Genomic DNA, 576,716 nt, shown 5'->3' on the forward strand with positions numbered 1-576,716 from the left:
CTGTGATGTCTTAGCGGTGGCTCTGCGTAATACCGATCCCATAACCATAAATACTCATATTTGTGAGATGTTTTGTGTACGATCAGATCTCTTTGCCCTACCTGCAGTGGTGTGTGTGTCAGATAAAAAGGAGAGGTTAAGCAGAATAAGAAAAAATATAATGTAAATTAGTTTCGTGTTCCTTAATAAACCATAATAATGTCTCAAAAGTCTGTGGCAGTTATTAATTTTTCAAGTGAAATTATAACAAATTAAAATAAGAAGGTAATGCAATTAAGTGCTGTACTTAGGCTACGTACAGTATTGCATTACAGACTTGCTTAAAACAGAAGATCTACATAAATGCAAACGTTTTCATTATATGCAGTAGTTTGATTTGTATTAATTTTACACTTTATGATCACATGATTCTCTGTAGATCTTTATCCTCCCTTAGGCATGCTTGTGAATGCTCTATGCCAGAGCGGAAGAGCGCTCCACATTGCTAGTGCTGTAAAAATGAAACTCACTGGCCGGCCTATGTAGTTGACGATCAGTATAGCAAATAACCAACATTCAGAAACTGTAAATAGTTTGACGGTGACGTACAGTTGATCAATGCGTTTTAGTGTAGACGCAACTGTTTTGTATCTCCTTTCTAATGAGCAACAACTTGCCTTGTGCCTGGAATTTATTTCTTAAACCTTCATCGATCTATCGTTGCAGAGAAGATGTGATTTCTCTTCGTGATGGTCGAACGACGCTCTTTCAAACCTACTCTACGAGGTAAGCCTTATTATAAACATTCGCAACATACTAAAATACCTAAATTCAGTTCTTACTGTTGTTCTTCTGTGACTTTGAAGAAGTTTTGTATTATTTTAATACTGTTTGATTGATGATATAAGAAGTATTAAGGATTGTTTATGTTCTTGCGAAGAGTTTAGTCTGTGTTTTATTGTAGTCTAGGTGTGTATTTTGATCACATTTATTTGTGATTTAAGTCAGATTGTGTTGCTGTTTCTATGTGAAATATATAATTAGTCTGTTTCCGTACAGTCTAATGGTAATTTGTATTAATTCGATATAGAACGATTATATATACACAGGGTGATTCACGAGGATTTACCGTCCCTTACGGAGCTTATTTCCGTAGACATTCTGAGCAAAAAATTTCATATAAATATTTGTCTTAATCTCAATATTTTCAGAGTTACACTAATTTGAAATTGTTTGTAAAATACCATTATTCTTGAGTTTCAAGAGTAAAAGAATATTGCAGATAAAGAATGAACTATTCTGGAGTATAATTTCTTTCATTAGCTAGTATTCTGAAGCTAAAAATGTGTTGCGGATTCCATAGTTGCTTCGTACAAAATTGTTTTTTCGATTTTTAACTAAAAAATTACATTTTCTTACGCATTTATCACAACAATTGTTACAAATCATGCTACTCTTGTAAATTCTTCAAGACTGTACATTAGGATGCACAACTGTAAAAAATCGAGTCCCTAAAGTCGTATGATTTGTAACAATTTTTGTTGACGTCATTTTTAGTTAAAAATTGAAAGACAAAATCTGTACAACGCAACTGACAACACATTTTTAGCTTCAGAACACTAGCCAATTAAAGAAATGATACTTCTGAATAGTTCATTCTCTATTTGTAATATTCTTTTACCCATAAAACTAAAGAAAAAAGGTATTTCCCAAACAACTTCAAATTAGTTTAACTTTGCAAATATTGAGATTAGGACAAATGTTTATATGACATTGTTTGCTCAGAATGTCTTCGGAAATAAGCTCCATAAGGGACGGTAAATCCTCGTGAATCACCCTGTATATATATGTAAGTATGTATGTATGTATGTATGTATATATATATATATATATATATATATATATATATATATATATGGGCATTCTATCTTTAATTATGTTCGCTGTAGTTTAGCAAGTATTGCTTTCGCAATTGTGCAATCTAAGCAGTTTTAAGAACTAACTGATTTCTAATAGGCCTACTAAACATATTGACCTACTGCCTGCTCCAAAACGCAAGTTAATAGTAATTATTGAAATGTGCGATGTGTTGATTACTCATTGTTTATATTTCGGGTGCGGCTGGGAATTGTTCCTTTCACAGTCTAATATTCTTTAGAAAAATACGAATTACGTGGCCTCAGCAATGTTAAGACATGACAAACAAAAATTAATTACATTACCGTCCGATAATAGAAAATCATCATTACTGCCTTAAAACGATTCTAATACGACTTAAGAAATTGTGACTGTTCCGCGGGTTGACTCCGACGTCGTCAGATAATTTTGCAATTTTAGGAAAGTAAATTATATGTAATAATTGGTTTTTAATTCGCATAGACGAAACGTAGCTTAACGCTGTATACTGAACGTTTTGTTACAGTTGTATGCACGGTAGGACATGAAGAAAGAAGATAGCTGTCAGGACGTTTCATATTAAAAGATGTATCAATTCAGCTACTGGCTTGCGTAATTAGCATGTGATGATGTTTGATTGCTTTTTAATTTGAACAGTAATTAGTAACATGCATTATTTAGTACACGGGAAAAATCAATTGTGGAAATGACCAGCATGGTAAAGAGTTTATTTATGATGTTACGAACTTCATATCGACGGCAGTTGTAAAAACATGTTTGTTGGCCAGGGATGTTTCCATAAAGGAAATTGAAACTTTCCCTCCTTTCAAGTACACTCTAAACTGAAACGTTCTTTATTATAGCTGAAGTATAATTTGGACAAAATTTAAGGAAATAGAAGAAATTCACAATGGTCCAATACATAAGTGGACAAAAGTAACTCAAAAACAATTGAAACAATTTTTATTAAATGCTACACCAGCGACGGGGAACAACCTGTCTCTGAGTGCGTAGCGGAGGAGAGAAATATTGCTATTCAACCAATGGCAGAGGTCTCATTTCATGCTTATCTTGAAGTTGGGTGGGGGTAGAACGCTTCAGACCGCTACGACATCACAGGAAAATCACAAGCCAACGGACAGAAGATAAATTTATTCTATTGTCTACGCAGGGAATTGAAATTCGGATTACTCGGTACTTTATACTGCGATGTTACTAAATAATCTTACAATATAATATTAAAATGATAATGAAATCATTATCCATTTTGAATTTGCGTACACTACTTTTAACACTTGAATATAAGTAATTGATTGACTAGCGGACTTAGTCGTGTTAATTATGTAAGTTTGTGCGGCTTACAGCTGTTTAGGTGCTTCATCACCATCCTCAGAGCCTACTAGATCTCGGCGTCATCTCGAACTTCTCTGCCTGTTATGTGGGTGCGTTTGATTGTTGAAATGTGGAGTCAAATAGTGTGTGTGTGTGTGTGTGTGTGTGTGTGCTGAAATTGATCTGTGTGTTGAGAATTTGATCGGGACATGGAAATCGTACACATACAACCCAAGAACCAAAAACTCAACACACTAGAACAATACGAAATATACAAACACACTAAAACACACCCCGATCAAATTCTCAACACACAGATCAATTTCAGCACACACACACTATTTGACTCCACATTTCAACACCTTTCAACAATCAAACGCACCCACATAACAGGCAGAGAAGTTCGAGATGACGCCGAGATCTAGTAGCCTCTGAGGATGGTGATGAAGCACCGAAACAGCTGTAAGCCGCACAAACTTACATAATTAACACGAGTAAGTCCGCTAGTCAATCAATTACTGAAATCATTATGACTGAGTTATTAGTGTAACTTTCAATTAAGTTAGTGAAATAACAGAAATAGAAACCAATAATTTTCAATACTGAAAAAGAAATTAATATGACACAAGTACAGAATAACAGATATGCGATTGTAGCATTATACATCACACCGCACTGTTTTGGGTGAATACTAGTGAAATGATGATAAATACAGAAATGAAGAGTAACAGTGGAATGGAGGGAAACGGAAGAACTCGGAGAAAAACTCTCAGCAGTCTTGAATCCGCATTACGCGGACCGCTTCTCATTCTCTGCCGGCTGTCAGACATTATAGAATGAAGTATAGTCACTTTATGATCGAAGAAAAAATGTTACCTCTACTTGTTTTCGGTCTTGGAAATTACCCTAAATCGGAAACAAAGTCTTTTAGTCTACACTTGAGACTGTCGCATAATGGCTTATAATTGCAGTATATGGTTTAAAGCTCGTCGTTCTAAACCTCGTCGTTCTCTCTTTCATTGTCGCGTTTAACCTACATTTTTTTACCTTCTATCTTTGTACCAACACTAAACTCTCTCACAATGCTGGTCTCCCTGGCCATGTGGTCAGCACGATGCAGGCCCACCGTAGGGACGGCACAGGACAAGTACAAGATAGGTAACCAACATCTATAAGTCTGCCCCGTGGAATGGATATAAATATCCTGGAATCGAACCACGAACCGTTTGCTTTAAAAGTGTAAGCGCTATCCACTCAGCCATAACGGTTAACTTCAAAGGCTGTTCAGCGTTTTATCACCAACATGTATACAGGGTGATTCAGACCACCCGTAACAGTCGTTTATTTCGGAAACTAGTGCATTAAAATTTTAGAGAAAAAAATATTTATGACTAAACCACATATGAACTTTCACTTGAGCTTAATTTCATCAATCAGCTCTAACAGGAAGTAGGGTAAGTGGCGTATCACTTTAAAATTTCAAATGGGAGTCTGGGTCAAATAGGGTACCATTTGATAGAGCTCTTCAAAACAAACAACTTTCATAAGAAACGTTTTTATTTATTCCTATTTTTTTCAATGAGAAAACGTACGAAAAGCAATGGGTGATTCAGACCACACGTAGGCCTAAGTCATTTATTTCGGAAACTAGTGCATTACAATATTCGAGAAAAAATATTTGAAACTAAAGTACATGTGAACTTTCACTTGAGCTTCATTTCATTTATCAGCTCTAACAGAAAGTAGGGTCAGTGGCGTATCACTATAAAATTTCAAATGGGAGTCGGGGTCAAATATGGTACAATTTGATAGAACTCTTCAAAACAAACAACTTTCATAGGAAACTTTTTTACCAATTCCTACTCTTTCAATGCGAAAACGTACAAAAATGTAATGCCATCAATATTAAGAAAAGTTACAAAAACGTATGTAAACAAGACAAGTAATTTTGACATTTTACTGAAAGACTGAAAATTCCATTAATTTTTATAAATTTTCAAACTGTCTGCCGTTCTGAGCAGCACACACCCGTACTCTTCTTCTAAAACTGTCACTGTTTTATGTCATCTCTTATTGTGGGACAATCTTGATAGACGATGTTTTTTAACCGTTCCCAGGAATAGAAATTCAAAGGATTCAAGTCAGGAGATAGTGCTGGCCATGCCACAGAACCGCATTTCCCAATCCATCGCCCAGCGAAGAGCTGATTGGCTGTATCATGTGCCACCAAAGAGAAATGAGCTGGACAACCATCCTGCTGAAGCCGCATTACTACTCGTGCTGCCAGTGGTACGTCCTCCAAAATTTGGTTGAGGATGTTCTTCAGGAAGTCAGCATACATGACACTATTCAGAGCACCTTCAAAGGAATAAGGTCCAATCATTCGGTGTCTGAAGATGCCACACCAGACATTGACACTCCGCCTAAGCTGGTTGTCCACTTCTCTCAGCCAGAGAGCACTGACTTGAGACCAGTAGTGACCATTATGGACATTGACATCGCCATTGCTCTTGAATGTCGCTTCATCTGTGCAAAGAATACAGCGATGAAAGCGACGAATTTTACCTGACAATTAATTCTACTTTTGGGGACGGTTAAACAACATCGTTTATCAAAGCTGTACCACAATAAGAGATGATATAAAACAGCGAATCCGGGAGACCTGCCAGTCACTTGACCACGCCGAAGTGTTACGAGTCACTGACAGTGTTAGAAGAAGAGTACGGGTGTGTGCTGCTCAGAACGGCAGACAGTTTGAAAATTTATAAAAATTAATGAAATTGTCCAATTTTTGAGTAAAATGTCAACAGTATTGTCTTGTTTACATTTTCGTCTTGTAACATGTCTCAATATTGATGGCATTATCTTTTTGTACGTTTTCGTATTGAAAGATTAGAAATTGGTAAAAACGTTTCCTATGAAAGATGTTTGTTTTGAAGAGCTCTATCAAATGGTAACCTATTTGACCCGGACTCTCATTTACAATTTTAAAGTGATACGCCACTGACCCTACTTCCTGTTAGAGTTGATTAATGAAATAAAGCTCAAGTGAAAGTTCATATGTGCTTTAGTTATAAATATCTTTTCTCGAAAATTTTAATGCACTAGTTTCCGAAATAAATGACACGTGTGGTACGAATCACCCATTGTTTTTCGTACGTTTTCTCACTGAAAGAATAGGAATTAATAAAAACGTTTCTTATGAAAGTTGTTTGTTTTGAAGAGCTCTATCAAATGGTACCCTATTTGACCCAGATTCGCATTTGAAATTTTAAAGTGATACTCCACTGTCCACTGACCCTACTTCCTGGTAGAGCTGATTAATGAAATTAAGCTCAAGTGAAAGTTCACATGTGGTTTAGTCATAAATATTTTTTTCTCCAAAATTTTAATGCACTAGTTTCCAAAATAAATTACTGTTACGGGTGGTCTGAATCACCCTGTAGAATAGGGTATTAAGAATTTTTTTTTTTTGACAATTTTTGTACATTAGTACTATCAATTGTGCTTAAATAATTAACGTTAAAATAATATGAGACTTGTGGAGAGGGTGACGTCCATTAACGTTCCTCAAAGCATCAACAAATCAGTGTGCCTTTTCCTCTTGAGGCGACGATCAGGCCGTGCAGGGGGCAGGTTCCGAGGAATCTGGTTGATTAAGTTGTTAGAATGTGTTGACAATGTTGCAAATAAGCGTGTGTAGGAAGAATACAGTCTCTATTTTGGCTAGGTCTAGATCTGAATGAAGTGTTTCATTTCTTACGTACCATGGTGCTCCAGTGATTATCCTTAGTGCCCGATTTTGGAATGTTTGAATACGCTTGATTTGGCTTATAGAAGCCGAAGAAAAATTTGGATATAATATAGCCTAACAGTGATAACGGAACATTTTAACAACACACGAACTACTTGCTGGTGCGCAAATAAAAGGCTCTAATCTTAAAAGATACATTTGGTTACATGTTACTGAGAACATATTAATTTGCATATTTGAACCATTTAATTTTAATCAAAATCAGATAACGGACATTCTTCTTTATCACTGTCTGAATAATTATTTTTGAAACATGAGATGTTATTTTTGTCTCTGCTTTAGATCTCTGAGGTACAAAATAAAAGCAACACTTCCTGTGCCAAAGTCCCGATTTTCCTAATTGACAGTAGAATTTGTAGATCATGGAGAGGTAATATACTCAGTAAAGACTATGTGTCATTGGTTGTATATGAATTTCAAATATGTGATTTTTTTAACGAGTTCTTTTTAATATTCTGGGAGTAGCTATTTTAGGAAACTTTCGAAATAGCTCGAGCTATGTTATGTTTGGCTCCACTAAAAAATCAGTGTGTTTAATAAATAAAATATCCATAGTGACACTTAGAGGTATTTCTCGGGGTTCTCCCGTTTCTCTACGTTAGACGTAAACATAATTCCGTCCGATCTCCATTTCAACATCATTCTATAGCATTTCTCATTCGCCGGCTGCGACGCACGGAGGGTGCTTGGCTAAGTAAGTATAAAGTCGCCTGCTCGAAAGCTTGATAATCAGCGAAACTTAGCGTAGTCAGCTGATATGGATTGGGAATGTATAGGTCTCACAATCAGGGATTACCGACGATAGGAATGCGAACGAAACAATTCGATAAGGAAAAGCGGGCGACAGGAAAGGTCACGAGATGACTTGAATTTTATTCAAGAGTACAGTCGGAAGAGAAACGACATCGATAGAATCAATCTTGCATTGTGATAGTTACATTACGGTTTTAGTTTCAGTTCCACTGCAAGTGAATACGTGTCTTGTTCCAAGTGCGTTTATTTTATTATGTAGTGACGGAGCGTTCCCTCTCATAGTATCATTATTTTATTCAACCTAATGTTGCGCGTTTAATTCGCTTCGAATTTTTCTCTTGCTACGCTCTTCATTTCCACAGGCGATGTCCCCATCTGTTCATCTTCTTGGAAGAGGCAGTACTTCCATCGGCCCGTACCTCTCGCTCCCTCGGCGTGCCTACATACACACGTCAAAACAGACAGTAACGCCACCACTGTTTTTCGGTAATCGTTCCTAGCGCGAGCTATACCTAGCTATTATCAGCGTCAACGTTCTATCATATGGATGTAGCGGTAGAGTTCGTTTTTCCTTCAGGAGAACGTAACATGGACTTGGTATGTTTTTCTTGAAAATGTCTAGATTCATATTATAGGGTACATTTTAGATGCTTGCTGGCATCGTCTGTTCCATTGATATGATTACACGTAATGATATACCAGCTAACACGTCAAAATCAGTGCCAAAGTCCGATCAGGAGTTAAAATTATACTTGCTAGTAAATATTTTCCTTGAGATTGCTGTTGCGTTCTTGTGTCAATGGTGGATTACACTGTCTGAATTAGCCCGCAGTGTCTGATTACACTTTTGAGAGTAACACTTACACGTCGCTACTAAGATGATCACCAGTTTTATTTATTGACTTATAATGATGAAAAAAAACGTCTACACAACGTCATTAAATCTCACGTACTTACATTATGCATTTTACATAGTAACCAATGAAACTGCTATTCTACGTGAAGTTGTGTCAAATTTTCATGTTGTACCTAGATAACTGATGAAAAGTGTGTTCCAATGCCTCATAGTAGCTATTCTTTATAGCGTCGTCTTTCTCTTCTGTAGGGGCGTGAGCATTTATAACTACGATATCGCACCATCTACCCTTAAGTACTAAATACGATAACCTGTCACTGATAAATTCAACCTTTTTCGGTGTTGATTTTATTCTTTTATGAATAAAGAATCCTGTCCCTAATTAGAGATTGTTTTCTTCCCCGTAGTACAACAAGTAATCTCCTATTGGCAATATGCCATTATCATTTAACCTAACCTCCTGTACTTCCACAAAGTCTGTTCTATATCTAGCTAGTTATTTTGCTACTAATGTTACCCCTTCTGTTCTATAAAGACTCGTGACATTCCAAGTACCAAATCTCATAACCTTATTTCCTTGCTGTGGTCGTGCCAAAGAATCGGTCCCATTCCGAGGCTTATGTTGGGATTTTGCAACAAGCTATTGTATTTTTTTTTTTACGGTTATCGGTTGCAAGCCTTTCGCCCAAACCTCATGTTAAAGGAACCCCCATATTGGCTGTTCGCAACTGCTTCAATATATTCGGAGCTACCCTCCATTTCTGAAGGCCGTCTCCTCTGTCCAGGGACGTCGCTAGGGGGGTGCGAAAGGGTGCGCAAGCACCCCATAAAAAATCGGAGCACCCCTTTCCGCACCCCAAAGGGCAATTTATTACCAAAATACTAGGCATAAATTGTTTTGAAGAACAAAAACAAACAAACAATTTCTTGGATGTGAAAAAACAACTACTTCCCATAGTGTATCGTAATGGATGTGATGAGCAATAATAATAATAATAATAATAATAATAATAATAATAATAATAATAATAATAATAATAAACAGATGTATAATATGCGCGCAAGTGCATGAAAGAACATTTTGGATTTTTTTATGTACCACATTTTTACAGCTCGCACCCCATTTTTAAAACTCGCACCCCATCTGCACCCTCCTTGCTCTGATCCTGGCGACGTCACTGCCTCTGTCCGTAATCTGAGGACGCGCCATGCCGTGGTGATAGGCACCCACAATACACGGAATAAATAAATAAATAAATAAATAAATAAATAAATAAATAAATAAATAAATAAATAAATAAATAAATAAATAAATAAATAAATAAATAAATAAATAAATAAATAAATAAATAAATAAATAAGTAAATAAATAAGTAAATGCTTAAATGAGTAAATAAATAAATTGATAAATAAATATATAAGTAAATAGATAAATACATGCATAAGTAGATGAATAAATATATAATAAATACATGCACAAATATAAATAAATAAATAAACAAAGAAAGATGGATGGATGGATAAAAAAAAGAAAGAAGTAAGTAAATTAATGAATAAATAAACGAATTACCTGGTTGAGATATTTTCCAGAGTTTTCCCTCGGCTCTTTAAAAGCAAATGCTGGGTAACTTTTGGCGCTGGACCCTGGATCCATTTTGTTGACATCATCTTCATTTCAGTCAGACGTTTGATAACCATCACAATTGAGAAAGCGTCGTAAAATAAACCAATTAAAATTCTGGGCTGAGATATCCCCTGCATGTCTCCAAACGTATTCTACAGTGTCGGCCAAAAGTCACGCACCATAGGGATTATTCTATTATGTGTTCAATATGAGAACCGTTCATGTTAAAACATGCCTGTAAACGGTCAGCCATGTTCCGTAGAGCACTGGTCACCAAGTTTGGTGTAACAGCACGGCATTCTGCTACAGTTCGCTTTCGCAGATGGTCTTCATCCCTGATCTTTACCGCGTAGACCAGCGATGGGGAAAAAGGGTGGAACGAACATAAGCAGCAACTTACTCACTCCACATCTAAAACAGCAAGGTCAGGCGTATTTCGTTTGATTGTTTACAAGGCGAGTCCAAAGCTGTACAGTGGCGTAACCCAGTATAAACGCGATGTAATAGTTGTGTTGTTATTCTCCTGACCTAAACTAATAGGGTGCTGATAAATGTTAATAGGACGAAACAAGCGTTTGTATTTGAGCAATTAAAATGTATTTACATAAATAGAACGAAAATAATAATTGTGTTACTTCATTTGGTAAACAGATCGAATGAGTAATGAACAAAGTAAATAGAATGCAAATAGTTTTCTTGCAACAGATGAACTGATAGCACGAATAATTATCAAATATATAAATAATGTTACAAAAGAAACAACCATATAATAATAATAATAATAATAATAATAATAATAATAATAATAATAATAATACGTTATTGCCAGAACAAAGATACATATTGATTGTTTTAACATAAAACACTCTAGCAGCCCCAGAAAGAGTAGTTACATACTTTTGCTCAGGGAGCATTAAATAACAGAGTAAAAAATAAAAAAGAAGAAGAAGAGAAAAACACAGTTATTACAATAATTGAACTTTAAATTTTCTCTGTTAACAACAATTTTTAATTGATTTTTTTTAATAAGCGGCATTAGCAAATTGTGTGCTTAGGAATTTAGCTATAATCATGTTATAAAACCTGAGGCCGAAGTTGTTACTACCTTCCGAGAACACCTAAATTTCTTTACTATATGTTTTCAGAAAAGATAACTAACACGACGTATGTTTGTTGCTAAACAAACTGAAGCTGGCTCGTCTTTAGTTTTTAATGACTGTTTTAATTCTATCAATTTCTGGTCCTATTTAAAAAGGACATAAATTATTAGCGTTTAATCTGTAAAACGACTACACAAAACCGTCACAATACTGTAATATCAGGATTTCTGTTACAACAATGTCACCACGATAAAAATACAAATTCATATATTTATCTGCGAAATTCTTCTCACTATAATTCTGTTCATGGAGGGATTTAAAATGCCGGAACACACTAAACAAGGTGCAGAATACCTCCTTGTTGCACAACAAACATAATGCTTTGTTGTTTCGAGGAGCACATTCGTCTTTGTAAATGTATTTTTTTACTTTGCTGTGGGACATGATTCCACCACTGATACTCGCAGACTTGTTGTGACAGAGTGGTCGCGATTTGGACGGAAACCGATATAGGAATGAGTAGTCTGTTAGCTAGCAGTGGGAGGGGTTCAACTTTGATTGAGGGGAAGGGAACACACTGTGCTACTTTTCCCCATCGCTGGCGTAGACTTTTGCCTTCAGGTAGCCCCATACAGCAAAATCCATTGGGTTTAAATCCGGGGATCGAGGAGCCCATTCCACTTGGCCTCTACGGCCAATCCACTGTGGAAAGTTGTCCAGCAAGTCCGTATTTGAATGTCATAATGTGGTGGTGCATCATCCTGGGTGTGAACCAATGATATCCAAATCGGGCAATAAAGAATCTCCCAACATTGTCAAGTAAGTATCACTGTCGACATTTCCGTGAAAAAAGTATGGGCCAATGATACGGTCTTTGTCTTTGTCACACGAGCAGCTCCTTGTTGTTTGTTGCTGGTAAACCAATGCGGATTACTGTCAGACCAGTAACTGAAATTTTGTGTTAACCTCACTATTCACATAAAAATTTGCTTCATCTGAAAACATAACAAAAGTGAGGAGAATAAGTTCTGCACGCTCTTCAGTCGTCAACATTGTTTATCTGAAACATGTAAACGAAGAATAAGTCAAATCCCTATGGTGTGTGACTTTTGGCCCAACCTGTACAAGACACTTGAAATACAGTACCTTCTTTTTACGGAATATTCTCGTCTCTATCTTCTTCTTTCAGTGTCAGTCATTAAAGAAATAATGAACGTTGTTGACCACGGAACTGTATGCACTAAAATCCTGAAAACATACATGCAAATATCCAGTAAAAACTGTTGATATATGCGCTAAAAATTGAAATATATTATGATGTAAAAATAAATTTAAAAGTTTAATAATACGATATAAATGAAGCAATAAGTGTTAAGAAGCACAGATAATGATGTTTCTATCAGTACAAAAACATTTGTTTTCAGAAACCCATTTTTTCAATAAATCTTTTCTTCAATTTTTTTCTTTCGGCATGTCGGCGGTTAGACTTGTAAGCAGAGCGATGCTGTACTGGTTCTTCGCTTAATTCCGGAATAAAACTGGCTGAAATGAAAATTTACACTCCACGAGACTTTATTGCTGCAGGTGTTTAAATATATTCTATGAAATCAGAACGCACTAACAGCATTGTCTTCGCAGCAGTTCCGTGATCTGAACAATAGGCCTACATGACTTTATTGTCGCAGGTGTCTAAATATATTCATTCTTGGTTCTGCGAAATAAATAAAAGGTGGTGTAAATGTGAATGACATCTAGACGATGCGTATTTTCACTCTATATCCTGAAAAATTACACTTACACGGCTAATACAGAGTGGGCAAAATAAAACTGGCCCGGAAAATATCCGTACAGTCTTTCATCTTCTGTGAGTTGATCCATATATGGATTAAACAGATTCTGGACATACGGTTAGCATTAACAGTTTCGTGAAGGAATCGTGTTACGATGCGGACACCTGACATTGCGCACCAAACACCAATCTTGAGGTTATGCAACGGCTCTTCCAAATACTCATGGAGATTTACTGATGCTTAATGGCGCATGTTCTGTGAGGTAACATACCCTGACAGGCTGAACCAGGCCTCTTCTGAAGAAATGAAAAAATGAGGATTCAAAAGTTCTGATTCCACTTCACTCAGAAACCACCGGTAGAACTCAACATTCGAAGGTTCGTCTGGACGTTTTAACGCATACACAACAGTAAAATTGTAGGGATACAAATGCAGGTACTTTTTGATAATGTTTCGACACGACGTTCTCTTAATTCCCACTTGCACAGATGAACGGCGTTGCGATTTTTTCTGACTTTGTTCCAGGCTTTCCTGCACTCGAGCAATATTTTCTGGTGTTCGAACTCTTTTCGGATAGTCACGGTTTTTATTCGCTACAGTCTTATACATATAAATCCACATATTTCATATACATGTTTTCCGCGGGCCAGTTTTATCTTGCCCACCCCGTATGTGCACAGAGCATCAGGTAGCGTCTTGTTAAAGTGGAAACCGAACCATCTTATACAAGTATCCATTGTCGTCGCAGAAATTTCATGTCCTCAACAGTAATTAAATAATTTTATTTCTAACGTAATTTTTTTGTTTTTTGAAAATTATTCTTATTTTTATCACAGAGAAATTTTGAAATTAGATAATAAATTGGGCAAAAGAAGGAAAGATATTAATATACGCATTTAAATATACAAAATATAAACCTATATGCATTTAAAAGGGAAGACCCTCGAAATATGCATTTATGAAAAATAAAGTTGGCTTCGTTCGAAAGTAAAAACCGTGATCGGCAAAGATCCACTTTTACTTTTCAATGTGCCAAATCAATAAAAGCATGCAATTGTATGAACTTCCGCGATCTAGTGATCACGTTGTCTAAATCATCATGACCTTCAGCTATCCGCAATAGCTCCTCTGGATGTAAACCTGTCCATTGCCGCATATTGCGCAACCAAAATGTAAGCCACCGACCCACTCGATATCTTCCCTCTTCAGTTTCAACTTTTGTGATTGAATTGAGGGAGAGAATTCATTTCGAAGGATATGAAAAATACACGTTATCTTTCTGCATTCTTTGTTTATAAATAATTGTCGTGCTGTACCCATTTGTCAAAGGACTTCATCGTTATATCCGTGAGCTGTCCATGGGATTCTTAACATTCTTCTATATATTCTTATCTCAATTCCTCAAATGATGTTGGCATTTAAAATCCATGTTGTTATTCAATAGGCCAGATGTAACAATGAAATAATCTGTACTGTAAGTTAATGATAATATCTAGATCAGAGCATAAAGGGGAAGGGAAAAGAAAAGGAGATATCACTCCCATGTCCTTTTCGCTTACACTACTTTAGAAACAAACACACAGTCAGGCATTGTGCATCAGTGGTGGATTTTAGGCGACCAGCGAGAGCCGAAAGCTATGATGCCATCTTATACAATCCGTCACTCAGCATTACTTACCTTCCTATCTACTTGTATCGGTTCGAAACATAACTGTCTCTGCCAGGGGAAACTGGAGTGGCTCGATTGAGGTATTAGCGCCCAAACCTGACCTAGATGATTATACAAATCTGGCTTTCAGGTAGTAGCTTCCTGTAAAGCAGGTTTGAATAATTTCAAGGAAGAATTGTTCCGGAGCCGGGTATCGATCCCGGGACCCTTCGCGTAGCGCGCGAACGCTCTACCGACTGAGCTACCCCAGGAACCATACACGACACCGTCACAATTTTTCCTTTTATATTCACACAACTCAAATTTCATTTCTTCTGTTTTCTCAGTTTTGCTTTCATAAATCTTGTTTTATAAGTTTTCCAATAAGCCAGAATCGGAGAGGATTGAAATCGGAAAGCGCTGTGGCTATAATTCAAAACTAATAATTATATCTTCAAACATCATGTTATTTATGCAGTGTAACTTACTTATCATTACTATTATTACAAAATAAATAAACAAACATTGTAATATAACTTAATAATCTCTAAATATGGACAACGAAGAGATATGTACATGCTTGAACAAAAGTGCAGTTCAGCTATCTTTCAATGCGAAAACCTTGGCTTATCCAGGCTTTCATGGCTATCATTCTCAGGAATTTCGCTCGATTTTTCTGCCACTAGATAACGATCGTCTGCAGAAAAGCTAGGAAATAACCTCAACTGTATCTATTAAATTTTTGTAAGTGAAAATATAAAAAAAGATCAATCAAATTTTAAAAACTTTGAGACTAATTATAAAATCAAAGCGAGGATAACTCAGTTATGAATTTGCTAAGATCGCAGAAGTAGGCCTACATGTTCTCGCATACGGCTCACAGAAGTTATAAAAATTAACCTAGGAGGCACACTTGCAAGATACAAGCTACAGAAATGAAAATTTATAGGTCTGTAATTAATATACAAGACTTGGTAGGTAAAGTACAGTAGTACTGACACTGGAAACATGGGAAATACAACTGAATATCAGTACTATTTATATCAATATCAGTATTATCTATTTACTGTATATCTATATGAAACTATCAGCATACACCTGAACTAAATGGAGGCAACATGTAAAACTGACAGTAAGTGGTAAAATCATTAAAAACAGGCCTTGACGTTCCAATAAAAAACGATCGGAGACCATAGAAGAAGTGGTGATTACAACAATTTAGATCCGAAGCGAATTAATGAAGTCTAAGCAGAAGAAGAATAAGCTCTATAGTGGATATATTTTCTTAGTCTTCTTCTTTCTAGCAAATATTCGGCCCTAAGACCTCTTCCAAAGGTAAAATTGTTCTTTATAGTGGACTGTAAAATAATCCTTATCGTGGATATCTTAGATTCATTAGTAGAACATTATCTTTCTAATCCATTTGATATTGTTATGTTTCTTCAATGTATGAATTTATTCTAGTTGAGCTGTTATTTAATTTAATTAATTATATTTATTTATTTATTTATTTATTTATTTATTTATTTATTTATTTATTTATTTATTTATTTATTTATTTATTTATTTATTTCCTTGTTTGTAAGAGTTAAAACCATAGGATCTTTCAAAGAAAAAAAAGGAAAAACAATAATTAAAACAGAAAACAATAATTAAAATAGATAAAAATACAATAACTTAGCACCAATGTAAACCCACACGTATTTCATCTAAATTGTAGGGACAGAGGTTTGTTAAAATTCTTTTGATGTATCTTTTAAAATATCTTGAATCATTCATATTTTTAATTTTATGAGGCAAACCATTATATATTTTTAAGCCATAGACCATATACGTTTTGTATAGTGATTTCCATTATTACAACACTCGTTTTAAGGATAATTTTAATATTCCAGCACATCGATTGACAAGTTTCAACAAAACGTGTGTAAGAAAGCATAAGCCATAAGAGCACTCTATCTTCTGATCGGTTGGAATCTTATGCTTTCTTAATGTTAATTATCGTTTCACGAAAATTCAACATTAGTTTGTTTCCTTTATATATTCAAACTGTGGCAAACTCTAGGAACCTGAAAAAAATAGCAAGTAGAATTCAAGGCTGTTGATAATATTACTATTAATTAATTCTATTTTAACCGAGGTTTAGCTAAGAGGAAACCTGTTGCTTTCTGGCACAGAACAAATACAATATTCAGTCCCTGATGAATCTGCAACACAGAACAAACACATGATCCAGTCTCTGGCGAACCTGTAACGCAGGATGAAACAAGACTCAGTTCTCATGAATTTGCAATACAAGGCAAACATAAGATCCAGTCTCTGATGATCCAATGATGCAGGATAAGAACAAGACCAAGTTCTCCATGAATTTGCAACACAGGGCAAACACAAGATCATGGCTCTGGCAAACCTATAACGCAAGATAAAACAAGACTCAGTTCTCGATGAATCTGCAATACAAGACAAACATAAGATTCAGTCTCTGATGATCCAATGACGCAGGATAAGAATAAGACCAAATTCTCCATGAATTTGCAACACAGGGCAAATATAAGATCAAGGCTCTGGCAAACCTATAACGCAAGATAAAACAAGACTCAGTTCTCGATGAATCTGCAATACAAGACAAACATAAGATTCAGTCTCTGATGATCCAATGACGCAAGATAAGAACAAGACCAAGTTCTCCATGAATTTGCAACACAGGGCAAACACAAGATCTAGTCTCTGGAGAACCTATAACACAAGATGAAACAAGACTCGATGAATCTACAACACAGGGCAAACACAAAATCCAGTCTCTGGCGAATCTATAACGCAGGTTGAAACAAGACTCAGTTCTCGATGAATCGGCAACACAGGACAAACACAAGATGCAGTCTCTGATGAACCAGTGACGCAGAATAGAACAAAACCCAGTTCTCCATGAATTTTCAACACAGTCTGACAAGCACAGAATTTAATCTCTGACGAACCTATAACGCAGGATAAAGAAGACTCATTTCTTTATGTATATACAACACAGAAAAAACACTGTGACGTACTTATAAAATGGGATAGAAACAAGATCCAGGTCTTGATCAATCTGCAACGCAGGACAAACACAAGAACCAGTCTCTGACGATCTTGCAATACAGGATAAAAAACAAGATCCAGTTCTTAATTAACCTGTAACATAAAACAAATACAAAGATTAAGTCCCTGATGAACCTACCACACAGCATAAAAACAAGACTCCGCTCTTGATGAATCTGCAAAAACACAAGATCTAGCTTCTCACAAACCTTCAGCGCAGGACTAAAGCAAGACCCAGTTCTTGATGAATCTGCAGTATAGACAACAAGATTTGATTCCAAATGAATTTATAATCCAGGATAAACTCCATATCCAGTCGCTAATAAATGTATGTTTCTTTATCGGAGCTCAAATTGGTGGCCTAAAAGTGTATACCTTAAAACATTTCTGTTTGAATCAGTTCATCGATTTATTTGACCTAATTTTGCAGAATCCACAATACTTTCATTGTAATCCTGCATTATGTAATTCAGCTTCTCCACGGTCTAGTTTTTGATGGCTACTCCAACGAGCTCGCCCTTGAGGTCGTGACTAAACAGGAATACTTGGTTCATCGGTAGGTTCCTGGGTCTGGTAAGACTTTGTGACCCCTAAGTGATAAGAAGGTTGACCTCCTTTCATATGAGGCACCCAAAAAGAGGAAACAATCTAGCACTTAGGTGTCATGGTCCACATGTTTCTTGAACACACAGCCATGAGTGTTTGCTCCAGTTCGTGATCCTTATCAGTTACACTGATAGAGACGGGTGGAAAAACAGAAAACAGCAGGAATATCTAAGTGGCCTTCAGCAGACTCACGTAGGCCACCGTGCAATTATTAACTGTCACGAAGCAACCAAGTTTAACTTTTTGCTTTTTTTTTTTTACTTACTTTTTCATTTCTGTCATTATTTGCACTGATATTCTGTTTTCTTCCTCAGTCTTATTATTGATCTATTACCATTATCATAATCACCATCATCGTCGTTATCAGCAGTAATATCACCATAATTATCACCAACAGCCACCACCAACAGCATGACCATTAACATTACCATAATGATTGTAATCTGTAGCTTCTTGTGTTCCCATTTACAGGATACTTAACCAGTATTAGATAGACTATTCAGAAGTATCGAAACTCCCTGGTCATGTGTCGGTGTTCTATGCAAATGGTTAAAATAACCTAAAATGAACACAGAAAAGGGATACAAATCTAATCTCAATATGGAATGGGGAAATATATACTCGTATTTCCGTGCCTGGAATCCAAGTATTATTAACCAGAAATCTTGAATAATTTCAAGGGAAAAATTGTTCCGGGGCCGGGTATCGATCCCGGGACCTCTGGTTGAACGTACCAGCGCTCTTTCCAGAGGTCCCGGGATCGATATCCGGCCCCGAAACAATTTTTCCCTTGAAATTATTCAAATCTGCTTTACAGGGAGCCTTACCTGAAAGACTAGAGTAGCAACCAGAAATCTTGTGACTTGAGTTACATCGAACGACGTTTACAAAACTTTTTACACTATTTATTTTTGCAATTGTAAAAACATATTAACACACGGAGCCGAAACATTGTAACTAAAACAAAAGTAAATTACTGTTAGATGCCTACTCAAATGGACTATACAAGAAAATTGGAGATTATGAAATACATTTTCGAGATTTATTCCCATTCGAATGTCATATACTGTACCTATAATTAAGAGTGTTAAGCAGAGACAGGTTTTCTACACTTTTGAGAGTTCGTAGAAGTCGGTTAATTTCGACAGTGAAATTTACGGAAAATGAATTCAAGAAGTGTTTTCTTTGGGATTGCCATAAGACTCCACTACAAGAACTGATAACATTTAAAATGACATATGCCTACTACATCATATGCGAACTAGAAAAATAATCTTTATTGAACAAAAAACAATGTTGTTGAAATTTACATGTTTAATAAAGCAGATATTACGATTTATTTATTTTCTAACGCCATAGAAATACTTAACACTTTGAAAAGTTTTGCCACTCACTGTCTTCTACATTAAAATCAAAACAGTACTTTTTATTCCTTCATGCCTCATCACGTATACGAGTAGGTCTGTTATAGATTCTGGTCTTACAGGTGAAAATACCTTTCTTCACATCAGTAGGGATGAGTGGAAGGGAAAATAAATTATACATTTGTTAGTTGGTTTGAAAAAGACAATGATTCAAATTATTGTCGCATTAAAATAACAAATTCCATTTCGCAACAAGAGCTTTCAATACTGGTTTCAACTGTTCACCTGATGTTAGTAGAGATATAGAGTTTGAAATTTAAGGAAAACCTGATTGATGAAACATATTTGAACATTAATAAAATTAACTGTAATTATTTTGTAATTCAAGGTTGATTACTACAGCCTATTATGGTTTGAATTTTTACTCTCATCTTTTATTTGATTAAGAAAAGGTAATATAAAAAGAACGTCTGTTTAAATTAAACTAATATTGTAAACTTGTCAACAAGTGAATCTTTCGAGTAAATTTATGAATTAAAAAAGTAAAGAATGAATGAAGTATAGTCAGATGAGTACAGAAAAACCATGAATACATTAAATATTTGTGATAAAACAAAAAGCTAAACTATTTAGAATACTATAAAATCGCTGTAATTTTGTTTTATTAGGTCATTCCACCGTTACAGCAGTTATCTTCTCGACAGTGATAACATGATAAAGACGAGTGCCGGTGTATCAAATACGCATAAATATTACGTTATGTAGTACGATAAGGTTATAAATACTGGTAAATACACATAACACATAAGATAGTTTGTGTTATTTATTAAATAATACATATCTTAACTAAGATTAATAAGAAATTTAATAAAATCGTTTTTTAAGTTTCTGGAATTAGTAAGTCTCTCTAAACAGATAGATATTAAAAGTACTAAATTACTGAATTGCAATAAAAAAGTAAATCGAATTTCAGAATTACAGCTTCCTTGTTGCTTCGTTCTCGGCGCCTCAGTCTCTTCTCTTCGGTTCTCTATATTCTTGAAATCTTTTCGGATGTTAATTTTCTGCTGCGGGATGTTCTTTAGTAAAAGCTGACATAACATCAAATATTTATCGCTTTTGGTTTACAAATTCACTTTTGCTTCATTCATTCAGTGTTCTGCCCAAGGGCAGGTCTGTCACTGCAAACTCATCTTTCTCCAATCTTTACTATTTTCTGCCTTTCTCTTTGTCTCCTCATATAATCCATATATCTCAATGTCGTCTATCATCTGATATCTTCTTCTGCCCCGAACTCTTCTCCCGTTCGCCATTCCTTCCAGTGCATCCTTCAATAGGCAGTTTCTTTTCAGCCAGTGGCCCAACCAATTCCTTTTCCTCTTCCTGATCAGTTTCAGCATCATTCTTTCTTCACCCACTCTTTCCAGCACAGCTTAATGTTATAAATCTGTTCCTCACTTTACTTTATTAGCGGATATGAGAATCCTCAATTACTTAATAAAACTTTCATGGAGAAAGACACGAGCAACAGAATCGCTACCGATACAACAATGTGATTTGATAGATACCTATTTGGCGAATGTTAATTACTGGAATGTCCTTATTTGAAAGTACGGAAAATAAATAATATCAAGACAAGAGAAATGTTAAATGTTATGTTTTATTTAACGACGCTCGCAACTGCAGAGGTTATATCAGTGTCGCCGGATGTGGCGGAATTTTGTCCCGCAGGAGTTATTTTACATGCCAGTAAATCTACTGACATGAGCCTGTCGCATTTAAGCACACTTAAATGCCATCGACCTGGCCCGGGATCGAACCCGCAACCTGAGAAATGTTAGACAATTGAGGACACCCTTTTTTTGTCAGATTGTAGGGGGTAGCTCCATTTTTTTTATCAGATTGCAGGTTAAGAACGATATACATGTATATAAAACGAAGGAGCCTGCTTCAGATGGTGCAAAAAGGAGGTAGCTTCATGCTTTCGTAATGAAGAGAATGAGGAAAAACTTTTTCCTTCCTTTTTTATTTGAAGCAAGAAAGAGATAGCTCCGGAGCTACTACCCAGGAAATTATCTTAAATTTCAATAGCCATTTCAGTTCATTATTTAAGAAGACTATGGTCGACAAGAGGAAACACAAGTTTGCTTCATCCTCATCGTGTACTGGAGTATACACAGAATGATATTCAATGTCATGTTTTGGCCAGTGCTTCTGTTAAGGAACATTATGTTCTACAAAACCTGGTGTTAGACTGACCTTACCTAATGAAGACTTGCTGCATCTCTATCACTCAAGCGACAAAAGTACCTTCAAGTAAAAGAACTAGCAACAAAATACGTACCATTTAACTGTATCATCATTCTGACGAGAGCGTCAGAGACTACGCCTGATGATATTGGTAAACAGTTGGAATAAATAGATCATCATAATAAATACCAACCTGTAAAATTTTGTTTCTTATTATTTAATCATATTTTCCTTATTAGCAAGTTTTTAGGCATGAAATCTTGAAATAACTACTCTCTGATGGAAAGAGGAGGCAGTTCCAACAGTTTTATTGTGATTGTGACACAAGTGTATAAATGAAAAAATTAAAACACATCATGAGAAGGCTGTATTTCTTGCTGGACTACCTCAAATCAATGCAAAAATCTCGGTTAAAATATTGCATCCATTCACATTCAGTTTTATGTTTCTCCTGAAAAGTTTATAAAAATGGAGCTACCCCCTTTTTACACCGGTGTCTTCAATTACTCTAATATTGTTGCGGTTTCTGGTAAGACTTCTTAATAACCGGATCCAGACCGGCCGAGGCAAGGACCGAGACATCCTCGAGTGGCTACGCCTCGTGCTGTGTGGACTAGCCTCGCTCGTTGCCGTGCCCGCGTCTGTCTCGGCTTCATCCGTCAGTGGTCGGTTTTTTGTCGTGCTCAAAGATTCCTCGGTCACGCTATCTGGACACTTGTGCTTGCACGCTACGCCTCATGGGTCATACGAAGAAGTAATACAAATTTTCTTGATACCGAAAAAATCGAAAAATCGAAGGAAAATTGGGAGGAAAATTTAAAAGGTACGCAAAACGCGTCCTTGCAAGGGGTTGGGGGCTGTACAAAACTAAATATGTGAGCTCCAAGCCTGTTGGCCACTAGTCTCACTCCGGGTTACGCTGCTCCCCTGAAGGAGCTCTAGAAAATTTTGAAGGGGAAGCCGAAATTGGACGTAACCTCTTAGGTACCACTTACGCGAGGGGGGCTTCCTTGATACCATAACAGTTAAAGAAAAAATATTGATCACCAGGCCTCGGTCTAGGGTCACCTAGTCACTAGACTGAAGTTTGGGACGCACGGAGTATAAATGGCGTCATGATGCATAGGGTGGGGTGAGGTGGCACTGGAAGAGTGCAGTTTGTTTCGTAACAAAGTGCATTACCGTCGTTCTTATTACTGCTTGTCGTGAGTTCGTGCGATCACCATATGCATTTAAGATCCTGCGAGCAAACAAGTATATTTTATCTTCTTTTATTTATTTATTTGTTTATTTATTTACTTATTTATTTAATTATTTATGTATCCATATTTGTGTTAGTGTTAATTTCGATGTTTTACAATTCACAGTATTGAGAAACATGTCGAAAATTAAGAGCACCAAGCGTTCCCTTCAAAACGAACTTATAGAGAAGTTCGGAAAGAAATATTTTCTTAGTAGGGGGAAAATCACTGCATTTTGCACACTGTGCAAAAAAAAGTGCGATTCTTTGAAAAACACTGTAATAGCAAAAGACACATGAAGAATATTAAATTACATAATGAGAACAGACCTTCAATATCACAATCAGACATAGAAAATCAAAAAGGATATTTAATTGAGATTTGTGTATAGCCTAATGTTAGTACATACCAACATCTCTTTCAACAAGGTCGAAAAATATATTTCGAAGCTTTTCTTGAAAAAAAATAACTTATTTTGAGTGAAAATAGGAGATGCTTTTCCGTTGATACATTACGAATGTGTCTTATAATTCGGTGCAGTGAATTGTGAAGAAATGTATTATAGTTACTGTATATTTTTCCTTTTTTTTTTCTCACACTCAGAAAATAATTATTTTATGTTGGTAAAACATGTATAATACATACAATGTAAATTGAAACGTGTAATGTTAGGAAATTATTTTCTGTACTAAAAACGCACTGTATATGTATATTAAGTATGTGAACGTGAACATTTATTTTGTGCCCTACTGTGACTGAATGTTTACATATTAAGGCAAGGAGTAATTGCTCTCTCCATCTCCTATTCCTCTCGATCTACACAACACAAACGTCCTTGTGTTCGTAACTTATTGCGTTTCGGTACCTTGTACGAGACCTGCTGATTACGTAAGGATTAAAATTCGTTTAGAGTCAACCGCGTAAAGCTCTTGCATAATGTTGTTTCAAGCGATTTGTCGTAATAATGTGTTTCCATACTCCATCCGGTTTTTAAATATCGACTTCGTTCAGACACGTTTCGTTTCCTTTTTCTTTGTTATACTGTCATGTGTAACCAAAAAATCTCCGCAGCAGCTGAGACTTGTATCTGTGCTGCCATTTTATGCTTCTGAGCAAATCAGAGTGCCTCGGAGGTTGAAGATCCCATTTTCCTCGCGAAGCAGCCTCACGATGATGTCATTAGCCCGAGGCTGCCGCGCGCGAAGAAAAACTACCGAGGCTGCTCGCCGGTCTGGACCCGCCTAATGTTGGCTCGCCGACATGAAGCAGGGGAACATTCTATCTGCTGTTGCTGCATATAATGATAAGCAGCCAAAACAATTTAAAAATATTTTAGAATTATGCATGTAATCTGTCTTGCTTACAGATGGTAGAAGTGGTGTAGATGCTTAAAGTCTCCTTCAAAAGTGTTTAAATTCAAGGAAATTAAATCCGGTGTTCCCCAGTCTCCACAGCTCGATGTAACTTCATGATGAACTAGACTTAATTAAGCACTTTATTATACCAGAAATTACAGTACAATTAGTCATTATTCAGGTAATCAACACTCTCACAACATCATCTCAATCACCATAGTAAAATCTGTAGATTTGAAAGCAATTTGGGTTTTCATACAAAACAAACTGTTAGAAACATCAGATGTCTGAAGCCTCAAACTAGTTGATCAAATGACACAAAGAATTAATTAGGCGCCAATAAATTATACAGGTCACTGAATGCGTAAATTCCGTTCTGTACAAGAATAGTGGGTAATTCATATTTTGTGAAATAAAGGATGTAGTGATAGATTGCTGGTCAGCCGAGATTAATGAGGTGTCTCATTCTAGTAATGTGATTTATTTTCCTTTTGTTCTGTCACTTCCTGTGGTGTTGAGCGCACTTTTCTACAATATAAACTAAATTTAAATGATAACCATATAAGTTACACTTTTGAGACACTGAGAATGTAGGGCCTATGTTATAATTCACTGTAACCCATAAAAGAAAAAACATTCTGTGCTGCAACATCATTTTCACGTGAACATAGTAGAGTAGACCAGCCCTGGGCACAACGGGGAAGTGAAACGGAACTCTGAAACCCCCTCCCATGTCCTTTCCGCTTACGCTTATAAACAAACGTACAATGGACACTGTGCATCAGTGATGGATTTCAGGCGACCAGCGAGAGCGAAAGTTCGTAAAAGCTATTATGCAATCCGTCAGTGAACAGTGCTTAATTGCTGGTCTACTCGTCTCAGCCGGGAAAGGTGGAGGGGGAGTTAAGGGGAAATGGTGAAATCTGTAGTGACTCAGTTGAACTAATAGCGCCCAGACCTGATATAGACTCTACATAATGTACAATATATATAAGAGAAACAAGGTACATTTTGCAAATTTTCTATGGCAATCTGTTAATTTGGTTTCGGAAAAATGCACAATTGCTTTTTTAGCACAGTAATGCCAACTTTTAGAAAACATTGGATGGACTCGCACACTTCAGTTAACTTATAAGCGAATCTGGCTTTCAGGTATAGCTTCCTGTAAAGCTGATTTGAATAATTTTAAGAGGAAAAATTGTTCCGGGACCGGGTATCGAACCGTGGACCTTTGGCTAAGCGCGTCAAGCTCTACCACTGAGCTATCCAGGAACTATACAAGACCCAGGGCCAATTCTTCCCTTTATGTCCACATACCTCAATGAGTTGACAAACGTCAATGACCCAACATAGAGTGCACACTATACTGTGTGAATTTAAATTTCATGTTAACGAACAGGGGTGTGTGTATACTGTATATATCCTGGATAACTCAGTGGTAGAGCGTTAGCGCGCTTAGCCAAAGGTCCCGGGTTCGATACCCGATCATTTTTCCCTTTAAAATTGAGTTATACATATAACTTAAAATAAATCAAAATAATAATAATAATAATAATAATAATAATAATAATAATAATAATAACATGACAAATTATTGGATGGCCTCAGGCCCCACGGTCCCATACAAGTTGGCCCACGTTTCTTCACATATTTGTGCCTATACACCAGTTTGTTTTGGCGTAACCGTATCTCCCCACTGTTCTTTCTCAACACGCAACCTCGCTGCCCGTAGCACATCATTTCTCCATAGTCAGTGCATAGTAAATGTAATTGTATAGTGTACTCGATTTCGCAGTCAGTTAGTGTGGGTGTGTGTGTGTGTTTTTCCAATGCCTACCCACTTCAATTGCGTGATTCGGATTCCGCATACTGCGGATAGATGGCAGAACTGTGACCCATTTTCAAATTGCACACCACTTCGGCGGGCCACATTGTGCATGATGTGTATCTGTATGAAGAGATTTCGTGTATTAGGGTGAGTGTATGTTAAGTGTTCGTGTAAATGTAGTGTAGGGAATGAGTGAGGGTGATGATGAAGTTGAGAAAGGGAGAAGGGGAAACCCGGTGCCGGCACGTAGCCTACTCCTCTCGAATAGCACCAAAGAGGCCGCCAAGCTTAACGTCCCCATCCGACGGACGAATCACTATTAACAGTGACATATGCTTTCTCTTCATATGCACTGTGGAGAGATTTGGGATTTAACCCAGGCATATTTGGTGCACAATTTAGTGATTAGAAGTTGTGCACCGCCATCTCTCCTAGTTCCGAGGTAGAAATTTTACAAGAAAATTTCTGACCCCGCCGGGAATCGAACCCGGGCCGGCTAGGCAGTCAGTCAGTGGCCATACCTATTCTGTTAGCTTGATTTTTTCTGCTGCAAGATATCGCTAATGTCGCTCATTCAGTGATCTGTGCCTGCAGTGCTCATGTGTACCACTGATTGTCATGCGTTTCATAGCATAAATACTGTAAATATACTTTCATACATTAAATTAATTCTAGCTTATCGTAAATCAAACTAATACAATAGACTGTGCTAACTATGGTATTTATTACACATCCTTCAACATCACAGAAAAAAGATAAATAGGCTATTTAAAAAAGCACGTGATCAACAACTGTTTAGAAAACAAATCGATGTTTCTTGTTTAGAATAGAGTGAAGGTTCTTGTGTGCATGCAAGAACTTTTATGTATTTCTTTTTTATAAACGTTTTCTTTTACATAGCTTATGTTGAAAATAGAGGTACAACGACAGATCTATAGAAAAAAACTAATAATAATTCACGTCGACTTAGCGTATCCAATGATAAGAATATTCTTTCCCCGTCACCTTGTTGTTTTATACTAATATGAAGATAGGGCTAACCTTCAAAACACCATAAACGTTTTTCTTGTTTTTTTTTTCAGCAGTAATGGAAACGGTCCAATTCCAACTACTTGTAAATCACATCTGTCTTCATTCAGGTACGTTCTTTAAACATACAATTCTTAGCCTACATGTTGCATTGTTTACATGTTAAAATTCTAGTAACAGCTTTTTCAAATAGTTAATTAATAGTTTTATTATGAATTTGTCATTGTATCTCTGTGAAATTATGCTAATTGGGTATTTTTTCTCAAATATATGTCTGTACGAAATATGAACACTAGAAACGCTTTAATTATTGCTGTTTGCTGTTCACCGGAAGTAAAAAGTTCGTACGGGAACTGTTAAGTTGTGTAAGTTTAGACTATACATCTACCGAATTAACAGTAGTGACGCATTTCTCAACGTCAACAAACCAGCAAAACAAACATGTAGGCTACAGTCGGGTGGTAACCAAACTTATATTTATGCTAGTGATCCATAGCCTTAGAGTAAGAAACAAAATGAACAATTGACATTGTGTAAAAAAACTATAATTGGCAATTACATTCTTCGTAATTTTTAACATAAAATAATTTATCTCTACATATAAGAATTACAAACAAAATACGTAATAATATATATCTAGCCTTGTTACAATTAATGATGACGTATATTTTCAGTTTATAAAAAAATATGCGTTTTTATGTTCAAAAAAATAATATTTGTATCTTGAAAATGTTCGTTGTACGTCACAAGACGTAACTGGAGAAAATCTGAAATATGATACAGTATTCCTTACTGTATCACCAAGTGAAGAACAGCTTTGTAAATCAAATAGTACATTTTGTATATGGCACATCACATTAAACCCACAATTCGTTTCAGGAACACTTTTCATTTTTGCTTTAATAATAATAATAATAATAATAATAATAATAATAATAATAATAATAATAATAATTTATTTAACCTGGCAGAGTTAAGGCCATAAGGCCTTCTCTTACACTCACTATTGGGAATTCTGCGGATTGTTATATAGGCCTATATTTGAACGATGATTATTTTTCCATATCTCTCGGCGTATCATTTCTATATTTCTGGACTGCAGCAAAATTACTATTGTAGGTAATTTTTTTAAAGGATATTGTAACATACCAACATCTTACATAAGTCGAAAACGCACAAAATTATGTCTATTTTGAGTCGAATTATGAACTAGAATGTTTCTCTTGATTCTTGTATTCCCCATGCAAAGAAAAGTATTCCATATAAATATTTCGTAGCACAGTGTCCCTGAAATAATATTCCTTTTTTACATTACTTATACACATTACATAATTTCCAGGTAGTATGTTTCTCCATTAGCTGGTAGGCTTATACGATTACCAGTAAATCTTGAAGTTTTGCATTCAACGTCGCGTGATTGGAAGATTTAAATTCCACCATGTTAAAAAAAACCGCTGACTAAACTCCATAACTCCACTGCAAATGTTAGCACTTATTAAATAAAACTGCTCCTCTACTGTAATGTGGTTAATAAAGTCATCCATCTAAACTTGAGGATATACTGTAAGTTGTTCATGCGAACAGAATATAGTACTTTACAATTCATTTTTGTGTTTGTCAGATAAGTCGTTACAAAGTATATAAAAGTACATTACAATTTTCAGTCAAATGACTTATCACATTTACAATTTCATGAACACCTGCAATACCCACTTTGTTAAATATTTGATAAGATTATTGCATTTAAACAGCGATGAAACACATGTTGTATTGCTATGACATTGTATCTGAAGATGCCCTAACAAGGCGAAAACGTTAATGCGAAATATTTTAACACTTAACATGTATTAACAGGTGTTAATGAAATTGTAAATGTGATAAGTCATTTGATTGAAAATTTGAATATAGAATATAGTAGGCTATACACAAAAGACAATACAATAGAGCCGAGATTGCCTATATGCGTATTTGCACACAATCGGAAATTGATATTTTGGTACGAACTTCCTACCTTTATGGTTCACTATTAATAAAATTGTATGAAATTGTCGGATTGAGGTGGGTTCTTCCAAGTTTGGTCACCGGGAGAGTGCAGTGAAAGCTCTCATTTTTTTTCCCCCCATCATTTATCATTCCTACTCTTCTTTTTCATTTCTTTCTCTCTTTACGTTGGCCATAATTGCATACGGAACGCACACCACGTCTCCTTCATTTCAACAGTTTCCTCCTCGCTGTTTGTATCAAGTCCGTTCTTTGTTGTGATAGGATTAATTTGTGTAGTATTTTAGGCGAACCCCTCTTCCTATTCTAGCTATTTATTCTTGTTATTAGATTTTTTCTAGAGTCATTGACTCCTGTCACATCAGTGTTGACCTTTCGTATCTCCGTAGTATTGTCCTACTGTTTCAGGCATAGCTTTCGGCATGTGAATCCTTTCAGGGTGCCCAGTAAATAAGCGATAGTTGTTCCTTCCCATAGCTCCTATATGCAATTCCAAATAAATGCATCTACAAGGTCATATACACCCACGCAGTATCCCCTATCAGTGACTGGAACGATATAGGCACTACCGCTGCCAATCTACCCGCCGAGATGGATGTGTCACACCGACGTGTTACCGCTGACTGAAGGCAGTCGCAATCTGATTACTATTCCCCGCAACCGAATAGTCTTTTGTTTACCCAGCGCATAGTGATATCCATGGAAGGTTATTCCTGTAGTAGATGATTAAAGTTTTAGCTCGCTATTGGTGTAAATGTAGACGAAGGGCGACTGAGTGACGCGTTACATGGATTCAGGACGTGGAAAGGTCCCTACAATCGGCACAGGACATAAAGAGTCCCAAAAGGGTTTTTCTTCTCCCAACCCTGTGGAAGGCTTACGCCGACGGTTTCGTAGGGCGGTAGGCGCCAGTTAATATGCTCTTGCGCTCTCTTCTTTTTCAACACTTAAGAGTACGAAATATTAAGAAAGCAAGAATTGACGATTCAGTGAGAAATTTGAAGCTGATTACGTTAAGAGTCGGATGCCGCCTGTGAGATATCTTAAGTATATCGATTGCAGACACGGATAAAAACATGAAGGGCAGAGGGTTTTTCGCATAGCTATAGGGCTCTGTGTCAATATAAGCGTAAGTGCATGGCTACGTCCTGAGTCCGTTCCTCGAAAAGAATATACTTTCATTTGCTCAGGATTCTGTACAAACGAACAGGAGATTTAGGAAAGCCTTTGGATTTCGTGAAATGTCTTTATTCTTGCTGTGTAATTTTTAACTTAGGTAAGGATGGATTAAAAGATTAAATAAATACTACTACAGTCAGGATGAGTACACCCTATCCCATAATTATACAGGGTTAGTACAAAAGTAATATACATGTTCAATGTTGTATAAAACAAAAACTATGTGTGATGTCAACATTCATTTTGCGCTGTTAGATTAAAGAACTGTAGAAATTTCGACAAGACGTACTGTTGGTATCACTGCGATTATTGTTGCTCTGGCGCAAGCATAATAGCTGCGATGGCTAGCTGTGATATCGATATGCATTTTGCGCTGTTAGGTTGAGGAATTTTCTCAACTGTATAGGGAAGGGGGGAACTCCATCTTCCAGCAGGATGACTTTCACCATGGTGCAAATTATCTGGAGAAAATATTTCCACAGCGCTGGATTGGCTGTGCAACAGACGATAACCGCACGGTAGCCACCAAGGAGCCCGATTTCGCACCGTGCTACTTTTTTTCCTTTGGAGTTTGTGAAACATGTTTACTTCCTCTAGTGATTTAGATGAGTTGAAACAACTCATCACGATTGCTGAAACTAAATATTGTCGGTGCAGATATGTTAATCCGGACTTGGGATGAACTAAACTATCTCTTTGATGTGTGCCGTGTGACACAAGGAGCACATAACGGAAATTTATGAGTTCACAAAGTAAACTTGAATTACTTTATAAAACAGTGTAAGTTGATCCCTGACAACTTTAATAGTTTTGTATTTATAAAATATTGAAAATGTAATTTCTTTTGAATTAATCCGGTATAATGGAGCGTGATGGACCGTGTGAAATGACGAAACTGAAGAAGAGGAAATAGGAGGAGATATAATTAAAAGCATGAGATCGCGCGCTTTTGCAAGAGAATTTCGGACTGTGAGGAAGAACCTATGTGAGCTCTAAGCCTGTTGGACACTTCTCCCACTTCGTTTTTCACAGTTTCGTTGAATCTGGAGACCTGACCAACCATTCTATTGGTCCACGTCAACCAATCCAATGTCCAGGGAACTTTGTCCAGTCTGCTGCAACATTTCTGTGGCTTAACCTACCAGAATGAAGAACGATATCAATTCTTTCCTCTTTCGATAATGTCATCACGAAAATCAAGAAATTTGTTATAAGAAAGCTTCAAATAATCACAACAATGCCTTGAAACTGTCACAGGTTAAACAAACAGTAAAGCAGGAAAAGTTAATTACCAGAATTGTATAAAAACACCTTTTCCAAAGCCTCCTTAGTACTTTACCATGTTATAAAATATCTGTAGATGCAGTAACTAATGTTTGTGTCATTATGACAGTTATCTTTAAATAATTTGAAAACGATTAGATATATCTCAAAACAGATTGCACCATTGATTTGTTCAGAAAATTTCACATGATTTTGAGTACCTACATAACCCCTTTCCATTTAAAATTTCAAAGTTTCAAATCAAAATGGCGGCTTTTGAGATAGCTGTGGGCTAGAATCAAATGTGTCACTGGTAGAGCATTTGGTCACAAATACTGGTAACACCAATAGTAATCGAAAATCAAGCATATGGAAGATATTTGTATGGTTCCAGACTTTTGATTCACCCTATAGAGATTGGAGACAGACGTATCGCGTGGAAAACCGCGGGGCACAAAATTCGTCTTACATTTCTGTTTACATGGTGCAACGAGGGACGCCAGAGTAAATCTTTGGTGTCAAAATGTCGCAATTTTTCTTTTCTTTTAGGGCGAATATGAAAGTTTCAGGGCAATATTATTTCTAGGCCTACAGTATATGTATGTAGCTCTTTATAATAAGTGTGTTATGTGTGCGTGCGTGAGTGCACGTGCGTGGCGAACAATCCGTGATATACTTTTGGACCAGTGTTCTTGAAAATTTAGATATTGCAGTTGATGTAAGCGATAAGGTGAGATTGTGCATGTGGACGTCAACGCGCGCGTCCTTATCTGAATGACGTGCACAGGTTCATGCTGTGATAACGATTATTTCATATCTTCTCACACGTTTTCCTTCACCTTCACCTTCACTCTTATCAGTGACTAAACTAAACAAATCTGTTCCTCTTCTTCTCTATATATTATCGTTGTTGTTAAAACAGGATTTCTTTCGCGGTCGTCTCGAAACAACAAAATTCTTCGCCAGAATTTTACTGTACGGAGAAATTAATACAATGTTCGGCATTATCAAATATCAATTCCAAATGGAAATACAAGTTTCAGAAAAATAACTTAAAGAAAAACTATATTTTGGCAAGTTATTTGGAGTTGGATTTACCATAATACAGTATAAGTACAAGGACAGACATTCAAAATATGGATATGTCCTGACGTTTGGTAACCCAATTTGTAATCTTGTCCTACGTCCTGTCTTATCTTATTTTACGTCTTGCCTTTAGGTGTCAATTGTCTGTCTCTCTCTGACTTTCTAATAGTCTACATCAGAAAAAGTGAACTCGTATCATAAACAGAGCAGGCAGCATATCATGAGTATCTACGTACAACAGAAACATAGCGGAAGAAACTAAGCTCTCTGGGAGAGGCTGTTCCCCTTGTCTGGTCTACCTGGTTGGTCTACATCCTTGTATTGTATTGTATTATATTTATGAACAGTCCATGGTATTCATATATTGCTTCACAGCTAGAATATGGAACAAGTCATTGAAATATATACAGAAGAGGTTTACAATATAGTCTACTAATACAACACAAAGTTTTAGTATCAATTTCATAAAGCGTTTTTGAATGTCATGAATTCACCTACAGAATAGAAGGCGTGAGGAATTAGGTACTTCTTTAATTTGGCCCTAAATAATCTTATGTTTTGAGTTTGATTTTTTGTATCTATAGGAAGGCTATTACAAATTTTCACTGCCATATAACACACTCCTTTTTGATAGCACGATAGACTTGCCGATGGAGTATGAAAGTCATTTTTTGACGCGTATTTATGCTATAAACTGTTAAATTGGTTACAAAGTTTTTACGATTACATACGAAGAAAATTATTAATGAAAAATATACTGACAAGCCATGGGCATTATTTGTAGTTTTTTTAAAAATAGTCCTACACGATTCCCTAGATTTGGCACCTACTATTATTCTAATTACTCTTTTTTTGTAGCAGGAATATAGCCTACTGTTACTATCTTTGGAATTTCTCCAGAATATTATTCCAAACTCATTACCGAGTGGAAATATGCAAAGTATATTGTTTTTAAGGTATTGATATTTACTATCAAAGCATAGATCTAATAGCAAAACATGTTGAATTTAGTTTGGGGTAATTTCTTTAATATGATTTCTCCACTTTAAACACATCGATTTTTTAGCCAAGAAATTTGGTTGTTGTTGTTTCTAATAGGGACCTATTGTTAATTATTGCGCTTGAAATTTGCGAGGTTGAATTTGGACAGGATTTAAATTGAATTATGTTAGTTTTGTTACAATTTAATACTATTTTACTTTCTGAGAACCAGTAATGTATTCAGTCTTCGTATTAAGTATACTGTACTTGTTCATGATTTTTCACTTGTAAATTATATTATTTCATTGAAATTTTGTACTCAGAGTCGAATCCAACAATTCTCAACTTCACTTTTGCTCTTCCATTGTACGAAGTACAAAAAAACCTCAATAATTTGGACTTCATTAATTCGGAATTCACGATAATTCGGGCTATGGACCGTAACAATTTGCATTCAGATAGCAGCAGCTATTAGATAGTAGGTCTATTATTCTAAATGTACAAAGTTCCAGCACAGACGTCTTCGTTTTCATGGCACGTAGGCTACATATAGTAATATATCATCGAACCTATTTAACGCAACTTTGAATATTGTACCTTTAATATGTGTAATCCTACTTTATTTTTATAATATTTGTTGTTATATTAAATACACTGTATAAGTTTAGAGTATATTAGAAGGTAGTTCAAATTTTCACCTAATTTAAGTATTTAAGTTCGATATTCTTCTGGCTTATGCATATCTTCCTGCTTCAATTTTGTCTTCGGTATATAATTTTCTTTTGTGTTAACATTGTATCATTGTGTATTTACTTTTCATTCTCTGGTTAAGTGGAAGAGAAGGCCTTATGGCCTTAACTCTGCCAAAATAGATAAAGCATTATTATTACTGATTCTTAAACTGATCAGGAAGAGGAAAATAAATTGGTTGGATCATTGACTGAGAGGAAACTGCCTCCTGAACGATGCACTGGAAGGAATGGTGAATGGGAGAAGAGTTCGAGGCAAAAGAATATATCAGATGATAGACAACATTAAGATATATGGAGCATATGCGGAGACAAAGAGGAAGGTAAAAAATAAGAAAGATTGCAAAAACCTAGGTTTGCAGTGAAAGACAGAGCACTATGAATGAATATTATTATTATTATTATTATTATTATTATTATTATTATTATTATTATTATTATTATTATTATTATTATTATGTCAGATTGTATGCTTGTCTAGTTTTATTTAACCATTAGAGTACATACGTACACTGTTATATCCTTTACTATAGCTTCAGAGAAACATTTTAGCAAATACTAGCTGTACCCGTGCTCTCCGCTGCACCTGTTAGAAATAAATATAAAGTAATTACATAATTAAAATAGGACATCTGGTCCAGAGAACATTCGTGTTTATAGAAGAATAAATCGTTTAATATGTCACTTAATTTAAATTGTATTTAAATAATTAAAATGCGATCATTTTGGTCCAGAGACCACTCATTTAGTGCAATGATAATTCCTTTAACATGTTTCTTAATTGTTATTACATGCAAATAATTAAAATATGATCATTTGGTTCAGAAAACATCCGTTTTTGGTGCAATTTGGTCCCATCAAACTTTTGCTTGGAATGAAACGTATCGGAAATCATTTTTAAAGAAACTTTTGTTATGTAACATTTTTCACAAAAATCAATAATAAGCGAGATATTTCGGTTTATTTAATTCAGGCCCCCTTATAACCCCCCTTTTAAACAAAGTATTTTGAATGCCATATAGCCTAAAATCTAAGTTACAACGAACTTAATTTATATTCCAACTTTCATATAAATCAGTTCAGCCATTATCGCGTGAAAAGGTAACAAACATCCAGACAGACAGACAGACATATAAACAAAAATAAAAAAAAAGCGATTTTCGGTTTCAGGATGGTTAATAAACATGTTAACACCAATTATTTTTGGAAAATCGAAAATTACCAGAAAAATTTTGACTACAGATTTATTATTAGTATAGATTTCTATAATTTTGACTTTCATTAATAGTTAATTCGGGTCAGGTCTCGCTCCATTGGAAATAGTGAGGGTTTACGGACCAATCGGATAGATCTGCAAAACGTGGCTTTCAGAAACTACAGTATATGTAAATACAAGTTTCCAGTGTCCCTGTTGCTAAAAGAAACGACTTGTATCTTTTCGAAGGCTGGGCCCGGGATAGAATCCTGTGATTGAGGTTCTGGCTGTTATGTACACCTACTCGTATTATCAAGCAGTACATCTCACTTAACGATATGTTTCAGAGGAAGAACAATAATTGTTTGTATGCACCTGAAGTCTGACTAGTGTAATATTTAGTTAGTGGGCGATGTATGCAAAGGAGGGGGAAAGTAACTGGCCACCCTACCCCATTATCTTCTGGCCTAGTTGACCCACTTCTTGGTATCACTTGTGAGGTTCAGGCCTGTCTTCGGACAGTTGACTAAACAACAATAGATTATTTTGAATTAATATTTCTGTGTAGTTTAAGTAAAAATGCTTAGTTCTGCTGAAAACCACCACTGCTGCTTTCGCAGGATTCTATCAGTTTTAACCCCTTGACGGTTGATAACGGATCCATGTTCATGTGACATTTTATGCTCACAATGACTTAGAGAACTGATTCCTAAAGCGTATGTCATTAGTCGTGAATCTACCTTGTTTACTGTGTTTTTGCACGTTGATCTTTGAAGGGGATATGGATCAAGGTGAACCTCAAGCTTGGGTATCAGTGTCTTAAATCATAAAAAATGAAACTAAATTGCATCCGTTACTAATTTAATTACACGAGATAAAGATTAAATAGAGCAATGCACTATTGTGTCAGAGATGTCCTTTACCTTTAATCACTGGCACAACCCACTCAAATTTCAAACCTTGAGTCACCAACTGATTGGGACAAGGCAAACTGCGGTCGCTTCAGGTAAACGTCTTAAAGGCGTTCCACAGGTCAAGAGCAAGAAGGAGAAGTTGTCCTGAGAGATGCTATGAAATAATTAACAATATTGTATCACTATTTGTTTTGTTACAGTTTACATACGTAACAGAAAAACTAAAAAAAAATTCCACACATCTGGAAAATCGCTGATACATAATGTTATAAAAGAAACATTTTAGGAAAAAAATTGGCGCCTTGCATCTCAGTTGGCAGATCACTGGCTTACGAAGATCGAGGACTAGGGTTCCCGGCGATGGTGGAGTTGTATTTCTGGTGGTCAAAGCTAAGATTAGTCAAAGTTTTTCTCTGGATTCTTCTGATTTCGTCAGCCATTCCACTGTCACGCTCCATTTAAATACTGAACATTAATCCAGTACTGTAGTATCTACTCAGCTCGATATATAGTGACTGGGGTACCGATGCCATCAGTCTGAAGAGGCGCAGTGCACTAGGAGTGTGAAATGATGCTTTAGCGAGACCCCACCCGACCTTGAGCTTACATGGCTGAATCGATAGATGGCACCAAATAGCTGAGTCGTGTTATCTACAAGCAAATCACCATTCGGACTTAATTGTTCTCCTATAAACGAGTGGTGAGGCACAAGATGCCGCGGGCTGGAGTATAAAGGAAGAAAAGTGCTCCTCATCCAGTTGCAAAACAAATTTAGGAAAGGAAACAGAAAAGGATCAGTATTAAAGTGATCTAATTCAAAATGTTTTTTCGGTCTCGTTGAACTTCTAAAACAAGAAACAATAAGGGAAAAAGGTTGATATTTCAAAGGATATTGATTTTTCCTATGAAATTCAGAATAGAATAATTGTATAGCTAAAAATATTGTACAAAATTCAGTTTTGTAAAATATGAGGAGGTAAACAAATTAAACATTAAATTTCTTCAGAATGTCATAAAATGCAATAATAAAACAGTGGCATGATAATAAAGACCTGTCAAGAAATAGTTTCCAGCATGTCTTTGGAGACTGTCAGAAGCGCCTCAGCAGCCTTCACTACTGCTTCTGAAGATGGAAAATGCCTCCAAAGAAGGTGTTTCTTCAAGTTAGGGAACAGAAAAAGTCACACAGGGCTACATCCGGCTATAGGGAGGGTAAGGGATGCACTTGACATTGATTTTTGCAAGATATTCAGAAACAACATTTCCGATGTGCGGCCGTGCATTATCGTAGTCCAGCATCCAGCTTGTTACATGGAAATGTGGCCTTTTGCTTCTTATATGTCCTTGCAGAATTTTCAAGACATCTCTATAGTATTGTCCAGTTACTGTTGTGTATGCAGGTACGACATGCTGGTAAAAAATACCATGAATATAAAAAAAAATGAGATGACCATAACTTTCCCAGCAGAAGAAACCACTTTTGCTATTTGGGGTTTGTGATGAAGGATTATTCCACACAGAACTTTGCTGTTTGCTCTCAGGATCGAAATAATGTAGCCAAGTTTCATCAGCAGTGATGACCTTTGAAAGAAACTCCGCATCTCCCTGTAACATTATCTTCAACTGCATGCAAACCAGCATATGAGCGTCCTTTTGTTCGGGAATTAGCACTCTTGGAACCCACCGTGCACAAATACGTCTCATGTGCAATTTTTGTCACCAACGTATGGGTGGCACACAGTGAAATTTTCAGCATTTCAGAAATTGTTCTTAAGGTTATTCGTCGATCCTCTCTCACAATGACAGCAGCGGTGTTGATGTTTCCTTTCGTAAGAGCTGTAACTGGAGCGCCGGGTCCACTTTCCTTTGAAATTGATTGTCTCCCCTCTTTAAAAATTTAAACCATCTTCGAGCTGTGCTGCAGGGAAGAACAAATTCTTCATAGGCCTCCTGTAACATTACATAGGCCTCAGCTGAAGATTTGTTGAGACGAAATCAGAATTTCAAAGCAGCATATTGTTCGTCGCGTGTAGGCGTAAACGATACTGAACATGTCTCAACTTGCACACCTCTCAGAGACGGCAACTGCTAGGGATGACTTTGAGACTGATACCACGTGTTTATTACGCATTAAGCTACAAAATATCGTAAGGCTAAATTTTAGAGTGACTATTTCGTTTGTATGACGTCATTCCATTTTCGACCAAAAAAGTGAAATGAAATTTTGAATTCCAATCAACCACAGTCATACATCGCGATAATTATTGCAGCTAGATTTATCACTATCAATTTATCGCATGGTCGTTCTTTTGTTTAGTCAGTGTCGCCAACTGTTTCTCCGTAAATCGGTGAGAATGTATACATTAAAATGCCTCTACACGGTTAAACTTTCCTTTCAACTTTACACATTCAAGCAACGAATGCAAGATTGATATTTAATATTAATTAATATATTTACGAAGTGAAGATGACGTTCAAAACGGTGCACCGTGTAGACACAAAATCTTCATGCACCTTAATTTAACGTATACGTTTTAAAATTTATTCTTTCAATATTCTTCCCAGATTGCATGCATACACGCATGGTAAATTGAACAGTGTAGATGCAGCTTTCGTCCTGTTGCACACTACAGCGAGAATGCGTTTGTCGAGCTATGGAAAGTGCTTTCCTGTAGCATAGAGTAACTGTCGAAATAAGGCATAATTGACATTGGTCCCGTTTTCACAGGTAACATAACCTAACAGTAGCCTATAAAATTTGTATATCATGAATGGAATTAAACAATTAATAGAAAGTCAAATGTTCAAATTTATGTGACATCAGCTCATATCAAAGCCAAAGAACTTCTACAGTATTATCACAGTCTACTATATACAGTCGCGAAGCTTGAGGTGTTTTTTTGCAAATCTCGTGATAAAGCGCTCCAAGCGGTTAGCAACTAGAAACAATAGACTGTCCATGGTCGACTTTGGACTGTGTCGTATTTCTATCGAGTGCTAGCTCGTTGCGTATTTCACATTGATGCTTGTGAAATGTTCGTTATTGGTTATAATGAAAATGTTAATGGCTAAAATATAATAATTGGAATAATAATATGGGACAAGGAGGAGACGTTTGTAGTGCTATAAATTGTAGCAACAGTAAGAAAAAGAGGCCAGAGTTATCCTTTTTCCGATTTCCGAAAGATTCAGAGAAGTTTCCTGGGTTTCCACAAGAATGCTGTGCAGAAACAAAACTGTTAATTTGAAGTTCTGTGTGACTGTTAGAATACATTATATCCTAAAATTTCACAATGAAATGTTTCAGTCTAACCGAAAGGACATTAGATACCGGTTAAAGTTCTGTCACTTGGGCTGCCAAATTTCCAGAGAAATAAAGGTTAGGTCAATTTTTTTTTCAGAGGATATATTTTTAATTGTAGCTATTAATTTTGTTATTATTTTTATGTGTTATTTTACTAAAGACGTAGAAAAATTAAGTTTGTTTTCATGAAATTTATTGATCACGTTTTATTTTCAATTCTGGTGGGATTATTATTGCTTAGGCCTACATTTTTCTTCAAAGGATATGTTTTTAATCAGAGCTGTTAATTTTGTTGTTATTTTTATTTGTTGCTTTACTAGAGACGTAGAAAAAGTCTGTTACAATAACATTTATTGATCACGTTTTATTTCCAATTCTGGTGTGATTATTATTGCTTAACCTCATCCCACTTTGTTCACTACGTAAGCCTACACTACAAGTACCGGTACACGTAAGTTACTCCATTAATTCATATTTCCATTATTATTGTTGTAAAGGGAATTGCAAATGAATATTTATTGGTTTCATAGTTAATTATCGCTATAATCTTGAATGAGTGAAGCTATTATAGTAAATTTCAGTTCGTTTTGCACAAACAAAAATTATATTAACTTATTTCTTGCAGGTATCTTCGAGTTTATGGTGGAATTTAATATACTTCATTAAAATAATAAATTAACTTTATGCATTTAATATTTCAATAATGGAAGGAAGGTGTTAATTTTTCCAAAAGAACACGACAACGAAAGTGTAACATATTTTGTCGGCTGCTAGGAGAGAGATCTGCGATGATGTGGCGATAGTAGCGATCCTAGTGGTGGGCAACTACCCATGTTTGCATTTTTACTACATATTGAGCTTCGTGACTGTATATAGTAGACTGTGGTATTATATACAAGGTCTTTGATCAAACTGCCTTCCGTATGGCGTAATAAAATTCGTGTTTTAATTATCTATACAGAGATGGCTCCACTGTGTAGCAACATATGTCTCGCTGTAGTGTGATTATACGTCTCCACACATATTACATAGTTCATAGTTCTCGATGTAGTTGTATCCCTAATGTAACGATGAAGTACTAAATAAAGTGCGAAATCCTACTTCCACATCATTACCTTTATCCTTTAAGTCCATGTCAATTGTACACTATCTGAAGAAAATTACACTCCTTAATTCAGGTTTGATAACTGCGTTTTCAACAATTCTTCATTTAATTAATGTATTAATCAGGTTACATGTATGTATGTATGTATGTATGTATGTATGTATGTATGTATGTATGTATGTATGTATGTATGTATGTATGTATGTATGTATGTACGTATGTGTGTATGTATGTATGTATGTATGTATGTATGTGTATATATATATATATATATATATATATATATATATATATATATATATAATTTCGTTGCTTACGCCTACAGCATCTATCACGATGGGAAATGTCTTATTCGATTCGTTATTAACTCAATAAATTTGCAAAAATACTAAAAACTTTAAACGTTTGTCTATACATTTTATAATTTAACAAATATAAATAAGACATGTGTATACAGAAGGCTTATGTTTCGTTCGTAATACTTTAATTCTCTTCATTACTCATGAGTCATGATGTAATGCGTATCAAGAAGGCTTTGGTTTCGTTCGTTCAACGCCATTTTATGTGACGCGAAATTTTAAATATTATTGTCGTTATTGCAACTATACACATTGTTGTTTGGTTGTGTAGTGGTCTGCATACTGGCCTTCTAGCAGAGGGCTAGAGTTCGAGTACTGGTGAGTAAATTTTTTTATTGTTAATAATAATAATAATAATAATAATAATAATAATAATAATAATCCGTGGCGCTACAGCCCGTAAAGGGCCTAGACCGACCAGCCGGCTGCTGACCTCACGCCCACATGCCGAAGCAGAGGTGGACGATCATCCAACCAGAATGGCGGTATCGTGTGTTTAGCACGATGATCCCCCCAGCCGTTATAGCTGGCATTCGCAACCGGATTTCGCTACCTATCGTAGCTCCCCAAGTGCATCACGATGCTGGGTGGGCACCGGTTCCATACACTGACCGAAATTTTATGAGAAAATTTCTTCCCCCATGAGGACTCGAACCAGCGCGCATTCCGTAACGCGAATCCTAGGCGGGATGCCTTAGATCGCAACGCCACGTCGCGGGACTTTTTTATTGTTAAATTTACTTTATCTAACCTTAATTAATAAGAAATATTAATTTGATTTATTAATTACTGCTGTGTTTAATGCTATTAGGATTTTCAAGTTATAGCAAGTTAGCTGGTGTAGATGACTTCATTAGAGGGTTAGAGGTCCTGAATAGTGTCTGTAATGGGGAGCTTTGTATAGTCCTTTAGAAAAGAGTAATGAAAGTATGCTTTGCACCGATTTATCACGATGTTCAACTGTTGTTCACATCAAGATTACAATGTGAAATAAAAAAGTTTGTTACTTTCATCTAAATAACTACAACTTTTATTTGAAGCGTTTTTTTTATTAAAGGGTACTTTTAAACCACAATTAAGTTTATATAAAGCAGAGGGACAAAGAACGTCATTTGTGATAGTTTTACATAAGTTTTTTTTGTATTTTTTTTTAAGTGTAGTGCATAATCCATTTCGAAATTTGAGAGACCGACAACATTTTGAGAACAGATCGAGGACTTAGAGTCTTAACTCCAGAAACGCAACTTTACAGGAGGAAGGAAAAAAGGTGAATACGTTGTTTATTTAATGATTGCTCATTTTTTTTATGAATATCAACTTTTTATATTTTTACAATACGCATATGTAAAAACTTTCTTCTTACAGGCATTTCAGTGTGATTTAGATAATAGCATTGATTTTCTTAGAGAAAATTTGTACTTTTCGGAGATAAAAAATTCTCTGATTCTAACTAAAGCAGAAGGTAATAGGAATTAACATTGCATCAGGAACTATTGTGCTGATAGTAATAACAATTTCAATTTTATTGTAATAACAAAATTATGGAGTTTTGATATTTCCTTGGAAAAAATTAAACATTGAACATTGTACTGTATATTGTATAAAAGTTAACAACAATGTTGGCCATCGGCGTGGCTCAGTCTGCTGAGGCGCTTGCCTGCCGATCCGGAGTTGCGATCGGGTAACCGGCTAGTTTTTTTTTTTTTTTTCCCCCGACATTTTCCCCAACCGTAAGGCAAATGCCAGATAATCTTCTTGTTCCTGTAACATCGTCAGTTTCTTGCATCAAGGCTAACTCTGAGACAGTTAAGGTTTTACGTAAAGCATGTATTATTCTCATTGATGGAGCATCGATGATCCGCGCTGTAGCAGTTATTGTGTGGACCGTTTGCTAAGAGACATTATGAAATGTAACGATCAATCATTAGTTAATATTCCAATGGATGGGAAAGTTATTCTCTTCTGTGTTGATTTCAGGCAAGTATTACCAGCGGTGCCAATATCAAGCCGATTTCAAATCCTAGAATCCTGCATTCAGAAGAGTAAAATATGGAATTCCTTTATTATTCTTCATTTGACCCAAAAATATCCGAGCCAATGTCAATGAACGAGCATTTTCTGAATGGCTACTTCAATTGGGAAATGAAACACATCAATCTAATAATCTCAGTGAAAATATTATTAACATTCCAAATAACTTTATATCCAAGGAAAACTCGGCTCTCAGCCACGTTTTTAGTACTACATTAAATACTGGTATCATTGATGAATATTCGAGCCCAGTTATTGTGTGTCCTCTCAGTGACATTATTGTTATGAAAACAAGGAAGTGATGCATTTAATTGCAGGGGATTCCAAGGAGTAGGCCTACTACAAAGTCTACTCAATCATCAAAGATGACCCGGTAGAAAAGTTAAACGTATACCTACCATTAGAATGTCTGAATTATCCAATATACAAGCAGCTATTGTTGCTGCAGGCCACTAGCTATATTATAAAACGTTTAAATTATGATTTCAGCAGATAATGAAAATGTACTTCTGTTATAATAATAATAATAATAATAATAATAATAATAATAATAATAATAATAATAATAATAATAATAATAGAAAAGCGCAGTACATGTAAGTAACATTGTTAAACCTGTATTTCTCTTTTCGCAATTGGCATTACTGAATAACAGCCAATTTTATTTCTTTATTGCAGTAATCGATATTCATCTATTTCAAATTAACAATGTCTCAATAGGTGAAGTATATATACAGAATGCTTCAAAAACACGGGGCATAATTTCAGGTATGTATTTCCCACATGTAGACAATCAAAATAGTTCATTACAACATGTGTCCGGAAATGCTTCATTTCCGTGTTATGGCCTTCACAACATTGAAATTCACCGGAACGTTTTTCTTTCCGCAGGTCGTTGTCATTACAGAAGATGTTCAAAATGTCCACCTCCTCCTTGAATACAGACCTCACATCGATGTCTCATTGACCTGCAAACACGATCCCAAACTCCAGGAGTATTGCGTATGTCCTCAGAACATGCCACAATTCGATTCCGAAGGGATTCCAAATCAGGCACCGGAGACGAATAAACCAATGATTTTAAATGGCCCCACAAGTAGAAATCGATAGCGTTCAGATCAAGTGAGCGTGGAGGCCAAGCAATTGGGCCACCTCTACCTATCCATCGATCAGGAAACTTTCGATCCAAGTACCGGCGAGCCGTACGACTGAAGTGTGCAGGAGCTCCATCATGCAAGAAGTGAATGTGTTGACGATTGATCAGTGGAGTTTCTTCTAAAACATGAGGTATGGTGTTTTCCAGGAAGTTTGTGTACGCCTGCCCCGTAAATACATGGGGTCCAACTAATCGATCACCAATGATACCGGCCCACATGTTGAGGGAGAACCGCACCTGGTGATGAGATGGAACAGTTGCACGTGGGTTTTCATACGCCCATACATGCTGATTGTGGAAATTTGTTATGCCATCTCGTGTGAACTGTGCTTCATCTGTAAATAATATAAGGCAGGAAAGTTCGGATTTACACCACACTGCTGCAAGACCCACTGACAGAACCTAACTCGTGCAGGGTAATCTGCTGGTGACAGGGCCTGTACACGTTGCAAATGATAAGGATACAATTGATACTCTTTCAACAGTCTCCAGACAGTCGTATGAGGAACATTGACTTGCAACGCTACCCTTCGTGTGCTGATAGGAGGAGTCATGTTCACAGCCCAGCCTCCAGAATCTCCTCCTGTACTTCTGGAGTTGTAAATCTTGGTCGTCCCCTTCCCAAACCAGGAGAGTTAAATTTTCCATACTCGCACAGACGGTAATGGAGACGTACAAATGTCTTCCGATCTGGACATTGTCGCTCCTGGTACAAACGACGAGCCAGCGCAGCATTGCCGTCCGCCTTACCGTACATGAAGTGATCTCTGCCAGCTCTTGATTTGAATACATGTCGCACAGTCTAACGCCTACACAACACTGAATGTAACCTTCGCCTCGGAATGAACTGTCAGAGTGCCCTCTTAATGTCTCCTTGGACGGCAACGACCTGCGGAAAGAAAAACGTTCCGGTGAATTTCAATGTTGTGAAGGCCATAACTCGGAAATAAAGCATTTCCGGACACATGTTGTAATGAACTATTTTGATTGTCTACATGTGGGAAATACATACCTGAAATTATTCCCCGTATTTTTTAAACATCCTGTACATATACCCTATCCTGAGCAAGATTAATCCAGTCTCTATCATCATATCCCACCTCCCTCAAATTCATTTTAATATTATCCTCCCATCTACGTCTCGGCCTCCCCAAAGGTCTTACTCCCTCCGGCCTCCCAACTGACACTCTATATGCATTTCTGCATTCGCCCATACGTGCTACATGTCCTGCCCATCTCAAAACGTCTGGATTTAATGTTCCTTATTATATCAGGTGAAGAATATAATGTGTGCAGTTCTGCGTTGTGTAACTTTCTCCATTCTCCTGTAACTTCATCCTTTTTAGCCCCAAATATTTTCCTAAGAACATTATTCTCAAACACCCTTAATCTCTCTTCCTCTCTCAAAGTGAGAGTCCAAGTTTCACAACCATACAGAACAACCAGTAGTATAATTGTTTTACAAATTCTAACTTTCAGATTTTTTGACAGCAAACTAGATGACAAAAGCTTCTCAACCGAATAATAGCAGGCATTTCCCATATTTATTCTGCGTTTAATTTCCTCCAAGATATTTGAATTTTTCCACCTCTTCTAAGGATGTCTCCAATTTTTATAGTTCCATTTCGTACAATATTCTGGTCACGAGACATAATCATATACTTAGTCTTTTTGGGATTTAGCCTACTTCCAAACCTATATTCGTAAATATACAATTATTGACATTTTGTGAGTGAATTATTTACATTTTTATTTTATTCACGAAATAGTTCTAATAGATGTCATTCGAGGTCTCGTGATATTACTGTAGATAAATTATGACCGTAAAAAAATTATGAATATGATCACTCTTTATTGAACTGCCCTCGTAAAAAATAGCTACCCTATCAACCCTTAAATTGGAAGAACTTTGTTCCTCACGCTCTATTTCTTAAACGGAATCGGACTGTAAAGAAAACATCTAAACAAAGTCCATATTATATTTGTTGTACTGCAATTTTCCTTAAGGGACATTAAGACTGAATTTTGAAAATTTTACAATTTTAATACAATTTCTTTCATTTTTAAAGTGTTTATTACATGCATTAAAAATAAGAAGTGCAAATTTTCAGCTCAATCGGAATGCTACTTTCGAAATTAATTTTATTTTAATTGTACAAATTAGCGATATAATCAAATGTTCCATGTGCATTACATTTAAATACAGCGAGTTTACAATTTTTTCTTATGGACTTTAATTCACGGGCAATAAATTTACGATATCTACTCGTAGGTTACTTTAGGCACAATGCATTTTTGAAAATCAGACATTTATTTATTCATATTTTTTATTTACATAATTTGTTTAACTCTTAATTTTCGAGATACTTGAGATTTCTCAACGTCAAATCGCAAATAATATATGCCTGAAGACGTACAAATATTTTCCTGAATTTGGTGAAAACTGCATGCGCATGGAGCATTTTGAACATCTAAAAATATAGTTTCGAGAAAAAGGCAAATTTGTGAAATAGAATGCAATACTGAAGTATGGAGCAGGTTTATATAAAAATCGCTCCTGCAACTCAGAAAAGAAGTAGAGGCAAAAAAACCTCTTAAGAGCCCAAGGAACATTTTCGTACAAAAAAAATAATTTGATGGTTTTGATTAGTTTTTTACTTTGTAAAAACTGTTATAGTGTCCTTTACATTATTTATATTTTCCTACCAATTTCTTTTTTGTTAATTTATTAAAATTAGGTAGGCCTATATCATAAATTAAAATGCTGGATATTTTGTCATTGGGTTAAAAGTTAAGGTTGATTTGCAAATCGAATTTCAAAACTTACCTAATTTCAGAGAGATAAAACAGACATACTTTTGCTTTTCTTCTTTTAATTTGAACTGAATTATTGTTGGTGATTGATTATTGATTTATTAGTTTTATCAGAGAGCAAGTAACACTTTTTGTCACTAATTGTCAGTAAAGTTACGATGAAGCATACTCATAATAATTTTAATGAAGTGTACATAAAATCTATCGATAATATTGATGCATAGTTTGTTGGGGGGGGGGGGGAAGGAAGGGCGTCGTAGCATTGCTGGCCTAGGGCCGCAACATTTTAAGGGGATGAAAGAGAGATGGAACGGAGAAAAATTCTCTCCGGCGCCGGGATTTGAACCCGGGTTTTCAGCTCTACGTGCTGACGCTTTATCCACTAAGCCACGCCGGATACAATCCCGACGCCGTTTAGAATCGTCTCAGATTAAGCTCCATCTCTTGGGTTCCCTCTAGTGGCCGCCCTCTGCACTACGTCATAGATGTCTATGAACGCAGGACCGAAGTCCATACATGTGTTGAGGTGCACTCAGATGAGTGACTGTTTGGCCGGGATCCAAAAAAAAAAAAAAAAAAAAAAAAAATATATATATATATATATATTTTTTAAGGGGAGTCGCCCAGATTCATATACTGTAGTAGCTAAACATTTCCAGGGGGTCTGTCATTCTCCCCTTTTTAAAAGTTATCGACCATCTGCATACATACTTGTAGTACGCTTAAAGTTCGGGGATTACAGAGGAGGTTATCTACTTACCAAACACACTCCTTTGTGGATTGCAACTGGAATTATTATACTTTCATAAATATTTTAAGCTCTAGTATAATATACGGGCTCATTTATCGTTACTTGTTGTGCACCACGAAAAGGTAAACATGTATGTCCAATGCCCACTCACTTCACTTACGTGATTGGAGTTCCGCATATTGCTGATAGATGACAGGACTGTGATCTCTTTTCAAGTTGCACACCACTTCGGCGGGCCACGCTGTGCATTGTATGTTGATGATCCCAAAAATGTTGAGTACTTTCTAAATGTTTTGTCATGCTGATTGAAATGTTAACAATGGGAAAAGTATAAGAAGAGTCCACTGCAAGAATGATGGATGTCATTTGGAATGCATTTTGCAGGAGAAGCAATTGAAAGTTTGAAATGCTTAGCGCTCAAAGCTTAACTGTGATTTTCTGATCATTACTGGACAATGGCTATCAGTGTTAATGCCACATAACTCTCTATGTACATTCTATATGTCTTAAGCTATGCATTGACAGTCTTGGTTCATTTTCGACAAGAAAGTGACATCCATCATTCTTGCAGTGGACTCTTTATATGCAATCATCTTAACACGATATATTGTATTATTTTTTAATATAATCTATAAATGTAGCTATGAAGTAGAAATATCGAACCCTAGATATGAAAACTGTGTATCTACACCTTCTGTGCCTCGTAATATCGTAAAATTTGAACTGTTACATACTTCACCCCTCGCCGAGCTACGCGGTCTAAGGCGTCGTGCTTTGGATTAGCGATACGGATTGAGCGCTGGTTCGGGCCTTCATGAAGGAAGAAATTTTCTCAGAAAATTCACCCAGTCCATAAGACCGGTGTCCATCTATAATTCAGAGACCGGAAGTTTAGGCATTATGAATCATTAAAATAGGCAGGCAAAAAGGCATCATAAATAGCTAAAATAGGCAGGCAAAAAGGCATTATAAATAGCTAAAATACACAATAAAAGGCAATTACAAAAACCTTGCACTAGACCCACAACCTTACACTTTCCACAAAGGGATTTCGGGAGCAAGAAAAGCATTACATAAGTCGAATGCAAATTGAGATTTTCGACTCGATGTTGCAATTACTGATGGAAGCAAAGAAATCTTCTTCTCAGTAGCCTTGGAAAGTGCATTTTTGTGCTGCGATATGAAATATTTAGCTACAACAACGTCGCTATGAAAAGCGAAAGAAAAATAACCGTTAAAAATAACGTTAGACCCGCACTCAATGTTGCCTTCTCAAATAAACACAAGCGATAATTAAAACGCTTACTGTTATATATTTTTGCACGACAGCACACATTGTTGCAAAGAGAATATGAACTGACTGAAAGACAATAATATGCATTCGGTGAAGTCACTTTCATTGTAGCGGTTATAGAAATAAATTAAATTATACCTGTAGGCAATTTTTAATAATAAATTAATAATTAATAGATAAATAATCAAATAAAGGCAAAAAACATTTATTTTGTAAATTAAGCATTTATATTAAAAAAGGCAGAAAAGGGCAACATAAAACTGTGGCGATTCAATCACAAAGGTATAATTCGTACAGATTTACTTTCAAAATGAAGATAGATTTAACACATTTAGAAAGGCAATCTGCCAAATTTCCGGTCTCTGATCGTGATGAATTTGGGACGCTACAGTGAGTAGTAAAATCCGGTTTCGTAAATCAGCTGTACCAGCTGACCATACTTTATTCCCGTACTAGCTGGATGATCTTTCATCTCTGCTCAGGCATGTGGATGTGAGATCAGCAGTAGGTTGCCCGACCTTGGCCCTCCATGGGCTGTCGCGCCACGGACTTGATTTAAAAAGAATCGTAGTATTATAACTCGGTCGATAAGGGACGGACTACAGACTGGAAGGTCCCGGTTTCGCGCCCGAATGGTAACGTCATCATAACTTTCAAAACTGCCCAGATGTGTAAGCTACTTAATTTATCAAATTGAGTACTAGTTTTTTCCGAGGGTTAAAGGAGACCGGTACGTGGTGATCACCACATCACCACCTTCACGTTCGTAGGCCAAGAAAACGTGTGTACTCTAGTTCTTTGACCCACACGCCGTTTGGCGTCAAGGGATATCTTTTATCTCTACTGTACCAACTCTCCATTCCTTATTTACCGACACTATGTTTCTGGGAAATTAAAAATCATGCATATTTTCTTGGAAGTCCTTTGCACATATTATGCATACTTGTTTTTATTTTTCATTCCAACCAGACATCCTGTTTCTTACGCAATGCAGATAATTAATGTCTGTAGCTTAATATAAGAAGAGCTTTAAAGCTACAGGCGTGGAATCGAATTCCACATAAGGTAAGAACGTTTGTCCGTTATCTTACAAGGGATTCCTCGAATACAGATGAAACCTCCCTTACTTTACTAATTTTGCCTTACCTTACAAATTTAAGGGCGCTGAGTCTCGTGGTGATAGTTTTTCCCGTGGGAAACCAACCGTTCAGCCTGCAGCGCCGTCTAAAGTTAAAATATTTAATGACACTTTCATATTCACTAGTGTATGTTGATGGGCCTCCTTGACCTGACTGTCCACTTTCACTCCTGTCTTTTTCCACATTTTTTGTACCTTCAAACATATTTTCCCGAAAGAATGATGTGATTTCTTCGTAACCAATATGATCCTTTTCGAACTTTTTAATGATTAGTGTTTCAAGCAAATTGGCAAATGCTTCATCTACAACACCAGATTTCTGATTATCTATGTATTTCCGTCGTAACTTTTGTTGTAGAACATATTACCACTCGAAGTACAGTACGATTATTTAGTCCTAACAGACGCCGGCGATCTGCGCCTGGGTCAGGCGAGTCCATTTAGTTAAGCCAAGGGGTGTTTGGGTTATTCACTCGCTTGCCTTCGGAGCGATCGGATGTCATGCGTGCGGTAGAGCAGTATGTTTACAGTACAATTAAGCTGTACTGCATTCCTTTACCGACCGCTCACCCTTATCTCTACTCCGGAACTCTCCCCACTCCTCCTATTACTTTTCCTCTTTCGCGTTGCTGAGCTGTCAGGACTAAATAATCGGTCAGTACTGCTGCGTAGCTAATTATGTTCTTCATATTATTATTAGTTAATTATTTAGTGACGCTGTATCAGCAAGGTGATAGTGAGATGGTATTTGGCGAGATGAGGCCGAGGATTCGCCATAGATTACCTGATATTCGCCTTACGTTTCAGGAAAACCTTGGAAAAATCGAGATGTAGCTGTGTCTGGGATACGACTGTCATTTTTACGTGCCTACGTCTGGCTTAAATCTACTTCTCTAGATGAGACCTTTCGTTAGTCCAAAATCAGCGCGCTAACACATCGGAGTCGCCAGATATACTGCCCGCATATTTTCGTCCAAGTCAAAAATGGCCGCCAGTCGCAGCGGATCCCTACTCGCGTCTTGCGCAAGCCGACTCAAGGTCATGCTCGCATCGTAGTCATATACTCGATCAAACGAGACCACATTTGTTTCAATTGTGTTATTAGTCACTAAGTTATAGTGTCGGAATCAATCACTATGGAAACTGTACATCGCTGTTTCCGTCCTGGTACCCCATGTGTTTTTTTTTTTTTTTTCTAATTTTAGATGTATCAACATTAAAATTCAACTAGGTAATAATCAGTTCAAGACAGAATCGAATCTCCACCTGAGCACAGCACAGGATCAGCAGACAAACGGGCTATCATCTGAGATCACTGCTGTACTTGGTCGTAGTAGGAAGATTATCTGGTTGGGTTTTTCACGAGATTCTCCCAACTGTAAAACGAATGTCACATTAGATCAAAAAAGAATCTTCACACTGATCTCGCCAAATATCTGTCATCAATTAGATATACAGAGCGAACTGTAAGAAATATCATAAATTTCAGGGGGTTATTCTTTGAGGTAATTCAAACAAAAAAGTGTGATGCAATATTTTTTTCGTGTTTGCTTCCTTTTCGACATAAAATTATTTTATATGATTTCATAGCGTGTTTTGGGAGTATACCATTGATTTAATAACCAAGCCACCGGCGTAGCTCAGTCGGTTAAGGCCCTTGCCTGCCGGTCTAAAGTTGCGCTCGGGCGCGGGTTCGATCCCCGCTTGGGCTGATTAGCTGGTTTGGTTTTTTCCGAGGTTTTACCCAACAGTAAGGTGAATACCAAGTAATCTATGGCGAATCCTCGGCCTCATCTCGCCAAATACCATCTCGCTATCACCAATCTCATCGACGCTAAATAACCTAGTAGTTGATTCAGCGTCGTTAAATAACCTACTAAAAAATACCCAATACGCTCATTCAATTTAAGAGAGCAGTGTATTATGACTATTAAATTACACTTTTACTACGTCATACTACTTTCGACCAATAAAACGGTACGAAAGGACGTCTTTCAACCAATCATGGCTGCTTATCGCACAATTTTATCATTTCCCTAGCATTTGTTTAATTTGATTACTTCTCTAGTATTTGTTTGTTTTCATCACTACCCTAGCATATGTTTCTTTGTTTGCCAACGTTTCAAACTGCAAATTCTCTACGGTACTATAAAATATGCTTTGCCATCGTCATTTGTTTCCCGCATAGATAGTCGACTGAAAATAGCGGCTCCGTTCAAATGTTTTGGTGAAGATAACATCAGTGAAATAGAATTTTAGTAAGTCAATTAATATCTATTTTATTGTAATATAGTACTTCATTTCTTCTAATCTTTATATAATTTCTTCTGTTTTTATCACCTCCCTACCATTTGTTTCTTTGTTTACCAACATTTCAAACTGCAAATTCTTTACGGTACTATAAAAGATGCTTTGCGATCGTCTTTTGTATACGGCATAGACAGTCAACTGAAAATGACGGCTCTGTTCAAACATTTTGGTGAAGCTAATATTAGTGAAATTGAATGTCAGTAAGTCAATTAATATTTTATTGTATTAGAGTACTTTATTTCTTCTAATCTTTATGTAATGGTCAATTAAATCTCACTCGAGTTTTGATTTTCTCTAGATAAATCAAAACCTCTAGCGAGATTACTGTTGATAAATGATTGAAAGAATTTTAGTTTTGTCCTTTTAAAACTTTGATCCGAACAAATGTTACTTTTCGTTCTGCAAAGAAATTTTACAATGTTACATTTATTCGGATCAAATTTTTGCACATTTGAAGGACAAAACTAAAATTCTTTCAATCATTTATTATCATAATACATTTTTGTCTTAAATTCACTGAGCATTCATTCATTCATAGTGTTCTGCTCAAGGGCAGGCGTTTCACTGCAAATCCAGCATTTTCCAATATTTCCTATTTTCTACCTTCCTCTTAGTCTCCGCATATAATCCATATATCTTATTGTTGTCTATAATCAGCATATTGAGAATTAAATAATTGGTTTTCCCAATAATACTTAGACAACTTTGCAGTTTATAGTGTCGCTAAATGACTGATAAAACAATAATAAGAAAGAAACTTTTGATAATTATTATTTTTTTATCAAGTCTATGTGTAGGTTTCTTCAAACTTCGTATATTTTTAGAAATAATAATAATAATAATAATAATAATAATAATAATAATAATAATAATAATAATAATAATAATAAAGACATGTTATTTAGTTCAGTTTCACAGCTTTAAATTTCTATATTCAGTAGACCTACATATTTAGCGAAATGAAACAATATGATGCTTCTGACATTTTGATAATGAAGTTTTAGTTCTAAGGACCTGAATTTATCCATAAAAATTGGAATGGTAACGAGAAGTTAATTCTTCTGAGACGAAGTATCTCTTTACACATTCAAGCACTCTGTTAACGAACGGGATTTTCGACTAAGTGTTCTCACAAATTTGATCGTTCTACTACAAACTGTTTGCAGTCCTAAGCTGTTCCAAATCAATGCACAGTAACGCCCGGCCTTCGCATGGCTAAGTGGGGCCATGGCGGGAAACTTTCAAGGTCTGATGCAAATCAATTTCTATACGTCTTTTCACTGTCACAAGACGGAAACGGAAAGCATGAATGAGAAGGTGCCTGGTAGCGCGAATGCTTTCACTGTTTCTTTTTTTAGCTTACATACAAAATAGAGATATGATAAGGCGTTGTGATTCAGGTTATTGTTGCCCATACACATATTGCGTACATCACACTTCGTGTGGGAGAAGCGTGTATGTGAATCCCTTTATGTATACAAATAGGAGGAGAAGAAGGAGGAGGAAGAAGACGAAGAAAAGAAGAAGAGGAAGAAATATAAAAGAGAAAGGTATATGGAGAAGACGCAAGAGTAGGAGAGTTTATAATAATAATAATAATAATAATAATAATAATAATAATAATAATAATAAAGCTTATTTTAACTGGCAGAGTTAAGGCCATTCGGCCTTCTCTTCCACTCAACCAGTCTGATACAAAATTACTACTGTACATTGCTATAAACAAAACAATTAATACAATCCCATACAATATAATACAATAACAATTTTATCTTCTCAACACACAAATAAAACATGCAATAATAATAATAATAATAATAATAATAATAATAATAATAATAATAATAATAATAATAATAATAAAATGGTTTATTTTACCTGACAGAGTTAAGGCCATTCGACCTTCTCTTCCATTCAACCAGTATGATACAAAATTACTATATTGTTATAAACAAAATATAATAATTAATACAATCCCACACAATACAATAAAATACAATACTACATAATAGAATACAATAATTATTTTTTATCTTCCCAACACATCAATAAAATAATAATAATAATAATAATAATAATAATAATAATACATAAATATAATTAAATTATTAAACTCGATCGTGATTATAATTATAACTCCAATTTGACTGCGCCCGTAAGAAATCGTTTAGCTTTTCTTTGAAAGTAGTTATTGTCTGGCAGCCCCTAATCTTCTGAGATAGAGAATTCCATTCACGGGGAACTGAGACAGTAGTGGGATGTTCTATGGGGAGGAATTGCTAGGATCTGACTCTCCTGTGACCTGATGTTTAGATTGTGATTGGAGGATAAGTAATTAAACCGGGAACTTCTGTGGTGGTCAGACCTTCAGACTGACACGCAGGCGGCCCGAATTCGAGTCCCGGTCAGATCTGGGATTTTTCATTGAAAAATCCATAGTGACACTTGTGGCGGACAAGGTCGCAGTTGGGGTTTGACTCTGACACACACATTGTGCACACGCTGCAGCTTGTTCGAAAGTTCATTTGTCAAATCTGTAAGTATTACGTCGCAATAGTCAAACAGTGGTATTATCGCCTCGCTCTCATGGTTAACATGTCGGCATCATACAATAACGTGCGGTGTGCTTTTAAAACATAATTTTGCCGACCGATTGTTGCTCTGTAGGTTTCACTCTAAGCGTCACGTTGTCACGTCTACTTCCTCCATAAGAATAAGCACTAGTTTGTTATATTGTTAAATGGCTATTATTATTATTATAATGATTATTATTTCATATACGAGTACGTTGACATTCTTAACTCTTAATAATAACTCTTTAATAATAATTTTTAATCACATACCTTAATGTTCGTCCTCAGCACAAGACATTGCAACCTCTGTTTTAGTCCAGGTGGATTAGGCAAGTAGGTGTCATTTAATAATGGAAGCAGCTTATTGGTTGCAATATTGAAATTGAGGCGAGTGATTGGAGCGGCGACATAAGAAATTGAAAACAATAATACAATTAAATTTCAAAGACCTGCCGAATGTTATGCACGAGGCCGCTCAAAGATCTGCCGAATGTTAACCATGAGAGCGCGGCGATATACGAGGGTTTGCACTAAAGTCTGTTTTAATTCTAGCGGGAGGAAGTTTCTCAGCGGGTTAAGAGATATTTCCTTTATTTAGCATTCTCAATTTAAATTTTCGTCTAAGTAAATGCCGAGGTTTCCGACGACAGAATGGTATTACCACCGCGGTCTCATGCTTAATATTCGGCAGATCTTACTTGTTAGAGCGGCCTCGTGCGTAACATTCGGCAGGTCTTTGAAATTTAATTGTATTATTGTTTTCAATTTCTTGTGTCGCCGCTCCAATCACTCGCCTCAATTTCAGTTTTGCAACCAATAAGCTGCTTCCATTATTAAATGACACCTACTTGTCTAATCCACGTGTAGGCTACTAAAACCGAGGTTGCAATATCTTGTGCTGAGGACGAACATTAAGTTATGTGATTAAAAATCATTATTAAAGAATTATTATTAAGAGTTAAGAATGTCAACGTACTCGTACAACAAACTAGTGCTTATTCTTATCGAGGAAGTAGACGTGATAACGTGACGCTTAGAGTGAAACCTACAGAGCAACAATCGGGCGGCAAAATTATGTTTTAAAAGCACACCGCACATTATTGTATGATGCCGACATGTTAAGTATGAGCACGTGGCGATAATACGGAATAGTGGAATTATTTACTGTAACGATTGGGATATGTCTGTTGTTCATTGTGTTCAGTAGTCGCTTATGTCCAATTATTACAGCTTGTGTCTTGCTAGCATTTAACCTCAAGTCCGAACTTATTCGCCAATGAAGAAACTTGATTCAAGTCATGATTAAGTTTGCCAATAGTTGCATCAATGTCGTCTGGTCGGGATTGTGTAGTCTATATGCAGTGGCCGTCAACACTCGCTGAAATGTGCAAAGGGTAAGCGGAGCCATCCTGTGTGCCCCGTCGTGCAACAGGAAGAGGTAGAGAGTATACCCGCTAACAGCTACGAGTGTACCATGGTGCACTGTGTTCTCCGTGGGTAAAAGACGCTAGCCCCAGGGTGCTCTGTTCTGACGACCCCTGGGCTATAGAGTTGTAAGTCATCTGCGTAAATGTGATACTTGCATTAGTGTAAGTTTTAGTCACATCATTATAGGAGTAGAATACGTAGGAGAGAGAATAGAAGAAGACATGCTGTCCGTTACTCAGAAGAAGACGAGGGGCAAGAATGCGACCTTCTTGACTATCGCTGTTGATTATTATAAACATCGCTCAGATAAGCATCCCAGTATCCAGGTTATTACTCGTGCAGGAAACATGAGTAACAATGCGTATGGAAATTAAAGCTAAGTTGAACAGAAGGAGACCTAATGTTTACGCTTACTGCAGTACAAATATTGACGTGTTGTCGTACGTTATCTGTTTACATCCCTTCCCCCTCAGTCTGCTCTCGTCTTCTCCTGAGTCACCGACAGTAGGAGCGGGAGTCTTGGTAGTACCGCTCCAAAAATGTCATTGCTGATCCCGCGCTTTGTTTTGTGTTCGGGTGTCAGTTGCTTCGGCACCCACTTTCTTAAACAGCAGGTGGTTCGTGATATTTCGTGCAATAAAGAGCGGGAAATGTGAGGGAAATGGCTGCTGAGTTCCGTAATCGCGAAGTGACGGTTCTCCATAATACGCTCCCGCACTCGCTCCACAAGATCGTCCGTGTCGAGGGATGGCCGCCCACTGCGCTCCACATCATGCACATTCTGCCGACCTTCTGAAAACTGCCTGCACCAGCGACGCACCATCTGCTTCCTCATGATGTCCGACCCATACACTTGACACAGTTGACGATGGATTTCGATTGGTGCCATGTTTTGTGCGTTGAAAAACTTTATCACAGAACGAACCTCGCAATCGGGGGGGGATGGAATTAGAGCCACCATCTTGATCCGCTATACTGGTGCTACTGAGCGTATTGTGAATCTCAGCGCTGAGCAATCTGATGGCATCACGGTGTTCCAAATTTCACCGATGGATTCACTGATGCTCCACCGGTGTCGCACCGGTGCCATCAGCTTGCAGATGTGGTGGCAGTCTCCATCAGCCGCCATTAGTGAATCTGATTGCTTCTTGTATAGGGCGGGAATTAGCAGACGAATGACAACGTGCACTGTTGTGTCATGGCGGTGTGTTCTGCTTTGGTTCTGCTGTATTGTTTTTAATGAGCACAACGTAAAAACAATATGTTAATGGCTTATGAGCGAACATGTTAACGGACCAGTTATTACTACCGGTTCAGGAAATAAATTGTTCATGCTCTCTTTTCTTTGAACGAGATGACAGTACGGAAATTTCGCAAAATTTTGCTAGCGTAGCACAGACAACAACTTACACAGTCGCCATGACAGCCATCGATCCTTCCAGCAGTTTTGTTCCTATTTCGCTGCAGCGTGACGTCATTGTTGTCCACCGGTCAGGTGAGATTCGGAATACGCTGACTGTGAGGAATCAGGCAGTGTCACCTGGCGCATACAATTGTTACGTCATTACTCTGTCACTCACGCGCACTAGCCTTTCGCAATGCATGATCTGCTATCTGTGAACTGTGAGGGAAACTCATTTTCTGGATGCGCCTCGTACTAATTGTGATAGAAAAGCATATTGTACTAGTTGTTGTGATAGGAAAGCATATTGTAGTAGTTGGGATAGGAAAGCATACCGGTATTGTACTAGTTGTTGTGATAGGAAACTAGTTGTGATATTCAGTACCCGCTGTCAGGCATTCCTTTTTTTTTTTTTTTTTTTTTTCTATATTTGTTAAATTAATTTATTTCTTTATTTGTTAACATTCTTTATCACACTACTTATTTACGCTGAATTCTTTTTCCTGGCGCTTGTTCTAACTACTAAGGAACGAGATACAACGAAACAAAACTAATTTTATTACCTCAACTAGTCGTTCTCTAGTGAACCAGGTCGCTCGTCCTCTGATCATGCGCACTGCCTCCTTTCTGGGACTTATTGTTCCAAGTGCGTTTATTTTATTATGTAGTGATGGAGCGTTCCCCTCTCTGAGTGTAATTATTTTATTCGTAAACACAATGTTGCGCGTTTAATTCGCTTCAAATTTTTTCTCTTGCTACGCTCTTCATTTCCATAGGCGATGTCCCCATCTGTTCATCTTCTTGGAAGAGGCAGTACTTCATCGGTCCGCATCTCTCGCTCCCTCGGCGTGCCTACATACACACGTAAAAAAAAAGTAACGCCACCACTGTTTTTCGGTAATAGTTCCTTGCGCGAGCTACTATCTGTGCGACAATACGTTTTTCTTTTCTTTTTTTTTATTGGGTTATTTTACGACGCTGTATCAACATCTAGGATATTTAGCGTCTGAATGATATGAAGGTGATAATGCTGGTGAAATGAGTCCGGAGTCCAGCACCAAAAGTTACCCAGCATTTACTCCTATTGGATTGAGGGAAAACCCCGGAAAAAACCTAAACCAGGTAACTTGCCCCGACCGGGATTCGAACCCGGGCCACCTGGTTTCGCAGCCAGACGCGCTGACCGTTACTCCACAGGTGTGGACACGTTTTTCTTAAAAAGTATCTGTGCGACAAAACTTTTTTCTAAGATTGTACTAGTTATGATAAGAAAGTATATTGTACTAGTTGTTATGATGTGAAAGCATATTATACGTTTCGTTTGCTACAAAAGCAAATGTACCAGTTGCTGGAGTACGCAAGCATAACATAGTTGTTTGGACAGGAAGCATAATGTCAAAAGTTGTGGCAGGAGTTGATTGTGCGGGGGGAAAAAAATTACTAATGACAAAAGTGCAACGCTTCGAATAATTTTAAAATGACATGTACTTGAACAAAGAAACCATTCGACAAATAATAACTCAGAATTTGGAAAGGATCTAAGATAAGAGCGCAATTTGTCCCAGATTCATTGACAGATGATCATCAACAATAATTCCTATACGTGCTTCGTTCCATAATGTCTGACAGGAAAAGCAAACATTGCCTGCAGAGGAGGAGAGATATAAAATTGCTATTCAACCAATGGCAGAGGTCTCATTCCACGCTTGTCTTGAAGATGGGCGGGGGTAGAACGTTTCAGACTGCCCAACTTGAAAACAAGCGTGGAATGAGACCTCTGCCATTGGTTGAATAGCAATTATATTTTTTTCCTCCTCTGCCGGTAATATTTACTCCTCCTGTCAGACATTGTGGAACGAAGTATAGTCGAACATGCCAGAGAACTTAAGCTTATTGGGACGACTGGAAACAAACTCAACTTTCTGATTTGGATAGTTACGGGTTACGAGAAGTGCCGTTGGCAATACGACCTCGAAAGAAAGCGATAAGTACAGAGTGGAAATCAGCAAAATCTCCCGGAGTCAGTGAAGTTCACAAAGAAAGAAAAACATCAAAATAATGCTAATACAGTAATTTTCTGCTATAGCGAGTAAATTGTGTACATTTTGCGCAAAGTGTTCGTCTGCAGTGGGCAAACGGTTTTTACTGCCTACTATCTAGACTTATGGAGAATTGAAATGTTTACTTCAAAGAATCTGTCACATACTGCCTCAATATCGAGAAGAGGGCAATTTGTCTGTTGCATGACAACACACGAAGGCACGGGACTTATTGTTAGGAAGATTCTGGAAAGAAATAATGTAGCCTATATGTGCTGTCGCATCCATCGTGTTCACCGAACTTCATTTTATTTACAATACTCAGAGCACCACCGTTATGCTGTTGTTTCAATGATATGAACACCACCCAAAGGTCCTTAACGAGAGCGCTGAATACAGGGTGGAAGTGATATAACTGGACAGATTGAAGGGGACAATAGAATACATTAAAATAAACAAATGGTCTATTATGCGTTTTGCAATTAAGTGTATGGCTAATTAGAAAGTTAGACTGAAAGTCTGCGTAGTTTGGCAACAGCGGATCGCCGGCTCACGTACGAGAGTACACACGCACTCGGTCTGAACAACAGAATTCCATCCCTTAATCACTTCAGTAGGGTTGCCAGATTTCCTAATGACAGAAAATAACGATACGTATTAATCTTCTTATTTAAATTTCAAGAAAACCGTCCGTTTTATTGAAAAGCTGCAAAGGGATTAATAATTTCTTATCATTTTCTCTAATGACAATGAGTAGGGCTAGGATTTCGATGAAATTGCATTTTTTTTTCTAGTAAGCCAGAAAAATTGCTGCTTTAGTATTTATATATTATGTGATAAACTGAGTGTTTTAGAACATATTTGTTAGGGCATTTTTTTTCATTTTTTACCTCTTACAACTCATAAGAGCATTTTTTTGTTTTATTCGGTCATATTGGGGGTATTTTCATTTAATTTTGGCCATAAATCCCCATTATTAATGTAAAATATTATTTATTTCCTTTGATATTTTCTCTACATATTTTTTTAATTAATACCCATTATTTTGCATATTATTTTAATCGTTTTTCTACACAAATATTGTCATTCTAACGTAGTGCACCCCCACGTAATGGATCAGTCCAACCACCCCTTCAATATAGACTCCTCTATACCTGCTAGTTCCGGATAAGAATGGCCTTGTGGTGGACTACATGGAACTACATTAGGTAAAATAATTAAAGTGTACTACTTAGAAAAAATATGTAAAATTAAATAAACTTGAATGTTGGTACTAGAATTTAATTTAATTACAAGTCTAAATATTAATATTCCTAATAAGCCAATTATGTAAGATCAATTTTAGGGCATTTTTAAGGGCATTCTTGAAAGATTTTTAGTTCATAAATGCATTGTTTTAGGACATGTTTTCATGATTTATAGGTCATCAAAACCCTAGCCCTAATGATGAGAATAGTGCGGGTAGTATTTATTGAGTGAAATAGTGTTAACATTTAGGGGAAAGTTTTTTTGTCTGAGAAAAGTATTCATTTGGGATTAATGTGGTATTCTAATTTTTTGTTGTACTCTACCCCAAGGAATAGCATGTTAAAATCTGTACAGTTATCGTACTTCCACTCTGTAAGATTCTTGATCTAATATTAAACTCTTCCTTCACATTGTTTCATGATCACTGTTTGCAGTGTGTAAGTGCAAGAGAAACCATCATCATCATCATCATCATCATCATCATCATCTTCACTTCATGGTTTAGGCTTAGTGCCTGTTCCGTCTTCAAATTTTATTCAGTTCCACCTCTTCCTAGGATGTCCTACATTTCTTTTGCCTTTAGGTTGGTATTGTTGTATCAGTGCTGGAATTCTTTCATTATCCATTCGAGACAGGTGTTCTTTCCATTTTCCTTTATAATCTTCAACTTTATCGTTTATGTTGTATATATTTAATTCTTTACGGATTTCCTCATTTCTTATCAGATCCCTTCTTGTACATCCCTTTACTCTGCGAAGAAACCACATCTCTGCAGCCTGTAATTTACTTTTATCTCGTTCTTTAATCATCCATGATTCGCTTCCATATGTCAACACAGGTACTGCCATAGTTTTATAGAACTTTAGTTTTGTTTCTTTTCTAGTTTTATTTTTTAGTGTTCTATTTATTGTTCCGCATATCCACTGGAATTTGCTTATTTTGTTGTCAATATCTCTATCTACATCATAAGTTATGTTACAACCTAAATAATCAAAATGAGATACTTGTTCTGTGGGCTTATTATCAACTATTGTTTTTGTACGAATTGGAAATTTACCACTGTGGGCCATTACTTTAGTTTTATGAGTTGATATGCTCAAATTATAGTCTTCTTTTCCTAGTAGGTGTAGTTTGTGAATGGCATATTGCAATTTTTCTTCACTGTCTTGTATTAATGTTACATCATCGGCAAACATTAGAATATTTAAAAATGTATCTTTACTAATCTTTATACCTGGATTCACCTCCATTTTCCATTTTTTAATTAAGTCATCTAGATATATGTTGAAGAGACTAGGTGATAGGCTACAACCTTGTCTGAGTCCTTGATTTATTCTTATTTCTTCTGTTTTCGATGTTCCTGTGTTTATTATCTTTGTATCTGTGTAGAGGCATTTTATTATTTCTATCAAATGTGGAGGGTAACCTTTATTATACATTATTTTCCATAATATGGATCGTTCTACACAATCAAAAGCTTTATCGAAGTCAACGAAAGCTATGTGCGTTTCTAGATTGACTTCTCGTCGTTTCTCTAAAAATTCTCTTTATACTAAAAATATTGTCACTGCATCAGCGCCCTTTTCTAAAACCCATCTGCTCTTCTTCTAGATTCACTTCAGATATCATTTTTAGGCGATTATTAATTATTTTAGTATATATTTTATAAGTAGTATTTAAAAGGCTTATTCCTCTGTAGTTTTTACAATTATCTTTTTCTCCTTTTTTAAAAAGTGAAAATACTTCTGCTACTTTCCAAGTCTTGGGAATTGTACAACTTCTCCAGCATTCATTTAGTAAATGTAGTAGTCTCAAATGTAGGATTAAACCTCCATATTTCAATAATTCAGTATTTATGCCATCGGGTCCACAAGCCTTTCTATTTTTCATATTGCCTAGTGCTGTTTTCAGTTCTTCTAATATAATTGGATCGACCGAGGTATCATAGCTAGGTGTATTTTCTTCTATTTCCATTCCTGATTTTTCGTTGCACCACAATGATCTATAATGTCGCTTCCACTGCTCTTTGTCTATTACATTTATATTTGCTGTATCTCTTTCTGATTGATTGAGATGCTTCATAATTTTATAAGACATAGTTTGTCGACCATGTACAGCTGTCAAAAAAAAAAAAAAAAGTGGCCGCACTCGTGAACAGCGAATATTTTCAAAGTCCACTTCGGGTCGCGGCGATGTTACACGATGCATGTGCTTGTACAAGCAGTTCCGGAACTATGAAAGTGTTCCATATCTGCACCTCGTAGACCAGCGGTAGAGTGCTTGTTTAATGATTCAAAGGTTGTGGGTTCGGGCCTTCTTCAAGTTTTCATTTTATTTTTTAATCGTTCTTTAGCGATGTAAATGATATTCAAATTATCATTTATATTCAGTTATCGTTCTTTATGAATATCACGTTATTTATATTTTGTTATCGTTCTTTAGAGATATGAATAAAATTCAAGTCATCATTTGTATTCTGTTATCGTTTTATAACGATATGAATAATAATAATTATTATTATTATTGTATCTCCAATGGGGGTTAGCCCTATTTTACATATGTATGTTAGGGCTATAGTTTTATACACAAAAAAAAGATAAGCATAAAGAGAAATGGAAAAGAAAATTAAATTAGCATACGCGATGTAAACAAAACATAAATAATCCGTAAATTAGGCATTGCGATTGCAAAACAAATATCAGGTATCAATTTGAAACATACAAAAACATTAACAACACACATACGTAACACTTCTATAACACAAATATGCAGCTTTCCGTACCATACATCATACATTAATACACAATAGTCACACAAACACAATCAAACTATAATTACGACATTGCGACGACATCAAGCATCCCATAACTGACTCACATACATAACAAATCAAGCATCCGTTACAATACATACATTTCAACATAGTAACCACACTTTTAAAAGTTACAAATTTGGCTCCAAGAAGAATAAATAGGACACTGTTACTAATTACTATTCTTCTACAATTTCTTAAATACATCTGTAATGAATCTGTGAAATTCCGATATGAATAATATTCACGTTTTTTATATTGTTATCGTTCTTTAGCGATATAAATAATATTCAAGTTATCATTTATATTGTTTTCCTTCATTAGCATTATAAAATAATATTCAAGTTATTTATATTGTTATTGTTCTTTCGCAATATAAATAATCTGTATTTTATGTAAGTAATTATTATAACACAAATAACCATCCTTCTTTGTAAAATAGGTTATTTTATTTAGATAATTAAATACGTATTATATAATATCTTATATTAATTAAACAAACCGATATTTATCATTTATATTGTGTTATCGTTCTTTAGTGATACTGTATAAATAATATTCAAGTTATTTATATTGTAATCGATCTTTAGCGATATAAATAACATACATTTAATATTAGGTTTGGAAAAATCCAGTTGCATAATACTGCTATTAGTTTTTCTTTTTGTATTATTACATTACACTATCTTGAACCACAATAAAATGAAAAGGAGTAACGAGGAATTGAACCTGAGACGTTGACATCTAAATTCCGACGTTCGTCCGCTGAGCTACGAGGGCAAAAGTGTGGAAACATTTTCGGAAAAATTGGCCCAATCACACTCTAAGATTTTCTGATGATTCGTAGAAGCTAGTCCAGGATGCGGGGGGCAAAGGCTAATTGAGATTTCCCGATCTCTGATAGGGTCAAACATCCTGATAGAATTAATATTTAACCCTTGCCGTGACTTTCGGTGAAGTCCGGAGGGCCCAATTAGTCAAATCCACTCTCCTCATCTCCACGCTTGGGCCCCCTGGAATTTAATAAGATGCGAAAGAGATAGTGGTGTGCGGAAAGCAACGGGATGTTACCGCATTTAGGCCTATCCTTCCCAAGAAAAACTGCAAACATGAACAAAGGAAGCTTTTAATAGAAGAAGAAGGATATTCTGCGAACCTCTGGAAAAAGAACTAAGGAAAAGACTAGTGAAGTGCTTTGTGTGGAGTGTGGCATTGTATGGGGAAGGAACATGGACATTACGACGAAATGAAGAGAAACGAATTGAAGCATTTCAAATGTGGATGTGGAGAAGAACGGTGCGTGTGAAGTGGACAGATAGAATAAGAAATAAAATTGTGTTTGAAAAAGTGAGTGAAGAAAGAATGATGCTGAAACTGATTAGAAAGATAAAAAGTAATTGGTTGGGTCTCTGGTTGAAAAGAATAATAGACGACATTAGGATATGTGGATCATATGCGGAGACTAAGAGGAAGGCAGAAAATACGAAAGATTGGAGATTGCTGAGTTTGCAATGAAAGACCTGCCCATGGACAGAACACTTATGTATGTATGTTCAGAATGCCTGGAATATCGTGTCTAAGAACAGTCGCTATTTGCAAAGACTAGTCGATTCCATGCCCACTCGACTGCAAGATGATCGAGATAAGAGGAAGATAGACTAAATATTGAATTGTGGCTTTTTGTTTTGTTTTTTGAACGCTTAATTGTTTGAATGTTTTAAGGCCGACGCCAGTAAATTTGTTTTGTTTATGCCACGAAAGATATTTTTATTGAGAATAAAATCTTTTTTCTTTCCATTTGCAGCCACAATATCATAATGATAAAGTCATGGCATGATATATTAATGAACCTGATGTTAATTACTAAAATAATCGTAAAAGAGAAAGGAGCCATTATGTATAGTTTGTCTCTCTCAAAAACAGAACAAAAAAGAACATAAAAAGCACGATGTTGTAGTCGAACGCAGGACCTCATGAATAAGAGGCCTGAACGCTACCATTACGCTATCGAATCACAGAGAGAATACTTCAATTATAACTGTAGATATCAGGCAACGTGGTCCAACAACATGTAACATCGCCTGTCTCCGAATTATAGCGAAGATACCCGAAGGGAACTTTGTTTCAGGAGAGCGGCCACTTTTTCTTTTGACAGCTGTACATCGTTTTCAATCTGTGTTATAAATTGATCCCAAGATTCTTTATGTGCATTTGTTATTAATTTTTTGGCATGGTTTCTTTTTTGCTTCTACTGTTCTTTAGATTCTTCAGTTTGCATTTGTAGAAATTGTATGTATGCTTTTCTTTTTTCATTCACTGCTTGTTCTACGGTTTCATTCCAAATTCTTACACCTGCCTTTTTCGTTATTTTCTTCTACTTTCCAATTGCCTCATAGGCTGCTTTTTCTACACACATTTTTATATTTTCCCATTCTTCTTCTGTATTATTGCTTGTTATGGATTGTATTAAATGTTCTTATATTCTTCTCTGATAAAGGTTTCTAATATACTCTTGTTGTAGTAAATATACTTTGTATACATCCTGTGATGATTTTTGTACCTTCTGTTTAAATTTTTTCCACCTTGCCATCAATATAATGGTTCCGATGACTAAATAATGATCAGAATAGATATCACTTCCCCTATGGACTTGTACATCTTGAACTTGATTTTTTATTTTCTCGTTTGCTATAATGAAGTCTATGAGTGATTTATTTCCCCTTTCGCAACGTGTATATTTATGTATTTCTTTTTTCTTGAAGAATGTGTTCATTATTTTCAACTTATTGTTTGTTGTAAACTGCCTCAATTCTTCACCATTGTAATTTATGTGTTGCTCTCCATATGTTGCAACTACTCTTGGTATTAGTAAATTACCTACTCTTGCATTTATATCGCCACATATTAATATATTATCTGATTTATTGATTTTGTTGAGCACCTCTTGCAGTTCGTCATACAAATTTTTTGTATCATCCTTTCTTCCCTCTTGGGGGGCGTAAACCCCAACAATTGTTAAATACCCTCTATCAATTTTAAATTTGCATGTTATTATTCTCTCATTTATAAAACAGTAAGTTATAATTTTATTTTTCCATTTGTTATTCACTAAGATAGCTACGCCACATTGGGCATGTACGCTCTGAGGAACACCACTGTAAATCATCGTATAGTCTTTTAATTCTTTAGTGCCTTTTAATTTCTTTTTAGTTTCTGTAATTATTGCTATTTCTATATGTTTTCTTTTCAATTCATTATTAAGTCCTTCTTCCTTATTACTGAGGCCTCTGACATTCCAGGTACCAATTTTAAATCTATCCTTTATCCCAAATCGTTTATCCTTAACATGCCTTTGTCGTTGTCCAGTATATCCATCCGGCTGATTAATGTGAAGATCACGAGTAATTTGAATTCCCCAAGTAGAGCTACCAACACTACGTTGAGTATTCTGGTGGAGGGGCTGCCTCCTTAGAACCTCCAGAAATGTTCGCATGTGTTTTAACCCCACATGCAGGGCTGCCTCTTTTATCGAGGTCTTTCTCCATGTTATCCCGGAGAGGGCCTCCACATTTGCACCCTGGAGGATGGGTGCTCCGTCCGCTCCCCAGACCAAGATGGTCGACAATGTCTTCCACGCCGCCCTGGAGACCGTTGAAGTCTTCGCACGTATCCCTGTGCAGGTGGACTCAATATACCCTGAGACACTGGGTCCTCGACAGAACTTAGCCACCAAAAGGTGCCCACCCCCGCGCCGTGGACGCGTCTGTCGAGAACTGTCCAAGTATGTACAGTTATGACAAAATGCCTGCCCTGTACATCATGGACCGGGTTAGTAGCCTTGTATGGTACCAAGGCTAGAGGCGCAAGAGAAACCAAATTGTTAAATTTTTCATACATGAAATGACGTTTTCCAGCATCAGTCCTGTTTTCCAGTTGCCATTCTGTGTATACCAATAAAGCTTCGTAGTTAAATTAGTTGGACCAATAAATGCATTCTCCTTTTCCTCTCTCACTCGTGCATACACTCAAAACAAATCAGAACTTACATACATCCCCTGTCTAATCTTAGATGCAGCAGACCGACGTTGACCACGCAGACATGTTGTTTATTATATCCATAGTTTCGTTAGGGCGAACGCAGACTTCGATCAACCAACCCCTACAAACTGTGAGGGGACTTTCTCATTAAATACCGCTCTGCATGCTAGGAAGCAATAAACATCGTGCTCAACTGGGCTTAATATTCAGAAAACGCGAGCTCTACTATCCAACACTACAATTGCCACTTTGTGAATATTCTCAATTTGTATTTCACTTTAAATTGTGGAACTACATTTCAAAATTACAATTATTTAGTTTATGATATCAGTAGACATCATAATTTGGCAACACATAGAAATAATTTTCTCTAGTGGAACTGGGTGCAAAACGAGTGGATCTCAGTTCGATCTTCAGCAGGATACTTTATGTATGATCTATTTGCATAGTGACTAATGTTACATCCTTTGTTAAGCTGTGTTAAATTAAGCGGTATTGCTGTGTCATGCTGACCACATGACTAAGACATCTTGTTACTTAGGAATGTTATTTAGTGTTGGTTCAACGGGATGCGTCGTCTTGTCCAGACTTACAGTGATGTTGATGTCAATGAAGAAGATGGCGGTGGTGATGATGGTGATGGTAACAATAATGATAGAGGTGGTGGTGGTGATAATAATGATAATGGTTAACACAACGTAAACGTTGTGATAATAGTAATGCTCATAATGATAATGATAAGAGACGGTAATTAGTCTGTAACTTACCGATGGTGGTGATAATGATAATGACGATCAGTGTGATAACGGTGATGGCGGTTGTGATGAGAGTGACTACGGTAGCGGTGATGATACGGATGATTACGGTGATGATGATAGTGTTGGTGAGCGATGACGATGACGATAAAGGTTCTGGCGATGATGATAATGGTGATGATGTTGGTGAGCTATGACGATGACGATAAAGGTGTTGGCGATGATGATAATGATGATAACACTGATGGTGATAGTGTTGGTGAGTGATAAAGGTATTGGCGATGATGATGATGATGATGATGATAACGGTGATGGTGAGCGATGATGATAAAGGTGTTGGCAAAGATGATACTGATGATAACGATGATGATGTTGGTGAGGGATGATAATGACTATAAAGGTGTTGACAATGATGATAATGATGATGTTGATAGTGTTGGTGAGTGATGATGACGGTAAAAGTGTTGGCGATGATGAAATTGATGATAATAGTGATTGTGTTTGTGAGCGATGATGATGAGGATAAAGGTGTTGGCGATGATGGTGTTGGTGAGAGGTGTTGGGGATGATGCTAATGATGTAACGATTATGGTGTTGGCGTGAGACGATAATGACGATTAACGTGCTGGCTATGATGATAATATTCATAACGATGATGGTGTTGGTAAGCGATGATGACGGTAAAGGTGTTGGCGATGATGGTAATGATGTAACGATTATGGCGTTGGTGTGCGATGATAATGACGATTAACGTGTTGACTATACATTAAAGGTGATATGTTCCAGTTGTATGAACACTAAGTACAATAAAATTATTAAAGATGTTAGTCAGACATGTTTCGGAGATGCTTCTCCATCTTCAGTGACTAATTACAACGACGATGTGGTTCTGTTGTTCGAACCGTGTTGTTGCTTGGGTTAAAGGAGATATGTATTTTATCAAATTAATGAACACTGTATTATTGACCTAACATGTGTTTTTTATCTTTAAATATGATGATAATGTTGATAACGATGATGGTGTTGGTAAGCGATGATGACGATGGTGTTGGCGATGATGATAATTATGATAACGATGGTATGTTGGTGAGCTATTATGACGATAAATGTGTTGGCGATGATGATGATGATGATGATGATAATGATGACGGCAGTGATGATGCTAGTTATGTTAAAGATGATAAATATGATGGTGTTGGTGAGTGATGATGATGGTGTTGCGATGATGGTGATGGGATGACGGCGGTAATTATTACGATGACGGTAATAATGATGGTGTTTGTAAGCGATGATAATGACGATTAAGGTGTTAGCGATGATGATAATGGTGATAGAGGTGATATTGACGATGACGGTAATGGTAATGATTTCGATGCTGACGGTGATGGTAGTGATGACAATAATCATGGTGGTGGTGATGACAGTGATAGTAATGTTATGGTAACTGAGGGTGATGGCGACGGCGACGAGGATGATGGTGATGATGATGATTGCGATGATAATGTCAATGATAATGGTGATGGCAATGATCTTGGCGTTGGCGATGAGGACGATGAATGTTGGGAATAACAACGAAGACAATGGTAATAGTTAGGTATTTCTCAAAACATTTTCACTGTCTGCAGTGTTAATGGATTGTTCTTCACGAATGTTGTACTGAAAAACTAACATAGAAATCAAGTCCTTCCAGTTTTTTCATTGATACAAAAAGCTTATTATATTCGAAATTTGTATGGAAACAATTTCATGTAATTTTTAATTATCCTTTGTGTTGGTTCTCCTGTGTTGTTTTGTTGAGAAATACTGCTTATCGATTTTCTGATACGCCACCAACGCCTGCTCAACACGCTGTTTTGACAGACCTCATTTTACCCACAACACCCTGGGGTTTAAATCTGCCCTGTGAGAGCCAAGGTGCTTCATGGTAATGGCATTTCTGTTTAACGTCAGTTTTCAACTAATGAAGCTATTTAGGACATATTTATTATGAACTCAGTGAAGTTATGATGGAACAGCCCAGAGAAAATTTCTTCCATAGCGCCATGTCACAAATTCTGATGAATGAAAACATTTCTTTATGCCATCCTAGCATTATAAACAGGTTCTTATTACATCGAAAATCGTGCGTAATTTGGCTTATTATAGCATGCGTACCGATAAAAGCTATGACGTAATACCGGAACGCTTGCTATCTTGGTTATCGCTTCTACGCGCGACGTAACAAGAAATTAAATGCAGGATGTATAATTTATTTCCAATCTTTAACAATTTTATATCACTTTTGTAATATCACATAAACAGGTCTGTGGTTCAGAGAAACTACATTAACAAAATAAAGAAACATTTGTAACATAACGTGCAAGGTCATCCATTACTCTTTACTCAATGCCAAGGCCATTGAACATATGAAGACAATTTCTCAGCTATGGATCCCGAATTGAATTTCTTTCCTACAATTTATAATGCTAAGATGCCATAAAGTGTTGTATCCAACTCTTGGATAATCTTATTATGGCACGAGTACCATAATAATCAAGATTATCCACTTGTTGCGTAAATAACTATTATCTCACCTTCAAATGGTACTCAAGACAACTAATTATTACCTCGGCTTACACAGTTCTGGAGCCTGGCTTGATCTATGTTTTTACTAATCCTAACTAATCATTGGATATCGGTTATTGCAGCCGAAAAGAAAAAAATGGATTTGAATTGTCAGAGGGAGATTGTATGAACTGTGTGCATTGTCACTTCGTTAGCCGAACGATTGCAGTGTCGACTTACCATGCCGGAGTTCCGGGTTCAGGCCACGGTCAGTTCAAGAGGAATTTATTTTAGAGAAAGACGTTATTTGAAGCTGGTTTTTGCTGGGTACTTCAGATTCCCTTACCAGCGTCCTTCAGTTTCTCTATTAACCATAATCATAATTATAACTAGGGCTCGTACATTGTCCAGGAGGCTACAAGATTAAGTATTGAGTTGGATAATTCCGTGTGAACTCAACCAATTAAAAAAACAGTGTTGCATGACTCATCAAAATTAACATTTTTATTTTTTCGTGAAGAGGTCGTAATATGACATGCATAATTCTGAAAGGAAAATCATGATATGTAAATAGTTTGTGTGCCAGGGCTGTCCAAAGACTTGAAAATCAGCACTGGAATACAAAAACGTGGTTTCGAATATCGCTTATTAAACGCAAATGACTAATGATAAATATTTTACTCATATATCAATTGAAAGAGTTTCTTTTACTGTACAAATTATGTAAATAACTATGCTCCAAAACTTTAAGGGTTGTCCACAGGAGTGTCACATAATATAAGGAAAAGTAGCTGAAATTTGGTATTTTATAATATTTGTTTTCAATAGGATAGATATAAGTTATAGACTTGTTCTTTTCAGCACAGTTACCCCTCATATACATATATCAATGGCATATATCAGTTTGCAAAATAATAAGTAAAGAAAATAAATATTTTGGTCTTAATTTTGATCAAAATTGTTTTTTTTTTTTTTCAAGTTTTCACGACTGAATTGGCGATGTCTGGGAGAGATTCCAGATTTCATACTTTTTCCTCACATTCAGTACAGTTTTAGTAGTTTGTGTCGTAAATTTCATTTTCCAACTCTGGCTGGTTCATTTTTGTAGGTTTTTTTTAATAATTACACTCTTTTTCAACTTTAAGAAAAGTTCTAATGCCAAATAACAGCATAATAACAGCATAACCTTCGTATGTACAGTCTGATCTTTAAGTCGCTCCAGAGTAGTGGAATAACCGAGAACCCGCTAGATACGAGAAATGTAGTGGTAACCCTGGTTATATGTAGACGTGTTATAGTCCCGTCGCTCTTATTTCCGGCAGCCAATCACGTTGCAGGTGGGCTACACTTAAACATGTACGTCTTGTCATTCGTTGCTGATGACGTTATGCACTTCCTTAGGCTCTATAAATACTTAATATAATCGCCCGCCATTTTCGTTCTTTCGTTGGCGTTCGTAGGAAGCACACGAGGACATTATTTGCCGCTCAATTACAATGCGTTTGATTTATTATCATAGAAGCTACGACATGATAATGTTTAACGGTGCGACAAATAGATTCCTCGTCTGGTAGCTCGGCAACGAAAGAACAAAAATGTCGAACGATACTACATACCTAGATTTTATAGAACCTTCACTTCCTAAGGCGTAAGCAAAGAGGAGGAGTCACGCCGGAAATAACAGCTACGTGACTATAGCATTCATCGAAATCAACCATTCACGAATTATTACAAAACTCTCTTGGTATTGGGACAGTGGCGGACTGGTTGGAATAAATGTAGAGGAAACCGTAAACCGTAAAGAGAGCGAAAACCAAATACAGTATTAATAAATAAAGAGTAGCAACCAAATAATAATAATAATAATAATAATAATAATAATAATAATAATAATAATAATAATAATAATAATAAAAAAATTGCAATAATAAAAAAAATAATAATAATACTTACTTACAAAAGGCTTTTAAGGAACCCGAAGGTTCATTGCCGCTCTCACATAAGCCCGCCATCGGTCCTTATCCTGTGCAAGATTAATCCACTCTCTATCATCATATCCCGTCTCCCTCAAATCCATTTTAATATTAACCTCTCATCTACGTCTCGGCCTCCCCAAAGGTTCTTTTTCCCTCCGGCCTCCCAACTAATAATAATAATAATAATAATAATAATAATAATAATAATAATAATAATAATAATAATAATAAATTAACTTACCCATTTAAAAAAGATGCTGAAAATGTTTTCCCTTTTGCTGGAGGCATAGTTCCTTTAATTAAAGTTTCTTTTGTCACTGAATTTGTGTACTTCTTTATTGCCATTTTAAGGTTGTCTTGATATACTGTCGACTTAGCAGCACCCCAAAAGAAATAATCGGGAGGAGTCGGATCAAGTGATCTCGCTGGCCGTAGTATCTGCCAGTGAATGGGACAATTTATCAAGAGATGTCAGGAATGTATGAGTAGAGGCGGACACCATTTTGAAGATTAATACTTATGAAATAAAAATATAACTGTTTGCATGCTATTATTAGAGGGTATTAACATATAACGCTGTGAAAATCATACATTCTTGAAGAAATTGTGATTTTTATGCTATCTTCACAATGTGGTATGCATGTTTATTATGGTCCTTTCTTTTAAGATACTTCGTCAAAACATAATTTTTCAATAGCTGTTGTCAGCAAATTGTTAATAAATTTTTATAAATAATTTAACACTCTATCATAAGAAACGTACTTTTTCTCAAAAACTTGTGTACATATTGTTCTGAGTGTTAACAAAATGAATCGATTAGGTTTCCGATTATTTTCCATACCGGAATTTGAAAAAAAAAAAATATATATATGAGATAATTTTATCAGAATATTTACGTAATAATTATTTTTTGAATTTTCGTTTCTTCATACCATATTTCTAACTAATTCAGGTTGTTATTACGTGCATGAAAATGAAGCCCCCAAAAAAGTTATGTAAACAAGTTGAATAGTTTCAAAGAAAAGACACATTTTTATGATAATGTGTTAAATTATTTATAACTCTTTGTGAACAATTTGTTGACAAAGCTATTCAAAAGTATGTTTTGACGAAGTATCTAAAAAAGAAAGGACCATAATAAACATGCATTCCAATTTTTGTGAAGATAGTATAAAAATCATAGGTGCTAGACATTTTTTTTTTTTTCAAGAATATATGGTTTTCACAACGTTATGTAGACAATTTTTTCAAGAGTGTATGGTTTTCACAACGTTATAATTATGTTAATACCTCCTTAATTTAGGTTATATGACTAAAATACTCGGGCAGTTATGGATCGATAATGGCGCAACCTAGCCCGGCCACACTTACATAACAATGCGCGAATGTTGTATTGTTATTGGTGTACAGGTGGCGTCATTCCAAAGAGAGTTACAATTAATATACTTTCGGGGTGAGGGTGGGAGGGCACACAATATCTACAAAGATCGCGACTGTTCGAACTTCAAAAATCTTTCCAACTATGGGAGTGATAAACAATAATAAACCCACTACAGGCTGCAGTCCTAACCTTCGGATCCCTCCTTTTTAGCAAATAAAAAAGCGGAAAACTTTTATGGGACTCAACGTCCAGTCGTTTACTTTCTTTCTCCTCACCTTCCCCTTTCTTCACTGTATGATTTAGACTGGAAAGCCTATTTTATTGTCACAAATTCTAGGCCTTTCCTTGTTCCTTGGTCTTATATAAATTAAGGCGTTGCTTTTAGTAGTTTTTCAGTATCCACTCATTCATAGTTTTCTGCCCAAGGAGAGGTCCTTTATTGAAAACAACGTTCTTCAATCCTTCCTCTTTTCCGCCTTCCTCTGTGTCTCAACATACGATCCATATATTGTATTAATGTTTCTATCATTTGACACCTTCTTCTGCCTCGAACTGTTTTCCCGTTCACCATTCCTTCCAATGCATCCTTCTTAGCCAGTAACCCAGCAAATTTCTTTTTCTCTTCCTATTCAGCTTCAACATTTTTTATTTTCTTTTACAGAGTCTTTCTAGCACAGCTTAATGTATTATTTTGTCTGTTCATCTCATACGCTCCATTTTTTCCTCCATATCTATTTTCAAATGCTTTCAGTAGTTTCTCTTCACTTCGTCATAATGTCCACACAAAGCATTTTTCCACTTTACTAAGTACCGATACCGGGAATTAATTTATGAAAGCTATTTCAGTAATAAGCATAGTCATGTGTAATAGTAACAGGAAATAATGCGCATTATACATGGTGGTTCACGAGGATTTACCGCCACTTACGGAGCTTATTTCCGAAGACATTCTGAGCAAAAAGTCATATAAACATTTGTCCTAATCTCAATTTTTTCGAAGTTACGTTAATTTGAAGTTGTTAGTAAAATACCTTTTTTTTCTTTAGTTTTACGGATCAAATAATATTACAAATAGAGAAGGGACTATTCAGAAGTATCATTTCTTTAATTGGCTAATGTTCTGAAGCTAAAAATATGTTTTTAATTGCTTTGTACAGATTTTATTTGTACAATTGTTGTAACAAATGCGTAAGAAAATGTAATTTTGTAGTTAAAAATCTGTACGAAGTAACTATGGAAGTCACAACACATTTTTAGCTTCATTATACTGGCTAATTAAAGAAATTATACTCCTGAATAGTTTATTCTTTATTTGTAATATTATTTTAGCCTAAACACTAAAAAAATAATGGTATTTTAAAAACAACTTCAAATTAGTGTAATTCTGAAAATATTGAGATTGGGACAAATGTTTATATGACATTTTTTTCTCAGAATGTCTTCGGAAATAAGCTCCGTAAGGGACGATAAGTCCTCGTGAATCACCCTGCATTGAATGTGTATAAGTTTACTTTAAAACATAATCTACCAAAATAATGGTTGTGGTAGTTGTACACTCGAGACGAGGTCCTGTTCTCTTTTCATAAAATTCGGGTCTACAAGATCGAATCGATGTTTCATAGTTAAGTGGCCACCAGTATGATTCTTAAGATCTGGGACCATTATAGTTATTCTGTGCTAGATCAGAACATAATGCAGATGTTCCTAAATTTCCCGCTGGAAGTGTTGCAACAGTTCTGAAGTCATCATGACTTGGCAAGTTATGAATTGCCCTTGCCTCAGTGTGACAACTCAATCATGTTGTTTCCATAAACTTTCACCAGCTGATGATGAATTGCCGCAGCAAACTCATTCTTTACATTAAAGAAACTAATAACTGTGCGGATTTCTTCTTTCGAATTTCTTCTTTGGATCGTTGTTAACTTTAACTGGCCAGATTGATTGTCAGAATGTTGCCAACTGACAAAAATTAATTGCCTACTAAAAATCACAGCGGTGTTAGCCTAGATTTTAGCAAAGCTAATGCTTTGTAAATTTATTTTTGGAACATCCTTGTTTATATAATACTTATGGTAAATATTTCGAAGCCATAAAAAAATCAAATTCGAGATTTTCACGAAAATGCACATTTTCGCACTTCTGATAACGATAACGAATAAGTTATTTTCGATATGTTGTAGGAGTATACGGAATAGATCAATTACAATAGGGCTCGGAAGTTGAAGACTTATAAATTGCCTAAAAGGACGTTTTAAAAGAACTAAAGATATCATAAAAAGGACCTAAAAACTGGAAATAGGGACGTAAAAATGTGATCCAAATTAATTAATAATTTCAGTTTCAATTACATATTTAATGAATATAATGTTTCAAAAGTACAAAATTTTGGTGCATGCAACATACAGTGCGAAAAAACTATATGAATGAAATGCTTCTTCTTTCAGGCATTATATATTTTTTAGATTAATATAATTGCAAGATGGAATTCTGTGTTTGTTAAAAATGTACTTGGGGAATTTAAAATGAACGATTTTTTCCACCTAGAATGAATTCAGCGAACCCGCGATGGACATCCTGGAGAAGAAATCGAAATTAGTATAACTAGAATATCTGGCTTAACCACACTAGGGTTACAGAAATGGAACTTCGGAAACTTTACCTCAGCATTGCAGTTTATCAAAATAGTCGTCGCCAGGTTCTTAGGTGTAAAGGATCGTCGGTTTTCTGACAGCAGGTTGCGAAACGTCGAGAAACTTCTCTCCACATTAACGGATGTCATTGGTGCATAGGTACTTGAAGCAAGTGAGATCTCGTGGTAGTAAAAATGTAGTCGAAAGAAGCTGAAGTTGCAAAAAGAAGCCATTCAGACCTAAAAAAAAAAGAGGCTAAAAAGAACCAATAACCTGAAAAACGCCGAAAAAGGCAAAAAGGACAAATAAAACCCACTATTTTCTGGCCTCCAATAACCCAAAATGAACATATGTTGGGCCTCGTCTTCGCACACTCGAAAAAGAAAGTATTTTTCCTCAACTTCCGAACCCTAATTATAAGAATTAAAAATCCTTTTCATACACTGAACACATAAAATTCACTGGGCATTTTAAAAAATGAGTAACATTAAAACATTAATAAATTGAGCTCTCTTTGAAGTCCCAAGTATATACGTAGGAATTAGAAAACACAACATTCCAACCATCACCTGATAACTAACATTAAACTGTGAAAACAGCTCAACGCATATTCGTACTACGCCACAGATCACTAGAAAAGAGATATTAAATCGAAATTTTGCAAGGTGACCAAATACACACTAGGGAATCTAACAATGCATTGAACGGAAAAAGGGCAAAACATGGATTACGCCCGTTTTCGATTCAACTCCTCAATTACCGATTGAAATAAAGTTAAGTATATTGTGCGTAATAAACTTATTGACAAGTAATTCCTCGATAAAACAAAATAATATATTATTTTACGTAATTTATTACAAAGTTAATTAATGTATTGGTTCCATTTTAAATGACTGTCGAAAATTATGCCTAAATGTTTAACTTCAGAGAACTCCTTAATAATATAATCGGACATTTACATTGTATAAGGCAACAATCAGAGTTACGTAATTTAATACTTAATGTAGATGTAGGTAGGAGGTTTGTTACATTTTTCATATAATGACGATGGAAAAATTATGGTTTTATTTTCGTTGATAGAAAGATAACTTATGTCAAACCATTTTTTTTATTAATTTAAGTTCATTATTTGAATTATTATTGCATTTAGTTTCAAATTTGCCATTAGGTGGAATCGTCATCGATCACTTATTTTCTGTGCTTGTCAAGCTCCTGAAGATCGATTCAATCATTGCAACATGTGACAGTGGCTCATGTTTTGGAGTCCATATTGACATAGCCATCATATGTTACACGACTTATAAATTATGTTTTATAAACTGGTGTCGAATGAGTGCAACTGGAAAGAAGTGAGAAAAAGAAGCAAGAATCTTAACAGGTGGAACATTTTCCGCAAAATATCATCAGTAGCCACTTATCCTAATCGGTAGATGCATTAATATTTTGCTGCTCAAATAGTCACCGTTTACACAACACATTTTCCTTCTCGCATCAATAGTTGTGAGGTTTATGATGGATATGTCAGAATACTTGGGCTCATTTGTAATCATGTAAAATCAAAGAAAGAAAGAAAGAAAAAGAAAGAATAAAGTGAAGAGAAGGAAAAAGAAATAAATAAGGAGGCAGAAAGGGATAGAAAAGGGTATAGGACGAATGAGCGGCAGGAAGAAAGTGAGAGAGGAGAAAGGAGATGGTTTAAACACAGTCTAATATATACAGTCACTAAGCTCAATACGTAGGGAATATGCATCCATAGATAGTTGCTAACCACTAAGATCGCTACTATCGCCTCATCACAGACAATGCGAAATAGGACCGGCACAGTCTATTGTTCCTACTATAACCTCACAACTCAAGCTTCGTGACTGTATTATATTATCGCCGCGGCCTCATGCTTAACATGTCGGCATCATACAATAATGTGCGGTGTGCTTTTAAAACATAATTTTGCCGACCGATAGTTGCTCTGTAGGTTTTACTCTAAGCGTCACGTTGTCACGTCTACTTCCTCCATAAGAATAAGCACTAGTTTGTTATATTGTTAAATGGCTATTACTGTATTATTATTATAATTACAATTATTATTATTATTATTATTATTATTATTATTATTATTATTTCATATACGAATAAGTTGGCATTCTTAACTCTTAATAATAACTCTTTAATAATAGTTTTTAATTACATACCTTAATGTTCGTCCTCAGCACAAGACATTGCAACCTCGGTTTTAGTCCACGTGGATTAGGTGGATTAGATGTCATTTAATAATGGAACCAGCTTATTGGTTGCAATATTGAAATTGAGGCGAGTGATTGGAGCGGCGACATAAGAAATTGAAAACAATAATGCAATTAAATTTCAAAGACCTGCCGAATGTTAACCATGAGAGCGCCGCGATAATACCAGACTGTGGTTTAACTCTCAAAAGCGATATATAAGAAACTATACACATATACATATAAAATATACACATGTAACTGACAGATTCATAGGTCATATTATCGTGGGAACATTGGAACCTAACAATACGACAATGTAGACTTCTGATATTCCACATTTTCAGTTTGTACTTCTTGTGAAGTTCAAAGAAGTTCTCTGGATATAAACATTGCCTAACAGACATAATGAATAGTTTTATGTTTGAAAGAATAAGAATGTATAAATACTGTAGGCCTAGTTATTCGCTTTAATGCCTTTCAAAATGGTAGTTGAGTATAATATAATTGCGTTTCTATATAATTTACATTTAAATGACAGTTGAGTAAAATATATTTAGTTTTTAAGGTATTCATAATATATCGTTATGTCGCAGGGTAATTGAAATGGGGGAAATCATGTAACAGCTACTTACTTAACGGAGCCCTTTCCTTTAAATTATTTTAAACAGTTGTATAATATTTTATAGACGTCCAATTGCGAACAGCTAATGTTTTCAGGAAATAGTTAAGACTGGCCAGCCACAAGCCTTTACAGAGGGACCAGCAGGAACGGGCGGGGGAAACCGGGATGCGACATACCACTCGAACGGGCTATAGGAAACATACCTAAAGGGTCGACATGAAATGCATCCAGCAGCCATGACAGAGCGCGTTCCAAATTAACTCCACTTTAAATTCAGAATACGTCGAACCAATAGTTCCACTTTCCTCACCTGACAATCTAACAGCGTCATTGACGTCACGAAAATTCAATCTCATTGTTAACGCGTATATCTTAATACGTGTTATTCATTAACGTCTGACATACAAATGATTAAATTTATTCTCGCCGTTCTGGGAACGAGAGGGCCACGTGAATCATCTCACGGCGCGGCGTGGAGGAACGACCTGCTGTTTGCTCGGGCTGGGAAAGTTGAAACATTGCATAGTATACACGACAGTGCCTTGGTAGTCAGCAGGGATAACTGTACGAAATTCGACTTCCTCCCATACACCCATCCATCTATAGTTATACTGTATATTCATACATCTATTCATCGAATTCTTGGTATTAAAATTCTACCTAAAGTCATTCCCAGCTAGTAATATGTTATTCAGAATCCCGCTTTGGTGGAAAATCAGCCGATAAATATTGCTGAAGCCCCTGGAATCCTTATTCAGATACAGGAATCTTTCACTTGCTGTAAACCTACACACGGCTAGGCAGTATTTGAAATACATTTCAATTTTTTATTTTGTAATTTGAAAGGATATCAATGTACGGGCCAAAACGTACAACATTAAGCGTCACTTTGAAGTTAAACATTCTGATACCCACGCTCATATTATCGGCGACGAGAGGAAGGCATTAATAACGAAACTAAAGGTCGAAATGCAGTCTTCTAGGCTCATGTCAGTTGATTTACTGGCATGTAAAAAACTCCTGCCGGACAAATTATTATTATTATTATTATTATTATTATTATTATTATTATTATTATTATTATTATATCTTCCTCCTCTCTGTGAGCAATTTAACACAAACTCGCTGGGTTGTACCCGAATAAGCATTCTCTTACATTCCAAGACAGATAACAACCCGTTCCTTTTTTCTCGTCATTTGTAAGTACAGTAGTGAGCGACATAACAGCCACAATAGGTGCTGATCATCTACTGTGAAGCAAACTATGGAAATGTGATTGGTGAATGAAAAACACTAACTTAAAGACAGAATGTCTTCATTTTGTGTATGCATGTGTACCATTGTAAAATGTGAAATGTGTGGAAGTTTCTTTTAATTCTATAATTTTGCATTAAATAAATGTTGAATTTTATATTAGTGACATTCTTTAACAAAAAAAAGCTTATTTTTTTATTTCATACAGCCTAAATAAAGGAGTTTAAGAGCCTATTTTAGGCGCCTAAAATTCCACTTTTAGGGCCTAAAATTCCGCTCTCTAATTATTATTATTATTATTATTATTATTATTATTATTATTATTATTATTAATTATGAGAATACATACAAGAAAAATACTTTTTTCCATTATACATATTCAATTAGGCCTATGTGTGATGAAAGATATTTTACGCTGTCAAGGTTTTTTCAAACCTCTTTTTAGTCCTTTTGCTTGATATTATATGGACATATGGTGAGAATATAGTAACCTGGAGGCAGCACAAAGTCGGGTCTTCATAAAGACAAAACAGGACATTATATTACATCAGACAAACATTCATGTCCTACGTGGGTTTCGAACTCACGCGCCGGGCTTCCGCACAACGTTAAAACTTCTCCATTCGCTGCCCATTACACCACGGCCACCACATTTTCGACTAACAAGGAAGACTCACCAAGTGATGATGGATTTTCACAATGATTTTTCCCCAATATGTTCCATTTGAAATAAGAAACCTCCCTACAGATTTCTACATCCGGAGAAAGCCTAGTTTTCGAGATATGATTTTTTTTTCAAAATCTTCAATCCATAGCTATAACAGCTAATGCAAACAGTGCTATGTGCTAGACATATCAGGCAACATATCTCATCTAGCTGCATACTGTACTGTCAAAATCTCCTTAAATCATGTAAGTTACGAAAATGACATAACAGATGCATAATATTCATGAAATTGACTATAGATGTCAAAGCAAGCGCATTTTTCTGACCTTGACGACGTGCGCGGGCATCAAGTATGGAAAGAGGAAGGGTTGTGTATATGAATAAGCAGCCTGTTGGATTAAGAAAACAGTGGTGCACACACTTCAGACGGAACGTGAAATTTTATGTCGTTATTTTTTATGGCTTCTTTCTGTTTGATATTATCTATATTGTCTGTAAAACAAAAGTACTAATACCAATTTCTTAATATTGCAGTTGTATTTTAAATATTAATAACATAATAAAGAATTAAGAAGAAATATTCACATAAATTCCATAGTAGAACAACTATACTGTACTAAATGCATGAAACACATCATTATAAAGAAAGTGATATCTCAAAAAAAAAAGATTGAGTATGACATGATAATTTGGAATTGATATTGATGGTACCTTTAGCCTTATAAAAGTAATCAATAAACAATGAAAACAATATTACATTACAAAGCAAAGTTACCTAGGTGGTATATATGTTTTAATTGTAACTAATATTCCATAACAAAACTCTTATCGCATTATGCTTATAAGGTGATATTGGTGAGCAACTTTTCTACCATCAGAATATTAAATTATTTTCTCGAAATGTGCTGAAGCTATAGAGCTGACATTTTTATAACACATGGGCACGTATCTTTTGCTCATGATGTAACAGCAGTTGCTTTGTTAATTCATTTCCTTACAAATAATTTCCATGCGAATATTTTCAAAATTTTCAATGCACTATCTTCAGTAATACGTATTTAGGGTATATTAGATTTACGAAAACATTCTGTAAGGCTACTATATAAATAGGCCTATATCTGAAAATTTCACTTTTCTATAAAAAAAAGTTGAGAAAATATTTCTTTTGAATGAAAAAATCAAACTTGTGAAAAATGAGCATTAAAATTAAAACTTACATCATTATAATGCACTTATACTTCTCAGACAAATCTAAAAATTAACATGGATACAGTTTTAATAAGTTCTCTTCCCTTTATCCATTGAATCTGTGCTGGCCATCCTAATATAGCTCGACCAAGCGGCATATACTATCTCTTTCGTCTGTCTCTTTCCTTTCCGCTGTAAAGCGCTCAGGCTCTCCTGAGCTCTAAAGCGCGCGCTTGCTCCTATGGGCATCAATTGACATGACTGGAATAGTCTATGAAGGAATGATAAGGAAATGTAAGTTTATCTGAAATCACTCACTGTAGTGATCACAGTACTGAAAGTCGTAAAAATGCTGAAAAATAGTGAAACTTTGCACCACGAACATTTCAGAAAAATAAGTTTCTCACAGTCATTCTGTACAATGTACATCAACGTGAAAAAATAATTTTACAGGAGTGACGAATTTATCAGGTTTGTTGTCAAGATACCAGACTTCATTCCAGCCATATTTGAACATATTTACATATCTAGAAGATGTAACCTGATTATGTGTTAAAGACTGCAATTTTATCACATTATCTCTCTATGCGTGCCAAGTAATAAAACACTGTAAGATAACTTCCTAATGAAATTTTTCCAAGACCTTAAGCCATAAATGTCAATCGGAGTTGTGTGCTTTGGAATTATTAACACTGCCAACGTTTCATCTTCTGAAGTTATACTTCCTATAGCCTATCTATCTCGGTAACGGGTCCACGAGTCTACCAAAAGAATGCTATGATCATAGACAGATGGGAAGTATACTTCTTGAAACCACTTGAAGAGGTGAGTTTTCATAAGCTTCCCTGATTTTGAGGAAAATGCATAACCATTTGGGGCATTAAACATTTTCTTCTTCACAATGGCAATGGAGATATAAGATTTACATGAGTATCAAGCGATTATTTTGAAAAATCATATCTCGAAGGCTAGGCCTTCTCTGGATGTAGAAATTTATACGGAGATTTCTTATTACATAGGGAACGTATGGGGGAAATATCGTTGCGAAAATCCATTATCACTTGGTGAGTTTTCCTTGTAAGTATGAAGCTAAGACTTTGAATTCATTTTCATTGTCTTGACACTAGTTACGAATGAATAATAGTGTCTATAATAATTATTTGATAAACATACATTTTTCATCTATCGAATATGATAAAATGTGTTACATTAATTTTATTCTGTTATTCTACAAGTGCTATTTCTTAAGTTTAGACTTATTAATATGTGTAAAATGTTTCGTAAAATAATCTGTTAAATATTTTTCTGAAATTTTTTCATCCCTCGTTATTTAAGTTACCAAGCGGGGTGATTGAGGCTGTACCGTCTCGGACCCGCATTCGGGGGACCCGGGTTCAAATTTCGAGTTCAGCCAATCTGAGTGTGTGCTTTTTTCGGAGTTTCCTCAACTCACGAAGACGAATGCGATTTGTAATTGACTTTCCGTCGTCTTCTCTGTTATCTATATATGTGCTTGTGTTGTCAGCGTCGAGCTGATCCTTCACCAGGGAAGTCCCTCCAATGTCCGTGTCTCGTGTGATTCACAGAATTACCCCTCCCTTGCGGACACTGGCTTGTAAAACCCAGAAAGGAGGAGGTTAAATGAATAAAGAACAAGAAGAAATGATTTAAATTACTAAAAACCTGTACTATTTACATCGATAACGTTATTTATAGAAATGTGTCTCCTAGTAAAAATACGTTCCTATCCGTGCACTGTAGATGTAGTTCAACACTGCATCATTTCGCTTCTCAGGTATTACGAACTTATTCAAGAAGTAGATTAACTGAGCAATGTATATAACTACACCTTTTCCGTGTTGCTGCAAACCTGTATGACCACGTGTCGGAGCTGCAGGTTGGTACAGCTTTCAAGAACCTGTATGCTTTTACAGTAGTAGAGCTCGTTGTATCTGTGTGTTGCACTTGTAACGGTTCTGTTGCATAATTTCTAAGACTCAGGTGAGAAAGCGGGTTCCAAGACGTATGGATGTATTGTAATTTTAACGGCTTTGTTGGAGTTTTATGATATTTGTATACGAAACTGACTACAAGGAGAATCTTCTGTATAATTGTAGTTGTAAGGATGTTATATTATATGTGACATTCAGATAAGATACCGACTTGTTTGAGATTTATCTTTGTAACGGTTTTGCTACAACTATTTTCTGAATGAAACCCACTCCCACGAAGTACCTCTGTTGTAGTTGTAACGATTCTGTTGCACTATTTCTGAGTACTTCTGGTAATAGAGATATCTTATGCGAAGTTTTACCGTTAGATGGCAGGAGCGTTCCATGCGGCACAGGGCTGTATTATGTCATATGCTAGAGTTCATTACGTTCTTCCGCTTGTTGGTTTTCTGTGCGTGTCAAAATGATATTTATAATTATTTTGTATAACCTAGTATAATTTAATATAATTCAGTATTTTCTTACCTCATAATCTAATTTAATTTACAATAAATAATAGCGTAAACTTGTATAATACTGATCTATTCCCCTTAAGAGATGGATGGGGAAATCTGCAGTATGCAGAATATAGATACGAGTAAATTGAATGTTCATGAACCTAAACGAGAACTTTGAGAACGAGGTGCACGAATTAAAAAAAGAAGGATCTTTGTCGAAGGTGAATATTGCCCCTGTAACCAAAAGTATTGTAAGGAGATACCGTACGCGATAAACAGGATATGCAGCCACCAATGTCTTTTTATATAGGAAAGGGACTATGGGGCTTGAATTTCTCGTACTTTTCTTTTTTGTAATTGAAGAGAGAACAAACGCAATTTTTAATAGGATGATACAATATGATCGCAGTAGTATCACGATTATTCATGCGTTTTGTAGGTTAAGAATAAGCAGTTTTGAATACTATGTAAGAAGATTTCGAAAATTTGAAGTTAAAACATCATTCCAGTGAGTTACATAGACTATATTATTTATAGGCCTATATATTTTTTATCACTACGGATCATCCTAGATAATAAACATCCCAGTTCATCGAGAGTTTACTGTAGGTCAATTATCGTTCCATTGTAAACTTCGAGGACTCCTACAAGTACTGCATACAATCTAAGCTAACATAGTTTGCTGTCGAGGTTGCATATGCTTCTATTCTTTGCCCTCTTCCAAAATGAAACTGTAGCCAGCAATTTCTTTTTTGAAGTAGTTATATTTTTTAAGGTTGAAAGCATATATTCAGAATCTTTCAGGACCTGATTGAAGGCAAAAAGCTTTCCCTGGTTTTAACATATGGGAACACAACACAAATTTGGCATTTTGAGTTGTTTTTAAGAGTATTTAATATACTAATACACTATGTAAATCCTCAATGTTTATAAATTGGAAAACAAATGGACACGCAAAGAGCATCCATGGATGAATATAATATAATTATACAGAGTCATCATTTTATTTTTACTAACATTTCTAATATAAACCTGGCTATACCTTTGGATTAACGCTCGAGAATCGAAAACACCGTTTGCAACCCTCTTCCACGGCTGGAGTTCGATGATACTGGCGTAAAATACAAACAAATCACTTTACTAGGTATAGGAGGGAAGAAAAGTAGTTCATCCATTTACGTAAACTAGGAAATATCGCGATTTTAAGTTTGATAATTTTCATTAGGTTTTCGTTTAATCAAAATACAATACAGTATTAACAGTAAGTGTTTTTACTCACGAACTGAGCTATCCATTCGAACGTATTCATTATACAGTGAATATTATACCGTTTACAGCACATTAGCGTACAATACAGAGAATGAAGTTAAATTGAAAAATAATCATAATATGGATATTTAAACACAATTTTGAAAATGGTGACCGTTCATTTCGATACAGGCTTCAGTTCTTTTGTGCATATTATCGCACTATAAACTATTGTACGTAATTCCAATTACCAGGTTCGTACTTCGTGTCAATAACTCATGTTGAAATAATTCTGTACCTACTCTGTAAAAGAGACCTTACGTACTGTAAATTCAATCTTCACTTCTGCCCGATCCGAAAAGATAAAATTACTCAGACATGCTATCTACTGTCCGTCCAAGTGGTTACGTCGCAGCGTCGTAGAAAGGGAGGAAATCTCGTGATAGTTAATTACTTAACTAGGTCCTTTTACTTAAGTTATTTTAAACAGTTGTATAATATTACGTAGACGTCCAATTCCTAACAGAAATAAATGTTTTCAGAAAAGAGCTAAGACAGTTCAGCCACTAGCCTTTACAGAGGGGCGAGCAGAAGCAGTTGGGGAAACCGATATGCGACATAGGCAAACGGACGACAGTGCCTGTGCGAAAATACGATTCAATATTGAAAGCTCTTTCGTCACTGAAAAACGCGAACATATTTCTGGAACGTACTATACTCACTAACTCAGTACTGCTTAATATATGCGGCCTTGGTTCTGTGTGGAGGACAGTTGGAACTTCATTAGTAGAAGGGGTGGGAGTGAAGTACGTTAAAAAACTCAGGTACAATAAAAGTTGAAGTAAAAATAAAATGATGACCCTGTATATTCATCCATGGCGCATCTCTCAAAGTACACGCGCGCTATCTGTTTGTGCTAGTTCAGGATATCCCTATTTGTATAGGAGGTCATGGAAGAGAAAGGTCTTGAGAATGGACAGTGATAGGATAGAAAAGACTGTTGCCGGATACTCGTAAGACGTGGACAGACCTTATGGAAACGTACGTGTATTCCGATGTAAGCATTAGGGTGTCAGAGCGCACGTAATTCTTCAATACCATTACAAAATTATGATTTATTCGTACGAGTCTACGTTTCGGATAGAAACACGTGCATGTCATCCTTCAACAACGTCATAGCATGATTTCAGATAAATCCGCAATTTAGGAAGAAACATATCCACACTGTAAAATAAGTAGGCCTACATATAGCTTATCTCGTGAAACCAAATGCATTCGTGCGCCATAGCTCATAGTAAGAACCTTATGGTGGAGGTAATTGAACTAGCTAGCTTTCCAAGTCGAAGCGTTGCGAGGAAGGGAAGCTTCTCACAAGGGAAGGGTTTCGGCTCGAACAGGAATTTTTGGTTAAAAATTTGTACAGAGACTTACCTCACAATGGTGATGAAGACCATAAAAGCATTCATTTGTGTAACTCTCCGTTTGGTTGCTATTGGTCAATACACTTCTTTAAAAATGTATGCCTACATGAGGATTCTTCATAAAATGCATGAAACAGCATGGAGTAGAGCAATAAGCACAACACGCAGAATCAACACCTGAACAATCTTCTGAACCACACTCCAGTGCTGAAAAATCAAATGCTACCTGAATTACACTTTTGAAGTCCGAGACTTGTTCAGGATTCACGTAACCAGCTGACTGCCAGGAATATTGAAGCATAGGGCGGTATACTGGAGCAGACAACTGGTTATGAACATTTTGATTATAAACACTCGATTTCCCCAAGTTAAATTCTGGATTCTCAGCAAGAGTCTTTATACAATCTGTTATCCTACGAGCATAATATTTTCTAAGGAAATAGATATCCAGAGGCTGGATATATTTAGTTTCTTTTAGGTGGAATGATCATACATTCCATGTACTAGCCTTGGAATGATCCATTTATTGAGGTCGTGTCCTTGTGCGCATTCAATGACTCACATAACAGTGTACATTTTTGATTGGCTGCAATATTTTCGGACAGAACGTTGGAGAAAAATGTTTTTAAATGGGCTTCAGACATTTTACCAGTCGCACTAGCTTCTAGGCTAGGCTAGGCTTACGGGTAAGGTGTCCCATCCCCTTAACTTGTGCAGTGCTCTCCCCACCCCTCAACTTGTACAGTGCTCTAACAGACAAACCACACATTACACAAACGAATGCTTTTGGGAGCTTTACAGAGATGTAAAGATGGGCCTGTATACAAATTTTGGATACGAAATTCCTGTTCGAGCCGAAACCCTTCTCTTGTCAGTCCACTTTTTCCTTCTCCTCACACGCAGATAGATTTCACGAGATACCGAATGCTCTATAATATAGTATTTCAACAAAAAAAAAAAAAAAAGTTTTTTTCCCCACCATGTTAATAATGTCAAAACAAGTGGTTGTACAAATTTTCGCCACTCGAGCGCAATTACGAGGAACGTAAAAATAGGTTTCCCTGGGCCCGTTTACAGAAGGAAAACATAATTTCATGGAAAGATTTATTGGAACAGATATAGCAATTGTTGAGCTGTTTTTCAACATATTCCCCACTGGAATTAAGACATTTGTCATATACAGTGGGACCAACTTGTGTATCCCTGTGTCGTAAAAGTCTGCCGCCTGGGATTGGAACCAGTGTGTGACAGCCGTCTGCACCTCTCTGTCGATTCCATGGTGTGACAAATGTCTCAATTCCGGTGGGAAATATGTTGAAAAACAGCTCAACAGTTATTGTATCTGTTCCAACACATTGTTCAATGAAATTGTGTTTTCTTTCTTTAAACGGTCCCAGGGAAACTTATTTTTACGGCCCTTGTAATTACGCTCGAGTGGTCAAAATTTGTACTAGCACTCTGTCGTCCGTTGACGTCCCTCTGGCGTGTCGTCGAGGTGGAGACAAGGGAAACAGGAGTGACGGGACAAGAGGTCCAAAGCTTAAAGGGGGGTGAAGCGTTATTATAGTGAAGAAAAGGAAGACTGTTTTAACAATTTTTTCATTGAAAATAAAAAGATAATATTAGATGCTTATCCCTGGTTCTGGGGTAGGGGAAACGGGAAAGTCGTGATAGAAATTGATAATTTAGAAATTCGTCTTGAGATGTCGTTGCGTGAAGAGTTACGGAAATGGGACAGAATTTGTGTGTAAGAGAGACAGGGGTAACGAAACTGCCTGAATAGGAGTGTTAGACTTGTCCGAAGGGTACGATGTGGGATAGGAAAACAAGAGAGATGGAACTGGATTCGAGGTATTAGTTCTCGAAATCGAGGGATCAACCATCCTAGCTTGGCGACTTTTCGAAAACGAGAACAAGCTCGTGAGTGTCGATGGATCCAACGAGCCTGGCTTCGCGACTTTTCGACACCAGGAGGGGGGAAACGGGTAACCTGTCAAGGGATCAACGACAATGACTTCGCGACTTTTCTACAGAAGAGGGGTTCGAGCAAGCCGAGATGAATATGGAGAAATCGAAGTCAGGATTGTTCTATGGGAGATGAAAGGCAGGGAGTAGATGCTAATATCGAGAAGGAAATGTGACCGCTTCCATAGAGTGTAACTCACTAAAGATTTTTATTGAGATTGAGATTGAGATTGAAGGAGGAGAAGTGGGAGGAGAAATTTTAAAGGTACGTAAAACGCGTCCTCGCAATGGGTTCGGGACTGAAAGAAACTGAATATGTGAGCTCTAAGTTTGTTGGCCACTAGTCTCACTCCGGGTCACGCTGTTCCACTGAAGGAGCTCTAGAAAATTTTGAAGGGGGAAGGCCGAAAATGGACGTAACCCCTTAGGTATCACATACGCGAGGGAAGGAAAATGTGATCAATCTGATCACAGGACAGGACGAAGAAGAAATGGCGGAAGGTCTAAGTCTGCACATTGAAAGGAGCTTTGCCATTTCGCAATGCAGGTGGAGTCGAGACTAAAGAATTTTACTTCCGCGCGCTTTTTTATTCTCATGACCCGGCTTTTCTCCGTCACGTGGCCAGTAACGTCACATTGGCGCGGACCAATGGGAGATGGAATCCCCACCCACTTTCATGGTTCTCTCTTGCCTAGCAAGATCCTGCTGCTACCTAGAGGGGGTTACGGAAAACCTCCTCCCCTGCTGGTACAATAGGCCTACATGTGGCCCAACTTTTCAGCTTTGGACATACTGTCAACCTCGAGGTACTCCTCGGAAAGTTAAGGCAGGAGTGTGGGGACGCATCCGGCTCTTTGTCGTGGCTAAACTTTTAGCTTGAAAATAGAAAAATGAAAATGATATGAAATCTAAATAGTACAGCAGAGGACATGACAATGATACATAAGTAACAATTTGTTTTGGCATTATTAACATGGTGGAAGAAAAAATTAACCTTTTATCTGCCCACATGAGAATATTTGCTTGTGAAATAAATCCATTTTCCTGGCGGAAACTGTGCATAGGTAGTCCTTCAACAATACCATGATATACAGTAATGTGTCCAGACTAATCTACATTTCAGGAAGAAACACATCCATAACGGAACCAGTGGCGCAGCCAGGAGGGTGCGAGGGGGAGACTTGCACACCCTTGTGTATTCCCCGCACCCTTTCAGCACCCCTTCCAAATAACCTGTAATGTAATCTTAGTATTATAGTGTTTAATCATGTATATGATGATGATGATGATGATGATGATGATGATGATGATGAATTTAATGTATACTGAAGTTAAGACAGATTCCTTCAAAGTTAATTCATTTTGCGCTTTGTTAAAGGAGAGTTATTTAAATTCTCTTCACGGAATTAATACTTTTGCCAGAGTATTTAGCCGCTCTCTCATATTCCTTACCAAGAGGTTCCAGCTAACATTTGTTTAATTTTTCCTCCTCGCAACACTTAATTATTATATTTGCGATAATATCTCTGTGGATAACAGCATTAGTTTGTCTCCGCAGTGCGGTGGTGTGATTTTACCATAATGACTACCCTGTGGTTGCTGCTCCATGTTAACACTACGGGTACGCTTTTAGGAAATAGTTCTCTATTTCTCGACAAGATATTATGATACGGAGCATGCGCAAACAACTCAGTTGGCTCCACCCACGTTACGCGCTTCCTTCCCTCTGCCCCTCTGTCCCCGCTCAGGAAGTTCAAGATAACTTGAAATAACAGTATTACTTATAGCACCTTTCACTGTAACGCTAGTATTGAAATAATGGCGAGAACAATTCATGCAGTCCCTCTTATGTTTCAGAAAATTTGAAGATTTTGCTCACTGAATCTCAACATTTTTTGTTCGATGAATCCCAATAAAACGTTATCAGAAGCTAATAATTGTGACCACTCTTTGAATTTTTTCTATGCTTTTCTTTTTCTTCATTTTTTTTAGTTTATATTTAATTCCAATTTTTCTGTTAATTATTTTGTATGATTGTAAACTTGAAAATTTCATCTTAAACTAGATCATATTAAGAAATTTATTACAAAGAGTTCTTCAGTTACTAAAAAAAAATAATTAGTTTGATGATTTGACTACATTGCCTGACAGGCCGCCCTATTAACAATTATAGCCGCTTCGTTGTTATTTCCGACGTGGCTCCACCTCTTTGTTTATTTCTTGAGCTGGCCGCGATGTTCCACATTCTATACATCAGCTTGCTGCCGAGCAGGACAATATATTAACTACTCTTTACTAAATATGGTGGCAGTGGAAGTGCATAACGTCATCCGAGGCCAATAACAAGACGTGCACGTTTAAAAGTAACAGAGCTGCAACGAGATTGGCTGCCGGAAATAACACTGCGGCTTACCTTGACAGTCATCGGCATAGCTCAAGCGATAGTGCGTTTGTCTGCTGTTCTGGGGCTGCGCCCTTATGTGGGTTCGATTCTCTTCTGCCTAATTACCTGGTTGGATTTTCCCCAAATGTAAGGCGAATATCATGTAAACCCTGGCGAATTTTAGGCCTCAACTCGCCAAATATCATCTCGCTTGTTATCATCGTAATAGCATAATTCAACGGCTCGACATCAATTTTGCAGTTTAGCTGACAAATAATATTAATGTTTCAAATATTAGACAGACCATGAAATAACAAATTACACATGGCTGAAAGCTTCGTATATTGACATTCAGATCTCTCTACAAGGAGTCCACAAGAATACTGGTGTATTTCTAAACAAAAAAGTGCCCTGGTTCTGAGATTTCGGTAGTTACGGTAGTAGTTGTCTTCATCATCATCATCATCATCATCATCATCATCATCATCATCATAATCCGCCGCCGCCACCACCACCACATCGCCACCACCATTAGAGATGAACAAAACTAATTGCCGCTCTCGCTCGCTGTGTTCGTTGCATTTATCTTTCGAATCTCGTCTCGTCTCGTCATTCTCGTGCGCTTCGAGTCTCGCTCATCATTCTCGAAATACATAATTGAAATAAATAACATTATAAATCTTTAAATGATACAAAAAGACAAAACAGAACAGTATCTTACTTATCAAAATGTTCTGGTTCTGTTATATGATATTACCTATGGTTATAGAAAGAAAAAAAAACAATTCTCAAATAAATTTGCATTTATAAGAAACATAAAATATAGCATTAATATCTTTTTACTTGAGATTGCACATTTGATCTCAAACATATGAAAAGAAAATTCCTAGCCTTTTAATAAGGGCCTAGTAATTAAATAAAGATTGGGGAACGGATTATTGTACACTGAAAGGTAGACATGATGTTTGAAATAAACTACTTGATTGTTTATACATATAATATAACAATTGCCAAAGTAGATAAAAGTTCAGTCAGGTATATACAACTGTGGTGATTCAAGGCTGCTTGACGTTCGGGAGTTCGGAAGTGATCAGTCTCGGAGTCTCGAAACACTCACAAGCAGTCTTTACGCCAGCGACACGGCGACGGGACATGTAGAACATTGTCGTGCGGGTTTTCGGCTTTGCGGGCGCTGTTAGTCTTGCTTTCCCGATCGTTGTTCATCTCTAAGCAGCAGCAGCACCACCACCGCCACCACCACCACCACCACCACCACCACCACCACCACTTCCGCAGGAATACGTATGAAATGTCAGACGAAAATACATGGGTTCGAATCTAGATATAGAGGTTGTTGGGTCTGCGGAATAGACCTCACTATGAAATTGTTTACATATGAATAAAATATGACTTTTTATAAATGAAAAATTTGAGGATAGTAAAGCAATTTGAGTATTTATTTCATAGTCTTAATAATATATAATTTAAAGATGGTCCTTAGTTCGCAATAATGTTAATAATAAATAGCCAACAATTAATATATTGGCTATATATGAAAATCATAAAAGTGTTTGGCGCCGCCCGGCCTTGAAAAGTAGTACCCTGACGACGCCGCCAGGGCCCGCCACGCCTGAAACACACCAGTCAAAAGCAACAAGTTTGAGGGAGGGTAATGTCTTTAACAGAAGCAAAGTTCAAAGGAGAGTTACTGTTTTTAACAAAACAAAACTCCTTTTCATTCCTGAGTTTAACATTGTTCATCATGGCAATGCTTTCCGAAAGAGAAAGGATAGAAATCCTACATTATGATGGTTGGTTATGGTGACAGAAAGAGAAATCAACAAGATTCACCGTCCTCATTGTGGTAAGTTTTCCTGATAAAGTTGCATCGGCGGATATTTTCCAATCTCGTTTTAATCCATGAACAAGAAATCGTAGTAAAACACGTTTGAGTCGTGAAGTTGGTCTTCATGCATCTTCTTGTGTTTCTGTCAACTGTATCTCTTTTCATGCGACTTAAGTTCATGGAGAGCGCAGTTTTTAGCCGCCCAGAACAACACGTACCATTCGTGTTCAAGTAACGTTTCCTAGTTGTATTGTTACGTGTAAAACTCAGTCACTGTTAGGATGGTCATTTAAATATTACATGCGTCCATACAAAAATATTGTAGCCACGAAGAAGATGAGACGTATGGACTAAGTCGTGTAAAAAGCATTGTAATTGTGACGAAACCTGACGTCTATTCATCTTCATGTCCATGTTCAAGGTCATAACTATCAATCTTCAAGAATTATGTTCTTCTCGGCCTCTTCCATCTCCGATCAGATGAGGATTACCAACCAACATCAGACACTGACGAGTAGAGGAAGTTTCTGACCATGTGGTCAGCAAGGTCACCGTTTAAAACAACAAATGACTAACATACGACATAAGATTCACATGTGTAGTTATAAAATGGAGATAAAATTCCACTTTCCTACCGGAAACCTTACCTGGGTCCTCTATCTTTGTAACTATAAACTCTGCAGCGTACAGCGTACAGTTTTTGCAACGTTGTAAAAAAACAGTAAGAGAAAATGAGCCAAGTGGCAAAAAAGAAAAAGACCCAGAACTATTTACAGATTTCAGCTAGTATTTCGGAAACTCGTAGAAATTAAGTTGAACACATTGTTACAAAACCCAAAATCTTTATCATAACCCAATCGCCATAAAAACATGAATCTCATATTATCGCAGTTTACGTTAAATTTCACATATTGGTGGCTATGGATATTCTTGCCTTCGATAGTATCAGCAGGCACATAACAAAGGTTAGGCTGCGAATTTTTATTTTTTCATTGACGTAAAAATGTTATCTAACTTCTAGTGTTATCTACAAGAATTAGCGTTATCAAAAGTGCAACGTAAGGAAATTCCGATAACACATACTTAAACCTAGACAAGGCATAGGTTTTAATACATAATGCAAATGTCCACGACTATACAGAAGCCATTATTCTTCCAGAGAAGCCTGTATTTGTAAACTTGAAATGTTACTAGTTTTATTTTTAATTCTTAGAAAAATTTCACAGTCCTTTTTATTTTCTCATCATGTCATCATCCTATGTATAAAGATAAAGTATTGTGATGCTGCAAAAAAATTCGGTTTAGATATTTTAGTTGAAATACGCATTCTTGAAAACGAAAATGTGGACATGCAGTTTGTCTGTCATTCTGTGTACAGATATATCTCACAATTATTGGTCGGAGTTTGTTCATACAGATCAATTCATCCGGGAATGATGCATCGATAGCCGAACGGCTAGACTGTCGACTTTCACGCTCATAGCCCGGATTCGAATCCCGGTGGATCCCACTGGAATTTTTGGTGCATAAAGAAATGTTTATAAGTAAGTTTTATTTTGTTTAAATCTATTATTACCGTACATTTAGTTTATTGTGAACACAACAACGTCTTTTTTGTATTTATTTTTAAAAAGATTATTAATTATCTTTCTAAAGAGTCAAACTGAGTTGATCTTTAAGATATAAGACACTGCATTCTAAATTGTAGTGGAAGACATTAAACCATTGAGTTCACACCTGTGGAGTAACGGTTAGCGCGTCTGGCCGCGAAACCAGGTGGCCCGGGTTCGATTCCCGGTTGGGGAAAGTTACTTGGTTGTGGTTTTTTCCGGGGTTTTCCCTCAACCCAATACGAGCAAATGCTGGGTAACTTTCGGTGTTGGACTCCGGACTCATTTCACCTGCATTATCACCATCTCATTTAGACGTTAAATAACCTAAGATGTTGGTAAAGCGTCGTAAAATAACCTACTAAAATAAATTAAACCATTGAAGCTTGCTAATGTTTTTAGTCGATTATTTAACGATGCTATATCAACTACTACTAGGTTATTTGTCGATAGAATTGGTGACAATAGCGCGATAATATTTGGCGAGATGAGGCCTAGGATTCGCCACGGATTACCTGACGTTCTCATTATAATTAGGGAAAACCTCGGAAAAACTCAGCCAGGTATTCAGTCCAAGCGGGAATCGAGCCCACTCCCGAATGTAGTTCCGCATCAGCGGGCAAACGTGCTACGACCTGAGCTATGCCGGTGGTTGCTAATGTTTTCAAAGCAACTTTCGACAAATGGGAGATCTGCAGAGATATTAAAGGCAGACATGTTGAAGCCATTGCATGCTATGAAGTTCTCAATAAGTCAGTTGTCCATTAAAATACGTACCGGTATATATTTCTTCAAAATCCATGCTCATTTTTTTTATTATTTTCATTTTCTTGCAGCACACCAGCGGATTATTCGCGGCACACCGGTTGAAAATGGCTGTCTATAGAGTAAATTTTTAGGTGCACTGTCGTCCGTCCTTTCAACGCGAAAAAAGCCAGTTATTCCGACAATCCTATCTTTTATCATTTAATTTGAATAGCTATCTACAGCCATTCCTAATATCTTCGTTCCTGTTTTTACCTACAGAGTGGGCAGAAAGTCTCACTACACCTGTAGTTTTGCTATATATGAATTATGAATGGAAATGTATCTGTTATGCGTCGATTACTTCACTGTGACTTCCACCATGATCGCATGCGGAGGATCGCGCACAATTTCTTGATAAAAATCGGGATTCGTTTTAGTCCCGAAGATGATGTTCCAATTGCGTGAACTGCTGTAAATGACATGGCGCATTGAAATGTTTGCAGTAACAGGGCACATCCAGTCTGGCTCCTATCCAAATCCCTGTCTATTAATTTATCAACAGTCGTAGGGCGAAAAGCTTCCATTTTAAGTTATTTATTCATATGGTCGCGCATTTTTTATGCCGGCATTTGCAACTTAGAGGCATGTTTTCTTGTTGATTTCGTCGGTGATCGAGCCAATGACTCGACGACGGCAGCACAAGTTTCTCCCTGAGTGGAGGGTCTCCCACTTCGCGACGCATCTTTAACACACCCTGTCTGAAAGTCGTTTTATCTCTCGCTTTAACAAGTTATCTCTGCTTGGTGGCACCTTTCGACAACGAACCCTGAAAGCATATAAATGAGGGAAATGCGCGGAATGAGGGAAAAGGGTGGTTAATAGATAACGTTACGACAATACGTGCAATACTTGTACTACTAGTAAGCGGAAACATTATTTCCACTTGCTAGTAGTACAAGTATTGCACTATTGTCGTAACATTCTCTATTAACTGCCCTTTTTCCTCACTCCGTGCTCGTCTTCTCCTGAGTCACCGACAGTCACTCACGGTTTTTTTTTTTTTTTGGTTCTTTCTTTCCCCGATATGTGGCCTCTCGTGGACCCACGCGGCAGCCATGTCTTTCCTCTTTCCTCCACACTGAAACTGCTCGTATCTGCATTTTGCAATCTTGATATGTAATTTTTTCATGTTGTATGATTTATCCGATAAACAAGTTGTAATACAATGTTAAAGTTGAAATATACCGTCTATACTTATCTAGTATTATATGATTAATTATAACATAAACGTTTTCAATGCATTTAACCATCAGCATATTCATATACGTAACAACAAATTTTATGTTCGCAGTGTAAAGGCTTGACTGATAATCGGACGGTGACAACCATGAATACGTAATAATCCAACCACAGCAACCAAAGGAAAACAACAACCAGGTATCAATGTAACTTATATTACGCACCACATTCGATTAAGGTAAAGTGCTCCAATAAGTGAAAGTGAACAAATAACAAGGAACCTTGGTGCAATAATAACGAATCAACATAAAGAATTTTAATATTTTAATAGTGAATATCATAGTGTAAGGTTACAACATTTCAAGCAAATGAATAACTGCATTTGACCACACAATACGTCAAGACAACCCTAGTGATCCACAAATTGATGGATAATTGCAGCAGAAAAACAAATTTTAAATGTTAGTAATAAGTGTGAGTTTTTAATTTTTAATCATTAATTATCTACAAACAGATTGTTTTATATGTGACATGAAATCACCAGGGTACACATTATATGTTTCATTCACACAGTTCATGTGCACCTATTTGAACATGTAATTTAGGCAAATTTTCATATATTTGAAAATGGCACATTAGTGCCGAAAACGTTTATGTTATAATTAATCATATAATACTAGATAAGTATAGACGGTATATTTCAACTTTAACTTGGTATGAAATTAATATGTTGTTGTGATTTTGTTATGGTTTCCCTCTGGCTGACCAGATGACTCTTGTTACCATCACATTTCGAAATAAACGTCCGCCAGATGTATCCCGACATATCAATATCACCGACACATTTGCCATTCACATTATACAATATGTTTCACAAGCAAAGAATTCAAGTGTAGTGGGACTTTTCGCCCACTCTGTAGAAGTGTATAACCAGCTACAATTACTAGGAACCTGATCTCTACTGTTTCCAGTCTTCGTTCTTGTTCCTAGGATACAAAATTCTGATCCATAAAGCATGAGTGGGACAGCCATTATTTTAATGTAATATTTTAACAGTGTTCTGTTGCATGTCTTCTTTAAGATCCTCTTTATTGTTCCACACAGGTCACTAATTTTATTTTATTCAGTAGGCTATGTCTCCGTTTTTTTACCTTATGATATTCTATATGCGATATAATTAAAATTGTTAACTTGTTCTAAAATTACATCTTACAGTATATATGTCATCAGTTCAGACTGGTTTTTAGTCTATCTCACGACGCTGTGTCAAGCAATGGACTGCATTTGCCACGTGTGCTTACCCATATCCTGGACCATTCTCCTCAACTAAAGTCAGCTGGGACATCCGGAATTACCAGTGCTTCAGTTTACAGTTTTCAGTTCAGTGTCTCGTGCGTGGTTTGTACTTTTGTATGTTTATACGTGACCTTGATCCGCCAGTTCGAAATTCACAGATAATAGTCGGTTATTTGAGTTGACCTGAGTTTCTGAATGTACATTCAACGGTCGAGGTTACCTTACATACCGTAATCCTTAAAGGGGTTAAGTACAGCTTACAGCAGTAAAATTTTTGGAAATATTCAACATTTTTTCCCTCCATTACTGTATCTTGTACAATAATGAAAAACACTGTCCTTTTGCTATATGAAAAAAAATATTTTTTACGATTAAAAAAATTATATTTTTGTTTCAAAATTCAAAACTATGGCAGTTCACTGTACAGTGATGAAGCGTTTCCCTCATAATTCATAAACTTGTTAACTTTTTATTTATTGCTGAAACTCATGTTTACAATATCATGCTCTTTCAACTAAATTCCCTAATGAATAATATACTTTTTTTTTAACTTCCGTTTTAGAGGAAAATACTGATATTTGACCATTTTTAAAAATGAATTTATTTTTTTTATCAGACAATCTATAAAAGGTAGAGAAGTGATTTAGCATCATATTGTAGATATTACATGCATAAATACACACACAAAATTTGATCGTAGAATGTTGGATAGTTTTAAAGTTATGAGGGAAACGCTTCATCACTGCACAGTGAACTGCCATCATTTTGAATTTTGAAAACAATAAATACCGAGCGGGCTAGCGGAGTGTAGAGGGCTGGCCTTGCATTCGGGAGGTCCGGGGTTCGATCCCAAGGGCCGGCAATCCTAACTGAGGTTTTTCATGGCTTCCTCAATTATTTCCAGGCCGGGATTGTACCTCTTGAAAGTCCGGCCATGGACGGCGATCCTTCCCTTAATCCTTTCATATGTGTGAATGAATGCTGTGTAATGTCTTAAATGTTTGTGTTGTAACGGAGGTGGCCCTGGCATTGAGCTGATCCCTCGTCCGGGGAGGCCCTCCATGTCCTTGTGTGGTCAAAAAAGTATGTACTGTATGTGATCCAATAGCTTAATTCCTCTTCCGACAGGTCGCGGCCCTGTAAGGCCCGTGTGGCGTGGGTCGTGTAAATGCACTTAAAAGGGAGAGGTTAAACTAAGGGAAAGAAAGAAAGAAAGAAAGAAAGAAAGAAAGAAAGAAAGAAAGAAAGAAAGAAAGAAAGAAACAATAAATAAATAAATAAATAAATAAATAGTTTTTTAATCGTAAAAAATATTTTTACCGTATAGCAGAAGGACAGTGTTTTACACATACCAATTTTCATTATTATACAGGATACAGTAATGGAGGAAAAAAGTTTAATATTTCCAAAATTTTACTGCTGTAAGATGTATCTAACCCCTTAATCAGTTTTAATTAAATAGGTAAATATAATGCATCGTTAAAATAAATTAATCATCATCATACACCATGCATGAAATTAGGCCATTTTGACTCGTTTCGGTCGCAGCTAAACAGGGTCTAGAAGTAATTTCAGTGGACGTCCTGGTGTTCGTTGTCCTTGTGGGTGATACTGTAAGAGTACTTTTGTTATCCTATTTGGTGACAATTTCTTTGATAAAAATATTAACTTCACATTTAGATCCAACAAGCTGCACCTCTACGACCACTAATGGATCACGGACCGAGGTTTAAGAAGAGCTCTTATAACGAATTACAAGTACCGAAATGTTGATTGGTAGGACATACAGATAAAATCATTAGCTTCTTGAGAAATAGCTGTCTGCGAGCACGTAAAATACTGTCGTGTGTGCCTCCACGCACGGATTGGCGGTCCACATATCTTCTCTCTTGTATTATCTTCATTTTTTGTGCGCATAAAACGAAAACAAAAACTAAACGATGCAAAAATGCAGCTCGTTTTCATTTCAAGGTCAGTGCTGACAGCCGCGAGGGGAAGGGGTTAAGAAGGAGGAGGGGGGGGATGGGAGGTCCTGTATGGGCAGATTGCGAAGTAGGCGTCCTGAAAGAATGGATTCTCCTCGTAACCTTCATGCCAGTGAGTCAGTGTGACTGTCCTCGTTTCGCAGAGGAATATCCAAACTATCTAACGCGGTGGACCCAGATGAAGAGCAGCGTGTTATCATGACATTATTAATATAAATACCGTTCTGTAAACTACGGTATGCTGAGACTTCATTAATGGTGATTCTAAATTACACGTCAAAAGAACATTTTCGTGTTTCTTTGCGATTTGTGAATTTTACACGAATGAGGGCAGTCACAGTTTATACCTGATGGTGGGAAACGTAGAAGTTTATCATTATCAAATGTTGCAGCATGTGCATAGGCGGAAAGAGAACAGTTTCCTTGGAGGGGGTGGGGGGCAAAGCAAAACCATGGATCCCGATATAACAAGGTTATGGGGACATTATTTACCTTCTCCGCCCATTATATCTTGGCCATGATATAGTATATCGGAATATGATAATTTAATAAAGATATTTTGAGGGGGGGGAGATATTTCTTACAGTGTTACATCCATATCCGCGATGTTTCAGACCGAAATGTATAGGGCTTCAATTATAGGTCTACTGCAAAATAATAGGGCGTAACTTAAAACATTCTCCATATTTTTCTCTGTCATACACAAACACATGTATACATCAATAACACTACGTAACAGTGCTAACAGAAACTTTTTTTATCTGAAGCTTACCTTCCTGAAGATATCATATGAAATGTAAATTCTAATATTATTTTACTTAATCTCTCGTCTTTAAGTTTACACGTTATACTGGGATCACTTTTCTTTTTTCTGCATTGTTGTGCAGTGTTAATTGATATTTCTCCAAGTGGCGGCCTGAACACCTGCAGACTTCTAACACATGAGTGCAGGCTGTTACAAAAGAAACATTATAGTACTCCTATTCCCCAAATGTGTTATAGAATTATTATCCTACATTTAGAAATTTAAAATAAATATTGTAGTCCAGACACATGATTTCAAGACATTAATTCGTCAATTTAATAACAGAAATATAATCATAAACAACAGCAAGGAAAATCTTTTGAATTCAATATTTTCTAACGTTAATAGAAAAAAAAAGAGTTCAGACAAGTTTGGGGGGCAGTGCCCCCCATGCCTTCCCATAACTCCGCCTATGATCATGTGGTAGTGTGTAAAATAAGGTTACCAGATTTTTTTTCACAATTCTCGGGGACGGATATTGATAGTCTATATGAAAAAAACTACTTTTAACATTTCTGTTTGTCATTCACTTTATCGTTTTTACACATCTCAAAGAATTAAAATATTCATTGTATTTACACACTAAAGTTATTAATTCTGCTTAGCTGCTGGTATTTTTCAGAACAGTGATTTTTTTTTCAGACAGGTCTTCTCTGGATCCCCAAATTTTGCAGCAAACTCTTGACAGTTGGTTAAGATAGCAGGCATGGCTCGAACAGTTTCTAAACTCATTCTGGATTTTTTTGACCTCCACATCTTGTTCAATGAAGAAAAATTCTCTTCTCTGAAGTATTTCTTCCAGGAAGACACAGAGATTTTTCAAACTAATTCTGGAGTTGTACAGTAGTGGCAAAAAACCAGAACCGACCCTTGTAGCTGCTTTCAGAGCCTTGTTTGCTCCAGAGCACGATAGACTGGTAACTAAGACTTTCATGGTTCGAATCCTGTCTGGGAAGGAAACTTTGTTTTGTTCCTTATTCATATTTATTCCCAATACTTTTCTATTGCTGGTAAAATTGACGTTCTGGGAATAATAAGTTAATTAAGTAGTAAAATATGGCTGCAATCGAAAAGTATTGGGAATAAATTTGAATAAGGAATAAAACAAAACTTCCCAGGCAGGATTCGAACCACGAAAGTCTTAGTTACCAGTCTATCGTGCTCTGGAGTGAACAAGGCACTGAAATCAGCTACAAGGGTCGGTGCGGTTTTTTTTGTCACTGCTGTACATAGAAAATCATTTTCTCAGAGAGAATTTTTAAAATGTCACTCCATTTTTAGCAGGATCAACATATTCTTCATTCCACTTTGCAATTTTTTTCTGAAGTTACATGTTTCTTCAAGCAAGAAATGTCATAAAATAAATGTCAAGTTCATCTACATTGGAAGAAAATAACGGACTGTCTCTTCAAATGTTTCTAATTGTGGAGGACAAGTTAGCAATATACATTCCACAGATATGTTATGAATGAATACCCTAGGCACTGTGATATTCAACAACATTTTCATAAAATTATAATAACTAACACTTAAAATCTGGGAATATCTGGGGACAAATTATTAAATTCGAGAACATTCCCGGGACGAATTTTTTTCGGGAACTGTCCCCGGGAAACGGGGACGTCTCGTAACCTTAATGTAAAAATAGAGCAGCGCAAAAATCCGCGTAGTCTCCAAAATAAGCCCAAGCGTTCCTTCGGCGTTGCAGGTAATATGACAGCTAACGGCTATTGTTTTCATTTAATTTTCATGTTTTTTTCTACAAAATTATGAAAACAATAACATCATTCCTATCAACTAGTGCTGTACAATACGGCGCCCAACGTAAGAAATTTTAATTCTGTCGTCTTTAACCTTAATTAAAATTACACAGGAAAAATATTTTTTAATATTAGAGTAACGGTGAAATTTTGCACGGCATTCGCATGAGCGCTGACCCATCTAGATAAAGCAATACTTCCTTTAGATTAGGCGAGATTCGCCTTTGCCCTTAGTACAAATAATTATGGCGGCCTGTGCATCGCTTTGACGTTTTCCCACTAGGCCAGTAATTTTTAATCTGTAGCCCGCGGACCCTCACAAGTGAATTTTCAAACTAAACCTTTATTTGTTATTTCTTTATGAAAAATATAATTAAAATACGATGCAATCCCAGAAAAAAATATATCTTAATTTGTATTAAAATGTTGTAAATTATACTGTAACACATTAACCAAGCTAATATTTGCAAAGTTTGTAAATTAAACTTGGGTTTGTAATAATTTATAAAGAAAAAATAAGTGACTTATACAGGGTGTTTAAAAAATGCGGGGCATGTCAGGTATGTATTTCCCACACGTAGACAATCAAAATAGTTCATTACAACATGTGTCCGGAAATGCTTTATTTCCGAGTATTGCCTTCACAACATTGAAATTCACCGGAACGTTTTTCTTTCCGCAGGTCGTTGCCGTCAAAGGAGACATTAAGAGGGCACTCTGACAGTTCATTCCGAGGCGAAGGTTACATTCAGTGTTGTGTAGGCGTTAGATTGTGCCACATGTATTCAAATCAAGAGCTGGCAGAGATACACTTCATGTACGGTAAGGCGGACGGCAATCCTGCGTTGGCTCGTCGTTTGTACCAGGAGAGGTACCCACAGCGACAATGTCCAGATCGGAAGACATTTGTACGTCTCCATTACCGTCTGTGCGAGTATGGAAAATTTAACTCTCCTGGTTTGGGAAGGGGACGACCAAGATTTACAACTCCAGAAATACAGGAGGAGATTCTGGAGGCTGTGAACATGACTCCTCCTATCAGCACACGAAGGGAGCGTTGCAAGTCAATGTTCCTCATACGACTGTCTGGAGACTGTTGAAAGAGTATCAATTGTATCCTTATCATTTGCAACGTGTACAGGCCCTGTCACCAGCAGATTACCCTGCACGAGTTAGGTTCTGTCAGTGGGTCTTGCAGCAGTGTGGTGTAAATCCGAACTTTCCTGCCTTAGTATTATTTACAGATGAAGCACAGTTCACACGAGATGGCATAACAAATTTCCACAATCAGCATGTATGGGCGTATGAAAACCCACGTGCAACTGTTCCATCTCATCACCAGGTGCATTTCTCCCTCAACATGTGGGCCGGTATCATTGGTGATCGATTAGTACTTGTAAACAGACTTACGGGGCAGGCGTACACAAACTTCCTGGAAAACACCATACCTCATGTTTTAGAAGAGACTCCGCTGATCATTCGTCAACACATTCACTTCTTACATGATGGAGCTCCTGCACACTTCAGTCGTACGGCTCGCCGGTACTTGGATCGAAGGTTTCCTGATCGATGGATAGGTAGAGGTGGCCCAATTGCTTGGCCTCCACGCTCACCTGATCTGAACCCTCTCGATTTCTACTTGTGGGGCCATTTAAAATCATTGGTTTATTCGTCTCCGGTGCCTGATTTGGAATCCCTTCGGAATCGAATTGTGGCATGTTCTGAGGACATACGCAATACTCCTGGAGTTTGGGATCGTGTTCGCAGGTCAATGAGACATCGATGTGAGGTCTGTATTCAAGCAGGAGGTGGACATTTTGAACATCTTCTGTAATGACAACGACCTGCGGAAAGAAAAACGTTCCGGTGAATTTCAATGTTTTGAAGGCCATAACTCGGAAATGAAGCATTTCCGGACACATGTTGTAATGAACTATTTTGATTGTCTACATGTGGGAAATACATACCTGAAATTAAGCCCCGTATTTTTGAAACACTCTGTATACATGGAAATATATATATATATGTTTTTCCTTCTTACTAAGCAAAGGTATAAATTTAATGTGTTAAGGAGGTCCGGCAAAGAGAACCTCATATGAAAGGGGTCCTCGAACTCATAAAATTTAAGAACCGGTGCCCTAGTCTAGTAATACAACGCCAAAGCGGTTCGCTCGCCGCCATGATTGTTTGTTCTAAAGGTGAAGATTAATAATACTTCAATGCAACACTTAAATCGTAAAAAGCAATACCTACACAAACATGCAGATTTATCAGTGTTGCTAATTTAGCGACTTCCCCGCCAGATTTGGTGCAATTATTTGTTCATTTAGCGAGTAAAATTTATCACATTTGTATTGTTGATATAGGGATTTAGAAACAGAATTGAAGGGTTCAGAGTCATAGTGGGCCAAGCGCCTTTATTAAAAACGGAGAAAGCAAGGGATAAAGTTAAGTGAATATTATAGTTAAATGAAGATTGACATAGCATTTAGTTTGAATGTGTGTATACTTTATATTACTTGCTATATGTTTCCATTGAATTATGGTAATAACTTCATTTTAACTCTTGTTTTCTACGGTTTTAGTAAATGATGCTTGGCCCACTATGGTTCTCAACCCTTCAGTTTTCATGCACTATCAGGTCGTAAAATATACGTACATTCATGCACTATCAAATCACCAAATATGCACAATGAAGGAAAAAATACCAACAAATATGCACTATCAAAATTGAAATTACATTTTATTTTCGAATGGCATAATGTAGGCCTACGACTAACAATCTTTTCAGCAGTGAAGTTCATATGTTTGTCCATCAAAAAAAAAATTTGTACATAGAAAATTACTTTTCTACGTCAAAAGATGTGACAGGTGTAATTTAAATTATGAAATTTGAGACAAAATGAGACTAAATTCTATCTTCGACATTTTCACCACAAATTAGTGTTTTTTTTCTGAACACATAAGTTCTTGATCGGGATTTCTATTACTAACTTAGCCACCGGCGTGGCTCAGTTGGTTAAGGCGCTTGCCTGCAGGTCTGAAGTTGCGCTCGGGCGCGGGTTCGATCTCCGCTTGGGCTGATTACCTGTTTGGGTTTTTTCCGAGGTTTTTCCCAACCGTAAGGTGAATACCAAGTAATCTATGGCGAATCCTCGGCCTCATCTCGCTATCATCAATTTCTTCGCGACGTTAAATAACCTCGTAGTTGATACAGTGTCGTTAAATAACCAACTAAAAAAATACTAACTTTGTCTACTTTGTCTTTAGCTGACGTACCCACATCCACAAAGGCAGATCCTAAAGACTTTTGTAAGTCTTCAATAATGCCAAGGAAATCGACAAGTGGTAGGCCCAGTCTCCAACTTACTGTTAGTTATTTTGGTAGGAAATTTTGCGAAGTTTGTCCATTACGCCACAAGATCTCTCCTCAAACATTTAATCACAGGCATTGCAACACTTTACACTTCACAATTCATCACAGAACACAAATTTTGGAATTCAAAAAGCAAATATACACGTACTACAGGCCTACCATCTGCCAAAAATTAAAGGTATGTAATGGGAAAGTATGTTAGTGCTATTGTCGACTACGTATGAGAGGGATGCATGAGAGGCAACCTTCTAATAATTATTTTTGCTTCAGGTTGGATGTTGTATGAAACAAGAGTTGAATTTTTGGAATTGCATTGTGACAATACCATGAGGTTAGCTGGTGAGGTCCATCTCAAGTAGATGTCCTGTAAGCCATTAGTCCTTTCAATTATATTTTTCAGTAGATACGCTCGAATATTGTAAGCTCAGAAATACCAAACTCTAAAAGACAACATATAAAAAGCAGTTTTATGCGATTCAACATAAACTGAAACTATAAAAATGGACGTAATATGCAAGATAAACATCTAAACAGTGACGGTTCTAGATGTTTAAAACTGGGGGGGGGGGGGACTGGAACAGAAAACAATATTCAAAAAATGTATTGATTTTTGAAGATCATGAAGTGTGCTATAAAATACCTATATTTCACGGCAAAAAAGGTTTACTTTTCATCCGTAAAATGGTTTCGACAAGTCCTACTTTTTATTGTGGCAGTAACTAAAATTTATTGTGGCATTGCATAGAAAAAGTACATTATTCATTTCTGGCTCTTACAGCAAGCATAGCAAATAGTTAAAAATATTCTGACTGATTTTGAATATTTTAAGAAGATTCCTTGAACAATTAATATGAATTAAGTTGTCACAGTTTAATATTATCAGACAAGTTTCGCACTTTTTGTCGTCCCTTGCGTACCATCTATTGAGTATAGGCATAAATAGTGTTTTTTGGATGGGGAGAGGGGCTTCAAACTCGTCACACAACAATTTTATTATTAATGTTTCCATAACCTCCTAATGCATCCGTATAATTGCACTGTGGACCACTTAATACCTACAGAGAAAACGTCTACCTAATAGTAATAGAATCAACATATTTTATTATTTTGTAATTATTTTAATTGCTGTGGTCATATCACTACTTTACAATGGATGTCATTTTGTCTAAGTTCGGCGTTCTCTCTAACCCAAAATTACACTATCTGACTCTCCGACCTGAAGTGCCCTCTCATCATCACATCCATCGCGCTGGCCGGACACTTTAACACCGACCGAGCCACCGAGGTGCTCTCTCATCAATACGATATCTTCGTTCCTTTCCTCCCTTCGAATGTTATGGTTTATTTAACGACGCTCGCAACTGCAGAGGTTATATCAGCGTCGCCGGATGTGCCGGAATTTTGTCCCGCAGGAGTTCTTTTACATGCCAGTAAATCTACTGACATGAGCCTGTCGCATTTAAGCACACTTAAATGCCATCGACCTGGCCCGGGATCGAACCCGCAACCTTGGGCATAGAAGGCCAGCGCTATACCAACTCGCCAACCAGGTCGACTCCTCCCTTCCATCCTTCTTCCTTTCATCCCACCCTTTCTTTTCCCTTCCTTTCCTCCCTTCACTCATTGTTTCTTTCCTCCCTCCGTCTCTTCTCCCTTTCTTCGTTTCCTCCCTTCCATCTTTCTTCCTTTCTTCCCTTCCTCCCTCCTTCCCTTCTTCGTTCCTTTCCTCCCTCCCATCCCACCCTTTCTTCTCCCTTCCTTTCCTCCCTTCACTCATTGTTTCTTTTCTCTCTTCCTCCCCCCTTCCCTTCTTCGTTCCTTTCCTCCCTTCTATCCTTCCTTTCATGCCTCCCTTTCTTCTCCCTTCCTTTCCTCCCTTCCACCCTCCTTCCCTTCTTCGTTCCTTTCCTCCCTTCTATCCTTACTTTTATTCCTCCCTTTCTTCTCCCTTCCTTTCCTCCCTTCACTCATTGTTTCTTTCCTCCCTCCGTCTCTTCTCCCTTCCTTCGTTTCCTCCCTTCCATCTTTCTTCCTTTCTTCCTTCCCCCACTTTTCTTCTTTTTCTTTCTTCCATCTTGTCCTCTTTTCTTTCTTTCTTTGTCTGTGCCTCTTTTTCCATAGGCCTATTTACATACCTTTTTTCATATCTTTCCTCCATCTTCTTTTCCTTTCTTCCCTCTCATTTCTCTTTCCTTTGTTGTGCTTAGTATTTCTTTGTTTGTTTCCCTTGAAAATTACCTTCACACAGCAAGTGTTCTCAATATCGACGGTTTGTAAACAAGTCTATCGATCATTCTCTGCCGAACAGGCAACTGACATTTCCGGAATCGGGCGATACTGAAGCGACAGCATGTATTATCGTTGACTCAGTGCCTCTCAACCAGTTTGTTGCTAGTTACGTAAGGTTCGAGTGCACAGTCGTGGAGAAGCAGCAATTCTTATAACTAGTATATTCGTCGACAGTTCCCGGTTGCCAGGCTTAATAGTACAGAATATTATGTTGGATCTCTTCTGTGTGTTCGCAAAATAACATTTTAGTGAGGCAACGTGAGCGAATACGGTCAAGGATGGTGAACGACACCTCTTCATATGCGAAATACAACAGTTTAATCTCTTCAAAGAATTCGTGCACTATTTGGTTTAATTACAGCTGCCACTGCGTTTAATACTTCAAAAAGTAGCGTTTAGAAGTGGTGTGTCGAAACTGACCAGATTCAACAGTGTTCATTTCATTTTAAAATATCTAATTTTAGACCTTACGCGAAATTTTGTTGATTTTATTGTCCTGGAAAGATGCAAAATCTTTAGTGAACTAACCATTAGGTTTATAAACAAATTCATGTTATATTATTTTGGCTTCGAATATGCACTTTTAAGAATATCGTGTTTTAAGATAATAGGTAAAAATTTTACTTTAATAGAAAAGTACACCGTCATTAGAAATGCTTTGAGTTAACTACGTTTTAAGTAAATTCATACCGATACAAAGTTATTTTAATCTGCCTTTTTCTTTTAATATCTCCATAATTGAAGGGTTCAGAGCCATAATGGGCCAAGCGCCATTTATTAAAAACGGAGAAAGCAAGGGTTAAAGTTAAGTGAATACTATAGTTTAATGAAGATTGACATATCATTTAGTTTCAATGTGTTTACTTTATATTACTTGCTATATGTTTCCATTGAATTATGGTAATAACTTCATTTTAACCCTTGTTTTCTACGGTTTTAGTAAATGGCGCTTGACCCACTATGGTTCTGAAATCTTCAGTTATAATACTGAAGGTACCATGCTTACGCACTTGGTTCTGTTCAATTGTAATATGGATTAATGCAGCTGTTCTTAACATGATCTTAATTTGTTCTAACGTAACAAATTGGAATAATATTAGTGCATTAATATAACAGTATTGTTGAATCATCATCATCGTCATTACTTTGAATTTTTGTCGGGTCTGCCTATTTTCTCGGAATGCTGCATATTACAAACTAATTACATTTTCAGCCAAGATTGAAGATCTCTCTTCTATTTTTAAAATCTGTTTTATTAAATGGCGCTGTGTCAGTTGCGTGGTTTTCTAGCGTCGGTAGAGTTGGTTACCAGTTTTTGTCTTTCTTGCTGAAAATTGTTCAAATTTTTCGAGAAAAAGGAATAAAATATTGTAATTCACGTGAGATTAAAAATGTGGCAGTAATTTCGTCAAAATTTCCTTATCTTTTACCATGTAATGTGACATACAATATTTTTTTAAATAATTTATTGATCGATCAGCGCATTTAGCGCTATACAGATCATTTCTAAATAAAATATAAATACAATACATGACACTGAATTGAGGGCAGCCTAGATTGGGCTCCTCAATCAACAAAAATAATTGTTAATAAATAATTATTTACATAGGTTGGTGTGATGATAAATTTTGATAATGATATGAGTTCCATTGGAAGTCGGCTCTTGATTCTAGTGGGAAATTATACACAATATTAATTACAATAATCTTGTACACCACATTGTACTCGCAACATTTATGGCGAAATAAAACTGTTAATAATAATAATAATAATAATAATAATAAATTAATTAATTATTATAAATTAATTATTATTAAATTAATTTATTATTATAAATTAATTATTAAATTAATTATTATTAATTAATTTATAATAATAAATTAATTTAATAGTAATTAATTTATTATTATTATTATTATTATTATTATTATTATTATTAATTGTACCCGGGGTGTAAATCAATCTTATTTTTACTTAATACAGTTCTATTAAAAAAAAGAGCGGTCATCAATGGTTCTGGAGACGATTAAAGAGAATAATAGATTTCCCAATTAATTTGGCTCCCTATTCTTTTACAGATAACATCTTCAAACCTAATAACTTATACCGAACTTCTTTAAAATGCCTTTTCTTCACTTTTATCGGAGAAATGAAGCCTTTTCCCAGAAACAATCAAATTTCGCGAAAATTCGCGACAGTCACATTTCACGTTTATAATAAGCCATGGCCCTACAGCCTGTGAAGGGCCCAGACCGACTAGCCGGCTCCTGGTCTCACGCCCACATGCCGAAGCAGAGGTGGACGATCATCCAACCAGATTGGAGGTTTCGTGTGGTTAGCACGATGATCCTCCCAGCCGTTATAGCTGGCTTTCGCAACCCTATCGTAGCTCCCCAAGTGCATCACTGGCACCAGTTCCATACTGGCCGAAATTTCATGAGAAAATGTCTTCCCCTTTAAGGACTAGAACCAGCGCGCATTCCGTAACGCGAGTCCTAGACAGGATGCCTTAGACCACGACGCCACGGCGCGGGACATTTCAAGTTTACAGCTAATAAAATAAAAGGCTCTGGTGATAGTTGATATTTAGGGTGAAGAATATACAATTCACCATGGGATTTCCTGACATTTGCCTTTATTGCAGAAAATCTTAACAAGACCCAACCAGGCATTCAGCCTTAACGGGATTCGAAACAAACCCCCACCATAGTACCAGAACACGAGTCCAGTTCGCTAACTCCTGAGAACTTCCGTGTAATACGTCATGTTTGTAATAAGCAAAGGACGGATCTGAGTGACTGTTCTTACAAGTTTACTTATCATTTACTATAGTCTGTTTATGCTGAAGTAGAGACGGTGACTCCAGAAGTACACAACGGGCGCGTACCTGCAATGTCCGTACAGTTGTATCAAAAGAATGCGTACAGCCGTACACTGTGCTTTACTGTACATGACGGCTGTGAATTTGCACTCCGTTATAAAACACTACATTGTACTTACGTGTAAAGTGAATACTACGTAGTCTGTGCATTGCAGGGGACAATAATGTACATGCGGAGATTGTCCAAAGTGAACGTTCTGCGTCTCTCATTTAAACAAAAAAAATATATCGTGAGAAACTCCTTTCGGCATCGCAAGACGTAATAGGTGCATACGAATAATATACTATATCAGGAATATCAATATCAATGTCTGATATATTTCTTTCACTGTTTGATCTGGAGGATTCTGTTTGTTTTTGCAGCAACACATCTCGCACACTACACATGATTGAAAAATCATTATTTTTTACTAACACATTCTGAAGTTTCCGTTCACTTTTCTCGTAAATTCTCCGGCTTTGGTTTCCTTAAGTTTTACAGATACTTCTTCCATTACGTTTATAGCCTTCGGCATTTGTAAACCAGGTGTTTCTAACAACGTTATAGCCCTCGGTAAGTGACAAAAGTTCTTCTGTATGAAATCTAAACTGCCCGAAAGATCAACTGAAATTAGGGATTTTGCTATTACAATTGCATGTGCTTCTGCAGAATCTAAACTATTGATCACTTTCACAATTTGAACATAATATGAGGCATAATAGAATGCAGCGTCCACAATTTGAACATAATATGAGGCATAATAGAATGCAGCGTCCAGCTAACTATCTCATTTTGTTATTATGGGGTTTGGTGGAAGGGGAAGCCTGGGAGCGATTTCCTTGAATTTTTGTATTCGGAAAGGTGCTTTCAGAAAAATTTTCTTATCAATACCTATAAAGCTATCGACGTAACTATAAGAAGAGCGAATTACTTCCGACACCCTATGGAGTCCATGCTCTAAGTAAGTTAGGTGAATCAACTTAAGATACATTATTTTAATGTCCTTGGCCGCCTTTTTTTAGTTGGTCTTTTAACGACGCTGTTTCAACTACTAGCTTATTTGGCGTCGATGAGATTTGTAATAGCGAAATGATATTTGGCGAGATGAGGCCAAGGATTCGCCATAGATTACCTTGCATTCACATTATGGTTGGGGAAACCTCTGAAAAAACCCAACCAGGTAATCAGCCCAAGCGGGAATCTAAACCACACCCGAACGCAACTTCAGACCGGCACGCAAGCGCCTTAACCGACTGAGCCATGCCAGAAGCCTGGCCATCTTTATCATATAGGGCGCAGCATCTGTGACTAAAAGAATTACATTATTATACCTGATACCAGTGGGCCACAAAATGTCTATGTCATTAGAAAATACAGTTGTCATTGTTGTGTGGTTCATCTTTTCTATCGTGTGAATATATTGCTTTGTATAGGCCTATTTACGAAGAATGTCTCGAAAGTGTGGATTATCTATTTTTAATGGAATATTTGCACCGATCATCATCAGCTGCAAAAGGTCCTACTACATACTGCATAATTCTTTACCCACTGTCTGTACCTCGGGAACACGCGCCGAGACATTCTGCTCTCTGGATCAGTAACATGAAGTCACGGAACCTGGTCACTCTGATCCGTCCTCTGGTAATAAGTATTACTGCTTTTTGAATATGCGATGTAGAATTTCTTGGTGAAGTTAATTTTGACAGCTACTTTACGTGATTTTATTAGTTCTTAAAAATTAAATATTACTATCTGGAAATGAAAGGTTACGTATTTGTTACTTTATAGCTGCTATAGTTATTGGGATTAGCAATAGAAGGAGCAGAGACAATTTTTTTCTCAGACATGTTCACCAAGATGGCAAAATATACAGGGTATAAGGGGTATAAGTGCCGTCTTTTTCACGGTCGTCGGGGACGGTCTACAGGGTCAAAAACTTGATAGTTTTTCCAGAAAAAAATATTTCTTCTCTTATTTTATTCGCGTTATACTGCTTATATCGTTAGTAAAATTACGAAAATAATTACATCAGTAGGTACAGCTGTCAAAAAAGAAAAGTGGCCGCACTCGTGAACAGCGAATATTTTCAAAGTCCACTTCGGGTCGCGGCGATGTTACACGATGCATGTGCTTGTACAAGCAGTTCCCGAACTATGAAAGTGTTCCATGTCTGCGCCTCGTAGGCCAGCGGTAGAGTGCTTGTTTAATGATTCAAAGGTTATGGGTTCGGGCCTTCTTCAAGTTTTCATTTTATTTTTAATCGTTCTTTAGCGATGTAAATGCTATTCAAATTATCATTTATATCCAGTTATCTTGATGGATATCACGTTATTTATATTTTGTTATCGTTCTTTAGAGATATGAATAAAATTCAAGTCATCATTTGTATTCTGTTATCGTGTTATAACGATATGAATAACAATTATTATTATTATTGTATCTCCAATGGTGGTTAGCCCTATTTTACATATGTATGTTAGGGCTATAGTTTCATACACAAAAAAGATAAGCATAAAGAGAAATAGAAAATAAAATTAAATTAGCTTACGCGATGTAAACAAAACATAAACAAACCGTAAATTAGGCATTGCGATTGCAAAATAAATATCAGGTATCAATTTGAAACATACAAAAACATTAACAACGCACATACGTAACACTTCTATAACACAAATACGCAGATTTCCGTACCATACATCATAAATTAATACACAATAGTCACACAAACACAATCAAACTATAATTACAAAATTGCGACGACATCAAGCATCACATAACTGACTCGCATACGTAACAAATCAAGCATCCGTTACAACACATACACTTCAACATAGTAACCACACTTTTAAAAGTTACAAATTTGGCTCCAAGAAGAATAAATAGGACACTGTTACTAATTACTATTCTTCTACAATTTCTTAAATACATCTGTAATGAATCTGTGAAATTCCGATATGAATAATATTCACGTTTTTTATATTGTTATCGTTCTTTAGCGATATAAATAATATTCAAGTTATCATTTATATTCTGTTTTCCTTAATTAGCATTATAAAATAATATTCAAGTTATTTATATTGTTATTGTTCTTTCGCAATATAAATAATCTGTATTTTATGTAAGTAATTATTATGACACAAATAACCATCTTTCTTTGTAAAATAGGTTATTTTATTTAGATAATTAAATAAGTATTATATAATATCTTATATTAATTAAACAAACCGATATTTATCATTTATATTGTGTTATCGTTCTTTAGTGATACTATATAAATAATATTCAAGTTATTTATATTGTAATCGTTCTTTAGCGATATAAATAACATAAATTTAATATTAGGTTTGGAAAAATCCAGTTGCATAATACTGGTATTAGTTTTTCTTTTTGTATTATTACATTATACTATCTTGAACCACAATAAAATGAAAAGGAGTAACGAGGAATTGAACCTGAGACGTTGACATCTAAATTTCGACTTTCGTCCGCTGAGCTACGAGGGCAAAAGTGTGGAAACATTTTCGGAAAAATTGGCCCAATCACACTCTAAGATTTTCTGATGATTCGTAGAAGCTAGTCCAGGATGCGGGGGGCAAAGGCTAATTGAGATTTCCCGGTCTCTGATCGGGTCAAACATCCTGATAGAATTAATATTTAACCCTTGCCGTGACTTTCGGTGAAGTCCGGAGGGCCCAATTAGTCAAATCCACTCTCCTCATCTCCACGCTTGGGTCCCCTGGAATTTAATAAGATGCGAAAGAGATAGTGGTGTGCGGAAAGCAACGGGATGTTACCGCATTTAGGCCTATCCTTCCCAAGAAAAACTGCAAACATGAACAAAGGAAGCTTTTAATAAAAGAAGAAGGATATTCTGCGGACCTCTGGAAAAAGAACTAAGGAAGAGACTAGTGAAGTGCTTTGTGTGGAGTGTGGCATTGTATGTGGAAGGAACATGGGCATTACGACGAAATGAAGAGAAACGAATTGAAGCATTTGAAATGTGGATGTGGTGAAGAACGGTGCGTGTGAAGTGGACAGACAGAATAAGAAATAAAATTGTGTTTGAAAAAGTGGGTGAAGAAAGAATGATGCTGAAACTGATTAGAAAGAGAAAAAGGAATTTGTTGGGTCTCTGGTTGAAAAGAATAATAGACGACATTAGGATATGTGGATAATATGCGGAGACTAAGAGGAAGGCAGAAAATAGGAAAGACTGGAGATTGCTGGGTTTGCAATGAAAGACCTGCCCATGGACAGAACACTTATGTATATGGGTATGTTCAGAATGCCTGGAATATCGTGTCTAAGAACAGTCGCTATTTGCAAAGACTAGTCGATTCCATGCCCACTCGACTGCAAGATGATCGAGATAAGAGGAAGATAGACTAAATATTGAATTGTGGCTTTTTGTTTTGTTTTTTGAACGCTTAATTGTTTGAATGTTTTAAAGCCAACGCCAGTAAATTTGTTTTGTTTATGCCACGAAAGATATTTTTATTGAGAATAAAATCTTTTTTCTTTCCATTTGCAGCCACAATATCATAATGATAAAGTCATGGCATGATATATTAATGAACCTGATGTTAATTACTAAAATAATCGTAAAAGAGAAAGGAGCCATTATGTATAGTTTGTCTCTCTCAAAAACAGAACAAAAAAGAACATAAAAAGCACGAGGTTGTAGTCGAACGCAGGACCTCATGAATAAGAGGCCTGAACGCTACCATTACGCTATCGAATCACAGAGAGAATACTTCAATTATAACTATAGATATCAGGCAACGTGGTCCAACAACATGTAACATCGCCTGTCTCCGAATTATAGCGAAGATACCCGAAGGGAACTTTGTTTCAGGAGAGCGGCCACTTTTTCTTTTGACAGCTGTACATCTAGCAAAGAGTTAATGTTAGTTTAAATACATATTTGTGTGTTCTATTACGTTTTTGTGAAATTAAATAAAATTGCATGCTTAAATTTGTTAATATTCTGGCGTGAGAGACGTGGCAACGTATTCAGCAGGCAGTACTGTGCACAGACTTACGACATGTCAGCTGAATTCTAGCTCCCTGTCCATAGCTCTACTGCCGAGCGAATGACAGTTCGGTACCAGGTATTCGATAAACAACATACAATGGCATTCGCAATTTAGGAATATATGTTATTAATTTATGGCGAAAGTCATCGTGATTCAAGTGATACAAGAAGATGTACCATCAATGTTTTCCGCTATGAAAGTTAACTAACCAGCGAACTTTTGTAGCGGTTTTTTGTATGTATTTATTTACACTGCAAGTGGGCAAGCACCCGGTGGCAGTGGTATATACAATATTAACAATACACAGTTAAAATGATAAGCAATACACAATAAAATTTACAATACATAATAAAATTTACAACACATATACAATTTTATACCCAATACAATAAGAAGATTTTAGAAACTAAAAGTCTCTTACCTCGTTTCGAAAATCACACAGATATTTATTTAAAAATGATACTGCTTTATGGAAGCGGGAGAGATTAAAATGTTGCATTTAAAAAAAACGTTTGTGTGATTTTGTGCATTAAACTATTATATTTTTATTTTTTAGGCATACAATAAAAATTGACAAATATTCCTAATATTATTAAATAAAGTGGAAATTTACCATAGAGTTCTATTGGTGAGATTGAAAGTTTGCATTTGATTTTCCTTTTATCTAAACAATGGTTTGCCCCTGCATTAGGACAGACCATCTGTATCCAGTTGAGCTGTATCGTGTACTTATAAACTTCCTCCTCCCCATCCAGCAACGTTGCCAAATGCCTAATATTGTAAACTTTAATAATTAGTTAAATATTGCAATTGGAAAAACTTGTGAGGACATTTTTTCTTCCTTATGACATGAACAATCGTCAGTTAAAATAATGGCACTTATACCTCTTACATCCTGTAAACGAGCATGTGTCTTACAATTTCCGTTCTGTCATAAGGGCCTACTTGTCCTCCAAAAACAGTATGGCTATTCTTTTAAGAGAAAAGATGAAATCCACACCTGTGGAGTAACAGTTAGCGCGTCTGGCCGCGAAATCAGGTGGCCCGGGTTCGATTCATGGTCGGAGCAAGTTACCTGGTTGAGTTTTTTTCCGGGCTTTTCCCTCAACCCAATATGAGCAAACGTTGGGTAACTTTCGGTGCTGGACCCCGGACTCATTTCACCGGCATTATCACCTTCATCTCATTCAGACGCTAAATAACCTAAGATGTTGATAAAGCGTCGTAAAATAACCCACTAAAAAAAAAAGAAAAGCTGAGTTATAATTATTATTGCTTTTTATGTTTGTGATACTTCGTGAAATTGATTAACGCTCGGATTTACGAATTACTTATTGACGTATTGTCTTCATATTTTCCTCTTACAGAATATATTGCGGGTACAACGGATTATTAAACACGTTAGACCTGTCGAGTAACTTATTTTTCTCCAGGCTTCAGTATGTTTTTTTTTTTTCGGAATTATTCCTGCAGATGACATTACAATAGCTATTGTGTGCAAGCCATGTGTTTGTCAGATTTTATTTAATTAGACACCTCTCTACATGTGGTGGATTTTTTCAATCCCTGTTGTTTGAAAGTCGTAGGGTATTTATTCGTCAGGAAATATCAATGAGGTAATTAGTTTTAATTAGCTAGCCACAAATATTAGTCAAGATAATTTTATTGTATAGTAATGTTCTGTCTATAATGATATTTTTCTTCAGTAGAATTTCTAATTTTTGTTCTCTATAATGCTATTTGATTTTTGTGTAGTAAGAGGTTAAGTCTTCTGATCCACCGCTGTAGAGTAACGGTTAGCATGACGCACCGTGAAACGAGCGGACCCGGGTTCAAATCCTGTTTGGGACAAGCTACCTGATTGAGGTTTCTTTCTGGGGTTTTCCCTCAGCCCATTAAGAGAAAATGCTGGGTAACTCTCAGCGCTGGACCCTGGACTCATTTCGCTGGCATTATCACCTTCATATCATTCAGACGCTAGATAACCATTGCAGTTGAAGTGTCGTAAAATAAACCACTAAAAAATATATGTCTTCTGTCAGTTGATAAGGGCCTAACGAAGTACAACTTTATGGTTTACCTAGTGCTATAGTCTGGCCGGTACGCCGTACCGTCTAAAATAAAAACTCTCTGTTACCGTACCAGAAAAAAAAATATAGACTTGAAAATATATCAATTGTTTTTTAAATAATCTAATAGATTTTTATATGGGTGATATTAGCTATTTGAAAAACATTTTGATTTTGATATATGCGTAAAAGTAGCGGCTGGCGTCTCATATCCTTTGCTTAAACGCTTGTCCATTTGTTGTTTCATCGAAGACCATGGTCTGACACTTCAGGAGTAGTTGTGATTTGTTAATTTCGAACTTGCATACCGCCTTCGTATTTCTATAAGTAATTAACACTAACTTCATGGCATGGCGCCTCAAGAAATCTGCTACAGTGTTTCGCTAATTTCAAAACTTGCATAGATGCCTTCGCATAACAGTAATTGTATGATGTGTCGCCTCAAGAATTCTGCTGCACTGATTCACTAATTTTAAAACTCGCTCAGACGTAATGCTAGCAGTTTGCTAGAGGAGGGAAATATTGTTACTTTTCGTGTGTTTATGAATCTTGAGTCCAGTTACATATTGTAGATTCTATTCCAATTTAAACTAAAGAATGTGAATTAGCATTAATGTAATGAACGGTATCTGTACTAAGAAAAGGAATACTCTTTCAGTAAAAGAGTTCTTAGGCTTTTGTTCCTAAAAAGTGTTGGACCACTAGTGTCAGCCTTTAATTTCTTGCCTTTATGAAATTCAGGAAGGGGAAAAGGAATTGGTTGGGTCACTGACTGAGAAGAAACTGCCTACCGAAGGATGCACTGGAAGGAATGGTGAACAGGAGAAGAGTTCGCGGCAGAAGAAGATATCAGATGATAGACGACATTAAGATCTCTGGATCATATGAGGAGACAAAGAGAAAGCCAGAAAATAGGAAAGATTGGAGAAAGCTGAGTTTGCAGTGATAGATCTGCTTTGGGCAGAATGAATGAATGAATGAATGAATGAATGAATGAATGAATGAATGAATTAATTAATTAATATGCAATTGTGGCTGCGATCTGGAAGGAGGTCTACAGAGGTGATTGCATGACGAAGAAGTAATCTTAGAAAAGAAGTGCAAAACGAGTCCATACAGAGTCTAGTCTGACCAAAATTTCAACAGTACCTCCTAAAATTTGTTTCCTACTACAGCACTGGGTTTACCACATTATTCTTGACCAATGATAATACAGTATGAACTCAAAGACTTTCCCTGATTATAAACATTTATTACTGAAGAACTAAGCTACAAACAAGGATGCAAATCATACCTCAATTTACAACGTTCTCATGCGTACAATTCAACATGTGCTCCGTTTGTTCCCTGGAGAACGTCTAATCAATACCCGATTTCATGCCATGTTTTCGCTAACATCTTGTCTTTTCGACCCCAAATCCGAACATTGTTGACTTTTTCGGAGGTATGAAAGATTTTCTATCAGAAGAACAAACTTGCTTAAGATTGTGTTGTTCATTTCATTCCAGAATATCCGCAACAAATGCAATACTTCGGGGACTGTTCTCTGGCAACAAAGCTAGCATGATTTGCACTTTATATGCTTGAATTGCAGCCGTTTATGCAATATTTTAACCACAGTACTATGAGTTACGCCAAGTTTATTTGAGACATGATGACGAGGCGATTTTTTCGAACAGCGGCCAAAAGTTGTGATCATAGCATCAATAGTCTCCACTGTCGCTCCAGATCTCGAACACTGCCAGTCTTTTTAAACTTCACATACCGTCTTTATATGATCTTCACATAGGTTTATGGTGCATTTCGTCCATACTCCCTCCGGAAGTGTCGGTGAACTGTATGGGCTGCCTCGTTTCGTGATACAACAAAACCCACTGTACTTTTTCTTGCATAGACGTCTTTTTGATACTGAGCTGTACTGTATGCAGTGCTATATGTAAGGAGAGAGAACTCTATGAATTGGACAACATAATGCCACAAATTTTATTTTTATATATAAAATAGTTTTTAAGTGACAATTGTTCATAATCAAAGAAAGATTTGCTTTCATCCTGTATCTTTCAAAGTATCCTTCTGTGAAAAAAGTTTTGCAGTTGAATTTGATTTTAATTTGAGAATCTTTTCCACATTTTTTATTATGGTAATAAGTGGTGTTAGATTGATTTCTTTTCGTAATAAATATGGAAATAAAATACATATATGTAGCTTCATCTACCGCAGCGGTTCTCAATCTTTTTCAATGACGTACCACTTTTTAATTTAGGACATTAGCTGCACTACTAACCTAATTTATTATTGATAAACGTCATGTATCGCTCTCAGGGTCATAATTAGCATTCCTATGATCCAATACCAATAATTGGTACTTTATTTAGGCGTGTTTAATTAATAAACAGCCCCTCTGAATTTATTCAATGAAATATACAAAAATGCATATAGGCCTAATCCTATTTGCTACAATAACAGTTAATGATTAAATACTAAAAAAATTACGTCATAAACACAAAGTATCCCTGCTGATGCTAGAATCTGAACTGAAATAAACACACTTTCAGTGTGAAGGTTGAGCTTGTTTAGAAAAACGAAACTTTTTTTATATCACGTTTCAATTGGGTTAATTTGATTTTAAAATCAGTTTCAACATTCAGTTTGAACTTGTACTTATTTTTGACATAAATTAGAGAAAGAAACCCACATTCACAAAGATAAGTAGTTGTGAACACCACAACAATAGCTTTTTCTGAGATGAGAGGATATTCATTATTTTCCTCTTGCCAACCAAACGTCTATTAAATCCATCCTCTTGATCACTTGCCTGAGACTTTTATCACAAGAGAGTTCGTCTTTTTCAGAAGTAGTTAGACCTACGGATTTTGGTAAGGTGTCGTCAATAGAAAATGGGACTTTAATCCAAAATTCTGAAGTCAAGTTTTCAGGAAAATAAATATACCTTGTTTCCTTGCGATTAGTTTCCAAAAGTGCTTCTTTATATTCGCCGCCAGTTCACTATTAAGAAGAATATTATTTTCACTTAAGAAAGCATCCAATAATGGTAAGGAACACGTGTTTCTACAATCTATTTCTTCAATTGCGAACCCCAATTTTTATAAGGCCGAACTTCGGTATGAAATAGAAATGAATGACGCTCAGCACCTTTTTACTGTACAGAATCGAAAGTAGTCGTGAAACGCTGGTATGTTCGGTCGTGAAACGCTGAATCGATACCCGACTCCGGAACAATTTTTCCCTTGAAATTATTCAAGTCTACTTTACAGGGAGCTTTACCTGAAAGCTAGATTTGCATAATATATACGTTACTGTAAGTACGTTAACAGAAAACCACAATTTAAAGTCACACAGAGTTTGTGTGCACTCGATGTGGGTTTCTGGCGACTCGTCAGCTCACTCGAGGTGTGTGGATATAAGGGGAAAAATTGAGACGGTGTCGGGTGGAATTCCTGGATAGCTCAGTTGGTAGAGCGCTGGTGCGTTCAGCCAGAGATCCCGGGATTGATACCCGGCCCCGGAACAATTTTCTCCTTGAAATTAATCTAGTTTGCTTCACAGGAAGCTTCACCTGGAAGCTAAATTTACATAATAATATTCACTGTTTGAAATTGGAGGTAACGTATTTGAACGGCCTGATTAAACGGTCAGACCAGTCTGTACATGTCCATAAATATAAACAAACTGCTACTTCAATGCTAATTTTTCAAATCAGAAAAAAGTGGCTCCACAACTGGTCGCAACGATAATCGTATTCTTCTTTTGCCGCATCGACATAGTCGTTGCGACCTGGCCGTCTAGTACGCTTGGGCTCTTAGAAGCGAGTGATTCCTTTCCATGGATATAATTTGTGAATTCAAGTGAGGTAGGCACATGTTCTGACTGCTAATAATTTAATTTGTCATTTTAAAAATCAAAGCCTTTATTAACACCGCCACTGAATGTATCGGTGTTTTTGTTTTCACTTAAAATATATGCAAACAGAGCTTTTAAAGTAAAAATCAAATCCATATATTGCATATCCAACTCGAAAGCTAATAGCATACGAAAAGACGACTAATTCAGTTGTCTTTAATTCGATCTCCTAATGGTTATACAATCTTAAAGAGAATGAGGTTATAAATTAAGACAAAATACGAGAAGATCTCCGTTTTATGTCATGCTACTGGTGCAGTGCTTGTTGCCGAAAGCAAAAGATATGGTTTATAAATACAACTACATTAATTTATAACTGCTTGAGAAATCTGCAAAATGTCTGTCTGTACCCAACGAAACTAAACGCTGAAGAATAAACGGATATCCAATAAGATTCAAACTAGATTTGAATAAAAATTAAACACAAATGAGCTGTGTAGAAATAGAAGTGAATTCTTTTCACCATAATTACGCAGAAGTAAGTGTAAGTCAAAAAGTAATCAGAATAATAAAACCCTAAATGGCTGCATTTGTGGCTCAAGAGCTAGCGCGGCGGTCTTCCATCCAGGTGGCCTGGATTCGATCCCCGGTCAGGTAATGATGGAATTTGTGGTTTACAAAGCAGACGTTGCCGAGGGGTTTTCTCGTGGTACTCCCGTTTCCCTCTATCATTCCACCAACACTCTCCATCTCCCTCTCATTTCGTCTATCATCTGCAATAGTGAAAATAGGGTGGAGTGATGTCTGGGGCTAGTACGGGTTTCCGATGTTGATATAGCCCTAGAAAGGGCTTGGGGCTCCTGGTCCCTGGGACTTATCAGGCTTCTCGTATGCGGACGGGACCTGGCTCTATCAGGGGCTGAGGCAGGATGGCCCACCTGACAGCGTCGGCTGATCAGGAATTGCTTGAGGTCCAGGAGCTCATCGGGCTACTCGTCCGTGAAACGGCACCTGGCTCTATCAGGGGCTGAGGCACGTTGGCCCATCTGTAAGCTTCGGAATCGCGAATGCAATCCGGGCCATCTGTCGGACTTGAACAATCATCGCATGTATAGAACGCACAATGCGCCAAACCGTGCCTAAGTGTACGGACCCGTCCTGGATCCAGCCCACGTAAAGCCAGCCATCAGCCAAAACCCTTAATGGCCCCTTCAGCGTGTGTAATTGAGTCTGTAAAAGATTCAGGATTTTATGAGTAAACATTCAGCTTACATTCTTCCTAATAACAATAACTGTCTTTTTCAGTTCTAGATATTTCTTCAGTCCATTACGTTGTAGCAATTACATCGTAGACGACATTGCTATATTAATTAATTACGGTCTTTGGCATGAATAATTTACCTTATGAGAAAACTATGTTACAATTCTCACAGTTTTTGCATAAAATGCATTCCAAAGTGACATACCTCTTCCTGGAAAAATCAGGTTTGTAGTCCTGCGTTGAAACCACATAAATACATTTCTAGTAAACTCAACAGAGCTATTTAAAGTTTTAGACCCATTTGTACATAAGATAAGACTCGCTTTTCTGCTTTGTTGAAAATCGGCCTTGGGAAAACCAATGTTTATGGTACGCTGACCGTAATGTACTTAGACGAAGAGCTTTAGTACTTCGTACAGTATGTGGAATCACAATCATGAATTTGAATCAATCTAGAACATGCATGTTTCTTCGTTGACAGTATGGTGACTCGTATTTAGAAATGTGGCGTTCTGCAGATTGCATATCACGCGGATCCATTTGTTTCGGAAAAATCAGATGCGAATTTACGAGTAAGTTAAGGTCCTTCAAAAGTTGTGAATGTCACGGGACGAATAAAAGAAACGAAATGAAGAAAGAAGTTCATGAAGAATCTGAAAGATTTGAAGATATTGAGAAGGTATGAAGGAATTGAGAAACGCACGAAGAAACTGAGACGAGTATGAAAAACTGAAAGATATTAATAAATGAGAAGAATATAAAGAAACGGAGAATGGTATGAAGAAACTAAAAACGGTATGAAGAAACTGAAAAAGCCATGAATAAACTGAGAAGGGTATGAAAAAACTAAGAAGGATGAAGAAACTGAGAAGAGTATGAAGATATTGAGAATATTATGAAGAAATTGAGAAGGGTATGAAGAAACTAGGAAAGGTATGAAGAAATTGAGGAAAGTATGGAAAACGGAAAAAAGCATGTATAATTGGGAAGGTTATGAAGAAACTGAGAAGGATATGAAGAAACTGAGAAGAGAATGGAGAAACTGAAAAGCGTAGGGAAAAACTAAGAAGGGTTTGAAAAAGTGAGAGAATATGAAAAAGTAAGAAAATATTTAAAAGTAGGAAGTGTGTGTGTGTGTGTGTGTGTGTGTGTGTGTGTGTGTGTGTGTGTGTGTGTGTGTGTGTGTGTGTGTGTGTGTGTGTGTGTGTGTGTGTGTGTGTGTGTGTGTGTGTGTGTGTGTGTGTGTGTGTGTGTGTGTGTGTGTGTGTGTGTGTGTGTGTGTGTGTGTGTGTGTGTGTGTGTGTGTGTGTGTGTGTGTGTGTGTGTGTGTGTGTGTGTGTGTGTGTGTGTGTGTGTGTGTGTGTGTGTGTGTGTGTGTGTGTGTGTGTGTGTGTGTGTGTGTGTGTGTGTGTGTGTGTGTGTGTGTGTGTGTGTGTGTGTGTGTGTGTGTGTGTGTGTGTGTGTGTGTGTGTGTGTGTGTGTGTGTGTGTGTGTGTGTGTGTGTGTGTGTGTGTGTGTGTGTGTGTGTGTGTGTGTGTGTGTGTGTGTGTGTGTGTGTGTGTGTGTGTGTGTGTGTGTGTGTGTGTGTGTGTGTGTGTGTGTGTGTGTGTGTGTGTGTGTGTGTGTGTGTGTGTGTGTGTGTGTGTGTGTGTGTGTGTGTGTGTGTGTGTGTGTGTGTGTGTGTGTGTGTGTGTGTGTGTGTGTGTGTGTGTGTGTGTGTGTGTGTGTGTGTGTGTGTGTGTGTGTGTGTGTGTGTGTGTGTGTGTGTGTGTGTGTGTGTGTGTGTGTGTGTGTGTGTGTGTGTGTGTGTGTGTGTGTGTGTGTGTGTGTGTGTGTGTGTGTGTGTGTGTGTGTGTGTGTGTGTGTGTGTGTGTGTGTGTGTGTGTGTGTGTGTGTGTGTGTGTGTGTGTGTGTGTGTGTGTGTGTGTGTGTGTGTGTGTGTGTGTGTGTGTGTGTGTGTGTGTGTGTGTGTGTGTGTGTGTGTGTGTGTGTGTGTGTGTGTGTGTGTGTGTGTGTGTGTGTGTGTGTGTGTGTGTGTGTGTGTGTGTGTGTGTGTGTGTGTGTGTGTGTGTGTGTGTGTGTGTGTGTGTGTGTGTGTGTGTGTGTGTGTGTGTGTGTGTGTGTGTGTGTGTGTGTGTGTGTGTGTGTGTGTGTGTGTGTGTGTGTGTGTGTGTGTGTGTGTGTGTGTGTGTGTGTGTGTGTGTGTGTGTGTGTGTGTGTGTGTGTGTGTGTGTGTGTGTGTGTGTGTGTGTGTGTGTGTGTGTGTGTGTGTGTGTGTGTGTGTGTGTGTGTGTGTGTGTGTGTGTGTGTGTGTGTGTGTGTGTGTGTGTGTGTGTGTGTGTGTGTGTGTGTGTGTGTGTGTGTGTGTGTGTGTGTGTGTGTGTGTGTGTGTGTGTGTGTGTGTGTGTGTGTGTGTGTGTGTGTGTGTGTGTGTGTGTGTGTGTGTGTGTGTGTGTGTGTGTGTGTGTGTGTGTGTGTGTGTGTGTGTGTGTGTGTGTGTGTGTGTGTGTGTGTGTGTGTGTGTGTGTGTGTGTGTGTGTGTGTGTGTGTGTGTGTGTGTGTGTGTGTGTGTGTGTGTGTGTGTGTGTGTGTGTGTGTGTGTGTGTGTGTGTGTGTGTGTGTGTGTGTGTGTGTGTGTGTGTGTGTGTGTGTGTGTGTGTGTGTGTGTGTGTGTGTGTGTGTGTGTGTGTGTGTGTGTGTGTGTGTGTGTGTGTGTGTGTGTGTGTGTGTGTGTGTGTGTGTGTGTGTGTGTGTGTGTGTGTGTGTGTGTGTGTGTGTGTGTGTGTGTGTGTGTGTGTGTGTGTGTGTGTGTGTGTGTGTGTGTGTGTGTGTGTGTGTGTGTGTGTGTGTGTGTGTGTGTGAATTATAAAATGTGAACTGATTGAGAAAATGTGAGAAGATAGGGAAATACAGTGAACTTTTCTAAGTTCGGCAGAACAGAATTGAAGGTTCTGTCCAATAAGGGTAGTGGGTGTGGCAGGTGAAATGAATACAAATTCTTATTGGTTATCCATCAACGAATACAGTAAACTTACTGTATTTGCATTTCCTGCCCGCCCCGAGACTTGTGTATGCGCTTCTAGTACCACAGTGGGTTTCGACAGTTCCGTCTTACAAACGGCACAATTCTCAAATAGAAAAAGAAGAGTTCATTAATTTAAAATCGGTGATCAATATGGATGTCCTAATCAATAAAATATTCTGTTTTCCTTTAACAAAAGTATCACTACAAGACACAGAACCAATTTCCATTCAAATGGCAAACCCATTTCTTACCGTACAGGGGCATATCTAATTCTCCTACGTAAGCAGTCGAACAATAGGAAGTCGAACTTGATTTCTGTCGAACTTAAGAGCTTCCACTGTATTTAAGACTGGGACTATGGAAAACTGAGAAAAATATTAAGAAACTGAAAAAGAATCCGAAGAAACTGAGAACGGAAGGGCAAGACAGAGAAAACAAGAATGGTAGAAGGAATAAAAAAGGGAAGAAATGTGGTTTAAAGGAAAAATGGAAGAAAAGCAATTGGGTGGAAGGGAGGAAATAAAGAAATAAATGTGGAAGGAATGAAGAAAGTACGAAAAGAATTAAGAAAGGAAGAAGGGTGAAGAATAATAAAAAAAGAAGATGGAGGAAAAGAAGTAAGAAACAAGAAAACAAAGAAGAGAGGAAAGAAGTAAAAAGCGAAAAAAGAATGAGCGGATGAAATAGAAGAAGGAAAGAAAAAAGAGGGTAGGAAGAAAGTAAAGGATGGAAGTTACTGCTTTGGTAGTTTGATTATATTATCGAAGCAGCACTGTGGTAAACTGATGGCCGTGTGTTGTTACAAATCTCTATTGCATCAGTCAATCTAAAACGGACCAATTTTCGACCTCGACAGATATTCCAACACTTTTAGCATAGGCCTACAAGAAGTCCTCCGCACATATTTCTTCCTCATTGAATTTATGGCATTATCATCCAGACACATTACACAGGAATCCTAAAGTGTTATCATTGTTAAAGAACCGCATGTCCATAGCATCTAATATTAAAATTGTTCATCGCTTTGTTATCATCCGCTGTTAAGGATATCCTCGTTCTCATTGTAATGTTCAGTGCTTAATTTGTCAAATTTAAGGTACGGTACCCTGAAATCTGGCCAAGGTAAAGATGAGTCTAGGGTGTGCCTCTCACTTAAGTTAGTCTTTCTTATTTAATTTTGAAATAGGGCCTAGAAATGATTTACATAAAAAGATAATAAAACCTGGAATTAATTTGATTTTCGTATTTTGTATTCGATAGATATTGGAGAAAAAATGGGAGTATAAGGGTACAGTACATCAGCTATTCATAGATTTCAAATGGGGCATACGATTCGGTTAAGAGAGAAGTTATGTAATATTCTTATTGAATTTGATATTCCCAAGAAACTAGTTCGATTAATTAAAATGTGTCTCAATGAAACTAACAGCAGAGTCCGTATAGGCCAGCTTCCGTCTGATGCTTTTCCAATTCACTGCGGGCTAAAGCGAGAAGTTGCACTATCACCTTTACTTTTTAACTTCGCTCTAGAATATGCCATTAGGAAAGTTCAGAATAACACAGAGGGTTTAGAATTCAACGGGTTACATCAGCTTCTTGTCTATGCGGATGACGTGAATATGTTAAGAGAAAATCCACAAACGATTAGGGAAAACACGGAAATTCTACTTGAAGCAAGTAAAGCGATAGGTTTGGAAGTAAACCCCGAAAAGACGAAGTATATGATTATGTCTCGTGACGAGAATATTGTGCGAAATGTAAATATAAAAATTGGAGATATATCTTTCGAAGAGGTGGAAAAATTCAAATATCTTGGAGGAACAGTAAAAAATACAAATGACACTCGGAAGGAAATTAAACATAGAATAAATATGGGAAATGCCTGTTATTATTCGGTTGAGAAGCTTTTGTCATCTAGTCTGCTGTCAAAAAATCTCAAAGTTAGAATTTATAAAACAGTTATATTACCGGTTGTTCTTTATGGTTGTGAAACTTGGACTCTCACTTTGAAAGAGGAACAGAGATTAAGGGTCTTTGAGAATAAGGTTCTTAGGAGAATATTTGGTTCTAAGACGGTTGAAGTTACAGGAGAAGGGAGGAAGTTACACAACGCAGAACTGCACGCGTTGTATTCTTCACCTAACATAATTAGGAACATTAAATCCAGATGTTTGAGATGAGCAGGGCATGTAGCACGTATGGACGAATCCAGAAATGCATATAGAGTGTTAGTTGGAGGCCGGAAGGAAAAAGACCTTGGGGGAGGCCGAGACGTAGATGGGAAGATAATATTAAAATGAATTTGAAGGAGGTGGGATATGATGACAGAGACTGGATTAATCGTGCACAGGATAGAAACCAATGGCGGGCTTTTATGAGGACGGCAATGAACCTCCGGATTCCTTAAAAGCCATTTGTAAGTAAATTGTAATTAATTTGATTTTTATTTCAAATAATTTTGACATTATTATTATTATTATTATTATTATTATTATTATTATTATTATTATTATTATTAAATATTGGATATTAACTCGATTTTAATACATACCCCCTCAAATAGGCCATGTTTTTCTTTATTTTATAATAGTTACCAATAAAACTTTAATTGTGGGTGATGGGGATTAAATTATTTCACAATTTTTACAGGGTATTTAAATAATTATACTTAAAGGAAACTGAAACATTAAGTATTTAAGATATACACAAGCTATGAAATATCCTTGTTACATAATGACCAGGAGGTATTAACATAGCCTACATGTTACTGATGCACAAGTAAATGTGAAACAAAGTTCATGAAGAACAATTATACATACAGTAATTGCCTTTATTGTATTCTTTCTACGATTTAGTGTCTAGAGCGGAGTGTCATCCCTTTATCATATACGATTTTACACATAACGAGTAGGTTGTCATTTATTTACTGGAGGTCCCACAAATCTTACAAAGAGTAAATCACGCATGCTTTTTACTTGAAGAGACACTCTTATCAGGGTGATTATTATCAGGTTCTTTGTGGAAATCTGCCTCTCACGTTCGGCACTGGAGATTGCAACATTGTATACAACTGATATTAGTTTTTTCATCATTGGTAAGACGTTCCGGAACTGAGCCCCGAACAGCCCCAGCGGAAATTAAGTCCCGATAATGTTGATTGTGAATCAATAATATAGGCCTACTTCCGTTAATAGCGGGAGTTCTTAGTCGTCTGGTTAGCATATTGCATGGTAATTATATATGACAATAAACGAAAAAATATATATTTTTATTTGGTTGCAGTTCGTTACAATGTTGAATGATAGCGTTATCTCCGGACATTTGGTTATAATTCACTTAAGAATGTACAATTTTTAGTACATGAGTACTTACATACTTACATTCCATATACAGAGTGTTTCAATAAAGACGTGAAAAAATTGAACAGGACATGTGGGATGCTCTAGTGAACATTTTGACGTAAGGAATCTAGGGTCTGAGAAGCCGATATATACAAGGTGAGCCAATGAAACGGGCGATTTTCAGATTCGTATCTTTTCGGCTGTTGTCGGGTATTTTAATTATTACATGCAACAATCTATTCTTCATTCGATAGCATTTGTTTATAATGGATCTTTGGACGGGTGAACAACGTGCTTTTGCTATTAAGGCATATTACAAAAATATTGCTGCACAACGCCTATTTCGACGTCATTACAATATCCATCGCAATGATTCGATCCCATCAACCCATGCAATAAAAATTTGGATTCAGAAATTTGAAGTAACTGATTCTGCGTTAAAAAGGAAGTCTCCAGGTAAGCAAAGATCTATACGTACCCCGGAAAACATCAACGCCGTAAGAGTTGCTATGATCCGTAGTCCTAAACGTTCTGCCCGTCGACATGCATTTCACTTGGCTTGTCAAACACCAGTAAGTTATACGAAGAATTCTTCATAAGGACTTGCACATGCATGCATACAAAATTCAAGTAGTGCAGACATTAAAAGATGCTGATAAAATAAACTGTATGACTTTTTGCCAACAATTCCTGGATCTAAATGTTAACGAAGACATTGTCCACAATATGTTGATGAGTGATGAAGCTCATTTTCATCTCTCTGGGTATGTCAATAAACAAAACTTTCGATATTGGTCACAAACTAACTTATATAAAATGCATGAGGAATCATTACACAGTGCCAAAGTCACAGTTTGGTGTGCAATAGTGTCATTTGGAATCATCGGTCCTTGTTTCTTTGAGGACGATAATGGGACATCTGTTACTGTAAGATCATAGAGATATGTCCGAATTATTCAAGAATTTTTGTCTCCACAAATTGCCATTAATTGCCGTGGTTTTAATAGGATATGATGGTGCGACCAGTCACACGGCTAGACTTAGACTCGAAGAATGTGTGTAACGAAATGGGTACCACCTGCGAGATGTAGCGTTCAGAAAACAAGAATTTCATGAGGTGCAGGTAAATGCTGTTATATATACTTTCAATGTAAAGTGAAAGTTTCGTTTCAAAGTAATCAGTTTTAAAATCGCCCGATTCATTGCCTCACCTTGTGTATAAGTTATATGTTTTCATATTGTCTACATTTACACTTATTATTTTAAAATTATTTTCATATCATTTGCAAACCCGAGTTAACGTATCATTTTGTACCTTTCAACAGTTGCTCAAAATTACGTCCACCAACCTCAATGCAAGCATGACATCGGCGTACGAGAATCTATCGCACTCTTTCAGATATCCCTGACGTGTTTCGAATCACATCACAGGCGAATACAATCCTGGCAACTAATTCCATGTCCTTGTCCACACTCTGTTCCTTTGGAAAGAACATGAATCCATTCTTTCTTGTCGTAAATCAAACACCAATCTCTGAGTTTTTAGAATGAAACACTATCGCTTAAATCACAATGAAGAACGTGTAAATATTTTTTCTCTTCATGTGTCACTGTCCAGCGTTTTGTTTTTGGAATACTTGAAAGTGATTTATAAGCATTCAAGTCAGACCTCGTGTTCAACAAAGTTATCATAATATAGGCTACGTTTCTGAGAGTAGAGATAATTTAATAGCTGGACGTTTAACCCTCCTGCTACCAAGGTTTATTACAACTTACTAATACGAAGGTGGGTAATATAATTACCCCATCAAAATCATACAGTATGACTGTTAAGCATTTCAGCATTTGGAATATTTAACAATGTATGCATTATTGACTGTAGACCTCCAGAAAATGTAAAAATGTAAAATAATCCCCCTATTTTTTTAAATGTAGTGTGGTCAATAGTCCTGTTCCATATTATTGAAAACATACACCAAAATTAAAGAACTTTATATATGTTACTGGTGACACTATGAAGATAACACACAGGTGTACAGTAAATTTAAACTTGCCTCGCATGTATTTCAAGAAAAACTCAACGCTATTTAGGTTTGACATGGTGGTAAAAACAGCTACAAGCTATGAATGTCACAGTATTATAACATAAAATTGGAAATCATTTCAGTTATTTTTTCATATCATTTGCATATTATTATTATTGGAGTACAATCCATACAACCATGAACATCTCCAAAATATTTGTTTACAATAAAATAAAATTCTAAAAAAAAAAAAAAAACAGTGAAAGCCAAAATGTCATTTTTAACACTTGTATCGTGAATAACTACTATTATATGGGCGTCAAACGTGGGTTTTAAGAAAAGAAGACGAAAGGAAAATATAGGTCTGGGAAATTAAGTTCCCTAAGATACATAGTAGAATACGACTCTGACGGACAAATTGAGAAATGAGAACATCGAGAAGAATTAAACGTGAAGAGAGCACAGCAGAAATAATAATAAAATATAGGTATCAGTTAGACTGGAAGGAACACGAAGAATGAATCCCAAAGAACAGCCTATAGTTACACACAAAAAGGAAAAAGGTCAGTTGGAAAACCAAAGGAAAGATGGCGAAATCAATTTTAAAGAGATGGAACAAGTCCAATTCCTAATTCATAGCTATTTTTGTATGTATGTATGTATGTATGTATGTATGTATGTATGTATGTATGTATGTATGTATGTATGTATGTATGTATTTATTTATTCACACTGCAAATGGGTAGATATATACCCGGTGGCAGTGTTAACTAATTACACTCAATAATGACAATTAATAATAAACACAACTAATAAAAAACAATAATTAATAATAATGATAATAATAGTAATAATAATAATAATAATAATAATAATGAGCATCCTAAATTAAATGAAGCATGGTCACTTAAAATAACATTTAAAGTAAATCTAATTTGTATCTTAACTCTAAGTTCGAACTAAGACCCACGAGTGTGACAGGTTTATACTTGCACAAGTACCTTTCGGCACTATATTTATTTCGCTGTCAACTCACTCACTGCACTGATTCTATCCTGATTTCACTAACACTTCAAAACCATTTCACTTTTCAAATACTTTGCACAGCCACTTCACTGACACAAACACACTTCACTTACACAATAGACTTCACTGACACAACACACTTCCTCACTGATAGAACACTTCAAATAACAAGATATCAATTACATCTTCTCTTCTGTTTTTATTATTATTATTATTATTATTATTATTATTATTATTATTATTATTATTCATAGTCAGATGAATTCAACACTGTTCAAAATTATTTACGTACAGTATAGGCTAGTGTTCTGCAATGTTCGAACATGAGAGAGGCAACCAAGACATTAAAAACTTCGTCTTATTTCATATGAAAACTAATCGTAGGATCTGTGCTAAAACTCTCAAGCAGTTAAAACATGAAAGGGTGGGAGTCAAGGTAGAACAAATACGATAAATCTCCTTCTGCAGAGCGAACATCGGCGAATATCGAACTTCGCATACTCGACAAACTTGAACCGAACATAGCGCCTGTAAAGCACGACTTTAGTATAGGCCATACGTTTTCTGCTTCAAGGTCAGGAAGAAATATTTCAACTTACAGTAACTTAGTGGAAGTCTTCATTGTTCATTTTCAATGCACATACTTTAGACTTTGTTATTTATTGTTACAGATATTTCTAATGAGACAGAAGCTGTTGATGTCAGCACTTCGGGCGCACTAAAGGCTGGTTCACAATAAACCGGGAACTGAAACAATAACGACAACGAGAACGGAAATAATGTTAAAATAAATGTATTTAAATGTAAGCATTTACAATAGTTAATTGTGAATGCTCACATTTAAATATATTTATTTTAAAAATATATACGTTCTCGTTCTCGTTGTCGTTTCTGTTCCCGGTTTATTGTGGAACAGTCTTAACTCTTCTTTCGACCTGTGTATCCCTCAGGAAACTTCTTTTCAACAGGTTTCATTTCTCTTCTGTTACTTCCCATAGCCACATCAAAACAAACATGTCTATACGGCCATGACCTTGTTTAAACCTTCAACGTTTTTTGCAAAAGAAAACACTTGATATTAACAGAAATAACTTCAGAAAAAAATATTAGGTCTATTCTGATTCTGTCGCATTAAATTCAAATTATATTCATTTAGGACAGAGGTCGGCATTTGTGAATATTTGACGGTCATACGCGAGCAGCAATGAACACGTGTACAGTTGCAATTATGACGTAACCTGCAGGCAGTGGCGTACTTAGCAGTAAGAGTATAGCTGGCGTATGTCATTAGAACTTACGTAAAAGTTGACTCTTGTATTTTAACATTACCAGCTGTTATTACGATGTATCGAAGTTCATATGATATTTCCATGCAGAAATTCTGCGTCATCACGATGAAGGATGGGTGGAGCGGAGAAAAATTCTCTCCGGCACCGGGATTTGAATCCGGGTCTTCAGTTCTACGTGCTGACTCTCTATCCACTGAGCCACACCGGATTCCCATTCCGATGCCGGATTGAATCCTCTCAGTTTAAGCTCCACCTCTTGGGTTCCCTCTAGTGGCCTACCCTCATGTGCTGCGTAATAGATGTATGACAGTGGCACAATGTCCACACATGTGCAGAGGTGCACTCGTTATGAGTGACTAAGTGGTCGGGATCCGACGGAATAAGCGCCGTCTTAAATCAATAAGTGATTATTTTTCGCATATCATATGAAGGGTACACGGGAAAAACGAACAATGTCGCATTTCCATTAAGGGTGAGATAATAATCTATTGGTGTTTCTACCTACTTGAAATGAAGGAAATGATGAGTGTATCCGTGGTTTTAATTCTCCTTCACCACTTTTGGTAAAAATATCACTAAAGTTTGTAGTAATACAGTGAATTAGATAACGACATCAGCCTTAAAAGAATTGTAACATTGTTCGTTTTTCCCGTATATGTACCCTTCATATATTATTACGATGTACCGAAGTACATATGGTATTACCGTGCAGAAATTCTGCGTCATCATAATAATCACCTAGTGATTTAAGACGGCGCTCATTCCGTCGGATCCCGGCCACTCAGTCACTCGTAATGAGTGCACCTCTGCACATTAATGTGTTGGACATTGTGCCACTGTCACACCTGTGACGCAGTGCAAGAGGGTTGACCACTAGAGGGAACCTGAGAGGATTCAATGCGGCATCGGAATGGGAATTCGGTGTGGCTCAGTGGATAGCGCGTCAGCACGTAGAGTTGAAGACCCGGGTTCAAATCCTGGTGCCGGAGAGAATTTTTCTCCGCTCCATCCATCCTTCATCATTACCAACTGTGCTAAATTTTTTAGAAATAACATTAAGTGAATATATAAACATTATTACTAGGTAATACACGTTCGATTTCTAAATATCTAGTAGATTTATAATGCTGAGATATTTTTATTGTTAGTACCAGCCATGAAGTAAAAAAATGTCATACTGTATTAATCTAAAGAGAGTAATAAATATTGTCGGAAGTATTTCGCGACTTCGCGTACTATCTTTCTGCATCTATTGCTTATATTTCATATCCGTTGAAAGTTGAATGAGTTAATTGTATGTAGGCGTAATTGGTGGACACGGAGTCATGAACAGGGCCGGATTTAGGTAGGCCTATAGTGCCGTCCCTAGGCAGTGCTAAAATTTTCCGCTCCCCTCCCAACTCTCACAAACAGTTTATGAGCAGCTATTATACATGTCTAGTTTAAATTAGTTTTAAATGAAATGTTACAATTCAGAAAACAATAAATTTACTTACCTAAGGCTTTTAAGGAACCCGGAGGTTCATTGCCGCCCTCACATAAGCCCTCCATCGGTCTCTATCCTGTGCAAGATTAATCCAGTCTCTATCATCATAATTATCCCACCTCTCTCAAATCCATTTTAATGTTAAACTCCCATCTACGTCTTGGCCTCATCAAAGCTCTTTTTCCCTCCAGCCTCCCAACTAACACTCTATATTATGCATTTCTGGATTTGCCCATACGTGCTACATGCCCTGCCCATCTCAAACGTCTGGATTTAATGTTCTAATTATGTCAGATTTCCTTCGCACTTCCTTTACATTCCTTTACATTGTGATGTCATCAAAGTCGATCTGACGAAGCACATCAGAGCCGATGCAAAGAAACATAATTTTCAAACTTATTCGTTGTTGAAACAAAATTGATTTGTGAAAGGCAGACTGTGGTTTATTTTTAAGCATTGGTTTTGTTGGCGGTATTATTACGAGTATTTCTTACTTCGATAGGAAGTATAAAGCAAATTGAAAAATAAATTACAACTCTTTTCGGAATAAATCTTTTATATCGAATTATATAGTGGACATACTGGAAAGTTATTAAATAGTATGTTGACGATATATTATATTGGGAATGTAACTGTGATTTCTGGTTACTATTTACATCGATATAATAAATACACATCCAATTTGTTTTTCAACAATGCATCAATGCATTCTTGTTTATACAAGCAGTTAAATTTAAGCAGTTTCATAGTTTAATAACGTGATATCGGCATTACAATATAACAATGCAACTGTAAACTCTCCTTTTACTCTCGCCACGGCCACGGCAATGCGATAACAAAACAATATTCAACTTCCACGAGGTGTTCAAAAACAAACTTCAGAAAAGATTTACCAACAGGTGTTTTAAAAACAAATTTCACTGTAAAATGAAAACGGAATAAAAAAAAATGGGAAGAGAGAAAAAAAAAGAGAAAATGCCGCTTCCCCTGGAAATTTTCGCCCTAGGCAACTGCCTAGGTTGCCTAGGCTAAAATCCGGCACTGATCATGAGAAGTATTACTTAGTCACTATTAGAGCCCTGCGTTTGGTTACCTAAAGCCTCCAAATTACCCGCAACAGTGTAGGTATGTATGGAGTATAGTAGAGCATTGAATGTAATGCTTTAGAGTGTAGCTTAACGTCATCGAGTACTACTTAGTTCAAGTCTGCTGTTCAGTGAACATACGAAAACAAAACAAAGCTAGGCGGTTGGAAATGAATGCTGTTTAATATTTTTGTGTAATTGTGAAGATAGTGATATGTTATTAGGAATCCTTAATAAAATAAATATCGAAATTATAGAAATAGAATCTCCGTGGATATTAAATTCAAAAGTTAAATTTAAAGTAGAATCTGCAGAACAGGACTTCCTCAGGAGGTCTAAGCGAGGTTATTAGATAAAATGAGAAATGACGAAATTATGAGAAGGATGAACTATATTAATTCTTTAATTAACTACATCCATAGTAAGAAGTTAACATGGTATGTCCATGCTCGGAAGATGGAGTATGGCGAACAACTGAGTCAGATATTGAAATGGATACGTACAGGAAGAGGACAGAGGGGCCACGGGTTACAGAGATGGAGGAAATTAATGAAGAAATGTAACGGAAAGGTTTAGAAGGAAAAGACTGGGAAAATAGAGAAGAGTGGAGAAGAAACATTCTGGTCATACAGTAGGATGATGCTTGAGAATTGCAAACCGGTTTATAAAAACAATTTTAACAGTATCTCCTAGCCTATGACTTCCCAAATCTCCGCTCATGCATATACGAGAAGAAACTAACAGTTTGAGAGAGAGGCCTATTTACAGTAGTTTGGAAGTACTATCCTTCACGTAGATATGTCAATTCTTGTCGACGCATTTCGACAAACTGCACTATAATTATAATTATTATTGAAAATGTTTCTAAATTTAAAACGCGGAAATGATTAAGATTCAATTTGCGATTAAATCTTCATTATTTATTATTATTATTATTATTATTATTATTATTATTATTATTATTATTATTATTATTATTTTATTTATTTATTTATTTATTTATTTATTTATTTATTTATTTATTTATCCTGGTGTAGTTAAGGTTATCAGGCCTTCTCTTCCACACCACCAAAAATACAAATACACTAATAGAAATAAAAAGAAAAATCACACTATAAACAGAGTAAAGCCACACAAAAATATACACAGGTTGCAGCCACACAAACTTTAGATAAGTGATTAAGTATAATAATTAATTATATCCTAACTAATAACTAACATAAACAAGAAACTTGCAATTTTAATATAGAGTAAAAAACACAAATCAATACTCCTAGCAATACTTAAAAAGCTTTAAATAAGACAAAATTTTCCAATTTAATTTTGAATTGTGATGAAGTCCGGCAGTCCCTGACGTCATTAGGTAACGAATTCCATAGGCGAGGTATTTGTACAGTGTAGGAGGATGAATATAAAGACGTTCTGTGTTGAGGGATAGAAAGAAGTGCTTGATGCCGGTTTCGAAAAGTTGTAAAAAATTGAAAGCGCGATAGCATTGGTTACTGAGAAAAGATATCCGTTTGCCCATCAGATACAAAAGCCGTAATTTTCCATATTATTTATGACACGGCATGATCGAGGTTGCCAGACATCTTTGATTTCCTAGTATTGTTCTGGATTTTAATGGTGTGTCCTGGATTGAGTTATATTTGTCCCGAAATGTCAAAAAGATTGGAAAAAAAAAAAAAAATTAATTTCTGTAAAATTGTTTTTAAAATTTTTTTATCATTTTTTTCAAGACCCTGTCCAACCTATGTTCAACATTGATGTCAATGCTTCCAGGCGCCTCCTATTGAGTTGTATTGTAATAACAACTCTAATACTGTAATATGTATTAAGTATTAGGCCTATAAGATATCTTTATTCTTTACTCTCTTTTGCGCGTTGATTTGTTATTAATAACATTTCAACACTGCATCGTTCATTTTTTTTCTGTATAGATCAGGCTGTAATACCATATTATTTTTCCACACTTTATCAATAATTCCAAGGAAATTTCATTATGTAGCAAAAAATATAACAAAATTAAAAGTTTAGACCCTATATAATTACTTGATATATATAAAATGAATAAATCAATTGTATTACAAATTGAATTAATTCAAATGTGTAGTCACTCATAGGGTGACCAGAGTCACATCGATAGAAAAGAGGACGCAAAGCTTCAAAAAGGAGAACATTGTTCGATAAAAAGGACAGAAAATATTACTTAAATTTAGGCTTAGGCCTATACTATACTATAAATTACGTCAATATCTATTTTCTTACAAAATATTTACAATACAGATTTAGGCTTATATCAAACATAAAAGCATGTTAATATTACAAAAATAAATATGATAAAACTTAATAATAATGCTTTTACAATTAGCTATATATGAAAGTCAATGGAACTATAATTATTAAAGAGGATAGAAAATATCTACCCTATTTAGATTTAGGCTTAGGCCTATATTGTACTTAAAATTATGCCAATATATATTTTATTACAGTATACTTATGATAAAACTTAATAATATGAAACGATTTTACAGTTAACTACATATGAAAGCCAAGGGAACTGTAATAAAGTTATTATGAAAATAGAAAAATGACCGCACAAAATGCGAATTTAATATTACGGCCTACTTTGTATGCAAAGAGAGTTATGGTGTTGGAAAAGAGTATATTCTATCAGTGCTGCTGCCACCTACAGGAAAATTACTTGAAAAAGGCGTCAAATTAATAATTTCAAAATATCAGACATGCAAGTTATGAAAAGGAGGATATTTCTTGATTTTTTTAAAAATCCGCCCGGACCCCAGACTAAGGCCTAAAAGGAGGACATGTCCGGACAAAAGAGGACGTCTGGTCACTCATCACCTGTCCAGGATTCTTGATGAGAGAATCTGGCAACTCTGGGCATGATATACCTACGTACATATCTAAAATCCTATACCATACTGAACACGAATTGCCCCCGAAGCGAAGTCATGGAGAGCTCAAGGACACGTTGGGAGCCAAGTTGGCGACCATTAATTTCGAAGGTTCACTTCTGAGTATATTGCAGCATACTGGCTTATTGTGTCCGCTCTCAGATTTTGTACTTTTGGTTCTTTCTTCATTTTTCAGGGACATCTTCGGTCTCACGAAACTTTGCCTTGGAGAAATAGAGTCCTCCATGTTTGACGTTTCGCTCACACCGCAATCTCAGTGGCTTTTCCTGTTATAGGTACGCCTCGCATAGTTACAGCGAAATCTTAAAAACTGTTAAGTGAGGAAAATGTTTATGAACAACTTAAAAATGAACACAAGTGCATCGTACCTGTGTCAGAAGAGATGCTCAAAGTGCCCTGCTTCAGCTTCAATAAATTTTTTACGACTCCGAATATTGTTCTGAAATACTCGATTAATCTCTCCTTGCGAAATGTTCGAAATTTCAAATTCAGATTCATATTTATTGAAATTTTTAGTTTACATGTTATGATACAAATTAAGTTATCCGAATGAATAAAAGCTTGTGCCGGGTGCACTCCAATAGAGTTGACAATTATGCGGAAGTACTATACCGCCGTACATGAAGTCTATTATATGCTTTGGTTATTTGAGATATACTACTTCATATCTTTACTGAGCATGAAATTGAGTAACAATTCAATATTTTAAAAATTTCTGCTCTCAAGTGAATCAAAGTGAAGCTTGTGTATATGACGACATTCTGATGTCACAGATTGTAAGAAAATGACGCTAAACTCTCGCATATAGCTTCCCAATCAAGTCAAACCGGTGCAGGCAATTTTAAAACTAATCAATATAGCAACTGCGTTCGCAACGCTTGGCCAAACTGTAGCAAGGTTACCTACCGTACCTGAATATCGGTGAAAATCTCAAATTGGTGTCTACGTCAGCAGGGGAGATAGTGAGAAGATTTCTTGTAGACGTGAACGATGTTACCATTCAATACAATCGTTCCATAGAATTCATAATCCTCATCCGGTCAAACCTTGGTCCTAGTGATCCGTTGAGGTCTCTATGGTTTCTTTCATCTTTTCATAAATCTTCCAATAGATAGTTTTCCAGTAGGGTGATGTACTGAAGTTGATTTTGACCATCGGCTCCTCGGCATCATGTCCACATGGCTCCTCCAGTTAGTTCTGTATTTGTATAGGAAATCAATCATAACTATAACTCCTAGTTCTTCACTTCGTTAAATGCAATATTGTCTCCTATCAAACAAGAAACTTAAGGTACACTGTGTTACGGAGGCCCAAACAGTGGTACGTAGTGTATTTGTCATCTCATTATAAACGATTCGAGGACTTCGAATGATTTGTTTCATATGCTCTTGCTAGTAGCCTACTGAAAATTGTTTCGATACTAGAAGTTGTTTCTAAAGCCATGAATAACAAGATATTTACTCTTTTACTGTTTATATTTGTTACTCGAGTTTTACGTAGGAATTAATCATTTTTTACTTGGCTATTTGACGACGCTACTACGAGGTTATTTAGCGTCGATGGAGTTGGTGATAGCGAGATGATATTTGACGAGATGAGGCAGCAAATTAACCATATATTACCTGACATTTACCTTACTATTGAGAAAAACTTCGGAAAAAACCCAACCAGGTAATCAACCCAAGTGGGAATCGAACCCGCGCCCGAGCGGAACTCCTGATCGACAGGCAAGCGTCTTAGTCGACTGAAGTACACCGGTGGCTGAATTAAATTTGAAATTATGGTTTATTTAAGACGCTCGCAACTGCAGAGGTTATAACAGCGTCGTCGGTGTGCCGGAATTTTGTCCCACAGGAGTTCTTTTACATGTCAGTAAATCTACTGACTTGAGTCTGTCGCGTTTAAGCACATTTAAATGCCATAGACTTGGCCGGGATCGAACCCGCAAACTCGAGCACAGAAGGCCAGCGCTATACCGACTACGCTACCGAGGCCGACTGGCTGAATTAATTATCATAATGATGATAATGATGATAATCATAGTCATACATACATAACCCTTCACGAATGTTAGTCAAGTTGGTCTGTTTCGGGGAACAAACGTTTAAGGGGTCTTCCTTTTTCTTTCGGCAGAAAGTTAAAAAATTGTTGAGGTAATGTTTATAAAAATCCATTATTTTAAATGGAAATGATAACTATAAATTCTACATTTTATTTTAATGAGTGATTTATTGAAATAATAAATTACCAATGAATTTCACTACTGCTTTGTCTTCTTCTGCCTGCTTCCTTTGCATCGACTTACAAGCGAATTCGGTGCAGGAGAGGATATACGAGTACCGTATCTTTGGACCAGCACTATAATCTCTCACATTGCGGGCCTCTCTCATCTTGTGTTCAGCACGATGAAGGGCCACTGTATGGACGTCACAGGATAAGTGCAAAACAAGGAACAAACGCCCAATCTCGTAGAAGAGAGATAAATCTTCATCGACGCCAGGAATCGAAGCATGGACCTCTTGGTTCGGAAGCGCACGCTCTAAACACAGAACGATACCGACGGACACCATTCACATTCACAATATAAAAAATATTACAGTAGAACCCCGATTATCCGACACTCTATTAACCGATTGACGGATTATCCGACTATGTTTCTCTCACTCTTTTTCTTATTGCAGTACTATTGTACGTTATATTAGTACGTATTTTTTCTAGAGAGTGTCATTACAAGCCTTTACACTTCCAGTTTGGTCTACTGTTCGAGTTTCCGTACTCTACAACGTCTATATAAAATATATTCCATGAGTGTCGAAAGAAAACGTTTTGTGATAAGTATCGAAAAAATGCAAATAATTGAGTGATTTGGGAAAAGAGAAACTGTGGCTTATCTGGCTCCAGAATACGAGACTGATGTTACAACTGTGCGCGATTTAATAAAAATCAAGGATAAAGTGTATAGAGTATGCAAATCTACAACATGAGACCTCTAGGCCTACTATTCCTATCTTTCCGCTGACAGCCATTACAAGGAGTTAGTTTCCTTGTCCTTTAAAAGCACGTCTTTACAACCGAACTTAAATTAGTGAATTTCTGATCCACTACCTAGCATGTTAAACACAAGACTACGGAGGAAATTACGCTACTTCAGCTCTTATTCACTTAATTTATGAAAATATTTTATGGTACGGATTATCCGATTTTTTCGATTAACCGTCCAGTCCATCCCCTTCATTACCACGGATAATAGAGGTTATACTGTATTTTCTTTCACATTTCCCGTTAAATCATTGTCACGCGACAAGGAAAGTTGACCCTATTATAGACCATGCAGAGAGACAACCTAGTGGGAGGTTAAGGATCTCACCTTTACAGACTGTAGGGATGTCAGTTCCGCATACGTACCGCCTTTATCATCTCCAAGGAACCTCTCTGGTACTAATTTCTGTTTGAGAATGAATGAACACTAGAGCCATATTGCGGCCGGAAAAACTAGATCAATGAGAGTCCCTGACCTCATCGGAAATCGAAACAGTTACCTTCTGACTTGCAGCGCGTCTTAACCGCGTGCCCAACTGTCATGTGTACCACCGTAAAACGTGATGCATAAATATAATGGTAACGCAGAATATAGTAAATTTTATAACAATAGAATCAATTAGATTTGCTTATTTATTTTAAAAATCCTATGAATATGTGGAGTAATGCGTAATTTGGTGTGTCAAGATGTTTTGTTGGCACATCTCTCATGTTTATTTACTGGGATCTGAAGTTCAGGGTTCAAACCCGGCCGAAAGCGAGGGATTTTTATGAGCCATAAAGTCCCTTAGCATGACTTAACATCGGAAGGAAAATAAAACTATGATTCCAGTGACGCATCTTCATGTCACTTAATAGAACGTAGCACTTGACTGAGAGTTTGAAGTATAATTTTCTGGTTATTGTGTCCACTTCAAAATTTGCCGGTAGCACAATGGACTCATAGCGGTGGCATGAGTAAACGTGAGACTGATCTACCTTCCACTCATACATTACCAAGACTCTGCCATGCTTTTTACTTGTTCATTCATTCATTCATTCATTCATCCATTCATTCATACTTTTAGTTCTGTTACATATTTATTCGTTCATTTGAATATTTATTTATTTATAAAATTTATTTATCCATTCATTCATTCATTCATTCATTCATTCATTCATTCATTCATTCATTCATTCATTCATTCATTCATTCATTCATTCATCTATTCATTCATACTTTTAGTTCTGTTACATATTTATTCGTTCATTTGAATATTTATTTATTTATAAAATTTATTTATCCATTCATTCATTCATTCATTCATTCATTCATTCATTCATTCATTCAGTCAGTCAGTCAGTCAGTCAGTCAGTCAGTCAGTCAGTCAGTCAGTCAGTCAGTCAGTCATTCATTCTTTTACTTATATATTTATTCATTCATTTGAATATTTACTTATTTATTTTATTTATTTATTTATTTAACCATTCATTTATTTGCTCATTCGTTCAATTATTCATTTATTTATTCATTCTTTAATTCATTCAATTATTAATGTATTTATTTATTAATTTAATCATTCAATTATTTCTTTATTAATTTATTTATTTACACATCTATTTGTTTTTAATTTATTTATTCATTCAGTTTATTTTTTCTCGCTGTTATTTATACACACTTTAACATCTTTGGTCATATCACGAGTTAATCTTTGGTTGAAATCCGAACTATTGTTGAGACTGGTTCTATTGTTATGAACTAGATGGCGACTGTATATGTACTACTGATTTGTTATGAATATAATTTCGGTGATGAATGAGGCCGGTGATATTCAGGGATGTTGTGGCCCTAATTTCCTGGCATTTGCCTTACGAAAAATTCAACCCGACCGGAAATCGAACCCGAGCCCTCTGCGTAAGAGACCAGCATGCTGACCCCTACACCACAGAGGTGGTCTCAGTTTATTATTCATTTCTTTATTAATTTGTTATTTTATTTACTTACGTAGTTTATTTTTTATTCATTTATTTATTTACTCATATGTTTGATTTTTTTTATTTCATTCACTTAATTATTCGTTTTATTTTATCCATTTATTTGCTTATTTTATCCATTTATTTGCTTATTTGCTCTTTTATTTATTTATTTATTTATTTATTTATTTATTTATTTATTTATTTATTTATTTATTTATTTATCTACATTTTTCCTATTTGTACAAGAAGTTCCTCAAACTCGAGAAAGGCGTTGAAAGATGAGTTTACTGTCCTTTCCCTAACATCTGAATTCAGAGTAGTCGCCCCTTTCATATTAAATTTAGCATTAAAGCTCTTAATTTTCCCACCACTTTTACATTTAATTTCTTCCTTTCTTTTACAGCATTACTTTCATGTCTCATGCTTTCAATTAACGCATAATTGAGTCACCTCGGTGCCTAGACCTTGTTGTTGCTTTTGTTGTCACTACAACCGAAGATAACGAGTTCACACTTGGCCGATAACGATGTAGGCCTACTTTAAGGGGAAATAAAAATCTTTAACATGGCTGTCTCCGAAAAATCGAGCATCCAGCGTCGTAGATTAAATATACGTAAAAGAAACCCATTTCTAATGGACAGAGCATGAAACAAGTATACGATTAAAGTGAGATAATAAATCGATGTCCCGCTTCGTAGCTGCGTGGTATAAGGTCTTATATCTTGGGCTACAGATATGAAATTAGAGTTGGTTCAATTTCTCATGAGGAAAGATTTTTTTTTCTTGAAATTCTGGCCAGTGTATGGGACTATGTCCACTCAGTATCGCGATGAATTTGGGGAGTTACAGTGAGTATCGAAATTTTGTTTCTCAATCCAGCTATAACAACGGGAGGGGATTATCGTGTTAACCACACGTAACCTCCATATTTGTTGGATGATCGTTCAGCTCTGCTGAGGTACGTGGACGTAAGGCCAGCAGTCGGTTGGTATTCCTTTGCCCTCCATGGGGTGTCGTGTCGCGCCACCAATTTATTTATTTATTTATTTATTTATTTATTTATTTATTTTAGTTTTATGACAAGTTAATAGGCCGCATTTTATTCTGGACCAAACAACGAAAAGGTCTTCAAAATAAATAATGTACCGTAACGAAATGAGCATCCAATTATTATATAAAGTTATTTCCTATTTACTAACGATCACTGTCACAATCACGAATTCAATATTGGGGTTAATCACAATTTTACAAGTAGAGTTCTAAAAATGTGGTAAATTTTATTCTGCTGCTATCTTATTTACAACGTGCTGCTGAATGTGAGAATTCTAAAGCAATTGAAGATAGCGAACAATCTAAATGTACTCGTGTATCGAAGTTAAGCACCATTGCAGCACTCACCTTCAAAGGTATAGCAACTAGTTTGTCTCTTATATAATCGGTCACGGTAGAAATACAGTAGTACTTGGCGTGACTCGTCTTCTAAAAATATAAACCTCCTACAAACTAGGCTTTTAACTGGTCATGTCATAACGTAACGAAACGTATATAAAACCTGCACAATATGATACTCGTCCGATTTCAAATGTGAGGAACTGTTTTACATCTCCGATGTGTCCAATAATATTCAGTCACTACAACTGCAGATCAGGAACACTGCCAAATTCCATTCTTCGCGATAATTTAAATGTATGAATTAATTCCCATTACTTGGTAACACTTTAGCAAATTTCATGTTTCCACTGCAATGTGATGAAGCTTCTCGATACTTTCTCTTCGTCTTGTTTGACGTGAAAGTGAGGTAGGATTGTAGTGAAAGTGAAGCCGCAAGGAAAGCAGCAGCGGTCGCCATGCACGAAATAGACGAGGCGAGCGAGAACTTGTGACGCGGACAGGAACCACGACTGCGCAAGTTAAGTTTAGCCCGAGCGACGAATAACGCTCACGGATTACGCGTCTGTACTTCTGGTACATAATACTGCTCTCTGATATAGTACAGTTTAATTAATGCAATGCTCTGGCGAAAATATGTTACGTAATTTTTATACTCTCATCGTGAAATGACAGAGAAGATACAGCGATAACGCAGGAATCGATTTCTAGGTTTGATTGAGATATAGGCCTAGGTACTTGCGTGTTGTACTTTGTCAAGCGACGATCGTAGATGTATTTTGTGATGTTAATTCCATTAAATGATCAGATTAAGGAATAATACGGAAAATTCCAGAATATGTAGCAACCTCAGGGACTAATTCAAAGTTTTTCGAATACAGAGCCAGTATTCCTAGTATGTTCATACTGTCACGTAAAGGCGGTAATATAATTCTACACATTTTATTTTCAATTATATTGGAAAATAAAATGAAGTGGTGAGAATGATACAGTCCTAAGCCACACAGACAAAATTTTACAGGAGAGTGTTTTGAATGTTTAAAGTCCAATGCTATTAGGTGCGGTATCATAATTTCCTCAGCGTATACTTACGTCATTTGTTAAATAATTTTTATAATATTTTAGTAGTAGCTTCCTCATATGTGTAAAAAATGAAGTCGCACAAAAAACATCTTTGTTAAAAGTGTGGGTTTGGATTATCTCATTCTTATCCCTTCATATATCAACCATAATAAAAATAGATACCAAATTTTAAAATAAATATATTCATAAAAGAAAAAAGTTCAAATAATTTGAGACTAACTGGCGAAACTGATATGATGGATGATTTGTCGACCATGAAATAAAGTAAAAGGAATGTAGGCCTGCAGTAGACAGTAGACATCTCGACATTTCCCAAAAACAAACGAATTTCAGTAGTTCAGCATACTTTTCTTCAAAGGTATAATAAATTGGGTACATACAGAATTGCAATATTTTTCCGTGCATTTTCTTTCTTTCTTTCTTTCTTTCTTTCTTTCTTTCTCTTTTTCATTCCTTTCTTTCTTATTTCTTTATTTTTATCTGCCTATGTGCCCTTTTTCTTCATTTTTCCTTTTTTCCTTTCTTCTTTCTTTCTTTCTTCCTTCCTTTCTTCCTTCCTTTCTTTTTCTTTCGTCCTTTGTTTGTTTCTTTCTTATTTCTTTCTTTTTATCTGCCTTTTTTCTTTCTTCCTATGTGCCTTTCTTTTTTCGTTTTTCCTTTCTTCTTCTTTCTTTCTATCTCCCTTTCATTTTTCTTTCTTCTATCTATCTATCTATCTATCTATCTATCTATCTATCTATCTATCTATCTATCTATCTATCTATCTATCTATCTATCTATCTATCTATCTCTCTATCTATCTATCTATCTATCTCTTTCTTTTTCATTTCTTTCTTTCTCTTTCTTTTTCATTTCTTTCTCTTTCTTTTTCATTTCTTTCTTTCTTCTTTCTTTCTTTTTATCTGCCTTTCTTTTTTCTTTCTTTCTATGTTTTCTTCCGTTTTTCCTTTCTCCTTTCGTTCTATCTACCTTTATTTTTTCTTTCTTCCTTTCTTTATTTCTATCTTTCTTTCTTTATTTCTATCTTCTTTCTTTCTTTCTCTCCCTCTTTCTTTCTTCATTTCTTTTTTTGTTATTTCTTTCTTTTTATCTGCCTTTCTTTTTTCTTTCTTCCTATCTCCCTTTACTTTTCTTCCTTTTTTCCTTTTTTCTTTCTATCTCCCTTTGTTTTTTCTTTCTTCCTTGCTTTCTTTGTTTCTATCTTCCTTCCTTCCTTTCTTTCTTGTTTCTATCTTCCTTCCTTCCTTTCTTTCCCTCTTTTTCGTTTCTTTCTTTCTCTCTTTCTTATTTCTTTCTTTTTAACAGCCTTTTTTCTTCCTTCCTATGTGCCTTTCTTTTTTCTTCCTTTTTTCCTTCTTTCTTCTATCTCCCTTTCTTTTTTCTTTCTTCATTTCTTTCTTTGTTTCTATCTATCTATCTATCTATCTATCTATCTATCTATCTATCTATCTATCTATCTATCTATCTATCTATCTATCTATCTATCTATCTATCTATCTATCTATCTATCTATCTATCTATCTATCTCTCTTTCTTTATTTCTTTCCTTCTTTCTTTCTTTCTGTCTTTCTTTTTTCGTTTCTTTCTTATTTCTTTCTTTTTATCTGCCTTTCTTTTTTCTTTCTTCCTATCTCTTTCTTTTTCCTTCCTTTTTTCCCTCCTTCTTTCTATCTCCCTTTGTTTTTTTCTTCCTTCCTTTCTTTATGTCTATCTTCCTTTCTTTCTTTCTCTCTTTATTTTTCATTTCTTTTTTTCTTATTTCTTTCTTTCTATCTCCCTTTCTTTTTTCTTTCTTCCTTTCTTTCTTTGTTTCTATCTTTCTTCCTTTCTTTCTTTCTAACGTGAAACGTTTATACACTTGGCGTTCGAGAACTCTGGTCACATTTTTTGTTAACACGGTGACGTCATTAATTACAGTAGGCCTTGAATGATTCAAATGATGATGTTCATTCTTACAGCAAAAATTGTAGCAATATAGTGATTGTGTTGTTGGCCACGCGTTTATTTCTGACTCCCATGTGCGAACAGTCACAAGCACAGGAATGTACGCATTCATTACGTTACACCTGCAATTTAGTATCTACAGTATATTATCTGAATGTTCGCTCTAGACATGTACAGTTTATAAGACTTCAGAAAGACACGAAACTATTCTCCTGGTCTGGGAGATATTAATTAGAAAAACAAAACCTCTAGCCATAGAAAACTGAACCAGTCTAGTGGAGAGAGAACTCCGATAGGCCTATAGAAACCTGGATTCTTCCAAGTTTATGAGTTTTGCGAGAGGCTTGTTATCTGTACTTTCCTGGGAGGATAAAACGAAAGGAGGGAGTACCCTAAGCAAATATGCTTGAAATCTGTGCGACGTATCTTAACATCAAACTACACCTTCTATGTCCCATAATCCTCCGCGAAATACCACCATTCGCCAACTATTCAATTGCTATAGTCGCAACGCTGTTATTCCCGGCGTGACTCCTCCTCTTTGCTTACGTCTTAGGAAGTCAAGGCTCTATAAAGTCTAGGTAGGTAGTATCGTTCGCCATTTTTGTTCTTTCGTTGCCGAGCTACCAGACGAAGGATCTATTTGCCACACCGTTAAACATTATCATGTCGTAGCTCCTATGATTATAAATCAAACGCACTGTAATTCAGCAAATAATTGAGCGGCAAATAACGTCCTCGTCTGCTGCTTTCTGCGAATGCCAACGAAAGAGCCAAAATGGCGGGCGATTATATTAAGTATTTATCCAGCCTTAGGAAATGCGTAACGTCTTCATCAGCGAATCACAAGACGCACACGTTTAAATGTAGCCGACCTGCAACGTGATTGGCTGCCGGAAATTAGAGCGACGGGACTATACTATCGATTTCGGTCATACGTAAACGGTTTAGAATAGATGTGGAGGTAACAGGAGTATTAGCAGATTATTGTATCAGTGTACATTTCGCTGTATATTTATTAAAGATGTTACGGTTGTAACATGGTCTGAACATTTCATTTCCACATTCTTGCTTTTATCAAGAAGGATGTTGGCATTCCTTCATATGTTAAAGCAGAGAGGGATATATCAACGGACATGTTTTACAGTTGAGCCGAACAGAATATTAGCTTATTTATAAAAAAAAATAACACCTGGTGAACTTGATTACAATTTTGAAATATTCACAACATGAAACAATTTGTAATCATAATAATATGAACAAAACAGTTGACAAACACACCGGAAAAAGAGATGAACTATTGATAATTTGACGGACATACTAGTACACCTTTTTGGTTCCACCGTTTCAAGCTTATGGCCCAGGGTTGGTACTTACAAACATTAGTAACTCATATTAGCGAGAATGTTGACAGATTACTGTAGTAACCACAACCTGACAAGCGGCTGAGTGCTAGGGACTTAAAATGAGTAAGTAATATGGTGTGTCATAAAAACACATACAAACAAAAAGAAACTGATAAACAAAGGCTTGATAAACAATGTTTGATTTACCGGTATTTCAAATGCGTTACCTAATGACATGGCGATACTGCACGACAAGGAAAATAAGTTGAAATGATCAGTCTGCGTATGAAGTAACACTTTTTTTAAATATATCGCATAACAAATGAAGTAAAATAACAACAGTAATGGAATTTGGCCTCCACAACAGGATTTTGTAACATAATTACTCGTATTATATCACATTTAAACTACTTCAGACGTAACAAGGATGCAGAGAGAAGAATTCGTGGATTAAAATATACATCGCATGATAACAACAACCCAATCATTTCTACGATTGACTTGACTGTACAAGAGCACCGACTAAGTAACAAGAGGAGCCACGTCTGTGACTGAAGCGTTACCACGCCCATCTTCCATCCAGGCGACCTGGGTTTAATCCCGGATCAGGTCGTGATGGAATTTGTGGTAGATAAAGCGTATGTTGCAGGAAATTTTTCTCAGAGTACTCCCGTTTCCTTCTATCATTTCACCAATACTCTCCACATTCACGTCATTTCATCTATCAAAAATAGGCTAGGGTGAAGTCTTGGGAGTAATAAGGGTTTCCTATGACGTTTTGGGATTCGGACCCTGGGCTTATGGGCCCGTTCACACGGCACGGAAATTTCTCGAAACGGGTATTTATTCCAATCTATTTCCTACGGACAACAGTGTAGGCTACAAACGGTTTGATTTCTTCCCGTGTATAACTTAAATTTCATTATGCACGGGAAGGAATCGAATCGTGTGTATTTCTACTAAAATTTCAAGAAATTTATTTCTCCTTAAGAGATTAAAAACTGTTGTACCTGAAAACTATATTCGTGATGCTTATTTTGCTTACTTTCAAGGTACTCTTACCTATGGAATACTGCTATGGGACAACAGTGCTTTTATAAATAGGATCCTATTGCTTCAAAAAAGGGCCATAAGGATTATATCAAATTAACACTGTAAACCATTATTTGTGGAAAACAAAACCATGACTGTAATAAATTTATATATTCTAGAGTTAATTTTGTATGTTAAGGAAAATCTTCCAACTTTAACATTAAGAAATGATATTCATTCCTATGACACAACACAAGGAAACGATTTTAATATTATAACTTGTAGACTTGCTAAATCGCAAGGAAAAAAAAAAAAGTTAAATGTCATTGAAGGTTTCAAATAAATTTCCATCACATATTTTTAATTTAAGCAGAGCTGCTCTCAAATTTTACACCTCTAGATGGTTAATTTTAAATCCTTTTTATAACCTCGACGAATTTTTTGGTTTTACAATCTTTTTGTAATTGTTCCATTTTAACTGACTTTGTCTATACATATTGTTTCTAGACATGTAATTTAAACTATTCAACTATTGCTGTGCGCAAGAAATCGATTCGAATAAATGCCCTTTTCGAGAAATTCCCGTGCCGTGCGAACGGGCCCTATCAGGTACTTATCTGACTATGGGACCTGGCTCCGTCAGGGCTGAGGCAGTTTTGGACAATCATCGCATAATATAGGGCGCAAAATGGACTAAAGCTAGTCTGGCTCGAAAAGCCAGGCCAAACAAGTAATATGAGGAACCGAGCAACAAATTACAATACATACAGTATTTACCTATAATACTCTTTTGATAGGCACACGTTAGTACAGAGATGTCTAAAGCAAGCGTATTTTATGACCTTGAAATCACTCGCGGGAGCCAGGCGCTAGAACAAGGTGAATCGTGTAGAAACCTGGTGATTGCAGAGGGATAGGAAATCAGTGGTGTAGAAACAATAGGCGAGTGTCATGCGTGTAGACGAAATGTGATATGAACAACAGCATTTCTAAATACGTAGATATCCACGATTCTTTTCTACATTGCTTTTGTGAAAATATAAGTAATAGTTGAATATGATACGATTGAAATTAGTAACATAAATGAACAACTTTCTCTCAAAAATTAGGTCTATAATGCCACATTATAACATAACGGCCACTTTAAATAATACTGTGTTCAACATTTAGTTATAGGACTATATTTATAGGCTAGTATCTAAAATTTAAATTACGTTTTTTCCACTGATTTCGAAATGCAATAATAGTTCTGCTGTAAAAATGAGGTTTTAATTTATACCACGAACAAAAGCTAGAAACTGCGAGGTGTCAGACACGTCTGTGCTTTTTTCATCAAGAAATAATGAGAAACAAAATAATAGATTCTTTACATAAGTATTTACTTTTTTTCTTCAGTATCCCCTGATAATTCTCGTATCCTCTTGGCAACATATCATAGCTAACTGATAATGTCATACATATTTCATCAGATATTGCAGTCTATAAGGAAAGTGCATAATAAACTTTTATGAGATGATTGATATTTAAAAATCAGAAAGGAAAATACAATTTGTAATTAATTGCATATACTTACATCAGTAGTAAATTCTATGTTAAGTTACAGTTTGGCATGTAACCTACGTACGCGTTGCAAACCCCTGACCTACGGCTTCTACTAGCCCCTATTAGTAGACTAGCACGTTCGTTTAGTACAATATGTTCTTGTCTAATCTCCCGAAGAGAGCTGCGGGCACAATGAGCTCTAAAGCGCGCGCTTGCGCCTACGGGCATTAATTTACATGACTTCGTTAGTCCATGAAAGCGAATCTTAAAGATAGAAGAAATGTTTAAACTAGAAGAATGATTTTTGTAAGCGTACGTGGTTGCATCAGGTAAGAACATGAATGAGGCAATTCGGTGAGATTTTGGCATACTTCTTCTCAATGAAAGTACAATAAGACAGAACGTAGTGGAGAGAACATATTCATAGAATGAACAAGCTTACAAGCAAACATTCTTATGGCGGCAGATAAAACAGTTTTTTTCTTCCACCATGTTAATAATGTCAAAACAAGTGTTTATACAAATTTTGGCCACTAGAACGCAATTACGAGGGCCGTCCAGAGAGTAAACTTCCCTGGGGCCGTTTACAGAAAGAAAACACAATTTCATGGAAAGATTTATTAAAACAGTACAGCAATTGTTGAGCTATTTTTCAACATATTCCTCACCGGAAATGAGACAATTGTCGTACCATGGGATCAACACAGAGGTGCAGACGGCTGTCACTGGCGTCAGACTTCTACGACACATGGATACAAATGTTGATCCCATGGTATGACTTCTAAACTGAAAAGCATCTAGGGATGTCCCGTTTGCCATTTCTTCCCGATCAGTTCTTAGAAACGAGCTTACGTGCTCCTGCCAGTGTGTGTTGAAGCACAGACCTTTCCCTGCACATAAATCTGCCTGAAAATCAAAGTAACATCCTACATCTTGTGCAAAGATTAACAGTGTTTCAGACTCTTCATTATCCGCAATGACCAGAGAAATTATTTATCGAATGATGAGATAGACAAAACGGTTACAACGTTACAAGTCATGTTTTCTTGAGTAAATCCGTTATCTCTGCTATTTACTTCCAGCATTTCGTCAGATAATCCTCTCATAGTCTCTTAATAGAATCTGTAATTAAGAAGCCCGTTAAAAAGAGGAATGACGCGACATTTTCACTTACAAAAGTTCTCCGCCATTACTTCGGTAAAAAAATAATCAGCAGGGATGGTCGTTATTGGCCGGTAAATCATGTTGCCCAGTCCTTAAATGGAGAGGCAATGAACCTGATCTTGCCGTGTATGTTTTTTTTTTATCATTATTACCAATAGACTTTGAACTGCAGAGGTTTTTCAGCGTCGAAATTCAGTGCGTGCGGTCCACGCCTGTGGAGTAACGGCTAGCGCGTCTGGCCGCGAAACCAGGTGGCCCGGGTTCGATTCCCGGTCGGGGCAAGTTACCTGGTTGAGGTTTTTTCCGGGGTTTTCCCTCAATCCAATATGATTAAATGCTGAGTAACGTTCGGTGCTGGACCTCGGACTCATTTCACCGGCATTATCACCTTCATCTCATTCAGACGCTAAATAACCTAAGATGTTGATAAAATAGCCTACTGAAATAAAATTCAGTGCGTGCAACAAAGAATCGACAAATTTTTCCTGAAGTTCTCTATCAGAGAATACCTACAGCTTTAACCTACTTTCCTCCTGGGGAAAACCATGCTAAGGATTTTATCGACCTTTAAAATTCATCGTCCTAGGCCAGGTTTGAACGATGATGATGATGATGAAGTAGTTTTAGTTTTAGGATATTAATCTATTATTATTATTATTATTATTATTATTATTATTATTATTATTATTATCCATTGATCTGCCCAAGGGCAGGTCTTTCATTGCAAACCCAGCATTCTCTAGTCTTTCCAATTTTCTGCCTTCCTCTTAGTCTCTGCATATGATCCCTATATCTTAATGTCATCTATCATCTGATATCTTCTTCTGCCCCGAACTCTTCTCCCGTTCACCATTCTTTCCATTGCATCCTTCAGAAGACAGTTTATTCCCAACCAGTGACCCTTTTCCTCTTCCTGATTAGTTTCAGCATCATTCTTTCTTCATTCACTCTTTCCAACACATACGTTTTTTATTTTGTATATCCATTTCACACGCTTCATCCTTCTCCATATCCACATTTCAAATGCTTCTCTTCTCTTCTCTTCTCTTCTCTTCTCTTCTCTTCTCTTCTCTTCTCTTCTCTTCTCTTCTCTTCTCTTCTCTTCTCTTCTCTTCTCTTCTCTTCTCTTCTCTTCTCTTCTCTTCTCTTCTCTTCTCTTCTCTTCTCTTCTCAAGTTTTGTTCTTTTTCCAGACGTCCGCAGAAGATGCTCCTTTTTCAATTGAAGGGTTCAGAGCCATAGTAGGCCAAGCGCCATTTATTAAAAACGGAGAAAGCAAGGGTTAAAGTTAAATGAATACCATAGTTTAATGAAGATTGGCATATCATGTAGTTTCAATGTGTATACTTTATATTACTTGCTATAAATGTTTCCATTGAATTATGGTAATAACTTCATTTTAACCCTTGTTTTCTACGGTTTTAGTAACTGGCGCTTGGCCCACTATGGTTCTGAACCCTTCAATTAAAAGCTTCCTTTGCCATTGCTATTATTTGCCTTCTTGGCAGCAGGTCATATTATTATTATTATTATTATTATTATTATTATTATTATTATTGTAGAATAACTCTTCTCATACATTATTATTATTATTATTATTATTATTATTATTTATCACTTTTATCATATTCCCTTTTAACATTTATGAACTAAGTATGTTGCAATGAAATTCATTTCGTGTGTCCCAGAAGGAAAATTTTTCAAATACAACAGTAGGCCTAATTAGAACCTCACAGTTCATTTTAATCGCCCGTCTATAAAGAGGTCGGCGCGTGCAGCCGACGAGAAAGTTCACCGCTCGCTATGGAGTAATGATCGACGCAAAGGCGTTATAATTTCACTACGAAACTAGCGGACCCATGTTCAAAGCCCTGTTACAGCAAGTTTCCTGGTTGAGATTATTTCCTGGATTTTACTCGGATTCATTTCACCGCTGTCGCCTTCCTCACCATCCTCGTATCAAATTATCAAGGAGGCAAAATGAACTCGTCTCGTGACCTACGTGCATTGGACCCTGGGAAGAATTTAACCTCAAAACTCAATCTGCTCTTGTTGTGTTCTGACTTGTTCGAGAATAGCCTACATAAACAATCTCCACATTGGTTGGAGCCCACTGGCGCATAGACCACATGATTTTTTTGTATACGGTTCCATTTTTGTGCGATTGTGTTATCACATGTAAACTACAAGTTTAGTGACATTTCATAGCGTGTTCTGGGAAAGCCATTTATTTTTAGTAGGTTATTTTACGACGCTGTATCAACATTTCAGGTTATTTAGTATCTGAATGAAATGAAGATGATAATACCGGTGAAATGAGTCCGGGGTCCAGCACGGGTTTCGGCCATTTAATCCATGAATATTTCACACAAAGGACAATTCACCCAAAATATTTCACTCAAAAATATTAATCCAAAGATAATTGACCCAACATATTCCATTCTTACCCTCACCCTAGGAACAATTACCCAACAATATTCCCATATCCATATCCGTGGCAAAATGGTAATATTTATATTTTGTATACAGTGTTGAATTACCACTTGCTCATACATCAGTATACAGTTTTAAATTTCCATTTGCTCATCAATGGTCTAATGGGCGACCAGGGAGAAATTATTTGTACAAAGTGAAAGGAATGAAATGATTTTGGTCCACAGAGGATATCTATACAACTTGCACTCAAGAAATTCTAACAGAACTAAATTGTATTGGGCATGTAGAAGAAAACCAAATTGCACGAAACGAGCTATTACTACAGCGCCGCATGCTAACGATGTATACAGGTTTTGAAGGCTATTGATCACGATCATTCACCATCGCTAGAAGAAGTGGAAGACCTAAGGCGTTGTATTAGGCTAAAGAGTCATTCCACGTCAAATCGCACAAAATTATACAAATTTTGACCTTCATATTTCTGATTGCGTTTATATTTTTTTTACCAACTCTATGGGCCTAATAAACCAACAAGTGTATTTTTATTTCCTCCTAAGTCCACATGTTTTTAAAATATTGCATGTTAAAATTCGTTAAAAATGTCGCACAATGCAACATATAAAGCGTCATATTTCTGACGATATTGATGTTAAACATTTTTTGAAAAATGCATTTAAAAGCTTAAAGTACTGTCTTTTATTAAATATTTACTAACTAATTTCAATATAATTATTACAAATATTTTATGCTGGGTAACTTTCGGTGTTCGACTCCGGACTCATTTCACCGGCATTATCACCTTCATCTCATTCAGACGCTAAATAACCTCAGCTGTTGATAAAGCGTCGTAAAATAACCTACTTAAAAAAATTACAAATAATTTTTTATAATTCAATTTTTAAAACATATATATCAATGTGAAATAGTCCTATTAAAAATCTAAAAAAAAAAATGCCTACTAGGTGCACTGAAGTATTCTTAATAATTCCAGAAAAATCAGAATGGGATCTCCAATAGTTTAATGGAAATTTAATTACTTACGACACAATGTGTAGTGGTCGGCGCAGCAGCAGTGGACGGGAAGCGTTAAAGCGCGCTGGTAGGTTTATCGGCGCTGGATGATTGACTGAACGTTGCAACATTACACCCAGTACGGATCAAGTCACTCGAGGAAACACTACTAATTTACTTATTATGATATCTTCAAATATTTGTACATTGTGCTCTTTAAATGTTTCTTTTCATTCACACTTTAAATTTTCATTCGCCTACTTTCTTTCTTGAAAGAAAATTGTTTTACTAAATCTTCAGTTTCTGACAACGGAGTGAAAGAAAGTAATTTTAATGTACCAGTTATTGGTTTTAGATTATGGTATCTGGCCTGCAAATTTTCAGTGTGGTTTTTGTGCTTATTAAATGGACAAAATATAAATGACACGTTAGAAATGTTTTTTGTGACCAATCAAACAGTTTTTTTTGGTGTTGTTATAGGATCTTGTATAGGCTGGCTCTCGTGGCAAGTCCCTTAACAGTATCTCCAATGCCATCACATGAACCTTTACCATGCAACATTGCAAAGAAGTGTCATTCAGCACTAATTCCATAATCGTCTTCATGTAAACAATTATTTTTAATTTTTTTTTTTTTTTTTTTTTGTATTGTGAACTTGATCCATTGGAAAAGTAGATTTTTTTTTCATATCGTTGAATTCTTGCTTTAAGAAATTGATTGCTTCGGATTGAAGAAAGTGAAAGGGATCGGTGTCATGCTTCATGGTTTCTGAGATGACAATACTTTTGTAACGAATTTCTGTATCTCCTTTGAAATATACTAAGAAAGGATTTATTTATTTATTTATTTAAATATACAGAATAAAGAATATAATTACAAACAAGAGAAATAGAAATAAAATAATACAATCAATATAAAAAAGGAGATACAGTAGTAATAACAAAATTTGAGACCGAATGAGCAGCGATCGTGTTCGGTCGCAGTTCAGATATAATAAGAGAATATAATATAAAATAAAATAGGAAGTAAAATTAAAATTGTATTGTATTGTGGCTTGACATATGTTCCAATGCACACCTTGTATTGAATCTTGTATTACAAATTAATAATTTTCAGAAAAGTCTGCAATAACTATGTAATTTTCAGGTTGTACATTTCTTTGCATTCTGTCAAAAATAAAATATGGCTGACTTTTGAAGGGATGACGATGCATCTTCTACATGAAAAACTTTACATGCTAGGGAGCCTTTTACTTTTTGAAACTTTTCACGGGGGTATCGTTTTTGTTGTAGATTTCTTTTCTTGACAGGGGATTCTGTTGACATCAAACTCTTGTTTAATTCCTCAATATTAGTGATTTCTAGCACTGTATCCATAGAATTGCTAGAAGAAGAACTGGGATAATCACGTTCTCTGTCCGCACTTTCATTTGATTCATGTGTATTAATATCACAAGAACTACCGGCTTCACATATAATTTCACCTGACCTATCCAGAAATTGATTGATTTTTACGGAACGAATCACATACATATTTGCACATTCAAAGACTCCTTTAAATTGAGCTTTATCAATAAGTCGCGACTTACGCGTCTTAGTGTACTTTTCTTTTTAAAAGCGTGATTAGGAAAGTAAATGGATTTAAACACTTGTTATATATTACGCGATCTTTACCATCACTCATGTTGTATAGGCTAGAAGTCACGTCACTGCGTGAAATTCTCTTCTATATTTTGTCTCCTGCCATCTGTTTATTGCCACAAAATTTACTGCCTTACGCAGCCTTGCTATCATCAAACACTTGGCTATATTACAGTACAAACATACAACACTGTGAAGGGCTTCCCCTCTTAGCTGAGCTGACAATAATAAAATAATGTTAGATAAGATATTTACTGTTCCTTGAGGTATTAATCATTTGATGATTAGTATGGTGACATCAGATGCAACGGGGGATTTCGTAAAACCTTCCACGGGCAGCCTTCTAGCCTATGGCTGCAAGCAGTTCATTAGCTGGGCATCGCGAGCGCGTGCATGCCTCCGGAAAATAAATTGTTACAAATATGTGGGTGCCGATCCAACATTTATAAATGCAGTAGTTTACAGATAATACATCAGGGAACAAGTCAATATTTTTTCAGATTTTTAACTTGGCTATTTAATATAGTAATTTTGCTTTGAAAAAGAAATGATTAAAAAAAAAGGTCAAATCTTAAATTTATTTGTGATAGGCCTAAAGTAATAAAAAGTGTTGTATTTAGTCTTTCAAATGCGCCAAACCGCAAATCTCAATTATATGTAGACACAGAGTTCCAAGTGAGTTTATGTAACAGTGCGCGCATAATTTGCGTAACTTCAAATAGTCATAACTACACAAATAATTAATAATTGTGAAAATAAAACAATACGGGTCTCCTTATTTGATGTCTGGAATTCATGAAAAAAAAATTCGACCATTTCCGAGAAGGTCGTGTTTTATTGCTGTGCGATTTGACGTGGAATGACTCTAAAGAGAGCTGCAGAGAATGAGCCTGTTAGGGATCCAGCGCAAATTATCCAACGTGAGCTGGAGAGTGCACTACCAGGAATGCTTCCGTTCCTTCCTTTGTATGAGTCATTAAAAAGGCACACGAATAAAAGACGACAGAAAAAATTTCCCTCAAACCCAAAGTCACTATCAGATCTTCATGCTTTACCGCAAGAATTCCGAATACTAACAAGTGGTGAACAGTTTTTGATGTTCGATAGTTTTGATGACCATGACAATATGATGAAGACGATTTTGATCGAATAATAATACTTGCTTCGAAATCCCACATACGAAATCGGTCCTGTTCTGCAACCTGGTATATAGACGGGACATTGCATACAGCTCCAGACATATTTACACAAATATTATAAATTTGGGACAATTTTCTTTGGTTGAACTTTCTTTTAGATTAATAATTTTGGGCAAATTATCCGATGAACGACTGTTCCGAAGATGAAAATGCTCCTGAACGAAAATTCCCTGGATGAATTGGCACCAAACTGTCCAGCACCGATAGTTACCCAGCACTTGCTCATGTTGGGTTGAGGGAAAACCTCGTAAAAAAACCTCAACCAGGTAAGCCCCGACCGGGATTCGAACTCGGGTCACTGGTTTTGCGGCCAGACGCGCTAACCGTTACTCCACAGGTGTGAACTCCATTTATTTAATTTCCAATTTGCTCAGTCAGTAAAGAGAACAGTGAATTATGATAAGTGATTGAAAGAATTTCAATTTTGTTCTTTAAATGTGCAGAAATTTATTTCATCCGAACAAATGTAACTTCGTTTTGCAAAGGAATTTTACATTGTTACATTTGTTCGGATAAAGTTTCTGCATATTTAAAGAACATAACCAAAATTCTTTCAATCATTTATCATCATAATATACTGCTCTCTTAAACTGGCTGAGCATACAGTAATAGGAATTAAATCAATGGCTTTCTCGGAACACGCTATGAAATGTTTCATAAAATCAATTTTTATCTCTAAAAGGAAGCAAAAACAAGCTAAACTATATTAAACGGGTTTTGTTTGAAATATCTCAAAGAATAAACCCCTGAAATTAATTAAATTACTTACGGTTCGTCCTGTGACTTTTTCAGACCTCTATCATATTTTAAGTTTCTTTTCTTCCATAACAACCCAATCCTTGTCTAAAATTTGTGTTATCCTGCATGTCAGTTGAAAACTCGCTCAGTCCGTAGACCGGTGCATAAAAAAAACTTGCCCAGTCCTTTCATAAAAATGGACTGAACGCGTTTAGAAATCACACACTAGCCGTACTGTTGTAAGCAACATAACATTATGTGTATAGATAGGTGCGTGCGCATATAAGTGGCAGTATTGCCAATCTGATTGAAGTGGAATCCCCAATTTTTGTTGTAATATGAATTATGTTTTCATTATTTTAAAGTAGAAACTTTAAGCTCTAGTGTCAAATGAATAAAATGAAACGGAAGTTCCTACACCTGACGTCACTTGCTTAACAACGACAATGAGTTAATCACTTCTAACGTCACTTGCTTAGCAACGAATCAGATTACTAATTGCAATGGTGGTTGCTAGTGGCATAGACTTAATATTTCATATGAATTATATTTCTTGTTTTTCTTATCAGAGACCCATACTAACGGCTCTCCAACAAACTAATTCAGATGAAACACAGTAATTCCTTTGTAAATACTTGTAAATACTTGTACAGATACATGAGATATATTCAATCTATACTAAATAAATCTGTAGCCGAAATTTTTCTAGTAATTTTCGCTTTTCCAAACATAATTGGTCCTAACATGTATAATTAACCATCCTGAAACCGAAAATCGCTTTTCTGAAATTTTTGTTTGTATGTCTGTCTGTCTGTCTGTCTGTCTGGATGTTTGTTACCTTTTCACGCGATAATGGCTGAACCGATTTATATTAAAATTGGAATATAAGTTAAGTTCGTTGTAACTTAGATTTTAGGCTACATGACATTAAAAATACTTTATTTAAAAGGGGGGTTATAAGGGGGCTTGAATTAAATAAATCGAAATATCTCCCTTATTATTGATTTTCGTGAAAAATATTACATGACAAAAGTTTCTTTAAAAATGATTTCCGATAAGTTTTACTCTGAGCAAAATTTTGATAGAACTGATATTTAATGAGATAAATGAGTTTCAAAATTAAAATAACGATGCCACGTATTGGCCTGTAATGAAACAGAAGCAAATGACTTCGTCTATAAGGGGCCTTGAATAACAATCTATCTTCATTAAACTATGGTTGCATGTAATAACAATTAGGAAACATGTTAAAGGAATTGTCATTGCACCAAATGAGTGGTCTCTGGATCAAAATGATCGCATCTTAATTTTTTTAAATGCAATTTAAATTAAGTAACATACTAAACGATTTATACTTCTATCAAACACGAATGTTCCCTGGATCAAATGTCCTATTTTAATTATGTAATTATTTTATATTTAGTTCTAACGGGTGCAGCGGAGCATACGGGTACGGCTAGTAAATAAATAAATAAATAAATTAAATAAATGGATGAATGAATGAATGAATGAATAAATAATACAATACATAATTTTCATTAAATTTATTTTCTTCTCAATCATATTGACAACCCTAAGAATAAGAACCAGTTTCTTAAAAATCTAAATATCACTATATCACCACACTCTAGTATATACCGTCACGAAGCTTAATAAGTAGTAAATGTGCATCCATAGATAGTTGCTAACCACTAGGATCGCTACTACCGCCTCATTACAGACAATGCGAAATACTACCTGCACAGTCTATTGTTCCTAGTACCCTCATAAACTCAAGCTTCGTGACTGTATATACTAGACTGTGGTATCAGCTCAGAGCATGAACGTTTCACGCAATTACAAGGATCCTCTGATTCCCCTGTCACTTGTTTTAATGGGCGAAATTTCATTAAGGAGTGCCCACGTCTGTGGTTTTGAAATAACAGTTTGATATAAGAACTATGAGCTAGAGCATGGGAAGCTGTGTTGTAGGCTGGTAAGAGTTCTATTACGTAATACGAACGGAAAGAACTATTTACACACAGGATTCGAATGAAGTTTGTGGTTTCACATAACTACAACTTCTGTCTAAAATAGGAAATGACTGAAGTGTATATTACTTCAAGATAAAATTTAGATGTCTATAGCCTGGATTGTTCATCCGAGATGAACCTACATTTAACTGTATTTTGAAATGAAATTAAATGCGACGGCTGATAATGTGTACAAAATATTGTTCTCGCAAACATTGTCCTTTTCCTAAGGTTACTTTAGTCACACTCGAAGACAAAGAGTGCACCGTCTAGCCCCACACAATTAACGAGTTTGCGTGGTTTATATGGAAGGAAGCGGAATGAAAATATTGTGTTTACTCCTCCAACCTTAGTAGTACTAGTTTATGGTCAAAACTTTTTAATAAAGTGAAAATACGCGTTCGTTTTTGTACCTCCTTCTGTTGTAGGACTTATACAACACTGCCTGTACGGTAAGTAATGGTATTATCTGTACCTCACACTAGACGCAGACACACCAGAGCGTAGGAGACTCCACAGAGACACATAGAACAGAACATTAATAAAGAACATCCATTCATTTTCGAGGCAAGATTCGAACCCACGAACCAGCGGACCACGCCGCCTAACAGGAACGCACCATAGACTGCTTAGATTAGCCACTCGGCCCGGCAAGTGAAAACATTTACAACTTACTTACAAATGGCTTTTAAGGAACCCGCATGTTCATTGCCACCGTCACATAAGCCCGCCATCGGTCCCTATCCTGTGCAAGATTAATCCAGTCTCTGTCATCATATCCCACCTCTCTCAAATCCAAATGGATCTACGTCTCGGCCTATCCCAAAGGTATTTTTCCCTCCGGCCTCCCAAATAACACTCTATATGCATTTCTGGATTCGTCCATACGTGCTACATGCCCTGCCCATCTCAAACGTCTGGATTCAATGTTCCTAATTATGTCAGGTGAAGAATATAATGCATGCAGTTCTGCATTGTGTAACTCTCTCCATTTTCCTGTAACTTCATCCCTTTTAGCCCCAAATATTTTCCCAAGAACCTTATTCTCAAACATACTTAACCTATGTTCCTCTCTCAAAGTGAGAGTCCAAGTTTCACAACCATACAGAACAACCGGTAATATAATTGTTTTCTAAATTCTAACTTTCAGATCTTTTGACAGCAGACTAGATGACAAAAGCTTCTCAACCGAATAATAACAAGCATTTCCCATATTTATTCTGCGTTTAATTTCCTCCCGAGTGTCATTTATATTTTTTACTGTTGCTCCAAGATATTTGAATTTTTTCTACCTCTTCGAAAGATAAATCTCCAATTTTTATATTTCCATTTCGTAGAATATTCTGGTAACGGAACACAATCTTTTTTTTAGTAGGTTATTTTACGACACTTCATCAACATCTTAGATTATTTAGCGTGTGAATGAGATAAGGTGATAATGCTGGTGAAATGAGTCCGGGGTCCAGCACCAAAAGTTACCCAGCATTTGCTCATATTGGGTTGAGGGAAAACCCCGGAAAAACCTCAACCAGGTAACTTGCCCGGACCGGGAATCGAACCCGGGCCACCTGGTTTTGCGGCCAGCCGCGCTAGCCGTTACTCCACAGGTGTGAACGAGACATAATCATATACTTCGTCTTTTCGGGGGTTTACTTCCAAACCTATTGCTTTACTTGCTTAAGTAAAATTTCTGTGTTTTCCCTAATCGTTTGTGGATTTTCTCCTAACATATTCACGTCATCCGCATAGACAAGAAGCTGATGTAACCCGTTCAATTCTAGTGAAAATACTAATTATGTAAATTTATATTAACATGATAAATGAAATAGGTCGATAAGTGAACGAGTTTTAAGCAGTCCAGTAATTGAAAATTGAAAAGAACACAAATGATATTTACTATGTATTGAAAACGCTTTATATACATGAGTTAGGTTAGGGTTAGACTTAGGTCACGGTTGCTACAGGCGGGTTAGGATGACCGTTTGCACGTCGGCCATACTGAGGGCTTTGTGCACCGAGAATTTTATGGGATGAATGAGGATGAGTGTGTACCAACCCATCGGTTGCATGTGACCCCTCACACGCACACCCAATGGGGAGGCCTCCTACCCTCTCCCGCTCTAAGTTCACACCGCCAAGGTGACCAAGCAGCACAGGACCCATTCCAACGGCTTTTCCAAGGTGTCAAAGCGCCCTTGGAAGTGCTCTTAAGGAATGAATCCTTGCAGAGATATTACGGAAGGCTGAGAACCCGGGAACGGTTGCGGAGAGTACGTCCCCTCCCGTAAGCGGATGAAGACATGCATCTTGACCTGAGTATGTCTTTGAATGAGATGAAGAAGATGAATGATATGATATGAAATCTAAATCCTTTTTCTACAGGGAAGAGGAAGGGAAATAGACTGTGGTGATGAAAATTCCAACCCGGCATTTGCCTAAGTAACTGTGGAAAACCACGGAAAAACCACAGTCCGATTGGTCGGTCCGGGGATTTGAACCATGGGACTCCCGAATGCGAGTACCATGCAGAACGCATGCGCCACCTCGCCTGCTTACAATATACTAAACTAGTTTATTGGTATTTTCTGTTCACTTGATCAGTTCATCAAACCCGCCTCTAAACACGAAAGAAGGTAACATTATGACCAATGTAAGATGTCTTCGTTTTCTTCGCTGGGATTCAAGCTCATGTCTCACTGGATTGAATGCTACAGATTCTGCTACAAAAACAGAGAAAATGTATCAATAACATATAACATATACAAAAACAAATCAAATAATTTTAATATAAATAAAAACATAGACAAAAATAATTTTACCGAATTGCACGGAAAACTTTTCAGCGTAAACGAAATTCTAGGTAACACGAATAGTAAAATTACCAAACGATACTCAATTTCAGTCCAGATTCTCTGTAACATGTTATCTGGTGTGATAGTTGCTACTGTTTCCACAATGTTGTCACGTAAGTTGTTGAGGTTAGTCACCTTGGTGGAATACACAATGTCCTTGACATAACCCCAAAGAAAAAATATAACGAAGTAATGTCGGGAGAACGAGGAGACCATACTATTGTACCGCCGCTTTCAAATCCACGATTCAGGAAAGTGTTGTGTCCAGTGTTGTACTACAATGATGCTCTAGTGAGTCGGTACTCCAGCTTGTTGGAAAATTATGTTGGGCTGTTTGTGTACAATCTGTGGAAATATGTATTCTTCTAGCATGTCTTGGTATGGAGGTGCTATCACAGCAGGCTGAATAAAAAAGAAATGTCCAATTGACATATTCCACATAATACTAACCATACGTTTAATTCAGGTCTATCTCGAATAGGCCTATGCTTCATGAATCATGACGTTTTGCATGCTGGTCGTAAGTAAGAAGGAGGAAATTAAAGTTAAGACCGAGTTGACTCATTAAGGAGTTGTGTATCGCCAATTAATCTTGAAGGTGCATATATAAATCTTCCTTACATACATACTTACTTACATATGCTTCCACTCTCTATCATCATATCCCATCTCCCTCAAATCCATTTTAATATTATCCTTCCATTTACGTCTCGACCTCTCCAAAGGTCTTATTGTATGGATTCGTAACATGCTGTTTTTTTACGATGCTGGGTTGTTAGCCCTTCGTCGAACCCCCAAGCTGGAGGACCACCCCTTATCGGCTGTCGCAGCATTCTCCATATCTGGAGGCCGTCTCCTCTATCCGCAACCTGAAGACGCGCCATGCCGTGGTGATAGGGACTCATAATAGCTGGATATAAATCTTCCTTAGAGAAATAAATTGGACTTTAGTGGTTAAGACAAGTCCTTGATAAAAATAAAAGTTTACAAAACGTTGTGCTGATTAATTTTTCCAGAAAAATGGAAAATGCCTCGTTAGAAAACACATGACTAAAAAATATTTTCGTTAATGCGCTCTAAGATCTTCTCAACTAAAATAGAGTTGTGTTCCTGTTTACGAATATTTCTTATGTTGCATAATTTCTGCATCGACAATCACCAGTGCCATCCACATCAGTTACAAAAATATTTTACTTGAACATCCCTATAAAAAACGATAAAAATGTGCCTGCGACTTTGGTCTTCTTTTCATAAACAATCAAAATCAGGGTAGTTCGAGAGGGTCACTCTGTACGATACAGAATGCAACGTTTGAATCGGCGGCGAACCTCTGCTCTGTTAGCAAGCTGGCTATTGTTTAGACTTACGAAGGACGACTCCTAGGAATTGAATATTTATTGAAAATGTGACTTCTTCAATTTTTTATATGGCACATCGACAGCTGACCTGTAACCACGTGTCCCACTGCACTCCTGGTATCGATTGTTTGAGCATGAGGTAGGTCAGGTTAGAGTTGGACTTACATGGACTTGAACTAACCTTGACTTGACTTTGAATTGTATTTGGTTGTTTATTTTCTTTTTATTTTATAGTTTTTCTATGCATATGCTAGTGTTTTCCGATTCTTACAGCATGACGGAGTTAATAGTCCCTAGAGAAATAATACAGTATGTATTTTTGAAGTAAAATTTATTGGAAATTTTTATTTTGATAACAACGGAGTCAAGCTATGACCCAGAATACCAAGGTCACACAACAGCACAACCTCGATTACATTGTACGTTAGTGAACACATTCACATTTGCATTTCTTCTTTCCTTCTGATTTGTTATACGAAATATGGAAACAGTTACGGAATATTTTACGGAAATAAGTGTTTAGCATCCTTCGTACCGGAGGGGTGGGGGGAATTGGCCTGTCATCCGTCCTACCGTCTGTTTGTCTGTCCTAACTATTGGACAGATTTTTTCTTTTGAATTCAGTATCTACGAGTCAATTTTTCCAGAAATATTGCAAATAAAGTGCAATGAATTGGTACCAGTGATTTTTATTATTGTTTTTTAAATGTACGAACATGATAAAAAGTAAATGAGATGATGTATAGACAGTATGTCTTTAAAATATTGTCTACATAATTAGGACTATCGCTTTAATCGAGAATTTCTTGGAGGAAAACTTTTAGTTTCAAAGAAATTTGTAAGACTTCCTGTAAAAATACATAATTCTGACAGTCTAGGAAATGTAGGAGGAAGTGACATAAGATCACATTACTTGTTATTCTGTCATATTGTCAGTGATTTTTCATTATTTTTTTAATGTACTAGCATGATAGAAAGCAAATGAGATAGCACTGTACATAGACAGGACTGTATGTCTCTAAGTTGTTCAGTGAATTTAGATACTGTTTACATAATTATGGCTTTAATGGGAAATTTCCTGAGGGAAAACTTTTAGTTTTAAAGAAATTTACAAGACTTCTTATAAAAATGACGTAATCCTTATCGTTTAGGAGATGTGGGAAGATGTGATATAAGATCACATTACGTCTTATTTTGTCATATTTTATGTAGACTATTAAAGACACTGCAAATAATTTATTTGACGGAAGCTTACGTAAAATAAAACGACTCTGTAGCAGCTATTGGTACTAGGTTATTTACCTTCCGTGGAGTTGATGACTTTGAGATGTATTTGGAGAGATGAAGCCGAGAATTCGCCAAGTGATTACCTGACATTCGGCTTACAGTTAGGGAAAATCTCGCAAAAACTCCAAGCAGATTACAGTCCTAACTTATTAATAAAGTAAAATATAGAATAAAATGAAATAAAAAATGTAATAAAAATAAAATTAAATATATTATAAAATATGAAATAAAATCAAGTAGAAGAAAATGCAAATAAAATAAAATAAACGAACCCACTCCCGAGCGCTGCTCCGGATTAGTAGGTAAACGCACTACAGCCTGAGCCACATATTGCTCATGTCGTAGAAACTGACTCTGACCGTGATGGTGACACTATTATTATTCAAATTCGAGATTCGTTATCTGAAGAGAGAAGCGATGAGTTGAGTGAATCTCATGTTAACGTAAAACAGAGTATCCTACATTTCTCGCTGTCTTTTTCGTTTGTTTTGTTATGTTCTCTTTCATTTTCGATCTCTCCGTCTGTGTTATTTTCTTTATTTTTTCATACTCTATCGTCCTTTTTTGTTTCATTTTTAGTTTTAATTTATCCAGCAATTTATTAATTAATTGATTAATTAATTCATTTCCTTTCTTGTACTCAGAAGACTTTCTCGAAAGAAATAACCGGTGGGAAAGGGAGTTTGATTACCGTTCTGCATTTCAAAACTTATTTTCTGTTGTTTTCAATCTGATCGGCGAACCTAAACGGATTTTTTGTGCTGAATTCGAAAATAATCTCCATTTTTCCCCCATCACGTCAGGTTTTCAGACAATTCATGAATAACTAGAAATGAAATTATTGCTTTGTGAAACGTCATAAAAATTATTTTCAGCAAGAATTTTATGAGAAAAACTTGGCCACAATTTGCTATTTGCCACTAATTAATCATTAATTAATATTAATTAATAATTATAAACACTTTCATAACCTTACCTCAATATTGCACTTCAAATTTTCTCCTCTTTGACCTCCTCGCATGTTGTTCAGAGCAGTCCCTTTTTAACATCCAGCAATAGTCCGCAATGTTTCCATTATGAAGCAAAACACATTTAAGACTTTTCTGAGAAGAATCTATGAAGAACCTCCACTCTTTGGAATTAGCCTATAGTTTATGGTTATAAAATTTTAAGACGGCAATGATGTCTTGGCAATACACTAAATTTTCTTCTTCAGCAAAAAAGGGACAAGTTCGTTCTCACGATGCCTGTACCATGAAAAATATGTACCTTGAGCCAATACTTTCTTTTCTTTTAACCTAGAACCTAATAGTTCTGTTGATTCTTTAAGCAAATTTAAATTCCTCGCTAAATCATTAAGCTCACTTTGATTAAAACATCTATAATCACCAGTGTTGTCTGGTTCATAAGTATGATTCACTGTAGATTCAGTTTCAGTGCTACTGGATGCAGATGGCAATTATCTGATTCAGGGGGTAGCGGAACGGGAATATCAGGACCATGAAGTACGGCCCGAATGGTAGAGGGAATGTTAGGATATAGAATCTCTTTCTTGTTTTTAGCAGTATATCCAGCTACCTTAACTGTACAAAACTAACAATCGTCTCCATGATTTGTAGATTCCCTCCAAATCATGGGGATACCAAAGGGCAGTGACTTCCTTTTTCCATTTTTTCAACTCCTCAACTCTTCAACACAACTACGACATACTTTATGGGGGCACTAGGATTTGTCCTGGTCTCCTAACTTAATGTCAAAATATTGAAAGTAAGTATTCTTTACAAAAGCTGTTATATTCTGTCTCTGTTTTACTAACGTATATAGCAAAACAAATTTGAATCATTTACACAACCACGTTTCGACATTTCTATGAAACAACACTATTATGTTATACTCTCGAGAAAAATGAGAACTCACACACTTCACTTTTACACGACAACCAACAACACAAAACTGAACCTCTAATTTTAAAACAACTTTTAAAAGGGGATAGGTTTATTATATCAGTAAGGAAATCTGCAGTCTCATAAGCTCGATTGCACTATATATATATATATATATATATATATATATATACATACAGGGACCCTATGTCATTTCTCTAATTCATTGTTAGTTTTAATAGCAATCTCTAAGAGTAAATATTTTCTTCATAATTTTTATGACCTGAGACACTAAACATTTCAACTTCCTGTTTATAGATAACGTTGGGTGCAGACAGATAAAAATCTCCAAGAATAAACAGCGGATGTCTTAACCTCGGTTCATTTTAAGGGGGAGGATACAATTTTGTACATCCCCAAGGGCGGATATAGTCAGTAGATTTTAATAAATATCAAATACAAACATAATAAAATATATTATGTCACATTTTAAGTAATAAATTGTAAATTGTAAGCTGTCGTGCACACTGTAATATTACTATATTATGAAAAATATTGAAAACAAAATTTTGAATTGTAAAAATTTCTCACGTGTTACGCGAAAACGGATTTCATTTTTGCAATCAGTGTGAAATTGTGATTCAGAAACGCTCATTTATTTCAAAACAACAAAATCCATGCAGAACGGTGATTTTCCATAGTCCATATTCCGTACTATTCCACTTCACTATTCTTCAATAGATAAAGTAGGTTTTGATATAAATTACATTCCCTTAAAACATATAACGCTCATAGTACGAGTACAAACTTTATGTACGACACTTATTAGAAAATGAAAGAAAAATGTATGTGTGTCTTTGTGAATATATTCGTAACACATTTACATAAGAAAAGAATAAGACCTTAATAAAACAATTATTTGTCATTATTATTATTATTATTATTATTATCGTTTTTTATTGTATTACTACGATAGACTATGCCAGCGGTTGTTGACCAACATATAAATATAAATAATAATAATAATAATAATAATAATAATAATAATAATAATAATAATAATAATTATTATTATTATTATTATTATTATTATTATTATTATTATTATTACTGGATGACTAAAGCAAAAAAAAAAGATGAATGGCGAAGACTTTTTGGGGCAGTTAGGACTCATTATTATTATTATTATTATTATTATTATTATTATTATTATTATTATTATTATTATTATTATTATTTCTTATACAATATCTCAAAACAGTGGAGGTACCTTGCGACTCCCCCTTAGTGTACCTCGTCCAAAAACAAAGAAGTGACTTTGCGAAATTGTTTGAATTGTGCCACATGGCAGGTGCAGTATTTATGACTGGAATTATTTCCAGGAACGAAATACTGTTTGTAGTTCAGCAACGCTATTTTACAACCCGCGACATTCCTGGGATACGTGAAGTTCCTTTTTGCTTAGTAGGCTATTTCGAAGCAAAATTGCATTGTAGTCTCTCCATATCAGAAAGGGATGCCATCTTACCTCCAATGCGCAACCATCAGGAGTTAATGCAGCGATTAAGCAACTTCTTAGCTGTTGACGAAGTATAGACTCGCTTTGCGAGAGTCCCATCGTATCCTATTGAGAAAATTACGGGAATTTCCAAGAGGAAGAGACATAGCCCTAACACTTAACCTAGGTACTATATGTAGAGATACACATAGAAGCAGGAAAAGATATCAATAAAGCAAACATGTTCTACCAAAATTATTTCATTCTACGTCCTCTTCTATATTTTAAGTCAGGTCTTTAATAATAATAATAGTAATAATAATAATAATAATAATAAAATAATAATAATAATAATAATAATGATAATGATAATGTTAATAATAATAAGCAAAATAATGATGGTGAAAATAGTATTTATAATTATGATAGTGGTAATTATAAAAATGATACAAATTAAAATCATGATGATAAACAGGTATAATAATAATAATGATAATTATATTGATGATAATAATAATAATAATAATAATAATAATAATAATAATAATAAGCAAAATAATGATGGTGAAAATAGTATTTATAATTATGATAGTGGAAATTATAAAAATGATACAAATTAAAATTATGATGATAAACAGGTATAATAATAATAATAATAATAATAATGATAATAATAATGATAATTATATTGATAATAATAATAATGTTAATAATAATAAGAAAAATAATGATGGTGAAAATAGTATTTATATTTATGATAGTGGTAATTATAAAAATGATACAAATTAAAATCATGATGATAAACCGGTATAATCTATACTAATAATAAATCTGTAGCCGAAATTTTTCTGGTAATTTTCGATTTTCCAAAAATAATTGGTCCTAACATATATAATTAACCACCCTGAAACCGAAAATCGCTTTTTTGACATTTTTGTTTGTATGTCTGTCTGTCTGTCTGTCTGTATGTTTGTTACCTTTTCACGCGATAATGACTGAACAGATTTCGATGAAAATTGGAATATAAATTAAGTTCGTTGTAACTTAGATTTTAGGCTAAATGGCATTCAAAATACATTATTTAAAAAGGAGTTATGAGGGGGCCTGAATTAAATAAATCGAAATATCTCGCTTATTACTGATTTTTGTGAAAAATGTTACATACGGTAACAAAAGTTTCTTTAAAAATAATTTTCGATAAGTTTTATTCCTTAAAAATTTTGATAGGACTGATATTTAATGAGATAAATGAGTTTTAAAATTAAAATAACTGCCATCTAAGGCGGTGTATTGAAATAAAAAACAAATGACTTCGTCTATAAGGGGCCTTGGACACAACAATCGAAAGCTATGAAACATAGCCTACAGAGAATGTTTCTGTGTTTGTATGAAGTAATATAGGAAGCTAAATTAACCGATTTGTATAATTAATTATTATTACTTCATCATTGGAAAGTGTAGTTTCTCTGGATGGACATAATGTTATATTGTTATTACAGTAACTTGTGAGTGAATCGAGGACAGGTAAGATTAAAATAGATTCTTATGCACAAACAACTTGATAGGCTATTCTGTACATTCGTTTCCTGTATTTCCTAAACTAATTTTTATGACCAAATGAGTGGTTTCTGGATCAAAATGATCGCATTTTAATTTTTTAATTCAATTTAAATTAAGTAACATAATAAACGATTTATCCTTCTATCAAACACGAATGTTCCCTGGATAAAATGTCCTATTTTAATTATGCAATTACTTTATATTTATTTCTAAAGGGTGCAGCGGAGCTCACGGGTACGGCTAGTAATAATAATAATAATAATAATAATAATAATGATAATTATATTGATAATAATAATAAGCAAAGTAATGATGGTGAAAATAGTATTTATAATTATGATAGTGGTAATTATAAAAATGATACAAATTAAAATTATGATGATAAACAGGTATAATAATAATAATAATAATAATAATAATAATAATAATAATAATAATAATAATAATAGTAATAATAATAATAAATAATAATAATAATATTATTATTATTATTATTATTATTATTATTATTATTATTATTATTATTATTATTATTATTATTATTACAATGATTATAATAATGATAACTGTAATTATATTGATGTATACATAGATATTCATGATAATCGTAATTATAACGGTAAACAATTACGATAAACAGATATATTATTATAATCATAATTATAACGGTGATAATGATAACTGAAAGTATAATAATGAATAACATTTATTATAGTCGTAATTATAACGTAAAAATAATGATAACCGAAAGTACATGGACATCATTTTATTTTTACTAACATTTCTAATATTAACCTGGCTATACCTTTGGATTATCGATTGAGAACCGGAAACACCGTTTGCTACCCACTTCCACGACTGGAGTTCGATGATACTGCCGTAAAATACAAACAAATCACTTTACTAGATATAGGAGTGAAAAAAAGTAGTTCATCCATTTACGTAAACTAGGAAATATCGCGATTTTGAGTTTGATAATTTCCATTAGGTTTTTGTTTAATCAAAACACATTACTGTATTAACAATAAGTGTTTTTACTTACGAACTGAGCTATCCATTCGGACGTATTCATTATGTAGTGTATATTATACTGTCTACAACACATCAGCGTACAATATAGAGAATGAAGTTAAATTGAAAAATAATCATAATATGGATATTTAAACACATTTTTGAAAATGGTGGCCGTTCATTTCGATACAGGCTTCAGTTCTTTTGTGCATATTATCGCACTATAGACTATTGTACCTAATTTCAATTACCACTTTCGTCCTTCGTACTAGTAACTCATGTTGAAATAATTCTGTACCTACTCTATAAAAGAGTACCTTACGTACTATAAATTCAATCTTCACTTCTGCCCGATCCGAAAACATAAAATTATTCATACATGCTATCTATTGTCCGTCCAAGTGGTTTTGTCACAGGGTCGTAGAAAGGGGGGGATCACGTGACAGTTAATTACTTAACGAGGTCCTTTTATTTAAGTTATTTTAAACAGTTGTATAATATTACGTAGACATCCAATTCCTAACAGAAATTAATGTTTTCAGAACAGAGCTAAGACAGCCCAGCCACTAGGCATTACAGAGGGGCGAGGGAAACCAGGATGCGACGTAGGGAAACGGACGACAGTACCTGTACGAAAATATGATTCAATATTGAAAGCTCTTTCGTCACTGGAAAACGCAAAAGTATTTCTGGAACATACTATACTCAATAACTCAGTACTGTTTACTTTGACTGCATATGCGGCCTTGGTTCTATGTCGAGATGGTTAGAAGTTTACTAATAGAAGGGGTGGTAGTGAAGTACATTCAAAAACTCAGGTACAATTAAAATTGAAGTAAAAATAAAATGATATCCTTGTATAATGATGAACATAGACGTAATTATTATAATCACGATTATAACGATAATATTATTATCGTAATAAGTATGATGATGAACATAGGTATAATTATTATATCAATAACAATAATCATAATTATAATGATAATACGAGTAAACATAGATGTAATTATAATCATAATTATAACGGTTATAGCCTAATGATGACCGAAGCTGTGATAAATAACATAGATATAATTATAATCATAATTATAACGATAATAATAATAATAATAATAATAACCGAAAGTGTAATGATGACAATGATAACCCAAAGTAGGCCTATAATGATGAATGGCAAATGTATAATTATAATCATAATAACAACGAAAATAATGATAGCCGAAAGTATAATGGTGATAAACGTAATCGTAAGTAGTATAATCACAAATATAACGATAATATTAATCATAACTATGATACACAATTATTATAATAACTATATCAATAATAGTCATATTAATCGTATTTTTGATAATAAACATAGGCATCATTATTATACTCATGTCTGTAACAATAATGTTAACGTAATCGTAATTGTAATGATTTTATATATATTATATGATAACATTAACAGTCCATTAACCTAAATAATGCAACAGGTATTGTCAAATTAAAACAATTTAAATGTCACAAAAAATTATATTAAAAATTCACTGCAGTTATTCAAGATTATATTTTTGTGATCCAACTAGAGTAATTAATTACAATCCTTAGGATATTGTTACAGCTGAAGAGTTGGCAGGGCATAAAGAATTTAATTTATGACTTTCAAGCTTATTTAAGTTACTTTTTTGTATAAACGGTTTTATAAATCAGCATTTACTTGGAATCGAACTAATATGTGATTGTTGTAGCTACTCCTGGTAAACCTCGGTGCCAGTCGGGCACTGGCGGGAATTTCTCCGAGCGATCTGGCACAGCTGTCATGTCTCCGAGCCACGCCCCCTCTCCCTTTCTGTCGTAGGTCACCACCGCATTGATATGCAGGGAAGTCCCACAGTCAATAGGAGTGGCGGCCTGTGACTAATGTCTGTTAATGCTGAATTTTAATAGTGCTCATTGAATTATTAACGAAGAAGCATCCTTCAGCGGTGATGGATTTTGGAGAGTAGGCATAGAGATTTTGCATTATTTACGGTGAATATTAAATTCATATATTTTCCTCTGCGTGGGGGTTGACTCTGAGTTATAAAGTAAAATTAATCCCTTATGAACTAGACCAGTATGCATTGTAATACAGTACTCATGTATTAAATTTTCAGACCTCTCTCAGAGTATGTCTTCTTTTGACAGTTCTTGTACTTTTCAATTACAGGACTTCTTGTGTGGAATTATCTTAACTATATTACGACGAGTGCTGATAGTTTCTCGGTAATTTACTTGAGCTTAACGAATGTAAATTATTTTATGACAACATACATGAGTATCCAGTGAGAATTGTATTCAGTGAGATAATTCCGACGTGGGAAAGATGTCATTTTGATTGGAATTTTTATAATGTAACCATGTTCATGGCATGACTTACCTCTTTCATCTTCCCAAAACACAAAAATTCTGCTACCTTCATTGCAAGAACAACGCGGATATCTTAAATTTAATTTATCTAAAAACACTAAACATTTCAGGTTAAAGCAACATAATGAACTATCATTAATTAATAGTAGAATCAGAGCCTTCTTCAGTTACAAACCGGAGCCATACGTCGGCAACAGTGTAATTAACTGTCAAACGGAGGCCTACTACATAACATGTGTTGGTGCTAATGCCGATTTTCAACGTAAATTAATGTTACAATATAATTGTGTGTCGATGGAATTATGTTCGCGTTCGTACCAAACGTTAATTGTTGATGTATTATAAACTAAGTGCGTGTTGGCGATAAAAACAAGACAATAAATGAAAATATGGCTACAGTCTTTAGTAATTTTTACGGTTATTATTAATGACAAAGTGATTGACAATTCTTCTAAATATTAAATATTGTATAAACTACATTTTTATAGTCTTACTTGTGGTTTGTGGTGTATCAGAATTCTGGCCAAATTGTTGGGTCTCTCCTGCTATTATCAATAAAGTTACGCCATTGATTTTCAAGTTCATTGTAAACAGCTGTTTTGTGATCTCATAAATGTTGCAGTTTTGTAGAAGATTCGGAATGCCTGCTATACGTCAGAACTACCTATAATTTTTAGATGCATTAATATTAATATTATTTATTTTCTAATAAATTAGTTATAAACATGTTTCTTTTCACTTCGTATTTACAGGATTTAAAGTTCGCTGAGTTTACGCTCATTGGCACGTACTTAATAGATAATGATATGTTTTGTTACGTATTATGTTGAAGGTATGTTCCTTCAGTTTTCCATAGATCTTTATACTTGGCCTTGACCTGTTAACAATTATATTTTTAAAAATTTATAACAAATAATTTAAGATAACAGTATTGTTATGATGATTAGCGAGGTTCAAACTGCAACTGGCTTCCTGGACATCTGAAATATTTATAGAAAAGCACGGCAGATAATAATCACATGAAATTAAAATGTGTGTGATATCCTAGACTTTTCACGTCATAGGTGAAACAACATAAAGCGGCAAAACATTGTCAATTTACTAGCCACATAATGGTTAATTGATTGGCATAGGGTATTGCGAAAGTACGTCGTTATTTTATTTATAGTATTTTTGGCACAAGTAACATTTATTTAAGTATTTATTTATTTTCCCTTGTACCATCAATAAAACACACGTATGGTTTTAATTTGTTTTAAGTTATAAGTGGCTGTATGCAAGAACTTACGCGGTATTCTGAAACTCAAATAAAATACCATTTCGGATTCCGTAATAAATTACGTACATCAATGCACTGAATCTTGATCATATATACTTAGTTTTGTATCAATTAATGTCGAAAATGTACATGTGACAACAAAATGAAAGCACTAAAACGTCAAACGTCATGCCTTTATTTCGCCTCCGCCCGCCTCCACTCAGCGTTGCCAAACCTACCCATGCTCCGGCTTGTAACTGAAGATGGCTCTGGCAGAATGCATGTTTTCTCTACCGTAATTGAATGACACGAGATGGTAGGAATAAAACAAATGAATTATAGAAGGAAACTAAACGTTTGAGGTTATACACATATGCATGAGTATGGGTTTTTAACATTAAACTTAGCCTAAGTTTATAGGCCTAATAATTGTATTAACTCTTTTTCTATCAACTCTTATTTGTAATAATAATTAATGGTACAATTGTTATAATTAATAACTATTCCATGTGAGATTAAGGCCCATTACACAATTGATGGGATCTCGCTAGCGAAAGATGTGTATCGAGAAAAGTCATGGATGTAAACGAACGTCCACACACTGGAAGAGATTCTCGTTCGAGGCAAAAAACCTCGCGCGAGTTGCTTGCAGGAATCGGTAGCTCAGCGAATTTTCTTGACACATTTATCAAAGATGTTTGATATTTATACTCTTTATGACGATTGAATGTAGAAAAAGGTGAAGTAATATCACAGGTGGCGGTGAATTTTATTGTTTTTATTGACAATGAGGAAAGATAGCTGATAATTTATTACAGTGAGAAACTTATCGAACTTGTACGATATCACCCATAAGCCTCTTTATATGATACATGGAATGAAAACTATAAAAACACGAAACTTAAAGAAGAAATCTGGAGACAAATATCATATGATCTGAAAATAAGTAGGGCTATATTTTATTTTGATGAGATTTAATAATATTAATTATAACATTGGAAATAATCTACAGTACCTATATGTCTTAACAGTTTGCATAATTTTAATCAGAACATAGCAAAGAATCCTCTATCATATCATGAATTGCAAAAAAAAAACTAAGATTTATTCAACCCGAAATAAAACCTAAAGGTATCATCATCCAAATCCGAAAGACCGAAATCAGTAACCGAAACTCGCCTTTATCTTCGTGAGATATAATGCTGTTTCTTATCAAGATTTTTCTGGCTTTAATTTCAGGCCTACATTTTCTTTTAATTAACAAAATATGTTCATATAACTTCATTTCTTCATCATCGGAAGAGTCAGATTCAACGTAGTGGTATTCGTACATCATTAAGTGAAGTACGTTCCCCCAACGGTTGCTTACTACAATCAGAAAAATATTATCTGTATGAAGACAGTGCATAGATTATAGCGAGAACTCGCTAAGTGTGTGGAGGAGGGCTCTTCGCCTCTTTCTCGCTAGCGAGATCTCTTTAAGTGTGTAACAGAGTTCAATATTTCCTCATGGTAAAAGAAATGAAGTAGGATAAACAAATGAACGTAAGAGAAAAAAAGTATCGATTTTTAATTTTAGAGCTACATGCCATGTACTATCAGCAAACTATCAGTATAATCAGATTCTCATAGGTCAGTCGAGTGTCAATGAGCTGGTTGATTGGCTGTATGGCACTCGCTTGAAATTATCCTTTAAAATGTCTATATACTATGTATGAATGTCAATATACTGTAATATGGCTAATGCCTCACAAAACTGTGATAATCCGCTGTTCAGAAAAATACGCTCTAGAATTTTTATTTTCCTATTAATTCAAGATAAATCACCACGGTATATATTTGACATAGTTACATAGACGAATTGACCACAGTTGTAAATAAATTCAGTAAAATTAAAATATAAATTATAAATACAAATTATATCTAAATTGTAATTATGGATTTAATAATCGTGATTAGTGTCCGATTGAATTTTGAGTTACAATAATAGGAATGGTTACCAACCATTCATGTGGTTAAGTCTAATAGTGAAATTTAGACTTTTATGCAACTAAATCTACTTGAGTACACCGTGGTGTATGTACATGGTGCAGCTTTTATAACGCTTTAACTCGATCAGTGTGGACCGTGAGCAGGGGAGGAAGGTTGTTGGTTAGGAGAGGCTATTGACTGCGTTTCACTGTTCTTTCTTCACCCCATACTTGCGAGTGACTGCGTTGTTTACTATTCCTCCTTCACCCCATACTTAGAATTGACTGCATTTCACTATTCCTTCTTCATCCCATACTTGCGAATGACTACGTTCTTTACTATTCCTTCTTACTCCGTACCTGGAATTGACTGCATTTTACTATTCCTTCTTCACCCCGTACCTAGAATTGACTGCGATTCATTATTTCTTCTTCGCCCCGAAGGAATTGACTGCGTTTCACTATTTTTTCTTCACTCTGTACTTGGAATTGACTGCGTTTCACTATTCCTTCTCTCTCCGTACCTGTAAATGACTGCATTTTACTATTCCTTCTTCACCCCGTACTTAGAATTGACTGCGATTCATTATTTCTTCTTCGCCCCGAAAGAATTGACTGCGTTTCACTATTTTTTCTTCACTCTGTACTTGGAATTGACTGCGTTTCACTATTCCTTCTCACTCCGTACCTGGAATTGACTGCATTTTACTATTCCTTCTTCACCCCGTACCTAGAATTGACTGCGATTCATTATTTCTTCTTCGCCCCGAAGGAATTGACTGCGTTTCACTATTTTTTCTTCACTCTGTACTTGGAATTGACTGCGTTTCACTATTCCTTCTTACTCCGTACCTGGAATTGACTGCATTTTACTATTCCTTCTTCACCCCGTACCTAGAATTGACTGCGATTCATTATTTCTTCTTCGCCCCGAAGGAATTGACTGCGTTTCACTATTTTTTCTTCACTCTGTACTTGGAATTGACTGCGTTTCACTATTCCTTCTTACTCCGTACCTGGAATTGACTGCATTTTACTATTCCTTCTTCACCCCGTACCTAGAATTGACTGCGATTCATTATTTCTTCTTCGCCCCGAAGGAATTGACTGCGTTTCACTATTTTTTCTTCACCCTGTACTTGGAATTGACTGCGTTTCACTATTTCTTCTTCACCCTATACTTGGGATTAACTGTATTTCACAATTCCTTCTTCACCCTGTAGTTGGATTGCGCTTCACTATTCCTTATTTGCCCTATACTTGAGATTGACTGTGTTTCACTATTCCTTCTTCACCCTATACTTGGGAGTAACTGCGTTTCACTATTCTTTCTTCACACTGTACTTGGGATTGACTGCGTTTCACTATTCTTTTCCACACTGTACTTGGGATTGACTGTGTTTCTTCACTATATACTTGGGATTGACTGCGTTTCGATATTCCTTCTTCACCCTATACTTGGGATTGACTGCATTTCACTATTCCTTCTTCACTCTGTACCTGGGATTAACTGCGTTTCACTATTTCTTCTTCAATCCATACTTAGGACTGACTGCGTTTCACTATTCCTTCTTCACACTACACCTGCCATTGACTGCCTTTCACTATTCATTCTTCACCGTGTACTTGGGATTGACTGTGTCTTACTATTCCTTCTTAACACTATACCTGAGGTTGACTTCCTTTCACTATTCCTTCTTCACCGTGTACTTGGGATTGACTGCGTTTTACTATTGCTTCTTAACACTATACCTGAGCTTGACTATTCCTTCTTCACCCTATACTTGGAAGCGACTGCGTTTCACTATTCCTTCTTAACACTATACCTGAGGTTGACTGCCTTTCACTATTTCTTCTTCATCCTATATTTGGAATTGACTGTGTTTTACTATTACTTCTTCACCCTAATCTTGAGATTAACAGCATTTCACTATTCCTTCTTCACCCTATACTTGGAATCGACTACGTTTCACTATTCCTTCTTCACCCTATACTTGGAATCGCCTGCGTTTCACTATTGCTGCTTCACCGTGTACTTGGGATTGATTGCGTTTCACTATTCCTTCTTCACCCTATACTTGGGATTGTGACTGCGTTGCACTATTCCTTCTTCATCCTGTACTTGGGATTGACAGCGTTTCACTATTCCTTCTTCATCCTATTCTTGAGATTGACTGCGTTGCACTATTCCTTCTTCATCCTGTACTTGGGATTGACTGCGTTTCACTATTCCTTCTTCACCCTATTCTTGAGATTGACTGCGTTGCACTATTCCTTCTTCATCCTGTACTTGGGATTGACTGCGTTTCACTATTCCTTCTTCACCCTATTCTTGAGATTGACTGCGTTGCACTATTCCTTCTTCATCCTGTACTTGGGATTGACAGCGTTTCACTATTCCTTCTTCACCTTATTCTTGATATTGACTGCGTTGCACTATTCCTTCTTCATTCTGTACTTGGGATTGACTGCGTTTCACTATTCCTTCTTCACCCTATTCTTGAGATTGACTGCGTTGCACTATTCCTTCTTCATCCTGTACTTGGGATTGACAGCGTTTCACTATTTCTTCTTCACCCTATTCTTGATATTGACTGCGTTGCACTATTCCTTCTTCATCCTGTACTTGGGAGTGACTGCGTTCCACTATTATTTCTTCACCCTATTCTTGAGATTGACCGCGTTTCACTACTCCTTCTTCACTCAATACTTGGGAATGACTGCTTTTCACTTCTCCTTCTTCAATCCATACATAGGATTGACTGCGTTTCACTATTCCTTCTTCATCCTATACTTGAGATTGAGTGCATTTCGCTATTTATTTTTCACTCTGTACTTGGGATTGATTGCGTTTCACTATTTCTTCTTCACCCTATACTTGGAATTGACTGTGTTTCACTATTCCTTCTTCATCCTATGCTTGAGATTGAGTGCATTTCACAGTTTGTTTTTCATTCTGTACTTGGGATTGACTGCGTTTCACTATTTCTTTTTCAACCTATACTAGGGATTGACTGCGTTTCACTATTCTTTCTTCACCCTATACTTGGGATTGACTGCGTTTCACTATTCCTTCTTCATCCTATAGGCCTACTTTTGATTGATTGCATTCAATATTCCTTCTGCACTCTGTACTTCATATTGACTGTGTTTCTCTATTCCTTCTTCACCCTGTAGTTCGGATTGATTGCGTTTCACTATTTCTTCTTCATCCTGTACTTGGGATTGAGTGCGTTTCACTATTCCTTCTTTACTGTGTACTTGGGATTGACTGCGTTTCACTATTCTTTCTTCACCCTGTACCTGAAATTGACTACGTGTCACTATTCCTTCTTCACTCTGTACCTGGAATTGACTGCGTTTCACTAGTCCTTCTTCACCCTGTACCTTTAATTGATTGCATTTCGCTTCCTTCTGCACTTCATACTTGGGAGTGACTGCATTTCACTATTCCTTCTTCATTGTACTTGGGATTGAATGCGTTTCGCTATTCTTCCTTCACTCTGTACCTGGAATTGACTGTGTGTCATTGTTCCTTCTTCACCCCATACTTATTGTTAGAGTCGACTGCGGTTCACTATTGCGTTAAATATCAATAAACGATTCTAAAGACACTCTATTTACTTATGGCGGGTACTTGACTTTCGCCATTCACCCGTATACCGTATGAAACTAGTTGTGTAGACCAATTTACCGACAGAGTCATTGTCCAGGATGCGCCATAGGAGGCTGGTCTACGCTACACTCGCGATGAGATCATATGATATAAAATTACAGAAGTATAATAGAATGAAAGGAATAATTTAATGACATTTTGGCAAATACATATTAACTAGCACTAAATTATGGATTCATAATATTTATTCTAAACAAACCTTCCTATAATAAAAGCGAGACTTGGGTCATAATTAATAAAAGCGACGTAAAAAAAGTGTCAAAGTATTTATAAAATCCTTGTGATTGCGTGAAACCTTTATGCTGTCGTTTGAGTGTTATTGTGCTAGTTAGATTTTTAACGAATTAGTTCTTATTGATAAGAATCGTGAATATGAATGAGAGTGAAATAAATTTAATTCAATTTACGTGTTGTTTTATTAATGATTATTATTTGACCCTAACCCCTTTATTGAATATATACCACATAAAACGGGACTATTATGTTTCATCTGACTTGGTTTGTTGGAAAGCAACCCTGATCACATAGGCCTATATAACAGATTGACCATCCCCATGTTAAAAAAACGGTAACTTGTGGAAGAGAACAACCACCAGGATCGCCACTGTCGATTGGTAACGACCGCTAGATAGAAGTACAGTTGCTCCATGCAATTCAAATGGGAGTTATAACTTGATTTCTTCTGCTGCTTGGTGGCAGCATAGTAGAGTTGATAAAAGTTGTTACCTTCGAAGCCCATAAGGTTGATCAGTGTTATAATTATGTGATCTGGGATAACAGTTAGTATTTATAAGAGAAATAAGAATATAATTCATGAAAGAAAGTAAGTCTATCACTCTCGCAAACACAATATCTATGCAAGAGTCTGATCCGAATAGAATAGTGTGACATAACTCATTGCCGTTGCTAATCAACTGACGTCAGATGTTGAAACTAACGTACCGGCAACATTTTATCCATTTCACCTTCCATCCATTTGCTATTTCAAACAGAACAACAAGGATAACCGGAAAACCTTCAAAGATCAGAATATAATAGAAGATATTAAATAACACCAACAAAAATAGAAAGATTGTGTAAGTAGAACGAATGCAGAAAAAAATTCCAAAAGAATCTGTCTCATACTAGTCAGTCCAAGAAATATGTAGAATGACCCAAAACACTTTCAAGGGCTTACCTTTCTGTAATAAATATAAAAATATTGGCTAAACGCCATTTTATTAGTAAATAAACACAATAGGCCTACCTGTTGGTTTTTCCTTACCTAATAAAAAAAGTGACAAAGGATTTATAAAAACCCTTGCATTGTGCCTAAGTCTCTATTCTCGATACAGATATGTAATTTTTAGGTTAGGTAAATATGAAGTGGCTGAGTCGTCAGACCTTCAGCCTGTCACGTAGACGGTCCGGGTTCAAGTCCTGGTCAGGCCTGGGATTTCTCATTGAAACCTGGGTACGCAGCGAATCTTAGTATAGTCAGCCGGTGTGGGTTTGGGAATGAGTCTAGCTTGAGGATTAGCGCAATAGATTGTGAAAGGTTGCAGTGCTGGGTCGTAGCACCTCCTCCCGAAATTCCTTTTCATTGCATTCTAATGCTGGATTTAAGGTTTAAATAATTATTACTACCAATAATTAGGTAGACATAATGGAAAGAGACGGACCATGTGGAATGACGCAATAAAAGAAGAGGAAACGGGGAGAGAAATAATTAAAAGGTACCTACATGATACCGCGCTCTTGCAAGGGAATTTCGAGCTCTGTGGAAGAATCTAAGTGAGCTCTGGTAAGCCTCTTGGCCACTTGTCTCGCTCCGTTTTCATCGATCCATTGAAAAAACTTTAGAGAATTTTGTAGGGGAAAAACCGAAAATGAACGTAACCTACAGTAGGCTATAGCTACAGCATGAGGGAGAGAACCGTGTGGAAAACCTCAATGGATTAGTGAGGGAGAAAGAAGAAAGAGTAAGCTAAAAGGTGCCCTCCTTCCCTTAACCTTTGGAACAGTCGTGGAAAAATGGTATGGTCCGAATGTCTCCTACGTGGGTACTTGTACCGATACAGTCTGTGAGCTTGTCTACTGTTCCCATTGGCTCATCCGTATTCGAAAATCAGGTCTGCTTATTCCGCTCTCGTATTCCTCCATTTCACTAGGACTGATCGACTGGACACTGCAACTTGTACACATACACTGCTGTCTACAGACGTGCATATCAGGACCGACCATGTCCGTTACACATTACGCTATCTGCATTGCTTTAGTGTAGTTTCCTGTTCCTACCCCTCACACAGCGCACTGAATGGAATACTGTAAGTAGATAACGTAAACAACGTCAAATGAATACAGTATGTGTAAGATGTTCATATAAATACGCATAAATAAGGTGTACAGAGGAATAAAATTATTTCATTTCCACATAACTATTTTTGCTTGTAACTTTCGACTCTGTCATTTCCGGACCAGGGTTCCTTATCTCAAATTGATACATGTGCCCTTCGCCATCATCCCTGAAAGTTTGTAACACTACCTCGGAAACTCCCTGTATATCCAATGGTATTTTCTAAACTTCGAACGCTCTATAGCAGTGGTCGTCAGTACTCGCTGAAATGGGTAACGGATAAGAAGTGTATTGCAATATGCACCATCGTGCAGAAGGGAGAGGGAGGAAGCATACCCGCCAGCAGCCACGGATGCACGCCAGTGCAATGTCTTATCCGCGGGTAAGAGATGCTAGCCAGAGGGTGCACTGTGCTGATGACCGCTGCTCTATAGTCAGGCATTGGTTTGTCGAAGACTACAGAATATCTACTTACTTATGACTTTTAAGGAACCCGGAGTTTCATTGCTGCCCTCACATAAACCCGCCATCGGTCCCTAAAGATTAATCTAATCTCTACCATCATATTCCACCTCCTTCAAATCCATTTTAATATTATTCTTCCACCTACGTCTCGGCCTCCCCAAAGGTCTTTTTCCTTCCGGCCTCCTAACTAGCACTCTATATGTACTTCTGGATTCACCCATACGTGCTACACGACCTGCCCATCTCAATCGTCTGGATTTAATATTTCTGATTATGTCAGGTGAAGAATACAATGCGTGGAGTTCTGACATCTAGAAACAGAATTTGCTAGATGTCCAGATTGGAAGTTCTAGCGATGAGTGAATGCCCGTCTGAGTTTAATTGTAATTTCCTACTCACACTCAGTTCTTTATCTTGAAGCATAATCCTCGGTGATCGTATGGCTACCGTATGTGTCATTAGATTCGTAGTTCACTGGTTGAAACAGTCGATAAAACCGTTAGTTTTACTTAAGAGTGTCACTTAGTCACTCGTAATGAGTGCACCTCTGCATATTAGTGTGTTGGACATTGTGCGTTGTCACACATCTGTGACACAGTGCATGAGGGTTGGCCACTAAAGGGAAATTAAAAAGTGGAGCTTAAACTGAGAGGATTCAATCCGATATCGGAATTGTAATCCGGTGTGGCTTAGTGGATAGAGCGTCAGCACGTAGAAGCTGAAAACCCGGGTTCGAATCCCGGTGCCGGATAGAATTTTTCTCCGCTCCACCGATCCCGCATCATTTCCTTAAGAAAATAAACAGGTAGTCTCATATAATGTATTTGTAGTAAGTGCTAGCTCAAAATTCTGTGTCTCCGGCTCATTCGTGATGACAAAGAGAAAAAAGAAGACCATGGGAAGTGGGAATCATTAACAAAATATGGAATAGTATGCTTCTTACAGTTGTTATTTACACAAGACACATATTCACCTTAGCTATTGAGGCTATCCGAAGTTTCAGAAATGAAGATCTCCTCAATTACTTTAAAAAGTTGTTGATAAGTTTTATAACATCTATAGAACCCCACCCCTGTACTGGTATTTGCAGATTTTTTTGTGCAATGAATAATATGAAGTCGCCTCTATAACTTTTATTACTGTAGCCTAGAGGTTCCGAGCTTGTTCGTTGTCACGGACCCTTTAAAGCTCATACAGCTCATGCATTTTGTTAAGACACTCCCCCACTCTTCCTACAGAGCTGCGCATGAGATCGAATGAGTCTACTTACGAATTATAGGGGAATGGGTTAGTCTTTGCCTTGAACTCGGTAGATAAACGCCCGACCTTCCCTTCTATTCCTACCTCCTCTACAGAAACGTTGTTCCCGTGCTGTACATCGCGAGTGTCGTGACAAAATGCATGAGCTGTACATCATTTTGGAGAACCCTCTAAAATATTTTGCGTAACTTAGACCGGTAGGCATGTTCTATTCATTAAATATTTGCATAACATAATGAATTAAACAACCTTAATAAAATTTGAAATCAATATTAAATTTTAGTTTCAGCTCTTGAATAGGATCGAAAATGCATACAGACAAAATTATTTTACATTATATTATGTCTTAGCTGTGAAAAAGCGAAACTAGTTTTTTTAAAGGCTTATAATAAGGTTGTTAGTTGATATAGTCTTACAACTGTTGGCTTTGCTAACTCTAATTAAAATGTAATTAGGGTACTGTAAATCGCAAGTGTGACTCTACTTAAGATTTATTAAAATTATTGTAGCCTATTTATCATTCGAGAAGACTACTGTAGAGTAAAAAATGTATACTGATACAAGTAGGACTTATGTTGATGGAAATGGCATGAAGTATTGCATTGTAATTGATGAAACATGGTGGTGCATGCAACTAAAATGTCAATATTCATTACAGAAAACACAATTTTTAGGTTTCAATTATGAATAAATTATTTTATACTATCAAAAAGTGTTTTTTATCTAATTGTTTATTTCATTACAGGAATGAAAATATTCCATTAATAATTGTAATGTCAGTGAATCAAGATTGTCTACATTTCCAACGAAACATATGAGGAACCTGGAGGAATTATCATCATTTTGTTAACCCTCAAATTGGCAAACCTTCATTTCTCACACTAGTTTATTAAACCGTGTCGGACTGTAAAGAAAACAACTATCGCAATGTCCATATTTTATATGTTGTAGCCTACAATATTATAATCCAGTCTAGTATATACAGTCGCGAAGCTCAATACGTAGTAAATATGCAAACATTAGATAGTTGCTCACCACTAGGATCGCTAATATCGCCTCATTACAGGAAACGCAAAATAGAACCGTCACAGTCTATTGTTTCTAGCACCCTCAAAACTCAAGCATCGTGACTGTATATAGTAGACTTGTTATAATATTGTGAAATTTTAATTTTCCTACCAATTTGTTTTCTATTGTTCTATTAAAATTATGGCACATAGCCTATTAACCTGTTTTATCCTATAGGATACTTTGCGAATTTAAGGGTAGAAAAACACTGAGAGTGGAAAATGAATCGAATTCTCGATTGCCAACTCGGCCAGACCGCAAGTTTAATTTTATTATTTTATCGTTGCTGCAGTCATATCCTGTTTATGTTGGACTCTGAAGACAGAATTAAAAAAGCTAAAGTATAATTATAGGTAAAACACGCAAACCAAGAAAAGTCCTTCAAGTGATCACATTTATGTTAAATTCTGTCTCTCCAGAGTGTGAAATAAAGAAAACACATTAAAAAAAAGCATTGAGAAAAAATTAGAGGGAGTTAAGCTTAATTAAAATATAGTTTCAAAATAAATTTTGGTTATGCTGACCCTTTTGAATTACTCGCTGACGCGAAGGTTCGGAACTACTGCTGTAGCCCATTCAGAGACTTTTTCCTAAATCCAGTTCGTTAGACTAGTCACACTCACTCTGCCTCGTCAAGAAATACAGATCCTCTGTCGCTACAGCAAAACTCGGACTTAGGCCTATATAGCCTAATAAAAGAACCCCGCCCGTCCCTAAATTTGACGACACCAGGAAAATATTAGGTACCTGTTGTTTGTCATGCACGTTAAAACATTACTCTAGGCCTGCCAGGCAAATTTTTCGTCTAACTTCCTGTCATAAGCGCAATCATTAATTCCGCGTCACTGGTGCGTCATAAAAGAAACGGAATTCAAATGGAATAGAATCAGAGACTCTTTCGAACATTTCAAAAAGTTGCGGGTTTTTGTCGTTTTGATACAATTTGATTTAATAAAAGTACCGAGTAAAGGCTCTGTCGTGTACCAAAGTGAACGAATATATTGTATGTGTACACATAAATGTAATATGTAGTTTTGTATGCAATATTGTCTCTGTTTTATGGTTACATGGCCTGCTAATACAGAGTGGACCGCTCGAATGTACCTAATTTCAATTGTATGTGACTGGTAAACGGTTGAAGATACAAATCTACAGTAACGTTTATATGAAAGGAAAACTCAACAAGTTTCGATATGCACATCACCATATCTCTACATGAGCTCCAGCTGTCACTGTGACGATATCGAGGCAATGAACGATTTCTTGCCAAGCACGTTGGACCATGTCTTCTGGAATGCTCTCAATAGCCTCTATGATGCGCTCCCGATGATCACGAAGGTCTCTGATTGGGGTGGCGTACACTTTATCTTTGATGTAGCCCCAGAGAAAGAAATCGAGCGGTGTTAAATCCGGAGATCTCGGGGGCCAAGCGATCGGTACATTTCGCACAACTCGACGACTGCACTGCACTTTTAAGGTCGGTTTTCACATAGGGTACTGTGCGGTGACTGTTTGGGGACTGTGTCGTGTGTCGTTGGTTTTTACATGAGGGACTGTGCGGCAACTGTACGTAGACAGTTTTTTTTACACATAGGCTACTTGGAATATTTTCTTATGGGATTAATATTCGCATACAAAATATATTTATAAAACAATACTTTAAAAATTATGAGAGTCTTATAATCGATGGGGTCTTATTTTCGAGTAAATACGGTAATTACAATGTGACTAACTGCACTGAAATAATGTTTTCAACTTAATATGATGTTACATCAATTTCATGTGATTGGTTTCTCCAGAGTTCACATCATAAACTATATTATTATTACTATTATTATTATTATTATTATTATTATTATTATTATTATTATTATTATTATTATTATTGTTACTATTAACGTAAAGCGGTATGGAACGCGAAAACTCTCTGAATACTCCGTAACATACATTTTTTGCTTGTTTGTTTTTTGAAGTAGTGATTATTTTTTTGTATTATCTTTCATGTTTATTGTTATGTTTATTGTTGTTACAAAATTTGTTTACATAAATATATACTAGGCCTCTTAATAAGAAGTAACTATACCTAAATGACCAATAAACTATTAATTTTGTAAATTGCAAGAATTATGCAATACAAATTTTACTTGGGAAACGTGTTAAATTTTATGTTACCTTGTTAACATGTTTCGGCCTGCTATTGGCCATCATCAGAACTGGTTTTTGCTGGTTTTGGCGCCTTTTTTGTTTCCTGTGGGGGTGTGTTTGTGTAGTGTAATGTGGAATCAAAGAATGTGTGTGTTCTGAAATTGAGTTGTGTGTTGAGAATTTAATTTGGATGTGTTTTTGTGTGTTTGTATATTTCGTATTGTTCTAGTGTGTTTAGTTTCTGACTTTTTGGTTGGATGTGTAGAATTTCCATGTCTGTGTTGATGTCTCCGTATGTTTGGTTAGCATTTTGTGATGTTCTCTGCATATGTGGCAGTGTTTTGTAATTTTGTTATGGCTGTGATGTGTTCTTTGTAACGTGTTTGAAATGATCTGTCTGTCTGTCCTATGTAGAAGTTGTTGCAGGTGTTACATTTGAGTTTGTATACGCCTGTGTGGTTGTATTTGTTGACTCTTGTCGCTCTTTGACTCCGCATTACACTACACAAACACGCCCCCACAAGAACAAAAGAAAAGGAGCCAAGACCTGCAACAACCAGTTCTGATGATGGCCAATAGCAGGCCGAAACATGTTAACAAGGTAATATAAAATTTAACACGCGAAAGACACACAATACGTTTCCCAAGTGATATAGTGTTAAAAGTTGTGTAATCAAGATGTACAAATTTTACGATCACACAATGTAAACTTCTTGTACAACTCCTTTTATTCTGTTGGAGATGGTGTTGCACCCCCTCTATTAGTGGAAGGATAGCCGGGGAAATTATGATTATTTGTGCTGCCCCATCATTTCGGTAGAATTGAGGAGTTTTCTCGGAAGATGGGCCTAAGTTGGCACCTGACTCTATTCGATTTCTATTCGCAATAACTCCATCTTCTTGTTGCTGACCGAGTTAAATATTTCTCTCTTTATTGAATTCTTGAAGCGATGAGAGCGGAGAGAGCAGTTTCTAAACCTGAAGATCTTTTGTTCCTCTTCACTCCAACTGATGCAGAACTGACTGACACCTCTGGTAAGGGCGTAGATCTCCGTTCATTTTGACCCTCCTCAGGTTCAGTGAGGTTTTCCTCAGGTCTCTCAAGACCCCCTTCCTCTTCCGAATTGTTTTCTTTTAGTTGGTTATTTAACGACGCTGTATCAACTACTAGGGCATTCAGCGTCGATGGAATTGGTGATAGTGAGATGGTATTTGGCGAGATGAGGCCGAGGATTCGCCATAAATTACCTGATGTTTGCCTTAAGGTTGGGGAAAACCTCGAAAAAAAACCCAACCAGATAATCAGCCCAAGCGGCAATCGAACCCACGTCCGAATGCAACTTCAGATCGGCAGGTAAACTCCTTAGCCGACCGAGCTACGCCGGTGGCCCAAAGTAAGTTCCTGTCCTATGTAGAGAGAGAGAGAGAGAGAGAGAGATAGAGAATGAAACAGTTACAGAAATAATATTTGGATTAAATGTAATACAGAAAATTGTAACTTGAAGTCTCCAGTTAAAACAAATACCCCTTTCAGACTTAAATATCAAAATAGAAATTCTTAATATTAATCATAAATTGAATGCTCAAACTTCTACAACAGCGTAATATATATAATTGCTATCTGCACACAGACCGCTTTCGCAATAAACTACTTACCATTAAACTTCAGCTTCTTTGCTTTTCTGTCCATACGTTGTTTTTATAAGATTATTGTCATAATCTGGATCCTGTAAATTATATATGCACTCATGTCCTTGCACCAGTAATATTTACCGTTCTTCCAGTCTAGAGTTCCAGCTTGCATTTCGGAACGAAGGTGAAACAAGGAATTCGACTAACAGATAACAGAACAACAGAGAAATACAATATAGAAGCTTCGGAAGCTCCAGATATCTGGTGCTGTACCCGAAGGGAGAGCAGAAACATCCGAATTTACTGAAGACGGTCTGTGGGCGGCCTCACACAACGTTTTCACATAGAGGACTGTGCGCGTACTGTGTCGTGACCACCGGGGATCACAGGACCGAAATCGCCTCGCCAAATAATTCCAGACATTACAGTCCGCGCACAGTCTCCTATGTGAAAACCGAAAACAGCTTGTCAATATAAATCAAATGGAGAGTACTGCTTTTTCATTGACAAGAACACGACACAGTCCCCGTACCTTATGTGAAAACCGGCCTTAAAAATACAGCCGTCAGCTTTTTCCAAATGCAAGTTATTGCAACTGTTCGTGTGCGAAAGAATCTTTCAGCAATTGCACGGCCGCGTACTAACACGTCTTGTAGTGAGGTGTGTCTTTATTTACATGCTTGTCAGTTTAATTAATATGTCTTTAAACGATGCTGTATCAACTGTGCGGTTTTTCGCCGTGGGTGGGAAGGGGATAGCGAAATTGTGTTGGCGAGATGAGGCTGAGTATTCGCGATGGGATTTACTTAGCATTCGCCTTAAATTTGGGGGAAATCTCAGAGAAAAAACCCAACCAGGTAACCAACCCAACCGGGATTCGAACCTACGCCCGAGCGCAGCCTCTGAACAAGAACCACGCTAGTCACACCAGTGACGTGGTACCTATTCTTGTTTATATGTATGTATGTATGTATGTATGTATGTATGTATGTATGTATGTATGTATGTATGTATGTATGTATGTATGTATGAGGCCTATACGGGGACGGGCCAAGTCCGCGGGCTTAATCCCGTCCCGGGCCGTTGCCTGGTTTTGGGCTGAAATCTTTAAGGACTTCCCGGGCTCGGGCAATTAGTACAAGAATTAAAAATTTCATGTAAGGTGGGTGCTCCTGTTATGGCCATGTTCCTGATATGGCCACCCCGCTATTGTGAGTTAGTTAATAAAAAAATCCGCTAAATTGCAGCAGCATCCAGTGAAAGGGCATCCTGGTATGTCACTTGATCGTTTTCCATCCAGTCAGGTTGAGCAATATGGCGTCAGTTGCCTGTTTTGCGGTTTTCATGTGACCTCTTCTTATTTTTCTCTGGTAAGTCTCCTTTGTTTTATGCATGTTTTTCAAATACTTGTTTCATGAAAACCATCGTACTCCATTCAGTTTTTAATGTTCTGTTGATTGGTGTTGTCGTTGATGGCGTATCTTTTACGAGTTATTCATAATCAAACGATTTTCGTGAAAGCTTACCTGCTCCTGATATGGCCATATCAAATGCACCATGGCCATATCAAGTTCATTTCACTTTTATTTTTTTCACCTGACAAATATGCATGCCTTATAGCTGGGATTACGCAAAAATTTTGTATTTTAAGAAAAACAACTTAATTTTGTTATGAAAAAACCTGTTTTGACTACACTTTTGAATTATAAAAAAGATTATTAAGTGTCATGTTTATTCATTTTACACCAAAATTATTTAATTTTAGCACAACTGCGCTATCAAATTGAAAACAATCACGATTTGTAGAACATGGAACAAGGGTGGCCATATAATGTGCACGTGTTCCTGATATGGCCAGTAGGTAGACTTTTGGAATTTTGGACTTTTTGGATAATTAAAGCTATTTTTATGGGGAAAGGAAATTATTTTAAGAAAGTCCATTAGACTGAGAACGGGTAAGAAAAAAGTGGTTTACATTTTTTTTTTCAAAATGGCGGCTAGAAAAATTCTCAAACGTTAGCATGGCCATATCAGGGACACCTACCTTATCTATTCTCGAGCCATGATAACGCTTTTTTCTTTTTCTTTCATATAATAACATGTTTGTTCAATTATTCCTGCAACTAAGATTTACAGAAAATTCTTGTCTTGCGCCTCTTGACAAATATACAAACCGCATAATTATTTCATTCTTAACTTAATAATGCATCCAAAACCGTAAAACCCGGATAGTTCCAACTAATTGGGACTGGGGCCTATTCAGATTATTGAAATTTTGAATTATGTGGGACAGGAATGCAAACAGGGAAACCACGCCTTATCTCTTCCCCGCCCTTCACTATTCACCGCTTCGTTAAGATTAGCCTATCTTCTCTTCGTAACAGAGAAGCAGACAGATTATCATATTAGTATAGTAAACAAGGACCAACTTATTCACTACTGACAAAGTAAGTTGTGCGTACTGTACTGTATATTGTAAATTCTCAGTTTCTAAATGAGCAGTTCAGAGCAGAAGTGGTGTAAGTCAAAATTAGGTAATGAGGTTTAAAGTAAAAATTCTGTAAAATACAGCACAAAGTAGCAATTAATATTCAATTTATTCAAACTATTAGTAGTCAGTGGACAGCACGAAGTACATATTAATTGCTACTTTGCGCTCTATTTTACAGATTTTTTACTTTAAACCTCATTACTCAATTTTGACTTACACCGCTTCTGCTCTGAACGGCTCAAATACTGTAGCATTAAACTTAATTCAAATTTTACTTGAAGCAAGTTAAGCGATAGGTTTGGAAGTAAATCCCGAAAAGACAAAATATATTATTATGTCTCGTGACCAGAATATTGTACGAAATGGAAACATAAAAATTGGATATTTATGCTTCGAAGAGGTAGAAAAATTAAAATATCTTGGAGCAACAGTAACAAATATAAATGACACTCGGGAGGAAATTAAACGCAGAATAAATATGGAAAATGCCTGTTATTATTCGGTTGAGAAGCTTTTGTCATCTAGTCTGCTGTCAAAAAATCTGAAAGTCAGAATTTATAAAACAGTTATATTACCGGTTGCTCTGTATGGTTGTGAAACTTGGACTTTCACTTAGAGAGAGGAACAGAGATTAAGGGTGTTTGAGAATAAAGTTCTTAGGAAAATATTTGGGCTAAGAGGGATGAAGTTACAGGAGAATGGAGAAAGTTACACAACACAGAACTGCACGCATTGTATTCTTCACCTGACATAATTAGGAACATTAAATCCATGGGATTTGAGATGGGCAGGGCATGTAGCACGTATGGACGAATCCAGAAATGCTTATAGAGTGTTAGTTGGGAGACCGGAGGGAAAAATATCTTTGGGGAGGCCGAGACGTAGATGGGAGTACAATGTTAAAATGGATTTTAGGGAGATGGGATATGATGATAGAGACTGGATTAATCTTGCACAGGATAGGGACCGATGGCGGACTTATGTGAGGACGGCAATGAACCTCCGGGTTCCTTAAAAGCCATTTGTAAGTACTTTGCAATTCATTTTGCGTAATTTTCAGAAAAGTCTATGAATATGTTAGAAATTTAATTTTTTCAGTCGTTGACTTTACTACTTTAGTAGTAGTAAAGTCAACGACTGAAAAAATTAAATTTCTAACATTTGTAAGTAAGTAAGTAAGTAGCATTAAATAGAATAAATTGATAGAATTTCAATCCAAATACTCTTTTTTTCCTTCCTCCCCTCTCTCTCTCTTCTCTCTCTCTCTCTCTCTCTCTCTCTCTCTCTCTCTCTTTGTCATGTTCAGATTGTCCAGAATTTCAGCTTAGCGGGATTCTACTGTACTGTTATTTTGGATGCACACTGCAATAAGTGACAACATGAGCAGCAGTGATCAATAAGTACTTGTTTTCACATTACACAAACTGGCTGACTTGTTATTTTGTTGATGTGATTGTTTCTCTCTAAAGATGATTTTAAACCCCAACTGCACTGTTAAACATGAATTGTAAATTAATGAATAAGCTGGTTAAACATGATTAATCTATTAATTTTAGTCTTCACCGAGCTCCTTTGGATGCTTTCAAGTTTGGGCAGGCTCGGGTAATACATATTTAAACACAATCTCGGGTTCGGGTCGAGTTCGGATGTGAATTCAGAGGTGAACGGACCGAGCTGGCCGGACCCAGTTTTGAAATGTTGGATCGTGCAGAGAGCTGCAGAATAGGGCTTACAACCAGTTTTCATTCAACCGGTCAGAGAGCATCCGTCAAGATAGAGCATCCCACCGAATGTTCGAATTTCAACCGGTTGCCCCTGATGTTTCGCAGGCTAGACAAAACACTGACATTTTGTGAGTACACAAACACAAACGGAGTAACAATTTAAGGGAATTTACCATGTGTAATTTAAAAATCGTATTTGCTTAATATATGATACATAGGCCTACAATTCATTGCATACTTTATTACACTTATCTTCATAAGATATTACATAGATGAACAAATAGACACCGGTAACAAGAAAGGAAATAGTGTAATGCATAATATGAAATCTGATATGTAAAGAAATGCAAGAATAGAATAAATTACAATTACTTACTAAATAGAAGAGAAAATAAGTATATACATCTGTTGTAAAGTTTACACTTTAAGCTAAAAATGCATAATCAGTAGTTATTAATATATAATGGCTTTTAATTACCCTAAGCAGATGTATTATTTCATTAATAAATCATTTCTAGGAAGATATGTTTTGCCCTTGACAATACCAACTGTAATAACGAATGAATGAATAAATGAATGAATGAATGAATGAACCAATCAGTGAATCACTGAATCAATCAATGAATCCATGGATGAATGAATCAATGAGTCATTGGTTGGATGGATGGATCGATGATTGATTGATTGATTGATTGATTGATTGATTGATTGATTGATTGATTGATTGATTGATTGATTGATTGATTGATTGATTGATTGTAGTGAGAGAGGAAGAATTGTCAATTAAATGGTAGGCCTTCACGATGATAATCGGTCTTTGCAAGGGCTCTTGGAATTTCTGCATGGCTCAATGTTGTCTGCCATTGCCGTCCAACCACAGGGAGTGAGAAACAACTAGGATATTCGTTAAACCGAACCTGAGACTCTCCGTCGAAGAGCTTAGCATACTAACTACAGTTCCAGACGTTCAATAGCATATATAATTTCTATTTTTCGTAACCGGTTGTGCAAGACTCTAGTGTAAACCTCTAATATGTAGGCCTACATGTGTATTTATACGAGTATATATAGTAGCCTTTGTTTGTCTTCAGTATGTTGAGGAACTCGAGCAATGAGTATTCTCTCATGAAAGATAATGATTGTCGCTTACGTCTGGATTCAACTCTGTTACCCATTATTCTCTCCCATCATGTTATTATAATTTTTCTCACATCAGAAGCAGTTTCGTTTCACACTTGGAAGTAAATAAATACGTAACCAAAGATATAGTGTCATTCAAGAAGATAATGTTATCTGGATGCTGACAGTTCGTGATCATTCATAATATAAGATATTTTCTTATGTATTATTTCTTTTCTTAACTTAGTGATAAAATTTTATCTTCGCTCTATCATAAGTTTATGTCATTTTAGAAATAATTGGGAATTGTACAAGGAACTTATGCACTCTCCTATGATGATGTTGGTAACAATACTTGCATCTTGCTGAATCACTCTGAATATTACTTTTCGCGTGCATTTTTATTCCTTTTGTATTAATCTGCATATAAACGCTTTGTCACTTCTTACGTCAACCTAATTGTATTAATGTCGGCACAAGGTTTGATGCAATATTTCGAAATTATGTTTGATTATCGCCTAACTTCATTATTAGTCCTATGTTTGCGCTATAGTTTAGCCGCCTTAACAGCTCGGTTGACACAACTCTGGTTTATGAGTACCGCAGACGCGAGTTCAAATCTCGGCAATGATAAAGTACCTTAGTATAGTCTGCTGGTGTGTATTGGAAATGCACCTAGCTGGGATCAGCGTAATATTCTCTCAGGTGGACATAGAGCTAGAATTCGCTCTCTCCCTTCAGGGTGATAATGATGATATTATTATTATTATTATTATTATTATTATTATTATTATTATTATTATTATTATTATTATTATTACCATTTACTTACTTACGGATTTTAAGAAGGTTCATTCCCGCCCTAACATAAGCCCGTCATCGGTCCCTATCCTGAGCAAGATTAATTCAGTCTCTACAATCATATCCCACCTCTCTCAAAACCATTTTAATATTATCCTCCCATCTACGTCTCGTCCTCCCCAAAGGTCTTTTTCCCTCCGGTCTCCCAACTAACACTCTATATGCATTTCTGGATTCGCCCATACATGCCCTGCCCATCTCAAACGTTTGGATTTAATGTTCCTTATTATGTCAGGTGAAGAATACAACGCGTGCAGTTCTGCGTTGTGTAACTTTCTCCATTCTCCTGTAAATTCATCCCTCTTAGCCCAAATATTTTCCTAAGCACCTTATTCTCAAATATCCTTAATTTCTGTTTCTCTCTCAAAGTGAGAGTCCCAAATTTCACAACCTACAGTTTACAGAACAACCGGTAATATAACTGTTTTATAAATTCTAACGTTCAGATTTTTAGAGACCAGACTGAATGACGAAAGTTTCTCAACCGAATAATAACAGGCATTTCCCATATTTATTCTGCGTTTAATTTACTTCCGAGTGTCATTTATACTTGTTACTGTTGCTCCAAGACATTTGAATTTTCCCACCTCTTCAAAGAATAAATTTCCAATTTTTATATTTCCATTTCGTACTACGTTCTGGTCACGAGACATAATCATATACTTTGTATTTTCTGGATTTATTTCCAAACCTATCTCTGTACTTCAAGTAGAATTCTCGTGTTTTCCCTAATCGTTTGTGGATTTTCTTCTAACATGTTCACGTCATCCGCATAGACAAGCAGCTTATGTAACCCATTCAATTTCATATCCTCTGTTATCCAGGGCTTTCCTAATGACATATGTATTCCAAAGCAAAGTTAAAAATAAAGGTGATAGTACATCTTCTTGCTTTAGCCCGCAGTGAATTGGAAAAAGCATCCGACAGAAACTGGCTTATACGGACTCTGCTGTATGTTTCACTGAGACATTTTAATTAATCGAACTAGTTTCTTGGAAATAGCAAATCCAATAAGAATATCATATAAAACTTCTCTCTTAACCGAGTCATATGCCTTTTAGAAATCTATTAATAACTGATGTACTGTACCCTTATACTCCCATTTTTTCTCCAATATCTGTCGAATATAAAAAATCTTATCAATAGTCGATCTTATGCCTAAAACCACACTGATGACCCCCAATAAGTTCAATTATTATTATTATTATTATTATTATTATTATTATTATTATTATTATTATTAACATCATTATGATTATTATGTAACATTCTTTCATTAGCCTTTAATTTTATATAGTGTGATTCAAAAGTTAAATGCACTGTCAACAGCGTTATTAAGGTTTTTCAAAGACCTTGTAATATGTCTCTTAACCACTTCCTTCCTCCGCTATTAGATGATTATGCTCTCATTCACTTGCTTACGAAGACTATTCTATCTACAATGTGAATAGGCAGCCTTCATGAAGATGATAACAGTGTGCGTGCAGAGCATCAAGTAGGGAAGTTATCAATGTCTCAGATGTAACGCAGTTAGCCGATCGCCCTCACCAAACGAACCCACAGTTCGATTCCCGCTAGTTTTTTTTGAGTAGGTTAGGTTATTTTACGACGCTTTATTTAGCATTTGAATGAGATGAAAGTGATAATGCCGGTGAAATGAGTCCGGAATCCAGCACCGAAAGTTACCCAGCATTTGCTCATATTGGTTTGAGGAAAAACCCCGGAAAAAACCTCAACCAGATAACTTGCCCCGACCGGGAATCGAACCCGGGCCACCTGGTTTCGCGGCCAGACGCTCTAACCGTTACTCCACTGGTGTGGACTCCTGTTAGTTCTAATGTGATTTGTATAAACATTAGTTAAAACCGTTTTGAGGCAATTTTTCACCAAATAGTTTAGTTTTTTTGTTACTTTCATTCTAAAATTATTGTGTTATTGTTTTTTTCTTTTTTCCTATCTTTCTTTACTTTCTTTCGTTTTAGCTATGCCTTTTGTATCCATTTATACGCCAGTGCGGTATAAGAGAGAATATATTATTTTTAGACCAATACTAGACTCTCTTACATTGCAGGCCTCCCTGACAATGCAGCAAGATGCAGGGCCATCGCGGAGATATCACAGGACAAGTAGAAAACAAGAGATAATCACTGATTTATGTGGAATGGAAATAAAGCTCAGCCGACGGTGGAAGTCAAACCACGGACCGCTTGGTTGAGCAGTGTATACGCTGTCCACAGAGTCACAGTGACGGATTATTTCATTATTACTGAGTGATAATTTTATCATCTCTGAATAGACTGTATTTAATAGATATAGATATGGAATTAAAGTTATATAAACATACATTTCGTCTTTCTTTCTCGTTTAGGTCTTAAGGCAAATTAAATACACTTACACACTGAAAAGTGACACACAAAAGACTAGTGAGAAAAGTGATAGATCTGCTGTGACATGGCGTATTAGAACGATGGCCCTCCCGTGAGGTAAAATTACGGGTGTTAAATTGATAATGGTTAAACGTCCAGGGATTCAAACTTACGATCGGAAAGTCCATCAATTTCAAAACTGCATTTTAACCATTACCTTGAACATAAACATGATACTTCTAAAATTTACAAATACAATGCAACAATGCGATAAATTGATCACCGAATACTGCGGTGTAATAAATAATAATAATAATAATAATAATAATAATAATAATAATAATAATAATAATAATATGGTTATTAAATGTTACATTATTTTAGTTTCTTTCGGATCTGTATTTTTTAAAATAATGTTACAACATATTACGAACAATGTAAATATTCCCTTATCGTGTTAGTATGCACATATTTACACTTAAACTATCTTCCACTTGGTTTTGTAAAGAAAGGAAACTTAGGTAGGCTACTGCAGCCGTGGCGAAAATGTAATTGTGCGCCGAACCACTGTGTAACCTGCAACGTGCATAGCACCTATGTAGGGAGGCGGACACTCGAAGGGGAAGTGAAGCAGCTGTCTGACTTATTAACGGATTTTCATTTTCCTTAAGCCAAGCGTTTAAATATAATTTTATAAAGTAAAAGGTTACAAACTAATGTTTAGTACGTGTAACGAAGAAAGAAATGAAGAAGAAAACATAGGACACATTATCACAACCTATTAACTGACTTCAGAATGTCTCTGCGACAGAGTTTCAAAATCAGGAATTATGTCACTTACTGCCAGTCGTAGTTGATCACGAAGGTATTTGTCTACCAGTCGTGATCTAAATTTGGTTTTTACCATTTTTATTGTTGAAAATAATTTTTCATAAACGTAAGTTGTAGCGAACATGGCTTCAACAGAGCAAGCGAAAGAACGAAGCTTCGGATATTTATTTTTTGGCAAAGATTTTAAAAGTTCAACATTTGTCAAGTCCTTACATCTAGCTTTCATTTAACATCACATTGTAAATCTGTGAGTTTAAATTGAAGATCTAACCGCATTATTCGTACATCTTCTGAAAAAGGATCGACGTACAGAGATAATAATAATAATAATAATAATAATAATAATAATAATAATAATAATAATAATAATAACACCTAACCTTTTAATGTTTCATCAGTGACATGTAGTATAGTGCCGTTTTATGTTATACAACGTTTTCCTCGTAATACTCGTGAACAAATCATTCATTTAATATTCTCATCATAATGGCAGCAAAAAAATGCGTCCTCCCATCCGACTTTTTGTAGAGGTACATGGTTTCGAGAGAGACATTGCAACGACGCCATCGCAGGCCAGAGACAAATACAAAAGGAACGGAGTTTGACTCCAGTGAGTGAGAGGGTGGGGGTTGTGGGAAGTAGGAAGCAAGAGAAATGCACAGCTATCATTGCGAGCCACATATGTGCTCGTGAGTCACATTTTCGCCACGGCTGGGCTACTGTATAGTGATCATGAACATATTCACCTATGTTGTATTTGTTTTGTTCATGTTCCTTAGTCAGGATTTTAGAAGCTCTGCTCCTAGAAAAATAAAGTTCATATTACTATGTGTGTTCCGTCTGACTGAGAATGCTTATACTTCTGTGAGCAATTGTCAATATAAGTCTATTAACATATGGGTATATTGAAAAATTAAGGTATTTTTCAAAATAGCTGGATTTTGTTAAACATAAGATTTACGTAAAAATAAGTACATCATTCTTTTCATAAAAGAGTGGAATTTATTTATTTAAAGTTGTACTGTCAGTGGAACGGCTAGAGCGTCCGGCTTTCCACGCTAGTAATCCGGGGCCGAATTCCGGTGAGTCCAAGTGGAATTTGTGGTGGATAAGGGCTGTGCTTGGTGATAGGTTTTCCCGTTTCCCCTATCGACATTCCACATTAAACATATGCTGCAGTGGGAAAAATATAGGTATACAGTTACGGCGCGACACTCCTACAGGGGGACTCTTGGATTATTGACCTAGTCAAACATCACCATTGGAAAAAAGTGACAGAAGATTCATAGTATCCCTGTAATTACGCGAAACGCTTGTTTTTCATGTTGGGGCTTATTTGTGATATTTAATTTTTTAAGGCTTTGGTTCTTGTTTATAAGCATTTTGAACATGATTAAGAGTCAAGTAAATTGAATGTGATTTGTGTGTTCTATTATTAATTATTGTTTTTCCTTTATTTCTTTATTGGATATCTCAACAGTATCTGTACAAGTATTTGAATGAAATTTCTGTTTCATCTTAATTGCTTTGTGGAGAGCCGTTAGTATGGATCTATGACAAGATAAATATGAAATATATCATAATCCATGCAAGAAAATATATCTTTTTTTTTTAATTTTAGTAGGTTACTTTAGGACGCTTTATCAACATCTTAGGTTATTTAGCGTCTGAATGAGATGAAGATGATAATGCCGGTGAAATGAGTCCAGGGTCCAGCACCGATAGTTATACAGTATTTTCTCATATTGGGTTGAGGGAAAACCCCGGTAAAAAACCTCAACCAGGTAACTTGTCCCAATCGGGAATCGAACCCCGGGTACGTGGTTTCGCGGCCAGACGGGCTAACCGTTACTCCACAGGTGTGGACAAGTGTGTCTATCTCCCTAACAAACGCCGTATTAATGTATAAGTCTAATCCATTTCTAAGCATGTGACGTAACTCATTGCTGTTGTCAGGCAACTGACGTCAAATATTGAAATTTCCGTAACGTATTATCCAGTTCACCCTCCAGAATAAAAGTTTCACATTTATGTAATATATATATATATATATATATATATATATATATATAACTATTAATATAATATTCAAATATGATAGCCATTTTATTACTCAGTCATGAATAGCATGCTGAATAGAGATGGATTCTAAAGCCCACACCATAACCATTCACAGTTTTATATTATCTTTTCAGGAAAACAAATTGTTTCCACCGCTTTGGAGTAACGGTTAGCACGTCTGACCGTGAAACGAGCGTGCCCGGGTACAAATCCTGGTTGGGACAAGTTACCTGGTTGTGGTTTTTCCCTCAACCAATTGAAGCAGAATTGCTGGATAACTTGGACCTCGGACTCATTTCGCCATCATTAGATTCGCATATCATCATCCCTACCATAGCCCGGGTTAAGTTCACGGTGCTGCGTGCTGTACTTGTACAAGAGCGTGACCGTTCTGCTACCCAGTCATCCACAGAATAGAAGTGATAAGCACAATAAGCCTCAGGCTGTAGTGCAAGTCTTCGGATCCCTTCTTCGTACAAGAGAGAGAGGGAAAAAAAGACGACAAATTTACCATTGCATTCAAAATAACATAGAATAAGATAGAATTTTACCCAGAGACGAAAAAACTCACAAAAAATTAATTAGTTCGAATGGCTTTGATTCGTTACATTTCGATTTTTTTTTATTTTAGTAGGTTATTTTACGACGCTTTATCAAAGCTTAGGTTATTTAGCGTCTGAATGAGATGAAGGTGCTAATGCCGGTGAAATGATTCCGGGGTCCAACACCGAAAGTTACCCAGCATTTGCTCATATTGGGTTGAGGGAAAACCCCGGAAAAAACCTCAACCAGGTAACTTGCTCCGACCGGGAATCGAACCCGGGCCACCTGGTTTCGCGGCTAGACGTGCTAACCGTTACTCCACAGGTGTGGACTACATTTCGAAATAAACCAAAGTCAAACTGCAAAGAAACAATTTATAAAGAATATCGTGACACCAAACTCCATTCCTTTTCTTAATGAAATGATATTCTTACTTTTGTGAGTACCTTACTTCAGGCACTTCAAAAGCGTCCGAACTTTTGAATAACTTAATTATATGTTTATACAGGCCCGGAAATAGAGATCCAGCAAAATTTAATTGAGAAATAAACAAATTCTACTTTATTTTTTATTTATTTAAGCACTTTGAATTTAGAAAATAGACAAGCAGATTTAGAAATGAAATATGGGTACAAGTACAAACTATACTTTTTTATACATTATAATTTTTACATTTAAGAATTACAAGATTACATTGCCACGCGACGAACTTCCTTCTCTGCAAAGGAACACATGACCTCACTATAGTCCACAGATTGCATTATATTTTACTCTATGTACAGCACAGAATGTGAATTAAGCTGTTCTGTTTTGTGGTAGATCTTCAATAATTCTTTACTCTCTTTAGCTCTGAAAATAACCGTTCTGCCGAACAATTTGGCTCTAGTTTAGACAACAGCATCCGGAGCGCTATTCCACGTTTGGATAAATGTCCTAAAAGCATTTTTCCAGAATATTAGTATAGCTCCAGTGACGATAACCCCTTTCCCCCGTAGCCTCAGCGGACAAAAAATGAGCTCGGAGTGTAGACACTCGTTTTCTAAAGTAAGTTCCGTGCTCCGTCACGGACGTCTTGAGATTCCAATTCCAAACTGTGTAGCTTCGTGAGAAAGTCGAACTTTTTACTTAATTTCTCTTGATCTTACTTTAAACTGTGTCCTTGCGGGCTGAGTCCTCTGCTTATATTAGTAAATTTCAGTAAGTACAAAAATATTCTTTGTTCTTAACTTCTATGATAAAATGTCTAGCTTTCATTAATCAGGTAATCTTGTCGTAAATAATATTAATTGTAATTTTATTCTTCATATTGTAGTTGTAATCCCCTGGTAGAGAGGCAGACAAGGCCTCTACCGGGTTAAATAAATAAATACTAAATACTAAATAATACTAAATAAATATATTATAATCCCAGGACAGTGGAAGTTGGTGGGAGTTCTACCAATCAAAATACATGGTATTATCTACAATATTCCAGAACTTTCGAACATTCTAGAATACCATTATTGAATGTTATCTTCCACAGTGTTAACATTAGACACTTTTCCAGTTTTTTCCAGGATTTATGAGAACTTTCTATACACATACACATACAATATCGAAATATGTAGATAGAACCTTCCTGTACTGCTGTTCTACCATTCACTAATCATTCCGGAATATTATATCTTACCAGATTGTTCTATAAAATTTTAAGACACTATGCACTAGAAATGTTATAGAATGAAGTCAAATGCGATACGAAATACACAAAAACAAAGAACACAAACAGTGTTGCTACTTGAATTGTCAAAAAATTAACTATGGTCAATTATTTTATATTTCGTTCCGAAAAATTTACATTATTTTCCGTGTCCTGTGTCCTCAATGTGTACCGGTACCATTTCGTCCCCTTACCTACATATAAATTACAGTTTTAGTATACCAATAAATACTACATTATCATTATTATTATTATTATTATTATTATTATTATTATTATTATTATTATTTTCCCTGGCGAGGCTATCTTCGAGGCTGCCCCTAGGCAGCTGCCTAGTTTTTCCTAAGCAGAAATTTGCCGCTGTACTTAATACTAAACCAAATTTAGGGAAAGAGGACACGACGTTAAAAATGCTGATAGAAACCAACAATTCGTGCACAATTCTTTTAAATAAAACCCATAGTTGAGTGGGACAAGTCTAAATGTAGGCCTATATCTGTTTAAAAATCAGTTCACGGCGGTTTGATTTACAATGTTATTTAGCAAAATTAAATGTTTCGAACAATTTGTGAATGATGAGATACTATCCTGACAATATGCCAGAGCCACATTTTATTTTAAAATTTACCATTTAAAACAGTGATTATTTTTATTTTTCAGACTTTTAGATAAAAAAATCCGCCGTCTTGGCTATGTGGATAGCATATGCGTTTCCCATCCTAGCGCTCCGTGGTTCGATTCCCGGCATGACCAATTAAAGAGGTTTATCTTCCGTTCATGGGACTAGATCAGCCGTGGCGAAAAGGCCATGGTGCGCCGAGCCACTGTGTAAGCTGCAACGTGCATAGCACCTATGGAGGGAGGCGGACAACCGAAGGGGAAGTTAATGTTTAGGACGTGTAACGAAGAAAGAAATGAACAAGAAAACATAGGACACATTATCACAACCTAAAATTAACTGTCTTCAGAATGTCTCTGCGACAAAGTTTCAAAATCAGGAATTATGTCACTTACTGCCAATCGTAGTTGATCACGAAGGTATTTGTCTGTCAGTCGTGATCTAAATTTGATTTTTACTATTTTCATTGTTGAAAATAATTTTTTACAAACGTAAGTTACAGCGAACATGGCTTCAACAGAGCAAGCGAAAGAACGAAGCTTCAAATATTTATTTTTTTCCAAAGATTTGAAAAGTTCAATATCTGTCAAGTCCTTACATCTAGCTTTCATTTAACGTCACATTGTAAATCTGTGAGTTTAAATTGAAAATCTAACCGCATTATTCGTACATCTGCTGTAAAAGAATCGACGTACAGAGATGATAATGATAATAATAATAATAATAATAATAATAATAATAATAATAATAATAATAATAATAATAACAACACAACCTTTTAATGTTTCATCAGTAACATGTAGTAACTTATAATGCCGTTTTATGTTATACAACCGTTTCCCTAGTAATATTTGTGAACAAATCATACATTTAATATTTTCATCATATTGTAAGCAAAAGAATGCATCCTCCTATCCTACTTGAAAGTTTCGTTTTTTTTATAGAGGTACATGGTTTCGAGAGAGATATTGCGACGATACGCCACTCGCAGGTCCGAGACAAATACAAATAGAACGGAGTTTGACTCCAGTGAGTAAGAGGGTGGGTGTTGTAGGTAGGAAGGGAGAGAAAAGCACTGCGAGCCGCAATGTGCTCGTGAGTCGCATTTTCGCCGCGGCTGGACTAGATGATTGTCTCATGCTATATGTTGTCTTGCGTTATCTCAACGATGGCCATGTGCCGTCCTGACCATGATCAGGGAGGCCCGCAATGTGTGCCATCTAGTATTGGTCAAAAGGATATAGGTATTGTCTCCTACACCACAGTTTATTGCATGTAAGTCGGTAGGAAAGAAGTAAGTGAAACATGACTAACAAAGAAAGAAGGATAAATTGTACAAGAAGACGAACTTTAATCTATCGGTACTTAGAATAAACAAAAAGTATTGTAGAATCGGGGATAATATTGTCTCATATGTCTATCAAGAAGGATAAATTGTACAAGAAGACGAACTTTAATCTATCGGTACTTAAAATAAAAAGTATTCTAGAATCGGGGAGAAAAATTGTCTCATCTGTCTATCAAGATATTGCTTTCTAAGTGAAATTCATTGAGCGAAAAAATAACTGAACAGTACTTTGCAAACCTGGTATAGTTTAGAGACACTAGATAGACCTACTTATTTCATGAGCAATTGAAATATGACAACTAAAAAACAGACTCGCATCCGACAGACATAAACTAACGTTATTCTTAAACGATATTATTCATCTTATTGAGGTCTTCGTCAGTCGTCATGTCATACAATTAAAGTGTACAGCGTAATTTTCAAGGTAACCATGCATTATAAATTATAAATACTGTACATAAGATTATGATGAGTTGATAACTGATTGCAAATTCGTCATTGTGCTGTGTGATACGGCATTGTCTTTGTACCTGTTGCACTTATATTAGTCAAAAGTTTAGAAAAAATATTTAGCGGTGTTTTAACATCAAAGTATAATGTGTTTACTTTTAATGAAAAGAAAAAGCGAAAACATTAGACATTAAGAAGTCGATTAGAGTAGCCTGTCAAATTAAATTGTTATCGATTAATGCACATGTATCATTTATAATATAAATTATTGTGTAACTTCTGTGTTCTTATAAAATGAATATTAATTGCATAATTGAACAAGGATGACTGTGGTCTACGTAATGTTGCCCCGCCCCCCAAGTGACATTACTTTCCCAAATAAATTTCGCGCGATTAGTTTGTTTCCATTTATCTGCACTGAAGCGCTAGCGTTCAGTGTTCACTGCACTTCGATAATATGTAACGTTCTGAAATGAAACTGAGAAATGTGATCTTTGCTTTTCGCAGTTTTTATAATGTGAGTATTAGGAGAAACAGATTTACTCTCTTAGATTAAACGAATAACATTATGTATTGATTTGCTATTTTATTTCAGTGAATACAAAATGAATCACTTATTATGTCAACTACATTATATTGCTGACGCAAATGAACAGGCAAGAAGAATGTGTATTGTATCTCTGTGGCCACATCACAGAGTGTGGTCTAGAACGGCATAAAACTACAGAACATCGTGTTGGTGGTGTGAGGTGGTAGGCAGTCTGAATTTTTGGCATTTTTCTTGTAGTGAGGGTGTGTGGCAGTTAATTTATCAAGAAGGTGGTTACCAAGGACCTATACAACGTTTCTAGTGAAGTGTCAGTATTATTAAACAGACTATTATGGACTTTGATAATGACTATGAAACACTTCCTACCCAAAACGTTGTGACCCATATGACGGCGGGTGCCGTTGCTGGTGTAATGGAGCATTGCGTAATGTACCCGCTGGATTCTGTCAAGGTATGGTATAAAGCATGTCTTTTATATTTCTTTATTGCATAATGTTCTATAAAGAACTGTACAATCATATTTCGTACATATATATTGCACATATGTGGCGAAAATCACAGACAACCCATATTCCGTGTAGTGAGGATTTACGTATGTGCATTTATAACCTAGGATAATTATAATGCAGACTTGACAGTTTGTTATTATGTGTAATTAATGTTCATAGTAATAAGTTTGTTTAGTTTTGAAGTAATACTGAAGCTTTTTATTTTATTTATTACCATAGACACGGATGCAAAACTTGTCTCCATCACCCAATGCTGTCTACAGAGGTGTGGGAGAAGCACTGTTTCGTATGGTTAAATATGAAGGTGTTCTCCGACCTGTACGTGGAATGAGTGCTGTTGTGCTAGGTGCAGGACCAGCCCATGCATTTTACTTTTCATGTTATGAATACGTGAAGAACGCCCTCACTCAAGGAACAACACGATCCAATCATTTAGTATATGGTGAGCTATGCTGATATTTTCTTCTCTTGTAAGAGTTAAATGTTGATTCAAGAGTTTGTAATACAGAAATGATTTGTATGACTTCGATAGTAATTATTTATCTTCATGTATAGAGCTGTTTTGATTTCTGTAACTTCTGTTAATGATACGTATACGTTAAGCAGTGAATAGCCTATATTGTTTTTAGTAATATAAGAATTGTGTTTTGTTTGAAATTGGTACCATAAATTGGAAGGACTGCAGGAACCGCCAAATTTATAGACATTAGTTGTGTCTAATAATATAGAAGAATGACTGAATAGGAGTTTACCGGTATCATCGTATCGTATTAGATCACGTGAAACAAAAATTCGATTGTATCGTATTCTGTTAATATAGGCCTAATTGTATTAGAAAAGGCAAATCATTGAAATTAATGAAACGCATAGTTTTAGCAATATCACAGTTTTCCGATAGGAAATAAGTAGCTACAATTTGAAGGCTGCTGTATAATTTACATCCCTCAAAAATGTAAATTTGCGTTACATTTACTGAAGAGACATGTCAGTGTAGTTTGGAACGTAACACAGATAAGGTAGGCTAATTATTATGTGACAGTTGTCAGAGTGTTTAAAAACTAATGGTGAAGTAGCTGAAGTATAAATCTAGCTTAATTTCGTTTATAAATTACGAGTTTTATGTTACCTGTATCAAAATATTCCCCTAGTTGTATTAGAAAAAGCAAATCATAGTAATTAATGAAAAACATAGTTTTAGCGGTATCACAGTTTTCTGGTAGGAAGCAAGTAGCTACAATTCGAAGGCTCCTACTGTATACATCCCTCAAAAATGTAAATTTGCGTTACATTTACTGAAGAGACATGTCAGGGTAGTTTGGAATGTAACACAGATAAGGTAGGCTATTATGTGACAGTTGTCGGGGTGTTTAAAAACTAATGGTGAAATAGCTGAAGTATAAATCTAGTTTGATATCGTTGTAAACTAGAGTTTTATGTTACCTGTATCAAAATATTCTTGTCATGTGGTCACAAATTCATAAAATGAATTTGATTTTATTTTGTATATCTTGAAAATATTAACCTATAAACTGAATTTTCGAAACGTTCATTATACCGCAGTCAAAAGTGAACCGAAGTGTGTTTCCTTTAGTGAAATTATAGTTAACACTTTTTTTTTGCATGGGGGGCTGCAATGAATCTCTGGATTCTTAAAAGCCATAAGTAAGGTTTATTTAATAATGCTTTGTCAGCTACTGTGAGATCTATTGGGAACTACTCCAAGCAGATCACCTTTGGGAAGAATAGAAGAAAGACATTTAGTAATTACTTCAGGCAATAAATTGGGATTTGATAATTAGCAATAGGCATCTCAAATACAAAACGAAGATTAGGCCTATAAGTTATTTGATAATTGAAGTTCTAGGTCTATAGTGTAGCTTACCTTTCCTTTAGTGTATCAGTCCATTACATCACGTCTTTTGTACTCACGTCCCAAACAGCTCACAACCTGGTATTTTTTAAAACTGAAAAATATGAGAATTTTCGTGGCCATGTGTAACAATTATAGACTTAGCCTACATTTAAATCCTGTTATTCTGCAAATATACTTTCTTAGTTAAGTTATAGCTTAAGTTTGTGCTCAGTGATTTACAAACTTAGTAATACAACAATCATTGATGTCATTCATTTTACGTATTCCAAATGTGCAAATGATTCTACAAGACTCTAGATGTTAAGATGGCCTATGATTTAATGTATGCCTATTCCAATTTTCATACGCTTTCATTACTTACACATTTTCTATTGTTTATTAAAAAAATTGTTTGTACTCAACTTCCATATAATGGCAGTTAATGCACCCTGTAAATTAAAGATAAATAACAATCAGTGGATAAATATTTTTGGTGAATGTTACTTATGTCCTGCCCACTATAGGAGACGTAGGCCAGTTTTACACTAATCCTAAACATTTAGTATAACTTGTTGCTTGTGTAGGCAGTCTTTTACATTAGATTTGCGAAAATTGGTTTATAGCGCACATTGGCAGTGATAAAAGTGTGAAATATTCGGGTGAACGAGCGTTGAGCGACTTCTGCCGATTTTGGAATAGACACCGACGCACTTGAACTGCCAACATAGAAAACAAAAAATTACACTCAATCGCTTTCACCTTCAGCTTGACGGGCTAATAAAAGTCTAAACTAATCTAACCTAAGTGCATCGGTGTCTATTCCAAAATCGGCGGAAGTCACTCAACGCTCGTTTAACCAATATTCGTTCAGTGGGCAGTGGATACTCTACGTTGACCATATTTTTATTGATACCAATATTTAGGAATGAAATAACTTCAAAACTGGCTGGTCACCTTTCAGAATGTCAACAATAACATTAGCTATGTACCTTCCATCTACTTAAATTTTTTCGTCTATTGAAACCTATACCTATTTGAAGAGTGTAAACAACAAATGTTGTAAGTGCTCGGAACAAAATTTTTCAGTAGAGATATTTTCTTCCATTCAAGTCGTATTCTAATGCTGACAACTGTGATTGCATACATTAACTTCCACTTAGAATTTCAACATATGACTCTTGGAATATCCAGTTTACCGTTTTCGCGTGTTAAATATTAGGTACAGTACCTTGTTGACTAGTTTCAACCTGTTGTGAGCTTTGTTGACTACTTACTGTACCTAATATTTAATATGCGAAAGCAATAAACTGCATATTCCGAAGTGATATAGTGTTAAAAGTTGTGTAATCAAGTAGTTTTGACAACCACTTTAAAAATGACAAAAATAACTCTCACAGTCTTTGTTGTTTACATTCTTCAGTTGTTGGCAGCAGTAGATTCTATCTTTTTTAACACATCTTCGTAACAGGCAGAGATATAACTTAGCTTTTCTCTGAGTTGATTCATTGGGAATTGAGTGATTGGTCTACTTCTCTAAGATGGATCTGAAGCTGGCACTATTTAATTTCTTTAGGGAATGTTTGAAACTATCATTTTGCAAAGAGCCTTAGAAAATTTTGAAGGGGCACTGGTATCTGATGGAGATATAGTTGGAGAGAAGGTTCATTGAAAAGTAGACACTGACTGTTCTCCATGGCAGAAAATTTTATTAAGCATCTTTATAAAGCTTAACAGTATTACAATGTTGTTGCACACTAGAAGAACTACTCAAATAACACCTTAACTTCACACAATTTACAATATAAAATAATATCATCATTACTAAAAACCTGTTCTCAAATCTTTTCAACTATACTCAATTTCTCACTCACCGAACATTTAATTTCAGACATGTTGAAATCACACTAAAGATAAGGTCTCGAACACACAGGAAATGGCATAAAGGCGTGGGAGTGAGGTGGGGTGGGAAATCAGATGTTAGAGAAGTGCCTTGTGTTTTTTTCAGAAACTTCCTCACCTCTATCCTATCCATTTTTATATGGAAAAACAGATTACTGCTTGTTAAGTAAGGGGTAGGTGCAGTGACGTCGCCAGGATCAGAGCAGAGGGGGTGCGGATGGGGAGCGAGTTGTAAAAATGGGGTGCGAGCTGTAAAAATGTGGTACATAAAAAAATCCAAAATGTTCTCTCATGCAGTTGTGCGCATACTATACATCTGTTTATTAACATTACTATGTATTATTATTATTATTATTATTATTATTACTACTATTACTACTTCTCTGGGAATGTGTGTTGAGTTTCCTAATGTAAAGCTATACGTCGATTACCATGGGCAGCATCAAATTTGTCGATTAGATCCTCAATATCCAGCGCCTTTACGAGATCCTGCTCTACAGCGAGGACTGTGAGATCGCTGAGACATTCATGGCCCGTTCTGTTCCGCAAGTAAGTTTTAATGCAACGTAAACACAAAAATGCACGTTCACATCCCGCACTAGATGCTGGTGTTACGATAGAAACTATGGAAAGTTTGTGAATTTCGTGAAATGCCAATTTATACTCTTGAAGAAAATTAACAAATTTTAAAATGTCAGTAGTGACATCATGTTCATTCTCATAACATTCAATTGTTTTAGGGACTAGTTTCACTTCGGCTTCCACACTTTGTTCATTACATCCATAACGATGCACTAAGGGACGTAGTTTTTTCACATCCAAGAAAATTCTTAGATCCGGGTTGCAAACACTTCATTCCTTTAATTACTGAGCTATTTTCAGAAAAATCTGCGTTCCAATTCATTTAAAATTTTGTCAAGAATTGGCTGAAAGTCATGTGCATAGTAATCATCTTCTGACTCAAGTTTCTCTTTATGACAATGCTGTACGTGTCAAATGTTATGTACAGTTTGAATAATGGCTAGTTTTTATTTTTCGCGTTTAATGAAATTTGTTTTACACTCTTACAGGAATATGTTTGTTTTTTTCTTCAAAATAACTTATGCCTAATATTTTTTAAAATAAATTGCTCAAATCAGGACTTTAAATGTCCTTTGTGGTGCTGAAAGGGGTGCTCCGATTTTTTATGGGGTGCTTGCGCACCCTTTCGCATCCCCCTAGCGATGTCCCTGGGTAGGTGTATGTAAGTATTGCTTCTGCTGCTAATGGATGAAACATGAATTCCATAGAATGCAGGACCCCTGCCTAGTTGATGGCAGTAAGAATTCATTTGTGAATTGTTGAGGAAATTCTATCATCAGTTTGGTCTTGCCACTAAAACCTCGTTTAGTATAAAAATTCACGAAATATTACCAAAATAACTTATTACTGCATTAGCCTACAGAATAAAGCAGAAATATGCAGTATCTTTAAAAAGGCCAAAATATGAAGTTCCATTCATCTGTTCATAGTTTTCTGCCCAAGGGCGCAGGTCTTTCACTACAAACTCAGTGTTCTCCAATCTTTCCTATTTTCTGCATTCCTCCTAGTCTCCACATACGATTCATGTATCTTAATGTTGTCAATCATCTGGTAACTTCTTTTGCCCCAAACTTTTCTCCCATTCACCATTCCTTTCAGTGCAGTAGGCAGTTTCTTGTCAGTCAGTAACCAAGCCAATTCCTTTTTCTTTTTGTGATTCGTTTGAGCATTCTTTCTTCATATGCTGTATTTAACACAGCTTCATTTCTTATTCTGTCTGTCCATTTCACACACTCCATATCCACATTGAAATTCTTCTAGTTGTTTCTTTTCACTTTGTCTCAGTGTCCAAATTTCTGCCTAAAAACAATTCACTAGTAGTCTCTTCCTCACTTCTTTTTCCAGAGGTCTGCAGAAATGCTCCTTTTCCTGTTAAAAGCTTCCTTTGCCATTGCTATCCTCCTCCTGATCTCCTGGCAGCAGCTTATGTTACTACACCCCAACTATTTGAAGCTGACCACTTGTTCCACGGCTTCATTTCGAATTCGCACGTTTACCTTCTTCATTTTCTTTCCAATAACCATGTCTTCGTCTGTTTGCATTTATTTTCATCTTACACTGCTCACAGCTGCCATTTAACTCCAGTAGCATATCCTTTAGTATCATCCCCTCTTCTCCTAACACCATATTATCAGCGAATCTTATGCACTTTATTCTTTTTCCTCCTAGTATCACCCCTTCCATGTTCTGAAAACTTCTTCACTAAATTCACCACGTAGATGTTGAATAAGATAGGTAATAATGGGCATCGTTTTACACCTCTCTCTATTAGACTTCCTTCTGACTTTCTTCTTCTGTCCTGAGTTTGAATTGTTGTTTCATATAAAGATTACTGGCTTTTAAAGGAAAATAAAAATTACGCAGTTCTAATCAAAAGGGTTGAAAGGATGTTTTTACTTATTTGAACGAAAGGTTTTAGGCAAAATATGACATATTACAGAAATCTGCCCCATGATAGGAATAGAAATAGAATAACATGTTTCGAATTATTTTTCATTACAACAAATTGAGAAAGATAGTACAAGTTTAAAGGTAGGTAAAATAAAATTGTGCATCATAATGTGTACATGAGACCAGCAGCTGGCTGGGCCGTAGCGCCACGGATTATTATTATTATTATTATTATTATTATTATTCTTGTTAAAGTAAAAGTAAAGTTATTACTATCACAGGCCATGCAGGCCCACAGAGTCCAGGAGATTATGGCTTCCACCTCTACAGACAACCATTAACTTAGTAGGAATAGTCCATCTCTGTGGAATAACGGTTAGCATATCTGACCGTAAAATAAGTAGGCCCAGATTAAAATTTTGGTTGGGACAAATTATATGGTTGAGGTTTTGCCCCTCAACCAATTGTAGAATATTGCTGGGGGTCCACACCTGTGGAGTAACGGTCAGCGCGTCTGGCCGCAAAACCAGGTGGCCCGGGTTCGAATCCCGGTCGGGGCAAGTTACCTGGTTGAGGTTTTTTCTGGGGTTTTCCCTCAACCCAATATGAGCAAATGCTGGGTAACTTTCGGTGCTGGACCCCGGAATCATTTCACTGGCATAATCACCTTCATTTCATTCAGACGCTAAATAACCTAGATGTTGATACAGGGTGTCGTAAAATAACCCAATAAAAAAAAAAATATTGCTGGGTAACTTCCGATGTTGGACTTTAAATTCATTTTGCCTTCATTAATTTTGACTTCATCTATCACCTTTTGATAGTTTCAGATTGACAGAGGATGGAGCAGGATGTAGTACCGTAACTTACATACAGATGACATCAATCTGAGGAAGATATGGAAGTTCCAGGGGATGGAGGGGCTTTCGTAGCGGACTCCGTCGTAACTGGGTGATGTGTAGTTGAATTGATAGATGGCACCAAATAGTGAATCGCGATACCTACAGGAACATGGTCTTCAAGTTAATATAGGATGTAGTACTGCAACTTGCATACTGATGGCATTGATCTGATGAAGCTCCTGAAGTCTCAGAGGGATAGAGAGGGGCTCATAGTGAATTCTGTTGAAACTGGGTAATATGTAGCTGAAAACTTCTCCTTTGAGCATAGCACCTTAACACTTTGCATCTGGCAGCTGTACATGTACAACCTCATTAAGACCAAAATCATGTTTTTTTTATCAGTTATGTTCGTATTTTTAAATTTTATGTGACTTTAGACGTAATTCAAATCATATAAAATGATTTTAAATTTTTTTTTATATTGTAATGGTTTTTTTTTTTTTTTTTTCCTTAAAAAGGAGCAAAATCATTTCAACTGCATCAACTGAAACCCCGTCAGCTTTCATGTGTACCATTGCACCGATTGCTTTACATCATCTCTCCCTATCCTTTACCACAGGCTTAATTGACTGCAGTGGCCAGGATGCGAACCTGTGATCTCAGGCACGATATGCTGGCCGGACATATCTTGTCCACCTTAAACCGCTCAACTAATGAACCCTACACGACTTTACCTGATTATGCAGGTATACGAATTCTTGATTAAAAGTTAGAAATTTACATTTGTAATAAGTCTTTTGTGTTAACCAGTACGATACTGCATTCAGAAATTTAAATAACTGTACGACTATGCAAATCTGGCTTTCAGGTAGAAGCTCCCTTTGAAGCAGGCTTGGATAATTTCAAGGGAAAAATTGTTCTGGGGCCGGGTATCGATTCCGGGACCCTTCCTGGGATAGCTCAGTCAGTAGAGCATTCATGCTCTAAACGAAGAGTCCCGAGATCGATATCTGGCCCAGGAACAATTTTTCCCTTGAAATTAATTGTACGACTGTTAATGTGTTAAAATATCTTATATTGAGTACATTATACCAACTAAATAATAATAAATGACTCCATAAGTTATTATTATTATCTTTACTGGTACTTAATTATTTAATGATGCTTTATCAACTACTGGGTCATTTAGTGTCGATGGAATTGGTGATAGTAGGAGATGAGGCCGAGGATTCGCCATAGATTAGCTGACATTCGCCTTACAGTTGGCGAAAACCTCGGAAAAACTCAATTATGTAATCAGGCTAAGCGAGAATCGAACTCAGGCCCGAGCACAATTCTGCACCAGCAGGCAAACGTGCTACCACCTGAGCTATGCCAGTGGCCAAGTAATTATTATATTGACACAGTGATAAAGGAAAACTACAGACTAATGCCAATGAATTGTGAAGGAAAACTAATTCATTTTAAGAGTTGCGTGTTATATATATTTGGGGTTTTTCATACCAGTGTTGGGGTTTACCTGTCAGCCTGTTTGACTTTTTTCAATCTGTCATAAATAGATACATAGTGGGACTCCAGTGATAAGGAATCAGCATGATGTTGCGCCTCTTCCCAGTGGTGCCATTCTAATTTTTTGCCAACTGATACTCTCTATAAATAACTATAAATTTCGTCGTTTTAATATAAGATATGTTAAATAAGGTATCCTCTGAGGTTCTGGCTGATATGTACATCTATTATCAGGTGGTATATCTCACTTGACAATATGTGTCGGAGGAAGAACAATTGTTTGTATGCATCTGATGTCTGACTAGTGTAATATGTAGCCAATTGGCGATGTATGCAATGGAGGGGGAAGGAAACTGGCCACCCTACATCATTATCTCCTGGCCTATTTGCCTTATAAGTGGTACCTTCTTATCATTTTTAAGGTTCAGACTTGTTTTCGGACAGTTGACTAAACAAAAATAACAACAAAAAGACAAATAAGGTAATACTAAGGGGCTATAAATGAAAATTGCAATGTAACATGCTATTGCAGAATTGTATGTAGAGTAGTCCTAATTTAAAAACTCGCAAAATAATGCTGACTTGTCACAAAGAAGGGGAGTGCAGAATATTCACAACACTAACTAACTTTGAATATCTGGCAAATTTGGCCTCACTGACACATTGTTTGAAACTTCTGAAGACTTTTCTGCATATGCAGTTATACTGTCTACTATTACACCAAGTTAATTTAACATTAAATGTTTAGCACATCACTGCCACTTTGTAGAAATGCTGTATCGTATTTTTTTTTTTTTGAAAATACTCGTCTTTTTCAAAAACACTTGGATTTTGTACTTGTATTTTTGTAAAAAATGGGTATATTTTCCCTGCACCAAAAATACAATATAGTATTACTATGAAGTGACATGATGTACTGAACATTTACCAATTTAACGTTCCACTTTCCAAAACATAATGACTATATATAATCTATTTTACTTTCCTTAGACGTACCGCTACCACCACTACTAAATGCTTTAAGGCTTCATTGCACTACACTGATTGTTCGCTGCGAATTAGGTTCAAATATGAAATGATACCAGACCAGTATTGTCAAGACATTTAATGAAAAAAATATTTTATTTCATTCAAATGGAATAAAAAATTGTAGGAAAACTATTAAGAGGAAAACAAAATATCTTATTAATGTGCTTAGGCCTAAGAGTGTATTTTGTAGTTGATAGTCCATTTTATTTTTTTAAATAATATTTTTTAATACTATGTTTTATTGTTGTGTATGTGATATCCTATTAGCATTGGAAGGGGAAGGAGTAGATGGCAGCTGAAGTAATTGGAGATGGGTTTCAAGTTTGCAGCCATATCATATTCCTGTCCTGAATGCATGCACACTTGAACAGGAAACAACAGTATAATAATAAATATTATGATCGCTTTGAACTGTATTGTATTTTATTTTTACATTATGTTTTCTGCAGTACTAAAAAGTCGAGAATTTCAATGTTCTTCCTTTCTGTAAAAAGCAAACTTTTGCAATTTAAAATATTTAACAACTGATTCTACGAACTACAACAAATTTAACAAGCTGTTTGGGCAAACTGGTAGTGAACTGGCTGAATGACACCACTGTCTTCACGTAAGATAGCATAGTACAGCGATTTTCAACCTTTCAACACTCGCGAACCGGTAAAAGTCAGGCGGAAATGTTGGGGACCAGTAAAATGGAAAATCACACTATTTTTAAAAATTACAAATTGAACATTTATTTGTTAATAGAACGATATTAGAATTACAATTGAACAGTCACATCAGCATTGTAATTTGAAGTTTGAAAGTTTACACTCACACATCCATTTATCCTGTTTCTCTGGAAAATTATTCTTAAGGATTCAGTGAGACTTGCTGCTGCTGCTTATTTGCCAAAATCTTGTCAATTCTTGGATTTAAAGTGAATTCTGCAAGATGGAGGCCGGCATCAACATTTAATTCATTTCCTGTACATTGTCTTAATTTCTCAGACAGAGAAATTTGTTTTACATAAGTACATTGTTGAAAAAGTCACTAGTAATTTCAGTGCTTTTCTTTCCAGTTTGTTATTTGCACAGACAAATGGCAGTCTGCTTGTTTACAATTTGTTAGTAGTTTCGCTTGGAGTTGACCATGTAGTATGCAGGAAGTTTAGATCATATTGTAAAATGATATTAAAGATAAATAGAAACTCTGCTTTTTGTATAATTACGGAAAAACTAATACTACATTTAAATCTACGAATTTTCGCCACAAACCACCAAAATAATTTTGCGGACCAGCGGTTGAAAACTACTGGCATACAACATCACATTGATAGCAGGCAAATAGGCCTATCCATGCTGTAGGCTGGTTTTTAATTCATGACTTTTTTCCACGCAATATTGAAGCTGTTCACCTTAGCTGGCTACCATGTTAGATAGGCCTTCATAAAATTCAGTTGTTAACAGCTACGAAAGAAAGCCAGGAAATGGAGTGTGTGTCATAAGATTGAGGGCCAAGTTCAATATGAATATGTAGCAGAAGTTGTTATGCGAGTTTATAATGTTTGTGCTGTGAATAAATTGACAGTAATTACTGTAATGTTAATGATCAGCAGATGTCAATTTATAATTGATAGTAGAGAATATAAATGTAATTCCACCGTGTTCTTGTGTTTTTCTTCTTATTGATGCATGGTACTACTTAATAGAAAACATGCGTGGATTTTTTTCTTTCAAAGCTTGGCTGTAAGTGAGTAATATATTAGTATCTTATATGTTCAGAAACTTGGGAAACATTATCTTTCTTTTTTAAAATGCAAATTAATGTTATAAAATTTTTAAAATACTTCGTGATTCCAAAATGCTATGTCACTGCCATAATACAATATAGTACAATAGCAGTTTCTAAGTTAGATATGATGAATCAGTCTTTTCTGTGTCAGTCTCTCTTTTTTTTTTTTTTTAATTTCTAGCCATTGTTTGTTTGTCATCCATTAAAAATTTACTACAGCTGTTCTTACTGAAAATTTGCATACAAGGAAATTTTGTGTGAGATTTGTGCCAATGTGGAATCACGTTTCTCTGATCACCTGTGCTTAAGACACATTTTGCACTTAACAGTTCACTTTCTATGTCCGGATGTATCCAGCAGTATTATTTCCATAACTTTCTTTATCAACACTGTTTACTATGAGAGGGAAATAAATATTAATTTCATATCATATCAGTAACCAAAATTAATGGTTCAAGAGGAGCCCATACCAGTGCTACTTATATTGTGACCTTGAACACTTAAAATTTTGGCGGACATGAAACAATCGCACACTTATATGATATTAGTTACCATGTATAAATTTATGTGTACTATATTATCAGTTTGCCTCTTCCTGAATCCTTCATCAACCATTTCTATAACAATACAATCAGAAAACGAGCATAATTTGAACCATGGCGAACTAGAGGACTGAGATTGTGCTGTAATTTCATGTTCGCTTCGACTTACCTCAAAAGAACAATTAAAATAATATATTATTTTATGTAATAATGAAATATATTGATCAAACTGTAATCTTTATTCCTAATCAAGGATAATAGAATCTACTTAAATAATAAAATTATACGGTATAGTTCATTATAAGCTTACTGTTGTGGTATACATCTGTCTGTGTTGTGCAAATATTTCGATTAGTAATTTCTTTGTTTGTTTAAAACAAAATTGAGAGATTTTGTACATTTTTATTGTCCTTATGTATGAAGCTTGACAGTGTCATTACTCAAATATACACAAATGCATAATAAATAGTGCAAGTAAAAGAGAAAAAATACGAAAAAGTTGGTAGACCCAACACTTCATCTGTACACCTCGCACAGATTTTTCACATCAGATAAATCCAAAGTAGACAGAGTAGTCATAATAGTGTCCTGCAATGTTCGAACATAAGAGAGGCAAACAAGACATTACAAACTTCGTGTTAAAATCCTTAAACAATTAAAACATGAAGGGGTGGGAGTGGAGGATAGTAAATTTTTTATAACAAGGTGAAACAAACACCACGAGTCTCCTTCGGTGAATACCGAACTTCACCAAACTGAGAAGCTTGAACTGAACAGCAGGGGAGCTTGGTTGCAGAAAATGTTAAAAACCTGGGCAGAGTAAGTGGTTAGAGTTGGAAGTCACTATACTCACTAGACAAGGAAACTGAGCTCCTGGACTACACTAGTGACGAAAGCATGTGGAAATTGTATGCTTAAATAAAAATTCGTAAATAGGGGAAAAAAATGGATGTGACTGTGTGTGTTGGGTTCACAGTCATATGTTTTACGTGAATATGTATCGACAGATCTAGATGAGATCTAATCTACATCTTACGATGTTTGGTGACGTATACACGTCCGTTGATGTGACATATTAATGAATTTTAAATACTATTATAGTCACAATCATGCCATGGTATGAAAGAAAAATTTCACAACCTCGAGCGGGAATCGAACCTGCGACTTCCTGTTCTCCGGTCAGGTGCTCTACCACTCAATCAAATGAGACCACATTTATTTCAATCATGTTATTAGTCATAAAGTTATGGTGCTGGAATGGCTCACCCGGAAAATGTTATATCGTTACATTAATAATAATAATAATAATAATAATAATAATAATAATGATGATGATGATGATGATTTATTTAACCTGGCAGAGATAAGGTCATACTACCTTTTCTAACACTCAACCAGGAGTAAAACTGTGTTACAAAAAACACTACAAATTTACAAAGTACACTACAATTTTACACACAAAACTGAATAAAATAATAATATAATGTAAGCAACAAGTAAGTAGATATCAGACATAATATATAACATGTAGAAAGAAAGGAAAATCATAATAAAATGTGAACAGCAAGTCAAAATAAATGAGACATACAAAGTATAAAAATATAACACAATAATAATATTGATGATGATGATAATAATAGTAATAAAATAGTGAAGTACAGAGCATACAATGAACACAATATATTTAGGTATACACAGTGTGGAAAATTATGATTATATGTAGCTCAGGTTATCGCGTTATAGATAGGCTATACCATTATCGGGAAATATGAAATCAAAAAGATAAAATAAGTTAAATAACACTAGAATATACATAAAGAAAATGTGAATACGTAGAAACATGCAATATAACACTTATCATAGTAGTTAGTTTGGCAACGCATCATAAAATAATTTTCTAATTTGGATTTGAAAGATTTCAATGTTCGGCAGCCCTTGACTTCAGGCGGCAGAGAGTTCCAGTGACGAGGAGTAGCAACAGTGAAAGATGAGGAAAATGGAGATGATGTGCGAAGTGGAATTTCTATAATGTTATCGCGTTGTGATCGAGTATTAATATTATGATAGCGAGAAAGAGTATGAAAAAGGGGGAGAAATTATAAGGGGGATGAAGTGTGCATAATTCGATATAAGAGAGAAAGTGAGTGCAGATTTCTCCTCTCATGTAACCTAAGCCATGATAACTTCTCGAAAGAAAGTGAGATATTATCATAGTATCGAACATTACAAATGAAGCAGATGCACACATTATGGACACGCTGTAGTTTCTGAGAGGAATCAATCCTGAGATCACTGAACAAAACGTTGCAATAATTGAAGTGAGGTAGAATGAGTGTCTGTACCAGCGTCTGTTTTAATTTAGATGGATAATGATACAATCTTTTTAGTGAATGGAGAATAGAGAATGCCTTCTTACATGTATATTTAATATGTGTATCCCAATTGAGATTAGATTCGAATTGCACTCTGAGGTTTTTACGGTACAGCTAAATGGGATGCTTGTTTTATTCAGTTTCACAGGTGGAATATTCAGGTCATTGACATTAGGAATTAATCTATGGTTTGCAATCAGAATAGCCTGTGCTTTACACATTCTGTTTCCATCTTGATACCGTACCTCATATATTGGTCTGATTTTAAAGACTTGTTCACACCTAAATAATTTACTACTGTATTGTTCATGGCCTTGAAAATTTTCACCAATTTACGACCCATATTCAGTTTATCATCATTGATTTAATGCGATTAATTATGTAAACAAAGAATGTTTGACAATACAGTAATGACACACAGAGCTAATCCAAGATGATAATTATTATGTGAATCAAATTCCAATGCAGGCTGCTGGCATAGCTCAAATAGTAACGAGTTGTACTCGAGATCTGAAGCTACACTCGGGCTTCGGTAGCAGTTCTGTTTGGGCTGATTACCTTATTGGGTACTTTGGTAGTTTTCCCCAATTGTAAGGCAAATATCAGGTATACCTGTTGCAGTGTTTCAGTCTCGTCTCTCCAAGTTCCTCTTGCTATCACTAATTTCATCAGCAACCTTTAGGCTACACTGAAGAATGTAGAAAAAATTCAATGCAAATAATAAATTGCGTATAGTAGATTGCTATTTATGAGATAAAGTTAGTATTCCCATTTTTAGGACTATTTCTCAGGGTACTTCAAGAACAGTTTCAAGAAATTCGGTAAAATATTTCCATAAGTCTAGTGTTTATTTAGGGCATATATTTCTAAAAATACATGAACTACAAAGTATGGTAACCTGAAAATCTCCATTATTGCTGTGAAGGCAAAAATCTCAACAGGACAGGTCAAAAGGCAAGGTTATGCTTCAACTGTTTTTTGACTCATCAGGAATTGTTCGCATGGAATTCATGCCACAAGGAGCAACTTAGTAAAGGAAATCCTTCGCCGTCTACGCAATTCAGTTCGTCATAAGCGTCCTGAACTTTGACATAGGAAGAACTGACTTTTGCTACACAACAATGCCCTGCATATCAATCTCTACTTGTCCAAGAGAAACTGGCAAGCAACAAGTCACTGTTTTGCCACATCCTCCATAATCGCTTGATCTCGCACCATGCAATTTCTTTCTCTTTCCCCACTTCAGAGCAAAGCTATGTGGGTGTAGATTTCAGTCAACTGATGAGATGATCACTGCCACAAAAGAAGTGATCTTCCTGCCTATATCCTTTAGCTGCATTCCAGGAGCTGTATTAACATTGGAAGACTTGCATAGCAGCCAATGGCGACTACTTTTGAGGAACGATGTGGATATGTATGAGTGTGTGTAGAGATTTTGTAAAATAGTGCGACAGGAAGAACAGGCCACGAACTTAATGACTGTACCTCATACATCTATAACTAATTTTGTAGCACTGCAATGAAATGTAGCAATAAAAAAAAAGACGTCATTGACATAACTCAGATGTAAGAATTGGTGCAAAGACTCGATAATTTTATGAGCAAGGGATTTTAAAATTAACATAATATGATATATTGATGGATCAGAGCAATACTATTGTAGTTAGCAGCACCAATAGTGGTAGTTATGATAGTATCAATATAATGTAAATGTAATATTTAAGTTGTGTAAGTCATTTATTATTAATCCTATTCATTCTGATTGAAAGTTACATAATAATTACAATTTGAATTAACAGAGTAGAATATCAAACTCCTAATTTAATCAATCTTCTTAATGTATCCAGCTGTTTGCTGACAGCATAAAGTCCACTGTAGTCTATTCAGTTTTTGTTTTTCATGAGAAATGAGGGATATTTTGATCGGTGTTCATTATAGATGCCTGTTGCTAGTAGCCAGAGTTGGGGTATAGTCAATATATACTGCAAGGCTTGTCTTCTGCAACTGGTAGGCCTACTGATGATTTTAATTTACGTGCGTAATTTAAGTCTGCTGTTTTTTAGTGGCCATTGTGTTAACGTTGCATATCAAGCTAGCAACATTACGCAAAGCTGTCAGAGGCATAGTTTCAATGACTTGTGTATATGGGTATATAGGCCTATTTGAGTACATCATATCTTTTTCATTTTCATTATTATCTTATCTGTGAACTGTGTTAGTTCTTTAATTCAAATAGTGATAGCTACACTGGTGATTAACTACTGTAGTAGAGTGTGTATTATATTGTTATTGTTATTACTACTTATGCTGTTGCTACTACTACCACCACCACCACCACCACCCTCTGTTTTCTCGAAGTTTCCTCATGTGGCAGTCAGGATGAAGGACCATGTGGCATTTCCTCATTTCATATTTTGTTCTGTTCATCATAATGCTAACACTGTAAAAGTTTCCAGAATACCAGTAACTGATTTCTGTGTTTTAGAGTTTATTTCATTACGATCAAGATTTTTTTTTTAATATTTGTTTCTGCTAACATCTTCAGTTGATCTGATGATTATGGAGATGACTTGCCACAGATTATGATTATATATTTGGTTGACAGTAAAATTCACTCCAATACCTTTTCAGCATCTCATTCATTAATATTACGATTTGATTTGTGGGTGATATTGACGACAAAAGCAATTCTTGTGATATGATATGTTATGTAAAACAATGTTCGTTGTGAATAATCTCGAGGAAAAAATTGTTCCGGGGCCGGGTATCGATCCCGGGATCTCTGGTTGAACATGCCAGCGCTCTGCCAACTAAGCTACCCGGGAACTCCACCCGACACTACCTTAACTTTTCCCCTTTATATCCACACAACTCGCGTGGGCTGATGAAACGCCAGAGACCCACATCGAGTGCACACAGTCTCTGTGTGACTGGAATTGTGGTTTTCCGTTAACGTACACAGTGACGTATATATTATGCAAATCTAGTCTTTCAGGTAAAGCTCCCTGTAAAGTAGATTTGAATAATCTCAAGGGAAAAATTGTTCCGGGGCCAGGTATTGATCCCGGGACCTCTGGTTGAACGTACCAGTGCTCTGCCAACTGAGCTACCTGGGAACTCCACCCGACACCGTCTCAACTTTTCCCTTTATATCCACACAACTCGCGTGGGCTGACAAAACGCCAGAGACCCACATTGAGTGCACACAATCTCTGTGTGACTTGGAATTGTGGTTTTCTGTTAACGTACACAGTGACGTATATATTATGCAAATCTAGTCTTTCAGGTAAAGCTCCCTGTAAAGCAGATTTGAATAATCTCAAGGGAAAAATTGTTCCAGGGCCGGGAGCGCTGGTACTTTCAACCAGAGGTCCCGGAACAATTTTTCCCTTGAGATTATTCAAATCTGCTTTACAGGGAGCTTTACCTGAAAGACTAGATTTGCAATATTCGTTGTATTTGTTGGAATAGTGTTAGTATGTATTGATGTATCATAATATCTCTTGTAATATTGATTTTCTATTATGATTTTGGTTTTGTATTCTTAGGGCTGACTTTTCTTTTTTCTTTATTCAGACGATGGAGTTTGGTTTCCAGTACTTGATGTATGATGTTTGCAGTCAAACTGTTCATGCAGGTTCTGTGGGTTGGCCAAATTGTACATCTAATTGTTACATGATGTTCTTTTTATTAATAATGGCAAACTCTGCCTACATCTTCTCTATATATTGTTTTATACTTATCTGTTGCGAGAATTTGGTCCAAAATGAGATGAATGAAGATTCACGTCTCCGCAGCTAGAAACGCATCTCTGAGTCAGCACATTAAGCCATCTTTATTAGCATTTCAAGAATCTTGAGGAGATCTATCTTGGAGGACTTTGGACATCCATGTGTGTTTTCTTCCTTCAACTGTTGAGATACTTGAATAATGTCTTTTTATTAAAGTTCATTAGGGTGTAACTGATATCACATAGTGCTGTAGTATTTTGTAAAGGGGATAATTCAGTCTTCGTTATGAAGGAGCTCTCTAATCTTATCTGACTGTTGTATAATGCTTTATAGTCTAATAGGCCTCACCCATCTTCCTTTCTGGCTTAAGTAAAGCTGTTGTATTGTTGATTCTGTATTTGGTGAGAATTGTATGTACTATTGCATATGAATTATCAAAACCTGTTTGCAGACAATTTATTATGCCAAATAGGTGTGTCAGAATTGGTATGCACAAAAAAATATCACTTTTGTCTTGTGTTGGAGGTGAGTTCTGTTTCAGAAATTCTATCTAGGCTAAGTGAGTTTTGTAACTATTTGTCAGAATTATTGTTTATTGCTAAAGTTTTTTTAACCTCAAATATTAACAACTCTTTTGAGTGCCAGTTGTATATTTTGATTATTATTCGCCAATATTTTTAATAATGTTGGTAATTCACCAGCTTCTCTGTGTCCTGCAGTATATTCAAAGTGGAATAGATACTAGTAAATGTAGGTAAGTGTGATGTCACGTACTTCCACAAGAAATTTTTTATGCCTGTACATTTGGCAGATGTATGTTGTGGCTTTCGGACTCATACTCATGCAACCTACCTTTAGTTTAGAATTAACAGAGGAAATAAGTAAATCAGACACACCAAAAGAAATACGAAAACTTCTAGCACTGGAAACGATCAATACTAGATACCCTACAGAAGAATGGCTACATATATATACCGATGGATCCACCACAGAAAACCTTACTGGAGCTGGGGTTACATGTACACATTTTTCCTTTTATCATTCTGTTGGCAGAGACACAACAAATTATGATGGTGAAATAGAGGCTATATACATTGCTCTCCGACAATTATTAAATCTTCCCTTAAATAAATATAACAAGACAGTAATTCTTTCAGATTCTAAAGCTGCAATTCAGGGAATATGTTCAAATGCTACAAATAAGAGAATGCTACAAAATGTTAACACAACTCCAAAAAGTTAATAAGATTGTCCATCTCCAATGGATTCCAGCACACTGTGGAGTCATGGGGAATGAAACCGCAGACACACTTGCAAAGAAAGGCACAACAATAAAACAAAAGCCTAAATTTAATTTCTCATATTCGTCAATAAAACGCTTGATCACTACAAAATTTTCTCATTCATACCTACAAGAAATAGAATCAAATGCTAAAGACAAAAAATGGATTACACTACTTTCCAACCCAGATATAATCCCCCAGAGACCAAGGAAAACAGCAGTTGCAGCCTTCAGACTATTGACAAATCATGACTGTCTAGCAAGTCATCTCTACAGAATAGGTATCTCAGCTTCACCAATATGTGTCCTGTGTAACGATCCAGCAGAAATGAATGAAGATCACTTGAAGACCTGTGAAGCATTAAGATCAGAAGAAACTACAGTTCAAAAGTATTGGAAAGCACGACTGCTAATGGCTTCATTGCCAGATGCAAGGCACTAGACAACAACAACAACATTTGGCAGATTCCACTTTCGCAACTATTTTAATACCTGTTTATTTTCACTTGGTTATTTAATTACCCTGTTTCAACTACTAAGTTATTTAGTATATAGATGGTATTGGTATTGATGTTAGTGAGATAAGGCCAAGGATTTTCGACAGATTACCAGTACCTGACATTGGCCTCATGCTTGGGAAAAACTTTGGAAAAAACCCCTGCTAGGTAATCAGCTCAAACAGGAACTGAACAGACGCCCAAGTGCAATTCTGGATCAGCAAGCAAATGCACCTGCCACCTGATTTACACCAGTGGCTTTATTACTTGTTCCTGATTATTTTTATCAGTTGGTCATTCATTTCTGCCTTATTTCATTTTGTACCCAAGTTGTGTTAGTACATTATTATAGTCAGCAAGGTTAGACCACAGAAGCTCCATATTCTTGTATTGAATCTATAGCTAGCATCTTAATGGCCGTCAGTGTATGAGTTACAACTGTTTTTAGCTAACATTGTTTTTTTTTTCTTTCTTTTTACATTTTCTTTTGCTTATAGCATTATAACGTTATAAATTTTTCACTCTATTTCATGGGGAGCTGCTGCTGCTTCTTTTTACCATTATCTTTGTGATGGTTTTCTGCAGAGTGAATGATCACACTGCAGCTAGCATGTGGAATGTTGCACACATTGATAATGGGTTTTTGCAAGTAGTTATAGTACATTTGTAGGTATAAATTCAACCTTTTCTTTGCGTTTTTGTATACATTTTTCGAAATAAATTTTGAAAATGATCACGTCTCTTCTTGCTGGACCAGCCCGTATTTTTTTTATGCGTTTTTCAATCGGTGATGTTTGAATATATATATTTTTCATAAACATTATCAATAACGTAAGTGGGTTCCTCTCTTTCTCCCCCATTCTCCTCCATTCCTGCATGTTTTACCAGAATGTGATAGTACTCATCAGTTGATTGATTTTCTGAACGTGTTTAGATTTGTATCTGTAGCAAGATTTTGTATCTTCAGTTGATAAAGTGAGTGTTTCTGGTATGTTCTTGCCAAGTGATCATGTCCTTCAAAGTGTTTCTTTGGGGAAATATTGGGTGGTTTCAAGCTATTCTCCACGTTTTCTGCATTCATTGTATACATTTCTCGGATAATTTTTAGTGGTTACTGTGTGGTCACGATTTGCAACCAAGCCATTTCTTTGTACAGATCCACTTGAGTCCAGCCATGTGTTTGATGCTTGCCTGTCGACGAATTTTTGTTTTAAGTTAAGATAGCTGTGTAAAGTGTCTTCTCTTCCACATATTTAAAATTTCTTCTTTGCGTTTGGAGTCTTCTTGCTATTTGGCATTGTGTAAATTGAATTATGTGTGGCACTAATCTTCTTTTTACTCTGGTCTTACAGAAATTTTCTGTTTTCACACAAAACAATGACTGAGATTCAATTATTATTATTATTATTATTATTATTATTATTATTATTATTATTATTATTATTATTATTATTATTATTTATTGTGATTATTGTTGTATTTGCTCTTATTCTTATACAATGATACAATGTTACTTATTTTATACTTCTTTTGGAAATTCAGAAAAATATTTTAAACTATCCTAATGTTTATAATTCCAGGTATTGACATTAATTCTGTGATTTACCATTCATTTCTTGCCTTACAGGACGTAATTTATGAAATAAGAATTTCTTATTTCATTTTAATTTTGAATTATATTCTCATAGTTATGGAACAAAAGATATGAATTCTTTTAAGATTGTTTGAACCAAAATGCAACACTGTTACAGTATTTAATCACAGTAGTAATTTAGGCCCAAGAATATATAACAAATTTATATTTAAACATCCTAATCTTGTCAATTGTAATAGTTCTAGTATTAAATTAAAAAAGTTATGTATGGATTTTATAAATAATGACAAATTGTAAATTTAAATTTATATATTCTTATTGCGTAGTAGACATAAGACAAATTGTTTTATATACATCTTAATTTAAATTCAGGAATCCCCCCCCCCCCGAGCACGGGTTCTACTCTTTCAGGGGTGTGCTAAAGCTAAAGTTTTTTCTGTTTTTATTATATTTTATGTTACAATTATTAGCAAAATAAATAAAATAAATATCAGTGTGCTGTATGATGTAATGTAGTGGTTTCCTTTGATTTCAGTGTTACCGGTACTGATATAAATAAATAATAGTGAATTATGGAGATATGATTAATATCTTTAGCAATAATAATACTGTGTACAGGAGTTATTTTCACAGTCTGCCTCAACACTTCCTATTCCTTCAGCTTACCTCTCAGTTTTCACTGTAATTTGTAACCGTCGTCGTCGCCCTCGGCTGCCAGCTCCGAAATATGGAAAGTATCTCGAGGAAGCTCGTCGATGTCAATAATTAATTATATACACTGATTAATTTGGGCGCCAGCCTCCTCGAGATTACTCCGGTAGAGGTATGAGATTCCCAGGTCAGCTGCAAAACGGTCGGGACATGGGGTTTGGGAGACGTGCTCGTAGGTTGAAATGATGTAGGCGCACACCAGAAGTTGTTGGTAAGAACTATGAAAGCGTTTATTATTATTATTAAGTGTTCGTTTCAGATTAGCAGAAATGCGCGTCCAAGTGTATAATATCTCGCTCTCAATTCCCGCAAGTTGGTATACTAATTTCTGAGTTCACGTAATTATATCTTTTGTACTATAAAACACCAGTAATATAACGGACAGTTGATAACGTGATGAGAGGAAAGAATTCAGACTTATAATAATAATGCAACACACGACTTCTTACTACACCCACTAAAAATTTCTAAGTCCGTAAATTGTTATACTTCCGAGTTAGGTTTGCCGAGAATATGTGGAGTGTGACCTCTCCGAATACTGTCTATCTGCCTTCTGTCTATCTGCCAAATCTATCCCCTACTTTCAACCACCAAACATAGAATTTCGCCCTCCTATCTATATATCACGTGTCTCTATTAAGAATCCTGATTGGCCATGATTACCCTTACGTCACTTAAGACGCGTTCTTCAAAAATTGTTCGTTAACTAGAACATCTCCTACTTCCGGCGTCCTATTCTCTGACATATACCAGATCATCTCTTTTGGAACCTGGCTTGGCGTCATCTTACTGACCACCCGCAGGCAAAGTCCATACATTCCCTCATCAGTCAACTCCACGCCTGGACACATGTTTCCTGTCCGCCTAGCTTCCTTTCGGTCTTCCTGTCCACCTGTTACTTCCGTCTCAGATTTTGAAACTAACTTACACGTCCATGCTTCTTACTATCCATATGAGAATATTAACACGAAATACTAATCTAATGAAAATCTCCTTATCCTATACGAGGAACCGTCTCAAATGCCCTCTCATAACAAAGAATATTCCCAAGGGAATATTTGTTGTTATGAGACGTCCCAAAAAAAAATCTTCGCTACTAGTCTCCGGTGTCCCCTAATTAGTCACACTTGGATACACCTTTTGCTATGCTTATAAACAATGTACAAATTTACACTTACAATTATTACATATTTACAACTATTCACATGTATGAATCTATATACACACCTCACGCCTGCTTACATCTCACACGCCAGTTTAACTGACTTCTACCTGACATATATACAGCATCCAATCGTAACATTCAGGGCACATCCGAATACAATGGCGCTCTCTCACTCACATTCATGATCGGTTCCTTGATACATACTTATACTTATAACATAGAAATAAGAATTATGAACTACAATAAAAAAAAAATACGCTAAATAATACATAATACATTTTAAAATACCAATTAACTCTTTATATCATACTTCACACATTAGCTGCAACCCTTGAAAACACATCCACCTTCATAAAACCGAAATAATTATTAACCAGAATCAAAATTATACCAAGCAGTACATAATACTTCTGAAATACTGACTCTATTTATCATATCTCATACATGAGCTGCAACCTTGAATACACATCTCGAATAACGTCCCCTCAATATAGAGGACAACTTTATGTCTCGAACTAAAAATGAGGGTCTGGCACTTAATATTGATTCTAAAAAATGGATACATATTCAAATCGAATCATTCAACCTCTACAAATGAATGAACATAAATGAAGTTAATTAAAAAATATTCTATCATTATTATTAATCATTATTAATTCTTATTAATATCATCTTTAAATTACTGCCACAGGGAATACTACTTATCGCATGATCTTATAAGAAAACACACAAAAACAACTAATTCTGAAGGTGGCAAAAAGAAAACAAAAGTAACAAAATTTTCACAAGGTTAAAATTTTCAGCACTGACATCAGTTCTTGGTTCTAGTTGCTTATACCGCTCAAATACTACATGCACAAAACAAACACATTCTTATTTTTCCTATAATTAAAATCATATTATTTTCAACTTTACACAAATTCTCGTTTATTAACCTGGTACGTCGCCTGGATGTCTATCATGAATCGGATCGTCATTCTCCGAATGGGATCGTCTGCGGCCTTCCTCATATGTCATTGTGCCATTCTTAAATTGACAGTTTACACGTGGAGACACACTTCTCCTCACATTAAATCTACCAGCATGCTTCCACTTAACTTTTTCTCCTCCTGCAGAAAAATGAGGCCTCCAATAGCCCTTCCTATATTCACTCCTTTGATCGTTGCAGTACCGCTTTGTACCATTGTTAGAAAATCAGTCATTATTGTAGGGTTGTAAACCATGACCGCCAGCACTGTGTGGCCGATCCCTGCTCCAACCGTCATTATGGTTATTGCTATTGTACCCTCTGTGGGGTGGGAAGGTTTCTTCTGCCCTCCGCCCCATGTTTGTGATGGTTTTAGCATTCTCTTTCACAAGTCCACTATAGCTCCTAAACTCATAAAACTTTTCGATTACTCTATTTACTTGCTCCTTGAATGCTCCATAACTTTCTAACACCTGGCTCTCTAGACTGATACTGTCCTCGGCTAGTCTATACTGCAATTCATTATTATTCTCATCGAGATTATCGTCCAATCCATTAATATCCATATTTATTTTACTTTCCACCTCATTATTATTTCCGGCTACCTTAATATTCAATTCCCCAATATTCTCATTAATATCCTCAGCTAATTTACTCTCCACTTCATTACTATTTCCTGCTTTCTTATTATTCACTCCATTAATATTCTCAGCTAACTTATCTTTCAGTTCAGTACTATTTTCATCTAGTTTCTCTTTCAACTCATTAATATTCACAGCTAGTTTAATTTCCACTTCATTACAATTCTCAGCTAGTTTATTACTCAATTCATTGATATTCTTAGCTAACTTATCTTTCTGTTCAGTACTATTTTCAACTAGTTTCTCTTTCAACTCCTTAATATTCACAGCTAATTCAATTTCCACTTCATTACTATTCTCGGCTACCATATTATTCAATTCATCAATATTCTCTTCTAATTTATTATCCAATACATTACAATTTTCATCTAGATTATCTCCCAATTCATCAATATCCACAGCTAATTTATTTCTCACTTCATTACTATTCTCAGCTATATTATTATCCAATTCATTACAATTCTCATCTAGATTATCTCCCAATTCATCAATATCTACAGCTAATTTACTGCCCACTTCATTACTATTCTCAGTTATCTTACTACCCAATTCATTAATATTCTCCACTAATTTGTTCATCACTTCATTACTATTCTCGGCTATCTTATTATTCAATTCACTAGTATCCACAATTAATTTACTTTCCACTTCATTACTATTCTCAGCTATCTTATTATCCAATTCACTAGTATCCACAATTAATTTTCTTTCCACTTCATTACTATTCTCGGCTATCTTATTATCCAATTCACTAGTATCCACAATTAATTTACTTTCCACTTCATTACTATTCTCGGCTACCTTATTATCCAATTCACTAATATCCTCAATTAATTTACTTTCCACTTCATTACTATTCTCGGCTATCTTATTATCCAATTCACTAATATCCTCAATTAATTTACTTTCCACTTCATTACTATTCTCGGCTACCTTATTATTCAATTCACTAATATCCTCAATTAATTTACTTTCCACTTCATTACTATTCTCGGCTATCTTATTATTCAATTCGCTAATATCCACAATTAATTTACTTTCCACTTCATTACTATTCTCGGCTATCTTATTATCCAATTCACTAGTATCCACAATTAATTTACTTTCCACTTCATTACTATTCTCGGCTACCTTATTATTCAATTCACTAATATCCTCAATTTACTTTCCACTTCATTACTATTCTCGGCTACCTTATTATTCAATTCACTAATATCCTCAATCAATTTACTTTCCACTTCATTACTATTCTCGGCTACCTTATTATTCAATTCACTAATATCCTCAATTAATTTACTTTCCACTTCATTACTATTCTCGGCTACCTTATTATTCAATTCACTAATATCCTCAATCAATTTACTTTCCACTTCATTACTATTCTCGGCTACCTTATTATTCAATTCACTAATATCCTCAATTAATTTACTTTCCACTTCATTATTACTCTCGGCTATCTTATTATTCAATTCACTACAATTCCAGACCAGCATAGATTCCAATTTCCTATAATTCCCGGCTACTTCATTTCTCAAATTAATGAACTGGCTCTCTAACCTGTTAGTATGGCTCTCTAGCCTGCTACTATTCTCAGCCATCTCACTCTTCAAATTATTACTAGTTTCTATCATTTCGTTCCTCATCTGATTCATCTGCTCCAATATCCGCTCTAACACATTATTCGACATGGCATTGTCCGAACCTCGCGAACTTTCTTTATCTTGGCTAGTACTCGTCCCTGCTGTAGTCTCCATTTTTTTTTTACTTCTAGTCTGGCTCCTTAGCAACATGTAATATATAATATATCTTCAACAATTCCCCTTAAACTCAAAAACAAAATAAACCCTACCAAAATGAATTACACACATGTACATATATATGGACACAACAATTGAAATGAAACCCTTTATGCTTACGTATCGACGTCTTCTAGGTTACGCCTGGTTGATCGTCTCCCCCACCGTCCATCATTGTTCTCAGCTGTTTCGGGTCTGCACGGTGTTGTGGCCGTCGGTCGTTGACATGCATGACACTGCAAGCTGCTCGGGGTCTGCATGATGTTGTCGCGTCGATCCCCGCCGTGGTCATTGTTGCCATCAGCCGCATTAACCCTGCGCCGGCTGTCGGCTCTCGCGTCGATCCCCGCCGTGGTCATTGTTGCCATCTCGAGCCGCATTAACCCTGCGTCGGCTGTCGGCTCTCGCGTCGATCCCCGCCGTGGTCATTGTTGCCATCTCGAGCCGCATTAACCCTGCGTCAGCTGTCGGCTCTCGCGTCGATCCCCGCCGTGGATTCCTCACGCCATCAGGTGTTCATCTTGTAGCTCGTTGTTCATTCGGGCCTCGCTGCTCATCTCGTGCCCGACGTTGGGACGCCAAATTTTGTAACCGTCGTCGTCGCCCTCGGCTGCCAGCTCCGAAATATGGAAAGTATCTCGAGGAAGCTCGTCGATGTCAATAATTAATTATATACACTGATTAATTTGGGCGCCAGCCTCCTCGAGATTACTCCGGTAGAGGTATGAGATTCCCAGGTCAGCTGCAAAACGGTCGGGACATGGGGTTTGGGAGACGTGCTCGTAGGTTGAAATGATGTAGGCGCACACCAGAAGTTGTTGGTAAGAACTATGAAAGCGTTTATTATTATTATTAAGTGTTCGTTTCAGATTAGCAGAAATGCGCGTCCAAGTGTATAATATCTCGCTCTCAATTCCCGCAAGTTGGTATACTAATTTCTGAGTTCACGTAATTATATCTTTTGTACTATAAAACACCAGTAATATAACGGACAGTTGATAACGTGATGAGAGGAAAGAATTCAGACTTATAATAATAATGCAACACACGACTTCTTACTACACCCACTAAAAATTTCTAAGTCCGTAAATTGTTATACTTCCGAGTTAGGTTTGCCGAGAATATGTGGAGTGTGACCTCTCCGAATACTGTCTATCTGCCTTCTGTCTATCTGCCAAATCTATCCCCTACTTTCAACCACCAAACATAGAATTTCGCCCTCCTATCTATATATCACGTGTCTCTATTAAGAATCCTGATTGGCCATGATTACCCTTACGTCACTTAAGACGCGTTCTTCAAAAATTGTTCGTTAACTAGAACATCTCCTACTTCCGGCGTCCTATTCTCTGACATATACCAGATCATCTCTTTTGGAACCTGGCTTGGCGTCATCTTACTGACCACCCGCAGGCAAAGTCCATACATTCCCTCATCAGTCAACACCACGCCTGGACACATGTTTCCTGTCCGCCTAGCTTCCTTTCGGTCTTCCTGTCCACCTGTTACTTCCGTCTCAGATTTTGAAACTAACTTACACGTCCATGCTTCTTACTATCCATATGAGAATATTAACACGAAATACTAATCTAATGAAAATCTCCTTATCCTATACGAGGAACCGTCTCAAATTTTAACCAGAATCTCCTATTATGGACAGTTGAATTTCTGAACTGCTGCTCCTGTTTATTTACACTGACATATTAAAGTAACTCAAGATAGGCTGACTGTGCTAAGGTCTGCTGCATATGCAGGCAATTTCACATGCCCCTTCAACCATCCTTCTTTACATATTACCAACCAATGACCAGAAAAATGATATTGGAATGGAGAAATGTTTAATGTCTGTATTTGGAAAATGGAAGAATCCCAAATGAAACTCACTGCGACCTATTCGACCAAAAGTATCCGGGACTCGAATCCGAACCTCCTGTAAGATAGACTGATAATCTATCTATAATAGACCAGAGGCCCAATCTCTTGGACCAATTAACAGTTTAACTATATTATTAATTTTGCTTTCTTCTGCAGATTTCATGCAATACTTTTCATTGGGTGAAAATTGTAATTATTAGGCGTAACAATATGAACATGAAATTGTATCAGAAATATGATCAGAGGATGTAATGATAATATTATTTACATGAAATATTATGGAAAGTGAAGTTCGTAGTGTATGAATCCATTAGTCTGTTCAAGTTTGTGTATCATCATCATCATCATCATCATCACTTTCTTCAAAGATTAGCCCAATTGGCGTTATCGTGTCATTCACAGTATGAGTTAGTCACCTCTTTCTACATCCTTTAGTTTTAAACGAGGTTAGTTTTTCCGTGATAGAAGTTTATTTCTTTCCTTTCATATATCCATCCTATTTTTCTTTATACAATTAATATTGATATTCGTGGCATTTTTAAGTCGTGTGTTTTGTATATCACGTGCTTAAGGAATGTGACAGGTAATAAACACTGCTGACAACTGTCCATAGTCTTCATAGTTAAAAAGTGTGGCGTAGGCCTTTGTATCAATTATATTAATAAAAATGCATTATTTTATTTGGTAATAAATGGAGCTAGGAAGTTGGTACCGAAACTAGTAAGTTATGCGAGCTTGGACTATACCTCTACTGAATAAACATTAGTGACACAGCTCTAAACATCAACAAACCAGCATAATAGTCGTGTACAGTCGGATGATAACTAAACTTGTCTTTGTGCCAATGATCCATGACCATAGAACAAGAAACACAGCAAGGAAATAATATAATAATACACTAATTGTCAATTAGAACCTTCATAATTTTCAATCTAAAATAATTTACACATGTATAAAAGCAACAAATCAAATACATAGTGATATGTCTGTAGACTTGTTACAAAACTGAATAATGTGCATTTTCAGTTTATCAAAAGAAATACTCCTTCTATATTGAGAAAAACTATTTGTATAGGAAAAATATGTTCATCCTACGTCACAAGACATGACTGCATGACTGGAGCAAATCTGAAATATGATACAGTAGTATTTCTTACTATTTCATCAAGTGAACAATAGCTTTGTGAATCTAATAGTGCATCTCTTAAGTGGCATATCATTTTAACCCATAATTCATTTGAAGACTACTTTTCATATTTTGTTTAATGACTATAGGGAAATCTGCAAATTGGTATATGTTTACTTGAACAATATTATTCTTCCACATAATACTGTATTTCACGGCTTCAGTCATGTCCACATTTCTGGACTGCAGCAGAATGATTGTTATAGGCATTTAAATTATTGTTTAAAGGCATATTGCAATATACCAACATTGTACATACTGGTACTGTAATCGATAAAATTATGTATTCTTGACTCAGGTTTTGAAGAAAACTTTATCTTCATTGTAGTATTTCTCATTTAAAGATAGATATTCCGCGTCTTTAGTCATAGCACAGTGTTCCTGAACTACTATTCGTTTTATGGATTATATTTCCACATTACATAATTTCCAGTAAAATGTTACTCCATTTGTTACTATTATTACCAGCAAATTTTTTAAGAATTGCATTCAATTTCGTGTGATTGAGAATTCAACTTCTTTTATGTTGAAAACCGCACATTAAACTGCATAGCTCCCCTGCTAACATTAGTACGTAATGAAATTGCTTCTATACTGTGCATATTTTTGTAATGTAGTGACTGAAGTCATCCATCCACCCAGAGTTGCGGATATAACTTACTGTGAGTTGTTTGTATGAACTGAGTGTAGTGAGCTAGTGCAGTAGATCTATATGCCTGCTGCACTCAACCTGAAAACAGTATTTTGATATGAACTTCCTAAGACTACTGATAAGCAATCAAGCGATAAAAAGAGATAGTTGTTGTATAGCTTTGTTTATTCAGTGGATTCTGTTGTTTATTGTAACATTTATTTTTGTCACAGGTGCAGCTGGATGTGTAGCAACACTTCTTCATGATGCTATTATGAATCCTGCAGAAGGTACAGTACTTAATCGTCGTAAACATGCAGTAATGTTGATAAAATTTCAGAAGTTTTAAAAGTATCTCATTTAATACTTCGAAATTAAGCTAAACTTTAAGACAGCTCGTTTTGATGTGTGACTGTTCTTTCATTTCAATCCTCATGTGTATCATACACATGCATACACATACGCACACAGCTCAGTAGGTAGTGCTATGCTCATGGGCCCGAAAAATGTTGCGTCCCTCACCAACTAACTTATGCAAATCTTAAATATTTAGCAAACTGGAAAAAAAAAAAGTGGCATGTAACAGCATTTTAAAATATGCTACCTAATGCATGCATCTGCAAAGTAAGAAAATATTGAAAATTTATTTTCAGCTTTTTTTTTTCCTTTTCTTTTCTCAAAATTTTGCCACCCCCTACGAATTTGCTCCCCAAGCCCATGTTGCCCATGCATACAGGCCTGTATATACATACATACAAGTCGCCCTCAGTAGCGGAGTTGGTATAGTGCTGGCCTTCTATGCTCGAGGTTGCGGGTTCAATTCCGGCCGAGATCGATGGCATTTAAGTGTGTTTAAATGCTACAGGCTCATGTCAGTAGATTTACTGGCATGTAAAAGAATTCCTGCGGGACAAAAAAAATTCCGGCACATCGGCGATGCTGATATAACCTCTGCAGTTGCGTCGTTAAATAAACCATGATTTAATTTAATTTTAACATACATACAGTAATCACTCATGCGCGCACACACACACACACATTCTCTCTCTCTCTCTCTCTCTCTCTCTATATATATATATATATATATATATATATATATATATATATATATATATATATATATCCTGTCCACACCTGTGGAGTAACAGTCAGCGCATCTGGCTGCGAAACCAGGTGGCCCAGGTTCGAATCCCGGTCGGGGCAAGTTATCTGGTTGAGGTTTTTTCTGGGGTTTTCCCTCAATCCAATACGAGCAAATCCTGGGTAACTTTCGGTGCTGGACCCCGGACTCATTTCACCGGCATTATCACCTTCATATCATTCAGACGCTAAATAACCTAGATGTTGATACAGCGTCGTAAAATAACCCAATAAAAAATATAAATGTCTATCTCTCCCTTCCTCTTTTGTGTGTGTGGTGTGTGTTGTCTTATATGGCTGCAGAAACTATCATTGCTGCCATGAAGCTGAGTGTGTTGCTCACCTCAGCCCACAATTAAATATGCTGGCACTGCCATTGGTTTTCATTTGACTGCAAAATACACAATAAACTTGGCTTTGAACTGTATAGCAGACTTCAGGGTTTTTATGCATAAGCTTGTACGGGTTGCTTAATATGCAGATCTACCTCTTGCATTTCAAGCATAAGAACTCAGACATGTACGAAAGTAATCCCGGAAGTAACGACCATTTGGCTGTAACAATTTTAAAAACAAATGTTTATTAAAAAAAATTATTTCCCTTACATAAGTGAAGCTTATTTCACTTCTGTACATAATCACCTCCTTCTTTTAAGCTTTTGTCATATCTTCCACGAGCTTTAGAATCCCCTTGTCATACTCAGCTGCCTCCTGTCTATTAAGTCAGTTGTTCACTGCATTTTGCTACTCGTCAACACTTCCAAAATGCTTCCTGCCCAGAAACTCTTTGAGCTTAGTGGAAAGGTGAAAATCACTAGAAGCAAGATCCGGTCTGTAGGGTGGATGATCAAAAACCTCTCACCCAAATTGGTCCAGCAAGTGTTGGGTTTCAGCAGCAGTGTCATGGAGAAGCACAATATCGCGAGAAAGCTTCTATGCCACTTGTTTTTGATGACTCACTGTAGTTTTCTTAGTGCCTCACAATACTGATCTGCCCTTTGGCATGAAATCCACCAAGAGAACACCCTTGCTTTCTCAAAACACTGGCACAATGACTTTTTGCATTGACAAAGTCTGTTTAAATTTTCGCGGTTTTTTGGGTGATGAGGAATGATGCCACTCAAGTGATTGGTGCTTGCTCTTTGTGGTCCTACGAGACATTCAGATCAATTTCTGCAGGTTTCAACTTCTGAGTGTTCAAGAATCGAATAACACTTCTCATCTCACAGTTGGCGGGATTTTGTATCATGCAGTTCATTTTGAACACTCACAAAATGCATAACAACAACTTGTTACAACCTGCATTCACAGAATACTGAGAAAAGATGTTGGGTAAACCAATCGACCTTGAATAGAGGAGGGGGATTGATCTATGTGGTGGGAATGCACAAGTGGTCATTAATTTTTTGATCGGCGGTCACTCTCGTTCTAAGAAAACAAACATACATTCTCGATATTATTTAAATGCTTACTCACTAATTGCTCTCCAGTACAGTCAGTCTATCAGATTGAGAAGTAAGCATTGCGATCTTATATTTGTGGGTGAAATATAGTATAAAATTATATCTCCTGTGCTTTCAGAATTGAGTGGCAAAATATTGTACAAAGCCAGAAAATTGTTAGTAACGTGTATGATTTCCTGAAAGAAGAAGCAAAAAGTAAAGAAGGGCTTACAGCAGTATTTTTCAAACAAATTAAGACCAGTTTGAAATGGCGAAAGAAATGAGGAGACAGGTATTTCATCACACCCAGGAAACACTGCAGGAAAGAATGAAAAACTACTCGCTACATGAAATTCTTACCAATCCACAGCTATGGAAAATTTGATATTTGATTTACAGTGGACATCATGTAATCAGCTTATAGCTGAACACACATATTAAGAAGTAAGAAAGAAACGCATTGCCTCCAAAAAATCTATGGAAATAACGATTTTGTTAAAAGTTTTAGTTGACATTACTATTCAACAATTTATACCTTCAAGGGGATTCTATTCCAATGATGAGCAAATTGTTGCCCAAATTGTTAGACTATATTGACTTTCATGAGATCTGCACAAGTCTAAGTAAGACAAGCTGAGAAAAGCCTTGATTTTAGGTCAGTATAAACGAAATACATTTGAGGAAATTTTATTGAAAAACTAAACACAAATCTTACTTGATGTGTCATCAAAAACAGAGCTGAATATGAACAGAATTTTTTATTTGGTTGAAATCTATATCCACAGCAACCTTATAATCCCAAAAAGTGGGATTGATGGTAGTAATTCCATTGTTTTGGCATCTATAACGAAAGTAGGCGACTTATTATAATTCATGCATGTGGAAGACATAGTAATTTACAAATCAAGGCAAAAGACAGGTGATTTCCACTAATATAAGAAGAAAATTATACGAAATGGCTCAGAACAATGTTAATTCATAATTTACCCCCAATTTCGTCCTAGTTTTCGACAATGCGTCATTCCACGATACTGTAATAGGCAAACCACCCACATCTAACTCCTTGAAGACTCATATGATAGCATATTAAATACAAAATGTAATTTCAGTCAGTGAAAATTAAACAAAAACGAGATTTTATGACATAATTAAAGTCCATACAGTAAAACAGCACATAAATAATAATTGATTGATCAGTTATTAGATTATGGTCTTACAGCTCTTAGTTTACTGCCTTACTTCCAAATTTAAGCTCGTTGAATTAGTCTGGAAAGGGGGGTGTAGAGTAGTTGGTGGCAAGTTGGAGTACTACTTCCAAACTTCAGCATGTGTTGACAAAACATTTGAGGGTAATTGTTGGAACATAATGGGAGAGAGTGTGTTGCCATATTGAAATTAAAAACCATTATTATGAAAAGGGCGGAATTGTTGAACAGACCATCCAAAGAATCCTCAATTCACGAGAATGGTGCTGAAAGCAACAATACTTGGAACAAGACAAGTGAGAAAAACAACACAACCGACGATGAATGTGTACTCAGGAGTGAAAGAATTAGGAAGTGATTATCTCTTTCATTCACGTCTTTCATGTATAAACTAAATTAAGTGTATTAGACTAAATGTAGACATAGCAAATAAGAAATGTATGTTATTTGTAGTGACTGTACAGTGTAATGTAATAAGATCCATACACTACACTCCAGTTCCAATAAAGAAACCAAATTATATGATTTATTGATAACTTGCTTCCAAACTGTCATTAATAAATTGCGCGAATCAAGAATGCTGGCTCTACCTATAATATCATTCAGTAGCTAGTTAGAGACATATTGGTTGATATTATCTTTTTGTTTACTCTGAGAATTATTATATTCAGATACACAATCTCTTTATTTCCAGTCCTGGCAGAACTTACGTCATTGTGCATATAGATTACAAACCTAATCATGCTTAATTTTTATGTAAAACATAATCAAATATGCGACGTTTACAATATATTTTTGTACAGGTAATAATATGTTGAACATAATCGTACTGCTAAGGAGGAAGGTAGTTGAATATAAAGATATTCACAGACAATTAATTTCTAAAAGACCAATCTTTTTTGCTTTGACTCTTCATTTAAAAAATGAGCCTACAGAAACTTGACATTGTCTAGGATGTGATAAAGTAGCTGTGTTGTACAAATGTGATTTTTATTACCACCAGAAACATGTATTTTCAATTAAGGTAAAGCTAAATGGTAGCATGCTTCACTTACAGCTTTTATCTGTAACATAGCATAGTACTCTGTAACAAATATTTCTTGATGAGCCAAGAATAGCATTCTGTTGTATAGAAAATTCGAAAACATGTCAATCATTGCTCCATGTGTAAGGTCAAAGACCATTGATAAAACTTACATATCGTACAGTGGAAACGAATTTATTGTTGTCGGTTTCCTTAACATTTCCTTCAATTTGTTAGTCTCATAACTTACAATTTGTCAAGATAAAATGTGCAACAGAAATGTAGCAAAGTGTTCACTATAGCATCATGTGTGTGTTGTGCTGTCTATGAGGAAAACCCTCTGTTTGCAACCTTTGTAAAAGACAGTGATGAGTGTAGCCCGACTCAAACTTAAATAGTCTTGTATCTTCAGTTAATTATTCTGTAATAAACTACTCATCATTATTAATATTTTAAAATTATAAGTAAAATCAAAAGTTGGTTGGAATCCCTTCTTACTATATAGAAGTTTAGTTATCTTTCTTCTGTTTAGTAGGTGCAATGATATATAAGAAATATAATAAACTTATTATGCATATCATATTGCATTGTTGAAAAATAATTACTTTAAAATTAAGATTAAATGACTGCCCATAATAACTTTGTCAGTAACTGAGTGACTGCTGAATAAAAGATTTGCAGAGGATATGATTTCTCATTCCTGATTCTGAGAAATATATAAATACATTCCTGTAACAGAATATTTTTCATTATTAGTCCTAATATAATTACAGTTTTATTAGATTTGGATGGTTTGGGTTGGTTTCTTATTGTTCAGTAATTTATTATCAAAATATCCTGTAAAAACAACTCATTTTATTTAAAAATGTGACTGCAATTATTCATGCTGACGAGGAAGAAATAATCTTTGCACATTGTTATATACGTGTGTACACGTATATGTTACACATTGCCCAGAAGCAATCATAGTTTCCATTTTCGTTTACACAAAGGAAATCTTCATTTTTTTTAACAATGGAAGGAAATAAGTTTATTTTATTTTACCTACAAAACCTGCCATGGATATGGGACATGCAAGAAAAAATTACCAGAACTAAAACCTGATACACACCTATAGGAAAAGATATGTTAGAATCATTTGTGTTTAGTTGTACTTTCTCTTGAAACATAATTTTTCTTTTTTAGTTAAAATTCTGTCACTTCATTGCTTTAAACCTATTAATCTTTTCCCAACTTCAGGATAAATCATCTTTCTGATATCACAGTGTGTTTTGGGTCTCTTGAAAGCTGTTTGCAGTACCATTTTTACATGCCTTCACCACATCTTATAAGTTATGTCTGCTTGCTGAGGGTTAATCCTGTCGTCTAATCAAGAAGCTAGTTTGTAAAACTAGTTTAATATAAACATACAAATTATTTTAATTTACTGCTTCAAAAACATTCATTATAGTCTGCTAGTACTGTATTTATCTACTTATTTTCATAAGGTAAAATAGAAACAAATATGTTGTAACAGTTCTTAATGCCGAATGAAATTTTTCTTTCACTTCTGCGCATTCTCTTCTTTTACCCACCACATTGTAGTTGTAGATAATCTGTTGATAGGTCTACAAACTGAATGGAACTAGGTTCATTCTCTATTTTTTTCTCAATAAAGTTTTTTGTATAAAATACTTTGTAATCTAATATTTAAAGAATTCCTTAAAACTGAACATTCTCGTATTTTCTATAGGAGGTCAGAATAAATTCTGATTTAGTGATATGGAACTCTAACTGCATTTACTCACAGTCGACAATTTTGTTATGGATATTTTAAATTGTGTGTATTTTCATTACATTCTAAAATTATATTTGATTTTGTTAAATATTGTTTAATTAAAACTTGAATAGGCATTAATATTAATTGTGAAAATTTTTGCTGTAGCTACTGCAAACCAAATATTTTCCTTATTAATTCAATGATACTTTGAGATTTTATATTTAATTAGATTTTAGTGCATAAAATACCAATTATTTACCTTTCCAGATGCTGAATGCAAAGTATTTAAAGAATGCGTGAAATTCATTTAGTTCTTCTTCATTTTCTACGCAGCCCACACTTCGTGGGTTTCAAAATTTGCTTTGCTACCTCTAGAAAAGAAAAACATATTTTTGTATATGTATGCATTTTAATTCTAACTTAGGTACACTTAATTTAGAGCGAAAAATTTGATTATATCCATTTATCATTAGATTTGGGATTTGTAAGAAAATATTAAATTAGGTAATTATATTATGCAATTACAGGAAGTGCCAGTGTTCACTTATGCCGTTTTATCGCGAAGCAGGTGACGTAACAAACATAACCTAATTGGTTAACATGAGTAATACTCAAGTGAGTGTAAGAACTGTAGAGGTGAATGCACAACCCTTGAGAACTCGCTCGGGATGTACATGCACTCCACTTCTATATAGACCACTGTACATCGGAAATTGTTTTATTTAAAATGCCGTGCCCTTCAATACCTTTCAGAAATGTCTTAAGCTTTGTCTAGAGACAGAAATAACCAGTTTTGTTCCATTAGGTTTTAATAGCATAGGCATTGTTGTTGGCTTCTGAGAAATACTTCGGAAGCTTGGATCAGCTTATCAGTGACACAGTGAATTAACAGGGTTTTTCTTTTGATACCTCTTGTTTTCAAGTGTAATTATTACCCTGTTTGTGTGTAAGTGTATTCAGAAAGTGCAGAGGCAATGAAGACGATTTGATGGAGCAGTGTCTGCTAGGTGTTAGACTTCTAGAATTTATAAAATAGTTTTTTTTTGCTAATTTTATTAACCCTATAATATATTATACTGGTATTTAAAATTTGAAAATGACTTGCAAGTTGATCCTTTTAACAGTATCTATACAGGCCTGGGCATTATTATCTCGATTGAGTCACTGCAGACCACCCCTTAATTCCCCACTCCACCTTCCCAGACTGAGATAGTACCGGTAATGTTTTGATGTGGTATGATCAGACAAGGTCGTCAGTGACAGGTTGTATCAGGTGGGCATCATAGCTTATATGAACTTTCACCTCTCACTGGCCGTCTAAAACCCACCACTGATGCACAGAACCTTACTGCATGTTTGTTTGTAAGGTGGTGTAAGCAAAAAGGACATAGCAAGGGTTTCTCGATCCCTTTCACTCCTTATGCCCAGGGCTGATCTAAACAAATACACATAATGAAATAAATATTAAGTTCAAAACGTTGATTATTATTGATTGGGGTGTAGTAACACCCTATGCGAGTACTAATAAATGTTAGGAAGAACTGGATGCCATCCTAAGGGTGAACTAAATTATTATATTTTTTACAGAATGTCATTTATCTCTGTTTTACCACATAGGTATGCCTAAACTGGGACTTCTAGCTGAATTAAAATTATACATCTTGATTACACAACTTTTAACACTACATCACTTTGGAATATGCAGTTTATTGCTTTCGCGTGTTATATTAGGTACAGTACAGATATTCTGAGGATAGCCCACAACAGGCTGAAACTAATCAACACGGTACTGTACCTAATATTAACACGCGAAAGCAATAAACTGCATATTCCGAATAAAAATTAATAACATTTAATATCGTTGATATATAATTAATTTAATTGGTCTCTGCAGATTGTTCATAACGTCATAGTTACAGACTGAAAACTCAGATGACTCTCTCAGTTTTCATAGTTAAAATCTTTTATTGACTAATCTCATTTTTCTTATTTTCAATTTACTTTCGTTATATATAACACTTTTTTTAAAATAGGAATTTCCTTTATGAGCCTTTGATAAATCTCAGTCTGCTAAATAATGTATTTATTTAATTTAATGCCCAGACACTTGACACAAAGTCGTTTGTCTATGTACTTCCCCGTAGAGTTCACCTGTTGACTTATACTGAAAGTCTTTTAATGCACTACAATTTTGACTGTTTTCGCACAAAAGACAGGATGGTGATGGTCTTCTAAATAAAAAAAAGGAAAAAGTCCACAAGTTCCCTGCGTGAAGATAGGTACGAAACTAATGTTATAAATTTTAATAATTTTTACATATAATAACAATATTGTTTATTGCCTGAAAAATACAAATTTTTAAGGGTCTGTAGAATAATGTTACACATCTCTGCAGACTGTATTTTTGTCACAGAGTTAAACTGTGCATGGATTAATTATAAGCTATGAGAGAATTACAGTATGTTTATTGTAGGTGAGGAGCTGGTTGCAATAACAACATTAGTTATTTAAACGCTCTTACTGCTTAAATGTAATCTGGAAAGCTTTGGTCCATAGACAGCATTGTGTATGTATAATAATTTAATAATTCTCAGTTCCCAAGTCTTCTTATGGCTTTATCATTCAACAATAATGACGACATATCTAAAAAATTCAGTCTATTATTAATACAAAATATAGATTTAAAAGAGGGATTCTCTTAACAATGAAACGTACCTGTCTAAAATTCTATAAAATGATCATGATCACAGTGCTGCTGTATGAAACAGAAAATAGAATTAAAAAAATATAAAGAAAAAAAATTATAAAAAATCTAAACAATTGAAATGATATTCTTAATACATGTAGCTGATTACTCCCTTATGGATTGGAAAATGAATGAAGCTAACGTCAACACCTACACAATAATATTTTACACACAGTTGACCAATACCGGACAAATTGGCTGGACTATCTAAATAGAATGGACGACTGACAAATCTCCAAAGAAAACTTTTCAGTACAAATTAGATGGAAGAAAAGATTTGGGGCATTCATGGAAGAGTTGGAGAGACCAATATTAGGTTCGAAGAAATCGTAACAAACCAAAAACCAATCATGATTTAATTCTTGGTGGTGGTGATGGTGGTGACGACGACTTTTCAGACTACAGGAGCTTAAGTAGAATTACTAATCAGTAATGTAACAGTAGAGATAATATTGGAACAGTGGTGGCTCGTGACTTCTGAACCAGGTGGTGCACTTCAGCATATGAACTAAAGAAAAACTTACTTCTAAAAAGAATGACAAAAATGTATGTAACATTCTAATGTCAATTAATGGATCGTTGCTCAATGAAATATAAAGCAAATATTTAGATGGAAATAGAGTGAATATATCCTAACAAATTCACATTCCTTACTTAAAAAGAAAATCCACTCTCTCACCTTGCCACTCTCGATTACTCGCTGGTTGAAGTCTGGGATATTCAGGATGTAGTCTCACTTTATGGGCAGCATTGCTAGGACTGACAGTCTGTCTTGGGACACGATATTTCTTAGAAATGATTTTATATGCTTCAGGAATTGTAATTAGCACATTCAACAGCTTCACACATTCACAGGAGGTCTCTGAACGATTATTCAGTCCAGTGAAATCCAAAAGACTTAAACAACCAGGCATGTTTCTAAACTTTTGTCTTGCATAAATGACACCATCCTAATCTTTTTCGAATCCAGATATGAGTAATAAATAATCGCTGGATAGTTTGAATAGATTGTCTGGAAACCTTTCACTGTAATGTGAGAACTTTTCAAGGAAGAAAAAGGATGCTGCAGAAGATGTCCAGTAAATTTGAACCTTCCTTTAGCTTCGCATTTTGATCACATCGCAAATTTCTTTGGCTTCCCTTTGCCGTACAGACCTTTCGTCTTCATCTCTCTTTCTTTTGTCTGTACATTCGACAGTTCATCTACTGTGCTTCTAGCATTAAACATTCCTCGTTTGAAGGACTGAAATTAGGTTTTAACTACAGTTAGATAAATTTGTAGCTGATTATATAGAATATCAGCATGTGGCAACACTTGATGGAAGAAAAGAGCTCCAGAAAAAAAAAAAAACTGTCATTCTTCAGTGTATATGTAGCCTGATGTCTGGTGAATTGTGTCGGTATTTCTTATAAGTTATATTCTCCAGCAAATATGGTCCTCGTACATTCCAGAAGCAGATCAAGTTTTTTGTGTGCAAGAACATTGAATTCTGGATGAAATGGTGGCCGAAAGATAATTTGTATGTTTCGGTAATGTTAATATTGTAGCCCAGTTAGATGCATATAGACGAGACAAACCCTGACCATCTTTACAGTTGAACCAAACTCCGCAATGAAAACTTTTGTGTATACAAAGCATTGAGCTTATGGAAGTTAAACCATGCCTCTCTCCCATCGCGCCTCTCAACCACCGCGCCTCTCAACCACCGCACAAATCTAAGTCTGTCTTTCTTCAGGTAGCTGCTACCTAACAAGGCTGCTACAAACAATGAAGTTCTCGTCACAATTGAAAGCCCATAGATGCCAGGCAGGTTAAAACTTATATAAATGTAAAGATAATAAAATGTCGATTTAAAAATAGTAGCACTCACAAACAAAAATTAAAACATTTCATGAGAAAAATTTTGGTGGTAGCGCAAACCTGCTACCATATGTAGCAGCTGCCACAGTAGTGGAATAAGAGCGACAGAGAAAATATAAATCTAATCTATAGCCAATTTTTACACCACATATTTCATAGGCTGTCACATTCTTTGCTGAATTGAGTTACCTGAGTTGCCCAGAAGTGCCATTGAAAGTACTCTTGTGAATCTGGTTTTTTTTATTGGAATTTTGAATATTTTGATGTGACTGAAATGAACATACTCCTTTTTTTCTACACTTGTTGTTGTTATTATTATTATTATTATTATTATTATTATTATTATTATTATTATTATTATTATTATTATTATTGAGAATTTTCATGTCGTTCTTATGTTGCCAGAAAATTTTGAGAATTTCTTTGTTCGTATTTTCTTGATCTTGATGTAATGTAATACTGTTATTATTCTGAACATAATGATAATTTTTATATTACTCGTGGTAGTTTTGTTATGTTACAGAATGTTTCAAATTGTTATTTAACACACTAAAAGATTCCACAGTGTTCTGAAATTTTTATGTGCCATGCCAGATTTAAATAAGCTGTAGTAATTTGTGTTCTTTTTATTTTCTTTTTGGAGCTTCATTTTTAGCATTTGAAAATTAGAAAATTGTGTTAGTCATTATTGTAAATAATAAAATTCGTTATGAAATGTTTTAAAATTATATGAAGAAAATTATGAGTTTTTACGGTGACTGTGATCAGAATTAAGCTTTTTGGGCAATCCACCGTGACCACAAACTTGACATTTCCAGTGTTTTGGAACTGCATATACAGGTTCCATCTTCAGGGCAAAAAAGTGAGACCAGAGAGTTCGCCTACTGCGATCTTACCTTTTTGCCCTGATAATGGAACCTGTTGTAGTTCTGAAACGTTGAAATTGACATGGTGGATTACCCAAAAGCCTAGTTCTGATATATATTGGAGAAAAGAAAGAAAGAAAAGGGAAGGAAAGTTTGGTGTAGAGTATATAGTTCATAGTCTTTCAAAAGAAATTCATTTTCATGTTTGTAACTAATAATGTCTATGTATGTACTCAGCAATTGAAAATCAAATTCCTAAATACATTATTTAAAACTGTAACACTTTTAATGGCTGTGATTGTCTATGATAAAATATAAATAATATTCTTCTGAATTTGAAATTTTGATCATTATGATTTTGAAGCATGTTTTATGTGTAATTATAATCATACTTATATAATTTTTAATTAATGCATATATTTTACTCTTTTTCATGCTGTCTTCTCTTCATTGGAACTTCATCATCACAAAATCAGTGGTTAAGCAGCGATTACAAATGTACAATTCACCATATAAATCTGTTTTGGACTGCATAGTGCAAGTTTACCGCACAGAAGGAATTCGGGCATTTTACCGCTCTTATACAACACAATTGACTATGAATGTGCCCTTTCAGAGTATTCACTTCATGACATACGAATTTATTCAAAACATAACAAATGAGGACCGTCATTATAACCCTGTAGCTCACATGGTATCTGGTGCCATTGCTGGAGCTGTTGCTGCGGCAGTGACCACACCACTGGACGTCTGTAAGACACTTCTCAACACTCAACCTGAGCCGTATAGAGGAACAGGTCTTATCCATGCTATTCGGACAGTATATAAGCTTGGAGGACCTTCAGGATATTTCCGCGGAATGACTGCTCGTGTTCTGTATCAGATGCCTTCAACAGCAATATGTTGGTCTATGTACGAGTTCTTCAAATATGTCCTGTCAGGCCATCCTGGAGACCAAGGCGATTCGACACTGAGATTGGTAGTTCAGCAGGCGCCATTAATAGTGGATGCAATCACAGGTGATGAGGAGCATCAGGATTCCAGGCTCATCTCTGAGGGATCCTGCAGGGCAAGTGGAGAGATGTGGGAAGGTTGGGGCTCAGCGGGAGGATCCTCAGGTCCCATCAAGACACCGCGAGAGCTGCCTTCAGTCTCTGGAGTTGGGCTTTATGGGCCTTTGTCCTTTAATACTGTCCATAATGCTGATAGCAAGTTGCCTAAGGGAAATACTTTGCTGGACATCAGTCACAGTTGAATGTCCAGCTGTTGGAGTCATGCTTGAGCCCTGTAAGATAGAAGATGTGAGCTGGATGGGCCAGCAAGTGCCTAGTGGAGGTGGAGAAGTCGCGAGTTTTTCATAGAAAAATATAGCCATAGTCTGGCAGTAGTAAGTATATACTGACATTGAGATGTACTTGGCTCTCTCCGGCATTTCAGAATGGACATGTCTACTTGCTTGGAAGGGTAGGCCAGTGATGAAAACGATTTCTCCATTTTCACTGTATGCCAGGCGCTTACTGGCTTTCTTCACTAAAGCTTTCTCTTGCTCCTGTGGATAGAAAATAGTGTAGCAGCAGGTGAGACAGGTTTACGAACACGAAACCGTACGAAAACGAAAACTGATTTTACCTAATATGATGGAAACTGCAAGCACAAAAGTTTCTTTGGAGAACTACAATATTTATATGTTTTTGAAGGATGATCGAATTTTCAGCCCATGTGACACAAATGGAGCCACTGAATTCAAGTATTTTGTCACAATTGCGATTTCAGTGTTGTCATAAGAGCACCACTTATTAGAATCGTCTAGGTTTGGAGTTAATTCTGTTAATGCAACACATGGGCACTTTATGGTCGTACTGAACCATTGAATTTCTTGATCACTTTGTTAAATTCTAGCTACGATTGTCTTGAAAATTATCATTAATAGTAAGTGCCTTTCAAAATTTAGTATCTGTATGTTAAAATTGTGAGTAAAAGTATATTAGGAATATTGATAAGTCTTCAGTAAAATGCATTAGAAAGCTACTTACAGGATCTAATGAAAGCCAGTAGCTATTAATGTTAACATTTTAAAAATTATTGGAAATAGTGCAAACATAATCTGTAGAATCTGATCAGCAGTAGGACATATTTATTTTTTTTGTATACTTGATTTTAATTTGATAATTGCAGAAGGAAGAACTTTCTCTCTTCTTCTCCTTCACTTGTATAATAATTTTGAGGCTCACCTAGATTCATATACGTACAGTAATTGAATTGTGAATATTTAAATAAATAAGGATAGAGTGGGGAATATTCCTCATGGCTGGGTTGTGAAATTTGCAACATCTTTTGAATTTTATGATGGTGTCGTGAGTTTGCTTGTAGTCATTTGGAAATTTTGTAAGTTCTGAAATCATAACATGTTGAAGATACTTTCTAATGTTAGCTTTACATTGTTTATAATGTATCGTATCATGGTTAGTGCAAATTTATTTTGAAGGGAAGGTAAAAAATCTTTTCATATTTCATATTTGTGTGTATTTACATACATACATGTTGTATTTCAGTTCTGGACAAAAAATTCGTAACAAATATGCAATTTTTTAATGTAGGCTACCGTAAAATAATATTTGGGTAGTGAGTGAAATTTCAGGCAGTCAGAAGACAAATGTAATTGTAATTTCTTGACATCCGGAGTTAAGATAGTGTAACAATAATTTTAAACAAGTATAATGCTTTATATAAATAATTATAATTTTATTTGTTGGTTATATATCGCAAATATTTTTTTTAACTGAAAGTCAGAAGGGGTTGTTAAAAAATAAATATATCAACTGGTAGCTATATGGGTTAATAAAAACTATAGTATACCAGATTTCAAGCAAAGAATATGTGTAATGCAAATGCTTTTGTGGCATAATTCTGAATTCTGAGCTCTAAAGGAAAGGAAATCATTCAAAATGTTCCTTTTCCTGTTTACATAGTTTCATTAGAATTTGAAACTTGAGTATATTAAATTATCAAGTAGAAATCCTCTATTCTCTCTGGTTGATTGGAGAGAGAACTACTATAAAATTTTAGCCATGAACAATTACTAATAGGTGTGTTTGCTTATCCCTCAGTTTTAATAATATATACTCTGTATTTTCTTGGTAGTTTTAATATAAATTTAATTTCAACAAATGGATGTTCTTGGTTTTCAGTACCAAGTAATGAGTAACAAGCATGTGGTATTTAAGATATAGTTATTTACATGCATTATATGTTAAATTCTTCTGTTGAAATTGCATTGTTTGTAACTTGCAATCCATCATTTATTTTGTTTGCATCACTGTTATTAGGTCACAGTATTTCTTTCCCTAACAAAACACAAATCATGTATTAATGTGCGTAGTTTTTTTTTTTTTCACCAATATTGACAGATTTTATATTTCCACATAAGTTTTTTTGCTAGGAAGTAGTACTCCAACCGCATGTTTCATTGCTTCATTAGTTTGTTCTAGTTCCTCTCTCATTTTATTCACATTTGTAGGCTATATAAAATTTTAATTCAGCGATAAATTTTTCCTGTTCTTCGTTTCAAGCTCTCAAAATCTTCTGTCATGCTTCTTGTCGTCATGCAGTTCGCGTTTTTATTTTTAAAAAATCGTAAGTAATTGATTTGTATTTCAAATTTTAGTAGTCTCGTGTCAGATTGCAAACACATCTTTAACAGTTGTTTATGTATCTAAAAAGTATCATATTTGAAGATTAAGAGTCTGTGTTGACTATTACAGGACAGAATAGTGAGTGAGAATTTATAAGGTAAAGCCTACATGAGCTGCGTCACGTGCAAGGAGCCTCTTGGACACGAACAAGGACAGGGATTGAAAAGTAAGCAGTGGATCTGTAACACTTGTTTGTATATAAGTCGCAAGGTGACGTTCCTTGCCCCACTTTGTACCAGTCGTTGTTACATTGTTGTTGTGTACATATATATGTATATATAAAGTAACTATTTAGACTGTAATATGATTTGGTTGTTAAGGACACGAAAGCACCAGTATCACATGGGCTGATCTGTGGTTATAAGAAATCGTATCGGTTGAGGATATTTTATTATGTATTAATAATCATAACAATCTAATACGTGTCTCGAGTTCATCTTTGTGCAATGTCTGGCTATTGTTGCGTTGTAACAGACCTGTAAAATGCTCCTTCAGAACAGTCACAATTCCCACCTTGTTGTCTCTCCTACCTCAAAATTAGGTTTTGTGTTGAGTTATCAGTTAGAATTTTTTTAGTTTTAATTGCATAACTTATCATCAGATTGCAGAATTTGAATCTAAAACAGATTGTTAAAATTTAGCTATTTTAAGATATATTGTCATGTTCTGTAAACAAATTGTACGCATATATATCTGCAGCTCTTTGTGATTTTATAAGCATATGCATATTTAATTAATTTTTGTTACAGAAGAGATCTATACACACACTCTAGGTACAAAGAGTGCCTAGTGTTCTGAACCTATGAATGTTAAACCAGTAAAAATAATTATAGTATTTTAAAAAGAAATGATATAACTTCCTCTTATTATGAAAGTGCGTTTTGAATTTGTGTGATGGGAAAACAGAAAAATATTGGTTATTTGGTGGAATTGATCTGTCTTACTGGAAATGGTTATATTTGTTGAGCACTTCATCATTTTTGCAAGTAGTTCGCTTTCAAATGGTTGGTATGGTTAAGAAAATTTTTGAAATTGCATGTAGTGTTATTAGTTACTTGTTTAACGACTAAAACTTAAGTCTGCTACCACTCCAATTCTAGATTTGTAGTTTGGGTTAGAGGTGAATGAAATACACACTATGACTGCCTCATCAGAATTGTGTTTACATTAGGCCTATTGAACAGGTATGTACCATTATTTCACTGAAGTTTGCATTTTAAATTTTGTAATGCACAGTACGAGTTTCCCCTTGATTGTTGTATGTATTTCTTCACCATGATCATAAGTCTAAATTTTTAATTTTCGTGCTTTATTTTCTGTGACAATTTTTATTACTGCGGTTGTACCATCTATGCAGGTGATATTATCTTATCCTTCGTTATATCATTGTGCTATGAAACAAAAGCAGGTACAATTCCATATCTTAAATATTTCTACGAAGTCCAGTTTTTATATTCAGGAAAAATGTTATCTTACGTTTGTATTACGTCAATAGGCTATTTGAAAATTAATATTTTTTATGTATTTTAAATTACATAAATTACATAAATGAATTAAATTACAACTTCGCCTGCACAGATTATTCCCATTGGCCCATAGAAGGGACTAAATAAACAGTTGGCTGCTTTAGGTGCCACAAACAGGATTTGAGAATGATAAAATAGAGGTTCCTGACTTACTATTAAATTATGCTGTTACTTTTGAGAAATTATAACCACACTTCTCATTTATTCATGATTATTTCACTACTATATTTATTCCTAGTGTCATGAAAATGAACTACTGCTTCTGTTACTTTCTCTTTATTTACATTTATACAATACTTCTGTTTTATTTCTTTACTGCTAAGCTGTATTTAATCCCACAGCTGTTTTACGAACTTATTTTATGTACTGTGTATGCTTGCTAAGACTACCAGCTTAGCTCAGTCGGCTAAGACGCTTGCCTGTTGATTTGAAGTTGCGCTTGGTATGGGTTCGATCCTCGCTTGGGCTGATTACCTGGTTGGGTTTTATTCGAGGTTTTTCCCAATCATAAGGTGAATGTCAGGTAATCTATAGCGAATCATTGGCCTCATCTCACCAAATACAGTCTTGCTATCACCACTCCCATCTACGCTAAATAACCTAGTAGCTGATACAGCATCGTTAAATAACAAAGTAAAAAATAATAAAAGAAACTAAAAGCTGTGGTAACAGGATAAACAAACCACTGGCATAGCTCAGACAGTAGTGTGTTTGCCTACTGATACAGAGTTGCACTCAGGCATGGCTTCGATTCCTGCCTGGCTGATTACTTGATTGGGTTGGGTTTTATTCGAAATTTTCTCCAACCGTAAAGTGAATGTCAGGTAATCTATGTCGAATCCTTGGCCTCATCTCACTATCACGAATTTCATTGACGCTAAATTAACCCTATAACCCTATAGTTGATACATCATCGTTAAATAATGAAATAAAAAAACAGGGTAAACATAAGACAGTTGGACTCACCTAGTCCCCAATATAAGGGAGTTAAATTCCCTGCTGGACCTGGTAGTCACAGTTGAGCAAGAATTTCTTTGTTATGTTCATGTAATTGAAATATTTGTTTCCTAGTTTACAATACAATGGCCAGTGATTAATTTTTTTCATACAGTCATTAACTATGTCCAACAAGTCTAGATAAGGTTTTTAGAGAACTTCACATGTCGTAGTTCTTAGTTGTTCTACAGTGTATATAATCTTGTTTGAAAATTTAGGAAGACCGGAAGTGTACAAGATAAGTGTGAAGGTGGAGACATATTTTGATCTAGGAAGCAGTATAACATTTTGTGTAGAAAATTTATAAACAAAACTTCTGTATTTCATTTTTCTTTGTAATGTACGTACATGTCACTACTAAATTGATATTCTTTCAGTCAAAATGTCCTGGCTTTCGGATTGCAAGACTGTTTGCGTTTTTGCCTAAAGTTCTGGACTAAACAACTGTAGTATTAAACTAAAATATTATATATCAGATACAAAAGTGAAAATGTGAACAGAATAAGCTTAATAATTCATCATTATCACACACATAACTGAAGCCTTTAAATAGCATTGACTAACATGGTAATCACAGTATATACAATAACAAAGTTCTGCTGAAGCTGTAAACAATAGTGATGACCTTGACACTCGTGTTTCCTGTTTTGGCTTATCATAGCTTCACTTTTAACATCCGTATATAATGACTACCAATAAAGATAAAAGTTATTATTGGATAGAATATGCCTTACTGTGCGATACTATGGAAGTTTATTTTTGTGGAAATACGAGAGCGAATTTTATTCGAAAAGTTCGAGCTGATGAAAATTGGGATTAAGGAAAATTAAGGCCCTTTGTCATTTGAAAATTGTATTTTTTTGTTTTTATATCTAGAAATTTCGTACATTATCCATACAGTTGCGTTGCAGTAGTACCACAGTCTAGTATATGCAGTCACGAAGCTTGAGTTTTTGAGGGTACTAGGAACAATAGACTGTGCTGGTACTAATTCGAATTGTCTGTGATGAGGCAATAGTAGCGATCCTAGTGGTTAGCAACTATCTATGGATGCATATTCCCTACGTATTGAGCTTCGTGACTGTATATACCAGACTGTGGTAGTACTCTGAACTTCAGAATAGGCCTATCTCTTCACAATTCTGAGAACATATGAGGCATATGCATAGTGTTTTGTGTATTGAACTTATTTTGTTACATTTGCAACAAATACTGGAGTATTTCTTATGCACTTTCATTGCAACAGAAACATCTCTCAACATTTATAATAAGATACCAAAGAAAATAGGGAAAAGATTGTGGTAGAAGCCTCTAAGTTTTGGCACAATTTTTTTAATTTTATTTTGTCACCATTCACAAATTATTTTATAAACGCAAATTTTGGCTGTGATATAGTCCTTATCATTTCATGATGATATTGACTTTGAAAGGAAGTAATATCATTGATACGGATAAGACCTGTCACTCCATTTTATTTAACATATTGTAATGATGTAATACATTGCTCTTTTTTAATTATTATATTGTAAACATTCTCAATCACAGACTTACTTTTCAATCTAAAGACATAATATTTTTTTTTGTCTCGTCATTAATTTGTGCCTGAGCAATATTTCTTGCCATTCATTTGTTTTGTATACATATATTTTTTTTACCATCCATCTGTACATCAACATCCATCTCCTTTCCTTCATTTTGTTCACGAGTTCAGTTGTTTTAATTTTTGTAGTTATTTTGTTAACCCTATTTATGATAAGAACGAAAATATTGTTTTCTAATGTCAGTGGAATAATTGCAAGTCAGTATGTTGCTATTGTCTTAATAGCAGGAAACGGATTCAGCTATTTAAATACATATTGAAGATATATTGGATTACTGTACCACATCAAATATAAGAATATGAATATGACGATGCTGTGTAATGGCATGTGGGAAATATTTTGGCTATATTATCCATAAGTTGAGTGTTAAATAAGTTTAAAACATTTAAGAATCATAATGTTAAGGTCATAGTATTTGTTTCTTGTCTTGGTAATTACTTTGAAATAATGTGCCCAAGAACGAGTTAAGTATTTCTAATTATTGATAACAGTTTTAAGGTTTATTTCTTCTTTATTCTAAATTTTTTGGTAGTGACAGTTTATCTACATACCAGTACCAGTAATATAATTTATCTACCATATTGAAGCTAATTTACAGAAAGACAAGCTTTAGATGCCGGATGGAGGCTATATATTTTTTTCTTCATATGGCTTTCAGGATGTTTCTGAGAACCATCTAATTCTCTGTAAAAAGAGCATAGTTTTTTAAGCTAGGAAGATGCTCCATTTACAAGCCAATAAAATTCAAAAGGCAGGATATTAGGTTCCTGTTTTCTTAATCTTAACACAAGAAAAAATAAGATTCATACTGCATTCAACTGACAAAAGAACTATAATATTTATTTTTAAATGAAAATAAATGATCCCCAGCAAGATGATCATGGAATTAACAGGAAAGAATTCAGGGCTGTGGTACTCAAAACTTCTGATTCCAGATTCAACTCTGTAACTGGTGAATGGTACTGAAAAATACTTCATCAACGTCATGTGTATCATCTTGCTACTTATACATATGTGTAAGACTAATGTTTATTGTAGTTTACAGCACAAAATTCATTCATAAAGTACTGAAGACAAAGTTACAAAGTATTATTCCCGCACCACTTAGCTCAATGTGTCACCGATCCCCCGTAGTTTACTGGCTTTTACAGTAGAAAAGAATTAAAAAATACATTTGGAAGGATATTGTATCAAGGTCGTTGTTAATTTGTTAATTTATTTTTATATATGTTTGTATGTGTGTGTCATTGTTGCAGTTGCTTTAATCTTGTGATTAATAACCATTGGATCCCAGATATGTGTTTTCAAATTCGGCTGAGGACAACGGATTTTAAAGAATGATTAAATCATTAGAATGGCTTCCTTGTGAAGGGAAGTAAAGTTGGGAGGCGCACATCATAGATTTACAAGATGTAAAAGAACCCTTTACCTAATAGAGGGTTCTAGGCAAAATTTGCCAACAGTTTTTGGCTCACGTTGAATTTTGACATTGAACAATCTCTGCAGTTGAAAGCATCATTAAATAAAATACTACTGCTTCATTGTTACATTGTGAATAAATTTACTAGTAAAGTCTAATATTCAATAAGCAGGTGTATAGGATCGAAGAAGACAGAAGTTAAACTAGAAATAATAGTAGCATTTTTGTGTCGGCCATCTTTAATAATAATAATACACGAAACAAATATAATCACAATCATTACTCATTTCTATTTTCTACAATTTTTAAAGTAGAGACTTCATATTTTGTACACTTCATACACTATAAGTATTCTTGCATAAAGTTTCAATTATGATTAGCTAAATGGTTTTTGAGCTATTCACATTTAAAAAAAAAATTACATATTTTCAAAATTTATCTCTTACAAAATTTAAGTTTCATACATGACTTCGTTTTTTACGACGTGTCTAATATGATTAGAAAAGAATTAAGTCTACAAAATTTTTAAATTTGCATCTGTAAATAGAGGAACTACCTCTGATTGAGGGTCTGACTTGTGTACACTTCACAGCAAAAACAATGGGCTGACTCTTTGTTATTATAAAATGTGAAGGTCTACCATGCATTTCGCACATGCAAACGAACTGCATTTGAAGGTATTGCTATGATGATTGTTCATTGAAATTCGTCCATCTACAGTGTAGTCAACCTTACGACGTGTGTGGCAGAGGAGTAAGATGTCTGCTTTCCGTTCGTAGGTTGAGAGTTTGCCTCCGGCAGAGTAGAATTATTTTTTATTTTCGTTTTTGATTTATTTTAAGTGTTAAATGGTATTTGTTAATGAACTTCGTTATACCTGTCTTGTAAAAATTGCTGGGCAATAATATTTTTACAAGACTACAATCACGTCCACACCTGTGGAGTAATGGTCAGCGTGTCTGGCTGCAAAACCAGGTGGCCTGGGTTCGAATCCCGGTCGGGGAAGTTACCTGGTTGAGGTTTTTTCTGGGGTTTTCCCTCAACCCAATACGAGCAAATGCTGGGTAACGTTTGGTGCTGGACCCTGGACTCATTTCACCGGCATTATCACCTTTATTTCATTCAGATGCTAAATAACCTGAGATGTTGATACAGCGTCGTAAAATAACCCAATAAAATAAACTACAATCACTTTGGCTGCTCTCGATGCAAAATCCATGCAAACCAGGGTGATGATTTATTGACATAGTTGTCTGCCATCTTCAAGAATAATGACGAGACAGACCATTTTATTTACAGACAGAAGTTTTGCTTGGAAGAGGATGGGGTTTGTTATTTACTAGAATTCGGGCATATATTGTAAAAGATGTCGCAACATAAATTTAGCTTTCCGAGACATATGATGGGATATTTGTAATTTAATAAATGGAGATTGTTGGAGACTCGAACCTCGAATTAGTACTAATCAGTTGCTTTGTAGACCCATGCCACAACAATCTATAATTCTGAAACTGATAGTACCAGATTGGCATAATATGTGGGTTTCCTGTTCATATTCACTTCGATTGACTTTTGTATTTATCAATGTTATTACTTCACTCTTCAGAGGCCATAATGTATTTAAAATCAACCTCCATTCGATTTTATAACATATTTTATACTCTTAAACAAAAATACAGCAAATTTAAATGGTTTAATTATGTGTCACCTGGTGAAACTATGGCTTTGGTGAGACGAGCATGCGCAGTATTAGGTATGTATCTGGAACTTATAAATTGCAGGCAGCTGTAAAGTGTACATCTATTTTCAGGCAGTACATCTCACTTGATATATTGTGTCAAAGGAAAAACATTGTTTGCATACATCTGAAGTCTGATCAGTGTAATATGTTACTAGTCAGCAATGTATGCAATGGAAAGGGGAAGGAACTGGCCACCCTATCCAATTATCTCCTGGCTTAGTTGCTTCACGAGTGATCTTTTTTTTTGGTGTCACTTATGACTCTTTGTCTTTGAACAGCTGACTAAACAAAAACAAATAGAGATTTTTTTTTTTAATGTATGCAACGTCAACATTTAAATTTTTAGTGTCCACTAAATGTATTATTTGTTAATTTCGAAAAAAAAAATTGTTATATCAAAAAATGCTACTACGAGTATGTTTTGTTAACTATAGTGTGTAGACCATGCATTAAATTTGAAATTACATGTTGAATAGATATTGTGATTTGACATAAAGTACTTGATTATGTAGATCACAATATATTGATAAATAAGTTTTATGGTATTAAAAATCAGAACTTCGGTTGTATTACATCTTACTTATCAAATAGGAAACAAGAAGTAGGAATAAGTATACAGTACCATATAATCACAAAGTCACTCTTTTAGAATTCGGGAATATTAAACATGGAGTTCCCCAGGAATCAGTTTTAGGTTCATTATTATTTCTAGTTTATATTAATGATTAAATCTTAACTATAAATAATTTGTTCTAGGTAATCTTATTTGCAGATAATAGATATGGCTTATCTCAAGTAAACAATATGTTCATTTTATAAACATTTCTAATGAATCAATTAATTGTTCAATGTAAATATATTAGCATGTAATGTTGATAAAACTTATATCAAGTGTAGTACACGTAATAGTGCTCAGCTTTCCTAAAAATTACATTAAATGGAAAACTCGTACCTACACAGAATATATTACACCTAAATTGAGCTGTGTTAACACAATTAGATCCTTACTTTCTATTGGCGATATAAACACCCTTAAATCAACATACCTTGTACCTTCATTCTGTAATGAAATGTGGATTCATATTCTGGGATTACGTATCTGGAGCTAAAAATATATTTTACAAAGGAAAGCCCTAAGAATAATGACAATTATTAGTAAAAGGAGATTATGTAAAATGACTGAAGTCTATCAGGCTAATGAAATTAACAGCAGTGATGTTAGTGTATTTGTATTACTCTACTAAATTTCTAAACATAGATCACTGTACATAAAAAATGAACACTTCACCAGGAATGTATGTTAGCTAATGACAGTAATAAATCTTATAACTTTTTTATTAGAAACTTTCCTCATTACAGAATTGCCACGAGGACAAAGTAGGCCTATACTGTAGCAATTTGTTTGATTTTATAAAAGAAAATTGATATTACATTATGTAAGCCTTATCTAAAACTGATAACAAGACTGTGACAAGGATTTATACAAAATATAGAAATATAGACTTTACAGGGTGTTTGAGAATAAGGTGCTTAGGAAAATATTTTAAGCTAAGAGGGATGAAGTTACAGGAGAATGGAGAAAGTTGCACAACACAGAACTGCACACATTGTGTTCTTCACCTGATATAATTAGGAACATTAAATCCAGATGTTTGAGATGGGCAGGGCATGTAGAACGTATGGGCGAATCCAGAAATGCATGTAGAGTGTTAGTTGGGAGGCCGAGACGTAGATGGGAGGATAATATTAAAATAGATTTTCGGGAGGCGGGATATGATGGTAGACACTGGATTAATCTTGTACAGGATAGGGATCAATGGCAGGCTTATGTGAGGGCAGCAATGAACCTCTGGATTCTCTAAAAGCCGTAAGTAACAGCTGTAAGAATCTGAATCTCCTAGAAGTTCACATTTTTCTTGGAAACAGATTAATTTGTCAACTTGTGGCGATATTTTATATCTTCTACGTGAAAAGTAATTTATGCTTGATTTTTACAAAGCTAATGCAAATAGTAATCAGATCTAGCATTTTTCCTTTCACTTACAGAGTGGTCAGAGTGAATTAAAGTGTGAGTTGTGCATGCATTCATAGAAATTCTAGTTATCATCTGAGTCTTACATCGAAAACTTCAAACATAAATTGCAAAAATCTCTATCGACACGACTTGTTAAGTTCAAATGAAGTTAAGTCATTTAAAAGATAAAATAGAACAACATAAGCATCTTTGCTCTTAGCTATCATAGTAGTGAGGGAACTCTCTTGACAGCTTATTATTCTTATCTTTAGTATGTGCACATTTTTAAAAAGTATGGAAAAAGCATATAATAGTAAGGGCTAGTTAAGACGAGCTAATGTCGGCCTGGGTAGCGCAGTCTGTATAGTGCTGGCCTTCTGTGCCCGAGGTTGCGGATTTGATCCTGGTCGATGGCATTCAGTAGATTTACTGGCATATAAAAGAACTGCAGAACAAAATTGCGACACACTTGCGATGTTGATATAACCTAGGCAATTCCAAGTGTCATTAAATAAAGCATAATTTAATTTAAGATGAGCTAATTGTTTTTCACTCAAAGAAAGAGCTTCCATTTCTAGCAGGTCTTTTGAGGTTTGTGATGAAAAAATTTATGATAAGGTAAAATACTTCTATATCTCTTAATTATCACTCTCATTTCACATTGCCCCATTTTTATTTATTTTTAGTCCATTGCTATGGAGTAACAGCATGCCTGACCGTGAAACAAGTGGCCTTGGTTCAAATCCTGGTTGGAACAAGTTACCTGGTTGAGGTGGTTTTCCTTCAATCCATGCTGGGTAACTTTCGGCCCTGGACCCTGGACTCATTTCTCTGACATTAACACCATCTCATTCAGATGCTAAATAACCATAGCAGTTTTGATAGTGTCGTAAAATAATCAATTAAAAAATATACATTCTTTTTTATCTCTACTTCATTGATTAAAAAGCCTCTTAGTTTTAAAATGTTTATTAAATAAAATAAATACCAACAGATGTACATAAATTCAGTTCAGGCGATAAAAATGTTGATACCTGTAGTAATCTTACAGAGAGAAAAAAATGATATACGTGTGGAGAGGAAGATAAACTTTTATAACATCCTTTTCTCTCTGTACTAATGGTGTGTACTTTACTGTTCGTCACTGATTCGTATGAAGGCAGTTGTGTTTACTGACAGAATCGTTGTCCAGGATGAGCCATAGGAGGCTGGTCTATGTTACACCCACGATGAGATGAGATGAGATGAGATGATGATTTGTTGGGATGCTACAGGGGAATCTGAGCTCCCGGAGAAAACCCTTGTGTTACCTGGACCACAGGCTTGCCCAATAAAAGTTATAAATCGAGGGTATGCCGGGGATCGAACCCAGGTCCACATGATTATAATTCTAGCGTTATAGCTACTAAACCACTGTGGCAGCTACCTTTTTAATAATAAATTAGTTTCAGGTTATTAATAAATTATAGATATATATATAATTTCACAGTCACTTGACATTTTTAAGAAAGGGTTGATTAATAGTTACTATTTGAAATAATTAAGAAGTATGTGTTCGTATAAATTAGATTGCGCTATACAATTTAAATATATAGTTGGCAAGTATTTGGCTTGGGAGGAGGAAAGGTGAAAGAGTTTTTCAATATTAAGGAAAACAAAGTTCTGTTAACAGAGGAAGTCATATAATCGACATTAAAAATACTCTTCTAGTCAAATTTTGTTAGAATTACAGTTAGTTGCAGTTGCTGGAATGTGTGTAAGAAACGAAAATTGTATTATATATTTGATTAGGCTGGATTAGAAAATCTAAGAGGAATACCATGATGAAATTGGATGAAAACAGTTGGACGAATTTGTGAAAGGTAGGTTATACAATAGAATTAAAAACTAGATTAATATTCACAAAATAAAATGAAAGAAGAAGATACTGGAATGATTTTGAGTATGTTAGACTGTATGATTAAAATCGTAAAACCGATGTTAATTTTCATAAAATGGAATGGAAGTATTGGAATGATTTTTAGTAGCATAGGCAATTCGGTTTTATTAAGAACTAGGGTTAGAATCCCTATGAATATGGTCTTATGGCCATGTTAACAACGATAGTGTCATTCATCAGCATATTCTGGGGATAATGAGCAGGACTCATGTTCTGATGCTATGCTTGGGGATCATTTCAAATCTTATTTGTACCCATTACCTGCCTGGGGGTTTTCCTGAGGATTTCTCCAATTGAAAGGGAAACTTGAGGCAATTTCATTCTTAAGCCTCAAATTCGTACACAAATACTATTTTGCTATGACAAGTTTCACTCATTATAGCTACATACGTGCAGTACCTGTAGTCGATACTGTGCCAATAACTGATTTTAAAAAAGAATGGGGACTAATTGTTACACACCCAAGCAGGAATCAAGCCTGCTCATGAACGCAACTCTGGATTGGTAAGCAAATGCCTTAGCTGACTGAGCTACGCTGGTGACTATATACTCTGTATAGTGGCCATGTACCAGTACCTACTATCTTTTATTATATCTCTGCCTTTGTGCAACGTCCCATTTTGCAGTGAAGGGGAAGAGAGTAGCAGAAAGTTGCATTGCTTTTTAATGCTTTGACGCCCACGACCAACATAAGCCACTTGAAATTTACCAGTCACTCAGCAGCAGGGATATATTGAAAGATCTATTACTCACTTTATTTTTTAATTGGTTTATATTACGATGCTTTATCAATTGTGATAGTTATGTAGAATCTGAAGGTGATAATGCCCGCAAAAAAGAGCCAGGATCCTGCGTCGAAAGGTATCCAGTATTTGCTTTAATGGGTTGAGGGAAAACCTGGGGAGAAAAATCTCTCGACCAGAATTTGAACCTGGACCTGCTCAATTCATGGTCAGACATACTAACCATTACTCCACAGTGGTGGATCACTCAATTGTTTTTTGAGATTAAAAATGCGTGGAAGTTAGAAGAAAAGAGTCCACAATGTAAAATTTACACTTATGGGTAATAAGCATCAACGATGTTAAATCTCTCCCATTTACTTTTTGCATGAAAGTAAATTATTGAAAAAAACGGGAGTATGTGGAAGTATTAAAATCTCATAAAAAGTGTACCAAATGCAAATGTGAAATTCTGAATCATTCTGTAAAAATGGAAACTTTTTTTAAAATTATATGCATTTCAAAATTTAAGATTGTTAGTTATATTACTTTTGGGCATACAGTCAACTCCAGATATAGTGAACCTCTGCGGACTTCCATATTTCGTTCACTAAATCCGAAGTGTCTCTCCCCTAACCTTAAATGAATAAAATTGTGAACAAGAAAATAAAATACTATACAGTAATTAAAATATTTCATTTTTGTGAAATGGATTACACTCTATACTGTTACTCACAGTTGATTTACTTAAACTATGCTGTCAACCCACGTCCACTTGCGAAAGACCATGTTCAATGTCACAATATTCGCCATATCTTCCAAAGAAAGCACTTTATGCTTCGACATTTTTATACAGTACATTCATTGTTCGAACACTAGAAATAGACTGATCAGATAGAAATGACAAACACTGTTATGGTGTGACTGTGTACTCAGCCTTGGAATTTCTCGGGTCATTTAATGGAAACTGGGAGGGGGTTGATGGAGTTCGGAATCTTAACTTCATTTATACTCTGGACGTAATGTCTGTCCCCTTTTAATAAAAGAAAGCAGTGTCATTTTCCGTTTTTGCGGTGCTATGCGTCATAATGGAAATGTTTCTGAGAACAAAAGCCAACCCTTTGACAGTGGAGGATTAGAAATATCAGTAGAGTAGTGTGCCTGAGAACAGGATGGCAACTCTTTGATAGTGGAGTGAGGCAAGGTCGTCACGCGTTGCCTAAATTTACAGTATAGCTCATTGTCTAGGAATCACTAATCCTACCTTTGTCCTTTGACTAGAGTAAGAAACTTAGAATGCTGTTCTCAACACATTCTTTCAATTTTATACAAGAAGGTCTGACTTCAAAATAAGAATTTGTCAGGATACAACTCTTGTAACTGCAATTTTTAAGGTTCACTATAACTTAAGCTATGGTTCAGTATAAACGGAAATATTAATGTACCAGTACTTTTTAGTGTTTGTAGGTCAGGACCAACGATATAGGTTCACTATAGCCGAATGTTCACTGTATACAGTAAATATGTTTTAATTTTGATATATAAGAAAGTAATCATTATTATAAACACTAATTAGGGAATGACTTATTTTCATAATGGAAAAATATAGTTTCATCTTACTTTTTGCTTCATTTGACAATATCTTTGACACATTTTTGCTGTTATTTTGAAGAGTTTTGGCTTGGCTGAGATTTAGATAATGCCTGTTTCTTTGTTAATTTCATTTGTTTAGCTGTTCCTGAGGCGATTTTGAATTGAGTATTTTACTAATAAGTGTTAGAGAATGTTAGTGGAACAAGTTTTGTGAAGTATAGGCCTTACTGTGAAGTCCACTGTTAATGAAAATGACTTTTGTGCCTCTTTATGCATTGTAGTATTGTTATAAGTTAAAAAGTGCATAATCCTCTTATATGTCTGTATCCACATTTGAGGAAATTGATTATTTATTTTTAGGTGGTAGAGCCATATATTTAAAATTTCTCTAGAACAGGTAGTAATTTTAGTTTCTTTGGCCATTCACAATCTCATTATCATATAGGGCTATATTACAGTGACTTGGTATCTTTTGCATTTTGCTATCAATGTTCTTATTTTTTAGAAGCAATTATTATTATTTATTATTTTTTTTTTAGTTATTTAACAGGTAAACTACTACTATCTTATCTAGTACAGTAAAACCTCCATTAACCGAACCTCTTATCAGCCAAATACTTGTTTAACCAAAATGTGTACTGCAAGTCGTGTAACTGAATTTTATAAATAATTTCACTATGTACCGGTACTGTATTTATGAAATACAAAATTTATGTATGATGTATGGCGTACTCATATATTATATTCTTAATTTCAACACTTAATGGGCAAAAAAGGACAAAGTAGGAGCAGCTCTGAAGACAGATATTTGTTACTACCAAAACAGGTCCGAGAAAATTATGTAAGAGCAACAACATGTCCAGCTAACCCACCCCTAGCACTAAGTAATCATGATAGTGCTGCCAGAAAAAGATGAGAACACAAAACCCAAAAGAAAATTTTGGATTTTTTTCTGAAGAAATAAGCATTAATATTTAGATTTGTTAATATTGTTCCTATGGTATGCAGTGCATCAAATTTTTTTTTTTTTAATGCATGTGGTACTTTTATGTACGAATATACAGCTTATGAGTCAATTTCTAACCTTTTAAGTCTTAAAAAAAAAAAAAAAAGTATACATTTATTCGAAATGGAGTCCGCCCCCTTTATTTTGTTTAACAGGGGGTTTACTGTATCAGTGGAATATTGGCAATAGTGAGATGGTATTTGTCGACATGAGATCGAGAATTTGGCATGTAATTACCTGACATTCGCCTTACAGTTAAGGAAAAGCTCTGAAAAAATCCAACCAGATAACCATCCTAAGCGGGAATTGAACCCATGCCCAAATGCAGCTCTGGATCACCAGGTGTACATGTCTACCGTCTGAGTTATACCTGTGGTTGCACTATTTCTTTGATGTGTTTTGTCCTAAATAATAGTACCGTACTTAGATTTATATTGCAGTGAAGTGTACAGGGATGACTTTCAGTTCATGAGAATGTAGGTATTGTATTTCATTGTATTGCTGAAGGGAAGAGCGACATTAATTATCAGAAGTTCGTTATCCATGTTCGATGTTGAATTTACCGGAACTGAATATTTTATTTTCAGAAATAAATTATAATAGGCTGTTTTTATTATTTTTTAAATAGTTTATTTTGTAGTTCTATATCAATTACAGGGTTATCAAGTGTAGGTGAAATTGGTTATAGTGATTTGAGACTGAGTATTGGCCATGAATTAAAGCCCAACCAGATAATCAGCTCAAGCGAATTTTTCTTCTTCTGGTGTTGAAGATTCATTTGTGTAGATCATTAAATAATCTTTGTATTCACTCATGTATAGTGTTCTGCCCAAGGGTAGATCTTTCACTGCAAGCCCAGCATTCGCCAATATTTTCTATTTTCCTCCTTTCTTTTAGTCTTCGCATATGATCCATGTATCTTAATATTGTCTATCATCTCTGATATCTTCTCCTGCCTTTCCTTCCAGTGCATCCTTCAGTAGACGTTTTCTTCTTAGCCAGTGGCCCAACCAGTTTTTTTCTCTTATCAGTTTAGCATTATTCTTTCTTCACCCACTCTTTCCAGCACAGATTCATTTCTTATTCTGTCTGTCCATTTCACACACTCTATTCTTCTCCATATCCACATTTCAAATGCTTCCAGTCATTTTCCTTCACTTCATCGTAATGTCCATGTTTATGCTCCCACACTCCATGAAGCACTTCACCAGTCTCTTCCTTAGTTCTTTTTTCCAAGGTTCTTTTTCTATTAAAAGCTTCCTTTGCCAGTGTTATCCTCCTTTTGACTTCCTGGCAGCAGCTGATGTTACTGCTTATAGTACACTCGAAGTATTTATAGCTGTCCACTTGTTGTTATCTAATGCTGGGTTTTGGCAACAAAGCCATTAGCGCTCTTGCTCTCCAATATTTCTCTGTGGTGGATCCATCAGGTAGAATTTCACAGGTTTGTAGATGATCTTCAGTCATTTATTCTTCTTGCTGTCCACTTATTTCACTGCCTCATTTCGAATTCTCAAGTTTACCTTCTTTAGTTTCCTTTCGATAACCATGATCTTCGTCTTGTTTACATATCTTCATCCCATACTGCTCACAGCTGTCATTCAGCTCCAGTAGCATGTCCTTAGTATTGTCTCGTCTTCTGCTAACAACGCCATATCAACTTTGTATTAATTTAAGTGATTTCTAATCTTATTGAGTAAGCATTGTTATTTTTTGTGACGTTTTGAGGAATTTTTAGTTTTATGTTTGGTCAGTAGTATGGTTATATTAGTCAAAAGATATAATTTCTTTCTCACTCTGTTTTTCTTATAAACTTGATGTGAGAGAAATGAGAGGAAACAAATTACACATAATGAGAAGCTTCCTTACTCATTGTCATAAGTAAAAACAATGCTAATATTATGCTGTTTATTCTTATTAATCTCAGATGTTAATGTCAAAATTATTTTAATCTCACTTTCTCTGTACAGTAATCCCCCCTTAACCACGGAATCTGTATTCACAGTTAACGTTGGTGACACCTTTTTTTACGTATTTTGTCTCCTAGCATCTTAATCTGAAGAGATTTCTAGGAAATTTATAATTTATTCGCACTCTGTATTCATAGATTGGTAATATCAATCAACACTGTCCTTAGTGGCATTACCCTCACTATTTACTTTTTACTGTCCTGACATGTGCTGCAATAGCAGTCTATCAACGGGATATTTACTACAAGGTTTTCTGTTATCTGCGGTACATATTGAAACATCCCTTGTGGATGCAGAGAGATTACTGTATATTTATAATTGATATTTCAGTTACCATATGGCCATTAGATTTGAGGTTCTTGAGTTCAAATCCAGCCAAGAGCAATAGATTTTATGGTGCATTAATATTCGTAGCATAGCTCCCTATTAAAGAAAAGTAAAGGTGGGAGCCCCTCGGCATAGATTTACAACATATAAAAGAACCTTGAAGTTAATAAATTGGTTCCATGCAAAAATGTTTTGTTTATTTCTCGCCCACGTTGAATTTCGACATGGAATAGCCTCTGCAGTTGAACGTATTCTTAACTAAAGTAGTAGTGGTGATGGTGATAATATAATTAGGCTTCTAGATCAGGGGTGTCCAACCTTATGAATATTGCGGTCCATATTTAAAAAAAAACGTTATTTTGGAGGCCGAAGACATCCTCCAATAATAATTTACATAAATGTCTTACTAATTAGTGTTTACTGTAATTTATAGTAATTAATAATACAAGTCTGTTCAAATATTTTCTTAAATTTTAAGTTTGAAACTTTACTATTGGGCTGCAGCAAACATAGTGGTGGGCCGAATAAGGGCCGCAGGTTGTGCACCGCTGTTCTAGATACTAGTTTCAACTTCTGCTTTGGAGTTCATAATTCCTTAGTATAGATGACCAGTGTATAGGTAGGTAAGTTAATGGACGAGGATGTCTAACCAGACTCCTTTTCATAATTCCAAAGAGTGTATTGTTACATTCTGTTTTCGTTACTCTTCTTCATATAGCTCTCAAAAACTGCTGTATATTTTGCCTGTAACACTGGCAGTTATGTGCATCTAGATCAGAGCCAAAGCACTGTCGTTTTTATCAGGTATGCTTTCAAACAAAGATTTTTCTGATTAATATTATTATTTGCCAATTAATAATCTTGTATTTTATGCAGTTCCTAAGAAATGATGAGGACTTCCTTCGTAAATATGTATACGTAATTTTTTCATAGTTTAGATAGGTTGAATAATCAATAGTTTTTAAACGCAATTTAAGTGTCAACATTATGCGTGACTTTTATCCTTCATTACTCATTGTATAGATACTTAAAAAAAACTGAAGAAAGATTGTGTGTATGTGCGCACGTGCATGTGTGTATGTCAATTTGAAAAAAGTGTAAAAGATTTCCAAAAATCATATGCACTCATAGACTGCTTTACAAAATTAGTGAAAACCATGTACAGTAGTTACTTCTACGGTAAAAAAAAAAAAAAAAAAAAAAAATACAGGGTAGATGGTAACCTCTGCACCAAAATGTAAGAGGTGATTCTACATAAACTTTTATTACACTTTTCCTTCAATGAAGCACCATTAAGCAGGAAAAAAATAGTCTTTGTCAATTGTTTGCAGTGCATTGTTGCGGTAATGATCCGAGAGGAATGGCTGATTGCTATACAAGCAGATAGGTAAAAATAATCTGAACAGTTAATGTCTTGATTTTTTTTTTTTTTTTGTTGCAAATTAAACCATTTAGCCATGAATTTAAATTGAATAATAGCGAAAATCGTTGAAATAAATCTTGCAACACATTGCATGTCATGTGTTACCGACTGAGTATAGCAGAGGGGAAGGGCTAGGTAAGAAGTGTAGGCTGCGCTTTCTTAGAGTTATTGCAGCAGCCGTGATATTGCCAACGATTTCCTCTAAAATGGTGAATGTTAGAGAAAAAACTTATTTTATGTTTTTCAAATCTCTCCTCATGATCTATTAGCAGTTTCATTTTGGTGTAGAGGGTACCATCCAACCTGTATAATTAGATAATTACCTACTTAATAGAGATTGTTTCAGAATGCCACTGTTAAATTATTTAAAAACGATAACTGGAAAATTTGATTGTGGAGAGTAACTTAGAACTACTGTTTCCATTTTGTTACGTGTTTTCATCCTCGATCTTGTTGCTGATCTCGTGGTGTCCTTTATATTACTGTAGAGGCTATGGATAAGAATTTGTAATTTGTCTGAATGTTGGGAGTAATTTACAGCAAAAACAAAAATTGAAGTTTAACATACAAGAAACATTTAAGTATGTAAATGAAAGTTGGGATGGTTTATGATACAAGGAAATTAATTTATGGCTGCAAAATAGAGAGTCTTCAGTAATTTATTATATTTACAATGTCATGGTATTTTGTATTTTTTGCTGTTGTTATACATTGCTTTATTTGTCATGTAGATAATAATCTGTACTTTTATATTTTCTCTAACTTCATAATATTATTTAATAATGGAGGATTAAAAAAAACACAATATTGACATGGTGCAGCATTTTATCGTGAATTTATGCATGACTTTTTTCCAGGAAGGAATATAAATCCTGAGTATGTAATTGAAAGTCGTTTTAATTGCTGCATGCCATGCTCGAATTCATTCTGTGAAATGAATGGAAATCTCCAAGATTTAATCAGCTTCTGATTTTATAACTTGGCAACAACTGTGACTTGCAGGATTCCACGAGACATCTCGTGTTACACATTAAAAGGGTTAATTATTTGAACAACATATTATACTTCATGTTAAACGTATAGTTCATATTTATGGCCTCATTTGTATGGTTTACATAGAAGCTTCATAAGCCAAATGTTTAAATCACTGCAAGAAACCCGTTAAATTATATAATAGTGATACATTTCCATGGTAAAATATGTGCTTTCTACTAACCACATTAAGATATTAAACATTTAAACATATCACAGTATTCTATAAATTGTGGTCGGTATACAAAAGGGAATTGTGAGAACCATCAACAAAATGTAAAAATATGTGCTTTGAAGTTACGGTACAAATTATTTTGGCTTGTGGAAAGTCTGATTTAATAATGTAGGTGCTAAATTTTTGCAGGTTTCTTTGAATAATAATTCAGATGATCTCAGTATCAGTATTTTATGCTATGGAAGATAATAAAACTTCATTGTCATGCTAGAAATGGAGAAGGAGAAGTGAATGGATTTCTACATAAAAAGTTAAAAGCGAGGAACCTGCATTTATATTTAATTTAGCATTTATGTTGTTTTCATTTCTGGATAATTGTGATTGAGACTACAGAATTAAGAATTAATTGTATATTAAATGTAAATAATATTTTTAAGTAGATTTACGGAAAGAAAATTGTTTGAGACACAAAAAGGGATTGTTTAGAAATTGTACAGTTTTTGCGAAAGGGTTTTTAAAAAAACACAAATATATGAAGATGCAATATTTTCCAGATATCTTTGTAAATTTAAGAAAACCTCATTTATTGGTAAGAAAGACTTCAAGAATGGTTCTTTTTGACTGTAAAACAGGGATGTCCAAATCATTTCACATGCATATAGACATTTGCATGCAGTTGAAATGAATACTCTCTTAAAACCACAGACTTTCTAAGTGATTTATTCTCTTTAGAGATTTCTCTCTTCAGAGTACATCTGATTTATAAATTAGATGTACGATAGAAGAACTTTTAAATTGTAGTTTTCTCTTTTCCTTCCTCTCCCTCTGTCTCATACTCTCATGGTGTTTGTGCGCGCGCGCGTGTGTGTGTGTGTGCGTGCGTGCGTGCGTGCGTGCATAATGAGTTTTTAAGTGTGGCCCCTCATCTATGCGTTAGAAGTGAGAGTAAATGTGAAAGATAGATATTCTATTCTGTCTCACTTCGGAACTAAAGAAAGAGAAGTGGAACTGAAGTTAAAATTGTATTAAAACAGTTGGTTTTACCACATTTTATGTGAATTCTTTAATGATAAAATCACATTCTAATGACTTTGCAACAGAAAATAAATTTGTTTTTCATTTACTATCTAAACGCAAGGGACATTGAAGTCAAATCAGAAGGTTCACCTTCGTCACCATCAGTACTGTTCATTGTACCACTACAGTTATCATTATTATTACTATACACTACTCACTACCCCGCTCCTTCAAATTGAATTACCATTTAGAGTCTACTGTGCAAAACAGTTGTGTACATTATACTCCTTTTTCAATTTTTCATACGTGTTCACATCATTATTCTCGTAATTCGCAGTAATCAAAGAGAATATCTCCATCACCCAGTGCTGTAGTTGGGCCAGTAGAGATCGGTACACCATACCATCTAAAATAAAAACTCACTGTTACTGCACCGGAAAAAATATAGACAATCGACACTGATTGTGAGTAGTTTTTTTTTTAGTTGGTTATTTTACGACGCTTTATCAACATCTTAGGTTATTTAGCGCCTGAATGAGATGAAGGTGATAATGCCGGTGAAATGAGTCCGGGGTCCAACACCGAAAGTTACCCAGCATTTGCTCATATTGGGTTGAGGGAAAACCCCGGAAAAAACCTCAACCAGGTAACTTGCCCCGACCGGGAATCGAACCCGGGCCACCTGGTTTCGCGGCTAGACGTGCTAACCGTTACTCCACAGATGTGGACGATTGTGAGTAGTAAAAAGGATGTCAGTCCTATGTGCTGGCTGCTTTGCTCCCAAGGAAACACTCTGATACTCATTTCTGTTAGAGGCTGAGTGAACATCAAGGATGTAATGCAATCGGAAAAATTAGATTATTGAGACAAATCCATGACCCTATCAGGAGTGGAACCTAAGAACTTCTGGCTTGTAGCACAATGCCTTAACCATGATGCTACCACGCACTCCCTTATTGTTCTCATATCACAGTTGAAATCACTATTTCGCATTACTCCCATTGGTAATCATATACCAGTTAAGTAATAATTCAGTTTTATTTAACTCTGGCTGATAAAGTGGCAACTGCATCACTTCGTGATGTTGCTTTTTAAAAGTATTTCAAATTATATTATATGGGATATATAAGTTTGTGAATCTTTCTAATTTACACAAGTCTGGCTAAAGCATTTTTTCAGTTCAAAGGATTTCCACAAAATAGTATATTGCCCTATTTCTTGTATGTTAAGAAGAAGCTTTAATGATTTGGATACTATGATATGTTGTAAATTAATGTTGAGTTCCTAGCAATGAAGTAATTTATTCTTTCTTGCTCTGTTTCTCATATAAGTGAATTTAGAGGAAAGGGCTGATATCTGTTGTTGGTTAGCTGATCCATATCCAAAGCTGAAGCTAAAATGACCTAAACTCTCTGAACCAACTACAGCTCATGCATTTTGTCAAGACACTCCCCCACTCTTCCTACAGAGCTGCACACGAGATCGGATGAGTCTACTTACAAATAGGGGAACTTGCCTTGAACTCTGTAGACACATGCCCGACCTTCCCTTCTACTCCTACCCCCTCCACAGAAACGCTGTTCCCGTACTGCGCATCGCAAGTGTCTTGACAAAATGCATGAGCTGTACCAATTAATGAAATTGTTCCAAGCCCTCTGTACTTTTATGTTAAGGTGGGACATCTAAAAACTTGAACAGTATATATGTATGTGTGTATATGCATACGTTTGTAAGAGCGCAGCATGGTGTGAGAATGTGTATGTGTATATGGGTATGAATGCAACCGTGTATACATGATATATTAGATGCAGTGTTATAAAAATGATTATATAGTTATTTTCAATAAATTTGTCTGTTATTATTTTCAAAAGCTATCCAAAAATCGCTATTTATTGTTTACATTATTAGTAACAAATTACTCTCGAGCTTTATATTTATTATGTGATTCGAGGTTCTGAAATTTAAATCTGTAAATTAATGTCTTAGCATCAGTATATGTATACGAAATTTCATACTTTGGTAATACCGTTAAGAAGCATGTATTTTATCCATACTTTATTGGCACTTAGCTTTCGACTATTGTTTTTTATTTTTTTTTTTATTAACTTTTGTGGCAGCTCGTGACCTTTTCTGGTGGTGGGGCCGGGTAAAAAAAAAAAAAAAACAGAATTGTTAACAAACAATAACTTTGTTCATGATTATGCAGGGTGTGACAGAAATAACTCCCGAATTTGCCACTGCTGTTTCTCTGGCGTTAGTAGTAAGGAGTGAGTCGAGGTTGTGGCCTTGAGTAGCATGTGCCTTACCACTTCAGTTACTACTATGACATGGTGTGGAGAACATTGTGGTTTCGTGATTGAGACTTATTTAGAAAATGCCGACTCTGTTACCAAAACACTGATTATTTCGTAGGCACTTTCGGCTAGGTCAAAATGCCAAAGTTCCTGACAGGAAAACCATTTTGTGAGAATTTGAGAAGGAGTTCGACTTCAAAAATGAAGCCTTCTGGTATACCTCGCAGCATTCTAACATCACAGAACATTGAAGAAGTGAGGAAATATCTGATTGCACCATAAAGAGAATTTTGCACACAGACCTAAAGTTTCATCCTTACAAAATGGTGGTTGTACAGGAACTCAATGGGCCAACTGCAAGCTGTTCCAGATAATGCCAGTCTACTGTTAAGTGACGAAGCTTATTTTCATTTGTCGGGTTGCTTTAATAAACAAAATTTTTGGTATTCGGCTACAGCTTCAGAGCAAACTTGTTAATATCTGGTGCACTTTTGCTGATTTCGGAATTATAGGCCATACTTTTTTTAGGAGGACAGAAGAGTTACAGTGACTTTTGCTCGTTACATAGAGATTTTACACAACCTTCTGCAGCCGAAACTCAATGAACTAGGGAATCTTGCTGTGTGGTTTCAACAGGGTGGTGCCACTACACACACAGGAAGGGCATTGATGAAACTCCTAAAACAAATGTTTCCAGGATGCCTAACATGTTCCCCTGATCTCGCACCTTGCGATTTATTTGACTAGAGTTAGCTGAAGGTAAGTCTACAAAAGTAAGCCGAGAATACTAGAAGAACTGAAAGCTGCCATTCATAAAAAAATTGCGGCAAATCACCAAAACTGACTAGTAGAGGAATGTAGAACTTTAGGGAGAGGTTTCAGAAATGCAGAGAATATGAAGATCGGCATTTGGACGATATTATTTTCAAAACTAAGTGACAATGTAATGTAAATTAAATGATAAGCCTTGCTCTTTCAAACTGTGAAATAAAATGTTGAATAGCTTCTATCATTGCTTTGTTATTTTCATTTTAAATTCGGGAGTTATTTCTGCCACGCCTTGTACTTCATCATTTAAAACATGTCACAGACGAAATTATATGCACATCGGTTTGTGTGTGTGACTAAAGTCGATTCCTATGCATTCCATTCAGGAGCACAATAGGTTGGCCCCACAGTCTCCATCTCCGTCAGCATGCAGCAAAGAGCAGTGACCTCTAAAGCCTAACATGTAGCACGTCGAAAGAGTAGCTCTGAAGTGACTGAAGTTGTAGGGCCGTTGTATGCTCTTTGAAGTCTTTGTCGACAAGTGTTGTTTGTATGCCTCAATTAACTTTGAAATATAAATCCAGTGCACTGTCTTAAACAAAAGTATTACTTATGGCTTTTAAGGACCCTGGAGGTTCAGTGCCTCTACAAAAGTATGCATTTTTTAATTTAAAATATTGGTGGGGCATAACCCCAAAAGACTGGCCGCCCCTGAGTATTACTAATGTTTTTTTCCATATAAATCAAGCTGAGACTGTTTCATGTTCTAAATAAACACGACCCTATTCATTGGTCTGTACAGTTGTTTTCGCAGTGCTTCTCAAATATTTCTTTATTGGAATAAGATGCTCATTAGTCTTTTTGCTTCATTAGGAGAAATAAAATTATGAAAACAGTTTTTTTTCTCTGTTTGTTACCTATTTCTCGCCTTTTTTTGTCATTTTATACTGGCACATCAGTGATACGAAAAAGACTGAAGTTTTCTCTCATCACACCTCATGGCCAATCATAGAAAGGAGTAAACGCAGTAAAGTGCACTGCTGTCGATGTAGATTCATTCATTCTTAAACTTCTCACGAGTCATTCTTGAACCTCCAACTTGTGCTATGATCTTTAATCTTTGTAGTCTAGAAGTAAAGCGAGTGTTTCACATCACTTAAATTTACATCCCCTCCTCCTCCACTTGGTTACTAGGTCACTAACTGCCAGCGATTGACTAATCAGATTCAGTGAGAAAATTGATATCTCAGTTCCAATTGAAATAACAACTTGTAAGAATTGATTATATATTACAAAGAAAATGTTACCGGTACTCATGTTTCACATTTTATTTCTTTGTTTCTCTTTTTAATTCATCTTTAAAGAGGGTAGATGGAAGTTTTTTTGTAGTGTGACCATTAATTGATTTTTTTTTTTTTTTAATGGATCTCCAGTGAAGGTGAGATGAGATAAGATGTAATAAGAGAGAGACTCTGCTGTTTAAGTTTTGGCCCTGAGATAATCTGAGATTCGTAACAGTCATGGGATTGAAATGTATGTAGGTCTGGCAACTGGACGTCCCTGCCTATCATAAGTAGCATACTTGGTCATGGTGGAAATAATATAACTGCAGATATTAACCGCTTATTTCTTGGATAGAGTACAACAAAACACTATAATACCACATTTCTGCCAAATGAATATTTTTCTCAGGAAAAATAATTTTTCCCTGAATGTTAACATTATTTCACTTGATAAGTAGATACTATCCATATGATTGTGATTTTTACTCTTATTAATTATTAGAGAAATTGATAAGGAATGATTTATCCCTGGGTCATTCCGTGCAATAAAGTATGTTCTTGAACCATGATGTCTCAAAAGTTAAAAATATTGTAGTAGGTTATTTTGTATGTTCTAAATATGAATTTCAAACAACACTATATTTATATCTTTCATAGTTTGGCAGCAATCAGAATTTAAAATATTGGTTTAACAAAGAACACGGTTTCATTCATTGGAGTTTTCTTACTATGTAAAGGAAGATGGAAAAGTGATTTTAATGCAGTTTGTAAAAGGAGAGCCTTGTTTATAAATGCCCTTAAAATGAAAAAAAAAAATATACAATTTTTTAAATAGTTACCCACCGTAAAATAATTTAAAAAAATATAGAACACAAAATGCAATTCATTTTTACAGACGAAAAACGTGTTTAATTCTTTATGGTGTATTGATTCCACTGTGAAAATTTCAGAAAGTTGACTTAAATGTCATGTCAGTTTTTAATAAAAATAACTCACCGGAACAAAGGAGCTCAGCAGGTAGGCTCTCCCGTCGTACAGAATGTTGCACGATCAAGGTCAGGGGGACGGACGTTTGAGATTACTCATTAATATGAAGTCTTGCGAACGCTGCGACCGCCACACATAGCAAGCGATTTTCAACTGTCGGAACAGAAATTAATAATTTAATTATTCACAGGTTTTTTGAGATAAAGTCATAAAACTTGGAAGATGGATTAAGAATAAGATTTTCTTTAATACGAATGAAATTCACATGAATTTAATTTGTTGCATTTGAATAAAAAACTTTTTTTTTTTCGATGAGGTGTTTTTATGAACATGCCTTAATATTATTTGGATTAGTCTTTAAGGTATTAAAATATGGTTATTCAGATTTACAATGGCGTCTCTTTAGTTTTGATGACACTTCATATAGGGTATCTAGAATATTTTAAATTATGGATAACATGTAACTGCCACCCATTTTTGTCATCCGTATGATTAAAATATTAATGATATGGCGGTCATTGTTGGCAGTTTAATTTATTTTCATAAAAATATTATTATATTAAAAGCTCAAAAAAATTCATGACATCGCTGGCATATTCTTAAAATTTTATATGGTATTACCCTCCTTTGAATTATGAAATAAAATGGGTGGTTTTCTTGTAAATTAAATAAAAATATTAGCACGTATCATTATTTCCTGCCTTTAGGAAGCCCAGCAACCCTACTGCTGTGACTAAGAAATGGAATGTTGCTGTTCAGACCTGAGTTCGTGTGTATTCATAGATGAGCCAGTGATGCTCTGTTGCTAGACTATGCAGGCTTTCAGCCTAATTTTCTAATTAACCATGCACTTAATTAAAAAATGCATAATAATTTTTTATTTATTTCAATGTATTCTATTGCCTATTTCAATATGCACAGTTATATAATTTCCAAGCTGTGTATATTTATGAAATGAAACACTGTAAGTTGAAATAAAAAATTTTTATGGAAAGAAGTTCGTATAGTTAAAAAACCTCTCATGATTGAAGTCGAAATGAGGACCAAACTCAGGTCTGCTGAGTGTTAAACTATCACAGAGTTTCTTCCTGCTTAGTAATCATAAATAATAGGTCAATCTTGAGAATTACAAAAAAAAAAAAAAAATACATTGCTGTGAAGGATGACTTGTATTACAGTAGCAGTATTATTTTTGTTGCTAAGTTATTAGGTGTTCAATATCTGTGTAACTCTGTACTACTGCAACTTTAAATTTTTCACATTAGTGGAACATGTTTCTAGTAATATATATACATTGTATTGCGTTTTTGATAAGATATTTTATTATTGTATTGAAAATAATTCATTGCATTTGTGATTGATATTAAAAAGTAGTAGCTCGTATATTTACGTGATGCAAAATATTTACAGAAATATTTTACACTTAATTACTTATGCTGTTATGTGGCTTCTACATAGTTGTTCCAAACGAGACAACACGAGTATACCTAAGTAGAGATGGATATGTGAATTAAAATTTTAGGTTTTTGGGAAGTTAATATTCCAGCACATAATGTAACAAATCTTAATTTGAATATCTGTTCAGTTTTATTATTAATGCCTGTTTTAATATCATTCAATTTTCCCGTCACTACCCTACTTTTAGTCTTATTTATCATTGCATTCAGACAGTGATTCAAATTCCACGAAAATTCTCACAATACACAGTTAAGTAATTGATGTAGCTTCACATACAATTAACTTTTTGTTGCTTTTATTCTTCTGTTTTTGTTGGAATATTTAAAAGAGTAATTTACATACTTTTATGGCTGTAAATTATTCAGACTAAATTTTCCCTTAACCTTCTAGGGAATGTGATGATGTTTATAATTGTAGCTTCACTTCTATCATGTGCAGATCTCCATTGTAACTGTTACTGTAATACAAGATATAAACGAGCATGTAAAAGTTAAATTAGTACAGGTGCATGGAATAAATATCATTTATTGACGTCTTCCACTCGAGCTGGAATTTATACATCTTTAATTAAATTTTTGCATGTATTTTGGACATCTCTGGTATTAAATCTTGTAAATTGAAATACTTTTCAAAGAGTTTTCAGTGATTGTTGTGATGATAAGTTTCTCGGTACTAATGAATGGAGAGAAGTTCTGTGTAAATCGGTAAGTTAAATTTTTAGAAATAATTTAGATTAGAGTGTTACAATAATTATATGATTGTATAAGTTTAATTGTTATATAATTGTACTTGATAACCATGGTGATTCTTTGACTACATTTCTTACACAAATTAAAATAGAATTCAAAATTTTAAGTACCGTTGTGGATTAAAAATTTAATAGTATGTTGATTGTAACTACATTCTTTGAATGATTCATTCTTATGATTCTACATTTATACAGGTCTGTTCTTATTTAAAATGCAATTACTTATGATATAGTGTGTTGTATGTAAGAGACCTTACTTTCAATCTTGTTGATAGAGTTTTCATGTAGCTACATTTTGTATTGTGGCTGCTGAAATTATGGTACAAAATAGTAAAGTACAAAGATAAATATTTTCTAGGATTATGCATATTTACAAAATATTTCCTCTTAAAAATGGATTGGAAATATAATTGCAATATTTCGTTGTGAAGTTAGTTTGGCAGATGTTCAGTATATGAAAATATTACATCCCCCTTTCCCCACATTGTTGAAACATTTTATTAGAGTACGTTACTGTCGTTATGAAGTAGAAAATATATGTGGAAAATGATTCGAAAAATATCCTAAAACTACAACAAAATTTCATTTTTTAAATATACATTTTCTTACATAATAATTATAACATGTTTGTAATGTATGTACCGAAAAAATTAATACTGTAAGGAAACTGCGTATATTTTACAGAATCATATCAAAAGTAGGCTATAAGTAAAGATTTTTGCGTACCATAGTTGATATATTAACAAAATAGTTTTCTTAGTATGTAGCATTTGAATTATCACTCAGCAACACAATATGTACTGCTTGTATTTAATTTTTGCATTTTAAGCTTCAGACACTATTGGAATTACAGACCTAGGTTTCATTCCTGTTAAATAAGTTTTTGTCTTTTAGAACATCCTAGTTATGTACACTTTTTGCCACCTTATCCAGATGAGTAGGCCTATGTCATCCCAAGAAGTGTTACGTGGTAACCTTTAATTTTCTTTTTCGATTTTCGGTTCATATAATTCTGGCATATAGGCCTACATTTTATAAGCGATAGTGCAAATGTAAATGAGCAATATTTAATATCCACATATAATGAGCTTGTTACTGTATAGTGTGTAATTAAATTTCGGTTTAATTACTTTCGAGATATGCGTTTTTGTGAATAGAAAATATTTAAAACTTAATGAATTCACAAAGATTTTGTTTCGTAATTAGATAGAAGTGTGCATATGGTCTGAAACTTGAGATTTGTTGAGTTGCTGAAACAATTTCTCAGTCTCCTGAAAAAAAAATTATTTTAACTAGAATTGCTTTGTTTTGCATATATTTTATTGTTAGAAAAATTTACTGGATGGATTTGGTATCAACTTTTATTGCATTCTATGACTATACACCTATTCTAGAGTATTGTACCAGTTCTGAACAATAAGGAATATTTTTTTTGGAATATTATACTTTAAAACTTAACTCGTGATTGAGAACCTAATCTAGTCTTTACAGTATAATCAAAATGAAAACGTGAAATCTCGTAAGAACTGGTAGTTAACACAATGACGAAATGTTAGCTGATGTTCCATTTCTCAGAAGGAATATTTTTAAGTATAACATATTTAGCAATGCAGTAATTCATTACTCACCTCTATTCAAAAAGCGGAAAAAAAGATAGTGAAACTTTTTCTTATTAACACTATAATACACACTAGTAAACTTATTAAAATTTGGAACTTAGAAATGATATGAGTCTGTAGTTGCAGGTGACGTGACACTGTTGAGTACAGCTTGCCCATAATTTGTAACTCGGATAGCTGAAATGAAGAGGGAACCGAAAGTTAATGTACCCATTCAGTTGACTGGGAGACCTCACACTCCATCTCATAGACAGGTGAGAGTAGCCTTATAGAAGTTTGATTACGGTATATCAGAACTTCAATACGAATTTGTGAGGTTACGGTATGTTTTAGTTACCAGTACCAGTACTTTTAGGTTTTAGAAATGTTGGTGTATAGTTTTAGACTGAGGAGCTGAAACGAGTACTTCTGATTTTCATCATATAATTTATTGTAATTTGAAGTAAAACAAACTTCAGCAGTACTTTGTAAGGAACTATAAAAATTTAAACAGAATAACATGACTCAGTAATCATTTTTCAGTTTTTACATACCGGTATCAAGAATGTTTTGTATCCTTGTTATTACTAACATACATGGAGTAGATTAAGTTCATTGAATTTTCTTTTCTAATTAGAATACTTTTCCAAATCCTTGGCGCATTATTAATAGCAACAGCAACAAACAAATTAACTGAGGTAGTACACTTTTCCACCTTAAGCTTAGTAAAAGTAAAATCTATGTAGAGATGATTTTTTTTGTCCTACAGAATTATCTGTTATGGTTATCATTGGTTATTAATGGAGAAAAATTCATTCCAGCACTGGGGATCGAACCCAGAATCCCCAGTTCTATGCACTGGGTGCTCTAACTACTGAGCTATGCCGAGGTTCAATCCACAGCACCGGTTTGAATATTTCTCTTTTGGCACTTCCCTTAGTGGTCTTACTCCATGTTCAACACATACAATATATTGAAATATTATTAAGAGGCCACTAAGAGGAAGTACCAAAGGCGAAAGATTCGATCCAGTGCTGTGAATTGAACCTTGGCGTAGCTCAGTGGTTAGAGTAACCAGTGGAAGTCCCAGATTCGATCCCCAGTGCTGGAGCGAATTTTTCTCCATTAATAACCAATGATAACCATAACAGATAAAAGTAAAATATTATTGAAATTTTTTAATTTGTAACTTTCCCATTATTTAAGTGCTATTCTTTGTATCATGTACTTGTACTTATACCATTGTTTCTTTATAGAGTAATGCTATTCCATGCCCTGCACAATCCAGACCATCAAGTTGTCACGAATCTTGTCCAGGCCTTCCACAGGTGAGGTTATGATTGTAAGCATTTTCTACTAAAATTATCAGTTGGCACATGGTTTAAATTAATCAGCATGTACTGTAGGTCTACTTTCAAGCATGACGCTAAATTTCATGAAGGGATCACTTGCATAAAAATGATGAACAAACATTAGACATTCACAAACGCCTATAATCATTGGTGATAATATATAGTCAGTATAGCACAAAACTACCGCTTAAGATCAACAGAGAAACCACTCTGTTCTAGTAGGAGGTAAACTTCCACTTGTTTGTCAGGTATTGAATCTTGAGTCCACTGAATATGTAGTCCATGAGTCACAAAGTTTTTCCAAACAAAATTTAACTTATATGTGCAATTCATTCAACGGAAAAATGACGAAGCAGAGTCTTCTGCTTGCAATTAACAATTTTATGGATGGTTTGCATTAGTGAAATCATGAGACACTGTGGCAAGTCAGTCGGAGCTCACACTGCCATCACGGTATCTTGCAGCAAGTTTATTTAGTAATGCAATATTGAATCCTAAAATTGAGTAGGTTTTACAGTAAAGTAAAGTTATATACAATCAGTGACAGAGTGTGAATGTAGAAAAAGTGTTAGCAGTCACATTATCTCTGGCTTATACCAAGACTGTTATCAGTATCAAAATTTTAGTGAATCTGAAGTTAATTGTGAGATTATTTGATCTTTTGAATACCATTCTGCATTGAAATGCCGCACACAACTTTTGTTTCTTTAATTAAATTGTTTAGAGATGGAGTGGTGGTCTTCCTTTTTTCAATTGTATCTTTTTCTAATTGTAATTTCTACTGCCAAATAATTGATACAATCACAATCACTCATTTTGATTCATTTTCACTATACTAATAATGACACTTTTATTCTCATGTAAACGTTTCCAGAATCACTAATGCAGTTGCTTCTTATAATGTTATGTTTTATTTAATGATGCTCGCAACTGCCGAGGTTATATCAGCATCGCCAGTATGCCGGAATTTTGTCCTGCAGGAGTTTTTTACATGCCAGTAAATCTACTGAAATGAGCCTGTCGGATTTAAGCACACTTAAATGCCATCGACCTGGCCTGGGATCAAACCCGTAACCTCGGGCATAGAAGGCCAGTGCTATACCAACTGCCAACCAGACCAACAGTTGCTTCTTTCAGTCATAGCTTTCACTCACTGTCAAGGGAAGGGCAGAGTGGGAGCAGGTCTCGCCAAGCTCACGCCTTTAACACCAGTTGCTGGTTTCAGTGTTAGCAAAAGAGAGATCGCTAACAAGGACACAGAAATATTCATACATAACAAAAACCGATCATTGTAGCGTATATCTTGTGGCCTGACAAAAAATGTTGTTGTTGTTGTCGTCTAGTGCCTTGCATCTGGCAATGAAGCCATTAGCAGTCGTGCTTTCCAATACTTTTGAACTCTAGTTTCTTCTGATCTTAATTCTTCTCAGGTCTTCAAGTGATCTTCATTCATTTCTGCTGGATCATTACACGGGACACATATTGACAAAAAATGTTTATATTCTAATTAACATGCACAAGAAGTAAAATTTATTTAAGCTAAAACAATTTTTAACAAAGTGACTTTCAAAGTGTCAGGATATTAGTTGATTGCTAGTGCTTAGCTTCATATAATTCTTCCTTGTGTCTTCTTATATCTCGGGTATTAATTTTATGGTAGTGGAAGACACACAAACACATAGTAGAAGAGAACTTGTTACTTTCCTTCATATTAATAGTAGACATATTCTTTAAAAGAAGTTGTTAAATAAATTTTTTCCTTTCTTTTTGGACTTTTTCATAAATATTATGCACATTGTGACAGTGATGTGTATCAGAAACTTTCGTTTTGAACTTCACATCAGCCAACTACGTTGTATTACTCCCTCCTTTTTTTTCGATCAGTACAGCATTAAGTGGAAAGAAGGTTGAAAACGAACTAGGCCTTCTACTCAGCCTTACTGGTGGCTGAATGCTAGGGCATGGACTTATTATTCCGCAAACTGAACTTTGTTGTCTGGCACTGACTGGAATGATTATTACTTATAGACAAGATCGAAGGATGAAAATTTTTCTCCCAACTTTCCTTTTTTTACGTAAAGATTATTACTTTTTTGGTCCTACAGAATACATTTGTTTTGGTAACAATATTAGAAGAGAAAAATTCGCTCCGGCGCCAGGAATTGATAGTTACCATAACAGATGTATTCTGTAAAACCAAACAAATAATAATCTTCACGTAGATTCTTCGAGCAATAGTGCATATTACTGTACAGATTACTGTACTGTCGGTGACTCAGGAGAAGATGAGAGCAGACTGAGGAGGAAGAAATGTGAACAGATAACGTATGACAACATGTGCAATATTTGTACTGCAGTAAGCAGAAACATTAGGTCTCCTTCTGTTCCACCTAGCTTTAATTTCCATACGCATTGTTACTCATGTTTCCTGTACGAGTAATAACCTGGCTACTGGGATGCTTATCTGAGCGATGTTTATAATAATCAGCAGCGATAGTCAAGAAGGTCACATTCTTTCCGCTCGTCTTCTCCTGAGTAATGGACAGTACATATTACTGTGGAATCCCGGCCACCAAGTCACTCAACTGAATGCGCTCCTTGTATGATGAAAGTTGACTTTATATAAAATGCCAACATACATGCCCAGCTTGGAGTCAGGTCACAAAGGGAAAACACTGGAGGAGGGGGGTTCGATCCGGTGCTGTGGATTGAACTTCGGCATAGCTCAATGGTGAGAGTGCTTGGTTCGATCCCCTGTGCCGGAGCGAATTTTTCTCCTCTAATATTAATTGTTTCCTTTTTTTTGTCAACATTACACATCTAATTCCAGCATTAGGACCTACTGTCAATTTCACTCTGCTTTTCTCTTCATTTCATAGCATTTAGTTTCATTAATAATGTGTACAAACTTTGCTGATGTTGAGTGAGAATAGCTGGCCAATTACTGCTTCTCTGTGCATCATTGATAACTGTCACTCTTGCTGGACAGTAATGCTCGATGGGCAGTACCTGCTAGCCAATTGAGGGTATTCCTGATGCTGAACAAGGGACATTTTGTAATGATATGTTTCATTGTGTTCCTCATTAGTGTCTTTCTGTGCAGTATCCTGCTAGTGTTCGAGGAGTGGTTTTTATTATCTATCGACCGTTAGTGACCTATCTGATTGTGTTGTTTTCATGGTATCTCCAGGACTGAAAAGTCATCTGTAGGGTCACTCATCTCATCTCTACCTTCTTAGGGTTGTGCACAGGCTACATGCAGATGGACATTTGTCTGCTCCCTCTACACACCGACCTTCCTTTCAAATTGTGCCTTGATCCACGATCATGATTTTTTTTTTTTTTTTTTTTTTTTTTTTTTTGTCATCTTTATGAATAACGTTCTTTCAGAGCTGAATGTAATTGAAACTGCTCACATAATTTGTATCAGTTAATTCAATAAATAACTTCTATGAAGTTCTTCGGGCATTTCAGTACGAATCATTACAGACTTTAGAACTCGGAAAGTTTATGATCAAATTTATGGACCATTGATTTATAGTTGTTGAACACTTAAATATTTTTTATAATAAATAATGAATTCATAAATTCTGAACTGTTGCATATTAAATGATTATGCTCACACCATATGACTTAAATACTGGGTGCAGTGAAATTGGCAGAGAATAAGGAACAATGTGAAACCTTGTGTCAAAATACTACTTGTAATTGAATTTACACAAGTAAGGTCAAATTCAACAGTGTTCATAAATGAGATATTAAGCATACAAAGAAATAATTTATTACAGTTGTATGAACACTTTTTGATAATTAAATTAAAATTAATATAATCAGTTAAAAACCAGACATGTTTTGGAGGAATGCTCCTCCATCTTCAGTGGCAATACCACGACGCTGGTTCAGATGTTCGACCGCGTATCGTGGCTTAAAGGAGACTTGTAGTATGAAAAAAGCTTATCTGTGCCTCAGCCCTAACAGTTTAATTTGAATCAGTGGAGACCCATGTGTGGTTTTAGAATAAGGGGTAACACTTCTTCTTAGAAGAATTATACTCGTTATGAATATCACACAAATTTTGCAGATGCATAAGTGCAGAGAAAGGTGCTTTCGATATTATGTAATCAGTTTAGACATCGGTTCTATATGCAGATTTATATTGTGTCTGCTTTTACATAATATATTATGGGGGGGGGGGGGAAGTTAGGGATTACGTTTAAAGTTCACTTCTTTCAGTATGTTATTTTCTAATGGCAGGCATTTGACAATAAAGTCATTTGACCTCTTGCACTCCAATATTTTTCAAAGATAATGTCATGGTCAACCACTGAAGCACAGATTTTGAGATGTTCTGAATCCATTTCTTGATTTGAGTTGCACAGTGGACAGTTAGGGGACTGATATATTCCAATTCTATGCAGATGCTTGGCCAAACAGGCATGGCCTGTTGTCAATCTAAATGCAGCTGCGTGGTAAATCGGGAATCAACTGTGGATTATGATGCAGAGAGTTCCATTTTTTCCCCTCGAGATTGTGTTATCAAATTTTATTTGTTCTAGTCTAAGTATGTAGATTTAATAAATCATAATACGTAGATTTAGTAACAGGTCTGTAAGTAGAAGTGGTGCCTTTCTTTGCTAAAGCATCCGCATTCTCGTTTCCCAGGATTCCACAATGGGATGGTATCCATTGGAATACAATTCTTTTATTGAGTGATATTAATTGAGAGAGCATTTTAGTTATTTCTGCTGTTTGAGATGAAGGTGTGTGTTTAGAGACTATTGATAGAATAGCTGCTTTGGAGTCTGACAATATAACCGCATTCTTAAATTTATTGATGTGGCATAGAAGATTCCTGAGACTTTCACTTACTGCAATGATTTCTCCTTCAAAACTTGTTGTTCCATATCCAAGAGGTCTATGAAGTGAGAAGAGACAGCACATAACACCTGCACCAGCACCTTGTTCTCTGGAGATCAAGGATCCGTCGGTGTATAAATGAGGCCAGTTTTGTGGAGGGTACCTAATACTAATTGTCTCTAAGGCAATTGTTTTATTATTTCAGTGTTTACTTCTGATTTCAGTATTTCTTCTTTTAAATTTAGATTATACTCTATATTTAATAGAGTTAAAGGGTTTGGTTTAATTTGCAAGTTTTCTTTTAAATTCGGGATGTTGATTTTCTGTATTGAACCATGGATATGAAACTTTTTTGAGTTTTTAATCAACAGAGAGGACTGTATGAATGCCAATTGTTTCCTGGTAATCTGATAAGTTTTCATATTGGATCAGTGCTTTTTCTTCTATTGTCATTTTGATCCTGTTAATATTATTCAGGAATCTCATAGAATCTATTGGAGTTGTTTTGATTCCACCAGTAATGAGCATGAGAGCTTGGTTTTGAACATGTTCTATTTCGTTCATGAAAGGTAAAGTAATTAAAATTTCTCTGCAGTACATCAGCAATGGCTGTATAAACATTTTGTATGTAGTGTTCAAAGTATTTCTAGAGCATCCCCATTTCTTTCCTGCTAGTCTTTTCAGAAGGGAGAATCTTTTACGAGCTTTTTCAAAAATATATTTCAAATGGTTGCTCCATGTTAACTTACTGTCGAAAATAACTCCAAGATATTTGGATTCCTAAGTCCTAAGTATTGGATATTGAATTCTTCTTCTTCTTCTTCTTCTTCTTCTTCTTCTTCTTCTTCTTCTTCTTCTTCTTCTTCTTCTTCTTCACTTCAAGGATTAGGTTCATGTTGAACCTGTTCCGGCGCCCATTTCGCTCTTGGTCTTCCTACATCTCGTCTTCCTTTCGGTTTATATCCCATTGCTAAAGCTGGCAGTCTGTAGTTCGGCATCCTTTGTAGATGTTCACACCACCTTCTGTTATTTCTCTTTAATTTCTCCAGCAATGGTTCCACCTCTAATTTCTTCCGTATATCTATGTTCTTCTTTTTATCTTGTATTGTACATCCTAGTGTACTTCTCATAAATTTCATTTCTGCTACCTGGACTTTTGATTTATCTTTTTCTGTCATTATTCTGGCTTCACTTCCATAAGTTAGCATAGGTACTGCGATTGTATTGAAAAATTTTATCCGTGTATCTTTTCTTGTTTTGTTTTTTAAAGATCTATGGATTGTTCCACAGACATTTCGAAAGTTATTAAGTTTTTTATCCAGGTCTATATCTCTTTCATATGAAATGTAGCATCCTAGGTACTTAAAATATTTAACCTGTTCTATAATTATTTCATCGATTACTATTTTTGTCCTTATTGGGTATTTTCCTTTAAATGCCATTGTTTTGGTTTTTTGAGCTGCAATTTTAAAATTATATTCTTTTGTTATTTTATTTAAAACATAAATTGATTTCTGTAATTTATCCTCACTGTCTTGGATAATTACTTTATCATCAGCATATAAAAGGGAGTTCAAGAAAGTGTTGTTCTTTAAATATATTCCTGGATTAACATCAGATTTCCATGTTCTAAACATGTCGTCAATGTAAATATTAAAAAGTGTCGGCGAGATACTACAGCCCTGTCTTACTCCTTTATTAGTGGGAATCGCTTCTGTCAAGTTTCCTCCTATCACTAAGCATATGCTGGTTTCTTTATAGAGAGATTTAATTCCTTCCACAAGGTGTTTCGGGTATCCCCTTCTTATAAGTATATTCCATAGTAGTTCTCTATCTATATTATCGAAGGCCTTTTCCAGATCTATGAAGGCTAAATGTATTTCACAATTAAACTCTCTTCTTTCTTCTATTATTCTTTTGAGTGTGAAAACTGCATCCATGCAAGATCTTCCTTTCCTGAATCCTACTTGTTCTTCTGATATCAAGTGGTCGGCTATTTTCTTTAGTCTTTCATTTAGCATTCTTGCATATATCTTGTAAGTGGTATCTAGCAGGCTTATCCCTCTGTAATTATTCGGATTTGTTCTGTCGCCTTTCTTGTAAAGTGAGATGACTTTCGCCTGGTACCATTCTTTTGGGATTTGTCCGAGTTTCCAACACATGTTGTACAGATGAAGAAGGCGGAGATGAAATAATATTCCTGCATATTTTAGTAATTCTGTATTTATACCATTAAGACCAGTTGCTTTCCGATTTTTTGATCGTTTTAAAGCTTCCAATAATTCTTCTATGGTGAGACTGTCCACTTCTTTGCAAGCGTAGTTATCTGTTGCTCCTGATTCTTCCTCGTTATACCACAATTTTTTGTAGTGTTCTATCCAAGATTGTTTATCAATAGCATTTATTTGTATATTTTCTCTTTCATTCTTATTGAGTGTTTTTATTACTTTGTAGGCTAATGACTGCCTACCATGCAAATCATGTTCAATGCATCCAATAAACCTTTCCCAAGACTCTGTGTGTGCTTTCTTTATAATTGTCTTTGCTACATTCCTGGCTTTTTTATATTCTTCCCGATTGTCTTCTGTGGGACTGTTTAAATATGTTTCATACTTTTTCTGTTTATCTTTTATACAACTTTCTATTTCTTCTGTCCAAATCTTTAATCCTTTTCTCTTTCTATACTTTTTCCTGTGTCCCAAAGATTCACTTGCTGCCTTTGTTATTATTTTCTTTATGTTTTGCCACTCTTCTTCTATGTTATCACTTGTGGTATGATCTTGGAGATATGTGTTAATTCTATTTTGATATAGATTTCTTATGCTTTCAGTTTCTAAAAGATATACTTTATATACTTCTTCGTTCTTATTCCTTGCTTGTGTTATTCTTTCTTTCTTCCATCTTGTTAGAAGTTTTATGCGGGAAATAACCAGAAAGTGATCTGATCCTATATCGCTACCTCTTTTAACCGTTGTATCTTCTATATGTTTTGCTACTTTTTTGTTTCCAATCACATAATCAATTACAGATCTACAGCCTCTGGCTGCCCAAGTAAATTTATGTATATCTTTCTTTTTCTTGAATGTGTTGGAAATACTTAATTCATTAAAAGCTGCAAACTCTATCAGCTTTTCTCCATTAGAGTTTTTTACTCCTTCTCCACATGTTCCCATTACATTCGGTATACCTATATTTCCTACTCTTGCATTCATGTCTCCCATTAGCAAAACTTCATATCTTGAATTATATTTATCCAATATTATTTGAAGATTTTTATAAAATTCATCTGTTTCCTCCTTTTTTCCTTCTTCTGGAGCATAAGCACCTATTACTACAAGGTAGCCTCTATCATGTTTTAATTTTATTGTAATAATTCTTTCATTGATGTATTGACATTCTTTTATTCTCGATTCCCATTTTTTATCCACCAATATTGAAACTCCCTTTGCTGCTCTACAGTCTTGATTCACACCACTATAAAACATGGCATAATTTCCTATATATTTTGATCCTTTTAATTTCTTCTTCGTTTCTGTCAGCACAGCTACATTTATATGTTTATCTTCTAAGATTTTGGTCAGTTCAGATTCTTTATTTGCTATTCCTCTTACATTCCAGGTAGCAACTTTGAGATAATCCAATATCCATTTGCATTTTCCAGGTTTCTTTGCTATGGTCGTCATATTTTGATTCAATCCATTTCCGAGGCTAATATGGGCACTACAAGTAGCTTCATTTTTACGTGGGTGGGTTACTGGCCCTCTCCGCACAACCTCCATCCGGAGGGGGGGATATTATTTTGGACTTTCCTTGTCCTAGGGAGATTGCCTTCTCTACGGCTTTGAAGTCCCCCTCTCCATATCCCTCTTTAGGGTTCATTTCCTAACCCAAGGTGAGAGATTGAGCCTACCATTGTCTGCTCCTCCGCCAAATGCCGTTGGCAGACAATGGGGGACCACTTATCCCGGCGGTCACTCGGCTTGGATATTGAATTCTCTTTCTTTTTTACCAAGTGAAAATATTTGGTAGTTACTTTTGCTTAAATTGAGTGTCATCAAATTTTATGTATTCCATTCATGTAGTTGATTTAGAGCTTTAAGAGCGGAATTTTGAATTTTGTCTCTATGTCTGTGAGATCCGGAAGTCCATAAAACTATATCATCTGCAAATAGTGCTGTTTTCATGTTTCATTCCTCTACTAGGGAGGATAAGTCATTTATATAAATATTAAATAAAGTTGTGCTGAGGACAGCGCCCTGGGGTAGACCTCAATATGTTTGTCTGTAACTAGAAATTAAGTTACTGAATTTAGTAGCAATGAATCTTTGACTAAGGAATTCTGATATCCATCTGAACGTATTGGTGGAGATACCTAATTTCTGGAGTTTTAGTAATAATTTATTTCTTCAAACAGAGTCATATGCTAATTGAAAGTCAATAAATATTGCCAAGGTATCTTCTTTCTTGTTAAAACTGTCTTTTATTTTTTGGCCAAGGCGTATGACTTGTTCATTAGTAGTGTAGTTGTCGAAAGCTGGCTTGTCTTGGTGATAAAAGATTTTGAGATTCTAAATACCAAGTTAATCTGTTGGAGATCATTGACTCCATAGTTTTTGCTATCATGCTTAATAGTGCTATTGATCGATAACTATTAACATCATGAGCAGGTTTCTCTTTTTTTGTGAATTGGTACAATGATTGCTTTTTTCCAAGTTGCAGGAATTGAGGTGTTCCATGATAAATTGAAAGTGGATAAAAGTACAGACTTGGCTTTTTCCCCCAGATGTTAAAAAAATTCTGAATGAATGTTGTCGGGACCAGAAGATTTCTTGCTTTTTAAATTTTGTATAGCTATGCTTAATATTGTTGCATATTTTATGATTTTGGCATGTTTTGTGCGTAATATATCGAACGTTTTTAAAATGTACAGTAATAATTATGTATGGTATTTTATGATTTTGACGTACAACTTGCATACAGTAAAAGTTTTGAAGAACAATAATAATATTATTCTTTAGAATTTCTTTACAATATGACATAGTTTTGTAGTCCTTACTAGTGAAGTAATCCCTGATGAGCCTCTTATTAGTGTGTGACAACTTCACGTGATATTTAGATGTCGTAGCTTCCCATACAGCAGACATGTCAAGTGCTGGACGTTTCTAGCCTTTAAATGATATGCAACAGTGACGAAGGATCTCTTTTAAGCATGTGCCTGCATGAGATTCTGCAAGCAGAAGGTCTCCAGACTCTTGTCAGAAGGTACAATATGCCTGTGCTTGACATTTCTGCTATACAATGCGCTGTATTTGTCTGTGCTGAGTCTTATGTAAGAACGTAACAGTGAGTCCTGTGTGCATGCTATAATGTTTAAAGATAAATCCAGAAAATGTGTGCTTTGAACATTCAATATGAATAGGTCTGGAAATCATATAACCTATTTTTTAAATATCTTTTATAATTTTTAGCATGCCGGTATTTAAAAGATTTTGCCAGTATAAATTCATGCATATTTTCATCACTTTTGACGCATATAAATCCGATGTCTAATTGACAACATACTACCTGTATATGATATATTCGTATTTTTGTATCAACAGTTTCACCCTTTCCCTTCGTTACGACAGGTAATGGACATTCTACTGTATTTATTACTGTGTGTCAATAGGGTGGCAGACCTTCCAGTGCCAGATCAACTCCAGCAGATCAGCCCGAAACCAGACGACATTCAGCTCCCCCTGGCCATCCAACATCAGTGAGTAATCTTGTTTGTAGGAAGTTCTCATATGCAGAAACGTTTGTTACAACTGGCTATTTTGATGGTCAAGTTAATAAACTCAACTTTTGAGCTGGCTGTAACAGTGGTTGGGTGAATGCTGTTGTTATTTAGTCAACTATTCGAAGACATGTTGGAACCTCGGGTGACGCTAATAAGACATCACTCATGAGGCAATTAAGCCAGGAGATAGTGGTGTAGGTTGGCCAGTTCCTTTCCCTCCTCCCTTGGATATAAAACTGACCAGTAACGTACCAGTACTTAATTTATTAGACTTATGGCCAGTTTGTCCAAATAATGTTTAATTTTGCTTAACGAATGTTAAATTAACAGTCTGTTTATTTTTAACGCTTTGTTAATGTATTTTCCATTTGTTCAACATAATTTTGTTTAAGATAACCAACACTTAACTATATAGCACTATTTTAACTACTCAACAGCAGTTGGTAATGATTCTACACATGTAAGACAATTTTTGATTGGCTAAAATTAATCTTTAAATTCTATATTATAGAGTGAGTCATGAAACTTACATAAAATGACAACCTGTTATAGTAGGCCTTGTTCCATAAGCAAACAGTTGACAAATGAAAGTTGTAGGTGACGTGCTGAATAATAATTACAAAGTAAGGTTATATTTCCTCATTGCAATTATGGCTAAGAAATACAAAAGAAATAAAATAACACTGATGTATTTAAACAGTCCAAAGTATTTTTTAAATGTTATATTACCAGTCATATGCTAAACATTCCCTACAGAGAGACACAAAATATTAATTTCGCAAATTCTGTTTGAACAGCTGTGGAGACATCGGCCATATTTAACTAACTGTTAAATGAGTTAACTGCCCGAAATCCTACATTTAAAATTAACAAACTGTTAACTATCTGTTAAACCAAACTGGTGTTGAAAACATACAATTTTATTAATTAACAAACTGTTTAGAGTTTAACAGTCGTTAAATTTTCTAACAATACTTGGAAAAACCGGCTATTAGCATGTATACAAACAATTATTTTTCCTCTTAACATATTATATTGTCAAATGAAATGTACTGCCTGATGACAGATGTACAGCCTTAGACACAGAAAATGGTGGATCTCCTGTAACGTGAATTTAACCAAGTCCACTTTAGGCAGCGCCTGGTTCACACAACTAGGGAAAGGATGCTTATTTTACACTTAAAGTACTCCTTGAATATATCTGTCTTCGTTATAGATTATTCATAACACTTGACTTATAAACAGACAGAAAAAGCAACAAACAAACAAAACAAAAAAAAAAACAGCGGAATCGTGCGTAAGAAATTCCTTCACATGTAAACCTACGCTCTCACGGAATCAACTGAAGTCTTCCAAAGGGGACTTAACATATGGCAGCCGGTTATTACTTTTTTTTTTTGTCTAAGACTGTACATATCAACCAGAATTTCAATCAGAGGTAGCATTTAATTTATAAGCTGTATTTACTCACGTATTTTTTCACGTCGCGTAATTTCCCTCACAAAGAATTTTAGGACATATTTTTTCAGAATTTTTATTTCCTCGTGTAATTCCCCTCTCATATATTAAAAAATTGGACACACATTTTCCCTTGAAGAGTGGCTTTCATGAAGATCAAAGTATCGTAAAAATACATATGGAAAATACACAGTCACTATTAAATTCTTCTACAGTGAAAAATGTCTATTATTTCTCTGACAGCTCAGAAGATGATCTGAATTTGTTCTCTTATTAAAGTAGTAGAGTGTAAAATATATGTAGCCAACGTTTATTATCTTTATGTAAAATACTGTTGTAGGTTTTAACCACTTTATGGCATCAATTTTCCTTCCAATATTTCATTATTGCTTCATTTTCATGTTATAATGTCAACAGTTTTGAATGGCATGTGTAATATTGAAATGTTTCGAAATAAATTTCTTTCACTCACTTTCACAAGAGATACCGACCATCTGTCCAGTAAGTAGCACCGTAAATGACCGAAGTTACTGCCTGGCGATGTTTTGTAGCATCTATGGAAATGTGGAAGTGCCTAGAGATATAAAAAATATCATCACCATATGTGCAATTTTTTTGAACTTATTATAAAATGATGTCTAAATATGGCTAAAGTATAATTCAGATACGACATAAAGGATGTGAAAAGATCCTTAAACATAGATTCTGTTTGAGGTTATCCTTGATGATTGAATGATTACCATTTGATCCAGAGTTCACAGGTTCAAACCCAGATAAAAGTATAGGAGGATTTTTAAGTGTGGTAAAAGTTCTTAGCATGGCTTCCTTTAGAAGGGAAGTAAAACTAGGTCATACATACAGGGCATCTGAAAAATAGACCGATAAATTAATTGTGGTACTAGCCGTAGACTAAAGAAATATGTCAGTGAAAACCTCACAGTTATCATTTTGTGAATTTATTATAAAGTCCAGTCCCAATAATGACAATCAGACAATGTCTGGAAGGTCTACAGAAGGAAAAGGGTATGTATTATTTGTAGGAAAGACATTCCCGATGTTTTGTTTCTTTTCATTCAAACGATTTATACTTTTTTAATAGGTAGGTAAAATTATGCAAATTCAACCTAACTTAGATCTTTAGTGAGGTGTCTGGAGAACGAGAAGGCCACAGATTACTGCTAATAATTCTGTACCCAAATATCCAGCGCACTTTGGTCGTCGATACATTAGCACTATGAGCTGTTATGTTATTCTGCTGAAAATATGTCGTGAAATATTCTGTATCACGCCTTTAAAATAATACTGTCATAACTACCAAAAGTTAGATTTGAGTAAATGCTAGATAAACATTTCAAAGTCGTATGATTACCAAATATCAGTATGAGTCCTGCAGACTTTGCCCTTGAACTTTGAGATACGATAGTTCTACTGTTTGATAGAGGATTAAATAAAGATTACAAAACTGCCTGTAACTCAAAATTCAATTTTTGGGAGTTACAACAGTATTATGCGTGAAAATATATATATATATATATATATATTCACTTATCAAAAAAGGATCCCAAAATATTACTTTTACACCATCCACTGTCGATTGTTTCTTCATGAAAAATCGATCCAATAAATTTGTGCACTAAAGGCACCCCACATATCTATTTCTGTATCATATATTGGAGTCTAATTATCTGCTGACCAGTATCTACTATTATATGATGCTATGTGGCCATTCAGATGAAACCAAGCCTCATCAGAAAAGAAAACCGATCTGGGATCAGTTTCTTGATTGTTTACTTTTTCTAACATTCAGTTACAAAAAGTAGTGTGCAATCGTAATCTCAAAGCTATTATTCGTGGACTTCTGAAATTTTGTTTCCCATCTTGCACATACTACAGAAATATGTGTCTCTGTGCCCAACCCCGTATTTAGATAGTGCTATAGCCTTGGACCCAAAAAAATGTTGTGCCCCAACCAATTAATTTATGCAAATCTTAGACATTTAGCACTAAAACTGTGAAAAAAAAAAGTGGCATGCAACAAGAATTTAATATATACTACTATATAAAGCAGGCGAAGTAGGAAAATATCGAACATTTATGTTCAGCTCGATTTTTTTTTTCTCAGAATTTTGTCACCCTTAAATTTGCCACCCTGGACCCGAGCCCATGTGGCCCATGCGTAAATAAGGCCCTGTCTGTGCCTCACATTTCAGGGAATTTTGGGAATAATGGTCCAAGATAGGTCCTATTTCATCAAGTTTTTCGTCAATAAGCATATTGCACTTTTCTCTGATTTTTCAGTCATTCAAAGAACCTGTTTTGTTAACTTTATCAACTAAATTTGTTGTTGCATTTTTACACGGAATCGGCCTGTAAGGAAATTTACAACTAAATTTTCGTCTTGTTTTACCACTTTGTGTATCTATTGCACATGTGTATGTTCCCTCAATGAATATTAAATTGACTCTTATCACACAACAAATAAGAGAAATATATTGCATTGAACCTCAATCGAACTAGAACAGAAACAAGTACTCCTGTTGTATGTTTATCAAAACAAAGCCGAACACGTGTTCTCACCTGCCAAGAGATCATGACAACATGTAGCAATAGTGACTGGGGTAGTAAGTAGGCTGGTGGCTAACTCGTGGCTTGTTACAGACTGGCGAAATGTTCTGGATGCATGTCACATAAAAGGCATTATTCTTGAATTAGAAGGTTCTGTTCAAAATACACCTACCATTTCTCATGTAACTCTGCTAGTCATTACCTTCACCTTTCACCAGTCATTAAGGATAATGAGTTTGAGTTCCTCCTCATACTGTAGGTTCTCTCATCTCGGAAATGGAATAAAGTTCTTTATACTGCTACAACTAACGAAGTCCAAGAAAGTCGTAATCGACTTTACCCCATCCCTGGAAGCAATAGGTTGGCTTAGACTAGATAAGAAAAGAAGTTTACATTCACTTCTCTTCGAAATCTTGAACTCTTCTATTCCTTTGTACTTGTTGTCTCGCTTCACTTACCTTTCTTCCCACCATAATCTGAACACACACTCTCGCCATGAAACAGTACTAACAATACCATCCCATCGCACCTCCTCATACTCATACTCTTTCACAATAGCCCTGCCAAGACTCTGGAATTCGCTACCTGCTAGCTTCAGGGACTGTCGAAATAAAATTGAATTCAAATGCAAACTTACTAGGCACTTGGTCAGTAATTGACACTCGTTCAGACATGGTTTCTTGTAATAGTTCTCTTAATCTATCACAAAATATTTCAATATCCGGTAATTTCATTACTATATGATTTTGTTATTCTAGGTTTAATTTGTAATTCAGTAAATATAAAAATATTCTTTGTTCTTAACTTCTATGATAAATTGTCTAGCTTTCATTAATGAGGTAATCTTTTGTACTTTGATTTTTATTGTAATTGTAATTGTAAATTTAATATTAATTGTAATTTTATTCTTCATATTGTAGTTGTAATCCCCTGGTAGAGGGGCACAGAAGGCCTGACGGTCTTATCTCTACCAGGTTAAATAAATAAATACTACTAAATACTAAATACTTTTTTTTTTAATTCGTACCCTATGTAAAGTTTATGATAAGAACCAGATTTATTAAACTTCTGGACTATAAACAGAATTTGGATACGTCTATTGTACAAGAATTAAGATCGCAACCAGTTTTTAAAATTTGTTCAGAATTACAGATTGTCATGAAAACATCATTTCGAGAGAATTGAAAATGGTAGAATTACAAACATTTTTTTATTAAAATCCATATTGATAGGAAAGAAGAGTTTTAAAGTCGGCCTGGTTGGAGTAGTTGGTAAAGCACCGGCCTTATATGTCCGAGGTTGCGGGTTAGATCCCGGGCCAGGTCGATGGCATTTAAGTGTGCTTAAATGCGACAGGCTCATGTCAGTAGATTTACTGGCATGTAAAAGAACTCCTGTAGGACAAAATTCCGGCACACTAGCGATGCTGATATAACCTCAGCAGTTGCGAGCATCGTTAAATAAAACATAACATTTAGAGTTTTAACATGACCAAAGAATTTATTGATTTAGGTCATAACAAGTCTCATGGTCAAATGGGAAAGGATGATGATGTGGTGAAACAATAGATTTCATTATTTGTCATTGATTGTTGAATTATTGTTGCAGTCACAACGAAGATCAGGGATGTCACGGCATACAGCTGTTCCTGAGCCTGGGCCATCCCGACGTGTGGTGAGTAGTAGAATAATCAATGTGGCAGAAACAATTATTTCCATTTGTGTTCTACAGTAAGTAAATTTAGAATTTCCCATTTACACAACATGAAGATAAAAGGAACAGAAATATGTGAAGTCACATGTTTGACACCAGAAGAAAGTGGAGTGGTCAGAATCATGCTCCAGTTGCTATACCTGTAGGTAAAGAGTCCCATTACACACCTGATAAGAAATAGCTCTGTTAGTCATCTATACTATTAATAAATCTGTAACCAAAATTTTTCTGGTAATTTTCGATTTTTCAAGAATAATTGGTGTTTACATGATTGTATAATTAACTATCCTGAGACCAAAAATCGAGTTTTCGAAATTTTTATTTGTATGTCTGTCTGGAAGTTTATCTTTTCACGCGATAATAGCTGAACTGATTTATATGAAAATATGAATATAAATTAAGTTCGTTTTAACATAGATTTTGTCGACCTGGTTGGCGAGTTGGTATAGCGATGGCATGTATGTGTGCTTAAATGCGACAGGCTCATGTCAGTAAATTTACTGGCATGTAAAAGAACTCCTGTGGGACAAAATTCCGGCACATCCGGCGACGCTAATATAACCTCTGCAGTTGCGAGCGTCGTTAAATAAAACATAACATTAACAACATAGATTTTAGGCTATATGTCATTCAAAATATTTTATTCAAAAGGGGAGGTTATAAGGGGGCCTGAATTAAATGAATCGAAATATCTCGCTTATTATTGATTTCCATGAAAAATGTTACACAACAAAAGTTTCTTTAAAAATGAATTCCGATAAGTTTTATTCTATGCGAAATTTTGATAGGAGTGATATTTAAGGACATACATTAGTTTTAAAATAACAATACGTTTTATCAATGCCACCTCAGATTAATAGGCTCTGCCTATTTAAAGTGGCCTTGCACACAACAAACGGAGAATATTATTCATATAAAACTATTTTTATACGGACATATTTGTGTTCTATAATGGGAATATAGATATATAAATGTTTATCAATATTAATATACAAAAAATGTTTGTATGAAGTAATCTCAGAAGCTACTTAACCGATTTGTATATTTCCTTCACTGTCTGAAAGTGTGGTTTCTCTAGATGGACATAATGCTATATGAGGACTGAGATAAGGTTAAAATAGATCCTTACGCTCAGTAAACGTGATATTCTGTCGCAATTATTATATTATTTAATTATTTAAACTTTATTCAGTCCACATAAAATACTCTAATTTTATATACTTCAGTTTCTTTTGTCCACAGAACATAATAGTATTTTTAAGAGTTTTGTAGTAAAGTTGACTATTTTTACTGGACCAAAATACAGCACAAATAGAGTAAAAATTAGAATTTTACTGTTGAGCTCACAGGAGCTGAATTATTTTACAAAGTGTCACGAAATGGTGCTCCTGCGCTCATTATTTACCTGTATTCATTTCCTGTGTTTCTTAAAATAATATTTAAGTACCACATCCATTTTCAGTTTTTTATTTACATAAACAGTGATGCACAACCGAACGAGTTGGTTCAGGTGGTGAGCTTGAGATTGTATTCGGGAGGTCACAGGTTCAAACTCTGTGGCCAACCAATCTGACTGGGGTTTTTCATGGCTTCCCTTAGTCATAAAGGCAAATACCGTATTGGAAATTTACATGCCGTGATTCATCACCACCTCAATTAGCAATACAATAAACATTAATCAAAATCTATAAACAGTTACATGAACACAAGCCATCTACAACACACAATAGAAACAGGAACTCACAAGAGTAAAATCGGCCTACTGGTATACCCACACATTCTAAACACGTGACATGACCACAGATGTTAAAGCGTGTATAAATAAACTTGACAAAGAAAAAAAAGATGTAGGGTGAGGCCAACATAAGAAAAAAAATATTTTTGTACACAATCCACTCTATATTGACATTAATTTGAAGTCATTTATTAAAGGATACATTCAATACTAATTTATAATAGTATTAAACGAATTATCCTTGTACCAAAAACGGATGTTCCCTGAACCAAATGATCCAATTTTAATTATTTGCACATAATAATTAAGAAACATGTTAAAGGAATTGTCCTTGTACCAAATGAGTGCTCTCTGATCAAAATGATCGTATTTTAATTATTTAAACACAATTTCAATAAAGTAACATAAAACGACTTATCCTTCTATCAAACATGGATTTTCCCTGGACCAAATGTCCTATTTTAATTATGTAATTACTTTATATTTATTTCTAACAAGTGCAGCGAAGCGCATGGATATGGCTAGTTTAATAATAAGAAAGAAAAAAAAATCCTTCCTTTAGCATTAGTTTTATAATCATCACTACTGGTATATAAAATAACCAAATATATAAATAAAAGATATAATTCGTAAGTCACAAAAAAAAAAAAAACACCAGAATAAGAGTGGGGTGAAGAAACAAAAAAAACCTACTACTATTAACATTTAACATCTGTTAAATATTTCGCTTTGCAACAACATAATCAGACATAAAATATATCAAACAGCTACTAGATAAGTCAAGTAGAAGAAGAATGGTCTGCAGTGCTAGACTCGAGAAAGAAAAACCTATTCAGTTCAGAAGCAGGGCACAATTGTTTTGCCAAACATTATGCAAAATAATTTTCAATCCAACTATGTAGATCCCCTATCAGAATGCCAACACAAAAAGAGGAATCACGAGTAAACAGTGAAAGTGTATTCAGAACTAGGAAAGTATCTGATAAGTGTATATTGGGATACCAGGAAACTATTTAAAACCACAATCTTTGATGCTTTGCGGGGGGGGGGGGGGGAATGCAGCCTAAGATCTTCTGCTTTATATCTTGGTAGACTGTTAGTAAGAATAAAATTGTAACTTTGCACATTTTCTTAAGCTACAAGTTACATTTGAATGGAGTGTTAAATGGCAAGTTGTAGCCGATTTAAGTGAACACCATATTTTAACGTTTTGGTGGCTACTTCATTCACACACAACCCCCAGAATGTCTGGAGGGCCACACCTGCTGTTAGTCGACGGGTCCATTGGACCTAGCTGGGAGATCTTGTTGATCACCAGCCTTCCCTCCTTAAGCCACTGGAGGACGATTTAGTGCCATAGCAGGTCAGCACTAGGAACAGAAAAGTAGAAAGAGGAGGAAGGAAAGTGAAATGAACCTCTGCCCTCGAATGCTCTAATGCCGTCGGGGTCGAAGAAAGTAAGAGTTCAGTCAGAGGACTGGATAGGAAAGGGTAAAAAGAGAATTAGGTATTCAATAGAGGAAAATTATACCAAATTCAGTCATTAACTCATCAAGCTGACCAGTGCTAATTGATGAGTAGCCCCTCCCTTTAGTTCAGCTTGTAAAATTATGCCTACTAACAGCTGCACCACGGGAAGATAGGGATGGGACATTGGTTATTTGTCCAGGTTGGTTCCTTAAGGCCTTCACTCGGTAAAAAAGAAAGAGAATTTAATATCCAATACAATGGCCAACACCTTCCTAGGACTTATGAATCCAGATATCTTGGAGTTATTTTCGATAGTAAGTTAACATGGAGCAACCATTTGAAATACATCTCTGAAAAAGCTCGTAAAAGATTCTCCCTTCTAAAAAGACTAGCAGGAAAGAAATGGGGATGCTCTAGGAATACTTTGAACACTACATACAAAATGTTTATACAGCCAGTGCTGACATACTGCGGAGAAATTTTAATTACTTCACCTTTCATAAACGACATAGAATATGTTCAAAACCAAGCTCTCAGACTCATTACTGGTGGAATCAAAACAACTCCAATAGATTCTATTAGATTCCTCATTAATATTAACAGCATCAAAATGACAATAGAAGAAAAAGCACTGATTCAATATGAAAAACTTATCAGATTACCAGGAAATAATTGGCATTCATACAGTCTGTAGATTGAAAACTCAAAAAAGTTTCATATCCATTGTTCAAGAATTAAAACAGAAAATCAATATCCCGAATTTAAAAGAAAACTTACAAATTAAACCAAACCCTTTAACTCTATTAAATATAGAATATAATCTAAATTTAACAGAATAAATATTGAAATCAGAAGTAAACACTGAAATACTGAAACAATTGTCTTTAGAGACAATTAATATTAGGTATCCTCCACAAAACTGGCTTCATTTATACACCGACGGATCCTTGATCTCCAGAGAACAAGGTGCCGGTGCAGGTGTTACGTGCTGTCTCTTCTCACTTTATAGATCTCTTGGATATGGAACAACAAGTTTTGATGGTGAAATCATTGCAATAAGTGAAAGTCTCAGGAATCTTCTATGCCACATCAATAAATTTAGGAATGCAGTTATATTGTCAGACTCCAAAGCAGCTATTCTATCAATAGTCTCTAAACACACACCTTCATCTCAAACAGCAGAAATAACTAAAATACTCTCTCAATTAATATCACTCAATAAAAGAATTGTATTCCAATGGATACCATCCCATTGTGGAATCCTGGGAAACGAGAATGCGGATGCTTTAGCAAAGAAGGGCAGCACTGCTACTTACAGACCTGTTACTAAATCTCCGTATTACTCTGTGAAATGATTTATTAAATCTACATACTTAGACTAGAACAAACAAAATTTGATAACACAATCCCAAGGGAAAAAATGGAACTCTCTGCATCAAAATCCACAGTTAATTCCCGATTTACCACGAAAATCGTCTGTAGCTGCATTTAGATTGGCAACAGGCCATGATTGTTTGGCCAAACACCTACATAGAATTGGAATATATCAGTCCCCTAACTACCCATTGTGCAACTCAAACCAAGAAATGGATTCGGAACACCTCAAAATCTGTGCTTCAGTGGCTGGTCATGATAATATCTTTGAAAAATATTGGAGTGCAAGAGGTCAAATGACTCTATTGTCAAATGCCTGGCATTAGAAAACAACAACAAACAACAACAACAACATTTGAATGGAAATCGTATTATGTAGTAATTGTTTGTTTTTGTGTGTGTTGTTATAGAGAATGTCAGCACCCAGGTCATCTTCTCCTATGCGTAGACAAGTGTCACAAGAGGTAAAAATAATATAATTTATATATACTTCATTAGGGTGTCTACTGGTAACCAAAGTAACTAAAAATTTAAGCAGTTAGTAACTGAAATAATGAAATGTAACGAATTTAAAAGACTTGAATCATTGTGGGTAACAAAATTGTGCTTATTATTCTGCTTCATTTATTTAATTTTGGTGCCACTGCCTGAGCTGCTATGGTGGTATTCAGCAATTATATATTTATATTATGTGAGTCTAGTACAGTCTAGAAGGCTGGGAGAGAAGATGGCTGCGCGTCCATTGAACTGAATGTCAGAGAATTTAAAAAAACAAGGCTGATAACAGATCTTAAGATGACTGAAATGTGATTCATGTTTTTTTCATTGTGCTTGTGAGTAATTATTAAGCCTTGGTAACTAAAAAATAACTAATATTTGCTTCACATTTTCGGTAGGCACCACTGAATATATCATGGTCCACTTATAGTGATAATGATACATCAGAACACAATGATAATACCATTACAAGCCCCCAGAGTAGCTCAGGCAGCAGCACAATAAATAACCAAGTAAATACCATTACATTTGCAGGGGCAAAGCCAATAGTAGGTTGAATTTTTGTGTTTTTGGTTATGGCTGGGATATCGATGTTGTTTAGGTAAAATGGTTTAACCCTCATTTTAAATGTGACTTTCTTTTGCTGTAATTAGTGTAATTAGTTAAAATTTAATTATAAAATATGAAGATATGTTTTTTAACAATTATGTTTACATCCTTTCATATAAAGTAACTAATAATAATGTGCTATAATTTAATTATAGCTGTTTCTGAAATGTTTTTCTTTTGTGGGATAAGCCCTTTTACCTGAACACCGTCGAAATGTTCCTTGTAACGTAGAATAACTCTTCTCGGGTTCTCAGCCAGGTGAGTTGGAGATTAGCTTCCAAGCTTTCGACGGCTAGCTCTGTCATCTTCTTCGGGGACGAAGTGATGTGGGACCACATCTAGTCGGTATATATGCAAAAGTAGGACTTCCCGCTGCGGGCCAATCAGGAGCTAGTTCCCAGTCCCGACCGCCAGGCGCATTCTGGTTGGTGGACACGTCCGCAAGTTCGAACAGCTGCATAAGAAGAGGGCCAGTGCACTTTGTTCTCTGGCCTTTCTACAGAGGTGCCGGGACCAGGACACCATCCCCCGATTTGCTGTGATTCGACACCATGTCAATTCACTGGCAGCTTGGAGAATCTTCAGATGCACGAGCCTGGCGCTCGTAAGAGAACAGATACACCACACTAGGAGAGTACTGGACACTATCGCCCGCGAGCTTCTAGACATCCACCTCCAGTTGACTTCCGTGCTTCATCCGCAGGATTGGGAGTGGATTGACAGTTCCACCACGGCACAAGAGCAACTTTACAGGAGAAAGGCGACCACTAGGCAAAGTGACAAATTTAATAGACTGTCTGTTGCCAACCAAGTCACACCACCTTTGGATTCTGACCGCGTGGTGGTCAACCTGACTGGCAAGACATTGGACCCGAACCAGGTATCGGTTCTAGCAAAAGGACTTAACTTTGCCCTAGCACCCAAGATACCTCCTGTAAAGGAAATCATAAGCGGGGTGGAACAAGCTATCCACAAACTCCCGACCGACACTGCGGAAGAGATTCGCAGGGACGTCTGCGGGGCCCTCATAAGGGCCGGTAGAGCCACACCCAACATCACAAAGGCAGAACACCAGGCACTCCGCTCGTTACGAGAGGATGAAAGTATTGTGGTGCTACCGGCAGATAAAGGAAATGCTTCGGTCGTCATGGAGTCCAATACATACCATGAGAAGATCCTGGGACTACTAGCGGATCCATCATACAAGACACTCAGCCGCGATCCCACGAGCTCCATAGAAAGGCGCACAACAGCCTTACTAAAGAAGGCCAATCTGCCAGCCGAAGTGACGAAGTCCTTGACTCCACATTCCACGAGACCACCTAGACTCTACGGGTTGCCGAAAATTCACAAGAAGGAGGTTCCCCTGAGACCTATTGTCAGCGCCATAGGTTCTCCCACCTATCGGCTGGCCAAATACCTCACCAGTCTTCTGAATCCTCTTGTGGGAAAATGCAGCCACCATGTGAAGAATTCAGCAGAGTTCATCAAGACTCTACAGAGCATCAGAACAAATCCATCTGATATTCTGGTGAGTTTTGATGTTGTATCCCTCTTCACTAGAGTCCCACTCAAGGAAACGTTGGAGTTATTGAGACCTCACTTCCCGCCTGAGGTAATTGGACTCTTTAACCATACGCTCAGCTCCACCTACTTCATGTACAAAGGGCAGTACTATGAGCAATCCGACGGTGTAGCCATGGGCTCACCTCTGTCACCTGCCATAGCCAATTTGTACATGGAAGACTTCGAGCACAGAGCCCTGGAGAACGCGCCCCTGAAACCAGCTCACTTCTACCGCTATGTAGATGACACTTTGGTCGTCTGGCCTCATGGAGAAGAAAAACTTCAGGAGTTCCAAGAATACCTGAACAATATCCACCCGAACATCCAGTTCACGAAAGAGGTGGAAAAAGACGGATGTCTCCCCTTCTTAGACATTCTCATCTCCAGGAAGTCAGATGGCACACTGGGTCACAGAGTATACAGGAAACTGACTCATACCGATCTATATCTGAATGGACACAGCCACCACCATCCGGCACAGAAACGAACAGTCCTGTCGACTCTTCTACACAGGGCGAGAGGGATTTCGGACAAAGAGAGTCTCCCTTCTGAGATCTGTCACCTACGTAAGACGTTCCTACAGAACAACTTCGGCAACAGAGAAATCGGCTTGGCCCTCAGAAGGGCCTTTTCGGACAAACCACCTGCCGAGGAACAAGAGGAGACAAAGGGCATGGCATATATCCCGTTCTACGGCCCCATCTCGGGCAAAATTAGCAGAATGCTAAGAAAACACGGGATTAAAACCATCCATAAGCCGCCCACAAAGATCCAGAACTTGCTGAGACCAGTTAAGGACGACCTTGGTCTCAGGACACCTGGTGTCTACAGAATACCTTGTGAGTGTGGGAAATGCTACATTGGGCAGACGGGACGAACTATTATGGAACGCTGCAAGGAACACCAACGCAGCATAAGACTATATTATCCTGATAAGTCTGCAGTAGCCCAACACAGCCTAGAAACTGGCCACAAGATAGATTTCAGCGCCACCACCATCTTGGACAAGACATCAGGTTACTGGGACTTAGTCATCAAGGAAGCCATCGAAATCCAGCTAGATGGCAATAATTTCAACAGAGACGGGGGTCTACAGCTGAGTACAGCATGGAAACCTGCCATCAATACGCTTAGACCACCAGCATACGGCAGACAGTCGGGACCAGCAAGTAGCTCCTGATTGGCTGACGTGTCCACCAACCAGAATGCGCCTGGCGGTCGGGACTGGGAACTAGCTCCTGATTGGCCCGCAGCGGGAAGCCCTACTTTTGCATATATACCGGCTAGACGTGGTCCCACATCACTTCGTCCCTGAAGAAGATGGCAGAGCTAGCCGTCTAAAGCTTGGAAGCTAATCTCCAACTCACCTGGCTGAGAACCCAAGAAGAGTTATTCTACATCAAACGCCGGGAAAGCCTCAAGTCATACATTCCTTGTAACGTGTTTGAAATGTGCAGAAACCAGAAACTTGACACTCTAGAGCAATATGAAATTTACAAACACAAATTACAATGTGCCAATAGTGGCCTGGGTGAGCTATGGCCCATATATTACAAACCCTACAGTCCACATGTTAGTGCAGCTATGTAAACTTATGGCGTACCAACTTTCCCATATTTCCAAAATCCATACTATCTTATATATTATAGATGCATCTTAAACTAAAATGTTGTATCTTGCCTATATAGCAGCAACATTGTTAGTTTGAACATTCATGTCATTGAAATAAGTAACATTTCTGGGTATTAGAAAATATTGTCAGAATGCAGATTCTCAGATTTGTTAATTATTGTGTTGTAGGCAGCAACTGAAACTGTATTGTCATCTAGATTTGATAATTTGGAGAGAATGCTGCCTGGATCCTCACAGATGCTGGATGATATAGGTAACGAAAATTATACTGCAATAAAAATTGATGTTAGAAAAATTTTGGTTGTTTAAAGTATTCTAGATTTTATCTGGAGGAGTTTTAGAAGCCGAAACATTATAGACATGTTATGTTAGCATATTATCACACCTATTTTTGAAAAAGATGTCCTTTCAAACTTGAAGGAATAAGGAAGTTAACAGTTTTGAGGTATAAGTACTTCCAAAGAAGTCTTTCGGGATTATTTTAATATTCTACACCTGGAATCTTTTAAATGGTTTCTGTGAAGTCTTCTACGCCAGTTTTCCTTGTCAATAATAACTGGTTTCTATTATAACAGTTTCTGGCACATAATGGACTGACAGCTCGATGTAGACAGTGGTTGAGATATGTTGCGTGTATTGTTTCTTCAGTATAGTCCAGCGAAGTATTTTCTGGCTGTTTAGTGTTGTCGAGCTTTTTGTAGTGTAAGAGATTTTCTTGATTGAGTAGTGATCCACAGTCCTTGACAAATGGTACAATCTGATGATGTGGCTTAGTTAACTCTGTAGAGATGCTTCAAAGACAATTTTTTTTGTAAACATGTAGGAGGATTCTACCTCAGTTTCTCTAGACATGTGTACATCTGTATGGTTCTACATCTCTTGATATGGTTTGTCTTGTTTTTATTTCTGGTAGATGTGTGTTGTTTCCTGGAAAAAAATCTTTTAATGTTGGTTAACAGTTATATGTTTGCTGAGTTCAGTTTCTTTGGTGGGTAGAGCTTGACATCTTGCAGTTGCTTTCCTTGTTTGCCAGTTCGTCTGTTTTTCATGTTAGGTTCCTATCTCTTGTACAGTTTTTGATGTTTTATTATTAATGACTGTCCCTATTGCTGCGTTGAAGTCACATAATATTATTATATTGCAAAGGGTAGTGAAGTTCATTCCATCTATCACCTCTCCTACCTAATTCCCAACCTCACCTTCACGTGGTGCAACCTGTTCCTAAACAGACGAGGCTCTGGGGACCGAGTCACAGCGGTATAACTGTCCCAACACATATGGAGGAAATGCCATATAAACGCCTGTCCAGAAGGCTATTAAGGTAGCAGCCCTACCACTGGACTACTGTGCGACAGGCTTGTAACCTATCCACAGGAACTCCATATTACATTCAAGTCTCATAATATTAACAGCCGGACTGCAGAATCTGTTGACGACTATGGCATGAATAGGACTATGATTCCAACCCACTTAGCTTTTATTGATTTCATAAAAGCTTTTGTTAGAGTTGATAGAAATAAACTTTTAGAGATTTTATGCTATGATAATGTGCCAAACCAAATCATTCTCTCCATTTATAATTTATATCAACAAAATGAAATTGCCATAAGAACTGAACGCGGAACTACTAGCTGGACTTCCATCAACCAAGGTGTTAGACAAGGGTGCGGTCTTTCCCCTCTGTTGTTTATTATATATATGAACCATATTTTATACATTTGGAGGCAAAGTCATCATGCTGGAATTCAGATTAATCGAAACACAGTTCTCGATACACTAATGTTTGCCGACGATCAGGTTATTATCGCTAAAACAGAGGATGCTTTACAAAGAGCCATTTATAATTTGCAAATAATCGCCTCTGATTTCAATATGGAAATCTCAAAAGAGAAAACAAAAGTCATGGCATTTTCGGGAGAGAACCCAATTCCAAGTAAGATCATGATAAATAATACTTTAATTGAACGTGTTAACTCATTTAACTATTTAGGTTATAACCTCTCTTACATCACTGATGAAGATATGTCAAACAAAATATCTAAATTTATAAAAATCACTGGCGTCATTAATGCCGTCTTCAAATCCTCCCATGTTCAGAAACATACAAGGCTAAAGGTATATAAAACACTAGCTCGACCGGTCCTCACTTACGGTAGCGAGGCATGGACAATCAGAAAAGCTGATGAGCAAAGGCTGACGACAGTGGAAATGAGGTTCATGAGACGAACAGCGAGATGCTCTTTGCTGGAACACCGTAAAAATGTGGACATATTGCAGGAACTCAAAATGGATCCTATAGTTAATTTTGTTCAACAATATCGACTTCAGTGGAAAAAACATGTCGAAAGGATGGATCGCACTAGATGGCCTAAACAGATTCTTACTTATGTACCAAGAGGAAAGAGGAAATTGGGAAGACCACGAAAGCGCTGGCATGAGACCGTAACAGATCCTGTAGGGTCTAATACGTGAGGGATATGATGATATTGCTTTTTATTGTTGTCTGTATATTATAGTTTTTCAGGCAACTCTGTTGCATTAAATTGCCTGTCAAAGTTGTTTTACATTGTAATCTAGAGTGGTGTATTGTGCAATGTGTACAGAATAATCTGCTTCTTTTTTATTACTAAGTAGGTTCTGTATGTACAATTATTTTGTTCTGAATATCTGTCTTGGGAGAAACAAGCGTTGAGTGACTTCCGCCGATTTGGAATAGACACTGACGCACTTGAACTGCCAACATGGAAAACAAAAAATCACTACCTCTTCAAGAGCACCACACTCAATCGCTTTCACCTTCATCTTGACAAGGATAATAAAAGCATAAACTAACCTAACCTAACCTGTCACTAAAATCCTAAACTAACCTAATCTAACGTCACAGATTCGCTTACATAAGGCATAACAAAAGCCTAAACTATCCTAACCTAACCTGTCACAGTTTCGTATATGCAAAGCATAAAGAAAGGCTAAACTATCCTAACCTAACCTGTCACAGATTTGCCTATACAAGATATAACAAAACCCTAAACTACCGTAACCTAACCTGTCACAGATAAGTACGTAAGACATAATAAAAGTCTAAACTAACCTAACCTGTCATAACACTCCATTTTCTTACCTCTACACACTTCCATGAGGTATGAAAATGGCTGAATTTCTATCCCGCTGGAACATTGCAAACTAGCGTGAAACGTTCGTATTGTCTCGTAAGTTATGTTGGTACGACATGTAAGACGGCTGAAGATACATATCACAATAGGAAAATAAGTCACTCAACACTCAATTAACCCTGTCTTGGACTGTACTTGGTACTCTATGGTGTAACTCTCTCTTCTGGTATGTTCTGTTTGTTAGTATGCCATATTAGTTGTTTTTCTTCTTCAAAGTATAATTATCTATGTTTGTAGATGTTATTTCTGTTGCTGTATTGACTTGTGGTAGATTTTATTCAACGTATCTTTGTTTTCATGTCTTCATATTAAGTTTGTTGGAATAGATTTTGTAATAAAGACTGCGTTATAATTTTTGGTGTCATTGTGACAACTTCCGTTACTGATCTGAGAGCAATTGACCATTCTATTTTGAGTTTGGTTTTGTTATAATTGTTCATCGTAAACGGAATAATGGCATCAGTTTTGGTGAAGTGCGGACGTTAGCATTTCCTCGAATCCCCCATGCCCTCGAATAATATGCGCACCCTATTTTTGAAAGGCCAATAGAAAAAACTTTCAACAAATATATTCACGACAAATTAAAAACAATGAAACACAAATTCAGTTCAGCTAACAACAAATAATTAAATTCTATCCTGGAGCAGGACTCATTTCAAACCCATCCTATGTGCAAGTACTTCACGCATGTCAGTTGTCTTGCTTAATCGGCCGTTTACACGATATCCTGCAACATTAATAGCACTTGTCACAATTTTCATGTTCCTCCTCTTTTTTTATAATTTAAGTTTTTCGTTGCAGGTTGTTTAGTCAACTGTCCAAAGACAGGTTTGAATCTCATAAGTGACACCAATAAAAAATCATTCATGAGGCAACTAAGCCAGAAGATAATGGGGTAGAGTGGTCAATTTCTTTCCCCTTCTATTGCATACATCGCTGACTAGTAACATATTACACTAGTCAGACTTGCTGCAAGCAAGGTATCGCAATCAGATTGTCAGCTCTTGCAGATAATGTTCTTTCCATTTCATGATACTACAGTTTGGCAAGTAATCTTTTGCGTAACTAGTGAACTATTTATTAAGAAAATGGAAATCGTCTTACCTGAATCAAATCAGTTGCTCAAAATGTCCTCCATTATGTTCTATACATATAGTGCAGTTACATATAATGTTCTGGTACTCACACCAGAACTATTTCTCACCAATATTGCGCATTAGCCGTGTACAACGTTTCTTATCGAGAATGTTCGAACCTGTTTCTCGCCACTTATTAAATAATTTAACAATACAATGTTTCGATGATTGTGTAGTCTCTGGAAATTTCCACTGAAGTATAAACATAATTCGTACAACTTCTTCTTCAGATACATTTCAACAAGGAACGTGGGTTGCTGTACCGTGTATTCAGTCATGTTTAAAAAATACGTATTTCTCAATAGAGTTCAGACAGCTAACTAACTGAGAGTGGCAATATAAAGTGGTAGCATTGTGCTGATAAGAAAAACCTACACATTGTGTCCAGGGTCGATCTTAAAGCAAACCTAAGTCGCCATCATTCTTACCAAGCTGCGAGATTACTGTATGGCAATTATTGTATTGAGTTTTCCCAACCTCATATATAGAGTGTCCCAGAAAATCATACATTACTGCAACATTGTGTATAGAACGTAATGGAGGACTTTTGAGCAACTGCTCCGAAATTCAGGTAAAATTCTCTCCGTTTTCGTAAATAATTAATTTATTAGTTAAGGGAAATATCACTTGCCAGACTGTTAGTGCCAAGAGACAGCAGGAGTGCCAATCCCTGAGTTTTGACTTTTTTTCTGTAGGACTCAATGCTCGTGCAATTGGATAGTTGCCATTTGCTGTCGTATATTGTAGTACAGTGAGGAGCATTTATCGCGATAGAAGGTAGGTGGTACCAGTTCCCACCAAGCTATGGCTTGGTTACCTTGAGTCATGTGCCCGTATCTCCAGCACTGATACAAATCTTACAATAAGAGTTGTAGAATTTATACTTACCGAGCTCACATTTGTTGCTCAAAATATCCCCCTTTCACTTTCACAAAGATGCCCACTTCTCTATTCGTGACTTTGTGCAAATACCACAGCGCTGAAAATTGGATTTTTATTCAGTTCATTAGCCCAGTAAGTCGTATAATAACACTATCAGCTTATCATAATTTGAGAAGTTGTCAAACAGCTGTTTATAATTGAAAATGTTGATTGTTGGTAACAACAGAGACTTACATAGATAGCAAAGATGTGATGTAATGTGCCCACGCGTGTGTGTGTGCCTATGCCTCGTACTAGTGCCTTGCTGCTCCTCAGCCAGGTAACAGGCCGCTACCTTGGATCTCGATAAATGCTCCTCTCTGTAGTACATGACCAGTTGGGCAGTCATGCTTCCAATGGCCATCTTAATATGATGTAATTATACAGAGATTGTTTTTTTTTCTTTATATGATTAAAACCACCAGAATTTGCACCCGACCTCTCTGACATCGACATAGATCCAAATGTTCAACGTCATCGGTCACCAGCGTGGTCTCCTCACAGGTTTCATACATCAACACCAAAGGCAGCGTCGGTCAAACGACCACAACGATCACCACCATGGCCTCTTACATTTGATTCACTTCAGTATGAAATGCTGGATGATATAGGTATAAAGATAATACATAGTTATTAAAATATATAGCTACTGCATATGCGTCCTGGGGAAATGACACTGCACTGGCCCTTAATTGCGTTATGCATTCTTCCCTGCTCTACCCCTTGAGTTCTTCCTCCATTTATTTATTTCACTATTTTTTTCTTTCTTCATTTTTCCTTTCTCTGTTTTTTCATTTCTCTGTTTTCTTTTTTGGGGTTTCCTTTCTATTTCCATTTCTTCATTTTTCTCTTTCCTCTTCTCTTTTCTTGTCACCTTTTTTCTCTATTTCTTCTTTTCTTTTTCATTTCCCTTTCTTGATTTCTCTATTTATTTTCCTTTTTGGTGTTTCCTTCCTTTCTAAAATCCTTGATTAGTCTATTTCTCCTTTTCTCTTTTCATTTTCCCTTTGAGTAAGTTGTGCATATAGAAATTCTTTCGAATTTTTAGTCCCATTGATTTGCATATCTTGAATCATTGTTAGTGCCACATCAATATGTACAGATATCTTGAATAACGTTATTAATGGTGGTAGACCTACACCCTTGTAGTATATCCTTTGTCTTAGAAATTCTTCTGAAAGGTTTAATTCTAATGTTAGTCTCCATTTCATTGTTAAAATATATCTTAATAAAACGAATTTTTTATCTGTCAGCTGTCTGCTTAGTCCAATGCTTGCCATAGTAACTTTTTGGCCCACTGTAATATGTCATTTCTGAATCATAGAATAAATTAATATATTATGTTATAAATTAATATATGTTGTTGCATATTGCACTTGTGCAGTGGCGGCTCGCAACCTCAAAAGTTGGTGAAGCTCTTTTATTAAGGAACATGATGTACGACTTACCTGTTTTTTGTAGATTAAGTTGATTCGTTTGTTTCTACGCATGGAGAATTTGTCAATGATGTCGTCATGAAATGGCTGCTTCTCAATCAGATCATGTGGCAAGTCCTTGTGAATGGAGATGCACGCCAATGATGTTAATCTCCCTTGTGCCATTGAATTGCGAAGATTTCTCTTTATGCGGTTGAGTGCACAAAAAACACAAAAACTTCGCTCCACTGCAGCGCTTGTTGACTATAATGTCACAATAAGGGAAAAGAGCCTATAGGTTTCTTCAATAAGTCTTTGCTTTATCTTACAAGTTTTAGTGCTTGTATCAGGGGAAATGTTCTGGTACTCATGATCTGCACAGAGAAGCTCTAGTTCTGTTTTCAAACGACTTACTTTGAACAAATTTGGGAAAGTCTTTTGTAGAGTGGCAAGAGTATTAGAAGGAAAAATATTAGAATATTGAAAAAATGTTTAAGTATTGGCAAAAGAGCAAAACTGAAGCTGTTCAATATCTTGATATCTAGTGTTAACTTGCATAAAAATGACGTCAAGTATTTAAAAAATAATTGTTTGTATTTCTGAAAAAGTTCACCTTCTGACAGCTTAACATATTTCCGCCCTGAAAATTCACCCCTTTCTTTAACCTTTTCAAAAAAACTGACAAAATGTTAATCTGTTTTCACAAAATCCATCCGAGTTCCATGCCAATTTTTTTTATTCCAACTAACAAACAGGGTCAACAAAACAATTTTTCCAAATAAGAACTACTGCACAGCCACTGATATTCACTGTACCACGCACTTTTGAAATGTTTGTTGTAAGATCATGCATCTTTCCTTTTCAATTTTTTTGCCGATATATTAATAACAAGTGTTGGTTTCCCCGTTAACAATTTTTTTTATTTTATTCGGTTATTTAACGACGCTGTATCAACTACGAGGTTATTTAGCGTCAATGAGATTGGTGATAGCGAGATGGTATTTGGCGAGATGAGGCCGAGAATTCGCCACAGATTACCTGACTTTCACCTTAGAGTTGGGGAAAACCTCGAAAAAGCCTAACCAGGTAATCAGCCCAAGCGGGGATCGAACCCGCGCCCGAGCCCAACTTCAGACCGGCAGGCAAGTACCTTAACCGACTGAGCCACGCCGGTGGTTTCCCCGCTAATAATACATCTCTTTCATCACCTTCTGTCCATCGCGAAAATGGTGTCTGTAACACGCTACACACTATATCGTTTATAGGATACATTCCTCGTTGTTAATAAAAATATTTGAGTCATCACTTTTAAAAACAATTATAAAACTATCACTAAAAAATAAATAACTGCTTAGTTAATTTAATCTTCTATTATATCTTTTTAGCAACAAGACATAACACAGTCACTCTATTCACACGTCTCACCAACTGAAATTCACAGGTATAAAGAAGTGTGAACACTGTAAAAGACAAGGAATTTTATCTCATTGTATTCGCTTGCCGTTATTTTCCTTTCAAAAGAGCCAAGCCAGGAGGCTTTAAGGTGTTTGCAGCTACAAGAGAAATGTTTTGTTAGCGATTCAAGTACCCTCACAAACAGGCTCTATAGAAATCTTACAAGGGTTCGTTGCCATGGTTACCCATAAACAAATCTGCAAATTGAGAAGCTCTACCACTGAAAGAGGGATATAGCTGCAATTGTCACCCTTTCCGACTCTGCGGCAAGACTATGGGACTGGTGTTCCATAATGCAGAATACCTAAGTGCAGAACATATCACAACGCAGAACGTAAAAGACAAAATTGAAGTGAAATAAAATAAAATATTAAAATACTTGTAAATAAGTGAAGTTGCGCTTAGTAAACAGGTGAAGTGCCGCTTCATGAGCTTCACCTGGAAAACTGCCCCTGCACTTCTGTAGGATTCGTGTTAACTATAAGTATATTATTCATTATTGAACAAACTATATTATACTCACTTTGCTCCTCGTTTCCTTTGAAATGTTTTTATACATTTTTTTTTTTTTTTTTCAAATTTTTTAGCATTTTTATGGTACCGGTAACCTTTGTAATATTATCCTTGTTTAATTTTCACATTTATGTTTACCTCCCTTTTCTAGGAATTTGTACCAAGCAACCTGTTTTCATTTCTCGTGAAGTGTTCTGGCCATGTAGATTTAGTTGATTAATTTTGTTATCAATACAGAAATTGTCTTACTACCATATTTAATTAATTCCATATTAATATTTCCGCCTCCGGGAGATTGTTCCTCTCTGACCTCCCAACTAACACTCTATATGCATTTCTGGATTCGCCCATACATGCTACATGCCCTGCCCATCTCAAACATCTGGATTTAATGTTCCTAATTATGTCAGGTGAAGAATACAATGCGTGCAGTTCTGCATTATGTAACTTTCATTCTCCTGTAACTTCATCTCTCTTATCCCCAAATATTTTCCTAAGCACCTTATTCTCAAACACTCTTAACCTCTTTTCCTCTCTCAAAGTGAGAGTCCAAGTTACACAACCATACAGAACAACCAGTAATATAACTGAATAATTTCGAGGTAAAAATTGTTCTGGGGCCGGGTATCGAACCCGGGACCTTTGGTTAAACGTACCAACGGGTAGAGTTCCCGGGTAGCTCAGTTGGGAGAGCGTTGGTACGTTTAACCAAAGGTCCCGGGTTCAATACCCGGCCCCAGAACAATTTTTCCCTCGAAATTATTCAAATTAACTTTACAGGGAGTTATACCTGAAAGCTTGATTTGCATAATACACGTCACTGTACAGTTACCCTTAAAAGGAATGAGATGACTCTTGGTCGTCGGAAGTTAAAGTTCTACAGCGCGGTTCACTCGATATCGACGTAACGATACATAACATGAGAAATACAGCAAGAATTGTTACGAGGACCACAACAAGGACAAGGACCAAAATAAGAATCACGAAGAAGACAGCCATTTAAGGCCACGATTTCACAACATAGCTAAGGTCACAAGTTATCATTGTTTCTCTGTACCGAATGGCAAATGCCTGCTATGGGATCTACATTCTAGGCTGCTGTTGTCACTGTCTTGTCTCGGTAGCTCATATAGTAGCGTGTCGGTTCCACTGCTTAACCGAAACGTCTCGTGTTCGATCCCAGGTGAAACTTTTTTTTTATTGAGGTGTAATTAATTTCTTCAGAGTTCCTAGACTATCTAATTTGTCGAAAAATATGAATAATTTATGCCCAATTTCTGGGTCTTACAAGTGGGCTGAACCTCGTCAAAAAATTAAATCTTACTTGAAAGTTAAGCGTATTTTTCCTCAAACAAAAATCACAAGAAACAAAACGAGACCTGTCAACTTAAAATCTTGTCCACATGCCATCAGCTTCTATTACAGCTCTAAGTCGGTCCGGCATGGATGTCACGAGATTGTGGAATAAATTCTAATCCCTGGCGAGATCTTCCCAGGTTTCAACAACTTGATCCCACAATTCGTCTCGATTTCGAGGGCGTCGGTGGGCATAGGTGGCTATCCTTCTCTTTTTCAATTCCACCCATAAATGTTTGATGACATTCAAATCAGATGACTTCGGAGGCCAATTAATGATTTCGATCTCGGGTCTACTTTGAAACCATCTTTGAATGCTTGCGGCATAGTGCACGGGATGGTTATCCTGTTGGAACAGCAATGTTCCTTCGGGAAAACGTTCTAGGGGCGGAAGGAAAGAATACATTTTCCAGAATGTATTAAACCGGCCATCGATGCGTTCTATAACGTCAGGTCCATCATAAGACATCCACCCCCAACACGATATCACAGTCTACTATATACAGTCACGAAGCTTGAGTTTTGAGGGTGCTAGAAACAATAGACTGTGATGGTACTATTTTGCATTGCCTGTAATGAGGCGATATTAGCGATCCTAGTGGTGAGCAACAATCTAATGTTTGCATATTTACTACGTATTGAGCTTCGCGACTGTATATATTAGACTGTGACAATATGCTAAAGCGCCCCGATTTTTCACGTCGGTGCACATAGCGCTCATCATGTCGGAGACCATCCTCACGATAGACACGGACAGGACTTTTGTAATCACTCTAGATGGTTGTTTCGTCGGAGAAAATTACATTTCTCCAATCGAAATCCACTCGATTGATAACGAAGGCAAGACGGTCGACAGCTTGTGCTTCCCCCAATATATCCATTTGCGCAGCCCTCCGGCTCCTAATACCGCAGTTCCTCAACCTGCTGATCACAGTCTGTGAAGAACCGGGAAAGTTAGATGCTGCTCTTATTTCGTTAGCAGTCCGAAAGGGGTTCTGTCGAACTTCCTCGAATAAGAAAGCATCCTCTTCCAATGAAGAAATCCGGGGACGCCCAGGAATAGGGCGATTTTCGACCTCCCCTGAATTTTGGTAACGATGAACCCACCTCTCGGCTGTACTTCCAGAAACACCGACAAAACGGCCAGCAGATCTAGCCCCATATCCAGCCTCGACTATAACTCGCTGTCTCATGTCACGTCGGTTCGCCATTAAGATGAGAAATGAGGGATGATGATGATACTTTAGTGTAGACAATGACTATTTAACGTGATATAGAATTATTGAAATAAGGGTCATCTTGCACAGTAAGAGTTAATAAATCAACTCTAACTTAAATATTTAAATAACAGGATATAACAGGAAGTCCAATTGTTGCGAAGCTAATCAAATTAAATCTAATTACATTAAGTAAACAAACCCCAAGTTATGACACCACATTGCTACAGCTAAATTGTAGGTTATTAACATAAGCATTGAATAGGTCCGTGCTTATGTGTTGGACGACAAAACCAAACATTGAAAAGTTCGAATCTAGCCGAGGAATGTAACTTCTTGCTTTTTATAATGTAAATCAGACTTCTAACTACAATCATTCATATTTCTTAGTATTTATTAATATTTATAGCCAACATTGAATTTGTAAAGAAAAGACTTTAGAAATCTCATATGGAATTTGTGATCTGTAGTGACAAAAACATAGATTATCCTCGGAACTTTTCCGCAAAAGTAAATTAAATTCACTCCTTGAAACTGGAAATCTTAGTCGTAGACTCATTTCCCCACCAGCATACAAGCTGAAGTAGCACAGCCATTGATAAAAGTTTTGTACACTGAATTAGACTGAATTCCTATTCGGCAGCACCTATAATCAATGGCTTGTAAGAACATGATAAACAAATCCTGTTTTCAATGTTACTGAACAATTTCAAAATATTAATTTAAAAACTAAAAAAGTGTCGTAAATGCTGTATCTAGTGATTATTTACATTTATGTCTACAAAATGAATCTTGGAAAAACGTATATGTTACTGGTACTACAGATATTAAGAGTAAATGTATTGTATTTTTCACTTCATTTCAGAATCACTTCAGTGGATGATCTCCATTCAATGTTGTGAAAAAATTCAAAAGTAAAATCATGTAGATAATGCAGGGACTTAAAAATCTCATGTATTAAAAAGAAAAATCTATATGTAATGAGCTGCAATGTAACTATCCTCATATTCTTAAATACTACAAGAAGTACAGTGTAATTTATCAAAATTTATGAAAGAGGGAAATAGAACACATTTGAATAGAAAAGCACAAAATCCATATAATGCAATTAAAGCTATTCGAAATATTATTAAAGTTAAACTTGTAGATATCCAAAGAAAGAAAATATTTTTTCATTAAAATTAGTGATTATAAAGTAGAGGATCCCAAATCTATTGCAAATTCTTTTAACGTCTTATAGTATCTAGTACAGAAATATTACTAACAACTTAAACATTCAAGATTTTGCAAAAGATACTGCAATTAGTTACTTAACACATGCATTTAATAGTTAGTATTAATATATGTAATTAATCAATAACTGCAACAGTGCTTATACATTCAATCATAACATGAATTAAATTGAATGCACATTAAATTAAACACGTAGATAAAATAGTTAAAATCAACTGAAGGGGGGAGAATTAAATAATCCAAAGCCACACTTTTAACAAAAATTGTTTTGTGCGAGTGCATTTATTACACATATGGGAAAGCTACTAATAAAATATTGTAATAATTACTCAACAAATGACATGGCCTAAGGACTCTAAATCTTTGTAATCGTTTGTCTGTGTGGCTTAGGAATATATTTTTAATTTCATTTTAATTGCTAGTTTTAAATATATATATATATATATATATATATATATATATATATATATATATATATATAAGTGCATTTACATTGTATGTGTGTGTATGTGTATAAATGCATTCATTAGATTAACGTTTATAATATTATTACTTGTAATTTTGTAATTTCTGTGATCATTAACACTTAATCTGAGGACTTTGTAAACCTCTATTTCAACGTTATTTAGAAAAAAAAAATCGTTGATATAGACTAAGAATCGAACTCGCTCTCTTCTACACAACACGCAGAGATCTTAGCGTCTGAGCTATTGCAACAACACAAAAACTTTACTTTCTGTGCGGATTGTCGATCTAGTCATGAAGGTCGATTGTCGATTTAACTACACGATTAACGTATATATTTATCTCTTATTTACGTAATATTATCATATTTTTTGCAGTTTTTGAAGTGAATTCCGGAACGATGCTAGTAACAAACCAAATAGCTTGAATCTAAGTAAGTCAATATTCGTTATCTTGTGTATCAGTGCTCTGGTCTCTGATCATGCGTAGTGTTTTACATCTGAGACTTAGGAATATTCAATCGTCTCATTCCTTTTCAGGGAAACTGTACGTAACAGAAAACCACAATCTAAGTCACACTGAGTTAGTGTGCACTCAATGTTGGTTGCTTGACTGTTGTCAACCCACTTTGAGGTCTGTGGATATAGAGGGAGAAATTGGATCGGTGTCGGGTAGAGTTCCCGGGTAGCTCAGTTGGGAGAGTGTTGGTTCGTTTAACCAAAGGTCCCGGGTTCGATACTCGCCCCGGAACAATTTTTCCCTCGAAATTATTCAAATTAACTTTACAGGGAGTTATACCTGAAAGCTTGATTTGAGTAATATAACTGTTTTATAAATTCTAACTTTCAACTTTTTTGAGAGCAGACTGAATGACAAAAACTTCTCGGCCGAATAATAATAGGCATTTCCCATATTTATTCTGCGTTTAATTTCCTCCCGAGTGTCATTTATATTTGTTACTGTTGCTCCAAGTTATTTGAGTCTTTCTACCTTTTTACACGTTAAATTTCCAATTTTTATATTTTAGTTTTGTACTAAGTTATGTTCGCGTCACGAGACATAATCATATACTTTGTCTGTTCCAAACCTATCTCTCTACTTGCTTCATGTGAAATTCCCGTGTTTTCCCTAATCGATTGTGGATTGTCTCGTAACATATTCACATCATCCGCATAGACAAGCAGCTGATGTAACCCATTCAGTTCCAAACCGTCTCTGTTATTCTGGACTTTTCTAATGGCATACTCCAGAGCAAAGTTAAAAAGTAAAGGTGTTAGTGCATCAACAGTTAATTTACATTTAAGACTACTATTCTCTTCTGTTATATGCTATTTTATTTTCTCATTCGGTGTTCTTCCCAAGTACCAGTAATAGCTATATTTGAAACATCAGGAATAAGACTTATGGCCAGTTTTTCCAAGTAATGTTTAATTTGGCTTAACAAATGTTAAATTAACAGCTGGTTTATTTTTAACGTTTTGTTAAGATGATTTCCATTTTTCCAACACAATTTTGTTTAAAATAACCAACACTTAACTTTAACTGTCGTTAATACTATTCTAACTACTCAACAGCAGTTGGTAATGATTTAGCATATGTAAGACAACTTCTTATGGCTGATATTATTATTTAAATTCTGTACTGTATAAAATCGTAACCTGTTACAGTAGCCATGATTCATACAGTACAGAGAGTTGATAAATGAAAGTTGCATTGACTACTATTGAATAATAATAATTATTATAAGTATGCTTATATTTTATAATGCTAAATATGAATTTCTGTTTAGAAAATCTCAGCATTATGACCACTAGGTGACAATAATTACACGAATGTGTGTGTAGTCAACTGTACAGAAAACCCCGAAGAGAATTCCGTATCATATAAAATTCTCTAATTCAGGTCCATGTATAAATTATATGTAATTTCGTCCTAAAGAAGCAGTTGCTGCTGAAACATTTTATTATTTACTCACTGCGCATTTTGAAGCACTGTTGACATCGGCTATAGTTGAAGAGCCAGTAACATAGAATCTAGAGTTAATAGTAGCTGGTGAATTGGAACAAGTGGCCTATTTCTGTTTGTAGGATATTCAAATCTGACTTCAATTTCTTGCCACGTTGAGATCCCACATTTCCTCAATATTAAATGGGTAATAGCTCAGCATCGAAATAAGCGTCAGTATGATAATCAGTTGACTTATAAAGATTATCTTCCCTATATTAATATTCCAAAATATCTTTTAAATTATATATTACCAGTCTTATGGCCGGTTTCACAAAGCTTCATTAAGGTTTTAATGATTCATTAATGTATTTACTGGTTCATTAAATCATTTTTATGTCTCACCAAGCATCTTTAGCCTCACGAACCAGTAAAACTATCATTAAATTTAGTGATAGAAATTTCCTTCTTTAAATTTTTAATTATACATTAGTTGCAATATAAAATGGCGGAACGTTTCGATGCAGAATTGTTATATCTGGAACTGCTCAAAAATTAAGAGTCAACTGGAGATAATGTTAACCATTTAAAAACCGGGCTGAGAGGCCGTGGTCTATTAGTTGGTTTTATACCAGACGTTTCGTCTGCAACTGCGGCAGACATCTTCAGTGGAGTGGTATCTGAGGTCGCAAGACTCTTCTCGGCGTACCTGAGACAACTGATCCTGTGTCTGGTTGTGCGGGCGTATTTATAGTGCGGCTCGCGGGCCGAGGCCTGTTGTCGCTGCAGTCCGCGCCGCTTTGTTCGCTGCTCCCGTTCTGGGTTCCGTCCTTTTGTTGTAGTGGCTTCTTATCTGTTCTGTTTAGGACCGGGTACCAACACTTGTTTAGCTTTACGCCTTCTTCCTTGCGATTAAAGTTGTTTTTATGTTTATGTATTTCGATCGCTTCTCTATGTAGACTGGGGAAGAAGTGCGTCGTCGTGCTCAAGATGTCCGTGTCTTTGAATCTTATGTTGTGATCGCCCTCTTGATAGGCATGTGCTGCCACTGCCGATTTGTCGATCTGTCCTAGGCGGCAATTCCTATTATGTTCTGTCAGTCTCGTCCTGACGCTCCGCTGTGTAGTACCGATGTAGACCTTCCCACACGAACACGGAATCCTGTAAACTCCGGCGGACAGCAGCTTATCTCGTTTGTCCTTGGATGACCTCGGCATGTTCCGGATTTGCTTGGTCGGCAGGAAGGTCGTTTCCACTTCATGACGCTTCAGCACCCTGCTGATACGGTCCGTCACATTCCTTAAGTAGGGTAGGAAGACCGTGCCCTTCTTAGTCGCTCGTTCCTGTGACCGCATCGACGGTGTTACTCTGGGGCGCATGGCTCTCTTTATCTCCGGCCTTGAGTAGCCATTGGCCATGAGTGCTGTCGATACATGGCTCAGCTCCCGTTGGATATGTCGTGGCTCGGCTACCCGCCTGGCCCTGTTGATCAGGGTTTTCATCATGGCCCGTTTCTGGCCGGGATGATGATTCGAGGTCTTATGCAGATATCTGTCTGTGTGGGTCGGCTTCCTGTAGACGTCATGACCTAGGGTGCAATCTGTCCTCCTTTGCACCATAACGTCCAGGAAGGGTAACCTGCCGTCCTTTTCCGTTTCCATAGTAAATTGTACTTGCGTATGGAAGCTATTCAACTGACTCAGGAAATCCATCAATGATCGTTCACCATGGGGCCAGATTACGAACGTATCATCAACGTATCTAAACCAGCATGAAGGCTTAAGTGTCGCGGCTTCGAGGATCGACTCTTCAAGGAACTCCATATAGAAGTTGGCTATCATCGGACTTAGCGGGCTCCCCATAGCTACACCATCCAGCTGTTCATAGAATTCATAATTCCATTGGAAATAAGTTGTGGTCAGAACCTGGTGAAACAGGTCCACTACATCTTGCGGGTAGAACTTGTGTAGCAGCTCCAGTGTGTCCTTGACCGGTACTTTAGTAAACAATGACACCACGTCAAAGCTTACAAGTAAATCTTCAGGCCGCGTTCTCAACATCTTGATTTTTTCTATGAAGTGGGTCGAGTCTCTGATGTAAGAACTCTTCTTTCCTACGTGTTGTTTCAATTGGTTGCTGAGGTATTTTGCCAGCTCATAGGTAGGAGAGCCGATAGCATTGACGATCGGTCTGAGTGGAACCTCCTTTTTATGTATTTTTGGTAGGCCGTATAGTCTTCCTACCCTACTTAAGGAATGTGACGGACTGTATCAGCAGGGTGCTGAAGCGTCATGAAGTGGAAACGACCTTCCTGCCGACCAAGCAAATCCGGAACATGCTGAGGTCATCCAAGGACAAACGAGATAAGCTGCTGTCCGCCGGAGTTTACAGGATTCCGTGTTCGTGTGGGAAGGTCTACATCGGTACTACACAGCGGAGCGTCAGGACGAGACTGACAGAACATAATAGGAATTGCCGCCTAGGACAGATCGACAAATCGGCAGTGGCAGCACATGCCTATCAAGAGGGCGATCACAACATAAGATTCAAAGACACGGACATCTTGAGCACGACGACGCACTTCTTCCCCAGTCTACATAGAGAAGCGATCGAAATACATAAACATAAAAACAACTTTAATCGCAAGGAAGAAGGCGTAAAGCTAAACAAGTGTTGGTACCCGGTCCTAAACAGAACAGATAAGAAGCCACTACAACAAAAGGACGGAACCCAGAATGGGAGCAGCGAACAAAGTGGCGCGGACCGCAGCGACAACAGGCCTCGGCCCGCGAGCCGCACTATAAATACGCCCGCACAACCAGACACAGGATCAGTTGCCTCAGGTACGCCGAGAAGAGTCTTGCGACCTCGGATACCACTCCACTGAAGATGTCTGCCGCAGTTGCAGACGAAACGTCTGGTATAAAACCAACTAATAGACCACGGCCTCTCAGCCCGGAAAATGAATCTACATCTATAGACTCCGGCTGTGAAAGCCTACACTGCAACATTTAAAAACCGATCATTTTGAAAATTTGAATGACACAAAAATTCACAAAAGATACCACGTCACGAAGATCGTGGTACCGGTACTCAAAATTTTAGAAGAAACCGATCACAGGTTAGAATATCATAAAAACGGCTGAGACAAAGCTGAAACTAGTCAACTAGGTAACATACAACTGAGTTTTATTTTAAGACATGAAAGTGATTATTATAACTACATGCCGGTACCTGAGAAATATTAGTAAATTAATACATAATGTGCATTTGAAACATAACAAAACTTAATTGGTATATTAACTTTCATTAATTAGAATTATATTATAGCTAGCGATAAGATATGTTTGCACTGGCTTTAAAACAGAAGCGAAAGAGCTGGATTCTTGGAATTTATAATCGTTTTCTTTCCGATGGAAATTTAATTTTCCAGCAGGATAATCACCCCGTGCACACCGCCATAAATGTTCAAAGACGGTTCACGGAAAAGCATGAAAAAAAGAGGAGGATTGACAAATATCGAGACATCCCACCTCAAAATCCAGATCAGGTCTGGGATCAAGTTCTGGCTACCTGGGAAGATTTCGCTAAGGACCAGAACTGTTTCCGCGATCTGGTGGACTCAATGCCCCGAAAATGCAAGGCAGTGATAGACGCCGGTGGCATGTGGACAATGTATTAGATCCATATGTGTATTTCTTTTATTTTTCTTTAATTTGTTTGTTTATCTTAGTTTTATTTCGGGAAGAAAATTGATCTCCCAAGAGTTTTTTAAATTCTCCTAGTGGAGCCAGAGTTGCGAAATAATTCGTTCCACTACACAAAATTAAAAAAATGAAGAAAGGTAACATGTATAAAAATTAGTTATGTTAATAAAAAAATTGTTCCCGCCGAGAATCGAACACGGGCCCCTGGATTGGCAAGCCAACTCGCTATTGACTGCTCCACTGGAGAGTCATGACGCAACTAGCGCGACGAGGGACATATGGCTGCTGGGCGTGAAGTCTACGGAGACAGCGCACATAATACCCATCGTGTAAATATTTTAATGTTCAGTACTAACTAGTTAATGTTTCATTTGGACTGATTTACTGAAGCTTGGTGAAACCGGCCCTTACTCTAAACATTCCTCAAAGAGAAACATAACATGTTATTTTCACAACTTTTGTCTGAACAGCTGTGGTGTTATCCGCCATGTTTAACTGTGTGTTAAATGAGTTAACGGCCTGAAATCCTACATTTAAAGTTAACAAATGGTTAAGAACCTGTTAAGCCAAACTGGTGTTGAACAAATGGAAAAACTGTATTTAAGAAACTGTTGAAGGTTTAACAGTCGTTAAGTGTTCTAACAATACTTGGACAAACCGGCCATTAGACTAATTGTATCATTTGGTGGTAGACATACAGTACGTTTCCTGAAGTGGCAGTTCTGTTGAAGTTGGTGATGAACAGTAGTTGGGAATAATTCGGAATAAGTTGAGTACCACGAGAAAACCTGCCTAAGTCAGTCATTTTATCTAAAAAATATTACCTTTATATAGTAATTTGAACTAGAACAAAACACTATATGAAACAAAACACAAAAAGTGTGATCATAATAACTGCTACATTATAACTGAAGAAATGTTGTTTTCCTTGTATTACTAGAAGAACCAGAGTTTGCATCTGATATCTCTGATGACAGCGATGTCAGAGATCCAAATATTCAACTGCAGCGATCTCGTGAACTGCAACCATCTTCACCACGATCAGGAACAATGGGTCTACCACGACGTTCACCAGCACAGTCGCCACAGAGATTTCAACCATCTCCACCACCAACATTAGATAAATTACAGCGATCACCAGAATGGTCTCCTGTGTTTGATTTATCTCATTATGAAATGCTGGATGATATAGGTATAAACATAATATGCTACTTGAGTTGAAATTGTTGATAGGGAATTTTTGTAGCATTATTTTCATTTTGAATAGTTCATGAAGGTTATAAAGTGACGGAATTTCAAACATGGTTAGTAACTAAGCTGAAGATGTTAATAAGGTATGTAATGTATAACAATCCCTGAAGTCTATAAACGAGTTCAGATTATTTTACATAAACGAATATAGTTTTTAAGAAATCTGTTGAACTAAGGTGTGTCCGGAAAAGTATATACCATTTATTTGACTATTTAAAAAGTACATGAACTTATTTTTAAAAAGTTATTTTTATCACATTACACTACTTTTCTACTTCATTTCTACCATTATTGAGGTATTTATCACAACGGGCATCAGTTTCTGTATCTTCCCCTCATAGAACAGAGCCACCAATAAAGACAGCCACTTCTGCTTTGCTCCTTTGGCATCTTGATTGTATTTGAAATTTTCGGAAAATGCAAGACAAGCATTGAAATTGTGAACTGTTTGTCCTCACAAACTTTTGCTTCGACTGCACACTCAAGATTATCATTGTCCACACATGGCTGGCTGCTCCATGCCTTGTCATACACTTTTGCACGACTTTCGTTGAACTGTCTAATACGAGGGGGATCCAGGAAATAACGACCGTTCGTGCATACCCGCCATGCAGCTGACTCCCCTTCCTTGTTTGAAGGTCAACTGGCTTCCTTAACATGTGTTGTCATAATGTTGTGAGTACTGGTTGCAACAAGTCGCCATTGTGCATTTTGTGTTACTTCAAAATGAACGACGTGATTGATAATCTCGCCGACTGTGAGGTGAGGAGTGTGATTCGATTTTTGAATGCCCGACATTTGAAACCTGCAGAAATTTACCGGCAATTGAAAGAAGTGTATGGTGATACTGTAATGAATGAAGAAATGTGAGAAAATGGTGCGAAATGTTCAACAATGGGCGAACAAATGTCCACAATGAAACTCGACCCGGACGCCCGTCACTCATCACAGAAGACCTGAAGACTAAAGTGAACGACAGAATCTTGCAAGACAGGCGCACATCACTCGACGAATTGCATATTGCCTTTCCTGACATTTCTCGTTCTTTGCTTGGTGAAATTGTGTCGCAACATCTTGGCTACCACAAAATCTGTGCACGATGGGTTCCACGGCAACTGAGTGACCAACACAAAACTCAGAGAATGGCCTCAGCATTGACATTCTTGATGCGATATCACACAGATGACGCCTTTCTTGATCAAATTGTGACTGGTGATGAGACTGGGTGTCTCACAACACCCCAGAGACCAAGCTCCAATCATGTCAGTGGCATCATCCCTCATCACCCAAGAAACCGATAAAATTCAAACAGACTCTCTCAACACAAAAAGTCATGGCTACTGTCTTTTGGGATCGCAAAGGTGTTCTTTTGCTGGATTTCATGCCAAAAGGCACTACGATCAATGCAAATCGTTATTGTGAGACTTTACAAAAACTACGGCGAGCCATCCAAAACAAGAGGCGAGGAATGCTTTCAAGAGGAGTTGTGCTTCTTCACGACAACGCCCGCCCGCACACTGCTGCTTCAACTCGAGAATTGCTGGATCAATTCGGTTGGGAAATCTTTGATCATCCGCCCTATAGTTCAGACCTTGCTCCTAGCGATTTTCACCTTTTCACTAAACTGAAAGACTTTCTGGGTGGTACGCATTTTGGAAGTGATGAAGAGTTGAAGAAGACAGTGAACACCTGGCTTAATGAACTGGTGGCAGAGGAGTATAACACGGGAATTCTAAAGCTAGTGAACAGATACGACAAATGTTTAAATGTAGGTAGTGATTATGTAGAGAAGTAAAGGAAGCTTCAGTTATGTAACAGACTTTGTTTTTTCAAATAAATATATATTTTTTTTAATTATTACAACAAAACGGTCGTTATTTCCTGGATCCCCTTCGTATTACACTATCAAGTTTCTGTGTCACAGAATATGATCAAATTTTTGATCAAATATATATGATCAAATGTAAGATTTTGACTATACTACACTATGTCAAACTTTGATCATATCTTTCATCACAATTCTAATAATGGATCCACAATAGTGCTGTGCTTGTTGTAACTGTGCAGTAATGGTTATTGCATTAATACTGAAGAAGAAATCAAAGAAAAAAATTGTATTTCGTCGGCCAAATCCAAAGTACAGGTGGTGAAGTTTCAGAGTAAATTTATACTCAGTTTTTTGTTTCCCCTGTAAAATTTTCATTTCATTAGTTAGCAGGTTTACACTCTAAACCGACGATTTGGGTTAGAGATTGGGTTAGGGAGGAAAGATAGAAAAGGAATCCATCAAACTCTACTGAGAGAACTTCAGTGTGAAGATGTGAAATCCTATATATACTAAGTATATGATAATGGATGATGAAACATGTCATGTGACTCATAATGTGATATTAAAAGTTTTTTGTGGTTTTCACAGACCATGTGTACTTAATGTTTGCCATTTTCTTTCTACAGATTTTATCAAAGGAATGATGATGAGTATAACCACAGTCTACTATATACAGTCACGAAGCTTGAGTTTTGAGGGTGCTAGAAACAATAGACTGTGACGGTACTATTTTGCATTGCCTGTAATGAGGCGATATTAGCGATCCTAGTGGTGAGCAACTATCTAATGTTTGCATATTTACTACGTATTGAGCTTCGCGACTGTATATACTAGACTGTGGTATAACTGTTATCACAGAACTATGTTACAGCTAGATGTGATCAAAGATGCTGTATTACACTGTAAAAGGTTTTATCTTATATATTTTATCAAATTTCTGTGGCACAGAAATTTGATAGTGTAATATTTACCCATTTACTCATCATTCCATCACTCATGGCATTTTGTTGTATTTTCTATTTTTAATTTTATGAAGAAACTCTGTGGTCTGTCCAAAACAACTTCCGACCTGACAAATGGCGCCTTTAGCATGTTACCGTAGCAGCCATTCAAATCAACCAATCACGAGAGAGGCGTAACCATGGTAACGGGACGGTGTTGCCATGTCTATGTTTACAAGTTGCACATGAATACCACGGCCTAGAGGTGAATACAGTGCCCAGAATGACTTTGAGTTGGCTGGTTAGCACGTGCTTTGTGTGAATGAATTAAAAATATTATTTAGTTGTATTATTGGTCCAGTGTACCGGTATCGATAATTATTCTGTTTCAATTATATTATACATATTATCTTCGTTGTCATTGGTGGAGTGTATGGCTAGTGTGTGTTTTCTAGTTTCTGCAAGAGTTTCTAAACAGATGACTTGTGCAATGTCGGAAGGAAGGAAAGGCAGGCAGAGAACAAAGAATATTGGACAAGGCGTTCCGTTAAAGAGTCAAGCGCGAGAGATGGTGTGTAATGTAAGAGAGTATTTTGAGAGGGAAAAAGATGATGGCGGGCCTCTTTTACCTTTGACGCAAGTCGTAATGAGAACTGCTGCCTGTGTTAAAATTAATAAGAGCACTGTTATCGATATTGGGAAAGAAAAAGGCCGTGCAGATTTTTAATCATAAATATTTTTACAGTTTACAATTTTTCGAACGCCTTTCTAACAATATTACATTGAAGAATACCGACACTCATAAAAGTAGACGTTTCGTATTAAATTTAAACCTGTTTTTACAGTTTACAGTCCTTTCGACGCTTTTCTAACGGTATTACATTGAAGAATATCCGTACTACTACTACTACTACTACTTACTTACTTACTTACTTACAAATGGCTTTTAAGGAACCCAAAGGTTCATTGCCGCCCTCACATAAGCCCGCCATTGGTCCCTATCCTGTGCAAGATTAATCCAGTCCCTATCATCATATCCCACCTCCCTCAAATCCATTTTAATATTATCCTCCCATCTACGTCTCGGCCTCCCCAAAGGTCTTTTTCCCTCTGGTCTCCCGACTAACACTCTATATGCATTCCTGGATTCGCCCATACGTGCTACATGCCCTGCCCATCGCAAACGTCTGGATTTAATGTTCCTAATTATGTCAGGTGAAGAATACAATACATGCAGTTCTGCGTTGTGTAACTTTCTCCATTCTCCTGTAACTTCATCCCTCTTAGCCACAAATATTTTCCTAAGTGCCTTATTCTCAAGCACCCTTAACCTATGTTCCTCTCTCAGAGTGAGAGTCCAAGTTTCACAACCATACAGAACAACCGGTAATATAACTGTTTTATAAATTCTAACTTTCAGATTTTTTGACAGCAGACTAGATGATAAAAGCTTCTCAACCGAATAATAACACGCATTTCCCATATTTATTCTGTGTTTAATTTCCTCCTGAGTGCCATTTATATTTGTTACTGTTGCTCCAAGATATTTGAATTTTTCCACCCCTTCAAAGGATAAATCTCCAATTTTTATATTTCCATCTCGTACAATATTCTCGTCACGAGACATAATCATATACTTCGTCTTTTCGGGATTTACTTCCAAACCGATCGCTTTACTTGCTTCAAGTAAAATTTCCATGTTTTCCCTAATCGTTTGTGGATTTTCTCCTAACATATTCACGTCATCCACATAGACAAGAAGCTGATGTAACCCGTTCAATTCCAAACCCTGCCTGTTATCCTGAACTTTCCTAATGGCATATTCTAGAGTGAAGTTAAAAAGTAAAGGTGATAGTGCATCTCCCTGCTTTAGCCTGCATTGAATTGGAAAAGCATCAGATAGAAACTGACCTATACGGACTCTGCTGTATGTTTCACTAAGACACATTTTAATTAATCAAACTAGTTTCTTGGGAATACCAAATTCAATAAGAATATCATATAATACATCCCTCTTAACCGAGTCATATGCCTTTTTGAAATCTATGAATAACTGATGTACTGTACCCTTATACTCCAATTTTTTCTCCATTATCTATCGAATACAAAAAATCTGATCTGATCTACTACTACTACGACTAATAATAATAATAATAATAATAATAATAATAATAATAATAGTAATAATAATAATAATAATAATAATAATAATAATAATAGACTAATAAAAATAATAATGTACTACACAAAATTTAGTGCCTAGTGCTCAACAAAGTTGTTAGAAATGTATATGTTCATGTCAGCCGTTCATTACTGCACTCTATCGGCAGCGCACTCGCTTACACGAAAGATGGGAAACATGACAACACTGCTCCCCCTTCTCTGTAAACTGTCAAGTCGGAAGTAGTTTTGGTCAAGGTATATAAGTTATAAGGGATGAGTAAGGAATATTTTGAATATTTAAAAAATTGTGGTTTTTCATTTATAAAGGATGTTTTTTTTTTTTCAATCGACATGTACTTTCTTCTTCTTTTTTTTTTTTCTTTTTTTTTTTAGACCTCAAAACGTACAATATATATATATATATATATATATATATATATATATATATACATACTGTATATATATTTTTTTACTGTTTATGAACTAAGCTAACAGTAGTACCCACTAGTCCGAACCAATTGGGACCAAGGCCTGTTCGGATTTATCGAAATTTTGGAATAAGCAGGGAACAGAAATGCAAGAAGGATACCACACCTTGTTCCTTCCCCACCCTTCACTGTCCACCATTTTTTTTTCAGTTTCCAGGTCTAATTCATTCACTAGCGATAAAGTAAGTTGTGATGTGTATTGTACATGGTGAGTTTCTAAATACTATACCACTAAATGGACTAGATTTCAGTTAAAGTATTCTTTTTTTTTTTTTCTCCGTATCTCTCTCTCTCTCTCTCTCTCTCTCTCTCTCTTGGCATGTTAGGATTATCTGGAATTTCAGTTTACATCTCAATGTACGTGTGCATAACAGAGAAATGCTTTAATATATTAATTTACCACTATGGATAAAAAGGGATCATGAATTAAAAATAATCATAGACAGAACCTTAGCTTAATTCAGGCCCCCTTATTCTCCATAGTGATAAATTGATATACTGAAGTATTTATCTTTGTTACATAAATATACATTGACATCATAAATTTGAGGCAACTGAGCATGTTAGCTCAGACGCTTGCGTTTGAGACCTGTATTTGAGAAGTCCTGGGTTCAAACACTGACGACAGCCAACCTGATTGAGGTTTCTTTTCGTGGTTTCCACATTCTATTATACTATATATTTTCAGTAATGAAGGCAAATGCCGGATTGGTACTCAATTTCCAGGAAAAACAGATCCATAACCCTCTGACAATAGTAGTATTTCAGCCATCATAATAGTTGCAACATTGTACACGAATAGCATCAGTCAAATGAGAGTGTAAATGTCCGACCCAGAGATAGATGGTGTTTCGGTCGGGATTTAAGTGTCCAACTGTTGTGTTTGTGAGAGAATACCTCGGAGATCCGGTCAGGGTTAAGTGTCTGCTGGCACAGTGGATGTCATGATAGTGTGAGAGCACCCCAGGTCGGGGCATCAGATATCTCTGGGTTAGAGAGAATGCCGAACTTCAGACAAAATGATATCACATCCATAGTAGAGTCGCAATATGACCATTGTAGTTAAAGTGATTATAAATTGAATAAAAAAAATTAGGCAATTTTTAGAAAGTACCGATCAAACATTTCAGTCTTTTGTAGATATATACCACATAAAATTGCTACAGTATAACATCAGTTTGAATTTAGTTTCATTGAAACTTGAGGATAATATGTCCTTAATTTAATTTAGTTTTTAATTATAATTTAATATAATTTTAAAAAGTTAATTTTGATCGGTTTCACCTCACAAGTTGGGGTGAATACGATCACGTATTTATTTTCCCTATTCTATCGGATTTAGACTGCCAATGTGTCAAACCAATCACTATTTTGTGTTTTAAAAAATATGTGTAAGTAGAATACATCAAATTTTAGTGCAGTTTTAACTTTTAATCTCGTACAATATGTATTAGAAATGTATGAAAGTATCTCTTTACTAATTCACGTAATATACTGTATATTCTTGTAGAAAATCTCTCAAATACATAATTGACATCACATGTATAATTCATACATTAAACTAGATCCAGTGATGTAAATTTTCAAATGGTGTGACTTACTATTCAATGTTATGATCATTAATGTTCTTGAAAACATAATCTGTATCACGCCTTCCATGCTCTGACACAACCGAATCCTGAGAGATTACAGATTCTCCGTCGTCAGCACTGTCATCATCACTTCCAGTAATACCCCTTACTACATTCCTTTGCATGGAGTTAGGAGTAAGCGTTTTCCTCAATGAGTTATTTTATTTGTTGATTCATCAAAACAAATCTTTTTCAATTGCATTTCAAATTATGCTGTTCTTCCTTCTCCTGAATTATTGTCACCTGTGTCTCCTTCTTCAGAAATCTGGGCAATGACTTTTTTGGGACAGAAGGGAACAATTACTGTCTTCCTGAATCCAGACAAGGCATTAGATTGGGAATTCATGCCTATGTTTACAAAAGCTCCCTTTGTTGTATACCGCATGATCGGATTTACCCCACAAAATTGTAATATCGTGTTTAGTGAAATGTAGCATCAAAATGACATAAGCTATGCACATGCAAATTAAAATTGGTACGTAAGAACCCTCTTATAAAGTAAAAATATCGTGATATACCAATTTAACAAAAATGATAAGTTGCAACAGGAGAAGTTATCTCAAGTACTACCTTTTTCGACAAACTCAGCACACATTAGAAACTTATTGTATGCTCTGTAGCCTACCATTGTTGTAGACCAATTACTTAAGAATAAAAAACAAAAGTCAGCTGTGTGATTATTGTTATAGTGAAATGCGCACACTCATCATAATTGAAAAATGTGCAAATCATCGGATTCGCTCCATTTTACGGTAATAGTTTATGAACGTTTTGAGATCTTAAGAATCCAAAAATGGGAAGAAAGAAAAAGTACATATTGTCATTAAAGAAAACAGACTCTTTGGCACACTCTTTATAAATGGAAAACATAGTTTTTTGAAAATATGTACAAAATATCCTTTTTTCATCCTCTATAACTTTTGTATGTAGAGTTTCTTCATATAATTAAAAACAGGAAAGTTACAAGCAATATTCCATACCTTCTACTCACATGGTATGTCAATATATATTATGTATAAACTTAAGTTTTTCCATGTGTGATCCAGAAACATGTTTTTCCATGTACCAGACAAATTTATTGCTGTGCTGTGTGATTCAGAAACATGTTCTTCTATGTGTTAGAAGAATTCATTACTATGTGATCCAGAAACATGTTTTCCATGTGCTGGAAAAAATTAATGCTGTGCTGCATGGTTCAGAAACATATTCTTCTATGTGTCAGAAGAATTCATTGCTATGTCATTCAGAAACATGTTTTTCCATGTCCTAGGAGTATTTATTGCTGTGTGATTTAGAGTTTCTTTTTTGTGTCTAGGTCAACCAGAATTTCCACCCGATATCTCTAGCGAAGATGCAGATATTGTAGATCCAAATATTCAGTCTCAACGTTCGCCAGTGGTGTCACCTCATAGAATGCAACCATCTACGTCACCAGCAGCAACTTCAGATCAATCACGACGATCACCACCAGTTGCTCATTCATCTCCACACCAAGCAGCAAGATTGGATCAAACACAGCAATCATCAGCACAGTCTCCTCTATTTGATTTATCTCAATATGAGGCACTGGAACATAGAGGTATGAAATTGTTTCTAGGATGTTCTGTGTGGCTTAAAGTAGCTCGAGAATTTTTATTGATGTATCCAAAAGTTTTAATATGTTATTTATCAAACAGAATATAGATTTAAGTTGAGAATGTAAGGTACCAAGCATTTACAATCTCTGCCAATGATAAAATCGTCGTAGAAGTATGAAATATGAAGTTTAGAAATCTTTTGAAACTATTTCAATATTACCTTTATTTATTTAATACTTCACACTGACTGTCTCCCCTTAATATTTTTGTTTTTCTTGTTGAGATTTCTAAATTATAATTTTTACTATGAGATTTAGGTGGTGAATAGAGTAACCCCCTTCCCCCCAAGAATAAGGGTCTAAGTACATAGGGAAACAGTGTACCATATACCCTTATTCCAGCAGATATTCAATTCATCTTCAGTGTTGCCAAAAAGAACTTGATCATCTGCATATAACTGAGTATCTAGGATGGTGTTTCCTTGGAATGTGATGGCTCCATGTTCTGTCAAACTCCAATGTCGAAGGATTGAACTGATATGCAGGGTGTTAAAAAAAAGTATCCAATATTTTAGGAGGTGCTAGTATGCATCAAAACAAGAAAATAATGTGTAATAAACATGGGCCCTACAACACATACTTTCTGAGATCCGTACATTTGTTCATAGGAGGTGCTCAATGTGACGTCCATTCATGGCAATGCATCCCTCTGCCCTTCGGCATAAGGGATCAGGCACTCTTTGAAATTGATCTGGTTGTTCTTGATAACCAAAAGTCTAGGGGATTTAGGTTTGGGGAATGAGCAGGCCAAGGTGTGGGGCTTCCCCAGTCAATCCAGCGGTCCTGAAATGTCAGCATCAGGTGTTCACGCTCATTGCGGAAAAAATGTGCTGGTGTGCCATCATGCATGAACCACATCTGTAGTCTTTGCTGACATGGCACTTCAGCAAGATAGACAATACGTTAATAAGAAAGTCCTGATAAGTAGCCCCACTTAATCTCTGTGGTGGCACATATGGCCCTTAATCCATTGCCAAGAATGCCTGCCCATATGTTGATTGAGAATCGGTGCTGATGCCTTATTTCTTCAACTGCATAGAGATTTTCATCAGCCCACGCATGCTGATTACGAAAATTCACAAATCTCTGCTGAACTCCGCTCATATCCACAACCAAACGTTTGTTTTCAGTATTCCTTGCGACGTATCAGTATTCCATGCCAGGGGTATGACTAACTGGTAGCCTGCTGTATTGTAGGGCAGAAAAATGCACTGCCATAAATGGATGTCACATTGAGCACCTCCTATGAACAAGTGTTCAGATCTCAGAAAGTATGTGTTGTAGGACCCATGTTTATTAGACATTTTCTTGTTTTGATGCATACTATCACCTCCAAAAATATTGGATACTTTTTTTAACACCCTCTATATCAATTCAATCATTCGACATTGGACTTCTACTGAAACTTTTTTTTTTCTAACTTTTATTGTTTACTCACAATGCAACAAAAATGATATTTTCTGAGAAATGTTGTATGTTATTTATGTACGTACACTCTTCATAGTAAGTGTTCAAAATGTCCTCCACCCTATGCTAAACAATGTTCTGATCTCCTCTTAACATCCGTGACTGCACGGAGAACTTCAGCACAGCTGAGAGACACACATGGTGTGGCTTGTCTAATTCTTTGTTTCATGTCTTTTCTAGTTGTTGGACGCACCTGGTAGATCATGTCTTTAATTCTCCCCCACAAGAAGGATTGCCCGTGACCGAGGATTGCATCATAATACAGTGTTTAGAATTCTCAAAGACAACAAATTTCATTCATACCATATTTATCTCCATCACGAACTTGGGGACATGACTTCCAGACTTGTGTTGATTTCTGCAACTGGTTTCCAAACATGGATCGTGATTTCGAGCTCAGAATTCTGTGAACTGATGAGGCAACTTTCAAAAGTAATGGTCAGGTGAATCTCTACAATTCCCATTACTGATCTCTGGTTAATCCACACTGGCTACGTGAAGTGGATTACCAAAACATCTGGAGCCTCAACACATGGTGTGGCCTCCTCGGGCATTGAGTCATAGGACCATACTTTTTTGAGGAGAACTTGAATGGTATAACGCATGCTTCTTCTGAAACATTTTGCACCAGTTGCTTCATGATGTTCCCCTTGCACTTCAGTTAACGATGTGGCTTCAGCAGGGTCATTGTCCAGCTCACTTTTCATGTAGGGCTCGGTGAGTTATTAACCAATTATTCCCCTACGGTGAATTGGACTAGGAGGACCAGTAGCCTGGCCTGCCCGATCTCCTGGCTTCGCTCCAAATGATTTCTTCTTGTGGGGGAGAATTGAAGACCTGTTCTACCAGGTGCATCCAATAACTAGAGAAGATATGAAACAAAGAATTAGAGAATGTTTCTCAGCTGTGCTGAAGGTCTCTGTGCAGTCACGGATGTTAGGAGGAGATCAGAACATTGTTTTGCACAGGGTGGCGGGCATTTTGAACACTTACTATGAAGAGTGTACGTACATAAACAACATACAACCTTTCTCAGAAAATACCAATTTTGTTGTTTTGTGGGTAACAATAAAAGTTAGAAGAAAAAAAAGTTTCAGTAAAAGTTGTTCCTTTTTAAAAGTAGTTTCCAATGGCACCTTTAATGACCCATGTTCTCATTTGAAATTTCGATGTTGACCACATGTACACCTACTTCCGGTTTGTTGCGGGAAATGGTACTACCACCAATTGATTCTTTACATAGGTTTTGGTTATCAAAATTTTTTATGATGAACCAGTATCACATAGTTTTCGAGAAAAAAGGCTGATACAGGTGGTCTGAAACACCTGGGGGGGGGGGGGTCCAGTATCACATAGTTTTCGAGAAAAAAGGCTGATACAGGTGGTCTGAAACACCTGGGGGGGGGGGGGTGCGTGCGTGCGCGTATGCGCGCTTTTTTTTTTTTTTTTTTTTTTTTTTTTTTTTTTTTTTTTTTTTTTTTTTAATAGGGTTGACAGAGGGCAACCTTGCTGGACACCACATTTTATTGGTTCCCAAGTAGAAAATTCTGATTGAACATTTATTGATATTATATTATTTTTGTACAGGTTATAATCGCAGATATATAATTTTATTTACAGTGTCATCATTGGCTGAAATTTCTAAGAGTATCTTTCGGTCAACTTTGTCAAATGCCTAAGTTCACATTTGTGAATAGCAAAATTAATTTGAATAAACTGAACAATAAAGCCATTGTTCCAAAGAAAGCCTAATCTCATAGTAGAGCATATTGTTGTTTTTGCTGTTATTATTATTATTATTATTATTATTATTATTATTATTATTATTATTATTATTATTATTATTATTATTATTATTATTATTATTACTACTGAGAATTGTGTTCATTTTGTATCTAGAACCATCAGTGTTTGCACCTAACCTTTCTGACGATGTCACAGATCCACATATTCAGCAGCAGCCATTGCCAGCTGAACCATCTCCACAGCAGGCACCATTATTAGATCGAACACCTGTAAGATCAGCAACAGAACAAACAACTTCTGCTGAAGAGAAGAGAAGTGAAGAACAAGAAGAAGCGAGATTTAGAATGCTTCAGAGACTACTGCAGACTTCTACAGGGAAAGATAGCTATTTGGACACAATAGGTACATGATGTTTATGTGTATGTGTATTTTTGATATCAGTGATGATGTTGGTTTCCAGTGCTTGACGCTTCTCAGCTGGTTTCAATTGAAATGATAACCAAACATTTTCAATTTCTACACCTTACACATGTAAACTTCTTGTGGAAAGAAAATATGACACATTGATATTTGAATAGCCTTCCAAGCCATACAGTAGCAAAGTAAATTTCACTAATTTTTCTGTACTCTTACAACTTTCTTTTTTGTGCTCTCTCATATATATATATATATATATATATATATATATATATATTTGCTCAGCACACCAGTGCAATATCAGTCAAATGGAAAATTGTAATACAATTGTTTTTTTTTATATTAAATAGTTAGGAATATAAATCGCCATACTAATAAGACACAGTAAGGGCAAAATATTACAATAGAGATAACTAATACAAACTTTTAATAAAAAAATGGGACTCCAACACAGTACTTTTTGATTATTAATGGAGAAAAATTTGCTCCGCCACCGGGGATCGAACCTGGGACCCACAGTTCTACACATTGGGCGCTCTAACCACTGAGTTACGTCGAGGCTCAATCAATGCAATGGCAGCTTGGGCAGTGCTGGTAACAGCATCTTTTATCCTCTTATGAAGAGCTTAGAACCTGAACAAACTGTCTCCAGTGCACTTTATTTTAAGCAGTTAATTCATTTAACTCTCTTCGAGGTGTTGCCAGTTCTGTTGACTTCTTTTTCAACAAAGTGCCACCAAATATTTTGTGGACATCCTTTCTACTGCTCAGGAGATTCCAATCTAGTTCCATCCTTTCTATGCCACTACTACTTTTCTTAATGTTTTCCCTATCTACGTCCATTTTTTTTTTTCTTTATCTCTTCACACATCATTGTTTGTTTTGATTATTATATGGATTTTCTTACAGTTGACACCGTTTCTATGTTCTCAGTTTGCATTTAATTCTATCTAAACACATGTCCTCCTCTAGCATATCCTTTGTTTTGATAATAAATATAGTTCCTGGTTAGCTATTAAATTTTGCCAGTAGATTTTACATGTCTTAAGTAGCTATTAATAAATACTGGGATTGTATTGAGAGTTGGCTCATTTAAAGTATAATTTTCGCATGCATATAATACATTATTGTTTCTAAATTTGTATAGAATATGCGAATATTTACTTGTTTGGATATATGTGGAGAGTTCTAGAGTGGGTAGAGCATTGCAAAGGCAGATTTTACTTTATTTAAACAACTTTTTATGTTTTGAATTTCAATAAGACATGATTCAGAAGTTACAAAAAGAAATCCAACTTTAAATTATTTTTTCTCAGAGCCCCCACCTTTGGCACCAGCACGAGTGGAAGATGAAGACTCCTCACAATTGTGGCAAGATATACGTGACTACAGGGACGACGTATTATTACCAGCAACAGAAACTACCCGCAGACGGGATCTACAAGATACTGACTTTCTCATGAGTGGCATTCAAAGATTACCAGAGTTCTTCGATGAATCATCAAAGAGCAGAACAACACAGCCTGCGCCTCAACCAGCTTCTGAAAGACTGGTTGCCCATTCCCGACCATCCTTAGCTCGACGTATACCAGTCCCTGTAACCCGCCAACCTCCAACAGCTCAACCAGCAGCTCCTGCAGTTCGACGATATATTTCAACTGGCCGACCTGTGTCTGCTCCACAGGAACCTGTAGCTCAACGACCTGTGTCAGTTCAAGCAACTTCTACAGCTCATCAACCAGCACATGCAATTAGCCGACCTGTGTCAGCACAACCAGCTCCTTCAGTTCGCCGACCAGTGTCACCTCGAACACCATCTGCAGCTCGTCGACTTGTGACAGCTCAAACAACACCTACGTCAGCTCAAGTAACAAAAGTTCAACCATCACCTGCATCAGTTTACTCTCCAGTAACTCGTGAAATACGTCGACCATTAAGTACACCTTCTCGCACTCGACCTCAGGCACAAGAAACACGTGGCAGTGGAATACCAGTTGCATTCAGACCAAAAATTGGTCTTCAAACAGAAACACGGCCAACAACTGTACTACCTCGATCATATGATGAAGATCTTACTGGCACTTACGTAAGTACCCACATGGAGGTGGTGTGTAGAGCCTAAGAACTCACATACAGTATATTGAATATGAATTTATATTGGATATCTTATATTGCTGTTGAAATATAGAATACATGACGTTTCATAAGTTGGATATATCTTCGCATTCAGGTTAAAAAAAATGCTAAAATGTTATTCTATTTTTTGAGAGTTGACATTAACCACAACTAGTACAATACTTTTTTTCTCTTTTAACGTGGAGACAAAAGTAGATCCGTCCTTCGAAGAGTCATGTATTTATTTTATTTATTATTTATTTATTTATTCAACCTGGTAGAGATAAGGCCATCAGGCCTTCTCTTCCCCTCTACCAGGGGATTACAACTACAATATTAAGACTACAATTACAATTATAATTACAATTAATATTGAATTTACAAATACAATAAAAATCAAAGTACTAAAAGATTAACAGACTAATAAAAAATAGACAGTTCATTGTAAAAATTAAGAAGAGAGAAAAGTTTTTTTTTATTAACTAAGTAAAAATTAAACCTACTCTACGCAGTAAGAAAATGCTTAATAAGTTTGCTTTTGAACGCTACTAAATTCCGACAGTCTCTGATGTCACTGAGTAGGTTATTCCACAAGCGCAAAAGCGAGATTGTGTATGATGATGAATACGATGATATCTTATGTGTTGGTATGGCTAGTATGAGGCTATTTTGCGTGCGTGTGAAGAGGTTATGATATGATGACAGGTAACTGAAACGGGAGGCAAGGTAGGTAGGTGTAGAGGTGTGAAGGACTTGGAAAAGGAGAACAAGAGAACGAAAATTTCTACGTTCATTAAGCCGTAGCCAATTTAGAGTTTGGAAGGATGGGGTAATGTGGTCAGCGTGACGGACATCGCAGACGAAGCGAACACAAGAATTATGAACACGTAATCTTTGCGACTGGTTGACATTGAGGTCGATCAGTAGAGAATCACAATAATCGAAGTGGGGCATTACTAGTGTTTCCACTAGTATTTTCTTGAGTGATGGCGGGAGGAATTTTCGAATGTTGTTTAAGGAATGTAGTATGGAAAGCACTTTTTTGATAATATGGGTTACTTGATAATTCCAGTTTAAATGCGTGTCAAAGTACACTCCAAGGTTTTTAACACAGGAAGAAAAAGGGATTATTGTATCGTTTAACTTGTAGTGTATATTTCATTAGCAATAAAAAAATGCAATTCACCTTCTACCATTGCTTCTTGTTTCATTTTAAAATCCTTAGTGTATCTTGTATGAAGTACAGTTTGACCCATGTTTCCTGTACTGTGGCTGTCTGGATTGGCACATACAGTAAAACCCCGATTATCTGTCACCCTATTAACCGATTGGTGGATTATCTGACTGTCTTTCTCTCTCACAGAAAAAAATATCAAGTACTGTACATTATATTAGTACGAATTTTTTCTGCAGAGTGTTTTTTACAAACCTTTACTCTTATGCATTATGGCCTACTGTTCGAGTGGCCGTAAAGTTTAACTTCTATGCAAAATGTCTTCTACAAGTGTCAAAAGAAAACATGTTGTACTACGGAAAAAAGTGCAAGTAATTGAGTTGTTTGGGAAAAGAGAAAATGTGGTTCATCTCACATCACAATACGAGATAGGAATTACAATTGTGCGCGATTTATGCTGATGAAAAACAAAACATAAACTGTATAAAATTTGTAAATCTACTGTTACTATCTTTCCGCAGACTGTCGTCATAAGGAGTTTCCTTGGCCATTAAAAACCCGTCGTTGAAAACCAGACTTAAGTAGGCCCCTACAATAAATAATGTTTTAATAACTGACTTATCAAAGAATCAAACATGAATTGTAAAAAAAAAACAGACTTAAATTAGTGAACTTCTGATTCACTACCTAGCGTATTAAAAGAAAAGACCATGGAGGAAATTACGAAAATATTATGTACTTAGTTTATGAAAACTTTTCATGGTATGGATTATCCGATTTTTTCGATTAACCATTCACTCCACCCCTTCATTGCCACGGATAATAGAGGTTCTACTGTAGTTATAATCTCTCACATTTATTAACCATATACACATATTCGCTTCAACTACGTATTTTACTATTAGTTTTAGTATACAGGGTCCGGCATTTGGTTTTGACGAGTTTCAACATGCTTTTGTAAAGGGACTATAAGGTTTAAAAGTTAAAAAATAACAGTATGTAGCTTGAATAATGCAATTTATTGGAATGTCTTCATTTTTTAAACATTACACATTTCAAGTGATCCCCTTGGTATCTTATGACCTGTTGTAATCTTACACGAAAATTGTTCATGACACTTTGCAATAAACCTATTTTTCAATCCTGGATAGAGTGTAGTCTGGTTTGAAACACACTTGCTTTGAGGTGTCCCCACAAAAAGAAATCAGGAGCTGTTAGATCTGGGGATCAAGCCGGCCAATTGATATCTCCAAACCGAGAAATTATGCATCCTGGGAAGAAATTTCTCAAGAATCGCAGTGTGTCTCTGGCATCTTGTTGAAACCACATGTCATCCCTGTTTAGTGCTCCTCTAAATGTCTGTAACATCTGTCGATACCATTCACCATTCATCGTAACAGCTCTCTCGTTTCCATCTTCCAAAAAATAGGACCAATTATGACTGCAGCAGTAACAGCACACCATACGGTCACCTTTTCACAATGTAATGGCCATTCATGCAGTGCCATAGGATTTGTGTGACTCCAGTATCGGAAATTTTGCTTGTTGATGAAGCCATTTAAGTGAAAATGTGTATCGTCTGACGTAAATTGTTCAACACATTATCATTTTCTTGAAGAATGGCACCAAATTCTATTGCAAAATGAAGTCGAGAGCCCCGATCTTGTGGTTTCAACTGCTGAGCAACTTCAATCTTGTAGGGATGAAATTTTAGATCCTTGTGCAATATTTGACGAACTGTCCTGTCAGATATGCGCAAGGCTGCAGCATGTCGCACTGCAGATCTTGATTGACTTCGTTGCACTGCCAATCTCACTCTTTGGATATTTTATGGAGTACAAACATAATTCTCACTAGCAGAACTTCTTTTCCATTTGTCCTCATTTTTTTTTTTTTTTTTATTATTTGCTTTAATCTCTGTTGCTTCATTGCATGTAAACCATTTCATTAGCAGTATTCCCTTTGAATTACAAAGATACGATATGTGGCAGTGTCTTTTCGCTAATATTGCAGATCTAAGATAAATATTGTATGATGTTTTATAGTTCTTTCCAAAACCACGCTGTCAACTGCTGATTTTAATATTCTGTCACTTTCGGCTTCGTAATGATTGTCCATACATTTTTAAGACTGAGAGATTGAGCATTATTTCACAAAATGTGCTGTTAACCTTAGACCAAAGAAGCGATTCCTTTTTAAGACACTTTTTATTTAACGTGTTACCATCACCAAAATATCAAGAACATAGTTTTATTTGCAGTGGCAGCTCATAAACATTTAATGTCTAGTGCCAGAGATAAGGAATTCATTCATTCATTCATTCATTCATACATAGTGTTCTGCCCAAGGGCAGGTCTTTCACTGCAAACCCAGCATTCTCTAGTATTTCCTGTTTTCTGCCTTCCTCTTTGTCTCCACATATGATCCATATATCTTCATGTCGTCTATCATCTGATCTTGTTCTGCTCTGAACTCTTCTCCCATTTACCATTCCTTCCAGTGAATCCTTCAGTCGCCAGTTTCTTCTCAACCAGTGACCCAGCCAATTTTTTTTCTCTTTCTGATCAATTTCAGCATCATTCTTTCTTCACCCACTCTTTCCAACACAGCTTCGTTTCTTACTCTGTCTCTCCATTTCACATGCTCCATCCTTCTCCATATCCACATTTCAAATGCTTCTATTCGCTTCTCTTCACTTTGTTGTAATGTCCATGTTTCTGCCCCCTGCAATTCTACACTCCACACAAAGCACTTCATAGTTGTCTTCCTTAGTTCTTTCTCCAGAGGTCTGCAGAAGATATACCTTTTTCTATTAAAAGCTTCCTTTGCCATTGCTATTTTTCTTTTGGCTTCTTGGCAGCGGCTCATGTTACTGCTTATAGTACACCCCAAAGATAAGGAATAAACAGTACCTGTAACAGCAATAATAATAATAGTAGTAATAATAATAATAATAATAATAATAATAATAATAATAATAATAATATTATTATTATTATTATTATTATTATTATTATTATTATTATTATTGTTATTAATGTTATTATTGTTATTACTGTTATTACCATTTACTATTATTATTATTATTATTATTATTATTATTATTATTATTATGACTCCAGTAGTAATAATATTATTAATAATAATAATAATAATAATAATAATAATAATAATAACTCCAAAATGTATACAACTGTATACAAAGTCCAGACAGATGAGAGAAAAAATGCGGACTTGTTTAATAGATAGATAGAGTAAAACATCAGTTCTGTGGTCAACAATGATAGAAACATAGTACCCTTAAATGCTGTTGACTTGGTTAAATACTCATGTTTTTAAATCTTTATCTAACTCAGAACTGAAGTGAACTAATTCACGAAACACACCCCTATATTCTGAGTCCTCAGTTTAATCGTGCTCTCTTAATGCTAAATCTACTGTCGCATGAAATTTTATAGAATTTATTGTTAAATTTAGGACATCTCTGTTTTTCTCAACTTGCTCATTGTGTTTAAGTGTGTAATTTAAGTTTAACTGAATTTCAATATTTGCTTTAACCAGTATATACAAATTGAAGACGTGTTATTCATATGAACCTTTGATTTTTTATGTTTTTATTTTATCCCTTAGGCCTACATGCACTAAATCTGTAACACCCACTTTTGACTAGTTATATTAATCTCGGAACAGAACACATGGGAAACAGAAGAACGCATTCTCCATATCCACACAACCAGTTTTTTTTTTTTATATATATCCAAGTTGAATTTCCCAGATCTGTTAGCTTTAGCACTTTGCTGTTTTTGGTGAATATTTAAATGCCGTGTGTAAGTCAATTATTTAATACGAAGTTAGTTTTCATAATATGTTAATGTTGAAAGCGGAGATTTTAATAAAGTGATAACCAAATTAATTTCTTCACAACATTACACAACACGATAACACTTCACAGGTTCACAGTTTCAGACTACAGTTAGTAGAAATATACTGAAATAAAAGCATTCTGAAGCAAAGTATTTTAAGAAACCAGAAGGGTTACCTTATTTTTGCAGCCTTCTCTCTAGAAATTATTCCGACAAAGGGATAAGGGATTGAGATAGTAAATTAGATTATATACAGTTGCCCAAGCATTTCAAAAAGAGAGAGGCAAACTATGCCTGGCAAGTTTTAGATGCTGAAATGGACGGGAGAAGGTGAACATTGCGCGCACATCCCACTATATATCTTATGGGATGTAGTGCCTGGTACAGATTCACGCTGTAAACTCTGGTTACAAAGTGGTTGGCGCTAACGTTAATGTTTGTGGTAGAGTTTGCAAGTTTAAACCCAACTTGTTTCTCTCTGGTTTTGCGCGGAAAATATGAATTCTCCTTTCATCTCTTGTGTTCTGGTAGTGCCATGGCACGATGACACTGCCTCTAAAGTCGCCCTGCTTATTTGACAGGTTGGATTCATGCTTTGCTCCATAGTCAGTTGTTTGCAGACATTACGTGTAGTTCTGGTTATTCTTGTTGTGCTATGCCTATTTGAATAGTGTCAAAAGTGAAAGTTGTTTTGTGTGTAACACTTCGAAAACACTTTGAGGTTCGGATAGTGCAAAAGAGAATAATGCCGTCTGTCTCTATCGCTTCTCTAAACTATAATAATGTAAATATGTATTAAGTCAAAGCTTATTTAGCAACCTTAGAACCAGGGGCGTATACTGGTTAAAGGGTTTGGGCTACCGCTGACCCTATTATTACACAAAATATATCTAAAAATTACTTTAATTTTAATTACTATGGTAAAACTAATAATACAAAATTATTACATTATGTTATATTATAAACTCTTTCTTTTGTAATTTCCTTGGGCTACCACCGGTAGCCCGCAAAATACGCCCCTGCTTAGAACTTGTTATTTATTGAAATAGTTGTTCCTACTCAAATTATTTCCCAATGACCTTCGTATATTACTTTGTCTTATTATAGTAATAATGTTACGTGCTGTTTGTGTATTTCAAAAATTGATATTAATTACGATATTCTGAATGTGCAAGATCAAAAGAAAATTTTGTATGCATTTTTTCTGTATATTATATTATAAAAAGTTAATATTTATTTATTTATTTATTTTTTATTTATTTGTTTGTTTGTTTGTTTGTTTGTTTGTTTGTTTGTTTGTTTGTTTGTTTAATCTGTGTTCACATCATGGCGGATTAGATGTATTCCACGGTATTCCAGTTCTTAATCCGCCATCACTCTCAATAAAAATATAACAAAAACTAATACATATTGAACCTATAAGTATCCTCTGTTTACAATAATAATAATAATAATAATAATAATAATAATAATAATAATAATAATAATAATAGTAATAATACACAACTAATAATAAGTATAGCTCTTGTATTTACAACTCCTACCTTAGCTTTTTCATTTTTTATGCTCAATCTCTTAAGAATTATTCTGTTAACTTCATTGACTACTCTTCGTAGTTTCTTATCGTGTGACTACTCAACATTTATAATTCCATCTCCGTTGGAGCTTTGACTTTCTCTTCCCATCTAATTTTAACTCTAAAAAGAAATTTTCCTAATTTATGTAGATTGCTGGCGTTTAGCTGACCATTCATTTTTTTATAAGCTACTATAGCGTTTATTTGTAGAAATTTTTTGTCTACCCAACTATGTCTCAAATCATTCGTTGCCTGACACTTTAGCACAATATGCATTGCGTCTTCCGCTAGTCCACACAAAGGACATTTATCCTTCTCTACGTTCCCTCTCTTATTCTTGAGCCTCCAGATACCTAATCTCCACCATGCCATTCCTGTTCTCTCTTCCCTTGAATTTAGTCTACATATTCTTCCTGTTCCCAAAACTGCTTAACCTCCCTATAGTATTGTAGTGAACCTAGGTCTTTAATATTACTAAAAATATCTTGTCTCGAAATTTCATTTGCCCTCTCTTTTACTATTCTTCCAATAGTTTTCGTGTTTATAGACCCTAGTTCTCTCCATAGCCAATTTAGACCTAACCTGTTTATTTCTTGTTCCAGCTCCTTCAGCCAATTCGATTTCCAATTAGCGGCTTTCATACAAAAGATACATGTTTAAAAAGTTAATATAATTAAATATTCTAATTTGAAAAATGAGTTGGAATAAAAATGTGCAACTATGCTTATATTTTAAACGTTATGAAAGTGTTGCATGTTGCAAGTACAGCAGGTCAAAATAATATTTTAAGATAGCCAACATACTGGTTTTATTACCATTGCCTAGAAACTAATGAACATATTGCTTCGTATTCCTTGCAAACATTTTCATGTCATCATGTGTTCTAGATACGAGTTCCAAGACCTGGCACTGTGCCTCCACCATCGTTTCAACAACGTGATTTTCCCTTCAAGTCAGAATTGTCCCCTGTGCAGCCCGTGTATCCATACCCTACCACACAGCCACAAGCCGATATTTTAAGTGGTGTTCCAGTTAGTGGTCCCAGAGAAGGCGAAGTAGAACCCGAGGTGAGTGTTTGTAGTTTTAAGAGTTAGAAAATCTTCACTTTTTTTTCAATTATCTTTTTAATGGTAATTGTGTGAAGCCATTACAACGAAAATAGCGTAAAATTCCTACCTAATTGAAAAGATATTTAATTTATTTTGTCTTTAATGTTACTTTTCTCTTATGTAAGAAAGGTTCTAAATAATACTGTGAAAGGCATGTGTTTTAAAAATTTCGTACTGTACATTATTTTCATCTTTTAAACTATGCTTTGAACTAAAAGTGTCTTCAGAAAGAATCGCATGACTGGTAAAAGCCACAAGCTCACAAATTAAAGTGGTAGATAGCTCATTTATTTCAGTATGCTTTGATAACATAATCCCAAGGGAAAAAATTGAACTCTCTGCATCAAAATCCACAGTTAATTCCCGATTTACCACGAAAATCGTCTGTAGCTGCATTTAGATTGGCAACAGGCCATGATTGTTTGGCCAAACACCTGCAGAGAATTGGAATATATCAGTCTCCTAACTGTCCATTGTGCAACTCAAACCAAGAAATGGATTCGGAACACCTCAAAATCTGTGCTTCAGTGGCTGGTCATGATAATATCTTTGAAAAATATTGGAGTGCAAGAGGTCAAATGACTTTATTGTCAAATGCCTGGCATTAGAAAACAACAACAACATTTCAGTATGCATTAGTTGGGGTATATGTAACAGATTATAAGGAAGTTAATATTAAATTATTTGTCTGTTACTATGTAAAATACTAGGTTTACAACATAACGACTGCTGGTCTGTGATAAAACTCGGAGCACAATACCGCAATTGCCAGTCTCACTCTGTTTTCATCTTGAATCTTGCGTACACTACTTCTAACACTTAAATATAAATGATTGATTAAGTGGCAAACTTACTAGTGTTAAATTATATATAAAAATGCCTGTACTGTGATGCAAGCCATGTCAATTGTAAGAATGTATGGTTTCATGATGTATCTTATTCAGTCCAGTTCAGTTTCGTTTACTGTAAAGTGCAATGTGTGTCCATCATATTAAACTTTCTCAGAACACAGTCATATCTAGAATGACAATTTTATACTGGAATTCCTTGGAATCCCATGTTCCTAATAAATTTACGATATACAGATTACTAGAAAAGTTCAAACTGAGTCCGTGTTAGACAGGAAGAAAAACAAAAAACCGACTATTCTAACGAAGGAAAAATTAGGCGAGATAAGGACTGCAAAGGAAAAATTAGCCGAAATGTAGGGGCTGCATTGGAAAGAAGTCCGAGAAAATCGCTGCCTTGTTTAACACTTCAAATCAATGTGTTAGTAATATCTGTTCACAAAGCTATATTGTTGTTGTTTAATCAACTCTCCGAAGATAGTCTGAACCCCACAAGTGATACCAAGAAGGCACCACTTATGAGGCAACTAGGCGAGGAGATAATGGGTAGGGTGGCCAGTTCCTTTTCTCTCCATTGCATACATCGCCCACTAGCTACATATTACACTAGTCAGACTTCAGATCCATACAAACAATTGTTCTTCCTCTGACACATATCGTCAAATAAGGTAGCTGCCTGATAATAGATGTGCATATCAGTCAGAGTATTCAAACTGAAATTAAGACTGTATAAAGTAACTGTAGGGCAAAGACTGAATTTGGTATTCCCAAGAAACTAGTTCGATTAATTAAAATGTCTCTCAGTGAAACGTACAGCAGAGTCTGTATAGGCCAGTTTTTGTCTGATGCTTTCACAATTCGCTGCAGGCTAAAGCAAGGAGATGCACTATCACCATTACTTTTTAACTTCGCTCTAGAATGTGTCATTAGGAAAGTCCAGGATAACAGAGAGGGTTTGGAATTAAGCGGATGACATGAATATGTTAGGAGAAAGTCCACAAACTATTTGGAGAAAACAAGGGAATTTTACTTGAAGCAAGTAAAGAGATAGGTTTGGAAGTAAATCCCGAAAAGACAAAGTATATGATTATGTCTCGTGACCAGAACATTGTACGAAATGGAAATATAAAAGTTGGAAATTTATCCTTTGAAGAGGTGGAAAAATTCAAATATCTTGGAGCAACAAATATAAATGATACTCGGGAGGAAATTAAACTTAGAATAATTTCATTTTAATCAATCACTTAGAATAAGTATGAGAAATACCTGTTATTATTCGGTTGAGAAGCTTTTGTCATTCAGTCTGCTCTAAAAAAAAAAAGCTGAAAGTTAGAATTTTTGAAAGTTATATTACCGGTTTTCTTTTATGGTTATGAAACTTGGACTCTCACTTTGAGAGAGGAACTTAAGGGTATTTGAGAATAAGGTGCTTAGGAAAATAGTTGGTGCTAAGAGGGATGAAGTTACAGGAGAATGGAGAAAGTTACACAATGCAGAACTGCAAGTATTATAGTCTTCACCTAACATAATTAGGAACATTAAATCCAGACTTTGAGATGGACAGAGCATGTAGCACATATGGGCGAATCCAGAAATGCATATAGAGTGTTAGTTGGGAGGCCAGAGGGACAAATACCTTCGGGGAGGTCGAAACGTAGATGGGAGGATAATATTAAAATGGATTTGAGGGAGGTGGGATATGATGGTAGAGACTGGATTAATATTGCTCAGGATATGAACGATTGCGGGCTTATGTGTGGGCGGCACTGAACCTCCGGGTTCCTTAATAGTCATAACTAAATAAGTAAGGGCAAAGACTGACAAATTGGGATAGTGTTGGCAGTGTTGCATGACTTCGATATTGCAATCTGTGCCTGATGGGGAAATTAATCCTGAAATGCTTTCTTTTTCTGATGAAGCTTGCTGCACTTATCTGGTCATGTGAACACACAGAACAAAGATATAGGAGTTCTGAAAATCTGCGTCAGTTACATCAGAGCCTCTTCATGATGTGAAAGCAGGAGCGCAATGTGCTCTCAGTGCAAGATTAATTGTTATTGGTACAATTTTTTTTCACAAAACAATAACTTTTAAAAGACACGTGCTCCCTTTTTCTGAGAATTAACATCTGAAGAAAAGACCCATGGTTATTTCATGTAGGACAAGGCAACTTTACATACAGCCAATCATATAGGGGAATTGCGAGGTGTTTTAATGACAGAATTGATTTGTCTTATCGTTCTCCAGATAAATCCGTGTGATTTTTATCTTTGGGAAATGTTAAAAGACAAAGTGTATGCAAACAATCTCCACACACACTCGAAGAATTAGAAAAAAATATTCAACTTGTAATTTTGATAATACTATAAATTCAAAGAGTGTTTAATAACGTTTTGACCACATGCCAGGCTTGTTGAGAAGCATTTAAATATTACTGTTAACATTCTTTGTCTTTGGCAACCTCACATAGTTGAGGAAGATTAATTATTATTATTATTATTATTATTGTTATTATTATTGAAGTTAAACTTAGTATTTAAATTACTGCTTAGTTTTCGTACAACTTAGGCAGAAAAAGGCTGGTCTCTTGCAGCTACATTAGGCGATTATGATAGAAGTGCCATGAGAGATCTGGTCCAGGCATTCGCATCTTACGTAGTAAACCAGATATTACGAAAAGTAGTATTCGAAATTTACATTGTATTCATTTACTTTCAATAACTAATAGCATCAAAGTCAGAAGTTAAATTGTTATTGATTTTTAATTGATATACTTTAGTCTTATCGCATGTTTCAGAATTTTAAATTTCTCATTCTTGTTACAGTTTCCAGTCCCATCAACATCTCGTCAAGTGCCTCCCATACCAGGAACTAGTCGAGACCAACCAATGCGAATAGACCTTGATAGGAAGGTGAGGATTTACATTAAAAACTAACCTTCAGTTTAATATTTTTCCTTTTCCTCAAGTCTTAAAGAGATTCGTCCCCTGCAGCCTAGCAGTTACAGTGCTATCCATTGAATTTGAGTTTTCTAGGTTCGAGCCGAGAATGTTGGATTAAAATGGTAATAAAAATTTAGAACATGACTCTCTCTGGGAAGGTAGTAAAGTTGATAGTACATGTTCCAGATTTATGTCAGTATTTCTCAAACATTTTCACATACAGAACCCTTTCTGTTCTCAAGTTCAAACGTGGAACCGAGTAATGCACTATTATTATTATTATTATTATTATTATTATTATTATTATTATTATTATTATTATTATTATTATTATTACATTGGGAAACGTGTAATTAAATATCTTATTTATTTATTTATTTATTTATTTATTTATTTATTTATTTATTTATTTGTCTACTTATTTTATTTTATTTTATCTATTTCTTCATTTATTTAGTTAATTTATTCAATCTGAAATTAAGGCCATCAGACTTTTTCTTCCACACCACCAGAAGCAAAAATACATAAAAACAAATAAATAAGAAAAAGAGATAAAAGAACAAATACAAATATAAAAAAAAAACATAACTGCAAAAAGAGGGGAGGAAAAAAAATAAAAGTAAAAAAATAAAATCACAATAGGTACAAAAAAGGTATAATATACTGATATTATTAATTGCCTAATATATTTAATAATTAAAAGAAATAACTAAACATCTAAAAGAAGTAATTGATTGTACAAATTTCAAGAGGAATGGAAGAGTAACGTTTCGAAACTTTTACAGTAAAGTTAAGATATTCTGTTTACTGCATTGTACTCTACTCAGTAAGAAAATGCTTACTAAGTTTGTTTTTGAATGCTGTTAAATTCCGGCAGTCTCTGAGGTCACTGGATAAAGTATTCCACAAACAAGATAGTGAGTGATGATGAATACGTTGTGCTCATAATACACATACGAAGCAATATAATATTTGGCTTGGGCAGTGTCTATCAATTTTATTGAAATCACAAGTTTCATGTTTTAATGGAAGTTATGAAGGAAAAATTACAACTTACATTTTATGCAATTCTTATAAAAGTTTTTCCAGAAACATCTACTTGCAATATATCAATGGGAAGATTGTGTTTGCTTTTAAGCATTTAAAGTACAGATACTTCAATATCAGCTTTTATGTTTGAAAGCTATAATCTCATATCTACTTCTGCATTCAATCTGCTTCGATGTTTGGTTTTGGTGTACATATAAGCAGAAAATCAGTTTTCACACAGATAGGCATGAAAGGAAGCAGCACCTTAAAAACTTCCTTTGATAATGTTGGATATTCTTTGCCGAGGCTGCACCAAAATTTCACTGGAGAATGCTTCTGACACTGAATTGTAGAGTTGAATTGGATATTAATTCTGTTAACCCTTCGCATTCTTCAGCTGTGAAGCAAAATGAGTTTTTTGAATATCAAATGGAAGAAATGAGAGAAAGGGTACAATAACAATCTTCAAACACAGTAGAAACAACAGATATTTAGCAAAAAGTGGTTTTATTTTTCTTGCTTATGAATTTTCTTTCATGATCTATTAAAAATTTTCCATATTACTAAATTTATTTATGATTGTGACATTATTTGTGTGTTATATAACTTGTCTTGAATATACATCTTGGTTACACATTTTTAATACTTTTATCACTTAAGATTTAATAAATTTGTTATATAAACTACATTCACATTAACTCAGGAAAGTTGTTTTTATAACAAACAAAATTGTAGACAGTAATTATTGTGTTGTTGGATGGTGATTGTAATTAATTATGGTTGTAGTATGACATTTTATTCATTCTTGATTCACACTTTCAACATTCATATATATCTAATGATAATTAAAACTTATTAAATTAACGACTTTTATGCTTCGTTGTGTTAACTTACAAAACTCAATATGATGCTTTACCTTAGTGACTTGTTTGAAATTGGTGACAAATCACGCTCAAATTAGTTACTAAGGTAAAGTTGTTGTTGTTCTCTAATGGCCGCAATTTGGGATCATTTAACCCATTTTGCTTCTTGCTTCCCAATAAATTACTAAGGTAAAGTACCATATTAAGTTTCATAAGTTAACACAGTGAAGAAAAGGAGTTGTTAATCTTACAAGTTTTAATTACTTATGAACTATTAAGTTATTTAAATTAAATAAAAAACAAGTTGTCTATGTTAATATTTAAATTATGATGTTATTTTACCTGATTGACTAGTTTCGATGTTATATCCATCATTGAATGAAACTTTTAACAATTATCTTGTAAATCTTAGTACCACAAATAGAGATGATTATTTCTTGTGGAAAATAACTAAGAAACTAAAACGTCCTCAGAGATGATATCACCAGTCACAAAAAGCAATGGTGATTGAGCGAGAAATGACTTAAAAAAAGCTGAATTTTTTGCAAGTCGTGTACCGGTAGCAAAAATTTTCATTCCAAATCCAGCATCTACAGTAAATTGTAATGATGATGAAATTTATAAATTTCTCAGTGTCCCACTTCAGATGTATTTACCAATTCCGAGTTCTTCTTCAAACGATGTCAAGAAAGCAATAGAAAGAAAACTATATCCAAAGAAATGCCCTGGCTACGACTTGATAACTACTAAAATTCTTTTGGAACTCCCCAGAAAAGCAATAGTGTTTATTACAGCTCTAATAACATTCTTAGAACTTATTATTATCCAGCACAGTGAAAAGTTTCTCAAATTATCTTGATTCCAAAACCAGGGAAACCACCAAATGAAGTGACTTAATATCCAATTAGTTTGTTACCAATACTATCTAAATTACTTGGAAAAAAAAAAATTTTAAGAGATTGTGGCCAATTTATTATTACTGACAGCAACATTATACCTGACCATCAGTTCGGTTTCCGAAAAGAACACTCTACAATAGAACAAATTCATAGAGTCGTAAATAAAATTGAACATACCATAGAAACAAAAAAATATTGCTCTGCTGCATATTTTGATATCCAGCAAGCCTTTGATAAAGTCTGGTATCTCGGTCTAGGTACTTTGCAAACTGAAAGTCATACTTCCGCAACCCTACTATTTATTACTTTGCTTGTACTTAGCTTCGACAATTTTCAAGTAAAATTCTGAGAACATTTCTTCTCATTCTGTTATATATAAATTCAGGTGTACCTCAAGGTTCAGTCTTAGGCTCTATATTATATACAATTTATACAGCTTATTTTGCAATGTCTAATAAAGTATTGGTGGCTACTTTCACTGGTGACACTGCTATTCTTGCCCACATGAAGATCCATCAACAGCATTTGAAGACTTGCAAATTGAATTAAAAGAAACAGAAGACTGGCTAACTAAATGGAGAATACAAGCAAGTGAAAACAAATCAATTTATGTTATTTTCGAAACCAGAAATGAAAACTGCTCTCCTGTAACACTTTACAACAAAGTACTTCCTAAGGTACACAATGTTAAATATTTGGATACCGGTATGCATTTAGGTCACTGATTAACATGGCGTAAACATATTTAAATTAAATGCGAAGAATTAAATTTAAAAACATAAAAAAATCTGTTATTTATTGGACTTAAATCAAAACTGTCATTACAAAATAAAATTCTTGTTTATAAAGTTACCAGTATACTGAAACCAATCTGGACATACAGCATCCAACTGTGGGTAACTGCTAGTAACTCAAACATTGAAATACTGCAGAGGTATCAATCTAAAACTTTACATTCCATTGTCACTGCACTATGGTATGTCTGTAATGATGTCATTTATCATGACCTAAACATTTCAACTGTGAATGAAGAAATCTTTAAGTTCAGTAAAAAATACCTGCACTGATTAAATCAACATCTCAATCATTATGCATTAAATTTACTGGATAATAGTAACAAAATAAGAAGACTTAAAAGGACCAATGCTCTTGATCTTGCATTCATTTTTACTACATCTGTTTGAAACATTGTTATTTTTCTTATGGAGTGTTGTCATGGGATAACGTCTCCACTCATGTCATATTCTTTTATAATATTTACTTATTGTCTATTCTAGACAGATTGTAAATTTGGCATGTATTAAATAAAATAAAAAAAATCCATCATCCTCTGACTTCTAGTGAGTTCCCTCGTTATCTTCTGATTTGCTGTTATGACTGGGTGTGTTCATGATTGATAGTATAGTATCAAAAAGGGTGTGTGTTCTGAAATTCAATTGCACTCACTAGAATTCAGAGGATGCTGTATATAACATCGAAACTAGTCAATCAGGTAAAATAACACTATAATGTAAATATTAACACAATGAACTATATAAAGATTATTAATTTGGTCGTACAGAATTATCTGTTATTGTTAATATTTGTTAGTGACTGAGAAAAATTCGCTCCAGCTCAGTGGTAGAGCACACAGTGCATAGAACTGGAAGTCCCAGGTTCGATCCTCGGTGCCGGAGCGAATTTTTCTCCATCATTAACACAGTGAAGTTATTTATTTAATTTAAATAACTTAATAGTTCATCAGTTATTACATAAGTGTTAAAGAGTGTAATCATTAGTATTAATTTGTACACTGTTCTCACAGGTGGGTCAGTATGGATTTGATGACAAATCATGGCATGACACTGAAGTGGCTCTCACTCATCTTGAAATGGATCTCGAGAAAGCAACTGAACAAATGATGAGAAATATTGAGACGGCCCTAGGAGAAGGTGTTGATGAGTTCCAAGTATTGGAAGCTTTACTGGACAAGGGAATCCCAGAAGAGACGGTTAGCAGAACAGTGGCCCGTAAATATGGTATGTTCAATATTTATTTTATCATGTCAGTGTTATTACCTTATTACGTGCTATTATGTGCGTGTTGTATATCAATACAACAAATGTTCTTAAGAATGAAGTTGCTGAAACTTAAAATTTTCACTGTAATATTAACTAGTGCGATAGTTTTTTTTTTATATCAGGCAGTATATGTACTAGATTATATGAACATATACCTACAGAATATTGATGGCCTAGATCTAATACCATGTATATGACTTTTTCAAAATTTTCAGGAGAGATATAAAACTAGTGATTATACAAGTGTTAAAAGAATGTATCCAACAATGAATAGTTATTAAAGTCTGTCCGCTCTTTGAGTCCTAAAGTAAACATTAACCACCTGCCAATGACTGCAAGACATTCTACTCAAGAGAAGTAGGGCACAGTCTAAATCCACGCACAAATGGGAAACAAACTTATTGGTCTGGTGTGTACAGGTCTGGTTTTAGGTGAATGGATACAATTTGTTAGTTTACATTAGGACTCATTCTAAGGGTAAAAACATGTTGGACTTGTTCATCTCACCTCTCTGAGTAGCGCTCCTTACTATTCATCTCTCCTCAGCAGAACATAGTGAAGCAGTTCACCTCGTCACATTTCTCGCTGTTTAATATGGTGGGAAAAATTCAATCAGCCACTTAGTTCCTTTCAGAGAACACAACATAATAAACATTAATACGTGCGTTGTCACTTGTGTCAGCAGCTAGAGACATTTCCAGATAGATCGTACGAATACTTAATGATGTCTCAGTCATCTTTCAATTGTATCTCGACCCTAGCAAAGTCTAAAATCCACATACATAGCCTACTCGTAAACACTATTTACTGCTGAAGAGAGGTTATAGTATCTCTCAAGTAACAATCTAATAGGAATAATGTACTATAATTAAATTGTAGCAGTGTGAGATGAAAATAAATGCAAGTAAGACGAAGACCATGGTCACAGGGAGAAAAATAAAGAAGGTAAACTTACGAATTCTAAATGAAACAGTAGAGCAGGTGGACAGCCTTAAATACTTGGGGTGTACTATAAGCAGTAACATGAGCTGCTGCCAGGAAGTCGATCACTCCCAGTGTTATGGCTGGGTTACGAAACTGAATTTCGCACTCGTCATAGCTCCGCAAATTCATCACGATTGAGAAATTTCTTCCCCTATGAGGACTTGAACTAGCACTCATCTGTTCTGCTAGATCACATAGCTTGGCAGGGGGCAAAGATGCTATTACTCATATTAATAACAAAAATAAATTATGTAAAAAAGTTGCCTATAATTCCAGTCTACTTCAAAACTGTTAATGTTAAGCAATCAGTATTAACAAATTTAAAGTGATAGTTAAATTCAAATCTTGTTTAGACCATAACAGTTGGTATAAGAACTAATACTTGCCAGGAAGAAGGAGGAGGAAATGATAGTTATTAGGCCATAAAACAAAAATTATAATAATATCCTCTTCAACATATATTATGCAGGTCAAAACACAAAATATTACTATTAAAAGGGTCTTAACTGGAAGATAGGTCTAAGTGGTAACTGATTTTTATTATTTATTGTAGTACATTTTGGATTACTTCAGGTGAAGGTGCTAGTACTACTGCTGCTCCATTGGACCAGTTGAGTGAAGAAACAGAACGTGAACTAAGATATTTTAAGGAAATTGAGAAATTGGTGAATGAGGAAGCGCATGACGTCGATATAGCTCTCAAATTTGTTCAGATGGATATTGAAAGTCGACCCAAAAGTGAATTTCAGACTGTACCAAGTCTTAAACTTCCTGAAGCACAGAAAACTTACGCTCTTCGTCGACAGTTGCGTGATATTCGCAAACAAACCCAACCTACTACTATTGCCGAGGTACAGTGGTACAGTTATCACTGTAATGTAGAGTTTTGGTACCAGTACTTATTTTATAGTTACTGTATATGTTAACGAATTTAGAATTCGACGAACATTAGGAGCATACTTACTGTTGAATTATAACTGATGATTGTTGGAGGTTTAATTTCAAGTTAAAGTTTTCTATATCATTTTATTAGATAATGTTTACACAGTTTAAACCAGAATTAACTCTAGTTTAGATTCCGTTTCAAATATTTACGCTACCAGTATTAAAGCGTTGTATTATCGTTTATGTAAACTTGTCTACTGAACAAAATCCAGTAAGACAATAATATATGAATTACAGTACATATTAACATGCTCGGGCATGGTTTCGATTCCCACTTGGACTGATTACCTGGTCGAGTTTTCTGAGATTTTCCCCAACTGTAAGGCAAATGTCAGATAATCATCTCTGGGCCTCATCTCTCCAAATACGATCTCTTTATCACCAATTCTCGCGAAAGGGTCCACCATATCTCTAGAAGGAATTTGAGGTTCATGTCCATAAAATTGAGCAGTTGTATTTCCGTTCATAAGTCTTTTGATTATTCACAAGATTTTATTATGTATGGTACAACAGTAGTTTGACTCGCCCTGGATAGCGTAGTCAGTATAACGCTGGCCTTCTCGAGGTAACAGGTTCGATTCCGGCCCAGGTCGATGTCATTTAAGTGTGCTTAAATGCGACAGGCTCATGTCAGTAGATTTACTGGCATTTAAAAGAACTCCTGTGGGACAAAATTCCGGCACACTGGCGATGCTGATATAACCTTGGCAGTTACGAGCGTCGTTAAATAAACCATAGTTTTTTTTAATGTCAAATGAATACGCTTTATATAATAATAAACGTAAAGTTACAAATTGCAACAATAGAGAAATTGTCACAATAACAAAATACAAAGCACAAAATAAATATACCCTAATAACAAAAATAAAATATACCAACAGAATCAATGCCAGCATAAGTCCTAAACTTATAATTATTTTAAAGTAAGAAAATGTTGGAGTGTTCATGGCAAGTAAACACACACATGGCTCCAAAAAGCATGAGGCAGAACCAGTAAAGCTGCTGCCACATCAGTACAGCGATGCCAAATTTACATCCTACTGGAAGTGATTATATTGCCACATTCTGAACTGTGGTTCATGCACCAAAACCGTGACACAATTCAGTGCCAAAAACTAAACTACCATCTATGCACACTGTATTTATTATGAAAATAAGAAAGCCAAAATAAGCTGAATCAGGTAAAAATCGTATCAAGAAAAAGACTAATACGATACATATAAAGTGTGCTCACAATAAAGAGATTAGGTAGCCCTTAAGGGCACTGTGAATAATGTGGCACGTACTTGTGAAGGAATCTTCAGAGCCAGTAGCTAGTGTCCACGAAGGCCAGTTGGAAATGAAGTGACATCAGGTTTCGTAGGTTAGATAAGTGAACAGCATGGCAGAGGAATGGAAAGTTACGCAGAGAAAATGGGAATGACATTAGCACATTCTATGAGTGGAGAGGAAATCGTTACAATAGAGAAATTGGGAAGAATTGTCACAAAATGTGAGACACTTCACTATCTAAAATAACCCAAATATATCAAGTAGGACAAGTAGAACTAGAATACTCGTACATACTCCAATAAACTTTGGAATAAGAATAACTGTTTTGGTGGAATCCCTCGCACTTCTGCTGCTGCTGATGATGATTAAGAAAAAGAAGAAAAAATGTACCAATTAAATTTTGTGGTCTCCCTCGATTTTGTTTTTTGGTCTGTAAACCATTGGGTTTGAACTCATATTCCGTATGTGATGTCAGTGTTTATTGGAACCCAAAATGGTCTTTCTTTGTAAAGCTTGGATTAGGTACTTAAGATGTTAGTATTATTGCATTTAACTTCCTGTAGCAGTAATAATAATAACCAGGAATGACTTACTGTCCATAAAATTGTCTGTCGAAAAAAAATAAAATTGATGTGGTTGTTTGTAATGGGTTATTATTATTTTTTTTTAAGCTTTTATATGTGAGCTGATTTCAGTAGTTGTACTTTAGATGATTATATGCATAGTTGTAGATAATTAAGAAATATGAATAGGGTATTTATGTAGAGTGGGGGGATCGTTAAGGGCAAATGTGTATTTTAAAGAGCAGTCTAGCCACAAAAAGTGAATCTTCACTAAGTACTACAATAAAAACTTTGTGTAAATTTAAACAGAAATAAGTTAGTTACGAGCCTCCTCTTTAGTTTCCCCTCCCCCCACACATACTGGTATATTGTAGAACAGATAACAATAATGTTATGATTTTATGGATATAGCCCATGTCTAAAAACAGGTCTTAAAAGGCATATAAGTAATAAAACTTGAAAGGATTGGATAGTATACGTGATGAGAGAAGCAAAGAAAAGAAAATTATACTAGTTATGAAAAGACTTTACAGGGAAAAGAAGCCAGAGAGAATCATGACTGGGATACAGTAATAGTAAAATCTCAAAATAGTAGGCAAAGTGATTGGTGAAAACTGTATACAATAATAGCAGAATAGTTTGGCATAATGTTGTTCATTCAACAGAAAAAAATGTTCATGCTGTTGCTGCTGCTGATGATGATGATGATGATGATGGCGATGGCGATGGTGATGATGATGATGATGACGACGACGACGATAGTATATGAGTTTATAATAATATTGTTAAATGACTAAAAAATTGGTACATTTTTGCTTGAAGGGAGAAGAACCAGAGGAAATCCAACCAGAAATTGCTGCTGCTATGATGCATACAGAGGAACGTGGCTTGCATCTTGGGGATGCTCCCCAGCACATGTTCAGCTACTTGTTCAAAACTAAACCTGCTGACTCATCTTCCGTTGATATTCTGCCAGCACAACCTGGTGAAGCACAGGTAAAAGCCATCTAGCCTCTAACTTACTCTCAGACACATGCATTTCTCTTAGGAGAAATTGTTAGATATCGATGGCTCAGAACGAGACTGTTACAACTCAAAAAATTCACTTTTTGAGTTATTACTATCTTTTGAACACTTGAATTGAGAACTATGCTATGTGAAAGTGTTAAAACTCTAAAAATTTCCTAGTGGGACATAAATGCACATTGTTGTGCCATGATTCTCTGATTTGCCATATACAATGGAAAACTTTAAATGGCTCTACTGAAAAATCTCTATTTTTGAGTTGTAACAGTCTCGTTCTGAGCCATCTATGTATGTGCTATATTTTATGAGATTTATGGTATAAATTAGTGTCATCCTTAAAATGCAATACGTTTTCAGTTGATTATAATTATCTCTTTCTATACCATTGCATTGCTAGTAAGCTCTATACTTTTTTGTACCATTACTGTCCTGACAAATGTGCCTAAAACTTGCAATGTGGTATTCTCTTGAATTAACTTATGTATATGCCACCAGCATTAGACGTGTTTGTCTGCTGATTCGGTAGAGCTGTGGCTGTATGTGGTTTCGATTCCCGCTTGGGCTGATTATCCAGTTGGATTTTTCGAAGATTTTCCCCAACTGTAAGATATTCCCAAGAAACTAGTTCGATTAATTAAAATGTGTCTCAGTGAAATATACAGCAGAGTCTGTATAGGCCAGTTTCTGTCAGATGCTTTTCCAATTCACTGCGGGCTAAAGCAAGGAGATGCACTATCACCTTTACTTTCTAACTTTGCTCTAAAACATACATGGGCATAGTGCCTCACTTGAGAATTTGTGCCGCACTGACCTTCACAGAGCTTATCGCTCTGAGTGACATCATCTTACAGTCCCCATTCCTCCCTCACGTAGCTCCTAGGCGTGGGCAGGTTCTATATCAGTTTCATAAGCAATATCAGTGGTGGCATAATGGCATTATCAAAGCAGTGTGTACGCGTTAGAAAACAATTATTTCATGAGAAATGGGAGGAAGAGTTTTTTTGCTGTTTAGAAGGGGAGAACATACGATGTATGTTATGCTCGAAAATCCTATTAGGCATTAATAAATTTAATATACAACGACATTACTCCTTATGTCATAAAGAACATGCAGAATTAGAAGGTAAGACAAATTAAATGTTATTTTTCGTACTATTCCGAAGAAAATTTATGATCTTAACATTTACATAGTATACTAAATACGACATTATACCTTAAACATGCTGCATTAAAAGGTAGCCTCCGAGGAATTAAATGTTGTTTGTACGTATTATTTCCAAAAGATATTTATAAAAAAAAAATATCAAATGTGCGTAGAAAACGAAATATGATTTTCTGAAATTATTTTAGGTCGAGAATGTGCAAATCTATTAAGTAATCTTGAGAAACGCCAGAATATTTAAGAAAATAAACGTAGACAACGTGATGGAATATTATTAGCTAGTTACGCAATTTCTCGCCTGTAATTTAAGTCAATTCAATGATGGAGAAATAGTAAAGAGGTTTATGATTAAAGCTGCCGAATTAATTTGCCAAACTGAATAAAAGTTTTCGAGTCTCTCACGTTAACCAAGCGCTTTCCTAATAATTCGCCACTGACCGCCTTAGTGATTACGATAAGGTGACGCAGGTCACAGCAGTTTATATTTCCCATCCTACTCTGCAGTCTTCTCTCCTAGTAAACAAACTATTTCAAATCGAATGCCTCACATAACCGAAAATTGTGCCCATGTATGCTCTAAAATATGCCATTGAGAAAGTCCAGGATAACAGAGAGGGTTTGGAATTGAACAGGTTACATCAACTCCTTGTTTATGCGGATGGCTATGTTAGGAGAAAATCCACAAACTATGAGGGAAAACACAGGAATTTTATTTGAAGCAAGTAAAGAGATAGGTTTTCAGTGAGAGACCTGTCCTTGGGCAGAACACTAAATGAATGAAATGAATGACGGGCTAATTTAAATCTGGTAATTTTCTGCATACACTCTATTTTTATCACAGTTAAAAAAAAAAAATATATATATATATATATATATATATATATATTATAAAATATTCCGGAATTTTATTTCTGAGATCTAGCAACATAATAAATAGTATCTATATGACCTCAACAGGATTCACCTTTGTTTCTTTGCTACCTGCATTACTGTTTTCATATGATGCAGGTCATTCCTGTCCGATTAAGTGCCCAAGCAGATACAGAGCTCCAGGCTGCAGGTAGTGGGATGCAACAACAGCAGCCGCCACCTGACACTGATTTGCACAGTACCACTGTGGGACAACAGGCATTAGGTAAAGTAGTTCATAAGTTTATATAGATTATATTTCAGTGATGTGTGAAATTTTTACTTTTGTTATGCATCTCATAAGCATATAACACTTATAATATTGAACTACTAATGATTCATTATAAAAGAACTTTTTCGAGGGTTTCATCTCCTATTGGGACATGATCTTAATTCTATCTTTAGACTTCTTACGATCCCTGCACATAGTCTACTAGTGACAAAGGGTTCAATCCCAGATGGTGGCGGAATTTTTTTATCGTACCATAACTTTCAGAGTGGTTCCAGTGTCCACTCTCCTTCAAGAGGATAAAAGATGGTCAATCTACAATGTAAGCCATGGAAAAGAGAAGTCACTGATGTAATATAAATAACTTCCCTGTGAAGTAAGATGGTAGAATGTATTGTGAACCACTATTCAAATCTTTCAGATGCCTAAACTTTTAACGATATAATGACCACTACATTATCCAAGAATGGATTGCATGTAATATTAGTACATTATGCAACGAGCCTATAATGGTAGTAATTAAGACGCGAGTATGTTTATGAAACGAGCGCAAGCGAGTTTCATAATTTTCATACAAGCGTCTTAATTACCATTATAGGCAAGTTTCATATGACTTTTTACGCTCGACCATATTTATAACTTGAAATTATTCATAAGTATTCATGTTATTCTTATCTGAATGGGGAGCGGAACTGACCTTGTGCAATATCTCGTAAATTGTGAGATGTGCGCAGACGCGAAAGTATTGATTTTTTCCGAGGAACAAATGTCATTGACCTTGATATAATCTAGAGAGTAAAATGAACATTAATCTTGATATAACCTTGAAATTGATTTAGACATTGAAAAACGAGATGACAAATTGAATTTATTTGAATATTATGTACAATTAACGCTAATTATTATAGTAACAGAACATAATCTTCTGCGACAGTATTGGATTTCCAGCCTCTGTGATGTTTCGCTAGTTGTCTTTCGATTGCATATCCGAGAATAATCGATACTTGCGCTTTCATATTGCTACAGTGGTGTTTTCTGATTGGTGGAACACCTGAACTTTAATGAATAGGTGTACTTTAATGAGGTCCATTAAAGGGCTGCTACCAGGTGTATAATTACTACATTTCGGCATGGTCGAGCATATAGGTTATTATTAATTCACTTGGTACAACTTAAAATTACTGTTTTATTAGTTATTAGTGAGAAAGTGTGTGTCATTTCTATTGTACCTAAGTGAAACATAGAGCAGTAGGGAACATCTTCCATCTGGTTCTGTTGGCAGCCAACTGCTTCACTTCATTCCATGGCTTTTCAGCTTCGATGGCTTCTTCTTCTACAGTGCTCCTCCATGGCTTTCGTGGGCGACCATATATCCATTCCCCTTATGGATTCCAACCCATCGACACTTTCTCTCCTTAATTTAATTTGAAAGTTTGTTCGTTGCTTTCCGCAAGTCGTGCCATTTACGTGGCATTGTTATACATATCGTTGCTGTGCCTCCAAAATCCACTGTGTGCATTAAATAGATTTTTCTAGAGAAAGAAGAAAGCATTATCACCTTTAAGTTAATTCCCTTGAATTTCAAAGCTACTTTCGGTGTAATTTCAATCATTGCATGTAAAATTATGAAATTATACGAAAGTAGCTTAGAAAATCAAGAGAATTAAAAGTGATAATGTTTCTTCTTTTCTCCTGAAAAATATGTTTAAACGCACATAGCGGATTTTGGAAGTGCAGCGACAGCAACTTTGTTATCAAACGATTGATTTTTTTGTAATGATATATTGAATGTTTGAATCCTGGCAGATTGTTGAAAAATTATGAAATTACGTTCCCTTTCAATTAAATCTGTAAAAAAGACATATGATTATATCCACATCCATCTTGGCGTTCACTGTTTTTCCAAAAGAAATACAGTCATCTGCGATTCTCTCCCTCTTATGGCTCATTGTACTTTTACTTCCTCGTCATGGAGGAACACTTCATGTAGATTAGATTTTTGAGAGGGCCAATATCAGTTATTTTGGGAGTAGACATAGCCATGGAGATGGAACCACACCTCACTTGAGAACAGAATGAAGTATGGTTCTATGTCTCCATCATGAACTGATTCAAAATTCACAAAAGTTGGCCTTATGTTCACGATAGCTGGGTCTCAGTTCCTGTCTTGAAACTTTTTAACATTTTGGGTGTAATAATTTTTAGCATGTTGTCAACACAGCAATAAAGCTTTGCACAAGAGAACACATACCCAAGAGATACTTATAAAATACCATGTGCTCAGTCAGTTATGTATAAGAATAATTACGTATGTACAATGAAATAGCCGTCATAATTTTTTTTTTTAATTATGATAGAGCATCCACCAGGAGCTGAAAGTTCTACTGCTGTTTCTAGCAAGACATCTTTAACTACACGACCACCAGATTCATCTTCTGTAGATTACTATCTGGAACCCAGACCACCAGCTTATTTTAACAGATTCCAACTGCGTGGATCACAGCTACCATCTTGGTTTCCAGGTAAATTTTAATATTTTCTTGAAGTTCAGACTATATTTACATGTATTATTTTGAAGCACTCTTCATAAAACAAAAATTTTACAATGGGACTGTTTCTCATAGTTTGTTGTACGTCTGTATAAGACATTATATACCGAGAGTTCCTATGCAGACCGGTCGCACTCCAACCTCTACCTAGCAAAATCTGTTGGCGGGTGGCGAGTGGTCGTATGCTGGCATACAGACAGGTCCATACACACTTTCTTACGCAGATCCATCCCATTCCATAATTCTACAGCTTAAATTCCATCTGTAATTGAATGGTTGGCGAGAATAAGGTTGTATGCAGCAAATGTCTTTTTTTTTGGGGGAGGGGGAGATACATAAAAGATTTCTGGTTTAGAAAGCATTTATTTTATTATCATTACTTATTGAATATGCTGTCAAAAAATCTGAAAGTTACAATTTATAAAACAGTTATATTACCAGTTGTTCTGTATGGCTGTGAAACTTAGACTCTCACTTTGAGAGAGGAACAGAGATTGAGGATTTTTGAGAATAAGGTTCTTAGGAAAATATTTGGGGCTAAAAGGGATGAAGTTACAGGAGAATGGAGAAAGTTACACAACGCAGAGCTGCACCCATTGTATTCTTCACCTGACATAATTAGGAACATTAATTCCAGACGTTTGAGATGGGTAGGGCATGTAGCACGTATGGGCGAATCCAGAAATGCATATAGAGTGTTAGTTGGGAGGCCGGAGGGAAAAAGACCTTTAGGGAGGCCGAGACGTAGATGGGAAGATAATATTAAAATGGATTTGAGGGAGGTGGGATATGATGATAGAGACTGGAGTAATCTTGCTCAGGATAGGGACCAATGGTGGGCTTATGTGAGGGCGGCAATGAACCTCCGGGTTCCTTAAAAGCCAGTAAGTAAGTATTGAATATGCGCACTAGAGTAGAGTCAAGTGTAATAAATTCTCATAGTAATAAAATGTTCATGCCAACAAGTAGAGGGCTTCACAAACAAACTTGTTCCATGCTTAACTCAATCACTGCCATTGTAATGGTACTTCACAATAGCAGTGACTCAACACAACAGAAAATTATGGTTATACTGCTACCAACATAACATACAATAGTTATGATGATGATTCACATAAACACATTATGTAGGCCATGAACGCACTTGTTTGATATTGCAAGTAAAGAATAAAGATCATAAGTTAATTGAATCTGTTGTCCAGCTTAGGTGTAATTCAGGATTCAGAAAATTTCCTTAAAATTCAGGATGTCCCGCCTAATTCGGGACAGGTGGCAACATTAGTCAGAATAGCGTGATATATACTGTTGCCAAGGAAGTTACGTCAAATGTTGAAATATCCTGAGTTGACTCTCGAACATAAATGCTTCTCTTTAAAAAAAAAAGAATAGTTCATGTGCATCTTGATTACACACTTTCAGCACTTTGTATCACTTAAGAATTTAGTGATAGTAACAACTTTCTTACCTCTGATTGAGGTTCTGGCTGATATGTACATCTATTATCAGGTAGTACATCTCACTTGAGGATGTGTGTCAGAGAAAGAACGATCGTTTGTATACATCTGAAGTCTGATTAGTATAATATGTATCTAGTCAGTAATGTATACTGGGTGAAAGGAACTGGCCACCCTATCCCAATTATCTCCTGCCTAGTTGCCTGATGAGTGATGCCTTATTGGTTGCACTTGTGGAGTCCAGACTTATCTTTGGACAGTTGACTAAACAACAACTTTCTAGCGTTAAAATGAGAACTAAGATAATTTACTACTTAGTTTTCGTTTTAACACTAGAAAATTGTTACTGGTACTATAACTAAATTCTTAAGTTCATTTGCCTTCTAAATGCCTCAAATTAACCTAAAAATAATTTTAAAACTATAATGGAAATCCGATAAGCTATTATATTAAGTTACAGTAGGTTAAACACAAGGTCCGTCTATGCTTATCTGTTTGGAACAATTAACTAGAAGTTATTTGTACACATTTTGTTTGATAAATATTTAACGTTTTCAACTCAACTGAGTCATCTTCAGAAGTTATACTAATGAATACATAAATACATCTGTTTAAATGTGCATGTATGTAATCTGATGTAATGTGAAATACAGTTAAAATTGAACACAGTGCAAACATCTGTGTTAAACAATACAGTTGTGAAATTTAAAATTTTTGAAAAAATTTAAAACATCGATAAAACGCTTGTATAAACTGTTATATCAGTAAAATATTAAAATGAAGTACAAATTACTATGTGTTGAACAATCTATGACAGAGGATGGAAAATCACATGATTCCAGTGTAATAACTTGTGCGAAGATTGAACACAACTGCAATAATAAACACTGTATGAGAAATGTGTCATATGGATAAGCAATGATAAGCTACTACACTGGAATCGTGTGATTTTCCATCCTCTGTCATAGACTGTTCAACACATCGTAGTTTGTACTTCATTTTAATATTTTACTGATATAACAGTTTATACAAGCGTTTTATCAATGTTTTAAATTTAAAAAAAAATTAAATTTCACAATTAAACTTATATTGTTTAACAACAGATGTTTGCACTATTTCAATTTTAACAGTGTTTCCACATTACAGTAGATTACACACATGCATATTTAAATAGATGTATTTATGTATTCATCGGCATAACTTCTGAAGATGACTCAGTCGAGTCGAAAACGTTAAATATTTATTAAACAAAATGTGTACAAATAACTTATAATTATCTGTTTCAAACAGATAAGCATAGAGGGACCTTGTGTTTAACCTAACTAAAAATAATTGCATTGCACTTATAAATCAGCATCCAAACATTTGTTTTTATATAAGTAGGCCTACTCATAACATGTCACATCCCTCTCTTCTCAGGTTACTATGAAGTGATGCCTCATACTGGCGATAGTATAAGGCTGTCAGAGTCACCCAGTACAGTTCTGCAGAGTGCATGGGAGTCTTTGCGCCCTGAGACTTTCCCACTTGAAGCAATAATATTAACAGAAGAGCCAGGTGCAACTACCATCTCTTCAGCAGCTTAGGATCGCAGCAGACACTTCCATTCATTCAGATAGAATCTTTATATAAATCGTTTATCAAGTCAAATTACTGGTAGGAACTATCTGCATGTTTCAATTATTTGTATTTTACTTACAGAGAGATATGAAATTATTGTTCAATTTTCCATTGAGTGCCTCTAACCTTTTGTGAGAAAACTTTTAATATTATTATATTTGATATACTTTATTATATCTATTAATCAAACCTTATATTTATTATATATGTAAATAAGATTATAATATACTGTTTAAGTAAAATTATAGTATTGTATTGTATTCATTGATGGGTTTAGACTTTATAGCAGCCATTTTCAACTGGTGTGCCATGTGTGATGAGCTGGTGTGCCGTGAGAAAATGAAAATATTGAAGGTTATTGCAGCAAACATTGGAGATATAAAAGTGAAAAATTAGTAAAAAAAAAAAAGTGAGTTCCCAGAAGTCAACTTTCAGCGAACACATCACATGTCAACATTCAGTAAACACAGTATAGGTGTGAAATTCGCAAGAAGAAGTGCAGCTAGGGTTCCTAGGTCTGTAAAGTTAGAATATTATATCAATCTTGAATTGGATTGAATTTGATTTAGGGCAGGGCACTATGATCCAGCACTGTGACCTTATTAGATCTATCATACTGACCCTCAAGCTAGGTTCATTCTCAACACACACTAAGATTAGCTGCGTACTCGGTTCATAACAGGCAACCCCACTTGTTCCTAAGCCAGCCGGTGTTCGAGGAATGGAATGGAGAAATATTGACGGAATTATGTAGATACCTAATATGGGGAAATGGGAGAACGCCGAGAAAAACCCCAACTGTGAACTTTTCCGCCACAAACGTCACTTTGGACTAACTTTAAAAATACCGTATTTTACATGTTTTATTGAAAGAAATGGATTCGGAACACCTCAAAATCTGTGCTTCAGTGGCTGACCATGATAATATCTTTGAAAAATATTGGAGTGCAAGAGGTCAAATGACTTTATTGTCAAACGCCTGGCATTAGAAAACAACAACATGTTTTAATGAAAAAATTACCCCTAGTTAGGAACCACTGGTTTAGATTATATGAGTGTGCTGTGGGATTTTAAATTACAACTTTAGTGTGCCACATGTTGATAAAGGTCGAAAAATGTGTTATGGTGAATGTTACATTGTTACGCTTCAGGAAGACTTTTGAACTACCACAGACACTGCTGACATCATAACTTCAGTTTTGAAACGCTCTTGCCAAATTCTGAGTCATCATATTCACTCTATTTAATTTTTTTTTATTCACTTTGTATTCATATATGTTTATTTTAATTTTCTTTCTACAAAATTTATGTAAACATTTAATATTGCAAAATTCATGTAGGAGAGTATACTGAGTCCTTCTGGGCTACCTCCAATGGGAGGCAGTTATTACCTTACCCTTCATTTTTTACCTTTAATTAATTTTGTTATGATTATGATTATGTCTCGTGACCAGAATATTGTACGAAATGGAACTATAAAAATTGGAGTTTCATCCTTCGAAGAGATGGAAAAATTCAAATATCTTGGAACAACAGTAACAAATATAAATGACACGTGGGAGGAAATTAAACGCAGAATAAATATGGGAAATGCCTGTTATTATTCGGTTGAGAAGCTTTTGTCATCTACTCTGCTGGCAAAAAAATCTGAGAGTTAGAATTTATAAAACAGTTATATTACCAGTTGTTCTGTATGGCTGTGAAACTTGGACTCTCACTTTGAGAGAGGAAAAGAGGTTCAGGGTGTTTGAGAATAAGGTTCTTAGGAAAATATTTGGGGCTAAGAGGGATGAAGTTACAGAAGAATGGAGAAAGTTACACAACGCAGAGCTGCACCCATTGTATTCTTCACCTGACATAATTAGGAACATTAAAATCCAGACGTTTGAGATGGGCAGGGCATGTAGCACGTACAGGCGAATCCAGAAATGCATATAGAGTGTTAGTTGGGAGGCCGGAGGAAAATAGACCTTTGGGGATGCCGAGACGTTGATGGGAGGATAATATTAAAATGGATTTGAGGGAGGTGGGATATGATGGTAGAGACTGGATTAATCTTGCTCAGGATAGGGACCAGTGGTGGGCTTATGTGAGGGCGGCAATGAACCTCTGGGTTCCTTAAAAGCCAGTAAGTAAGTAAGTTAATAAGTAATTTTGTTAGACTTATATCAATACCGGTAGCTATTTCTTTTTTGTGTATATGTCTTGGATTGTATATTTGATAGTACATATTGAGGAAGATTATCTATTTTCTTTTTGTGTGTGTAATAGCTTCTTTGAATCAAGATCAGAATAATTTCGAAGGGGGGGGGTGGTGGTGGTGGTGGTGGTGGTGGTGGTGGTGGTGGTGGTGGTGGTGGTGATGGTGGCAGCGGCGGGAACTATAAATTGGTATGCACTAGACTCTCATTCTGGAAGTCCTGGGTTCGATCCCCACTGCCGACCTATATGTGCGAGGTTTTTTTCCGTGGTTTTCCTCAACTGAATATAAATAATTTTCACTTAAATAAGGTCGAATGCCGGATGGATTGAACCCCAATTACCACGAAATAATAGACACAGTACAACAGCAACAAGCATTCCCAACAGTAAACTGTAGAAAATTAAGTTGAAGTCAGTTTACCGAAACCTACGAATGCTTGTGAAGTAACAGTTCTGCAGATTGTTTAAAATTATTGTAATACATTTATAATATACATAAAGGTCAGTATAACTTCTCAGTTTAACCAAAAATGCATATTGATTGAAATTGTTGTAATTTATAAAATACAGGATTAGTAAAACGTTTCTCACCATCTAAATAACTTTCGAAGCATGTGGTTCAGTGACATGAAACTCGGTGTGTGGGGATAGCCGTATACTAAGAACTCAATAACGGTATTACCGAGTTGGAGTTACTTCTGGTTTAACCGGAATGGAATACCCAATATATTTTTATATTTTCGAATAATGCTCATTAAGAGCTTTTCAAAAAGTACCCACACTAGATACTTCTGTACAAATTTGTTGTTGCTAAATCAATAAAGTGTAGGTCTAACGAATAAAACGCTTCTTTTGTTTATTGTGATTTGGCTGTGGTAATACCATTATTGAGTTCTTAGTATATAGCTATCCCCAAACATCGAATTTCATGTCGCTGAACCACATGCTTCAGAAGTTATTTAGAATCCACACCTGTGGAGTAACGGTTAGTGCATCTAGCCGCAAAACCAGGTAGCCCAGGTTCGATTCCCAGTCGGGGCAAGTTACCTGGTTGAGGTTTTTTCCGGGGTTTTTCCTCAATCCAAGATGAGCAAATGCTGGGTAACTTTCGGTGTTGGACCCCGGACTCATTTCACTGGCATTATCACCTTCATCTCATTCAGAGGCTAAATAAACTAAGATGTTGATAAAGCGTCGTAAAATAATCTACTAAAAAAAGCTATTTAGATGGTGCGGAACTTTTTACTAACCTCGTACAGACCAGTAAAAACTTGTCAATTTATCCAACAATGTATGTAGAATCAGTAGCTTCTGTCTTTATTTTGCTTCTCAATAGAAATGCAGCTTTAATTATGAATTAAGAACTTAAAAACACACATACAATATCCACTTTCGTCTTGCTTTTCACTAAGAGAAGCAATTGTTGCAGCAGTGATGCTGCATTTAGCTACTACTCACTGATGACATGCTCTCTTCATAACTGGCGCATGGGAATGCATTGACCAACAGTCATGTTTCTGCTTCATTGAAGCGGGAAGGTAAGGTCAGCTCGAGAAATTATTTCATTAAATACATTAAACAAAGAAGTAAGGTGTGCGTACCTTTTAAATTTGAATAATTTTAAGCTGTAACTATTATTTTAGAGAATTAGTATCTATTTCTCGAACCACTATGCACTTTAGAGTTGGATATCATCTTAATTTATATTTACTTGCATTTATATACTATTAGGTATTCAGAGAGATATGTAGTCCGCATTGTATTCATAAGAATCATGACCAGCTTTCTTCCGAATCCACTGTTTTTTCATAACATAATTTATTTCGTATGTCATCTTCTCACTTCCGCGACAAGCAGGCCATTTGTCCAAGAAGTTTCGCAATGGGCTGGGTGTGCTCTCTCCAATGGAGAGAAAAGAGCATTAGAGACAACTGCTGAAAAGTGAAGCTGCATACCAAAAATGAAGTATTCAGAGCTGACACTTATTATATACTTTTTATATTTCACTATAATTATAATGATACATCAACATGAGGAAATATTGCCAATACAATAACTATGAAATTTTAAACTTTAATAAAATGACTGTTCTTAGTGTTTTTTTTTTTTTTTTTCTCTTTACTTAATTCTGTTGTGTATAGTCTTCGAATTTGTTATGAAAAGTCTCTTACAGTTCTTAGTAAAATGCAACCAGGTATTCAAAATGTATTTTTATAATAAACAACATTGGGAGGTGGATCTTTTTCCTTCTTGATATGCGACTGAAATATAAATAATAATAATAATAATAATAATAATAATAATAATAATAATAATAATATCTTTTTATCTATTCTTTTAAGTTGAGTTATTAGTCATGCACAAGGTGTTCTAATATAAATCAGTTTACCTGAAGGCCTCTTTCCAGTTCATTGAAAGACATGGGGCACTTGTGTGGAAGAAGAGCATACACCAGTGGGGTGATAAACATGATGCAAAAAGCAACAAGTGCCACCTGCATTGGAGCATGAGCCCATGGATAGCGGCAGAAAAATTTATTTTTCTCTAATCTATCCATCATAAATGGCGTCAGAACTGTAAATAATTAGGAAGGATTAAATAGATATCTTTGAGAAACAGAAATTATTATATTTTTTATAGTAAGTGTAGGCTTTTATTTATAAGGCTTATTACCCTTTTCAGGCTGATATTTGTCTTTTTACGATTTTTCTACCTTATTCACTAAACATACAGCTGTTGAGACTTGTGCCGTTCAGAGCGAAAGTGGTGAAAGTCAAAATTGGGTAATGAGGTTTAAATTAAAATTCTGAAAAAAAAAAAAAAAAAAACAGTGCAAAGTAGCAATTAATATGGCCTTCTTGCTATCCACTGACTACTAATAGTTTAAATAAATTGAATATTAATTGCTACTTTGCGCTGTATTTTGTATTTTACAGAATGTTTACTTTAACCTCGTTACCCATTTTTTACTTACACCACTTCTGCTCTGAACGGTTCAATTATGTGGTGTCAGCATGAAAGTGGGTCTCCTTCTAGATAACATATGGCATACATTGGCAACATACATTCTCTAGGTAGAGTTTGAATCCCTATGGTTTCCACACAACATTAGAGCTGTACGCCTTAGCTATTGCATAGGCCTACATCACAGTTGGCGTGAAATGTAATATGAGAGCCAGTGGCGTAGCGTCAATGTAAGCTGAAAAGCTTAGCTTCCCCAGTTAATAATAATTTCATAATAAACCTGGAATTTGTGAAGAAAATTATTTATTAATTTTAATAGAATTTATATTTACGCGTTAAATATTGTGATGCGGCAGCTCAGGATGATTTGTGATGCAGCAGTAAACAAGAAGCCTGCACACACCAGCTTCCAAGCAGACTGGTTTCTTCTGTGTAATCCACCCCGCAGATTTTCCATCCCTTTCTAACTAAACTACCCTAGTCGCAAGGCTCGCAAGAAGCTAGCTTTAACATTTAAAATAAGTAGTTTCCGAGTTATCCCTTTTCGTCAGTTGTGTTCAGTTGAAGTGTTAGTGTGCATTGTGGCTGATATAATAAATAATGAGCGAAATAACAGTTCCTGACACCAGTTTACTTGAATTTTTTTAGGACAATTGTATTATCAAGACTGACTTACGAACAAAAGTGTGATTTAAAAAATAAATGACCGACTCCCTTGCTGTCAATGAAGGACACAACCAAAAGACAGACACATACTTACGTAACGATACTAATATTGTGATTTCTCTAAGTATGACAGGGAGTGAGCTAATGTTATACGTATACGTGTCTATTTGTTAAGAGATATGTGTAAACCGTGAAATCATATTTTACTACGTATCATTTGAGTCATGCCTTATTGGTGTTACTTACAATGTTCCAATCAATCTTCGACTGCTGACTTGAAATTGACTACTATCTATTTTAAGACTGTATTTTTGTAATACGTTTTCTCATATTGCATGAAAGACAACTTGAGTTAGCTTCCCCTGCTCAAAACTTCATGCTACGCCACTGATGAGAGCACCATATTTCAGAGGTCATCATGTGGGAGGAGAAGATTAAAGAAAAATCCTACTCTTTGGTCTTTGTAACTAGTCCTCAACTATTGGGAGTTCTTTCATCTTCCATCCTACTGGTAAAAGTAGATTTATACTTCAAAACATTGTGCTGTGACAGCGTTGCTGTATGATGTTCTTCAAAATAACTTTTTTTGTGTGTAATATTCTCCTCCTAACAAGATGTTAAAAAAATGAATTTTTAAATGACCACATTACAAGTGTCAGCTAAAATGAAATGCTCCTGGCCAAATTAGTAAACTGAAGGTGAGTATGAAGAATATATTTTGCAATGATAAAACACAAACAAAAATTTGTTTTGCGTGTACAGTCCCAGAAACAAAAATTTGTTTTATGTGTACAGTCTCAGAAACAAAAAATGGCCCGCCTCTTGAAGTTCCTTACAGAGCATAATTCACACAACAGTAATTTAACAACGGTTTTCAACTCAGTATTATTTGAATAGTGCATTCCACAACTAACTGCCAAAGCGATCTCGTGAGTACCACTGAGCATGCACAATGCTTTGAACCTGGAATGTAGAAAATACAGGCGGGCCATTTTTTTATAACTATACTTTAATTTTTATCAGCTGCATACTACTTTTTTTATGGTTGCATGATATAACTTAACTACTTGAAAAAAATTGGAATTTTTTTTCATCACTACTTTGTCCATTATGCAGTCTTCAGGAAGAAATTTATCAGAATCTTCTTCAGCAATGTCCATCCCTTTCCTCTAGACTCATTGTGTGTGTGAGAAATATTGGAGAGCGAGAGAGTTAATGGCTTTATTGCCAAAACTCACTATTTAATAACATATTACATATTATTAACAGATACAAACCCATTGGTGGTGCAGTCATGGCTATTGTACCAGCAGTAGTGCAAGTTATATTCCTTGCTGCTGCATTTCCTGAATTTCCCAGAAAGTTATTGTCCTTGTCATAAACTGGAACGCCTTCGTACAACGATCTGAAAACGTTTAAAATATCTATAAAACGGCAGCTTATGAATGATATGTGCATAGCAACAGAGAAGAATGATAATCATTGAAATGCAGAGAGAAGCAAGGCTGTAACGTCTCGGAAAAAATAGCTTGTTATTATTGTTAGAGAAAGTGGAAACAATGGCAGTATTGAAAATGTATTAATATAAATAATTTGTATAGATATTTCCGAAGAGGTCCTCTACAATGGACAACATGGTCACCTGACCTCAACCTACAGACTTTTCCAAATAGAGAATTTTTAAATCTGAGGTAATGCTGAGACTGGATCATTTCCGAGAGAAGATAACTGTTGCAACAGCTGCTCTGAATCGTCACATTTTGAAGTTGAAGGGGATTCAAGAAAACGTAATGAAGTCTGAGAAAGTTTGTTGAAATTGGTGGCAGTCATATGGAACATGTTTTGGATTAAATAAATGTACTATTCGTCAGTTTTGCCATTGGTTCCAAAACATTTATTGCAATTAAAGAATTTTATCGAAAAATAAAAACATTCTACGTAAAGATTAATTTTTTTTTTTGGTCCTACAGGATATATCTGTTATGCTAACAATTGTTATTAGAGGAGAGAAATTTGCTCCGGCACTGGGAATCGAACCAGGGTCCGAGCGAATTTCTCTCCTCTAATAACAAATTAAAAACATTAATTTGCCACTGTTTCTCATTTTCTCCAATTTATACTCGTAAATTCTTATTGTGATAATTAATGTTGTATTTGACAGATAATCTCTCCCCAAATTAAGGAAATTCGATTTTTAATCTCTGAAAAATAATATTAGTAATCAATATTCTTTCTTCATTTTACTTTGAATACTTCAGAAGGAAATTTTGAATTTAGTATGCAGTAGAAGCATTCATTGAAGTTTTATAACAAAAAGAAATGAATATATAGGCCTACTTGGTAAATTCCAAAATAATTTATTTGTTTTCTTTTTTTTTTTTTTTTGTTAAACAAAACTGTATTAAATTTAAGGAATGTGAAGTTTAATTACACTTAAAATAGTTGAACAAAAGCTGGTTAGTTTATTTGTAAAGTAATTAGAGAAATTATTAGATATGCAATAAAAATTGTGTTATTTCTGAAGTCTATTTTGAATAAAATTATGTGAGAAATGGGGGAATTTTTTGTATGTTCATGGCCACCAGCGTGGCTCAGTCGGTTAAGGTGCTTCCCTGCTGGTCTGAAGTTGCATTCAGGCGTGGGTTCGATCCCCGCTTGGGCTGATTACCTGGTTGGGTTTTTTCCGAGATTTTCCCCAACCATAATGTGAATGCAAGGTAATCTATGGCGAATTCTCGGCCTCATCTCTCCAAATATCATCTCGCTATCACCAATCTCATCGATGCTAAATAACCTAGTAGTTGATGCAGCATCGTTAAATAACCAACTAAAATTTTTAAAATTAAAAATTGTATGTTCATTGATGAACAGAATAGGTACTGCGATCAGGATGACTGTATTTAGAGTTCAAGATGTTAGTGATTGGATAAATTTTGTTCTCAACATGCGTTCTAATCATGTAATTCAGTTACACAAAAAGAGGCTTCTGAAAACCTGAAATTAGGTGCTAAAATATTACAACTATTAAAAGAATTTAGGATGCAGAATACAATAATAATCTCCTTTGTGAGAAAAAGTTATTCCATAAGCTAGTTCTAAATTACAGTGTGAGTCAGGTATTTTTCGCAGGAAGATGTAGTATTTTAAGTGAAATATTTATTTTTGCTTAAAAAGGTGCTAGTATGCAATATTGGTGCAAACAGCATATCAGAACAGGACAACCACTGAGATATAACCTGGTATTTCCCCACTAATCCAACTTTCTTCTAAAAAAAAAGATGGTTAACAAGTCTCGCAACATCACGACCTCATGTTACTTCACTGTCTGAGCCAAATCCTCAGCGGAGAAATGCGCAACTCTCCAGAAGACATTGTTGTTAGCACATCCGTTTGTTTAAATATGCACCAATAACTTCATGCGATGTAGAGAGATCGTTTTCAGTTTATAAGAACGTACTGTCTGATTGCCGAAATATGGAGAAATATCTTGTGGCACAGTGCGCTTCATGCCTTGATTAACTTAAAAATCGCACCAAAAACTATATCATTACATGTATAAATGTGTAATTTGTATGAAGTTAATCTTCTTATATATCATTGTTGCAAATAAAATCGTTTTTAATGACAGTAATATGTAACTCCTGTTAAATTTTGAAATTATATATATAGTACATAGGAATTTTGAGGTTTTTAGTTACCTACATATTTTTAGGATCAATATTACTTAAAAATCCGGACTCCAGTGATGACACATTTCCACAGTACACAATACACTTCACTGGCAGACACAGAAACTTCACAGAGGAAAATTTCAAAATACATTACATTTCGAAATAACAGAGAATAAGGGAAATTAATTGGTATTTTAATTATATCAGTTTAATTTCGTATTTAAAGCTTTGCACACATGTCGAGACAATAGTTATGAGAATTTTTAAAATAGGTATCAGTATTGGTACTATCGCAGAATTTACTCAAAGAGATCCTGTACCATGAACTGTTTTTACAGTTCAAACTCCTTTGGGTTCTTAACTACCTTTCAGGCAATTAATTGTTTTTTAAACGAGACAAATATTATGTTGATTAATTTATAAATATACCGTACTTGATATTTTTGCATTAATAGCTAAAAGCTTCTAGAGAACACTTAATATTAGTTCAAGGATCCATAAAGTGTTATTGTTATTTAATGTGGCACATAAACATTACAAAAAATTGAGATTTATGTAAAAAATTGCATTAATGTCTAATAACTTACAGAACTTTTAAGAAAGGAACAGAAACACAGGTGGCGGCTGCCACTCCAGCAAATGGCACTAGACGCCCTAAAACTCGTGGAGTTCTTTTCTAAAAATAAATAACATAATGACACAATTACATATTCTATATTATTATAATGAAACATTCCTTTGTATTCTTTATTTTAAGAAATTCGATAGTTTTTAAATGACCAGAATTGAAACAAATTTTTTATATTCTACCTACCTTTACCATGGACCCAAGTCCAACTGACGTCATTATCGCCACACTTGATGCCAGCATGTAAGTGATGGTAAAATGCCTGCCAGAGATAAACCATTATGTATTAGAATAGGAATGCTGTTCGTTACGTATTACTATGTTGATCATTTAATGAAAAATTGCTCTTTTGTAAAAAAAAACGTTATATAAAATAATAAACCGCTAATAGGTATATTTTAAATTACAGTTGATTGGTTTCCACAAAACAACCTCTAATGAAGTTCTCAGATCTATGTATTTTGGCTTTGTACAGTCCCAGATTCAGTATGGCATACCATTATGGGGTCGCAACAAGCAAAATTACAGAAATTTTTAAGCTACAGAAGAAAATTATAAAAATTATGAAACAAGCACCTATAAGGTCGCAAGGTAAAGAAATTTTTAGGGAACTCAAAATTCTGCCAGTACCTTGTATATATATTCTAGAAACAGTGTCTTTCATTAAAAAAACAAAGCAAAATTCAAATTTAATTCAGACTACCACATGTATCAAACAAGAACATCAAGTCATATCCATCTGTCCACTCATAGAATAATCACAAGTCTTAAAAGTATTTTACATAGAGGCATAAATATGTATAATAAAATTCCAAGCTCCATAATAAGTAGTAAACAAAAGAAGTTTAAAAGCATGGTCAACAGGTTGCTGCTGCATCATATGCCATATACTGTAGAGGAATTTATGTCTTTAGACCTTGCAGAAAGTGCCTACTAATGTGTAATTGTATCATGTCAGCAGATGTCCTGCAATAACAAAGCTACAAATTCATAAATATGTCCATAGTATAATCAGAAACTAGATTAAGACTTAGAAATAAGATTGACGAAGCCATGATTTGTAAAGATCTTTATGGTGAATAAATTACTACTACTACTACTACAACTACTACTACTACTACTACTACTACTACTACTACTACTACTACTACTACTACTACTACTACTACTACTACTACTACTACTGCCAAATACATGACAACTTACAGTTAGTCATTGGCTCTTCTACACTAATGTCTGATTAATTGTTGCCTGCTTTCAATTTGTGCATCTCACAGATACATTTGTGAGTACCGGTACTTAATTAAAGATGCATTAACTATAGACAATATATATTTACATACTATACAGAGTGAACCGTAAGTAATGTCATTAATTTCAGGGGATTATTCTTTGAGATATTTTAAACTGAAAGGTTTAATACAATTTTGCTCGTTTTTGCTACCTTTTCGAGATAAAAATTGTTTTATATGAAATATTTCATAGCGTGTTTTGGGAAAGCTATTGATTTAATTCTCAATATACTCAGTCAGTTTAAGAGAGCAGGGTATTATGATAATAAATTATTGAAGGGATTGTAGTTTTGTCCTTTAAATGTGTAAAAATTTGATCTGAACAAATGTAACATTTTAAAATTTCTTTTCAGAACTCGGAGTAGCTCAGTGGTTAGAGCACTTGGTACGTAGAACCAAGGACCTGGGTTCGATCCCCGGTACCGGAGCGAATTTTTCTCCTCTAATAACCATTGTTACCATAACATATATATTCTGTAGGACCAACAATTAATCTTTACGTAGAAAAAATTGCATTTGTTCAAATCAAATTTCTGTACATTTAGCCTAAAGGACAAAACTAAAATTCGTTTAATCATTTATATTATCATAGTACACTGTGTTCTTAAATTAACTGAGCATATTGAAAATTACAGTAATTCAATATCTTTCCCAAAGTACGCTATGAAATGCTTCATATAATCTTTTTTTCTCGAAAAGGAAGTAAAAATGAGCAAAATTGCATTAAACTATTTTGTTTGAAATATCTCTAAGAATAACCCCTTGAAATTAATGACATTACTTACGGTTCACCGTGTATATAGCCATATCTTTTCAAAGTTGAGCATCATTTAAACACTGTATACCAGTAACGTTTTTCTGCACTGAAATATACTTACAAAAATGTTTTTAACACTGCACATGCAATTGTATTAATAACGAGTACAGTTTCCCCCCTCTTTTCTCTCTCTCTCTCTCTCTCTCTCTCTCTCTATATATATATATATATATATATATATATATATATATATATATATATCTTTCTCTAACCCTCCAAACACACCAAAAATATGTGTATTCCCAAACTCTTCAGGTTTGGTTGATGGGGCTGGACTCTGCCATCTGGCAAGCTCAGCATCCAGAGCAATGATTTACCATCAGCAGCTGAATCACTTAAATTCAGAATGAGGATGGTAAACATGTCCCACTCTAGCCATTTTCTAAGCCAGAACACATTCCTATTCCGCTCTTGGCTAGAATACCACCTTTCCTCACATTATGCCCTAAGTGTCGATCAGGCTATATTTTATTAGTCACTTTATAGCCTATTGGCTAATCTCCTAAATTGAGACAACTCAACCTGCCCGTGTTTTTTTTTTTTTTTTTTTTTTTTTGTGGTTTGTCAAAGGCGCTAAGACAAATGTCAGATGTGCCCTAAAAGAAATGGGTCATGGACCTACATAGGCTACTCCATCAAATTTCGGCATTTTCCAAATTCACTAATCAGGACCTTTGCTTGGAAACTTCTGAGCGAACTTGCTCAATCGTCACTTCCTTAGTCCAAGAAGTCTGATCCCTTGTGTAGCGAGGATAGTGACGCCTTGCCTCTCACTATTCGCTCTGCCGAGGCGACCTTGTTCTGTTACTATTCGGTCATGCTGCAGTTTGTTCTCCGAGACATTCCTCCCTCTCATGTGGTAGCTGTTAGGTTACGTCCATTTTCGGGTTTTCTTTAAAATTCTCCAAGTTCCTTCAACAGAACGGTAAAAAACGGATGAGACAAGCGTCCTACCAGCTTGGGGCTCATGTCGGTTCTTCCTCATAGTCCCAAATTCCCTTGCAAGGACGTGCGATCGCGTACCTTTAATTATTGTTTCTCTTCCCATTTCCTTCTCAGATAATTAATTAATCCATTCATTCAAGATCATTTCAGTTCCTTGCTGCTTTTTGTCGAAAGTAACATGTCTTAATATAAAATAACTTAGGTAGGGTATTGTACTGTCGAACTTCTGAATGCGTGTGAGATGAAACAGTTTAAATAAATGTGGATGATTTTGACATCACAACAATGTTACTTATTCCTCCTTCATTTTTTTTAATGGTCAGTTTGTAGCCATTAACCTGTTTGGAGTCTAGCATCCTAGTTTATAGGTATGTGAGATCACATTTTAGCAGTTCTTTCCATAAAATAATTATGTTCCTAAAATAAGAAACATGAAGATAGTTAACCTACCCCACTGTTATGTATTTTAATGTATTTTTCGCCAAACTATATTGTTTTTCATGAGACTTGGTTGATGGAGGTCGCGGTTTTTTAGCTGCCCAGAACAACACTAGCCATCACGCTTAAGCATCGTTCCCTAGTTGTAATATTAAGACTCTGTCGCTCTTAGTTGTGATAATTTATTTAAATATTACATGCGCCCAGGGAAAATATTTTAACCATGAAGGAGATGAGTCGTATGAACTAAGTCGTGTGAAAAGCATTATAACTTCTGTTTCGCTAGATGATTTGAACGAGTTTTATTATTATAGTTGTTTTGAAAAACACGTAAGAACTAGCATACATTACACGTATTTTTTCATATTACAACCATTTTTTTTCAGTAGTGAGCGGAAAGAGTAAAAAAATTACGATTGAAAATACATGTAGACCCTACACAGACCTTTTTTACTTTCTAACGGAATTATTTTAAACTACAGAGTGATTCATATAAAACGGTTTTTTTTAATATCCTCAGAAATCGTTACGTCGTTCGTTTCAAGAGGCGGAGTACTCCTACACCACCTGTCAAAGCGAAACTGCCACACACAATTAGTGTTGTTCACGAGTTGCGAGAGCCAGATCATGAGAAACGAGTTCATACTGAACATAGTTCCTAGGTTTAATTTGTTGCTACACGTGGTTCTCTCAATCTGATGACAAGTTATTTTGATGATAGAGCAATTTATAAAATTTGTAGCCATCCAGATCACCTGATCTAACGCCATCGGAATATTTCTTGTGGGGTTATCTTAAAAATAGACTTTATAAGAATCGACCACGAACAATTAACGATTTCAAGAACAATACTGCGTTTCCATGGAGCGACATGTATGGACGTGTGCTCAGGAAGGATGAGGTCATTTTCAACATCTACTATGAAGGTAAGCTATTGTGCTATTCTCCCAGAGTCACTTTACATAAAAAAAGTTGCATCTTCGTAACTTCTATGAAACGTAAATAGGAAGATTTTACAAACTACCAGTCTTTTATATGTTTCACTCTGTGCAACTCATTGTGCAATTTCATGACCACATTGAATAATAAAAACTATTATAATCTTGAGATGCGCTCGGGTGTGAGTTAGATTTCCGTTTGCGCTGATTATCTGCTCGAGTTTTCCCAGGGTTTCCTTCAACCTTCTGTCTCTTCTCGCCAAATACCATGCCGCAATGACCGATTCCGTCGATGGTAAATAAACTAGTAAAAAATTCCGGTATTACCTACATGATCAACAGCCTACGTATAGTGGAATGGTGCATCATTAGGCCTACCAAAGAGTTTGTAATATATAAGTATTACAAACTTTTTGGGCCTACCATCACAAGCCAATTCTCACCGGCATTTTTCATTCTTTGAGATAAGAAGTGCTGAATGTGAATGCTAAAATATGGAAATATTTTGTTTTTGCGACATCGTAGTGTTTATACTGTATTTCGTACATTGAAAAAAAAAAACTATTTATTTAGCCTGATACGGTAGGCTACGTTGAATTTAACCCAAGGTAGATTTATTTTCGGATTGATCGGAAGATCCATCTTACAAGAGAGGGTGTTGAAAGACAATTGACAAGGAGGATCAAGGCGGAGAAATTCTAAGGAAGGTCAGGCGCTCTACCACTGAGCTATCGAGTTCGTCTCACGCCAAAGGCATGGAATTATCCTTTCATACTGGCGACTCTGTTATAGAGTACTGTCCATAGCGTCTGATCTAGTCAGCACTGCTTATGGGTTGAAAGAAACTTTTACAAATGTAATCTTGATCTTACGATGTTTGGTGACGTATACACGTCCGTTGATGTGACATATTAATGAATTTAAATACTATTATAGTCACAATCATCACATCAGCGGACGTGTATACGTCACCAAACATCGTAAGATGAAGGTTACATTTGTAAAAGTTTCTTTCAACCCATAAGCAGTGCTGACTAGATCAGACGCTATGGACAGTACTCTATAACAGAGTCGCCAGTATGAAAGGATAATTTCATGCCTTTCGCGTGAGACGAACTCGATAGCTCAGTGGTAGAGCGCCTGACCGAAGAACAGGAAGTCGCAGGTTCGATTCCCGCTCGAGGTTGTGAAATTTTTCTTTCGTACCAAGGCATGATTGTGACTATAATACTATTTAAATTCATTTCTAAGGAAGGTTTGTGGTAGGATATACAGTAGGCTATATCGAATATATAAGTCATCTGAACCTGAATTACTCATAAAATTGTGACTAGTGAGAAAAGTAATTCACGCCAGCAAATAATAAGTTATGGACTTCCTGGCCCTCGATATTTACATTTTTAATGTACTGTACCGTACCTATCATATTTTCAAGACTTTGATAGCGTTGCTATAATTTGATCTAAAAGGTATGTGAAGGTTTTGTTTTTACGTATATTGTCTCTATCTAGTGTCGTAAATTGGAAGTTAAATGAAGAGTGTCGTTGTAATGATATACTTTTGGAGCTAATCTTAATCTGTATTTGTAGTCAAATCATTTTTAGCAAGTTATTGTGTGTAGTGAGTTATTTCAAGTATATTTCGTTGTTGGTATATGAAAGCATTTGATAAATGGTGAGCGAAAAGGGGATGTAGAATCTTTAAAATTCCAGTGAGAATCGAACCCTGGACCGTTAAACAAGAGTGCTGTTCTAGGTTAACAGGTTGGTGCTTTACGATCAAATAACTTATGTAACTTATATTTTAATAACGTACAATGCAAACTTTTTATACCGGCATGCATTGCAATATATGTGTTAACATTACATAGTATACTATGATCCTTACGAAATTTCATTGTGAAATAAATGCTACTGATAATTTTCGAGGTAGCGTTTTACAGGTTAGGTCCAGAGATGGAAACTAGAACGAAAACATGGTCCAGATGGGGAAAATAGAGGTATGTTTCTGGCAGTGATATGTATCTCTAGATTCTAGACGGTATGTAGGCAATTTTAGTTCATTTCCGGTCTAACTATTGCTGATAGGCCTTCTACTGCGCCAGTTGATTCGAACGGTTTTTATTGTTACGGTTGAGTTTCGAAAAAAAAAAATGCAAGAACTAGCACACGTAGACGTTCCGAGGTTCATGCGAATAGGTATAGAACCTTGTTTACAGCGTACATACATTAAAACAGCCATCTGGGTAATTAGCAAGGGACCTCCGGTATTTTACAAAGTATATGGAGGAAACAAATGTTGAATATTTCCAAAAATTTTACTGCTGTAAGCTGCACATGGCCCCTTAGGAGTTGAAATTGTAGGAAAGTGTTGCATGTGTTTGTAAAAAGTATAAAGTATGTAATGATTATTATGGAACAATAAAATAAACTGGATGAGTAGAAAACTCTTTATTTACTCTTTCATTTAAATATGGGGTTGTATGGACCATCTCTTATAGGGTCTCAGTTATTACTGAAAATATTAAAAGTTATTGCACCCAAACTTGATGTAGCCTACGCTTTTATCCTAATGTACCCTCGCAGCTAAACGTTAAAAAAAATCTTTCACTACCTTTTTAGCTACACTTACAATACTTTACTGTAGATAACCGACTATGATTTACATTATAAATATCTATTTACGAAATAACTTACTTCTAAAATTAAAAATAGCGTTTTCTAGAGCACGTAACATTGATGTTATATTGCAGTCCCGTACTGAAGAATTTCTGATACCAAACCAAATGTTTTTGCTAGAAGGTACAACGTCACGTCTGCTTGTGGTTCGTACGACCAATTATTGTTAAAATCGTTCCTCATACGCATACCCTCGGGACTACTGTTTTAAACCTCTAATTTCCCCATCTTCGAGATTCCAAAAGAGTTTGTTTTACGTACGTTAATAATATCAATTTATTATCATCTAAGAATAACAATTCTGCAGTTTTTCAAAATAGTTTGTTTTACGTACGTTAATAATATCAATTTATTATCATCTAAGAATAACAATTCTGCAGTTTTTCAAAATAGTGCTGGCCTGGGCAGTGCAAGCAAGTGGCACGGAATGTCTCTATCGCTTGGTCCGAAAGGTTGTGAGTTCTAGTCCCGTCTTGGGTGTGGGTGTTGTGTTTGTATGGTTTAAGGAAAAAGAAACAGAAAAAAGAAAGCTGTAAAAAAAGAAAAGTTTAGAAAATGGCCTATGGCCGGTTATAAAAAAAACTAAATAAAAATATAAGAATTTACCGGTATACTAAAAAAAATGAAAAAAGAAAAAGAAAAGAAAGAAAAAATTGGTATAAGAAAACAAGACACTGTATTCCTTATGTTACTTGTAGGGTAATCAGAGAAGAATAGTGCCTCAAGATTTCTTAAGGATGAAGTTCTTGCAAACTAGCAGAGAATCGTGGGATCTCCGTTTCCTGAAGTTGGTGAGTCACTTCGTATTATAGATTAGTTAGAAAACATCTCCACCAGTAGATTGAAAAAAGCTTTAGGTAGATATTGGTGCTATGTAAAACACGTTGTGTAATGTATTAATTGCAAATTGCATATGAAACAGTCCTGCGATTTTAATGTTTGTTTTTATTGTACCTTTCACAGATTTCTCATAAAAATTCGTTAACTCTTTGTAGGATACTTTGGTTGTGATGCCAATAATACTATATTATGATTATTTATCTTCAAACGTCATAGTGATAAACTATATTACGATTATTTACCTTCAAACGTCGTAGAGTGATAAACTATTAAACTATATTATGATTATTTACCAGTGGCGTATACTGGTTAAAGGGTTTGGGCTACCACTGACCCTATTATTACACAAAATATATTTTAAAATCCCTATAATAAAATTCTTTACATATTTATGTGAATTCCAGACGTCTTGATTGGGACGAAAATACGTTGATGACTTCGTCATTGAAATTACAGTTGGGCCACTTGCAAAGTTTCTGTAGAAATGACTTTTCAATGGACATCAGTGCCAAGCCGGATAAACGTTCTTGTGTATGAGTTGATCTACAGTAGGATTTTATTCTCTTCAACGCAGAAAATGTTCTTTCTATCGATGCTGACGTAGCTGGTATTGTCACAATTAATGTTGCCAATTTAAGGACTTCAGGAATAACTTGGTTCAGCTGGTTTTCATATATGGCAGATAATATTTCATGGATAGGTTTGTTCGAAAAATCAAAGACTTCTGCTGAATATATTACACTTAATTCATTTTTCAAACGTATTTGATCAAAGTGACTGTTATAGGACTGAAATAATTTGTTTAGTGCCTCATTCGGGAAGTTTTCTCTATAAGCAGAAAATTTTTGAGAATATAGAAGATGTGTGAACTGAAGCTTTCCATAATCAGAAAATCTGTCAGTAATTTCCATGTGCATACGATCTAGTATGCTGTAGTACAGCTGCCTGTATTTCAGTTCATCATCTCCTTTTCTTCGCTTTAATGGTGGTTCCATTTATTGGCTGAAGAATTTTCATTTTCCATATTACTCCATATGGACGGAAACCCACTACGTCTGAACTCGGATATAGTATTTTTTTAACTTTGATACCTCTTGCAAGTATTGCAAGTAGTATGCTATGTCTAGACTTTTTGTCTGAAGAATATTGTAGAGCACATCTGTATGTGCGAACACTCTAGCATAGACTTCAAGAAGAAATATATTCTGAAACTGTGTGGAAAAAATTCTAATATCCTTGAGCCTGCACAATTACAGCATCATCCCAGTTTTCTTCAGAGTCATTACAAATGATATTTTTAAAGAAAGCAGTCCGTTTTTCTCTGTATTCCTTTACTGTATTTACAAGCCGAGATGTAAAATTCAATCTAGTTGGTGCTACTTTTGGGAGTTTCTTGTTCATAAATTCCTTGAGTTTTCTGATCTTTTAGGAGATGATGAGAAAAATGCAGCTAAACCCGACAGTGTTTTGAAAAAAATGCGGCATTCTGGAATGGATGAAGTAGTTTGTTGCAAAACTAAATTGAGAACATGGCTGTAACAATGGACAAATAGTGCTTGAGGATATTTTTCTTGAACTTTTGTTTTCAAGCCATTAATATTTCCCGCCATAACTGAAGCACCATCGTATGTCTGTGCAATTAACTTATTGCCGACATTGTATTCTGCTGTAACACCTTCCACATGCTGAAACAAAGCAGCAGCAGTTTTGTCCGAACTGACATTTGTGAATCCTATAAACCGTTCTTGAACATTGGCAGTATTGTCGACGCATCTTAAAACAGTGGACAATTGACTCTGATTAGAGCAGTAACTTGTTTCATCAACAACAATGGCCACAAAAGGTTTTATTTTCTTTATCATAACCCCACTTATAGCAAATATTAAGTCATTCTGAATTGCGGGAGAAGTACCACGAAATATTGTTGAACTCTCAAGATGATTGGCCAGTAAATGGTCAAATTCACTTAAGGAACTTAAATATTCAATATAATTTCCTATATTGTCTGATTTCACACTCTCGTTATGACCCCGAAAAGCCAATTCTTGTTTTCCTAGAAAGCAGACTGCGTTAATAAGACGCAGTAAAATCTCCCGATTTTTTTTTTTTCACAAGAGCATTGTGTTGGTTGATGTGAGAGATTTTTGCTTATCTAGCTGTAAATCAATTCTTGTTTTTCCAAAGTTTGCAAAGTTCATGCTACTACAAATATGAGCTTTTGATTTGTCGTATTCTAGGACTGCCGTTCGAAGGGAGTTCATATTAGAAAACCCCTCTTTTGACCACACATTAGTTTCGCGGCTAAATAACAAACATGGCCAGCAAAATAGTTTAGACAGTTTAGAAGTACCACACAACCAATTCCACTTACCATATAATGTTGAAGTGAAATGGCGTGTGTACTCACGCTGTTTTTCTTTTACGTCCATGGACAAATTTAACTCAGGAGTTGGTCTTTCCATTTTCACAATTTCAACTTTCTCGTTGTTATGTACGACGGTTAAAAAGGCACTTTTAATAAACCTTCTATTACACAGTCATTTTCAACACAAACCTCTCCAGAAACTTGTTCTGCCATATTTTTCACAATATCACTTAATTGGGAAATTAAAAACTTAATAATTCACAATTAATATAACTCTTAGACACTCGAACAAATCACAGATTTAAAATAATGCACTGCAAGAACATAATCACATTCAGAGCTAGCGTACTAACCTTATTGTTGCTTCGCGCCTGCGAAGAAACCGATCACGAGAGCGGAAACTCACGGCCTACACTGCACGATAGAAACAGTAGGGAGCGGGGGGGGACGGGCAGTTGTGCGAAGGACAGCGTGCGCGAAACGGTCACAGGTTACCTCACGTAGCAAGCGGTTTCTCCAGCGATGCCGCCTTGACAACTTGTTTCTTTTCGAGAGCAGAGAGCGCATATAAATCTAACAATTACTTTAATTTGAATTATTATGGTAAAACTAATAATACAAAATTATTACATTATGTTATATTATAAACTTTTTCTTTTGTAATTTCCTTGGGCTACCGCCGGTAGCCCCGGTAGTCCGCAAAATACGCCCCTGTTATTTACCTTCAAACGTCATAGTGATGACAATGTTATGATTATTTACCTTCAAACGTCATAGAGTGATAAACTATTAAACTATATTATGGTTATTTACCTTCAAACGTCATATAGTGAAAAAACTATATTATGATTATTTACCTTCAAACGTCATAGAGTGATAAACTATATTATGATTATTTACCTTCAAACGTCATAGAGTGATAAACTATATTATGATTAATTACCTTCAAACATCGTAGAGTGGTAAGTAATAAGCGTCAGACATTTACTTGTTCTGCTATCACAATGCCAACTGTTCCGATATTTTTCCTAATTTTACTATATTTTTTTTTGTAACAAATATAACTTAAGGCAAGTTGTTTTATATTTATTTTTTTTTTATTTCTGCTGTGAGATTAAGTAAGAATTATAGGGTGATGTATATCGGTAGTGAAATAACGGGATCAGAAGTGTTCTTAGAATAACTCTTCTCGGGTTCTAAGCCAGGTGAGTTGGAGATTAGCTTCCAACCTTTCGACGGCTAGCTCTGCCATCTTCTTCAGCCTCCTTAGTACTGTACCATGTTACAAAATATCTGTAGATGCAGTAACTAATATTTGTGTCATTATGATAGTTATCTTTAAATAACTTGAAAACGATTAGAGTTATCTCAAAACAGATTGCACCATTGTTTTTTTTTTCCAGAAAATTTCACATGATTTTGAGTACCTACATGACCCCCTTTCCATTTAAAATTTCAAAGTTGCATCCAAAATGGCGGCTTTTGAGATAGCTGAGGGCTAGAATCGAATGTATCACTGATAGAACTCTTGGTCTTACGAATACTGGTAACACCTATAGTAATCGAAAATCAAGAATATGGAAGATATTTATGTGGTTCCAGACTTTTGATTCCTCCTGTATTATTACTTCTGTTCCACCATTATAAAAGTCTTGAAAGGTGCAAAATCTATACTGAAAAGAGAATGGGATTTTTGCAAAGAACCTAGTCTCTTTGTCATTAAGATTAAATTTATCATAGACAGTATGTTTTTGCTTTGTATTCAAAATAATTTAGGGAAGAAATACAATAAGAAGTGACGAACCCAAGAAAAGAGAATGCCTATATAAAAACAGGATAAATTTCCATAACCTCAATTTTTCTCAATTTTGTGAAAGTTTATTAATTACGCCAACTCAAGCAGGTTATGTTCTTAAAAGAATTGGACCTATTTAGAACCAAAATATTTATCTAAATAATTTATTACTGATGTATTTATTGGTTAGGAAATGGAGCTCAACAATATGGAGTTGCAATGGCTACTGATATGCAAAGATTTTGCAGAATGATATTAAAAGTGCAAATTAGTCTCTAATTTAAGCTGGAACAGAAAATACTTTTCACTTTTCAAAATTTGAAAAGTGAAATGTTGCGAAGTTGCAAAGTTCAGTGGTGGAACAAGCCCCTAGTCTTGCTATAACTTCGTTCATAAATTTCATGAAATGGGAAGTTTTCAAGATATAAGGGAAGAAAAATACGACGTACAGTGGTCGCAGAAGAAACTCTGAATGATATTGGACACTGGCTGGAAAATTAACCTAAAAATCTCTTCGATGTCTTTCTTAGCAAATAGGTATTACTTAAACTTCGTACGAGAGCTATGTTACTTAAGGTAAAACTGTGGTGCAAAAATTAAACGGAGTGATACAGTAGGCCTACTTAGGAGTAGATTTTGAGTAGGCTAAAATGCAAGACGGAGATATTGATCTTAATCTTATTTTGTTTTCGGACGAAGCGTTGTTCCACTTACATGGTTATGTTAATGCACAAGAAATGTGCAAAAAGAAAGGTAGACAGTTCTAGTATCTCCCTCCATTACATGGGTAAATATAATTATAATTTTTTAAAAATAAAAATAATAGTATTTTGTTAGCAATTTTAGTGCCGTGAGTTTAACCGCGAAATCTTGTTGCCAGCTGGCCGGGTGCATACGCTCCGTTGTTCGTGACCTCCATACCTCGATTGCGTTTCATAAATATTCCGCTCACTCAGTATTTGAATGACATTTGTAGTTCATTGGGGGTAGCATACAATTAAATTCTAATCACACTAATTAATTTAATTCCAAAGTACCTACAAAGCATTACAAACACTAATATCGAGATTATGGTTACTTACGTGGGACTGAGTTCATTTCTGTCCATTGGCCGATTATGATATTCAAACAATGTATTGTATGATTGTTTTGCCCACTGCCAGAATATAATTCCAGGAAATGATCTGCAAATAATCATTTATAATAATTTATTTGCTGATTTGTTAGAGTACTTGTAAAATTGTAGGCTAACGCTGTAAATTTGTTACCTTAATAAAAAATAAATAAAATATTTACAAACGTGTATTAAATTAAACGTACATCGCTATAATTGCATAGCACGTAAGCTTCCCAATTGTTGTGATTCGATACCAGCTCAAGCTGAGATTTATTTCATTTCACAAGACCGAGTGTTTGTCGTTCTTTATGTGACATCTCTGCCGTAGTCGTGCTGACCACATGATCACAGAGGTCCGCAATGCGAGAGAGTCTAGTGTTGGTCCAGAAATAGGTCTACATCGTACACTACACTGTAGACCTATTGGCTGTAATTCGGAATAAATGGCGGAGATAAAACAAGACAAGGAAAGAATTAAATTAACGTGTTGGAGTTATCCAAGTAGCCAGTTTTTTAATCTCTGTTATTTTATAATGTTTTAACATAATTTAAATATAGCATGTCTCCATAATTCCTTGTGTGCTCAATTATAGAGAAGGATTTATCTGTTAGGCCCACAAGACACGGACTCACAGGCGCGAGAGTTTTAGAAGGCGGCGTATTTTGCAATTACCTTTACAACGATACCAAGATAACTGACACTGTCATGTCAAGCTTACTTCTAAAACAAAGATCCCTCGAGCGGAGAAAGATCATTAGGACGCCCTGTGAAGATACGGAAGAAAAATGTTGTAAACCGGAACGGTTCTTTTTAGGACAATTATCTGTTAGGGAGAAGAAGAAGATGATGAAAAAGATTTGTAATTTTATCAATATTTTATGATTTTTAATCATTATCCTTGAAAGTTGACAAAAATAAATGAAATAGTTATAAAGTAAGAGTGACATCGAGAATACTATTTTTAAAATATTATTTACTAACTTGCACTCGGTTTCTGAGGCTGACTCCAACAATAAATTTTCCCCTTGAATCGTGTTATGTTTTCATAACTTGAAAAAACAGAGACGCATAATTAATTGAATTTAATTTATTTTGCATTGTGGTTCTCTTAACGATTTTCTTTTACAGTTCAATAAAATAATCCGAGTTAATTAGCTAGTGGTAGTGGTTGTGTTTTAGTTGAAGCCTTTGCACTACTGTGGTACGATTTTAAAGTGGTTAGACGGTTTTTATTTACATGTAGTATAAATATGATACGTAAGTAAGTGACATTATCATGAGTGACAAAAAGAAACGCGCAAGATTAAGTGAGGTGGCATTTCGTGAATTAACGTAGCAAAGGAAAAGCGATGAAGAGAAGCTGAAATTCTAAAAACGTTTGGCAGAGTAGACCCTTTTCCACAAAGAATATTGCTCATTCGAGTTCAAGCAGTACTAGTACTACTGATAGGCCCATAATGTGCTAATAAAGCCCGGTCCAGACGCTGAAATAAGTTATCAAGTAAAACTGCGCATGCAAATCGGAGCGTCCACACAGCTCAGTGTACGCAGTCTTCCTCTTCAGTTTTGACGAATCCGCTATGGAAGAAGCTATGTTACTTTTTATTTTCGCGTCTTGTCTCGTTGTGAAAACGCAAAGTAAATCTATAAAGCTTATACAGCGCTCTAATTCGTCCAGGACATGGCTTCTGGAGAGCCATCATAGAGACAGGCAAAATATGAAATTTCATATTCTAAACCATCCCTGTTAGCGGTATAGGAACAAGGGTTTTCACGATTCATGATATGGATATTTGGATATTTATTAATAACTAGCTGTACCCGTGCGCTCCGCTGCACCCGTTAGAAATAAATATAAAGTAATTACATAATTAAAATAGGACATTTGATCCAGGGAACATTCGTGTTTGATAGAAGGATAAATCGTTTAATATGTTACTTAATTTAAATTGCATCCAAAAATTAAAATGCGATCATTTTGGTCCAGAGACACTCATTTGGTGCAATGACAATACCTTTAACATGTTTCTTAATTTTTATTACATGCAATCATAATTTAATGAAGATTGACATCATTTAGACTTAATGTGTATATTTTATTTTACTTGTTATAGGTTTCCATTGAATTATGGTAATAACTTAATTTTAACCCTTGTTTTCTACGTATTCAGTAAGTGGCGCTTGGCCCACTATGATTCTCAACCCTTCAAATAACTTAAATTATATTATATAATATTACATATTATATTATATTATATTATATTATATTATATTATATTATATTATATTATATTTTATGCTCGACCATGCCGAAATGTAGTAATTATACACCTGGTAGCAGACCTTTAATGCATGTCATTAAAGTACACCTACTCATTAAAGATCAGGTCTTTCAGCCAATGACGACTCAGGTTACAACTGTTCAGCCAATGACAGGTCAGCTTTCTACCGTTATAAAACCGCAAGTATCGATTATTCTCGGATATGCAATCGAAAGAGAATTAGCGAAAAGTCACGGAGGCTGGAAATCCAATACTGTTGCAGAAGGTTATATTATGTTACTATAATAATTAGCGTTAATTGTAAATAATATTCAAATAAATTCAATTTGTCATCTCGTTTTTCAATGTCTAATTTTATTTCAATGTTATCTCTGTAGGTTCCTATGGCCTAGCAAGGTCAATGTGGATATCTGTTCCTCGGAAAAAATCAATACTTTCGCGTCTGCGCACATCTCACAACATACGGGACATTGCTGAAGGTCAGATACAATTAAAATTAATAATATCAAGTTAGAAATATGGTCGAGCATAAAAAGTCGTATGAAACTCGCCTATAATGGTAATTAAGAAGCTCGTATGAAAATTATGAAACTCGCTTGCGCTCGTTTCATAAATATCCATACTCGATTCTTAATTACTATCATTATATGCTCGTTGCATAATGTACTAATATTATATTATACCAGAAGTTACTGTAATAACATTATAGCATTATGTCCATCTAGAGAAACTACACTTTCCAATGGTGAAATAATAATTAATTATACAAATCGGTTAATTTAGCTTCCGATATTACTTCATACAAACACAGAAACATTCTCTGTAGGCTGTCTTTCATAGCTTTCGATTGTTGCTGTTCAAGGCCCCTTATAGACGAAGCCATTTGTTTTTTAATTCATTACACGGCCTTAGATGGCAGTTATTTTAATTTTAAAACTCATTTATCTCATTAAATATCAGTCCTATCAAAATTTTTCAAGGAGTAAAACTTATCGGAAATGATTTTTAAAGAAACTTTTGTTATGTAACATTTTTCACAAAAATCAATAATAAGCGAGATATTTCGATTTATTTAATTCAGGCCTCCTCATAACCCACCTTTTAAATAATGTATTTTGAATGCCATATAGCCTAAAATCTAAGTTACAACGAACTTAATTTATATTCCAATTTTCATCGAAATCCGTTCAACCATTATCGCGTGAAAAGGGAGCAAACATACAGACAGACTGACAGACGGACAGACATACAAACGAAAATTTCAAAAAAGCGATTTTCGGTTTCAGGGTGGTTAATTATATATGTTAGGACCAATTATTTTTGGAAAATCGAAAATTACCAGAAAAATTTCGGCTACAGATTTATTATTAGTATAGATGGTTCACAAAAGGTACATAAACTTAATAAATTACAACTAACATATAGGTACACGAATAGCAATTATACTCAATAAATATACATTTAATACCTCATTTTTCATCCTATAATATCTATTTCAATTTATATTGGCTTTAACTTACACTTACATCTAGTTTTAGTGCAAGTTTCAACCAAGCGCGTTTATTTAAAAAAAAAAAAAGGTCTTAAAGATTATTTACATATTACTTTTTAAATTTTTTAACTCTACAATAAACAAGTGTACATCAATCTTTCCTGTTGCTCTATTTATCCAGTATTTATGTTTAATTTTTTGGTCTTATTTTACATAATAACTTATTATTTCAAATAGGTGAGCAGATGTCGACATACTGTAAAGTCATGGGCCTGAAATAGCTGAATCGGTACATTCAATATGTAGGTTAATCTTTACTCATGCACTATTTTCTAATTCATGATATGTAGAATGCTATGTGTTAACGTCCAAAAATGTTTAATATTTATAGTATTTTGGCAAAATGTTCATATTTCATAAAAGTGCTCACATTACTTTTTCTTCATATATTGCAGGATGTTTTCCCTCCCGTTAATATTTCTACAACTACCACTGAACTAGGCTTTCCAGACATTATAAGGAAACAATAGAGATGTTTTCCAGAAACTCTTGAAAAATCTTGCCTATCCATTCTACCAACATTCCGGGATTCCTAAGGGTAAAAGAAATCTCCAAATTCTCCTTTAAAATCATTGAGTTCGTTACGTTAATGAATTCGATAAGCCAAAACAAAATAAGCAGTTACTATTCTATTCCACCTTTGTTCATTCTTTCGAATCCAGTGAAAGTTTCTTCAGTGTAGGCTAGCCATTAGCGTCGTGCAATACAGGCGCTATGTTGGGCTCAGGTTTGTCGAGTATGGCGAAGTTCGATATTTGCTGATGTTCGTTCTGCCGTCGTATTTGTTCCACATTGTTATCTAATTAATATTCGCTATTCCTTAAGGATTTTAGCACTGATCTTGCGATTAGTTTTTCGTAAGACGAAGTTTGTAATGCCTTTGTTGCTTCATTGCAGGGCACTAATATTCATGTATACTTTTACACGTATAAATTAATGTTTTAAAAGGATTTACACCATCAATTAATTTTACTGTCTATTTAATTTCTCCTCTTTTTGCAATTGAGCGAGACATGACGAGAAGTTGGAGAGGAGCGTCCAGAAGCACTAGCTTGCTTATGCAATTCTCGGAAAATGATGATCTGTATCTCATGCCTCCAACGCAGTGTTCAGTTTTCGTTCAGTTCTAGAAATCGGTCTTGTAACCAGTGTTGCCATATTTAGCGATAAGTCGCTAAATCTAGGGAATTTTGAATAAGTCTCGGCGACAAATTTTGTAAAATACGATTAGCGACTTTTCTGCGGATTTTTATATTTTTCCACTTTTTTCTTTCTCGTTTCATATTGGAGTTAAATGGCAAGTTGTAGCCGATTTAAGTGAACACCATATTTTAACGTTTTGGTGGCTACTTCATTCACACACAACCCCCAGAATGTCTGGAGGACCACACCTGCTGTTGGTCGACGGGTCCATTGGACCTAGCTGGGAGATCTTGTTGATCACCAGCTTTCCCTCCTTAAGCCACTGGAGGACGATTTTAGTGCCATAGCAGGTCAGCACTAGGAACAGAAAAGTAGAAAGGGGAGGAAGGAAGATTTTTCAAGAGTTTCTGGAAAACATCTCTATTGTTTCCTTATAATGTCTGGAAAGCCTAGTTCAGTGGTAGTTGTAGAAATATTAACGGGAGGGAAAAAATCCTGCAATATATGAGGAAAAAGTAATGTGAGCACTTTTATGAAATATGAACATTTTACCAAAATACTATAGAATATTAAACATTTTTGGACGTTAATACATAGCATTCTACATATCATGAATTAGAAAATAGTGCATGAGTAAAGATTAACCTACATATTGAATGTACCGATTCAGCTATTTCAGGCCCATGACTTTACAGTATGTCGACATCTGCTCACCTATTTGAAATAATAAGTTATTATGTAAAATAAGACCAAAAAATTAAACATAAATACTGGATAAATAGAGCAACAGGATTTATTGGCGAAATCTGACGCGTCTGAATCACCGCTTTGTGGGCTGTTATTTGCCCATGTCACATTTCGAAGAGAAACCAGTGTTCAGCCGTATGTCTACATGCGTTACTTGATGCCAATCAGAGAAAATAATATCTACGAAATCCTTCTGATGTGGCAACAATACGAAGTCAACCGAGCGAGGTGGCTCAGACATCGTTTGAGACTCGCATTCGAGAGACCCCGGGTTCTATCTCCGGCGGCGACCAATCTGGTCGGGGGTTTTAACCGTGGTTTTACTAGATTGAATTTAAGTACTTTTCATTTAAATAAAGGCGAATGCCGGATTTGATTCCAATCACCACGGACTAGGCCTAATATATACAGTACCACAGTTAATTTCCTAACAGTAAAACCTACAGACAGTCGCTGTATGACCTAGGACAGGCTTGCAGAAATGAGCGCCAATTGTGACGTACGTAATAAGGCGGAATACGTCACTCATCCCTTCCTTCCACCACCGCGTCATTGACTTGGTAGGAGAGGGGATTTGTATTCAGTGTCTGTCTTATGTGATTGCGTACGGGTCACAGAGACGTCATTTAACGCCGGTGGACTGTGGACGGGGAACCAACGCTTTCCCCATGTTTTCACTCCTCTCTCGACAGTTCTGCATCCCTGACCTAGGAGTTAAAGCGATTATACATAAGTACAGTTAAAAGAAATACGAAATCAACACAAACTAGGGAACTCCGGGGGTTTACGTTAAGTTTCGCTAAGTATTAATTTACAATATTAATTCATGCTTTTCTTGAAAAGTAATAACATTCAGAAAATTATTAAAGACCACACTCGTAAATGTAATTGAGACAAATTAAAATTAAACCCAACTAAAAGATAAACTAAGGTTTATAAACATGCAGTAGGCAGCATCAAGCCTTACGTTTGTACACATAAGGCATTTTGCTGCTTCTGTCTAGTGGAATATTGCCATTCTTTTCTCTCAAGTTACGACTAAGGATTTAATTTCGCAGTTATTTCGATTGTTACTCTGAAACCATACTGTTCATTAACAAATCACTACGACACGTTCAGAATTAGGCTTTTGGTTATTCACCGTGTCCTGGAACTTGATATTTCAAACGTTTCGGAACTACATACAGGTTCTATCATCAGGGAAGATAACCAATGGACGACTGAGCCAGTGGTTTTTGTTTGCATTACAAAGCTTTCTTCAGTGTGTATTTCTGTTATTTTTTTTAGTAAATTTCATAATATTTTACTGATAGCTTCCCCATATGTGTAAGAAATGAACTATCACAAAAAACCGTTTTTGGTAGAAGTGCGGCTTTGGACTGTCACGTTCTCACTCTTTCATTTATTAAGATTTATATTATGTTATTTGTCTATAATTTGTATATCTAGTTTTCTGACGTACTCTTCAGTAACAAATAAAAACTTCGTCGAATTAACCATAATGTAAATGACCAAAGAAAGTCTCATTTAATTTTCAAATTTAACCGTGACGAATTACCAACATGACAGCATAAAAATGTCCATAGCCTACCTGTAAAATGACATGAGTAGACCCGTAATGGTCCCATCCACAGGAACTGTTGCTGCTTTCCGTGCAAAAAACTCAATTTTCTTGCCGGTGTCTGGGTGATACGTGGAGTCAAACAGCTGTTTCGTATCCCACAACTGGTCCACTGTTACGTCATCCATATCAGCTCCACTCCTGAAATGATTTAAAATCAGCGCGTGTCAAATGATCCGGGCACAGTATCATTAAAATATGTGTGAAAGTTAAAATACTGTTGACAATATTTGTGTATTTTCATGGACCGTATAGACATGAACCAAGTTTAATTTTTAATTATGTTCAGTAACAACATTTTCTTACTTTTAATTGCAGATTCATAGTTAGCCTATATAGAACAAATAATGTCAAAAAAATTACAAACAAAACATTTAAAAATTATGATTTAAGCAATAAAGTTTACATTTCGGATAATATGTTTTTGTCAAGTGTTATGTTTCGAGAATTGTGGTCGAGGAAAGAACCTCTTGCCTGCCCTAGGGTTAGAAGTACCTCTCTTCCAGTTAGCAATTATTCACCTACGACTAAACTACTTGTGTATCTAAAATAATTATATACCGAACGATGCTATATCATGCAATTTTTGCGAAATTTTTACTTATCTGAAACAGAGATTTTCCTAAGTTAGGCATACATTCACCATTCTATATATCTGTCTCAATATATAAATATATGCGTGCATGAACTAATAAAATATACATACACGTCTATGTTAACTCATAAAAAAGTGATACCAAAAAATTAGGATGAAAGCATGTAGGCTACAATGTGTCTATATAGGTAGTGACTTTGGGTTTTAACGTTCAACTTTAAGCAGTTTTGTTCTGATTTTAAATCTGTGACTAAAGAATAAATCAGCAAATGGTTTTACAGGTGAGAACATGACAGTAAAGTCTGATAAGACGATCAATGAAACTATTAGTTTTATCTACTGAATTACGATACCGTTTCTTTATGCATTATTGTGAACATTTCTTATACTCAGAGCCATGTTTTTATGGTGAGAATTTTCTTAAAATTTCTCGTGTTGTTTTTAATATTTCGTTTTTTGGTGTTGAATAAAGTATCAAATTTTCGCGATAATGTCACAATAAAATAGTATGTCTGACATCGTGTAGACTAATAATTCACTACAGCTCTTCTACCAAATTTACTTAGACTCGAAAATAAATTTATAGGTCTACACATTACGTAAATTTATCTCACTAATTCACCTCTGATTGAAGTTCTCCCTGATATGTATACACCTATTATCAGGCAGTACATCTCCCTTGATGATGTGTGTCAGAGAAAGAACAATTATTAGTGTTTGTATACATCTGAAGTCTGATTAATGTAATATGTATCTAGTCAGCGATATATACAATGGAGGAGGAAAGGAACTGGTCACGCTATCCCATTAACTTCTGGCTTAGTTGCCTCACGAGTGATGCCTTTTTTTTTCACTTGTGACGTTTAAACCTGTCTTCGGACATTTGACTAAACAACAAGTAATGTCACTAATTATATTATATATTTGTATACATTATTATTAAAATTTAAATACAGCCGCACATCGACAAGGTTTTTCGGGAATTTTGCTACAGAATAATAAAACATGTCTTACGCATAATTTATATAAATAAAGGGTAAATTGATAGAATTAGTATTTATAATAAACAGAATTTGTTGTGTTACGTAAAACAATACCGACGTAAGAACATGGATATAATTCCTATAAATTTACCACAAAATTGATAAGCTAATATGAATCCATCTTACAGATATCTCTTTACAGTTTCCCTGGCCTCTTTAAGTTTTTCATCGCCGGTAAATAAATAGGCTGGGTTTCTCACAGCAAAGAAATTTCTGATCCGGCCAATAAATGAATTAGAGTCCCATCGAGGTTCATTGATGTTGATGACCAGCCGTTTATCTCCTGAACCAATGGGTTCTTTACCGACAGGACGGCACCATTCAGGTAATACTTCAGGCTCTGGTACTGGTGCTGGTTCTGGTGCTGGTACCGGTACTGCTGGTGTTTGTGCTTGTGCTGGTGTTTGTGCTTGGTCTGGTGTTGGTGCTGGTACTGGTGTTGGTGCTTCTGCTGGTGTTGGTGTTGGTATTGGTGCTGGAGTTGGTGCTGGTATTGGTGCTGGTGCTGGTACTTGTGTTTCTGGTTCTACTTTCACTTCAGAGTTCGCCGGTAACTCTACTTTTGACTCTTCTTGTGCTGCTGCTTCCGCTTTTAATTCTCCTGGCATGATTTCACTGTAAATTTTGTTTGAACAATTAAGCCGATATTATAGTGATAATTTAAGTATTTTATATATTTCACATGTGTGTTTGAAAGAAGCTAATTAATTAAAATTTAACACTAAGAAAGCCATTTTCCCTGCTAACCTTGCCATTATGGTATGAACGGGTATGAAGCAATATGGAATAAACAAATGCTACATTGTTGTATTTCTTAATTTATCAGCCTTCGTATTTTTGAAATCAGCCATGCAATTCTTATTAAATTATAATACCATACATAGCCAACCAGAACCTACACACAAGATCTGAATTATTTTGTTTTCCTTTGTTATAAGGAATAGCCTATTTTCGTATTCTAAAATTTTACTGTCGCTATCATGGCGTTACTTGCTATTCGGCGATTCACGGGAATTTGTTTTAAGTGGAGCACGGTATTTAGGCATTTCTTTTTGCTAAAATAGGAAGATAAATACCCGGGATGAACTTGAACTAGATCGATGCGAGAGGTTAGCTTCCGACTACTGTACTACTTGTGACAATGGGTTGTTGGGAAGAAAAGGGGAAACAGAGAGATACAGAAGCATTATGTTTTCCTTCTCTTTAAAGTAAACCTCCCACGGTATGTAACTTGAGTCGCTTCCAGCCTCATTTCTGAAGTTCCCCCGCTGTATTGGCGACAACCATCAGCAAGTAGCACAGTACGATAATGTGTAGCGTTTCAAAGATTAAATTACTACGATATTATTAGTACTCGTATGTTAATACTACAATTATAAAATATAACACTATTACTGCTGCTGCTCCTACTAACGCTACTACTACTATTACCACTACTACCGCCACTACCACTACTACTGTCACTACTACCACCACCACTACCACTACTACCACCACCATTACCACTACTACTACTACCACCACCACCACTACCACTACTACCACCACCATTACCACTACTACTACTACCACCACCACTACCACTACTACCACCACCATTACCACTACTACTACCACCACCACTACCACTACTACCACCACCATTACCACTACTACTACTACCACCACCACTACCACTACTACCACCACCATTACCACTACTACTACTACCACCACCACTACCACTACTACTACCACCACTACCGCCACTACTACTACTACTACCACCACTATCACTGCCAACATCACTACTAGTACTACCACTACCACCACTATTACCACTACTACTACTATTACTACTAACACTACCACTACTTCCACCGTTAATAGTACTATTACTACTACCACCGCCACTACCACTACTATCACAACCACTACTATCGCCACCACCTCTACTAGTACTACTACTACCACCACTACTAATACTACTACTACTACTACCACCACTACTACTACTACTACTACTACTGCCAACACCACTACCACTAGTACTACCGCCACTGCCACTAATAATACTACTACCACTACCACTACCACTACTAGTACTCCTACTACAACTACCACTACTACTACCGCTACTACCACTACCGCTACTACCACTACTACTACTACTACTACTGCCACCACCACTACCACCACTACTACCACCAGTACCACTACTACCGCCACTACCACTACTACTACTACTACTATCACCACCACCATCACCACCACCACCACTACCACTACTATCGCCAACACCACTACCACTAGTACTACCGCCACTGCCACTAATAGTACTCCTACCACAACTACCACTACCACTAGTACTACCGCTACTACCACTACTAGTACTCGTACTACAACTACCACTACCACTATTAGTACTCCTACTACAACTACCACCACTACCACTACTACTACCGCCACTACCATTACTAGTATTCCTATTACTACTACTACTACTGCTATCACCACTACTACTACTATTACTACCACTACTAGTATTCCTACTATCACTACTACTACCGCCACTACCACTAATAGTAAGTTACTCCTACTACTATCACTACCACTACTACTAGTACCGCCACTACCACTACTAGTACTACTACTACTACAGCCACTACCACTACTAGTACTCCTACTACAACTACCACCACTACCACTACTACTACTAACGCCACTACCACTACCACCACCACTACTACTACCGCCACTACCACTACTAGTACTCCTACTGCTACTACTACTACTACGGCCACTACCACTACTAGTACTACTACTACAACTACCACTACTATCACTGCCACTAGTACTAACGCCACTACCACTACTAGTGCTCCTACTCAACTACCACTACTATCACTACTACCGCCACTACCACTAATAGTACTCCTACTACAACTACCACTACTATACTACTACCGCCACTACCACTACTACCGCCACTACCACTACTAGTACTACTACTACAACTACCACTACCACTAGTACTACCGCCACTACCACTACTAGTGCTCCTACTCAACTACCACTACTATCACTACTACTACCGCCACTACCACTACTAGTGCTCCTACTCAACTACCACTACTCTATCACTACTACTACCGCCACTACCACTACTAGTACTCCTACTAAAACTACCACTACTATCACTACTACCACCATTATCACTAGTACCGTCACTACTACTACTACTACTACTACTACTACTACTACTACTACTACTACCACTACCACAATTAGATTCTACTACTACCACCACCACCACCACCACCATCACCACCACCACTAATAATAATAATAATAATAATAATAATAATAATAATAATATAAATAATATATACATTTGATGGCGATAGCCATCTTTGAATTAAAAGGAAAGGCAGGGGATTGTAGAATCCCTGTAATTGCGTACAACGTGGCTGCTCACCCATAATAATATTCAAACTTCATTTATATATATATATGTATATATATATATTTTTTTTTAATAGTTTTATGTTGTAGGTTGCTCAGCCCGCTGCTGCTAAAGTGCAATGACATGTTGCTGGATGTATCGGCGTGCGCAAGAGACGCGTAGTGTCTTAGTGTGTTACAGAAATGGCAACGGACTTTCTTTCCGAACTTAAATGTTCCATGTTAATAAAGGAAACTAAAATTATATCCCGCAATTTAATTAAAATATTAATAGTCTATATTTGAAAATAGGCTATATGTATATTATAAAAATAATGAAGATATTACAAATTTGTTCTTATTACATTTCATTAAAGGACCTAGTAAGGAACAACATATGCAACTATTGCATTATAAGAAAACTCAGTATGCATTTCGAAGGATATTATTATGGATATTTGTGACACAATAATTGAAAGCAAGCGTAGCCTATCTAACGTTTAGACAAATCATTCAAAACCGATATTCTGCATTATATACGATAAGGTAAGACTGTAAGCAGAGCATTACTTCCCTTATTCAATCATCTATGATTCTTAATTATTGATATAAAATTATATACTTATCTTTAATTAATTTTAAGCAGTGCTGTAGTTGGAAACAAATTTTAGGGGTTACTGTTGAATTTCCTTGGTCAGACTAGACTATATAGGCTACGGACTTGTACTGCACTTATTTTCCAAGATTACTTCTTCCTCATGAGTTCATGACGTAGTCTCCTCTGTAGGCCTTTCAAATCGCAGCCACAGTTGCACATAAGGCAAGGAATTAAACGCTGACACTGGTCGCCCAACACTTTTTAGGAACAAAAGCCTAGAAACTTTTTCAATAGAAGAGTATTCCTTTTCTTAGTGCAGATACCGTTCATTACAGTAATGCTCATTCACATTCTTTAGTTGGAATTGGAATAGAATCTATAACATATGGGACTTTGATTGAGGTTCTGGCTGATATCTATATCTGTTATCAAGCAGTACATCTCACTTGACGATAGGCTTGTGTGTCAGAAAAGAACAATTGTTTGTATACATCTGAAGTCTGATTAGTGTAATATGTTACTAGTCAGCGATGTATGCAATGGAGGGGGAAAGGAATTGGCCACCCTACCCCATTATCTTTCTCACTTAGTTACTTCATGTTATGCGAAATCATCTACAGAAGTTTTGAAATGATCAAATCAGTGTAGTAGATTTCTTGAGGCGCCATGGCATAAAGTTAGTGGTAGAAATACCACGGCGGTATGCAAGCTTGAAATTAATAAATCACAAGTACTCCTGAAGTGCCAGACCATGGTTTTCGATAAAACTACGAATGGACAAGCGTTTAAGCAAATCATATGTGATGCCAGGAGCTACTTTTATGCCAGATATCAAAATTAAAATGTTTCAAATGGCTAACGTCCTCCATTTAAAAGCATATTAAAGACTAGTTAAACATAATTATTATATTTCCGAGCCTGCATTTTTTTTCCGGCACGGTTTTTATTTTAGACGGTACGGCGTATCGGCCCGTACCGACCCAACTACACCACTGATTTTAAGTACAATTATTACTAACTTAATTTTGGTTACTTCACCTGCTTCGGAAGTCACGCTACATCACTGCTTGGTGAATATCATATTACCAGAAAAGAAGAGAAAGGCTATCTTTGATTCACCATCACACAGGAAATTACGCTCATCACTGAAGAATCCAATATCAAAGTTGAAATGAACTTTATTGTTTCCTCAGTTAACCTTTTCACCACAATCTCAGAGCTTTTCTAACGTAATTTGTCATCCTCTGCCAAAGAATTTGAGAAGTTTGTGTGTGCTTTGATTAGACGAACATGTACTCCATCAGTATACAAGAGATACTGCACTGATTTTCAGTTGGAGGTCGCTGAACTCTTCAAAAAAGAAAATACTGTATGTTACCGCTTAAAGAGCTGAAGTCTGACGCTTGTACCGAATTAGAAGTTGAGACGATGAGGCACATTGATAAGCTGCATTTACTGAAAGCTTCTTAAAATCATTTTTTGTTGGTTACAAACAGTAAACATCTCATTACCAAAATTCCATTGTCATCAGAGCTAGTGGAGGCATTTGTGCGTTTGTCATCGCAAAATATTTCACTGAATAAAAGCCTCGAAGAAATTGTTACCATTGCTAAGGAGATGCTAATATCCGTTCCTAGTATTTATTCTTTGATGAGTGGAGTAGAATTGCATGATTTTCCAAAAGAATCCAGGGTTAATTACTTCATATCTTCATTCTCCTAAAACCTGACGGCAACCCGAAGTTTCCAAACGTTTGCGACACTGTGAAGTTAGTGCTCCGACATAATGGGTGAACACGTTACGAGTTTCCCGCGCTACGCACGTGGCTGCATGGGCAGCGCAACGTGTACTCACCGTAAGTCGACACGAATCCGCGCATTACCAAACTATAACTTCAATGCTGAAACACTGGCTAATAATAAAAAAGAAAAGAATTTAAAAAAAACATGTACTCATCCGTGTCACCCAAGGAGGTGTTGGAGCTGATTTCCTTCATATTTCAAGCATTTCTGGTATCGACTAGTGAAATTATTTAGGGGAATTTTCTAGGCGATGCCCGATGCCATAGAGAACTTCTTCATCGAGCACTGTACGTCGTCGTATTCGCTTATTATCTCGAACACTTCTCGTTTCCCGAAATTTGTTAACTAATAATTTATGAATCGCAGCTAGTTGAAATGCAATCAACAAGGAAATTTTCTTGGAATAATCTCCTGACAACATGAGATTCTGAACGAACACACGAATCGTAAATAAATACACGTTGTGGAATATAATACTTTGGCCTATTTATTAGCCCCCTAACTTTCTTAGCACGCTACTGTACACGTGCGGTTTTTAGCTCAGACTGATGGCGGGTTCCCTCGCTTCCTGCCGCGGCTGGCTGACTGACCCGCGCGGGCGGGAAACTCATAATCTGTTCACCTTGTACAACGATTTTCTGTTTCTAGGTTAGCACTTACAGAAGACCATACATCAGGGATTATTAATCTTTGGGTCGACATAGCCTCCAGAAAAAAGAATTAAATTAAAAAAAGAATTGAAGTACTTCATTCAAAATACGTTCTTACGCACAATAATGAAACACGATATTATATCTCTATACATGCATATTATCGCCGCGCGAGCCGGAGTAACGACCGGCAGATCAAAGAAAAGGTTAACAACAACAACAGACCTGTTGATTGCATACTGTCATAAAGCGATCCTGGATTGCCATTGGCGGCAACTGTTTTTTGTAGAATATGATTGGAGCGGTGGGACTAAAAGAACCACAATCGCAAGCGACAAAAATGACTTATAAATATCAAAGACTCGCCGGTCGTTACTCCGGCTGGCGCGGCGATAATACATACATACATACATACATACATACATACATACATACATACATACAGGCCTATACGTGTTTTGCCCATGGGCAGGTCTTTGGCTGCAAACCCAGCATTCTCTAATCTTTCCTATTTTCTGCCTTCCTCTTAATCTCCGCATATGATCCACATATATTAATGTCGTCTATCATCTGATTTCTTCTGCCCCGAACTCTTCTTCCGTTCACTGTTCCTTCCAGTGCACCTTTCAGTAGGCAGTTTCTTCTCAGCCAGCGACCCAAACAATTCCTTTTTTTCTTTCTGGTCAGTTTCAGCATCATTCTTTCTTCACCCACTGTTTCAAACACAACTTCATTTCTTATTCTGTCTGTCCATTTCACACGCTCCATTCTTCTCCAAATCTACATTTCAAATGCTTCTACAAGAAGGGTGATACCATAACTTATAATTTCCTTTCCAACTATCACAAATCATATAGACACTAATATCGATTACTTAAGGAAGCTCATGAATAAAAATCACGTAATCTACACGTCATTGTATAAATATGGCATCAAAATAAAAATCATTCTGTAATAATTTCTTAGTGCCTTGAGATAAATTTTTATTGACTGATATATCAAAAGCAAAAGACAATCGACAATCAATTCGATTAAAGGAGCTTATGTGAAAGTTTCAATGTAGGTACTAGAGATGAACAAAACTAACTGCCGCTCTCGCTCGTTGTGTTCGTTGCACTTGTCTTTCGAGTCTCGTCTCGGAACTCTCGTACTCTTCGAGTCCTGCTCATCATTCTCGAAATTGCATTTGGTCGATGTGAAAAGATTTCGTACCGTAATTTTACTTACCTTGGATGTGATATCTCTTACATATCCTCCACAGACGTAGAAAACAAGTTAAATACATTTTTAAGACTTATTGGTACAATTAAACGTAGTCTACACTCATAAAGTCGAGAAACCGTGCTCAAATTTTACAAGACATTGGCAATTCCAACATTGTTATATTGTTCAGAAATGTGGATTTTGACTAGAGCTTAACAGAGAAGAATTGAGGCCGCTGAGATGAGACTCTTAAGGCCACTAGCAGGATTTAGACTACAGGACTGTAAGAGAAATGAAGATATATACGTCAAGAACTGTATATCGAGAGTATAACTACTGTATAATTGAAAAATATAGAAATAATTGTTACAACCATATAACAAGAATGCCCAACGATAGGATACCTTTTACAACATGGTGTTACAGACTTACACGAAGAAGATGAATGGGAAGACCAAAGAGACGTTGGAGAGACCAGTTTGACCGATAAAATTCATCGGCCGAAACCTTGAAGTTATTGATGATGATGATGATGATGATGATGATGATGCTGATGATGATGAACTTAGAATAACATACATCATTGAAATAAATAACATTAGAGATGTTTAATTGATACAAAAAGACAAAACAAAACAATATCATAGTTACCAAATGTTCCGGTTCTATTATCAGATATTCCTATGGTTATATAAATAGAAAAAAAAAATTCTCAAATAAATTTGCATTTCTAAGAAACTTAAAACATAACGTTAAATAAAGCGTTAATACTTTTTTTACTTGAGAATGTATTCTTGATCTCAAACATACGGAAAAAATTCAAGACTGCTTGACGTTCGAGAGTAGACCACTCCCGATGTCTTGAACGTTTGCTAGATTAACTCACAAGTAGTCTTTGCATCAACACGTAGTCAATATTGTCGTGCGGGTTTTCGGCTTTGCGGGCGCTATTAGTCTTGCTTTCTCGCTCGTTGTTCAACTCTAGTAGGTACTCTCGAATGATGCAGGTAAATGGATAGTATAATCGACGTTGCGACGTCTACAAATGACACTGGCGCCAGATATTTCCTAATCTTACTTGCTACTAGGTCAGTTAGAGTCATTACTCCGACCGCTCTTTATTCTATTACCCTATTCATAGCCTTTGCCCGATCATAAGCTGGAAAATTACAGACACGTAGCGTTCCCTGTACGAAACCTGATATACAATCAGATGATGTGGATTAAGATGTGTCTAGCTGGAAGACAGAATAATAGTTCTCTCAGATAAACATAGAGCACCTCCTTCAGGATAACAACATATTGATATTTGTTATAATGAAAATAAACAGTTTGATATTAATTTTTGTGACAGACATTGTATTGATAATAATTTACAAAACGTTGCATACAGTTACAAAACTAATTATTAAGTTTACTCTCATGGAGTTCACATGCATGTATTTCCATTTCTTTTCTATGTAAGTAAACATAATATTCCATATAATTACACTGGTCAACAATGATTTTGTTAAATAAATAATTTCGGGTGTTTCTTATGTATTGCCATCTGCTGATTCCAAAATTAAATGAAATCAGAAATTTTCCATCACCCACCATTTTTTTTTTTTTTTTAATTTTGAAAATAAATTTGTTCCTGTTTATTAGCATTTCTGGTATATAACATGCTGATTAGAAGGCGTATTTTACATTTATATTTCATTACATTGTATCAACAATTGACTTGTAACGTTTGGTATTGTTGCCTGTGAATTCACGAATAACAACAATGAGATTTCCTTCACAAAACTGTGATTTTAAGATAAATTTCCCAGATGAATAGAAGCTTTCTTTAAAGAAAGAAGCTAATCCTGTGCTCTCTTCCGTTGTCAATTGAATTGTGATAGAAGTATATAGTACTGTACCTAATAGTGCATTGTAAGGAGTAGTGTATAAGTGCTTCATGTATAAGAAACATGTCTTGAAAGTGTCTTATTGATAGACACCACACTTCTGTTAAGTGTGGTGAACTCACTTTAAAATCGCAGAGGCTAAATTTTACTCCTCTAGTTAGAAGAGCTTATGACTGTTATTTTAACAACAAAATAGACCAGAACAAGACATGAGCCCCGGAAATCTGTTGTGCAAAATGTGTAACACTATTAACTGGCTGGTTAAAAGGATCCTGTCATATGCCTTTTGCAGTCCCTATGATATGACGCGAACCTAAGGATCATTTGACAGACTGCTACTTCTGCTTGACAAATATATCTGGAATAAGTTCTAAGTCCATACACTGTTAAATATCAATCTTTAGTTTCTGCAATTCGGGCGATGCTTCATGAGCCAAGACTTCCCATACCAACTCCACCAGATGACATAACATTGACTGAAGTAATTCAAAGTGTTCCTGATGTTCAGAATGAATTACAGAATGATCCAGATTTTGTGGAAGATATTATAAATGAACCTCACTTTCTAACACAGGAGGATTTAAATGATTTGGTTCGGGATCTTGATTTAAGTAAAAGCAAGGCAGAATTACTCGCCTCATGATTGAAAGGCTCGAAGCTGCTGCAGGTAACACCAAAGTAAGTTTCTTTCACAAACGCCAAAAGGAATTTGAGTATTTGTTTTCTAAAGAGGAGGACCTAGTTTTCTGCAATGATGTTGAGAATTTTTTCGAGTCACTGGGTATTGAGCATAAACCTGAAGATTGGCTTTTGTTGATAGACTCCTCACAAACAAGTTTGAAAGGAGCGTTAGTACATAAAGGAAACAAATATCCATCCAGTGCTTTAGCCCATGCAGTTGGTATGAAAGAAAATTACGAGAATATGAAGCTTTTACTATCCACTATCAAGTGTGACGATTTTTCTTGACAGATATGTGGGGATTTTAAAGTAAAAGCTATCTCACTTGGGTTACAGCTTGGCTAAACGAAATTTTGCTGCTTCTTGTGCAAGTTGGATAGCAGAGATAAAAGTAATCATTATATAAAAAAGAACTGGCAAAAGAGAGAGTCGCTTAATTCAGGACAAGATAATGTTCTCCACCAACCAATTGTAAGTTCTGAAAAAATATTATTGCCTTTACTGCATATCAAACTAGGTTTGATTAAGAATTTTGTGAAAGCAATGGATCGTGATGGCAGTGCATTTCTCTTCCTGAAAAATAAGTTTCCAAGAATCAGTGAAGCTAAACTAAAAGAAGGAATATTTGTTGACCTCAAATAAGGGAACTGATGAAAGATACGCAATTTGAAAACCAGTTACATATGCAAGAAGCAGCTGCATAGTTGTATTTCAAAAACGTTGTCACGAACTTTTTAGGAAACTTCAGATCTGAGAACTACAGAGAACTTGTCAGTGAGATGATTGAGAACTACAAGATCATGGGATGTAAAACTGTATGTCTTAAAAAATACACTTTCTGCATCCCATCTCGATTTCTTTCCTGAAAACCTAGGGCTGTGAGCAACGGACACGGGGAGCGTTTCCACCAGGACATCGTGGAAATGGAAAGGTGCTACCAGGGTAAATTATGTCCAAATATGTTGGCAGACTATTGTTGGATACTGAAGAGAGATGTTCTTCAAGCAAAGTACAGACGAAAATATGCTTCACATACATTTTATGTCAATAAATGTAATTTCAGCTAAGATATCGTAATATTATAATGTATAGAACTAAAAATGCTTTTCATGTGATTACTCTAAAACCCTGGATAATGGAAAAGTTCTGTAAAAAGATTTGAAATCAGCACAAAAAAGTCACTTAGAATCACCCTTTGTTTCCCTTTTAGCAGACAAAAGTTTAAATTTTGTTGACCAGTGTTATCTAAACTCAACAATTCTATTATCAATGAGAAAATTGACAATACAGAGTTTCCAATTTCCAGCGTCCCACCCAACTAACGGCCGTTTCTCAGACTGTTACTTGCCCTTAATCTTCTCTTAAAGGGTCCCGTTTCCACCGTAAAGTACGCATACAGACAGTGCTCTTCAATATCATGTTTAAATCGCAGGATTGAAAGTTTAATTAAATGCAATCACAGTGTTAAGCTTGCCTTAAATCATAACATGTTCGAAATGATGTCCATCTGCTCGTCAATAAAATCCAATAAATTGTTGAACACTATATTTCATTCCACAATGTCTGACAGGCGACGGAAACATTGCCGGCAGAGGAGGAGAGAAGTATAATTGCTATTCAACCAGTGGCAAAGGTCTCATTCCACGCTTGTCTTGGGCGGTGGTAGAACGCTTCAGAACACCCAACTTCAAGATAAGAGTGGAATGAGACCTCTGCCATTGGTTCAATAGCAGTTATCCTTCTCTCTTTATCTCTCTGCCGGCAATGTTTACATCACCTGTTAGATATTATGGAACGAAGTATAGGCCCACTTCTTCTTGTGTAATGTCATGTAATAATCTGATGAGGTGGTTCCGAATTGCATGAATTTGAGAATTTACATACACAATAAATGTACCCTTTCCTCTTCAATAAAAAAAAATCAGTTCTGAATTCATAATTCCATCATGTACAGACTGTTGAAAAAAAACTAAATTTTAGCGTTGTTATCAGTAAAGAACATAGTTTGGACACCAAAACATTACCTAGAGCAGTGGTCGTCCGGACTCGCTGAAATGGGTAAAGGGTAAGGAGTGTATCATAATATGCACCGTCGTGCAGAAGGGAAAGGTAGAAAGCATACCCGCCAGCAGCCACGGATGTACGCTAGTGCAATGTCTTATCCGCGGGTAAAAGACGCTAGCCCGAGGGTGCACTGTTCTGATGACCGCTGACCTAGAAGCTGCTACAGGTTTAAGTAACACGGACTATAGGATGGCGTTAGTTATTTACTTTACTGATATACAGGGACATCATTTTATTTTTACTGCAATTTTTATTGTACCTGAGTTTTTGAATGTACTTCACTCCCACTCCTTCTACTAAGGAAGTTCCAACTCCACACAGAACCAAGACCGCAGATAGTAAGCAGTACTGAGTTACTGGGAATAGTACGTTCCAGAAATATGTTCGCGTTTCCCAGTGATGAAAGAGCTTTCAATATTGAATCATATTTTCGCACAGGTACTGTCCGTTTGCCTACGTCGCATCCCGATTTCCCCCACCTGCTTCTGCTCGCCCCTCTGTAAAAGCTGGGCTGTCTTAGCTCTTTTCTGAAAACATTAATTTCTCTTAGGAATTGGACGTTTACGTAATATTATACAGCTGTTTAATTTAACTTAAATAAAAGGGCCTCGTTAAGTAATTAACTGTCACGTGATTTCCTCCCTTTCTACAATCCTGCGGCATAACCACTTAGACGGACAGTAGATAACATGTCTGAATAATTTTATATTTTCGGGTCGGGCAGAAGTGAAGATTGAATTCACAGTACGTAGAGTAGGTACAGAATTATTTCAACATGAGTTACTAGTACGAAGGACGAAACTGGCAATTGGAATTAGATGCAATAATCTATAGTGCGATAATATGCACAAAAGAACTGAAGCCTGTATCGAAATGAACGGCCACCATTTTCAAAATTGTGTTTAAATATTCATATCATGATTATTTTTCAATTTAACTTCTTTCTCTATATTGTACGCTAATGTGCTGTAGACAGTATACACTGCATAATGAATACGTTCGCATAGATAACTCACTTCGTGAGTAAAAACACTTATTTTTAATACAGTACTGTACTTTGATTAAAGAAAAACCTAATGAAAATTATCAAACTCAAAATCGCGATATTTCCTAGTTTACGTAAATGGATGAACTACTTTTCTTCCATCCTATATCTAGTAGAGTGATTTGTGTTTTACGCCAGTATCATCGAACTCCAGAGCAAGCGGTGTTTCCGGTTCTCTAAAGGTATAGACAGGTTAATATTAAAAATGTTAGTAAAAATAAAATGATGTCCCTGTACCTTCAGGTTCGTACGAAGAATGAAAGATGTCCCGTGAAAAGAGCTCTGTTCATTTTGAAGTTAAATGGGTGCGGGATTTGTATTGTTTACTACATTTTAATAGGTTATTTCGACACAGCATACCTATTTGAAAAGTTAACATTTCGTAAGGAGTTCAGTTGTGATCTAGTGAACATATCATGAAGATGTGTTTACTTTTAGTGGTTTATATTATGTCGCTTTATCAACTGCTATGGTTATGTAGCGTCTGAATGATATGAAGGTGATAATGTCAGCGAAATGAGTCTAGGGTCTAGCGCCGAGAGTTACCCATCATTTTCTCTTAGTGGGTAAGGGTAAACTCCGGAGAAAACCTCAACCAGATAACTTGTACCAACTAGGATTTGAACCCGAGCCCACTCGTTTCACGGTCAGATGCTAACCGTTACTCCACAGCAGTGGACATGAAGATGTATTAAAATGCCGCCAATAGAATCTGTAACTTTGCCTATGCTTGCAAAAGACTTCGGAGGGAGGGAAGTATATTATGGTGTAAAGCGGCCCTGGGCACAACGGGAAGTGGAACGGAACTCTGAAACCCCCTCCCGTGTCCTTTCCGCTTCACTGCCTTATAAACAAACGCACAGTGGGCAATGTGCATCAGTGGTGGATCTCAGGCGACCAACGAGGGCGAAAGTTCGTAAAAACTGTGATGCAATCCGTCACTGAACAGTGCTTAACTGCCGATCTAGTCGTCTCAGCCGGTAGGGTAAAGTGAGAAGTTAAGGGGAAATCTGTATGACTCAATTGAATTAATAGCGCCCAGGCCTGGTGTAAAGTAAGTTAGACATAAAAGTTAATAAGCGTCGTGATTTAGAAAACCATAGTGGCTAAAAAGACATATCGAACATCTGAAATTTTTTAGTGATTCGATTTCGTATCGGTCCACATTTTATTATGACTTGTGTCTGGTGATGGTATGTGCGAATGTTTCGTTTCATAAACTCGAGACTCCCCATTTTAAACATTCATTGAAAAGTATATGTCTAGGAAATTGCCGAGTCCAATAACCATTCGTACGCAATACTTACCTTCCTGTTAAGAAATAACTTTAAATTTTATATGATCAGCTGTTGATAAAAATAAAAGAGTTAAACCAAAACTGGAGAGTGTTCTTGAAAAAAAAAATCCTGCATATTTGAAACTATGTAAAGTGCTATATTAATTAAATGGTGAAGAGGTGCAAGGTAATAAACAACATTATAATAAATGTAAACTATTTCAAAATGTCGCCCCAATAGACTAACATCGTGTAATTTCGAAAAAAAAAAAACATCGTTATTTGAGTGACAATCGAAACAAGTTTATATTTGGCAATTTACGAATGTACTGTATGCAGTTGTACATTGCAAGAAAATTATTAGTGACACTTAAAGTACATCATTCATTTTTATTTAAAATATGTAACCATTATCTAGTAGGAAGAGAATGAGGCAAGTCGCTTTCCTAAATGTGTGTTATACTCTATTTGTTTTAGTAACCTGACTATACCTAGCAATGAATAATTTCAAGGGAAAAATTGTTCCGGGGCCGCGTATCGAACCCAGAATCTTTGGCTGAGCGCGCCAACGCTGTAAGTACTGAGCTACCCAGAAACTCTACCAAACACCGGCTCAATTATTCCCTTTTATATCCACATACCTCAAGTGGTTTGACAAGTTGTCAAAGTCCGAGCATTGAGTGCACACTTTTTTCTGTGTAACATAAATTGTGGTTTTCTGTTAGCGAACAGTGACGTGTAGGGCCTATTATACAATCCTGACTTTTCAGGAATAGCTCTCCATAAAGCTGACTTGAATAATTTCAAGGTCCCGAATTCGATACCCGGCGCCAGAACAATTTTTTCCTTGAAATTATTCAAGTCAGCTTTACAGGGAGCTAGTCTTGAAAAGTCAAATTTGTATTATACCGAGTAATGTTTTGATTCAAACATTGCATTGCTTTATAAAGTTCCTGTACCACCTTGAGTTTATGTAAACAACACGACTTGTATAACACGCGACGTAGTTAACTTCATAGGTTCGGTGTCCGAACTTCCATACCTAGTTATCAGTATTACTCTGTCTTTGAACCATTGATATCTTATGCGATCACAATTAGTTCAGTAATTTTGTATGCTGTATGTGCGGAGTCACATGGAACTGTACACTGTTTCTAGGTAATAGCCTAGGCCAGAAGTGAGGGATTTTCTTAGACTTCCTTCTAATGCTGTTTCAATTTCGTCCAATTTCTCTTCTGTTAAAACAGAACTGCTCCTGTTTGCTTTCTTATTCAACATCGAACTTAAAATCTCTTTATAATTCATTTGCTTGGAACGTTTACACTACATAAATTTCTCATAAATTTAAATCGACACTGTCGTTTCGATCCATACCTCTTGTTTTAAAGTCTACCTAAACTGCAATAATACAGCTGATCGTCCGAGTGCAGAGAATCGTGTGATAAGTGCAACTCCAGTCGATCGCCAAAATATGGGGAATCGTGCGTTGACTTCCCATGTGGAATTTCCATGAGAGGGGGTGCGCTTGAGATTGGAAGTCCTGTTCATATACATTATACAGTAATTATTACAGTTCAGACTAAAATTCATTCGTGCAATGATATTAATTGGACTCAGTATTTTCATACACTTCTGAAGCATTACAATAATCTAAAATAGTGAAAATTGCACCACTGATGCATTTGCAAATCACCGACAACATTTTAAATCCATAAATAAGCAAATTTCTCAAGCAAATCACAATAGTTATTTACTGTGGAGGTGTGGACCGTCCCATTCAATGCATAGAGCAGAAAAATGAAAGGAAATAGAAATATAAAGAGACATAATCGAAGTAGAAATAAAGAAGACAAAGACTAAGATGAGAATGAAGGAAAGTGGTGGTGGTGGTGGTGGTGGTGGTGGTGTTGATGGTGGTGGCAGCAGCAGTAAAAAAATCAATAATTATAGCTGTTGATCTCACTTAAGATCTAGCACCACTCGTTTCTTAGACAGACCTTGGCTGCCATATTTCATATTTATGTTATATTTCACTGTAAATGATCATGATCACAATAGTTATTTACATCTATGCACAGTGTGCGCAATCCCAAACTATTATTATTAATAGTTATTTACATTATAAGACCATTATGTAGAACTTAACATGCGAGCATGGAATTTAACTAAACAAACGACACACACCTTAACGAAATATAAACATTGTTAATCAGCAAGTCATGCATCGTTTTTCAGACTCTTAAATTACTATAAGTTGTTTAATTATTCATTGGTAACACGATTTTCCAATGTCTTGCAAAATGGATTATATACTGATAAACAACATTACATCAAAGAAGCTGTTGGGAGAGTAAGTTTGGAGTTGCAGCTACCAAAATAAAAACAAGAGTACAATACAGCCTATAATAGGTTTGTTCAATGATGCAATGTAAAAAATGTAGAAAGTACACTGCAGCGAAAATGGGTTGCTGGCATAGCCTACTTCGAAGAAAAGTCTGGAATGTGGACATTATGGTCAAACTATGCCTTCCATGATTAAATTATGCTTACAAATGTGAAGTATAACCAAGCCATTAGTAAATACAATATAGTATAAGAACAATGTAATATATAATACAGAGTGTCCCAAATTGTTGTATACACATTTTGAAACACTATTTTTCAGCAACGAGGTGAGACAGAAATACGTTTTTTTTTTTTAAGTTTTGTATTCCTTAAGCCCTTGTATGTTCAAAATGGCCCTCTTCCGCCACAGTACACTCCCAACAACGACGTACAACAGCGACATACCGACTGGATCGTTGCTAATGGATTATCATTACAGGCATGTTCAATCTGAACTCTCCCCATAGGTAGAAGTCTGGAGGGGTTAAATTCGGAGATCGAGTTGGAAGCTCCGCAGCACTTCTTCTTCTTCCTTTCCATCTCTGATTGAGTGTGCGATCGAGAAAATTCCTCACATTGATATGAAAGTGAGCTGGAGCCCCGTATTGTTGAAAGTAAAACCCATTTTCATTCTCAAAGAGGTCATTAAGACGTGGAATCGTGGTTTCCAACATTTGCAGGTATTTCTGACCCGTGACAGTCCCTTGGAAGAAGTACGGCCCAATTATTCCTCTGGAAGACAGACCACATCATACTGTTACTCCTGGAAGATTGACGGTCTTTTCTTGAAAAATATGTGAGTTTTCGTTAGCCCAGTACACACAATTGTGCCGGTTAATTGTGCCATTAAGTTTAAATGTGGCTTCATCTGACCAAACAATTAAGTCTTGAAAATCTTCCCTTTCATCACACATGTTCAAGAACCACTCACAAAATTCCAGTCGTCTATCTGGGTCGTCCTCATTTAGTGCGTGGACATGTCTCGGAATGTAAGGCTTCCATTTTTGAGCTTACAAAATTCGATGGTTGGATTTGCTGATACCAATCTCACGAGAACATTGACTCATTGATTTCTTTGGGGATTGTGCAAAAGCCTGCATGAATGCATCAACACACTCGTTATCGGTGGAACTTCTCTTTCTTCCGCACCGCCCTTTCAACACATCTTGCACCGTTCTGTCGACTTCAAACTTGTCTCGGATTCTTGTGATAGTTAACCTTGTTGGTGGTTGTGTTCCAAATTCAACCCACCAACTTCGTTGAACCTCAACAACATTCTCCACTTTCCAATAATATTTCACTATCCACTTACGTTCATCGAACGATAATTGCACCATCATGTTTGTTTATAAACAGATGAACATGTTTCCATGCTTTCCACATCATAAACCGCAAAAATCGTATTTCTATCTCATTTCTTTGCTGTGAATTAGTATTTAAAAGAGTGTATTCATCAATTTGGGACACTCCGTATAATATAATATAATATAATATAATATAATATAATATAATATAATATAATATAATATAATATAATATAATATAATATATTTTAGTTTTTTGCTTATATTGAAATTGAATAGTATCTCCTTTACGCAAAATACAAAATTAATTTATAAAATATAATATAATATAATATAATATAAGTATAGTATAATACATAATATAATATGATATGATGCGATGTAATGTGGTGTGTTATGATATATGATATGATATGATATGATATATACGATATGATATGATGCATATATGGTATGGTATGGTATGGTATGATATATGCAGCAATAGCACCATTAATATAACTTCCCTAAAATGTCAATAGAATGCAGGACATGCATCATTTGTTAATTGTTAGAAAAAGTTTAAAGTAATTACTTTTAACAAGACACAAGTCCCAGAAACAAAGTTTTAGGAAAATTACAAAAAAAAACTGATTTGTAAGCGAAGGGTCCCGGGATCGATACCCGGCCCCGGAACAATTTTTCCTTGAAATTATTCTGATTTGTTGATTATTTGTTTATTACAATATTTTTCTGAAATTATCTTAAAACATTATTATGAGTAATAAAAGTGGTTAGGTTTCGCATGGCTAAGTTATTTTTAAATCCGTGTGTATTACATAATATATTCTCTATGTTTCTGAAACATAGAGGCTGGGTACATACCACACAGCTCAATTCAGTTGTTTCTTTTCCTTAAACATAAAACAAAAATAAAAGAATCGTTCCATCTGATTTTCAGTTTGTTTTTCCTTCTTTTTTTTTTCCTTTCATTTAGGCCTACCATATACTCGTCTATTAGATGCTCTTTTTTTTCCTCCTTTTTTTTAAATGACAAAAATGTGTGAAGAAACTTACATGCTCATGTGTAAAAAAGCAGTTAGGAAATAAAATTTTTAAAATTAGGTAATCATCATCATCATCATCTGTGGTCATACAGCCCTTTTAGTTTAGCCTTGACCTCCTTAAGAATTGCCGCCCAATCTTCCCTCTCTAGGGCTCTCCGTCTCCATCTCTTAATTCCTGCTTTAACTAGATCATCCTGAACATCATCCAACCATCGTAGTTTTGGTCTTCCTGCTCTTCTTTTACCACTTAGCGTGGCATCTAGTAATCTTTTAGGAATATTATTATTGTCCATTCTGATAATGTGGCCCAGCCACTCCAGCCGTCTAATTTTTATATCAGTGACATAGGTAATAGTAGGGCTAAATGTAGAAATTAGTTTTAAAACGTCCAATATTCTTTTGAGAAGATTAACTCCATACGTAGATGAAATTATTGGGGATCATCAATGTGGTTTTAGGCGTAATAGATAAACTATTGATCAGATATTTTGTATTCGACAGATAATGGAGAAAAAATGGGAGTATAAGGGTAGTCTACAGTGCATCAGTTATTCATAGATTTCAAAAAGGCATATGACTCGGTTAAGAGAGGAGTTTTATATGATATTCTTATTTAATTTGGTATTCCCAAGAAACTAGTTCGATTAATTAAAATGTGTCTCAGTGAAACGTACAGCAGAGTTCGCATAGGTCAGTTTCTGTCAGATGCGTTTCCAATTCACTGTGGGCTAAAGCAAGGAGATGCACTATCACCTTTACTTTTTAACTTTGCTCTAGAGTATGCCATTAGGAAAGTCCAGGATAACAGAGAGGGTTTGGAATTGAACGGGTTACATCAGCTGCTTGTCTATGCGGATGACGTGAATATGTTAGGAGAAAATCCACAAACGATTAGGGAAAACACGGGAATTTTACTGGAAGCAAGTAAAGAGATAGGTTTGGAAGTAAATCCCGAAAAGACAAAGTATATGATTATGTCTCGTGACCAGAATATTGTACGAAATGGAAATATAAAAATTGGAAATTTATCTTTTGAAGAGGTGGAGAAGTTCAAATATCTGGGAGCAACAGTAGCAAATATAAATGATACTCGGGAGGAAATTAAACACAGAATAAATATGGGAAATGCCTGATATTATTCGGTTGAGAAACTTTTATCATCCAGTCTGCTATCGAAAAATCTGGAAGTTAGAATAATTTATAAAACAGTTATATTACCGGTTGTTATGTATGGTTGTAAAACTTGGACTCTCACTTTGAGAGAGGAACAGAGATTAAGGGTGTTTGAGAATAAGGTGCTTAGGAAAATATTTGGGGCTAAGAGGGATGAAGTTACAGGAGAATGGAGAAAGTTACACAACACAGAACTGCACGCATTGTAATCTTCACCTGAAATAATTAGGAACATTAAATCCAGACGTTTGAGATGGGCAGGGCATGTAGCACGTATGGGCGAATCCAGAAATGCATATAGAGTGTTAGTTGGGAGGCCGGAGGGAAAAAGACCTTTAGGGAGGCCGAGACGTAGATGGGAAGATAATATAAAAATGGATTTGAGGGAGGTGGGATATGATGATAGAGAATGGATTAATTTTGCTCAGGATAGGGGCTAATGGCGGGCTTATGTGAGGGCGGCAATGAACCTCCGGGTTCCTTAAAAGCCAGTAAGTAAGTAAGTATTAGGTTGGTGCTTAATTCCGGAATAATTTTTCAGACGTTTATTAAACACATCAGATACACATAAGAGAGAAGTTAATCATCAACAATATATGTATATTCTCCTTCACTATTTACAACAGTCTGCCAACGCTGAAGTAGTTTTTTTTATTCCACGCCTGTAGAAATCGCGTGGTTTTGAGTTAAAGAAGTCGTCAAGCCATGTTCGGAGCGCATTTTCATGCGGAAAGAAAGTTCCTTGAAAGTTGTTCGATAGAAAGCGGAAAATGTGAAAATCTGAGGGCGCAAGATCAGTTGAATAAGGTGGGTGCGGAATATCTTCCCAACCCAACTCCTGGATAGTGTTTTATGTCAAGTTAGCAGAGTGCGGAAAGGCGTTATCGTAGAGTAGCATCACTTCACGCAGTCTTGTTGGTCGTTTTTCTTGTATTACATATGCAAGACGTCTCAGTTGGTGGAAATAAATGTCGGCAGTAATGATTACACTTCGGGGAAGCAATTTGTACTATTGTACAGCCTAGGGTGTCCAGACGTCCTCTTTTGTCCGGACATGTCCTCCTTTTTAGGCCTTTGTCCGGGATCCGGGCGAATTAAAAAAAAAATCAAGAAATGTCCTCCTTTTGGTAACTTTTATGTCTGAAAATTTGAAATTATCTGCTTTGATGCCTTTTCAAGTACTTTGCCTGTAGGTTGCAGCAGCATCGACGGAATATACTTTTTGCTAACGGTCATAACTCCCTTTGCTCCTCATTGTTATGGTCGTTTCTCAGTGGTAGCTAGTAAATCGAGGTGCGAATGGAAATCTAAATAGATATTTTCTGTTCGCTTTAATAATTTTATTATAGTTCCAATGACTTTCATATATATAGCTAACTGTAAAATCATTATTAAGTTTTTTCATAAATTTTGCAATAAAATAGATATTAACATATTTTTAATATGATACAAGCCTAAATCTGTACTGTAAATATTTTGTAATAAAATAGATATTGATTTAAAGTACATATTTTCTGTCCTCTTTTTTCGAACAATGTCCTCGTTTTTTAAGCTTTGTGTCCTCTTTTTTAATCGATCTGAATGTGGTCATCCTAGCACACTCTCTCAGTTCCACCAGATGCATAACATTATCTTTTGTGGATGCGCGCTGGCCTTTGTACTGGGAGTTGCTTTTTTGTTCAGGCTCAAACATTTATTTCTTTTCCTTATGTTAGCATAAAGACACCATTTCTCGTCACCAGTAACGATATTGGATAGGAATGTTCGATGTTGTTCACGAGCCAATCAATGACAAGCAAGCAAAGATGCACATAATATGGCCACCCGCTAATTTTTGTGGTTTTGGCTTAGAGCATGCGGTACCTATACACTTAATTTTTAACCTTGGCCATTGAGTGCAAATGTCGCACGACGATGGAATAGTCACAGTTAATCACATTTGCCAGTTCTCGGGTACACTGACGTGGATCATTGTGGATTAATGTGTTTAAACGGTCTTCATCAAAACCCGAATGTCTTCCTGAACGTGGAGTGTCACTAATGTCAAAACGACCCTCCTTAAAACGACAAAACCATTTCCTTGCCGTGCTCTCTCCGATAGCATTGTTCCCATAAACGGCGCAAATGTTTCTGGCCGCCTCCGCTGCTTTCGCCCCTCTATTGAAATCAAAAAGAAGAATACGTCGGAAATGTTACACTTTCTCCATTTGACACTCCATTTTCTAGCGTCCACGGCTCCACTATCTACAAAAATGAAAACTTCAATATGTAAACTCAAGCACAACAATTAAACTTCAAATAAAAAATGACAATCTATAAATAAACCCATAGCAACCGGAATACCAACACTCGAAACAAAAACTCTACGAACTTATGCACCAACCCAATACATCTACATTATTTTTATTGACAAATTGGGTTGCACTGAAAATTCGCGTCCAGCAGCTTTCGCCCCATTTTTCTCCGCGAAATCTATTATATTCCATTTAAGTGACACAAAATAACTCGCTTACTTATTGCTCATTTTTAAATGTATACTTGACACTGATCTCTTCCTTTTGAAGTATGGTATGAGAAAACCGATACCATCAGTAGAAAAAGAAGGGAATTTGGAATTCTTCTGTCTATACTGTGATAATAGAAGAACTAATACGGTAGGTAGTACTTGTCTTCTTGAGGTAGGTAGTGTTAGGATACACAGATAAAGAGAGATGCTGTTCCTCTCTGTCAGCACGAAGACAAAATTGGAGAAGTAACGAGACAGCGAGACAGAGGATGGGTTAAAACCGGTTTTATCTTGCAATATTTCCATTAACATTTCTGATTGATAAAGTACACTACTGATATGTACTGTGGATATATATTTTTCTTTTTAAATTTTGCTCTTAAAGTAGAGAGGTTGTCTTATATGTGAGGAAGTCTAATAAGCGAGTATGTACCGTAATTATAGACCTGTCTGTTTTGTAATAATTATTATACAGGGTTTTTCCGATCTCTGATAACGAATTTGAATGACATCATGTGCGTTAGGAGTCACACCGACAGCTGAATTGCGGCGAGAGGTGACAGACCAGTAGTGAATGATTTCATAATCAGAGTGCACGGTGTATCACAGTAGCAATGCCCAAGAAAATCGAGCCTTTTTGGGAGGGGTACATAACAACTCTTTCCGATGCCGAGTACAGTTACGTGCAAATCATAGGAGCCTGCAAAACACGTGGTTTCGTTATTTCCAAGAAAGGCATCTTGTGTGTATCTAATAAGACTGGCAAAGCTCGGATGGGATTAATTCCAGAGTGGAAAAAGTAAGCAAATCCACCCCCCGTCACAAGTCGCCGCACCCCATGAGATGATACAAATGAATTCCATTCGAGCTTTACCAATCTTATTAAGTACACAGAAGATACCTTTTTCGGAAATAACGAAATCTCGTTTATTGCAGGCATGTTTTATTTTCACTTAACTGTACTTGGCATTGAAAAGGGTCGTAATGTACCCCTTCCAAAAAGACTCGATTTTCTTGAGAATTTCTTATGTGAGTCGCCGTGCACCCTGCCTATGAGATCACCAGACATCGGATTCTAGGGCAAATGCCTATTTTGTCTCTTTAGGAGAAAAGTAAAAATAATTATTAATATTTGTGTTTCATGGAAATTGAAAGGTATTCAAAGAGTTTTATAGTGCCCTAAAATGCCCTAAAACGGTTATTAGAGCCTAATTTGTTAATATTCGCCTAAAAATGCCTAACTCACTGTAAAGTTTCGCATTTTACTCTTACTTTTTATAATTTATACATGCATTCACTGCGAAATTTAAGGCATTTAAAAAGTGGAAAGTTTTCTTCACACAGGCCATGAAACCATTGATAAAGGAAACAAAATGTTTTGAATCTCACGACACTCGCAATAGATTTCACCGAATTTAACATGTTTGGAGGCATAAATGCCGACAAAGAACCAACCTTAGTTTTGAAGCAGGCAACAATCACAACATGTGCTGCTACCGATTCAGAGATATACTATACTATAAAAATGACTGTTTTCGGTCTGAAACCGATTAGCTGTACTGCCCTTCAGATTGTCATAAAATCACAATTTTTGGAGAAAGAGTGTTTTTGAAATGTTTATGAAAAGTCGTAAAACTGCGAATTAGTAGGGTAAACCGTTACAAAATATTTAAAAGAATGGCCCTCCTAGTGTTAACACTACCAGGAAATGCAACAATAAGTGGAACTTTGTATTTTTGTCCAATTGAATCTCAATAACAACGGTTCATTTGAATGCTCGTTAACAGTTGCTCTTTCCCTCACCTTATTTGTGTTGAGAAGTTTTGAGCGGTAGGTAGGACGTTTTCCTGTGAAGTTTAACGCGATAATGCCGAAAAATATAAGTGCAAAATCTACATTGATCCGGCAATGGCTAACAGAATATTCAGAATTCACTTATGATGGAAAAATAATATTCTGCAAGATTTGTAGCAAACAGATATGTAACAGTAGTTGAAATATATAAATTCTATTAATTTTAATGAGTAGGCCTATAATATTTATACATTGACTAAGCTAGCCTGAGGTATAATTCTTTTTAAATCCACTACACTTTAACCTTTTAAATTCCGATAGTTAAAGTATTTGCAGGTCATTAAAATTTTGATTGTTCGAACCCACTAACTTCGTGATAGAAATACGGCAATGCAACAATTAGGATTTATTTTAATTCAGTTTACTTTACACTTTTAGATTCGCAAGAAAAGAAGTGCCACCTAAAGCAGCATGTGCAAGGAGCGGCTCATAAGGCTAAAGCTCAGCAGAAAAATCAACTGCAACAAACTTTACTAACACAGCCTACTTCATCCAATCTCAGCAGCAATTTCTATGCTGATTTAACCAGAGCGTTTGTTGCTGCTAACATTCCCTGGAATGCAATTGAAAATCCGGTTTTAAGACAGTTTTTACAAAAATACTGCAAACAAAATATCCCATCTGAGTCGACCCTAAGAAAAAATTACTTAGAATATACAATGAAGCTTTAGCTTCCATTCGGGAGGATATAGGTGATTCTTACATATGGGTCTCTGTGGATGAAACCTCAGATCCTATGAATAGGTATGTAGCAAATATGGTAGTAGGAAAACTTAGTCCTGATGGACCTTCGATTCCACACCTCGTATGTGTTAAGGAACTTTCGAAAGTGAATAGCCAAGCCATTGCTTATTTTGTAAATAAAGGCCTACAGTCTTTATACTCAGGTAATGTAGACGATTCTAAAGTTCTGTTGTTTTGTACTGATGCTGCCTCATACATGGTTGCTGCAGCTCCACTTCTTAAAACATTTTATCCTAACCTCACGCATGTAACCTGTCTAGCACATGGCCTTCACAGGGTTTCTGAAACAATCCGGAATGAATTTCCTCTTGTCAATTCGTTTATTTCTAACACAAAAAAATGTTTTTGTAAAGCCCCATCCAGGATTTCAATATTCAGAGAGAACTTTCCAGATATCCCACTCCCACCTCAGCCGGTTGTTACACGATGGGAAACCTGGATTCAGTCAGTGGTGTATTATTCTAAGTATGTTAAAGAAGTGGTCACAGTTATTGATAAATTACCTGAAACTGATAGTGCAGCGTGTGTGAAAGCAGTGAAAGATTGTCTGAATGACTCACGAGTGAAAAACGATATTGCCTACATAACATCAAACTTTTCTTTCATACCTGCAAGCATTGAACAATTAGAACGTGAAAAACAATCTCTTTGTAGACAAATAGCTATAGTAAAGGAAGCTCAAGTGAACATACATTCTGCTTTGGGCGAAACTGGGAAAAAAGTTAAAAATAAGTGGGACAACGTATTAAATAAGAATGTAGGATTTTCATTGTTGGAAAAAGTATCAAGAGTGATATCGGGGGAAAGTGTAAATGTTCCAGTAAGTATTGATGTTTCTATTGTACCTAATTTAAAATTTGCGCCTCTCACATCAGTTTCGGTTGAAAGAAGTTTTTCTGCTTTCAAAATGATTCTCAGTGACAGAAGGCAAAGGTTAACTGTGGAGAATTTAGAAAAAATTCTGGTGGTGTACTGTGCAGATAATTATAATAAAGTCTGAGCATGGAACTGAATTTCAATAACTTAAAATGAGTAATCTTGATATCAATAATCATTATTTCATTAGTTTCAATATATTAAATTTGTGCAGCTCTGTTTATAAATATAATATAGTATTCTTTTTTAATGTTTAAACATACTTTTTTGTGCGTATTTTAGTGTATAACTAAAAATTTCAGTGAAAGAAATAAGTATGATACCTTGATGTGCCTAAAATGCCTATTTTCATTAAAATAGAGCCTAATTTTACAAATTTTGAGCTTATTTTAGGCGCCTAAAACTGCAATTTTTAGTGCCTAAAAATCCGATGTCTAGAGATCACTCACTACTGGTCTGTCACCTCGTGCCACAGTTCAGCTGTCGTGTGACTCCTGACGCACATGTCATTCAAATTCGTTATCAGAGATCGGAAACAACCTGTATTTCATATGCACCACGCCCGGATAAATTGGATCGTAAATTCTGAATATGAGGAAATGCCGTCCAGTAGGTTAAGATACTGTATATCGCTGTACACAGACAGACAGACACATGGCTGGCCCAAAATTCTTTCCATGGCATCAGGGATGTTTAAAACAAGTATTATTTTAAAACTCGACTTTATACAGAATCATAAAAAAAGTTCTCTATTGAGAAAATAAATACGAGGAAGAGTCAAAAAGTAACCTTAATAATTGTTTTATTAATTGAATATGTACAATAAGACTACAAACACTTAATCACTTTTCAACATAGCCCAACTACATTCAATGCAAGTGTTCCTGTTGTACTATGTTAAAAGTGTTGAAGTGTTGGTAGTCTTATTGTACATACTCAATTAATAAAACAATTATTAAGGTCACTTTTTGACTCTCCCTCGTATTAGGGCCTATGTTAAATGTATATTCAATGTGATATATACTTTGAGTAAGCCTACTTACTATTAACGCTAATAATCTGTGACATTGAATACAGATTGTCAGATGAAGTCACTTCTAACACTGTCACTTTTACTACAACGTTCATAAGGAAAACGTTCATGTGTTTAACGGGAGAAGATGGTGAAATAAGTTGAAAACCAGAAAATTTTAACTTTGTTTTCTTTTAAGGAATAAAAACACATTACATAAAATTTAATGCGCCGTTTGGCCTTGTCAGCCGCCATGAGGCGACTTTTAAAATTGGTTTATAGGGTTTTTAAATAGCACTGAACTTTGATTGCAGTTTTTCGTAACTTTATTCCCCCCCCCCCTCCTTTAAAATGCTCTTTGATGTGTGAAAGATACATTGCATAAAATGTAATACCTACACATTTATGGCCTTATCAGCTGCTATGACGCCATTTTAAAGCTGAGTTGCACAAGCTTTTTAAATGACACTAAACTTTGATTAAAATTTTCCGTAACTTAAATCTTTTGCTTTAGTACAACAGTGTTATTTATCTTCGGAACTATTAATGCTATATGTCTGATATTTGATACACACATTCGTTAGGCTATTAGGAAAAAAATTTTTCTGAAATAGAAATTTGTTAGTTTGTTGCATTTAAAAAACATGCCTCCACATTTCTATGAACGTACCTCTACAGTAAAATTCATTCTTAAAATGTAAGTTTATTTTAAAATTTTGAAAACGGATATCAAAATTGTGTTCAAGATATTTTAAAGAACGATTTTTTTAGACGTGAAGTGTCGTAGAAATTTTCAGTTTATGTTTTAAAATGGTTGAGATATAGGGTAAGGTTGCCATCATTGGACCAGCGCCATGGATGGACCACTTCTGTAACTTTTGTCCTTCTGATAATTGCTGCGATCTGGTGAGTTTATTTATTACTTCCGTGTACAAAGAAGCTGCCATGTTAGTTACGAGGTTCTGGAAGAGTTCAGACGCACGTGCTGTGTTCGTAAAGTTATTTCAACATTATGATATTGTGTCGAGCATAATTTTAAAGTTCATACGACAAGAAGATACACGTTTTTATAGCGCTCAACTTACATCATTGGGAAGTGTGATTTATCTGCTTTGCATTGATATATTTAGATACGTTGTTGAATTTTCAGCTTTGCCATACACAAGCGGAGAGTAGAAACGTGCACTGTTTCCACCATTGGACCACTAAGTGATTCCATGAATGGACCAGTGGTCCATTCATGGGCACGCCTTAATATAAATGAACAACATGTATATTTGAGCTTTATCTTGACTTATATAGCTTATTAACTAATAATTAAACACAAATATATTTTATTGTGGTCCACTCAGTGGCCGAGTGGTTAGAACGCGCACCTTTTACCGCTGGGGTTCCGAGCTCGCGTCTCGATCACTCATGGTACATGGTACAGACCTTTCCACGGTGCAGAAGAGGACCAGAAAAGTAATAACCAAGAAAGGAAAACAAAGTCGGGTCCATTGCAAGCAGAGAGAGAGGTATGACTACTACTGCTGTCTGTTGTGCCAGTGCTGCTGGCCAATATATTCCACCGATACTGATATTCAAGCGTACTCGAGCTAAGGATGAACTAATGGATGGAGCACCACCGGGAACAGTGTTTGCATTCAACCCAGATAGTGGCTACATAAACAAAGAGTTGTTTGTAAAATATTTACATCATTTTACAGACACTGTAAAACCATCGAATGACCATAAAGTACTACTTCTCTTGAATGGTCATACAACACACTACAAATCCTGAAGCACTGGATCTTGCTCGACAGTGTAGGGTTGTACTACTTTCCCTTCCAGGCCATACAAAACACAGACTCCAACCCTTAGACGTCTCTTTCTTTAAGCCATTAAGCTGCTATTACATTGATGAAATGGAGAAATGGTGGAGGTTACATCCAGGACGAGCGGTAACCCAATTTCGGGTTGCTGAATTATTTGGGAAGGCATATGGGAGAGCAGCTACTGAAGGGACAGCAATTAATGGTTTTGTCGTGCTGGAGTGTGGCCTGTAGACAGAGAGATGTCTTCAAAGATCATCATTTTTCTACTTCAACTGTACTGCAATCCAGTCCAGTGGTCGAGGAAATGCCAGTAGCAAAACATACATCAACAGGAACAAAAACAACAGCATCAAGAACCACAGTAGCGACCAGTTCAATCACAGAGAAAATTCCAGCAGTAGAAGCAACGACATCAACACAGAAGACATCGACTGTAGGAGCAGCAGCATCAACAAATACAGCAGCAATCAATCCGATGTGTGAGAAAGTGCCAGGAGTAGAAGCAACAGGAAATGAATCAGCTGGAGGAGCAGCAACGCAGATAAAAGTAACCGAAGGTCCAGGCAAGGACAATAATTTCACTGACTCTTGTAGTCCGACAAGTAGACCTAGGCCTAAATATAATTTGGTCGTTCCTCTCGCTGAATTATCGCCTTTGCCAAAAGCAGCTACTACTGTTGCAAGCACAAGAGGAAAGAAAGGCACACAAAAAGCTCTCGTCCTGACAAGTTCTCCGTACAAGCAGCAGTTAAGCAAATCATCAACAGGTTTGAAAAGAAAAAATAACATATCCTTCAAGTGAAGATAAGACAGTTCTTCGGAGTACCGATAATGACTGCTATTGTGAAATATGTCAAAGTCGGTCAGTGGAGGATATGATCCAGTGCATGACATGCAGGCAGTGGGTACATGAAAACTGCGCAGGAGTGAAAAAGAATGTGAAAAAATATTTTTGTTTGAATTGCATTTAGAAAAACTGTCCAAGACATAAAGGTAAAAATAGAATTTATTTACTGCCTGCTACATGATTAAAGTTACAGTGACAACATGTTGTTTACCACTGCGAGATGTGAAATCAGTAATTTTATAACCCATATTTCTGAACACATGCAGGTTTATTCATCTTCGAACTTTTTTAAAATTCAGTTGCATTGAGTATTATTGTATTTGTTTATCTAACCATCTGTATCATTTAAAATAAACCAAATGTCAAATATTTTGTTATATACGTCAGTCAGAGTGTGTTTATGAAGAAATGTTTCCATGAAACCCGATGGTCCATTCATGGAACCCAACTGGTCCATTGGTGGAGCTAGGTCTCCATGAATGGACCGCTAGGCGAAAAATTAAAACCGTTCATTGTTTTTTTCGAAGTTGTATTCCGATATTGATTATTATACAGTTGATAGTCCTTCATACCAGGAATTCATGAAATTTAAAATCATAATATTTGACTCAATAGTTTTTCTTAAATTCCATAAAGAAGTTATGTGGTCCATTGATGGCAACCTTACCCTATGTGCTTTAGTGAATTGTGTTTCGTGTTTTTATTTTTATCAAAATCTGGGCCCCATTTTTTTTTCAAATAGTAATCTCTAATTTAAGTTGTTGCAACAATGATATTCCTACATATAAACGATATTTCCCTAATCGATGCACTATTTTCAGTTTCAAATTTTACTACATTCTCCTCCTAAATTTCTTTACGTGTCAATTGGAAATGGAAAACTCTTCAATTTATTATATTCCTATATCATATATTACTATCACATTTTTCGCTCACAAAAAAAGTTTTTTTTCCTCATTTATTTATTTTTGTCTTAAGTTAAAATAATATTTCAATTGTAGCTACTCCACCTTCACTAGAATCTTTTCAAATAAAAATGTTGTGTATAATAACCGGAGTAAGAAGTATATGTCTGAACTACTCGTGACTCATTTTATATGTATGAGCAAGATGCATTCAAAGCCACTAGCGTGTATCGCTTTAAATTTCTGTTCTGGTTATTGGCCAATGTCCAAGTTGCGGGTTCGATCCCGGGCCAGGTCGATGGCATTAAAGTATGCTTAAATGCGACAGGCTCATGTCAGTAGATTTACTGGCATGTAAAAGAACTCCTGCGGGACAAAATTCCGGCACATCCGGCGACGCTGATATAACCTCTGTAGTTGCGAGCGTCGTTAAATAAAACATAACATTTCACCGTACATGATTAGTAGGTAGGCTACTAAAAGCTCTTATACCAACTATCTATAGCTATAAACGATCAGTGTCTCGTATATAATCCCACTAGGTTTAGAAATGGTAGCCAATTGTAGAGGATGGCGCGTGCTTCATGTTCGATGTGTAATTGACGAAGTTCTCGTCATTGACTTAAGCTCATGTACGCTTGTAGCTAGCTTTACGGGGCGGTGCTCGCTTTAAGTTGAAATGAACTGTTTGAATCATATTTACAAATTAGCAAGCACGCGCTGCACTAGATTAGTTCTCCAGTCTTGTGACTCAGGTCTTATTCGTTACATTTCCGAGTGCTGTGAACAAGGCGCCAAAACTGTTCTAACCTATATTAGATTCACTCAAGCATACTAATTTTTAACTTTTAATACCTAAAAATTCGGTCCCTGAATTGTTAATATTTTATCTCCTTCCTTGGACACATTTAAAGAAGTGAATTGTAAGCTCACAAAGAAAACTCAAGGTGCTCAATGCCATGCCAATTGCCAAACAGACAAACAGTGATCTCAAATTATTAAAGGAAATGGCAGTGGCTTCCAACATCATGTGCTCTTTTGTTCGATGGATTCCAGTAGGATCTGTAATGTCGCTCATGAGCTTCCCCGGTATACCGGCCTCCAGTAATCGAGTCACGAAATTATTTAATGTCACCTCCAGCAACGGGTCCTCAAGTAATCTCAGACCTACATTTTCGTCAAGTAAATAGTCACTGAATCTGTGAAACTTGCATGTGTGTGGGTCTTTGCACATGCGCACCATGGTATAAATAAACACCTCAGTATTTGTGAATATTCCCGCTTTCGGTGATTCTAGAAACATGGACATAGTCGATACAAAATTTGGGACCTTGTAATTTTTTATTTTATAGAATCTCGTGAATCTTAGAAACGATTTAGGATCTTCAAATATCAACTCGTAATCTAGATCGAATAACTCTTGCAAATTATCAACTTGTTTCTTTGATCCAGGACTTACGGCATCAGTGGTGATAAAGGTCTGAAAGACTGTATTAACACAGAAACAGAAAATGACCCAAGAAAAGAAAAATAATCGCATGGGACAACTCCTAGGCATTGCATCCACGCTTGCTCCTAACATCACAGCCCACGAGTGTAACATATGGAGCGCTGTGTTCTGTGAACTAGAAGATATCTCTGCCTTTGTGACGAAAATCAAACAACGGAGGAGAATAGCCGTAAGAACAATCGACAAACCAAAACATAACCAAAGTATCGTGGAAAAAGTATGTGACATACTGGTCCAGCGGGGATATATCTCGGCCTTCCTCACAAAAAAAGTGTACCTCAAGTTATAGTAATGTTTTATCAATAACGAATCATAAAAATTAAGGACGTTCAAATTGTTCCAAGTACGAATGTATCGGAGCCTCTCTCCTGTCATCGGCGGTTTGTGAATCATGTTTACCAGTCTCACATCCACACCATCTATATTTTCATACGAGTAACCTAAAGATTGATTTTTGAGCATGAAGAATGGAGCCATGGGAAAAGGCATCAGAGAAATATGACATTCACCGAAATCTTTTGGAATTTTATCCAGCTTGAAGTTTGGTTTTGAATCTAAATTTCCCTCGACACAAGCCGCCAATAAAACAGTTTCCTTTAGTTCACCGCACTGACCAGAAGGGGGATGATAAGGAAACCATGTGTATAAGTTAAAGGCTCCTTTTACGGCCGAATCCTGAACTAACACCGTCACGTCTGTTTTTCCCATTAAATTAAACACGACGGGAACATGTCGAATATTTGCAGCATATCCCGTCATTACAACTAAAAAACGCCCCCTAACATTCGTTCCCTGTTTTTGCGACATTCGTCTGATGTAATTACTCAATATTTTTTTCAATTCTTTGGGATCATTTTCGTCGCATTGTACAATAACTATTTGCCACTTGATTTGCATTTCTATTAGAAACATTTGCCACAATTGTGACTGATATAGTTCTTCTAATATGATGTAATCAAAATAAATCACGCTTCTGTTAAGTTTGGTATCCTGTTGCAAATAGTTAAATTCCCTCCTTTCTTCAAACTCATCCCACGATGCTGATAGAATGTTGACCACTACGATGTCTCCCTCAGTAAAGAGCATCTGACTTGCTTGTGTCATGCATTGAGCAAGTCTTCGATCTTCCGTAGGCATTGCAATCTCTGATGGTGCAACTTCATGGAACGTTATTAAATACAGATAGATCTGTCAACAAATCACATTAATAAGTAGATTATTCAATAAAAATACTGACATCACTATCGCTTTAATTGGCGTATATTTTTGTAGTCATTAAAGTGTCTACTTCACTATTTTGAAGTTAAATCTTTCAATAATGTTCAATGTACAGTTCCCAAAAAAAGAAATGAGACGAATGCAGAAATACATCTGGCAGTGCATGCATATTTTCACCCTTTTCCAAAGTACAGTTGTCAGAAAAAAAAAAGTGGCCGCACTCATGAACAGCAAATATTTTCTAAGTCCACTTCGGCTCACGGCGATGTTACACGATGCATATGCTTGTAGAAGCAGTTCCAGAACTATGGAATTATTCTGTATCTGCGTCTCGTAAATACAGAATGATTCGAAGGTTATGAGTTCGGGCCTTGTTCAAGTTTTGATTTTATTTTTAGCGACATAAATAATATCCAAATTATCAATTTATATTCTGTTATCTTCTTTATCGATATAAATAATATTCGAGTTATTTATATTTTATTATCGTTCTTATAGCCATATAAATAATATTCACGTTATAATTTTTTGTATTCTGTTATTGTTCTTTAGCGATATAAATAATATTCAAGTCATCATTTGTAGGGTAAACATTGGTAATTTCGTAATAATTTCATGAAAATTAATTTAAAATGCAAAGGTGTAAATATATCCTTATTCCGATTTTTTCATCTAAAGGGCGATAATTTGCTGTACATATCTGGAGACATAAAAGATTGGACATGTTCTTGAACAAGTGCCAAAAACCACTTTTAGAACTTGAGCTAAAAGGTTGGTTATTTCGTGATAACCTTGGTAATTTCGTGATATTGCATTGATAATTTCGTGAGGGGTAGAAGAATTGTGGAAAAAATTCATTAAAATCAAATGAAATTCTCATTTATTGTTACAAGACTTCAAACATAGTAATTCCATCTAATATTCATAGCAAGAAAACATAGAAATACATATCAACACATAATAAGAATGAAATCAAAGTAAAAATTTAAATTGAAAAGGGATCTTCTTTGCTCTGAAAGAGTGAACACTTTTATTACGGACTTTACTATAGCTTATATTACTAGGGTAACTCCAAAAGTAATGCATAACATTTGTTTAAAAAATTACATTTTTATCCTACAGCTTTGCTATTTTCACAGAATGTAGATACATCCTTTAGGAACAAAATGTCACTTTTCCACATAATCCTCGTCCCTTTCAACTGCCTTACGTAGCCTAGGAACGAGGGCCTGTAGACCAGCACGGTAAAAGTCTGGACCAACACGTCTGAGCCACTCTTTAGCAGCGTGCACAAGGGAATCATCTTCTAACCTCGTTTCGCTAAGGGATCCTTCAGTTTACCAAAGAGATGGTAATCGCACAGTGCCAGTTCAGCACTGTAAGGCGGATGTTTCAGTGTTGTCTTCCGAATTTTCTGATCTGGTCTGTGGTCTTGTGACTGACATATGGCTGTGCGTTGTCGTGCAAAGCAGAACATCCTGCTTCTCCCGATGGCGTCGAACACGACTCAGTCGAGCTTAAAGTTTCTTGAGAGTTGGAACATACGCGTCAGAATTAATGGTGGTTCCGTGTGGCATGATGTCCACAAGCAAGAGTCCTTCTGAATCGAAAAACACAGTAGCCATAACTTTTCCTGCCGAAGGTGCACTTTTGAATTTCTATTCCTTTGGTGAATTTGCATGGTGCCACTCCATTGTCTGCCTCTGTCTCCGGTCCAAAATGGTGGAGCCATGTTTCATCTTCTGTCACAATTCTTGCAATAGTAAGTCCTCTTGCACTTATCATTGGCACTTAGCATGATAACAAATCAAAAAGAAGCTTCACTGAACCCATTGCGTCTCCCTTTTCTTTTTTGTTATCGCATCTTATCTTCAGATTTCTAAAATTCGTATTGCAATACAATTTTTAAAATAGTATAAAATGTAACACTTAATTCTCAACAAAATTTCGCCTCAAACAGCTAAGATTTCTATCAGTAAAGCTAAGTCTATATGGCAACTACAACTGTATCCAAAATTCCAAAAACATTTCCTAAAATTTCATTAAGATGTAATAAATCATTGTACCATATATCATGTGCTTTCCTTTAGTAATAAGCCTGTAATGCAATTACAAACATCCACAAAATTTTTACGCCTGAGAAGTCGACGCTAACTTGCTCTCTCCAAACATAAAAGCTCACTGAAGCAGCTACAATAGTCACACAAAGCGTAGTTGTATGTTTCTGGAAACCAAACGACATATGCAATCCCTTGGCGGAAATTTGAATCTCGTAACACCATTGGTTAGTTCTCAAAAGAGCAAAGAAAAAGTATCACGAAATAATCACTGCCACGAAATTACCAATGTTTACCCTATTCTGTTATCGTTCTTTAACGATATAAATAATATTCACGTTATTTATATTCTGTTATCGTTCTTTAGCAATATAAATAATATTACAGTTATCATTTATATTCTGTTTTCGTTCTATAGCGTTATAAATAATATTCAAGTTATTTATATTCTGTTATTGTTCTTTCGCGATGTAAATAATCTGTATTTTACGTAAGTAATTTTTATAATATAAATAACCATTTTTCTTTGTAAAATAGGTTATTTCATTTCAATAACATTAATTATATATTATATAATATCTTATATTAATTAAACAAACCGATATTTATCATTTATAGTCTGTTATCGTTCTTTAGTGATACTGTATAAATAATATTCAAGTTATTTATGTTGTTATCGTTCTTTAGAGATATAAATAAAATTCAAGTTATAATTTATATTCAGTTATCGTTCTTTAGCGATATAAATAACATAAATTTAATATTAGGTTTGAAACAATACAATTGCATAATACTGGTGCCAGTTTTATCTTTTTATAGGCCTATTATTACATTATACTATCTTGAAATACAATAAAATGAAAAGGAGTGACGAGGAATTAAACCTGACACGTTGATATCTAATTCCCGACGTTCTTCCGACTGAGCTACGAGGGCACAAGTATAGAAACATCTGCGGAAAAAACTGGCCAATCCCCCTCCAAGATTTTCTGATGATTTGTAGAAGATAGTCCAGGATGCGGGGGACAAAGGCTAATTAGGATTTCCCGGTCTCTATTAGGATCAAAAATCCTGATAGAACTAATATTTAATCCTTGCGGTGAAGTCCGGAGGGCCCAATTAGTCAAATCCACTCTCCTCATCCCCTCGCTTGGGCCCCCTGGGATCGAATAAGATGTGAAAGAAACAATGGTGTGCGGAAAGCAACGGGAAGTTACCCAATTTATCCTTCCCAAGAAAAACTGCAAACATGAGGAAAGGAAGCTTTTAATAGAAAAAGGAGCATCTTCTGCGGACCTCAGGAAAAAGAACTAAGGAAGAGATTAGTGAAGAGCTTTGTGTGGAGTGTGGCATTGTATGGGGAAGAAACATGGACATTACGACGAAATGAAGAGAAACGAATAGAAGCGTTTGAAATGTGAATGTGGAGAAGAATGGAGCGTGTGAAATGGACAGACAGAATAAGAAATGAAGTTGTGTTAGAAAAAGTCAGTGAAGAAAGAATGATGCTGAAACTGATTAGAAAGAGGAAAAGGAATTGGTTGGGTCACTGGTTGAGAAGAATAATAGACGACATTAAGATATGTGGATCATATGCGGAAACTAAAAGGAAGGCATAAAACAGAAAAGATTGGAGAATGCTGGGTTTGAAGTGAAAGACCTGCCCATGGACAGAACACTTATGTATGTATGTCCAAGATGCCTGGAATGTCGTGTCTCAGAACAGTCGCTATTTGCAAAGACTAGTCGATTCCATGCCCACTCGACTGCAAGATGTGATCAACATATGGGCAAGATAGATTAAATATTGAATCGTGGTTTTGTTTTTTGGACGCTTAATTGTTTGTATGTTCTAAGGCAGACGCCAGTAAGTTTGTTTTGTTTATGCCACGAAAGATATTTTTGTTGAGAATAAAATCTTTTTTTCCTTTCCATTTGCAGCCATAATATCATAATAAATAATGATAAAGTCATGGCATAATACATTCATGAACCTGATGTTAATTACTAAAATAATCATAAAGGAGACAGGAGCAATTATGTATATTTTCTCTCTCTCTTAAAAACAAACCAAAAAAAAGACATATAAAACACGAGGTTATATTCGAACGCAGGACCTCACGAATGTCAGGCCGGAACGCTACCATTATGGTATAAAGCAACACACAGATTACTTTAATTATAATTGTAGATATCAGCCAATGTGGTCCAACATGTAACATCACCTGTCTCCGAATTGTAGCGAAGATACCCGAAGGGAACTTTGTTTCTAGAGAGCAGCCACTTTTTCTTTTGACAGCTGTACATACCAATCAAAATATTAGTTATCTGTCAATTTCTGCTACAGGTCCCTGATTACGTCCCATTACGTCTTGTTATTTTTCTCTTGGTCCTTGTGATCTTTGTCATTGTCATTGCTCTATATAATTTCATAACAATATTGTTCCCCCCCCCCCCCCCCTACGATAAGTGATTTTTGCCACACGGTTCCTTCCATACTTTAACAATTCTCGTAGTGCTCGCGATCGTAAAACTAAGCTTTAATGTTGATAAAGAAATAAAAAAAAACATGTAGCTATAGGACTCGAACCTGCTCCCTTTCGCATGACACGAAGAAGCTTCAGGCGACTGAGTTATTGAACGAGACGGAAGGTCTCTCTTCGGCGGGGCATATCGATCTTGCCATGAAGGCCCAAATTTCGTGCAGGTCAGGTCTTTCAACTAACACACTATATACATTTCTGGATTCACCCATATACGTGCTACATGTCCTGCCGATCTCAAACGTCTGGATTTAATGTTCATAATTGTGTTAGGTAAAGAATGCAATGCGTACATATATATTTCAACAAATTTACTTACTTTCAGTTTTCAAGTGAGTTTCGGAACTAGTTACAACAATAAACCAAATAGACTTTATTTAAATAACTGAATTACGCGTCATCTTGTTATCTGGGCTCCGAGCTTCCGATCATGCGCAGTGTCTTGTATCTTGGACTTGGAATATTCCATCGTCTCATTCCTTTTTTTTTTAGGAACTGTACATACTGCTTTATGATATACAATAAGTTACATTACCATCTCGATAAATAAGTAAAGAAATTTAACATAAGTTTTAAATATAGTAGGCCTATCGCTAAAACTGTTAATTCGTATTTCTTGAAGTACTTTTACTTCTATTAATGTCAGCTATTCGCACTCTGAACTAAAAAACATTTTAATTTTCAACGAAAACAAGTCATAGTTACAGTAGTAGTACGTGTGAAATCCGTCACAAAATAAAGTGGATCCATCACAAGTAAGAATCAAAATTAAAATTCACCGACAGCATTAAATGTCATAAATCAATTTCAAAACCTGCCAAATGTTATGTAATAAATAGAGTCCTGCGTTTGGTTATTTTGAGCACAGGTTAGGTCTACATCGATCATACTAGCTTTCTTGGCACGGAGAGCAAGTTGTGAGTCAATAGTTCACGCTACACCTGTACTATGTGTTTATATCCGCTATTTATTCGAGTGCCTGTGAGGATAAGTCGGTGAACAACAGGAATAGTATTCATGTACAAAATACCTTTTGAATTTAATAGCAATAATAACGAAGTATTTACTTAAAGGCAGCTTATATGCAATATAAATCATTTTTACCAGGGATACATAAAACTAAAAAAGTCAGGAATCGGTCCCTTTATTTTCACGACAGCACATTTTTCCCCACACATGCAATTAGAAAGCCAATCGTGCTAAGCTAAAGCTGCATTTACTGAAATATATTAAACAATTTTAAATATTTATGCAGTGCAAACACGCTTTCAGAGACGCTCTGTGCTCTTCACTGAAGTTATGTAGTGACAATATCTTGAGAGATGCAACAAATGTAACAATGTCAATCTAATTACCACATTCGAATTTCTTCCTATGTATAATCGCATTTGTTAACATTATATGAGTCGCCTAGAATCAAACTGCATACTTATGGCTTCTAAGGAACCCGGAGGTTCATTGCCGCCCTCACATAAGCACGCTATCGGTCCCTATCCTGAGCAAGATTAGTCCAGTCTCTACAATCACATCCCATCTCCCTCAAATGCATTTTAATATTATCCTCCCATTTATGTCTCGGCCTCCCCGAAGGTCTTTTTTACTCTAGCTTCCCAACTAACACTCTATGTGCATTTCTGGATTCGCCCATACGTGCTACATGCCCTGCCCATCTCAAACGTCTCGATTTAATGTTCCTAATTATATCAGGCGAAGAATACAATGCGTCCAGTTCTGCGTTGTGTAATTTTCTCCATTCTCCTGTAACTTCATCTCTCTTAGCCTTAAATATTTTCCTAAGCACCTTATTCTAAAACACCCTTAACCTCTGTTTCTGTCTCAAAGTGAGAGTCAAAGTTTCAGGGAATGTGATAAACTGCCCGTTTGGAGTCTAACTGGAATTTATCTGCCTTAACTTTAGTAGTAAATTCAACTGCATTATTCTTTCGTCTTTTTTGACAAATCACATTTTTTGGATCCAGTACAGTTTGATTCTAGGCAACTGATATATTAGTCGTAGGGACATAAAAAAATTGAAGTCTTAAAAATTTTGAACTCTATGAAAAAACTCAGGTGTCATATACAAACTTTTAATGGCCACGGCTACCTGGCGCCCGGAATTTGTCTACCCCTAATTTTTACAATAAGTAAAACGCATCTAGATACTTGATCTAATTAAAGTTGGAATTACCAAATGAAAAGACATAAATGTCAGCACAAACTTGAAATAAAACAAAGTATGAATGCGTGCTTTACGAGTCCCTACACATTATAGTGAATGACTATGAACATTTTAAAAATTTCAAATATTTTTTTCTTCTTTCTCATAAAATACATGTTCTTCTTTCCTAATGAAGTGCTGGCTACCAAATTAACCTATTACAGCATTAATCTCCAAGCACCCAACTTTGTTTTGTTTTCTCATGTTCCCTGAACAGCTGACCTGAACTGTTGGATGTCGCCGAGCTATACTCCATACGTGCCTACACTGATGTTTAGAGATTCGAGGTAACAAAGCGCAGGACTCTAGTGATAAGATGATAATGGTACACGGAAAAAAAATAATCGAATTAAAAAAAAAGATATTTTGACAGCATATTGTAAAAGATGTGGGCTACTGTTCTGACAAGTTATACTTGGAAAAAAAATCAATCTTGGCCCACTGTAATCAAACGTAAAAATTTAGGGTCGAAGAATAATCGAAATCCTTTGGTTAAAACAGTGGTTCCCAAAGTGTGAGTCGCGAATCCCAGGGAGTCGCGTATTTGGATTTCGCGAGATGATATACAAAATAAAAGAAAGAAAGGCTTTTTGAAATTACAATTCTTTATTAAAGCATGAAGCATAGTCTTTATTTATAGTCCTAGATTATTGCATTTATTTATTTATAGTTAGAATTAATTTTACGTTTATTTTATATATGTATTTTTTGCTTAATTATTGTAATGTTATTGTATATTATATATCACTGCCACCGGGTGTATACCCAATTGCAGCGTCAATAAACACACACACATACACAATAATACCGTAAGTTACAGTGTTTGACACACATGAACTTAAATTTTTTTCTTTAGTATTTTCTGAAAAAATGTGAGTTACCCGGACATGTGGGGTTTCAGCAATTCACGACTAGTATCGATAATTTAATTTATTTAAAATAATTTTTAGGTGAATTAAGCAGAGAATGATATTTGTTTATCGTTTAAAGAATGTTAAATGTGTATTTAAGCAAAAAAAAAAAATTAAAAGTACACAAGTACACAAAAATGCAAAACTATGTGAATAGCATATTTAATTATTCAAATTAATTTAATCCTATAAAAAAGAATAAAGAAAAGCAAATTGAATTTTATTTAGTTTGTAAAAAAATTCCACATTTCCTGTGTTTATAGTGTTCCTGCAATTCATTGTAACTTATTGTCTCTGTGAAATATACACTGAGTACTGGACGTATGGGACTTCTGTACTACTTGAAAGGCCTATGTATTAACATTAAAACTATAATTATGAAAAACTGAATTTGATAAAAATTGTGACTTTTGGGGTTTCTGCAATTCACGATTCAAATACTCAAAAAACTGTTCGAAATTATGCAAACTTATAATTAGTGCTGCACCATATAGGCCTACTTCTATTTTGGTTGCTCTTTGGGTGGTATCCACTGGATTTGAGTAAAATCATCGTAGGTTTCGATTTTAAAGGAATTTGTATTTTTCGAAAAGAGTTAAGTACTGGTATGATACGGTACGCCAGGCATGTCAATTGATGCCCACTGGAGCAAGCGCGCGCTTTAGAGCCCAGGAGAGCCTGAGCGCTTTACACCGGAAAAGAAAGAGACAGACGAAAGAGGTGGTATATGCCGCTTGGTCGAGCTATATTCAGGGATGGCCAGCACTGATTCAATAGATAAAGGGAAGAGAACTTATTAAAACTGTATCCATGTTAATTTTTAGATTTGCATCAGAAGTATAAGCGCATTATAAGAATGTAAGTTTTAATTTTAATGCTCATTTTTCACAAGTTTGATTTTTTTATTCAAAAGAAATATTTTCTCAACTTTTCGTGTAGAAAAGTGACATTTTTCAGGTATAGGCCTATTTATTTAGTAGCCTTACAGAATGTTTTCGTAAATCTAATATACCGTATATACGTATCGCTGAAAATAGTGTATTGAACATTTTGAAAATATTCGCATGGAAATTGTTTGTAAGGAAATGAATTAACAAAGCAACTACTGTTACATCATAAGCAAAAGATACGTGCCTATGTGTTGTAAAAATGTAGCTCTATAGCTTCAGCAGATTTCGAGAAAATAATTTAATATTCTGATGATAGGAAGTTGCTCACAAATATCACCTTAAAAGCATAATGCGATAAGAGTTTTGTTATGTAATATTAGTTACTCTTAAAACAGATACAGTACCTAGGTAACTTTGCTTTGTACTGGAATATTGTTTTGATTAGTTTATTGATTACTTTTGTAAGGCTAAAGATACCATCAATATAAATTCCAACTTATGTCATACTCAGTTTCTTCCTTTGGAATATCACTTTCTTTATGAATGATGTGTTTCATCCACTTAATACAGTATAATATTATACTACTATGGAATTTAAGTGAATATTCCTTCTTAACTCTCTATTATGTTATTAAGATTTAAAGCACAAGTGAAATATTAAGAAATCAGTGTTAGTACTTTTGTTTTACAGACAATATAGATAATATTAAACAGAAAGAAGCCATATAAAAATAACGACATAAAATTTCACGTTCCGTTTGAAGTTTGTGCACCACTGTTTTCTTAATCCAACAGGTTGCTTATTCATATACACAACCCTTCCTCTTTCCATACGTAGCGCTTGCTGCCCGCGCACGACGTCTAGGTCAGAAAAATGCGCTTGCTTTGACATCACTGCAGTACGCCATTGAGGGGTCGCAAACAAAAGGCTCACCCAAAAGCGGGTGGCGCCTTCAAAAAGTTTGGGAACCACTGGGTTAAAAAAAAAAAAAGAACAATCTTAGTCCAAATCCGTTCAAATGTTGTGTTATTAATTGATTTACTTAATACTGCAAGTGAGATATAATTTGCGAAGAAGAAAGGATATGAGAAAATAATTTGTCCACAATCTTTTAGATGAGTGAGATAATATATTGACACTTGTAGTATTCACCTGAAACCACATTCTTACTTCGCTGCAATTGGTTCTTTGATGTCAACCTTATGGATAACAAAAGCTGAAACATAAAAGAGAAATTACATTTTATATTCTTCATATTTCATGTATTAATGTTACATAAAACTGTATTTAATTTCCTTTATTTGTACCATTCTAGAACATAATTCCGTATAAACTTACAGTAATTATTGCTACAACAAAATATGTAATGCATTATGTTTTTCATTTAATTTCATCATAATTAAATAATTATGATGTGTATAGGCCTACTATATGGTATTATATTAATTCCAGTATAATGTGGTCCGGTTCAAAGTTGTCACCACTTTTCCCGGATTTCCTCAGTTGTGAAACATAAAGACATCGACTTCGTGATTTTTACGAAAATAAATCTTTTCAGCATCCATATCATCGCATAAGTGATGATTGGGTATGTCGTCTGTTTTTCCGTCTGTATGTTTATGTATCATATATCCTTTCTTAATTATTAGACGAATATTGTCCATAATAAGTATATGCCCAGTTAATCGAAAAAATCGGATAATCCGTAGCATGAAAGATTTTCGTAAATTTAGTGAATAATGCTTACACTTTCGTAATTTCCTCTATGGTCTTGTATAGCAGAGGAGACACGAGGAGGCACGAAGAGATAATCGAGTGTTCACATCGGAGCAACGAGGACGAGGGAAGCGAACATTTTGATTTATCGGGAGAAGATATTCTTTACATCCGCTTAATGAAAGAAGATATATAGAAAATATCAGCTGCTAGGTTCAAGGTTAATATAACTTAAATACGTACAAAATTGAATCCGTTTCTCATTCCAAAGCTAGTATAAATTCATTGTGATGTGGTTGGTTCTTGTGATCACATAACTTTTCACGAATTAATACACAACTGATCAATTTGTCAATATCCATGATAATTAATTTAATATGCCGAAATAATAAATCGATTAATACTCGGATATATTGATAATCACCGGTCATTATTCAGATTAATATTATCTTAATCAGAGATCATATGAACGACAAGAGCGAAGAAAATGGAATTTTTCTTTTTCGTCGCTTTTATCGTGTCTCTTCGCTTTTATCCTTACTCCAATATGCACACCTCAATGATAATGCATGCTTCTATTCTCTCTGATATAGCATCGCGGCTTCTTTTATTGTTTATCGTCGCTTCAACGTGTACATCACAGTCTACTATATACAGTCGCGAAGCTCAATACGTAGTAAATATGCAAACATTAGATAGTTGCTCACCACTAGGATCGCTAATATCGCCTCATTACAGGCAATGCAAAATAGTGCCGTCACAGTCTATTGTTTCTAGCACCCTCAAAACTCAAGCTTCGTGACTGTATATAGTAGACTGTGGTGTACATACCCTATCAACAGTACAGACCACCGAATTAGCCAGCGACGAGCGAATGAAGAGAGCAGAGTTCAATTTTGGTCGCTCTCGTTTCTGAGGAGCGAATTTGTTCGCTAAGCATTATTACACGGAGCGAATTTACACGAGTGCGTCCAAAGTAGCCAGCGAATAGCGAATGAATACGCCGTGCGTCATATGCCCTTAAGAGATGATAATGCACACGTCTCCACTTCACGGAGACAGACCAAAGAATAGATTGAGTCCAAATGGTCTTTTTTTTACCTTGGGGATTTAATTGAAGTGAATTTTTATGGCAGGCAGAGTAACTATCTCATGCCCCCATGTTTTAAATTGCTTTTAGTGCACTTCATTAGAACCAGGTACCCAGCTTCGAAGCCGTTAGCCTGTGAACTTACAGTATAATTATTTTCCCCTATTATCATAGTACAGGTTATCTAAGAAATGAGCAAGCTCTTTGTGATAGTAGAAGAGAAAGAGTGGGGAAAAGGAAGTGGTCCGTGGCCCAAATGTCGCTTTCTTATCTATACTAATAATAAATCTGTAGCCGAAATTTTTCTGGTAATTTTCGATTTTCCAAAAATAATTGGTCCTAACATATATAATTAACCATCCTGAAACCGAAAATAGCTTTTTTGACATTTTTGTTTGTATGTATGTCTGTCTGTCTGTATGTTTGTATGTTTGTTACCTTTTCACGCGATAATGGCTGAACGGATTTCGATGAAAATTGGAATATAAATTAAGTTCGCTGTAACTTAGATTTTAGGCTATATGGCATTCAAAATACATTATTTAAAAGGGGGGTTATAAGGGGACCTGAATTAAATCGAAATATCTCGCGTATTATTGATTTTTGTGAAAAATGTTACATAACAAAAGTTTCTTTAAAATCATTCGCGATAAGTTTTATTCTTTGAAAAATTTTGATAGGACTGATATTTAATGAGATAAATGAGTTTTAAAATTAAAATGACTGCCATCAAAGGCCGTGTAACGAAATAAAAAACAAATGACTTGGTCTATAAGGGGCCTTGGACAACAACAATCGAAAGCTATGAAAGATAGCCAACAGAGAATGTTTCTGTGTTTGTATGAAGTAATATCGGAAGCTAAATTAACCGATTTGTATAATTAATTATTATTTCAACATTGGAAAGTGTAGTTTCTCTAGATGGACATAATACTATAATGTTATTACAGTAACTTCTGATATAATAATGTAATGTAATATAATATAATATAATATAATATAATATAATATAATATAATATAATATAATATATAATATATTATAACATAATGTAATATAATATAATACTATATAATATAATATAATTTAAGTTATTTGAAGGGTTCAGAACCATAGTGGGCCAAGCGCCATTTACTGAATACGTAGAAAACAACAAGGGTTAAAATTAAGTTATTACCATAATTCAATGGAAACATATAGCAAGTAAAATAAAGTTACACATTAAATCTAAATGATGTCAATGTTCATTAAACTATGGTTGCATGTAATAACAATTAAGAAACATGTTAAATCAATTGTCATTGCACCAAATGAGTGCTTTCTGGACCAAAATGATCGCATTTTAATTATTTAAATACAACTTAAATTAAGTAACATATTAAACGATTTATCCTTCTATCAAACACGAATGTTCCCTGGATCAAACGTCCTATTTTAATTATGTAATTACTTTATATTTATTTCTAACAGATGAAGCGGAGCGCACGGGTACGGCTGGTATGTAATATAAGTTATCGTGACTAAGGTGTGTGGTATGTACCATCTGCCGGTTCAGCCATGTAAACTAACGTCTCGCTAGAGCGCCCTTTTACCTCTCCGAGAACGTACTAAAACTCCTCAGATTGATGTCACCTGTATGCATCTCACAATGCTACATCCAGCTGCGTCATTTTGGTAGATTCTTTTGAAATTATGATGCAGCAGAAAAACTGCAGAGCCTTGCGAAAACCCTTCACAAACCTTGATTTTTTTCCACCGCAAATATGATTCCGTCATAGCCAGAATTTAAACAATGATGAGATTGATAGCTAAAATTTTTCTACTTCTCGGTCCTTAAAGAAATAATTTTGGAACTATGAGGGGATACTGAGAAATTTTATCGAGCAGCTACTTTTTTTATATTTTGAAATAAATTTTTATAGATTAGGCTTATATTAATATAAAAATGTCTACGGATTAGCAATTACTGTCTCATCATCAGCTTGTAGTAAGAAATACGAAATTCGAATTCGGTATCTTTTAAAATTCCTGTATCAATAGTGATAGTAATAAAAGTGGTAACAGATTGCAGTCCTGCCTAATGTCATTTTACTGCGCCACCGATTTAGTAGAATGCGTTTGAGTCTAAAAGAAAGCAGCAAAACAGTACAACATGGTCTCTTGTTATAACTACAACATACCGGTAAGGCATCATGCCACAAACACGTTCACGCCTGAATATTTCTCACAAAGTAGGTAAATATTCTTCAATGCCTTGAAAACGGTGCACATATTAAGGATATTGCTGTAGAGTTTAAGGTAATATTTATTTATTTATTTATTTATTTATTTATTTATTTATTTATTTATTTATTTATTTATTTATTTATTTATTTATTTATTTATTTATTTATTTATTTATTTATTTATTTATTTATTTATTTATTTATTTATTTATTTATTTATTTATATAGTTCTTCAGTTCTTTTGTTATTTAGTTATTTACCTGTTTATCTATTTATCTGTTTATCTCTATTTCTTCATTTATTCACTTGTTTATTTACTTATTTACTAATTAATTAATTTGTTTATATTTATTTACCCATTCATTTATTCACTCACTCATTCACTCATTTATTTATTGACTCACTGAATTATTCACGCACTCATTTATTTACGCATTTACTCGTTTGTTCGTTTATTTATTTATTTTACAGATATATTCTAGAAACTAAAATTAATTTGTATCAACGTTGTATCAGATTCACCTTTTTAAATCAATTAACAACTGTTTAATACCCAGTTCCGAATGATCGATTTTGTACTGTCCATAATATTGCTGAATTTTCATGCTCTACCTAAACATGATGCTTGCCGATTGCAGGGGACTTGCCCCGCGTGTTATATCTAACTAGGTAGACATCGGCTTTCTCCTATATCGACGGAGCAGTGTATTTATGTTAGTTACATAAATTAAAATTATATGCCCTCTCTCATCCACCTTATTCGTAATTCTGTGGCACCGTATATCTAACCAATGACCCTCAAATTAAAAAAAATAGAATAATATTATTAATGTGATGCTAAACCTTTCATATAGCATCCTTAAAACTCCGTGTGTTTTGTAAAAAGTTCCAGTAAAATATAGAAGTGGCAGCTTACTATTAGACAAAATTAAAACAACAGATCTCTGTACATGAAATCCTTGATTTAGTCAATACCGGTTAAGTGAGGGTTATGTTATGAGTTTCATGTACTGCGCCACGGAATTTACGTTAATAAAATTATAAATCAATGACGATTTAGTACTCCTGGTTCAGTAAGAATTATCAAGAAGTTAAAACATTATACTTTACTATTTTCAGATAACCAGATCATTATAGAAAATTCTGAAGATGCATTATAATGTTCTACACATAATTTACACGAAATTTCAAAACAATATAACTTGCAAATTTCAACTCAAAAAATAAAATTTATATTTTTTTTAGGCAAAGATCCTATACGAAGTAAAATTTGTATTGATAATAAAATAATTTAACAAGTCAGCAATTTGTTGGGTACAACATTTCAGAGTTATGGATGTAACAAACAAAGTTTTCAAACCAAACATAGTTTAAAAAGAATGCAAAATTAAGAATTTATAAGATATTAGCCAGATCAGTTTGTTTCATACGGAAGTGAAGCATGGGCTATTTGAAAAAGGAGATGAGATTTATGCGTCGTTCAGCATGCTACACTCGTTTAGATCGCTGAAGCGATACAGATTTGTAGAAGCACTACAAGTGCATACTATTTTGGAACGAATTTGAAATTATCGTAATAATTGGACACAACATATTTTGAGGATGCCTCCCACCAGGATTCCTCTGCAACAACTACTACGTTACCAATCACAGAGGAAAGAACATTTGAGTAGACCTTTGAAGAGCTGGAGTAAGACTGTAACAGGTCACTTGGCTAATACCTGGTAGGCGAATGACGATTAAATTAAATTACCAGGGGCAGGTATTTATGGAGATTAATTTTATCATTTGTGTTTTTTAATATTGGGACCGGCGAAGATTATTGGAGATTGATTTGTACTCTTGGCGGAGATTAATGGAAATTTTGGAAAAGACAATTATTTTGAAATTGGAGTATGAACTCAGTGTGAATATTACTTTACAAATATTTGAATGAAAGTTTCGTTGGATTCTGGTAAAGATGCGGAATGGGCAATAGACAATATTTGTTGGGATGAGACTATGTAACACACATTCATTAAAGACGAAAAAAACTTGCAGCCCTCAAATTAACACTTTCAAATTATTAATGACTTTCTAAATGAGGGGTTGGAAAGCAATGGTGGATCATTAATGTTTAGGTGAGGGGTTTGGATTTTTTCCATTGCTGGTTGTCACAATCAAAAAATTAAGACACAATATTCCGAAGGGTGGTTCTCCCTTCGTCTTCAGGTTTCTCTCCTTCCTTCCACCTGAAGACGAAGGGAGAACCACCCTTCGAAACGTTGTGTCTTAATTTTTTTTATTGTGACAACCAGCAATGGAAAAAGTCCAAACCCCTCACCTAAACATTATTAGTGAAGTGTTAAATTCTACGTCGTTTGAGTTCACTAATGTAATCCAGAACACCTGGAATACCAAATATTGTAGGCTACTTGGCTATGTAACAAATTCTAGTGAAAAAAAAAATTCGAAAAAACTTAGAATATGAAATTCGCTATAAAACGACGCAATAGTAATAATTCGCTAATGTGTTCATATTTCGCTATTAGAATTCTATTTCGCGATTTGTCGCGATTGTTTTATCCGCATATTATTAATCAGAATCACTTAATCCGTAAAGATTTATAAAAATCTATTGTATACCGTATCTATTATGTCGTGATTTTCCGCGATCTCCATAAATACCTGGCCCTGTAAATTACACATTATGGTAATTTTATTCTCCTGTTTAAAAAACATTCAACATTTATATAAATAAAGCAAATTTTTTGGCTATTTGTGTGAGACAGCAACAATAGATAAGTAAGAAACTACAGTGAAATACTTACTCAATGTTTCCTTGACAGTCAATGACAGTAGGCTACATGCATTGTGAATAAGCAGGAAGTAGAATACTTACGTAGGTTTTGTGAGAGGACATAAATATTGAAAACATAAGTACGCAGCAGCATAGTTACGGACGTTATCGGTACCGTGGGGATATCGACATTTGGTTTAGAAAGATATACTTACATGCAGGAAGTACATGCAATGGGAGGGCTTTCAAGAATAAGGAATACATGAAAAGGTAATTAGGAATGAAGAGAAACGAAAAAGAAAAAGTAATACTGAAGTAAATAATGTAGGCCTATTGTAAAAAGAAGACGATGGTAGAAGAACAAAGCATGGGAGAAAGGGAAATTAATAAAGGGAAAGAAAAATTAATTACAAAGGAATTAACAGTCAGTCAACTAAAAACAAATAACTGTATAATTCATTCGTTCATAGTTTTCTGCTAAAGGGCAGGTCTTTCACTGCAAACCCAGCATTTTTCAATCTTTCCTATTTTCAGCTTTCCTCTTAGTCTCCGCATATGATTCATATATCTTAATGTCGTCTACCATCTGATATTTTCTCCTGCCCCGAACTTTTCTCCCATTCACCATTCCTTCCAGTGCATCCTTCAGTAGCCAGTTTTTCTCAGCCAGTGACCCAACCAATTCCTTTTTCTCTTTATAATCAGTTTCAGCATCATTCTTCCTTCACCCACTCTTTCCAAAACAGCTTCATTTCTTATTCTGTCTGTGTATTTTCCTCCGGGTCCTCTACTCTGCTACGATTTTACGTATATTCGATGTAAGTTCACGCTACGAGTTGTGCTCTCTCTCTCTTCCCCTCCACTCTTCGTTAACGCCTAACACGCATATCGTCGTTCTGCAATAACTCCTATGTGCAAAATATAAAATTTTTTAGTAGGAAGAAAAAACACATTTATTCATCCTATGGCAGTGGTACATAGGAGACTGTGAATTCTTACATTTTCGAAAGAAAGAAATATAATTACATATAGGAGATTTTATTATTTGCTGTATCACTATTTAAGTTATTTAATAGAGCAAAAATCTGAATATTGATAAATATGTCACATAGAAGTTATTGCAGGAACAACGACGATATAAACATGATAGTGGCGCCTTCGGAGAGCAGCGGTACTCCTATTTGTCCCGAGTAATACATACTACTACATATCAAAATATTAGACCTATCCATAGCTGGGAAAATGCGCTATGTTATAGGCATACATTGGGTGCCCGAAATGCTAGCTTTCTCGCATTCTTTTGCTGTTTCTCACCGATTTTTCACTCTTCCCCACTACTTTAGCTGTTCTTTCCACAGCTCATTTCAAAAGAATAGCTAGACCGCTCTTTTTCTTCTTTACGAACTTAAATACATTATATTTTATCTTTCTACTTTGCGAACGTATTTTTCCCGCGGTGACATCCTAGGCGGAGTTTCCATGTTTCAAAATTACACACAATGCTCTTACTACGTATAAAATACTTCCGTAGCAGTGTTGCCAACCATACAATATGAATCGTGCGTGTACGATAATTTGGTATCACGTATGATCGTGCGATCCGCGGATAGCGTGTAAAATGTAGGATTCTATTGGCAAAGAGGTTAAAACATGTCAAAAGGAGAGGATTTTAAATATTTATTACAATGAAATTTTATATATACATTTCTCCAGTATTACGGGTATATTTCATTTATACATTTATAGTAGTTTCTACATGTAGCATTTCTGCGTTACAATTACTGTAGAAATCGACTGTCGCAAAACATATTTCTATAAACATTGCTCTCCTATGCCTCCAAGTCCAGGTGACATGACAACTTGATTTTGGTAAACATTATTATAGCGACAAGAGATCACGTAAGTTACGAGTAGTTACCATTAGGCCTGCTTGTGGCTATTCAGAAATGATGTTGACAAACATCCTTTGTTTATTTACAAATATGTCAGAGAAATGGTCTCTCCAATCCTCTCGATAGTCTAAACTTAATTACTGCAGCCACGTAAGCATGTAATAAGTAACAAGTTGGTTGTAAAGTTTTGAGAACCCCATAACAGAAAAAGGAAATAAACATTTTCAATATATGGGCCTATTTTGTGCATACAAAGGAACTAGGAACAGCCTGTTATATATGTCATACTTGCTTGTGCCAGTCGTGTTTCATGACAGTGTACGGGCAGTAAGAAATCAGATGTCCTTGTGATAGGTTTTCACGTAAAATAGTGGCAATGGAATCAGAAGATAGTGATAGTGGCCCTAGTAGGTTCCATTCCCAAAAGATCTACATCCAGTGTATCTAAATATACACGACGGAAATAAAATTGTAGAAAATTATGGTAAATAATTCCTTAATTTAACGTTTGGTTTTGCTCTGAAGAAACAAACTGTAAAAGGGCTAGATGTAGGTTCTGGCTCTTATGTTCCTGCTGTTCTTGATCCTTCTGAAAATTCTTCCAACGTACGGAGACAACGAAGTGTTTAAAAAATAATTTTATATGCTGATATTTAATTTTTAACAATTATTTCCTTACAAGAATTTTAAAAAATCGTTCAGATAAAACGCTGTGGACAGAGTTTAGATAAAATAACCAAAATAGGCCTATTTTATATGTAGTCCTAGGTCATATATACACAGATTCCTCGGCCTTATAGGCTTTGACGGTAACAACTTTTGTCAGGTTTATTATGCTGCCATCTAGTTGTTACATAAAGAGTCACGTCATAACTCCCATTTTCAATTGCATTAGCGACTGTACTGCAATCTCGTGTTCGTTTACGGCGGACGGGTGGCGATCCTGGCGGTTGTTCTCTTCAAAGTGCTTCCAATTTTAACATAGGGATGATCTACCTGTTATATATGATCTACAGTAGGATGTAGTGTACGATCCTCCAATCAAAAATACGATAATTTGAAACCAATTGTGCAATCCAATCAAGCCTCAAGGCTGGCAACGCTGCTCCGAAATAACTTCCTTTCCGCATTGTGACAGAGCAGCAACTGATTGATCAATATTTGCTGGTGAGTGTACTCCCGATATCACCGCGCAGTCGAGTTAGTTTAGAAACAAGCCGCCGGTAAAGATAGCTGTCCCGAGTAGTACGGCAAGAATTATTGAAAAAAAAAATCATTTTTCATTATCCATTAGCTTTTCCCAGTGTTCTCTGTCAGTTTCAAATTAAAGTTGCACAAATTATTTGATATAAATTAATTTCATTAATTAACAGTCATTTGCAAAACAATATCTTTCGTTTTCAACCACTGACTAATTTGGAAGTAATTATTTTAGAAACATCTATGAAAATATGAAAAAAGTTAGAGAGTCTAGAAGAGAGAAGTTAAATACTCTTATTAAGCAGCTGTGTACTTACTGGGGAAAAACTGGATGAACATGAGAAAGATTGGAACACACCTCACATATTGATATTTATTTGTTAGCCAACTTTATAATTCATAGTTATGGTGCATCTTTACATTTCTGCCTTTCGATCTACCATCCCTTAATATCACCGTTTTATGTTAATATATTCATTTGCCAAGTATTTCATGATTACTTCTTATTCTTCTGTTTTAACTGAATTGCTGTCTGTCCTTCTCTATCTATTCTCTCTCATATCTAGACTGTCTCCCTTTTATTTCTCACTTTCCTATTAAATATTGTATCTATACTCCTTTCTTTAATTATTTTTTATTTTCTATTCTCAAATCTACCTAATTCCAATCATTATTTTCCTGCTATTTCCTCCTAAATTAGTCTACATTTTCTGTTTTCTCTACTTTCCAATACTTACATCACTTATAATTTCCCTACTATTCTTTCCTATATTTATTTACGTACTTACCTCTTTCTCTTCGTCCTTTGCTCGTTCTTATCATGTCTTCATTTTCATTTCTTCCGTTTGTCTCATTACAAAATGTAGACAAAACTATAATAAAACCTCTTTACTGATTGACTGACACATATATTTAATATTTGATTAATATTAACATAAATAAAATTATCAGATTTTTGCATGTTGTCATTAAAATTGAGACAAAAGCCAATTTCGAAAAAAGGGACAAATTTTTGTGTAAAAACGGGACAATTCCGATTAATCGGGACGTACTGTCACTCTAATTGAATAGCTAAGCGGAAAAATGTTGCAAACGTCAAATTAAAATTCCACAGTAATAGAAAAATATTTTTTTTATACTTAGCACTGTAACATTTTCCACAACCTCTTAGATTCTACAGGCTAAATTGAATGTTCTACTTTAATTTTTAACCAACAGAGTTCAATAAAGTATAAAACAGAGAACGTTAAACGTGTTTATATTAAAAAATTGCAAGAGGAAAAAAAGTCTTTTGTAACGTTCTCCCGCTTAGCTATTCAATTTATAAACGATCTTTATCTCATAGACATTTCATTTCCACTTCCACACTTCATTTGCACTCCTTGTTAAGAAGTTTCAATATTATCTCTTCTTTCTCTTTACGTTCCATGTTACAGTATATATATATATATATATATATATATATAACAGAGTATCATTAGCACCGAGTATGAGACGGTCGCTCTAACTGATCGAGTACAGGTACGGTCACACGTCGCTACTTTTGCAGCGCTGCAGTACAAAAAACTGCGCAACTCTCGTACTGCGACGTGTAAACAATGGTGCAACCCGAAAAGTAATGGCTGCCGAACCTGCTACCCACTATTGTTTCATGCTGCGCGCAGCTTATAAGTAGTGACGTATGAACAAGGTTCTCAGGGTTGCAGCCGCAGCATTTTTTATATAGGTTTTGTTGAAACTTTTGCTGCGGTTGCGACCAGTTTTGCCACCCAAATGTGCCAATAAAAGGCCTACTTTTATTGTTTGGATATATTTTAATGTTAAATGTGATGAAAATAAATTATTTGTAACAGTTACTAAATGTGCAACACAATCTGAGTATATTTGTTGACGATATAATTCATTTTTTTTTTAATTTCCCATAGCGTAGTTTCAAACAGAAGGATTGCCAACATTGATTACGTGAATATACTGTTGGTTATCATTTAAGTATATAGGCGTTTTAATAGCTTTATAGTAAAAATAATGCCAATTTCTGAATACTCGTTAGAACATAAAAGAAAATAATATATAAGTAAGCTATCGCATGAGTTTCATAATAATGCGAACATAACCACAAAATGTACATTGAAAAGTCAACACTGAGATAGAAATTTGCAATTAGACTGCGGCTGCAAAAGTAGCGCCTTGTGTGTGAACAGACTCGCAACCTCCAGTTGCAACTTTTGCAGCACTCAGGTTGCGCAGCACGAAAAGTAGCGTGCAGCGCGCTTCTTTTGGCTTACGTGTGAACACGACACCCAACTTTTGCAGCTGCAGTACAAAAGTTGCGCAGCAAAAGTAGCGACGTGTGACCGTATCTTAAGGTACTTTTTTCATGCTGCGCGCAGCTTAGAAGTAGCGACGAGTGAACAGGGTTCTCAGAGTTACAGCCGCAGCATTTTTGATATCGGTTTTGTTGAAATTTTTGCTACGGTTGCAACCAGTGTTGCCACCCAAATGTGCCAATGATACTTTTATTGTTTGGGTATATTTTAATGGTAGATGTGATGAAAATAAATTATTTGTAATTGTTCTTAAATACACAACACAGTCTGAGCATATTTGCTGACGATATAATTCATTTTTTTAATTTTCCGTAGCGTAGTTTCAAACAGAAGGATTGCCAACATTGATTACGTAAATATGCTGTTGGTTATCATTTAAGTATATAGGCGTTTTAAAAGCTTTATAGTAAAAATAATTCCAATTTCTGAATACTAGTTAGGACAGAAAAGCAAATAATAGATAAGTAAGCTTTCTCATGAGTTTCTTAATAATGCGAACATAACCACAAAATGTATATTGAGAAGTCAACACGGAGATGGAAACCTGCAGCATGACTGCGGCTGCAAAAGTAGCGCCTTGTGTGTGAACAGATTCGCAACCTCCAGTTGCAACTTTTGCAGCACTCGGGTTGCGCAGCACGAAAAGTAGCGTGCGCTACTTTTGGCTTACGTGTGAGCACGACACCCAACTTTTGCAGCTGCAGTACAAAAGTTGCGCAGTAAAAGTAGCGACGTGTGACCGTACCTTTACTGCTCCTCAGTGATGACAAGCCAAGTGAACAGCTTTCATTTCCGTACGCTACCTAGCGTCTTATCTGCCAACCATCACCGTCGTGCTCGAGCAAAACCTTCTAATACAGCCATCCCTTTGCTAGTAACTTTCATGAACTTCGGTGTTATACAGATAAACTAGTTTATTTATAATAGTAGAGACAGTAGCCTACAGATCTTCTAAATTTATTTTTTATAAGCCTAAATGGCGTATGACACATTACTTTATACACATTTATAAACCCCTGTTAAACTTAACAGTTGCTGGAGGATCCTTCATCTTCTTGACAGAATCCTGAAAAAAGAAAGAACAGGAGAAATATCTTTGATATACATTAGGTATTATATAATTATGTTCATGTTATTAGGCTGTCTCATTTGGCTCCAGAAATTAGTTCTCTCTTATCAGCAATAGCGAAAAATTTATTATGCTATCAATACTCAGTTGTTTGGAATAGCCAAACATCACGCGCTCAACAGAGTGGATGACCCGTCTAACCAGTCCTATCTACCTTAATGTTGGAACCTGTATATAGTTTTGAAGCGTTGGAAATGTTAAGATCTTGAACACGGTGAATTATCCAAAATATATTTCGAATTTTTATTTTGTATACATTTCAGCTAATAAAAATAAGAAAAATTACTTTTTTTTCTTATTAGTGTAACTTTTAAATTACAGGGTTTTGTTATGTGCGGAATGGCAAAAATAAAGTAGAGCGCATTATTCATCAGTTCATAACAGACGTATCGCGTGTTTGCTCTGTGTTTCCAACTGTAATTATTTATATAAATTACGGTTTTATTAAAATTTAAACTTTGAATTCTCACTGTAACATTAGCATTACAGAAAGAAAGATGTAAAACAAAATGTAGGCGTAATCATTTTATTCTAAACTAGCCATACCCGTGCGCTTCGCTGCACGTCTTGTTATAAATAAATGTCATTAAATTAAATCTATTATATTTCCAAATACATCTTTGTTATTATTAACGAAGAGGCCTAATTGGTTTATTATAAGTTATAAGTCGCTGCTCCTGAATTGTTTTCGAAATTGTGTTTAGAAGTATGAATGTAACTGTTAATACCATGCAGTACACTCTGGAGTTGTTCAATTAATTCTACTTTTAAGCTTGGTATTACGTTAGACCTAACAGGTCTGCAACAAAATGTATTTGTAAGAACAGAGGATTGTTCTCTCAGCTAGAAGAAGGTTTTCTTACCAACGGCACCACTTGGAATGAGGTGTTGCACTGTCTTATATTATTTAAAACGTGTGTTGATAACGGATGTACTACTATAAGTAAGTTTTTAAATGGTTATGGGGGATCTTGAGACTCAGAAATAACAACGTTTTTAGCAGCACAACATAATCCGTTTGGTTCATTACCTCATTTTTGCGTTTCATTTTATCCGTTTTATCTATTTGAATATCATTAAAATGAGCATAATCGATATTTAGATCGTAATGGAATGCTAACATACGTATTAACATGCGTATTAGCTCTCGACTACGCTGTCTGGTTGGTGCAAGAATAATTCGTTTAACATATTTCTAAATTAGTATTCAATACATTCCTTAACAAACCACTCCAAACCAATATGTATATACCTTGGATTGTGTACTAAGGCAATTTTTTGTGTTGGCCTCATTGCGAATCATCGTTTACGTAAATAAAAACATAATTGTATATTATGCAACGAGCCTATAATGATAGTAATTAAGACGCGAGGATGTTTATGAAACGAGCGCAAGCGAGTTTCATAATTTTCATACGAGCGTCTTAATTACCATTATAGGCAAGTTTCATACGACTTTTTATGCTCGACCATATTTCTAATTTGAAATTTGAAAGTATTTATGTTATGGTTATGTGACTGGGGACCGAACTGACCTTGTGCAATCTCGTAAATTGTGAGATGTGCGCAGACGCTAAAGTATTGATTTTTTCCGGGCAACGAATGTCGACGACCTTGATATAATCTAAACGTTAAACTTGATATAATCTTGAAATTGAATTCGACATTGAAAAACGAGATGACAAATTGAATTTATTTGAATATTATTTACAATTAACGCTAATTATTATAGTAACAGAACATAACCTTCTGCGACAGTATTGGATTTCCAGCCTGCGTGACGTTTTGCTAGTTGTCTTTCGATTGCATATCCGAGAATAATCGAAAACCTGAACTTTAATGAGTAGGTGTACTTTAATGACATGAATTAAAGGACTGCTACCAGGTGTATAATTACTACATTTCGGCATGGTCGAGCATAAACAACTTTAAATTATGGTTTATTTAACGACGCTCCCAACTGCAGAGGTTATATCAGCGTCGCTGGTGTGTCAGAATTTTGTCCCGCAGGAGTTCTTTTACACGCAAGTAAATCTATTGACATGAGCCCGGCGCATTCAAACACACTTAAATGCCATCGACCTGGGCCGGGATGGAACCCGCAACCTCGAACATAGAGGCCAGCGCTATACCAAGTACGCTACCGAGGCCGACAATAAACACATTTAAGTTAACATGGTACCTAAATATTATTTTAAGAACCACAGGAGTCCAGACCTGTGGAGTAATGGTTAGCGCGTCTGGCCATGAAACCAGGTCGCCCGGGTTCGATTCCCGGTCGGGGTAAGTAACCTGGTTGAGGTTTTTTCCGGGATTTTCTCTCAACCCAATATAAGCAAATGCTGGGTAACTTTCAGTGCTGGACCCCGGACTCATTTCACCGGTATTATCACCTTCATCTCATTCAGAAGCTAAATAACCTAAGCTGTTGATAAAGCGTCGTAAAATAACCTACTAAAATAAAAAGAATCATAGGAAACAAATGTGGGTAGATGATGAGCAAAAGAACGTCATTTCATGGTAGTTTGTAAAATACGATGAAAGAGTAATGGAACGGAGAAAAATTCTCTCCGGCGAAAAATTCCCTCCGGCGCCGGGATTTGAACCCGGGTTTTCAGCTCTACTTGCTGATGCTTTATCCGCTAAGTCACACCGGATACCCACTCCGGCGTCGGACAGAATTGTCTCAGATTAAGCTCCAACTCTTGGGTTCTCTCTAGTGGCCGCCCTCTGCACTACGTCATAGATGTCTATGAACGTAGGACTGAAGTCCACACATTACTCTTTCATCGTATGATGACGCAGAATATCTGCATGGAAATATCATATGTACTTCGGTACATTAAAAATAATATATAGTTTGTAAAATGACACAGATATTCTAGAAAGTCGGTGAGCTCCAAGGTAAAATATTAAGTTTTACTCAATTTCTTTTTATTTTTGGTCCAGGTGAAATAGGCCTACTTGCCTTTTATGACAACATTCGTAAAAATACGATTATATTCCATGGACAAAAAAATAAAATCTAGTAAAAAAGTAATATTTTACGTGGACCAAATGAAGTTTAAATAGGCCTATACATTACCGTAGCTCACTCAAATATGTAATTAAGTAATTAAAATATGTACCGTTATCTTACTGAATAATTAATACTTAATATGTATGTGTCGCGTGTACAATATAAGCCTATTTCTAAAAGTTATTCCATCTCTGTCATTGGTTCATAAATAAACGCAACGCAATCAGTGTGGTTTTAGGCGTAATAGATCAACTATTGATCACATATTCTGTATTCGACAGATAAAGGAGAAAAAGTGGGAGTATAAGGGTAGTCTACAGTGCATCAGTTATTCATAGATTTCAAAAAGGTATATGACTCGGTTAAGAGAGAAGTTTTATATGATATTTTTATTGAATTTGGTATTCCCAAGAAACTAGTTCGATTAATTAAAATGTGTCTCAATGAAACGTACAGCAGAGTCCGTATAGGTCAATTTCTGTCAGATGCGTTTCCAATTCACTGTGGGCTAAAGCAAGTAGATGCACTATCAACTTTACTTTTTAACTTTGCTCTAGAGTATGCCATTAGGAAAGTCCAGGATAACAGAAAGGGTTTGGAATTGAACGGGTACATCAGCTGCTTGTCTATGCGGATGACGTGAATATGTTAGGAGAAAATCCACAAACGATTTCACTTCAAGCAAGTAAAGAGATAGGTTTGGAAGTAAATCCCGAAAAGACAAAGTATATGATTATGTCTCGTGACGAGAATATTGTATGAAATGGAAATATAAAAATTGGAGGTTTATTCTTCGAAGAGGTGGAAAATTTAAAATACCTGGGAGCAACAGTAACAAATATAAATGATACTCGGGAGGAAATTAAACACAGAATAAATATGGGAAATGCGTGTTATTATTCGGTTGAGAAGCTTTTATCATCCAGTCTGCTGTCAAAAAATCTGAAAGTTAGAATTTATAAAACAGTTATATTACCAGTTGTTCTTTATGGTTGTGAAACTTGGACTCTCACTTCAAGAGAGGAACATAGGTTAAGGGTGTTTGAGAATAAAGTGCTTAGGAAAATATTTGGGGCTAAGAGGGATGAAGTTACAGAAGAATGGAGAAAGTCACACAACACAGAACTGCATGCATTGTATTCTTCACCTGACATAATTAGGAACATTAAATCCAGACGTTTGAGATGGGCAGGGCATGTAGCACGTATGGGCGAATCCAGAAATGCATATAGAGTATTAGTTGGGAGGCTGGAGGGAAAAAGACATTTTGGGAGACCGAGACGTAGATGGGAAGATAATATTAAAATGGATTTGAGGGAAGTGGGATACGATGATAGAGACTGGATTAATCTTGCTCAGGATAGGGACCAATGGCGGGCTTATGTGAGGGCGGCAATGAACCGCCGGGTTCCTGAAAAGCCAGTAAGTAAGTATTATTGGAGAATTGACTGTTATAAAGCTTATTTCATTTCGTTCACTCATTCAACCGTAATTTTCTGCCCAAAAGCAGGTCTTTCACTGCAAACCCAGCGTCTCCAATCTTTCCTAATTTCCTCCTTCTTAGTCTCACATTACGACCCTTATATCTTAATGTTGTCTATCATCTGACATTTTCTTCTGCAAGAAACTTGTCTTCCTTTCTTTGGAGACACTTAAATCTTACAGCAAAATGTATTTATGTAGGGCTTATTCTAATTCCTGCAGGCCTATAGAGGTTACCCACGCACAATAAGGGATTTCCTCAAATCCTCTAGCACTTCTTTTTTCTGTAGAACAGAAGGCAGAGACTAACATCTGATCTGACGTCTCAGTTCAGTTTGAAGTTAACAGGATTTAGTATTCACTTGGCTAAAAATGTTGGTTCGTTATGTGGCAAGTCTGAAAGTGCAATCGAATATTGGTTAATTCCATTAAGAAATGTTACCTGGATGTCGCGCTCCAAGCTACACACAGCAATGGATGGTTTCTGAAGAAATATGGCGCAGCACATGGGGTTCGAAAATAGGATGATGAAGCTTGCAAGAACGCTTGCAGGGGTAGCTCGGCGCGGGGGTAGAGAGAAAGAATCCCTTGTTTATCCAGGAGATCACAGAAGAATGTCGGTAGTACTAAGAAAAGATGTTATTGGTACAGAAAATGAAGTTACCAAAAAGTAAAGAATTAGCTAAACTAAAATTAAGGATGGGTGGAGCAGAGAAAAATTCTCTTCGGCACCGGGACTCGAACCCAAGTTTTCAACTATACGTGCTAACGCTTTATCCACTAAGCCACACCGGATTCCAGTTCCGATACCGAGTTGAATCTTCTCAGTTTAAGTTCCACTTTTTAGTTTCCCTTTAGTGGCCAATCTTCATGCACTGTGTCACAGATGTGTGACAGTGGCACAATGTCCAACACACTATGTGCACATGTGCTGAACTAAAATGGTTGAGTCTGTACACTGTACAGTGTTGTCTTACTTAGTAGATTGCGCCACTTCACCTACAATTAAAATCAAATTAGTCTCCATAAACATATAGGTTAATATGTAGGTGGTACATACAAAATACATTATAACAACATACGTATAGCTTAACGTAACTTATTGACAGACATAAAGTGTATAATTCAATAGTTAACATTTAGAAGCAGTTCAACAATGCCTATTTGAACCACATTTTTGTAACACACTGTGACATTGCAAAGTTGAATTCGAAAGTTGTACTACGATCTGGACTTTAATTCTTTAATAAAATATTTCGAAGTAAAACGTCCATGTTCGAAGTACAAAAGATAAATTTTGTAACGTTTTGATACGAAAAGTTTACTCTGACGTTCACTTGTATCATGGAAAAATTGTAAGATGAATTTTGTGCCTTGTGGATTTTCACGCGATTCGTCTCGCTCCATTCTCTATTTAATGTACTTGTATCTCGAAGTTTTCCACACAATACTCATCCTGCTTGTGGTTTTCGTAAGGCACTAAGACAAATGTCGGGATGAGCCCTAAAAGGAATAGGCCAAAAATCTACATATTCCCTCAGATAAATTTCGAAATTTTCCTAATTAAAGCCTTGGTTTTGCGTGTCTCTTTAGGTAGCCTACCTCTTCGTAGGTTTACTCGATCGTCACACGTCTTAGATCCCTTGTCTAGTGAGCATAAAGACGCCATCTCTCATAACTCGATCTGCCCACGCTTTCAACATCGGCAACTCTGCCTTGTTGCTGTTCAGTCGTACTGCTGGTCGTGCTGGCGACATTCCTTTCTTTCGTGAGGAAGGCTCTAACTATTAGCTTGTGTTCATTTTCGGCTTTTTCTCTTCAAAATTATCTTAAGTTGCTTCAACGGAACTGTGAAAAATGTAATGAGACAAGTGGCCGACAGGCTTGGAGCTTACATGGACCCTTCCTCACAGCTTCAAATTTCCTTGCAAGGAAGCGCGATCGTGTACCTTTCATATTTCTCTTCCCATTTTTTTTTCATTGCGATTACACACAATAATCATGGATAAGAGTTAAGTATCTACTTGAAAATCGAATAAAATACACGACTCGTTCCACGAAAGCAGTAAGATTTCTTCAAATGCCTTATTATTTTTTAATTCGTATCATGGAATTTATCTAAAAGAATGTCACCTTCCTGTGAACAGCTTCATATTTATATTGGACTTAAGCTTACCAATAGATTTGTTGGATGGTCTGCACAAGAGGAAAATAAATTACGAAGAATAAAGAATACTGTTCGAGTATGGAATTCGTCCACAAGAACGTCACGACACGAAGAGGTTTTACTCACCCGGTTGAGGATTGGCCACTGTAATCTGATACATGGCCATCTCCTATGTGGCGAGCCTCAGCCGGAGTGTGACATATGCCGTGTTCACTTACGGTGGAACATTTTTTATTGCATTGCAGGAAATATGACCTTGAACGTCGGCAATATGGAATTCGGCCGACTCTACGTGACTCTCTTAGAAATTATTTTAATTGTACAAATGCAGTTCTGAGATTTTTTATCGAATACAGGACTTAACAGAGTGATTTAGTTTTTTATCGACCCATTGTACTTATCCTCCGGACCCTTTACATCCGGAGGTTACATTTATTATTTGTCGACAGGACATTACTTCTATATAAATTAATGTCGAGATGTACAATGATAACGAAACCAAAGCACTATAATGTCAAATTGTCAATATTGCATTCAAACCTCGTGCTCTATTTTGCCTCCGCACTTATCTCCGTTCAGCGTTGCCAAACGTACCAGTGCTCCTCTTGTAACTAAAGGTGGCTCTGGTTGTAACAATTTAGAAGGAAAGCCAGTTGGTTATACTTTTTATGACGATCCTATTAAAATATTGCCCGATCGACTATGAATGATCATCTGCTTGGATTTTTCTACGGATTTTTCATAAATTGTAAAGCGAATGTGCAAGTTATCCCATGACGAATCCCTTGGACTCATCCCGTTAAAATATTACTCGACCGAGGCCAGTGGAGTCCTCCAGCTCGGAGCGCCACTTGTACTGCTCCTGCGTTCGCAATACGTCATCGCGATAGTTCACATTACGCCCGCGGCTCCACTCGCCTCGGTCGAGTTATATCATATCTCTAACAGCAACTACACCAACGCTACATATCTTCATATCCTAAAAGTATTTCGAAATTTTCGAACGTCATGTTTCAAACTCCTAATGTTTAATATGGCGTAAGTCAATGTTTTAAACATAACCTTTTGGTAAGGGATTTCCATACTTCAACCCCTTTAGGCCTGATGTACAGTTTCCCTGAAAAGGAATGAGACGATTGAATATTCGTCTCTTATGTAAAACACTGCGCATGATCAGAGACCAGAGCACTGATACACAAGATAATGAATATTGAGTTACTTAGATTCAAGTATTTGGTTTGTTACTAGCATCGTTCCGGAATTCACTTCAAAAACTGCAAAAAATATGATAATATTACGTAAATAAGAGATAAATATATACGTAAATCGTGCAGTTAAATCGACAATGGACCTTCATGACTAGATCGACAATCCGCACAGAAAGTAAAGTTTTTGTGTTGTTGCAATAGCTCAGACGCTAAGATCTCTGCGTGTTGTGTAGAAGAGAGCGAGTTCGATTCTTAGTGTATATCAACGATTTTTTTTCTAAATAACGTTGAAATAGAGATTTACAAAGTCCTCAGATTAAGTGTTAATGATCACAGAAATTACAAAATTACAAGTTATAATATTATAAACGTTAATCTAATGAATGCATTTATACACACACACACACATACAATGTAAATGCATATATATATATATATATATATATATATATATATATATATATATTAAAAACTAACAATTAAAATGAAATTAAAAATATATTCCTAAGCCACACAGACAAACGATTACAAAGGTTTAGAGTCCTTAGGCCATGTCATTTGTTGAGTAATTATTACAATATTTTATTAGTAGCTTTCCCATATGTGTAATAAATGCACTAGTACAAAACAATTTTTGTTAAAAGTGTGGCTTTGGATTATTTCATTCTCACCCCTTCAGTTGATTTTAACTATTTTATCTACGTGTTTAATTTAATGTGCATTCAATTTAATTCATGTTATGATTGAATGTATAAGTACTGTTACAGTTATTGATTAGTTACATATATTAATACTAACTATTAAATGCATGTGTTAAGTAACTAATTGCAGTTTCTTTTGCAAAATCTTGAATGTTTAAGTTGTCAATAATATTTCTGTACTATATACTATAAGACGTTAAAAGAATTTGCAATAGATTTGGGATCCTCTACTTTATAATCACTAATTTTAATGAAAAAACATTTTCTTTCTTAGGATATCTACAAGTTTAACTTTAATAATATTCCGAATAGCTTTAATTGCATTCAAATGTGTTCTATTTCCCTCTTTCATAAATTTTGATAAATTACACTGTACTTCTTGTAGTATTTAAGAATATGAGGATAGTTACATTGCAGCTCATTACATATAGATTCTTCTTTTTAACACATGAGATTTTTAAGTCCCTGTATTATCTACATGATTTTACTTTTGAATTTTTTCACAACATTGAGTGGAGAACATCCACTGAAGTGATTCTGAAATGAAGTGAAAAATACAATACATTTACTCTTAATGTCAGTAGTACCAGTAACATATACGTTTTTCCAAGATTCATTTTGTAGACATAAATGTAAATAATCATTAGATAAAGCATTTACGACCCTTTTTTAGTTCTTAAATTAATATTTTGAAATTGTTCAGTAACATTGGAAACAGGATTTGTTTATCATGTTCATACAAGTCATTGATTATAGGTGCTGCCGAATAGGAATTCAGTCTAAGTTAGTGTACAAAACTTTTATCAATGGCTGTGCTACTTCAGCTTGTATGCTGATGAGGAAATAAGTCTACGACTAAGATTTCCAGTTTCAAGGAGTGAATTTAATTTACATTTGCGGAAAAGTTCCGAGAGATAATCTATGTCTATGTCACTACAGATCACAAATTCTATATGAGATTTCTAAAGTCTTTCCTTTACAAATTCAATGTTGGCTATAAATATTAATAAATATTAAGAAATACGAATGATTGTAGTTAGAAGTCTGATTTACATTATAAAAAGCAAGAAGTTACATTCCTCGGCTAGATTCGAACTTTTCGACGTTTGGTTTTGTCATCCAACACATAAGCACGGACCTATTCAATGCTTATGTTAATAACCTACAATTTAGCTGTAGCAATGTGGTGTCATAACTTGGGGTTTGTTTACTTAATGTAATTAGATTTAATTTGATTAGCTTCGCAACAATTGGACTTCCTGTTATATCCTGTTATTTAAATATTTAAGTTAGAGTTGATTTATTAACTCTTACTGTGCAAAATGACCCTTATTTCAATAATTCTATATCACGTTAAATAGTCATTGTCTACACTAAAATATTATCATCATCCCTCATTTCTCATCTTAATGGCGAACTGACGTGGCATGAGACAGCGAGTTATAGCTCTAGTTGAGGCTGGATATGGGACTAGATCTGCTGGCCGTTTGGTCGGTGTTTCTGGAAGTACAGCCGAGAGGTGGGTTCATCGTTACCAAAATTCAGGGGAGGTCGAAAATCGCCCTATTCCTGGGCGTCCCCGGATTTCTTCATTGGAAGAGGATGCTCTCTTATTCGAGGAAGTTCGACAGGACCCCTTTCGGACTGCTAACGAAATAAGAGTAGCATCTGACTTTCCCGGTTCTTCACAGGTTGAGGAACCGCGGTATTAGAAGCCGGAGGGCTGCGCAAATGGAAATATTGGGGGAAGCACAAGCTGTCGACCGTCTTGCCTTCGTTACCAATCGAGTGGATTTCGATTGGAGAAATGTAATTTTCTCCGACGAAACAACCATCTCGAGTGATTACGAAAGTCCTGTCCGTGTCTATCGTGAGGATGGTCTCCCACATGATCAGCGCTATGTGCACCGACGTGAAAGTTCGGGGCGCTTTAGCATATTGTCACAGTCTGGTATATACAGTCGCGAAGCTCAATACGTAGTAAATATGCAAACATTAGATTGTTGCTCACCACTAGGATCGCTAATATCGCCTCATTACAGGCAATGCAAAATAGTACCGTCACAGTCTATTGTTTCTAGCACCCTCAAAACTCAAGCTTCGTGACTGTATATAGTAGACTGTGATATCGTGTTGGGGTGGATGTCTTACTATGGACCTGGCGTTATAGAATGCATCGATGGCCGGTTTAATACGGGAACTTACGAGCACATTCTGGAAAATATATTCCTTCCGCCCCTAGAACGTTTTCCCGAAGGAACATTGCTGTTCCAACAGGATAACCATCCCGTGCATTATGCCGCAAGCATTCAAAGATGATTTCAAAGTAGACCCGAGATCGAAATGATTAATTGGCCTCCGAAGTCACCTGATTTGAATGTCATCAAAAATTTATTGGCGGAATTGAAAAAGAGAAGGATAGCCACCTATGCCCACCGACGCCCTCGAAATCGAGACGAATTGTGGGATCAAGTTGTTTTTTATTGAGGTGTAATTAATTTCTTCAGAGTTCCTAGACTATCTAATTTGTCGAAAAATATGAATAATTTGTGCCCAATTTCTGGGTCTTACAAGTGGGCTGAACCTCGTCAAAAAAAAAATAAATCTTACTTGAAAGTTAAGAGTATTTTTCCTCAAACAAAAATCACAAGAAACAAAAAGAGACATGTCAACTTAAAATCTTGTCTACATGCCACCAGCTTCTATTACAGTCAGTACATCAGTGTCAGTGAAGTGTGTTGTATCAGTGAAGAAGTATGTCGTGTTAGTGAAGTGTGCTGTGTAAGTGAAACGTGTTCCTGTCAGTGAAGCTTTATAGTTTATAGTGGCAGTGCAAAGTATTTGAACAGTGAAATGTTTTTGAAGTGTTGGTGAAATCAGGATAGAATCAGTGAAATGTGTCGTAGTTCCAGTGCAGTGAGTGGGTTGACAGCGAAATGAGTGTAATGTTGAAAGGTACTTGTGCAGATATGAACATATCATACTCGTGGGTTTTAGTTCGATCTTAGTTTTAAGATACAAATTAGATTTATTTCAAATGTTATTTTAAGTGATCGTTTCATTTAATTTAGTATATTCCCTGTTGTTGTTGTTGTTGTTATTATTATTATTATTATTATTATTATTATTATTATTATTATTATTTTTATTATTATTAATTATTGTTAGTAATATTATTAGTATTATTATTAATTGTATGTTTAATTAACAAGTTTATTATTGTCATTATTGAGTGTAATTAGTTACCACTGCCACCGGGTATATACCCATTGCAGTGTGAATAAATATATACACACCTGGGAAGATCTCGCCGGGGATTAGAATTTATTCCACAATCTCGTGACATCCATGCCGGACCGACTTAGAGCTGTAATAGAAGCTGATGGCATGTGGACAAGATTTTAAGTTGACAGGTCTCTTTTTGTTTCTTGTGATTTTTGTTTGAGGAAAAATACTCTTAACTTTCAAGTAAGATTTATTTTTTGACGAGGTTCAGCCCACTTGTAAGACCCAGAAATTGGGCATAAATTATTAATATTTTTTGACAAATTAGATAGTCTAGAAACTCTGAAGAAATTAATTACACCTCAATAAAAGAAGTTTCACCTGGGATCGAACACGAGACGTTTCGGTTGAGCAGTGGAACCGACACGCTACTATATGAGCTAGCGAGACAAGACAGTGACAACAGCAGTCTAGAATATAGATCCCATAGTAGGCATTTGCCATTCGGTACGGAGAAGCAATGATAGCTTGTGACCCTATGTTGTGAAATCGTGGCCTTAAATGGCTGTCTTTTTCGTGATTCTTATTTTGGTCCTTGTCTTTGTTGTGGTCCTCGTAACAATTCTTGCTGTATTACTCATGTTATGTATCGTTACGTCGATATCGAATGAACCGCGCTGTAGAACTTTAACTTCCGACGACCAAGAGTCGTCTCATTCCTTTTAAGGGTAACTGTACATTATAGTGTACATTGTTTCTTTTTTTCTTTTTTTTTGGAATGTCTTCGATACTTTTAAATATTTTGAAAAATTCAAGTGATAGAAATGGAGAATGTTGTTTTTTTAAACATTTCTATACCTGAATCAAAATTGTCCCCAAATTTTGATTTTCTGTAAAGAATTTATTTGGGAATTTCTGGATCCCCAGAATGATTATGTAACCAGTTTTTTTTCAACTTTGTTTAATATAAATTCAGGTCTGAAGGGGTTAAGAAAAAAATAAAGTAATGCTTATAAAATAGAAACATTTAATTAAGTGTCACTTATGATGTTCCCACCTGTCTTCGGACAGTTCACTAAACAACAATTGGAAAAATGTTGGGAAGATGTTTAGTTTCACAACCATGTGTTGGGATTTAAAAATGCAAAATCTTCTTCAAGAGCCAAATCACCATGAAAGTATGCTCATATTTAAACAAGTTGTTACTACACCTATAACGTCTGCCATATTTAATTTACAGAAATACATATAGATACCCGTTATGTGTTTTGTCTTTAGAGATACGCAAATGAAGAATAAACATGTGAGGTTATGTTCTCAAAATATGAATATAAAATGTTGCACAAGAGCTTAAGCTACCAGCTAATGAGAAACATTTTAACACATTTTCCGTGGTTTAAATTTCAGTTGGCCTACTTGTTAATTAACATAAGTAGACTCTTAGATCATTACAAACGAGTTTTTCAGTGACAAGTCCAACGACTTACTCATTGCAGGAGCTATCATAGCAATTCTACAGATGTATACAAAGAAGATTCCGAGTAGTCCGGCAATTCTCGACTTTCCCACATATCTCCCGTCTTGGCAGAAAACCTCAGTGCCGCGTATCAGCTCTCTGTACAAGAAAATACATATTTATTTTCGTCTTGAAGTAGAGTTGACACATGACATTGCATTTTGCTAACATTCAAAGAATTCCTCACTGAAAATATGGAGTGTATATAACGATATGTCCTTAAGTACGGTATAGTATTTTGTCAGAAGTGATCTTGTTATATAAGATCATTCAAAAGTCACTTCAAATTTTAAGGTCATAAGTATTATAATATTTGAGTTACATAAAAAAAATCATCACTGTGTTGGGCAAAAAATGTGTTTTTTTTTTTTTGCTTATTACTTTTTGCATATCCAGTTACTGTTTTATTCATTAAAATATTTAATGATTTCATTAATACTACTACTAGAATTTTGAAGCTTCAAGCCAGGGTCCTACCATTAGACTAAATGTTGTGATACAACTGCTCCAATGTCATTATGAAAGCAATTGGAGTGTTTCTCAAGGTCTGATAAAGTTTAGAACACGTAACAATTTAAAGGAAGTCCCATATTCCATTCGTAATAACGTGCAATATTTCAGGCACGTTCCTCGACTTATACTGTACATGTTCAATAAATTTGTCCGGTGATCAAATGTTCACCTACTTTGTTCCTCTTCATGTTTGTCTTGATACATTTTTTGTCCAACATCGTTTGTCTCTTCAATAAGTGTACAGTTTATTCATTCGGCCTTTGTCCATATATCTACCTAGCTATACATTCTATAAACATCAAACTAAGAAAATGAATGTTAACAACAATGGAGGAAAAGGGGAAATAGCCTATATTGTTACTCTCGTAACTGTGGATACGGGTCATTAAATTATGTTTCTTTTATTGGGGTCAGTGTACTCTTATCATTCTCTTCAATTTGCCTGGTAATTTCACTTCCACTCTGAGTGGAAAGTGCTCAATTACAATAATTTTACAGAGTAAATCCTTAAGACCAATGAAACAAGATTTTCCTATGCCATTTTGCTTTATTTCTTTTTATTTAATGGAAAATCGACTTTGTTTGTAGAAAAAATTGCAAACATTCCGTAAATACAGTAGTACTTTCCAACGCATGGAAACACCCTTCTCCACAGCAATGAATACGGTTATGTATAACCTGGCCAAGCGCAGCGTGCACTTTGTGTTTGGCAACACTGTTGCGGAAAACATAAATGTAAACAACCAACAAGCGGCACACTCGCCTTATGATGAGAACTGGTGCGTCACGTTAAGTATCATTCCCATCACATAGCTCCAGTGCATCTGGTATAAATAATATTCCATTTCTCCTCTTCCATGAGCAACAATAGGTACTACTGTCCCGCACTACTGTTAGTATACACACCAGGAACTCTGTCGTTCTGCTAACACTTTTTTTACCTTATAATGTGTATGTATCCACGTTTCGTCTATAAAAACTATAGGTTTTCGCTCCCCAATTATTTTTTTTCTATGAGCGAGCAGATATCTTGTCCTTTCAGACACAATGTCAGGTCCTTCAACTGTACGACACCTATTGTCTTTGCATTTGGCAAAACGAAACCCTAAGTTTTCACTATTGTTCTAAGAGTTGCCTTACACTACGTAAAATTGATTCCCTGTTTGCAGAAACTTAATAGTTTGCGTAACGTAGGTATTTCTTTATGTTATTCATAGAACTCCAAGAATTTTCTCGTGATTACACATTCGTCGAATTAATCAACCACTATTTTATTTGCAAGTATGACTTCAGTTTTTTCGGAATAGGAAATACCTTTTTGTTCGACTTGTTTGCCTTCCTTTCGTATTTTGTATAATATGGTTCGTTTACATCGATCTAACAAACAAACGCCTCTCTTCGTAGGTTTATCGTATGATACCTGAACGCCTTTCTTTTTCTCTAAATCGCAATATTTTATAACTCTTTATATGCATCTGCGCACTTCAACACGAATTACAGCCCTCTTTGAACACACTGCGAGTGTAACAGTACAAAGCATGATGCATGGAATGTCAGACTACTGATATACTCTGCTATTCTTCCTCACTCCCCTTTCCCGGGCGTGGTGGGAACCACGTTCCCGGGTATCTAGTGTTTCCACTTTTCGCCGCAACGTGGCAGGAGCACTATCCGCCTGGTCAGGTTATACTATGTATAATGTCAACATCAGAAGTTTATCACGAGGTGACTACCCTTACGCCCCGCTTCAATCCTAAAGTTGAAGCACGCATCTGGCAACAGCGATGCCAAACATCCATTAGTTCACGTAGGTAGTTTATTAATAATTAAAATATTGAAAATGTGTATTTCTGAATATGTTTTAATATAATCGGAACAAACATTATTATGTAAAATAATTAATTCTAGGAAATCTAACAAGCAAACATTCTGACTGGGGCAGACAAAAAAGTTTTTTTTCTTCCACCGTGTTAATAATGTCAAAAGAAGTGCTTATACAAATTTTGGCCATTCCATCACAATTACGAGGCAGTCCAGAAAGTGATTTTTCCTGGGGCCGTTTACAGAAAAAAACACAATTGCATAGAAAGATTTATTTAAACTGCGCTATTTGTCAACATATCCCCCGCTGGAATTGAGACATTTGTCATACCATGGGATCAATTTTTGTATCCTTGTGTCGTAGAAGGCAGGCGCGTTTGACAGCCGTCTGCACCTCTCTGTCGATCCCATGATATCACAAAAGTCTCAATTCAGGTGGGGAACATGTTGAAAAATAGTTCAACAATTTCTGTGTCTGTTCCAATAATTTTTTTCAATGAAATTGTGTTTTCTTTCTGTTAATGACCCCTGGCGAACTTTTTTTATGGCCTTCGTAATTGTGGTCCAGTAGCAAAAATTTGCATAAGCAGTTCTTTTGACATTATTAACAAGGTAGAAGAAAAAAAATAACTTTTTTGTCTGCCCCATCAGAATGTTTGCTTGTAAGCTCAAAGGAATAAAATGGTAGTGGACTTTTCCATCCATAGTATGCTCAGATTCGTCCTTCAAAGGGACTGTCATTGAACACTTTTCATCCTGTATGTTTAGAATGGTTTTTACGTTCGTTAGCAATAAATGTTCTTGTGTGAATATTCTTACCTGCTAGCACTGACTTAGCTTAATATAGGCTTAGGCTGATACTTACTGACTTCTGATGATGGGAATGTTGATGGCATTTGCCACGACGATGGCTGCAAAGGGGACAAGACGTTCCAAAATGGATGTCTGTATATAAAATGAAAACATAGAGACATGTTAAATAATAGGTAAAATATAACGTTAATAGTATTATGCTAGATTAAAATTTAACTTATTATGAATATGACAAGACCCAGCACAGAAAAAAACAGCTTGTTACGAAACCTTCAAATAAACCTCGGAATGGGACTGATTCTCTGGCACGACCACAGTAAAGGAATAAGGTTTTGAGAAAATACATCAGCTGCTTGTCTATGCGGATGACGTGAATTTGTTAGGAGAAAATCCACAAACGATTGGAGAAAATACGGGAATTTTACTTGAAATAAGTAAAGAAATAGGTTTGGAAGTAAATCTCGAAAAGACGAATTATATGATTATGTCTCGTGACGAGAATATTGTACGTAATGAAATATAAAAATTGGAAATTTATCTTTTGAAGAGGTGGAAAAATTCAAATACCTGGGAGCAACAGTAACAAATATAAATGATACTCGGGAGGAAATTAAACACAGAATAAATATGGAAAATGTCTGTTATTATTCGGTTGAGAAGCTTTTATAATCCAAAAAATCTTAAAGTTAGAATTTTATTTATAAAACAGTTATATTACCGGTTGTTCTTGGTGGTTGTGAAACTTGGACTCTCATTTTGAGAGAGGAACATAGGTTAAGGGTGTTTGAGAATAAGGTTCTTAGGAAAATATTTGGAGCTAAGAGGGATGAAGTTACAGGAGAATGGAGAAAGTTACACAACACAGAACTGCACTCATTATATTCTTCACCTGATATAATTAGGAACATTAAATCCAGACGTTTGAGATGGGCAGGGCATGTAGCACATATGGGCGAATCCAGAAATGCATATAGAGTGTTAGTTGGAAGGCCGGAGGGAAAAAGACCTTTGGGGAGGCCGAGACGTAGATGGGAAGATAATATTAAAATGGATTTGAGGGAGGTGGGGTATGATGATAGAGACTGGATTAATCTTGCTCAGGATAGGAACCAATGGCGGACTTATGTGAGGGCGGCAATGAACCTCCTGGTTCCTTAAAAGCCAGTAAGTTAAGTAAGTGAATATGACTAGTAGAAGTCGGTGTAATCTAAGGTCTCAACACTAGGCGGTTCCCTCGTCCATACTTGAATGAAGCTCCCTTCCTTTAAAGTAATGAAATGGCTTTTTTGCAGCTGTATTTTGTTGGTTGTCAGCCTCGGAGCGTAGCCGGTATAGAGCTGGCCTTCTGTGCTCGAGGTTGCGGGTTCGATCCTGGCCCAGGTCGATGACATTTAAGTGGGTTTAAATGCGATAGGCTCATATCAGTAGATTTACTGGCATGTAAATAACTCCTGCGGGACAAAATTCTGGCACACCGGCGACGCTGATATAACCTCTGCAGTTCCGAGCGTCGTTAAATAAACCATAATTTATAATTTTAATTTTTATTAGCTGTTTAGTCCATTGTGCGCTATGGTGACAATTACGACTTACCAAGTTTTCCGAACAGGAGCCCAGAGGCACAATTAAATGACTGTACCCCAGCGGAAGAATGGGCATAGCGCTTGATTTGAGATGAAATCTTCGATAATTGAATTATGGCCTGTAGAGTCCTAAAAGAATTTCAGAATTTCTTATTGTCTAAACTAGTTATTAATTCCAGAGGGGTAGTAAGAGGACTCGAGGACACATAGTCTGCTGATGGCTATGTGACATTTAAAACCTCGAATAGCCATTCATTCCTACCAAGTCCGATATATGCATGTCCTCGTCATGACCCCTGGATAACGCTAAGACATTGAAAGGCGAAAAGCGAGTTCCAGACGTTATAATTGGGACCCATCAGCTAAGGGAGAAACCCTAACAGAAAATCATCGGCCATCCAGGATTGCTGGCTGGTTGAGCTTGGAGCTGACAACCCCAACTTGTAAAAAAATTGTTACGAAATCCAAAGAAGCAATAGCCGGACGGAATGATTTACGAAGACCCAGGAAACGAAATAAGGATATGGTTATTGGAACATGGAATGTACTCTCACTATACAGATCAAGGAAGACCGAGAGCTAGATGGGAGGATGACATAGAAAAGGATGCTAAAAGTATTGGAGTCCGTAACTGGACTGGTAGAGCAAAAAACAGAGAGGAGTGGCGAAGACTTCTTGGGGCAGCCAGGACTCTTGATGGGTTGTAGTGCTGATGGTGATGATGAGTTATTAATTATTCTGAAATTATTAAACGAGGAAAATCTAAATGATTTAATACCTATGCTTTTATAATCTATACATCTTCACTATTTGTGCCTATTATATTAGTGACTGTAGTTTTTATTTTCTTTTCACTTATTATATTCCATATTCTATAGATCTTACGTCAGCATTGGAGCTCTAAGATGTGGAACAAGTCAAGAGTTGTATAATAAATTATTTGGTGATATGAGGCGAGGCGATCATCACACTCCAATTAGTATATAACAATAGCTTTTACTTGTTATTTTGTAAAATTTAATGAAATTTCTATTTCAGTTCTCCTTTGTCTTCTACTGATGCTCATAATCTTAATACTGAATTACATGATTTATTTTTTATTCTGCATTTTATTGTTTTAAAATTTCAGAATGTAAATGTTATTTTATAGCAAATTCAATTTAATCCATGCACAATACAGTATACAGAGTGTTTCAGAAATACTTTAACAAACCTTGGGGGCATGTTCCTCATAACAAAACAAGAAAAAAAAGTTCTTATAAACATATGTCCGAAAAACCTTAGTGTTTTAGTTATTAATGAAAGACCATAATGAAACATCTGTTAGAGACTGTCGTCTTGGTAGCAAGTGTTGCAACTTTAATCAATTCAGAAACTCATAACAATGAAAGTTTACGATCTTTGACTTCACATTACACCACACGAACAGGAAACAAAACAAGAGGCGCCAAGACCAACAACGACCAGTTCTGAAACATGTAAATAATAGGTCGAAACATGTAAACCAGGTACGATAGAATTTAACACAAGAAAGTCATATAATACATATTCCGAAAGAATTATAATGTGATCATTGTAACAAAACTTGTTTTTGTACCAATCTGATAAGTTGTTGACTGAAATTGTAATATAAGTTTTCTTATCATATACCTGCTAGCAGCCTAACCATCTACTACTTGTTACTACTTATCTGCTTTTGTGATCTGGGACATTTAATATGGTAGTGAAGTCTCCGAGTCTGTTGACTCAAGTGCTAGCGCTCTGGTCTTCCATCTAGACGGCCTGAGTTCGAACCTTGGCAAGGTCGTGATGGAATTTGTGGTAGACAAAAACGACGTTGCAGACGGTTTTCTCGATGTACTCTCGTTTCCCTCTATCATTTCACGAAGAATTTCCACCTTCCCCTTAAAAATAGGCTAGGATGCAGACTTGGAGACAGTACGTTTTCCGATGCTGATATAGGAAGGGCTTGGAGCTTCGGGCCCCTGGGGTTTAATCAGACTACTTGTGTACGGATAAGGTCTGGCTCTGTCAGGGGCTGAGGAAAGATGGCCCATCTATCAGCGTCGGCAGATCAGGAAAGGCTTGGCTCCGGGCTCCTATCAAACTACTCGTCCGAGAAATGGGACATGGGGCTGAGACAGGATGGACAACCATCGCAAGTAGGGTAAACTTGCCCATTTCCGTGATATCCCTACTTTTTTATAATCGAATGTCAATCAAAGCTTTGCCGTTAGACCATAGCGCCAGACATCTTTCTCGAAAGATTGCATCTTTTGTCTACTTTTGAGACATCGGTGAACTTCCTAATAAGATACCCAATCTCGTAACATTCAGTGAAAAAAAGTATCACGGAATTAGAAGTAGGCCTATCACGGAATTAGGCAACTTTACCCTATGTGGCACACAACGGGCCAACGCGTGCATGAATATACGGAATCGTCCCGGGACTAACCCTCGTAAAGCCAAGTCAAGGTAATGAAGTAATCTGATGCGTAAATTAATAACCCCTCAACTCTGCTTACCGTGGCAAGTTTATTAATTTCCAGCGCCGTCCCTACGGCTGTCGTAGTGGCGCATGCATAAGATACGACGAGTGTCCTGCAGGAATCAGAAACATCTCATTAAAATTGATTTTACTATAGCAGTGATTCCCAAACTTTCTGTAGACGCGACCCATTTTTGGGTGAGACTTCTGTGTGCGACCCCTCAGCTACTGTACCGGTTTTTGACTTCATTCGAAAAATACAAATCCTGTAAAATTGCAAACAACTATAATTTTACTCGAAACCCGTGTATGGCACCCAAAATAGACCTACGATTTAAACAACAGTTTTTTTTTTTAGTATTTTCCGAAAGAAACTCTAAAAATTACGAGTCAGATGGATACTGGATCCGTTTTTAGACAGTAGCGTTCAACTGGCTGAAGTTCCAAAAAACAAATATATATATGAGAAGAAAAACTCACTGAAATATGAACGGTTCAGAGCCATAGTGGGCCAAGCGCCATTTACTAAAAATGGAGGAAGCAAGGGTTAAAGTTAAGTGAATACCGAAGTTTAATGAAGATTGACGTATCCTATAGTTTTAATATGCATACTTTATATTACTTGCTGTTTCATTGAATTATGATATTCACTTAATTTTAACCTTTGTTTTCTCCGTTTTTAATATATGGCGCTTAGCCCACTATGGCTCTGAACCCTTCATATGTACCTACTGATGGAATGTTGAAACTAGACCTTTTTCCGCAGGGCATAGACTAGTTTTGTATCAAAAGAATATCTCGAGCTTGCAAGAGTAGCTCTTAAATTTTTGATAACCTTTGCAACCTCGTATTTATGTAAAATAAGTTTCTCGTCTATGATTGCCATGAAAACAAAAGCGAGAAATCTCCTTGAACTTATAAAGTATATCACTCTGTGCATCGAATACTTAGTCCAGATTTGAGAAGATACTTTCTGGAAAACAGGCACATTTATCGCATCAATTATTTTTTATTTTATAATTACGGCACTGAAACATTCTTTATTTGGTGAATATTACTTATGTCCCAGCCACTATAGGAACTTGATAAAATACCTTGAAAATTCCTCGGATTTATAGTATTGATTAGTATAAATTGATGTGATCACTGAGAGAGCTGTAAGCCCACCAAACCCGCTCTAAATAAGTACCTTATTTATATACGAAAATCGTCGTGCGTTAATGATAAATATGGCCATATTTCGTTAATGTAACAGTGAGTTTCAGTGTCGACAACATAATAATAATACTACACACCTAATCAAACCTAACCTAACCTCTCTCATAATAACTATACATCTAATCAAACTTAACCTAACCTAACGTGTCACATAATAGGCCTACTATACACCTGTAGTAACATTCCTCACATTTAGTATAATTTCGTTTGCATATATTGCCGGTCCTGCTGCTGGTGTCGGTAGCCATCTAGTGGAAGTGGATCGTAATTTCATGAAGAAAATATGGCGACTTTCATAATAATTATATTTAGCCTAATTCATTCAATCTATGTCTTGTGACATATTAAATCTCTTAATGTAGTAATAATTGAGGGGTTGGGTGTGAGAAAGGCACTTCTCTCAAATGTAAGTTTTGAGAAAATTGATGTTGAATTTAATTCAAACCGTAATAATGTTACCTATGCACGCCTTTACATTTTGGCTACTCCTGACCTCTGTGATCACAGTATTGAACTGAAACTTGGTGATCATGTACATAACAGATCAGAGAACATAATAAAGCGTTTTACTCAAAAAGGGCATATTCTCTAAAATGCCCTTCTTGCACCCAGCCCCTCAATTATTATATTACAATAGTACTTATGTTTATGTTTCTAAATACAAACTAAATGTGTCTTAATAAGACGATTTTTGTTTTATCTTGTAAATAATTTCGCGACCCCGTCAGCTCTTCATACGACATCACTATAGGAAATAGAAGCTTTTCTTGCATAATGTACAACATTTATAACTACAAGAAACAATTACACTAGTCTGCGATGAAATTACTGCCTCCAAAGTTTGAATGTTTTACGGTATTTTTAGCACGCTGAAGTCAAATTCGAAACCAGAAAGTTCCTATCACGTACCATTTTTTTTTTTTTGTTATTTTAATTTTCTTATAATATATTACGACAATTTATAGCGTAATTATTTAAACTATAATACTTTAACAACTGTAGTTTTAGTATGTTAAGATATGAAAACCAAATGTATTCAACATATTCTTAAGATGTTTATATTGAAAATCAAGGATAACAGATGTTTCTTAGCAGATAGAGGGTGCAAGCGTATAAGGAAGTTAGGGTGAAATAACGTGCAGCCTTGCCATTGTCTTTATTTGTGGGAGATAGAAATGTCAGCCATACCTTGGTGAGAGACTCAACTCGTCTAGTTCTTCTCACATTTCAATAGTTTGTGTTTCATCTGGAAACGAAACGAAATCAGTTTTTGAAGCTTTATTGTGGAGCAGAAAGTTGAGAGTTTTTAGTTCAGTAAGAAAGTATTTACCATGTCGAATCGAGAATGTATAAATAATCCAGACCATTTTTGTTATATAACTTATATAAAATATACACATTTCCTAAGCAGATGCTTAATTTTACAGATTTTGTGAAAAAAGTCATATCTTGCTTATTTTGGAATCAAACTTGGAGAACGAAGTACAGCTTGGGCACCACACAAAGTATGTAGAGTATGCATTGAAGAACTTCATCATTGGATCAACGGCAGACGACAGTTGCTATCTTTTGGAGTACCTATGGTTTGGAGAGACCAGTCGAACCATAGTAGTGACTGCTACTTCTGTTCTTGTGATGTGAAGGGGTACGATTCTAAAAATAAAAAGCAAATCGTGTATCCAGTTATTCGGTGAATAGTTTTCATCTGAGTCTGATGTAGAGGTGAGGGAAATTGTGACGAGTGACAGTGACTATCTACCAGAGTCGGGTGCTGCAGAACGTGGCTTTAAATAAGGAAAGAGACTGTTTCAAGTACATATGTGAGAAATTTCCACTACTATTTGAAGCAAATTAAAAGAAGACATATTTAATGGTCCTAACAAAAGAAAACAGATGTCTGATGCAGCATTTAAAATCACTGTGGATCAAAAGGAGAAAGCAGCATGGATATCTTTCTGTGAATTTCTTTTAAAATTTCTTGGTAACAACAAGGGTCCTAATTACCGAAACATTGTGGCTTACATGCTTGAAGCATACAAGGAACTTGGCTGTAACATGAGTAGCAAAATTCATTTTCTGTTTTCTCACCTAGATTATTTCCCCGAAAATCTAGGATTTTTGAGCGAAGAGCAAGGTGAACGATTTCACAAGGACCTGCAGGAGTTCGAAAGGAAATACCAGGGACGATGGAGCATCAGTATGCATCCTCATTATTGTTGGATGTTCAAGCGTAAAATACCTGAAGACAAAAATAAAAGAAAGAGGAGCAGGAGGACTTTCTCAACTAAGAAGCAAGTGGTGTAATTTTTTGTGTGATACATTGTGCTAATTTAAACATCCAATAGTGAAGTAAACAAGATAAAACAAAGCAAAAACACTCTAGTGACATGTATGAACAACCATACACATAATTGCAGCAAGTTGTGTCTTTTAAATATTGCTTTTGCATTTTAAATAAAAAAGTGAAATGAAAAAGTTTGTGATGAAATTCATGTAATTATACAATACATTTAAAGTGATTTTGCAAACAAACCTGACGTGATAGAAGTAAACGGATTGAAAATTCGAATTGAGCACATCGACATTATATAAAATCACATTATTTACTTTAGGCAACAAACACAAAGTTGAAATTCGCAGGCTAGTGTTATTAATAACTTTTTTCCTTATATGTCGCTTTGTCTCAAACAATAGCGTTAATAATAATAATAATAATAATAATAATAATAATAATAATAATATACATACATCTAATAAAACCTAACCTAACAGAAAACTAAAAGCGTGTTGAGTCATGTTTTGCTCAAGTTACAAGCTTAGAGGTAAAGATTGTTTACTACAGTTAGGACCTACTTTCATTCTGTAATATCTTATGGTATCTATACTAATAATAAATCTGTAGCCGAAATTTTTCTGGTAATTTTCGATTTTCCAAAAATAATTGGTCCTACCATATATAATTAACCACCCTGAAACCGAAAATCGTTTTTTTTTTTTAATTTTTGTTTGTATGTCTGTCTGTCTGTATGTTTGTTACCTTTTCACGCGATAATGGCTGAACCGATTTATATGAAAATTGGAATATAAATCAAGTTCGCTGTAACTTAGATTTTATGCTATATGACATTCAAAATACGTTATTTAAAAGGGGGGGTTATAAGGGGGCCTGAATTAAATAAATCGAAATATCTCGCTTATTATTGGTTTTTGTGAAATATGTTACATAACAAACGTTTCTTTGAAAATGATTTCCGATAAGTTTTATTCCTTGCAAAATTTTGATAGGACTGATATTTAATGAGATAAATGAGTTTTTAATTAAAATACAATGCGATCTAAGGCGGTGTAATGAAATGAAAACAAATGACTACGTCTATAAGGGACCTTGGACAACAACAATCGAAAGCTATGAAACATACCCTACAGAGAATGTTTCTCTGTTTGTATGAAGTAATATCGAAAGCTAAATTAACCGATTTGTATAATTAATTATTATTTCACCATTGGAAAGTGTAGTTTCTCTTGATGGACATAATGCTATAATGTTATTACAGTAACTTCTGAGTGCTCTCTGGACCAAACATATTAAACGATTTATCCTTCTATCAAACACGAATGTTCCTGGATCAAACGTCCTATTTCAATTATGTAATTACTTTAGATTTATTTCTAACAGGTGCAGCGGAGCGCACGGGTACGGCTAGTATAATATAATATAATATAATATAATATAATATAATATAATATAATATAATATAATATAATAATATGTAATGTAATATTATATAATATAATTTAAGTTATTTGAAGGGTTCAGAATCATAGTGGGCCAAGAGCCATTTACTGAATACGTAGAAAACAAGGGTTAAAATTAAGTTATTACCATAATTCAATGGAAACCTATAACAAGTAAAATAACATATACACATTAAATCTAAATGATATCAATCTTCATTAAACTATGGTTGCATGTAATAAAAATTAAGAAACATGTTAAAGGAATTGTCATTGCACCAAATGAGTGTCTCTGGACCAAAATGATCGCATTTTAATTATTTGGATGCAATTTAAATTAAGTAACATATTAAACGATTTATCCTTCTTTCAAACACGAATGTTCCCTGGATCAAATGTCCTATTTTAATTATGTAATTACTTTATATTTATTTCTAACGGGTGCAGCGGAGCGCACGGGTACGGCTAGTAATAAATAGTTTTGCAACGTGTAGATACTGGGAAAACAATTTAATGAAATCATTCGAATCATACTCGCTCATTTTATAGACACTCTTGCAGGTCGTATTTAAAAAAAACTTAAGAATATTAACATTTCCTTCAGTATATTTGCTGGAACTCTTTGTTATGACAATTTTGCTCCGTTAGGTTATTCTTTTAAGCTTTCCTTCTAGGAATAACTCAAGTGTTTTGAATTTAGCTTACATAAGTTCTTTATTTTAGATTAAGTTACTAGCACGTATTTGACGAAATACTAGGTGTTTCCACTTCAGTTTAACTGATTTATGCAAACGAAATTTTTACAACTTCTCAACTCCAACTTTTACACGGATCAGGAGACTGCAATGGGCAGGACATATAGTCAGGATGGAGAAGGGAAGGATACCAAGGAGAACTTCAGAAGGCCAATATGGAGGAAAAAGACCTGTTGGAAGACCACGGAATAGATGGGAGGATATGGTTCAAGAAGATACTACCAGTTTGCTGCGATTGCGGAACTGGAAGGTGGCAGCAAGGGATAGAGAAGAATGGAGAGGAAGAATTGGGGAGGCCATGGCTCGAAAACGGGCCAAAGAGCCATAGATACAGTAGATGTATTTCAAACACTAGAACTTATTATTGTTTCAATAAAAAAAAATAGTCACTTCAAAACATCAAGCGTGTTTGGAGATAATCAGTTTTCTGTGCCTCCTGAAAAGTTTACTCAAATGGACATGTGAGATTTCTGCAATTCACGATTCATTTATTCAAAAAACTGTTTCAAGTGGAACAGCGAACCCAAAAATGGTCAACATGCTTGGAGTTCATATACAGTACATATATTTTTAAATGTCTCCAATTGCAAAGAATCGAGATCGCGCCTACCTTATGATATGATTTTAAAAACCGGTAGCTCTTACTTACAAGAGGGAGATATCTTGCCTTCCGCTTCGGTTTGAGTAGTTTATCAGTGCCATTACGGACTGGTTCACCCATTGCCAGAAGATAATTTGTGACACAGTTCTGCAAAAAATATTTATTTCCATAAATACCTACATAAATTATGTGCTTTATGTACAATTGTATTAGAATTTTTCTGATCCTTTACGCAAAGCAATCACTATTCCTTTCTACTGATCCTGTATCATGGTTCAAATTGACGGCGGGCCGGGAATTCAAGATGACACCAAAGTTATTTTCTCATAAATAATTGGAACAGATATAACTGTTGAGCTATCTTTCAACATATTCCCCACTGAAATTGAGACATTTGTCACACCATGGAAGTGCAGACGGCTCACACGTACTGGTTCCGATCCCAGGCGGCAGGACATAGGGCTACGAAAGTTGATCCCACGAATGTCTCATTTCCGGTAGAGAATATGTTGAAAAATAACTCAACAATTGCTGTATCTGTTCCAATAAATCTTTTCAAGAAATTGTGTTTTTTTTCTGTAAACGGCCCGAGGGAAACTTATTTTTACAGCCCTGGTAATTGCGTTCGAGTGGCCAAAATTTGTACGAGTATAAGCAATAATTGTTCTGACATTGTTAACATGGTGGAAGAAAAAACGATAACTTTTTTATCTGCCCACATGAGAATGTTTACTTTAAGACATTATGCTTGAATTCGCGTTTTCCGTTTCAGGTCTTCATGGGGAAAGAAATTTTCTCATGAAATTGCGGCCAGTATACGGCACCGGTGCCACGTGATGAATTTGGGGAGTTGCAATAGGTACACTGCTCTGTCGATGTAGTAGAATGCGTGTGAAACTAAAGAAAGCAGAAAACAATACAACGTGGTTTGTTGTTGTGACGAGAATCCAAGCCCCCGCATATCGGTAAGGAATCGTGTCACAAACACTTTCAAGTCTGAGTATTTCTGACAAAGTAAATATTATTCAACACCTTGAAAACGGCACAAATGTTAAGGATATTGCTGGAGAGTTTAAGGTAATATATTTTTATTTTTATTTTTTATTTATTTAATCCTTTATTTATTGATTTAATTCATTCATTCATTCATTCATTCATTCATTCATTCATTCATTCATTCATTCATTCCTAACCTCACTCACTCACTCACTCACTTCTTTCTTTCTGTATTTATTTATTTATTTATTTATTTATTTATTTATGTATTTTCTTGATATATATATATATATATATGTGTGTGTGTGTGTGTATGTATATGTGTGTGTATTTTTTTGAACTGCTGTATAACTGCTTACTCCATTACGTATGTAATACTACATGCATGAAGCCTATTTCCAAATTTACAAAGTGTTTTAAGTTTTCCTCCCTAGATCACTCTTGTTTGGTGTCACTTTTGTTGTTTATAGCTTGTAATATAAAATTTGCTACTTTCACTGTCACTTTCACTGTCACTTTGAGCTTGATCTAATTTTTAATTTGTAACACGTGTAAGTTTAACCTATTGACAAGTTTTACAATTTCACTGTCACTTTCACTGTCACTTTAAGCTTGATGTTTCACAGAATTGTGTATACGGCGGACGAAGGTCGAAAATATTTGGAGGTAGTTGGAGGCCAGTGCTTCGCACTTTGTGTGTGCGTGCGTGTGTGTGTGTGTGTGTGCGTGCGTGCGTGCGCGTGCGTGTGTGTGTGTGTGCGCGCGTGCGCGCAATTCTAGGAAATAAAATTAATTTGTATTAACGATGTATCACATTCGCTTTTTATAACGGATTAACAACTCTTAAATACCCATTCCCGTATCATCCATTATTTTACTGTCCATAATATTCCTTGACTTTCTTGTTCTACCTCAGTGGTATTCAATCTGTTTTGCTAGCTTATCCCCAAATATGTTTGTACCCCCCAAACTGCATTGCAATTGTATAAGAATTAACAAAAGGCTATGATTGATGTTGTACTAAAAGTAAATTATTATTTATTTTTTCTCTTGTACGGAGGAGGGACCCAAAGGCTTAAACTGTAGCCTGAGGCTTATTGTGCTTACCACTTCTGTTAATAATTGGGTAGCCGAACGCCCGCGCTCTTGTACAAGTAGAGTGGATCGGGGGAAGATGCCCGACTTTTTCTTTGATTGAAAATTTAAGATACTGTACATTTAGTTTTGAATTGCATACTGAGATATCAAAGTCTGGAAGGTATTTTGAAATTATAGTTTTGGTACAAAACAGAAAACATTAATTACCTTGTTTATAGACACAGGTTTTCTTCTTGTCTGCACTGAAGGCATTTTTCCCCGACAGTCGGGTAAGATGGCAAATGCAATTAACACATTTACTGATTTATGTATTTTACCTGAACTTGGTTTGATACATGTATATAACATAATTGACTTAATATGAAGCTCATGGACACTTTCTCACTCGTTTATCGCTACTTAGAAACACAGTCATTGCACACAATGAATTCAATCCAGTACATTTTTTTGTCATCATTCTTTTTAGGAGGCGTTTAAGGGTACGGTAAGGAATTCCGTATACTTGCAATGCTCTAAAACAATTCATACCCTCTGTTATAACATGTTCCATAGCAAGTTGAAGAATGTCCTCAATCCACTGACTTCTATCAGAGGATCTTACGTAATGTTTACACATTCCCTGCAATAAAACGAAAAATAAAACTCTTGCAACACGTTGCCATCTTACCTCGAAAAAAGTGATCATCTTCCCCAAGTATCGGGGTAAGATGCCTAGTGCTGTGACGCAACCTAAGATAGCGGAACAAGGTCGTTGGTTGTTAACAATACAACCTTTAGAACCTTTACTACATTATCCATTACAAAGGTTTGACAGTTATTACGAATTTAAGGATGTATTAAAATTTTAACATATCTTTCCAATTATTTTATAGCATAAAAATGAACTGTTTTCTTGTTTTTCTTCTCACGACAAGAACATGTGACAAAATGAATTATCTTCCACTCTACAAACATTAAACTGTCTCAATGATTATGAAGACATATGCGTGGCGTTCTCTCTTGAAAAAATGTGAAATTACAAAGAAATAAGCATCTTCCCCCGATAGTCATCTCCCCCCGATTCACTCTATAACATGCACACCGTGAACTGAACTTGGGCTATGGTATGGGTGATGATGATGATGATGATGATGATGATGATGATGATGATGATGATGATGATGATGATGATGATGATATGTGAATTAATGATAGCGAAATGAGTCCGAGGTCCAACTCCGAAAGTTACCCAGCAATTTTGCTTCAATTAGTTGAGGGAAAACCCCGGAAAAAGTTCCAACCAGGATTCGACCAGGTCCGCTCGTTTCACTGCCAAACGCGCTGAAGTTACTCCACAGCGGTGGACATTATTATTATTATTATTATTATTATTATTATTATTATTAATATTTAATATACAGTAGTTACTGATGCAATAATAATAGTTATGGTTTACGTAGAATGTTATTTATGCTTGGTAAAACAAGACTTACGATGGAAGAGTAATGGAACGGAGAAAAATTCTCTCCGGCGCCGGGATTTGAACCCGGGTTTTCAGCTCTACGTGCTGATGCTTTATCCACTAAGCCACACCGGATACAACCCCGACGCCGAACAGAATCGTCTCTGATTGAGTTCCAACTCTTGGGATATTGCAAAAAAACTAAAATATAATGCATTATCAACAAGTATAGTAAAATAAATATGTTAGAATTTTTACATACGTAATCAGGTGGGATGCGTACCTCCCCCGCACCCGTTAGTGTACGCGTATCATAGATTGAATGCCACTATTCTACCAAAAGATGATGCTTGTCGATTGCAGGGACTTGCTCCACGTGTTATGTCTACTCGTAAATAGGTGAATATTGACTTTCTACTAAATCGACGGAGCAGTGTGGCGAAATCCAGTTACAAAAACAGCTATAGCGGCTGGGGGATAATCGTGCTGACCAATAACTACACATGTGAGAGTGAGGCCAGAAGTCGGCTGGTCGGCCTTGGCCCTTCATGGGCTGTAGTGTCCAGAATTTCACATGTGCTGTATAACGGTAACGTTTGGCGTTCTTTCCATTTATATATGTGAAAAGGACAGTTAGGTGATACAAAAAAGGATGACAGCCATCTGCCGCTAGAGGAGCTACAGTTATAGAAATGCCTTCTCTCATATGCCCACACCGCAGCAGGTTTTCTTATACTCTATAAATTGTAGTATAGAAATATTGTAGTCCATCAGTTGTTTTATTTCTTCACTTCTAATTTTTTCTATCCGAGAACATCTTGATAATTTCCTGAGGGAATCTATTTCAACAGGTTATAGGTAAGTTTCAATTTGTTTTTATCCTCAAGTGACAAATTTCAGCATCATATGATAATAAACTCCCTAGGTAATAATCTAGTACGAAATAGGAACCCATCCTGAGGCCATTTTCACTAACGTACAGTAGAACCCCTATTATCCGTGGTAATGAAGGGGGTGGAGTGAACGGTTAATCGAAAAAATCGGATAATCCGTGCTATAAAAAGTGTTCATAAACTAAGTGCATAATACAGTTTCGTCATTTCCCCCGTTCTTTCTCTTAACACGCTAGGTAATGGGTCATAAGTTGACTAATTTAAGTCTAGTTTGCAACGACGGGTTTTTAATGGCCAAGGAAACTTCTTATCACATGTGTCTGTGGAAAGAGAGGAATAGCAGAGGTCTCATATTGTAGATTTACAAATTTGATGGACTTTATATTTTGTTTTTCATTAAAAAGTGCATAGTTGTAATTCCTATCTCGTATTGTGATGAGACAGTTTCTCATTTTCCAAACCACTCAATTACTTGACATCTGTGGAAGACATTTTGCGTAGAAGTTAGACAGTACGACCACCCGAAGAGTAGATCATACGCGTAAGGATAAGGGTTTGTAAAAACAAAACACTCTGTAAAAAAAATTCGTACTAATATAATGTATAGTACTCATATTTTTTTCTGCAAAACAAAAAGAGCAAGAGAGAGAGAGACAGTCGGATAATTCATCAATCGGTTAATACAGTGATGGATAATCGGGGCTTTACTGTAATTACATTATAATTCTATCTCCAGCATTCTTCAAACCCAAAGACTTCCTCTTTTCTGTGCTCAATCTATTTCACAAGACTTGTGTCCAGCATTGTTATTCCAACCTTAGAAGAACGTTGAGTCAATACCAGCAGTCATTTTATTCAACCTTCAACATTTACCGTGTTAAATATTTTGTTATTAGTGTGAATCCTCAAAGCATGTTGCAAGAATTAACATGTATATTGTCAACAGTAAACGTGGTAAGTAAATGTTAATGAGTAGAGACATCCCGTTATGAATATTAAGTCTTACATGCAGGTGTCGTGTTGAACTATCGTAGCTAGTGGGAAGTCGCAAGATTTTCGAAGTAATTGTTAATATATCACGTCATCGCTGCATTGAATTATAGTCGTCTCCTTAATAAAATTTATCTGAGTTTATTGATCTGTTTATAGATAATTAATACTAAAAAAATAAGTAACCGGGGAACATTTATTGCAGTTCCTTTGCGTACTTCATGCAATAAGATAATATAGTGGAATCACAGTCTAGCATATACACTCACGAAGCTTGAGTTGTGAGGTTGCTGGAAACTGTGCCGGTACTATTTCGCATTGCTTGTAATGAGCCGATATTAGCGATCCTAGTGGTTAGCAACTGTCTATGGATGCATATTTGCTACGTATTGAGCTTCGTGACTGTATATACTAGACTGTGGTGGAAGTATAATTAATTAATTATTAGCGTCTTATAGAAAAAAAAATCACGTAAGAATACATTTATAAGAATCAAAATCTCAAATGAAAATTCGGGAATTTTAATTAAAATTTCTATATAGTGAAAACATGCGCTTATTTTGCATGATTAAACATTCTATTCATATAGTAGGCCTACGTTGAGTGACTCACAGACACACGTCTCCAGAGAAAACGAAGAAGTGAAATAACACTTCATTAAGTTCATTCATGCCATCAAGTGAACTCATACACACTCTTCGAGATTCTATTCGGACGTGTGTCTACAATGTCGCTTAAACCCGATCCTCAATTCGCTTTAGAAAATTAAATGCAAGAACCAGCAGCAACCTTAAAAACGATTGTGAATACCGTTCCGCTTCTTTCATAACAGGCACTGGAGAACAGGGCTTGTTCACTTTAAACATGTCAAGATTTGTGAGAACGCGGTGTACGCGGCAAGTCGAAACTCATACGCATCGACGTGTACAGACATGTCGATTCAAATACGAGGGTCACACTAAAAGTCATGAGCAACTCATTGTTATAAATCTTAATTATTTTTTTTAGACAAACCAGGTACATCATCTTAATCTGCAGACTTTTCTGTCACTTTTCAACATAGTCTCCATTTCTCTGCACACATTTTTTCCCGCCGTTTTGTAAGTTTGAGCATTTCCTTGCTGTAGAAATCCGTTTTATCTTCCCGAAGACACTGACGCACTACTTTCCGGATGTCCTCCAGCGTCTCATATCGTTAGCCTCGCAGCCGGTCCTTTACAGAACCGAAAAGATGGTAGTCGAAGGGTGCCAAGTCGGGACTGTAGGGAGATTGCGTAAGAGTTTCCCACCCAAATGTTCTGATTTCCTCACGGGGACACGATCAGTATGAGGCCACGCCTTATCGTGTTGAAGGATGATCTTCTTTCCAGGGCGTTTCTCGCGCAATGCAGGACGGAGCTTCAAAACTGTCTGAATATAGCGGACAGCATTTATGGTCTCTCCAGGTTCAAGAAATTCAATCAAAATGCATCCTAGAACTCATCAACTGTTTCCTTGTTGCGTTCCGTGGAGGTAGTTCGAGGGCGACCGCTACGAGGCTCATCTTGGATACTCGTGTTCCCATCTTCGAAATGTTTCACCCATCTCCTAACAATGCTGGCGAACATGCACATATCTCCGTATGCACGCTGAAGTCTGAAGTGAATTTCAGCAGCAGATGTTTCCTCTTTAACAAGGAATTTAATGACATCACGCTGTCGACAACGAATCATCGTTGTCGACCATTTTGCCATTAGGCACAATATGTCAATACATAGTGTAAAGTCTGTAGATTATGATCATATAATCGTTTTTGTTACATTGTTGAAATTGAAATTATAGCATGTGTTGCTCATGACTTTCAGTATGACCCTCTGTACGTCGCTATCAAAACAGATAAATAGTTTGAACTAGTCGCTCATGTCAGTTTCATCATCATCATCATCATCATCATCATCATCATCATCATCATCATTACTATTGGTGGTGGTGATGGTGGTGGTGGTGGTGGTGGTGTCGTATCATTATTTATTTTCAGGCGGATCGCGAAGTATTAATTTTACATTTTTACGTTTTGGGAAGGTAGCTCGACTGAAAAGCTTAAGAAACAGTGGTCTAGTGGTTGCCATACTTGCTATTGGGATGTAATAGAACAGTTTTCGGGTTTAGTAAGATGTGAGCAATTTAGCAGCCAGCTGTTTCTTTGCGGACCAACGTCTAGGCATCTCTGCGAAACATCTCATAAGACAGCAGAGATATTGATAAAAGTGGAAAGAGTTCATAAAAATCCGTGTAATTGTATAAAATGCTTATGTTCTCGATTTTGTGTTATAATGATATTTATATTTGTAAGGAATTTGTTATAATTTATAAGAATTTTGAATATTATTGAAAGTGAAATGAATTTAAAATAGTCTGTGTTGTATTATTAATGGTTATTTTTTCATTATTTCCATATTAAATACATATCATATACAATATTTACAATGGGTTCGTTCATTTTGAAGATTAGCTCACTTTATTAATGCATAAGAAATACATATATTAAAAAGATTATTCTGTTTATTCCATAGTCCCTTTTCCTGAGTAAACTCGTGTGGCATGGGTCGGTTACACACTACAGCGAGAGCTATGAACTATGTATTGTGTGGACACCGCTTAGCTTAACCTAACGTCGTCACACTACAACGAGAAATGTGTTACTATGCAGTGGAGCCATCTCTGTATAGATAATAAAAACACGAATTTTATTACGTCATACCGAAGGCAGTTTGATCAAAGACATTGTATATAATATGATATAAAGTCTTCGGGTTTGTTATGCGCTGATAGAAATAAAGTTACAACAATTTCAATACCTTGACGTTCTATTAATTGTTCAATTTCATCCACGTAATATAAATGTTATAAGCCACAATTAGGTTAGTTACCTACGGGAGCGGGAAATACGTAGTTATCTGACCAATGTGAGCTGTGCCTTATTTCGAGCGTTACTCCTTGCTAAAGGAAAGCATTTTCCATAGCTCGACAAATAAATTACATACTAGCCGTACCCGTGCCCTTCGTTGCACATATTGTTATAACTACATATCATTTACTTAAATCTGTTATATTTTCAAATACAGCTTTGTTATTATTAATGAATAGGCCTAATTAATTTATTGTAAGTTATAAATCGTTTTCTTCTGAATTATTTTCAAAGTTGAATTAGAAATATGAATGAAACTGTTATTATCATGCAATACACTCTGGAGTTCAATTAATTCTACTTTTAAGATTGATATTACGACCTAACAGCGTCTGAAACAAAATATATTTGTAAGAACAGAGGATTGTTCTCTCAACTGGAAGAAGACTTTGTCACCAAACGGCACCACTTGGAATGAGGTGTTACACTGTCTTATATTATTTAAAACGTGTGTTGATAACGGATGTAGTACTGTAAGTTTTTAAATGGTTGTGGGGGATCTAGAGTCTCGGAAATTAATCTGATTGTTGTCCAACGCCGCTTTAAATAAATGCAGTCATTTGTTTTATCTCTATTACTCGTATAATCTAGGGGGCAATGACATAAAAAGCATTGTTCTTTCAAAATTCATTTATTGCATTAAATATCAGTCCTATCACAATTTTTCATAGACTAAAACTAATCGGAAATCATTTTCAAAGAAACTTTTGTTATGTAACATTTTTCGTGAAAATCAATAGTAAGGGAGATATTTCGATTTATTTAATTCAGGCCCCCTTATAACACCTCTTTTAAATAACGCATTTTGAATGCCATATAGTCTAAAATCTAAGCTAGAACGAACTTAATTTATATTCCAATGTTCATATAAATCGGTTCAGTCATTATCGCGTGAAAAGGTAACAGATAGATAGATAGATAGATAGATAGATAGATAGATAGATAGATAGATAGATAGATAGATAGATAGATAGATAGATAGATAGATAGATAGATAGATAGATAGATAGATAGATAGATAGATAGATAGATAGATAGATAGATAGATAGATAGATAGATAGATAGATAGATAGATAGATAGATAGATAGATAGATAGATAGATAGATAGATAGATAGATAGATAGATAGATAGATAGATAGATAGATAGATAGATAGATAGATAGATAGATAGATAGATAGATAGATAGATAGATAGATAGATAGATAGATAGATAGATAGATAGATAGATGGATGGATGGATGGATGGATGGATGGATGGATGGATGGTTGGATGGGTGGGTGGGTGGGTGGGTGGGTGGGTGGGTGGGCGGGCGGGAGGGCGGGCGGGCAGATAGAAATTTGAAAAAAAAAAAAACGATTTTTTGTTTCAGGATGAGATTAATTATACATGTTAACACCAATTATTTTTGGAAAAGCGAAAATCACCAGAAAAATTTCGGTTACAGATTTATTATTAGTATAGATTTCTCGCTGAAGTGTGTTACTGGCCTTACTCTCGCTGTTGCTAAGCAATATATAGTATGACGTGATCCGTTGTCGTTAAACAAGTGATGTCAGAATAGTTTGACATAACTCGTTGCCGTTGCTTAGCAAGTGGCAGCAGATGTTGGAAGTTTCGTAACTTTTTTTTTCATTTCACCCTCGAACATACACGTTTCATATTAAAAATCGTGAAAGTGACACAAGGCAATAGATAAGCTAGTGTATCCGTTGTCAATAGTAGCTAGAGATAAGAAAACAAAAGGATTTTTCAGACCACCAATACCAGTACTTACTTGCGGAAGGTAAGCATAGCTCCCGAGAGGATCATGTTGACGGGTGCGCAGGCGGACATGCGACCCAGCACCATCACCTTCTCACCCGTGTCCGGATGATACGCGGAGTCGTACAAATACTTGGCTCTCCACAGTTCGTCCACCGTCGTGTTGTCCATTGGGACACCTCTCCTAGTAGTTACAACAATATCTGCATAAGGCCATCAATCATAGATTCAAAATCCAATGCTACATATTTGATACGAGTAAATCATCTTAGTCTAATCGTTCCCTATCTGGTAGTAGACCTATTGGATCGTAGTCGTAGATCACTTTTCCAAATTAAGAATCCAGCAGTATACAATGTCATGGGACGTATAATTCTTTTATATAGTAATGTTGCCTCCAGCAGTGCGCCTGTCATATGCGCCGAAGTTTAGGGAGTTTGTCGGACGTTGCATGCGTGCAATTCAACCAAATACTGTAGTTCTCTACAGTATTTGATTCAACTCTGTTTTGAGATACTGAAGGGATTGCTCATCCGTTTGTAATGTAGTGCAAGCTATCGTTTTTATCTAATTGTTTGAGAACACTGGAGGATTGACAGAATAATTTCTTTAGGAGAATGTTTAACTGATAGCAGTGATGCATCAGATGACTTGTCAATCAGTAGCGAAAATAGTTCAGATTAATGGAGGGAAACTCCGACTCCGCCTACAGCACAGCTGTAAGGTTTAGTAACTTCCCATAGGGGAGTTTTGGTAGTTGTTAACCTACAGAACTTATAGTATTGTAAGCCGTTAGTTCATTACATTACAAAAAATTGAATTAAATTTACAATGACTATTACACTTTTACTACGTCATACTACTTTTGACCAATAAAACGGCGCGAAAGGACGTGTTTCAGCCAATCATGGCTGCTTATCGCTATAATTTTATCATTTCCTTAGCATTTGTTTATTTTATCACTTCCCTAGCATTTGTTTCTTTGTTTGCTAACATTTCAAACTGTAAATTCTTTACGGTACTACGAAACATATTTTGCGATCGCATAGACAGTCAACTGAAAATGACGGATCCGTTCAAACGTTTTTGTGAAGCTAACATTAATGAAAAAGAATTTTAGTAAGTTAGTAGTTTATTGTATTAGAATACTTTATTTCTTCTAATCTTTAAATACTTTCTTCTAATCGTGTAATAGTCAATTAAATCCTACTCGAGTTTTGATTTTCTCTAGATAAATCAAAATCTCTAGTGAGATTACTGTTGATAAATTGCCATCTTCAATAACTTTTTATTGTAAAAATTCCATATTAGCATTCAAATCCCCCGTTATCGCCTAAGTTGGCATAATTTTTCTTATGTAGCAACTGAAGACAGTTTACAGTAACTTATCGACTAATACTGAAAACATTTTCATGATTAAAATTGTTAATTATGATATCGTTACAGCCACCAATGTAATTCGACCGGTAGTGCGTTTGCCTGCCGATCCGAGGCTATATTCAGGCATTGGTTTCAATTCCGCTTCGGCTAATTACCTGGTTTGGTTTTTCCTAGGTTTTTCACAACTGTAGGGCGATTATCAGATTATTCATGGCGAATCGTCAGCCTTATCTCGACAAATACCATCTCGCTATCACCAATACTATCGACGCTAGATAATCTCGCACTTGATACAGTGTCTTTAAATAACCGATTTTAAAAACTCGCCACAATAGAATAAATATTTCTTTCTTTTCGTTTGTTATATCATTATGAAAAATTCTCATGTTTACGTATAAGAAATAAATGCATGTTTTTCGTAAATGCCTACTTTCTTTCTTTTTTTCCAATGTATTATTTTGCTACATTTATTACACTGTATTCATAAAATACAATAATAATGCAAATTTTTCTCGTTTAGTAAATGTTGTCATTGTTAAATATGAGCTGGATCTTTGATGTTACTCATTATGCGAAGGTATTTCGTGTAAATGCCTCGACTCAAGACAAGTAAATATACAAATTTGTTGTTATCTATTTTCTCTCTGCCTACATATGCCTTATTTCTTCCCGAAAACTTTGTTACACTGAGATAAGTTTGTCTCCCGTAATATTTATTTCTTTTGTTGACTGTACTTCTTACCATAATACATAATAATTATTATGTAATTATTATAATTATAAATAAATAAAATAAAAATAAATAAATGATTACAATCATTTATTTAAAATAACTCTTTCGTATTTTAGGCATTTTTAAGCTTTCAGAGTGAATGTTACAAGAAATATATTTTTTTGCGTATTGAGTTCCAAGACACTGTGGAATACCTAAAAATCCATTTCTGAACTTCGGTATTTGTTTTTTCTTAAACATAGTCTTCACAGCGAATAGGGATTATAAAGAATGGACACTGAGCGAATTTTCCTCTGTTTTGTTTCTCTGTGCGCCAGCGTTTAGTTCTACTTTCAAGCGCTAGAGGTTAGTGTAATCGAGCATAGGCTAAGATAATAATTGAGTATAGAGTTGAGACACAGGATCCAAACATCGCCTACCTTATTGCATAATTCAGTAACGCTTTGCTTCAAATAAATTCAAGTTAACAACTTTTCCTTATTTCTCAGTGACAAACTAGTTGTAATAATATTTTTTTTATATTTCAGATATAATAAATTATATTATAAAACAATATAATACATTATAAAATTATGTATCAAATTTGTTTAATATTTGTATATAATATAATATAGATATATGGTTTTACTTCTCATAAGCGTTTTGTTTTTCCATTTTCAGTGCTATCAAATCATTACATATTTTAATTGTTATTGGAGTCAACTCTCAACTCTCATTATAAAGGAACTCTAGAGTCTAGACATTAGTTAATGACGGATTTATTATTTTATGGATCCAATTTATTTTATTTGAGTACATAATGTACCTAGATGTATTAATTATGTGTTATATTTCCGCTGTGTCGACTGCTAGCTGGTGTGATGTCAGCGCCAACTCTAGGGAGAAAGCAGAATCTCACGCTCTAGCTGGCTTGAAGGTCATTGAAATCAGTCCGGCTACATCAAAGGTACCGACGCGAAGTGTCCATTCTTTATAATCCCTATTCGCTGGTCTTCATATGTTTAAGATATAAATAATATATGAAGAAGTACGCTGGAGAATAGTTCCTTACCTGTAATCTTCGACCAATTGCCTAGAATACTCCAATTTGGTTGAGGAAGCAAAAATGTTACGCACATCTGTTAGAACACAGAAATGCTTCAGCCTTCCCAAATAACTGCTTTGTTCCCATCGCGGTTCCTCGATGTCAATATACAGCCTTTCCTCTCCACTGCCAATAAAATCGCTTCCTCTTGGATTAATATTGGGCATATTTTTTTACCATAGTTTAATTATATCTTTGTGTAATTATAATTATGTTATTTAAAATAACAATTGTATAATATTTACAAAACTTTAAGACGCTTAATAAAAATAAACAATTTCTACATTATGCAGTTTAGAAAGATAATAATGGTAACAATGAATCCATAGGCCTCTTAGATGATTTTAGCAGTTCATTCTTGCAATCTTTTTCCACGATGGCGTTTTGAATGATCTAGGTACACTTAAGAATTAAGTCTCAGAATTTTAAATCTATTATACCGGTGAATGCAGTATTTCCATTTCCTTAACTATTTGCAGCATAGTGGTTCTTCAGAAGAACCACAGTTGTCTTTATTTCTCTACAATTATAAATTTATCGTTAAACGTAATGATTGAATGAATGGTGTATCTGAACTATAAAAAGAGCAACATTAATAAAGTATGCATGTTATAAGACTATTGTAAATGTCACCTTATGCTATATTGGTATATTATATCAAAATCTCTACTGTGGCATAGTGGTCCTCAGAATGACTATTTTTTTAAATTGTGTGCAGAGTTAAAATTTTGAAAAACATTGATCGAAGCTTTGTTATGATCCAGTATATGAAACACACAAAAACTTACATTTTGTTTTCATGTTTTTGGCTTACTGTGCTGCAAAGAGATAATGAAGGATGTAGGTAGGTAAACAGGTTGTATACACGTGTGAGGCGTATTATATACGTGCAAATGTTTTGATACATGTTCAAGAAAACTGCATATAAAACACCGTGCGCTAATGTTCCCAGCGAATAGGGATTATAATATAAAATGGACACTGAGCGAATTTTCCTGTTTTGTTTTTTTTTTTAGATGTTTTTATTAAAAGTACCAGATCTCTTGGACCCTTGCCTGTTTCGTTTCTCTGTGCGCCGGCGTTTAGTTCCATTCTCAAGCGCTAGAGGTTAGTGTAATCGAGCACACGCTAAGATAATAACAAATAATTGAATATAAGATTTGAGACACAGGACAACGCCTACCTTATTGCATAATCCAGTAACGCTTTGCTTAAAATAAATTCAAGTTAACAGCTTTGCCTTATTTCTCAGTGACAAATTAGTTGTAGTAATAACTTTTTATGTTTTATATATATAATAAATTATATTATGAAATAAGATAATACATTCTAAAATTATGTATCAAATTCGTTTAATATTTTATACAATATAGAGGCAAATGGTTTTACTTCTCATAGAAGTTTTGTTTTTCCATTTTCAGTGCTATCAAATCATTACATATTTTAATTGTCGATGGGAGTCAACGTCTCAACTCTCATTATAAAAGAACTCAGACATTACAGACAATTACGGATTTATTATTTCATCGGTCCAATTTATTTTATTTGATTACATAATGTACCTAGATGTATTAATTGTATGTCTGTGATATTCCTCTGTGTCGACTGCTAACTGGTGTGATGTCAGCGCCAACTCTAGGGAAAAAGCAGAATCTCACGCTCAAGCTGGTTTGAAGATCTTTGAAATCAGTCCTGTTACATCAAAGGTACCTACGCGGAGTGTCCATACTTGTAGTTCCCTATACGCTGGTGTTCCCATAAATGTGTCACGCATTTTACGGTATGATGTTTTATGAACGCTCGTGCTATGAAACGCCTGTCAATTTTGACTAGCCTACTATAAGCACGTCCTTCGATCACTATGCTTCAACTCCAGCATTTAAACATTCTGTCTGTTAAAGGTTTTTCATCTTGCTCACAGCTCTGCAATATTTTACACGTGATGTAAGGATTCGCATAATTGTGCATCAGTTGATATCCATTCAAAGTACGGAGCAGCAGGAGAATCTTCAGTTGTCCTCTATCGTCAAATATTTCCAAATAGACGAATGATCATTGCTGTGCACTAAAGATTTCGGGATATGGGTTCTCTTCGTTGCACTATTTCATGGACACATACCAGTTAACCTTCGGATAACAAGGGATGGTCCCTCTGAATCCGATATTCGAATGAAAGGAGGCAATTAAAATGACAGTGCAAGTGTCACACGTACGTTCCATGTCAGGTCGGTCTCAGGATGGCTCCCAGTGCAGACAGTGCACCAGATAGAAACCTTACCCCTCATTCTGGGATTTGCCAACATGGAACCCTGTCCGGAATACTAGAGACCATCCAATACGAGAACTTATTGCTAAAGTCTTCCTTCATTCTACAAGGCTCACCAAGAAGTAAAGGTGGAATGTAACAGCGTTTTGCTGTCACAGCTCCGGAAAAATCACTGTGATTTTCCCACAGTGTATTCCGATTATTCTTGGCGATTGTGTGACTCCATTTCCTGTCTGTAGATTTTCAAATCGTAGAATTCAATTTCACTGCAGTCTACTTATCTCTGAACAAACCACGAGGAAGACCAATGTTTCTCATCACGAGCCGACAGACTGATGTTTATGTTTAGGACTCTTCTACGAATTGAATTGATTTGACGCTACCATGTCCTATATTAACAATAGGTGTGTGAAATTCCCTGGAGCGTCATCCAATTGGTATCATATTCATTGGCATATACATAGTGTACTGTAGTAGTATGTCCAGTAGTATGCGAAATTGATTCAGAAAAACTTTATAAACATTTTGGCTCAAATAAAACAATTTCATTATGTCCTCGGTGATGCAATATTAAGCTTTTGATATTTAGGACTACTAAACCGTAAAAAAAATACAAGAAAAAAGGGAACACCTGGATAAAATGGACCGCACAGCAGAGCCGACTACGCTCGCCACTAGTGGCCGGACCGTACCGAGCTATGTGAAACAAAAGAGAATCGAAATATTGTTAGTAACATTCTTGACTATATTGTTCCGTCAAGTGCAAGATTTACTGAGTATAACGACGGTTTTTTTAATGGACGAAAAGAAAATACATATTTTCGAAGATATAACACGTTGTTGTTTAGTCAACTGTGCGAAGAAAGGTCTGAACCTCACAAGTGATACCAACAAGGCACCATATAAGGCAACTAGGCCAGGAGATAATAGAGTAGAGTGGCCAGTTCCTTTCCCCCTGCATCGATTAGCTATATATCACAGCGAAATGAAGGAGAAATATGGTGTGGTCCGGGAAATATCGTTGAAATCGACAGTTACTTTCCCTCTTCATTGCATGCATCGCCGATTAGCTACATATCATAACGAAAAGAACGAGAAATATGATATGGTCCGGGGAATATCGTTGTAATCGACAGTATTCCTGCCGCGTCCAGAGTACAAGGAGAAAATAAAATAAAAAAGACACAAAATTATAACATGTTAGATCAAACTTTTATTGTACATAGAAACACAAACAAAAACATAAATCATTGTTAAATCACGTAACTTATCCACATGTTATTGTATCATGATTCATTCTTGCTTGGTCCAGATATGACGTAGTTTCAATCCCTTCTCAAATGTCTCATTTCTGCGTGTTATATTGTAATACATTTTCATATTGCTTCATGAAACTTCATTTAGTTGTTCTATGTGTTTGCAGCCAAGTGATTATTTTGTTACCGTTATAAAATATTAGCATATTCAAACATACTGTATATATTCATTTTTGTGTTAATAAGCAAACTTATAAGTACTTTTACACTGTGAAGTATTGTAACACGAATCTTCATCAATTTTCAGTATACAATCTGGTGTTAAGTTGAAATATACATTAGTCATATTAGTTACTACATAAATATAAGGCCACGCTCACGAAATCATAAATTAGTCCTATAATCGAAAAAGTCTTGAACAAATTTCATAGTATTTTTCAAATTACACTGATATAATGCTTATAATGCTTGAAGTAGTTGGTATAGATGGGGAATGTGTAGATGGGGAATGGATGAATGTATTGGTGATTCCTTGGGTTGATGGACGAAATAACTGTTGGATGAGTGGTCTGGTGGATGAAGAGATAGTGGGTGGGTAAAAGTACTTCTATCGAAAGCATTTCAGACTTCTAGCTTATCATTTTATTTGTAATCTATTTTCATTAAACTTAAAGTGTAATTCAAATTCTCACTAACTTTGTATATATTTGTTGTTTCAACTCACTGAGTTGATAATACTGGCATTCTTTTATAAAGTTGTAGAGTTTCTGAAAATATTTTCTTTACATTACGCACATCGGCTAAAAAGTTAAATTCATTTCCCTTGAAATCGATGGATTGTTACAGTCCTTTGTTGTACATGACAATTTTCGGAGGGTCTTTCAATTTGTTTATGCTTTCCTGAAATAAAAATATAGATATTGAAACTCTCAGCTTTAACTTATTCAGAAATGAGTGCAGTTCTACCTCACATTAATGAGACTTGCCATAAACTCGCTTTGTGTGTCTTTAACATTACGATATACAGTATAAGTGAATCATGGGCTGCAAGAACGTTCTACCTCTTTTTTTTAGGATTTGACTTAGGGACTGAAATACATACTCTTATTGTCAATACATCAATCTGTGCAAAAAACATTTTAGGTCAGATGCCTCTATAGCACTGTGTTGGTCTGTTGAAATCGTCATTGCATGCATAAAGATTCTGTATCACTAACTTAGAACGTTTTAGCTGCCTACCACTGTAACTGAGTTAGAGTTACAAGCAGTGAATCAAGGAAGTTTACTGTAAGAGAAGTACTGATTGTAGATATAATGGATTTAAAAAAATGGTAGCAGGAGTTTCATAAAAAGAAATTGCGTTTCAGAGGAAACATGAGGAAGGAATGTTCCTAAGAAAAACAAAATTATTTTTGGCATAAGTTCTCTTATGCATTTCACTTACGGAAGTCCGAGAAAGGACACGATCACAGCCAAACGCTTTATTGATTCCATGGTAGTACAGACGTACAAGTTTGTCTTATCTTACAAATCCAAATCCTACTCTTCCGACAAAACTAGAGTATGAATTACAAAAAATGCCTATTAAGGAACAGAAGTTTAATGAAATTAGATATTTTCTGTCATATACAGGATGATTCACGAGAAGACACCGTCCCTTACGGAGCTTATTTCCGAAGACATTCTGAGCAGAAAATGTCATATAAACATTTGTCCTAATCTCAATATTTTCAGAGTTACACTAATTTGAAATTGTTCGTAAAATACCATTATTCTTGAGTTTTAAGGGTAAACACATATTACAGATAAAGAATGAACTATTCAGAAGTGATTTCTTTAATTAGCTAGTATTCTGAAGCTAAAAATTTGTTGTGAATTCCATAGTTCAGGGATGCAGAGCTCTGCTACAATTGAAGCACGCGTCATAACTAGGAACACGTAACTCATCCCTTCCCTTCAACTCTCGCGTCATTGTACGGAAGGGGGAGAAGAGAAGAGAGAACAGTCTGTATATCTTACGTCACACAAACGTCATTGATGGGGTAACGAACTTGTTCCACCCCTCTCTTCCCCAGTTCTGCAACCCTGCCATAGTTGCTTCGTACAGAATTTTTGTTCTATTTGTAACCACAAAATTACATTTTCTTAGCATTTATCACAACAGTTGTTACAAATCATGCCATGGTAAATTCTTTAAGACTGTACAAGACTGATCCTGGTTGAGTGGAAGAGAAGGCCTGATGGCCTTAACTCTGCCAGGGAAAAATAAAACTATTGTTATTATTATTATTATTATTATTATTATTATTATTATTAGGACCTATTATTATTATTATTGGGATGCATAATTGAAGTGTAAGGAATCAAGTGCCTAAAGTTGTATGATTTGTAACCTTTTTTTGATAAGTGCGTAAGAATGATGTTATGTTTGGTTAAAAATTGAAAAATAAAATCTGTGCAAAACAATTAACAACACACTTTTAGCTTCAAAACACTAGCCAATTAAAGAAATGACACTTCTGAATAGTTCATTCTCTATTTGTAATATTTTTTTTACCATTAAAACTAAATAAAAAAAGGTATTTTACTAACTACTTCAAATTCGTGTAACTGAAAATATTGAGATTAGGACAAATCATTCAATAATAATTTATATTTTCAGTCAAAACACTTATCAATATGTGAAGTCAGAAAATAATTCTGTTACATCATATTATAATTTAAAGGTCACAAATATTTTCGACTTATACAGAAAGTCATCTTCAGGTGAATCCTTAAGCAAACAATTTTGAAATTAGGTGAGGGTCTAATCAGGTACATTTTGATCTAATAGTCGAATGCACATACAGGCATTTTACAAATATATACTTGTCATGATTCTAAGGTTAAATGGTTCACATAAAAAAGTAAGACACTTATTTACGAAGATAACTGAAAACTCTCATTTTGCGTGTGTATAAAATTATTGGCATCTATGGCCTGATATTAAAAACTTGTGCAGTCAAGTAATAAACTACACTATATATCATGGAGTTAAAATTAACAATAATTGTAAATAGATGATGGGTTCTGCAATATTAATGTGTTGTAGGGTGGAGGGAATTCACAGTCTATTTCACCGCGGTGAAAGGCATATTTGTCTGAAAAGATTAAATTAAACAGATATTTAAAATTTTAAAAAAGAGTGTAAAGGCCTATATAGGCACTTTGAATTATTATACTTACAAACTGTACAGTTGATGGCGTCCAGACAGTGGAGGCCTGTTTCACCCGGCGTTACATTGCAGACTGAGCAGTGATGCACGGAAGGGAAGCCAGGAGAGGATACCAGACATGACTGGTCGATAACCTAATATTTTATTATATGGTATAGGGGGTTAAGCAGGTTTGGTATTTGTTCGTTGAGTAATTGATTGTTGGGGGTGTGATTTTTGACATAAAGAAATTAAAAATTAGGACAAATGTTTATATGACATTTTTTGCTCAGATTGTCTTCGGAAATAAGTTACGTAAGGGACGGTAAATCCTCGTGAATCATCCCGTATACCTCCTGAATTTATGGATTTCTATCAAGAAATATTGCAATGGCCAAGAGGTGATGTGGATGATGTAGATGATGATGATGATGATGATGATAATGAACATGATATCGGTGGCCAAGGAACTACGCAAGTTCAAATACATTGTATTGATGGTATAAATGAACATATCATGGGCTGAAACTAATCTAGGTCAGTTAAAACATAAATATGTATGAAGTAAATGTATTGTGTGTGATAATCTAGTTTTTATTACACATTTTTTCCTTAATATGAAAAAATATTCTAAGTCAGGCCAAAAGACATGTATGTAAATTATAGTAAATAACATTAAAAATAATATCAACAGTAAGAAATTATAATACAACGTGATATTATATAAAATATAATTTTTTTGGATTTTTTTTCAATTCCATGGTTTACGAGCAGAGTTGTTTTTTTGTTGTTTTCCGAAAAACTACATTGGACGACTTAGAACGTTTTTGCAGCCTATGATCGAAGTGCTCTCTGCATTTTCTTATACAGAGTGTCTGCCGTTTAATTTTGCTTAGGCACCTCAAATAACAGTTGAGACATGTGGGAGGTATTTAATGCTTTCGCAAGCGGAATCGGGGATGGGTATAACATTCATTGACATCATCACGTGAATGTTACGAATTTTAGTCTTCGTATGATAATTTTGTGTTAAACATGTGCTGTCAATCGGTTATGTTAATTATTTATTTTCTTTTTCCTTTCCAACGTTTATTCCAGTCTCATACTGTTTTATCGATTACTCCTCTTATAGTTCTTGTAACATTTTCTTAATACGCAAGTTATACCCACGCCTAGTGACACTACAATGAGAATGTCAAAACCTGTGTAGACCAAGAAAAAAGTTGGATTCAGACTCTGAGAGACCATAATATGGTCTAAGGCATACGAGATCGATAACAACCCTCATGGAGTTGGACGATATCGACGTAGTTTGCTCGCTGAAACAAAAATTTAACACACTCTCTCTCTCTCTTTCTCTCTCTCTCTCTCTCTTCCATTTTTGTTGTTACGAGCTTCAGATATTCAAACCGTAAATGTTTACCGACGGTAGAATTCGAGCTTCTATAGCAGTGATCGGCAGAATAAATGCTCTGTGACGTCATCCTTTAGTACAATCGTGCTCTCTTTTAAGAACATCGGCATCCAGAGCTCTGAGCGGCGAAGAATAACCGATAAACTTGATTACTGAAATCTACAGTGACGACCTATTCATCAAATTTCGTGTACATAATTTTATTGTTTTAAATAATTTTGCTCGTTTCTGTTTCTTTTTAGAGATAAAATTAGTTTTATATTAAACATTCCTTAGCGTGTTTTGGGAAAGCCATTGATTTAAGTTCCAATATGCTCAATCAGTTTAAGAGAGCAGTGTATTATGATGATGATGATGATGATGATGATGATGATAATGATAATAATAATAATAATAATAATAATAATAATAATAATCCGAGGCACGATAGCCCTTGAAGGACCATGACCGACCAGCTGGTTGCTGGCCTCATGTGCACATGCTGAAGCAGAGGTGGACGATCATCCAACCAGAATGAAGGTATCGTATGGTTAGCACGATGATCAACCCAGACGTTATAGTTGGCTTTTGTAGCCGTATTTCGCTACCTATCCTAGCTTCCCAAGTGCATCACGATGCTAGGTGGGCACTGGTCCCATGCACTGGCCGAAATTTCTTGAGAAAATTTCTTCTCCCATAAGAATTCGAACCAGATGATATTAAATGATTGAAAGAATTTTAGTTTTCTCATTCAAATGTGTATAAATTTGACCCAAATAAACATAATTTGTTGTTCTGCAAAAAGGAATTTTACAATGTTATATTTGTTCGGATCAAATTTCTGCACATGTAAAGGACAAGACTAAAATTATTTCAATAATGCATTATATAAAAAAATGTTGGTGCATTATTTAATACACCGCAAAATTTGTGAAATATCTGACCCTACCAACAAAAATGGTCACGAGCTGTCACTGTGTATTAATCATAACACACTGCTCTCTTAAATTGACTGAGCATATTGGGAATTAAATCAATGGCTTTTACAAAAATCCTATGAAATATTTCACATGAAATAATTCTTATCTCGAAAAGGATGCAAAAACGAGCAAAATTGTATTTAACTTGCTTGTTTGAAATATTTCAAAGATTAACGCCCTGAAATTAATGACATTACTTATGATACAGCCTTTATAGACAAAATGTCACGTATAAATAAAATGAGAATTTATCCAATTCCCCTGAACCACTCATTATAGAACTGTAATAGCCTAGCTTGCCACTGCGCGATTGCTGTGCTCCTCTTCAGGTGCTCATTTAGTAGACATTGCTCCGACGTCACAAATGCACAACCTGCCATCACTGTTCTATAGCTACTGCTGTGGAACAATCTGGTTCATATGATGTTGCTATGGATTGCGTATTTTCATTTTAAAGCAGTATTACCTAATCAGAATAGTCTAGAATCAACTGGAATCGAAGTTCGAAATTTAAAAGTACGGAAGGAAGGACCGAGTATCGAACCCTCTCAAACAATCGAAACATTCATACGAGCACATCACTCTAGCTAAGAGCCATGAACTATCCTCGAGAGGTCCGCGTATTATAAATGTTTGTTTCTGTACTCATACGCATCGTATGAATTAATGTATCAATCAGTCCACTGAACCTATGTATATTGATTATTTTAGCTGTCCTCAATTATTACTTAAACTAAAATACAAGGGCTGCGAGTTAGGAAATTTCAACGACGAAAAGTATTGTTTTTTTTTTTTTTACTCCTAGTCGTGTTGTGCGTGATGCCTAAATCAATTTATGAACGGCTTGAATCAGACACTCTGTATACTATACTTCACTGTTACTATTACTGTAGGGAACAAACAGATGAGCTCTTTAATCCAAGATGTTCATTTATTCAGAGGAGAAGATATTAAATACTGTTCATCCCATTATAAAAAGCCATTTTGACACCTTGAAAAATTGAAACCAAGAACAAACATTATAAAGAAACTAACATACTGTAAGATACATCTATTGCTAGAAGACAGAATTAAGACGTTATATTTTTATTTCAATCGGTTACTTCACAACAATGTATCAACTACAGGGACATCACTTTATTTTTACCAACATTTTTAACATTAACCTGGCTATACTCGGAAACATTGTTACCCCCTTCCATTACAGGAGTTTGGTGTTACTAGTGCAATATGTAAACAAATCATTTTACTGGCTATAGGAGGAGAGAAAAGTAGTATATCCATTTATGTTACAGGGAAATACGATATTACGATTTTCAGTTTGTTTATTACTTTAACGGTATTTTATCAAAATACAGTAGAGTAGATCTAGTAACAGTTTTTTTTTCACAAACTCAACTCTTTAGGCGGTTGTATTCATTATATAATAGTTACTTTATTCAGCATATTACCGTACTTTCGGTAACTCTAATCTTCACTTCTGCTCAGTCCACACAGGTAACGTTATTCAGTCATGCTACACATCGTACCTGTGCGAAATAAGCAGGGCCAGGTATTTACGGAGATCGCAATAATCACAACATAATAGACATACAATAGATTTTTACTGATCTTTACGAATCAAGTGATTCTGATTAATAAAATGCGGATAAAACAATCACAACAAATCACGAAATAGAGTTCTAACAGCGAAGTATGAACACATTCGCGAATTATTACTATTGCGTCGTTTTACAGCGAATTTCACATTCTGAGTTCTTTTTTCGGACATTTTTTTTTTCATTTGAATTTGTTATACATTCATATAGGCTACATTATATGGTAATCCAGGTGTTCTGATTACATTAGTGAACTCAAAAGACGGAGAATTCAACATTTCACTAATAATTTGAAAGTGTTAATTTGAGGGCTGTAGTTTATTTTTTTTTTCGTTTTTAATGAATGTGTGTTAAATACATCTCAATCCAACAAATATTGTCTATTGGCCATACCGCACCTTTACCAGAATCCGACGAACCTTTAATGTTAATTATTTGTAAAGTAATATTCATACTGAATTAATACTCCAATTTCGAAATAACCGTATTTTTCAAAATTTCCATTAATATCCGCCAAGAGTACAAATCAATCTGCAACAATCTCCGCCGACACCAATATTAAAAAACACAAATGATAAAATTAATCTCCATAAATACCTGCCCCTGGAAATAAGCTTCAATAATATAGGCTCTTTCTTCTATAGGAAACGCAACTATATATCTGAAACACACTATATTCTTTACCCTGCTAGCAGACTTCGAATGCAACAGCGACCGCATGTTTGTGTTGCTGACGGGTGCAAGTACATTAGTGAAAGGGCTGTGAGTCAAGTACATTCAGAAACGCAGGTACAATAAAAATGCAAGTAAAAATTAAAGTAATGTCCCGGTATTAGATTATTTAGCTTCATTGGAATTGATGATAGCAAGATGGTATTTGGCGAGATGAGTCTGACGATTCGCCATGGATTTTCTGACAATCGCTTTATAGTTGGGGAAACACTCGGAATAAAACCCAACCAGGTAATCAGCCCAAGTGGGAATCGAACCCACGCTCGAGTGCAGCTCAGGATCGAAGACGTTATGTCAAAACCGTCTAATGCAACATTTTAAAATGGGAAAAACAAGTTGAGATATAAAAGAAGAATGAATATATTGCAGCAATGAATCTCTTGGAAGGCCTAAAAGATATAACAATTATAGAATAAGAAGCATTAAATTATTACGTTCAGAAGATGTAGAACAAGCAGTGGGCCTGATAGAGAACAATGAAGTGGGCTACATAGAAAATGCTACAGGATTTCTCAGAAGAGAATGTAATAAACTGTAAGAAGAAGTGATCTATTGCAAAAAAGGAAATAAAAACAGCACATTACCAAAGTTTTGGTTTTTATATAGACTAAATAGAAGACGATATCCATGGATGGCAAAAATATGCTTATATAATACTTGAACATATAAATTTAAGTGAAAAAGACACAAAGCAAATGAACACAATAAAAGAAGATGAATGTTTATAATATTATACTGTATAAACATTCGTCGTATCATAACGAAATTAATTTATTTATTTATTTATTTATTTATTTATTTATTTATTTATTTATTTATTTATTTATTTATTCGTTTATTCGTTCATTGATTGATTGATTTATTCATTCATTCATGTGTTGGAAAGAGTGGGTGAAAAAAGAATGATGCTGAAACTGATCAGGTAGAGAAAAAGGAATTGGCTGTGTTACTGGCTGAGAAGAAACTACCTGCTGGACGGAATGGTGAACGGGAGAAGATTTCGGGGCAGAAGAAATCAGATGATAGAAGGCATTAAGATATATGGCTCATATGCGGAGACAAAGAAGAAGGCAGAAAATAGGAAAGAGTGAAGAATGCTGGGTTTTGCAGTGAAGGAGCTGCCCTTGGGCAGAACACTATGTATGTATGTATGTATGTATGCATGTATGTATGTATGTATGTATGTATGTATGTATGTATGTTGTATGTATGTAAGTATGTATGTAAGTATGTATGTATGTATGTATGTATGTATGTATGTATGTATGTATGTATGTATGTATGTATGTATGTATAGCCAAAGACCAATTCTCGAATAACAATGATAATAGATAGTGACAACGACCTTATCCATTTAATTATATCCGCTGACACGCAGTCTACTCGACCAAAGACAAATTAAGAAAAAGAATAACATTATGCCAGTTGATCAAGTACTGAGCACGACCTAGTATATTAGTCCAACGTCGTCCTTTATACATTATATATTTGACATTACCTGAACGTGGGGCTCAAGTTTTGAGACCTCGATCGTCATCATCTGCGGGAAGAAGGCGCAACATAAGGGGTTTGCGATCAGATTGGCGATGCCAACTAAAGCGAGCTGAAAAGGAAGCTCGATTCTGGGATGACGACGAAGTATTCCTTTTTTGTCCAAGATATTAGTGAAAAATGGCGGTATTCCTGAAAAAAAAAAGCATAAATAGACAGTTGACAATATTTTGATATGCAGTGGACTCTCCTAAGTTCGGCAGAACAGAATTGAAAGTTCTGTCAAATAAGGGTAGTGTGTGTGGCAGGTGAAATGAATACAAATTCTTATTGGTTAGCCATCAACGAATACAGTACTGTACTTGCATTTCCTGTCCGCCCCGAGACTTGTGTATGCGCTTCTAGTACCACAGTGGGTTTCGACAGTTCCGCCTCACAAACGGCACAATTCTCAAATTAAGAAAGAAGTGTTTCATTAATTTGAAATCAGTGATCAATATGGATGTCCTAATCAATAAAATATTCTGTTTTCCTTAAACAAAAGTATCATTACAAGACACAGAACCAATTCCCATTCAAATGGCAAACCCATTTCTTAGTGCCCGTATAGGGGCGTGTCTAATTCTCCTACGTAAGCAGTCGAACTTGCTTTCTGTCTAACTTGAGCGCTTCCACTGTATACCAGAGAAGACTAGTGTACATGTTCTGGACGCAAGTAATGTTGTCAGGTGTACAGTTTTTTCAACATTAAAAATGTTCCATTTGCTGTTAATTCAGATAAAAATTAAAATACATGTTCTCTGTCAGGTAGCGTTAAGGAACACAACAGACTGAAGTATAGCAAACTAGAACTCGAAATACTCACCCATCCCAGTGAGCATAATACCCAGTCTGGTCAAAAAGACGTAGAATATGCTGTGAATGGCTGTCTTCCTTGAGCGCCCCACTATGTTCCCGTTTTGATCCATTATTTCTGTACCGTGGACCAGCTCCCTGAAAAATATCAATATTCTACAAATCGAATGTGCGACATGTGTTGATGTATCAGTCGTGTCTTTATTGGTTTCTGGCGCAGCTTATGAAATTAATATTGATGTCCTTCATTTTAGACAGATTTTATTAAATATTTGGTTCATAAAGCGACTATACAATATACAAATTCTTAACTAATATGTGGGAAACTTTTGGGAGATAGATAGAGGACCTAAACACAAGCAAACAATTCATGCAAATATGTACTCAATTTTGTCGAAAGTCGCATTGTCGCGGTCGCGGCGAGAATAAAAGGAAAGTGTGGAGCTACTGTAATACCGGTATCACATTATTATACCATGAAACTGTTTAAATTTAACTCCATGTATAAATAAGAATGCACTGTTGAAAATCAAATTGGATGTGTGTTTCTTATTTATCGTTATGAATAGTAACCACAACTCTGTTACATTTCCAATGTACTGGTGGCGCAGATAAAAGTAGATCGCCGCCCATTTGAATGTGAATGCGATATTTTGACTGCTTGAAATTCCATTATCGTATTCTATCGTATCGTATCATAACGAAATGAGTAAACAGCTACAACAATGGACAATTTTATGCAATAATTGATTGTTGGCATTCTTCCCGTCGTTATTTCATCAGTCTTCAGTAGAATTACAAGTGTCTATTAGCAGTTTGTAAAATGACACTCGGTACAAGAAAGAGTGGAAATTGTGGAAACGTTTGTGAGAACAGGTTCGATTAAGGAAACCCGCGAAATTTTTAGGAAAAGTTTCCGGAAAGAGGACAACCAGCAAAGAGAGCAATACAGAGTTTGGTTAAAAAGTGGCGCGCTGCGGGATCTGTGCAAGTGTATATGAACCTGATTAGACGTGCACACCTGTGTTTGATGCTGAAGGGAGCCACTTTCAACTTCTTCTGTGGAAGGTGAGTCCTCCAGCACTTCGCTTCTGTATTTACTCTATATTTACACGGGCTATTTCTATCTGCGCCACTCTGTATATCGTCAGCAATACTACTCGTAAAAATCACTTTCCAGCGTGTGCACTATAGGCTACCTATAATTCGATAATGAAAAGTTTATTCCGCAAAGAGTTGGAGACTATTTTTTCAATATACTTTATACTTCCTATTGGAGATTATTTGCAATTTACTTTATACTTCCTATCGAAGTAATAAATACTCGTAATAATTGCACGACCAACAAAACCGATGCTTAACAATAAACCACAGCCTGGCAATCTTATTTCAACAAGAATACAGTAAGTTTGAATATGTTTCTTTGCATCGAATCTGATGTGCTTCGTCAGATCGACTTCGATGACATCAACAATACATTCTCTGTGAAAAAAAATACGAAGGAAATCTTTATAATTCATAAGTAAGATGTATGTATTTTGATTCCAGTAATTTATTGTTTTCTGAATTGTAACATTTCATTTAAAACTAATTTAAACTAAACATGACCTGCATAACAGCTCTTCATAAGTTGTTTGTGGCAGTTGGGGGCGGCAAATTTTAGCACTGTCTAGGGGTGGCACTATACCTAAATCCGGCCCTGGTAAGTATCAGGTCTCTTTGGACCATTGTCTTTACAAATTGAAATACAAGTTCTGATAATTTATTATAGTGTTCCTTAACTCGTACAGCAGCAGAAAGATGGCAGGCGTGTAAACAATTTGGTGCTCAGAATGTATACAGAGTGTTAGAAAAGTATCTAATATTTTAGGAGGTGCTAGTGTGCATCAAAACAAGAAAATAATGTCTAATAAACGTGGGTCCTACAACACATACTTTCTGAGATCTGAAGTTCATAGGAGCTGCTCATTGTGACGTCCATTCATGGCAATGCATTCCTCTGCCCCTCGGCGTAAGGAATCACGCACTCCTTGAAATTTGTTTTAATACGTTAATAAGAAAGTTCTGATAACGATCCCCAGTTAATTTCTGTGGTAGCACGTATGGTCCTATTAATTTTTCACCAAGAACGCCTGCCCATATGGTGCTGATGCCTTGTTTCTTCAACTGCATGGGGGATTTTCATCAGCCTATACATGCTGATTACGAAAATTCACATCATCATCTCTGCTGAACCCCGCTCATATCCGCAACCAGGCTTTTGTTTTCAGTATTCCTTGCGACGTATCATTATTCCATACCAGGGGTGTCAACTACGGTATGATTATCTGGTAGTCTGCTGTATTGTAGGGCAGAAAAATGCATTGCCATGAATGGACGTCACATTGAGCACCATCTATGAACAAGTGTTCAGATCTCAGAAAGTATGAGTTATGGGACCCATGTTTATTAGACATTATTTTCTAGTTTTGATGCATACTATCACCTCCTAAAATATTGGATACTTTTTTATACACCCTGTATTGCTGTCATTTTTTGTATTTTTGCTATTCTTATACTGGTCGAATGGAAGAGAAGGCCTTATGGCCTCGACTCTGCAAGTAGAAATAAATTTATTAAATTAATAATAATAACGAGGAATGCGCACAAATGTGCAGATTGTATTGTTGTTGCGTGGTAATTCATTGCTGTAGTCTTTCAGAGACCTTATCCTGCTGGGAAATATAGTGAAATGATAGCGGCTACAATGTTTCTCGCACAGATTGCACACACACTGTTCTGTTGGCTCGTGGAATCCTGGCTTCGTGCATAGCTTGTGGTGGAATCCGTGAACTGCTAGTTTTGTCAGATCTCTGCGTAGATCGCAGTTTGGTCCTGTCCAATTTCTATCTACCATGGCATTCGTTGCGAAGAATTCCTGCGAGATCTCTTCTCTTTTCTTTCTTCGTTCGAGTAGGAGTTCTTCCGCTCGTTTTGAACATGGCAGCAGTACAATAAAGTACAGATATTTATACTCTCTGATTTGGTATCATTTGATTTGGAACAGTTATATTTTACTCTAAAAATAACCTGCTTGCGGTGTCCTGTAGCGTATTCACGTTTTAAAATCTTCCCCACATTCTTCGTGTACCAGTGAACGATACTTCACGTACCATTGATTAACAAGCGCTGGTCTATAGCACGCAACTACCGCAGAGACGAGTAGGTCTACTCTCTTTCCATAATGTTAAAGCTAGGTTGGTACTTACTGATTTCTCATTATAGGAAGGTTGATAGCGGCTGCCATTAAGACAGCCCCTAATGGCACGAGACGTCCAACAACAGGCGGGAATTTCTGAATAATAAAAGAAAATTTGTTCCGTAGCTGACTGAATGGTCAAATCTATTCTACATAAACAAATAACATCCATGGATCCACTTCATATCTGATGGTCAATGTAATAACTGAAAATTGCTTACCGTTACAAAACTGTTGACTCCAAGGGCAGTACCTACAGCTGCTGAAGTGGCGCATACGTACGATACGCCAAGCGTTCTGCAAAAGAGAGATATTAGCCAGAGACTTTACATAATTTAATAAATCATTACTTTCATCACGAATTTGACATAAATTATATTTTAAAATATATTAAATAAAATACCTGAAGAATATAATACGAAAATAGCCATCAAAGTATAATAGTCAGAGAAAAAATATTAATTAGTGTTAAAGCATCTGAAATGATGTATCAATTTACCAAGTATACCGTAAATACACTGGCAGACAAAAAATTTCGGACACTTGAATTTTACTTTGTAAATTTTAATAGGTCACCAATATGTTTAAATAGTAATTAATAAGATTATAATCTTTCTATACAAAAAATAAAATGAATATGTCTACATAACACCAACAATTACCAACAACAATGCCCATTGTTGTCACACTCTGCATAAGCAAAATTTTGTTCAAATCTATATTCTGATGTTATTGTTGGTAATTGTTGGTGATATGAAGTCATAATCATTTTCGTTTTCAGTCTATGTTACGTTTATAGTCGTATAATTAAATTAATCACCATTTAAAACATACTAGTGCATTGTAGCAGCAACTGCTGCTTGATAGAGATTTAAAACCACAATAAAATGCTGCTACTCATGATGAAGATGATGATGACACATTTCGTTCATTGGACTAATATCGTAATAAAATATGTAATACTGTCTTCATGCATGATTTCTTTCATTTCTTGAAACGTTGGTACAAACAACATTATTTCTACATAGTCGTTTATGATTTTTTGACGCAGTTACATTTCTAAAAATTCTACGACATTTTCTTGGTCGACCAACTACGCTCATAATAATGAACTAATAAAGGAGAACGTAACAACACTATTACTTTTTAAGTAACATCAGATTAAAAAACACGCGTATATTGAAACACAAAAAAGTGAAAGTTGAAATATGAACAAACCATTATTATCGAGATATCGAAAAGCATCACATTGTGATTTCAACATCTCGCATGTACAGAAAGCTTCGACAACTACATTTCTGATCGTTTTAAGGAAACTCGATGTTTTATTGTTTGAAATTTCATTATTTCAACCATTCCTTTTCCTATACACAAAGCCCCACGTTACTGACACCATTCATGATCTTGAAAAAACCTAACACAGCTGTATTAATAACTCAAATGAAGACACAGTAGGCTACATTTAAAGCCAGTACGTGAACCACGGCCTTCTGCACAACACTACGAAATGAACCGAAAGATGTCCTACGGTATACGCTTCGCTGCGACGGACGCACATATTTTTTTTATTATTTTTTTTTAATTTAAAGCTTTTTCTGAACTTCACTACAAAGCAAAGATTTTCTCTCAATATTAATATTATTAGCTTTCAATTGAGACATCACACAACCTCACAGGATGTATGGTTTTCATAAAATTTTCCGCCACAGTTCAAATTAAATATATAGATTGGTGACATATTAAATACAAAGTAAAATTCAAATATCCCAAATTTTTTGTCCTCCAGTGTATTTAAATAATTTTAATACAGAGTGCGTCAGAAAGAACGGATGGATTTCACATGGCAAGAAAATTGTAAAGATTCATCAAATCGAAAATGTATTGTTATCAACATATTCACCAATACATGCAGTTTATTTATGGAAAACAACATTATCCATATGATGTCCTTGGCTTTCAATACAGGCATCGAGGCGTTTTCTGATGTTCGCCATCACTTTCACAGTCATAGCTGGTGCAATTGCCACGATTTCTTCACGAATCGCTATCTTCAGTTCGTCCAGTGTATGTGATCGATGTTTACAAACTTACGCCTTCAAATGGTCCAAAGAAAGAAGTCGCAGGGCGCGAGATCTTACCGTAGCCTCGGACAATCTCAGTGCAATAGAATTTCGTCCAGGTGATTTCTTCTTTAATGTTGAACCTGTGATACGAAATGAAGCCACCCACCGCAAAATTGTATTCCGAGTTGGAATCCTAGCGTGACATCCGATGTCGAAATGAGTCCTGAGTGGCGATCACAGACTCTTCATTTTTCAAAAATGTCTCTACGATGAAAGCACGTTGTACACCAGACCAACATCATATTCTCAACTGAAACTGCAATCTATGGCTGACCCAACAGTCGTGGTCCCCCTCACTATATCTCTCTCCTCGTTGCGTATCGATAGTTTGAAATCCATCCGTTCTTTCTGACGCACCCTTTAATACGGACTTAGAACTTCAAAATATTAAACAATATGTTGCACAATAAGAAAAAAATGTGTGAAATGAATACAATCGGATATTTGAGAAACCACACAAGTTTAGCCTAAACGAGTTTATTCTGTTCCTGACACTAATATACCAGTCCTATAGCTTCAAAACGTGTCTTATCTACTTTTTACCATCATTTTTTTCACAAATCAAGAAAAATATTTTTCCCATTTGTTATGTTAAAATAAGAATTTTTTTCACCCTTTAAAATATCTTGTAGTAGGTCTATGTAGGTCAGGAATAGAAACTCATTAGGTTACTTTGTTCAGCGAGGTTTTTATTTAAATGTTAAAATTGGAGAAGGCAAGTTTTGGAACTCTACCTAGAAGAAGCAAGTTTCGGAAACTACGTCGTTGGATAAAGCATGATTTGGAAAAACACAAAAGCTTCAATGTAAATTAAATGTTGTTATACATTTTTAAAGAAGTAGTTTAATATCAGTGATTAGTAAAAAACTGAAAGCTTACTAAAAAAAAAACTCCAAATACTCTCATAATTACAAAGTCAATGTAAATTAAATTTTGTATTAGAAGACTTCAAATCAAAAGTTATACATAGTTAATGAAGTAGTTTAAGGTCAATGAATAGAAAAAAACTGACAGCTTTCTAAAAATTCAAAATACTCTCATAATGAAAAAGTTATCAAATGTTCTTAAGCACAATGAACTAATTCAAAGTTCAGGAAGTTCATGTAGAAAGATAATTCGCCTGATTTTTCCATCCATCGCCGAAATGTTTTGTTAGAAGTTTTTTGACATCATTTATTTACTTCTTTAATGATGTTCTCTTTGCGAATAACTTGAGGCTCAATATAAAGAATGTTGTGCCCTTTTTCGACAACACTTCTATGGAGTATGGAGTAGGCAAGTTATGGAAAACACTTTTAATAAGACTCATTTTGGAACATCAACCATATTTCTCCTATTAAATTGAGTGGGAAAATAATTTTTTGGAACATCATTTTGTGACAGTATAATGTGTATTGATCATAGAGTGCAATAGTGTACCTACTTATCTGAATTTTCGATTTTTCAGGATAAGACACGTTTTGGAACTAAAGAACTCACATGTATTTGCACGTGTGTAGGAGAAAGTACACTTGTCCATCTTATTTTAAGTGATTTCATGACAGTATTTTCCAGTAGAGGATGAAATCGAAAGATTTTATGAATATATTTATAGGATCATAAGAGAAATGAAGATATACGTCAAGGACTGAATATAGAGAATATAATAACTATAATTGAAAAATATATAAATAATTGGTACGACCATATAACAAGAATGCCCAACGATAGGATACCTTTTAGAACATGGTGTTACAGACCTACACGAAGAAGACAAATGGGAAGACCAAAGAGATGTTGGAGAGACCAGTTTCACCGATAAAATTCTGGAGGAGGAACAGGCCATCGGCCTAAACCTTAAAGTTCTTGATGATGATGATGATGATGATGATGATGATGATGATGATGATATTTGATGATGATGATTTTTTCTGGCCTAGTCTTAACAGAGGTGGCCTACCTGAGGAGCTTAGTGTGAGACTTCAGTAAGATATTAGTGTCTTCAATTTAAAACGTTTCAAAATTTTTCTTTTCGTTTTGTGATACGAAGAGCAAAATATATCATGTATAAAATTTGTACTTCAATAGCTTTTATTCTAGTTAACTTACATGCAGAATAAATACAAACTATTATCACAATCTAGTTTATACAGTCACGAAGGTCAATACGTAGTAAATATGCATCCATGGGTAGTTGCTAACCACTAGGATCGCTACTATCGCCTTATAACAGACAATGCGAAATAGTACCGGCACAGTCTTTTATTCCTAGTATCCTCACAACTCAAGCTTCGTGACTGTATATACTAGACTGTACTATTATAATAATTTACTGAGAACATTTCGGGTAAGCTTATTTGAGAAACAACACATGTCCACGAACTTTAAGACGTCCTGACGCTCTCAAATACAATTAAACATTTCGTCGGTTTCTTGGTAAAAGTGACCAAGACCAAAATGCAAAATTCTTGGGCAAAGGCATTTAAAGGTTTAATGATCCTTCTAAAGATAACTGTACTTCTTTAGACGTTAGTAGTTAGTTATTTTGAAGGTAAATATGCTATATTATTAGTTTATAATATAAACTTATGTCTTAAATTTTTATAATGCTTGGAAGCCTTCAATGTGACTTGGTCATTTTTACCAAGAAACCGATTTTCTTTAAAATATTTAGAAATATTGCAACTTACATGAAAAATTCACTCTAAAAAGTTGAAAACGTACATTCAATAATTATAAGTTGCAGACAGTTACTTTACAGTATCCTTAAAACTTATAGCTAAGGACATGTGTTGTTTCTCATATAACCGAACAGTAATACGATCACACTTTTAAAGTTCTAAAACAATGGCTGTACCATTTCTACTTACTGGACAAGAATGTATTCTGACGATATGATAACGAGGTTGTTGAAAGAGGCTGTGATTTTATAAAAAGTGATATTTCGTTCCTAAAAGGTGTATCTGTACATAGCAGAGTGGTAGATTAAACGGTGATTTTTAAATACAGTACTTTATTTCTTTGGCTGACCATTGTGCATTATAACAAACTATCGTCTACTTACTTTGCTGAAATAGGATCCTTTCCACTACGATTGGAATAATTGACTAATGCATTGATTGACTGGTTTAACCACTGCCAGAAAATTACGTCAGCCGCTCTCCTGTAAGAAATGCAATAAGGTCGTGCATTTTCACATATAATGACATTTTTGAAATCGTAAACTAGTGTACTACAGTAAATAAGAAAAATGACTTCTTTCGGTTCTTGTAAAATTTTTCCTGCTTGGGATCTTCGCAGTGATGAGGTAACTAGGATACCCAGGGTGCGAATTAAGATTTCTAATGAGGGGGGGATAGAATCCTAGATAGGGAATACCATACATAAAATTATTATTATCCTCATTCGATACCGCTCAACGCTCGGTCGCACTGAGTTGCTTGTCTTGCATCTTGATTATTTTAATAAATTATATCCATGAGCAGGCTTAAGATAAGATGTGTAATTCTTAAGTGATAATACATAAATATTATTTTATTTGCTTACTTTATACTGTACTTTATAAAGTATACTCGTATTAAAACAATCATATTTTGTGAGGGGGGATAGAAGTTGTCCCTAGCATAGATGTTAATATGAATTTATGAGAGGGCGATAACTTTCCAACAGGGGGGAAATCCCCCCATCCCCCTCCCGGTTAATTCGCACCCTGAGGATACCTTCACTGGAAGAAACAGAGATACTAGTTTGTAAGTTTTGTACTCTTGTTAATGATTAACTAATTAGCCTAAACTAAATCAGAACTTTGTTGCTGTTTCAATATGAAAACATTTATTCTGAAAACCGGAAATAGATATGAGGGGTCAGAAGCAAAGTGGTACAAGTGACATTTATAAGAACATGAGTTAAGTGCATCCAGGGCAAGCTAAATCATTTAAAATTTTAGTGACAAAGGGATACATCTTTTAACCACACCACACACTAGAATTGAAACAAAAAGTTTCACGGAATTTACGAAATTTTAAGTACTTTTAACCACATTTTCTCACAAATAACTTAAATGCACTTATACCCCTTTACTTCTGACCCCCTCATATGAGAAATGGTTGCAGACATACATAAATTAATAACTTATCCATTAATGAATCAGTGGGTGATTGAGTGAGTTAGTAAATGAGTGAATAGAAAATGAGCAAGCGAGTGAGTAGATGAGTGACTTACAGATGAGTAAATCGCTGGTTGAATAAGTGCATTAGTAAATGAGTTAATCAAGAATTAGCAAGCAAATTAGTTGATGAATTAGTGACTGATCGATGAATGAATCAACGGTTGAGTAAATAAATTAGTATATAGATGAATAGAGAATTAGCAAACTATTCTCAGTGAATGAATGACTTATCGATGAGTGACTCAGTAGTTGGATAAGTGAATTAGTAAATGAATGAATAAAAAGTTCATTTGAGTGAGTCAGTGAATGAGTGACTTATAGATGAGTGAATCAGTGGTTGAATGAGTGACTTAGTAAATGAGTGAATAAAGAATTAGCAAGTAAGTCAGTTGTTGAATGAGTGACTTATCGATGAATGTATCAGTAGTTGAATAAATGAATTAGTATATGGATGAATCCAGAATTATCAGACTATTGAGTCAGTGAATGAATGACTTATCGATGAGTGACCAAATAGGTGGATGAGTGAATTAGTAAATGAGCGAAGAAAGAGTTCAACTGAGTGAGCCAGTTAGTGAATGAGCTACTTATCGATGCGTGAATCAGTGGTTGAATGAATGACAGTAAATGAGTGAATAGAGAATTCTCAAACTCGTGAACAATTTATTTATTTACCTATTTGTTTATCTTGGTGAAATTAAGGACAATAGGCCTTATCTTCTACACTACCCCAAATACAGATAGAAGTAAAATACAAACAAAAAACTAAACCTAAATTCAAAATTAATCTACAACAATAATGACAGAATAAAACAGTGACTCAGTCTACAAAAGAAGTAGTGACAGCTAATCAGAACTGTTACATTTACATACTGGTAAATTAGAGGTAAAAAGTGCTATTATACAACAAAATTGAATTATTGTAATGACAGCTGATCAGAACTGCTATATTTATATACTAGCAAATTAGGGATAAAAAAGTGTTATTATACAACACAAATTATTGTAGACAGCTGATCAGAACTGCTATATTTATATACTGGCAAATTAGGGATAAAAAAGTGTTATTATACAACACAATTAAATTATTGTAGGCAGCTGATCAGAACTGCTATATTTATATACTGGCAAATTAGGGATAAAAAAGTGTTATTATACAACACAATTAAATTATTGTAGACAGCTGATCAGAACTGCTATATTTATATACTGGCAAATTGGGGATAAAAAAGTGTTATTATACAACACAATTAAATTATTGTAGACAGCTGATCAGAACTGCTATATTTATATACTGGCAAATTAGGGATAAAAAAGTGTTATTATACAACACAATTAAATTATTGTAGGCAGCTGATCAGAACTGCTATATTTATATACTGGCAAATTGGGGATAAAAAAGTGTTATTATACAACACAATTAAATTATTGTAGACAGCTGATCAGAACTGCTATATTTATATACTGGCAAATTAGGGATAAAAAAGTGTTATTATACAACACAATTAAATTATTGTAGACAGCTGATCAGAACTGCTATATTTACATACTGGCAAATTAGGGATAAAAAGTGTTATTATACAACACAATTAAATTATTGTAGATAGCTGATCAGAACTACTATATTTACATACTGGCAAATTAGGGATAAAAAAGTGTTATTATACAACACAATTAAATTATTGTAGACAGATGATCAGAACTGCTATATTTACATACTGGCAAATTAGGGATAAAAAAGTGTTATTATACAACACAATTAAATTATTGTAGACAGCTGATCAGAACTGCTATATTTACATACTGGCAACTTAGGGATAAAAAAGTGTTATTATACAACACAAATTATTGTAATGACAGCTGATCAGAACTGCTATATTTACATACTGGCAAATTAGGGATAAAAAGTGTTATTATACAACACATTCAGAGGATAATTTACAAAGAGGATTGTATACATTAAATGAAATATTAAAAGATTTTGGGATGGAAATTTCAGCACAAAAATCAAAAGTAATGGCATTTTTAGGACAAGACCCAGTGAGAAGTAAGATAATACACAATAACCAATGCCTCGAACAAGTGCAAAATTTCAATTATCTGGGTTGTGAAATATCTTATCAAAATGAAAAAGATGTGAACAAGAAAATTACCAAATTTACACAAATTCTAGGAATAATAAACAATACATTAAAAGCTAAATTAGTACAAAAATCTACAAGAATAAAAATATATAATACACTAGCATTACCCACCCTTCTATACGGAAGCGAGATTTGGACATTAAAGAAAAAAGACATGAACAGAATCAAAGCAACGGAAATGAAATTTTTCAGGAGAACAGCAGGATATACTCTTTTAGACCGAAAAAGGAATGAAGAAATTTTAGAACAATTAGAAGTAGAGTCAGTAGAAGAAAAAATCACCAGATACAAATTCAATTGACTAGATCATGTAAGAAGAATGGAAAATTCAAGAATCCCAAAAATTATGATGCAATATAAACCTAGAGGACATCGTCGACCAGGAAGACCGTTAAGAAGACTGCTAGATGGGGCCGAAACAGGTCTACAGAGGCCTAATCCGTGAAGGATGATGATGATGATGATTATACAACACAATTAAATTATTGTAGACAGCTGATCAGAACTGCTATATTTACATACTGGCAAATTAGGGATAAAAAAGTGTTATTATACAACACAAATTATTGTAATGACAGCTGATCAGAACTGCTATATTTATATACTGGCAAATTAGGGATAAAAAGTGTTGTTATACAACACAAATTATTGTAATGACAGCTGATCAGAACTGCTGTATTTATATACTGGCAAATTAAGGATAAAAAAAGTGTTGTTATACAACACAATTAAATTATTGTAATGAGAGCTGATCACAACTGCTATATTTACTGGAAAAATAGAGGTAGAAAAGTATGTATTAGTATACAATTATTATAATGTACCGAAGTACATATGATATTTCCGTGCAGGAATTCTGCGTTATCATATGATGAAGGATGGATAGAACAGAGAAAAATTCTCTCCGGCACCGGGACCCGAACCCGGGTTTTCAGCTCTTTTTTTTTAACTCGGGTTTTCAGCTCTTTGGAATCCGGTGTGGCTTAGTGGATAAAACGTCAGCATGTAGAGCTGAAAACCTTCATCATTATTATACAACACAATTAAATTATTATAATGACAGCTAATCAGAACTGCTATATTTATATATTGGCCAATTATAGATAGAAAAGTGTTATTATACAACACAAATAATTTATTATAAAAATGTATTACATTGAAGTACACGCATCATAACTTGAAACTTATTAAAACTCCAATTCTTGCAATATATAATATTGTTTTCTCGTATTAATGAACTAGGTTTAAAGTTACTTTGTTGACTAGTTTCGGCCTGGGGGCCATCTTCAGAACTGGGTTGGTCTTGGCGTCCTTTCTTTAGCGAGTGAGTTAATGATGTGTGAATGAGCAGTTGAATGAAGGTCCTGATGAATGAATGAATTGAAAATTAGTCAGTAAGTGAATGCGCGGATAAGTGGAACAAAGAATAATAATAGCAGTAGCGGTGGTAGCAATGGTGGTGGTTTTTTAGTTGGTATTACGTTGTTTTATCAACTGCTTTGGTTATCTAGCGTCTGAGTGAGATGAAGGTGACTAGCCAGATGAATCCAGGGTCCAGCGCCGAAAGTTACGCAACATTTGCTCTTAATGGATTGAGAGAAAACTCCGGAAAAAACCTCAGTCAGGTAACTTGTCCCAATCAGGATTTGAACCCGGGCCAGCTCGTATCACGGTCAGACAGGCAAACCGTTACCTACTCCACAGCGATAATGGCGGTGGTGATGTAATAGTAGTAGTAGAGGTCTTCTGGTATAGTAGTAGTAGTAGTAGTAGTAGTAGTAGTAGTAGTAGTAGTAGTAGTAGCAGCATTCGTCTAGTAGAGTAGTAGTAGTCGTCTAGTAGAGTAGTAGTAGTTGCCATAGCAGAAGTAATTGTCATCGTCATCTTTTTCAAGGGTTGGGCTCTCGCTTGCCTAGTCCTAAGTCTTCGACGGTTTGAATCAACACTGAAGATTAAAAAGTATCACGATACCCGGAAATAGGTCACCACTTTAAACAAAACAAAATACACACACCCACTATGAATAAGAGAGAGATAAATCTTTATCCTGCCGAGAACCTCGAGCACTATTAATACAGCCTTGGTTTTTCTGAATCGACGCATGCGACGTGCGAGATACAAATCCGGGCTACACGAGAGATAGCGAGTGGTTTCTAACACTGCGAGATGCGAGGTCTGCGCACCTCGCAGCCATAGAAACCACTCACTATCTCTCGTGTAGCCCGGATTTGTGCGAGGCGCGCCCACCTCGTATCCCGTATGTCGCATGCGTCGGTTCAGAAAAACCAAGGCTTTAGCTAAATTTGTAGTCAGATACGCTACTACTTTAGCTACCTTATTTGCGTGTGGCTTGTCAGAGCATCTTTTATTATTAAATTTGACAAGTTGTTACCAATGTATACTTACCTTACATCTGGTTGTGTAAATGCGAAGTACTTACGTGCGGAAGGTGAGCATACCGGCCCCAAGGATCATGTTGGCTGGGGCAATGGAGGACATGCGTCCCAGCACTATCAACTTTTCTCCCGTATCCGGATGGAATGCAGAATCATATAAGTACTTCGCCGCCCACAACTCGTCCACCGTTGTTTTGTCCATAGGTGCGCCGTCTCTGTCATATCCAAATACACTTAAGTCTTGATTTTTTCTGAACCGACGCATGCTACGTGCCTCGCACAAATCCGGACTACACGAGAGATAGTGAGTGGTTTCTATAACTGCGAGATGCGAGGCCTGCGCACCTCGCAGCTATAGAAACCACTCACAATCTCTCGTGTAGACCGGATTTGTGCGAGGCGGGCCTCGTACCTCGCACATCGCATGCGTCGGTTCAGAAAAACCAAGGCTTTATCACGAAATTGCGCTGACGTATCAGTTACCGAAGAAACTTCTTGCAACATCAAAGAGAATTCCACTTTATACTGGATGAGTCAGTGAACTCTAAACACTAAGTTGGAGTGTGTTCGGGAAAAAATGGAAAGAAATGTTATATACCATTTAGCTATAAACCATTTTGTGTGTAACATTTATATTCTATCTACACTAACAGAAAAAAAATGAAAGGATTTTTGCGGAGCGGAAAATCGATTTGGTTACCATGGAAATGCTTACGTCATATCCGATAAACTGAATGATATGAACAAGTAAATTCCTATACACAATGGGAGTCCGAATATACAGAATGATTCTGTGACTTGTTTCAAACTTCTAGAGATGATAGAGGAGATCATCAAGAACAACTTTCATAGAGGAACCCATGAACGGAAACATTTCGTTTGGTAGTTACAGAACGAGATGTGTGTGCTAACCGGTATCAGTTACATTGCAGAATAACCCAAAACGTTCGTTATTTCATTGTAAACATTTAATTAATACACACCGCACATACGCCATTCACTTTAATGATATCATGATTCAAATACCAGTAATCATTCATTATAGAAATTATCCTATCTTCCACCAGCATCAGTACAGGCATTACAACGTCTTGCCATTGAATGTCTTCCATTTCCATTTGCTTTTCCATAAGAAATGCTTATCTGCAAGTTCTCTCATTGTAAACCTTTCCATGACAAACTACATACAGTAGTAAGTAGGGTAATATTTACTATAAACCTAACGTCATTCATCAAAGGAAAATGCGTTTAAACTGAGATTTCAGTAACACTGGCCCTGAGTTCGACAGCTGACTAACGCGATATAGGCCTACGCTGTAAACACTGCTTCACATAAACTTTGTAAGTTCTCACTGTTTACTATCATCACCATGGCAACATAAAATCCAGCATGAAGAACAAAGCAATGATTTAGTGTGACTCCAGCGAATAGGGATTATATAGAATGAACACTGAACGAATTTAGCTGTTTTGTTTTTCTGTGCGCCAGCGTTTAGTTCCACTTTAAAGCGCTAGAGGTTAGTGTAAACGAGCACACACTGAGAGTTTCCCAATAACGGGACTGCCTCATTGGACAAAGCATAACACACAGAGTGAAAACAAAAACAGACCACAAAAGAGAAATGTGGGGAACGAACAAAAAAGGGAAATTAAGTACAGGAACAATAAGAGCATACATATGACAGGCCTAAACATAATAAACAAACGGATTAGACGTTCAAATAAAAGTTCTTCCTCTTTAGGAAACAAAGTACAGGTGGTATTTTAAAATGGCAAGTGATCCTCTGATAGCAACCAGGAAAACATCACGAATGAAGTCATTGTTCAGCTGTAACTTCTTGAAGAAAGTGACAAAGAGGCAAGGTATTTTGCACCTAGCGCCAACCATTAGCCCAACTACTTCAATAGAGATGAGGTGATATTTCTCCAAATAGAATGGAACTGTGGGCTCATAAATCCTGCATTAATCGCCTTGCTTCAAATAAATTCAAGTGTTAACAGCTTTTCCTTATTTCTCAGTGATAAACTAGTTGTAATAATAATTTTTTATGTTTATAAATATAATAAATTATATTATAAAACAATACATTATAAAATTATGTATCAAATTCGTTTAATATTTGTATACAATATAATATATGATTTTACTTCTCATAGGAGTTTTGTTTTTCCATTTACAGTGCTATCAAACCATTACATATTTTAATTGTTGTTGGGGACAACGTCTCAACTCTCATTATAAAGGAACTCTAGAGTCTTGATACATTACAGATAATGACGGATTTATTATTTCATCGGTCCAATTTATTTTGAGTACATAATGTACCTAAATGTATTAATTGTATGTTTGTTATATTCCTCTGTGTCGACTGCTAACTGGTGTAATGTCAGCGCCATCTCTAGGGAGAAAGCAGAATCTTAAGTTCAAGCTGGTTTGAAGGTCATTGAAATGTGTCCTGCTACATCAAAGGTACCGATGCGAAGTGTCCATACTTGTAATTCCCTATACACTGGTGACTCCTTACAGTAGAAAACTGTGGTTAAAGAGTGCATTCTGACAATACACGTCACATCACGTTCAGTAAATACCAAACGAAACATTTCCGGACAAGTTTTTCATTACTATGTAATTATTTCTATCATCTCTAGAAGTTTGTAACAAAGTCACAGAATCACTCATTATTCTGTTCAGTTCCGATGTTTCTGGGCCTGAGAGAGGGGCCTACCATTCGGCCAGAGGAAACAGGAGAGTGAAATTTAAGTAGCGGAGGGGTAACCTGTTTGGAGAGAAGTTAGCTTGGGCCAACATACTGTTGTTACAGCAAACAAACGTTCCTTTCATACCTACTGTTCTGACGCGAATACGTCTTTTAAATCAGACTGACGCAGGGAGTACCAGGACGAAAACGGCGATGCAATGTTTTCAGTGTGATCCATTCCGACATTAAAACTTCGTGATTAATAACACGATTGACATAAATGTGGTATCGTTCCATAGGGTATAGGTATACGATACGATGCGAGTGTCCCCTTGAGTTGACGCCGCGCATGCGCGAGACGCGGGTGAGGACCCGTGACGATTGTTCTACAAAAATTTAAGTTTTGCATCTCTTTGAATATTCACTGTATTTATTGTGCATATTTCAGACTTTGTGCGTATAAACTCTGGCTCTAGTCATTGTAACCGCCTCTGAAATTCGAAAAATACATTCAACACAATAAGCATTAAAATTTATTCATAAAGGTATGCGTGAATTAAATTTACTGTTTGTAAAATATGACCATGAGACTGTCTTGACGGATTAATGTCTACCCTAAGTGCTTACATTTCTGCCATCCGGTTCAGGTTAAAAATTATGAATAAGACTAACACTTATCTCACAACGTTATGGAGAACCCAATTTAAAGATTACTTCAATAATTTTATTATCATATTTATCTTCACAAATTTCTTTATACTGAGCAAAAACTAACAATGTTAATGCTTGAATTTGTGAAATCACTTCTAAATATCAGCTTCAAACTAGTTTATTCTTGTTTCGAATCAAGAGGACTTATAATATAACTGACTTTAAATATTTTTTTCATGAAATAATCTCTGATACATATGATTTTTGTACACTTTCCTGTGATGTTAATTATATTGTATTAATTATATTATTGTACTAATAGTGAACTTAGGATCATGAAATCTTTTCTGTATTGCAATAAAACAGTGGAAGTTAATTGTAGCAAAATATCTTGTATGTTTATGAAAAAAAAAATATATTGTTACCTATAAGTCCCGTCGCTCTAATTTCCGGCAGCCAATCACGTTGCAGGTCGGCTACATTTAAACGTGTGCGTCTTGTGATTCGCTGATGAAGACGTCATGTATTTCCTAAAGCTAGATAAATACTTAATATAATCGCCCGCCATTTTGGCTCTTTCGTTGGCGTTCGCAGAAAGCAGCAGACGAGGACGTTATTTGCCGCTCAATTACAGTGCGTTTGATTTATTATCATAGGAGCTACGACATGATAATGTTTAACGGTGTGGCAAATAGATCCCTCGTCTGGTAGCTCGGCAACAAAAGAACAAAAATGGCGAACGATACTACCTACCTAGACTTTATAGAGCCTTGACTTCCTAAGACGTAAGCAAAGAGGAGGAGTCACGCAGGGAATAACAGCGTCGCGACTATAAATAAATTTAATGCATTCTAACCACAACAGATTTGGTTGGTCATGTCTAATTCATTTCATATTTCATAGCTCTTTTCCTACCTTCACTTCCTGGCATATCACGTTCTGAAAATCCTGATGATGTTGGTTCAAGATCTTTATTCCAAAAAAAAAAATAAAAAAAAATAAATAAATAAATAATTTTAATAGGGATGGTTACATTTCAAACATTAATATAAATAGTAATATAACGGAGAGAATTTGTAAATAATTCACGTGGATATGTAAGTAATTATCGGCGGAAGTCTTGAAATTATAATAATAATAATAATAATACTACAGAGGGGAAGTGAAGAGAAATCTTTATTTTCCCACAATTTTTTGCTTGCTTGTGGCTCTCCTCTGATAGGTACGAGAAACTTTTTGACAGATTACACTTAATTCGGCTTATGAACCCCTCTCATATATCTGTAGTCCTCTTGTTTCGAATCTAGGTGAAGTGCAAAAGGAAAATGGATGAAATCATAATTAGTACAAAAATATAATATTAGAAACATTTTCCTTAACTAGTCTGATAAGTGATTTACTTCCGTAATAATTTCAATGGCATGGGAGATGAGGAAGGAATAAGTTCTATCCATATTATTATCCCCCCCTCCAAATTAGAAATTTTCGTTCCGCAATGTTGCTCTGAACCAATATTTCAGATACCGGTACGTCTGTTTTACAATCAAAGTGAAATAATTTAATTGAATTCGTTAAGTTTCGATTTGAATAAATTATGAAAATACCGTGTTTTATATCATATTAGTGACATTTATTTTTCTTTGCTGTATTTCTTAGGATAAAATGTCTAGTCACAAACAACTTAAAGAAAGATGTGCATATTGTACAATTTATTTATGATTCCTACATAAGCTTAATCGGAATGGATCTTAGGCCCACCTGAAAGTTCTTGAAGATTATGTTTAAGAAATAGAGATCGTGGTAATGGTGATGAAAACTCGTCAAATTTAGTGTTTCCATTAATTAACCTCTGTAAGAGTATATTTACAAATGCGATCTAAACTTGAATACGGGAAAGCACCCTTACCTGTGATAGCTGTATGCCGAATTTTGTGACAAGGTTAGATTGGGTTTGATACAGGGTTAAGTGAGCCTAGGTAGACCCGAGATCTTTGACAAATAGCCTCAAGGTCTGTCGAAGTCTGTGACAGATAGAAGTGATTGCATAACTTCTCTCGTGGTTGGAGATCCTGCTTAGGCCTACCCCTATTCAAGTTTCACCTTATTGTGTTGTGTTTTAGTCTATGAAATTCAAATTTGTTTAACTTGTTACCAACATAAAGTCAACGCTGAGTTCTCTGTAAACTAGTACTCACCTGTAATCTTGAACCAACTTCTTGGCCCTGTCGAGCTGTCCCGGGGTGGCAAAGATATTACGTGCATCTGTTAAAATGAAAAAGTGCTTGACTCTTCCCAGGTAGGTGCTTTGATCCCATCGAGGTTGGTTAATATTAATATCCAATCTCTTCTCTCCACTACCGATAATATCACTTCCCTTGAATTCGGAACTAGGCATTCCTTATTTTACCGTTGATCGTAAAAAGAAAGTCTTAATTTACAGTTCAGCTTGAAAATGTTAAGGAAAATTTATTTAAGAATAAATATTGTCGCATATATGTAAACAACACCAAATTTATATAATATTACATGTATGTTATTACTTTTATATTATATAATATTTTACACACATTACACATGTTACAAACATTATGAACTGAAAATACAACAATGGCATGGAGGATTAAAAAAACGCGAATCTCATTTCTAACTCTTCCTTGTTAATCGCTGCTTTGTAAGGACAATGGAGGAACTAAAGTCGTTTCTTACCAACATTCTACCGAACAATTACTCTATTTTATAATAGAGCCACAGTCTACTATATACAGTCACGAAGCTTGAGTTTTGAGGGTGCTAGAAACAATAGACTGTGACGGTACTATTTTGCATTGCCTATAATGAGGCGATATTAGCGATCCTAGTGGTGAACAACGATCTAATGTTTGCATATTTACTACGTATTGAGCTTCGCGACTGTATATACTAGACTGTGATAGAGCAGTAGTTCTCAAAGTGGGGTCCCCGAAGCTCATATTCTCGATCGGAACATTTTTTTTCTTCCTTCAAAAGAGTTTTTATTTTATTTTATTATTTTTTTGGTGGCAATAATGTCAGAAGCGCATTGGTCTTTGTCAGATGGCTCTGTCTTTGTTCTTTTTGGAATACGGTAACATAGATTCGTTCAAATTATTGTCGTGTGTTAAACAGAGTAAAGCTAGGCGCTCACTTACCGGAACGGCTCCGTACGGCGAGTTCGGATTTTTAATCTTTGCATTATTTAAATAGATTAACGCTTCTGTCGGTATGACCGAATTCCGTCCAGAATTCTGGTCAGAGAATTCTAAACGGATTTACGTACGGTCCAAGATTGAAATAAGGAATGTCATGGAAAATATATCGATTGCAAGGCCTATAAATCGCGGTAATATTGAAGGCATAATGAAATGGTTGACGCGAAGGTTATTTTATTAAGTTCAAAAGTATGAAATTATGAAATTTATGAAATTAGAATTAAAGCAATGTAATATGGAGAAAGAACATATGTGATGAGATTGGGATAATACTAAATTAACCAGGTGTGTCCTTCATATTTTAAGTTACAGAGCTATTCATTTTATTTCCAAATTCAGTTCAGAACTACAATGAAATAATGCACTCTAGCGGTAAATTACAACGCTTCGTCACGTCTTGGGTTTCTGCCATCATGGAGAATTGCTCCGAATCAACAGACATAATACGGTTCGTTCTCTCATCGCAGCTTCAATCCGTCAGAATGCTTCCTATGAGATTTATGAGGAGGTTGGTTGCGTCTCTTCTGATGGATCTACTAGACATGCTGATATCATCATAATTGATCGGCAGAAGGATAAGGGTGCCATTCTTGATCCCACAATCCGTTTTGAGATGCATGAGCAACAGCCACAAGAGGTGTGTCGTGAAAAACAAGTCATATATGAGTCTTGTTGTCAGCATCTTGGAGCACAATACCACATTACACATTGGACAGTTTTTGGGCTCATGTTCGGTGCCCGTGGCATGATCCCACGTGAAACTTTAAATCAACTTAAACAATATAAAATTTTTGATGCAACGATTGATGCCATAGGATCTCACGTGTTAAAATCATCCTTAGCTATAATTAGTAATCATTTGTACCCAACAAAATTTTTATTGTAAATGATTTCCTACGTTTTCTTATCTTAATGTTTTTTCTTTTTCTTTCCAAGTGTCACAAAATTGTTTTGTTTACTTATTATTCTTTATGAATTGATTAGTAGGCCGATCTATCGAACCCTTATTTAGGGCGGCTTTTGTTTATACAAATTATCTATCATTCGGAAATGCGGACAATGAGCGATTCTATAATAAAAATCCGAATGCAACGAACGAATTTTTTCCTGTAAGTGAGCGCCTGCAAGAAAGATTTTTTATGTCGCAATAATGTCTCAAGTCAGACAAGCGCATTGGCCTCTGTTGATACAGCCCCTGATCATGTGATCTGGGGTCTGGGATATAACTTAAATAGGCCTAACTTGTTGAAAGTTTTCATGTGTTATTAAAGTTATTAAACAGTGTAAGATAAGTTTAACCAGGATAACAGAGAGGGTTTGGAATTGAATGGGTTACATCAGCTGCTTGTCTATGCGGATGACGTGAATATGTTAGGAGAAAATCCCCAAACTATTAGGGAAAACACGGAAATTTTACTTGAAGCAATAAAGGTAGAGGGGCAAAGAAGGCCTGACGGCTTATCTCTACCAGGTTAAATTTGTAAATACTGGTAGTTTCGTAGTACCTGGTACTCGTTACATAGGTCGTTTTTGTGTTTACACAGTGGCTCCTTTCTCGAAAGAATTTTAATAGTTTGTTACTAAAGAGATAGATTTGGAAGAAAATCCCGAAAAGACAAGATTATGTCTCGTGACCAGAATATTGTATGAAATGGAAATATAAAAATTGGAAATTTATCCTTTGAAGACGTAGAAAAATCCAAATACCTTGGAGCATCAGTAACAAATACAAAGAATACTCAAGAGGAAATTAAACGCACAATAAATATGGGAAATACCTGTTATTATTCGGTTGAGAAGCTTTTGTCACCAGCTCTCAAAAATGCTGAAAGTTACAATTTATAAAACAATTATATTACCAGTTGTTCTGTATGGTTGTGAAACTTGGACTCTCACTTTGAGAGAGGAACATAGGTTAAAGGTGTTTGAGAATAAGATGCTTAGGAAAATATTTGGAGCTAAGAGGGATGAAGTTACAGGAGAATGGAGAAAGTAACACAACGCAGAACTGCACGCATTGTATTCATCTGACATAATTAGGAACATTAAACTCAGACGTTTGAGATGGGCAGGGCATGTAACACGTATGGGCGAATTCAGAAATGCACATAGAGTGTTAGTTGGGAAGTCGGAGGAAAAAAGACCTTTGGAGAGGCCTAGGCGTAGATGGGAAGATAATATTCAAATGGATTTGAGGGAGGTGGGATATGATTGTATAGACTGGATTAGGGACCGATGGCGGGCTTATGTAGGGGCGGAAATGAACCTCCAGGTTCCTTAAAAGCCATAAGTATGTAAGTTAGAATGAATGAGATATATAAACAATTTAATACTCTTTCAGATTAAGTGTCATAATAGGCCTAAAGGGTGGGGGTAAGAGGTGAAACCTAAAATGCAATTAACAATGGTTTTAAACTTCCGCCTCGATATCTAAATTTACGTGGTTTTTAATTAAACGTAATTAATTGAAATAAACAATGGTTATTGAGACTGGAAAATTTTGAAATGAAAGCCCGGTATAATGTAAAGTGACAGTTTAGAAAAATGTTTTTATGAATAAGAAACACTATTTTCTACATCGTCGCTACTTACATCATACAACAACATGACGATACTTACGGTATTCTAGATTCATACTCATATTTTATTGATTTATATTTTTGTATTGTATGATACCACACTATCAATTTGCGAGTCAACCACTCTCTCCTAACCATCTCTCCAAACATCACACTCAGGTATACTTACAAAGAATTTTTTATAGCTGCTTGGTGAGTATTAGTGTCGTACCTCATTGAGAGTTCATTAACTGTTGGAATTTTTTTCCTTCAGAATAAATTATCTTCTTTCTCTTTAAAATGGCATAGACCTCTTCTAAAGTAAGGCACGAATGACCCATTGTGCGCCTCATAAACTAGAAATGAACTTAGGAAACAATATTGGGTGATCAGTCTTCTGGATCTCCTAGGAAGACAGCGTTTTTCCCCGAGGTGCTGATGTCTGATTTGGCCTAAGTCTGGACAAACTATCAAAACATACGAGGTGATTACTCAAAATCTATCCCACATTTCCTATAGGTTAGGTCCCCTGCGTTGCCCAATATGTGTATGCTTATTCAGGTGACAGTGTCCAGTCAGGAAAAATAAATATATTATTTAAACCCAAGTTGTCTGTATATGCGAGAATTTTTATTACCGGTATTTCCATCGTTTCCTAGATGGTGAGACATCCGAAGTTTCGGATGTAGGATCCGTCAGCAGGGAAGGTAGGGAAAGGGAAATGGGAAAACCTATATGTTGGATCCGTTAACAAGAGCTATTTTGCATAAATGGACACCACCGTGAAAGCCTCAAGTCACACTTTAAATATAATACGTAAATAATCTAAAGCTCCAAAATTATAGACAGGCAGATTCAGGAAGAATTATTGTAAATATTTTTGAGGGTGGGAGTAAAGACTAATATAAATAAAAATGTCATATTTATAAACATGCATCCAATTTTCATGGCTGTGGAAATACAGCTGTTCGAATGTTACGTATAACAAGCCTTACAAATGATATTACTGAACGACAAATGACTACATACAAACGAATGGTAGGTCTACGTGTCGCTCTTCTGAAATCGTCTGACAGCGCTGTCCATAATGGGTGTAGAGAAACAGCTGTTTGTAGTTAGCCTGTACAAATTCGATGGGCATGCAAGTTTGAAACAAATGACAAGCACTAGGCACTCTGAATAACATGTGACCACAGTAGTTGTTTTCTTACTGTCTTTGGTATTACAAGTGTTTCTAACAATGTCCACATCTTTACACATGCTAAATATATCAATATGATATTTGTTTATGGATTTTGTGATTGAAATGCTAGATCTTATAATTCCCGAACGATGGATCGGCCGCGGCGGTCACGTGCATTGGCCACTAAGGCCTTAATTCTGTCAATTTTTGTCTTTGGGGGTGGATGAAAGGCGAATTGTACAAAAGCAAAGTAAGTACAAGGGACGAATTGGTCGCTCGCATTATGAATAGCGCTGCCCTCAAAAAACAAGACTACGTCAGTAGAACAACACTTGAAGTTAAGTTGTCAACGAAGCTGAAAAGTGCACTGGTGTCCGTGGTGAAAATTTTAAACTGTTGAAATGTATTGATACCATGTAAATAAGCAATAAATGTAATTATTGCCATTAGTTTTTCCTTCTTGCCACTTATAAGACTTGTTATGTGTAACTCTCAGAGAGCACTATCTCGACACCCTTTGAGAATTAAACATTTATATAAACTTTTTTACTCAGTTGTATGATATAGTTAAAACAGCTCTATACAGAGGATAGTCTTTCCTTTCCTGAGACATATCCAGTCATTTGAAAGGAAATGAGTGCTTTACAGATCAAGAGGCGAGACCTGGCATGTGAGCTGCACGAGAGGGGAATGGCTGGGCAAATGGAAAGAGAGTTTGGTGCGAGAGGGGTGGTTAATATTACTTGTTCAGTTCAGACTAAAACCTTATTCCCTCCCCCTACATACTCACTGATGATATAACTATGTTGCACGATAAGGACACTCAACAGGTGTTGACTTCTCTACTGAATGTTTTCTGCTTTGTATTTTGGATGAAGGTACAAGGATTACTTTATAAATTCTATCTTCATAATTATCTACATTTTGTATTTTTCAGTCTTGAGCAATATGCACCTTAAAATTTAAATAAAACAATACATTCAAAAATTAAACAGAAAGTGAAAATGATATATTATTTTATCAATGAAATTCTTGTGTAAAGTATTGATGTATAAGGTGTTGAGATAAATATACACATCAGAAAAAGTTTTTCATAACGACGAATAGTACGGAAAAAAAATAAACATGTAGGCTGCTACATGCCATTCATGATCTTGTAAAGTGTATCGTTTTGAAAAATCCGCGTGCTCGTCCGCTGTTTTGCGACCAATCACTTCCCACATCTTCTGCTGCCTACAGAGGAAGAGTAGACACCTCATATCACGGCTTGTACGCATTCGGTGCATATTGTCAGTCACATAAACATCCCTAGGCGATTCATCACACTGTTTAACCGGACACACATCGTCGCATTGATCCAGCAAGGTCAACTCAACTGTGGCAAACCGTCTTGGAGTCGATCAAAGTGACGAGTTACGAGTATGGAGGACGTATCAGCAGACACATTCCGTGTCTGATCTTCCTAGGACAGGTCGTCCTCGTTCCACAATAGCAGCTCAAGACCGCTTTGTTAGACTATAATAAACGCCACAAGGAGCCCGATGACTAGCGCCACAGAACTCCTGGCTGACTTGCGACGGGCTTCAGGAGTGCAAGTTTCCACCCGGACCATCAGGAATCGTTTGCATGCGAAAACCCTATATTCAAGGTCTCTCAGTCGTGTCCCCTTCCTTGACCGCCACAGAACTGTTCGTCAGAGACGAGTCCAACCACACCGTGAAAGGGGACTTGGAGTGGCGTTTTGTGCTGTTCACGGACGAAACCAGGATCGCCTTGCACCCCGACAGTCGTCGCACCAGGGTCTGGAAGGATGAGAGACCTAGTGCCAGGCTGCATCATGTCCAAGGAGTTCACGCAATCCGCGGAGGGTCAGTCATGTTTTGGGCTAGTATCATGCTGGGACGGCGGAAGCCGCTAGTGCCTATTGACGACGGGCGACCTCTGTGGTGTAGGGGCCAGTATGCCGGTCTCTTACGCAGAGGACCCGGGTTCGATTCCCGGTCGGGTTGAATTTCCTGGTTGAGGTTTTTCAGAGTTTCCCCTGGACCGTAAGGCAAATGCCAGGAAATTCGGACCATAACATCCCTGAATATCACCGGCCTCATTCATCACCGAAATCATATTCATAACAAATCAGTAATACATATACGCTACAGTCGTCATCTAGTTCACAACAATAGAACCAGTTTCAACAATAGTATACAGACCTTCGGATTTCACACAGAAGATTAACTCTCGATATGACCAGAGATGTTAAAGCGAGTATAAATAACGAGAGAAAAAAAATGACGGGCGAGCGTTACATTCGTGAGGTGTTGCGACCAATTGTGTGTCCATTCCGAGAAGAAATCGGCGATGAATTCATTCTTGTGGACGACAACGCAAGATCACATCAAGCGGAGGTGGTACAAAACTTCCTCCGACATTGCCCGAATGGAATGGCCTGTGATGTCGCCGGACATGAATTGAATCGAACATGCATGAGATATGCTGAAGCGTGCTATTGCCGAGCGTTTACACCTTCCCATAACCCGCCAAGGGGTCATGGAAGCCGCCGTCGAAGAGTGGGATCGCCTGCCTCAAGATCCGTGGTATGCCACGGCGAGTAAGAACCCTGCTGGACGTCCGTGATGGCCACGTTTCGTACTGAAATGTTACAGTCTGACAAAATTAAAAAAAAAAAAAAAACATATCAGTCTCTGTTCAACAGGCCAAATGTCTTTTATAATTTTCTTTTCACACATGAATAAATTCTTCATGATATTTTTGAGAATGCAATCTGTTTTGTAATAACCTAGCTCAAAATCCCAAATAAGCTCTGAATCACGACGAACAAGTGTTATGCAGAACTTGTTTTGATGTGTATATCACAAACATTGAATTAAAAAATTAAACACTAAGTGAAAAGGGTGTATTTATCAAAGGAATACTTGTATAAAATATTGACATATAAGCGATTGGAATAAATTTCACACTTCACAATCCTAAGTCGAAGAACACCCTTCTTGGTGGAGGATCTGCGCCTCTTTTTGTGATGCAGTTCTGAAACATTTTATAAAGGAGATAATTATATTCTAATCTTCGAAATTAAGCTTGAGTGTATTATTTACTTCACCCGTAAAAAAATACTTTTTTGTCTATAGATGTCTCTAAAAAAAAGCTGAAAAGGATCTTAGACAATGAAAAGTTATTGTAACTTTAGAACTGTAGCCAATAACACATTATGAGAATCTTGGAGGAGGCGGTCTACAAACGATTGAAACGCTGAAGAAGAGGTTAAAATTTAAAAAAGTGATGCTTATAGGCCTATGTCTATGACGGTATACTAGTTTAATTAATGTTTACGTGTTCATTTCATCATACTTCGTTCATATAGATTACTGATAAGATTCAGTGTAGCTTCATACATACCTGAAGTTCGGGCTGCAGGCGATCGAATGGCATGGACGCTCTATCACTGACAATGGCGCGGAACAATGGCGTGAGGAAAGTGCAGAACAAGGCGAGGAAGAGCATCTGGTTGGGAAGCGTAAGGTATGGATATCGGCAAAGTGTTCCGCGTTCTTCCAAGTACTCCATATAGAAGGGAGCCGCAACTGCACAGCAAATCCTTATAGTTCATATAGGCCTAATACAAAAACAAGGCTAGACATAAATGGCAGCTGAACGATAGCCTACTTCTCTCCCCCGTTCTTTCTGTATCACCTTGCTTCACCACTCTATACAAATCTCTGCGCTCTCGCATACCGGCGTGGGCTGCATGGCGCGCTCCCGACTCATAAGGATTTTTATGGATTCTGCTTATTTTGCTCGAAAAATAATATCTTGACAACAAATTATTGTAAGAGAAATGAGTTTTGTTGGTAATTGGCGAAGGAACGACACAGAATATGTAGGAATAGTGGAGAATTATTATTTTGTCCACCCACCGCTGTTATTCTGTTCATAATTATAGTCTAGTATAGATCATTCTTTACCTCGTGGAACTAAATGGATGTGTGAGCAGTATTTCATAGTAAGAATCTTATGGTGCGGAGTAAGTGAGCTAGCTAGCTGCAAGTGAGGCATAACGAGGGACGGAAGCCTCTCAGCCCATATTATTCTTCCCCTTACGCAAGTAGGTTTCACGAGTTAACGTCTATAAATTAATATGATGTCACTTAGAATGGAGCTATCGGATTACTATCGAGAAAGTTCTCTCGTTACGGTTGACAGAAATGATTAGGAGAAAGTTAGTCTATTAAGGTACAACTTCTATGAACTAAAGTTTTACCAAGAGGAGGAGCGACGACGAGTGCATGTTTTAGGGTATCGAGTAGAACGGAGTATTTTGCTGCCACAGTCGAGTATGCCAGCTTTTTGTCTTTGTTGTCGTATATAACAATGCCATCCTCGATGTCACTGTAACAGAATAACAATTTAATAATTTAAAAAAGTAAATAAGAAGAAAGATTTTCAAGATGAAAAAATTTTTTGGAAAGAGTAATTTTAATATAAAATTAATATAATATAATATAATATAATATAATATAATATAATATAATATAATATAACATATAAAAATTCTGTTTGAGACAAAACCGCATGGAAATATTTTATTCAAATCACTAGGTTGATGCAAAAGTTCTTAGCGTTTTTCTTCGTTATCACTAGACCTCGGAATTTTAGGCATGAAAATTTGACGTTTTAGACACCTAAAATAGGTTACAAAATGATGTAATTAGGCACTAATTTTTAATTTTAGGCAAGAAAAAATTTGCATTTTTGGTATCTAAAATGGGCCACAAAACGATTAGTTATGCATGAAAGTAAGTATTTTTACATTTTTCTATGTATCTTGCCAAAAAGGGCTGTGGTACTATTCAAAAACTTGCTACACAAAGAATTAAAGAAGCTTTCGAACACTTGTTTTCGGCATTGTTTCTCTTCACACTGCTATACAATGCAACTAATACAATACAGGATATGAGGACTAAACCATATAAACAGAAGAAAACTGTAAGTCCTGTCGCTCTTATTTCCGGCAACCAATCACGTTGCAGGTCGAATACATTTAAACGTGTGCGTCTTTTCATTCGTTTCTGATGACGTTATATGCTTCCTAAGACTCGATAAATACTTAATATAATCGCCCGCCATTTTGGCTCTTTCGTTGGTGTTCGCAGAAAGCACACGAGGACGTTATTTGCCGCCCAATTATTTGCTCAAATACAATGCGCTTGATTTATTATCATAGGATCTACGACATGATAATGTTTAATGGTGCGGCAAATAGATTCCTCGTCTGGTAACTCGGCAACGAAAGAACAAAAATGGGGAACGATACTCCCTGCCTAGACTTTATAGAGAGAGGCGTAAGCAAAGAGGAGGAGTCACGCCAGAAATAACAGCGACGCGACTTATAGAAATGAAATTTAAGCTATGTATTTATCGTTGAAGCATTCAAAACGGTTGGTAGTTAAAACGTTAATCAGAAGCATATCAATTGTTGGCGGCCAGCCTAAATAGTTATCTTTTCACTGTTGACGCGAATTCGCCTATAGTCTTCGCATGACAATGTGGTGTCATTCCGTGTGTGAGACAAATTTTAAAATAAATAATTTTAAGTAGGCCTAAACTATAATTACCTATTAATTCTTAAAAGTTCTTCAAATTCTTAAAAAAAAAACATAAAAATCACCTGTTTAGGCAGGTTTAGGCACAAAAAGGAAAAAATAGGCACTGACCCCCATTTTAGATAATATTTTAGGCACTATAAATTGCTCCCAATGAGTATAATTTCCCATAAATTGCAAACATCTGCAATTATTTTGCACATTTTCCTAAAGGAACTAAATAGGCATTTGCCTAAAAATCCGAGGTCTAGTTATCACACACTGCGATGTTAAGGAGATTGTTCATCCTTTGTCATTTGGAGTGTTGTATTTGTAGATACGCTTTGAATTTTACTCGTTTGAAGAAAGTTTGTGCTATGTGTGGGTTAAAGAAGATGGAGTGTCAAGTGCAAAAAGGAAAACGAACACTACCGACATTATTCTTCTGTTTGAGTTTAATAAAGAAACAAAGGCAGCGGAGGCGGCTCGAAAGATTTGTGTCGTACGGAAAATACCACCGGAGAAAGCACTACAAGAAAATGCTTCTGTTGTTTCAGCAAACAACACCCCATATAAAAGTTAGTGTCCAACCACAAAAGATGATGATGTTATGTTTCTGCTGGGATAAATCTTAATGAAATATATATATTAACGCATAGGATTGTTAAACACTGACCACAATAGTAATGAAACGATGACAGATGTAATTGGCAAGGTACAATTTTATTAAAGCTTCTATTGTAAGTTCTTTTTGTGTTTTGTTTTTCTATTAATTTATTCTTTAGTCATTTCTCTTTTTTTTTCTTATCTTACTTTCCTTACTTTCATTCAATAATTCTTTGTTTCTTCTTTTCATTCATTCATACATTCTCTTTCATTCATTCATACATTCTCTTTCATTCATTCATACATTCTGTTTCTAATTTTCTTTCTTTATTGCGTGCACTTATTAATTAACCACTTAATTCTTCATTTAGTTCGTCAATTGCATTCATTACAGTGTTCTTTTTTGCTTCCTTAATAGTGTTTATTCCTTCATCCTTTCATGCATTTATACAAAGTGTACACACGTACGCACACATACACACTTTCATTCATTCCCCTTTTTTCCTTCTTTCTTTTTCCTTTCCTTCATTTTTTTAACCCTCCATTTTGCCTTTTTTATTTTTCTCTTCCTTTCTTCCTTTTTTCCTTTCCCTAATTTTACTGTCTTTCTTTCTTTCTCCCTCCCTCCCTCCCTTCCTTCCTTCCATCTTCTAATGTTTCTCGCTTCCTTCTTCTGTTTATTTCTTTCTCTCTTCTGTGCGTTTTTTTTTATTTTGTCGTGTAATATCTACGTAAACTAATATGTCTAACAAAAAATGAAAGTATTTTGCGACACGGAAATCAAAATGTGCTTGCCATGGAAATACTTACATAAAATCCGAAAAATTGAACAATGTGAAGGAGTTCATTTCCATACACAAGCTGAGTCCACTTAACGTACTTCGAAAAGTTTATTATAATCCATGGAGGTTGCAATAATGTTATTCAGTGTTCTTCGACATCGACGCGAAACAGTTGCGTGCACAATACATGTGTAACTATAGAAAGTTAATACAAGCTTGAAATCAATTACATACAGATGAATAAAAAAATAACAATAGCAACAATTACGGAATGTGTTTTTACACAGTATACCAGTTAACTGTTAATATTATATCCTAATATGTGGATCTAAAGCAGTTCTTTGCTTTTCCTCTTAATAGTACTGTCTGTTTTAAAGCATTATTATTATTATTATTATTATTATTATTATTATTATTATTATTATTATTATTATTATTATTTCACTGCGGGCTAAAGCAGGGAGATGCACTATCACCTTTACTTTTTAACTTCGCTTTAGAATATGCCATTAGGAAAGTTCAGGATAACAGGCAGGGTTTGGAATTGAACGGGCTACATCAGCTTCTTGTCTATGCAGATGACGTGAATATGCTAGGAGAAAATACACAAACGGTTAGGGAAAACACGGAAATTTTACTTGAAGCAAGTAAAGCGATCGGTTTGGAAGTAAATCCCGAAAAGACAAAGTATATGATTATGTCTCGTGACGGGAATATTGTACGAAATGGAAATATAAATATTGGAGATTTATCCTTCGAAGAGGTGGAAAAATTCAAATATCTTGGAGCAACAGTAACAAATATAAATGACACTCGGGAGGAAATTAAACGCAGAATAAATATGGGAAATACGTGTTATTATTCGGTTGAGAAGCTCTTATCATCCAGTCTGCTGTCCAAAAATCTGAAAGTTAGAATTTATAAAACAGTTATATTACCGGTTCTTCTATATGGCTGTGAAACTTGGACTCTCACTCTGAGAGAGGGACATAGGTTAAGGGTGTTTGAGAATAAGGTGCTTAGGAAAATATTTGGGGCTAAGCGGGATGAAGTTACAGGAGAATGGAGAAAGTTACACAACACAGAACTGTACGCATTGTATTCTTCACCTGACATAATTAGGAACTTGAAATCCAGACGTTTGAGATGGGCAGGGCATGTAGCACGTATGGGCGAATCCAGAAATGCATATAGAGTGTTAGTTGGGAGACCGGAGGGAAAAAGACCTTTAGGGAGGCCGAGACGTAGATGGGAGGATAATATTAAAATGGATTTGAGGGAGGTGGGGTATGATGATAGAGACTGGCTTAATCTTGCACAGGATAGGGACCGATGGCGGGCTTATGTGAGGGCGGCAATGAACCTTCGGGTTCCTTAAAAGCCATTTGTAAGTAAGTTTGTAAGTATTATTATTATTATTATTATTATTATTATTATTATTATTATCATCATCATCATCATCATTATTGTTATTACTGTAGGATTAACTGTTATTCATAGCTTATTTCATTCCGCTCATTCCACACAATTCCTGCAGCAAATTGTATTAATTTAACCTACTTCCATTACTCTAATTCCTGTATAAACTTTAAACATGCAATCATAATGAATTCCTCAAATTCTCTCTTACTTTTTTCTTTATTTTCTTTTATTTATTTCTTCCTTTTATTCATTCTTTTTCACCAATTCATTCATTCATTCATTCATTCATTCATTCATTCATTCATTCATTCATTCATTCATTCATTCGTGCTTTGCTTTCTTTTTTTCTTTAATTTCTCCTTATGTTTCATTGTTCATATTTTTCTATCGTCTAACCATTATTTATTTTCACGTGATTCAACTTACTTGTACCTAGTGAAGGGAACTGTGACGCAAGTACCCACTACAGCAGCCAGGGCCGGGCCCATGCGAGAAGTGATGGGTGCAAAACACTGCGAACACAGAGATCATTTTCTTTTATTCCTGCTGCACAAAAGTTTTCCAAGTAATGGCTAGTGTTTTTTTCTAACTTTCATTCATCAATCGTGCAGAAGCTGATCAATAATCACAATGTGTTCAACCGAAGTCCTCATAACGTGAACCATGAGGAGAACCGATCCCACATTCAATGAAACATGCAAAAAACAGCTTAGAATGATGGCGTACATTGCGTAAGAAACGCTATATTTTAAGATGAATTGGATGATTTCATGAATTATTACTTTTCGCTGCTGATCAGCTATAGCTTTTTTAGAACTAACACTAAATAATGATTTTGTTGCTTGGACAAAAATATCCCATTGTCGTATCTAAAACAAGATTTATTTTTTTCCATATTTATAATATTATAATATTATTCTCTGGATCTGTTGAGTCTTGGCAATGATTAGTCTTGACTTGAAAGTAATGAAGAAATGAGAGAACCTTCCTCCTTAAATATTTCCCTTTGTGGCATATATATTGACGTTTATGTCCAATGTCAACTGCCATTATACCAGGGGCGCACTCGATCCGGTGCTGTGGATTGAATTCGGCGTAGCTCAGTGATCAGAGCGCTTGGTACGTAGAACCAAGGACCCGGAGCGAATTTTTCTCCACAAATATTAATTGTCAATATTACAGATATTATTCTGTAGGACAAATTAATAAATCCATAATAAGATATCAAATGATAGACGACATTAAGATATATGGATCATATGAGGAGACAAAGAGGAAAGCAGAAAATAGCAAAGGTTGGAGAAAGCTGGGTTTGCCCTTGGGCAGAACACTGAATGAATGAATATTCTTTTCGATGGTTGGTGCTGTAGATAAGACTACGTGGTCTAGACTCTAGTGCAGTGGCCGTCAGCACTCGCTGAAATGAGTAAATTGTGTTCGGTGCAACATCCTATGCCCCGTCGTGCAGCAGGCAGAGAGGGAGAGAGCATACCCGCCAGCAGCTACGGATGCACCATAGTGTAGTCTCTTATTCGCGGGTAAGTGACGCTAGCCCGAGGGTCCTGTGTGATGATGACCGCTGCTCTAGTGTACCAGACTGTCACTCAGGCTGTCCGAGTTCGCAGGTGGACAAAGTCGCAGTTTTTTATATGTATTGTTGTGAAACAAGCTGTAACTTCATAAGAACTCAAAATTTCAATAATGTCATTCAAAATATCACAATTCCCCCTTATCCTATGAGTGAGGCCCAACTGAATAACGTTCACGACGCAATCTGAAATGTCCCCTGTCCTCTAATGAGATTTTAAAAAATCAGCATTTAATCTTATTTATCTATTTAAAATGAACGTATATCACTTTCTGTGGGCCACTCTGTATATTATAACAATTGGAGTGTGATCCCAAAACGCGTTCAGTCCATTTTTATGAAGGGGCTGGGATAGTTTTTGTATCCACTATTTTATGGACTGAGCGAGTTTTCAAGTGACACGACCTCTATGACAAGGTTTACCGTTGTTTTGGAAGAAAATATGCTTAAAATATGACAGAGAGATGAAACATAATATGTATAAATAATAAAAAGGTCAAATGGACTGAGTGAGTTTTGGGAATCACACTCTTTAATTCTGACAACTATGTAAAGAGCGTTGACCAAGAAGAAGCTGAAAAACTGAGTACCACATTGGGTTACAAAGAATAAGTGATCCATTAAATGCATTACTAATGTTGCTTTCCAACAAGGAGGATTTTCGGCATTTATCATCTCACCTTAAACGCAGTATGGTAGAGGAGAGCAGTGCTAACCGCCGCCAGTGTGCCCGCACCGTAGCCAATAACAAGTTGTCTGTGAAATACCATGAAAGAATAGCATGAGACTATGTGTTGTGCCAAGAAAAATCTTAGCTATCTAAATGCAAAAGATTAATAGATATATTAAAATTGCTTTCGGCTGAGTTTTATACAGTATGAGTATCATAAATTCAGAATTAATGCAAGAGATAGCACTATCATCTCGTGGATGTTGCATTAATCATTAGTCAATCAATAGTTTTAGCCTGGCATTTGAAGGAGACACTTCTCGTTTGCATTGTGGAGAGTTGGTGTTCAAACTGGGCATGTAGAGGCATCAGATACCGTGACTCGTGAAGGTCAACTCAATTCATATGAAAAGCACGAAAGTATTTTTTTATCAGCTTGAAATAATATTAAACCGATGCGATTTTATAATCCTTCGATGTAATCATCCTTCTCAACCATGGCTCTCCAGCGTTTTGAAGTCCTCGGTGGTTCCCATGCTAGCCGTTTGATACGAGGTTCTTGGATTTTTAAAGGGTGATAAAATCCTAAGCATGGTGTCCTCTGGGAGGGAATAGAGTTGAAATCCCTTGTCATAGATTGACAGCACCTCATGCTTAATAAAGAGCTTCAGGCAAAATTTGTTAACCATTTCTTGCTCACATTGAATTTCGACGCTGAATAACCTCAAAATTTGAAAGCGTCGTTAAATAGAATACTACTAAGTACTACTAGGCCTACTGTTACTACCACCTACTACTACCAGCGTCGTGGAAGACTCATGATACTCGTCAGATCTCCTGTTATGCTCAGCATGCGATTATTCTCGTAGCGACAACAAACATTTTCACACTCGAGAAACGAGCTCCTTGAGGGACCATTACTAGCTTTGGAAATAAGATAAAGAACGTTGGACTCAAATTTTAACTTCAGGCAGCATACGATGAGACTTTCTATTGTGATTGGCCAACATCTCTTCGGATATGTGAATGTACGTTGTCATATCGTGTGATGTTCTTTTCCAGTTCAGTTTCTTTTAGAAAATTGTAGTATTTGCTTGATGCAAAAGTCCATAGCTCTTTTTTTTAGTTAAAAAAACAGAAATTCATCACTAATTACATGAAAGGAATTGGTTGGGTCACTGGCTGAGAAAGAAGTGCCTACTGAAGAATGAACTGGAAGGAATGGTGAACGGGAGAAGAGCTCGGGACATAAGAAGATATTAGATGACAAACGACTTAAGATAAATGGATCATATGCGGAGACTATGACAAAGGCTGATAATAGGAAAGATTGAAGAATGCTGGGTTTCCAGCGAAAGAACTGCCCTTGGACAGAACATTATGAATGAATGAATCTATGAATGTTGACACCGACGCGAATGCCTGCTTCATTCTAAACATCCCGAAGTAACTTCTTCGATCGTGGTTAATTATTATTGTACCTGAGACCTCTACATGCACAATTTAAAAGGTTTTTTTCATTTTGTTATTTTGCGACGCTTCATCAACTGCGGTGGTTATCTAGTGTCTGAGTAGATGAAGGTGATAATGCCGGCGTAATGAGTCCAGGGTTCTGCACCGAAAGTTACCCAGCATTTGCTCATAATGGATTGAGGGAAAACGCCGGAAAAACCTCAACCAGGTAACTTGTCTCAACCAGAATTTGAACCCGGACTCGTTCGTTTCACGGCCATAACATGCTAACCGTTACTCTACAGCGGTGGAAATTTCAATGGTAAACTACTCTTCTTTGCAAAATGATATAACACAGGACTAGTGTCTACTTCAAATACTAGACTACAAATTGTGAAAAATACACGATTATTTCATCAGATACGTGACAGTGCATTTCTTTTGAAATTACTTTCTTACAAGTATCCATAAATAGGATTGAGCTGGTTTTCAGAAGAATATACATATTTGCCCGCTATAACCTTCATTCACATCAAAAAGTTTGAATCTAGCATTGAAGCGCGGCATTTCCTTAAATCCTTGAATTGTGAACAGATGATTACACTCAATAAATAAAATTGATAAAGTTTTTTATTTCAAATATCTGCAACATATCTACATTATGTACTTCATTGCCGACAGTTATACGCGTATTAGATCGTGCTTTTTTCAAAATTTGAAATATGCACCCAACTTCATAAATGAAACAATTTTGAACTGTAGACCATAACGGAATCTTTGTAAGTGAATGATGCTAAATAAACATTGTCCTGATTCATGAAGATAGATACTTTCCCTCGATATATCTTAAGTCACATATGTTCAAAAATATTATTTCTCTTTGATTGCACTTCTGTCTGCTTTTATTTTTATTTATTCTCATTTTAAAGTAATTTCTCAATTACATGATTTACAATGCAACCCACAATACACATACAAATCATTTTTACAATCGTAAAAATTCATATATCTCTCTTCATTAAAAAATTGTATGGTTTTTAATAGATAGCAAGTAATTAATTTTACATAAATTCACAAGCAGCAGACATTCGTACATTGTAATCGCTTCTAATACTGTTTTATTATTTACTGATATCGATTACTCTACGTAAGACTACTACCATGCATCAAACCACGTGATCATACTTCAAGACTGGCTAACTACATGAGGCAGGGTAAATGGGATTCATTTGATCATAAGCTGTAATAGAATGTAATGGCATATAGTGGCATAGAACAAAATGGAATGTAATATATTAGCATATAATACAATTGGATACTTGGATAATTCGAATTATTGGTTAATTTGAATAGAAATTTAATCCCCTTTAAATTCATATTGAAACGAATGTTAAAACTTCATATGTAATTCCAATTTTCTAACTTTCATCTGGATAATTCGAAGGCAAAATTTCATTAAATCAGAAAGAAAATACGTACCCGTACGTAAATATTCCTGATTATGTGAGTATTTCTCCCTTAAATTTTCTAGGGAACACTGGGAGGCATCCATAAATCTGTTGCATCTATTGTGCGCCTAAATACCGTAATTTTTACGATTTTCGGTACTATCGTTTTCCCGTATTTATCGTTTTTGTTCCCTGTTCCTCTCCAAAGCGATGGATCGAGGTTTCCCTGTACTTTACTATACCTATGTATTTTATATTAAAATGTTAGAGATTAATTAGAAAGCTCTCTAACATTAATCACTTTCAGAAGTTTATCTAAAACTCCTTTCGTTGGTATCTCTGCCTCTAGTTTGTCATAGGTACGAAACAATTTATACTTTCTCCGAATTTATTACATTCACAGATTGAATGCCACACCGTCTCTCTTTCTAACCAATAAGTCTTACAGTACCACTCTGAACATGTGTTTCTAAAAGTAAGCGTGTTCTCGTTAAGTCTATCACAAACCTCAAATCGGTACGTTTTTAGAGCCGAAGTATGCTTAGTAACGTTCTTTTTTCCCTTTGTACGGAGGAGGGATCCGAGGCTAGCACCACAACCTCAAACAAACTTATTAAACAGGGTGAATCACAAAGTTTTCCCCGGTTTATGGAGGTGATTCCCGAGGTTATTTGGAACAAAAAATGTAAATAAATTAATGGGATCACATTCATAATTACGGAATTACGGTAATTTGAAAACGGCAGAAAAAATCTTTATTTCAGGACTTCACTAACAAAAATGCAAAAAAAAAAAAAAAAATTGAAATACAAACAATTCATTGTTTATATAGCAGTCTTTTTCATTCAGAGTGAATTTAAATCATATTTTCGAAAATGCCTCTCTGAACCCTTCCGCACGGGTGTGAATCGCACGTGTAGCATTTCGCAGCTTCACACGTTTGTTCCTTATTGTCGACGCGGCATCCAGAAAGCGTTGAAGCAACTCTTCGCGTGTTTGTATCTTAATCTGATACACATCTACACCAACGTAGTTATGGCAACAAACATGCCTAGCGCGCCATTCACTATGACGCGTTTCGAAAATGTGTTGTAACTCCGTAATGTGATCCCATTAATTTGTTTACATTTTTTGTTCCAAATAACCTCAGGAATTACCTCCATAAACCGGAGGAGAACTTCTTGAATCACTCTGTATATTACCATTCTTTTATTTAGAAATGATAGTGAAGTGCGAACGATCGGTAGATATCATAACTCGGCTGTGTGGTGCCATCTGTCGACTCAGGAATGTGCACTTAAGGACCTATTGAAGGTCTACTACAGTGTCCTTTCACAACTGATGCCGTCTGTCACAATACTACATCACACAGTGCAGTTTTGGGTAAATGCTATTGAAATGATAATAAATATTGAACTGGAGAGTAATGGTGGAATGAGGGAACCGCAGAACCTAAACCCGAGGGACCTTGGCTTTGTCCACCACAAATACCCGAGACACAGTCATCGTAAGACAGTGCTCTGCCAACTGCGCTACCAAGGCTGTCGTTACTTTTGAACATCCTAGAATGAACACGCTCCACCTTCACTCACATGCTCAGAAAATGCAGGTACGTTAATGTAATTATATGAACAATTGAAGGGTTCAGAGCCAAAGCGGGCCAACCGCCATTTATTAAAAACGGAGAAAGCAAGGGTTAAAGTTAAGTAAATACCATAGTTTAATGAAGATTGACATATCATTTAGTTTTAATTCGCATAGTTTGTCTTATTTGTTATATGTTTCGTTAAATTATGGTAATTACTTAATTTTAATCCTTATTTCCTACGTTTTTAATATAATATGCCGCTTGGCCCACTATGGCTCTGAACCCTTCAATTTATGGTCTTACTTGTCAGTGACTTTGGAATTAGGAGATCGCGCCGTGTAGTGGATAGCTAGCTGCAGCGTTTGAAAAGCCCATTGCCAGAATATAATGGGAGCAGCGCTCCTGAAACAAAGAAGGGTTCAGAATTCCTTCTGACCCAGCGAGTCAGTTGCGTTGCTAACTCTACGTTATGTATCACATTGCGTACCTTGTTCTTACACATTTCGGACATACTGGCCGCGAATTAATCCTTCCTCTGCTTTGAATTGAATTCCAATGTCTGGGGAAATAATGGCACAAAGCTTTTGTAAGTAAAAGACTGAAATTCATTTTAAAAGGGATGAATTTTAAATGGAATTTTAACATTGCTGCATGATTATGTCCATTTTTGTAACAGTGAATTTCAACTAAACGCGGAAAAATGAGACCTTACTTTTCATAGTGTAGCTTTCATCTTGTAATGAAGTCCAGTAATCAGGTTTGGGAGAACATTTTATCAAGATCATAATGATCCTATTTCTATCTGTAATCGTAAGAAAGTTGTTTTATATTCATTTTTACGTGACTACGTCTTTGTCAGAGTTATAAATGATGAAAATCTAAAATTTTGCATAACACAAAGTTTTTACTAAGTAGACCTAGAGCACAATGCAAATATCTGAAAATTTCAACTTTAAAGTAAAAGTTTCGAAATTGTTACTGTTTCGTTTCTATTCAAATTTGTATAATCATTACTTACTTATCATTAGATATTTAGCTTACTTTTTATTCGACCATACTATAATATCCTAATTATAAGTGACGTGACTGGATCTTAATAACATATCAGGGTAAATCGGAAAGTATAACGCACAACAATTATTTTACGGAAAACTATTTTGGTTAGGACGTTCAAAGTTGGCAGCCAGTTTGAATCTTGCGCTACAGACAGCAAATATTCAATAGGATGTCACCCTGGAGGAACGAGCTGTAACTACTGAGTAAAAATGGCGCGTTTTCTACCATTGTTCACTTGTGAAGGGCGGCGAGGTGTAGTCCGTTTTTTTTTTCAAGTGAAATCCACAGAGAAATATTGGAGGTGTATGGCGCTTGATTGTCGGGATCATAGCAACATTTCCAGGTGATGCAGGTTCTTCGAAGAAGTCCGCTGACGAAGCACGTTTCGGCCGACCAGTGACCGCTGCACCACCACCCAATGTCAGAGACATCTTAAAGGCGGCACTCACCCACCCTACAGTCTAGGCCTCGCACCGTCTGACCTTCGGACCAATGAAGAAATTCCTAGGAGGACAACGCTTCGGTTCGGATGAAGAAGTGAAATCAGTCGTGCGCAGGTGGCTGGACGCCCAAAAAACGGAGTTTTATGAACGAGGTGTACTGAATATGGTGTCACGATGGGAGAAATATGTCGAAAGACTTGGTTCCAATGTCGAAGAATAGGTAAAATCTATAGCTTTCTTGTGCATTATTTCATTTTGCTTACCTATGAAATACGTTGCTTCAAAAATTATTGTGCGTTACTTTTCGATCCACCCTTGTATTACATTAAAATACTGCTATTTATTATATTATTCCAACTATCGATTTCCAGTATTGGCATTTATTATATTTTTCCAATTATCGATTTCCAATATTGGTTAACATTGTACGTGCAACAACCCGCAAGCCATTCTCATTATAAATTTCACAAACTGCACAATCAACAACATGTATCTCAAATAATACAAATTCTGTTCATGTTAAGTTTAGTATTCTAATAAATTGAGTTCATTTCCTATGTTTTAATGTGTATTTCTTAGAAGTTAAAATTTCCAAATCAAGGCCCTGCAAAAAATCAATAAATACTGCGTAGAGCAAAAGTGCTCCTTGCCTGCAAGTTGCACTAATCGGGAACACGCTGAAAAGACACTCTTGGTCCGTGCCTGCCATCTGTTGCAATGGTCGAGAACACGCAGAAAATACTCTGTGGTCACCGTTTGATTATCAGTAAACTAACAAGATAAGATATTTATGAAAACTCAAAACTTAGACATTTAATTATGGTCGAACAAAAACAATCGTATGAATCTTGCCTATAATGATAAGCCTATTTAAGACTCGTATGAAAATTATGAAACTCGCTTATGCTCGTTTCATAAACATAATCGCGTCTTAATTACTACCATTATAGGCTCATTGCATAATACACTATTAATAATAAAATATTTTAGGCAATTAATACACCTGTACATATATTTTTTTTATTTTTACCTATTGTGATTTTATCTCTGTACTTGTATTTATTCCTCCACCTATGTTTTATGGTTGTGTTTTTCTTTTTATTTTATTTCCTTATTTGCTTCTCTCTGCATTTTTTTTTTTTGTATTTGTAGGCCTATTTCTGGTTTTGTGATAGAGAAGACCTGATGGACTTAACATCACAGGATTCAATAAATAAATGACAAGAAACCTCCGCTAGAGACTACACCAACCAACATCATGTTTCACTGAAGTCCTGTTTCTGCGGAGATCAAGCAATATTGAGCCGTTCAGAGCAGAAGTGGTGTAAGTCAAAATTGGGTGGTGAGGTTTAAAGTAAAAATTCTGTAAAATACAGCGCAAAGTAGCAATTAATGTGCCTTTCGTGCTATCCACTGACTACTAATAGTTTAAATAAATTGAATATTAATTGCTGCTTTGCGCTGCATTTTACAGAATGTTTACTTTAACCCTCATTACCCATTTTTGACTTACACCACTTCTGCTCTGAACGGCTATTGTTTTTTGACTCATACTTAATTTTCTTCATTAATGTTATTTATAATATTACTAGGTCTTCCTCTTCAATTTGATATTTCCCCTTCAAGATATGCAGTGAACAGTTGCGGCTGTTTTCTTTTATCGATTTTGTTTGTGTCTAATTCGTAATTAGGCCTATTTAGCTTATACCGAATTTATAATTTTATAAATTAATGAATTTGGATGATTCCTGATTGATTATGTAAACTGTTGTTTACTTTTGTGAAAGAATTCTTCTTTTGATTCATTGTTTTGTATAAAAAAAACTTGTTTGTAGTTCTGTAATCTGCTTGAATAATTGCGCGTAGAACTTATCTCTCTACGCCATGCAATTTACTCAACAGAGATTCATTGTGAGATGACCAGGCAGAATATTCATACAGCATTCTGGCTCTAATAATGTAGAAAGTGTTTTTATTCTTCACTCCAGATATTAAGTTATGATGATTTGAAGAGAAGGTATAGTTTGTTTGTTTTTTTATTTTGCATATCCTGTGGTGGCTGTTATATGAGATGTTTAAAAGATATTGTCTGTGATCTGGGTCAACTTCCAAATAGATTGTTTCACTTTTCCTTGGCATAATTTCATTCAAAAGTTTTGATTTAAAACTTTCTTGATGCCGTTTTCTTGTGAATATTATTGTAGGATTAATATTAATTTTTTTTATCCCATAGTCAGATTTCAATTTTACTTAAATAATTTTCAATTTTCGTATGTACATTTTATGCCTATATCACTGTGTTATCAGTATATTGTGCAAAGTGACAGTTTTTATGTCTGGTAAACTCTAAAGTGTAGACCTACCTGTAGGTGATAATACAGATCATCGAGAAATTCCCGCATAAATGAGGTTTTCTGAAGAAAATGTGTCTTATTTTTACTTCAAAGCTCAGCTCAGCAGAGCAACAGTTTCATTGGAAGTTTTTGACTCCTGCGCTGAATTTTGCTTATTTGATGTTGCTTTAACCTACTTAAAAATATAAATATAAAAATATAAAAGCATGCGCGTGCTGCCATCTGTCGAGTGTTGCGTAAGCTATTTGCAAGTGAAAAAGCGACAAGAGAAGACACTTGGGTCTATCAACGATTATCTCCAATACTCAGACCTTATTGTAGGTATCGAGAGTGGCCAAAATGCGCCGGTGGCAGTCCAAACATGATTACCACTTGATTTTGTTATGATTTTTTCTTGTGTTAATTACGTCGTGAAATGGGACGTTCGTGTTGTGTACCGGATTGCAATTCTAATAATGGATTCTCTGTCTCATATTCCAGCATTTAAGTTTTCGAAAAATACAACTTTACGCGACAAATGGTTTAGATGCATAATCGTGACAATTTCCAATTTAAGGAAATTACAGTTTGTTGTTGTTTCGTCAACTGTCCGAAGACAGGTCTAAACCTCTCAAATGATACCAACAGGGCACCACTTATGAGGCAACTAAGTCAGGAGATAATGGGGTAGGGTGATCAGTTCCTGTCCTCCTAAAATGACAGTGTTACACATAAAACATTTTGAACCTAGATTAGTTATTAGGAAATATATTTTTCCTATCATAAATGATTATGCTTTTAGTATTCCTCGGGAAATTTCGAATTTTACCAATGATGCCTAAACAACTATATTTCCTAACCAACCATCATACCGTATTGTCAGTCATTCTAACAGAAAGAATCCAGATCAACAGAAAGGGGAACAGATGGCGAGAGAAGAAGAATTTTTCGGGGAATTGTGTAAAAGGGACATTATTAGCACTTTTGACAGTTTTAAAGTAATGTTCAGGAAAGAAGTGTGGCTTCATTTATGACTGTTGTTTAAGGTGACTATGTTATTTTCTGAAATATGAAAGATGACAGTGTAGAAGAAATTCCATAATTAATAACTCTACAAAGGTGCTGAACAGTGTAAAAACATTTCAAACCAATTACCGAAAAAAGTGAAAATAGGCCACTTGTATTAAAAAAACTTTGGGAGAATGATTATTATACGAACCTAAATGCAGTACTGTAATTACAAACAAACAAAAACATGATTCTGATGACAAATTTGTTCTGATTTCCAATTTCAGGTAAAAAAAATTAATGATACACTGTTATTCAATATAATATAACATGTTATGGGCCAAACATTTGTATAAAAATTCCGATTCTTCAACACATTCTGACATACATCAAAACAAAATGCCATCTACCTCCGATAAACAACAAAAATCAGCACAATATTCCCTACCATTACCTGTGCATAAAACTGTATTTCCGTCAAAACATCAATAATCGGGATTCTGTGAATCCCCTGTCACTATTTAAGTGCCTACAAAATAGTCTACTTTATAGAAAATTATTTCTTCGGAATGTTGATCGTGGTGTAAACAGTGGTTAAAGCGAAAAAATCAACGACCGTGGTCTCGCATCTAGTGTAGAGCATGGATGTTGGCCACTATCAATATTTATTTATTTATTTATTTATTTATTTATTTATTTATTTATCTGTCTGTCTATTTATTTATGTATGTATTTATTTATGTATTTATATATTTATGTATTTGTTTATTTATGCATTTATTTATGTATTTATTTATGTATTTATATATATTTATTTATGTATGTATTTATTTACATATATTTATTTATATATCTATTTATTTCTTTATTTGTTTGTTTATTTATTTATTTAATAAGCACTTCATATTTTGTGTTCGCTCAGACTAATTTACAGTGTAGTGCCAACTCCATATTATTAGTGTGTCATTATATTATGTCCTTCAGTGTTAGGTGGCGAACAATATCGTACATGAAGTACGCCAAGGCTTTACAAGGACAAGCACCAGAGAGTAGTGGTACTTCTCTGGAATTAATTCTAGCTCTCCTGCCATATGCGGTTACACCTTTGCACTGTTGGCAATATTATAATGTGCACTCCTTAGTGATTATAGCGTTACATGATCGCACAATTCATGTTTTTTAAAATGCACTTTTTTGTTTTGGAAAACTATTCAAAATAAAGTAAAATGGTATTTGACTTTTTTGTTGCTCTTTACTAAAGGAATCATCAACCAGAATCCACAGGTCATCCTGTGTAGGCTAAACTGTACCTTAACCACGACCAATAATAATCCTACGTAATCATATTTTGTGAAAGGCCTATTGGACTAGTAAGAAGCAAGACGTGCCTATTTTAATTTAAGGAAGTTGTTGTTTTGTATAGACAAGCAAATGCAGCCATAACAGTTATTTCCTTCTCGTCCCGCATTAGGTCAAACCTACACTTCAAAGAACGCTGGCTTCCTGAGCTCCGCTAATAAAACAAACACTTAACACAGCATACAAAATCTACATATACTAGTGGATTGTGCAGCAAATGCTGCAAACTAAGTTCGTTAGAAGTTCAAATTAAAGATTTTTCAGGTTTATTTTCCAGAATGAATAGGCCTACCACACATTTTGAAAGTTATTTGCTTCCTTTAAAGATGCAGTTAAAATAGGAATGATGGCTCAATTACTAATGCCTCTTCCATAGTACACAGAACCGCCATTAAATATCTGAAAAAAGAACCTACACCACTTGCTTAATAACTATACGAGTAAAAGTATCTCATTTTAATAATATTATCTTCCATAAGTTTTGTAGCTTCTAATAACATACAGTATAATATGTTACTCAGAAAACCATAGAAATAAAGTTCTAATTTAAGATATTCTCTACGTCTACTTATATAACCCCAAAAGTTTCACTTTCATTTCATTAAAAATAGCAGTAATGTGTATCATTAGTGACAAATACTCACACCATGGCATTAGATATAATATTGCATTTTTAATGGTAACAATGTCATCAAACCTTCTTACGTTTTATAATAACCAATACACAGCTATACTCAGAAAATGACACAGCAGAGAATCAGAGCTGTAAATTCATGATTATAACCGTCTTAATTACCTCTGATTGAGGTTCTGGCTGATATATATTATTAGACAGTAAATCTCACTTGACGACATGTGTCAGAGGAAGAACAATTGTTTGTATGCATCTGAAGTCTGATTAGTGAAATATGTAGCTAATCGGAGATCCATGCATTGAAGGGGGAAAGGAAATGGCTACCCTACCCCATTATTTCCTGGCTTAGTTGCCTCATGAGTGATGTCTTATTGGTATTACTTATGAGGCTCAAACCTGTCTTCGAACAGTTGACTAAACAACAACCTTCTTAATAGTAGGTTTGTTTCAGCAAGTAATTCAGAACGCGTTTCGAACTAATACCGAACTTCTTTCGACGCATGCGCCAGTTATTTTTTTATTGGGTTATTTTACGACGCTGTATCAACATCTAGGTTATTTAGCGTCTGAATGAAATTAAGGTGATAATGCCGGTGAAATGAGTCCGGGGTCCAGCACCGAAAGTTACCCAGCATTTGCTCGTATTGGGTTGAGGGAAAACTCCGGAAAAAACCTCAACCAGGTAACTTGTCCCGACCGGGATTCGAACCCGGGTCACCTGGTTTCGCGGCCAGACGCGCCGACCGTTACTCCACAGGTGTGGACCGCCAGTTATGTACGGTGTTAGAACTAGTTCGGAATTTTTCATTGTTAGAACATTTCTTGAACTGTTCTTTTAAGGCTTAAGAAGTTCCTTCTTGTATTAAAATTATATTAATCTTTCGAACATAATTCGTTATAAAATTTACCACTATCACCTTCCAAATCACTCATGATCGACAATGTTTTTATTTTAACCTGGCTGGTCTCGAAGCATTTAACCATAACTTCAAATTAAACCATCTGCGCATGCGTCAACAATTCAGAATTCCCAGTTCTGCTTTTAATCGAGAACCAATTTCACTCATTCCGAACGAGTTCTGAAGCGCGTTGGAACAGGAAACTGGGAATTCAGTATCGGTTCGGAATCAGTTGTAGTCTTGTTGGAACACAAATTGGGTTACTACGCATGACCAGACAGTTCACAATCGATTCCGAACCGTGCTGGAACAAACCTAATTTTGAAGTTTTTAATAACCAATATAGAAACGTGCTCAGAAAATTACACAAATGAAAATCGACCTATTGGCATTATGTCAGAGAATCTGAGCTGTAAATAAGTATGTTGGCATTCCTGTATGTCGTGGCCTACATGACAATATTTTAGTGTGTGTTTTGTTTTGTTGTTAAAATCCATTAGTTCTCAAAAGTGACGACAGATGAATTTTGGAAAATAGAAAAATGATGTAGGAAAATTGACATTTCTCTGAAAACTACTATTTTTCCGCATATCCTTTTCAATTTTATACCTGTCAGGAATATCGGTAACGTCCGTTAAAGACTTTATATTTGGTGGTAGATTCTATTATGTATCGCGTATTTGCCTTCATTTCCGAATTGATCATACACCGGTAATAGTGTTGTTATTTGCCGATAAAGCGAGAGCTTTACTTTCTTATAGTGTTCTGGATTAAGCCTGGAAATCAAAAGATTATATCTGACGAGGATGTATAGTCTTAATTGCGTTAGCTTTGGAAGAAGAAAAAATAAATAAGCTTTGCGTCATCCATTTAATTTAAGCCTTCAATATTATCGCGATTGGAGGCATTGCGATCGATATATTGTCATGACTATCTTTATTTTGCTCTTGGTGCGTATGAAATTCCGTCTATCTCTGGCCAGAATTCTGGACGGAATCTTATCATGCGGTTAGAGCGAACGGCCAAGTGGACGATGTTCAGTTTAAAATAGTGCAAAGGATAAAAATCCGAACATGCCGAACTAAATTCGTTCCGGTGAATGCCTACCTTTTGAAAGGTACGGCTGATGGACAAATTTGATCATTGCCAAATACTTCCAGAAACTCGAAAATTTCACAAATTTCATTGTGTTGCTGAAAACACTATCAAATGTTACCTATCTTTAAAATCACAATAATTTTAAGACCATCCTATCAGCAAGATTGTTCCTCTCAGTTTATAGCCAAGTGACACTATTGCGTGCATCTACAGTGGATAGTTGGTGTTCGTAGAAATTGAGGATGTCAGTTTAGAAAACAATTGTGTTTTCACCCAGCAGGTTCAAGAAACTCCTTAAAAAATTCAGTTGCTGGTAAAAGTTTTGGTGTCCATTGAACAATTTCTTCGGAAAATATCTGCTTTGGAACTTAAAATAATTCAGACTGCTCATATAGGCTATCATTTCCGAGAAATAGAAAAATATTTCAACTGCATATCTTAAAAGTGAAGTGCTTTGTGTGGAGTGTGGCATTGCGTGGGGGGCAGAAACATGGACATTACGACGAAGTGAAGAGAAACGACTAGAATCATTTGAAATGTGGATACGGAGAAGAATGGAGCGTGTGAAGTGGACAGACAGAATAAGAAATGAAGCTGTGTTGTGAAGAGTGGGTGAAGAAAGAATGATGTTAAAACTGATCAGAAAGAGAAGAAGGAATTGGTTGGATCACTGGCTGATAAAAAAACTGCATACTGATGCACTGGAAGAAATGGTGAACGGGAAAAGAGTTCGGGGCAGAAGAAGATATCAGATGATAGACGACATTAAGATATGTGGATCATATGCGGAGAATAAGAGGAAGACAGAAAATAGGAGAGATTGGAGAATGCTAGGTTTGCAGTAAAAGACCTGCCCATGGGTACAACATGTATGTATGTATGTATGTATGTATGTATGTATGTATGTATGTATGTATGTATGTATGTATGTATCTTAAAAATTTTCTGGTATTGGACTTCCTACACAGAAATCTAATTAGTAATTATAATAACTGTATTTATATGACGGTTTGTTAAAAACGTTGTACTATCACTGTTTTATAATAACATTACTAACTTATTTTTGACTAATTTCCCCTCTTATGACTTTGTTCCGCATATAGACTAAGATCAAACTCCATTTCTTTATATGTATCAGTGAGTGCCCTTCACTTTAAACATTTTAAATTTCTATTAGAGCTAAAATTAAGCAAAAAACTGAAAAATGAGCATTTTATACTGCTCTAACAAAGAAAAGAGACGAGTAAAAGAGTTCAATACTTTTTGCTAAAGGTTTTAGTATATAGCTGTCCTCCGAAAAAAAAATTTTGTCCTGGTATTTCATTTGTTCCCATTGCAAAAAATCTAAAACTGTTTTTAATGCGATAATCGATTTTGACCTTAACTTTCAATTATTATGAAGGGAGATAGGGTACAGGATACAAATACCGCAACTGTCTGCAAAGGTTAAAATATCGAACACCATAATACAAATACGGCCATCATTTTTGTATGAAAGTAAGTAATTATAAACCAACAGTATACTTCATTTTTCATACAGAGGAGAAACCCCCTCCAGATTTTTAAACGGTCACATTTCCTCCAGTTCAAGGAGGAGCGACAGTATAGGAAACAGAAGAAATCCATCAAATCCATAAATGTCATTGGCCTGCTAAACGGACCGTTTTAAAACGTTTGGCGGGTAGTTTCCTTCTGTATGAAAAATTAAGTATTATTTTGTCTCTTTACAGATAGGGGTTAATTTTTTTTTTTAATCATGAAGCTACCATTTGGCATTGATTGACTTAGCATATCAGCATTGGAAACCGGTACTACACCAAGACCTCGTCCAGCCTGTTTTTAACTATGGCAGATGATGAATGAAAATGAGGGGGAGGTGAAGAGTATTGGTGAAATGATGGAAAGAAATGAGAGTAACCCAGAAGAACCATTTGGAATGTCTGCTTTTTCCACCACATATTTCATCACGATCTGGGCAGGGGTGAAACCTGGGTCAGAGCCACAGACGCGACACTTCTTTAGTTTCATTTGTTCGTGTTTGTACGTGAGATGTATTATTTAATACAACGGGAGTAGTTGTTTAGTCAACTGTCCGAAGATAAGTGGTACTAACAAGGCATGACTCATGAGGCAACTAGGCCAGGAGATAATGGGTAGTGTGGCCAGTTCTTCTTCCCCTCCATTATATACATCGCTGACTAGATACATGTTACACTAATCATACTAATTAAAGAATTTACTTTATCATTAATCTCAAGTGCTCATCTCATTATTAGATTTACTGTTATCAATGCAGCCATTCAATGTTAAAATCACGATATAAATAATATAATATCGATTATCCATATGCTATTAGGCATATTACTTTTATTATGTTATGCAATCTTCATAATTTGCTCGAAGTGTTTGTAATCGTCAACCATAATTTACATCTCGACATATATGTGCTGTTCTTAGACGTCAAAGGATAAGCGTCAGTCAAGAGAAAGAGAAGCTCAAGCAAAAATTAACAGTTTCGTCAAGAAAAAGAAGAAACAATTTGGCTATTATTAAGACAATGAAGATAATAAAAAGGACTCTAGTCTGATTAATATGCTATATTAGTAGCGGTAAGTGAATAGTATTTACTGATAGTAAGTGAGCATTCCTCCACCAATCAGAGCAGTCATAGGCACAAATGCTGCAGGACGGCCCGGTAGGAACATCTTATCATCTGTGTACCGATCAAAAGTCGAATCATAGAGATATTTAGCTTTCCATAGTTGGTACATACTCACATCGTCCATTGGGTCTCCCTTCCTGCAAAATTAACGATACTTCAGTTAGGCTACCTTGTGAATATAAAAACATAATGTGTTCCAGTAATTATACTGCAAATTTTTGGGCCTAGTTGAAGGAGCTATAAGATGTAATTTGACGATATGAATCTGTGTCTGGAAACATTTTTTCCCCCACATTAGGCCCGTCATTACTCCGAACGCACAGCAACCTACAAAGGAGGACTTGTTTCGGGTACAAAGCACGTACGGTCAGAAGACCCGTGCATTGGATTTTAGACAAAATTATGATAATATAAAATTTGTATGTATAATATTACCCAATAAATCCATCTATCTATGTTTATAATTTAATACCAATTTATCAGCCCTATTTCCTTGATTAAGGTGTACAATCCAGATATAGAGCTCAGTTCAAAATATTTTGGTTCTAGAGATTCTTTCCCAAAGATAAAGTATCTTCTGCGAGCCAATGCATCGCAGGAGCAAATGATGTGCTGGGTTGTTTCAGTCTCCTTCCCGAGAATCTACAGCCTAGGTTACCTTGAAACATAACCATTTAATGCTTTTCCATAGGAGCATGACTCATGAGAAAAGCTGTAATTGCTCTCAGCTGGAATCTATTAGATTGAAGTAATATTTCAGCTCTTTTGTTGCATGGTATAATAATAAATTGTTTCCCATAATTGATACCTGGTGTCTTGATCCATGTTTTGAGCCTTGAACCACTTTTTTAACAATTTGTTTACTACTTATATAACTTATTTTAATTAAAATACCAGAAATCCAGGCAAATCCTCTTACACACAAGATGCTTCTCCTACAGGGAAACTTTATTATCGGATCGCTAATAACTCATTAAGGCTTATTATGCTATCTATGTTTATAATTTAATATCAATTTATCAGCTCCATTTTCTTGATTAAGGTGTACAGTCCAGATATAGAACTCGGTTCAAAACTTTTGGTTCTAGAGATTATTTTTCAAAGATAAAGTATCTTCTGCGAGCCAATGCATCGCTGATGTGCTGTCCTGTTTCAGTCTCCTTCCTGCAGAATCTACAGCTTAGGTTACCTTGACGCATACCCATTATATTAAGATGCTTTTTCACAGGAGCATGACTCATTTGCTCTCAGCTGGAATCTATTACATTGAAGTAATATTTCAGTTCTTTTGTTGCATGGTCCAATAATAAATTGTTTCCCATAATTGATACCTGGTGTCTCGATCCATGTTTTGAGCCTTGAACCACTTTAAACAATTTGTTTACTACTTACATAAATTATTTTAATTAAAATACCAGAAATCCAGGCAAATCCTCTTACACACAAGACGCTTCTCCTACAGGGTAACTTTATTATCGGATCGCTAATAACTCTTTAAAATCATATTCTTTTTTTACTAGATACAGAAACAGACACTAACATTTTAGAGATTTATGTCACTTCGTCGCCATTGCAATCTCGCAAGCGAATTTTTAAAAATTGTTATAGGCCTACCAATCTGTTGATAAGTTTTTCAGCGTGATTATGATTCCAAATTGCACGCAAATAAATAAGAGTTTGCTAGTTCCATGGTTTTATAGTAGGACCTACCACGATCGAGGCATTCTCAAGCCTGTGTTTCTGTACTCAAATTTCCTCCTCCTTTACCAGCCTTAGAATGTTATAACTAAGCTGAAATGTCTATCTCTTCTCATCGTTAAACATGGGAACTGAAGTTAAAAATCCATTTCAGGTTCACATTTGTTAAATGAGGGGCGTATAAAATACCTAGTTTAAACTTGATTGCGTTTTTTGTTTACATTGTCTATTTAAGGGCCTAAAACAGCATAATTACGCAAAAGCAATCATGAAATTTTTAAATTTAATAAATCCCTCATTGCAGATGAAATAATAATAATAATAATAATAATAATAATAATAATAATAATGATAATATTATTATAATATTAATGTTAGTGGAGCAATACGGTCAACAATCACGAATGCCATCAAGCCAACAATCAGCTTTATAGAGTGACATTTTATGCGTGTTATATTTAAATCATAAATGCATTTCAATAATATATATAATAGCTGTGGTTAAATAGTGTTAGATTAGAAGCGGGTATCTTTTAAATCTCAAATCTTATTATTTGTGTTCATTTGTGGCCTTCTTTGGAATACGTTGTGAGTGGTATAATTCACATTGTTGAAGGCGTGACCGCATCAGATTAAAGTTCATTTTTGTACAGAGGAACTTTTTTTTTCAAATTCATGAACTTTTTGGATACAATAACATAATTAAGTGAAATTAATGCATATAAATATAGTGGATTTTATTATCAATAAACTTTTAGTTTAAAATGCATGAAATTCATTCCTATGCTTTATTTCTAAACTTCGATAATTAATAGAAAAGATGTTGAGCAGTCCGTTAATTAATAATAGCGGGAAATCAGCAATTTGCTGGGCCTATTAGCAGATTCTTTCACTTGGTTGTTTTCTTTAACTGTGATAACATTTATGTAGAAGAGGCCGAAATAAGAGAGGTGCAGAAAATATAACAAGGAGTGGGAGAAGCGGCCCTGGGTTAAAGATAATTGTAGTTTAATTAAGATTATATATTCAAACCTCAAAATTCGGTACCGGTATTTAGTCATAATTCAAAATCACTACCATTTTAAAAATGCTCCATTAGGCTACAGACACACCCAATCCAGAAAATTAATATTTTCAAGCTGACTTCAAGAGACTACTTATTTTAAGAAAAATTCTAATGAAGCAATTTGTAAAGTATGTAATATCTGTAAAAACAGAATAAAGGTTGAACGCACAGCAAAATGAAAGTATCAAAGATACACATCATGGCTGAATAATGCCATTTAATGATCCTGTATCTTTGTATTAAATAATATTAACAATCAAGTTATTACAAATTTATGAATGAATATAAATATTTATTTTCATAATTGCACTGTAGGTTTTTTTAAGTTTATTACTCCTTTCACTATCAACTTCAGAGATAATTGGCTGCTTTCTGGCGCCTTGTTGGTGTATAGTTGACGACATTGGTCTGGAATCATCTGGCAACCCTGTTCCTAGTTATTTACTTTGTGCTGAGAGATAGTTCGTGTATAATGCTGCACTCCCGTCATAACCAGGATGAGCAGACAGAGGAACTTGGTTGGGATAAAATGAAGAAGATTTTCGACGTCTTTTCAGAGATTTCTGTGCCACACCCACAGGTGTCATCAGCAGATATAGATAACTCTGTTCAAAATCTTTTGGTTCTAGAGATTCTTTCCCAAAGATAAAATACTTCATATTATGAAGTTGAGAAGTCATTCTCTCAGCTCAGGAATTTAGTTATTGATTGACACAAGGCAGTTTAAGGCAGAATTTTTGGATAAAGGTTACGTAAACATGGCTGCAGAGAATTAATTTAGGATGTCAAGATTAGTATGTTTCTTTCAGTGGTTTCATTTTCAATCTTTCTGTGTTGTTAAGTCGTTAATTGAAATTTAGCATCACAACTTTGCCTTTCAAGTGCCTATTTATATTTTAATATCGTTTAGGCTGCCTATTTCTTATTTTAGTGCCTAAAAGCGCTTAGTTTGTTATAACATTATTATTGAAACACACTATATACCGAATGAGACATACGAGTGTTCTTATTACTGCAGAAATATATAACGTCGCTCATTTTAATGACATTTTCAACTACAGCGATTGTTCATATATTATATATGAGAGCGATTAAACTGAAACCAATACAACCTACATTCTATCAAAACATGTTCTACATAACAAATATGCCTGTACCTGTATCTTTCCATGATCTTTCTGGCATGCTCCAGTCTCCTCTCAGCAGAAAAGAAATTCATAGGATTGCATAGTTTAAAGTAATGTCTGGACCTCCCAAAAAATGTATTCTGGTCAAATTGCGGCTCCCATATGTTTGCTCTTAAGAGTTTGGATCCTGTATAGCACACGTCATCTTTTCCCTTATGTTTATCAATAGGCATTTTCCTCTTTGTTTATTAGCATGTCTGTGCAAGGCGGAAATATATTGCAATAAATAAATTTTTACATGTTAATTATTCCATTGAAACTTCCAACCTGGAAACACAAGTACTAGCCACAAACCATTTTGTGATTTTAAGTAGACCTATAAGTCACTTTAAATTTGCTGGTTATTTTTCATTATTTTTTTAAGCGACTGAAATCGCTTTTTCTGATAGACTAAATGAAAATCACATTGAGTTTACTTCATCAAAAGCATTGTTGCGGGGTGAATAGGCCGTATTTCTAATTTAAGAGGCCGAGACGGAAAACAATGTAGTTCTGTTTCAATATGGTAAATACTGAATTCTTTTAAAGTCAATTTTCCTGGTAATATATCGTTGTTATATAAGAATGGAGAAATAAATAGATTTTCATTCACAAATATGTTTATAAGAATTGTCGCTATCTTTATTTCTGCTTAGAAATTAGTGAAGTCTCCAGTAGAGTCGAGTCTAAAATGTAACCATTGCAGCGATTGTCTATGATATAATCACGTAAATCAGGTGGCCCGGGTTCGATTCCCGATCGGGGCAAGTTATCTGGTTGAGGTTTTTTTCCGGGGTTTCCCCTCAACCCATTATGAGCAAATGCTGGGTAACTATCGGTGCTGGACTCCGGACTCATTTCACCGGCATCTTTGCTTCATCTCACTCAGACGCTAAATAACCTAAGATGTTGATAAAACGTCGTAAAAAATAACCTAGTAAAATAAAAAGTAAAAAATGTACTAAAATATTAATTTAAAACCAAAAATTTATTATTAATGCATACTCTGTGTATACAATGCCTACC

At 35.6% G+C, this 576,716-nt stretch overlaps 6 protein-coding genes and 1 non-coding gene across 15 annotated transcripts; 2 read left to right on the plus strand and 5 right to left on the minus strand.

Annotated features, from left to right (window-relative positions):
- Positions 1–619: 619 nt before the first annotated feature.
- Positions 620–262,189, plus strand: mfrn (mitochondrial iron transporter mitoferrin). 5 transcript variants are annotated; one of them, XM_069843377.1, is made up of 7 exons: positions 620–765; positions 27,597–27,650; positions 98,971–99,056; positions 211,754–211,967; positions 212,245–212,467; positions 242,625–242,681; positions 254,910–262,189. In XM_069843377.1, the coding sequence occupies exons 4-7, from the start codon at positions 211,848–211,850 to the stop codon at positions 255,686–255,688; spliced, it is 1,179 nt and encodes a 392-aa protein (XP_069699478.1). In that variant the 5' UTR covers positions 620–765; positions 27,597–27,650; positions 98,971–99,056; positions 211,754–211,847; the 3' UTR covers positions 255,689–262,189. The 5 variants fall into 5 exon arrangements, with proteins under 5 accessions (XP_069699478.1, XP_069699479.1, XP_069699482.1 ...); XM_069843378.1 differs by having other exon boundaries at positions 622–765; positions 27,594–27,650; XM_069843381.1 differs by lacking the exon at positions 27,597–27,650 and having other exon boundaries at positions 624–765.
- TRNAS-GCU (transfer RNA serine (anticodon GCU)) lies at positions 14,992–15,065 on the minus strand. The gene has a single exon. It is a non-coding gene; the product is annotated as a tRNA-Ser (tRNA).
- Positions 262,190–264,817: 2,628 nt separating the features above from the next.
- On the plus strand, positions 264,818–372,039 carry LOC138712005 (histone H3.v1-like). Of its 2 annotated transcripts, XM_069843373.1 has the most exons (16): positions 264,818–288,038; positions 289,020–289,091; positions 299,641–299,727; positions 305,383–305,448; positions 310,477–310,530; positions 314,540–314,624; positions 320,027–320,212; positions 333,847–334,098; positions 342,524–342,787; positions 346,253–346,459; positions 347,791–348,560; positions 356,090–356,269; positions 359,985–360,071; positions 364,697–364,910; positions 369,539–369,712; positions 371,913–372,039. In XM_069843373.1, the coding sequence occupies exons 1-15, from the start codon at positions 287,967–287,969 to the stop codon at positions 369,655–369,657; spliced, it is 2,715 nt and encodes a 904-aa protein (XP_069699474.1). In that variant the 5' UTR covers positions 264,818–287,966; the 3' UTR covers positions 369,658–369,712; positions 371,913–372,039. The 2 variants fall into 2 exon arrangements, with proteins under 2 accessions (XP_069699474.1, XP_069699475.1); XM_069843374.1 differs by lacking the exon at positions 320,027–320,212.
- A 9,528-nt stretch (positions 372,040–381,567) lies between these two features.
- On the minus strand, positions 381,568–410,777 carry LOC138712006 (sideroflexin-1-like). Its single transcript, XM_069843375.1, has 8 exons — positions 410,132–410,777; positions 408,338–408,508; positions 400,987–401,088; positions 387,983–388,058; positions 387,756–387,844; positions 384,775–384,902; positions 382,257–382,441; positions 381,568–382,128 (listed from the first exon to the last, which is right to left on the minus strand). Exons 1-8 carry the CDS (start codon positions 410,611–410,613, stop codon positions 382,066–382,068), a joined length of 1,296 nt encoding a protein of 431 aa, XP_069699476.1. The 5' UTR covers positions 410,614–410,777; the 3' UTR covers positions 381,568–382,065.
- Positions 410,778–463,683: 52,906 nt separating this feature from the next.
- Positions 463,684–513,822, minus strand: LOC138712009 (sideroflexin-1-like). Of its 4 annotated transcripts, XM_069843383.1 has the most exons (8): positions 513,735–513,822; positions 503,804–503,974; positions 493,708–493,806; positions 487,388–487,463; positions 483,332–483,411; positions 480,104–480,231; positions 471,758–471,941; positions 463,684–466,751 (listed from the first exon to the last, which is right to left on the minus strand). In XM_069843383.1, the coding sequence occupies exons 2-8, from the start codon at positions 503,959–503,961 to the stop codon at positions 466,733–466,735; spliced, it is 744 nt and encodes a 247-aa protein (XP_069699484.1). In that variant the 5' UTR covers positions 503,962–503,974; positions 513,735–513,822; the 3' UTR covers positions 463,684–466,732. The 4 variants fall into 4 exon arrangements, with proteins under 4 accessions (XP_069699484.1, XP_069699485.1, XP_069699486.1 ...); XM_069843384.1 differs by lacking the exon at positions 493,708–493,806; XM_069843385.1 differs by lacking the exon at positions 471,758–471,941.
- Positions 510,444–540,699, minus strand: LOC138712008 (sideroflexin-3-like). Its single transcript, XM_069843382.1, has 8 exons — positions 540,346–540,699; positions 534,845–535,015; positions 529,157–529,255; positions 524,212–524,287; positions 524,001–524,086; positions 520,763–520,890; positions 519,905–520,089; positions 510,444–511,409 (listed from the first exon to the last, which is right to left on the minus strand). The coding sequence occupies exons 1-8, from the start codon at positions 540,543–540,545 to the stop codon at positions 511,350–511,352; spliced, it is 1,005 nt and encodes a 334-aa protein (XP_069699483.1). The 5' UTR covers positions 540,546–540,699; the 3' UTR covers positions 510,444–511,349.
- A 7,328-nt stretch (positions 540,700–548,027) lies between these two features.
- LOC138711578 (sideroflexin-1-3-like) lies at positions 548,028–576,088 on the minus strand. The gene is made up of 8 exons (XM_069842734.1): positions 575,682–576,088; positions 571,727–571,897; positions 560,572–560,670; positions 555,791–555,866; positions 553,949–554,034; positions 549,392–549,519; positions 548,530–548,714; positions 548,028–548,160 (listed from the first exon to the last, which is right to left on the minus strand). The coding sequence occupies exons 1-8, from the start codon at positions 575,882–575,884 to the stop codon at positions 548,095–548,097; spliced, it is 1,014 nt and encodes a 337-aa protein (XP_069698835.1). The 5' UTR covers positions 575,885–576,088; the 3' UTR covers positions 548,028–548,094.
- Positions 576,089–576,716: the final 628 nt, after the last annotated feature.

This window comes from Periplaneta americana, chromosome 13 (assembly GCF_040183065.1).
Source record: "Periplaneta americana isolate PAMFEO1 chromosome 13, P.americana_PAMFEO1_priV1, whole genome shotgun sequence".
Lineage (NCBI taxonomy): Eukaryota > Metazoa > Arthropoda > Insecta > Blattodea > Blattidae > Periplaneta > Periplaneta americana.

Excerpts from the sequence above, each read along its gene's own strand:
- LOC138712006 (XM_069843375.1), bottom strand. The coding sequence starts at position 410,613 with ATGCCAGGAGAATTAAAAGCGGAAGCAGCAGCACAAGAAGAGTCAAAA. Across the intron at positions 408,509-410,131 it reads GAAACTGTAAAGAGATATCT|GAGTGGAGCTGATATGGATG; the intron begins GTAAGATGGATT and ends AAATCATTTCAG. Across the intron at positions 401,089-408,337 it reads CTACTCATGTCATTTTACAG|ATCATTTCCTGGAATTATAT; the intron begins GTAGGCTATGGA and ends GATTATTTGCAG.
- LOC138711578 (XM_069842734.1), bottom strand. The coding sequence starts at position 575,884 with ATGCCTATTGATAAACATAAGGGAAAAGATGACGTGTGCTATACAGGA. Across the intron at positions 549,520-553,948 it reads GTTCCCTTCACTAGGTACAA|TGACATCGAGGATGGCATTG; the intron begins GTAAGTTGAATC and ends ATTCTGTTACAG. Across the intron at positions 548,161-548,529 it reads GCCTGCAGCCCGAACTTCAG|AACTGCATCACAAAAAGAGG; the intron begins GTATGTATGAAG and ends AAAATGTTTCAG.
- LOC138712009 (XM_069843383.1), bottom strand. The coding sequence starts at position 503,961 with ATGGACAACACGACGGTGGACGAACTGTGGAGAGCCAAGTATTTGTAC. Across the intron at positions 487,464-493,707 it reads AGGCAAGATATCTCCCTCTT|GACACTCGTCGTATCTTATG; the intron begins GTAAGTAAGAGC and ends TGATTCCTGCAG. Across the intron at positions 480,232-483,331 it reads ATTCCCATCATCAGAAGTCA|AGAGCTGATACGCGGCACTG; the intron begins GTAAGTATCAGC and ends TTTCTTGTACAG.
- LOC138712008 (XM_069843382.1), bottom strand. The coding sequence starts at position 540,545 with ATGCCTAGTTCCGAATTCAAGGGAAGTGATATTATCGGTAGTGGAGAG. Across the intron at positions 524,288-529,156 it reads AAGGATCCTATTTCAGCAAA|AACGCTTGGCGTATCGTACG; the intron begins GTAAGTAGACGA and ends TCTCTTTTGCAG. Across the intron at positions 524,087-524,211 it reads GAGTCAACAGTTTTGTAACG|AAATTCCCGCCTGTTGTTGG; the intron begins GTAAGCAATTTT and ends TTTATTATTCAG.
- mfrn (XM_069843377.1), top strand. The coding sequence starts at position 211,848 with ATGGACTTTGATAATGACTATGAAACACTTCCTACCCAAAACGTTGTG. Across the intron at positions 212,468-242,624 it reads ATCCAATCATTTAGTATATG|GTGCAGCTGGATGTGTAGCA; the intron begins GTGAGCTATGCT and ends TTTTTGTCACAG. Across the intron at positions 242,682-254,909 it reads TATTATGAATCCTGCAGAAG|TGGTTAAGCAGCGATTACAA; the intron begins GTACAGTACTTA and ends TCACAAAATCAG.
- LOC138712005 (XM_069843373.1), top strand. The coding sequence starts at position 287,967 with ATGAAGAGGGAACCGAAAGTTAATGTACCCATTCAGTTGACTGGGAGA. Across the intron at positions 299,728-305,382 it reads CCCCTGGCCATCCAACATCA|TCACAACGAAGATCAGGGAT; the intron begins GTGAGTAATCTT and ends TTATTGTTGCAG. Across the intron at positions 305,449-310,476 it reads CTGGGCCATCCCGACGTGTG|AGAATGTCAGCACCCAGGTC; the intron begins GTGAGTAGTAGA and ends GTGTTGTTATAG.